The 576716-nt window shown below is 41.3% G+C and overlaps 4 protein-coding genes and 1 non-coding gene across 8 annotated transcripts; 1 reads left to right on the forward strand and 4 right to left on the reverse strand.

The window, feature by feature from the left end:
* Window positions 1-43482: 43482 nt before the first annotated feature.
* LOC114676591 (small nucleolar RNA SNORA25) lies at window positions 43483-43610 on the reverse strand. The gene has a single exon (XR_003727642.1). It is a non-coding gene; the product is annotated as a small nucleolar RNA SNORA25 (small nucleolar RNA).
* A 25022-nt stretch (window positions 43611-68632) lies between these two features.
* LOC114676224 (uncharacterized) lies at window positions 68633-94754 on the reverse strand. The gene is made up of 5 exons (XM_077994089.1): window positions 94524-94754; window positions 94030-94306; window positions 78194-78266; window positions 77047-77230; window positions 68633-72961 (listed from the first exon to the last, which is right to left on the reverse strand). The coding sequence occupies exons 1-5, from the start codon at window positions 94752-94754 to the stop codon at window positions 72953-72955; spliced, it is 774 nt and encodes a 257-aa protein (XP_077850215.1). The 3' UTR covers window positions 68633-72952.
* ZNF860 (zinc finger protein 860) lies at window positions 82503-89325 on the reverse strand. The gene is made up of 2 exons (XM_028843613.2): window positions 89164-89325; window positions 82503-86392 (listed from the first exon to the last, which is right to left on the reverse strand). The coding sequence occupies exon 2, from the start codon at window positions 85335-85337 to the stop codon at window positions 84675-84677; it is 663 nt and encodes a 220-aa protein (XP_028699446.2). The 5' UTR covers window positions 85338-86392; window positions 89164-89325; the 3' UTR covers window positions 82503-84674.
* OSBPL10 (oxysterol binding protein like 10) lies at window positions 94157-420393 on the forward strand. 4 transcript variants are annotated; one of them, XM_015132398.3, is made up of 12 exons: window positions 94157-95033; window positions 196432-196607; window positions 199740-199819; window positions 245231-245422; window positions 332103-332313; window positions 351128-351282; window positions 380870-381019; window positions 399218-399698; window positions 411737-411923; window positions 413876-414058; window positions 417025-417178; window positions 419105-420393. In XM_015132398.3, exons 1-12 carry the CDS (start codon window positions 94753-94755, stop codon window positions 419147-419149), a joined length of 2295 nt encoding a protein of 764 aa, XP_014987884.3. In that variant the 5' UTR covers window positions 94157-94752; the 3' UTR covers window positions 419150-420393. The 4 variants fall into 4 exon arrangements, with proteins under 4 accessions (XP_014987884.3, XP_014987886.3, XP_014987883.3 ...); XM_015132400.3 differs by lacking the exon at window positions 245231-245422; XM_015132397.3 differs by lacking the exon at window positions 419105-420393 and having other exon boundaries at window positions 417025-417384.
* Window positions 420394-443517: 23124 nt separating this feature from the next.
* STT3B (STT3 oligosaccharyltransferase complex catalytic subunit B) lies at window positions 443518-547891 on the reverse strand. Its single transcript, XM_001096091.5, has 16 exons — window positions 547162-547891; window positions 505520-505628; window positions 501917-502204; window positions 485332-485397; window positions 481135-481234; window positions 466491-466589; window positions 464671-464817; window positions 463742-463790; window positions 461983-462137; window positions 458792-459003; window positions 457245-457432; window positions 456017-456188; window positions 454988-455161; window positions 451726-451839; window positions 448031-448243; window positions 443518-445154 (listed from the first exon to the last, which is right to left on the reverse strand). Exons 1-16 carry the CDS (start codon window positions 547470-547472, stop codon window positions 445074-445076), a joined length of 2478 nt encoding a protein of 825 aa, XP_001096091.1. The 5' UTR covers window positions 547473-547891; the 3' UTR covers window positions 443518-445073.
* Window positions 547892-576716: the final 28825 nt, after the last annotated feature.

A 576716-nucleotide genomic window follows, 5' to 3' on the forward strand; every position in this document is an offset into this window, starting at 1 on the left:
TGAGGCAGGAGAATGGCGTGAACTCAGAAGGTGGAGCTTGCAGTGAGCCAAGATCGTGCCACTGCACTCCAGCCTGGGCAACAGAGCAAGACTCTGTCTCAAAACAGCAACAAAAATGATTACTCTTGTTGCAACAAAGAAGATGTCCTAGAAGGGGCAAAGTTGGAAGTAACAAGAACAGTTAAGTAAGAGGCTGTTGCATACAATAGGGATGGAAAAAAGTGGACCAGTTAAAGGAAGAATCTATAGGATCTGGCATTTGAGCCTAAGTGATCCAGGACTGTAGGTAGAACCCACAGGATCTGGCAATGTTGGAAAGAGTTAATGATGACTTTCAGATTTTTCACTTGGACAGTTAGGTAGGTGGTGGTGGGAGGGGGATAGCACAGGGGATGTTTTGAGGCAGAAGTTGCCTTCTTGGCAAAAGCAAAAGTATCTGTGGCTTTTCTGGTTTTCCTCTTTTCTAAACTATGAAATCAGATACCAATCCTTGCCTTATATTTTATGCCAAATAGCATTCAAGACTGATTGCAGTTTTCCATGAATGACCTGCAAGTATGAGAGATGTGATTTAATTTGTAAAAGCTTGGCATTTTGGAGCAGTTCAAAAATTTATATGCTTATGTCACTTCTCAACGTACGAGACACGTGGATAAAATTTAGCGCTTGCAATATCGCTTCACATGACGTTTGGTTGGTCACTCTCTGGAGTTTTTTCTCTTAATATTTAAAAATCAAAAATCTAACACATGCACGTGGTTTTTAAAATGATCTAGTACCAACTGCTAAATCTAATTGGAAATAGTAAATGCTAAATGGAAAGCAGCAACCCTCTCTCCAGATTCTACTCTTTAGAAACAACCACTTTCAATATTTCTTCTGGTATTTACTTCCATATTTCTACATAATGTCCTTATGCTTCTGTTTCTTTTTTTTAAATTAAAGTGTCTAAATAAGTAATGAAATCACATTGTTCTAAAATAGAACATATAAAAAGATGTACAGTAAAGAGCAGTTCTCTTCCTCTTGTCCTCTATCCAATTCCTACCCACCTTCATTTTCTCAGGTAACCACTACTATTTGTTTTTTGTGTATGCCTATATATGAGAAAATACCATTATACATTTAGTCCTTTTCCCATTTGCCCCAAGAATACTTGCTGGTGATGCTTGCCACTGCAGCATTTGCCCTAAGATAACTATGCCACAAAATATCTTGCTCGTATTATTATTTTTGCATTGCTCTAGTATATCGACTTTGGAAACAAAAGACATAATTCTAATATTTATAGCATTCTGTTTTTAGTGGTGGTATTTCCATTTACAAAATATAGTATTTCTCGATCGCTGAAGGTGGCAAATCCTAAAAACTGTAGCATTCCTACATGTGATGTTAACATTGTTCTCAAACAGTTGTTGGCTGAAGATTCATTTGATGAATTCAATTTTTCTGAAATAGATGATTCTGGTTATTCAGACAATTATGATGTTAGCTCTGTTTAGAAATTACTCCCAGAACAGTTTTCATATTTTATATTTGCATTGAAAATCAGTCAGATTTGCTTCAGCCTCTAAGAGCATGTTTATGTAAAATGAAATGAGCGCTGGCAGCGAGCTGCACTTTTTTTTGAGAGGGAGTCTTGCTTTAACACCTAGGCTGGAGTACAGTGGCACAATCTCGGCTCACTGCAACCTCCGCCTCCCAGGTTCAAGCAATTCCCCTGCCTCAGCCTCACTGGTAGCTGGGATTACAGGTGGGCATCACCACGCCTGACTAAGTTTTGTATTTTTAGTAGGGGTGGGGTTTTGACTTGTTGGCCCAGGCTGGTCTCCAACTCCTGACCTCAGGTAATCTGTCCGCCTTGGCCTCCCAAAATGCTGGGATTGGAGGCATAAGCCACCATGCCTGGCCCACTTTGTTTCTCTAAACAAGAAAAGGGTTAATTTTTCTGCCTTTTGCTTTTTTTACACAAAAGGTGCTATACTATCCTGTACCAGTCACAATAAAGGTGAATATGTTGCAGTAACAAACAATTCATGCATCTTTGTGGCTTCTTTCACCCACATGGTGTGTGTCCATCCTGGGCTGGCTGGGGATTCACATTTTCCTCACCCAGGATTGCAAACCAACTGAGTGTCTACCATCTGGAGGGTCATATTTGTGATGGAAGTGGGCAGGGAACATGACTAATCACTCACTGGCCCTGAAAGCCTTTCTCCCAGAGTTGACCCATATCTCCTCTGCTCCTGTTCATTGACCAAAGCATGTTACATGGACCTGACAGATTAAAGGTGTTGGAGACCAAAAGAATGAGGGTCATGATAAACTCAGTATACCACTAGAGGCTACACGAATAAACAGCAAACTGTTCTCATGAAAGCAGGATTTTGGCAAACTGACAAACTGCATCTGCCACCCAGAAGGAATGCTGAGGGTGGTCTCGCCCCAGAAGCAGTGTTTCTTGTGATTAGGCACATGTGAACCTGTGATCAATCAAGCAGCTGGTCAATTGTTACCTCCTCCTCCCTGCTCTTTCTACCCAATAAATACGAAGGGCTGTGGAAGCTCAAGGCCCTTGCTCACTAGAGGCAAGGAGCCCCCGATCCCTTCTTTAAAACAGAGTATTTTGTTTTTGTTTTTCATTTCTGCATTCATCCTCCTTTGTTCAGTCCCGTAGTAACCATAACAAGTGGTGCCTAAACATGGACCTGCAGGGACAAATAGAGATAAATACAGACAAATAGAGACAACAGGGAGAAATAGGGATTAGAAGAGACTTTCAAGGACTAACAGGAACTGACGGGGACATAGAGGGACATGAATGAAGAAGGTCTGCTGGAGCAGAGAAAGTAAAACTGACCAGATGAATGAGAAAACCCAGGACGAGTCTGCCGGCAGCTGATATAAGGTCAGTGCCCTAAAGAGGTACTGGGAGTGGGAAGTTTCTGAATCAGGGTAACATGGGGCAGAATTTATCTATTCTTTCTGTTTTTACTTGGAGTTTGGCCCATGCTGTTCTTTGCCATTGTTTCCTTCTTATTTAGCGGGACGGCAGGAGTTATGTTCTGAAAATTTGAGAGTCTTTTGCCCCACCCACAGCACCTATTAAAAATGGTGAACAAGGAGAGGGAGGATGAAAACTGGCCTGTACTGTCTTCTTCTGTGGCTGCAGAAATGCTAGCTTTGGCTTTGGCTTCTGGGAATGCAAACGTGGATTGTAAATGTGCACCGGCATCTGTGAGATGTACAAAAAGCTTAAGAACACCTGGAAGTGCAGGATTAGATCTCCCAGTCAGAGAATGGGTTGCATTAGTTGGAGGAGACAAACCCACCAAGATTTCCACTGGTATTTGGGGACCCTTGCCAACGGGATGTATGGGATTAATTTTAGGCAAAAGTCATCTTAACCTACAGGGCATTACTTTAGTCCCAGGAGTTGAATTATGAAGGAGTAATTGAGGTGATGGTGATGTCACAAGATCTTTGGGTTTTTGAACTGGGAGAATGTATTGCTCAACTGTTGCTTATTCCCTGTAAATTACACTCTTCTCCACTTAAGGAGAAATGGGGAAATCAAGGATTTTGGAGTACAACTAGGAGGAAATTTATCTATCACAACCCATAACATCTAACAGACCCACCTGTACAGTGCAAATTAAAGGAAAGAAATTTTATGGGCTTATGGATATGGGAGCTGATGTGTCAATAATATCTAAAAACAATTGGCCCTCATCCTGGCCTCTGCAATTAACTTCTACATCCCTAGTGGGAGTAGGAACAGCTCAAAGTATTCAACAGAGCGCTGAGATTTTACCCTGTCTTGGACCAGATGGACAGTCATGTACTTTTCAACCTTATGTTGCAAATATAGGTGTTAATCTATGGGGTCAAGATTTACTTACAACATGGGATATGAGACTTACATATGAAACTATTGATAATCTAGGACTTAAAATGTTAAAGAAAATGGGATCTCAGAGCAGAAAAGTCTTAGGAAAGCCCCTCCAAGGAAACCCTGAATCAATATCAATAACTGAACAGACAGAAAAGGGCTAGGTGGTCAGGATTTCTGATGAGGGTCATTGATATTTCTTCTCCACCCACTGCTTTGCCATTAGAGTGGCTGATTAACAAACCTGTATGGGTGGAGCAATGGCCTCTATCACAGGAGAAACTGATACCAGTATTTGCAGTTCCAAAAAAGTCAGGAAGGTGGCAATTGCTACATGATTTGAGAGCTATTAGTGCACAGATTAAACCAGAGGGTGCATTGCAGCAGGGTCTGCCATCCCCCACGGCCATTCCGAGGGATAGGCTTCTTGTAGTGATAGATTTTAAGGATTTGTTGTTGTTGTTGTTATACCATTGTACGAGAAGGAAAGGCCTCAATTTGCTTTCTCTGTGCCTCCTGTTAATCAGAAAGAGCCTGTCTCTCATTATCAGTGGAAAGTTTTTGGTGGATTTACTAACGTGGGGACGAGTGTATGCTTGAGTTTTTACAGGAGATGGACAAACGTTGTGGGTACTCTCAAGGTGTGTGTGACCATAGAATGGTAGACTGGAGGGACCTATGGATCCCAACCATGGGCCTGGTTTTCCCCAGTATGAGCCATGAGCCAGTTAAATCTGAATGCGAAGACAGAGCAAGGACTGACTGGAGTCACGCTGACATCAACCCCCATAACATAGGGACAGATCTTATTCAATTAATGTAAAAACAAAAAGGGGGAGATGTTGAAGGCCAAAAGAATGAGGGTTGTGATAAACTCAGTTTACCACTGGAGGCTATATGAGTAAACAGCAAACTGTTCTCATGAAAGCAGGATGTTGGCAAACTGACAAACTGCATCTGCTGCCCAGAAGGAATGCTGAGGGCAGTCACGCCCCAGGCATGGTGTTACTTGTGATTAGGCACATCTGAAACCTGTTAGCAATAATGTGAACCTGTGATCAATCAAGCAACTGACTAATTGTTACCTCCTTCTCCCCGCGCTTTCTACCCAATAAATTTAGAGTAATAGTATTATTACCTATACTGTGAAAGGGCTGTGGAAGCTCAAGGCCCTTGCTCACTAGAAACAAGAAGCCCCCTGACCCCTTCTTTAAAACAGTTTATTTTGTCTTACGTTTTCATTTCTGCATTCATCCCCCTTTGTTCAGTCTCGTAGTAACCATCACATAAAAGGGCAGGGAAGTGGGAATTTATCTTGTGCCCAGGAGTCCAGGGAAGCTGGTGAAGCGCAGATAATGATGTCATATACACACTGTTCTGCAGCTTGCTTTTTTCAGCTATGAAGATAATTATGCCATTTCAATAAATACAGAGAGCATCTACTGTGGATTGAATGTTTGTGTCTTCCCAAATTACATGTTGAAACTCCAATCCCCAGTGTGATGGTATTTAGAGATGAGGCTTTTCGGAGGTAAGTAGATCATGAGGATGGAGCACTCATGATGGGATTAATGCCCTTGTATGAAGAGACATGAGAGAGCTTGCTTCCTGTTGTTTCACGCATCTGTGTGAAGAGACCACCAAATAGGTTTTGTGTGAGCAACATGGCTGTTTATTTCACCTGGGTACAGGCAGGCCGAGTTAAAAAAGAGAGTCAGCAAAGGGTGGTGGATTATCATTAGTTCTTATAGGTTTTGGGATAGGCGGTGGAGGTAGGAGCAACGTTTTGCAGGCAGGGGGTGGATCTCACAAAGTACATTCTCAAGGGTGGAGAGAATTACAAAGAATCTTCTTAAGGGTAGGGGAGATTACAAAGTACATTGATCAGTTAGGGTGGGGCAGAAACAAATTACCATGGTGGAATGTCATCAGTTAAGGCTATTTGCACTTCTTTTGTGGATCTTCAGTTGCTTCAGGCCATCTGGTCACAAGGGATATGATGGCTTAGCTTGGGCTCAGAGGCCTGACACCTGTCTGTGTGCACCACCAAAGAAAGGCCACCTGAGGACATGACCAAGAAGAGGGCTTTCACCAAGAACCTGCTCATACTAGCACCCTGATCTCAGACATCCAGCCACTGAACCATGAGAAATGAATGTTTGTTGTTTAAGCCATCCAGTCTAAGGTTGTTTGTTATAACAAACATATACAACAACATCCTTATTCTTTTTTAAAAGCTGATGGACATTTGCATTATTTCCAATATTTTCTTTACAAAAAATGCTGCAGTGAATAAACACATACACATATTATTTTGCCCATGTGTGACTCTGATACAGAAGCGGGGCAGGGAAGTGCTGGGTAGAGGAGGGCATGGCCCCCGGCTAGGGCTCCACCCCCAGGCCTGTGCCCAAGGATCTAGGTGAGGACAGGCACTCCTGCCTTCACACCCAAATGTTGCATTTCCCAAGACCACTCTGGCCTGCCATGCTCCCATCCTGTGCCTATAAAAACCCTGAGACCCTAGCAGGCACACACACAAGCCACTGGATGTTGTGAGAAACACATTGGTGGAAGAAGACACAAGTGGCTGGATGTCAAGAGGACATTGAGAGGAGCATGCCAGCGGAAGAGCACATGACTGATGCCAGCACACTTGCATGCCATCGACTGGTGGAATGAGGCAGAGTTTGTCCAGGGCAGTTGGAGGAGAGCCCAAGATGCCAAGCAGCCTGATTCCAGGGGAAAACCATCTCCCATTTGGCTCCCCCACCTGCTGAGAGCTACTTCCATTCAATAAAACCTTGCACTCATTCTCCAAGCCCATGTGTGATCTGATTCTTCTGGTAAACCAAGGCAAGAGGCCCGGGATACTGAAAGCCTCTAGCCTTGCCATAAGGCAGGGGTCTAATTGAGCTGACTAACACTAGCTGCCTATGGATGGCTGAACTAAAAAACCACTCTGTTAACACACACCCACTGGGGCTTCAGCTGTAAACATTTACCCCTAGACACTGCCATGGGGTTGGAGCCCCACAGCCTGACTGACTGTATGCTCCCCTAGAGGTTTGAGCAGTGGGATACTGAAGAAGTGAGCCACACCCCCATCACATGCCCTGTGAGGGGGACAAGGGAACTTTTCCCATTTCAAGTGTGTTGCTAAGTGATATGGTTGGGCTGTGTCCCCACCCAAATCTCATCTTGAATTGTAGCTCCCACATGTCATGGGAGGGACCTGGTGGGAATCATGGGGGCAGAGCTTTCCTGTGCTGTTCTCATGATAGGGAACGAGACTCATGAGATCTGATGGTTTTACAAAGGGAAGTTTCCCTGCACAAGTTTTCTCTCTTGTCTGCCGCCATGTAAGACATACCATCTGCCTTCCACTTTAATCGTGAGACCTCCCCAGTCACGTGAAACTGTGAGTCCATTAAACCTCTTTTTCTTTATAAATTATGCAGTCTCAGGTATATCTTTATCAGCAGCATGAGAACATACTAATACACTAAGATAAATGTCCAGAATGGAATTGTTGGGTCACAGGGTATACACGTTTGTCATTTTCAGAGGTACGGCCACATTGCCCTCCCCAGGGGCTCAGCCAGTGTGCATTCTTACCAGCAACGTGTGGGTGTGACTGCTTTCCCATGGCCTTGCCAAGGGAGTGTACTTTGAACTTTTGGGTTTTCAACAGAATAGGCAAAAATATTCTCTATTTAGTGTAAATTGCATTTTGCTTATTATGAATAAATTGGAGTGTTCTGCTACCTCTTGATTTTTAGGCTTCCTAGAATAGTAATGACGATTTACTTCTCCAACACTCACCCTCCCCATGCACACATTCCCTCTCCCTCTCTTCTCCACTTCCAGTTATGCCACAGCTCTGGGTTAATTCAGCAATCAGTCTACATCATTGTATCATGAAAATATATTTAGTGGCCAGGTGCAGTGGCTCACGCCTGTAATCCCAGCACTTTGGGAGGCCAAGGTGGGCAGATCACGAAGTTAAGAGATTGAGACCATCCTGGCCAACATGGTGAAACCCTGTCTCTGATAAAAATACAAAACTTAGCCAGGCATGGTGGCACGTGCCTGTAGTCCCAGCTACTCAGGAGACTGAGGAAGGAGAATCATTTGAACCTGGGAGGCGGAAGTTGCAGTGAGCCAAGATCGCACCATTACACTCCAGCCTGGGTGACAGAGCAAGATTCCATCTCAAAGAAAGAAAGAAAGAAAATATATTTAGCTAAAGTGCCAGATCATGTTCTATAATTAAATTTTCTCTAGTGTGCTCTCCCCACACCCCCGCCGACTTGATGATTGCCTTTGCATTTTGTACCCGTATACTATTCGTCTTTTTATCCTTACAGGTAATTTTTCCCTACCTGTTTCACTGAATCTAGTATATGTCTACTAGTAGTTGTTCACAAATGATCAAATACAAATTTATTAGGTAATTTATTGGTTTCATTTTTTCCTGGAGACCGCCTTCCCAGAGCCATCCATCTGTCAGCCTGCACTATTTACTCTCCAGGCCTGCTTCCTAGACCCCATGTACTCCTCTTTCTTGGATTCCTCTGTGTTTAATTAGAGCACACCATTCAATAACTTTCAGAAAACTCTGTGTTTATGTCTTCATTGTCTTATTGAAACTCACTTTTGATAATGGACTAAAATGGCATAAGTGTCATTTACCCACCAAACGATGAAGACATTATTTCATTGACTACTAGTATTACGGTGATGCTGTGAAGAAATATGATTCTGTTTTGATTCCTATTTGTGGCAGAGGCTTCTCTTTGTCTTTCAGTATCCATTTTTTTCCTTAGTAAAGTAATGCCTAACTTTTACCCTGGCTGGAGATGACATTTCCCAGCCTTCCTTGCAGCACTTTATGGACATGTGACTAAGTTCAGCCAGTGGGGTGTGAGTTGAAATGATGTTTTCCACTTTCAGATTATGCCTGGAAGGAATCAGCAGCCAATGGCCTTTCTCATTCCCTTCTTCCCCATGAACAGGTGCAGACATGATCGGGGGACCTGGCTGCCACCTTGAATTCTGGATTGGAAGCTGTGTGATGAGGTTCCCAGAGCTGCTCTTCTTGCTCTGGACTTTACCTCTGAACTGTGATATGAGTTCGGAATAAATTTCTGTCTTGATTATGCCACTCCACCTTTATACATATTTCTATATTAACACTGCTTAGATTCTTCATTATTACAGTTTCTTTGTATATGACCTGTTAAATCAAGTTTAACCTAAAGTTTCCTCCTTACATATTTTAAGTTTGAGAAAAAGGTTTCTGTGTACATAGTGAACTATAACCTAAATGGAGAGATAGACATTGTCACCTACTCTTGTGAGAAATCACCGAGTGTTGGCTAATCAAGCTGTTCAGTGTTCAAATAAGGCAAATGCTGGGCTGTAATCAATCCAGTTTTTTGTGTATCTCATTTCGGTTTTCTGTCCGTCACTTTCCTTTTTCTGTCCATAAATCTTTTTCCACCACGTGACTGTACTGGAGCCTCCGAGTCTACTCTGGCTTAGGAGGCTGCCCGATTCACAAATAATTCTTTTGCCCAATTAAACGCTGCAAAATTTCTTCGTCTAAGGTTTTTTTTTGAACTGATATGTTGGATTTTTTTTTTTTTTCATTTCCTCTGTCTCTGAAAGTTTTAGGATCCTCTTTTTATCTCCAGCTTTCATGCTTATAGCCCTGTCACTAGCCTTTTAAAATTCAGGGTGCTGGGTATGCTGTGCCCTTTAAATCTGAATGATTGTGTTTTTCAATTTCATAGAATTTTTTGTGTTATTTATTCAAGAAGTAACTCCTTTTCATTTTCTCCTGAGTTTCTGTTTGAAATTTTATCATTTGTTATTGTCACCTTTCCTGAAGTCTAGTCTTTTCTTATTTCCAATTGTTTGCTTGTACTCATCTCCATTTTCTGCATTTCACCTTTTAACCCTTTTGGTGCATTTCTCTAAAAAATTAAAGCCATATTATTTTCCATTTCCAAGAGCTCTTTCTCATTATTCTTTTTATTTCTGTGAAGATGTTTATTATAGGTTTTGGTTTTCTTTCACGTTTATGTGATCCTGTTCATGTCGTCTTTTTTATGTTGGAGACTGTCAAATGTTTGGTGATGTGTGGCCGTTGGTCTAAGAGTGAAATGGCTCTAAGTGGACTGGCATGACTTGTCAACAGAGGGTGACTGGGTTGCAAGCAAGCCTTAATTTTTTTTAACTGATGCATAACAAATGTACATAGTTTCAGGCCATGTGTGATAATTTAATACATTCATATAATTTGCAAAGATTAAATCAGTGTAATTGGGATATCCATCACCATAAATATATATCTTTTCTTTATGCTAAAACCATTCCTATTCTTCTCTCCTAGCTATCCTGACATGCGCAATAGATTACTGTAACCCATAGATACCTTACTGATCTACAACACGTCTTTTTCAGTGGGGGCACACCCATATGTCAGCATCCTGAAAACTTTTCTCCAGAGCAGAGTAATTCCTCAAGAGGAGAGTTCTATAGTTTCCCAGGAGAAGGAGATATCACATGTATACTCCAAACCAGCTTTCACATATAAAGATATTGATTCATTTTAGCAAGCCAATGGTTTTGAATATTTTCCCCTAGCAGTTATGGCATATGTATGTGTGTTTATATAACTGGTATGGTTTGTCTGTGTCCCCATTCAAATCTCATCTTGAATTGTAGCTCCCATAATTCCCATGGGTTGTGGGAGGGACCGGGTGGGAGATAATTTGAATCATGGAAGCGGTTCCCCCACACTGTTCTCGTGGTAGTGAATAAGTCTCATGAGATCTAATGCTTTGATACTGGGTTTCTCCTTTTGCTTGGCTCTCATTCTCTCTTGCCTGCTACCATATAAGATGTGCCTTTCACCTTCTACCATGATTGTGAGGCTTCCCCAGTCATGTGGAATTGCGAGTCTATTAAACCTCTTTTTCTTTATAAATTACCTGGTCTCAGGTATGTCTTTATTACCAAAATGAGAATGGACTAATACATTCACTTAACAACTATTTATGCTGAGTCCCTCTGTGTGTGTGTATGTTTGTGTGTGAGATACTAGGAGGACAAAATTGAGAAAATCCACATTTGGGCTCTGTCTTGTAGCCGACACGATCACAATGTATTTCCGGGTAATGACTGCTGTGATGGGGATGGGGGTGGTGTAGAGGGAAACAAGAACAAAGGGTTCCCATATCAGAAGTGTGGAGTGGGCCAGGTAATGTTACAGCAGCTTGGAGGTCTTCCGGATGGTGCATTCTTAAGTTAGGTTGAGTATAAAGGGAAGGAGTCAGCCAGGTGCAGTGGCTCACGTCTGTAATCCCAGAACTTCTAGAGGCTAAGACAGGAGGATTGTTTGAGCTCAAGAGTTTGGGCCACATGGTGAAACCCTGTATCTACAAAAAATACAAAAATTAGCTGAGTGTGGTGGCTCATGTCTGTAGTCCCAGCTACTCTGGAGGCTGAGGTAGGAGGATTGCTTCAGTCCAGGAGGTTGAGGCTGCAGTGAGCCATGGTTGTACCACTGCACTCCAGCCTGGGTAACAGAGTGAGACACTCTGTCTTTAAAAAAAAAAAAAAAAAAAAGGAAGAAAGCTTCTGACAGTGTGAGAAGCTGTGCAGACAAAGTGTGAAAATAAATACAGTTTTAAAGCTGTTGGGACCCGCTTCACAGCCCCCTGGACAAAAAAAAAAAAAAAAAATAAGCCTAGATAGAGATGACTGTGATCTGAGCCACATATGATTACAATTTATGGTTCTCAGACTATGGATTAACTTGCTTTCTTATTTTTCTTGTTCTGTACAATGACTAGAGAGAATTAAACAAAATCAGAGACAAAAACTTCCCGCCTTTTTAATGAATAGCCCTTGCTAAAGATTAACTTCCCTTTTGTTGTCCTGCTTTGCTGAAACCAGATGACAGAAAATCTGTGACAATTACACCCTCTGTAAAAAGATGTTAAAATGTACCCTTCTCAAAAGAAACACTGCCTAAAACCAATCAAATTGGTGTAACTATGTGCCAACCTTGTATGAATAATGTAATCCCACCAAAAACTCCTCTATCACCACCCATATACCTGAAATCTTAACTGCCCTACATTGCAAGACCAACTCCATCCCTTAGGAGTTATCTTTGGAATATCTTAGCAGAAAAAAGCACAGGGCATGAAAAGACAATTTGCATGAGCAGAAATGACCAACGAACACATGAAAATTTTCCGGATCAGAGGTAGTTCAAACACTGCAGCAGGAAGAAACACTGAGGTTTGATTTCTTTCTAGTACCTGGTATAAAAGTTAGAGGGGTGTGCTAACATCCAACATTCATGAAGACAGGGTGAAAGGGGCTCTGTTGTACTCTGTGGATAGAAATATACAGTGCCATGATTTTCAAAGACAATAAAATGGCTTTATTCCACTTCTATTGAAATATCTAGGCTGGGTGCGGTGGCTCACACCTGTAATCCCAGCACTTTGGGAGGCCGAGACGGGTGGATTAGAATGTCAGGAGATAGAGACCATCCTGGCTAACAGTGAAACCCCGTCTGTACTAAAAATACAAAAAAATTAGCTGGGCGTTGTGGCAGGTGCCTGTAGTCCCAGCTACTCGGGAGGCTGAGGCAGGAGAATGGTGTGAACCCGGGAGGCAGAGCTTGCAGTGAGCCGAGATTGTGCCACTGCACTTCAGCCTGGGCGACAGAGACAGACTCCGTCTCAAAAAAAAAAAAAGAAAAAAAGAGAAATATCTTAAGTGTATACCAAGAGGAATAATACTCTATTATACATATATTTAATTTATATAATGTATGGTAGATATATAAATATATAATATTTAAAAATTCAGAACCTAAATGTCCAACAATAGGTAAATTATATAGTTTTATATTATATAGTTATTAAATGTTGTTACAGAGAATAATTAGTGATATTAAAATAATAAAGATATATTAAATTTTAAAAGTTCACCAAATGATATGTATATGTATACACACATAAAATAATGTATAAACACACACACATACTTGCATGTTAATGAAAAAACAACTGAAATATCAAACATCAAAATATTTTAAATGTGGAGGTACAGAAAACTTCTTAAAAACTTATGTATGTTAAATAAAAATTTTAGGAGGCCATTGTTTTAGACTGAGTTTCTGCACTAGGCCCCAACACACTAGACTAAAAATCAAAATGGAGTCACCCATGCTGAAGTTCCACATCACCAAACACAAACTAAGTTGCTATCTGACCTTCTGAGAAGCCAGGAGAAAGAGATAGCCAATTTCCCAAATGGACCAGATTAAATCTTCAATGGGCGTAATAATGCAGTTCCCTCTTCTTTAATCCTTACACCAGAGAAGTAGCCTGAAGTAACCTGATGTTAATTAATCAGTTCTTTTTCTCTTGTTCTGTCTAAAAGTAACTGATAAACTCTTTGTTCATTGCTTCTGCTTTCTTCAGCTCTCCTCTGTCTATAAAGCCAAACTCTCTTGCTCAGCTCATTGGAACACTTATTCTGTTTTATGGAAAAAGGTGTTGCCTAATTCTAGAATTGCAAATAAAGCCAACTGAGAAGCTTAAACTTGTTGTAATTCCGTCTTTTGATACCTATCCCTTCTAAATTTTCTGTAATAAATATGCATTGTTTCTATAACAAAAGAACAACAGTGAAATATTTTCAAACCAACTGGGATTCACATCCTGCTGGGTTCACCTTGAGTGGAGAGTTGAGGCACACTTTGAAGGTGAACCAAGCAGGACTTGAATTATTTGTGAAAAGTGGCACAGAAATTATACATTCACCATTCAAAACTTATTTATATTTGAAGCGAGGTCCCCAGACCTTAACATAAAGGAACAAAAATATTATGTTTTTTCTTGTTTCATAAGATACAGTAGCACTCTTCTCAAAGGACAGAAAATACAGATCACCTTAACAAAAGAGTAAACAAATTTATAATCTTTTTTTATTTCATAAGATACAAAATGTCTATTTCCAAAGAGCAGAAGATGTAGACTCACTATTTCTAAAAGTGGTGGTAATGGTGGGAATTTCTGACCCTATTTGAAGAAGGAGGGGAGATACAGAGATCTCTGAGCAGGTGTCTCTGACATTTTAGATCATGCTTTGGGGCAGATGCCTGCAGAGAGAGCTAAGGACATAGCTGATTTCTGCAAGAGAGGCCAGTCTTTCTGTGGATTTCCAGAGGCAGGACCATGACTGGCGAGAAACCGTAAGGCTAACTGAGCACAGAACAGATTCTGCAGGAAAATGCGGGGGTCTTAGTGTTACTGATGGGAAGTATCCTAGTTACCAGCGGCAAGTCCATACAGGTCTGCAGCAACTTCAATTCTTACCTCCTCATGAAAGAATTCAACTGAGGGGCATAAAGCAGAAAAAATGACTAAGGCAGGAAGGGTGACTCCTCTCTGAGAAGGAGTGAAAGTTTATTTAAAAGGCTTCAGCACAGGAAAGAAATGAAAAGAAAGTATGCTTGGAAGAGACCCCAACAGGCACCAAGGTCAAGTGTGACGTTTAACTGCATCCTAGGACTTTATAGGCTCACCTCTTTCCCATGAGTCTTCCGTTAGGGTGGGCTGCCCGCATATGCAGCGCCCTCCTTACCCTTGGGAGGTGAGCACGTGCAGTGTGTTTAGGAAGTTGTACACATGCCCACCTGAGGCTTTCTTCCTTTTTCCAGTGGCGTGCCCCCGAACGTCATACGCCACCATTTTGTCTCTTTTAACGTGCATGCCCGGGAAGCTGCTTCTCCCTGAAGTCGGCATTCAATTTACACTTTATTGCAACAGGTGTGGACCATCAGGCAATGGCCTCTCCCCTGGCACCCGCCTCCCAATTCATCACTTTTAGAGAGGTAATATGACAATTACCGAACATTCCTAGTCGGTGGGGTAGAGCGCTCTCCTGCCCTGCTGATGCCTGCTTAACTACCTGTAACGTTAGCACAGGCAGTCTCAGAGCAGAGTTTAGATGACAGTGAAACTACCATTGCAAAATTATAACTGAGACGGTGAAAGAGCTCTGACCTAACCAATTCCATCTTGCTTCTAACCTCTAAGCTGTCCTCGTTCATTCCTGGGCGTAGGCTGAACTATCTTTGGGAAGAACTTAGCTTAGAGTTTAAAACAAAGACTATAACGGCCCTTTCCCACAACAAACCCCCTTCTTGCCTGGGGACTAGACCGACTTTGTAGGGCTAAAAAATTGGCCAAAATATTAGATATTATGGTTTAGGAGTCATGCAGCTGGGGGCTACAAGATTCTGACCCTCTCCAAATTGTTCTTGGGGATGATATCAGTGCTTGAGATATTCTGCAGACCCTGCACTTGATGGATCAGCTTGCACCACCCAGATCAATAAACTGGCTCATCTGATCTTGTGGCCCCAATCCAGGAATTGACTCAGCCATGAGAGGACAGCATGGCTTCCTGTGATTTTGTTTCTGACCTTACCAATCAGCACTCCCCACTCACTGGTCCCCCACCTACCAAATTATCCTTAAAAACTCTGCTCCCTGAATGCTCAGGGTGACTGATTTGAGTTATAAAACTGTAGTCTCCCGCACAGCCGGCTCAGTGTGAATTACTCTTTCTTTATTGCAATTCGCCTGCCTTGATAAATCGGCTGTCTAGGCGGTGGCCAAGATGAACCCATTGGACAGTTAAAACAGTTTGTCAGGCGACCAGAGAAAGGATACCTACCTTTGATAGACCAGATGCCTTAAGGTTCACACGCGCGTCCGTTTGAAGAGACCACCAAACGGGCTTTGTGTGAGCAGCAGGTCTGTTTCCTTCACCTGGGTGCAGGCGGGCTGAGTCCGAAAAGAGAGTCAGCAAAGGGTGGTGGGATTATCATAGGTTTTGGGATAGGCGGTGGAGTTAGGAGCAATGTTTTGCAGGCAGTGGGTGGATCTCACAAAGTACATTCTCAAGGGTGGGGAGAATTACAAAGAACCTTCTTAAGGGTGGGGGAGATTACAAAGTACATTGATCAGCTAGGGTGGGGCAAAACAAATCAGTTAAGGCTATTTTCACTTTTTTGTGTGGCTCTTCAGTTGCTTCAGGCCATCTGGATGTGTATGTGCACATCACAGGGGATATGATGGCTTAGCTTGGGCTCAGAGGCCTGACAGGATGTTTTTGTAATACTTAGATTCTATTTGTCGATGCAGATCCCTGAATATCACCAACTCAACCAACTGAAAAGACAAAGCTGAATTTATTGCTCCTCAAGATGAGAGAACACGACCTCCACAGAGCTTTGGCAGTGGCTCTGGGTTCCACGGAAGGGGTCCCTTCCCACTGGGAAGACAAGATATAAATTGACTCAGAATTGAGACTATCAAAAGACACAATTACAAAAAAAAAAAAATTTAATTAAAGATCTAATTGGGTTTTAGATCTTTTAGATGTTGAATTGCCAATTCAACATTTCATCTGAAGATGTTTTTTTAAAGGTGCTCCATTGGTTATAGAAGAACAGTCCGTTTTTATAAGGTTGCTTAAGCAGGAAAAAGGAAACAGCATAATACAAAAAACAGTTTGGTTAACATTAGGTGACTTCAAGTTACTTTCTTTATAAGAGTTAAAGCAGAGGGAGCCTCGTTATCATGCTGTCTAATACTGGCCCGTTTGGGAATTTGGCTATCATCTCTTCTGATCTTTTAGAAGATCAGATAAACAACTTAGTTTCAGAACTTTAGCATGAGTGACTCCATTTTGGTGTGATTTGTTGGGGCCAATCACAGGAGCTCAGTCCAAATCAAAGAGCTCCCATAAATTTCATTTTTCAGGAGTTTTGTTCAAGATGGGCCTTTCATTGTGGGCGACGTGATTAGGATTGGATAAAGATAACAATACAATTGTTCATAATTGGTGAGGAATTTGAAGCAAGGGATTTAAAGAATCTTAGGATGCAAACTGTTAATTTTCACTGAGGAGGTGATGGATCTTGGTTGGCTTGGGTGCGCTTGACATGGCAGACTTTTCTGGCATGGCCAAACTGCTCATATCACTGAGTCTGCAGGAGGAGGGCAAGTTTCTGATGGAGGTGGTACAGGTTTGCTGTGCTAAAGAAACAATTATTCATGACACTTGTTAAAGATAGTAGGCTGACTTTATTCAACGGGACCATGGTGATCAGTATAGGGACTATTACAATGTGAGATTGGCTCAATTCAGACTCCAACAAGGACAAGTGGAGATTGATAACCAAGGAGCAGGGTAGGGGCAGTGGATGGAAAATTACTAAGGGGAAAAGCAAGGATAAGAGGTTTCTGGCTAAACTGACTTGATGGGATTATTGCTGAAGGTAGGATAGGGTGATAATATAGTTAGGGTGGTCAGATGGCAAGGGTGGGGCATGTCCGTCCGTCCTTCCTTCCTTCCTTCCTTCCTTCCTTCCTTCCTTCCTTCCTTCTTCCTTTCTTCCCTTTCTCTCTCTTTCTTCAGGGTCTTGCTTTGTCACCCAGATTGGACTCTAGTGGCACAGTCTCTGCTCACTGCAACCTTGCAACTTTCCCTTCCCTTCTCTCTTTCTTTCTCTCTTTCTTTCTCTCTTTCTTTCTCTTTCTTTCTTTCTTTCTTTCTTTCTTTCTTTCTTTCTTTCTTTCTTTCTTTCCTTCCTTCCTTCCTTCCTTCCTTCCTCCCTCCCTCCCTCCCTCCCTTCTTTCTTTCTCTTTCTTTCTTCCTTCCTTCCTTCCTTCCTTCCTTCCTTCCTTCCTTCCTTCCTTCCTTCCTTCCTTTCTCTTTCTTTCTTTCTTTCTCTCTCTTTTTCTCTCTTTCTCTCTTTCTTTCTCTCTTTCTTTCTCTCTTCCCTTGCTCTGTTGCCCAGGCTGGACTCTAGTGGTACAATCTCTGCTCACTGCAACCTTGCAACTTTCCCTTCCCTTCCCTTCTCTCTCTCTCTCTCTCTCTCTTTCTTTCTTTCTTTCTTTCTTTCTTTCTTCTCTCTTTCTCTCTCTTTCTCTCTTTCTTTCTCTCTTCTCTTGCTCTGTTGCCCAGGCTGGAGTCTAGTGGTGCAATCTCTGCTCACTGCAACCTTGCAACCTAGGCCTCCTGGGCTCAAGCGATCCTCTGGCTTCAGCCTCCCAAGCAGCTGGGACCACAGACACGCACCACCATGTCTGGCTGATTTTTGTATTTTTTGTGGAGATGGGGTTTTGCCATGTTGGCCAGGCTGGTCTTGAACTCCAGGCCTCAAGTGATCCACCTGCCTCAGCCTCTCAAAGTGGTGGGATTATAGGAGTGAGCCACTGTGCCTGGCCTGGGGATTTTTATTAAACTGACTACACAGGATTCTTGCTCAAACTGGATTCTACAAGGCAGAGAGGGAAGCCCAAGGGCAGCCTAGTCAAGCAGAGGCCTCAGAGGAGCCTGGCTAAAGTTCTGCTCAAAGGAGAGAGTCTTTGTCAGCCCAATGACAGGAGCAAGAAAAACTATCTTCTGGAGTCATCTATGTAGGTCACATACCTCCAGTGCTTTACGAAACCCAGATCTGAGCATATTTCTCCAAGTATGACATGATTACAAGATTCAAGCTCTCCAGAAGTGAAAAGGCTGAAAATGCCAAAACTATGCTTTTGTGGAGTTTGAGTCTAATGATATTGCTAAGATAGTTGCCGAAACAATGAACCACCTTTTTGGTAAAAGACTCTTCAAGTGTCATTTTATACCACTTGAAAAAGTACATGAAGAAGTTTTCAGTTCTTCTTTCAGAGAGTGGAATGTTCCATTTAAAAAGCCATCATATCCAGTGAAATGAAACAGTCAGAATCAAACGCTTTTAGAAAAGCTGCAGGTAAGGAGCTATTTAAAAAGAAAGAAAAATTACTCAGGAAGAGATTAGCCAAGAAAGAAATTGATTACAATTTTCTTTCACTGATTTAACAGAAAAAGGGGAAAAAAATGTTGCAAACACTGATTTTCAGAAATCTGCATATAGTCATGCTTTACCTAAGAAGAAAAAAGAGATGTTAGGCATTCCTAAGAGAAAGGGGGGAAAAACAAACTAACAAAAAATATACATGTTTTATCTAGGGAACGTGAGCCCTTTAAATTATGAGGCCCAGAAAGGCATTTAAAATGTAACAGCAGTTATGTATCACTTCCCTTTGAGCTAAATCATTACTTCTTGAAGCCACTTGCTATTTGGGCTCTAGACTAACTGACATCAAGTAGCCGTAAAATGCCATGCAACCTGTAATTCAACACAAGCCAATCACAAGTCAATGTTATTTCTGTAAACCAATGAGAATGCCTGATGAACAACTTTTATAATCGCCTCCTCTCCTGATTCATCTTTTTTCTTTTCTTTAAAAACTTGAGATTCTCTTTTGTTTTTCCAAGTATTCACCAAGGCAATTTGGAAGCATGTCCCTAGCTGCAGTCCTCAACATTTGTGCTTGAATAAATTCTTTTTAAGCTACATTCTGACCATTTGATTATTTCAGGTTGACACGTAACACTCCTGACAAGATGGTGAAATGCCAGGGCCTCATATTCGTATACCAGCATGTTTGCAGAGACAGAAATCTGATGTGACATAGATGAATGATGATGATAAAGATAATGAAATAGTTTTCAAATAGCACATATCTGATATAAAAAAAGAAATACTGGCCAGGTGTGATGGCTCATGCCTGTAATCCCAGCACTTTGGGAAGCCAAGGTGGATGGATGGCTTGAGCCCAGGAGTTTGAGACCAGTGTGGGCAACATTGGCGAAACCCTGTCTCTGAAAAAAATACAAAAATTAGCTGTGTGTAGTGGCTCATGCCTGTGGTCCAGCTACTAGGAGGCTGAGGTGGGAGGATTGCTTGAGCCTAGGAGGTCGAGACTGCAGTAAGCTGTGAGCATGTCACTGGGCGACAGAGTGAGACCCCTGTCTCAGAAAACAGAACAAAACAAAACAAAAACATGAGACTGTATTAGTCTATTTTCATACCACTATGAAGAACTACCTGAGACTGGGTAATTTACAAAGAAAAGAGGTTTAATTGACTCACAGTTCCACATGGCTAGGGAGGCCTTAGGAAACTTACAGTCATGGCAGAGGGTGAAGGGGAAGCAAGGTATGTCTTACATGGCAGCAGGGGAGAGACAGCAAGAAAGTGGGGAACTGCCAAACACTTTTAAACCATCAGATCTTGTGAAAACTTACTCACTATCATGAAAACAGCATGGAGGAAACTGCCCCCATGATCCAATCACCTCCCACCAAGTCCCTCCCTTCACATATGGGGATTACAATTCAAGACGAGATTTGGGTGGGGACACAGAGCCAAACCATATCAGACTCAAACACCTACATGTCACTTGCCCACATCTCCCTGATAGCACAAGGCCAAACTTGCACTGAATCTTCCTTAAAAATTTGACTAGGAAGGTTCTGCCCTCCACCCCTAGTGTTGGTCTGTTCACCCTGGGCATCGTCACTCTTTGATATGTGAAAGCTCAAAGTTCCTGAGCTGTGGAACCAGGAAGCTGCACTCTGAACTTCTACCTAGAGGCCTTCCTAGTCTTCAACATGTGGCTCTAAACCCCTTGCTTCCCCATCTCCCACCTGTCCCACCACAGGATTAAATGGGAAGTGGTTCATTCTTCCTGAGGCTGAAAATAGTCAGCAACCACCTCTCCCCTGAGAGCTGGATAAGTATTAGTTCTCCTCCAGGGGGAATGCAACATGCTGTTATTCTACTCTTGAAACATGTCCAAGTCGATTCAGCTACCAAGAGACAAAGTGGAACTCAGAAATGATTCAGGACTGCAATTCAAGTTTTATTACATCCCACTGCAAGGTCTTGGAAAGATTGCTCTTATGCTCATCAAGACCAGGAATACATAAATATGTTCAGTACCTAAACTGCTGTGAATTGACGTTATCCAAGATACATGACTAATATCAGGATTTGTACTCTGGCAGTACATTCAAAGTAAGAAATATTGGGAAAAGGAAGACTTTCTATTTTAAAGGATTGATTATCTTGCATGCCTCTGAAACAGCTTTAAAAATAGAAGGAATGGCTTTTATTTTTAAATTGCAAAGATTTGCAAAACATGTTGGGGGATAAAAATAGGAGATTAAGGATTTGAACATTGACAAGTGCTACTGTCCTGTTTGTCTGGAAATCCATAATACATCCACAAGTCTGTGATCTCAGCACTTGGGGAAACTGAGGCAGGAGGATCCCTTGAGTTCAAGAGTTTGAGGCCAGCCTGCTCAACACAGTTAAGACTCTGGCTCTACAAAAAAATAAAAAAATAAGTCAGGCATGGTGGGACATGACTGTAGTTCCAGCTACTCAGGAGGCTGAGGTGGGAGGATGGCTTGAGCCTGAGAGGTCAAGGCTGCAGTGAGCTGTGATCATTGTGCCACTGTACTCCAGCCTGGGCCACAGACTGAGCCCCTGTCTAAAAAAAAAAAAAAGAAGGAAAAGGATTGATCCTCTTTGTTTCTCTTCCTCTATGTTCTCTTCTTTTTTCTCCAAAAAAAAAAAAAAGAAGTTGCTAGATCCAGCAACCCGTGCAAGACTTGCACCCTCCTTTAGTCCTTTGGTATGAAGAGTAAATTCAATAAAAGAGTTTTAGGATGTAGAGGACCTTAAGGTTTTCCTCAAAGGCTTCACCTTAAATAGTGCCCATGAAGTATTTTACCATAATAGATAAATAACTTTAATTAAAGAAGCATTCATTCATCTCATCTCTCACTTATATAATAAATATGTATTGAGCTCCTACCAGGTGGCCTGGGCTGGGTACTGGACATATAGCAGTGCAAGGGAAGATGCCATCCTTGCACCCACAGTGTTTATAGTCTATTGAAAGACAGATATTAAACAAAGAGTTACAATAAGGTGAGAGGGGAGCTGCAGGGTGCTCAGGGGACAGAGCAGAAGGGCCTAACTCAGTTTAGTTTCAATAGAGGCCTTCTTGAAGAAGTGCCTGAGGAAGCACACGAGATGGTGAGATGAGAGGACAGTGATATGTGAAGTCTGGGAGGGGACAGAGTGGGGCTTGTTTGAGGGACTGAAGAGGGGTCATTGTGTCGAGGGACAGAGCAGGAGCAGGGGGTCCTCTGAGGTTTTTTGTTTGTTTGTTTGTTTGTTTTGCAGAGTTTTGCTCTTGTTGCTCAGGCTGGAGTGCAATGGTGTGATCTTGGCTCACTGCAACCTCCGCTTCCCAGGTTCAAGCGATTCTCCTGCCTCAGCCTCCCTAGTAGCTGGGATTACAGGCGTACTCCACCATGCCAGGCTAATTTTGTATTTTTAGTAGAGATGGGGTTTCTCCATGTTGGTCAGGGTGGGCGCAAACTCCCGATCTCAGGTGATCCACCCTCCTCGGCCTCCCAAAATGCTGGGATTACAGGCATGAGCCACCATGCCCAGCCACTGAAGCGGGTTTTTTTTTTAAAGTCGGGGAGCGACACAATCAAATTTGCCTTTTTGAACTTAATTCTGGCTGCAGTGGAAGAGAATGCTTGGAGACAATTGGAGATAAACAGTGGGGATATTATTGCTCTGGGAGAATAAAGGTGCCTGTGGCTAGGATAGAAGTAGAAAGCAGTGGCTGAAGTTTGGATAAACAGTAAAATCAACCATTTTTGGTATATGAGCATTTGAGCAGGGTTAAGAAAGGACAGAAAGTTGAGAATGATGGTGTTCGGCCTGGGCATTTGATGGACAGTGAGACAGAAAGATGGATGAGCTCATTGGAGGCACACTGAATTAACCTACTTGTGTAGTAGGTGGGGGCAACAAGATGCAAACTAGTGCCAAGGAGGCCAGATCTTGCCTGCAGAGGAATTTGGCCAGCATTCATTCATCATTCAGTTTGTTTTAAAATTATTTGAAGACATACATACTTCAGTATCATTCTCTATCCATACACATACAGATCTTGCATTCTATTTTTGTGGTTTTTTGGCAGAAAATGTGCATACAGAAATGTATATATACTTTAAGTGTATATATATATATAGCTCATTGACTTTTCACAAAGGTAATTTTATACCTGTGCAACCACCACTCAATTCACAGAACATTACCAGTGCTTCCAAGAGTCCCCTCATGTACTTTTTAGTCACTACCTCCACTATCCTGGCTTCTAGACAGCCTGCTTTTTTTTTTTTTTTCTTTTGAGACAGGGTCTGGCTCTGTCTCCCAGGCTGGAGTGCAGTGGTGCAATCTTGTCTCACTTTAACCTCCACCTCCCAGGCTCAAGCAATTCTCCTATCTCAGCCTCCCAAGTAGCTGGGACTACAGGCATGTGCCACTACGCCTGGCTAATTTTTTTTTTTTAATAGAGATGGGATCTCACTATGTTGCCCAGGGTGGTCTCGAACTCCTGGGCTCAAGAAATCCTCCCACCTTGGCCTCCCAGAGTGCTAGGATTATAGGTCTGACCCACTATGCCTGGCCTAGCCTGTTGTTGTTGTTGTTGTTTTGAGACAGAGTCTCGCTCTGCTGACAGGCTGGAATGCAGTGGCATGATCTTGGCTCACTGCAACCTCCACCTCCCAGGTTCAAGCAATTCTTCTGCCTCAGCCTCCCGAGTAGCTGGGATTACAGGTGCATGCCACCATGCCCAGCTAACTTTTGTATTTTTGTAGAGACAGAGTTTCATCATGTTGGCCAGGCTCGTCTTAAACTCCTGACCTCTTTATCCACCCTCCTCAGCCTCCCAAAGTGCTGGGATTACAGGCATGAGCCACCGCACCCAGGCAGCCTAGCCTGTTTTTAAAATCAATATAAACCAGGCATGGTGGCACACACTTGCAGTCCCAGCTACTCTGGAGGCTGAGGCAGGAGGATCCCTTGAGCCCAGGATTTCAAGACCAGCATGGGCAACACAGCAAGACCCTACCTCTAGCAAAAAAATAAATAGTTTGTCATTGTGGTGCATATCTGTAGTCCCAGCTACTCAGGAGGCTGAGGCAGGAGCATGGCTTGAGCCCAGTCGAGGCTGCAGTGAACTATGATGGCACTACTATATTCCAGCCTAGGTGACAGAGCATGATTCTGCCTTTAAAAAACAACAACAACAACAACAATTTATGAGCATGCATCATTTAAAACATACAGAATAGTTCAGGCTGGGTATGGTGGCTCATGCCTGTAATCCCAGCACTTTGGGAGGCCGAGGTGGGCAGATCACTTGAGGTCAGGAGTTCGAGACAAGCCTGGACAACATGGTGAAACCTCATCTCTACTGAAAATACAAAATTAGCCAGGTGTGGTGGTGGGCACCTGTAATCCCAATTACTCAGGAAACTGCGGCAGGAGAATTGCTTGAACCCAGGAGGCAGAGGTTGTAGTGAGCTGAGGTCGTGCCTCACTCCAGCCTGGATGACAGAGCGAAACTCTGTCTCAAAAACAAAAACAGAATAGTTCAAGGAATAGTGCAGAGAAACCCATATACCTATCAACTAGATTCTATAATTGACAACATTTTGCTAAAGTTGATTTATCACACATCTATCCATCTATGTTTTAAATGCATTTTAAAGTCGCAGACATTAGGGCATCTCATCCCTAAACATGTCTGCATTCATATCATTAACTAAAGTTCAAGTTTTGTTTATAACTCTTTTTTTGAGGTAAAATTAAATGCAGTGATATGCACAGATCTTATGAAAACTATTAGATAAGTTTTCAAAGTCAATGGTCTTCATTTCCTGATAGCACCATGAATTATTAATTTTTTGAATTATTCTTACCATCATACCCATACAAGTCCATGCAGTTAAATATCAATGTCATTCTTGCCACAGGCCAATTCCTTTGCGTAGGTTGCTCTTCCTCAGGTGCCAGAGCTAAAAGTCTATGTATCTCAGCTGTGTACTCCCATCTCCTGGGTTAGTCCCCCCACCTGCGGGCCGCTATGTTACTCTTCACTCCCATTGTACGTCTAGATGATCTGAGGCAGCAAACAACCCAGAGTAGTGATATGGTTAGGCTTGTGTCCTCACCCAAATCTCATTTGAATTATAATCCCCATTACCCCCATGAATCAAAGGAGAGACCAGGTGGAGGTAATTGGATCACGGGGGCAGTTTCCCCCGTGCTATTCTCGTGATAGTGACTGAGTTCTCCTGAGATCTGATGGTTTTATAAAAGGCTCTTCCTGCTTTGCTTGACTCCTGCTGCCCTGTTAAAAAGGTGCCTTGCTTTCCCTTTGCCTTCTGCCATGATTAGAAGTTTCCTGACTCCTCTCCAACCACGCTGAACTGTGAGTCAATTAAACCTCTTTCCTTTATAAATTATCCAGTCTTGGGCAATTCTCTATAGCAGTATGAAAATGGACTACTACAAGTAGATTTTACTGATCCCAGGGGCAATGGCATGGCTGTATGGAAAGGGGTCCTGATCTAGATCCCAGGAGGGGGTTCTTAAACCTCACGCAAAAAAAATTTGGAGGCAAGTCTATAAAGTGAAATCAAGTTTATTAGGAAAGTAAATGAATAAAAGAATGGCTACTCTATAGACAGAGCAACTGCATGGGCTGCTCTACTGAATATACTTACAGTTATTTCTTGATTATATGCTAAACAAGAGGTGGATTATTCATGAATTTTGCAGGAAACAAGCAAAGATTTCCTGGAACTGAGGGTTCCTCTCCACTTTAGACCATATAGAGTAACTTCCTAATGTTGCCATGGCACTGGTGGGAGTGTCTTTTAGCATGCTAATGCATTGTAATCAGCATATAATGAGCACTGAGGATGACCAGAGGTCACTTTCATTACCATCTTGGTTTGGATGGGTTTGGCCATCTTTACTGCATCCTGTTTTATCAGCAGGTCTTTATGACCTGTATCTTGTGTATTTTTATGACCTCTTATCTCATTTCCGTGACTAAGAATGCCTAACCTCCTGGGAATGCAGCCCAGTACGTCTCAGACTTATTTTGCCCAGCCCCTTTTCGAGATGGTGTTGCTCTGTTTCAAACGGCTCCGACATATGTCCCTCCTCCCTTTTACAAGGGTTGCAGAGGGACGAAGGTCCATTTTCTGTAACTTCTTCGGGCTGAATAGGGGCAATGATATTTCTACCTAAGTATTAAGGTCTCTTGTATTCAGGGCAGACAGGAGCTCAGTCGGAAAGTGTAGGTATGGCGAGGGCCATTCATATCTCTTGAGTTCTGACAAAAGGTGACATCTGGAAGATTAAAGTGTTCAGTTTAAGAAAACATGAAGTAAGCTTATCCTGCATTCCTACACAAAGAGTACAACAGCAATATACTCCACAAGAGTAAAGCAAAATAAGCAAAACTATCCCGAATAAACTAAATAAGAAGGCTTTCCATGAACTGGGCAATTGTTAGAACCCAACTGATACGAAGTCTCTGGCTGATTCCAACATGTACCCAGAATTATAACATTGATCCAGATTTTTACATTACCTTCCCTCTTGTTTCTTCTGAGCTGCAGTCAGAAATCACTGGTTGGTTCACAGAAATAAGCAGGGTGAGTCTAAATTGCAGGAAAAAACTCAAAAATAACTGATAATGCTAGACTCTAATAATAAACAGGTGTACCATGGTTCTTGAGACATCATTTTTCTCTCTCCAGTTCTCATTTTTATTAAAAGCAAATCATGATAGGACTGATTTGCTTACAAAATAAGCTTTGATCTTATTATGTCTGGCTTGATTATTTGTAAAAAGTGCAGCAAGAATAATTATTCATCACATAGGCTCTTTTTAATTGGTTTTGATGGAACTTTGTTCCATAAGGAATCTCACATAAGACCTTTTTTAAAGCCAAGGGCAGCCATGGGTTTACACATACAGCCATCAAATACCTGTATGAGTTGGTCAAATTCCTTTCCTGTTGAGGTTGCAAGATAACTTGGGGCTCCTGGGCCTGTCAGAAGTTGCATTCTTTACTTACCACAGATCAGGAACCCTATACAGGAACTGTGTAGACAAGATATGTGGCCAGTTTTCCAAAAGGGCTTTTATTGGTTCTATAAGTCAGGTTTGATTCCTTAAAGGAAAGCAGGCCATTCCAGTCAAAGGCTAAGTAAAATAATCAATGTCTCCAATTGTGTCCTGTTACAAAAGAAAACAGATTCTTATTGCACTTATGCAAATAACTATATTGGTAAGAACACTCACAAGTAGTTTCTAAATTTTAGAGAAATCAAGTAGAGAAAATATACTCTAAATTTTGTTTATAGGAGTATAGTTTACTAAAATGTTAAAAGCTATAAATATGACTCATGCCTGTAATCCCAGCACTTTGGGGGGCCAATGTGGGTAGATCATGAGATTAGGAGACCAGCCTGGTCAACATGGTGAAACCTCATCTCTACTAAAAATACAGAAATTAACCCAGTGTGGTGGCATGCACCTGTAATCCCAGATACTCAGGAGGCTGAGGCAGGCGAATCACTTGAACCCAGGAGCCAGAGGATGCAGTGAGCTGAGATCATGCCATTGTACTCCAGCCTGAGCGGCAAAGCGAGCCTCTGTCTAAAAAAAATAAATAAATAAAGCTATAAATAGCCCAAAAGTTTTCTTGGCTCTGAAAAAGAAAACAAAGGATCAGCAATGTTTTCAGCAAAAAGTCATAAAAGGATTATTTCAGTCTTCTATTAGTTCAGTCCATGCAGTTAACTCCTGTTCTTCTTGATATTCATGAACATTTCAGCTCTCCATGAGAGTCCTGAAAGTTTTTTCCTATATTCTAATGTCACAGTCTCCAAAGTTATCAGAAACCTGCATTCAAGAGCACCTGTCAACGTCCTATGCCTGTCAAAGTCCTATAAACCACCTTATGTAGAGGATCAAAACAAGAGAACAGTTGTCTGTGAATGGCCAAAAGTCTTAGTTAGGACAGCCACTATTAAAGCCACAATTGCCGGGCACAGTGGCTCATGTCTGTAATCCCAGCACTTTGGGAGGCTAAGGCAGGCAGATCATGAGGTTAGGAGTTCGAGACTAGCCTGACTAATGTGATGAAACCCCATCTCTACTAAAAATACAAAACTTAGCCAGGCATAATGGCCTGCCCCGTAATCCCAGCTACTCGGGAGGCTGAGGCAGGAGAATTGCTTGAACCTGGGAGGCAGAGGTTACAGTGAGCCGAGATTATGCCACTGCACTCCAGCCTGGGTGACAGAGTGAGACTCCATCTCAAAAAAAAAAAAAAAAGCCACAATTGACCAGGAAATTTTGGTTACTTCTGTGGCATACAACAATTTTATGTAATAATATAACTATTAATAACAGACACTAAGTCATATAAGAATTATAGGAGTTTCAAATAATTTTGGAACACATACCAGTAACATATACAAATACAACCCAAAGAAAGTCAAATACCATTTCATATTTGACAATGCTCCCTGTGTGATTTTTATACCAAATAAGCCAAATATGTCTCTTTTGGACTTTAAGGGACCTAATATCCAAAAGAGTAATTAGGTCAGAAAAAGACATAATTTAGAAAATGATTTTGGAAAGTTTATTAAATATCAAAGATTTAAACACTTGATATTGTAAAATAGAATCCTAGGTTACCGTAAGTCATTCACTTAGTCAAAATGATAACTCAAAAAATTTTTTAAAGGCAGAAAACTTTGCTCATTGATAAAGGGAAGACTTAGCTTTCCAAACAATCTGTCTCTTGTCTTTCCCTTCTTTTTCCTGTAGCTTATTCAAAAGCCAAACAAAACTCAAACATTTCTTTCTTTCTTTTTTTTTTTTTTTTGAGATGGAGTCTCGCCCTGTTGCCCAGGCTGGAGTGCAGTGGTGCAATCTTGGCTCACTGCAACCTCTGTCTGCCTCCCAGGCTCAAGTGATTCTCTTACCTCAGCCTTGAGATTACAGGCACATGCCACTACAACCAGCTAATTTTTGTATTTTTAGTAGAGATAGGGTTTCACCATGTTGGCCAGGCTGGTCTCAAACTCCTGACCTCCCATGATACACCTGCCTCGGCCTCACAAAGTGCTGGGATTACAGGCGTGAGCCACAGCACCAGCCTCATTAAATTTTTTTTTTAATATTACATGAAAATCTTATTCAAGAAAGAAAACCAAATTTCACCCTTGCATTAGTATACTACTGATATCAAACCCAGCTCTTAATGAAAATTTATGGACAAATCTATCCAATTTTAATGTCTGACCATAAGGTAAGAGTCTCATAAACCTTTCATAACCCTCTACAATTTTTGTAAAAGAGCTGATTAGTGCTCTAAGAAAACCATATTGTGCTTTTATTCCAGTGTTCAATTTACAGAAAAACTAATACCCCTTTAACTTTAGCCAACATGTTCACACACAGAATTTCTTTTATAAGATTAATTTTTCACAAACCTTCCACAACTTGCTCAAACCTTCAGCTTTATCCTAATATAACGTAAAACAATCCTTTAACCCTTTAGGTGAAAAATCCACCTTCCCATGCCTTCTTACAACCTTTTACCAAAAGGACATTTCACTTTCCTCACATGCCTTGCATGTAAAACTGTTTCTTGAGTAGTCTCGTTTACACTTTACACTGTTAATTCTTAGCAACTTTTACTTTTGGTGAAAAACCTGGTAAGTAAGCAATTAGAATTATGTACTAGGTATGGAGCCTAGGACACCAGACAGAAGTGCAGATAAGGTCTGACTCTTTCCAGCATAGCCAGGGGGCATAGCTAACTTCACATGTCCCCAGGCCTTACCTAGAATCTAACGGCTCCAAAGCAGGCAAGTCAATCAATTTTCTTTTTTTAAATTGTACTGTAAGTTCTGGGATACATGTGCAGAATGTGCAGGTTTGTTACATAGGTATACATGTGCCATGGTGGTTTGCTGCACCTATCAACCCGTCATCTAGGTTTTAAGCCCCACATGCATTAGGTGTTTGTCCTAATGCTCTCCCTCCCCTTACCCCCTACTCCTGACAGGCCCTGGTGTGTGATGTTCCCCTCCCTGTGTCCATGTGTTCTCATTGTTCAACTCCCACTTATGAGGGAGAACATGTGGTGTTTGGTTTTCTATTCCTGTGTTAGTTTGCTGAGAATGATGGCTTCCAGCTTTATCCACGTTCCTGCAAAAGACATGAACTCATCCTTTTTTATGGTCGCGTAGTATTCCATGGTATATATGTGTCACATTTTCTTTATCTAGTCTATCATTGATTGGCATTTGCGTTGGCTCCAAGTCTTTGCTATAGTAAATAGTGCTGCAATAAGCATATGTGTACCTATGTCTTTATAGTAGAATGATTTATAATCTTTTGGGTATATACCCAGTAATGGAATTGCTGGGTCAACTGGTATTTCTGGTTCTAGATCTTTGATGAATCACCACACTATCTTCCACAATAAAGTCAACCAATTTTCAAAAGTCAAAGAAGCAGTTTATGACATTAAAGCATTTAGCAAATCTAATCTCTGACCTAATTTAAACCAAATATCTAAAATTTATTAATCTTTATTTTGCTTTTTTTGTGTGTGTGACAGGATCTTTTTTTTTTTTTTTTTTTTGAGGCGGAGTTTCACTCTTGTTGTCCAGGCTGGAGTGCAATGGCACGATCTCGGCTCACTGCAACCTCTGCCTCCCAGGTTCAAGCAATTCTCCTGCCTCAGCCTCCCTAGTAGCTGGGATTATAGGCATGTGCCACCAGGGCCAGCTAATTTTGTATTTTTAGTAGAGACGGGGTTTCTCCATGTTGGTCAGGCTGGTCTCGAACTCCCAACCTCAGGTGATCCACCCGCCTTGGCCTCCCAAAGTGCTGGGATTACAGGCGTGAGCCACTGCACCCAGCTGTGATAGGATCTTATTCTGTCACTCAGGTTGTAGTGGAGTGGTGTGATCTCTGCTCATTCCAACCTCTACCTCCCAGGCTCAAGTGATCCTCTCACCTCAGCCTCCCAAGTAGCTGGGACCACAGGTGCATGCCACCACACCCAGCTAATTTTTTGTATTTTTGGTAAAGGTGGGGTTTTGCCATGTTGCCTAGGCTGGTCTTGAACTCCTGAGCTCAGGTGATCACCTACCTCAGCCTTCCTAAGTGCTGGGATTACAAGCATGAGCCCCTGCACTTGGCCTACCAATAATCTTTAAAACTGTCTTTATTTCCCAAAGCTTACTAAAGTCATATGAACTAAAAAGCATTACAGTTTTTATTTTTCTGACAAAACATTTGAATTAAGTGCTTATTATTTTTAAGCCAGTTAATTAGATCTCTTTCATACATAGACATCACACACACACCACATAGAAATACACAGACAGACAGAAGAAGATCTAGTAGTTGTAGGATTTTTCATTTGCCAGTTTCTTAGTTTCTTAATTCGATTACTGGCTTCAGGGTAGAACCCTTCGAGAAACAGGTCTAAGAAAACATGCGGTTTCCAGGACCTAGTAAGCAGGCACGGCTGGAAGGGAAAATAGATCCACAAATATTGAGGGTCTCATTTTTATACCAGATCCCGGATCCCCAGAGCAGGGAACTAGCCCATTTCCCATAGGAGTCTTATCTCTCAGTGGCTGGGAGGAGCGGGGGGAGGACATTTGGCATAACTTCCAGGTGGCCAAGAGCATGCTTCTGTAATCCAAACATCAAAGAGCTCAGTATACTCTGATAACTGCCATTAGCTATCCCCAAAAGTATATTTCCTACCTAGTTATTCCACACCAAACTTTCTCATAATGAGAATTTCTGATCACGCTCCAAAAGTAAAAAAAAAAAGTCAGATAACACAATGCAAAACAGAATGGATCCTTAGATTTTCATGAGGAAAACAGATTTTTTCCCAAAATGGAGTCTGTGGTGCCTCCTCTGTTTTTCCCCAGCAGTCCCAGGCTGTTAGAAATTATCTTAGGCCCTCTCATGTGTGCATCAGGAGTAGCAAGAAGGCAAAATGGAGACAAACCATTCAGTCAACTGAGAAGAAAACAAAGCCTCTTTTCCAGAAAAACAAGAGTCAAGAAGAGAAAAAACATAAAGGCCTTCTAAATATAGGTATAGCTTGGATATCCACTTTTAATTAAGCTGACTTTTAGCCATCGAGCTCTTTAAAAAAAATCCTTTTGTGGCTGGGTATGGTGGCTCACACCTGTAATCCCAGCACTTTGGGAGGCTGAGGCGGGTGGACCACCTGAGGTTGGGAGTTCGAGACCAGCCTGACCAAAATGGAGAAACCCCGTCTCTACTAAAATACAAAATTAGCCAGGCATGGTGGCACATGCCTGCAATCCCAGCTACTCCGGAGTCTGAGGCAGGAGAATCATTTGAATCAGGGAGGCAGAGGTTGCGGTGAGCTGAAATCATACCATTGCACTCCAGCCTGGGCAACAAGAGTGAAAATTCATCTCAAAAAAAAAAAAAAAATTCTTCTGTATCTCTTATTACCTGACTTTAGCCAGGCCAAACAGTCAATATTTCTGGCCTTTGAACTTTATCAAAAGTAATCTCCCAGGTGAAACCAATAAGCCTTAACTAAGGTTATGACTTAACCATGACTGTATGAGGTATTTTCAAAGATGTGGTTAGAAGTTTTTCAAGATTTAGAGTCATCAAAGGTAGCTCAGAGAAAGGACGATTCAAGAAGGGAAGTCAGAAGTTGTTCATGGAGAAGAAGTGAATCAACAAATGGCAAAGATCACACAGATATCAAACCAGAAAGGACTCATTCCCTAAGCCTGGAATTGAACCCTGAATTCACGCCACCATTGTGAAAAGAAAGCCTTAGCTGCTAAGCTACAGCACTGGGCAGTCTCCATTGCTCTTCTCAGAAGGAGCCTAGAGCAGTCAGTTTTGAGCTTGCAATGGCTTTTAACTGCTCAAGATACGTTTTAGAACTATGACATAAACTCCAAAATTCCTGTCCTCCAGATGGTGAAGATCAAGAGAAAGTACTGCCCATGGTTATAAGGTCAAGCTCCCAAGGACCTTGGGACAAGAGGGAAACTTCATCCAGTTTTCGTTGTTATTGTTACACCAGATTCACTGCAGCTTAAGACTAGCCTCACAAATCCTTTTTCCCATTAATCAAAACTTTGCAGAGGAGACAGTGATTTTTTTTTACCATTTCTATAACCAGTTTTCACAGAGAGAGAGGGAAAGGCAAGGGAGAAAAGTGTTGACTGCAGCGAGGTGGGGAAGGCAAGGAGCTCGGGGAGGCCAGAGAAAGACCCGCTCATTGCACCAACACTGAATCAAAACTTCAGGCAGCTGTTTGCTGGTCACCAAGGGATCTTTTCCAGTAGTCCCATCAGCTCTCAAGTTTCCACCTTTGGGGAAAAGAAAAGTTCTCCATGTCCCATAATCTTGTACATGCCTAATCCTGTCTCTCACGGCCATCAGTAAAGACTACAAGGCAGATTAATCTAAAAAGAATAGTGGTTAAGATCTCATAGTACCAAATCTATTTTTAAGCAAGGGGGGCTTTACTGAGAGGGGCCTCTGACCCCCTAAATCTTAGGAAGGGTTCTAACCTTCCGAATTTGGGCCTTGCCTCGAACCCAAGTTTAATCAAGCATCCTTGCCTTTTATTAAGAGGAGCCTTTAACCCACTCTGTCTTTGGAGAGACTCTCCTAAGTTGGGCCTCTAACCCAATTGCATCCTTTACCTGGGTAAAATGTACCCCGCCGCTTACCCAAAGTTGGCCAATTGGTGCTGCAATCTAAGTCCTTTGGGTCAGGATTCTCCTCAGTATAGTCTCTTCCTGGTCGCCAGGAAGATGTTACTGGAAAGGGCTCCTGATCCAGACCCCAAGACGGGCTTCTTGGACCTTGCACAAGAAAGAATTCAGGGTGAGTCTATACAGTAAAAGCAAGTTTATTAGGAAAGTAAAGGAATAGAGTAATGGCTGCTCCATAGGCAGAGCAGTGGCATGGGCTGCTCAACTGAGTATACTTATAGTTATTTCTTGATTATATGTCAAGCAATGGGTGGATAATTCATAAGTTTTCTGGGAAATGGGCTGGGATTTCCTGTAACTGAGGGGTCCTTCCCTCTTTAGACCATATAGGGTAACTTCTGGATGTTGCAATGGCATTTGTAAACTGTCATAGCACTGGTGGGAGTGTCTTTTAGCAAGCTAATGTTTTCTAATTAGTGTATAATGAGCAGTGAGGATGACCTGAGGTCACTTTCATTGCTATCTCGTTTTTGGTGGGTTTTGGGATGCCAGCTTCTTTACTGCATCCTGTTTTATCAGCAAAGTCTTTATGACCTATATCTTGTGCTGCCCTCCTGTCTCATCCTGTGACTAAGATGTCTAAGCTCCTGGAATTATAGGTCCCAGCCTTATTTTACCCAGCCCCCATTCAAAATGGAGTTGCTCTGGTTCAAACACCTCTGCTGTGACCAGCTGGTAGTTGGATGGGGGTGTTAAAGGGGTATAGAGAATAAAAACAGCTAGTCTATAGTAATAGTGTCTAGGAGAGGCTGGGCACGGTGGTTAACGCCTGTAATCCCAACACTCTGGGAGGCCCAGGCGGATGGATCACCTGAGATCAGGAGTTCGAGACCAGCCTGATCAACATGGTGAAACCCTGCCTCTACTAAAAATACAAAATCAGGCATGGTGGCGTATGCCTGTAATCATATCTACTTGGGAGGCTGAGGCAGGCGAATCACTTGAACCAGGGAGGCAGATGTTGTAGTGAGCTGATATCATGCCATTGCACTCCAGTCTGGGCAATAAATGAAACTCTGTCTCAAAAAAAAAAAAAAAAGTAGTAGTGTCCAGGAGAGATGACAGTATATAATGAGAATGGATTTTAGGAGCAGGGGTTTTGAATATTTTGAGCAGGGGGATGGAAGGGAGAGATATCAGTGTTGAGAAGGGAAAGGAAAGAAAGCAAAATTGACAGGAACTGCCCAGTGCAGTGGTTAGAGGAAGAGACGTGGGGTTGTCAGAGGCATTTGAACCATCGCAACTCCATTTTGAATAGGGGCTGGATAAAATAAGCCTCAGATTCGCTGGGCTGCATTCTTAGTCACAGGACGAGATTGGAGGTCGGCAGGACTGGTGTCACAAGATACAGGTCACAAGACTTTGTTGATAAAACAGGTTGTAGTAAAGATGCAGGCCAAAACCCACTAAAACCAAGATGGTGACAAAAGTGACCACTGGCTGTCCTCACTTCTCATTATACGCTAATTATAACGTATTAGCATGTTAAAAGACACCCCTACCAGCACCATGACAGTTTATAAATGCCATGGCAAAGTCAGGAAGCTCCACTATATGGTCTAAAGAGGGGAGAACCCCTGTGTTCCAGGAAATCCCTGCCCCGTTCCAGGAAAACTCATGAATAATCCACCGCTTGTTTAGCATATAATCAAGAAATAACCATAAAAGTAGCCAACCAGCATTCGGTGCTACTCTATGGAGTGGCCATTATTTTGTTTCTTTACTTCTCTAATAAACTTGTTTTCAAGGCCAGGTATGGTGGCTCAGCCTGTAATCCTGGCACTTTGGGAGGCTGAGGAGGGTGGATAGCTTGAGCTCAGGGGTTCAAGACCAGCCTGGGCAACATGGCAAAACCCTGTCTCTACAAAGAATACAAAAATTAGCTGGGCTGGGGGCACACACCTGGAGTCTCAGCTATCTGGGAGGCAGAGGTTAGCAGAGGTTGCAGTGAGCTGAGATCGTGCCACTGCATTCCAGCCTGGGTGACAGAGTAAGACCCTGTCTCAAAGAAAAACAAAACAAACTTGCTTTCACTAGACTCTATGGACTCACCCAGAATTCTTTCTTGAGTGAGATCCAAGAACCCTCTCTTGGAGTCTAGATCAGGACCCCTTTTCTGGTAACAGGGTCTGACTTCTTGCACGTCCCTGTTCTGCCACTTAGTAGTTGCCTATTTGTTTTAATTTAACTCTCTGTGCCTTAATTTCCTCTTCTGTAAAATGGGGATAATAATAGTAGCTATTCCATTAGATTCCTGTGGGAAGCACATGAAATCACGTAAATGATAGTGAATGCCCTACCTCTTGGTTAACGTACGGCAAATGTTCGCTGAATGAATGAATTGGTGGTTGGTTGGCTTAGCTTTGGGGCCAGTCTTTAACATTTACAATTTATAGTAAGAAAGGTCTCTCGCTATCTTTCCACAGCTATCCCCCATCCTCGTCACTTTCCTACCTGGCTGCTGCAGCAGAAACATTTATTTAATAGGAAACAGAACTACTCATTCTGCAAGAAGAGTCTTTAAATTGCAGATGCCTGGGTGAGTTATTATATTTATATAAGTGGATTTTGTTTAAAGTGCAGACAGTGATCTCTGATCACTTTTTGATTTGTCAAACAAAGGTAGAGCGAACTTGGAGTCTATAGGTGGAAGAGCTAAAGCCACTGGGGTTGAGGAAAAAGCTAAAGGAATAGATGGGAGACAACCAAGACACATTGTGACACATTTTGATGAGGGTGCCAATTTTAAAAGGAAGCAGTATTTTTATATAAGAAGGACCCCATTTTTCTTTTAGAGATAGGATCTCACTGTGTCACACAGGCTAGAGTCCAGTGGTGTCACCATAGCTCAGTGCAACCTTGAAATCCTGATCCTCCCACCTTGGCCTCCCAAAGTGCCAGGATTACAGGTGCGAGCAACAGCGTGGGCTGAGGGCCCCATTTTTGCAATGCCAAAATATTCTTTATAATAAGTAAGAAATAAGAACTCACAGGAAAGTAGATTCAGGACAAACAATAGAACCGAGATTCTGGTGTTTGTTTGTTTCTTTGTTGATTGGTCAAGTGCAGTAGTGAGAAGTGGGGAAAGAGTAGAACAAGGAGTTCAACCTGTAACTGAGCGATCATTTGAGATAACTCACTATCTTCATACAGGCAGAGATACTACTTTTTGTTAAACACGTTGAGTAATAATCATACACACGTTGATTCTTAGGTTTCATCTGCTCACACCTGATAAACACCCATACAAATCCCTTCCTAGCTTTTTGTTTAATGCTGCTGAGTCAGCCCCACTGGATGAGAGAGAAGGGAGGAAGCTTAGTTTCACTTTGTGAGCCATCGCCTCCCCCACGGCTTACTTCTAGGCAGATGTGGGAAGCCTTGAGAGGCTGGCATGGTTTCCAAGTTGGATGCCTCCTTTAAAAATGTCTGTTAATTCTGACTACAGGCTAGAGCTGTCAGTTTGGAACCCCTTTAGGTGGAAAGCTAAGCTTACAGTCATTCTATTATTGACCCTGTCTCATTTCCTGGTGACTTTTCACCGCGTACACAAAGCCTTCACCTTTTATGCCCTCTCCCAGGCTCTTGCCCAACGGTCTTGACTGTCTTTTTGTAAATTGATCGGTTAGCATATACTCTATTATTAGTTTAGTCTTATCATAATCACCGTAACAGCTGCTGTTAAAATTTACGTTCACAACAGACATTAATGTAATCTGGCTCCTAGTGGCTCAAAAGTGTTTTCTTGCATTTGTGAGAAACCCAGTAGAAGTTACAAGCAGAGGGACTTGGAATGCTTCCTGGTAGGATGCCTGCAGCAGATGGGAACCATACCCTGAACCGCCTTTGGAAAAGCAATCTATGCTCCATCCAGACTGTTTCTCATTCACACTAGCTCGTGGCCCCACCCACTGTGCCATCTTAAAAGGCAAGGCCTCTTCTATTTTGAAAACTTTCAACAACAAAAAATGTGGGTTAAGCAAAATTAAATACTGTAAGTTATCTCGCACTGCAAATTAACTTTAATAGGAAGACACAATAGAGTTTTTTTGGAATCTTTCAAAGTAGAGCATTCATTTTGAGTTAGGCCTAGTTTGCCCTCTAAAATCAGGTTCCGTTCTCTGCAAATTTTAAGTAGAGGCTGCATTGAATTACTATTTCAAATAAGGTTGAGAAATAAGATTCTTTCAGCAAATACTTTTTTTGAGCGTTATACAAGTTTATTCCTATTTATACTTAGGTATATGGCATCTGCCATTTAGGATTCAGAATCTTTTTTTTTTTTTGAGACAGTTTCGCTCTTGTTGCCCAGGCTGGAGTGCAATGGCACAATCTCGGCTCACCGCAACCTCTGCCTCCCGGGTTCAAGCCATTCTCCTGCCTCAGCCTCCCGAGTAGCTGGGATTACACAGGCATGCGCTACCACACCTGTCTAATTTTGTATTTTTAGTACAGCCTGGGTTTCTATGTTGTTCAGGCTTGGTTGCGAACTCCCAAGCTCAGGTGATCTGCTCACCTCGGCCTCCCATAGTGCTGTAGTGCCGGGATTACAGGTGTGAGCCACAGCGCCCGACCAGGAGTCAGAATCATTATTAGATACATCTGTTTGCCATTAAAAATTTTTAAAAATATGTTATATATTATTTCCCAACTAATATTCTTTGTATATAAGACTATTAATAGGGGAACTCTTTTTAAGGTGTTGCCAGAAGTGATCAGAATAATATAAATCTTACATTACAAAAGATAGATTTGGAACACAAAATTTAACCTGAATAGCCTAGAAATGTTAAAATTAATACAATATATTTTGTATATTGACTTTACAGCGTGATTATAACATTGCAGAAGACCACAGCTTGTCTTGGTTTCGATCTAAATACGTAGAATTTTCTTTTGTTAAAAAATAATTTCAACTTTTATTTTAAATTTAAGGGGTACATGTTCAGGTTTGTTATATTGGTATATTGTGTGATGCTGTCACCATAGTACCCAATAGGTAGTGAGCACAGTACCCAATAGCAGTTTTTCAGCCCTTGCCCCCTCCCTCCCTTCCTGCTCTAGTAGTCCCCAGTGTCTACAATGACATCTTTATGTCCATGAGTACCCAATGTTTAGCTCTCACTTATAAGCGAGAACATGTGATATTTCGTTTTCTGTTCCTGCGTTAATTTGCTTAGGATAATGGCCTCCAGCTGCATCCATGCTGCTGCAAAGAACATGATTTCATTCTTTTTTATGGCTGTGTCTTTTAGCAAATTATTTTTGAGTTCCTGCTAGTGTAGGGCTCCCTGCTATGCATAGTGCTGGCCTTAGGAGAAAGGAGTGATACAGCAGCGTACAACTAAACACAAGTCACACTAAGGGATCCATTCTGACCATGGAACTGAAGGTGGGTTTCAGAGAGGGGACGATGATTTTGCTGGGCCTTTAAGGATGAATAGACTGTACTAGCAAAATAGAGAAGGGCATTGTTTCACTACCACTGCTGCATAATAAACAGCCCCAAAATTTAGTGGCAAAAAGCAAACCATTTTATTATGCACACAGATTCTGTGGGTCAGGAATTCAGAAAGGGTGCAACAGGGTAAGCTTGTCTTTGGTCCTCCATGTCTGGGCCCTTAATTAGAAAGACTTAAACATGGGGGTGACCGCACAGATGGGAGGTGAAATTGTCTGAGAGCGTCTACATTCACATGTCTGGTGGTTAATCCTGGCTATTATTGTATGAGGCCTTAGCGGAGCTGTGGGTAGAAAAGCCTACCTATGGCCTCTCCACGGGCCTTCCTCACAGCAGGTAACCTTTGGGTCGCCAGATTTCTCATTTGGCAGCTCAGGGATCCCAGAGTCAGTGTCCCAAGAGAACCAGGTGGAAGCTGCCTGGCATCTTCTCCACTAGTTTCAGAAACTCAGCCGGCCGCGGTGGCGCACACCCGTCATCTCAGCACTTTGGGAGGTCGAGGCAGGCAGATCCCCTGAGATCAGGAGTTTGAGACCAGCCTGGCCAACATGGTGAAACTCCCGTCTCTGCTAAAAATACAAAAAAATTAACTGGGTGGGGTGGCACATGCCTGAAATCCCAGCTACTTGGGAGACTGAGGCAGGAGAATTGCTGGAACCTGGGAGGTGGAGGCTGCAGTGAGCCGAGATCGTGCCACTGCACTCCAGCCTGAGTGAGAGCAAGACTCCGTCTCGGAAAAAAAAAAAAAAGAAAGAAACTCAGTGGTATCACTTCCACAAGAGTGGCACCAATGTTGGCTAGCTCAGATTCAACAGGAAGTGATACAGACTATGGACTTCAACCCCTTGATGGGGGGCATGTGACCGTTTTAAAGCCTGTCCTAAGTGTGCTGCTGCAGAAGCAAAACACAGAGCTCAGGGGCGTTTCCCGCCGGCCTGTAATCTGATGCTGCTGGCATTGCAGGTGCGAAGGAGAGCGGCAAAGGTGGGGTTGGAAATGTAGACTGGAACCACCGTGTGAAAAAAAGTCTTTACTGCTTTGCGACAAGTACCGTATCTGAAGCCACAAATCACAGAAGAAATAAAACTTCGTTTTTCTATGAGTCAATCTACTTTTCCTTTTGAGACATTCCATCAGGGCGTGGGAACTTCATCTCACTCAGTTCTGGGTAATCTCTGCCATTCTGGGTTGCCTGAGTTCAGTCCTCCCTCATCTTTTCTCTTGACACTGTCTCTAGTGTGGCATGGGGGTGTATGTGACAGGGAGGAAGCTGGCTCTGGTCTAATTTCTGTCCAAGATGGCACCTGCCCAGGTGTACCTGAACCTGTTTGATTCTAGGCCGTTGTTTCAAGCAGGTTGCAGCTGTGTTATCCCTGACTGCAGAGCTTCTTGAGGTCTAGTTCTATTTTAGCTAAAACTGTCCCCTTCACAGGGACACAGAGATAATCTCCTGTACCTCTCTGGAGCTGCGAGGAACAATGTAAGGTCATCTCAGTTCTTCTCTGTTCCCTACTGCACTTAAAATTTTTTTTTTAACTTTTATTAGAGACGGAGTCTCACTCTGTCACCAGGGCTGGAGTGCAGTGGCACCATTATAGCTCACTGCAGCCTTGAACTCCTGGGCTCGAGCAATCTTCCCACCTCAGCCTCCTGATTAGCTAGGACTATAGGTGCATGCCATCACACCCAGCTAATGTTTAAATTTTTTGGTAGGGACAGGGTCTCTCTATGCTTCCCAGGATGGTCTCAAACTCCTGGCCTCAAGTGATCCTCCTACCTAGGCCTCCCAAAGTGCTTCAATTACAGGTGTGAGTCACTGTGTCCAGCCTATCTACTGGACTTTACACTTATGCCAAGCCAGCTGCAAAGAACCCACCTCCTGGGTTCAAGTCATTCTCCTGTCTCAGCCTCCCGAGTGACTGTGACTACAGGTGTGTGCCACCACATCTGGCTAATTTTTATATATATATATATATTTTTTTTTTTTTTGAAATGGAGTCTCGCTCTGTTGCCCAGGCTGGAGTGCAGTGGTGCAATCTTAGCTTGCTGCAACCTCTGCCTCCCAGGTTCAAGCCATTCTCCTCTCTCAGCCTCCCAAGTAGTAGGGACTACAGGCACATGCCACCAGACCCAGCTATTTTTTGTATTTTTAGTATAGACAGGGGTTCACCATGTTGGCCAGGATGGTCCCAAACTCCTGACCTCAGGTGATCCACCCTCCTGGGCTTCCCAAAGTGCTGGGATTATAGGCATGAGCCACCATGTCTGGCCTCTGTTTTCAATTCTTTGAGTATACTGTCTTAAACCAGGAGTGGAGTTGTTGAGTCATATTATAGTTTTGTTTTACTTATTGAGGAACTGCCAAACTTTGTCTCAGGTCCTTAAAACACAAAGCTGACCCATATCCTTACTTGGTCAAGATTCATTGTTCTTTTACTGTACTGTTGAATTTCATCTGTCAGGGTTTTATTTAGGATTTTCACACTCCTATCCATGAGTGAGACTGTCTTTGCCAGGCTTTGGTAAAAGAATTTTGATTAGTCAGCTTCACAAGTTTCTGTCTTCTATATATATTGTATATTATAATATTATAGATTGTAGAAATGATCTATTTCTATAGTTATAGAATATATAACACAAATATGAGTATTTTGAATTATAAACCTTCAATATCACTTTTAAGGATTTTGTTTGCTTCTCCTTAAAATAGTCTAAGTAATTTATAATTTATAATTTATTTGTTTTTGAGACAGAGTCTCGCTCTGTCACCCAGGCTGGAGTGCAATGATGTAATCTCGGTTCACTGCAACCTCTGCCTCCCAGGTTCAAGCGATTCTCCTGCCTCAGCCTCCTGGGTAGCTGGGATTACAGGTGCCTGCCAACACACCTGGCTAATTTTTTGTATCTTTAGTAGAGACAGGGTTTCACCACGTTGGCCAGGCTGGTCTCGAACTCCTGACCTCATGATCTGCCCGCCTCAGCCTCCCAAAGTGCTGGGATTACAGGTATGAGCCACCACGCCCAGCCCTCTTTATACACTTTTTAATAGCTCCTAAGTTTTCATTATTCCTTTTATTGTTGTCTAGTTTTTCAACTAATTTTTCTTATTTTGTCTCTGTACTTTACTTGGAGTAGTCTTTTAGTCCACCTTAACTTCTAGATAAGGTATTTTGTCCATTTATTTTATTTTTCTTGCCTAGGATTTGCTTTTCTGAACTGCTTTATTAGGTTATAATTTTCCTACTTAAAATTCATCCATGCTCCGTGTACAATTCAATGACTTTTAGTAAACATACTGAGTTGTGCAAACATCACCACAATCCAGTTTTAGCACATTTCTGCCACTATGAAAGATCCCTTATGCTTGTTTACAGTTGATCTTCATTCCTATCTTCAGCTTTAGACAAGCACTGGTTTGATTTCTGTATCATAAATTTGCTTTTTCTGGCCGGGTGCGGTGACACACACCTGTAATCCCAGCACTTTGGGAGACTGAGGTGGGTGGATCACTTGAGGCCAGGAGTTTGAAACCAGCCTGACCAACATGGCGAAACCCCATCTCTACACAAAATACAAAAATTAGTTAGGTGTGGTGGCATGTGCCTGTAAATCCCAGTTACTCCGAGGCTGAAGGGACAAGAATCACTTGAACCCGGGAGGTGGAGATTGTGCTGAGCCAATATTGCACCATTGTAGCCTGGCTGACAGAGTGAGACACTGGCTCAAAAGAAGAGAAAAAAAAAAATACTAGCTTTTTCTGGATATTTCGTTGTAAATGGAATCCTGTTGTATCATGTGGTCTTTTGCATCTGGCTTTTTCTACTGGCCATAATGTTTCTGGGGGCCACCCGTGTTGTAGCATGTATTGTGTGCAGCAGGTAATACATTCTGACTCTTTAGATTTGCTCATCCACATCTTTCTAGGGGCTCTTTCCTGGATTCACGTAGCTTCCTCCTAAGACTGTGGAAAGCAATACTTTGCAAAGGCTCGAGGGAACACTGCAGATCTCTGGAACTCTCTGTTGGTACAATTTCCTTATCTCTTGTACGTTGCTCCATACCTTGTGGATATTTTCTAAAATTTTTCTCTGCTCTGATATCAAAACATTTCACAGCAGTGTTTTCTCTCTAAGATCTCAGGACAACGCTCCCTTTCCCTTAAGTTGCAGCGTCTTTCCTAGGATATATGAAGTCTGTTTTCACTCCTCCGTGAAGCAGTGAGCTCTTTCAAGGCCTGGGATTGTCACTGGGCAGATATGTGGACTGTTCTCTCCCACTGTAGAGGAGGTGTGAGATGTCCCCGCTCAGGCTGAGAGACAACTGGGTGGAGGCTGATCTGCACTCTCCCCAGAGCAATTTCTGGTGCCTAGTGAGTTCTCTTTTATCATTTTTTTTCTTTTTCTTTTTTCTTATATCTCCTCAAGAAAACATAGCACCATCGAATGCTATGGCATCCTATAGAGAACTTCCATCTTTGGTCACAGTGTTAAGAGCTCTTGGTTTCACAGCCTCACAAGCCCTCTTTGAAATTAACTATCTTTTATCATTTAAAAAATAAAAATAAAAAAATTTTTTTAGAGATGGGGGTCTTGCTATGTTGCCCAGGCTGGTCTTGTACTCCTGGCCTCAAACAGTCCTCCCACCCTGGCCTCTCAAAGTGCTGGGATTACAGGCATGAGCCACCACACCTGGCCCTTAGTGGGCTTTCTGAAAGAAGCAAAACTTTTTTCCTGTTTTCATTCTGGGATTTCCTGACTGCAAAACCAGTCCAAGAACCTGCCTAGACAAATGCAAGCTTCTGCAGAGGGCAGTGGAGTCACAGAAGGCTGACTTCCTCCTGCTTGTGTAACCAGCTCTCCCAGTGAGCCGGCAGTTCCCTTTCTGTCTGTCACACGGGGTGCGTAGGGAGGCTTTTCTTCCAGCATGTACTGTTCTGGGGGCACTGCCTGACAGGATGCTCACCTCCCAAGATGCCCCTGGGCTAGGCAGTGAATACATCAAGTCCTGGTGGTTGTCACTGAATGGTTACAGAAAGAGGCAGGTGGGCGTTGGGGGTAGTAAGGTAAAACGTTGGTTTAGATCAGTTTAGATCAAGCCAGCCTCTCTATACTAGTAGGACTTCTGCCTAGATGCTTGGTCAGAATGAGGATAAGTAAGCTCCTTGTGGCTGTCCATGGTTCAAGGGCCGAGTGAGTATCATTAGGAATGTGGGTTTCCTTTTCCTTTCTTTTCCTTTCTCTTCCTTTCTCCCTTCCTTCCATCCATCCTTCCTTCCTTCCTTCCTTCCTTCCTTCCTTCCTTCCTTCCTTCCTTCCTTCCTTCCTTCCTTCCTTCTCTTTCTTTCTCTCTTTCTTCTCTTTCTTCTCTTTCCTTTCTTTCCTTTCCTTCCTTCCTTCCTTTCCTTCCTTCCTTCCTTTCCTCCCTGCCTCCCTGCCTCCCTCCGTCCCTGCCTCCCTCCCTCCCTCCCTCCCTCCCTCCCTCCCTCCCTCCCTCCCTCCCTCCCTCCCTTCCTTCCTTCCTTCCTTCCTTCCTTCCTTCCTTCCTTCCTTCCTTCCTTCCTTCCTTCCTTCCTTCTTTCGACAAGAGTTTCACTCTGTTGCCCAGGCTGGAGTGTAATGGTGTCATCATGGCTCACTGCAGCCTCAAACTCCTGGGTTCAAGCAATCCTCCTGCCTCAGCCTTCTCAAGTGCTCGGACTAGAGGAATGAGCTACCATCCCTGGCCTATGAATGTGTTTACTGTTAGTGTCGCAACACATTGCATTTACTGGAAACGTCTCTCAGATTTTGCCATGTGGTCTTCCTTATCTATCACTCCTTCCTTATCTATCACTCCTTCCTTATCTATCACTCCTTCCTTATCTATCACTCCTTCCAGGGAGCAGTTGGAAGAGCACTGGTGGCTTACCCCATGTTAACCTTGAGACAATCTAAGGATTTTTTATTTGGTTCTGGAGGAATTGGAAAACCTGTGAGCTTTCCAGGCAGAAGTGGTGAGTTAGGTGGGTTACAGGTCAGAATTGTTCCACCTGGGCAGTGGCAATTGGAATGCAGATGAATCAATAGTTCCTTGTTTTTTCTCTTAACATTTTTTTGGCTGGGTGCAATGGCTCATGCCTGTAATCGCAGCACTTTCGGAAACCAACGCAGGAAGGCCAGAAGTCTGAGAAGATGAGAAAAGTTCTGGAGATAGATGATAGCGATGGTTGCACCATGTGAATATGACTTAACGCCACCCAACTGTACACTTCAAAATGGTTACAATGATAAATTTTATATCATAATATTTTAACTTCTATTATCTGTCTCTATAAATTTGCATCTCATTTTTTGCTTTTTAAATCTGTGAAGATAGCATAGGTTCTTTTCCTACCAGAAAGTTGGAGAATAGAGGGAAGAGATATTCCTTTAAGATCTCTTCCAAACCTATTATTTTTCTCTATTTTTATTTAAAGAATTAGTATCTGATGCTATTTTATGAATTCAAATGTCTGATTCTTTTTTTTTTTTTTTTTTTTGAGACAGAGTTTCACTCTTGTTGACCAGGCTGGAGTGCAGTGGTGTGATCTCAGCTCACTACATCCTTTGCCTCCCATGTTCAAGCCATTCTCCTGCCTCAGCCTCCTGAGTAGCTGGTATTACAGGCATGTGCCACCATGCCCAGCTAATTTTTGTATTTTTAGTAGAGACAGGATTTTGTCATGTTGGCCAAGCTGGTCTTGAACTCTTGACCTCCAGTGATCCGCCTGCCTCTGCCTCCAAAACTGCTGGGATTACAGGCATGAGTCACTGTGCCTAGCCTGATTCTTTAGAGTTGTAAGTTTTGTTTTATTATATTTTTTCTATAAAGTACTTTTTCTTTCCTTTCGTTTTTAAAATAATTTTCTTCGGGCAGCCTCCCAAGCCAGAGTAAGCTCAGACTCTTCTATGAAGTACTTTTATGGTATATCCTACCGCCCCACTCTCGTATCTCTTCATTTTCTCTGGTGTGGCTAGCTGTATGTCTGACGAGAATGTCTGAGTGTAGACACTGCTACTTCCATGAAACAACTTCAGCTAACAGTTATGGGAAAGCCTCATGTTTGTGTATTAAAGTCCTGTTACTAGAATTATCACTCTGTGAATTTATATACATGATAACTTCTTTTTCCCAGCTCTGGAATAATAGCTGTATACCTGATATTTACTTTGATACATTTTATAGATTTATATAGCTGTAAATTGATTTACCATGTATTGATTAAGCCTGATTTTCATAGAAACTGTCTGATATAGTGTGAGTAAGTCTAAGTTCAGCAACACTGACTTGGCAAACTGACCCTGAAATTGTTACATATTGGCCAATACAATATCTTGACTGATATTGACTGAATGATTATAGTGCATTAGGTGATGAATTGGAGACAAATTAGTATCTCCCTTGCAGGTACAGGGCAGTAAAACTATTTATTTTCTTGGAAAGCACTGTAATGAGCATCACTTTCTTCACCTGGAAATCTTAGTGTTGATTCTTCTTCTGTTCTGCAGCCTGTGATTGATTGGACTCTAATTATTGACAACTTTTCTAGGAAGTCTCAGAGCTTTTAGAGGGGAGAGTATTCACATTTGGTAGAAAATCTTTTTTTTTTTTTTTTTTTTTTTTTTGAGACAGGGTCTCGCTCTGTCACTCAGGCTGGAGTGCAGTGGTGCCATCTCTGCTCACTGCAGCCTCGACCACCTGGACTCAAGTGATCCTCGCATCTCAGCCTCCCTCTCAGCTGGGACTACAGGCTGGGACCACCATACCTGGCTAATCTTTTTATTTTTTGTAGAGATGGAATCTTGCTGATATGGTTTGGCTCTGTGTCCCCACCCAAATCTCACCTCTAATTGTAATCCCCATAATCCCTATATGTCAAGGGCGGGATCACGTGGAGGTGATCGACTCATGGGGGCAGTTTCCCCTGTGCTGTTCTCCTGATAGTGAGTGAGGCTCATGAGATCTGATGGTTGTATAAGCATCTGGCATTTCCCCTGCTTGCACTCACTCCATCCGTCTGCCTTGTGAAGAAGTGCCTACTTCTCCTTTGCCGCCCGCCATGATTGTAAGTTTCCTGAGGTGTCCCTAGCAATGTAGAACTGTGAGTCAATTAAACCTCTTTCCTTTATAAATTACCCAGTCTTGGGTATTTCTTTGTAACAGTGTGAGAATGGACTAATGTACTCGCTATGTTGCCCAGGCTGATCTCAAACTCCTGGGCTCAAGCAATCCTCCTACCTCAGCCTCCCAAAATGCTGGGATCACAGGCATGAGCCACTGCCTGATAGAAATTCTTAATTTCTCACCTTTCCTCTTTCTTTACACTAAAGAGTAAGAAACGCCAATAACAACGGCTGCTATTGACTACTGTCTCAAAGGCAGCTAAATCTTCTCACTTTGGGGCTAAATGTCTCATAAAACCTATCAGAGAGTATATGAATACCTTTAATGAAACTCTGTCTCTTTTTTACACAATCTATGGAAGTTGATATCACTTGTGGCTGACAATAAAATTTGAATCTGGATATTCTTATAAATTTTCTAGTACAGCATTTATTGGCTGCAACACAAAGTTATATCGCGCTTTTACTAGAAAGGAGATACTCCTCTGCATTCCATGTACTCCTTCAACAAGTATTTTTTGAGTGCCTTCTAGGTGCCAGCTACTTTGTAATTAAATTCCTAACCTTACGACTGACGTCCATGGTTTGTCAGATTTTAAATTCCACAGGATCATGTAAGTTCAAGTTAATTAATTCTAGGTACTAAAAAATAAGACTTCCTGTTAAGACGAAAATTAATTTTACAAGATTAATATAGATATTTGAAAGCCTTCTTGGAATTGAAACAAATCATAAGGCCTTCAAATTTTGACAAGTTGAGCCAAAATGATTCAACAACAGCAAAAAAACCACTGAACTTTAATATACATTTCAATATATTGGAAATAATAGAACTGTTCAGTAACACACAACTTGTAAAATCTAAGAACATTTTAAAGGAAATTCATCACATTATAATTTGACAAGCCCCTAAATATGACTACTGAAAACAGGTACTAATAACTGGAATGACTGTTTTATATTTTATTGCTAATAGTGAATGGGTCTTGAGTAAAGATGTGAATTTTCTTTCAGTGGTCTTCCAACAACAACAGATTTTATTTTATAAAATTCCATATTAATGGAGAGTTCATTTGAGAGTAAGCCAACTGTAATTTTTCCTAAAGTTTTCAGACAAGAACCCGAAACATACATCCATTGAATTGAAGTCTAACACAATTCTTCATCCTAGGAACATTAAAGAGATGGAGATTAATAGTGTTATCACCTTGACTTGAGTCAACGGTTCAATAGAATTAAAAATTGTAGTAATTCTTATATTCTTGTTTCTTTTCACATTCACAAAAAAAATCCAGTATCCTATTTAGGTGGCATTTCAACTTAAGCTGAAACTTAATTATTCTTCTTTTCCTGCTTTGCTTTCTTTTGGTGGAGGGGTCATGCAAGAAGAAACTTGGTCCTAAATACAAAATATATAGATTTTGTATATATTTTACTTCATTTTACTGTTTTTTTTTGTTATTTTTCTTTTTATTTATTTAATTTTTAATTAATTAATTTTTTTTAGACAGAGTCTCACTCTGTCGCCCAGGCTGGAGTGGCACGATCTCAGCTCACTGCAACCTCTGCCTCCCGGGTTCAAGAGATTCTCCCACCTCAGTCTCCTGAGTAGCTGGGATTACAGGTGCCCCCCATCATTCCTGACTAATTTTCATATTTTTAGTAGAGATGGGGTTTTGCCATGTTGGCCAGGCTGGTCTTGAACTCCTGACCTCAAGTGATCCACCTGCCTTGGTCTCCCAAAATATTGGGATTACAGGTGTGAGCCTTCATGCCCGGCCTATTTATTTTTTAAAATAGAGACTAGGTCTTATTATATTGCCCAGTTTGGTCTCAAACTCACGGGCTTCAGCAATCCTTCTGTGTCGGCCTCCCAAAGTGCTGAAATTATAGGCATGAACTACCATGCCTGGTCAGCCTTGAGATTTCAAAGGAGCAATTCTTAAAATGACTCATCTTTCCTATATATCTGGGTTTAATTCTGAAATATTGTAAGATTTCAAACTCATTTTTCTATTGCATTTATATTTCCTATTTCTCATTTGCTTTTAAGAGGAAATGCATTTCCTATGTTAGTTTTATCCTCTTGAGACTATTTCTGAATATTTCTTTAAAAGTTACTAACATCAGAATTTTATGGATTCTTTTAGTATATTAAAAGCCTTTCAGCTGGGCACTGTGGCTCACGCCTGTAATCCCAGCACTTTGGGAGGCCGAGGTGGGTGGATCACCTGAGGTCAGGAGTTCAAGACCAGCCTGGCCAACATAGTGAAACCCCATTTCTACTAAAAATACAAAAATTAGCTGTGCATATGCCTGTAGTCCCAGCTACTCGGGAGGCTGAGGCAGGAGAATCACTTGAAACCGAGGGGCAGAAGTTGCAGTGAGCCAAGATCGCACCACTGCACTCCAGCCTAGGTGACAGAGTGAGACTCCGTCTCAAAAAAAATTAAAAATAATTTTTTAAAAAAGCCTTTCAGATTAAATAACTGAAGAGAATCTAAAAATATTGTTGCAAGAAGTAGGCTGCTGACTCAAATCACATCTTTAAAAAAATATCCAACATATGAAAAGAAAAAGTTTTAAATACCAATGACCTTGATTTCATCTATGGGCTTAAGATACATTTTAGATTCAAATATGATAAACCCAGTTACTCTCCCTGAAACTGTAAAATAGTGAAGTCTTTTTCATTCTTGTTTGTCACTTAAGTTCTCTTCAATTGTTTTCTTTTTTCTTTTTTTTTTTTTTTTGAGACGGAGTCTCTCTTGGTCGCCCAGGCTGGAGTGCAATGTCACAGGTCAGCTCACTCCAACCTCTGACTCCTGGGTTCAAACAATTCTCCTGCCTCAGCCTCCCAAGTAACTGGGATTACAGGCACCTGCCACAAGGCCAGGCTAATCTTTTTGTATTTTTAGTGGAGACGGGGTTTTACCACGTTAGGCAGGCTGGTCTCTAACTCCTGACCTCAGGTGATCCACCTGCCTCGGCCTCCCAAAGTGCTGGGATTACAGGTGTGAGCCACCATGCCTGGCCTCCTCAATTATTTTCAATTTTTCTATTTCCCTTGTCAAAATATTTCAAATAATCTTATCACTCCCTTGAGATAAGGAATTGCTGTTGGAGAAAATGTGATTCCAACCAGAGAATATTTTATGTAACTTAAGGGTTTTGCTTAGTAAATTTTTTTTTTTTTTTTTGCAGTCCAGAGGTTTTTTTTTTTTTTTTTTTTCCCCACCTATTATGCCATGAATTCGTAGGGAATAGATTCCGGCAGCTCAGGCTCCTTCCCATTGGTTCTCACAAGGTGTGCTTCTCTGGGTGCAGCAGGCTGGCGCTTCAGTTGAACCCAGGTACCTTTCTCTTTGGCTTCTTTCTTTTACTGATCATTTTCCTTCACCCATTTCAGGAAGCGATTTTGGCTCTTAGAGTGCTTAATATGCTCAATACACACATTAATTCTCTTGGCAAGAATCTTGCCCTTAACTTGTTTAAAACAGTGCCAACAGTATGCTGGGTAACACCGTAGACTCTTTCAGTTTAGCCATGGTGACACTTGTGGGGCATTGCTTTTTGGTGCCTGTTCCCTTGATGTCTACAGTATCATCCTGTAGATTCGCATATACGTGGCCAAAAGAACAACTCCATGTTTTCTAAAAGGCCTGGAGAACATATATCAGGTGCCTCTCCTCTTTCCCTTGGTGTTTGTTATTTTGGCGAATTACTGGAAGGTGGCGGTCCTCGCCGAAAGGAAGCAGTAAAATTTTTATCACTTGCTTCCTTAAGAAAATTTAGATATTATAAATTTAGCCTCTAACCTTCTTTGACATATTCCCTATTCTCGTTTTATGACTCAGTCTCTTCTGTTTTATTTAATGGCTTAATAGAGTCATGTTTGAAACTGGGTAGAAAGCAATTTCAAGAAATGGTTTACAAGCTACTTTTAATGGGTACTGTTAGAGTATGTATTGCTTTCAGATATAACATTATTATTATTAAAACTTATTTGTTGGTTGCTGGTGGTTGTGCTTGGAGCTATGAGAGACATAAAGAAGCTGCAATCACTGTCCTGTGCCCCATTATGTGGCAAATAAAAACCATGTGGCTTTATATGGTTTCTCTGGTCTACCTGAGAGATTTCCCCCTCTAGGGAATGGACATTGGTTACAGTGAGATGATGCATTTTCATCTTATTTTTATTGGCTCTTTTCATGAGTGTTAGATTACTTGGTAGTCAAGCTGAACTCCCTAAGAGGAAACACTAGGTCAGTGAAGTAAGAACATGATGTCGATTCACGATTCCAAGACTTGCATTAGGGATTGCCTTGGCTCATATTGTTACTGGCAGAACATATCTGTATCTGTACAGGTCTGCAGCAACCTCAATTCTCGCCTCCTTAGAAGAAGGGATTTGACTGAGGAGGCTAATGCAGAAGGAGAGACTGGGGCAAGTTTTTGAGCAGGAGTGAAAGTTTATTAAAAAGCCTTAGAACAGGAATGAAAGGAAGGAAAGTACACTTGGAAGAGGGCCTGCAGGCGACCTGAAAGGCAAGTGTGTGGTTTGACCTTTTGACCTGCGGTTTTATATGTTGGCATACTTCTGGGGTCTTAAATTACTTCTTTCTCCCCGCTTACCTAACTCCTGAGAGCTTATCGGGAAACTGCTGATCACCAGTTTCAGGTGTTATCTATTATGAGACTGCCTTTCACTGGTGCCGGCTGTGACCAATTATTACTGTAGAGGGGCAGTTAACAACCGCCTGACCGTTACCTGATGGCCACCCAACATTCCTGGGGGTTGTGTGTGTGTGTGTGTGTGTGTGTGTGTGTCCCCTGACTAGCTACCTACTGTAACAATATCTGTAAGTAGATGTTTGAAATAATCTTAGCGATTAGAGTCATGAGTTTTGGAGGGGACAAATATTCAAACCTTCCATGTTCTCTCTTTTCTTCTACCTTCCACCAAATATTTCTCACAAAAGGAGCAGATTTCTTAGCCATAGAAAAGGAAAGGTGACAAAAATGAAGAGGATACCAAACATGTAAAAATACAAAAAAGGAGAGCGAGAGAGTCTATGGATACCAGAAGTTTCCAAGCTCCTTACAGAGGATAAAATGTAAAGCCCATCTCTTTGTAACATTTCTTCCTATTTAGGAAAAGAGGACAAATCAGTTTCATATTGCAATTTGATGTGTATATTGTGTGTGTATATGTGTATGTATGTATCCAAAACACAGATTTTACAAATCAAGACTTGTGATGCACACTATTATCTATTCTGTGATTGATGGCTGGGATTTAAAGGTTGAAGTAAAGAGCCAAGATGACTTCTGGTCTTTGGTTTAAGCAATTGGGTTGGATGGTAGTACTGTTTACTGAGATAGAGAAAATGCAAGAGGAAATGTTTTGAAAGTTTAGAGAGAAGAAAGTGAATGAGATAATGATTTCTGATTTGGCCTTTTATGTTTGAGTTCCTTAGTATAGTGGTTCTCAGACATTTTGACTGATCCTCAGTACATTTGACATGAAGACCAAGTTGACAGGCACACATTATATATGTAACACACACATTGATATCTATGAGTATGCACGTGTGTGTATGTCCTCCTCCTTTAGCAGGAGCAGCAAGAGCTCTGGCCTGAGATGGGGAGTGAAAGATGCCATCTTAAGAGAGGACTCAATGAAGTGTTAGGGCCATCACGAACAAGAAAGAAGTTCTCAATATTTTCCTCATTTGCAGGTGGCACTCACTTCCAGAACCCAATGGCTAATTATTTTCAAAACACCAAGGCAGCGAATGTATTGGAGACAGTTGTTCCAGTCTCTCCATTGCTCTATCAGGAAAGATCAAGAAGGAAGAAGCTCAAGGTCTTCTCTTGCTTTGAGAAAAGCTAAATTGTGGAGTCTGAAGGGGCATCTCCATTTCTTGCTTAAAATCTGAACACCCCTGCCCCCAACACATGCAAACCTGGGCACAGTGATGTGCACCTGTTGTCCCAGTTACTCTGGAGGCTTGGGCAAGAGAATCCCTTGAGCCCAGGAATTTGAATCTGTAGTGGCTATTCAAAGCCGTAAATAGCCTGGCAACATAGTGAGACCCTGTCTGTTAAAATAAAAAATAAAAAAAAAATCTGAACACATTCAAATTTATTGATTAATTAAAAATGATTTTGAGTTAAACTTATTGAAAAATATTTGGAAAAGTTTAGCAAACACTTATTTCCAACATCAAGAATTATTAATTGTTAACATTTGTCTTATTTTCTCCTAGTCTTTTCATTTATGAATATAAAACATTATGGATAAAGCTAATGTCCCCTTGAATCATCACCTCAATTCCATTCCTCTCCGCTTCTCTGTGCCATCACTTCATTTAGCATTTATGAATTTGATCTGCATCTTCTGATTCATATTTTATTGTTTTCAAACATAATTATTTATAGCCAAGATATAGTATCAATTTTTAAGATTAATAAACCAAACATCGCATGTTCTCACTCATAAGTGGGAGTTGAACGATGAGAACACATGGACACAGAGAGGGGAATATCACACACTGGGGCCTGTTGGGGATCGGGGGCTAGGGGAGGGATAGCATTAGGACAAATACCTAATGTAGATGATGGGTTGGTAGGTGCAGCAAACACCATCGTACATGTATACCTACATAACAAACTTGCACGTTCTGCACATGTGTCCCAGAACTTAAAGGATAATAATGAAAAAAAATTGATAAATGACTCCTCAGCTGGCCACGGCTGTTATCTAGCAAGCTAGGTCCTAGCACTCAAAGTTACGTCCTCTCTGAGTGAGAACAGACTTTCTGAGGGTGAGGGGATGGTGATTGTGCAAATCTGCATGGATGCCAGTGCAGGCATCTTTGGCCCAGGATAGAGGGCTGTTTCTGAGGAAGTGAAGTGGGTTCTATGGGGAACTGTAGTTCATGCCCATTTCCTCAGCTTAGAGCTGTCTCAACTAAAAGTAGTAAAAGCTGTTCACCACCTGCAAAATGCAGCTGTGTGGGCTATTTTGAAACAAAGGGAGCGTTAGTACGGCTGGTCATTTCCCCAGATCTCTCTTGGTTCACTAGGCAAAAGGTAATGCAGATATTAACTAGTAGGGTTTTCTGCGTCTTTCTGTCATGGCCATTGCTGCCTGTGGTAGGAGGTATCCTGGTGTAATATACATTTAGGGTTCTTTTAGAACCATATAGCTCCTTTAAGGGTTCCTTTAATCATATCAATCTGGATTGGAAGTTGAAGCTAACAGGCCTCCAGCTATAGTAAGGAGAAAGATATTCCTCAAAGAATATTAGGCTTAGCTGGGTGTGGTGGCGTGCACCTAGAATTCCAGTGCTTTGGGACGCAGAAGGATTGCTTGACGCCAGGAGTTTGAAGCCAGCCTCGACAACACAGTGAGACCCTATCTCTACATAAAATTCAAAAAGTTAGCTGGGCATGGTGGCTCATGTCTGTAATCCTAGCTACTCGGGAGGTTGAGGCAGGAGGATCACTTGAGCCTAGCAGTTTGAGGTTACAGTGAACTATGATTGTGACATTGCACCCCAGCTTGGGGCATAGAGTGGGATCCTGTCTCAAAAAAAATTCTCTCTCTCTCTCTCTCTCTGTCTGTCTGTCTCTCTCTCTCTCTCTCTTTCTATATATATATATATGTATATATAAAGGCTCCATATATCATGTTTAGCCAGAGACTTTGGCATGTATAGCAAAGACCACAGCAGGTCTGAGCCATCCACACATCCCTGGCTGATGGAGTCTGTGTGTGTGTGCAGAGGAGACTCAAGAAAGCCTGATGGCTCTGCTAGGCCAAGAAAAAAAGAGACACAAAATCAGGAATGAAAGAGAGGACATTACTACTGACCTTATGGAAGTAAAAGGGATAGTAAGGGAATGTTATGAATATAAATTAGACAACAGATGAATTAGACAAATTCCTAGGAAGATGTAAATTACTGGCTTGAGAAAAAAAAAATAGAAAAGCTTAATAGACCTACAAGTAAAGAAATTGAATTGGTAATTAAAAATCGTCCCACAAAGAAGTGCTCATGCCCAAATAACTTCCCTAGTGAATGCTATCAAATATTTAAATAACAAATACTAGTAGCTTACAAGTTCTTTCAGTAAATAGAGGAGGAAGGAACACTTCCAAGCTCATTCAATGAGAGCAGCATTAACCTGATACAAAAGCCAAAGATGACATGAGAAGAGAAAACTACAGACCAGTGTTCCTTATGAACATAGGCCCCAAAATTCTTCATAAAATATTAACAAACCAAGGTCAGCAACATAAAAAAAGGATCATATACCATGACCAACAATATCCCAAGAAATATTCCTGTATATTCCTGTAATCAGAAATATTCCTGTATCTCAGAAATGCAAGATTGAATTAACATTCAAAAATCAGTTAATGTGATATACCATATTAATAAAAGTCAAGACTGATATGATCATCTTCACAGATGCAGAAAAAACATTGGAAAAAATTCAGCACCAATTCATGATAAAAACCCTCAACAAACAAGATAGAGGGGCCCTTCCTCATTCTAATAAAGGCATCTAGAAATAACCTAGGGCTAATGTCATATTTAATGGTATAGGACTGAATGCTTTCCTCCTAAGATCACGAACAAAGTGAGACTGTGTACTTCCACCACTTCTGTTCAGCTCTATACTGGAGGTTCTAGCCGGTATAATGAGGCCAAAAATAAAAAAGGCATCCATGTGGCAAAAGAGAAGTAGGCCTTTTTAAATTCACAGATGATACAATCCTTTATGTAGAAAATTGGAAGAAATCCATACAAACACAAATCTAGAACTAATGAATTAGCAATGTTGCAAGAGACAAAAGCAATATACAAAGCTAATTATATTTCCATGTTCTAGCAACAAACTATTCAAAGATGAAATTAAGAAAATAATTCCGGCCAGGCGCGGTGGCTCATGCCTGTAATCCCAGCACTCTGGGAGGCCGAGGCAGGTGGTCAGGAGTTCTAGACCAGCCTGGCCAACATGGTAAAACCCCTCTCTACTAAAAATACAAAAATTAGCTGGGCATGGTGGCAGGCGCGTGTAATCCCAGCTACTTGGGGGGCCGAGGCAGGACTTGAACCTGGGAGGCGGAGGTTGCAGTGAGCCGAGATCACGCCATCACACTCCAGCCTAAGGGACAAGAGCGAGACTTTGTCTTAAAAAAAAAAAAAAAAATTTCCATTCACGATACATAAATAAAATCAAAAGGAACAAAATACTTAGGAAAAAATGATCAAAAGTAGTGCTAGATATATACACTGAAAACCATAAAATATTGTTGAGAGAAATTAAAGAAGATATAAATAAATATCATATGATGGGTTGGAAGACTCAACTTTGTTAAAGGGCGATTTTCCCTAAATTGATTTACATTCAACACAATTCTTCTCAAAATCCCAAGCAGGCTCTTTTTTTTATAGCAATTGATAAGCTGATCATAAAATTTATATGGAAATACCAAGGACCTTGCAGAGCCCAAACTGTTTTGAGAAGGAAGAATGACATTCGAGAACTTATACAACTCAATGTCAAAACTCACCATTAAAATGACAGTAATCAAGACAGTGTGATATTAGGGTATTGGGTAAGCGTAGGCATGTACAGTAGGCTCTCTTTTCTGTGGTTTCGATTTCTGCAGTTAGCCATGGTCTACTGTAGTCCAAAAATATTAAATGGAAAATTCCAGAAATAAACAATTTATAAGTTTAAAATTCTTATTATAGTATGCTCTTATAACTGGCCCACTTATTATTGTTGTTAGTCTCTTACTGTGTCTAATTTATAAATTAAACTTTACCATAAAGTTTACATATATAGGACATATCATTATATAAAAAAATGTAGAATGTATAGGGTTCTGTACTATCTGCACTTTCAGGTATCCACTATGGGGGGATATATCCCTTGCCGACGAGAAGGAACTATTGTAAGGCAATGAAGCAGGACCGAGAATGCAGAAATAAACTATATTAAATTACTTTTCAACAGTGGTTCTAAGGCAATTTCGTAGGAAAAGTATAGTCTTTTCAACAAATTGAGATGGAGCAGGGGCTTCTTTTAGGGGCTTGTGGGCTGCCCAAGCATGGAAATAAAGAAAAGTCTTGCGTTCCTTCGAGGGACATTCCGGGCACCTATCTAGCTGTATTAGTCAGTCTTCACACGGCTAATAAAGGCATACTTGAGACAGGGTAATTTATAAAGGAAAGAGGTTTAATGGACTCACAGTTTCACATGGCTGGGGAGGCCTCACAATCATGGCGGAAGACGAAGGAAGAGCAAAGGGACATCTTACATGGCAGCAGGCAAGAGGGCGTGTGCAGGGAAACTCCCCTTTATAAGACCATCAGATGGTGTGAGACTTATTCACTATCAGAAATACAGCAAGGGAAAGACCCATCCCCATGATTCAATTACCTCCCATCGGGTCTCTCCCAGGACACGTGGGAATTATGGGAGCTACAATTCAAGATGAGTTTTGGATGGGTCACAGCCAAACCATATCACTAGCCTTGAAAAGTAAATAAGCAGCTTGATAAGCAAGAAGTTAATAGTAGCTTAAAACAGGAGCCACAGAAGCTAAAGTCAGGAGATGTTTGATTCTCTACAGAAACTAAAGATAATATCCTAACATATGCACCTGAGTTGTTTTTCAGAAACCCAGACCTCCACCAAACATATCCACTGACACATAGATGTCAAATATGAGGGACCTGAGAACTGAACTCTGACCACTGCTATTTGTTTTAGATGTTTTCCTAGGCAGTCTGGCAGAGGTCGCACTCCCAGGACAGAATTAACATTCTTTTCTGCTGATCCCAAATCTCAAATTTTTAGACAAAGCTTTGTGTCCTTTAATCGCAAATCAGAATTTTTTTTTTTTTCCAGTATCTTGCTCTGTCACTCAGGCTGGAGTGCAATGTGTGCAATCTTGGCTCACTGCAACCTCTGCCTCCCGGGCTCAAGTGATCCTCCCACCTCAACCTCCCAAATAGTTGAGGTGCCAGCCACCACGCCCAACTAATTTGTGAATTTTTGTAGAGATGGGGTTTCACCACGTTGCCTAAGCTAGTCTCAAACTCCTGAGCTCAAGCAATCTGCTCACCTCAGCCTTCAAAAGTGCTAGGATTACAGGCGTGAGCCACCACGCCAGGCCTCAAATCAGAAAATCTTTGGATCTACTTACGGCCTATGGGCCTCCACTTCAAGATGTCCCACCTTTTTAGGTCAAACCAATGTGTAGCCTCCATGTATTGATTTATGACTTTGCCTGTAACTGCGTCGCCATCCTAAAAAACCCTTACCTGTAAACCATCTGGGAGTTTGGGTCTTGAGTATGACTTGCCCCATTCTCCTTGTTTGGTGCCCTGCAATAAATGCTTCATTTCCTCTTGCTGCAAATCCCAACGTCAGAGTTTGGCTTTGCTGCGCCGGGTGAGCAGACCCCAGTTCGGTTCGATAACAAAATGGTGCTGGGACAACTGCGTTATCTATATGCAACACTTCTGAAAAAATAGATAAGCTGGACTTCATCAGAGTTGAAAACTTTTGCTCTTCAAAAAACACCACTAACAAAATGAAAAGACAAGTTAAACAGACTGGGTAATAATATTTGCAAATTATGTACCTGACAAATGACTTATATCTAGAATATACCTATATATATTTTTTTAATTTTTCTTTTTCTTTTTTCTTTTTTTCTTTTTTTCTTTTTTTTTTTTGAGACAGAGTCTCTCTCTGGTGCCCAGGCTGGAGTGCAGAGGCATGACCATGATTCACTGCAGCCTCAACCTCTTCAGGCTCAGGTGATCCTCCCACCTCAGCCTCCCTAGTAGCTGAGACTACAGTCATGCACCACCATGCCCAGCCCAATGTTTTGGTATTTTTTGTAGAGATGGGGTTTTGCTCATGTTGTCCTTGCTGGTCTCAAACTCCTGGGCTCAAGCTATCAGCCCACCTTGGCCTCCCAGAATGCTAGAATTATAGGTGTGAGCCATCACACCTGGCCTAGAATATATTTTTAAAACTCCTAAATGGGCAATGGATTCAAAGAGATATTTCATTAAAGAAGATATACAAATGGTTAACAAGTACATGAAAAAGGTGTTCAACATCATTAATCACTAGAGAAATATAAATTAAAAACCACAATGAAATAGCCATTTACTTTTACCAGAATGGCTGAAATAAAAAAGCAAGCATTCGTGAGTGTAAGGAAGTGGAGAAAGTGGAATCCTTTAATATTATTGGTACGAAGTTAAAATGGTGCAGATATGTTGGCAAATGGCTTCTTAAAATGTTAAACGTAACCCAGTAATTCCAGTTCGAGGAATATACGCAAGAGAAATGATAACATCTGTCCTCTTGACGTTGAACTTTATTTGAGCCTGTGCTCCCGGAAAGCAGCAATGCGGAGAAAATTCCCACACTTTTGTATTTGTAAGAAAGCCTACCCACAAAGAATCACTGTTATGGACTTAGTTATGTCCCACCCATGCCCCAATTCATATATTGAGGTCTTAACCCCCAGTACAACTCAGAATGTAATTATATATGGACACAGGGCTTTTAAAGAGGTAATTAAGGTTAAATGAGGTAATGAGGATGGGGCCCCAATCCAACAGAACTGTTTTAATGAGAAGAGGAAGCAACATCAGGAAAGCACGTACACACAAGAAAGTCCAAGTGAGGACACAGCGAGAGGCAGCCATCCACAAACCAAAAAGAGAGTTCATGGCAGAAACCAACTCTAATGACACCTTGATCTTAGACATGCAGCCTCCAGAACTCTGAGAAAATACGAGCTGTGTTGTTTAAGTCACCCAGTCTGTGGTATTTCATGATGGCAGTCCTAGCGGACTAATACAACCACCTTGCTCTCGCATATTTCCTTCCATCATTCCTTAGGACTCCTATAAGACTCACTGGTAGCTCTCTTGTTTACCCACTTCTATAAAATCCCAGGTCCTCTTCCCCCCCCCCCCCGGAGATTCATTAATGAACATTTTGCCTATTTTAAAAGCTTGAATGAATGAATGAAATCATCTCCTTAATTGCTCAGCACATTTTGTCTTTTATGTCCATCACAAAGACTTGTACACAATTACTCATAGCAGCATTATTTGAAAACTGGAAACAATCCAAATGTCAATTAATTAATGAATTGATAAACAAAATGTAGTATGCCCGTACAATGGAATTCTATTTAGAAATAAAAAGGAATGATATAGTACTGATACGTGCTACAACATAGATGAACCTTGAAAACGTTATGCTAAATGAAAAAAGCTAAGTGCATAAGACTACGTATAGTATGATTCCATTTATATGAAATGTCCAGAGAGGGCAAATTTAGAGAAAGAGAAAGCAGATCAGGCTAACCTGAAGTTGGACATGGGAGTGGAGTGTGTCTGCAAATGGACTAAAGGAAAATGGGCTAAAGGAAATTGGGTAGGGTTCTAAAATTGGAATATGGTGACAATTGCACAACCATACACTTATTAAAAGTCATGAATTGTATACTTACAATGGGTGAATTTTATGGCATATAAATTTTAACAAAGCTATAGAAAATAACAAGAACAAAAAATAAAAATCAAGTGCTTCAACAAACTATGAAAATTCACCGTCAGAACCAATAGTATCCAAAGAGTGGATTAAGCATCCAGACTTTTGGTGTTTTGCCAGACTTCAACCAGACTTCGGGTGTTTGCCATTGACTCGGCTTCTACAGAGCACTGTGAGTGGAACTCGGAGAGAAATCCATCTGCAAATTCAGGGTTCATGTTTGATCCACATATCTAGCACCACCCATCAGAGCAGCACCCTCACCACCATAGTCAAAGATCCATAGTTACACTTTATATGTTCCAGTGTAGTAGGAATAAAGAAGAAAGAAACTAACTCGATGAAGAAACAGACTATAGTTGAAGCTATTGATCATGGAGCCAAATAAAGATAACACAATGAAAGACTGCAAACAATTTCACCCTTCTTATTGAGAAGAAACAGAGCTAATAATTTTTTATCATTGCATCGTTAAAAATTGTGTCGAATCTTTTTTAAAAAAATTCACTTTTAGTTAGATATTTACAAATGAGGTCAATACCCATTAACTAGTCTGTGGATGTTGAACATATGAAAACAGACTTAAGAAGATCCTTTCTCTTCCAACTGTAATACAAGTTTACTTAATCATTGGCACTGACCTTTCTTCCCATTGTACTCCTCTCTTCAGAATCTTTCTCCTACCACGCATCTCTGCTTGTTGTAAATTCCCGTTCAGCCGTAAGACTTAGCTCTAATGTGATTTCATAGTTCATTTCTCCTTGAATCATCATTACTTGCATAAATATATTATTGATTGCACTTGAATGTAAGGAATGGTGCCTTATTTTTTTTCATGGGGTAGCCTCCAGAGTATGGAGCACTTGGTAAACTTTCCTAAGTACGCTTTTTGAATTGAATGGAATGTATTACCCCCTGGTGGCTGAATAGGAAAATAACTTCGGACTTTGTTAAATGACATCACCTGCAGTCCCTTGTTCCTCAAACGACTGTGGACTTTGGAGGGCTCCAACTGTGGAATTTAATTCAAGGGAATTTGGGGGGTGGGTGATGTTGATGTTCTAAAACTGGAATGTGATGATTGCACAGCCGTCAAAATCAAGAGTAGCTCAGGCCCTTGGTGGAGATTACAATTTCAGAAATTCCTTTTTTTGTTTTTTCCTCTTTTTTTCATTTCTCCCCTCTCCTGCTCCTCTCCTTATTTTTCTCATTTCTCCCTTGTGAATCCTTCCCCCACCTTATCTACTAATTTTAATTTTTTTCTTCTTTCACTTCTTGTTCTTATCTTTTCACTGCTGAGTTCTTTTGCTTCTTTTTGATTTTTGCCAGTTTGTATTCAATTATTTCCAGTGTGATCACACAAAAGCACTACTTTTTTATTCTTTTGCTGTGTTTAATGGACACAGCTGGCCAGACTCCAAATTCAGCCACTAATGTCTTCAAATATAATGTCTTGCATTTTTTCCCTTAGGACAGAGTCTTGCTATGTTGCTGCTCAGGCTGGAGGGCAGTGGTGTGATCATAGCTCACTGTGGCCTTGAGCTCCTGGGCTCAAATGATCTTCCCACCTCAGCCTCCCGAGTAGCTGGGACTATAGGCACACACGACCTTACCCCATGACTTGCATTTTTACAGCACTTTTACAGTAAACTTTTTTACAGTATGGTTTCCCATCTATGCTCTTGTTTCTCATCTACTTTAATATCTGGCAAGAAGTCTTCTTAAAGCAAACATACAGGCATTAGAATTATCTCCATTCAATGCTAAAGCAAACTGAATCAGAGGAAGAATAAACACTTGTCTGAGATCACAGATACTCAGTCTGAGCTATGTTCCCACGTCTCTTCTATCATTGCACCAATCCTTCTACAAAGCTGGTTTCTGAAGGGTTGGGATCAAACTTCTTTACCATCAGGGTTTAATAATCACACTTGTCTTTTAAGAACCTGTAATTATTTCATAATTTTTGTATTTATTTATTTATTTAGATGGAGTTTTGCTCTTGTTGCCCAGGCTGGAGTGCAATGGCACCATCTCAGCTCACTGTAACCTCCGCCTCCCGGGTTTAAGCGATTCTCCTGCCTCAGCCTCCTGAGTAGCTGGGATTACAGGCACCCACCACCACGCCCAGCTGATTTTTTGTATTTTTAGTAGAGACAGGGTTTCACTATATTGGCCAGGCTGGTGTCGAACTCCTGACCTTGGGTAATACACCTGCCTCAGCCTCCCAAAGTGCTGGGATTACAGCATGAGCCACCACGTCCCACCCTCTTTTTTTTTTTTTTTTTTCCTGCACGGAGTCTGTCTCTGTTGCCCAGGCTGGAGTGCAATGGTGTGATCTTGGCTCACTGCAACCTCTGCCTCCCAGGTTCAAGCAATTCTTGTGCTTCAACCTCCTGAGTAGCTGGGATTACAGGCGCCCGCCACCACGCCCAGCTTATTTTTGTATTTTTAGTAGAAATGGGGTTTCACCATGTTGGCCAGGCTGGTCTCGAACTCCTGACCGCAAGTGATCTGCCTGCCTCAGCCTCCCAAAGTGCTGGGATTACAGGCGTGAGCCACTGCGCCTGGCTGACATTGTATTTCTTTAAGTTTAGTGATACAATGAATGTGATTGTTCACAATTCACCTGGGGTTATAGAAACTTAAAGGCAAAAGAATTAGAAGTGATCTAATTCCAATTATTTCAGCAAATGACAAAACTGAGGCTCAGAGAAGTGAAATGACTTAACTGAATGTCACATAGTTCATTAGTAACACAGCCAACAATAAAACCCAGGTCTCTTGGATTCTAGTTTAGTGTACTTTCCAGGACTTTGTACAGTCTACTAAGCACAGTTTGGAAGTGGCAGGGTAGAGCTGTGAAGACGCAGAACCCTGGGCCCAAACAGACCAAACAGGAGATTAAGAGAAAATTATTATTTTTTTAAAATCTCAGCTCTGCCACTTGCCAAACCATATTTGGTAAGTTATTTAAACATCAGTTTCCTTATCTGTAAAACAATGATAAAATCCGGTACAGTTCTGTTTGAAGATTAAAAATAAAAACTATTTGGTAGAGCAAAAATGTGTAGCTTGATAAGAGGTACCTAGATTCTGAGATCAGTATAGGGGATCAAACAGCTAGTGTTTCTAGCTGTTGGAACTTTGCGAAGCTTTTTAACTTCTTTGAATGTTATTTCCTCATCTTTAAAATGGGAATAACAATGCCATTTGCTTCGTCGGGTTTCCAGAAGCTCAAATGAAATCATTCATAAGAAATTAAGATGTGTTTGGCATACAAGTCAGAGTCCAATAAACACAGGCTGTAATCAGCCTTCTTCCCAGGTTCTAATGGAAGTTCGGATCTCTTAATGGGCAAAACTTGGAACTAAAAAATTTAGTCTAGAAAACACTTTTTTATAAAATATTAGCTTCTTTCCAAAGTAGTGATGTTTTCAAGGAAATCAGGAGTAAAGACTTTTCATTATCACATGAAGATAATAGCTACCAAGAACGTGTCATGTGGGTGCCAAGTCTTTACATACAGTCTCTCATTTAGGTTTCAGGATACTCACATGCAGACAGCTTAAGTACCTGGTCCAGGATCACTCTGCTAATGAGACGTTTGATCCTGGTCCAGGTCACTCCAAACCCTGTGGCATTCCACCGTCCCATTTTAATTCCACCTCCCAAACTGAACTATTGAGAGAATTAAAACGTGAGACTATCAAAAATTGCTCTAGCTTTTTGACAACCTATTCTAATTACCAAAAGCAGCAGGAGAGAACGTCGACATAAAGCTTTTATGATGCCAGGAGAAACCCTTTTAACTTTTATTCCATGAAATCTCTTGGACATTCTCTAGTGAACCTCCTACCACAATTGACTGTTGAATCCTGTATTAGTCTGCTAGGGCTGCCGTGAAAAAATACTGTAAACTGAGAGGCTTAAACAACAGAAATTTATTTCCTCATAGTTCTAGAGGCTGGAGATCCAAGAACAAGGCACTGGCAGTCTTAGTTTCTCCTGCAGCCTCTCTTCTTGACTTACAGATGGTTCCGGCCCCACTATGCGTCCTCATGCCCTTTCCTCTGTGCACCTGCATTTCTGTCTCTCCTCCTCTTAAAAAAAAAAAAAAAAAAAAAAGGCAGCCTCCTGAGGTTGAATGGGCTCAGAGAGACTTCCTTTTCAACTCTTCTTATGAAAATACAAGTCCTGTTAGATTAGGGCCCTACCCCTTACAACCTCATTTAAGCTTAAATGCCTTTGTAAAGATCCTGTCTCCAAACACAGTCACATTGGGAATTAGGGATTCAGCTTATGAATCTGGGGGATGGGGGGAAACAATGTAGCCTATAACGAATGCATTCAATATTTTAGCCTCAAGGCCATAAAGCATTTTCTAGAAATACTTGCAGAAACATAACTGACAAGCACGATCATAAATCATGTCTAAGCCCCCAGAATTATAGAATGTGAGAGCCAGAAGAGACCCTAGAGGTCTAGTTCAGTGCCATTATTTTTCAGTTACTGAAACTTGGGCCCAAGATGCGGAAAGAGCTTGTGTGAGGAGTACCTCACATCCGTCCGTATTGGAACCCGGAACTTTTCATGTGGTGCACGAGTTCTTCAACTGCAGTGTTGCTGCTATTTCAAATCTGATTTTATATATAATATCATCCTTGCTTTTTCCCCATCTTAAACTTCACCAATGCATTCATTCACACCTGGGAAGATTAGATTCAGCTCATGCCAAGCACTTCACTTGGAAATGCATGGCTTCATTTATTCCTCATTGTAGCCCTGTATGGAAGACCATATCATTTTATAGATAAGGACATCTGAGAGTTTAAGTGACTTGCTCAAGTTTCCTCAACTAGTGAGACACAAAGCCTGATGTGGACATGGATTTGAAGGCTCATGTGTGATTAATTGAATGGCTCATGTGTTTGTTCACTTTGGAGGCTGATTCATTAGCTTCTTTCCCTATCCCCACTGTGACTTACAACTTCAAGTTCAACAACAGGTAGTGAAAGAGGACAACTGCAGACCTTCACAGGGCCTTGGAAAAGGGTTCCTTTGTTGTTCTGCAAAAGGGATCACTGGGGAAAGCCAAGAGTTCCTACTTAGCAGGACTAGGGGCACTTTAGGCAGATGGGCTAGAGAATATTTTATAACAAAAACACTTTACAGTGACTGTAAAAAAACAAACCTGTTCATGATTTTAAAAAACATAAACAGTATAGAAAAGTATAAAGAAAGAGTAAATTATCTCATCTTCCTGGCTCATCCCCAGTTGCATTCTCCAGAGATAACTGTTGTTCTGTGTCTATTCAGACATATTTTAAAAAATATATGTAAGCACTTACATAATGTATGTAAATTATACTTTAGGGTAATACTATAACTATTGCTCTGAAACGTACTTTTAAAAAATCTCTTAACAGTATGTCTTTGACATGTTTTCATGTAAATATATGTCCTTCCATTTCATCCTTCTTTTTTTGTTCTTTTTTTTTTTTCAGTCAGGATCTCACTCTGTCTTCCAGACTGGAGTGCGGTAGAGTGTAGCACAATCTTGGCTCACCGCAGCCTTGACCTCCTGGGCTCAGGCGATCCTCCCACCTCAGCCTCCTCAGTAGCTAGGACTACAGGCATGCAATGCCACTCTCTGCTAGTTTTTGTGGGGTTTTTTTTTTTTTTTTTTTTTTGTAGAAACGGGGTTTGACCATGTTGCCCAGGGTGGTCTTGAACTCCCTGGACTCAAGTAATCTGCCCACCTTGGCCTCTCAAAGTTCATTCTTTTTAATGATGGAAAAATATTTCAGGCCAGACACGGTGACTCACACCTGTAATCCCAGCACTGTGGGAAGTCGAGGTGGGCACATCACTTGAGGTCAGGAGTTCGAGACCAGCCTGGCCAACATGGTGAAACCCTGTCTCTACTAAAAATACAAAAATTAACCGAGCATTGTGGCGGGCACCTGTAATCCCAGATACTCAGGATGCTGAAGCAGAATTGCTTGAACCTGGGAGGTGGAGGTTGCAGTGAGCCGAGATCGCACCACTGCATTCCAGCCTGGGCAACAGAGTACTCGTCTCAAAAAAAGAAAAAAAAAAAGATAAAACAAAAATACTTCATTGTAGGGATATACAATAAATTTAAATTTACTCATTCCCGTAACAGGCTGAGTAATGGCCCCCCAAATGTCTACATTGTCCACATCATAATCCTTGGAACCTGTACATGTTACCCTATTTAAAGAAATGATCTTTTCGGATGTGATTAAGAATTCTGAGGCCGGATATGATAGCTCACGCCTGTAATCCCAGCACTTTGGGAGGCCAAGGCGGGCGGATCACCTGAGGTCAGGAATTTGAGATCAGCCAAGCCAACATGGAGAAACCCTGTCTCTACTAAAAATACAAAATTAGCCAGGCATGGTGGCACATGCCTGTAATGCCAGCTACTCGGGAGGCTGAGGCAGGAGAATCGCTTGAACCTGGGAGGTGGAGGTCGCAGTGAGCTGAGATTGTGCCATTGCACTCTAGCCTGGGCAACAAGAGTGAAACTCTGTCTCAAAAAAAAAAAAAAAAAAGGAATTTTGAGATGGGGAGATCATCCTGTATGATTGAGCGGGGGGCGCGGGGAGGTGCTAAATGCAATCATTAGTGTCCTTAGAGAGGCAGAGGGGAGTTTGACATACACAGAGAAGGCGATGAAGACAGAGGTAGAGATTGGGCTGTGGAGGTTACAAGAAATGTGGGCGGTCACCAGGAGCTGGAAGACATAAGAGATGGAGTCCCTTTTTGAGCCTCCAGAGGAAGTGTGGCCCCGCTGGCACCTTGATTTTGGACCAGTGATATTGATTTCAGACTTCTGGCTTCCAAAATGGTGAAAGAATACATTTATTATGTTTTAAGCAACATAAGTTTGCTTCAAACAAGTTTGGGGTAATCTGTTACAGCAGCCACAGGAAACTTACATAATTCATTTACTGATGAACATTTAGGATGTTTACAATAAAAGCCTGTAATATAACTTTACCCACTTGGACAATTATATTTGTAGGACAAATTCCAAGAACTAGAATATCTGAGGCAAAGCATATGGACGTGAAAACACAGATTTCATCAGGCCTAAAGAGAATATTTTATATATTCCAAATGGATTCCAGGTACTGTATGTCAAAATGTATACCTTTGAATTTACAACTTTAAATATGTTTGTTGGCTGGGCTCAGTGGCTCACATCTGTAATCCCAGCACTTCAGGAGGATGAGGTGGGAGGATTACTTGAAGCCAGGAGTTTGAGATCTGCCTGGGCCACATAGCGAGACCCCATCTCTACAAAAATAGAAATGAGAAAATGAAAAAAAATGTCTATAGAAGAGGGAATACCCATGAATAGTTAGGTTCATTTTCATAAAGGAAAGACAAGAAGGATGACGAGACTCCCAGATATCAACAAATACTGCAAAGCCACAGCAACAAAAGCATTATCGTACATGATTGTGGGTAAATAGCTTAATGGGGCAGAACAGAGCGCTCAGAAGCAAAGCTGTGTACATGAGAACTTGATATATGAGGCTGACACCACAAGTCAGTGAAGAAAGGCAACAGTGCCTCACTATTGGAGAAAAGTAAAATTAGGTCCTTACCTCATTCTGTGTGAAGGTGAATTTCAGATCAACCAAGATCCCATGGAAAGATAAAACTATAAAGTTAAAAAAAGAAAATGTAGGAAGAGTATCTTTTGGGGGGTAGAAGAGAGGTGGGGTTGAAGGATTTCTACAAGACTCAGAAACCACGAACAATTGGGTAAAAAAGTTTAATGGATTATATTACACCACAATTAAGAATTCATTTTTAATATGATATAATAGACAAAGATGACAATTGGCTTACAGAAAGGGAGATTTTTATATCATCAAAAAAGTAACAGAAATAATATCTAAAGTAAATCCAATAGAAAAATACACAAAGTATATTCAAGGGGAAATTGAAATGGCTAACATTGCTCAACTTCGCTGGATACCAAAATAAAACAAGACGGAGGGGTGCGGTGGCTCATGCTTGTAATCCCAACACTTTGAGAGGCTGAGGCGGAGGGATCACCTGAGGTCAGGAGTTCGAGACCAGCCTGGCCAACACAGTGAAATGCCATCTCTATTAAAAATACAAAACTTAGCCGGATGTAGTGGTGCTTGTCTGTAATTGCAGCTACTAGGGAGGCTGAGGCAGGAGAATTGCTAGAACCCAGGAGGTGGAGGCTGCAGTGAGCCAAGATGGCACCACTGCACTCCAGCCTGGGTGACAAAGTGAGATTCTGTCTCAAAAAAATAAAATAAAAAATAATAAAGTAAAACAAGACACAACTTAAAAGCCAAGAATATTGGGCGGGGTGCAGTGGCTCACGCCTGTAATCCCAACACTTTGGGAGGCTGAGGCAGCGGATCACAAGATCAGGAGATTGAGACCATGCTGGCTAACATAGTGAAACCCCATCTTTACTAAAAATACAAAAAATGAGCTGCACGTGGCGGCACGTGCCTATAGTCCCAGCTACTCAGGAGGCTGAAGCAAGAGAATTGCTTGAACCCGGGAGGCAGAGGTTGCAGTGAGCCAAGATCGTGCCACTGCACTCCAGCCTGGCAACAGAGTGAGACTCTGTCTTAGGAAAAAAAAAAAAAAAAGGCCCAAAACATTAAAGAGGCAGACAATACCAAGTTTGAGTGTCTAGAGAGCAGTATGCCAATACTTCTGGACGTCACATATACCCCATGACTTATTTAGCCCGTTCCTGGGTAAATGCTCCAGAGAAATTTGCTCACAGTCCATAAAGGGACAAGTCTACAGATGCTACATTCATTTCAGATTAATGTGGTAGTAAGACAATTGGAGGCATCTGAGCATTTACTGCTCAGGGAATGGATAATACTATGGAATAGATACAACCTGTGGAATACTTTCCAGCAGTTAGGCCCCTATGAACTAGATGTGCGTGTGCATCATGGGTAGATCTTAAAAATTAGTGTTGGGGGTGGGGGGCAAGGGGAGGGAGAGCATTAGGACAAATACCTAATGCATGCAGGACTTAAAACCTAGTTGACAGGTTGATAGGGTACTGCAAACTACCATGGCACATGTGTACCTATGTAACAAACCTGCACGTTCTGCACATGTACCCCATAACTTAAAATAATAAAAACATTAGTGTTGAGTGAAAGCAGCAGCAGATTAAGATCTATGGCGTGACACCATGTCTGTATGATTTTATAAAGATGCCAACCCAACCTATCCAAGGATACTTATTAAGTCCATCAAAGTGGATGTCTGTGGGGAGAAACATAAGTGGGAATTGAATTGTAAAAAATAAAACAGGCTGATGACGATAAGCACCATGAAACAAGGACTATAATTTACTCAATTTTATGCACCTATAATAATTCTAGCTATCCTTTTCTTTGGTCTAAAACATGGCCTGCATTGTTTTAGAGGCTCAGCCATACACTTGCAAATAACTGCGCATGTATCTGTCGCTCTGCAAGGCTGTCAGGGGCTCTCGGGCAGCCCACGTTTTCTTGTCTGTTGTTCTCTTGAGACCTGACACATAGCAGGTGTTCAATAGTTTTGTTGAAAGAAAACGCAGGACATTTTTGGAAACCAGTTTATACATTCCTCCAAAGCTTAGAAAAATGCAGAGGAACTGAAGAATGTGATGCCTGGAAACAAGATTTTCTAGTTCTCCAACCGATATCTTGAAGGCTCAAACTTGAAAAGCACATACTGTTTTTTGTCCCTGTTTTCTGACTCCCCTTTCTTGCCTTCTCCTCTTCATCCCTAGTGCTTAACAGTTGTCTTCCCCATCTGGGCAAGGGAGTCAGGTGACAGCAGAATTAATATGCAATCCTTCCTGGTAATGTAAGGGAAGGGGCAGGGGTTTGCCTATCACAGCAATAATCTAGCAAAAGCAGCCAGTACCACATGCTACTCCCTGCTGGAGGCCCTCCAGGTCCACACTGCCCTCAGGATAAAGTCTCCACCTGACACTCGTGTCCTTCCAGACTTGCTTCGGGCTCCAGACTTGGCTGTCGCCCCTCTAACATGATCTGCTTCTCTAACAAAGGGTGCCGACGTGGACACTCATTAATTTTTTAAATTCAATAAGAAATCATTTTAAATAATGTAAGTTAAAACTAGTAAGTAATTTTAAATGCTTTCTAGCACCTGTCTCCAAAGGTGGCAGTTTGTTGAGGACACCAGGTCCACAGTGCTAGGGTCTGCTGTTCCCTGCTGTGCTGTAAGTGACAACCCCATTTGTCTCACTTTCCCAAATCCCCCTGTTGTTTTGCAGAGAAAGACCTCTGTGCCAGGGTGAACAAGTCAGAAAGAGGCCTTAGCATGAGCCCCTGTTCTAGAACTTCCTACTTTGTCCCTCCAAATCCACTGTTCTCCCTTTTCCACCTTGCTCCCTGTCCTGGAGGCTGACCTCCAGGGACAGCCTTGGCAGCCCTCCTTGCCCTCTGTTCTTGACTGGGTTTGGCCAGGGAAGAGAGGCCCCCTCAGTGCTGACCACACACCGCGGTGCTCTGCAGAGCTACATGACCGCCGATGCCCAGGTCCACCTGAACCAATTCAATCCTTGCCCTACTTGCCCTCTGTTCCTGATCGGTTTTGGCCAGTGAAGAGACAAGAAAGAGGACTGTCCTGTTTCACTGTGCAGTCTGTTCCCTCCCAGGACCTTGAATGATACCACCCACTGGTATGTCCAGTTCTCAGGAACACCCTGTGTCTTCCGGGCAGTTTTATTTCTTGGTTGTTCTCGTCCTTTCCTGAAACTCAGCATTGGTTAAAGGCCAGCCTGATTCCCTAAATGTTCTCAGGAAACAGGATGGGATGGTTCAGGGCAAGTCTACAAATGGCTCTACTTTCCATACAGGGATCAGCTTTGCAAACCAGGTGCCTTAGGAAACCTCAGGGGAACTCCCCCTTAGCACTTCCCCTCTGGGGGCTACTTGCCTTTCACGTGTATGTGCATAGGAAGACCATGCTAATGACTCTCCCCTGAACAGAGAACACACACTCCCGGTGACCAGTGCTTTCTAACCTTAGCCAGAGAAGAGTTTGGTGTAAGTTTTGATTAACTGTCTTATGCAGTCCTCCCCAGCATTCTAGACATTCTGTTGATTCGTCTTCAATGACACTTGTGATTCCTCCAATTTACCACCCTGTGCCCCACTCTTGTGCCTCTGCCCAAGTCCTGACTGTGCTGTAACACCCCTTCCCACTTTCGTTGGGGCAGCTTCTGCTTTTCCCAGCTGGGAGGTCTGCCTCCTGCAGACAGTCTTCCCTGACCTAAATGAAGTCTAAATTAAACCCTCATCATAGCTGCTTCTCCCACTGTGTTGTAATGACCTGATTGTCTGTCACCCCCATTGAGACGAGAGAAAGTAAAAATTAGCCTGGACTATTAAAATCTTCCTTGGCCATTCATCAGGCTGGAATAAAAGAGAAAACCAGATTCAAAGTGAACAATAAATAATATTTCTCGCAAGGGGCATGCTGTAGTGGTAAAGGGTCACAAAAACCCCCTTCTTGGAGTGAGTAGTGTCTTCTGACTCACTGAGAAACCTTTCTTCTCTAGAATCCTAGACTATCAGAAACATCGCTGTTTGAAATGATGTTAGAGTGAAATATCTCACCCTTGCCTGGAGGATCTAAGTCACTGAGAGAGAAGCAGCCTTGATTTAAACCCTAGGGAGAGAGCTTTGGAGGAGGGGTTTCTGGACACAGTAGCCCACAGCTATGGATAATAGTCTTATTGCTTCCCAGCAAACACTTCATAGTGTTCCATTTGTTCCCAGCAAACTGCTTCATAGTCCAGAACTTAGGATGATACCTTTACATTTAGACCTATCTTGCTTTGAGTCTGTCAAAATACATTTCGCTTAAATTCCACTCTTCCCCATGCCCCATACTGTAATTCTTTTCTTTTCCTTTGTTTGGGGAGATACCCTATGGTTCTGCTGGTGTGTGGTCTTTGCAATGTGTCAATGAACATCACTTTGTAGGCTTTGTCAGAGTAGGCTTTGTTCCTGGTGGTCCTGGGTTGGTTGAGTGAGGACAGCAATTCATCATAGCACCTAAAACGCAGGATAAAAGAGAGAAGCAATTTCCGTTAAATGGGTGAGTAAATGAATGAGTGAGTAATGTTTCCCCCTAGATGGACTTGTATGAGCCAGGAAGTGCACCTAGGACCTAGCCAACTTGGGCAGTTTAAACTGGGAATCTGGAGTCAGAGCTGGGTTTGAACCCTAACCTGCCATTTATTAATCATGTGAGCAAAATGAATGTCTTACTTCTGTGAGCCTCAGTGTCCTCATCTCAAAATGAAGATGATATTTTATGAGCATAATAATCTTTCTTCTGCAGGGTTGCTATAATTGTCAGAAAAAAATTGTCCAAAAGTCGGGATTGGATAAAAGAGATTACTGGGTGTTATTTCAATTGAGTGGGGCCATTGTCCTGGGGACCCTCTGGGGATATCTGATTCCACAGGGGTGTGCACATTTCACTGACTTGCCATTGGCTAGGCTTTTTTTTTTTTACACTTGATATCAGCCAAAAGGCTGAGAAGCAGTGACTAGCCTTTTAAAAAATACAACTAACAGTAGAAATTAAGTTATAGAAAATTGATGGTAACAATTCCTGCTCATAGCAATGCCAATTAATTTTCTCTGGTCAAGAATATAAATCTCTGTAATTCAAATTCTTATGTGCACCAGTTTTTACATCTTACTGGATTCCCTATTAATTAATGAGTTGAATAAAACCCATAGCATGGGTTCATTTCACATTTGCACGAGAGTCATGATTTTACCTTTTGAAATTTTAACTTAGCACAATGAAGATTAATAATAGATGTAAAACGCTTATTGTACTAGAGACCCTCAAGTCATACCTATGATTATTATTTTATTGATAGACTGAGATGCCAGACAGAATACACCAACAGATCAGCAAGAGTGTAGGGGTTAAAATAGAGCCCAGCCTTACAGAGTAGGCCAGGGAAGGGTTGGAGACTGGGAAGTTCTCTTGGGACGCATCCAGGTTGAATGAATGTTTGCCCCTCATCTTAGGCATCGCTGCTTGGTTGCAAGCACAGAACCCCACCTGAAACAATGAGGGAGCTTATGCCATAAAGCACAGGTTGATCAGCCAGGCTTCAGGAAGAGTGGACAGACAAGAGCACCCCAGATGCCTTCACTCATCTCTCAACTCTGCCTGTTTATTAGTTTGATTCTCTGTCCTAGCACATTGACCTTGTCCACACAGCCAGGAACATGACTGCTAACGGCTCCAAGTCCCCTTCCCCAAGGCTGTTACCGCAGGTTAAGAACAGTCTTCTCTTCATTCCATTTCCAAAGATTTCCAGGAATGCCTCTAAGGGTTCTGGTTTGGAAAGCTGCACGTTTTGGAGTATTCAGTTGTGGCCATGGAAGGGAAAGGTACTTCCCATGTGAACCACAGTTTCAGGAAGAAGCGGAGAGTGCTGAGCAGAGAAGACAGAGTATTTTTTCTATTCCCTCTCAAAATTGGCTTGGAAATTGAAGTGTAACCTACCTAGAGCTGGCCAGATCCCATTGCAGTGCAGGAGTCAACGATGGTAAAGGGAGGAACAACCATCCAGAGGAGGGGTTGACAAACCGTGCCGAGGACAGCCCCGCGAGTTTGCACAGATGTTACAGAAATGCTTTTAGAGTGTGTTAGATAAATGATGGGTTCAAACAGATGCATTGATTATATGGGAGTCAGCGTGCTGGCCTCCTTACGATCTCATTTCGCCCTCACGGAAGCCCACTGGTGTGGTGAGGTGATCGTCATGTGACAGTGAAGGAGACTGAGGCCCAGAGAGGTCATATAGCTATGAAGTAGCAGAACCAATTGGAGGCAGTCTGATCCTAAACACTAACTGGAATGGACCTTTGGTCTTTAGCCCATATTATGAGCCGAACATGACTCTGATCTTAGTTTTCTCTTTTATCTAGAGTGCTAACTCTGTCATGTCATTCTGTCATGTCAGCATGACCATGCCACAGTGAAATTATGTGGAGAGAGCAGGGCTTTATACTTGTATAAAACCCAGGAAAATGAACGTTCATTTAGCACGTAGAGGAAGACAGCCTCAAATAGAATAAGCTGGTATGACTAAGAAAGAGGAAATGAAGGCTGACTTAGAAACATACAAGGATAACCACTGGACCATGAGACTCAGACTGGTTATCTTTGTGGCAAAGATCGTCTCCCTGTTATAGCCGAGGCCGCACCACTAGATAAAGTGAAAGGGGATTCGTTTTAGAAGAGGCTCTTATGAACATTTTGGCCCTGACCTAAGGCGAGGGAATCAAATGACCTTTTTAAGTTTCGTTTTTCAGGCCCGGTTTTGTGACAGCAGTAAAATGACTTTGACTGAGAGTTTAGAGAGTTTCAGCACAAAGCAGGATGCTCCCTACGTCTCACTTCCCCAGGCTGTGGGCATGCCTTGGAAAAGGTGATCCCTGACATCTGGGCATAGCAGAGGCAGCCATATTTTCTGAACCCCAAAGCAAAACTTATGAATGGCAAAGAATTTTTAAAAATGATTTTGAGGCCGGGCGTGGTGGCTCATGCCTGTAATCCCAGCACTCTGGGAGGCCAAGGCAGGTGGATCACCTGAGGTAGGGAGTTTGAGACTAGCCTAAAAAAACATGGAGAAACCCTGTCTCTACTAAAAATACAAAATTAGCTGGGAGTGGTGGCGCATGCCTGTAATTCCAGCTGCTCAAGAGGCTGAGGCAGGAGAATCACTTGAACCCAGGAGTCAGAGGTTGTGGTGAGCTGAGACTGTGCCATTGTACTCCAGCCTGGGTAACAGAGTGAGACCTTGTCTCAAAAAAAAAAAAAAAAAGATTATATTTTTATCTTAATATAATATAAATATATTTTTATATAATATATAATTTTTATATTAATATAATATAAATATATTATATTTTTATCTGAAAAGTCTCCCAAAACATAAATAATCACATTTATTGAAAAGAAAGAAAACAATCTGGGCCATGTTATCATCACTGACATAGGGGAATCAGGCTGGGGGAATGACTGGCAAGACAGGAAAGACTGATACCTTTGCCACATGCCACACCTGAGATTGCCACTGCAGCCCTTGTGCAAACTGTCCCTGGAGTTACAGTGATGCCCTCCAAAGAGCAGAGGGGAGATAGCTGATCAAGCTAACAGCAGAGAGGGACCAAGTGAAAACTAAAAGTTAGGCTCTCTTCAGGGAATTATTACTGTCTGGCTGATATAAACTTGTAAATTATGTCCCTCCTTTTTTCTCTTTTACACATCTTCAATCTTATGTGTTCTTATGAATGCAAAATAGCTAAATAGATTTTAAATATCCATTTATACTAAAGTGTGAATGATTGCTCTGAGCCCACGAGTGGATAAATTGTATTTATCCAAGATATCTGAAAAAGAACTGTCTTAGTTGGATACTCTCCATTAATGGTGCAGATCTACCATAGCCAAAGGGGGAAAAACTCAGTAGGGACAGAAAAACCAATAGACGTGGGTCTACAAGGAAAATGCAGAAATAGGAGATTACAGCTAGATAGGGAAAGGGCAGAGTTCTCAGTATGAGCAGAATTGATGGGTAGCCAATTGGCAACAACAGCTATAAAGTGGGGAATTAAAATGACTAGAGGACCATATTTGGTATGTAACCATCAAATTGCTTGAAAAAGATCCAATGAAAGGGACAGATAAGGATACTGGAATTTGATTATGGGGTTTGCTAGTGACAGAATGAAGTATCTCCATCACTGCAATCCCAAGTTAATATAGAATAGTTGTGAAGTTCCCTTTCTAAATTGTAAATAAGCCTGATGCTGGGGGACAACCATCTGCTCAAATTCTGACTAACAATTCTCCCTTACTAGCAAGAAATCAACAGACTCAGCACTCACGTGGAATATTTTGTGAGTGGTTTTCATTCAAAGGGTGAGTCGCCAGTGGTGAGATACGCTGACGGGGAGTATACTTTGATGCTGAAGCCATTCCTCATTTCTTCCCTTTCATCGGGGGCAAAAAAAAAAAAATGCTACAAGGAAAAAAAAACCCCAAACACTCCCTCACACTTCATAGTACTTTACCATTTACTAAGTAATACAACTCAAGATACCTTATTAGAGCCTGACAACAGCACCACAAAGTGGGTGTCGCCATCTTCTTTTTCAGATGAAGACACCGAGGCTATAGCTGGGCATGGCTGCTCACACCTGTGGCACTTCAGGAGGCCGAAGTGAGAGGAATGCTTGAGCTCAGGAGTCTGAGACCAGCCTGGGCAACAGAGTGGGACCCAGTCTCTACAAAAAAATAAAACAAAATTAGCTGGGCATGGTGGTGCATACCTGTATAGTCCCAGCTACTCGGGAGGCTAAGGTGGGAGGACTGCTTGAGCCCAGGACGTTGAGACTGCCGTGAGTTGGGATTGTGCCAATGCACTCCCACTCCTGCCTGGGCAACAGAGTGAGACCCTGTCTCAAAAACAAAACAAAACAAAACAAAACAAAAACACTGAGGCTCAGAGAGGCAAGTTGTCCCATGACAAGGAAGAGGCACTAACTTACAGCTGTTCCATCTTCCATCTCCAGATGTTTGCTTGATGAAATTTGTGGTAAGCAGACTATTTGATATGGAAAGTAAAAACACAACAAAACAAAAATCCTTCTTCTGCCTGTCATTTGCTAATTCACTAACTCTCTTTATCTCTTTAACAATGAATGATGTTTGGCCTGGAGCGGTGGCTCACGCCTGTAATCCCAGCACTTTGGGAGACCAAAGCGGGCGGATCACTAGGTCAGGAGACAGAGACCATCCTGGCCAACATGGTGAAACCCTGTCTCTACTAAAAATACAAAAATTAGCTGGGTGTCGTGACTTGTGCTTGTAATCCCAGTTACTCGGGAGGCTAAGGCACAAGAATCCCCTGAACCCAGAAAGCGGAGGTTGCAGTGAGCCAAGATTTCGCACCACTGCACTCCAGTCTGGCGACAGAGCGATACTCCATCTTGAAAAAAAAAAATGATGTTCGTAAATGCTCATAGGGAGACTATTAGGACTTAAACACTGCCTATTGACATTGTAATAGTCATACTTACAGGGCTCTGCTGTGCACATAAATCAGGCATGATTTTAAAGTCAGACATAATTTACTGTATAATGTCTGCTAGTAAATTTGAGCATATGATGATCTCAAATGTGTCTTGTCAGAAAGCAAGCCATTCAGCTGCAAGAAACATGCGGTATCTATAAATAAAGGCTCCCACCTTTGCATCAAGATGAATCTCCATGATAATTTCCTTTCCTCTGACTTCTCTCCTATTGTGAGTGGGGAGCCTTCTGGGAAGAAGGGTAGAAGCTTGGCTTTAGTTCTCCAAGATTCACAACCACATACCATATTGAATGGAGTGCTCACAAAACTGAACTTTCTACCTGTCCAAAGATAACCCGTCAAGTTTTTTTTTTTTTTATTTTTTTATTTTTTTAAGTTCTGCATTCTCTGGAGTTGAAAGGGGGATCTTTTTGCTGCTTTTTGGTCTTTTGCTTTCTTTCTTCAATAATTTCAACCTATAAAAATTGACTTGAATATTAGGTTTGATCCAAAAAGAAATATCAACACCTGGCAACAGCTTCTTTCTGAAATTCTCTTTTCCAGGACTGGGAGTACAGAGGTGTATTAGAGATTTTCTATAAGTGGTCTTTTCTCTTTTTAAACTTGGGGAAAGTCAATTCTTAAATCTGCAGATAAAAGCCTTAAGGTCCACTTCTCCCCCTGGCAATTTATATTTAAAACAACTTCAGATCCCACATAGGTTGGCTCATATTTAGATGCAGAGAATGGCTCATATTTAGAGGTTGAGAAACACTAAAGTGAAACACCCTCAATCACATCATTGTTCCCTTGCATTGGAGAGTTCAGAGAAATCAAGTCCTCTGGCAGATTGTAACAAAAAGTATGTTACAATTCTCAAATTTAAAATATTTCTTTGGACAGAAGTTTCTCTTTACAGGAACATTGAATTGTTTTTTTCCCCCTTTTATGTCTTTAGAATATTTTGTCCACTTTGGTAATCTTCCAATCTGGTTATTTGGGTTTACCTGCGGGGAAGTCAGAAGGACTAGTATTTTGCAAACCACTTAAAACCGCCATTGAAATGGCATCCAGTCAAGAACATTCTGCCTTGAAACTGGCAGCCCCAATTCTACCTCTAGCTCATAGTGTGACCTTGGGAGTCTCCTTTTTCTGAGTTTCATTTTCCTTCTCAGAAAAATGCTGAGATTAGATTAATCCTCCATTTCCAGCCCTCCACGGGGCATTTTGTCAGATGGCAAATCAGGAAGGGGAGATGTCATGGATGGTCATTAACGGTGGCTTTGCACTGCATTGATCACACTAACCACATGTCACTTCATCTCTGGACAGGGACTTCCTGCGGCTCTTTAAAAACCTGGGGTACTTGTTTTATGGCCTTTCAGGAGCCTCAATCTTAAAACACATGAATATCTAGATTGTTTCTTCCTTCAGCAGTAACATATCTGGTGTTTGTAGTACACTTTCAATTTATAAAGAATTTTCTGATTTGGTGTCTCGTTTAATCAAATGCTCATACTACTGTCACTTGAAGAAGGTGTATAGAAAAGACATCTGCACACCTACCCAAAAGCTCTTAGAACTATCACTGAAAATTCTCAGCAGGCATGCAGGTGGGCTGGCAGTCCCTCCCTCCCTCCCTCCCTCCCTCCCTCCTTCCCTCCTTCCCTCCTTCCCTCCTTCCCTCATTCATTCCTTCCTTCCTTCCTTCCTTCCTTCCTTCCTTCCTTCCTTCCTTCCTTCCTTCCTTCCTTCCTTCCTTCCTTCCTTTCCTTCCTTCCGATCCCTGACATAGGGAACTCATTCTCTAACATGAAGGCATACAGGACATTTGACCTCATATACCTTTTTCTTCTTTTTTAAACATTTGTTTTAGAAGTTTACATTTAATAAATTTCACTATTTTTTGGTGGACAGTCTATGAGTTTCGATGAGTGCCTGGAGGTCTTGTAACCACTGCCATAAGTAAGTTATAGGATAGTTCCATCACTCCACCCACCTTCAAAAAAATTTCTGTCTAGCTACCTCTTTGTAGTCAAACACTTGCTCCACTCTTAACTCTTGGCAATTACTAATCTCGTTTCTGTTCCTATAGTTTTGCCTTTCCCAGAATGTCATTATCAAGGAAATCATATAATGTGTGGTTGAGTCTGGCTTCTTTCACTGAACATAATGCATGTGAGATTCACTTGCAATGTTTCATGTAACAATAGTTTACTCTCATTTATTGCTGAGTATTCATTTATTGTATAAATGTACCATAGTTTGTTTACATTTTTAATTCATTCCCCAGTTGAGGGATCTTTGGGTTGCTTCTAGGTTTTGATGATTATGAATAAGGCATCAATAAACATTCACATACAGGTTTTTTTTGTACAAACATATGTTTTCATTATATTTGTATAAATATCTAGAAGTGGGGTAACTAGATCATATTGTTAAGTGTATGTTTAACTTTAAAACAAACTGTCAAACTGCTTTCCAAAGTGACTGTATTATTTTGCACTCTCACCAGCAATGTGTAAGAGTTCCAGTTACTCCACGTCCTCATCAGCACTTGGTATCCTCAGTTTTGGGGGGTGTGTGTGTGTGCGCGCGTAAGTAGTCTTGTTAATAGGTATGTAGTAGTATTTCATTGTAGTTTCACTTGTATTTCCCTAATGACTAGTAATGTTGAACATCTCTTGATGTGCTTTTTCGGACATCTGTATATCTTATTTGATGAAGTGAATGCTCACATTTTTTGTGATAAAAAAAATAAGGTTTTCTTCCTTCTGCATTTTGAGAGTTCTTTGAATATGCGGGAAACAAGTTCTTTGTCAAACATATGATTTGCAAATATTTTCCCCAGTCTTTGGTTTGCCTTTCATTTCCTTACCCATATCTTTTAAAATATTTTCAATATTTGTTTATTTTTTAGAGACAGGGTCTTGCTCTACTGCCTGGGCTGGAGTGCAGTGGCATGATCACAGTTCACTGCAGCCTTGAACTTCTGTGCTCAAGCAATACTCCAGCCTCAGCCTCTTGAGTAACTAGGACTACAGGCATGTGCCATCCACACCCAGCTAATTTTTTATTTAAAAACCTTTTCTGGGCAGGTGTTATCTTGCCATGTAGCCCAAGCTGGTCTTGAAATCCCAGCTTCAAGTGATGTTCCTGTCTTGGCCTCCCAAAGTGCTGGGATTACAGGCATGAGTCACCATGCCTGGCCAAGGTCTGTTTGTTTTTTGCATATAGATGTTCAGTTCCATCACTGGTTGTAAAGATCATCCAGGTGTGCTCAATGTAATCACAAGGGTCCTTATGAAAAATGCAGGAGGGTCAGAGTCAGAGAAGGAGAGGTAATGACAGAACCAGAGACTGGAGTGATGTCCTTGCTGAAAGGGGCCAAGAACCAGGAACTGAGGAATGTAGGCAGCCTCTAGATGCTGGAAAAGGCAAGGAAGAGATTCTCCCCTAGAGCCTCCAGAAACAACATGTCTCTACTGATACCTTGATTTTACCATGTAAGACCCATTTTTGGGCTTCTGACTGCCAGAACTGTAAAATAATCAAGTTGTATTGTTTTATAATAACCACTATGTTTATGGTAATATTTTACAGTAGCTATAGGAAACCAATATAAAAAGCTGCATTGAATTGCCTTTACACTTCTGTCAAAATCAACTGACTATATTCACATGAAACTATTTCTAGATTCTTTATTCTGTTCCATATTTCTATGTGTCAATACTTTTTGCCTACACAACACTGATGTATATTTTTTTTCTTTTTTTGAGATGGAGTCTCGCTCTATTGCCTAGGCTGGAGTGCAGTGGTGTGATCTTGGCTCACTGCAACCTCTGCCTCCCAGGTTCAAGTGATTTTCCTGCCTCAGCCTCCCCAGTAGCTGGGACTACAGGTGCATGCCACTACGCCTGGCTAATTTTTGCATTTTTTGTAGAGGTGGGGTTTTGCCATGTTAAGCAGGCTGGTCTGGAACTCCTAACCTCAAGTGATCCACCCACCTCAGCCTCCCAAAGTGCTGGGATTACAGGCATGAGCCACTGCACCTGGCATATATATATATATTTTTTTTTTAAGACGGAGTCTCGCTGTCTCCCAGGCTGGAGTGCAGTGGTGCGATCTCAGCTCACTGCAAGCTCTGCCTCCCGGGTTCACGCCATTCTCCTGTCTCAGCATCCTGAATAGCTGGGACTACAGGCGCCCGCCACCATGCCTGGCTAATTTTTTGTATTTTTAGTAGAGACAGGGTTTCACCATGTTACCCAGGATGGTCTCGATCTCTTGACTTCATGATCCGCCCACCTCGGCCTCCCAAAGTGCTAGGGTTATAGGCGTGAGCCACCGCGCCCGGCCTGGCATATTTTTTTTTAACCTGTCTTGAATTCTCTTATTTTCACCACTTCATATCTTCAGGATATGAAAAGTTCGTCAGTGGTAGCGAGAAGGATCCCAAAACATAAGGATCAAAAAATGGCAAGTTTCAGGATAGACATCTGTATTAGTTTTTTCCAGAAAGAAAGAACTAAAATTGTATTTGTTTGTAGATTGCATGATCTGCTGTGTAGAAAATCACAGAGTCAACCAAAATACTACTGGAACTAATAAACACATTCAGTGTATTTGCAGAATACAGTATCAGCACCAAAAATTAGTTAAATTTCCATACATTAAACAATTTTAAAAGAAAATTGAGAAAACACTTCCATTTGCTAGAGAACTTACAGTAAGAAATACTTAGGAATAAACGTAAAAAGGCGATGTTTGTACCTTAAATTCTACAAACATTGATCAAAATTATTAAAAACATATATAAAATAGAGATACAATCCCTATTGATGGATTGGAAAAATTAATATTGTTAAATGATTATATAACCCAATGTGATATAGATTCAACACAATACCCATAAAAATCCCTATCAGTTTTTGATAAAGAAACAAAAAACAGGCTGGGAAAAGTGGCTCACGTCTGTTGGCCAGGTTGGTCTCAAACTCCTGACCTCAGGTGATCTATCCGTCTTGACCTCCCAAAGTGCCAGGATTACAGGCATGAGCCACCCTGCCCAGCCCAATCCTCTTAATATAAACACTTTAATGCAATTAATGCTTGAACTCAATGTCAAGTCAACTCAAACTCAAGTCAATGCTGAATTGACTCTAATGTCAATTAATGCTTGATGGTTTGCTATACTCATTGCATTTGGAATAAGTATCTCAAAAATGAATTTTCTGCTGTTTCGCAAGGAGTGACTTCTGACTGAAGACCTTGCTATGACATTTGTAAGATTTCTGTCCAATATGGATTCTCTGATGTCTAATGAGGTGTGAATGTGAAGTAAAGGCTTTGCCACAATTATCACACTTGTGAGGTTTCTCTCCTGTATGAATTCTCCTATGTTTAGCATAAGATGAAGCTTGACTGAAGACCTCGCCACAATCATCACATTTGTAAGGTTTCTCTCCAGTATGAGTTCGCTGATGAACTGCAAGGTTTGAACGATGTCTGAAAAATTTGCCACATTTATTACACTTGTAAGATCTCTCTCCATTATGGATTCTCCAGTGATTTGCAATGGTTGCAGTGTTACTGAAGACTTTGTGACAATCGTTACATTAGTAAAGTTTCCCTATACCATGGATTGTTTGATGGTGAATAAGTGTTGACTGCCCACTAAAGGCTTTGCCACACTCATTACACTTGTAAGGTTTCTCTCCAGTGTGAATTCTAGTATGCCGTGTCAGGTGTGAAGCACGCCTGAAAGCCTTGTCACAAACCTTACATTTGTATGGTTTGTCTCCAAAATGAATTCTCCTATGTCTTTCAAGGTTTGATTTGCGACTGAAAACTGTGTCACATTCTTCACATTTGTAAGGTTTCTCTCCAGTATGAATCCTCTTATGTGTTTCCAGGTGTGATTTGTGACTGAAAACTTTGTCACATTCTTCACATTTGTAAGGTTTCTCTCCAGTATGAAGTCTACGATGGCATACAAGGGATGACGTCTGACTGAAGGTCTTGCCACACTCATTACACTGGTAAGGTTTCCCTCCAGTATGAATTTGCTGATGAACTGCAAGATTTGAATGATGTCTGACAAATTTGCCACATTTATTACACTTGTAAGATCTCTCTTTATTATGAATTTTCCAATTATTTGCAATGGTTGTAGTGTTACTGAAGACTTTGTGACAATCATTACGTTTGTAAAGTTTCCCTATACCACGGATTGCTTGATGGTGAATAAGTGTTGACTGCCCACTAAAGGCTTTGCCACACTGATTACACTTGTAAGATTTCTCTCCAGTATGAATTCTCTTATGTGTTTCAAGGTGTGATTTGCGACCAAAAACTTTGTCACATTCTTCACATTTGTAAGGTTTCTCTCCAGTATGAAGTCTATGATGACGTGCAAGGGTTGCTTGTTGATTAAAAACCTTGCCACATTCATTACACTTGTAAGGTTTCTCTCCAGTATGAATTGCCTGATGAATTACAAGGGCTGAATTGTGACGGAAGGTCTTACCACACTCATTACACTTGTAAGGTTTCTCTCCAATATGAAGTCTGCGATGGCATACAAGGGATGACGTCTGAGTGAAGGTCTTGCCACACTCATGACACTTGTAAGTTTTCTCTCCAGTATGAGTTCGCTAATGAACTGCAAGATATGAACAACGTCTAAAAAATTTGCCACATTTATTACACTTGTAAGATCTCTCTTCATTATGGATTCTCCAATGATCTGCAATGGTTGTAGCATTACGGAAGACTTTGTGACAATCATTACATTTATAAAGTTTCCCTACACCATGGATTGCTTGATGGTGAATAAGTGTTGACTGCCCACTAAAGGCTTTGCCACGCTCATTACACTTGTAAGGTTTCTCTCCAGTGTGAATTCTAGTATGTTGTACCAGGTGTGAATCACACCTGAAAGCCTTGTCACAAATCCTCCATTTGTATAGTTTCTCTCCAGTATGAATTCTCTTATGTCTTTTAGGATTTGATTTGTGACCAAAAATTTTGTCACATTCTTCACATTTGTAAGGTTTCTCTCCAGTATGAAGTCGATGATGACTTGCAAGGTTTGACTGTTGATTAAAAACCTTGCCACATTCATTACACTTGTAAGGTTTCTTGCCAGTGTGACATCTATGATGGCATGCAAGGTATCGCTTCTGATTAAAGACCTTGCCACATACATCACATTTATATTGTTTCCCTCCTAAATGAATTATCTGATGTTTCCTTACGAGTGAGCTACAATTAAAGGCTCTGACACTCTCATTATATTGGAAACATTTTTCTCTCATGTGTACTCCCTGTTTTTGTGTGAGTACTGACGAATGGAGGAAATTATTTTCATAGTTATTAGAAATATGGATTTTGGGACTAGAAGAAATTCTTTGGGACGTTGGAACCGAGGAAGTATCGTTGATAGACTTCTCAACTTGATTACCAACTTTCCCTTTGGTCTGAAATATGTGGAGTTCAGGAAGATGTGAACGAAAGCTTCATCCAAGCTGATCTTTAATAGGCTTGTTTCCAGCATGCCTTCGATCATATCTGTCTGTGCTATTTCTTTCATCTTCTTGCCACTGAAACTCAAAGTCATGAATATCTTTCCCAATTTCCTGGAAGCAAAAATCTCCAATGTGATGACTTTCATGTCTTTCCAATGTCCCCGTGTGGAACACTTCTGTGTTGCCTTGCCCTGTTGACGAGAACTTCTTCATCACGCATTTGGAAGAGATATCCACAGAATGCAGGTTCCTGTAGTTCTCCAACATCACGGCCCTGTATAAAGCCCTCTGTACAGGGTCCAGGCATTTCCACTCCTCCAAAGAGAATTCTATAGCCACATCCCTAAAAGTCAAGTGTCCCTGAGGAAGAGCCATGCCTGGCTCCTTTTCTTTCCTCTTCTGAGCTGCTTCCTCACGTAACATGAGTCTTTAGAAATCAATAGCGGTGCAATGTGACCTTCACTGAGGCGATCCGCTTCCGGGTCTGTATTAGTTATCTGTTGTCGAGAAACAAATTATCACAAACTTCGTGGCTTAAGGCAACAAACACTGATTATCTCACAGTCACTGTGGGTCAGGGGTCTGGAGGCAGTTCAGCTGGGTGTTCCTGGCTCAGTGTCTCTCATGGGTTGTAGTCAAGCTGTGGGTCATGGCTGCAGTCATCTCAAGGCTTGACTGGTGACAACCCACATCCAAGGTCACTCACATGGCCATTAGCAGGTGTCAGGAAATCTGCTTATAAGGTGACTGACACAATGACTGGCACACCTTCATGCCTCCTGCCTGGGCTATCCATTGATGGCCTGAGTATCCTTACGTCATGGCAGCTGGCTTTCCTAGAGTGACTGATGATAGAGAGAAAGCCAGGGGGAGAGAGAAAGAGAGAGAGAGCGAGAGTGAACACTCACCTCTTTATAACCTGATCTTGGATATGATATATCATGACTTCTGCCATATTGTATTCATTAGAATTGAGTCATTAAATTCATCCCACACTCAAGAGGGGAGGAATTAAGCTTCACCTCTAAAGAAGAAGAATCTATAGGCATAGCTTTGAAATCACTACAGTCTGCCCTCTGGCCACAAATTTTTTTATATTCCTCCCACATGTAGAACACACTCATCCTACTCCTCAGTGGCCCCCAGTGTCTCATCCCATTACTGCACTAGCTTCAAGTCCACAATCTCACCATCTGAGTCAGGTCTAGGTAGGAGAGGCTCCTCAGGTTAGTAAGTTTAGCTCCGTAAGTGCCGTTCCTCTGATCTGTGAAACTAAAGAGGGGTTATCTGCCCCTTCACACTCAAAACACGATGGTAAAGCAGACACAGGATAACTGGTCCAGATATTCTTGTTCAAAAAGGGGGAAACAGGAGGTGCAAAGCGGTCAGTGGTCCAAGGCAATTCTGAAAGCCAGTCAGGCAAATGTTGCAAGTTCCTTGATTAGGTCTCAAGGCCTGAGAATACTTCTCTGGGGTTCTTGGCTTCCCTCTCTGAACCCTTGGTTTTGCCCTCTTAATCATCCTTCCCTTACCACAAAAGGCAACATGTGTTTGCTCCATTTTCCTAAACCAAGTTTATAAATATTTTTTTCCTATGTTTTCCCCCAAAAATCTGATGGTTTTACATTTCACATTTTGGTTTTTGATCCATTTGGAGGTGACTTTTGCATAAAGCATGAAGTATAGGTCTTTCAATTTTTTGCTTATAAATGTCCGTCTTCTAGCACTGTTAGTTGAAATGTGGCAAAGTGACATTATTCCAGTTCCCAGACTAGGCTTCAGGATGCCCTTCCTGCTTCCTCTCTTTGGAACCCTCCCCATGCCATGAGAACAAGCCTGGGCTGGCCTATTAGAGGATGAGAGACCCTGTGGAGGAAGACAGCCCAGCCCGAACAAGGCCAGCCTAGTCCATCCAGCCAATGGTCCGACATGTTAGATCTAGCCAGAACCAGCATAGTAAACATTGATTCAGACTTTCTGGGGGTTAATTCTGTAGTACATGAGCCACATTTTTAAGTGTATGCAGCCTGACCCAGTCATTGGATCTTATTCTAAGGAAATAATTAATGGAAAAGGATATTTAAAGAACATTTCTCACAATAGTAAAAGCTTGAAATATGAGTGTTCATCACCAGTGGAATGATTAAATTAGGGTGCATATAGACAGTGGAATACTCTGAAACTGTTACAAATGGTGATATAGCTGTGAAGGAAATTGGCTATACTATATTCTTCAGTAAACGAGGTAAATTAGAAAGTATTATATGTTTTATAGTATGAACCTGTTTTTGAATAAAATAATATACAACTATGTCTCTACATAGAAGAGGGTCTGGATGAAGGGAAGGAGATGTGTATATATATATATAGTGTGTGTGTGTGTATACACATAAATATGGACATACATATATAAAGGTATATATATATATAAATTATTAGCAGTGGTTTAGAAATAATTTTTTAATTTTTTAATTTTTTTTTTTTTTGAGACAGGCTCTTGACAGGGTCTTGCTCTGTCACCCAGGCTGGAGTGTAGTGGCACAATCATAGCTCACTGCAGCCTCAAATTTCTGGGCTCAAGCAATCCTTCTGGCTCAGCCTCCTGAGTAGCTGGGATTACAGGTGCATGTGCCACTGTGCCTGGCTTATTTTAAAACTTTTTTTAGAGATGGAGTCTCTCCAGGTTGCCCAGGCTGGTCTGGAACTCTGGGCAATCCTCCCGTCTCAGCCTCCCACAGTGCTGGGATTATATGCATGAGCCACTGCACCTGGCCTTCAGTTTTTACTTTATAATTTTGAGTGCAAATCTTTGAAAGTGAGCATCTATTTAATAAAATAATAAAATAGGCCAGGCGTGGTGGCTCACGCCTGTAATCCCAGCACTTTGGGAGGCCAGGTGGGCAGATCACGAGGTCAGGAGACCTGACCTCATCCTGGGTAACACAGTGAAACCCTGTCTCTACTAAAAATACAAAAAATTAGCCGGGCATGGTGGCCGGCACCTGTAGTCCCAGCTATTCAGCAGGCTGAGGCAGGAGAATGGCGTGAACCTGGGAGGTGGAGCTTACAGTGAGCCGAGATCGCACCACTGCACTCCAGCCTGGGCGACAGAGTGAGACTCCGTCTCAAAAAAATAAACAAACAAAAAGACATTATTTCCATTTTGGAAAAATATTAATATTTATATATATATATATAGTCATATGGCAAAACTTCATACAACCCTTGTAGCTATTTGATTTCCTTGGATGTAACTCTCAGGGTAATTTTCTTTTTTTTTTGGATAAAGAGTCTTGCCCTGTCGCCCAGGCTGAAGTGCAATGGCAAGATCTTGTCTCACTGTAAGCTCCACCTCCCGGGTTCAGGTCATCCTGCCTCAGCCTTCCGAGTAGCTGGGACTACAGGCGCCCGCCACCATGCCCAGCTAATTTTTTGTATTTTTCATAGAGAAGGGGTTTCACTGTGTTAGCCAGGATGGTTTTGATCTCCTGACCTCGTGATCCACCCGCTTTGGCCGCCCAAAGTGCTGGGATTACAGGCGTGAGCCACCACGACCAGCTCTCTCAGGGTAATCTTAATGGAGCTGTCTATTCACTGGATAGTGGACGGTCCATACCTTAATTCTGGTATTTTCTTCTTCCCATTGGATGGTAAGGCTGCATGTACACATCACAGCTGAAGTTCAGGCAGCAAGAACACTGGACTTGGAGTCAGAAGGCCTTGGTTCAGCATCAGCTCCTCCTCTTTGAGTTTCTGTTTCTTCCTCAGTAAAACTGGGCTTCATTTGTCATGCAATAAACATGTATTGAGTATGACTATGTTCAGGCCCCGTGGCTGGGGGCTGGGGGCCCGAACATCTGTACTGCTTCTCTCAGAGTGGTAATGAGAGGATCAATTCCTAAATGCATAAAAATATAACAGGGAACGGAATTCCAGGCACTGAGTTGTGCTTTCTGCAGTTTCCTTAAGTAGAGGAAATGAAACTGGATTCATTACGAAGCAGTGTTATAATACAGTGGCTAAGAACTCAGGCTCAGTAACCAAATTGCCTAAGTTCAAATCCTGGCTCCACCAGAATTTGGAGGATGTTGCTGAACCTCTCTTCAATTCAGTTTCCTCTGCCTGTAAAATGGGAGTAAGAACTATAGATCTCCTCATGTGGTTGTTGTGAGGATTTAATGAGTCATTATGTGTAAAACTCTTAAAGCAGAGTGTAGCACATAGTGCTCAATATACATTAGCTGTTATTGTTATTATTTGGGATGTACAACACATCAGATCACATGTTTCTAACACAGATATGACCAAGTTGATATCAGAGAGTGATCTGGTTGTGATAATTTTCTCTCTACTTGTGGACAAGCTTCATTCCTGTCATCTGGCCAATGAAGTCAATGTCCATTCACTTACTTGCTGGTCCATGAACATCCTCCCAAGGCTTTCTAGCTAGAGGAGGGAGCCTCAGAAGCAACTACTGGAAACTCCAGACCAGCCCCCCAGGCCCATGTGGAGAAGATGGGGTAGTCAGCTCCCTACTAGGAACTACTGATTCTGTCCATTATTTCAAGAGGTATAATGTGTTTATCTTATTTCTCTAATCATGCATATCTTCATTCCCAAAATCTTTACATGGTCTGTCATGGCTGTTAGATTTACAGTCATTCTATTTACGTTTAAAATTGTTTTTCTTTCTTTCTTTTTCTTAAGACGGAGTCTGGCTCTGTCGCCCAGGCTGGAGTGCAGTGACATGATCTCGGCTCACTGCAAGCTCCGCTTCCCAGGTTCACGCCATTCCCGACTCAGCCTCCCGAGTAGCTGGGACTACAGGCACCCATGATCACGCCCGGCTAATTTTTCTATTTTTAGTAGAGATGGGGTTTCACTGTGTTAGCCAGGATGATCTCGATCTCCTGACCTTGTGATCCGCCCGCCCTGGCCTCCCAAAGTGCTGGGATTATAGGTGTGAGCCACAGTGCCCAGCCTAAAATTTTTTCTAAATGATTTATGCAATCTGGGTAAATTAAGGAAATGGTCCTTATATTGAGCATTTGTGTTTAGCCAATATTTTTTATTAAAAAATTTTTTTTTGAGATGGAGTCTTGCTCTTTTGCCCAGGCTGGAGTACAATGGTGTGATCTTGGCTCACTGCAACTTCTACCTTCTGGGATCAAGCAATTCTCCTGCCTCAGCCTCCTGAGTAGCTGGGACTACAGGCATGTGTGACCACGCCCAGTAATTTCTGTAGTTTTAGTAGAGACAGGATTTTACCATGTTGGCCAGGCTGGTCTTGAACTCCTGACCTCAAGTGATCTGCCCACCTTGGCCTCCCAAAGTGCTGGGATTGCAGGTGTGAGCCACTGCGCCTGGCCTAGCCAATATTTTTAATCATACAGAAAGTGCCTTTGCAAAATTATGACAGTAAAAAAAATCTGACATAGCTGATTCCATCTTGCTTCTAACCTGTAAGCTGTCCTCATTCATTCCTGGGCATAGGCCACAGCTAACTTGGGAGGAATTTAGTTCATAGTCTAACCCTAAAGCAAGGATTGTAATATTCCCTTTCCAAAACTATTCCCTCCTTGTTTGAACACCAAACTACCTTTGTAACAGGATTAAGAGAGGTCTGAACTTTGCTAAGATAAAGGCATAGTTAAATGATTACCTGCCATTTTTCCAGAGGTCACAAGATTTCTAACCTCTCCATCACTCCTATAGATAACACCACTATTGTAAAACTTAAGATTTGTGTTTGAGGTATTTTTCACACCCTGCATTCTGATGGACCAGTTGCCACCACCCAGTCTGGCTCATCAGGTCCTGTGGCCCTTACTCAGGAACTGACTCAGTACAAGAAGACAAACTTCAACTCTCTATAATTTCATCCCTGACCTAACCTATCAGCATTCCCCATTCCTTAGCCCTCTGTCCACCAAACTATCCTTAAAAGAAAACCTTAGGTGGGCCCGGTGCAGTGGCTCACGCCTATAATCCCAGCACTTTGGGAGGCCGAGGTGGGCGGATCACGAGGTCAGGAGATCAAGACCATCCTGGCAAACACGGTGAAATCCCATCTCTACTAAAAATACAAAAAAATTAGCTGGATGTGGTGGCAGGTGCCTGTAGTCCCAGCTACTCAGGAGGCTGAGGCAGGAAAATGACATGAACCCGGGAGGTGGAGCTTGCAGTGAGCTGAGATCGTGCCTCTACACTCCAGTCTGGGCGACAGAGTGAGACTCCAGTCTCAAAAAAAAAAAAACAAAAAAAACAAAAAAACAAAACCCAAACAAACAAACAAACAAAAAAACCAACAACAAAACAATAGGATCTGAATTTTCAGGGAGATTGATGTGAGTAATAACACACTCCTGTCCTCCAGCTTGGCTGGCCCTACAATTGTTAAATTCTTCCTCTATTGCAAAACCTTCATTGGCTTTTCTGGGTAACAAGCAAGATGAACCCGCTGGGCATTACAATATGGATTTCAAATACTTTTTGCCAATTTATTATGTATTTTTCAAATTGTTTTTCAAACATAAAGACTTTTTCCTCTCCAAGGATAATTCTGCAGGTACCTTTTCCCTATTTGCTATACTAGGGTAGGTCAAGGAAAGCTTTCTGGAAGAAGTGACTTCTAATCCATAATTCCACGGGTGAGAAACACAAACCAGGTGAAGAGAGCAGGGAATAGTGTTGCCAGCAGGGGGGAACAGCATGTGCTTCATCTCTCTGTCATGATACAGCCTCTACTTTCAGCACATCTGCTCCACTCACCTGTTGCTACTGAGTTGGACATTTTTGATCCCATATGGCTGGCTTGCCCTGCCCCATCCTGGCCTTTACTATTCCTTTTAGCTTAGTTCCTTCCTCCCTTGAACTGATCTATCTCAAGGGTCTAATTTTTTAGTCCAAGGTGAGAATTTGTTGTGTTAGCTCATCCAGTCATAGGTTGGCTGCGTAAGGTGGAGTAATGGTGGCATAGCTTAGGTAATATGAAATAAAATGATGACACTTCTCCTCTTTTAGCAGGAGCTTAAGGTGTCAGTCTCCAATAAAAAGGCATGTTGTTTTGGTACGTAATGACTGACCTTTATAGTTCAGGATGCACCTACTTTCCCACCTTCAGTCTATATGTCAATGCAGGACTCAATGAACACTCATATATGATCAGTAAGTTAGCTTAGACAAAGCTATGCTGTGGTAAAAAATAATGCTAAACTCTCAATGGCTTCAAACAAACATTTTGTGCATGTTACTTGGCCAACACTAACTGGCTTAGGCTCTGCTGTATTCCACACCTTCTCACTCCGGGTCGCAAGCTTAAGGAGAGTCCTTATCTGGACATGCTGCTCTCCCCGTACAAGGAAAAGAGAAAGATGGTGGAACCACATGACGGCTCTTAAAGCTTATGTTTGGAAGGAGCATTCATTACTTCTGTTCACATTCCATTGCTCAGAGCAATTCCATGGCCAAGCCTGAGGTCCACGTGGAGGAAGGATACTCCTTCCATAGGAAGCGCCAGCAAATATTTTGAACAAATGAACATTCTTGCCTAGTTTATCACAGCCAGTATCATTTGTCCCATTTTGCAAGTGAGAAGACTAAGGCTAAAAAAGGTAATTTAATCAAAGTCATAGGTTAGAATTCAGCTTGAATGGCTTCAAAGTTGGTCCAGGCAATCTCTTTTTCAGATTTTTTTTTTTTCTTTAAACACTATGTAGGCGCCTGGAATTGTAATTTACTCAGGGACACAACCACTTGCCTTCGGCTCCAGAAACAACTCCGTGAAAATCTCTAGAGCTAAACCACCCATGAAATCTTCCTGGAAGGATGTGAAGCTACAAAGGGGTCAGGCTGGGGGAACTGTTCCTTTAAGAGCTGAGTCTTCCATTTAGTAATTTTTTAAAACTGTTGAAGTATTTATCTGCTTGATGGGTTTGTAGATCCTTTGGACGGAGATCACCTATCATCATCACCTTTTGTTTTGTGTGTGTGTGTGTGTGTGTGTGTGTGTGTGAGAGAGAGAGAGAGAGAGACAGTCCGAGTTCCTCAAAGATTTTTTCTAGGTAATTTTTGATACTTCAGATTGTAATGGGTATCTATATTCACAAAAATTATTAGTGCGGTAGAAAGATATCTTCAGGTAGGAAGAGGGGCGCAGAAGTTACAGCCAACACAGAGAATCCTTCAATGTTTGTAAATATCTGTTAATTTCCCTTGCCTCCGGAGCAGTTTTCCCGGTTTCAGAGCCTCTGTTACCAGGTGCACGTGCAGTGTGATAACAATGGATAAGTTTTGACTTGCCAGGTTTATGCGTGTCATTCAGGGCAGGGGATCAGGGTTAGGCCAGTGAGTGACCTAGGACACTCAATTTAAGGAGGCACTCGCACAAACCTGAGAGTTCGCGCGCCTCACCCCAGCCCAGTCCTGTGTCTGTTAAGCATTTATCATAATCCTGCTTTATGAAAATGCGCGGCGAGCTTACCTGTGAGGATCACCTGCCACTCCCCTCCTCCGCCAGACAACGCGGAGGGCCTCCCTGCCCTGTGATTTTGCTCCGCCGGTGACAATTTCCAGGTTACTGTGTAGGAGCGTCTGGCGCAGGATCGTGTGCGGAAGACCGAGGGAGGGAGTGCGCGTGTGAGCCTGTCAGGCCGGGCGGGTCCATATCCGGGTGGACCGGGTGGGTGGGGCTGCCCCTCCCTCCACGTCCCGAGGTGGATAGGGGGTGGGGAGTGACGCGCAGAGATTCCCTTTCGCCCCTTCGGATCCAAGAGAGGGTGGTAGAAGGAATGCGTGGGTGACTCGGCGTGGATTTAGGGCGTGCCCACCTTGCAGATCGGCCTCCTAGAGTGTCCCCAGGGCCTAAGAGGCCGCAGGGACACGAAGGAAGAGAAGGAAGAACCCGAAGAGGGCTCGCTTAGCCGGCCACCCGCTCCGAACTTGCCCGGGAAACTAGTGCGGAGGGAGGGGCCGGGCCCTGGCCGCGGCGGGAGGAGGGGCGGCCGCAGCTGCATCCAGCCCCGTTGGCTTCCTTCCCAGCTCTCCTTCGCCGCCTCCTCCTCTTCCTCCTGTATGAGTCAGGCATTTCCCGGGGATTTGGAGCAGCCACGCGCGGCCCGGGCGCCCGGAGCTGTAGCAGCAGCAGCAGCAGCCGTGCCGGGGCCGCCACAGCGGCGGGCACCCGCGTCCCGGGCGCGCACGGACCATGGAGAGGGCAACCCAGGGCACAGACGGCGGCGGGGGTAGCAACAGCAGCAGCCGCAGCAGCAGCCGTGCTACCTCGGCGGGCTCCTCGCCCTCCTGCTCTCTGGCGGGCCGGGGGGTCTCCAGCCGGTCTGCGGCGGCCGGGCTCGGCGGCGGGGGCAGCCGCAGCAGCCCGGGCTCTGTGGCCGCTAGCCCGTCCGGGGGAGGCGGCCGCAGGAGGGAGCCGGCGCTCGAGGGCGTGCTCAGCAAATACACCAACCTCCTCCAGGGCTGGCAGAACAGGTAACCTGCCAGCCGCCCGCGCCACCGCGCGCCGCTGTGTGTGTGTGTGTGTGTGTGCGCGTGTGTGTGTGTGCATGTGTGTGTGTATGTGTGTACGCGCGCGCGCGATTGTGCCTCCAGCGAACCGGGTGATGCCTCCCAACGGTGCCCTTCCTGTGTCCCTGCTCCCCTCCAGGTGGGGTTCTCAGGATGGGGCGCGCCGTGTCTCCACCCCGGGACCGCACCGCAGTGGCAGGGAGGGAGGCGAGAGCCCAGGTTTTCTTCTGTGCTGGCACCTGCAGAGACTGGAGTGGCAGGAGGAGCGTGCTGGTCCCCGTGCTCTGCTTGTCCGTTGTTTCCCGCACCCCTGAGGAATGACTGGGAAAGGGAGGCAGAAGGGGCGTGCTTTGTGCCTGGGTGAAAAAGCGTTAGCAGGTCTGCTGTGATTACAGTAATTCTCTAAATACCATAGTTCATTTTAAAGTTTGGTGTTTCAGAACACCACCACCATCAACAAACATCCTGCCACTTTGACAAGTGTACATACTCCTGCCCCAGTTTGTACCTTGCAACCTCCGATGTCTGTAACGGAAATTTTGTTTGAAAACAGAGGCCAGGCGCGGTGGTTCACGCCTGTAATCTCAGTACTTTGGGAGGCCAAGGCGGGCGGATCACGAAATCAGGAGTTCGAGACCAGCCTGGCCAACATGGTGAAACCCCGTCTCTACTAAAAATACAAAAAATTAGCCGGGCGTGGCGGCGCACGCCTGTAATTCCAGCTACTCAGGAGTCTGAGGCAGGAGAATCGCTTGAACCCGGCATGTGGAGGTTGCAGTGAGCCGAGATGGCGCCGTTGCAATCTAGCGGGGCCGACAGTGCGAGACTCCGACTCAAAAAAAATAAATAAATAAAATAAAAAGAAAGAAAAAATACCCTCGCCCATTTTAATATTAATAGCAATTTACATTATTATCATTATTTCCTCTTCAGGTCCCTTTTGAAGTTTCGTGCTCACTTCCACCGCACAGTTGAGAAGCCTAGTTGTGGACACGTGGAAGGATGGGGCTGTCGAGGAAAGGGGCTCAGGAGGCACTTGGAATGGTGGTAGTGTGTGTGATCTGCCATCGTGAGGAAGACAAGAACAGATGTGGCACTGCTGTTTACTTTTTGTTTTTTTTTTTCAATTTGTTTTTCAAAAGCAAGCCAGAGGGAAATACAAGTGTCAGTGCGAGGAGAGCAATGCTTTTTGGAGAGGTGGTTGGCGGGGTATTTTGTCCTGCCTATTTAATAGTCTCCAGATCTTAATAGACTTGGGGCTCTTAAGGATGTTTGTGAGATTTGAATCATATCCTGGAACGTTGCTTATCTCTGTTGCATGGACGATATTACTTGGTTATCTCTTCCTGTAGATTGTTTGGAAATGTTCAGATTTGCTTCCATCTGAAACGTATCAGCCAGTTATTTGCACGAAACTCAACTTGGAGGAAGAGGACTTTTGAAGTATGGAAACCGAGTCGTTTCTATATTGATACTGTACATATAGGACTTTCTGAGTCACCTGGGCTTCCTGGGAGGTGTGTTACTATGTTAGTGGAAGTTGCACTTAACTTTTGAATCCTTTTATTTCTCAAAATAGTCCTAGTGTCAATTTGTGAAAGCTGGAAAAGAATAGGTAGAATGCGTAGGTACAGGGAGATGTGAGATGACTAAATCTGATTTCAGTTCTTGGTAATTATGTCTTGTTAATGGCAACTCACGGTGCCTTGTCAGTAACAGCATTTTGTTGGTGTGTTGAGCAATCACTTTTATTGCTTTTTCTTCAAGTAGCTTATGAGGCCAACAGAACTTTTACCCTGGATTACAGTTATTTTATTATTTACTTGCTGGGGAACAATATTTTACCTGCAATGTGTATTAAAGGATTTGTTCTTTGGAGTGGATTTAGGAGGCATTGGAGTAACATTCTTTTGCATTATTTTAAACCCATTGTGGTGTTTAGGTTAGAGGCAAGGTTGAGAAGAAGCACATTTAATGCCATTAATAATACCTATGTGATCGCAGGCTACCTAGGTGAAATGTTGTATTATGTACACTCCTGAGCGTCCTTAAGTGATGTCTCATCTTTATTGAATTTGTTTACTGTGATTTATAGCTGTCTGCCTATGTTTGTTCTTACCACAGTAGACTCACCGTTCTCCAAGTCTACCACTGACTCCATAAGCATTGTCTGTAATTGTTAACATCTCAGTGTCAGGGTTTCTATTTCCCACATTGTGTTCTCTGAACGATGGCGGAGGGTCCATTAGTGGTTTGGAGAAGATTTACGATGACTCTGTGATTGCAAAATTCTCCCTTCTCTAGGGGTCTTGTGAAAGGAGAGCTGGATTAGTGAAAAGGAAGATAGAAAAGGATAAAAATAGAAACTTTGAAAATGTATTCATTTGTTCATTTGTTCAATTAATTTATCTAGTCAGAGACCGTTTTATTGAGCACCTACTATGTGGCAGGCACTGTTCTAGGAGCTGGAGCTACTATCCTTCCCTGGTCCAGGGAAATGCCTTAGTGCAAATAGCCAACTGATTCATGCTGCCTTTCTTTCTGGGCCTCATAGCATCTTCCTTTGGCAGTTCTTTTCAAAGTGCCCACAGTTAATGACAAATCTATAGCAACCAAGTTCTTGGTTCATCCTCTGAGGCTGCTGTGCAATTGTAATGCTCTTCACCAGCTCCCAGGACTTAACACCAATCACCCACTAACAGTTTGTACCCTGGTGTCCTCTTGCGTGTTCTCAAGTTGCCGTAAAACTTATATTTTAACATTTGGCATCATACTCTGCCTTTATTTGTAGCCTCATCCTCATGCCCTTAGGAAGGCAGTTTGGGCCAGAATACAAAATAAATGACATAAAGAGAGGTCACAGAGAAGAAAACTGCATGATGGGAACGTGCTGAACTGAGGAGAGTAAGTTCAGGACATTTGGCTCACACTCACTGGATGAGAATGTGAAATACTTAGAGTATGGGGAAAACATGCATTAAGGTCTTTCTGTCATTCATTATAGATATTTAAAGAAAATATTTCAGGCATAACAACATTGTATAGATTTACAGGATGGCATTGAAGAGTCAGTGCGTCGATACAAATGAACAACAATAAAAAATCCAGAAAGTGGCAAGTGCTATGAAGGTTAAAAAAAGGTGATGAGATAGAGGCAAGTATTTGTAGCAATAATTTTAAGTGTGGGTCTAGTGTCTTTACTGCTATTCACATTTTAACTTAGAGCACTTTCTTATTACCCAACTTATCACTCATCTAGAGTGAACCAGGGGGAGAGTAAACCTCAAGAACTTGGGGAGGCACATGACATAGCACCTAGTTGGCCAGGATTAGAATTTCAGACTGGGTTCTGGTGGCCCAGAAGGATTTTAGGAAGGGAAGTGATCCTTATTTGGTCACTCTGGCTTCTGTGTAGAGATGAGATTTTCAACGGGCCAAAGCATGAAGCAGGGAGACCAGTTAGGAGCCCGGCTGAGTGGTTTAGGAAAGAGATACTGGTGGCCTGGGCTGGGGGTTGGCAGAGAGTTGGAGAGACAGGATGGATCTGTTGTGGAGTGGGTGGAAATTGCTGATGAATTTGATGTGGAGGTGAGAGAGGGGCATGGATAACTCTTGATTTGTGGGTCTGAGAGGCTGGGAGGTTGAGAGGAGGGGAATGTGTTTGTGGGGAGGGTGAGGCTTGGCCAAGAGTTCTGTTTGGACTGTGTTCAGTTTGAGATGCCTACCCCTAGTAAGAAACTGGCTGTGGGAACTTTCATTTGCCCTAAGTCTAACTTTACTCTCAAACTAAAATGGAACTATTTTGGAGTTGCTGATAATATCAGGTATCTGAGGAAATAATTTCTAATCGGATCTAGAAATTGTTATTTAAATATCTAAGGGTTGCCATTGCTATTCACTTTTTCTTATTTGGAGAAAAGAAGACACTGCAAATGTGGAACCAACCTCCAGTTCTCTTTTTGGTGATTGGCGGGGTTGTAAGAACTCAATAAAATGCTAAAGGACAACAAATCTTGACCAGGATTAAGGAAGACAAGGCTGGGTGCATTGGCTCACACCTGTAATCCCAGCACTTTGGGAGGCTGAGGTGGGAGGATCACTTGAGCCCAGGAGTTCTAGACCAGCCTGGGAACCATGGTGAAACCCTGTCTCCACAAAATAAAAATATAAAAATTAGCCAGTTGTGGTGGCTTAGGCCTGTAGTCACTGCTGCTCAGGGGTCTGTGGTGGGAGGATTGCTTGAGCACCAGAGGTCAAGGCTGCAGTGAGCTATGATCACACCACTGGACTCCAGCCTGGGCAACAGCGGAAGAGCCTGTCTCTAAAGTAGACGTTTATTTGGGGAGGAAGAGTAGTGTGGACTTTGGATTCAAATCTTGATATCAACACTTAGCACGCATGTGACCACGGGCTCGCTCTTTAATTGCACTGGGCTTCTGTTGTTCTCTTCTGTTAAATGTGGGAAATGATGCTACTCTTTTCATTAGTTCAATGTGAAGATTAAATGAGATTATCGGTGTATAAGGGACTGAGAATAGTACATAGCAAGATACCAAGAAGTGGTAGCTATTATTAGATCTTCAATTTGTCTGTTTTTAAGTAGGCACTTTCTGGTCCATAAAATTCTTGGTTTTTATTCTGAGTGCTGTGGTTACCCTGGGACCACATTAACATAATTATCATAGAGTTCTTTGGGGAGAAGATGATTACTTTATTTTGAAGGGATCCTTTTAAAACTTGGCACCAAACATTTACAGCTCCCCTTCCCAGCCTCTAATTCCTATCTTCCTTTCCTATTTTATTTCTCTCTATATACCTTGCTACTATCTGACATGCTTTATATTTTCCTTTTTTTGGTCTCTCCACACTAGAGTATAAGCTCCCTGAGGACAGATAATTTTTTCTGTCTTTGTCACTGCTGTATCTCCAGTATTGAGAACAGGGTCTGGTATGCAGTAAGGGTAGAGTAAGTATTGTCAAATGGATAAAAAAATGAATAAATGACAGAGAAGGAAACCAGGGCTTAGTTCTATTTGAGCCAGTGTTAGCTATTGTTAATATTAGAAGTCTTGGTTCTGTACCTGCTCTTCACCTTGTCTTTGTGTTGCTGTGTTTATCATCTGTCCTGCTCTCTGCAAACAGTCTTTGGTTCTGGGTCAGGGAGTATGACTCTTCTTGTGACATACCCACCCTGATTTAGGGCCCACCACAGCTCACCCATTGGGGGCCATTAGTGACCAAATATCCAGGGCTTGCTTTTGACTCTATCTGGATTAACAACATATGTTGGGTGTTTAGTGTTTGGCCCCCAGCATTTTGGGGCCACTTATCCCAAATTGAAGCATCACTGGGGTATATACTAATTTTTAAAGCCACCTTGAAGGACAATAAGTGTTTTTTTTTGAGTATCCCAATAATTTTAGAGGGCATTGGTGTTACCAGGGTTGAAAATCACTGCTGTGGGTTTTGTATTCTTGTCTGCATGTACATAGGAAATATCTGCACATCTTCCTGTCTAGTCTGCCGGAGCGTTTTGAGGCTGCGTGCTAAAAATCCTTTAGGGACACTAGATAGTTTCATTGATAGTAATAATAAAAGGGATGGTTGCCTAGGTTACAAAACAGTGTATAATATTGTTTATTCACTTATGGTTCAAAATACTTGCTTTGTATTAACCACTTCCTGCAGAATCTGCCCTCCCCTTCCTTTGAAAGTGTGTATATATTTAAGGAGATTCACACCAAACTGGTTTTCTTTGGTTGGTGGGATTATGGGTGATTTCCATTATCTTCTCTTGTCTGTTTTCCCAAGGTGAACTTGTGTCTGTTTTGCAGTTTGAAAAAGTTGTTGAGACAAAGAAAAGCTGCTCGTGCCTTTTCACGTCGTCTCTTTAACTGTGAGTTTTGCGAGTAAATCTCAAGCCTAATCAGCATTCAGGAAACTACACAAATCATATACATACGCAGTTCACTGAATTTTCATAAATGGAACACACCCACATTAAGAAACAGCTGCCAAAACATTCCCTGTCCCCCACAGCCCCTTTCCTTATGGTATCTCCCTGCATAAGGTAACCGCTGTTGTGACCTCAACACCATTGAATTGTTTGGTCTCTTTTTGAACTTCGTATTGTGTAATATGTGATCTGTGTGTCTGGCTTCTTTCTCTTAACATTATGTTTGGGAGGCTCACGCATGTTTCTGTGTACAGTTGTGGTCTGTTTATTTTCATTGCTATTTGGTATTCCATTGTATGAATATACTAAATACATTTGTCTATTGTAGGTTGGTATTTGAGTTCTTTTCAGTTTTTGACCCTATTCATAGGGTCACAATGCTGTGAACATTCTACTACCTGTGTTTTGGAGAACATATGTGTCCATTTCTGTGGATATACACCTAGGAGTGTTTGCTCATGTCCAGCTTATTAGATACTAGCGGAGAGTTTTCCATAGTGGTTGTGTGCATTAATACTTCTACCAAAAGGGTGTAGAGAGAGTCCTGTGTGTACCACATTCTCATCCACGCTTGATATTGTCTCTTGTTTTCATGTCATCCAATTTTAATATGCCTTTCCCTGATGACTACTGAGGTTGAGCATGTTTTCATGTATTAATTGGCATTTGGATGTCACGTTTTTGCAAGTTGCTCTTTAAGTCCTCTGCCCATTTATCTGTTGGGTGTCTGCCTTTTTCTCCTTGACTTTTAAGAGATGTTTATATATTCTGGGTACGCGCCCTTTGCTGGATGCCAGTACACAGGTGCCTGGGCACTGCATATATAGAGACATGATGTATCATGCAGGTATTACGTCCTGTGGATATACCACAGTTTGTTTATCCATTACCTGTAGGACGACATTTGGGCTGTTTCCAGTTTTTAACTATTACAGATAAAGCTGCTTATTTCTGTGCAAGTCTTTGTGTGGTCACATGCTTTTATTTCTTTTGGGTAAATACCTAGCATTAGAATTGCTGGTGTATCCATCCTGTGTAGAAAGTGCTTACCTGTTTTCCAAAGCAGCTGAACCATTTCACACTGCCACCAGCAGTGTGTATAAGTGAATACATGGCTCCCCATCTTGGCCATCTTCATGTTGCTACCTGGAGAGCTTTTGGAAAACAGGACTGCCACTTCCTCATGTGCATGGCATTGCTTCTGAGAGGGGCAGTCTAGGGAGAAGCTGTGTAGTCCTTCTTACCTTTCCAGCTTTGCCTCCTTTTGGCCAAATGACCTTGGGCAAGTTATTTAACTATTTGGGCCTTGGTCGCTCTGTCTGTAAAATGATACGAACCTCACAGTGTTGTGAGGCCACCACAGGCACGAGTCCTGTGCTTGGTGCACAGTAGGTCCTCAGCAGAAGTTTGTGACTGAGAGTCTTGTATTTTAGACTAATGAGTAGCTTTCTGGAACCTAGGGGGTGCCTTGGTGGTCACTTATGCCCCAGCCTTGGCAAATCTGCAGGTGTCTTAGCCCTGCCTCTCATTACATGAGGACCCAGTTAAGCCATTTGATTTGCCCAGTGGCTGTCTGTGTTTGCTGTGGTTCCTCGGAGACTGCTTGTGGACAGTTGTCTGAGGACTCTGGGAAGAAGGAAGCCACATGGGCCTTTGTGTCCTGAAAGAAGGGTTGAAATGATTGTGCCGGAAATGTGGGAGGCTTTTTGCAGTTCTGCCTGGCTCCCACTGATGCGATCTGGGGCCAGGCCAAGACAGAATTGAAAAGAAAACCATCCAAAATTTGAATTTTGATAACCTAGACTGGATTGAATATGGTCACAGCCCAAAAAGTGCTTTATTTGTGCCTCATGCAATGATATCAATAATAATGATAAAATTAGGAAACATAATAGATGGTCTTTTGTTGCAAGTCTGTTCCTTGAAGGTCAGAGAAGGCATTTGCAACAGGAATAATCTTTTCTTTTTGTGTTGTAGTTTTTAGGAGACTATTTATGTTTTTGTGTGGTTTAGTCCCTTCCTATAAATATATTGATGAAAATACAGAGTTGAAAAGCAACCAGTATCAGTTTTTAGTCACTCCTTTCCAGGATGTTTTAAGTATTTATCTGCACAGCCAGCCTTGTGGCCTGTGCAGGCTGCCATGAGGTGGGTGGGTGGGATTGGATGTTTTTTGGAAAGTGGTGGGGTTCAGGTTCTCCTTATGTGTGGGTGGAACTGGGGGCTCTGTTCTGGCCTTGTATTCAGGGCAATCGAGTGGGTTGGGTGACTGATGCAAATGATCCTCACTCAGCTGTCTCTGCAATGCTCACTCCATCAGAGCTGTGTGGGCTGATAACAATGCAATGAAAACCACTGCTACAGTTTACCTGGGCTTTCAGTTGTTGAGTAGAGTCTGGACAGAGTTGGGAAACTTTCTTTTTTCTTTTTGAAGCAGTCTCACTGTGTCGCCCAGGCTGGAGTGCAGTGGCATGGTCTCCACTCACTGCAACTTCCACCTCCTGGGTTCAAGCGATTCTTCTGCCGCAGCTTCCCGAGTAGCTGGAATTACAGGCGCCCGCCACCACACCCGGCTAATTTTTGCATTTTTAGTAGAGATGGGGTTTCACCCTGTTGGTCAGGCTGGTCTCGAACTCCTGACCTCAGGTGATCCTCCTGCCTTGGCCTCCCACGGTGCTGGCATTACAGGTGTGAGCCACTGTGCCTGGCCCCGAGTCAGGAAACTTTCTAAGCCCTGAGTGAGGTGGCAGCACCATCCCCCAAACACATTCCTCTTTGCTTGAAATTATGCCTGGTGGAATTTTTATACCCCAAATATTTTTTAGCGCTTTTTATGTATATGCCAAATGCCATGTGAGAAGCAGGAGACGGGAGGGAATCAGCACAGGCCCTACCTTAAGGAGCTGACAGTCCATAACAGAGGGGAGCAGACTTTTCTGTAAAGGGCCAGAGAGTAAGTAGGTTAGACTTTGTGGGCTATACGGTCTTCATGGCAGCTACCGGGTGCTCTTTTGTAAATAAGTGGATGTATCTGTGTTCTAATAAAACTTTATTTATAAAAGCTGGTGGTGGGCCGATACAGTCTGTGAGATGTAGTTCGATCATCCCTTCCCTATAATTACACTTAGATTTCTTATGCAAGTAGTTGAGGCAGCCCAGTGTTGTGGCTAAGAGTGTAGATTCGGAGGTCCAGTAGCCTGTTTTTAAATCCCAGCTCTCCTCTTTACCTTGGACAAGCTATTTGACCTCTGTGTCACAGTTTATCTGTAAAATGGGAATAATATGGTGTCTGTGTCATAGTTTTGGGGATCAACTGAGAAGCTGTGTGTAAAGGGTTTAGGACGATGGCTGGCACATAGAAAGCACTCATTAGGGCCAGGTGTGGTGGCTCACGCCTGTAATCCCAGCGCATTGGGAGACTGAGATGGGTGGACCACCTGAGGTCAGGAGTTTGAGACCAGCCTGGCCAACATGACAAAACCCTGTCTCTATTAAAAATACAACTATTACCCGGGCATGGTGGTGCACGCCCGTAATCCCAGCTACTCGGGAGGCTGAGACAGGAGAATCGCTTGAACCCAGAAGGAAGAGGTTGCAGTGACCCGAGATTGTGCCACTGCGCTCCAGCCTGGGCGATAGAGCAAGACTCCGTCTCAAAAAAAAAAAAAAAAAAAAAAAAAAAAAAAAAAAACCTCATTAGATGCAACAGTACAGGTGGTGAGTGCTACTGCAGAGGAAGCACCTGGCAGTGGGAGCAGCAGCTCCACTTGGGAATAAAGGGCAGAAGTGGCAGGTGGAGGAAGACCTTCTAGAATGTTGAAGAGTTCATCCTGCAGACAAGGGCTTCAGCAGGGCGTCCCTGGTAGAAGGCTCTGTGAGTACAAATGTTTGGAGGCATGAAAGGAGATAGGTTTAGTATGACTTGAATGCAGGTTGTATGTGGAGTGTGGCCAGAGATGAGACTGTAAAAGATAGACTAGGCTATAAAAGGCTACTTTCTGAAGAACCTCTTAAGCCACTGAGACCACAGATCACAAAATGTCTGTGTTACCTCATGGGTGACACTGGCCCTGTGTATTTGTGGGTCCATGAAGCATCAGACACTTTACACATACTATCTAATTTAATCTTTAAAATGAGATGGAGGTGGGTGTTGCAAAGCTATCCATTCTCCCCTTTTCCTTTAGCTATAGACCCCAGTTTTTAGCTGGATACATGGCTGTCACAAATAAAACTGTATTTTCATCCCTCCTCCTGTTACCGGGGGTCCTTGCTCCCAGGGCTCCCAAGATGGTGGCAAGCCTCGTGTTCTCTGACTTGGGGTTCTTGGCCTTACGGATTCCAAGGAATGGAATCTTGGGCCATGGGGTGAGTGTTATAGCTCTATTAGAAGCCGTGGGTCACGGAAGAGAACCGTGGAACCCAGTGACTAGTGTTCAGCTCGATTAGGACGAACCCAGGCACTTAGCCGTGCAGGAACGATGGCAAGCCGTTAGCATGATTGGGAGTGGCAATGGGCGACTTGCTGGATCAGGAGCACAGCGGACACCCTGCCCGATCCGGAGCTATGGAAGTCAGCAGCGGGTCTGTGACGCGGCAAACAGCAGTGGTGGATGGCGAGCGAAAGCTCAGCTCGAGCCGTAGCAAACATGGACTAGAAGAGTGCAGTTTCAAGATTTAATAGAGTGAAATAGAGTGAAGAGTGAAAACACAGCTCCCATACAAAAGGAGGGGACCCAAAGAGGGTAGCCATTGCTGGCTGGAATGCCTGATCCTGATCATTGTCCCTCCTGCTGTGCTCTCAGGCAACAGATGATTGGCTATTTCTTTATCTTCTGTTTTTGCCTAATTATCATTTTTAGTGAGCTCTCTTTACTATCTGATTGGTCAGGTGTGAGCTAAGTTGCAAGCCCCGTCTTTAAAGGTGGAAGCGGTCACGTTCCCAGCTAGGCTTAGGGATTGTTAGTTGGCCTAGGAAATCCAGCTAGTCCTGTCTCTCCTTCTTGCAACCAGGATGGCGATGAGATTATAATCTGGATGTAAGTGCAGAGTTGTCACATAGTAATTTCCTGGAACCTTCTGTGTACTCTTCCTACCTTTTCCTTTCCTGTTGGAATATAGACATGCTGGCCAAAACTAGAATACAGAAATGATGGCTGGAATTCCAGCAGCCATCTTGAACCTTGAGGTGACTGGGATGAAGGCCATCAAGACAGAAGAAATTTGGCCTCAGGACTTTGTGGATCAAAGTCACCTCATAAATCCTAGCTGCAACCTCTGGAATTTTCCCTGGGGGGAGGGGGAGGAATACGCTTCTTTTGCAACCCAAGTCTCAGTCAGATCTAACCCTAATTGATCCAGGTAGAATCGCAATTTTACAGATGAAGATGTTGAGGCCTAGAGTGACATAAACTGCACAGTTAATAAATTGTGGAGTAGGGAATTTTCGGACTCCAAAGTCTGTTTTCTTTTAACTTCTCTGGAAAGAACTTGGTCTCCTACCACGTCATTTTATAGATGGGATTACTGAGGGTTTAGCCTCAGTGTAAACTAGGACCAGCTAATTCCACTGCAAGATAATCATTTCCTGCCCCCTCCCACTGCCCCCAATACTTTTTCTCTCCTTGGCCTTTCCAAAGAAGAGGCCCTGTGTTTTTTGTTTTTCGTTTTTTTTTTTTTTTTTTTTTTGGAGACAGAGTCTTACTCTGTCGCCTAGGCTGGAGTGCAGTGGTGCGATCTCGGCCAAATGCAACCTCCGCCTCCCGGGTTCAAGCAATTCTCCTGCCTCAGCCTCCCAAGTGATTACAGGTGCCCGCCAGCATGCCTGGCTAATTATTTTGTAGTTTTAGTAGAGACGAGGTTTCACCATGTTGGCCAGGCTGACCTGGCTTCAAGTAATCAAGTAATCTGGCCCAGGTAATCTGACCTCATTACTTGAACACCTGACCTCAAGTAATCCGCCCACCTCAGCCTCCCAAGGTGTTAGGATTAGAGGCATGAGCCACTGCGCCCAGCGAGGCCCCTTGTTTTAATGAGTGATGTTGTAGGCCTCCTTTGGGCAGAGTATCTTTCTGTGCATGGGTTGTGTTTGGTGGTTTTTCCTCTTCCAAAACCCTAACTATTCCAGAGCTGTATGTTTAGAGCTTTCTCTTCAGACAACCTTGCCAACTCTTGCCACCTCTGGGCTGGTCCTTAGGAATGACTTTCCTTGCCTGGCCTGTCCTTTCTCTGCCTGAGTGTTTAGGGGATGGATGAGGGCGTTCCTTGGCCCTGTGATTATTTGTAAGTGCTGACACATGTCTTGATTTATGTAGAGGCCTCCCAATTCATTAACCTCAGAGTGTGGACTTTGGCTGAAATAGGATCATGCGTTTGCGGAATGTACTTTGCTTTTGGGATTCTTGTGTGTCTGAGTTCCACCCTATTACTAATACCTTAACAATGGGCTTTCTGATCCCCTTGGCTAACCACACAGCACAGAACTTTTCTGTGTATGTTCTCCAGCAGACTCATTGAGTGGCCTGGTGTCTAAAAAGTTTAACAGAACAAAAACCCATTTGTGCTAGTACGTGCCGTTGAGAGAGCATTTGTTGTACATTCATTATATAGCATTTCATATTGATTCCTCTCTACGCTCCAGCAAATTTCTTTGTGGTAATTTTTATTAGCTTGGCTGATGAGTGCCTTTTTCTTTTTAGGAGAAGTCTGCAGCTGGTACCTTGGCCCGAAGTACAGCATAACACTATTATAGTTGTTTAGTTAATTTGGAATTTCCTGTTACTGGAATTTTTCTGTCAAAGATCAGTTTACATGATTACTTCGAAGTCAGCTAAAATTCAGGAAGATGGTCTTAAAAGCCAAAATGCCATGGTTTATTTTCTTATGTTAATAGGATAGGCCATTTTTATGGGTTAAACATAGAGATATGCTTCAGAAAATCTTTGTATCAAAGAAAGAAGACCAAACTTGTATCTGGGAAATCAAGGTTAAATCTGGATAAAGTGTTTTTTTTTCTCCCTTCAAAAATAGAAGCAAAACATGACCTAACTTGGATGAAACTAAATTGCAGTGATTCATGTCATGGAATGGTCTGAATTTCTGTTTATCTGAAGGCTTGCTTCCTTTTCCTTTCCAGCATTGTAGGGTTATTGGTGTTTTTAATATTTTTGTTTTGTTTCCTTTTTTATATTTGCTTCCTTTCTTAGTTTAAGACTTTGAATTCTTTTGTGTAACAAAAAATGTAACTTGTGATCCAATTTTTTTTCTATAAATGACCTTATTATGATTGGCAACATTTGTATGAAGTCTACAGATTTGATAATAGTACTGTGTCCATGTCACGTATTTGATTTTAACATTTACACACTGAAGTATTTAAGGGTAAAGGAGCATTATGTTGGCTATTTACAGAAAGAAATATACACAGAAAGAAAAAATAATAAAGCAACTGTGGTAAAATGTTAATAGTTCTTCAGTAGTAAATAGTTGTATTATTTGTGTAACTTCTCTGTGAATTTGAAATTACACTGAAAGATGAACAAAAATTCACCTGACCGATTGGAAACGGAAACCTCGGGCTGTGCAGTATGTACTCACCGAATAGAGTATATATCTAATAAACATTATCCAGTTTGCCTTAATTCTAGTCTTCTGATGTGTCCACTCAAGCATCCATTCTTGAAGCTTCATCCAGACTGGTTTAGAAGATGCCCAGGTGTGATAAAAATGATTCTTAGACAATTCCAGAGATTAACTACAATGAAATTGCCTGAAAGTGTGCCCATGAGCAGATAGGTAAAGCCAGCATATTTGCAGTTTATGAAAGGACCATTAAACCAAAGGCTTGGGAGATCTGTGTTTTTATCCTTTCCCTATTAAGTTGTTTCATCTTAATATAAATGTCAACTGTCTGTTTCATTTATAAATAGGATGAAGTGGAAAACATTGCTTGTTTCCTCATTACTCCAACGTAGGAAAATTATAATGAATTATCGTTTATAAGCAACTTTTTTTTTATTTTTGAGACAGGGTCTTGCTCTGTTGTCCAGGCTGGAGTGCAGTGGCACAATCACATCTCACTGTAGCCTCAACCTCCTGGGCTCAAGCCATCCTCCTGCCTCAGCCTCCCAAGTAGCTGGGGCTACAGGCCGGGGCAGGAGGATCACTTGAGGCCAGGAGTTTGAGACCAGCCTAGGCAATGGCAAGCTGCCTGCAACAGTGAGATGCCACAAAAATTACAAACAGAAAACAATCAAACAAAAAACCTGGAGTGGCATGAGTTCTCTGCATTCCTGCCCAGAGCTGGAAAGATGGCTCAGTGCGGGAATGGGATGTTTTTTTCTTGACCTTGGTTTTGATGTGCAAGGTTGATTTGGTTTGTCTTGCATTATCTCATGGAACATGTTATTTATGGTCAGAAGTAACAGCTTAAGTCTTTATTATTTGTGTAGTAAATGTGTTTTAACCATTTATTTAAAAAAAAAATCCCCTCAGAGATAGTCCATGAACTTGTTCATACTCACATGAAAGTTCCAGTTGTTCCACATCCTTGTCAGCACTTGGTATTACGGTAATTTTAATTTTAGCCATTTTAGTAAATGTGTCTCATGGTTTTCATTCATAATTGGCTGATAGCTAATGACACTGAACAGCTTTTCATGTGCTTATTTGCCATCCAGATATCCTGTTTAGTAAAGTTAGCTTTAGCTAAGTCTTTTGCCCATTTTTAAATTGGATTTCAGTCAGGTTGTTTGTTTTCTTACTGTTATGAGAGTTTTCTTCTGAGAGTAGTTCATGCTTTTTAAGGAAGTGATCCATTTTTTATAAGTTGTTGAATTTAGGTATGTAGAGTTGCTTATAGTATTCCCTTATTATCTTTTTAATGTGCATGCGGTCCCTTTTTCGTCTCCCTGGTACTGTTAACTTGTTCCTATTTCTTTTTGTTTTTGTCAGTTTTGCTAGAGGTCTGTCAATTCATTGATCTTTCTAAGAATCAGCTTTTTGTTTCGTTTATTATCTTTATTCTTTCTCTATTTTCAATTTAATTGATTTCTATTCTAATCTTTTTTATTTTTTCACTCTTTTATATTTAGTTTTTTCGTTTCTTAAGGCAGATGCTTAAATTATTAAATTGTCATTTCTTTTCTAATGTAAACATTTAGTGCTATAAATTTCCCTCTAACCACTGCTTTAGTTGCACTCACACATTTTGATATGTTGTATTTTTATTTTAGTTCAGCTTAACCATTTTCTAATTTATCTTGATACTTTCTTTTTGCCGCATGAATTATTTAGAAGTGTGCATACACACACACACACACACACACACACACACACACACACATATATAATTTTGTTGTTGTTGTTGTAGAGATGGTGTCTTTCTATGTTGTTCAGGCTGGTCTTGAACTCCTGGCCTCCAGCAGTCCTCCCACCTTTGCCTCCCAAAGTGCTGGGATTACAGGCATGAGCCACCGAGCCTGGCCTATATGTGTGTATATATATATATATATATCTATTTTTTTTTTTTTTTTTTGAGACGGAGTCTCCCTCTGTCGCCCAGGCTGGAGTGCTGTGGTGCAATCTCAGCTTACTGCAAACTCCGCCTGCTGGGTTTATGCCATTTTCCTGCCTCAGCCTCCCGAGTAGCTGGGACTACAAGTGCCCGCCACCAAGCCTGGCTAATTTTTTTGTATTTTTAGTAGAGACGGGGTTTCAGCGTGTTAGCCAGGATTGTCTCGATCTTCTGACCTCGTTATCCACCCACCTTGGCCTCCGAAAGTGCTAGGATTATAGGGGTGAGCCACCGTGCCCAGCCCCCTGGCCTACATTTTTTAACGGTTGTTTTATGACATTGAATATGTTCTATCTTGATGACTGTTCCATGTATACTTGAAAGAATATGTATTTGGTTGTCATTGGATGAATTGTGCTATAAATGTCAGTTTGATTCGGTTGGTTGATAATGTTCAGTTCTATATCATGACTGATTTTAAAACATTTTATTTGATAATTTTGGAGCCGTGGTCTGGAAAGAAAGTACACCCTCTGCTCATAAGCCATTCATATTCAAATTTTCCCCTGAATTTGTGTGTTATTTTACAGACTAACTTATTTTTACATTTAGTTTTCCTGACTATTGCTACATGAAGTCAGTCAAATGAGGAGCCATGAGAACTTGCTGTTTGTTCATTTTTTGAAAGCACACAAATATTTCAGGCCAGGGTGTTTATTTCATTTTAAGAGGCACACATATCATTATTTTAGGTAAATGCCTAAAAATCAGCTTCAGGACTACTTGGAGATGCTTTTTCAGACAATTTAATGGACTCCAATTCAGACTTAATGTAAATATGTTGTTTACCTCGTCAAGTGAAGATTGATCTAAGGAAATACGTATTGGTTCTAATGAGTGGATGGATGTTGATCAAAGAGGTTCTGAGACCACTGCTTACCCATTAAGAGTGCTGGGTAGGGCAGGGCACTGTGATTCACACCTGTAACCCCATCAATATGGGAGGCCGAGGCGAGCAGATCACTTGAGGCCAGGGGTTCGAGACTAACCTGGACAACATGGCTAAACCCTGTCTGTACCATAAATACAAAAATTAGCCAGGTGTGGTGGTACACACCTGTAGTCCCAGCTAGTCAGGAGGCTGAGGCAGGAGAATTGCTTGAACCTGGGAGGCAGAGATTGCAGTGAGTCGAGATCAAGCCACTGTACTCCAGCCTGGGTGACAGAGTGAGACCCTGTATCAAACAATCAAAAACAAAAAAAGAGTGCTGGGTAGATGGAATCATTGGAGAAACATCTGACAGCTATATTGAAGGAATCGTTAGACAACCCAGGCTCATCCATCTCAATAGGGAGATTTACCTGTGTCTCCCAAGATGTTCCCTCTTGGTTTGGATGTGCTTTGGAAATATTGCATTGAGTGGAAGATGCTGAGCAGGAGGGCTACTGGGATTAGAACAGTTTCTAATTGGGGCCAGGTATGGTCATGCAGGTCAGTAGTCCCAGCTACTAGGGAGGCTTAGGTGGGAGGATGGCTTAAGCCCAGGAGTTTGAGATTAAAAAAAAAAATCGAGAGGGTGTGGAAGGTGATGCTGCTGAATTTTATTATGAGAAAGCATTTTTATCCAGAGACTTCATGACTATGGAACAAAATTAAATAGGACTAAGTCATGTCTTGGAGAAATCAGGTTAAATGTGATTTGTTAAGTAATAAGCTTCATTAAGTAATAAGGGAAGGAATTTTAATGAGAATTTTCTCCTGCCTGGAGTCCTCTAGGAAATGTCCTGTGGCTAGCAAGGGAGTGAGCCAGGCGCCTCCTCGGGTGGGTGTGTCTCTACAGGTTGTCTCTTCAGTCACTTTGGTGTTTGAGGAGTGAGCCTTCAAATCGGTGTTTTAGAATCTGTGCATCACTCCTCCTGTCATCATTTGAAGAACTGGCAGCATTTAAGTATTAAGTAATACTATTTAATCCATGTTAAACTGTGAGAACTTGATCGTCATATGGTTCTATAAGAGAATGTCCTTGTTCTTGGAAAATACATAAATATGAAATATTTCAGAATAAAGGGAGATATCTACAACTCATTCTCAGAGGGTTGAGGAAACACTTTACGTAGGGAGAAGGGGATGGGAAGGTGAGAGAAAGGGAGGGAGATAGATGGATGTGGATGGAGGGGAGGAAAGGAAGGAAGGATGCGGAAGGGAGAGAAGGGAGGGGGAGATGGCTAGAGGGCATGATAAAGCAGATGTATGCAAACATCAATAATTGTTGAATCTGTGCGAAGGGAGATAGAGGAGTTCTTTGTCATATTCTTGCAACTCTTCTGTAAGTTTGAGTCATTTCAAAGTACACGTTTAAAGAAACAGAACACAAGGAAACACATGGCTCCTTTGAGAAACAGTAGTCACACCACTTCCTGTAATGTTATTTGAAATTGCCGCATAAGCGAAGTCTTTCGATTGAAAGCAAGTCATTGTATTGCAGGATCCAGGAGAACAGGCATTAGACCTAAATTCTGGCACAGTGCCTGGCACGTAGTAGGTACTCAATATTTGTTTGGTGAATGCTATCAAAGCAGCAGTGATTTTGGCATTGTCTTTTCCCATTGTGCATGTACCTTGCACCCAAGAGATTTGGATTTGCTCCCCTAGATAGGCCTTTATGTGCTCCTGTGGTCTTTGTGAAAACAGCCAAACGGAAAAGTTTTGTCTCAGGGAGCTTGAATTACAACTTAGTGTAATGGGAGTGACTGAAACCCTAACTACATGACTTGCTGGTAAGGGCCCCCTGGAATCAGTCAGAGTATTTATGGCACTTTTCCTACGTTGGTTCCCATTTAAAGATGGTGAAATCTCAAAAAAAAAAAAAATAGTGTTTCATTACTTTTATAGTATGTAGAACATAAAGTTTACCATTTTAACCATTTGTAAGTGTGCGGTTTGGTGGCATAAGTATATTCACACTGTTGTGAAACCAATACCATTCTTCATGTCCAGTACTTTTTCATCATCCCAAACTGAAACTATACCCATGAAATAATAACTTTATATTATTATTGGCTTAGAAAATCATGTATTCAACAGAATTATAGTTGCTATCTGTGTTAATAGTAGGCTACAGGACTTCAAATCTAAAATTGGTGATGCCGGCCAGGCGCGGTGACTCACACCTGTAATCCCAGCATTTTGGGAGGCCAAGGTGGGCAGATCACCTGAGGTCAGGAGTTCAAGACCAGCCTGGCTAACATGGTGAAACCCTGTCTCTACTAAAAATACAAAAAAATTAGCTGGGCGTGGTGGTGGGCATCTGTAATCCCAGCTACCCAGGCGGCTGAGGGAGAATTGCTTGAGCCTCGGAGACGGAGGTTGCAGTGAGCTAAGATTGCACCACTGCACTCCAGCCTGGGTCACAGAGCGAGACTCCATCTCAAAAAAACAACAAAAAAAGCAACCCCCCCGCCAAAAAAAAACAAAACTCCTAAGAAAACCCTAAACAAAATTGGTGATGCCAAAATTAGAGAACTTATTTAAATGTAATTAATAGCAATTATCTTGAAAGGGAACCTTTAGAAATATAACAGGAACATCTGGTGTACATTAATTTCCATAAAGATTATAATTATACACTAGGATATATACAATTTAAAATGAAACTTAATAGGAGGCTGAGGTGGGAGGATGGTTTGAACCCAGGAATTCGAGGCTGCAGTGAGCTATGATTGCACCACTGCCCTCCAGCCTAGGCAATAGAGTGAGACCCTGTCTCTAAAAAATAAATAAATAAAATACAAATGTCAAAAGACACCAATAATTAGCCCAACCCCCTCCCAGCATTATTAGTATCATTAACACACACTCTCTCTAAATAGAGCAGTTTTAGGCTCCCAGCAGAATTGCAAGTATAGAGTTCCCATATTCCCCCTAGTCCAATGCATGCACAGCCTTTTTAATGATATTTAAAATTTTAAAAATAGTATCTGTCTACTAAAATAAAATCAGACACTAGCTTTCCGAGCTCTGGGAGCTCATTTTTCTCCTGAAGCCTTCCCTGGCTTCCTGGGCACTGCAGATCCCTCAAATTTAGGTTCTCCTACCACATTCTTGTTTGGTGACTCGTGATCCAGCCTCACCACAAGGACAGTGCTGGGCTCGTGTTTGCTTAAGAGGTACTCCATATTTGATTGTTGAGCCAAAGAGTGGCTTTGGAGAGCTTCAGAACTTGGTTTGTTGTAGACTAGCTTCATTATTTATGGAATGGGTTGTACATGAAGAATATTTGATGTAGAATGGCTTTGGCAAGTTAAAAAAAAAAAAAAAAAAAAGCTGTAGCTTCTTGGTTAAACAATGACAGAGGGAGGTCCCTTAGGGAATTTGTGAGCTGCTAGGTGGTTTACACCATTTTTCAGGCAGCTTTGGGGTCCAAGCAGTTTGGTTTTAACCCTTTGTAGGTCAGTTTTTTAGACCTTGTAATGTGTTTTCCCTTTTAAAGGAGGAATAAGGATTAAAGAGGATAAAGAGGATGGTTTTTCTGTAAGAGAGAGTGCTGGTAATTCTCTCCTGGTGGTGAGCATTCATGGGGTGGGGTAGGGGCACAGATGGCACATGGCTGATGACCTTGAGGGAGAAGTGAGTTGCACAGTCTCTTGCAGCAGTTTACAGAGTGGGGAAGGTTCAGAGATGCTCTTCTGGTTTCTGAGCTTGTGAAGAGAGGCACAGAGGAGAAAGGGTTAACTTCCACTTTTACTTGGAAATGGATGGTTTAAGCTGGGGAGGGCCTGTGTTATGTAAACGAGCTTGCAACCTTATGGTGTCCATTTTAGCCCTGCTTTCTCATTTAGGTCAATTGGATCTGAATAAGGAATTTGGCCAGACAACAAAATATTTAAACTGGTTCCCCTATTGCATCTCATTTCCACAGTCTGCTTATAATCCTAATTGATGCAAATGCCCTTGTTATTGTGCCTGTGAATACCCTGAATGCAGAGTTCTGGTTTGTTTCATTTTACATTGTATTACTGAACGTGGTGAGGGAAGCTGAGGGTCTGAGTGACAAGCGGAGTATGACTGGAGCCAGCCTTATTTTGAATGATTCCTTTGGCACCCAGGGGCCCAGGGATGAGGTGCTGTTTTGGGAGGCTGGTAAAAGTTTAGAAGGGGTCTCTGAGACTCCCTATCTGCCCCATTCCCAGACTGTGAGCTGCTTCAAGCTCATGGAAGCTTTTCTGTATGTAATTTCTTAAGCACTCAGCAAAGTGCTAAGATACCCTTCCCTGCCTCAGGGAGTTTGGAAGAACATTTTTTTCCAGTGGAGTAGGTCAGACCCAAGAGGGAGAGTTTCATTTTTCTTCACTGATAGGCAACTTTCATTCTCTGCATTTGAGAGAACCTGATTTTAAGTAGCACAGTGGCCACATGTCACAATCCAGGAATAATCTTGGCATTTTTCCTGTATCCTTTTTCTGGAAGTGTTTTTCACAATAAACCAAAATAACCTAGACAAGGGGAGAGGGAGGCTAACGTGTCCTTTCATAGAGCATCATTCTGGGGCCTTGAAGGTGCTCAGGTGAACTTGCCCAACTTCTGTTTCACAGGTGGGGAAACTGCCTCAAATCGATGACATTGACTTCAAAGTTACACATGGAGTTTGTCGCTGAGTTAGAACGAGAAACAGAATCTGCTTCTCAGTTTTGGAAAAACTCCAGAAAGGTGATGCTAAAAATGGTCTTTTTGCCTTGTGTTTTGTTACATAGCAAAGAATACCGGCTGGCTTCTCATTGTCTGACTGATGCTCTGGGACTCATCTGATGTTCTGGCTTATGTATTAGCTGCTCTGAGTGATGGAGAAAACTTCAACATGTGCAGAGAGCTTTTCCTTGAACCCAGGGATCCTGGGGTATTAAAAGATCGTGTTTGGGATATCTTATCTCTGAGTCTCATGCTCATTTCCTCTGATATATTGCAAAAAGACTGGGTTTGATAGTAGTTTTCAGCAGCCAAAGTTGCTTTTGTTTTATTTTCCAGGTTATGAATAAATAACTGGCCTTTAGGACTGCTTCTGATCTATCAGTAAATAGTACACTGTCTATAGTGCCGCAAAAAGAGAAGGTGGACTTATCAATTCAGGAAGGCACCTGGCTAAATTTGATTAGACTGCATTAAATATGTGAGACTTTTCTCTGTGAGCCGATACCTCGTAGCAGTTCTTTTTTTTTTTTTTTTTTTTTTTTTTTTTGAGACGGAGTCTCGCTCTGTCACCCAGGCTGGAGTGCGGTGGCCGGATCTCAGCTCACTGCAAGCTCCGCCTCCCGGGTTCACGCCATTCTCCTGCCTCAGCCTCCCGAGTAGCTGGGACTATAGGCGCCCGCCACCTCGCCCGGCTAGTTTTTTGTATTTTTTAGTAGAGACGGGGTTTCACCGTGTTAGCCAGGATGGTCTCGATCTCCTGACCTCGTGATCCGCCCGTCTCGGCCTCCCAAAGTGCTGGGATTACAGGCGTGAGCCACCGCGCCCGGCCTGCAGTTCTTTAGGACAGAGCGCTCTTTAATTGAGAGTTATTCTTGCCTGGACCTTGGCGTGTTAGCAGATGCAGCCTGTGTGATTCCATTGCATGCTTCTCCACTCTTGAACTGCTACTTTGGACCACAATTACTGGAAGTGTCTTCTAGGGCCCTGACCCTTTAGAGATGACATTTGACTTTTGGGAGTCACTTCCATGGTGCATTAATGAGTTTTCCATGTGCTGGAGTGCTTACTCTTTGGTTTAGTACAGGGGTTAGAAAGGTTTTTTTGTAGAGTCAGAGTAAATCATTCAACTCTGCCGTGGCAGCAGGAAAGCAGCCCTAGGCAATATGTAGACAAATAGACATGGCTCTGTTCCAATAAAACCTTATTTGCTAAAATAAGTGGTGGGCTGGATTTGGCTCAAAGGCCTGATCTCTAGTTTAGAGGCTTTTGGAACACAAAGATGAAACACCCTTGGCTCTTGTGTGAGGAAGAGAAGAATCCAGTATTCAAAACATAAACAAAAAAATCTCAGTTGAAATGTAGCATCCATGGTGAGAAAGATGCTTTGTGTTATTTAAAAGTTGACATAACAAATATAAAGACTGCTTTTGGGAAAAAAATGGGCCCTTGTCCTCCCATCCTAATACAACTGTTACTGATTTTTGTGCATTTCTTTTGAGTTTTGTCCTCCTGCATATGTACCTCTGTGAAGTCCTGATGTGCGCAATACCAGTTGATAGTATTAAAAAGCATAACACACCCATATATCTGACAGTTGTTACTACATTGGATCTAGTGGGCCTAAAACGTACAAACTAGATTTGTCAGGGAAGGTATTTTTAAGGACTAATTTGTGAGGTGTACTGTCATTTTGTGCATTTTTAACTTTTTTCAATTGCAAGAGTAATAAATCACTCATAATTTACTTCAGCTCTAAATATTAGTGGAAATCAGGCCAGAGTTAAAGTAAATCAGGTAATTGGCTATTTAGGGGCTGGAGGATGTTTAGTGGCAAAGTCACGCTTTAGCTCTAAGTTAACATGGTAGTCACAAGGGTATTCTGGTGGCCTGAGAGTTACTGCACCCCTCCTTGCAAATGGCTACAAAGGCTAAATCATAGCACATGTTTAATTTTTTTCTTCCGTCTTAGCTGGTGCACACATAATAAACCAAGAAACAAATGACCATACTTCATTGTCACTGTGAAGTGACAATGTGACTCTCAAGATGCATTTTTTAAAACAGGAATCTGGCCGGGCGTGGTGGCTCACGCCTGTAATCCCAACACTTTGGAAGGCTGAGGTGGGCAGATCACGAGGTCAGGAGTTTGAGACCAGCCTGGCCAACATGGTTAAACCCCCTCTACTAAAAATACAAAAATGTGTTAGGCGTGGTGGCACGTGCCTGTGAGCCCAGCTACTCGGGAGGCTGAGGCAGGAGAACTGCTTGAACCCCAGAGGCGGAGGTTGCAGTGAACTGAGATTGCACCACTGCACTCCAGCCTGGGCGACACAGTGAGACTCCTTCTCAAAAAACAAACAACAAATAAACAAAAACCAAACCAATAACAACAAAAAAACCTAGGAATCTCTAAATACATATCTCCAAGAATGGCAAGGGTCTTTTTCACAACAGAGCTGCCATTGCTGAAAACATTTCAAGGCTGATTTTCTGGAATTGCCTTTGGAATAAGTTATAAGCCACAGTGGAGTAGAGGTCTGCCTGCTTCATAGTCTTTTCTCATTTTCGACTAAAAATGGTGTTCGTCAGTGCAGTTCCTTGCCTCAGCTGCCACTGTGGCTCTGGGTTGCTTTCAGCTGTTTCCAGATCTTATAACTGTGCTCAGAGGAGATGGATTTATCGTAACTGAGTTAAAGGTTGTGGGTAATGACAATAAGTCAGGAGTCTCTGCGGTATTTCTTTGGAAAGAACAAGAATATTTATTTTATGTGTAAGTTGTGATAGTTAAAAAAACAAAAAGTCCTGCCTTTGTACATCCGTGGGTCACCATGCCAACATGTTTTTATTTATTTTTATTTATTTTTTGTTTTTTGAGACATGGCCTCACTCTGTCACCCAGGCTCACTGCACCCTCCGCCTCCCAGGCTCAGGTGATCCTCCCACTTCAGCTTCCTGAATAGCTGGGACCACAGGTGTGCACCACCACACCCAGATAACTTTTTTGTATTTTTTATAGAAATGGAGTTTTGCCATGTTGCCCAGGCTGGTCTCGAACTCCTGGACTCAAGCAATCTGCCCGCCTCGGGCTCCCAAAGTGCTGAGATTACAGACTTGAGCCACCACACCCGGCCCAGTGTGACTTTTGAATGAGATTATTCCTTCACCAAGCAGGGTCCAAGATTGACATGCTTTATCCCAAATCCTACTCTAGGGAGCAAGGCCAGGGTCCATGAAAAGCCTTCTTTTTTTTTTTTTGAGATGGAGTTTGTTCTTGTTGCCCAGGTTGGAGTGCAATGGCACAATCTCAGCTCAATGCAACCTCCACCTCCTGGGTTCAGGTGATTATCCTGCCTCAACCTCCCGAGTGGCTGGAAATACAGGTGTCCGCCACCATGCCCAGCTAATTTTTTTTTTTTTTTTTGTATTTTTAGTAGAGAAGGGGTTTCACCATGTTGACCAGGCTGGTCTTGAATTCCTGACTTCAGGTGATCCAGCTGCCTTGGCCTCCCAAAGTGCTGGGATTACAGGGGTGAGTCACTACGCCTGGCCAAAAGGCCCTCATTTTTATGTGCTCTGTTGTCCCTCTTACCTGGGACACTTGGAAAGCTTTGCTCGGTTTGCTTTTCTGGGAGACCCTGCACATATTGATATTAATAGAACCTGATGGATTATAGGATGTCCCCCCAACTCTCCTTGTCCTCCTTTGCCCTCCCTCTAATGTGGAAAGTGGGAGTGTCCTGTACTAAAGAGTTTTACTCTCTGGCAGGCATTTATATAGGCTCAAAATGTGGGAGGCAGGATCAGAGCCATTTAGAAGGAGTGCTGGTTAGGATATTAGTTACAAACAGTAGATTCCTTCTAAGCAGTGTAAGCAGCCAGGGATTTATTAGAGAGTTTTGCAGTGTTTCTGGGAGAACCAAGATCAATGCTACATGTTCAGGAACAACACGGCCTGTCTCTAACCAATTCCCATCTATAGCATGGATATAACCCACTTCTGCCTTAGGACTGGTGACACTAGAGGCCAAACTTCAAAACATCTGCTATACCTGCTCCAAGGAATCAAATACACGTGTCACCATCTGACCAGAAGTTCTGACCTTCTGGTTTATGGCTACTGCCTCCTGTTGTTCCCCTCTCGCTCTCAGATCTTGCATGAGTGTGTCTGCTTAGAAGAATCTAGCTGCAAGGGAGTCAGTGAAATGCAGCTTCTAGTTTTCTGGCCTCTGTAGACTAGAAGCTGGGCTGGAAAGCTGCTGGATGGCACTGAATGAGCTGCTTTGCATTATTTGTTATTAAGAGCATGTGCATGGAGATGATGTCTAAATCCCTGCTGGGTAAGTTCTCCTTGTGGCAAAAAGAAAAGAGGGAAGAGGATTGTGTGTAGGAGACCCCACAGGACTTTTGGGAGAATGAAGCGACAGGGCGTCAGTGCAAGTGTCAATGCTGTTACCAAGAGGGTAGCTTCCTACTGCATGATAGGTGGCATTGCTGGGTAGCTGTGGCTGGTGTGCCATGCCTGAACCTTTGGCACAGTCCTGACCTTTGCAAGAGGGAAGCAGTGTTGGGCTCATGGTTCTTTTTCTATTGAGGTTGGTAGAGCCGGTTTCAAATTCTAGCCTTGGATAAGTTCCTGCACCATTCTGAGTTTCAGTTTGCTTATCTATAAAATGGTGATATGCCTACCTTGCAGGGAAATTGTGATGGTAAGACCAGATAGCATGTGAGTGTCTAGCATATACCTCTGGTGTATAGTAGTGGTTCAACAAATTATTACTGTATTACTGTTATCCTCAATTTTGTTATCTTTCCTTTTTTCTTTTGTCTGAGTAGCTCATGCTGCATTAAACCCCAGTGGATGCCTGGATGCCAGTAGCTTCTATGATTTTTTCTTAGAAATTAGCTTACCTTATTCACTCTCCTACCTTCTATATGGCTAACTCCCCCCTCCCTCATTTTATTATGAAAAATTTCAAATATACAGAAATGTTGAAAGACTTGTACAGTAAACACACAAGATCTACCACCTGGATTCTACAATTGACATTTTATTATACCTGGTTTATCACATGTCTGTCCATTTGTCTATCCATCCACTGACCCATTTTATTTATTTATACATTTCAAAGCAAATTGCTAACTTTAGTATACTTAGTCATAAATATTTTAGCATGCATATCATTAACATATTATTAACTATATTTGTTTTCAATTATTTCTCTTGATGTAAAATTTCATAATGAAATGCACAGATCCTGAGTGTACATTGCTAAGTTTTGACAACTGCATGCATTTTTATCCCAACCTCTATCAAGGCATAGAACATTCCCATCTCCCCAGAAGCTTCTGTTATGTCTCTTGCCCCTCCCCACTCCAGGCAACCACCATCCTTCCCCCGCCCCCACTACAGACTGGTTTTTGCCTATTCTAGCATTTCATATAAATGGAATCACACAGTATGTACTTACTGTGTCTGGCTTCCTCTAGTCAGCATAACATTTTGAGATTCATTTATGTGGTTGTATCTTATCACTTGTGGATTCCTTTTTATTGCTGAGATGGCTAGCTTTAAAATTATGCCTGATTGCTGCAAGTAGAAAGAACCAGAAGCCCTCCTCATGGAACTTGGGATTGTTTCTTCTTTCTCCTTTCCAGCCTAGTGTTAGCAATGCACAAAGGCTCTTTGCAGAGGATTAGAGTTGAGGGGCCGAGAGGCCATTTAATTCAGTACCTCCTCCAGGCCTGTGGCATCTTGACCAGGCAGCCATGTTTCTGACCCCTTTTTCCTCCCTCTTGGGACTGATGTTAGTGGGAATTCATGTGCAGAAGGAGCAAATGGGCCAATGCACGGGCACCTCACACATTTAATTGTTTTAGGGTTAAACAAAGGATGAACCCAGACTTCTCTTAATGATTTTTGTTGTTGAGGATTTTAACATGCTTTGTGCCTGCTAGAAATTACAGGACCAGTCGGCAGCAACAACTGGAGCTGGAAACAAGTTCCTATATAGCTTTGATGTTAAGGAATCAACCACAGCATTGAAGCTGCTGAACTCTCTGATGGAAAAAGGAGTCATTCTCTTGCCTCTTGCCCCAGTTCCTTCTCTCTTCCTCTTTCATTTCTTTCTCTCTCTCTGTCACACACACACACCTCACATACACATAGAGCTTTTGAACATATTTACCTATGGTGACTTGTCTGAAAGTTTAGCTGTCTCTTCTTTGAAGAAAATTGACATGATTGAGAGGGAGAAGGAAAAGGGTTGATGAAGAATGGCCACTGTGGCCAGGTGTGGTGGCTCACGCTTGTCATTCCAGCACTTTGGGAGACTGAGGCTGGCAGATTGTTTGAACCTAGGAGCTTGAGATCAGCCTGGGAAACATGGCAAAACCATCTTTACAAAAAATACAAAAATTAGCCAGCTGTGGTGGCATGCATCTGTAGTCCCAGCTACTTGGGAGGCTGAGGTGGGAGGATTGCTTGAGCCCAGGAGGCCGAGGCTGCAGTGAGCTGTGATTGAGCCACTGCATTGCAGTCTAGACTGTCCTCAACAGCAACAGCAACAACAACAACAACAACAACAGAATAACTTCTGCTTGGTAAGGGGGAAGCAGTACCCACTCTTTGTGTGTGGGGGTATTAAATAATATAATGTGTGGCAACTGAGTGTTGGACACAGCCAGGCTCTGCAGATGTTATTTCCTTACTTGCTTCTGTCCTGTGGAGAGGTTCTGAAACTTGCCTGCACAATAAAAGTATCTGAGGGCTGGGCACGGTGGCTCATGCCTGTAATCTCAGCACTTTGGGAGGCTGAGGCGGATGAATCACGTGGTCAGTAGTTCAAGACCGGCCTGGCCAAGATGGTGAAACCCTATCTCTACTAAAAATACAAAATAATTAGCTGGGCATGGTGGTGGGTGCCTGTAATCCCAGCTACTCAGGAGGCTGAGGCAGAGCATTGCTTGAACCCTGGAAGCGGAGGTTGCAGTGAGCCGAGATTGCACCATTGCACTCCAGCCTGGGCTACGGAGTGAGACTCTGTCTCAAAAAAAAAGAAAAAAAAAAAAAAAGGTTTCTGGGAAGATTTTACAAAAATATCACCAGATCCCATCCTGGACCAGTTGAACCAGAATCTAGGACCTTTCCCTGGCAGTTCTAATGCACAGCCACAGTTTAAAGGCACTGATTAGTACTTGAAAGAATCATTTTCACACATATTATCACCACTAATTCTAATAACCACACAAGGTGGGCAGATTTTAGTAATATTTAAATATTTACTATTTAGTAATATCAGAGCCAACTGATGTTGGGGGGACATTCTAACGCACGTCAGTCTGATTCCAAGTGCCACATCCTTCGTGTTATTCTGTGTTCCCGCTTATCCTTTCGTGTGAATGGTAGTGTGGTCATCCCTTCATTCAGTTGTTCATTTCTTCTTATTGCTCCCTATCTGCCATACTGTGCCTGGAGGTACGGTAGGGACTATTGTAGATGGGTTCCTGCCCTGAGGAGCTGGTGGGCTAGGAAGAAGATGCACAGCAGCAGTTGAGCTGCAGCATGCAAAGTGCTCTCATGGAGCATGACGAGGGGTACGCCTGGACTTAGGGTGGAGAACTCTTTTGGAGGAAGTGCCATCTGGTTAAGATCTAGAGTGAGAGAGGAAACATGGCTCTTGAAGGGAAGTGAAAGAAGCTCGGAAGGTGAAAACAAGTAAGAAAAGAACCTGGAAAAACAGATGAATTTATCACTTGAATAGTTTTGCCTCACTCTTAAGAAAACTTATTTCTCAACCCACCTAATGTGTACTAAGGCATGGCTTTCCACTTTGCCCCAGGATTCTTTATTTGCATTTGTAAAATAAAACAAAATGCTTTATCGTAGGTTTTCTATAAATTGCAAATTTCGTTAAATTTCAGTTAACATGTAAATAAGTTTGTCTTTAGAGCTAACAAATCCTAATAAATAATACTCATTTCCCACCACTCATGGAAGGCACAGATGATAGTAGGAGTTCTTTAAGAGTTGCACACTAATGGGGTTTTAGGCAGGGATTCTTGAACCTTGTGAATTATATCTAATTTTTTTCTTCCCTGGTGGAAACCATAACAGTATAGCATAGTGGTAAAGCACGGGTTTTAAAGTTAATGAAAAGCTTAGTTTGTCACTTTCACTTAACTGGATGTGTAAAATTATCCTACCTTTTTAACCCTCACTTTCTTTATCAGTAAAATGGGAATAATAATAAATACTCCATATAATTTAAATATATAATTATCTAGTTTAAATTTATATGTTAGTTTCTAATTTTGTAATTGTATATAATCATAGAACAAATAAATGATCCAAATAGCTTTTTTTCTTATATTTGAAAAATATAATATTTGGTTTATATTAAAGAATATATGCAATCATATATGTTATAGAACATAAAAAAATGAACAGGCATGAGCTCACCATTCAGTCTAGGAAGGATAATGTAACCACTAGTAGCTCATCTGCCCAAGTATTCTTCTTCAACTCAATCCTTTCCTCCCCCCTCCTTTTAGGTAACGACTGACTCTTGAGTTTCAAGTTCATCATTCCTTTGCCTTTGTATAATAATATAAAGTATTTCTATAATAGATATTTTACATAAATAATGTGTATTTTCTCTCTGTATTATTTAGTTTTGTTTCTCAGTTATATATATATTTTTTAAAAGCATGTTATATATAGTTTTCTGCAACAATTTTTTTTCTCATTGTGTTTCCAAACTTGATTCCCATTATTGTGTCTAACTTCAGTGCCTTTCTTTTCAATGCTGTATAACATTCTGTGTGACTGTGTCACAAATTTTTTATCCTGGTGATGGGTATTTAGGTTGTTCACCATTTCTTCCTCTGTGAACAGTGTTACTGCTGTGTATAAGTTTGTATGTATCTCCCAGTACACACACACAATAATTTCCTTGTGATGTTGATGTAGAAGTTGAATTGTTGGTATGTTAGTCCATTTTGCATTGCTATAAAGAAATATCTGAGACTGGGTAATTTATAAAGAAAAGAGGTTTATTTGGCTCACGGTTCTGAAGACTGTACAGGCATGGTACCAACATCTTGGCTTCTGGTGAGGCTTCAGGGAACTTTTACTCAAGATGGAAGGCAGAGGGAGCAGGCATGTCATATGGCGAGAGGGAGCAAGAGAGAGAGGAGGAGATGCTAGGCTCCTTTAAACAACCAACTGTAACAGAGCTAACTGGTAAACTAACAGAACCAATAGAGTGAGAACTCACTTATTACCATAGGGAGAGCTCTAAGCCATTTGTGAGGGATCTACCCCCATGACCCAAGTGCCTCCCCTTAGGCTCCACCTCCAACATCAGGGATCACATTTCAACATGAGATTTGGAGAAGTCAGACATCCAAACTATGTATATCAGCTGGGCTTCAGGGTATTTGGATGTTCCATTTTATAAGATGATGTTAAATTGTTTTCTAAAGTGGATATGCCTGTTTAATGCCATCCAGTAGGGTATAAGCATTTGCATTGTTCTGCATCTTTCCCAGCTTTTGATATAGTAAGAATTCTTAATTTTGCCAAGCTAGTGGGTATACATGATATCTCATTGGTATCTTAATTTGTGTATGTATCTCTGATTATCAGAAAGACAGCAGCTCTTCATGTGCTTAAGGGTCATTCTTTCCTCCTCTCTTATGAAATTCCAGCTTGGGTTTTTTGCTCAGTTATCTATTGGGTTGTCTTTTCTGCATTGGTTTATAGGAGTTCTTTATATATTCTGCATACTTATCCTTTGTCGGCTCTATGTTGCAAAGATCTTCTTTTAGTTCATAGCTTGGCTTTTTACTTTATTTTTGATGCTTTTGAAAAACAAGTTCTTACTTCTTTTCCATATTCTCTTAATTATGCTGCCCACTGCTCCGTTTACTGGCAGAAACAGTCATCCCTCCTGACAGGCCCTTTTCAGATACCCTGGAAGCTAATACAAGCATAGTATTATGTAGTATACAAGCAGGATTTCCACAGAGACCTACTTTAAAAAATTTTTGCCAACTCTCAGATTGCTACTTCAACCCACTGCAGAACTGACAACTCAAATTTTTAATTGAGAGCAGCTTCTAGCTCTGATCCAAACCAAGTCAGTCCACAGATAGTATCTCAGGTCAGGAGGTTCTTAATGTGGTAGAATATGAGTATTTTCTTTTATAGTTAACTAAAAAGATATTCTCTTGTATTTTCTGCTGAAAGTTTCAGAGGTTTACCTTTCTCAATTAAGCCTTTAATCTGTCTGGACTTGTGTCTGTGATGTGAGGTAGGAACCCAGTATCCTTCTATATTTCTTGTACTGCACAATGGCTCCATGAGAATGGAGAAGGACGTGTGTATCCAACTCCTTGCACAGTTCTAGGCACATGGAAGGTACTCTGAAAAGGTTAGCTGCTGCTATTTTAACTTATTGTCTCCTGTTTTTTTCAGTGGATTGGTGCAGTCCTTCCTGAAATAATATGTGTGTGCATTTTAGGAATGACGATTAAGGCAGATTTGCATTGGGCTAAGAAACCAACCTGGAACTCTTCTTTCCCCAACTTCCCCTTAGTATTGTTAGCAGCTTTATCTGTAAGTTTAATCACAGAGTAAATAATAAATAATGAGTTAATTGATTTGATCATTTATTTCCTTTTGGACTTGGCTGGTAATTAAGGAATTTCTCTGGCATCTTACCAAACACCTGCTCCCTTTTCTCTGAATAATCAAATAGTCTTTTATTACAAAGTTAATTTTGTTACTCTGGAATTTACTTATTTGGCCCTATGTTACCATAGACGTACTCTCTAACTCCATCATGGATGGTGGGGGCTCCAGCCATGATTCTGAAGTTCTCCTTAAGTCAATTCCTTAGTGAATGTCTTCGTCCAGATTGTACACACTATACAGAAAACTTGCTTTGGGGGCCTTTTCCAATTTCTCAGCTATGCTTTAGTGGAAAGGAAAGGCAGAGAAATACTTCTTGGAAAATTAAAACTGCTTAGCAACACTCCTGGGGCGCATTGAGTGCACACGATGAAATCTGGAAAGTAAAACATGAAACTTTATAAAGTCAGCATAAAATCACCATAAAAATTGGAGGAAAGTTGTTAGTTATATGGCTGAGGATGACTGCCCGTTTATTGCTCGAGTGTGGTCGTGGAGATTCACTCTGAGGCCAAAGTGCTCTTAGGCAGAAGGTAGGTGGAAATGCAGGCTGCTGCTTGCAATAGGGAATAATAAACCCAGTTACTTGGGAGGTAAGCCTTCAGTCTGGGTTGTAAAATTATACTCCATGCTCAAGGCTTTTCAGAGGTGCTCAACCACCTTGTACAGATGAGTTTGTTAACTTCCTGGATGGTTTCCAGAGAGGTGGAAAGATGAAAAGACTCATAATGATGAACGGCCCTTCCCTCTTTCCCTGCATGTATATTGTTCTGCTGGATTTCTAGAATGGACTCTGTACATTGTGGATGTTGTTGGTGCCCTGCACAGATCCCCTTTACTGGGTCGGGACACCCAGTCCTTGACTAATTGAGGGAGTTAGCTGCTAATACCTCATGCCTCTACCTTTCACTGGAAGATTCTGCTCTGCCAGGGTAGGAACCCTCTAGCCTGGAGATGACTGGGAGGTTACCTGCATCCTCCACTCTGGAGTGACCTTGTACCCAGTAACTGACATCTCTGAGTGAAGTCAATGATTGGGAGTATCAAACCCAACCCCCTGCTTCCTGGCAGCACAAACTTTGTACAGTTTACTTCAGAGCTTTTTGTGGGATCAGACGGAGGCTGGGCTTATCTCAACTCCTGTGCAGCTTCCCTCACCTTCTTCCAGTTTCTCCTGATCCTGAGAGCACTTCCTCAAGCCCTCATTTGCATGCGAATCCCCACATCAGGCTCTGCCTCCAGGGAACATGATCTAACACAGATTCTTTCTCTATTTTTCTCCCCCAGCCTGTCGTCATACTTTGCTCAGGGTGTGGAGTGTTTCCACATGAGTCTTTCCTGATCTGTTAGGTTCTTTTGAGGTCTGGTTTCATGTGTTGGTCATCTTTAGACGTTCACCAAACCTCCCAGCCCCCATGCCCTGCCTGAGTACCTTCTCAATGCTGTCGAAGGGATCATGGAGTAGGGGAAGGTGGCATATGCAGAGGCCAGGAGGAGCTGAGAGGGGACGTCTGATGTTGGTGTAAGATCTGCCATTGGTAATTTGGACACTCTCTGCAGGCAGGCAGAGGAGAAAGCATGCTTCCGCCTTTGTGAGGAAGATAGCATTCTGATTTTTCAGCCTTAGTGATGCTGTGGGAACTGCTGTTCAGCTGAGTTGGGTGGAGAAATTGGCACCTCCAGCTTTGGTGCTGTGCTGTGTGCTCAGGGACAGCCTGGGCCGAGGGCTGACCTTGGTTGTGCCTAGATCCAGAGCTGCCGTACTTCTGCAGATGGGATCCTGGTCTCTACGTCTCCCCGACTCGCCCTCACCTTCCAGTTACTGCTCCCCCTCCTTTATTTTTTGTGTTGGTCCCCGTGTTTCTGATGTCCACTGAGTTGTCAGAGCCAGAAATTTTGTGAATCATCCTGATTACTGCTGTGTGTCATTCTCCAATATCTAACCAGCCACTGAGCCATAGCTGCCTTTGTGGTCTGCTCCTCCTACCCTTGTCTTTGTTTCGATGCTCCTTGCTTCTGGTCTGGACACCCACTATCATCATCTTAAGGCCTCCCTGAGCCCAAGCTCCTCTTCTTCTAGGCAAGTGAACACCATCTCCATGGTAACCTTTCTAAAGCATGCAGCACTAAAAACTCTTGGGTGACTTCCTGTGACCTCCAAAGGAAGTCCCAGCTCTGCTAGAATGGGACCAAAGCCCAGCTCCACCTTGACCTTGTGTCATAGTCTTGCTTCTTGTTCCCTCTCCTTAGCCGGGCAGATGCCTTGTCCTTTGATAAAGGCTTCCTGTCACTTCCTGAGGGCTCTTGTGCTTCTCGCAGGCAGGTGCCATGACCTTTACTGCTGTGCCTCCTGCCATTGCTCCTCTCACATGCTGTCCACCATCTGCCCTGCAAGCGCCCAGGCAGGGTCTTACTCATCATTACGTCATTGCTTCAATAGAAGCCTTATATTTTGTACACAGTACTCAAGAAGGAAATGACTTAAAAAATTCTTAATTTTTCTTAATACAAGGGTTTTTGTATTTGATTAAAAGTAACAATAAAATTCTTAATTTTTCTTAAATACATTCTTAATTGATTTCTAATCTTTTTTGTTATTATTGAAAAAGTAAAAAACTTGAGTTCCCTTTTTTCATTAAAAAACTTAGTAGTGGCTGGGCACAGTGGCTCACGCCTGTAATCTCGGTACTTTGGGAGGCTGAGTGGGGTGGATCACCTGCGGTCAGGAGTTCGAGACCAGCCTGGCCAACATGGTGAAACCCTGTCTCTACTAAAAATACAAAAATTAGCCGGGCGTGGTGGCACGCACCTGTAATCCCAGCTACTCGGGAGGCTGAGGCAGGAGAATCACTTAAACCTGGGAGGTGGAAGTTGCAGTGAGCCAAGATCATGCCATTGCACTCCAGCCTGGGCAACAAGAGTGAAACCCCATCTCAGAAAAAAACAAAACAAAACCTTAGTAGTGTCTGTTGTTTCAGGCAATCCCTAATGGCAAGAGGTTCTCTGAATTGAGTAGTGCCTTAAGTAGTTTGGATTTTATTAGTCATAATAGGATCTGCAGATGTTTGGCCATAACCCTATTTATGTGCATGATACATTATTCGTATCAGACCGGGGTCACAAGCTCAAATGTTCTCCAGGGCTCAGGCTGTGTCACAGAAACAAGGGTGTCAGAAAAGCAGTAAAAGCTCCTCAGGTCAAGGGCTGCTGACCTCTGCCTTGGCATCCTGAGCGTCTGGAGAAGGTGGGAGCGTGGAGACCTGAGAGTACATAACATCTGACAGGGCGGCTGCTTCTCAGCCTGCTTCTCTGGGCTGCGGTTGCTGTGTAGTGAATGGACCCCATGTTGAGATCCTTGGATATTGCAAGAGAAACCAGAGATATAGATTTGTATGAGAAGCTGTCTTAAGTTTTAAAGATTGTCAACTGATTCAAAACAATTTTTAAAGCCAAAAATAAAAACAATGAACAAACCAAAGCCTGATTCTGGTCAAAGTACATTTGGGCTTGAGGGCTGAATCTTATGTCACTGACTGACTTTTGTTTCGAGGCTTCTGGTCCAGACAGTGTCCCTAGAGCATATTTGTGGTGACTTTGGGAGCCCCATGTCACTGGTGTTGACTTTGGGGACTATAACTTTGGATCAGAGTCCTAGTGGCAGGAATTTGACACCTCGTTTGCTGATGAACGAGGGAATTTTAGGTAATTTTCTCCTCCCAAAATGACCCTGGCACCCCTTTTGTTAGTGTGGTTTGTTCCTTATTCTTTCTTTCTTTATTTTTTGAGATGGAGCCTTGCTGTGTTGCCAGGCTTGAGTGCAGTGGCGCGATCTTGTCTCACTGCAACCTCCGCCTCCCAGGTTCAAGTGATTCTCCTGCCTTGGCCTCCCAAGTAGCTGGGACTACAGGCGTGTGCCACCACGCCCAGCTACTTTTTGTATTTTTAGTAGAGATGGGGTTTCACTATGTTGGCCAGGATGGTCTTGATCTCTTGACCTCATGATTCGCCCGCCTCAGCCTCCCAAAGTGCTGGGATTACAGGGGTGAGCCACCACACCTGGCCCTTTTTTTTTTTTTTAGAGAAAGGATCTTGCTCTGTTGCCCAGTTTGGAGTGTAGTGGTGCAATCATAGCTCACTGCAACCTTGAACTCCTGTACCCACTCTTTTCATGTGAAGCAACCAAATTGGCTGATTGATGTGCTGGGATGAAGGTGTCTCCAAGGAGATGAGTCCGTGCCACAGGCAGGATTTCTTTTTTTTAATCATCATTTGGTTTTTTAAAAAAATGTGTTTGTTGGTGAAGTTACAGAGAGTAGAACTGCCCATCTGCTGAAACCCAAGTACTGGATGCTTCCTAAGTAAATGTGTTTTAGGCATTAGAATTGTCCTCAGTCTATTCAGGCATGTATAAAAAGGACAACGGGAAAATTTAGGGATGGGTACAGCTCTCAGGAAGGTGGTGGTTTGACATAAATTTTTCTCTCCACTTGTCCATATGTAAATATATCAGTGCTTTAGCAGGCCTGTTAGTTTAAAATATGGATTGCCATTTGAAAACTTGACATTTTCCTAGATGTCTAAAACCTTAGTTCATCTAGCCTGCTCACATCATTTAATAGAAAAGATCATTGCTACAGCATGGTTTACCAGTTTGGCAGCTGTTCTTTTATATTATATTATTTGATGATTATATCATTAATTTGTTTTTACATTTAAAAAAGCTGCTTGTTTTTTGCTGGTAGAAATATAGATTGGTATGGGTTTTGTGGAAGACAAATAGGTAGTCTTTATCAACAGCCTTAACAATGGTTATATCGTTTGACCTGGTGATTCTACTTGTAGTAAGATATGCTAAAACTGTAATCGAAGAAGTGCAGAAGAAATAATTCATGAAGATGTTCATTGCTGTGTAATTTATGACCATGGAAAATATGCAACAGCCTAAATTGGGGAATAGTTAATAAAGTTATGCTTTATCTATCTGATGAAATATCATTCATACATTAAGTGTTGTTTCTGAAGAACTTTTTTTGATTGTTTGTTTTTTGTTTTTTGAGATGGAGTCTTTCTCTGTTGCCTAGGATGGAGTGCAGTGGTGCAATCTCGGCTCACTGCAACCTCTGCCTCCTGGGTTCAAGTGATTCTCCTGCTTCAACCTCCTGAGTAGCTGGGACTACAGGTGTGTGCCACCACACATGGCTAGTTTTTTTTTTCTTTTTTTTAGTAGAGACGGGGTTTCACCCTATTGGCCAGGCTGGTCTTGAACTCCTGACCTCGTGATCCACCTGTCTTGGATTACAGGCGTGAGCCACCGTGCCTGGCCTCTGAAGAACAATTAATGACATGGAGTTAATGCTCTTGATATAATGATAAGTGGAAATAACCCAGTTTTAGTTAAAATATCCATATGTGTCTGTCTCTGTGTATGTGTATAACTAGACAGTAAGATTTAAGGGAATATTCTTACTGTCTAGTCTATTAACAGTGATTTTCTCTTGGTGGTTTAATTATTTTCCAGATTTCCTACAATGAACATGTATTCCTTTTTAATCAGGAAAAAAAATCCAAGTTTTTTTTTTTTTTAGCTATTGAATGTACTTGATTAAAAAAAAAAATACCGTGTGTTATATGACTTAGCAATTCCACTCCTAGGTGTATACCCCAAATAATTGAAAGCAGTGACTCAAACAGATACTTGTGTGGCAAGGTTCATTGTAGCATTATTCACAAGATTTGAAAAATGGACACAACCCAGGTGTGCATCAGCAGATGAATGGATAAGCAAAATGTGGTTTATATGCACAATGGAATATTATTTAATCATGAAAAGGAATGTAATTCTGATACATGTGCCAACATGGAGGAACCTTGAAAACATTATGCTAATAAGTCAAATAAGCCAGTTACAAAAGGACAAATATTGTATGCTTCCTATTTTATGAAACATCAAGACTAGGCAGATTCATAGAGAAAAAAAGTAGACTAGAAGATACCAAGGAGTGAGGAAGGATTGGAATGGGGAGTTATTGATTGATAGTTACAGAATTTCTCTCTGGGGTGATGAAAAAGGTTTGGAAATAGTAGTGATGGTTGTATAACAATTGTGAATACAACTAATGTCGCTGAATTGTACACCTAAAAATGACTAAATGGCAAATTTTGTTGTGTATGTTATGATTTTAAAAAATTGACAAAAAGTTTTTTGTCGAAACTGTGTTAGCCAATTGTGTTTACTATTTTACCTATGGTGTTTGCTTTTAATGACAGTGGCTATCACTTTTTAGTTCACTTATCTCAATTTTTGCTTTTCACTTTTACCCCGACAGACATGCCTGTTCTTTAAATGGGTTTGTTGTTTTGAAGGTTTCAGATGCCAGGCTGAGATGCTGACAATAGAGCCAGGAGGGTAATGAGGCATCTAGGAGGATTTTAAAAAATATATAAGAAGAAATGTGTCACTTTTTTTTTTTTTTTTTTTTTTTGAGACAGAGTCTCGCTCTGTGGCTGAGGCTGGAGTGCAGTGGCGCGATCTCGGTTTACTACAAGCTCGGTTCACTGCAAGCTCCGCCTCCTGGGTTCACGCCATTCTCCTGCCACAGCCTCCCGAGTAGCTGGGACTACAGGCGCCTGCCATCACACCCAGCTAATTTTTTGTATTTTTAGTAGAGACGGGTTTCACCATGTTAGTCAGGATGGTCTCGATCTCCTGACCTCGTGATCCACCTGCCTCGGCCTCCAAAAGTGCTGGTTTTACAGGCATGAGCCACCGCACCCGGCCATACATTGCATTCTTGACTGAGAGGAGCAGGAAGAAAGAGAAGCCCTGGTGGTAACCAGCAGCCCACCGGTAATAGTTCTGGAATGTTGAAAAGTATTCTGGCAAATCAGACAGCACTTGAAGAAATACGGCCAGCACTTTTTTGCTTTGAAGATTCTTTTGGCAGCTAGAAGTGCTAGAGGAAGATCTTTACTTATTTTCTCTGCCTCCTGATATTTAAGGAATTTATTTCACTTGCAGTTTAACACTAGTCCATTTTCTTTCCCTTTCAAAGGAAAGACGGGCCCCATCTGAGATGTGAAAGATGGCAGGTGGCTGAGGCTGCTTCTCTTAAAGTTACCTCTTAGCAATCCATCTAAAAATGATTATGGAATACAAGAAATTGGGGTCAGCAGGGATCTTGGCAGTAGGCAGGCAGCCAGATCCCTCTCAGGGGAGTTTGAGGTGTCTAGACTTGATGCTTTTGAGCTCTTGGTACGTTTCCAAATCATTGTTTGGCTCCTAGCTGCTTCTGTTGGAATTTACACAGCTCGGAGAGGTTTGTTGGGCTAACTCTCGGTTCTGCTTAAATCAACTGAAAAAGCGACCACTTTTGTATCCATCAAAGAGTCTTCCTTTTGCTCAGGATGCCCTTCCTGAGATTCATTTATTTACCCAAGAAGACTGTCATTTTCCTTTTATCTCGGCTTTTAGAGTAAGAGTTAGCAGAGTCTGTTTGTCTTGCTTTTCTTTTTTGTTTGCACCAGATCTTGATATAATACAGTCTCCTGTGTATATATGGTTACTGAAGTATTAAATATAAAATATTGACCTTTTATTCTTTCAAGTTATTTCCTTAAATATTGATATTGCAACTGTTCATCCTTCTGTGTTTAGCTTGAGGAGAAAGCAATTTTTGAATGTTTCATTCACCCATCGGACAAACGTTAATTGAGTACATTTACCATTCTCAACACCTGGCACACCCTCAGCAAATAACTTGGAGACCCTGCGCTCAGGAAATTCACATTCTGGGGAGGCAAATGGTGAAGCACATTTCAGAGTTAGGGCTTGTGGTATCAGTAAGTACAGGGAGCTGTTGGAGCCCAAGGTGGATACCTAATCTAGTTTGGGGACTGGGAAGACTTCCTGGCGGTGGTGACATCTACGCTGAGTCTCAAAAGACAGTAGGAGTTGGCCATGCCAAGGGCTGTGGGATTGTTCAAGCAGAGAGGCCAGGGGTGAAGGAGAACATCATCTATTTGGGAAAAGAGAAGAACTTCAGCATGCGAGCAGTGTAGCCTGTGATGGAAGGTGAGGAAGGGACAGGGAAGTAGATAGGAAATTCCAAAGGCCTTTTGCTGTGAGATTGTGGCACTCTCAGAAAATACTTTAAAAAGGGAAATAAGTTTGCAATTTCATACATTCATATTATCAACACGGTAAACCAGATATAGGACATCTCCATCAGCCCAGAAAGTTCCCAGTGCCCATTTCCAGTCAGTCATCACCCCACCTCTCTACAGCCGCTTTCTGACTTTTATCACCAGTTGTACCTTTCTCAGATTTCATGAAAATGATGTTACGTAGTAGGTGTTCTGCTGTGTGTGTCTCTCTTCAGTCAACATAATACTTTGGAGCTCAGCCACATTGTTGCCTATATCAGTCGTAACTCCTTTTCATTGCTGAGTAGTGTTCCATTGTATGGGTTCACCCAGTTTGCCTATATATTCTGTTTTTTTTTTTTTTTTTTTTTTTTTTTTTTTTTTTTTAGATGGAGTTGTTTTGCTCTTGTTGCCCAGGCTGGAGTGCAATGGCGCGATCTCGACTCACAGCAACCTCCGCCTCCTGGGTTCAAGCCATTCTCCTGCCTCAGCCTCCGGAGCAGATGAGATTACAGGCATGCACCGCCACACCCAGCTAATTTTGTATTTTAAGTAGAGACAGGGTTTCTCCATGTTGGTCAGGCTGGTCTCAAACTCTGGACCTCAGGTGATCCACCTGCCTCGGCCTCCCAGAGTGTTGGGATTACAGGCGTGAGCCACCGCGCCCGGCTTGCTTATATGTTTTGTTGATGGACATTTGGGTTGTTTCTAGCTTTTGGCTTTGATGAATGAAGTTGTTGTGAACATTTCTTGTGTAAGTCTTTTTTGCGGACATATATTTCTATTTCTCTTGGTTAAGTACTTAATCATGGGATTGCTAGGTCTGGCTGTCTATTAAAGAATATATGGAGTGGGCCAGGTATGGTGGCTTATGCCTGTTGTCCCAGTGCTTTGGGAGGCCGAGATAGGAGGATTGCTTGAGGCCAGGAGTTTGATACCAGCCTGAACAACATAGTGAGACCTCGTCCCTCTAATTAGCCAGGTGTGGTGGCATGTACCTGTAGTCCCAGCTACAGGAGGCTGAGGCAGGAGGATCACTTGAGCCCAGGATTTTGAGACTTAGGTTCAAGACTGGCAGTTTGAAAAACAGTGATGTAAAAGGCAGACAGAGGGAAAAGACTGGCTAGCGAGAGAGAAGGAAACCCAGGAGTGTGTGCATTAATTGAGGGCTCAGGCAAGATGCTTCAGAGAAGCCAGCTCAAGTGTGGTCTGAATGTGTTTGTGCAGTTTGGCCACTATGGCCATGCTGGTGTGCTGCTACTGTAGCTGGGGGAGTTTCACTGGAGGGGTGGGGAAGGAAGCCAGATTCACTGGGAGAGAAGTTGGGAGAGATATATCAAGAAGCTTGACTGTGAAGAAGAGGTCATAGTTGGATCAGCTGTTAGGTCTGAGGGGATTTTTATTTTTATTTTTAAAGATGAGAGAGTTGGCTAGATGTGGTGGCTCATGCCTGTAATCCCAGCACTTTGGGAGGCTAAGGCGGGTGGATCACGAGGTCAGGAGTTTGAGACCAAGCTGGCCGATATGGTGAAACCTTGTCTGTACTAAAAATACGAAAATTAGCTGGGTGTGGTGGCAGGCGCCTGTAGTCCCAGCTACTCTGGAGGCTGAGGCAGGAGAATCGTTTGAACCTGGGAGGCGGAGGTTGAAGTGAGCCAAGATTGTATCTCTGCACTCCAGCCTGGGCGACAGTGTGAGACTCTGTCTCAAAAAAAAAAAAAAAAAAAAAAGGATGAGAGAGTCTTGGCACATTAAACTGACAGAGAGGGAAGTGTGAGAGCATGAGAGAGCATTAATGTAGTAGAGCGAATGCCTGGGAAGTCTAGTGTGGATAGAGTTCTGAGCTGGGTACATGTTGACCTGAAGCAGGAGGAAGGACATTTATCCACTGAATGGGAAGGAAGACATTGATGGATACAGATGAAGGTGAGTTTGAGGGCAGGAAGTTGAAGGTGTTCTTGGTTTACTCTCTGTAAAGTAGGAGGTGAGGTTATCTTCTAAGAGTGGAGTGGGAGGAAGGGGTGATGGTGGGCCCTGAGGCTGGGGCAAAGGGGGAGGTTTGAAAAAACCTCTGGCCAGGTGTGGTGGCTCACACCTGTAGTCTCAGCACTTTGGGAGGCTGAGACGGGAGGATCCCTTGAGCCTAGGAGTTCGAGACCAGCCTGGGCAGAATGGTGAAACCCCATCTCTACTTATCTGGGTGAGTTGGCGTGTGCCTGTAGTCCCAGCTACTTGGTAGGCTGAGGTGGGAGGATCACTTGAGTCCAGGAGGTCAAGGCTGCAGTCGGCCATGATCACACCGCTGCACTCCAGCTTGGGCGACAGAGCGGGCTCTGTCTAAACAAACAAACAGACAAACAAAAAACTCCACAAAAACCTCCCAAGGGGAATGAAAAGAGAGCTCAACAGGTTTGCTGGGCAGCTCTGAGGATCTCCAGAATGGAGCCCCTGAATCTGTTATGCCATCTGCTGTAATGGTTGTGTGGTTTTCTCCTTGGTGTTGAGTGTCCTGAGGAGAGGAACAGAGAAGGTGATAGGTAGAAGGATCTGGGGTTGGGATTTGGTTGAGTGAGTGTTTAAGAGAGTGTGAGGGAGTTGAGATCATTGGTTAGTGGGCAGTTGATGTCGGATGGAGGAGAAAGGAGATGTAGACAGAAGAGGCCTGTCAGAGAAGAAGAAAATAGAGGTGCTAGCAAATTGGAGCATCAGAGGAGATGGAAGAGTTGGTGTGGTGGGAGAAGTGGCATGAGACATCTCAGGGAAGGAGTTCGTAGGGACAAAAGGAAATGCAGTGAGATGTTTGCAGGTACTGTCAGAGTTGGAGGCATTCTGAGTAGTGATAGGAAAGCCACACTAGGTCTTTGAGAGGAAGACAGTAACACCAAGAAGGAGGTAACAGAATGAGGTCAAGGAGCTAATTGGGCAGTGTGCTTGGTGGATTCTAAGGTCATTTGGAATGACTGCTGGACTTGGTGACTCAGGGAGGACTGAACTAGGGGAAAAGGTCTTCAGTGAATGAGACAGAATGATTGAGAGACATGGAGGTAAATTTTACCCAAGAGTGGAGGAGTCTTATATTGGAAGCAACTTTGGGCAATGAGGAGAAGCTACAGTGTGCTTCCATCAAGAGTTCCAGGTTTCAACCAAGATAAGAAGAGAGGTTGGGGCAAAGGGTGGTCCCAAGAGGTTCAGTAGAAAGGTGTAGGAGGGTGGGGATCCCAGGGAAGTTTTGGACTGTGGGTGTGACATTGTGGGAAAGGGTCGGAGGTGGGGGGCAGGGAGGAGCTTGAACTTTGAACAGGACTGAAAGGCATGATGGGGGAGAGTGGCTGTATGGTTGCTCCCCTGCTGGCTAGGAGGAGCCAGTCTTCTCTTTGGAAGCAATTTGAGAAGTGTTCTGCTAGACCTAAATTGATGCTGTCCAAATTTCTGCTTGAGGCAAGTTGGCTATGCCTTCTCGGATGAGTAATTTCAGCCCCTAAAGAGTATAGCAAATCCATATAACCAAGAGTTGGCAAGAAAAGGCTCTTTATGGCATTTGAGTGTTCCTCTGACTTTGTTTTTTTTTTTTTTTTTTTTTTTTGAGACTGAGTCTCTCTTGCCCAGGCTGGAGTGCAGTGGCGCAATCTTGGATCACTGCAACCTCTGCCTCCCAGGTTCAAGTGATTCTTCCGCCTCAGCTTCCTGAGTAGCTGGGACTACAGGCACATGCCACCATGCCCAGCTAATGTTTGTACCTTTTAGCAGAGACAGGGTTTCACCATGTTGGCCAGGATGGTCTTGATCTCTTGATCTCATGATCTGTCCGCCTTGGCCTCCCAAAGTTTTGGGATTACAGGTGTGAGCCACCGTGCCCGGCCATTCCTGTGACTTTCCAGATGCCTGTTTACTGGAAGAATGAATCATTTCAACTGCTGCTTTTTTTTCCCTGGTGTCTAGAAAGCAGAAAGATAAGAAGACTCCTTAGGGTTTCAGTTCCATTCAGTGCCTTGGTTACGCGGTGTGATAAGTCACGTCTGGTTCTTGAAAGCCAGCAGTGAATAGGCCTTTTCCAGTGTAGAGCGTGAAATTCCTTTGGGGAATTTAAACACATTTTTCTTTAATGGCTGAAATGAAGTGTTGCTTTTTTCATGAAAGTTTTATGTATTTGACCTATTTAATTCTTTTTTCTTCAGGAAATAAAAAGTGGCACTTTTTTTTTTAAATTATTATACTTTAAGTTCTAGGGTACATGTGCATAACGTGCAGGTTTGTTACATATGTATACTTGTGCCATGTTGGTGTGCTGCACCCATCAACTCGTCATTTACATCAGGTATAACTCCCAATGCAATCCCTCCCCCCTCCCCCCTCCCCCCTCCCCATGATAGGCCCCGGTGTGTGATGTTCCCCTTCCTGAGTCCAAGTGATCTCATTGTTCAGTTCCCACCTATGAGTGAGAACATGCGGTGTTTGGTTTTCTGTTCTTGTGATAGTTTGCTAAGAATGATGGTTTCCAGCTGCATCCATGTCCCTACAAAGGACACAAACTCATCCTTTTTTATGGCTGCATAGTATTCCATGGTGTATATGAAAAGTGGCAATTTCTTACTTCCCTTCCAAAACAGACAACCACTGGCTTTTCCTGGCAAGGAGATACCTATGTGTGTCATGGAAATGGATGGTGTTTGGAAATGTGAAAAATGTAATTTACTTTTTCTTTTCACTATTGAAGTGGATTAAAAGAAGTGAATATCTTAATGGAACTGGGTATGATGAATGTCTTTCTTGTGAAAGCTTTAGAATCAGAATGAAAAATTATGTTTTGATTTTTCCCTGTAAATATGCACATTTATTCTTGGAAGTAATACTAGAGTCTGTTTGTTACAGCATTTAGCTAACAGCAGCCTACATGAGGTTTCAAAGGACAGTCATTTTGTACAGATTGAATACAAAATGTGCAGCAGGGACTGCCTCAGTAAATAAATGCTAAGCCCTAGGTTGTTTTGGTAGTATTTTAAGAAAATAAGAGATGCTGGTGTACCTTAATGTAAGGGAGACTAAAAAGAAAACAAAAAAGAAAAGAGGAGAAAGAAAAATTATGAAAGCATGAGAGGCTGAAGCAAAGAATGAGTGAAACCTTGGAGAAGCTCAGGAATGGACATTTAGAGACCAGCGGGGAATGCTAGAACAGAGGGGAGTTACGTAAGGAAGTGACAGTTCAGGAGTTGAGAAGGGATGGTGAAGAGCAGAGGGAGTGTGGCCCAACCTATAAAAGCATAAAGCGGAAAGATAAAAGATTTTTCTCACTAGAGTGGTGACTTCACATAAAAAAGTAATCAGATCCTGCTTGTAGAATTTCGTTATCACTACAGCAATTTTATTTCCAGAACCCCTTGCTTACACGCAACCTATTTCCTTTCCTTTTCTACATATGCAAACCAATTATTTCGGCTGGGCGCGGTGGCTCACACCTGTAATCCCAGGACTTTGGGAGGCCGAGGTGGGTGGATCACAAGGTCAGGAGTTCCAGACCAGCCTGACCAACATGGTGAAACCCCATCTCTACTAAAAATACAAAAATTAGCCAGGCGTGGTGGGGGTCACCTGTAGTCCCAGCTACTTGGGAGGCTGAGGCAGGAGAATCACTTGAACCCAGGAGGCAGAGGTTGCAGTGAGCCCAGATCACACCATTGCATTCTAGCCTGGGCGAAAAGAGTGAGACTCTTGTCTCAGGGGAGGAAAAAAAAAAAAAAAAAAAAGAAAACAATCTATTTCATAAGAGTAGATTTTTTTTCTTCCTTTAGTTCCTAAAGCAGCATATCCCAGGATGAATTGCACCAAATACTGTTTCAACAGGCTGTTCAAAGGAAATTAAGAATTTTATGTTCAAATAACTTTGAGAAGTACTGTATTAAAAAAAAAAAGTCAAACATGTTTATTTACTGCACAGTTCTCAGAGCCCTTAACATCAAATATGTATTTTGAATTTCTAAGACAAATGGTCTCTCTTACCTAATGGAATTCTGGTTTTGCTCTGGGTGGCAAAAATTCTAGTTAAAAATTCTCATCTCCCCAGACTCCCCTGTTGCCAGAGGTGACACAGTACCAGCCAATGAAATATAAGTAGAAGTGGTTGCAGGGCAGAGGCTTCCAGGAGAGCTTTGGTTTCCTGATAAACAGGATCTGTGAGGCTGGCACACAACTTTCCCCTTTCCCTTCCCACCTTTCTGTATGAAGGGGGTGTACGTATCTTGCCCCAGGAAGGCCAAGCGCTAAGAGTTGCGTCAGAAAGATTGAAGGGGTTCTTGATGGCTTCTTGCAACTACTCTACCAATCTTGGAGTTTCTATCTTGGGACAGGTTGTTCTAGTAGAAAAATAGAGCCCTGATTGTTTAAACCACTATGGGTAAGTTTCTATGACATGCAGCTGAATACAATCGTAACTTATACCAGGGTGATGTAGTAAGCAGTAATTGTGCTTATTTTAACCATGGGTACCCATTGTTTTTCCTTCAAACTATTTAGAAGAGTCTTTGGGAAATGCTATCTTTATGAATAGAAATGAATATAATCAGCTTTTTTTTTCTATAAAAACGAATTTTCTCTTGGGAGGCTGAGGGGGGTGGATCACCTGAGGTCAGCGAGTTTGAGACCAGCCTGGGAAACATGGTGAAACCCGGTCTCTACTAAAATATAAAAAATTAGCCCAGTGTGGTGGCAGGTGCCTGTAATCCCAGCTTCGGGAGGCTGAGGCAGGAGAATCGCTTGAACCTGGGAGGCGGAGGTTGCCGTGAGCCGAGATTGTGCCACTGCACTCCAGCCTGGGCGACAGAGTGAGACTTCATCTTCAAAAAAAAAAAAAAAGAATGAATTTTCTGATGGTCTTTGACTATGAAATTTGGGTTTTAAATTTTGGGCTTTTTCTTTGCCTTTTCCCCACATAGATGAAGTTTTTCCTCCCCTTTTTTTCGTTTTTTAAATGGGCCAGACTGGTCTTGAATTCCTGGGCTCAAGCCATCCTTCCCTCTCAGCCTCCTGAGTAGCTGTTACCACAGACAGGCATCCCCATGCCTGGCTTCCTTTTTTGTAAAAACAACAGACCAAAAAAACCTTTGTAATCATTTCATGCCTCTTACCAAAGCACTTTATATATGCCAGATTTTTTTTTTGTTTTGTTTAAACAGAGGTTGTTTCATCAGCCTACTCATGCCTTCTTTACACAGTATAATTGTTCTGAAAATTTGTAGGGGAATTGACTCAAATGTACATTTATTTTCATCATATTACCAGAGATGTTGAGTTTCCTTTGAATGATTTTATTCTTAACTTTGGCACTTAACACTTTTTCTGTCTTCTTTCCTCTCAAAATTAATGTTCTATGAACTAATATCTAAGTGGCCTAGAGAATCTCTTAATGTAAAAGCTTGTTGTAAAGTTGGCAATCTTTTGTAATTTGAATATCCCATGATTGCTGTCCGTCAGTGCATTGGATTGTCCTAGGGTTTTCTAATAGTATTTATCAATTAGCTGATAAAAGAATTTTAGAGGCTGGGTGCCCTGGCTGACTCCTGTAGTCCCGGCACTTTGGGAGGCTGAGGTGGGAGGCTTGCTTGAGCTCAGGAGTTCAAGACTAGCCTAGACAACATAGTGAGACCCCGCTGTCTCTGCCAAAAAATGTAAAAACTCAGGGGAGTGTGGTGGTGTGTGCCTGTAGTACCTACTGCTCGGGAGGGTGAGGTGGGAGGATTGTTTGAGCCCAGGAGGTTGAGGCTGCAGCGAGCTACGATAGCAGCACTGCATTCCAGCCTGGGCAACAGCAAGACCCTGTCTCTTAAAAAAAAAACAGATTTTTTTTCCCCCCCTCAAAGGACTTTTAAAGTATACTTCAAATCTCTAGAATATAAAATCAGAATGTTAAAGTTGAAGTGGCCCTTAGCAAATGAGTCTAACCTCCTCATTCTGCAGCTGAAGGGATTGAGAACTTACCGAAGGCCTCATTACTGAGCCAAAATGGTGGCAGGACTGGTGCTCTATTCATGAGTCTGCTCTCTCTGGTGATGGCCTGACAATAACAGTGTGGTGAGTCATACAACTCATTTCACAGATAGTTTCTTCATATGTAAAACTGGAGTAACTTCTCATTTGCTCAACCCACAGTAAAATCTTTAAACTCTTCTGAGTTGCTTGGAATTGAATCCTTATTCTAGTATACTGTATTTATTGGAAAGGAGAAATACTTGATTTTAGAAAAGTTTATTTTTAAAGAAATTTGAGTTTATTGCAGTATATAAAATTGAACCTTTTCAAGTGTACAGTTCAATGAGTTTTGACAAATGTATATGTCTTATGAAACTGCCACCACAAATAAGAATATTCTACCATCTAAAAAGGTTACAATTTGTTTTGCTTTGATTAATGAGAGAATACTTTCATTTTCTGGAATAAGAATATGGATAAAATACGTTACAACTATTGAAATATTGACATACTTCATTATTTTCATGAAAGCTGTTAAATTTTTGACTCTCTACTTTTGCTGACACCAAGAAGAAGGAGGGGGAGGAGAAGGAGCAGACATCATTAAAATGATGTTAAATAGCCTCTTTGTGACATGGGGAGAGTGTAATGGACTTTAAAAAAATGAAAGGTGAGAATATAGTAGACTGACTTATTTTTATTATATGCAATGTAAAACTTTACAGATTTTCCTGTGGGTTTGTGGAGACAAGGTGTTCGTTAAGTTTAAATCATGGGGAAGCCATTATCAATGAAATAGATTGTACATCTTTTTACATTGTTATTTATTTATTTATTACTTATATTGTTATATGAGAACAAGCAGCATCAAGGTACTTAAGCCATTTGTATCCCATTTGAAAGGCAGGAAGCGAAATCACTTACGGCATTGAGTTTGAGGCAGTGTTGCCTTGGAGGTGAGGGAAGTATTAAGCTAAGCAAAGAAACTGGGAGATGCGGGTGGAGGTGAGGAGACCATGTTTGTGGGTGGAGGTGAGGAGACCGTATTTGGAGTTGGAAATTCTAGTGAAATGGATTATTTTAGCATAAACTGATCACTGGCAAATAACAGTAGTTGGTTTTCTTAAACTTTTTTTCTTCAAGTTTCTTGAATGAGAGACCATGCTTTTCATTTTCATTTTTGTTTTTCAGTATAATATAATCAGATATATAAATTCTGTAAATTATTTTTTTCTTCATTTAAAAAGATCGTTTGTTTATTTTTGAGACAGTCTTGCTCTATTGCCCAGGCTGGAGTGCGTGGCATGATCTTGGCTCACTGCAACCTCTGCCTCCTGGGTTCAAGTGATCCTCTCACTTCAGCCTCCGGATTAGCTGGGACCACAGGCACACGCCACCATGTCCGGCTGTGTTGCCTATGCTGGTCTCGAACTCTGGGACTCGAGATCCACCCACCTCAGCCCCCCAAAGTGATAGGATTACGGGCATGAGCCACCATGCCCAGCCTAAATTCTGTAAATTATATCACTATGTATTATTTAGTCATTTATTCAAATAACATTTCTTGAGTACTTTGTGCAAGACAACATTCTAAGAATTTTGAGAATAAAAAGATGGATTTGATAATGAGTGTTCTGTAAGAAGCTTCTAGTGTAATTGGAATTAAAAAACATAAGCACAGACAACAGAGCTGTAAAGGTGCCTTGGATTTGAATGCCAAGACGAGGAGTGTGGCATTCTGTAAGCAGTCCGCTTCCGCTGGTGCATAGAGGAGGGACTTCACCACGTCCAGGCCAAGGTCATCTCCTTAAAGGGAGTTGAATCTGGTGGTGGAGTGTAGGTGCATTCTTTTTTTTTTCTTTTTTCTTTCTTTCTTTTTTTTTTTTTTTGAGACATAGTCTCGCTCTGTTGCCCAGGCTGGAGTGCAGTGGCAGGATCTCGGCTCACTGCAAGCTCCGCCTCCCGGGTTCACGCCATTCTCCTGCCTCAGCCTCCCGAGTAGCTGGGACTACAGGCGCCCGCCACCACGCCCAGCTAATTTTTGTATTTTTAGTAGAGACGGGGTTTCACCGTGTTAGCCAGGATGGTCTCGATCTCCTGACCTTGTGATCCACCCGCCTCGGCCTCCCAAAGTGCTGGGATTACAGGCCTGAGCCACCGCGCCCGGCCTAGGTGCATTCTTAATGGGTAGAGGGGAGTACGGGGACCAGCTAGGAGACTCTTGATAATTGTCTAAGGACTTGAAGTTGGAGTATGGCCACAGAATTGGGAAGGAAATAGGTTAAACAAGAGACGTTTTAGAGAGAATCATCAGAACTTAATAAGTGGTTGGGGGCTGGGGGTGGAGAGTGGGAAGTGTTTAAATGCTACTAAGGTTTTTTAAAAATTTAATTTGAATTCATTTTTTAGTAGGTATTACATTCACATGGTTTTTAATCCAAAAGAGAATGCTATGAATTGTTTCCCTCTTCCCTCCGTCTTTCAGTCTCACTCTCCAAAGATAAGCACCAATGTTATTGGTTTCTTGTATATGCTCCCAGAGATATTGAATGCCTATGTAAGCAGATAGGTGTGAGCACTCTTTTACTATCTTTTTTTTGAGATGAAGTCTCGCTCTGTCGCCCAGGCTGGAGTGCAGTGGCGCGATCTTGGCGCACTGCAAGCTCCGCCTCTCGAGTTCATGCCATTCTCCTGCCTTAGCCTTCCGAGTAGCTGGGACTACAGGCTCCGGCTAAATTTTTTTGTATTTTTAGTAGAGATAGTGTTTCACCATGTTAAGCAGGATGGTCTCGATCTCCTGACCCAGTGATCCACCCGCTTCAGCCTCCCGAAGTGCTGGGATTACAGGCATGAGCCACTGCGCCCGGCCTGTTTTCTTTTTATTCTACCCAGTAGCAATTTATTTTTCACTTACACTGTTTTTTAAGGATCATTACATAGAAGGAGATAAAAGGCTTCCTCATTCTTTTCTTATGATCACGTAGTGTACATTGTATGGATTTATTGTGATTCATTCATTATTCTGCTATTGACGCCCATTTAGGCAGGTTCCAGTTTTTGCTGTTACAAGCAATCTACATTGCAATACCTGTACATACATGATTTCTCACATGTGCACCTATTTCTGTGGGGTACATGTTGAGAATAGACATAGCTAAGCGTAAAGGTGTGTGCATTGTTAAATTTTGATATCTGTTGCCTAACTGCCCCTTATAAAGGTTGTACACTTCCATTAGCAAAATAGAAAGTGCCTATCAATAGGATGTGGTTTTGAGCTGTTGAAAATCTGAGAGGTAAAAATGATTTCTCAGGTCAGTTTTAATTTGCATTTACCCTTTTGTGAATGAAGTTGAACATGTTTTCATACATAGAGGGGCCATTTATATATATATCCTTATCTGTGAACTGTTTTTTAATTAATTAAAAAAAAATTTTTTTTTGAGATATGGGGTCTTGCTGTGTTGACCCAGGCTGTTCTCAATCTCAGACTCCTGGTCTCAAGTGCTCAAGTGATCCCCTGCCTTGGCTTCTCAAAGTTCTGGGATTATAGGCGTAGGCCACCACACCTGGTTTTGTGTGTGTGTGTGTGTGTGTGTGTGTGTGTGTGTGTGTGTGAGACAGGGTCTCACTTTATTGCCCAGGCTGGAGGGCAGTGGTGCAGTCATTCCTCACAGCAGCCTTGAATTCCTGGGTTCAAGCCATCCTCTCGCTTCAGTGTCCCACGTAGCTGGGATTACAGGCATCAGTCACCATGCCCAGCCTGTGAAATATGGCTGTATCTGTTGACCATGTATCTGTTCGGTTATTGGTCTTTCTTTTCTTACTTAGTAGGAGCTTTATTTTATTTACTTATTTTTTTGAGATTGCGTCTCACTCTGTTGCCCAGGCTGGAGTGGCAGGGGTGTAATTGTGGCTCATTGCAACCTCCACCTCCAGGGCTCAAATGATTCTCCTGCTTCAACCTCCAAAGTAGCTGGGACTACAGGTGTGCACCACCGTGCCTGGCTAATTTTTGTATTTTTAGTAGAGATGGAGGTTTTGCCATGTTGGCTAGGCTGGTCTTGAACTCGTGACCTCAGGTGATTCGCCTGCTTTGGCCTCCCAAAGTGCTGGGATTACAGGGTGAGCCACTGCACCTGGCCAGTAGGAGCTTTATATATTAAGAAAATTAGTCACGTGATAGAAGTTGCAGATATTTATCACATTTTGTCATTGTTTTTGACTTTGCTTTTTGGTGTGTCTTTTTTTAATCCTGCAGAATTTTTAATTTCTGTGTAATTACATTTATCAGACTCTCTGTTACAGTTAGAAAAACCCTCTCCATTTCAGGCTCACTAGAAGATATTTGAGATATCTTTGGTACTTTTGATTTTTCATGTTAAAATTTTTGCTTCATTCATGGCTGGAGCCTGTGATCCCAGCATTTGGGGAGGCTGGGGTGGGCAGATTGCTTGAGCTCAGGAGTTCCAGACCAGCTTGGGCAACATGGTGAAACCCCATCTCTACAAAAAGTACAAAAAATTATCCAGGCGTGGTGGTGCGCACCTGTGGTCCTAGCTACTTGGGAGTCTGAGATGGGCAGGATCACTTGAGCCTGGAAGTTGGAGGTTGTTGTAGTGAGCCGAGATGGTGCCACTGCCCTCTAGCCTGGGTGACAGAGTGAGACCCTGTCTCAAAAAATTTAAAAAAAAAAGTTTTTGAATCCTGATTTTGTCCTGATGTGTAATCTGATGCTTATTAGATAAGAGATAGGGATCCAGATGTATTATTTTCTTAGAGGGCTTCCTGGTTGATCCTTACATCATTTGTTGAATAAACCGTGTTTCTCCTTCTAATTTGAGATGCCACTTCTCTGATATTTTGAATTCTCACGTGTATTTGGGTCTCTTTCTGAACTTTCTGTTCTTCACTGATCTGACTCACTGTTCATGTAATAATTACGCACTGTTTTAATCGTAACTTTGTAATATATTTGAATATTTGGTAGAGTGTTTTTCTCTTCATTACCTTTGTTTTCAGAATTTTCTTGGCTGTTCTTTCCTGCTGGTTTTCCCATATGCATTTTAGAATATGGTCATTCAATGCCAAAAATCCCCCCAAAGATTTCATAGTACTTTTATTGAAATCATAATTGGGTTTATAGATTAATTTAGGGAGAATTAACATCCTTTTTTTTTTTTTTTTTTTTTTGGAGACTCAGTCTTGCTCTGTCACCCAGGCTGGAGTGCAGTGGCACGATCTTGGCTCATTGCAACCTCCACCTCCCAGGTTCAAGCGATTCTTATGCCTCAGTCTCTGAAGTAGCTGGGATTACAGGCAAGCACCAACACGCTTGGCTAATTTTTGTATTTTTAGTAGAGACAGGGTTTTACCATATTGGCTAGGCTGGTCTTGAATTCCTGACCTCAGGTGATTCACCTGCCTTGGCCTCCCAAAGTGCTGAGATTATAGGCATGAGCCACCGTACCCGGCCTGACATCTTGATTATGTAAAATTTATCCTCGAGACACACTGTGTCTTTCTTTTATTAGTCTTGAGTGATACCTTGCAGTGTTTTAAAGTTTTCTTTATATAAGATTTGCACATTTCTTGTTCAATTTATTGCAAGACATTTTACTTTTTGTAGCCATAATGAATTATTTTCTTTGATTATACTTTATTTTTTGTCTGTATTAAAGCCACATATTTTATGTCTTAATTTTGTATTAGTAATTTTTTTTCTTGTCTAATTACATTGACTGGAATCTCCAGATCCATGTTAAAAAATACTGGTTCTTATTTTGTTCCTGAGTAGAATTTCTTGTTAAACGTGATGCTGACTTTTATGCTGAGATATATTTTATGATGTTGGAAAAGCATCCATCTCTCTTTTTTTTCTTCCAAGAATGGATGTTGAATATTATCAGATATGAATGGATGTTGAGTATTACCAGGTGCCTTTTCAGTGCCTATGGCAATGATGTATGACCTACCATCTAAAAGATGTATTTTTAATCCTAGCTGGATGTTTCCTTTTTAATTCCAGCTGGATGTGAAGGAGATGCAGGCTTGGGCATGAGGCAGTTTAGAGTTGGATGTCCCTGTGGTGCTATTGTGCAACTCAGCTCTTTCATCAAATGCTATCAATATTTCATAAACCTAGACCTAATAATAGATTGACTTTGCATTGTGATTTTTATATTTCTGTCTTTCTCTGTCAACACCTTTTGGTAGCTTCAAGTTAAACTTCTAGTCCAGTTGGGGTTAAAACGGTGTAAATGTACATGCTGGGCTTTTTTTTTTTTTTTTTTTGAGACAAGTCTCACTGTCACCCAGATTGGAGTGCAGTGGTGGCAACCTCTGTCTCCCAGGTTCAAGTGTTTCTCCGGTCTCAGCCTCCTGAGTAGCCAGGACTACAGGCATGCACCGCCACCCCCGGCTGATTTTTATATTTTTAGTAGAGACAGGGTTTCAGTATGTTGGCCAGACTGGTCTTGAACACCTGACTTCAAGTGACCCGCCTGCCTCGGCCTCCCAAAGTGGTGGGATTACAAGCATGAGCCACTCTGTGCCTGGCCATTCTAGGCATTCTTAATTGTGCAAGTCTGAGGTAGGTGGTAGGGTCTGTGTCCTCCGAATCAAGAGTAGGATACTTGAGGGTAATACACAGAATAATTATTGTTTTGGAGCATGCAGATACAATTTTAAAAGTCACCTTGATGTATGAGTCATTCTTGAAACTCTCAATTAGTGGAGTTTTTTTTTCCAGGCAGGTTAGGGTAGACGCCAAATGGACAGGATGTTTTGGTTATGTGTTGCCTTTTTTTAAAAGATCAATACCTCTGAATTAAAGTTGTGTAGGGACCTAAGTGCTCATTTTCTGTAGAGTTTTAAATAACATCCGCAAATCTCCATTATTTTTCTTAAAGTTATTTGTCCTTTAGGAGTAGAAAGTAATTGTTGTAAATGTAACTAACCTGAACTTCACCCTTGGGAATTTAATGACCTTATTTTTACCGGTCGTGGTTCACACTGAATTTTCTCTCACTTCTTGTTCCTCATTCTGTCCATGCAACCTATCCTTTTTGGGCCGTTTTTATTTCTTGCTCCTTACCTGTATGGCAGCCTCCCTGTTCCTCACTACAAGGGTGAGTAGGTGGGGGTGGAGAAGAAGAGCTCCATAGTGTGAACATACATAGATGTGAAAATTCGCAGGCTACAAACTCTGTGCCTGATGGAACCCCACAAGTGTTCATTCACTCAGCTTCTTTACGCATGTTTTAGATAAGATGTTCCTGGTTATTATACTAGATTTCTGGAAAAGCCAAATGAGAAGGAGCTGGCAATGAAGGCCGGCGGTAGATACACTGATTGCAACAAGGAATAATAGCTGCCATTTATTGGGTGACCCTGAAAATTATAACAGGACCTTTAAAACCAAGGCCACTTGGGGCCATTTAGTGAAGGGACAAGGCTCTCTGTTCCTTTTATGTCAGTATAGTGCAATTTAAAAAATAGTTAAGATGACTCTGGGCGTCCAGAAAAGGTAAATCTGACATCAGTTTTTCAAAGAAGACAGAGAAATGTGCGATCTGTTTTTGAGTCAGTTATCTGGAAAATTTCCCAAGCAAGGGTTGAAGAGTGGAGATTTCTTTTACTAAGGAAGCTAGCTTAAAAGATTTGTTTTAATGGAAACAGTTAAATAGTTGATGACTAAGTTTTTCTTTAGCAATTACTTTTACGATATGATGTGGTTGAAAATAACCTCCAAATATTCCGGAGTTTCTTTTACATGTAATAGTGACATTTGTTTTTCATGGTAATTGAAAATGTTTCACATTTAACTTCTGTAATGAATACAGTTTTAATTTATTTTAGATTTGAAATGTCAGTGACTTGGGAAGGGTCCAGAGTGTGTAGCTTTTACTTTACCTTTGACTTTGTTGTTGTTGTGGAGATGGAGTCCCACTCTGTCACCCAGGTTGGAGTGCAGTGGCGTGATCTTGGCTCACTGCAACCTCTGCCTCCCGGGTTCAAGCTATTCTCGTGCCTCAGCCTCCCAAGTAGCTGGGATTATAGGCACTTGCCACCATGCCCAGCTAATTTTTTGTATTTTTAGTAGAGACGGGGTTTTGCCATGTTGGCCAGGCTGGTCTCAAACTCCTGACTTCAAGTGTTCCGCCTGCCTCAGCTTCTCAAAGTGCTGGGATTACTGGCATGAGCCACTGTGCCCGGCCTCCTTTCCCTTTGATTTTGTAAGTGGCTGAGGAAGTGCCACTGTGTTATTACGTCTGCTGCATAGGTGCTGTGTCATTCATATGTCAAAGTAATAACCTCTGCATGAGAATAACATTCAAAGCACCCTGTGTAGCCCTGTGTATCTACACTGCTTTTCAGACCAGTTCAGGCATCCACAGCAAGCCTGTGCCATTTTTACTTGTCTTATGTTACACTAACTTCTCAAGTGTGGTGGCTTTCTGAATATGCTTATGGCATATGTGCTGCAAATTTTTGTGACTTCCTATCTCCATATTCCAGAATTTATAGTAATCTCATGAGGAAGTGAGCTGAAGTTTTAGGTTTATTCCAGGGCTTCTGAACCCCAGCACTATTGGCATTTTGGGCTAGATAATTCTCTGTTGTGGTGGAACTAGCCTGTATATTGTAGACTGCTCAGCAGCATCCCCGACCTCTCCCCAGTAGATGCTAATGGCATCTTCTCTGGTTGTAACAATAAAAAATCTTTCCAGACACTGCAGCTATCCTCTGGGGAGCAAAATCACCCATGGTTGAGAACCACTGGTTTATGCTTTATGAAGAGTGATTTTGAGGGTGAATTGATTGTCTATGTTATTATAAGAAAATGAATAAACATTTGTTGAGCACAATTGATTAAGCCAACTCCAGTGCAAAAGCAAGTATACAGAGGAAACATCCCTGTCCTCAAAGGAAACATATGTGTATACAAGAACTAGAAATACAATACTTTATACTATGTGACAAGGCCTATAATAGATATAAAGATAAGAGAGTGGTTACTTTTACTATAAAGATATCAGCAAAAGAACAGGAAAGGAGAGAATACTTGACCTGGGCCTCGAAGGATGAGTAGGAGTTTACCAGAGTGAACTGCAGTGCCCTTCATAGCAGAAAAGTCATCATGAATTAAGGCTAAAGGATTCTACATTATGGTTTGCCTTGGCCTACGATTCTGGTCCCAGCATAATGATTTATTTTTATTTTTATCTTTTTGTTTTTGAGATGAAGTCTTGCTCTGTTGCCCAGGCTGGAGTTCAGTGGCGCAGTCTCGGCTCACTGCAACCTCTGCTTCCCAGGTTCATGCAATTCTCCTGCCTCAGCCTCCCGAGTAGCTGGCATTACAGGAGCCCACAACCATGCCTGGCTAATTTTTGTATTTTTAGTAGAGACAGGGGTTCACCATGTTGGCCAGGCTGGTCTTGAACTCCTGACCTCAAGTGATCCGCCCGCCTCGGCTTCCCAAAGTGCTGGGATTACAGGCATGAGCCACCGCGTCTGGCCCCAGCATAATTATTAATAGCACTCCTTTCACACTAAAAAAATGCTTTGCTTTGCATGATGAATTTAACAGTCACTCTGGTAAGGTCCTGGGGACTCGAAAGTTTGTGGGCAAGTGATGTGTTTGAGGTGCAGTGAGTCGTCTTATATTGTCAGAGTACTTTAGGGAGTGGGAAGGGATGTGGAGGATGGCTGGAGATACGGTTAGGACCTATTGTGGAGGGCCTTGTATGCCATATGATGAAAGTGGAACTTGTCCTGGACAGCCTAGAAGCCAACTAAAACCTCCTGGGCAGGGGAGTGTATCAGGAAGAGAGACAGAGAAAATGAGGTTTCCTGGCCCTTGAGAAGTTTCGGTCTGTTCTATATGTTGCATGTTTCTCCCAAGTACTACTACTTAGAGGAAATAGGTCCCCAAGAGGTTCTCCTTGGCTGAATTTTGTTTGGTGACAGCCAGGTACTGTTCACAACTGGGTTACTTTATCAACTGAGTTTCTTTATGAAATGCATAAAGGAGACTTGTATTCATTTTCACTTGTTCTTGACTTGTGAATAAGTGAGATTTTGCTCTGTTACTGAAATTTGAATGAATGGCTACTATTTTAGTTGAAAAGATGAAATTATCTCAGGACTTGGCAAAGTATATTCTGTGGGTGAAATCTAGCCTCTAGTCTGCTGCTTGTTTTTGTAAATAAAGTTTTATTGGAACACAGCCACAATTATTCATCTATGTATTGTGTATAGCTGCCTTAATGGTACAACAGCAGAGCTGGATAGTTCTGACAAATACCATATGGCCTGTGATGCCTAAAATGACTGTCTGGGCCTTTGTGGAAAAAGTTTGCCAATCCCTGATCCAACTGAATTCAATATTCAAGTCAAGTCAGTCAAGTATTTTCGTATCTTTACTCTGATTAAGATAGTTTCAGGAATGGACCAAATTATGCTGATTTTGTTACATCTGTTTGTTCCAAGCTAGGCTTGTGTTTTCAATTTTACGGGAGAAATTTTGTTATCCGGGATTTTACCTGAGAGGAATAAAGCTCTAGAACTTGGCTTTTCTGTCTTCCAGGAAGTCTTGAATCCATACTCTCTGGATTTGGTACTGACCTCACAAGGAAGGTACTGCCCGGAGAGGCTGGGTGGCTGGACCCAGGCTCTGTGGTGGGGCTCTCTCCACTCTAGATGGCCATGGACCACATACCCTTTTCCGTTCCAGAGTCCCTTTCCTTTTCCACTCCAGAGTCAATACCATAAGAGACAAATATATTTCTTTTTTTCTTTTCTTTTCTTTCTTTCTTTTTTTTTTTTTTTTAGATGAAGTCTCGCACTGTCACCTGGGCTGGAGTGCTGTGGCGCGATCTCGGCTCACTGCAACCTCCACCTCCCAGGTTCAAGCGATTCTCCTTGCCCCAGCCTCCCAAGTAGTTGGGATTACAGGCGCCTGCCACTACTCCCAGCTAATTTTTTTGTATTTTTAGTAAAGACAGGGTTTAGCTATGTTGGCCAGGCTGGACTTGTACTCCTGACCTCCTGATCCACCCGCCTCGGCCTCGCAAAGTACTGGGATTACAGGCTTGAGCCACTGCGCCTGGCCTTGACAAATGTATTCCAATTTCAAGCATTTTCAGAAAAGTAAAGTATTATAAGTAACATGAATTTGTGTACTTAAGAATATTTTAGGCTTTTAAAAATACAAGTAGATACTATCATACTGGTCTTTAGCTTTTACTTATTCATTACTGTTTTTTAGAGACAGGATCTCGCTCTGTCATCCAGGCTGGAGTGCAGTGGCACAGTCATAACTCACTGCAGTCTCAATCTCCTGGGCTCAAGTGATCCTTCTGCCGCAGCCTCCTGAGTAGCTAGGACTACAGGTGTGCACCAAATCAGATATTTTAGAAATTATTTGTAGAGATGGGGTCTTGCTATATTTCCCAGGCTGGTCTCGAACTCTTGGGCTCAAGTGGTCCTCCCACCTTGTCTTCCCAAAGTGCTGGGATTACAGGGATGTGCCACTGCTACTGGCTCATACTGGTCTTTAAGGAAAAAAAAAAAGGTACAGAAAGAAAAAGAGGCAGTGTTTTGGTTGGTCTGATGCATTTATTTCCTTGTTACACCCTTTCAGACTGACAACTTTCACTCTGATTAGCATCAAGCTGTACCTGGTATTTGGGTGGGGACTGGACCTTTGGAGAGAGAACCAGGGACAAAAGCAATGTGTTAACCAGGGACAATGTTAATTAACCAAATTGGTGGTTTAGCTCCCTACCTCTTTCCTCCACCAGCCTGGATAGCTCATCTTTTTGTAGGATCTGGCTACTTGCCTTCAGAGACTCTTCAATAAGAGGAGAGTGGTTACCCTGGGAAACCAGTTCACATAAATGAAGAATGCTGTTTAGTCATTTTTGGTCCTGGATCTTGCCCCTTGTTCTTTCTTTGTCAAGTGTTCAGATGAGGGCTGTCTTTCATCTTTCAGTTGCTCCTTTAAAGCTCCAAGTGATTTTTTTAAACACTGTGAAGCCCTCACAATCAATTGCTTAAAATGTTTCTAGAAATTCCTGGTATTACTTAAAAATAGCTTCCGTTTTGTGCTCTAGAAGGTTCCTGTTGCTGAGTGCCAGCAGCAACATTTTAGAATTAAGGCAGGTTTGGCCAGATTGGTGTGCAGTGTGGAGATGAAGAATTCCACCCCTGCAAGACGGAGCCACATAAGAAGCCAGCTGGGGGGACAGATCACTGTACCCTTCTCCGAAAAGTGACAACCCTAAATCCTTGTCCTGCCTTTCTTCTCTTTCCTTTCAGTTTTTTTAAAAAATAGACTTTATTATTGTATTTAGAACAATTTCAGATTTATAGAAGAATTTTTTCTTTTCTTTTCTTTTCTTTTTTTTCTTTTTTCTTTTTTGTTTTAGACAGAGTTTTGCTCTTGTTGCCCAGGCTGGAGTGCAATGGCGCGATCCGGGCTCACTGCAAACTCCGCCTCCCGGGTTCAAATGATTCTCTTGCCTCAGCCTCTGAGTAGCTGGGATTACAGGCGCGCGCCATCACGCCCAGCTAACTTTGTATTTTTAGTAGAGATGGGGTTTCACCATGTTGGTTAGGCTGGTCTTGAACTCCTGTCCTCAGGTGATCCACCTGCCATGGCCTCCCAAAGTGCTGGGATTAGAGGCGTGAGCCACTGCACCTGGCCAGGTTTATAGAAGAACTGATTGGGTAAGAGAGTTCTCACATACTCCCCCCAACTCCCACAGTTTATTATTAACATTTTACGTTTATGTGGTTACATTACCATTAATGAACCGATATTACACCTCATAACTGAAGTATATAGTTTACCTAGATTTCTTTACTTTTTATTCAGTGTTCCTTTTCTGTTCCAGGATCCCATCCAGGATACCACATTACATTTAGTTGTCATTTCTGCCCCTTAGGCTCCTCTTGACTGTGATGACAGTTTCTCACACTTCCCTTGTTTTTGATGACCTTGACAGTTTTGAGGACTGCTAGTCAGGTGTATTGTAGGATACTCCTTATTGGAATTTGTCTGATGTTTTTCTCGTGATTAGCTGGGGGTTATGTGTTGTGAGAGGAAGATCATAGAGGGAAAGTGGCATTTTTATCACATCATATCAAGGATACATATTATCGACATGATTTGTAATTGTTGCTGTTGACCTTAATCACCTGGCTAGAAGTCGTATGTTTCAGGTTTTTCCCCTGTGAAGTTTCTCTCCTCTCCTGCCCTTTTCATACTGTGCTCTGCGAAAGGAAGTCCCTGTGCTCAACCTAACATTTAAAGAGTAGGGAGTTACACTCCTCCTTCTTGAGGGAATGGTTTAACATGATTTATTTGGAATTCTGATGCATGGTAGGTTTGTCTCTTCTCCATTTATTAAGTAACTTAATCATTATTCATATCAGTATGGACTCATGCATATTTAGTTTTTACTCTGGATTATAGACCCACGTTACTTTAGTTTGTTGCTCAAATTTTTCCATTTTTGTTGGCCGTCAGAAGCTCTTCCACTTGGCTCCTGCATCACTTTGACATACCCTCATCATTGTGAGTTTATCTGAGCACTTCCTTACTTCCTGGTACTACAAGATACTCTAGACTCATCTTGTGTTATTTCCTGCCCCAGTCTTAGAATCAGCCGTTTTCCAAGGAACCTGATTCCTTTTATTGGAGAATGGTATTACAAACCAAGATGTGGGCACTAGGTGTACTTGTTGCCATGGGGGTGTCATTTTTTTAGGTCCTCTTAGCTGACATGTGTCTACTAAGGTGTAGATGTACACACATTGGTAAATATTTCTTTTCTTTTTTGAGACAGAGTCTCACTCTGTCTCCCAGGCTGGAGTGCAGTGGCACAATCTCGGATCACTGCAAGCTCCACCTCCTGGGTTCATGCCATTCTCCTGCCTCAGCCTCCTGAGTAGCTGGGACTACAGGCACCCGCCACCACACCCGGCTAATTTTTTGTATTTTTAGTAGAGACGGGGTTTCACCACGTTAGTCAGGATGATGTCGATCTCCTGACCTCATGATCCCTGCGCCTTGGCCTCCCAAAGTGCTGGGATTACAGGCATGAGCTACCGTGCCCAGCCATATTTGTAAATATTTCTATGTGTAACCATGTGTATCTATATTAAGTTTATCTTGAGTTTGACTCATGTTTAACATGTTGATGTCTCAACCCTAGCCTATTAGCAAATGGATTAATCTAGATTCCTCTTCTAGTTTATCTGTTCACCCCCACTTCAATAGTGAGAAACTTGGAGTATTAGTCCATTTGCATTGCTATAAAGGAATACCTGAGACTGTGTACTTTATTTTAAATAAAAGTGTTTTATTTGGCTCAGGTTCTGCCGGCTATACATAAAACATAGTGCCGGTATCTGCTTCTGGTGTTGGCTTCAGGAAGCTTCCAATCATGGTGGAAGGTGAAGGGGGAGCTAGTGTATCACATGGTGAGGGAGGGAACAAGAGAGAAGCCAGGCTCATTTAAGCAACCAACGCTTGGCATGAGCTAATAAATAGAGTGAGAACTCACTCATCCCCAAGAAAATGGCCCCAACCCATTCATGAGAGATTGGCCCCTATGACCGAAGCACCTCCCATCAGGCCCCACTTCCAACATTTTGGATCACATTTCAACATGAGATTTGGAGGGGACAAATATCCAAACCATATCACTTGGCTTCTACCATCTGCCATCCATCTACTTAATTGTTTAGTTCCAGTACACATATGTAGCAGTAGCAGCATTGGTAACCTGCATCGCCATGGGAAGCAACTTTATCAACTAGAGTATAGTTCTTATGTGCTCTTCCTTTTGCCTTTACTCTTACAGATGCCACTCATTTGCAAAGTCACTTAGGTTACTACTCTTTCTCCTACCTCCTTCAGTAAGGTTGTTTCCTACATTTGTAATACAGTTAGATTATTTTATCACAGACTGGGTTCTTTCCTAGGTTCCCATGACTTCCTAAATGATTTTTCTTTTTAAATTTGCATATATCAAGGTTCACTCTTTGTGTTGGACAGTTCTATGAATTTTGACAAATGCATGCCACATACCCACCATTATAGTATCATACAGAATATTTTCACCATCCTAAGAATTCTCCATGCTTCACCTACTTATTCCTCCTTTCCTCTCCTAAGCCACTAGCAACCCCTGATCTTTTTAATGTCTCTATAGTTTTACCTTTTCCGTCTTCTGCATTTTAAATTTTTTGCATTTGAATCTCTTGAATACCCACTGACAATGGCTGGCCAGTCAGAACTCATAGTCATGATTCTATTATTTTGTTCCTCTGGGGGGCACAGGAAGTTGGACTTCTCTTTGGAATAAAGTAGTGGATAGTTATGAAAGCTAAAATGCATTATCTTAACAACACCTCCATGTTTCACAGTCTGCACTATTGGTGCCACTATCCTCTAATAAAAAAGTGCTTTCATTGCAGGCTTCCTGCAAAGCCTGATTTGGTGGATAGATTTGCAGTGCCTGTGTAGTACTTCCTGTTTTCCTCAGCCCAGGATAGTGATTGCTATTTACTCAGCAAACAGTTTTGGAGGCACATTCTGGAAGCCATTCCTCCTCCTTTGTGAACTGCCTTCCTGGACCTTTGGTAATGATGTTTATTCTCTGGTGATATGACTGGGTGAAAGAGGCAGATCAGATCCTCACTTAGAAATTTGAATTGAAGAGATATAGCCAATTCGTGAGCACATTCCTGGAATTCTAGAAGGTGTCATCTTGGGAACTGAAACCACTATGCTCATTTCTGGAAGAACAGAGATCGGAACCAGAGGGAGAAAACGAAGCTTCCTTTCTGTTGGTTGGACTTCCAGTCTTTGCTCCAGCCTTCCTAAGCCCTGGCCACCTTCCTTGGCTCCTGTGAGATGCCTTGAGCCTCCTTCAGTAAGTCACCCCTATATATCCTCAAGCAACCAAATTAGTTTCTGTTACTTGCAATAAAGAAGTCGTAGGGGATTTATCTATGTTTTAAATTTGGTCTTTCCTCTGTGGAGTGCTGTTCTAAGTGGATTTCATATGTCAGACTTATTTACATTAATACTAAAGCATTATACAGGTCATGATAGAAATCTGTGTCAGAGGCAAAGGAAGGAGGGGTTGAGTCTACCAGAGGGCAGGAGAACACAGTCCATGAAAGAGGTGACCTTTCCAGGTGGGCTGGGCAGGGCATTCTGGGTAGAAGGTACAGTGTGAGCAAAAGCCCAGCACTTGGAATCATCTTCAGGACTTGCAGGATGTTTGACATAGGGTGTGACTGGGGGCAGTTAGTAGGCAGGTGAGATCCAGGCTATGAGTGCCTCATGCTGTGAAGTTTGACTTTATGTTGTAGATCAAAAGCCACAAATGGGCTTTGGATGGGCTGTGGCCTGCGTATGTGTTTTGTTTTGCTTGTACAAATGTTTTCCATCATTAGTTGCCATGATTTAAAAATCAAATGCTTTCCCTTAAAAATCTGAATAGGTACAATCTACCACTGTCTGACATTTTCTGGAAGATTTATTAATAGATGGTCTAGCAGTAGTGGGCCTGCATTCCACGTGGCACAGGAAATGGGATGTGTGGGCCCCTGTTGCCATGGTCCCACCTGGTCTACCCCATACACTGACTTTGCTTTCCTATCCTTATAGGCTTGGGCTGGAGGTAGTGGGGCCGTGACTTGCTTACTTTCATTTGTTTCCTGTTTAGTCAGCAGTGGTCCCAGTGATGACCACCTTCCTATCTCATTAACCCTTTTCCTGTCTGAGGTGACTTTCCACTCCAAACTCTTCAGACACAAAGCTACTCTGGAACCAGGCAGCTCACTCCTCAGGAGGCTGAGGCGGGAGGATCCTTTGAGCCCAGGAGTTCAAGGCTACAGTGAGCTGTGATCACACCACTGGACTCTGGCCTGGGCAACAGAATGAGACACTGTCTCTTTAAAAAAAGAAAAGAAAAAACGAAAAGAAAAAGCAGCTCCAGTGTGTGCCTTCTAGATGTTTTTATTTCATTTCTAGGGACCTGTCTTGCTGTCTTTTAACTTTGTCATTATGACTATTTTTTAAAGCAAAAAAGAAAGTTTAAAATACTGGCATAAAGGTTAAGCGACTTGTCATTGTGTTTTTAATAACTGAGGAGGGCTTTTCTGTTTGGAAAGAGATATTTATAGTAAGGTGTTCTTTTTCAATTATTAGTCTATTAAAATAGTAAATTTTAAAACCTAGTGTTTCTTGAACTTTCAGCTCAACTTGTAGATAATTTTTTATTTATAAAGTAGTAATTTTCATGTCAAAAATGGTTTCACTTATTCATTGATTAGCCTCACTTAGTTTCTAAATTTAACAAATTAAAGTTATTAAGGCTGTTATCACCACTTACAAATTTAATTACAGTCCTGTAATGTTTTAAACTCTAATCACACATTTTAAGTATCTGTTTCTCTCAGACACCTTAACTAAGGCTGATAACAAAACCAAGGAGCAAAGTCAGCCTCGTGCTTCAGCAGCTCTTGGGAATTAATGCAGTAATCCTGCTGGAAGCCAAGAGAAAAAAAGAATGCCTTAGTCCAGTCAAGGTTACGTGTTTTGAGGTACTGATTGATTGATTGTCAACATACTGGATCTGCTTGTACCTTCCAAGGTGCTCTTTCAGATCTCGGCAGCTAGTTTCTTTCTCTTTTTGTGTTTTAAATCAGGCAGCCTCCAGAAGCAGAATAGGTTCAGAGAGACTCTCAACAGCTGGTGGTTTGATAAAAACAAAGCTTACTTGTGAGTAGGAGGTTTGGGTGTCTGTAGTCCTTCAGCTGGGAGTTACCTATTTGCATAGGTTGTACTTGTCTGCAGCCAGGTGTCCTAAACTACCCAGCATGTAAATTAACAGACGCTCTTGAATGTACTTTTTTTCTCTGTAGTCAAGCAGTAAGGATTTACTCTTTTCATTTTTCACAACGTAGCAAAAGACACCTCATTAATAGCTTTTCACTATAAAGACTGTAAAGATTGAATGACTTTCTCGGTTGGTTGGGATTCCTGGTGGAGTTGGACACTTAAATTCCTTTGCCAAGGCCTTTGGCCCCACCTCACATGAATGCTGTAACTGTCTTGTAATTTCGTGTGTGGGGCCTAGTGTGGGCACCGGTGGGATGCTGAACCCCAGCTGTGACACCGACTTTGTCTTGTCTTATTCTCCAGTGTCCTGTTGACCTTCTCCTGCAGTCTCATTATTGACGTACACAAGGGAAGTAAAGTAATGCAAGGAGACACAGCCTCACATTAGTTAGAAGAAACGCTTTTGGAGAGGCTTGAAATCGATTTTTTGAAATCTAAATACTAGAACAAAAGAGAGATATTTAGTCTGCATATCTTAATAGGAGTCGAGGCTTAGAATAAAAACATTTATTAAACCGTTAAAGATGCAAAGTAGAGATAAGCAACCATTTGCAGGAGAGGGCCAGGTGGATGAATCAACACAATTGGTCTTTTTGGCAAGAACGTTAAAACCTGTTGGTTTTGATTTTGTTAATTGGAAAGAGCGAGGGAGATTAACAGGTGCCTGAGAAGTAATTAATGAGGGATTTAGAGCGCTTTTATGTTATCAGGGAAAGGTGATTATGAAAGTGTCCACTTCAATCTCTAAGAGTACTGAGTGGAACAAACATTTATATTTTTATTATATTGATTAACATACTCAGTGGTGAGCCATGGACTATGGAAAATGATCATTTGTAGGGGGTGGTGATAAAAGACTAAGAGTCAATTTAGGGTGAGGTTTCGTACATGAAAAAAGGTGTCAGATATTTTACTTCTGACTGCTCATGAGAACAAAGGCATCACAATGCTTATAACCAACCTGCTGTTACACTTGACTCCTCTGTTTTTAGAGGCAGTGGGTGGGCTGGCCACTCACTCTACACCTGCCAAATCACCCATTCAGGAAGACAAACCAAGAAGGAACATTTTATGTGACTTTAGAATTGGGGAAATAGGTGAGTAGGAAGCTGTGCAAAGTACGCACATTGGTTTCTGCATGTTAACTTATTTTGGGTTCTAGAATGTAGAAGCCAGTATAAGTGCATCCATGTTTGTGTGCTATAGCCTTTTGGATAGAATTTGATCAGTGTCAGAATAAATACATACATACTTATTGTGCATTAATTATTTCCTTCCCGGAGACAGTGCTGGATTCATCTTTTTTTTTTTTTTTGAGATGGAGTTTCACTCTTGTCACCCAGGCTGGAGTGCAATGGTGCGATCTTGGCTCACTGCAACCTCCACCTCCCAGGTTCAAGCGATTCTCTTGCCTCAGCCTCCCGAGTAGCTGGGATTACAGGCTCCCGCCACCATATCCGGCTAATTTTTTGTATTTTTAGTAGAGACGGGGTTTTGCCATATTGGGCAGGCTGGTCTCGAACTCCTGACCTCAGCTGATCCACCCACCTTGTCCTCCCAAAGTGCTGGGATTACAGGCCTGAGCTTCCACGCCTGGACTGGATTTATCTTAAAGGGTGTTGCATGGTTGGTTACAGATAATTTTTTTTTTCCAACTTTTATTTTCGATTTGGAGGTACATGTGCAGGTTTGTTACCTGGGTATACTGAGTGATGCTCAGGTTTGAGGTATGAATGATCCTGCCACCCAGGTACTGAGCATAGTATGCAATAGTTTTTCAACCCTTGTTCCCTCTCCTTCCCTACTTTAGTAGTCCCAAGTTTTTATTGTTGCCATCATTATGTCCATTAGTACCCAATGTTTAGCTCACACATATAAGTGAGAATATGCAGTATTTGGTTTTCTGTTCCTGCATTAATTCGCTTAGGATAATGGCCTCCAGCTGCATCCATGTTACTGCAAAGGAAATGATTTTTTATGGCTGCATAGTATTCCATGATGTATGTGTACGCATTTTATATATCCAGTCCACCACTGACAGGCACCTAGGTTGAGTCCGTGTGTTTACTATTGTGAATAGTGCTGTCATGAACACATGAGGGGTACCAGAGAATTTGAGGACGGGAGTTGGGAGGGGAAGTGGAAGGGAGCAACTCCAGGAAACCACCAACAAAAGGAAATTTTATTCATGATAATTTTTTTTCCCTGTTACCATTCAATGGCTATTGATTAAAAAAAAAATGTGTTCAAAGCAGTGCACTGGATGCAGATGAGGATACAATAGAAAACAACAGGCGTGGTAGTGGTTCACACCTGTAATACCTGTGCTTTGAGGCCAGGAGTTCGAGGTTACAGTGAGCTCTGATTGTGCCACTGCACTCCAGCTTGGAGCTTGGGCGACAGAGTGAGACTCTGTTTCAAAGGGAAAAAACAAAACCAAACCAAACAAAATACAATAGACACATCCCCCTGAACACAGGGAGCTTATGCTCTAGTGTAAGGCTGTTCAATGGAACCTTCAGCAGTGATGGCAGTGACCTATAGGTATGTTGTCCAATATGGTAGCCAGTAGCCACGTGTGACTATTGAGTGCTTGAAATGTGATTAGCATGACTGAGGAACTGAATGTTTTATTTTGTTTAATTTTATAATCATTTTAAATTAAATAGTTGCACATGGCTAATGACTACTTGGGCCTTTGTAGTGGGTCAAGTGAGTTCTAGTTCTCATCTTCATATTTAGACCACCTCATTTGAGGTAACTAGGAAAATTTGATCCTAAAATCCAGAGTCTCGGCTCAAATAATTCCATATACTGGGAAATCAGAGTCCCATCTTGGATGTATTTTTGCTGTGACATTTCTCAAAGTGGGTTCCATGGAATGCTAGTCCCATGAGATATACTGCCAAAAAGAGTGCTGTGGTTAGTAAGGCTGGGAAATGCTGCCTGCTGCCATATCTTTCTGGAGCTGCGTAATGAATACAAGCGTATTTACAGACTCTGATGAATCACGCAGTAGAGAAATTGATACTTGGTAGAGATGTATTGTGGCTCAGTTTCCCAAACTTAGTTGGCGATCGCACTCTTTTATTCACCAGTACCTCTGAACACTTTTTCGGAAATGCTATTCTAGGGAGATAACTGAGCTTGGGTTAGGACTGTCTTAAAAGTGAAAGGAAGAGGCCGGATGCAGTGGCTCATGCCTGTAATCCCAGCACTTTGCAAGGCCGAGGTGGGTGGATCACTGGAGGTCAGGAGTTTGAGACCAGCCTGGCTAACATGGTGAAACCCCGTCCCTACTAAAAATACAAAAATTAGCCAGGTGTGGTGGCAGGTGCCTGTAATCCCAACAGCCTGACGCAGGAGAATCACTTGAACCCAGGAGGCAGAGGTTTCAGTGTGCTGAGATTGTGCCACTGCACTCCAGCCTGGGCAATAGAGCAAGACTCTGTCTCAAAAACAAACAAACAAATAAACAAACAAACAAACAAAAAGGGGGACATGGTGGTTATAGCCTCCGGTTCTTGGTTCTCCAAGAATATGAGAATTCTCCCGTTCTCCTAGATTTTGGTAGGTTAGAGATATGACAGAATCGGGCATAGAATTGCATATTGCACATTTGGGCATTGAAAAAATGCTTCTTGTCAGTAACAATATCTTCAGAGTTTTTATACGTATATTGTGTTCACCTTGGTTAGTCAGTTTCCTAATTGTTTCTAAGTTAGCCTGTGGTCTACAGTGGTCTAAGGTAGCCTGAATTAATACATGCACAAAGAGGTTGAATAGTTTGATTTTGCTTTTCTCCTGTTTAGGTTTATAGCACTTGGGCCAGGCGTGGTGGCTCATGCCTGTAATCCCAGCACTTTGGGAGGCTGAGGCAGGTGGATCATGAGGTCAGGAGATCGAGACCATCCTGGCTAACACGGTGAAACTCCATCTCTACTAAAAATACAAAAAATTATCCGGGCGTGGTGGCATGTGCCTGTAGTCCCAGCTACTCAGGAGGCTGAGGCAGGAGAATCACTTGAACCTGGGAGGTGAAAGTTGCAGTGAGCTGAGATCGTGCCACTGCACTCCAGCCTGGGCAACAGAGAGAGACTCGATCTTAAAGAAAAAATAAAACAAAACAACAACAAAAATCCCCTAGTACTTCTGTGGCCATTTATACCTGCTGACTCCCTTTACAAAAGCCTACAAGGTCTCCAGAGGCGGTATTAAGGTCCCCTCATTTACTTGGTATAAATTAAAAGCACAGAGTCTAATGTACATCCATCAATGGCATTTTAGAAATTCTAGTTAGATCGTATTATAAATCAGTTCTTACGCTATTATATATGCGAGTGTGTGGGTATATGTGTGTGTATATGTGCAAACACAAATCAGATCTCTAAGCTTGCTCATGCCTTACTTAACAATACAACTAGGCTGGACTCAAGGTTATTCCTATAATAATGCCACCCTTGCTCACCTTCTGCAGTACTTTCTTGAGCAACAGAGAAGGAAATGGATTGAGCAGGCCATGGGAGTGGATCCTGCTGCATCCATCATGCTTGTACGCTCCATCCATCATGCCTGCTGTGGCAGGAAAAGGCTCAGAGCTGCTGGGTAGTGTATCTTCCAAGGTCCCTTTCAGTGCCGAAATTCTGTCACTCTATGACAGCTTTATTGAGAGTTTCCATTGTAGTGAAGGTGCATTGTGGTCTAGCTGAAACTCTAGCATCAAAGGAGAGACACGCTCAAAATACTTCAAGGCTTCAAGAGAAAATGTTGATGATGAAGTTGATTTTTGGCCTTATAAGAGGGCCAGAGCTTCTTGGGTGCCTTAACTTACCATTTCATTCTAAGAGTGTAGAAAACACTGCTTGTTTCTGCCATTTGGAACTTCTCAATAACCAATTCTTCAACTTTACTAATGTCACCCCCCGACCCTGTGACTATCAATATTTTGCCTTAATTTTTTTTTTTTTTTTTTTTTTTTGAGACGGAGTCTTACTCTGTCGCCCAGGCTGCAGTGCAGTGGCACAATCTCGGTTCACTGCAACCTCTGCCTCCCGGGTTCGTATGATGCTCCTGCCTCAGCCTCCCGAGTAGCTGGGATTACAGGCACCCGCCACCACGCCCAGCTAATTTTCGTATTTTTAGTAGAGACGAAATTTCACCATGTTAGCCAGGCTGGTCTCAAACTCCTGGCCTCATGATCTGCCTGCCTTGGCCTCCCAAAGTGCTGGGATTACAGGTGTGAGCCACTGCGCCAGGCCATTGTTTTTTTTTTCCAATTTAAACATTGTTTACTATGATAAAATATACATAACAAAATTTATCATTTTAACTATTTTTAAGCATACTGTCCTGGGATATTAAGTACATTCGCATTGTTTCGCAGCCATCAAAATTACCATTTTTAATTACTGCTTGTCTGCATGGAGGATGAGGGGAAATTTCCTCTTGAGGCCTGACCGTCCAGCACCCGCCTGTCCTAATAAGTTGAGACTGTTATTCATAAGCAAGACTTGCCAACCCAAGTCGACCTCTTTCATAATATAACTAGACTTGTGGAAGGAGAATGACTGACTTTTGCATATTCCCTGTTTGAGGCCACTTTCCTTCTGAAAGGAGACGAAAGAAAGTTGTAGTGTGAGCTTGTCCAGCCTTCGGCTTGTGCTGCCTGTGGCCCAGGACAGCTTTGAATGCAGCCCAAAACCAATTCGTAAACTTTTCTTAAAACATGAGTTTTTTTTTGCGATTTTTTTTTTTAAAGCCCATCAGCTATTGTTAGTGTATTTTATGTGTGGCCCAAGGCAACTCTTCTTCTTCTTCCAGTGTGGTCCAGGGAAGTCAAAAGATTGGACACCCCTGTTGTAGTGGGAATGTTGAAGGTATTACCCCAAGCCTAGTGGTGTTCTCCCATTCCCCTGAGGGTGTCTGGAGATTTCTGGGGAAGGGACAAAATGCTCAGAACCACCAGCGGCCACTTCCCATTCCACTCCTCCACCCCCATGAGAGTAGCTTTCAGATCAACCAGCCCGGCCTGGCGCGGTGGCTCAAGCCTGTAATCCCAGCACTTTGGGAGGCCGAGACGGGTGGATCACGAGGTCAGGAGATCGAGACCATCCTGGCTAACACGGTGAAACCCCGTCTCTACTAAAAAATACAAAAAACTCGCTGGGCGAGGTGGCGGGCGCCTGTAGTCCCGGCTACTCGGGAGGCTGAGGCAGGAGAATGGCGTAAACCCGCGAGGCAGAGCTTGCAGTGAGCTGAGATCCGGCCACTGCACTCCAGCCTGGGTGACAGAGCGAGACTCCATCTCAAAAAAAAAAAAAAGAAAAGATTAACCAGCCCACTGTTTTCTTTTTACATAAAGTTTTATTGGGACGCAGTCATGCCCATTTATTTACTCTGATCTGTGGCTACTTTTGTGTGGTATCAGCAGAGTTGAGTAGTTGGAACAGAGACTGCAATGGCCTACTGAAGCTAAAATACTGACTTTTTTGCCTCTTCCAGAAAAAGTGTGTCAACTCTGTAGGCCCTGGGCACCCTTGGCCCTGTGCCTTCTTTCAGTTCCCCCTCAAACAAGGTCTGAAGCGGGATGGGCTTATCTGAGTACTGTGTGGGTGCCGTGTTTAATATGGAACCCTGCCCTGGTGTCCTGAAAGGCTGGGCTGTGGAGATGAAAAGAATCAAAGCAACAGCCCAGGTGTGGCAGAAGACAATGTTCTTTTATTCTGGACCATGCTTGAGAAGAGAGCTTGCTTGTTTACATAATGATCTGAGTAAAGTAAGTAGGAGTCCTTTAATTCATGAAGTAGTTTATTTGGAAGTTAATTTAAGGATGCTATAAATATTTGTAAGGTTGGGAGACTTACAGATTTGGTTAAAGGAAGTGGCTGCCATTTGTTAAATTTTACAGTGAAAGCTTGAGGGTATGTCAGTACTGCCTTGGATTTGTCATACATTCCATTTACCAAGAAGTCCAACTGAGGAGATTCTCTGTTCCCAGACTCTGAGTTCTTTATTTTTATTTTTTGAGATAGAGTCTCACTCTGTCACCCAGACTGGAGTGCAGTGATGTGATCTTGGCTCACTGCAACCTCCACCTCCCAGGTTCAAGTGATTCTTCCACCTCAGGTTCCCGAGTAGCTGGGATTACAGGCGCGTGCCACCAAGCCTGGCTAATAATTTTTGTATTTTCGTAGAGACAGGGTTGCACCATGTTGGCCAGGCTGTTCTTGAACTCCTGACCTCAGGTGATCCACCTGCCTCAGCCTCCCGAAGTGCTGCGATTACAGTGCTGGGATTACAGGCATGAGCCACTGTGCCTGGCTCCCCAACTCTGAATTCTGCCAATAGGTTGTCCCTTACTGAACCCCATGTCCCTCCTTTCTAAAGGCCAGGAGATGGCCAGGTGCAGTGGCTCACACCTGTAATCCTAGCACTTTGGGAGGCCGAGGCGGGCAGATCACATGGTAAAGAGATCGAGACCATCCTGGCCAACATGGTGAAACCCCATCTCTACTAAAAATACAAAATTAGTTGGTCATGGTGGTGTGTGCCTGTAGTCCCAGCTACTCGGGAGGCTGAGGCAGGAGGATTGCTTGAACCCGGGAGGTGGAGGGTACAGCAAGCTGAGATCGCACCACTGCACTCCAACCTGGCGACAGAGCAAGACTCCATCTCAAAAAAAAAAAAAAAAAAGCCAGGAGACAAGGATGCAAAATGATTGTCTTGTACGGTGCCAGTGCAGCCAGCCTCTTGGTGCTCCTGGATTAGGCTTTTTAATGTCTTTAATTTCTTAAATGTGTATGTGTTTAACTTTTTTTTTTTAATGGTGTTAGGGGGTTGGTTTCAAAGCTGCTACTCAGAGTGGGGGCCATTCTAGTAGATCGATGTGGGTTCCTAAAGGCAGAGTCGCATGTGTTTCCCGTGGGATGTGAAGAATGGCCCTAGAAAGAAAAGCTAATGTGGCCACTGAGGGTTACGTCAGTCACAGTGCGCTCGCTTGGTCTGAGATGGAGGGAAGTGAAATCGTTGGAGTGTCAAAGTGGCCGTACTGACTTGGTGAGTTACTGTGGAAATGTTCATTTGCACTTTTTTGCTAATGAAATCATTTGCTGAGAGATAGAAATTTAGTGAGAAGTTCCTTCTTTCCCCCTTTCTTTCTTTTTTCTTTTTTTTTAACCTTGAGCCGTACCAGCAATAGCTTTCATTAGCCACAAGAGTCATAGAGTTAATGGAATCTTTGATTTTCCATCATGCCAGCTCCCTTTCCCAAAACTAATCTTCAGGTGCCTTAAGAGACAGCCTTGGAGAACAAAATGCAGAAGAGCAGAAACCAAATCGTGTTGGTATTCGGTTGAATGCTGATATATTTTGGTGGAGGTCATTATTTAGAAACTATAGCTCTTGATGATAAAATTACCGATGGCTTTAACAGTTCCAGTAGAAAGGAGAGTGTTACAGAAATATGGCTTTGAGAGACCACTGGAGGGCCAAGGCCAGCCATCTGAAAAGATGATGTCAGCTCTCAAGTTCTTTAGTTTGCTGATTGACCTCTAGGTAGTTTCCCCTTAGCTCAGTCTATAGAAAGTAAAAAGACTTAACACAGTCATTAAGAATTCTGACAGATGCTAGCTATGTTTTAACATTTTATTCTAAGACACTTCTTAGCTAAATGATACTTCTCTCCAGTGACCTAAAGTTAACGGCTTCAGAAGGCCCTTGACCTGGCTCTGCTTCCTGTAGAAATGATTTCAAGGTTTCCAATTGGTTACTAATCACTGGTTAAGTGAAAGCCAAATAAAACAATGCTACTTGCAGTTCCCTAGGGGAGCCGCTCATCTCCTCTTTCCATCTCATTGCCTGAAAGTGCTGCCATCATCTGTAGGAAATCAATATCTCCAGGTACTTAAAAAACATCCTGGCCTATGGAAATGGACTGTTATATCAGGGAATTGATCGCTACAACCCAGGGAATCGCAGAATGTTTAAAGGCAAGCAAACATCCTGAAGTAATAGAAAACCAAAGCCAATGATGTTTTTTCCTGTCCAGTAGTTTCCTTAACCTCATCCTCACTAGTGAACTACATCCAACATAGTTAGGCCATTTACATGGCAAAAAACACCTGGCACCGTTGTCCTGGGCTGGCCATCTTGTCTATAGATCAGCTGGTAGAGCAACAAGTTATCAGGCTGCAGGTGCAAGAGAAGGGAGTGGCTCTTCTAGGTGTGTTGGAAAAAATTAAAAAGTACACTTTTCCATATGACCAATCTGCAATCTCTGCCTGGATAATTATGCTAAACTCTTAGTGGATCCCCCTTCCCCTCCCACCTGAGCATCATTCTAGAGTGAGCTGCTAGTGTCGTGTCTTTGCTCGGAGCCCTCCTGGGGTTTCCCTTTATATCTGGAATCAACCGCCCAGTCCCTTTTATGCCTGCAAAGTTCTGTGTGAGCTGGCTCCTGTTCCCTTTATCTCCCATCACTTCCCCCGTGCTCACTCCACTCCTGTTGCGCTGGCTGTTCTCCAGCACACCAAGCCTGCTCCCCGCTCGGAGTCTGTATTTATTGCCTGAAACACAGTTATTTTTACCGCCAGCATGCTTTACCCTCTTCTTTCCATTCTTCGCTCAGAATCACCTTACATACAGGCCTTCCCTGACCTAGTGAGGTTAGAACTGCTCCTCTACCGCAGCCTTTTCCCAGCCTCCAACATTGTAGCCTGTTTTATTTTTTTCTAAGCCACTATGGACACTTATCATGTTTGTGGATATGTTTATAATTTCTTTCCTGCCACTAGAATATCAGCTCCACAAGGGCAGGAATGTCTGTTTCACTCATTGTTCTATTCCCAACATCTAGAGGAGTCTTTGGCAGTGAATATCAACAAGTATTGAATAGGGAACCTCATAATTTAATAAAATAAACAATAAAACAAAAATTCAAGTATCTGGTCCTGGCCCTTGTCCTCATATGAACTAGTTATGAGACAATGGAGAGATCACATAATTTTTTTTTTGAGGTGGAGTCTCACTCTGGCCCAGGCTGGAGTGCAGTGGTGTGATCTCGGCTCACTGCAACCTTTGCCTCCTGGGTTCAAGTGATTCTCCTGCCTTAGCCTCCCGAGTAACTGGGATTATAGGTGCCTGCAACCACGCTCAGCTAATTTTTGTATTTTTAGTGGAGACGGGGTTTCACCATGTTGGCCAGGCTGGTCTCGAACTGCTAACCTCAAGTGATCTGCCCACCTTGGCCTCCTAAAGTGTTGGGATTACAGGCGTGAGCCACTGCGCCTAGCTAGAGGTCACTTAAATTTACCAGTCTTACTTTTCTTACAAGTAAAGGGCAATCAAGAATACCTCCCCTATTTTTAAGATGACAAAATGAGATAATCAGATGAGTATGCTGGAAGCTCTGTGTATTGGTCTGACCTAGAGGTCTTTTTTGGTCTGATACCATGGGGCCTTTGCATATAGCAGATCCTCAAAAGCCATTGGCTTGCTATTGCTTTTACTCCCTGGTCACAGACCTTATGATGGGTCTGTGCATCTGTGTATCTGTGCATCATTGCATCTGGGGTGTGACCTATGACCTAATGGACACCTTTCAATAAATTATGACATCAATAATTCAGAGGCTGACTGTGTAATTTCACTGCTCCCAAAGGCTGGAGAAATGATCTGCTTTCTACAGCCATACAAGTTCTCTTAACATAAAACCTTCTACGGAAGTGGGTTTCACAGGCAGGCTGTCTTCAGTGACTGCAAGTGACAGTTTTTCAAAATCGAGTTTTACTTCAGTGAGTTTTCTTTTAGCCATGGATGATCTAAAAACATAGTTGTTACCATTGGGTACAACCTCTTTTGTCTTGAAATTTGAATCCAGGCCGGGCACGGTGGCTCACGCCTGTAATCCCAGCACTTTGGGAGGCCGAGGCAGGTGGATCACAAGGTCAGGAGTTCGAGACCATCCTACCTAATACGGTGAAACCCCATCTCTACTAAAAATACAAAAAATTAGCTGGGCGTGGTGGCGGGTGCCTGTAGTCCCAACTACTCGGGAGGCTGAGGCAGGAGAATGGCGTGAACCCGGGAGGCGGAGCTTGCAGTGAGCCAAGATCACGCCTGGGCGACAGAGCGAGACTCAGTCTCAAAAAAAAAAAAAAAAAAAAAAAATTTAATCCAATCCACTAGTGGTCCACCATGCTTGGCAGATTTGGTTCTCACCTTTTCTTCCTGCTCAGAGGAGAGGAGTAGCCAGTGGGGGAGGAGGATTAGAGGGTCAGGATGGCCTCAAGATTGATTCATCAACATGGACCTAATTCATCAAGTCCTGATTGATTGGAAATTGGTCATTTTGCTAGCTGTATATATTCGTAAAGTACCCAAAATGTCCCTGGTTATGGATAATAGTTTTGGCTTTAAAGAGCTTTATGTGGTGGTGGTGATGGTGGTGATAATAGATAGTGAGTATGATAATGGAGGGATACATTTCTATTTAATGATCTTTTGCCCTGGACCTGTTAGGGCAAACTTCCTCCATATGCACGACACTATGCCAAGCCCAGAGCTATGTTTAATTGAGTGACATAATGTCAAAGAAGTTTCTAGTTTAATTGGCAGAGATAGTCATAATATTATTGGTAATAATAATAGTAGGAGGCTAAATGATTTCCCAGTTTTTTTTTTTTTTGGCTCTAGTCTGCTTGTGGGAGAGTTGAAGTGGGTCATATATATTTTATGAAAAATAATTTAAGAGGTAGTTGTGGGGTGGGTGAAGAACAAAGTGGAAAGGGGTTTTTTGGTTCCCTTGTTGTGAAATAGATTGCTTTGTTTGTTCTTGCTTGGCAAATTGAAATGGCAGCAGAGCCAACTGAAGCCATGGACTTCAGTTCTTGACTATGGTGGTGTTTGTGGAATCGAAGGAACTTAGCAGGAGACACTCCCCAAATTCATGTTCCTTCCATAGGAGAGTAGATTAATAAAGTTGAATGTGGTGACTGTTGCTCAAAATTCAGGCTGGATCTGAATATGTGTTTGTTCATCTGTGGAGAACACACTTTTTTTTTTTTTGTTCTTGAGGTGATGGGAATAGTCAGAATAATTAATCAAGTGATAGGTTTTTTTTGTCAGGGAATGTTTTACTGTCTTGCTAAGAAGTGTTAGTTTTTTTTCTAGAGTGGTATGATGGATATTTCAAGCCAGATTTGAAGAATATCATGTCAGTGCTTGGAATTCAGTGATGTTTATTAATCTTTGGCCTCCTCTCTCACTAGGCCTTAATCTTGTCTATTGTGATGAGAATTCACTAGGTTCTGGCTGGGCGCAGTGACTCACACCTGTAATCCCAGCACTTTGGGAGGCCGAGGCAGGTGGATCACTTGAGGTCAGGAGTTCCAGACTAGCCTGGCCAACATGGAGAAACACTGTCTCTACTAAAAATACAAAAATTAGCTGGGTGTGGTGGCACATGCCTGTAATCCCAGCTACTCAGGAGGCTGAGTAACATGAATCACTTGAACCCAGGAGACGGAGGTTACAGTGAGCCAAGATTGTGCCACTGCACTCCAGCCTGGGTGACAGAACGAGATTCCGTCTAAAAAATAAATAAGTAAAAATAAAAAAATCGAAAAAAAATCATCAGGTCCCTTGACATAGAGCTCTTTGTGGAATGCCACATGCTCTTTGATATATTGACAAGTTTGATATCATTGTGTGACTTGAGGACTAGGAAATCACAACTCATATGTATGTATGTATGCAGAATGTGATCACAAACTCATGTCCCTGAAAAATTAAGCTGTCTATGCAGGCAAGAGAGTGATTTCATTCAGAGTAACTGGTATTTCCTTCATTTAGGTTATTCATATTTGACAGACACATTCTACTTGCTGTGTGCCAGATACTATTTTTTTTTTTTTTTTTTTTTTTGAGACGGAGTCTCACGCTGTTGCCCAGGCTGGAGTGCAGTGGCGCGATCTCGGCTCACTGCAAACTCCGCCTCCTGGGTTCACGCCATTCTCCTGCCTCAGCCTCCTGACCAGATACTATTTTAAGCATTTTACAAATAACTTATTTCGCTGTCATTGAAGTCCTGTGAGGTGGACGCTTCTATTACTCGATTCCTTTGTCGCTTATACTTTTGTTTTATATTCAGGTGGCAGCCTATAGGCAGATGCTTGTAGCTGCCTCTAGTTTAAGAAAAATTCCTTGGAGAAAATCTCAGCTCTGCCTCATAGCAGATGCCCTCCTTTTCCAGAAAGCTGGGAAAGTTCCACCTTGATTTGAACTTGCTGGCCAAACACCGGCTGTCTCTGTCGGCACAGATTTTGACAGGTTCAGACCCAGATTGGAAATGATTTTGATTCAGGTTGCTTTTGAGTCTGTGGAGAGTCAGAGTTTGTGGCAATTTCAGCCCACTCTATCCTCTGGGATTATGTGTTCCCGGAGAGTAAACTGTGTGGCCCCAGAGTCACCCTAGGAGGCTCTGAGTGACCGTGGATTTTGTGTTTTCACTCTGTGGATGTTGTGGTCACGGTGGATCATGTTGTGTGAAGTCTTGGGAGCATGTGTTGGAGGAACAGTTGAGATTTTAATCTTATTTTTGGTGGCTTAGTTGGTACGTCCAACCCTTTCAGGTTAATTAAATGCCAGGTAGAGCTAGCCCACAAGTGGATTTCATTTTGAAAATGTGCCTGTTTTCCAGGAGCCCTTTGTGGCAGCCTGGTCTGGTTGCCCAAATATCATTTTGGCTTCTTGGTGCCTGGGATGAATTGGCCTGCCTGCTGCAGTCTCTTCTCCTCAGCCCTGATATCCGCCGACTGGGTGGCTTCGATGCGCCTGCTGAGGGCTCTGGTTTCCTGCCAGTCTGGGAGGCGTGGGATCCCTTGTTTGGGAAGGGTAATCAAGCAGTACAACTAAGCCTGGGTGTGAGAGGTGGATTAAAGTGGGCAAGGAAGAAGCAGGGGAGAGGGAGGGAGCCAGCTGTCTGGAGTGGCCGGAAGAGGCAGAATATGGGCTCCATCCTGGCTGGGACCCGTTAGCCCTTGCGAAGACTTTTTGGGCGGTAGTATTATAGTTTAGGTTTTCCCCATTCATCTTCTCTGCTTCCCCTCTCCTAGGTTTTAGCTGCCCACAGAATCCTTTGAGGAGGTGATTCCTGGAAACCTGTGTTCACTGGATTTAGTAGACATCCACCTTGACTTCCTGTGTGAATATTTGACATGTCCTGACCAATGTTTCCCTCCCACCCCTACAACCCCCACACCCTGCTTTAACAAAAAGCTTCAAAGTTGAGGCCCTTTGCTCTGAGGTAGAAGATTGTATATACTCTTATTTTTCAGAAAAAGGCAGAAGAATGCAGTAGTTAGGAACATAGTTCTGGGAACAGATTGCCTGGGCTCCTATTGCCTCTGCTGCTGATTGGCTGTGTGACTCTGATGAGAGATCTCTGTGCCTCGGTTTCCCCATCTTTAGAAAGGGCTAATAGCTGGGCATGGTGGCTCATGCCTGTAATCCCAGCAGTTTGGGAGGCTGAGGTGGGAGGATTGTTTGAGTCCAGGAGTTTGAGATCAGCCTGGGTAACATAGTGGAACCCTGTCTCTACAAAAGAGTTTTTAAAGATTAGCTGGGTGGTGTGGTGTGACCTGTGGTCCCAGCTACTTGGGAGTCTGAGGTGGGAGGATTGCTTGAGCGTAGGGGGTCAAGGCTGCAGTGAGCCATGGTTGTGCCACTGTTCTCCAATCCGGACAACATAGTGAGACTCTGTCAAAAAATAAATAAATAAATAAAACCAAAAGCAAAACAAAACAAGGGGTGATAATAATGCCTCCATCATAAGGTTAGGGAAATATTAGCAATTATTAGTTTCTCTGCCTTCCCTGTTCTCTATAAAGGGCCCTTGAGATGAAGGCATGAATTTTTGTTATGTTTTCCCACTGTTATATTCCTGGCACCTAGAATAGTGCTTGGTACGTAGTAAGTGCTTAGTATATCTGTTGAATGAATAAATGTAGGAAAGACTGTGCAAATGCTATTTGCTGTGGCTTCTTGTTTATCCTGTGTCTTTTGGACTATAGCAGGGACGAAGTAGGAAGGAAGGGCATGGAACTGGCAGTGTCAGAAAAGTGCAAGAATGAATAAATCCTCTGTCTTTCTCCATGCTTTCAGCTTTCTGATCGTTGAGCTGGCTGTTCTTCCTCACTGCTCTCTTTGGAATCAGAGACTCCCTAGAAGGGTGAGCAGGGTGAAACAGGTGCTTGCTGGCCACTGACTTAGGGGCTACATTAAGACTGACAGGAAGGCCGGGTGCAGTGGCTCATGCCTGTAATTCCAGCACTTTGAGAGGCCGAGGCGGGTGGATTGCCTGAGGTCAGGAGTTCAAGACTAGCCTGGACAACATGGTGAAACCCCGTCTCTACTAAAATTATAAAAATTAGCTGTGTGGTGGCAGGCACCTGTAATCCCAGCTACTCAGAAGACTGAGGCAGGAGAATTGCTTGAACCGGGGAGGCAGTGAGCCGAGATAGTGCCACTGCGCTCTAGCCTGGGCGACAGAGTGGGACTCCGTCTCCAAAAAAAAAAAAAAAAAAAAGACTGGCAAGAAGCAGCCTTTTAGCACTGCTATGTGCCAGGTCCATCTTTAAGATGCTATATGTGTCTTAGCTTGTTTAAGCCTTAACACAGCTCTGTGAAGTGAGGTCTTAGCCCCATTTTATAGATAGGAAACAGAGGCACTGAGACGTTAAGTGGTCTGTGCAAAATCATGCAGTATTATAAATACTTATTAAATGCCCTTTTTTTTGTTTGGTGTTTTTGTTTTTTGGAGATAGAGCCTCACTCTGTTGCCCAGGCTGGAGTGCAGTGGTGCCATGCCGGCTCACAACAACCTCTGCCTCCTGGGTTCAAGTAGTTCTCCTGTCTCAGCCTCCCAAGTAGCTGGGACCACAGGTGCGCGCCACCATGTCTAGCTGATGTTTTGTATTTTTACTGGAGATGGGGTTTTGCCGTATTGCCCAGGCTGATCTCGAACACCTAAGCTCAGGCAGTCCACCCACCTTGACCTCCCAAAGTGCTGGGATTACAGGTGTGATTGGCCTAAATGCCCTTTTTGTACCAGGCATTTGTGCTAGATACGAGGAGCCAGTGGTGAAGAATCCTGATGTGGTTCCGCCCTCGAGGACATGCAGGCTAGTGAGTGTGTGGGTGTTAACAAATAATCCCACAAATAAGGACATAGTGATGACTTGTGAGGAATGTGAGGGAGGCAGTGTGCCGTGGGGCAGAGTGACAGGGGACCTGGTATGGGAAAGGGAAGACTTTGCTCAAGGGCAGGCCTTTTTCAGCTGAGATCTGAAAGCACAAGTAAGAAGTAGCCAGACCAAGAGTAGGGAAGAGACTTCCAGGCAGTGGGATCAGGATAGGTGAGTGCTCTGAGGCAGGAGAGTGGGGGCATTGGGAAGATGGCCAGTGTGGCCAGAGCAGGCGGAATGAGCAGACTGCAGAGGTGAGCTGAGCTACATCATGCAAGATCTGTAGGCACACTTAAGGATTTTGGATTTTGTCTTGAATGCAATGGAAGCCATTTAAGGATTTTAACTAGGAGTACAAGGGGATCTCGTTTACATTTGTTGAAAAACCTTTATGTTGAGTAGAGGGAGATGATTAGAAGTGAGTGAGAATGGATGTGGGGAGATCAGCAGGAAAGGTTTATACTTTGACTACAGGATTTAAAATGTGTATCCAAAATTCATATGGTCTCTTCAATAGATGCTAAAAAGACATTACATAAAAGTCAACATCTATTTTCATGTAATGTCTTATTTTGAAGTATTTTTAGATTTACAGTACAGTTGCAGAGATAGTGTTCTCACATAGCATTTTCCCAGGTTCCCTTAATCTACATTTATTTTTGATTAACACTTTAATAAATTAGAAATGGATTTTTCCTTATTATAAGAATATCTCTCTGAAACAAACAGCTAACATCATCCTTAATGGTAAAAATACTTAGAAATGTTTCCGTCGAAGACAAGAGTAATACAGAGTTTCCTGCTCACTCATTTCAGAACATTCTGTGCTATGCAGTAAGGCAGGAAAGGGAAATCAGAAACAAAAAGTGATCCTCCTCAATACCTATAACATCCACAGAGTTAATTGAATTGAAAATCTAATATTGATGCCATCAGTGGAATGTCAAAAGTACAAAATAAATATCTAAAACTCTCTTCTAGAATAAAGACAAAGTAATTGCTGTTAGAACAACGGACTGCAGTGGCGTTGGCCCCTAAATCATGTAATTTTCTCTTGTAGGACGAGCCTGAGAAGTGGGGAAATGTGAAGAGAGGTCTTGGGGAACAATTGGTCTTGTCTGAGGAGAGGCCAGGGGTTGAACAGGAGACAAACAGGGAGAAATTAGTCATAGTGGGCATAGCCAAGGGGCCAAGGGTTGGAGCTTTTATCAGGCACAGGGCTGCAGAAAAAGAAGGGGCAACGATACGGTAAACGGTTTGTTTTAAAGTTTCATTCTTGGCTGGGTGCAGTGGCACACGCCTATAATCCCAGCACTTTGGGAGGCCAAGGTGGGCAGATCTTTTGAGCTGAGGAGTTCAAGACCAGCCTGGGGGCCGGGCGCGGTGGCTCAAGCCTGTAATCCCAGCACTTTGGGAGGCCGAGGCGGGCGGATCACAAGGTCAGGAGATCGAGACCACAGTGAAACCCCGTCTCTACTAAAAATACAAAAAATTAGCCGGGCGCGGTGGCGGGCGCCTGTAGTCCCAGCTACTCAGGAGGCTGAGGCAAGAGAATGGCGGGAACCCGGGAGGCGGAGCTTGCAGTGAGCCGAGATCGCGCCACTGCACTCCAGCCTGGACAACAGCGTGAGACTCTGTCTCAAAAAAAAAAAAAAAAAAAAAAAAAAAAAGACCAGCCTGGGCAACATGTTGAAACCCTATCTCTACAAACAAAAACCAAAAAAACAAAAAAACCCCACAAAAATTAGGCTGGCGTGGTGGCATGTGCCTGTAATCCCAGCTACTGGGGAGGTTGAGGTGAGGATCACTTGAGCCTGGGAAGTCAAGGCTGCAGTGAGCCTTGATCGCACCACTGCACCCCAGCCTGGGTGACAGAGCCAGATCCTGTCTTTAAAAAAAAAAAAAAAAGTTTTATTTCTAACTATGTTAGTAAATAAATATGCAGTTTTAAAAACAGCTTAATCTTCTGCAAAGTTGGTTTCATAAAAATAAAAACAGCTTAAGTATATTACTAAGGTGCTTTTAATTGTTGTTATTTTCTGTAGAATAGTTTCTCTGCTGGGACCACAGGTGTGTGTGTGTGCCATCATACTCAGCTAATTTTTAAATTATTTTTTTGTAGAGGTGGGGTCTCACTCTGTTGCGCAGGCTAGTCTTAAACTCCTGACTTCAAGCAATGCTCTTGCCTCGGCCTTTCAAAGTGCTGGGATTATGGGCATGAACCACTGCACCTGGCTGAATTTTTCTTTCTTTCTTTTCTCTCTATTTTTTAAAGAGATAGGCTCTCCTATTTGCTCAGGCTGGTCTCAAGCTGCTGGGCTCCAGTGGTTCTCTTACCTCGGCCTCTCAGAGTGCTGAGATTACATGCATGGTGTTCAGATTTTTTAAAACATCTGTTTAATTTGCAATATCTGTTGTTTAACTGGCAAGTTTAATGCATTTATATCATTTGTGATTAATGCATTTGGACATGTTTGTGCCACTGTAACCACTGATTTTTATCTGTCCAACTTTTTCTGTTTCTTCTTCCTACCCCTACCCCATTATGTATTTTTGGAGGATATATTGAATTTTTATTCTTTTGTTTATATTCTATTTTTTTCTTCTTACTCTTTTGGAATTTACGCACTGTATTTTCTATTGGTTTCCCTTGAAACTTTACCGTACATATTAAGCTTTAAAAGGTTTAAAGTTGGCGGACGTGGTGGCTTATGCCTATAATCCTAGCTCTTTGGGAGGCCGAGATGGGTGGATTGCTTGAGCTCAGGACTTCGAGACCAGCCTGGGCAACACAGTGAAACCCTGTCTCTACTTGCTTGGCATCTCCACGACTGGATTCCAAGGAAGGAGCTGGAGGTGGGCACGTTCTCCTCATTGTCCAGAGCTGGAAGCAGTGATCCAAAATTCATAGATGTGTCAAGAAACCGTACTATCCTTTGCTGAAATAAGTCATTTTTTATTTGATTAGATTCTCTGGAATGTGGATCTAAGCACCTGGAACATTTGATCCCACAAGGGATATAATCTTACACAGTCTTTTGGGGAGTAATTATTGTTTTTCTGTGAAGTCTGAAAAATGATACAATAACTCTCTTTCCTGTACAAAGTGTGATGGTTTTAGTGTGATGGCAACGCATGAGTTTCTGAAGGATTCTGTATTTTGAAAGCTTTATTTTCAATGGTGAATGCTTCATTCATACAACTGTCATACAATTCTTGGAGTCTGAGTTTCTTGGAATTAATGTGGCATTGTTCTTAATTATAAATTAAGACAAGTAGAATACACTAGGCATACTTTCTAGTACTGTGTGTGTATAGGGGTGTGCATTGAGGATATAGCAGCAGTGTTGAACTATTCTTAGCAATTAATGACTGAATACATTGCTGAAATAAGGAATTAGATTTAACTTTCCTTTAATATGGTGGTATATTTCTCATCCTTGCGATTTCTCCTGGGTTTTGATTATGCTTCCTACAAACAATTGTAGAATTTATATAGTTTGTTGCTCTTGCCCGTTCGTGTAATTTTTCAGACAACATACCTGTACATTTCGTGAAGGCGGGAACACTGAGTCACTCACCAGTGTATCCTCAGTTACTAAATATTTGTGGGAGCAGTAAGCATTATAATTCCCTGTTTTAAAGATGTTCACATTGGCACAGGAAGAGTCAAACAGCTTGGAGTATCAGTTAGGAATTGTGTTCGGCTGTGAGTAATGCATTTACGTGAAGTTGGAGTCCATCACAGAGTCTCCAAGTTAACTGCAATTGTAACCACGTGAGGAGATTTAAAAAACAACCACTGCCTGAGTTTCATCCCCAGAGATTCTGACTTAATTGGTCCAGGTGTATGTGGGGGGGTTGGGATTGTTTAAAAAAAAAAGCCTGGGCCGGGCGTTGTGGCTCATGCCTGTAATCCCGACACCTTAGGAGGCCGAGTCGGGCAGTTTGTGAGGTCAGGAGATGGAGACCATCCTGGTTAACACGGTGAAACCCCATCTCTACTAAAAATAAAAAAAAAAAAAAAAAAAATTTTTAGTGGGGCGTGGTGGCGGGCGCCTGTAGTCCCAGCTACTTGGGAGGCTGAGGTAGGAGAATGGTGTGAACCCGGGAGGCAGAGCTTGTAGTGAGCCGAGATCGTGCCACTGCACTCCAGCCTGGGCAACAGTGCGAGACTCTGTCTCAAAAAAAAAAAAAAAAAAAAAAGGCTGCAGAGAATTTTAATGTGCAGCTTTTGTGTTCTGTCACATAAAAGCAGTTTGGAGGTAGCTTTTACGGATGGGTTTGGGGATTCCACAGAAATCAGAGACCCATGCTCCTTCCAGCTTTCTGCTTCACCATCCCTAGGGTGTGGCACGGAATTTCAGCCACTGCATTCATCTTCCAAAAAGCAGGTGGAGGAGGGAGGAATTGCAATACGACAGCATTTTTCCTCATTAGTTAGAACTTAGTCAGTTGACCACATCTAAGTGAAAGGAAGCCTGGGAAAGATACTCTGGCATAGCATGTTATGCCCAACTAAAAATTAAGGTTCTCTTGAGAGAGAAGAGAAATGGATATTTAGTAGGTAGTAGTGTGTCTCTGCCACACCTGGTTTCAGACCACTAGTTAATCAGTGGCAGAGCTGAAATTCAATCCTGGCTTGAACTCAGTAATGTTTCTACTCCTCCCAGTAAAAATGGAATGAGGATATGCTAAGTGACATTTCTTGGAGTAAGCTATTTCAAATGCAGTATTCCCAAAACTGAATTCCTGCTTCATCAAATCTTGTCAACCGAAACTCTGCCGTCACCACCTTGGTCTAGGCTGTTGCTGGGATCACTGTAGATATCACTTGTATTAAGGTATATTTTAAACATTGTAAAATTCACTCATTGTAAGTATACAATTGAGTTACTTTTAGAAAATGTATATAGTTTTGTAACTATCACCACAGTTCAGTTTGAGAATATTTCTAACACCAACATTAAAAAAAAAAAAATCCCTGTAAGCAGTTTGCAGCTAATCCTGCTCCCACCCTCAGCCCCAGACAACCACTGATCTTTTTGTCTCTCTGTTTCCCTTTGCTGGACATTTTATGTAAATAGAATGATACGATTTGTAGTGTTTTTCATCTGGCTCCTTTAGCATAATGTTTTTGGGGTTCATCCATGTTGCACTTTTATTGCTGAATAGTATGCCATGGGATGGATATGCCACATTTTCTTTATCCATTCACCAGTTGATTAACATTTAAATTATTTCCAGTTTCTGGCTACTATGAATAATACTGCTTTAACATTCACATATAAGTCTTTGGTATAGACATTTGTTTTAATTTCTGTTTAGTAGATTCTTAGGAGTGAAATTGATGTGTTGTAGGGTAAGTTTATTTTCCCAAGCAGATGTTCTATCTCACATTCCTACCAACAGTGTAGAAAGGTTCCAGTTTCTCCATATCCTCACCATTTATTATTGTCTTTTTAATTGTAACTGTTCTAGTGGGTGTGAAGTGGAATCTCATTGTGGTTTTAATTTGCATTTTTCTAAAGACTAATAATGTGCATCTTTTTATGTATTAACCATTCATGTATCTTCTTTGGTGAAATGAAATACTTTGCATTTCTTGAATGGTTTGCTTCTCTTAGTTTTGAGGTGTAAGAGTTCTTTGTATATTTTGGATGTATATGCTTGGTATTTAGCTAAAGATTGGTCAGAGATTGTGCTTTAGCCAGAAAGGCTTTGCCTCTGCCCCTCTATCTGCTTGTTGGGAGGGAGCATATTAACATTTCAGGCTGTTTCCACGTCCTTCCTGGCTCTTACTTTCTCTATCGCTCTTCCCTGCGCCTGAGCATAGGCTCTGTTGACCAAGGATGTATGGGGTGTTTTGGGCCTGCTTAAGGTCTCTGCTGCAGTTGTGCTCAACCACCGGTTAACAGATACATGAAAAGTTTCGCCCCATGGTTTTCTCACCTCCTGAAATTCCCAGTTAAGTCCCTGGCTAGTCTGCTTGTCCATGGCTTGCTCCAAACTGGGCAGCAACCTCAGGCCGGTGGAGCCCCTGGTCTTCCCACTGTGTCTTCCTGCAATTGCCACTTTAACTGATGATGATCCGAATCATGTGAGCAATTGCCCTCTCCCTCTCCCTCTCCCTCTCCCTCTCCCTCTCCCTCTCCCTCTCCCCCTCCCCCTCCCTCCCTCTCTCCCCCTCCCCCTCTCTCCCTCTCTCCCCCTCCCCCTCTCCCTCTCCCTCTCCCTCTCCCTCTCCCTCTCCCTCTCCCTCTCCCTCTCTCCCTCTCCCTCTCCCTCTCCCTCTCCCTCTCCCTCTCCCTCTCCCTCTCCCTCTCCCTCTCCCTCTCCCTCTATCTCCCTCTCCCTCTATCCCCCTCTCCCCCTCTCCCCCTCTCCCCCTCCTCCCTCCTCCCTCTCCCTCTCCCTCAGGCAGCAGAACCCTGCCGCCCCAGTCAGCATTGCTAGGAGGAGGCTGGGGACAGCCCAGGCATGATCTTATCAAAGTTTGATCAGTTTCTGCTGTTCTGAAATGGTTGCTTTTGACAGTTTTGTCCAGTTTTATAGTTGACGTTTTTGGGGGACAGAATGTTAGTCTCTCCAGTCATCACGTTGAGAGAAAGCAAGTTTTTGCAGCAGCCTTTCTGCTCCCACCTGGTTTCTCTCCTGGCCTTTCCCTACTTTGGAGCTAGAATTCTCCTTCTCCAAAGTAGCTCTGGTTCTGTCCCTGCCGCTGCTTGATGTTGGGATAAAGAAAGTCCCGGCATGCCTTGTAGGCGCAGCATGATTTGCATTGCCTGCGTCTTTAGCCCCATCTGACAACACACATCCTTTCCTTCTCTCTGCTCCAAACACACTGTCTTATAATTAAAAAGACAATAACAAATGGCCCTCTACCCACTCTGTGGGTAGCCATTACACATGCTCCTTCCTCTGCCTGGAACTCTCTCCTCTTCCCCGAGTCCATTTCTTCACACCTCAGATCTCAGTTCCTTTGTCTCCAGACAGGCCCTAGTAAGTCAAATTCTACCAATTGACTCACTTCTATTACAACACACAATCACAGCCAGAGTTTGGCACTCATTTTAGTGAATAGTTTATTCTCTGCTTCCCTCCCCCATTAGAATAGGGACTTTGTCACCCATACCACATGTATCCTTAGCACAATACCCAGCTCATAGTAGATAGTAAAATTTTTCCGAAAACAAATGAGTGAATTCTTGCAAATAAAACTTAGTTTGGGGACTGGAGCTACCCTCTTCAAAAAGCTTTTATATGGGTTCTCTTCTCTTTAACCATCTGAATAAACGTATCCAGAGTGCTTTATTCATATCACAGAACCTATATACAGTTGACCACACTGACACCTGCGTGTGAGCCCCTACCAAATAATATTTCCATGGCACTGGCACCCCCCAAAAATGGCAAACACAAGCTCTCAAGTTCTGTCTTATTGGCATTGTAGTAAATTAAACTTCTGATGCAGTGCAATATGAGCATCAGCATCAGACCTGATTTACTGTCGGCATTTAGGAATGTGATATGAGCATTTGGAAGTTCTTGTTTTATAAGCAGGCAGACCTTTGGGCACAGAGACGGTGGAATGGACTGCAAGAGCAAATTAGCCAGCTTTTTGTTTTTGCAAATGTGGAACTCAAGTCTCAGAGTGGATGAAGAACTTGCCCAAGGTCACGAAAATGAAAACAAGTGGTTCCCAACGTGTGGTCCTACCAGCAGCATCAGCATCACCTGGGAACTTGTTAGAAATCAAATTCTCCTGCTCCACCCAGACCTCCTGAATCATAAGCTCTGGGGGAGGGGCCCAGGAAACTGTGTTTTAACCAACTTCCAGGTGAATCTGATGTGGGCAAAGCCTGAAAACCCGTGGCCTTAGAGCATAATTAGGTCTCTGACTGCCGAATCACATCGCCTTCCTCTATGCTTTGTTGCTCCTAGAGAAAAAGTAAAGGACACTTTGAATTCAGGGACGGTGGAATTTAGAGACTGACTTAGTTGATGAAGCAGCTGAGCCATGGGGCCTGGTGATGATGGGTTTGCTTCTCCTGGCCTCCACAGGACAGCTCCCATCTCTCTCGCTCGTGGTGGATTCTAAACTGGGGTTGCTCACCCACTCTTACCTCAGGGCTTTAGCTAGTATCAGAATTGTTTCAGTGTGGCTTTCAGGATGTGTGTGTTCAAGCTTATAGTACAAAGCAGAGACTTGAATCAGGACTTCGCTCATTTCCAGGTAAGTTCCGACATTGTCAGTATCAAGAATCAAATGTAATTTGCGAGCATTAAGACACAGGTTGGTATCAAAATTTTCACCTAAAGATACCAGAAACTCAACAGTAAATAGTTCAGAGGGATACGAGGCAATACTGTGAAAGCCTATATTAATCCTCATAAGACAGGTCTCAGTTCTTTCGGGCTTAAATCAACTAGTCTTCAAAAGCAGATGGAATCTCATCATAGATCAAATCCAAGCTCAGTGCATCACATCTTGTGTTAGAAGTTCACTGTGACTTACTCTGGTGCTTTATCAGGTCCCTGAAGCAGCAGCCTCTCAGGCTGGTGGCTCTTAATCTTGAGGTGCTTCACTCAGCCTGGCCCCTGGAGCCCCTCTGCTCAAGTGAGCGCCTTCATCCTCCCAGGTGATGATCCCATTATGCAGGAACTCGATGCCAGGTGATTTCAAACATTGTCTTTAAATCTGTCTCAAAAATACTTCGAGTGACAAAACCAAGAAATCCACAGTCTGGGCTGCTGTGATTTAGGAAAGCTGGGGTTTGGCTTTTTTTGACTAAGACAGAATGAGATTGGCTAATGCTTAAATAACGTTCGTCTTGGTTATATGGGTGTGTGGGTGCTCAGGTGTTTGAATGAATGCTTGAGAGAAATGCTTGGCATACCAGATGAAAAACAGGGTGATGAATAACATAAGGTTTTCTTTTGACTCTGATTTTGCACTGTTTTTTGTACTTTAGGGTGCTTCTGAATCACTTGGGAAACTTCTTGAAGTACACGTTTCTGACTTCCTGACCTTCACAAAGCTCCTCTAGGTGTGGGTTGAGAGTCAGAATCCACATTTTCAACAAGCTTTTCAACTGATTCAGAAGCAGAGAGCAACTGGACCAAACTTTAAGAAACATTCTTTTTATATTTTATTTTAATTAAATTCTGAATTGACACATACTTGTATATATTTAAGGGCTACATAGTGATGTTTTGACACATACAATGTATCATGATCATATCAGGGTAATTCGCATATCCATCATCTCAAACATTTATCATTTCTTTGTATTGGGAACATTCAATATCCTCCTCCTAGCTATTTGAAGCTATATATTATTCATTAGCATCATTGTATTGTGTTATAGAATGCTAGAAATCCTACTGTCTAGCTCTAAGTTTGTATCTTTTAACAAATCTTCTATCCCTCCCTTCCCCCAACCCTTCCCAGCCCCTAGTATCCTCTGTTCTACTTTTTATTTCTAGGAGGTCAATTTTTTTAAGTTTCCACACGTGAGTGAGAGAATATGTGGTGGTTCAATTTCTGTTCCTTGCTTATTTCACTTAACAGTGTCCTTCAGTTCCATCTATGTTGCTGATAATGACAGGGTTTTATTCTTTTTTATGGCTGAATAGTGTTTCATTGTGTATGTAGAGCACATTTTCTTTATCCATTCATCTGTTGTTGGACACCCAGCTTGATTCCACATCTTGGCTATTGTGAATAGTGCTGCACTAAACCTGGGGGTGCAGATGTCTCCTCAATATACTGATTTCCTTTCCTTTGGATAAATCCCAGTAGTGGATTGCTGGATCATATGGTAGCTGTATCTGTAGTTCTCTAAAGAGTATTCATACTGTTTTCCGTAATTGCTATACTGGCTTACATTCCCACCAATAGTGTATAAGAGTTCCCTTTTCTTTGTATCTTCACCAGCATTTGTTATTTTTTTGTCTTTTTGATCAAAGCCATCCTAACTGGGGTTAGATGATTCCTCATTGCGGTTTTGATTTGCATTTTCCTAATGATTAGTGATGTTGAGCATTTTTTTCATATATTTGTTGGACATTTGTATATCCTTTTAAGCAATGTATTCAGATCATTTTTAAATGATCAATTTAAAATCAGATTATTTTTAAAGCAGATTATTTGGTGTTTTTTGTTTTTGTTTTTTCTGAGATGGAGTCTTACTCTGTTACCCAGGCTGGAGTGCAGTGGCGTGATCTCGGCTCACTGCAGCCTCCACCTCCTGGGTTTAAGTGATTCTCCTGCCTCAGCTTTCCGAGTATCTGGGATTATAGGCACACACCACCAGGCCTGGCTAATTTCTTTTGTATTTTTAGTAGAGATGGGGTTTCACCATGTTGGCCAGGCTGGTCTTGAACTCCTGGCCTCAGGTGATCTGCCCACCTCAGCCTCCCAAAGTGCTGGGATTACAGACGTGAGCCACCGTGCCCAGCCCATTATTCGTGAGGTTTTTTTAAATTTTTTTTATTTTTGCTGCTGTTTGAGTTTCTTGTATATACTGGATATTAATCTTCTGTTAGATGAATAGTTTGCAAATATTTTCCCCCATTCTGTAGATTGTCTTTTCACTCTGTTGTTTCCTTTGTTGCACAGAAGCTTTTATAGCTTGATGTGATCACATTTGTTTATTTCTGTTTTGGCTGCCTGTGCTTTTGAAGTCTTACTAATTTATAAAATATTTTCCCAGACCAATGTGCTGCAGCATTTCCCCTTTGTTTTCTTCTAGTAGTTTTATAGTTTCAGGTCTTACATTTAGGTCTTTCCTTCATTTTGAGTTGACTTTTGTATAGGATGAGAGATGAGGGTCTAGTCTCTTTCTTCTGCATATGGATATCCTGCTGTTCCCACACCATTTATTGAGGAGACTGACTTTTCCTCAATGTATGTTTTTGGTGCCTTTATCAAAAATCAGTTGGCTGTAGATACAGGAATTAATTTCTGGGTTCTCTATTCTGTTCCATTGGTCTATGTGTCTCTTTTTTGTGCCAGTACCATGCTGTTTTGGGTACTACAGCTTTGTAGTATATTTTGAAGTCTGGTAGTGTGTTCTAATATAATTCTTATGTAATAGACTATATTTATTCCTGGCTTGGTGATGAACCTGAGGACCCTCTGACAATTTAGTACCACCTGGGGTGTGTTGGAATCTCTATATCTTGGTGGTTTGGGAGGGATGGTGGTGGTGGCAGTGGTGGGATGTAAGAAGAGAGCTGAGAGATGTAAGAAGACCACTGCATTTCTCTAGCCTTTGCCACAAATTCCAAGAGTTAAGAAGATTCCAGATTTTAAAGTTTGGCTGGGATTGAGTTTGCCTGCAGTTGCTGTGCCTTGGAACCTGTTGTAAGGTTTTGGCTGTAGGATCCAGTGTCTTCCTTCCAGGAAGTTTGGTTATCATGAGAGAAATTCTAGAAGACTTATTATTTTCTCCCAAGCCAGAAACTCTAAGGTTTTTGGGTATAAACTCTTCTAAGATGACAAGACTACTATAGGGAAGGAAGAAAGTTTCTTTTCTTTCTACCCTCTAGGTTGAGCATATTTTGGGGTTATATGTTGTTCTTTCCTTCACCACAATGATTAAGGCATTACAGCCCCACCTGGAGATGTGTAGCTACCTCCTTTGTGACACTGGTAGCTCCAAGGAGGAAACTTTTTGTAGACTTTATTGATCTTTGGAGATGAGAAGGGTTCAATAAATGATTACCCGATGATATTAATTTTAAAGACATACGGGACACTTGGGAAAATGCATCCATAGTTTGGCCCCCGCTTCACATACTGAGTGTGCTTTATTTTGCTGATTTTTCCTGAGTTTTTCTGTAAGTAGGAGATAGGAAGTTTTATAAACAAGGTGCTTCTTGATCTCAGAGATGAAGTTTTAGATGTTTGTGCACAGGAGGGACCTGGAAGGCTACTGAAACCTCCAGAATCAGTATGTACATTGCTGGAAAGAGCTGCTCCTTCCAGCTCGGTTCTTGCACCAGGCAAATCCTTTAGTGGGAACCATGGGGGAGGGGAGATGCTGAAGGTAGGGAGGGTCTCGGTCTCTGCCATTTGTCTGTTCATGGAGGTGTCTGTTGACTGCAGCTCTGGAAGAGTCAGGTAGTAACTATCCCACGTGGAGTCTCACTCTGTCGCCCAGGCTGAAGTGCAGTGGCATGGTCTCGGCTCACTGCAGCCCCGCCTCCTGGGTTCAAGCAATTCTTCTGCCTCAGCCTCCCGAGTAGCTGGGAGTACAGGTGCACGCCACCACGCCCAGCTATTTTTTGTATTTTTAGTAGAGACGGGGTTTCACCATGTTGGCCAGGCTGGTCTCGAACTCCTGACCTCGTGATCCGCCCACCTTGGCCTCCCAAATTGCTGGGATTACAAGTGTGATCCACTGCGCCCAGCCAGGAGAAGGGTCTTAAGCTGAAGAACATGGCATGGTTGCCATTGGTCAGGACAAGACAGGGTGCAGAAATCTGTTCACAGGCCCTGTTCATGCAGTCCAGCAGTTTGGAGCAGATGAGTCTCAGAAGACAGAGGCCTGGGGAAGGCGAGGCGATCTCAGCAGGGAGGTCCACTTCTCCACGAGGCTGTGGTCAGCTGGGGGCTTGGTGCTCATTCCTGTTTCACATGGCAGAAGGTGGGCCTGGGTAGGTATGGGGCCTTCATGGCCCTGGCCTTGGCCATCGTGTGTGGCAGTGAGGGGCTGATCCTCACCAGGGCTAAGAGGAGTCTGAGCCCCTCTTGGTAATAGCAGTGATGTGGCTATGAAAGGTGTGCTGCTCAGTCATGAAAGAGAGGGCCATAACCTCCCCTTCTTGGGTGCGTTATGCTTGTTGTTTTAATTTTCACTTTTAAATTTAGATGAAATGATTTTGCTTTTTGTTAGGACCAGCCTGTCTAGCAAAGTGCTTCAAAGAAATATTTTTTTCATGCATGTTAGTAATTCTCTTGCAGTTTGGCTGTAACTTCTGGCTGTCAGCATGAGTGAGCTGTTTCCCACGGCAGCCCCCCGCCCCCACCCCGCACCCCCCACCCCCCACCCCCCCACCTCCTTTTTTTTTTTTTTGAGACAGAGTTTCGCTCTTGTTTCCCAGGTTGGAGTGCAGTGGTGTGATCTTGGTTCACTATTACCTCCGCCTCCTGGGTTCAAGAGATTCTCCTGCCTCAGCATCTCGAGTAGCTAGGATTACAGGCACCTGCCACCATGCTGGGCTAATTTTGTTTTGTATTTTTAGTAGAGACGGGGTTTCACCATGTTGGCCAGGCTGGTCTTGAACTCCTGACCTCAGGTGATCCACCCATCTCAGACTCCCAAAGTGTTGGGATTACAGGCATGAGCCACTGCACCCGGCCTCTCCTTTCTATTTCTCTTCTTGCCTGGGGTTTGGCTAAGGGTTGTTGGTGAAATCCTAGGCCCAATTCCTCCCCTGACGAAGGAAACGTATGCTTTTGTCAACTTAACATCCTAAAGTTGAAACTTAATGAAACTATGTCAGGTAGATGGGGGTGTAGAGGCAGCAATGAAACAGGTACTGTGCAGACAGATGATGCCTCAGAGATGCAAGACCGGGAAGGCACCGTGAGTAGGTAAGGGCAGTGCAGTGTGTGGACGTGAGTGATTGAGAATGTGTGCAGGTGAGTGTGAATATGTGCAAATGTACCTTCAGGGGTGAGTGCATGGGTGGTTATGAATGTGTGAGTGTGTAACATTCCTGACGGCTCCAGTTGTGCAAGTGTGCGTGAGTTAGTATGTGAGTGCGAACATGTGTAAGCATGAATGCAAGTACCTGTGTGTTTATATGTATAGTGTGAGAGACGCATGTATGTTTGTGGGCATCAGCGTGAGTGTGTCACATATGTAAGTGTATATGAGGGTATATATGTGTGCATTTGTGCTTCTTTTGGAAACAATGGATATATCTGAAGGATGTTAGTAGGCAATGGCTTGTCCTTCAGCCCTTCCCAGGAAGGGGCCTACACTTGCCCTATCTCCCAGCTTTGGGATTGGGCAAGGGTTTCACCAAGAAGCTAGCCTGGTGAGAAGGAAGATGGCTTTCCTCACGGGTTTGTTTGCTTGCTTCCCTCATTTTCCCTTTCTCCCCGTAGCACATGCTTTGATTTTTTTCCCTCTTTTATTGATGTTATTTTTAACATAGCAAAGAAAATATGTTCTCTCTGTGTACAATTAAGTTCACCAACACAGCAGTCAGGTTGCACACTGTAGCTTCAAGAAGTTAATAAACCCCAGAACCTAGGAATTAGATTTGCCTTATTCCATTCTCCAGAAGGGAAGATCTTTAAGAATGTTTCAGGATTTTATCTAACAATTTCACTTGGTTTAATGAAGCCTGATCCAGAAATATGGTTAACTGTTCCATTTAGAAAGAAAGCTGTGACTTTCAGATACAGCTGCGAGCTCCAAACAGCAGCACCTGACAAAGCCATGACCCTGTGGGAAACCAAATGTAATTTATTTTCTACCCGGGAATGTGACCCGCAGGAATTCTTCTTAATGCTGTGTGGACAGTCTTACCTGTGTATGACACAAGCTGACTTAACTGTGAAAGGCCATGCTGAGAGAACACTTGTTTAGTCTGTTGCAATTTTTTTCTAGTCTGTTGCAATTTTTAATCAGATAGTATCCCTCCAAATATGATAAAAATTTTAACTGTCTTTAGAAGAAGTGTATACTCCTTAGTACACATGATTCAAACCTGTGCCTTTGCATTGAAACTATTTTAGAAAGCAGTGGAAACATGTTCTTTTTTTCCATCTGAGGCAGAAAGTTAGAGATGTCAGCTTGAAATAGGTAACATGAAAAATCATTAATGTGTCCCTATATCCTATATAATGTGACATCAATTGGTTATTCTGTCATCCTTACTGAAAAAATAAAATAGCATTCTATTCATTTCTTTGTACCAGCTCCTAAATAATGTCCTCTTCAAATATGTAGTTATTTGTTTGAACAGGATGCGTTTGGGAAGCTGCCTCTAGGAGACAGAAGAGCTGGCAAGCTGGCAGGTTCTCTGTGGATAAGTTGGTAGGAGCGGTAAGGAGAGAAAAGTTAAGCCTTTGCTTCATTCCAATCAATGGCATAGAGTGGATGGGGAAACTGAGGGCAAGTTACTTTGCCTTTTCATTGAAAGTTTATCCCCTTCCTTTTCTACTTCCCTCTGTGTACGAGTGCCATGTGGCCAGGTGTGGTGGCTCATGCCTGTAATTCCAGCACTTTGGGAGGCTGAGGTGGGTGGATCACCTGAAGTCAGGAGTTCGAGACCAGCCTGGCCAACGTGGCAAAACCCCATTTCTACTGAAAATACAAAAATTAGCTGGGCATGGTGGCAGGTGCCTGTAATATCACCTACTCGAGAGGCTGAGGCAGGAGAATCGCTTGAACCTGGGAGGAGGAGGTTGCAACAAGCCGAGATCATACCATTGCAGTCCTGCCTAGGTGACAGAGCTAGACTCCGTTTCAAAAAAAGAAAAAAAAAAAAGGTCAGGTGTGGTGGCTCATGCCTGTAATCCCAGCACTTTGGGAGGCTAAGGCGGGCGGATCACCTGAGGTCAGGAGTTTGAGACCAGTCTGGCCAACATGGTGAAACCCTGTCTCTAGTAAAAATGCAAAAAAAAAAAAAATAAAATAAAAATTAGGTGGCATGTGCCTGTAATCCCAGCTACTGGGGAGACTGAGGCAGGAGAATCACTTGAACCTGGAAAGTGGAGGTTGCAGTGAGCCGAGATCACGCCATTGCACTCTAGCCTGGGTGAAGAAGCGAGACTCCATCTCAAAAAAAAAAAAAAAAAAAAAAGAGTGCCATGCTTGCTTGTGGAAGGGGATGCTGAAGCTCTGTCTGCAGGTGTGTGGAGGGGGGCACACATGGCACAACGTGCTGCAGTGTGAGCCTAACTAGTCTCCTTCCTCAGCTTGAAAGGATGATTGCTCACGTTCTGACTTGCCACGAGCATTGTCTGCACAGCTGCAGTCACGGTAACATTAAATACAGGTCAAGTGGAAGACACTCCTGGAGAAGGCAGAGTCAGCACTTAATTTAAGTTGAGCATTGGCTGCTCAGAAGTGACCCTGGTTCTTCTCTCATTGGGGGAGTTTGTCTTTTGCCCCACATTAAGGAATAGGGGCAAATTTCAAGTAGAAGGATGTGAAAACAAATAAAAAAGGGTTTTTTTGTGTCTTTGTTAATGTAAGGCTAGCAGCTGCTATAACAGATACTGATCCCCGTGGCCTAATTAAAGTTTCTTTCTTATTAATATAGTGGTCCGCTGTGCGTGTTGCTCAGCAGGTGGTGCTCTTCCAGGTGGTGATTCAGGGACCCAGGTTCTCCCAAGTTGTGCTGTAGGTTGTCTCCATTCCAGTGCGTGTGTGTGCTCATGTGTGCACACTACTGCTCACATTCTATTGGCTGAAGCTCAAACAGCCACACCCTAAGCGCAGGGAAAGCTGAGAAATATGTTCTGGATGTGACTTCTCTGGAAGGGGAGGAAAGGGATTTGTTGATGGTAGTTTACGTCAGTGATTTTCACACTTCACCTGTAACAGTTTACCTGGAAGCTTGTTAAAACCCGGAGTTTCTGATTCAGCAGGGCTCGGGTGGGGCTCAAGATTTTCCATTGTTAACAAGACCCCAGGCAACGTTGTTACTGCCGGCTTGGTGATCACACTTTGAATAGCCCTGGTTCTGACGTTTTTGCGTCTTCATTTATCCACGCTGTTCATGAGAACCAGAAATACCTTTATTAGAATGACTTGAGAGATAAGAGGGAAGAAGAGTAAAATAGATACTAGTCTTGGCCAGCCCATCTGAAATATTAAAAATAATTCAAAGTGGATGATTTCTTAGAGGACTTAGAGCTTTGGAGGACTGCCACCTGGGCAGTCACGTGCTAATGAGATGGCTGCGCCTTGCTCCCTGGCAGGGGCCATAAGTAGGGACCTCTATTGCCAGGCAAAGGAGCTTTCAGCTTCATTATCTCTGTTGGAGCAGGGAGATTTGGAGAATGAAGTATGCAAGTTAGGTCCTGGAGAAGTGATATGGAAAAGTTACAAGGAAGGACTTGAGTGAGAATCAAGCAGCTTGAGCTTGCTGGAGTAGACCCACGTCTGAACTTTGGACACAGAAGAGTTGAAGTTGGATTTTAAAGTTCAAGTCTCAGGATACCTGTAACATGGGGATAACATCTGTTCTGTTAGGTTATTGTGAGAATAAATTACGTTAGAAGTTCATAAACTTTCCTGGTTGTTGGTGCTTCTAGGTTAAAATAAGTATCTAACGGATTCATTTTTGAAGTGGTTAGTTCCAAACATCCTCATACGTATTTATGTCTAAACAACTCAGTAGCTGTTTGAAAAAATAATATCAATTGAAAGAAAAATATTTTAGTTTCTTAAATAACCACAGTTACTTATTAATGGGATGTATGTACCTGTGGGTACTGCACAGCTTTTGAAACCTTGGAATCATACTGGACATTGCTGTTCTCTTTTCCTGTTCTACGTTGATGTTTTTTTAATTGCAGTACCTGCTGAAACTTTGCAAAAATATGGCATCGAAAGGAATGTAGTGCAGTGTAATATTAAAACTGTGGAAAGTCCCTGAGTTGGTAGTACAGACTGTAGGTATGTTGACTCTTGCCATGTATCCCTCAAAAATGTAAAATATATTGCATTGCCTGTATCAGTTCACTGTATGACCCAGGTGCTTTGATGCATGGATGAAGAAGCGTGGGATTTAGTTGGTTTTTTTCTTTATTCATTCCTTTCACAAGCGTTAACAGAGTAGCAATGAAGTGTGAGGCACACTGCTGGGTGCTGTGTAGAGGAAGACAGTTTCCACCTCCTCAGAGTGTAGTCTAGTGGGGAAACCAGTCATTGAATCAGATAATCACACAAATGTAGACTTCAAATGGGGCCAGGGCCATAAGGGAGCATTTCAAAGTGCTACAGGAAAGAATATTTGACCTGGTCAGGAGAACTTAACATGGCGAGAAGGGGTAGGAACCATATTCCAGGCAGGGGGAGTAGCATTCTGGGCAAGTGTTTTTCGACCTGTCTGTGGTGAAGGACCTGCTTTCCCCCATCCGCCAGTTGCACTGTTATTGATTCATGACTAGTATGTAGCTTGTGTGGACCATGTGTGTTTGACAACTTCTGAACTGTTGAGACTTGTCCAACTGATCTATGCATTTGGATATTGAAACAGAGCCAAACGCAGGAAATGTTTCAAAAGGCTGTGGTGGACTGGTAACAGTTTGTAGACCATTAGAATTTGCAGACCACACTTTGAGTAACTGCACCAGACAGTGGGAATAGCATGTGCAAAGGTCCTGTGGTAGGAAGCAACTTGGTGACTCTGAAGGAAGAGAGAAAAGACACTAGTATCAGTGGAAGATGAAGTGAGAATGTAGAAAAGTCGGCAGGGGCGGGCCTCAAGGCCACAGTAAGAATCTGAGGCTCAGGTGAAGACATTTCCATCCTGGTGGAGAAGGGGAAATTGTCTTGACTACTTCCCAGGTGATAGCCTGAGAAAATTAACAGGCCAGATGTTTGGCTACAAAGATTCATTGTGTGATTTAAGCAAATTGCAGTTCTTCTTCTTTTACCATGGATGTAGAGTTCAGTGGCATTTCAACATCTCAGAGCAGGGGGAGTCCTTGCCTTCATGCGAATGGGCCTGCTGGAGCGTGTCCAGGTGGTTGCAGAAGCACCTGCAGTTCCATGACGGATGCTGCCATGTGCTCAGGCTCCTTATGGTACCCATGCCACTGGCAGGAAGTTGGAGACCAAGCTTGCTGCTGCTATCTAGGTGTGAAACTACCTCTTCTGGAGGCCTTGTGAATTTCACCTGTTCCTGTGAATTTATATGGAGCATGTTGCAAGAGGCTGTGTTGCAGTGCTTCTGCCGGTCTCTGTCATTCTGAGGTTTAATGTGGTATCCATGAATACTGGGTGAAGTGTGGGCATGGCACCAAATCCTGAGTGGTCCTGGCCCTTGCCCGTAAGTGCCCCATTATGAACTCCACTCTGATTTAAGAATTCAGTGCTCTCTCCCTACTCAGGCTAACTTTGGGCATCTGGGAGGGACTTTTGCTTTCCAGCTTCATGGATGTGGAGTCTTGATGTTGACTTCTGGATCACTTTGCTTTTCTCTGCTTTGCTGTGCAGAATAGGGTAGGAGAGAAAAATGATGTACTGTGGTTTCTCTGTGCAGGTACTTCGTACTGGATTTCGAGGCTGGCATCCTGCAGTATTTTGTGAATGAGCAAAGCAAACACCAGAAGCCTCGAGGAGTCCTGTCTTTGTCTGGAGCCATAGTGTCCCTGAGCGATGAAGCGCCTCACATGCTGGTCGTGTACTCTGCTAACGGAGAGATGTTTAAACTGAGAGGTGCGTTCTCCCGGTAACTTTTCAGACAGGCCTCGCGGGCTACATTTATAGTTGCCATGGTGATGGCTCTCTTGTTTTTTGATTTTTTTGTTTTTGTAAATTGCCTTTGACAGTTTGCTGTGTTTGGAGGACTCTGTGGTGACACACACTGCCCCTCTTATCCCTGGGGTGGGGAGATGGAGCTGATGTTAGGAATTACTTGTCCTAATTAACTGAGGAATTAAGGACAAAGGAAAGGTGAGTGATTGCCAAAGCAGCACGCCTTAGGACTTCGAAGATCTTAAGCGTTAGCTCAGTATATTTTCTTTGACCTAATAGTATGCATCTTCACTAAGTGCCCTGTGAGGGCTGTGCTATAAGGGCAAAATAAGCCCTTTAAGGGTGCGAGTGTCTTCCTCCCAAAGTTTCTCTAGAACCATTTCTTGTTAAAGTGCCCCTTTGAGTTTTGTTCAATCCACTGTTGTAGAGCCTGGTGAGAATGGAGTTAATGTCCCTTTGTATGCTTTCTTCCCTTTTCTTTGCTTCTTGAAAATGGATATCTTTGCTTTAGTAAAGGAAAAAATAACATGGATACCTGCCCAGCATCCCAGAGATGAGGATGACTTTCCAGGGAGCCCAGCATTCGCCCTCAAGACACATCCATTGCACAGAGATGTCAGACTTGTAATAGAATTACAGTGTAATTTGATTGCTAGATCATTCTACCAGGATCTGGTATGGTTGCATTGCTGTGATTATTCTGCCACTTTTCTTCTAATAAAATAATGAAACGAAACAACAAATCCAAATGCCCACATGTGCATGCCCGCACACACACACGGACACGCAGAGTCTATATTATTTATCAAGGCCTGAGGAAAAGTAGTATGTATTAAGTATTGAGAGGTGGTTGAAAATTCTCCCTTTTTCATGCAACATTTTCTTTTGACTAAGTAAGAGCTAAGGATGAAGAAATGGCCGCTTGCTCTCTGTTCGTGACCGTGATGAGTTGCCTCTGCAAAGTCCGACTTTGGGTCTACATTCCTCACCTCTCAGCCCAATTTTCACCATTCTTCTGCCAAGCTTTACTACCCAAGAGATGGAATAAGCTAATGTTTATTATCTATATACAAGTCATATTTCAGAATCTATAAAACAATCCAAAAACCTAGGAAGTAAAAATGTCTATAGTTGATAAAATTTTTTCAGGAATGTGATAAGATTCATGTTCTCTTGAGATTCATGCCGTGTGCATTCCAGCTGGCTAGATTTATATGGCCCTTGGCTTTGCTTTGCCATTTATTGCTTAATAAATTGTCAGTGCAGAAACAATAGCAGACCAAAAACTTAATGGCACTTTCCACCCTGCCTGTGGTTTATAAAATGACACAAACCCATACAAAAGAAAAATCCAACTAATTTGGCAATTGAGCCATCTTGTTTTGCCATTGAATCATTAATATCCTTTGGATTATGAAGCCCTAGGTTTTTTTTAGAGGGCAATTTTAATAGCAAATATAGAGGTTTTATGATCTGCATGGAATAATCGCAATGGCTACATTTAGCTAAAGCTTAACTATAAAAAAAAGTCAGGATAAATTTTTGCATGTTTATGGCTTGTTCTTAGCCCATCCCACAAGGAACTGGCTGTTGGTGTCTCATTTCACATCTTACCTGCACATAGTAGGAGTTGGATCATGAGATCCTGAGACACACAGCTTTTGGGAGTATTTCTGATGCAAAGCGTTTGGATAGTACTGCCCCAAACTGGCAATTCTTCAAGTTTACTAAGGAGAAAGGCCCTAATTTCTGCAAAGTCCTTTGTCTTTGGAAGTTCATTTCACCTGGCACACTCTGTAAATCAGACTTGTGCAACAGGCCTCTTGACAGACAAATCATTTGGGATTTGTGGGAGCCGTCTTCATGCCTTAAATGGGACTAAGCCAAAGAATTTCCCATTTAGTAACTCTAGATTTCTTCACCTGAAAGTTCAAGCCGAAGTCAGGTTTGATGGACAAATGACACTTAGGCCCAGTTTTGTAAACAGTTATAATTTCCAGGGAATCGTTTTTTTTTTTTTTCATAGTCAACATGTATGCAGCTAGTGTTATAATATTTATGCAGTTATTTATGTGGTTAAATTGATGATTTAGATTTCATTAGAACCTGTTGTGTGCCCATGATATTTAAGAATAACTTTATATATATTATTTGAGAGGTAGGTTATAGACGGAAGGATATGACTGTACAACATGACTACTTGCACTTTAACGTCTATTTGGGGGAAGTTTGAGGCTCTCTAAGGCAGCGTTTGGTATCTTGCTCTTTCCAATCGTATGAATCTTTGAGAACATACTAAAATGGTAATTCAACTGAATGCTTATTTTGTAAATGCTAGTGATACCACAATACAGCCCTGGTAGACAGCAAAAGGCCCTGAAAAAGTGCCCTTTGAGGCCAGGGTCGGTGGCTCACGCCTGTAATCCCAGCACTTTGGGAGGCTGAGGCGGGTGGATCACGAGGTCAGGAGATTGAGACCATCCTGGCTAACACGGTGAAACCCCGTCTCTACTAAAAAATACAAAAAAATTAGCCGGGCGTGGTGGTGGGCGCCTGTAGTCCCAGCTACTCGGGAGGCTGAGGCGGGAGAATGGTGTGAACCTGGGAGGCAGAGCTTGCAGTGAGCGGAGATGGCACCACTGTACTCCAGCCTGGGTGACAGAGTCGGACTCCGTCTCCAAAAAAAAAAAAAAAAAAAAAGATGCCGTTTGATACTCATATTAGCTACACAAGGTTAGAGGCATTTGAAAATGAGCATGTGGTTCCTTCCCTGCTGCCTTTTTAAAGAAGTATTATAGAAACGATTTTTTTCAGAGGAGGTTAAAAAATGGCAAAATTATTCTTATAATGGGTATTTCAGAATCCATTTTTCATATGACTCAAGAGAGGATGTTCCGTGGAGAGTCAGTGCAATCTCTGTTTTGGTGTAAGTACAGGCCGCTTGAGAACGCTGGGATCTGTGCTCGCTTCCCCACCTTCTCGATACCTCTCACTCCCCAGGCTCCCCACCCCCTTTGGTGGGTGTAGAAATAAGTTGGATGTGTTTTGGAACAACCTCTGCAATCATTTCTTTCTCTGTTTTCTCTATTTTAGCTGCTGATGCAAAAGAGAAACAATTCTGGGTGACTCAGCTTCGAGCTTGTGCCAAATACCACATGGAAATGAATTCTAAGGTAAGTCACCGTGAGAAAGGAAGGAGGCATTCGAATAACCAGCATGGCTTTCAGCCCCCTGATTTGTTTCTATGGGGAAGGTGTTTTTCATGTTATTTTTAAAGTTGCCCACTGCAGTGGAATTCCTACTTGTCCTGCTGCACATCAATTTAAAGTCGGGAGAAATGCAGTAGGATTTTCTTGTAGGTAGAATACGAAGGCATGCAGACACTGTGGGAACCAAATCTGGAGAGACACTTTTGCATTCTGTTGTCACTTTAGGCAGCTGTTAATTGGTCTATTGTGAAGCTCTAGGGGCTGATTTCATTGTGGAGGCAGAGTTGTCAGATTCACCTAGTAGCCATCACCGATCCTTAAATAAAACCTAGTCCCCGAATTGCTTATGCACTTTGCAAGGAGCTTCTGCATTCCTAGTGTATAAAAATGTTCTCGGGTAATTTGGCGTCCAAGTATGATTTATTCTCTCCTGCGGACCTCGTGAGATCTTGTGTTAGGTGTACAGGAAGGAGGTAGGAGGTGGACATTTTCATGGATTATTGTGGAGGATTTACAGTCACTACAATACAGGAAATAATTTTTAAATGCATTTATCTGGGGCAATAAGTTTGTTAAAATTAATGTTCCAAGGGCTACTCCTTTATATCATTAGTTCAAATATAGTTATTGTAGTCAACAGCTATCTTTTTCCATATTCCATGCATCTGGTAGAAAGAGCCACACTTCAAACTTCTGATGATTCCATCCACTAGAACTTGCCTGCTTTCTGGGTCAGGGCCTTGTGAAATGTCTTTCTTAGATACACCTGGCTGTTCTGCCTCCAACTACAAACTCAAATAATTTCTTCATCTTTTTTTTTTTTTTTTAAAGAGACACCCCCTTTTCCTTAACTTGGTTAGGACAGTGGCACTTACCTGTAATGCCTCACTTAACTTGCCCTAAGCCGAATCTTCAGGAACTGTAGGTACAGCCCTATTTCTAAAGCATTTTCTTCCAACTGGCCTTCTTTATTTTCCAGGAATTATAGTAGGAGTTCTCAACATTTAATTGGTACTTTATATACATGTAGGAAGTGCAATTTGTTTTTGTCTTTTTATATGTGTCTTTACTTTTTATAAACCAGAACGGAAGAGGATAAAACTAAAAGGACTTATCCCCACCTATTGTCCTATGTGCTCATTAGAGATAGTTGCTCTTAACTATTCTTGCATATCTTGTAAATTTAGGCATGTGTTAGTATGTCTTGGTATGTGTATGTGTATATAACTGTATCTACATAAATACATGTTTTTATACAAATGGGATCACATGCATACTGTTTTCTTCTTCTTTTTTTTTTTTTTCTTAACATATTTGGAGATCTTTTTATATTAGGCACATGGATTTACTTGCACTCCTTTTTGGATGGCCAGATGGTGTTCTTAGGAATGGATGTCAGTGCTTTATTTAAGTCTTCTACTAATGGAAATTTAGAGTTGTTTCCTTATTGTTGTTGTCACGTATAATGCTGTAGTGTGTGACGTCTTTGTGCATATATATTCTTATGCCTCTAGGTGTATATCTGTAGGATGAATTTATACCAGTGGAATTGCTGGATCATAGAATGTGTCTTTGAAATTTTCATAGACGTTGATAAATTGTCTTCTACAACAGTTGCCCTTATTTGCATTCCCACCAGTTCTGTAAGGGTTTGTTTCCCCCTCTCATTAATGGGTGTTATTAACATTCAGGTTGTTCTGTTCTCACAGATTAAAATTGGGTACCTCATTATTTTTATTTTCATGTCTAAAATCATGACTGGGGCCAAGTATGTCTTCAATTGTGTATTGGCCATTCTTAAAATTAATGCAAACTGCCAATTTGTATCCTTTACTTGTTTTTCTATTGAGCTCATTTTTTCCTCTTCATTTGTAGTAGCTCTTTGTGTACAAAGGATTTTTTTTGGCCTGTCATTTGTACTGTTGATATTATCTCCTAGTATACAATTTGTATTTTGAGTTTGAATAAAATTTTTGCTTTGTAGAATATTTAATTTTTTGCAGTCAAGTTTATGAGTATTTTTATTTTTGGCTTTTGGTTTTGTATGATATTTAGAAAGGGTATCTCTGGTCCAAAATTATGAAAATATTCTTCACTGTTTTCAAGGAGTTTATAGGTTAATTATTATATTTAAATCACTGATTCATCTGGAATTTATTTTGGGAGTGGGAATGGAGGTAGGGGAACCAACTTTAAGTACCTTAATATTTTGATGAATCATTGTAGAGAAGGAAAATTAAAGGCTTCCTAATGGTAGTTAAAAAAAAAAAAAAAGAATTTGAAGATTTTTGGAAGCAGAGTTTGAATTCCTGATATATTCTCTGGTTAGCTTCAGGAATACTGACTAATCTATTAATATTAGAATCAAAACAAATAATTTAGAAGTTTAGGCCTGGAGAATTTCTTATTTGAGAAATGGAGATGAAAGTGCTATTACCACTCATTTATATCCTAGCTAGCATGATCAACTAGGGAATAATAATTTTAAAACTATGAACAGACCTTATTATGCAATGACAGCATTATCAAACTCAAAGCTGCTTAAGCAGAAGTTAAATAGTGAAAACGAAGATAGGCTCAAAGTGAATATAAACTTGATATCTAGTCAACTATAGTATTGCTGCTTAATTTGCATCATGATTATTAGGAATACATGCCAAGCCTCCTCTTCACCGTGTTTCTTCTTTATTCTCAGCAGATCAGATCCCTTTACAGTAGACTATAGAGAATACTTTCCCTGCAGCTGCTTGGAATTTTGCTTTTTAAAAAACTCTTATGTAAAATCGTGTTCAGGGTGGGAAAAAAAAAATGAAATTGTGTTCCCTGGAACAAATATTAGGCAGGTAAAATGGTGCTGTAATTCAAACTCATTTTAGTAAGAACTACAGGATAGCCAAATGCATAGAACTGTAGAGCTGAAAAAGGCTTTAAGGATGACCCAGCCAGTGGTTTCAAAACCCAGACCTGCCTTAGTCACTACCTGATGAAGTTTTTCCCCAGTCCAGAGTGAAATGAGAAAAACAAGGAGGACATTATTCGCAAAGATAACTTTATTCAAAATAAATGACTAAGAATAATGTTGCTTTGCTTTTGGATGGTTAAAATATTCCTTTTTATTGTAGAAGATGGTAGAATAGAATATTGATTGCATTTTTAAAAAATTGACTTTTATTGGAGTATAATTTGCATGCAATAAAATTTACTCTTTTTAAGCGTTAAGTTCAATGAGTTTTGACAAATATATAGAGTCGTGGAACCACCACTGTACTCACAATTCCACCCTGCCAGCAGCAGGTTCCCTTATTACCCCCTTTATGATCAGTCTCCTTGCTGACTCCTCCGCAACTGGCAACTATAAGAAAATTTTAGTTTCATTGGCTTTAATTGTGAATGAGAACATTTTTAAAGGCCAGACTTGATGGAAACTTACAATATTTTCAATAGTATTTGGATTTTTTTTTTTCCTGGACAAGGAAGGTGGATTCATTTGTAGAGATGACTTGTATAATAGCTTATGAGTCTGCTGTGATGCTAATTGGGCTTTAGTATCTTCTTCCCTGACCTTTCATTCCTGAAGGATAAATGTGTGACAGACAGTGATGCTTATCACTTCCTCAAGTAGCACTTGGCAGCCACCTAGACAATGGTGGGGGAGGTGGAATGTGGTGCTTCAAAACCTGATGGAGCTCAGGGATTGCCTTTTTGGTTCAGGTGGCTGTTTTCTGACTGGCATTCCCCATCCTTACTGCAAATGTATTCTTAGTGCCAGTTCATCTCTAATAACTTGCAAAGGCCCTTTTTTTTCTACCATGGAAGTAGCATTTTAAAAGATTATGAATATTACCTATACACCATATAAAACATTCAGAAGATAGGAAAGTATTTTAAAAGGTCACCCCAGACCCCACCCCCAGACATAATCTGATGCTACCATTTGGGTTTGCGGAATCCCTCCAGGCACTTTTTAATGTGGGAAAATGTAGAGACACACATGACTCCATTTGGAGGTCCATCCTGCCCGTCTTTTTTTCCTGTACATTCATATGTACAGAACTTGTACACATTTCGTTTTCATGGGCAGTTTACATCTCTGTGAGGAGGGACTAGGAAGACCAGGCTTTGACCATAGACCTGTTCTATGTTTGGGCTGTTTTATTTTTAAAGCGACTGTGAGAATGTTTGATTGGGGGCCTGTTTCTTAGAACATTTTGGGGATCTCTCTTGTGTTTTCAAAAGAGAGTCAGCCACTTGCCCTTCTCTCTGGGTCATTTCTGATCCCTTTTCCACCTCCCTCCCTCCGTCCCTCCCTCCGTCCCTCCCTCCCTCCCTCCCTTTCTCCCTCCCTTTCTCCCTCCCTTTCTCCCTCCCTTTCTCCCTCCCTTTCTCCCTCCCTTTCTCCCTCCCTTCCTCCCTCCCTTCCTCCCTCCCTTCCTTTCTCTTCCTTTCTTTCCTTTCTATTTCTTCTTGTCTACTCTGCGCCCAGGCTGGAGTGCAGTGCCATGATCTTGGCTCACTGCAACCTCTGCCTCCCAGCTTCAAGCAATTCTCCTAGTAGCTGGGATTACAGGTGCGCACCACCATGCCTGGCTAATTTTTTGTATTTTTAGTAGAGACGGGGTTTCACCATATTGGCCACGCTAGTCTCAAACTTCCGACCTCAAGTGATCCACCCTTCTTGGTTTCCAAAGTGCTGGGATTACAGGCTGAGCCACCGTGTCCCGCCTGTGTCCTGTTCTTGATTAACTCCAAGTGGGAAGTTGAGAAAATAAAGGGAAGTGTTTCCTGGTATTTTATGTATCTAACAGTATGGAAAGCATGGCAACTTTTTTTCCCCATCTATGGATAAAAAAGCGAGAAAATGTAGATATATGTAGAGGTATTTGAAATAGTTTACAATACTCATCGCATTAGAAATCCTTTCTCTGGGCTTCTAGGACCCCGGGTCTGACTGTCCCCTGGCGCTTACTAATGACTTAGTTTCCCATCTCCTGTGCTTGACCCTGTGCTGACTGAGACCAAACAGTGGTGGCCACACTGAGGATAGCAGTAGGTGCCTGTGAATCTTCATCTGTGTAAAGAGTTTGAAGACACTGTGGTTAGATTGGCATATGGTTAGGGCTTATTGTCCTTGCTAGGTAATTCTAAATTAAAATGCAAATTTTAGGATAAAGTCTTATGCAAATTTGGTCATGGAGGAATATGATTGTCTAATACAGAACTTTAAATTCATTATAAGTCATAGGGGGTCTTGAATGAACAGCAAAAGATACTGAGTTTTGAGGAGTGTGTCTATTAATGTCTATTAATGCTGGAAGCTGCCCAAATCACAGATTTTTTGGATTTTTCTTTTTCCCCATCCCCTTACAATGATAATTGCACATTAATTCACATGTGGCCTCGTGGTAGTAAGAGCCCTGTCTTACCCCTGTCCACTGGGGTCTGGACAGCCCCAAGAGTAGGGGGGGGCAGCTCTTCCTCACCCCCTTCTAGCTGTGAGGGACCTGCCTGTGTTTACAGAACTTCCAATGATAGCTGACAGCGGTGATATTCCCTAACTCTCCTCCCCCGCCGTTGTCGTGGCATCTGTACTCCCCAAGCATGTCGGGGCTTTAGTCAGGGCATGTTAGAGCATTGGACGGTGAGAAAGGAGGCCTTAGGGAGATGGGCTGACTTGGCACCCTGGCTGACACTGGTTGGTTCCACATCCACTCTGACTCAGGAGAGCATGCTCTGTGGGTGTCTTCTGTCCTGAAGACTGTGGGTCCTGAAGCCACGGTTCCCACTTATGTGGTTGAGTGCACAGGAGTGTATGGATAGGTTGAGAGGCCAACTGATAGACCTCGCCCCTGCTTGCCAAGTGCAGACACCACCCCTGTTTGGGGACATTGAGAGACCTTACTTGGCGAGGTCTAGGGGATGTGTGGGCTGCTTCCGGGGAATTAAAGGGTTTGTTTGTTGGGGTGGGAAGGAGGAGACAGGAGTGGGGAATTCTATCCATAGCAATATGTGAAGAGTGAGGTGATTTGAAGCTGTTTAATTGTTCCTCCTGCCAGTCTAGGTTTCTGATGGTGAAACACTACAACTTTATTGACTCTTTCCTGCCCGGGGGTGTGAGCTAGAGGGCTTTGGAGAGGTGCTTTGATGTTTTGGTTAGGATGCAACACAACAGGAAGCAAGATTAACCCGGTGACATCTGTAGACTCTGAAACCATGTGGTTACGAGGGATTTCAGAAGTCATCTAGCCCAACATCCTGGTTCATCCAACTACCTGGAAAGAAAAATGCACACCAAAATCTTTACGCTTATACTAAGTAAAGATTGAGTCTACTCAAAACAACACCCAATTTTATTCTTTTAGAGAGGGTACTGCTGGCAACTCATTGGCTGAATTCTCAGAATTTTGGTGGCAATGACAAATGACACTGAATACCTCTTTTATATGATTAAGCAATTTTAGGGTCTCTCAGAACAATTTGAAACCATTCAGAAGTAACGGAATGATTAAAATGTTATGTCTTAGTCTGTTTGGGCTTCTGTAACAAGCTACCGTAGACTGGATACTTACAAACAACATGAGCTCTTCTCTCATAACTGAATCACCCCCAAAGGCCCACCTTCTAACGCTGTCACCTTAGGGGTTAGGATTTCAACAGATGAATTTTGGGGGAGACACAAGCCTTCAAACCATAGTAGATGGAAAGGGATTCCAAACTCCCTTTGCTGCATTTGTCTAAGAACAGTAGATGAAAAGGGATAAGAAACTACAGATTCTAAAACTATGCTGTCCAATATGGAGACCTCTAGCTACATGAGACTACTTACATTTAATCGAAATAAGATTTAAAACTCAGTTCTTCAGTGGCACACGTTTCAAGTGCTCAGCAGCCACCTCTGACTGATGGCTGTGTATTGGACAGCACAGATGTAGAACGTTTCCATTATCACAGAAAGTTCTGTTGGATGGAGCTGGTAAAGCTTCCAGTATTACTTAATGGCTTCTAAGAAGGGAATTTACCAATATCTCGTTTTGTCTCCTGCACGATGAACAGCTCTTTTAATCTACAGAGGTTTAATGGAGCTCCCTCACCCCTCCTGTCCCTCCCTCCCTTCTTTCCTTCACCCTTTCTATTGGGAGTCCTGGTTTTCTCTAGGACCTCAGCATTAAATGCTTGATCACTTTTACTTGTCCACTTGCCTCACCTGTGCAACAGGAACATAGGCCTTACTGATCTGAAGGCAGGAGCTAATGTTCTGTGTGGTCCGGGTCAGCTGCTTGTTCACCCCACTGGAGCCATTTATGGAGCAGACATCTCAGATGCTGCTTTAGTGAAGGTCAAAGGAGCAAGGAAGACTGCTAGTTGGTGCCAGTCCCTAGCTTGAACAATCGTTAGTGGCACCAAACTTCCTAAGGCAAGTCCAAAACTTGATTTTGGCATTAAATGCCCACTCATTTTGGGTCCAGTTTCTTCCCCTCTATCCCTACCCATCATTCAGTCAATGTTCTAGACAAACAACTCCCCAGGCACCCTGCACACCTCCATGCTTCCTTGCCTTTGTCACTGATGTTTCCTTTGCTGGGAATGCCTTTCCCTCTCCCTCCCTTGTGGTTTTTAAAGCTCATATACTTTATATGGGTCGGGTGCGGTGGCTCACGCCTGTAATCCTAGCAGTTTGGGAGGCCAAGGCGGGTGGATCACGTGAGGTCAGGAATTCGAGACCAGCCTGGGCAACATGGTGAAACCCTGTCTCTATCAAAAATACAAAAATATGCCGGGTATGGTGGCATGTGCCTGTCCTACCAACTACTCAGGAAGCTGAGGCAGGAGAATTGCTTGAACCCATGAGGCGGAGGTTGCAGTGAGCCAGATTGCACCACTGCATTCCAACTCCAGCCTGGGCAATAGAGTGAGACTCCATCTCAAAAAACAAAACAAAAACCGAAAGCCCTTTACACTTCTGTGATGCCTTCCTGACCTTCCCAGGCAGCATGGCCTTCTCTCTGTGCTCCCATATATACCAGTACTCACTGGTATTATAGCCATCTTATTGTGCCCTCATGGCCCACCGTGTGTCCTCAGAGGCCTGGGACTGTGGGGAAATCATACTGCATCCTCTGCATCTGGCACTGTCATGACACGTGGGGGTGAACATAAACCACTTAGTGCATGTTCAATACTCAACAAATATCAACCCTGCTTCTTCCTTCTTCTTCTCCTTTACCTGTGAGTAGTAGTATTAGTACCAGTATTAGTAACAGTAGTAGTATTAGTAGTAGTGGTGTTGGATTTGGGTTCCTCAAAAAACTAGATCCAAGATACCACATTTTATTTTTCTAAATATTATTGTTGTGCATTTGATCAAGCATAAGAATTTTTTTTATATAGAGAGAACTATTAGCCAGTAGCTGAAAATCAGTAAAGACTAATAAGCAAAATGTTTCTTGATTTTTTTACTTTTTTAAAGAGAGAAGAAACTTAACAGTCATAAGGAACACATTTTTAGGAAAAGGAAATAATAGTAAATGGCATCTTTGAACACATTGCTATGTGGCAGGTACTATGCTAAGTACTTTTCTTGGATTATCTTGTGTATTTCTCACAACAGCCCTATGAGGCAGGCATTGCTATGACCACATTTTCTAGGTGAGGACACTGAGGCACAGAGTAGATTTGTGATAAGCCCAAAGTTGCATAGCTAACAAGTGGCTCTTATCTTTTCTTAAAATTTAAGATATAATTCACGTACTGTAAAATGTACTCTTTTAAAGTGTGTAATTCAGTGGTTTTTAGTATGTTTTCAAAATTGTACAACCACTACCACTATCTTATTCCAGAATATTTTATCATCCCTAAAAAAGTCCCCTGTTTCCATGAGCAGTCAGTCACTCCCCATTTCTATCCACCCTCTCTTCCCAGCCCCTGGCAACCACTAACCACTGTCTCTATGGATTCGCCTATTTTGGATATTTCATTTAAATGGATTGTATGCAATATTGTGGCTTTTTGTGTCTGGCTTTTTTCACTTAGCATAGTGTTTTCAAGGTTTATCCATGTTACAGCATAAATCAGTACTTCATTGCTTTTTTATGACTAATATTCCATTGTGTGGACATGCCATAATTTTTAATCCCTTCATTAGTTGGTGCATATTTGGGTTGCTTTTGCCTTTTGGCTATTATGAATAATGCTGCTGTGAACATTTGTATGCCAGTTTTTGCGTGAGTTTGTTTTAAATTCTTTTGGGTGTATATTTAAAAGTGGAATGACTGGGCCATATGGTAATTCTATGTTTAACTTTTTAAGGAACAACCAGACTGGTTTCCAAAGCAGCTGCACCATTTTACATCCCTATCAGCAATGTATGGGGTTCCAATTTTTCCATATCCTTGCCAACATTTGTTAGTATAGCAGCCATACTAGTGGGTGTGAAGTGATACCTCCTTGTAATTTTGATTTGCATTTCCCTAATGAATGATGTTAAGCATCTTTTTATATGCTTAGTGGCCATTCATATATACTCTTTGGAGAAATGCCTATAAAAATCCTTTGTCTTTTTTAATTCATTTATATTTTATCGAGTCATGTGAGTTATTTATATGGTCTTGATAGTTAGACCTTTATCAGATACATAATTTGCAAATATTAGTTCCCATTCTTTTTTTAATTTTCTAAAAACAAAGCATTACATTTTAATGTTGAATTTGTTCATGATAGTTAAAGTTCTAGGGTGGAACACAGACATCTTTTATTTCAGCACCGTCTTAACACAGGATTTGTTTATTTTGGTAATTTATTGTTGTTAGAATTAAACCAGGCTTCAGTCTTTCCAAGTTTGATTTGAGCTTATACTTTGCATGCCTATGTGTGGTCCTTTGGTCTCAGGCTGGGGCAGATTAAAGATAGCCACAGATTCTTTGAAACTTTCCTGTCAGCATTCCTATCAAAAAGGTACGTGCTATTTTTTTCTTTGTAAATTTTTTTCTTAACTTTTGAGGGTACGTAATGTATATATTTATGAGGTACATGAGATACTTTGATAGAGGCATGCAATGCATAAAGGGGCTATTTCTGAGCCTGGCGTGTGGCAGCTTTGACCAAAAGTCAAAGTACCACAGATGGTTCCACGCGTGGGCTGTAAGAAGACTTGGCTCAGAACCCTGAGCCACCCTGTAAATATTTACTACCCTACTGGAGAGACCCCATTGTGAGGCTCTAAGAATACATGAAGGGACACAGCAAAATCCAGGCTTCCAGCTGCCCCTCTCAACGCACCAGGATATGCCCAAGGCCTTCATGACCCCTCCAGGCAAGTCTAGCTACTGGCCAACTACCACTGAGTGACCCAAGGTGATGCCACCCAGAATAGAAAGAACCACCCAAGGGAGACCGGCCTCAGTTCCTGACACATGTTGAGAGAAAAGAAAATAGTAGTCACTTTTAACCTCTCGTTTTGGGGTAGTTAGGCAGTAATAGAAAACCAGTACAAAACTGCCAAGGGAATGGTTAGTGTCACCAAGGAGGCCAATAATATTAATGGTATTAATCAATTTTTGAAGAATGATACAAGCTAAAACGTAAATTCTGAGTTTCTAGTTCTATGTACAATCATCCTCTGTATCTGTGGGTTCTGCCTTTGTGGATCCAACCAACTCTGGATCAAAAATATTCTAAAAAAATTGCATCTGTTTTGAACATGGATAGACTTTTAATCTTGTCATTATTTTCTAAACAATACAAATAACTGTTTACATAGCATTTACATTGCATTAGACGTAAGTAATTTAGAGATGATTTACAGTGGAATATATAGGCATAGGTTATATGCAAATACAATGCCATTTGATATCAGGGACTTAGGCATCTGTGAATTTTGGTATCTTAGAAGGGTCATGGAACTAATCCCCCTTGGGCACCAAGGGATGACTATATATGCCTTCAAAATATCCTAATGACCCCCAAACCAACCCAGTGAAAATAAAAAATAAACACATTGATTAAAAACGTGACTTATTCTACATCTGTGATTTCTAAACTAATAATTTGTGTTATTGGCTTAATTTTCAATTTTCATCCATAGTATAGGTTAGAGCAATGTATATTTAATAACCTGTGGACTTAAGAACTAAGGCATTTTTGGCCATGTGTGGTGGTTCACAACTGTAATCCCAGCACTTTGGGAGGCTGAGGTGGGCGGATCACTTGAGGTCAGGAGTTTAAGACCAGCCTGGCCAACATGATGAAACCCCGTGTCTACTAAAAATACAAAAAAAAAAAAAAAAGAAAATTAGCCAGGCGTGCTGGTGGGCACCTGTAGTCCCAGCTACTCAGGAGACTGAGGCAGGAGAATTGCTTGAACCCAGGAGGCGGAGGCTGCAGTGAGTCGAGATTGTGCCACTGCACTCCTGCTTGGGCGACAGAGTGAAACTCCATCTAAAAACAGTAACAACAACAACAAAGAGAAAAAGGGAACTAAGGTATTTTTAATGGTGTTTTGAGTAGAAGAAACTAAGAAGAACATACATGAACTTTTTTAATGTGGTGGGTCAGGTCATCAGATAAGATGTGGTGGCAAAGGTGGAGAATGTGGCTCATAACCCTGACCTCCTTGGTCATTCAGTCCCCTTTTATCACTTCCTTGTCTCTTTATTGCCTTGGGGCTTTCTGCCTGGAGCCCCTCATTCTTCTCCCATAGTAAGTCCTTCTAATGCAGTTTCATGACTTGGTTAAGGTCACTCACTCAGTGATATTTTCCTTTGGACCATCCAAAAACAAAATGCTTAATTCCTTCCTTTTTTACAACTCCGTAGACCTGGGGGCAAGTAAGATGCATCTCTGGATGTGCTTCTTCATGTAGAGAGTTGGCCCATCATAGGTCTGGTGACTGGTGACCGTGCTTTGTGCAGTGAATGATTCAGAGGTTGCCGAAGTGCAGGCTTCTTCAAAATCTTATGCTTTCATTTTCAAATACAAGGCCTTTTAGGGCACAGGGAAAGAAAAGGCTTTTCACTGACTCAGCCTACACGTAACAGGGCAAGAAAGGCTGGTTCCAATGTGTGCAGGAGGGAGAGGATTACCACGTATATATGAGCAATGTCCACCACACCCTTCTTAACATATTCTCCATGCCCAAATGGAACTGTTATTGGAGTAAGTCCTACCTGGCAACCTCCAAGTCCATTGGAAAATTTCACTCACTGTTAGACCTCAAGGGCCAGTCTGATTACATGTGGAAGTGCCACCTGCTTTGCTGAACTCTTGGCCTTCCTAAGCAGAAGTGTGATTATACTCCAAGGTGTAAGGGTTTATAATGAGTTGTGTATTCCTCAAGGATTCTGGAACCAAAGCCCTTTCCAGTGTCTCAGCACAAGCAGTGGCTGCACAGAAAAATAAACTTAAAGAGCCTGGGGGAGGATCATTTTGGGATGATGATGACATTAACGATGTTCCCTTGATGGAAGTCCAATGTTGAGGGACCAGCATCTGGTGAGGATCTTCTTGCTGTGGCATCCCATGGCAGAAAGTGAAAGGGCAAAAGAAAGCCATTTCATCAAGATGGGGATTGGGTCTGTCATGAATTTGTTGGTCATCTCCAGGATTTCGTGAGGCAGCACGGCACTAATGAGAACAACCTGCATGGCTAGAGGCAAGTACCTGTACACATTGTAAATCTGCCCTTTGAAACTTACGTTTGCCAGTTTATTATAAAGGATACAGATGAAGGGATATGTAGGATGAGGTATAGGGGAAGGGGTGTGGAGCTTCTAAGCCCTCCCTGGGCGGCCACCCTCCTAGAGCCTCCTGTGCTCAGCTATCCAGAAGCTCTAGCTCCCATTTCATGGTTTGTCTCTTTACTTTTCCCATTTTTTTTGACATAGACAAAATTTTTTAGAACAAATGGAGGATCTGGTGTGGTAGACAGCGTAGGGAATTAGGTAAAAAAAAAACCAACCTGGGCCTGGGTGCAGTGGCTCATGCCTATAATCTCAGCACTTTGGGAGGCCGAGGCGGGCGGGCGGATCACAAGGTCAGGAGATCGAGACCATCCTGGCTAACATGGTGAAACCCTGTCTCTACTAAAAATACAAAAAAAAAAAAAAAATTTAGCCGGGCGTGGTGGTGGGCACCTATAGTCCCAGCTACTCAGGAGGCTGAGGCAGGAGAATGGTGTGAACCTGGGAGGTGGAGCTTGCAGTGAGCCGAGATCGCACCACTGCACTCCAGCCTGGGTGACAGAGTGAGACTCTGTCTCAAAAAAAAAAAAACAAACCTGGTTTCTGGCTGTGCCTGGGCCACTCACAGGCTACTACCTAGCTTTGTAATCTCAAGTAACTCAGTAAATGGGTAATTGCTCTTAGCCTCAGTTTTCACTTCTGTAAATTGGACGAAATAATGGCATCAACTCTACAGGGCAGTTGTTAGGGTTAAGTGACTTTAAGCACATCACAATACTCTTTTTATAACACAGATTCACCCAATTCTGCTAGAACATTTCTATTGACCGATAACTTGGTTGTTAAGCCAAGTTCCACCTGAAGATCAGGAAGGAGTGGCTAAGAAGCATCTCTAAAACCTGATTGTTATAACTTTCCCCCAAATGGTTTGATAGACTGCCCAAATGTTTATATTCTCCACGCATCGGAAAGCTCCAGTATAATCCAGACTCAGCCAGGCTGGCCTTGTTCACATTGTGCATCTGGTTTTGAGTGGCTCCCATCTCACTTTCTGTGAGGCTGTGGGATTAAAGGCAAATGCTCTAGGCTCTTGGTGGGGGTGGGGAGGGCAGTACTGGGTTCAGAACTAGTCCTGTCATGCCACTGGGGCAAGTTATTCCTTGAAATGCGGACAATAATTCTTGATGTGAGGATTGAATTGTGTGCTGTGGTGAGGATTAATGAGATCACGTCTGTCATGCTCTTAGTAGAGAGCCAGACACTGAATGAGTTTCCATGAGGGGTCCTGGGCTTTCAGGACCCGGCTAAGTTGAGCCCTGGGAAACAAGCAGTACCTCACTGCCCAAGACTGGAAAGGCACAGCTCGTGAAATGAAATGGGGTATTTCTGACAAAAAACTGAGCTTCTGAGATAAAAGAGAAATTTAATTAAAGTTGATGAAAAGGTTAAAAAACATGGGGGGCTGGGCACAGTGGCTCATACCTGTAATCCCAGCACTTTGGAAGGCTGACATGGGAGGATTGCTTGAGCCTAGGAGTTCGAGACCAGCCTGGGCAACATAGGGAAACCTTGTCTTACAGAAATATTAAAAAATTAGCCTGGTGTGGTGGCGTGCTCCAGTAGTTCCAGCTAGATACTCAGGAGGCTGAGATGGGAGGATCGCTTAAGCCCAGGGAGGTCAAGGCTGCAGTGATCCATGATTACTCCCCTGTACTCCAGTCTGGGCAGTAGAACAAGACCTTGTCTCAAAAACAACAACAACAACAACAACAAAAAAAAACACAGGGGGTGGGGAAGGTATACCATGATAGCAACAACCAACCGGTCAAAACAAACAAAAACAGTAGAGACACACACATCCTTGCTTTTTCTTTCTCTCTCTCTCCCTCTCTTCCCCTCTCCCCCTCCCTCCCTCCCTCCCTCCCTCCCTCTCTCCCTCTCTCCCTCTCTCCCTCCCTCTCTCCCCCTTCCTCCCTCCCCCTTCCTCCTTCCCTCTCCCCCCTCCCCCTCTCCCCCTCTCTCCCTTTCTCCCACTCTCTCTCCCTCTCTCCCTCTCCTCCTCTTTCCCCCTCTCTCCCTCTCCTCCTCTCTCCCCCTCTCTCCCTCTCCTCCTCTCTCCCTCTCCTCCTCTCTCCCTTTCTCCCCCTCCCCCCTCCCTCTCCCCTCCCCCCCCTCCCCCTCCCCCATCTCCCTCTCCCCCTCCCCCTCCCCCCTCTGTCTCTCTCCCCTGCTACCCCTTTCTCCCTCTCTTCCTCTCTCTATCTCCCCCCCTCCTCTCCCTCCGCCTTTCTCCCTCTGCCTTTCTCCCTCTGCCTTTCTCCCTCCGCCTTTCTCCCTCTCTCCCCCTCCCTCTCTTCACCCACCCCCTGCCTCCGCCCCACCAATCTTTGGAAGGACACACAAGAGGCCAGTAGTAGTGGTTGCCAGGGGTGCCGTTGGGGGAACAAGAGATTTATGGTTGAAAGTATGTAGGGATTTAGGTATACCTTTTGATATTATTCAAAATTTTCATCTTTTGCATTGGTCAGTTGTATCATTGGTCAACTGGTCAATTAAAGAATGTAGTTACTCAAGTGGTTAAACATTTGAATTATTAAAAATGTATTTTAAAACCTGGAGCCGAGGCTGTTTTGCTGAGTGCTGTGCTCTCGTGGGCCGCTATTGAGTTGGTGGTTTTATCTGCAGGGAGATGCTCTCCATCAGGCAGTCACTGATGAACCTGCTTCTCATTATATTCTTTACTTCAAGGACACTAGATGTTAAGACTTTCAAGATGTTCAATAATTCCAAATTCCTGCCAGTTCAGATTAGGCTTCTCTTCTTGTTACACTGAATTGCTTTTACTAGATATAATTTGAAGCGTTTAAAGTTTAATGCTCTTTGCGGGGAGGTGCTACCTCTCTCCCCTTTATTTGTATTAAATAGTGATGAACAGTGTCTATTGAGTGGCCTCTTCCTCGACAAGACCCTCGTGTGCTGGGGTGGTTGGCTGATTAGCAGAGCTAGCTCCCGTCTTGGGTTCTGTAAGCTGTTGCAGAGGGCAGGGGTTGTGAATGCCACTGGAGGTTGAAGAGGGTTGGTACTGCCCACATGAAAACTTCTTTTTCAAGGCAGGGTCTCGCCCTGTTGCCCAGGCTGGAGTGCAGTGGCGTGATCCTTGAACCCTCCACCTCCCAGGTTCAGGCGATTCAGCTGCCTCAGCCTCCCAAGTGGCTGGGATTACAGGCGCCTGCCACCATGCTCGGGTAATTTTTGTATTTTTAGTAGAGACGGGGTTTCACCATGTTGGCCAGTCTGGTCTCCATCTCCTGGCCTCAAGTAATCCTCCCACCTTGGCCTCCCAAAGCACTGGGATTACAGGCATGAGCCACTATGCCTGGCTTACATGAAAACATTTTTAAGAAACCCCAGGTGTATCTTACATTAAACTCGTACATCTTACTGAACGATACACTAGCCTGATAAAATATTTTAAAGCTGTTTTATTTTCTTTCCCAAATCAATGGGTGAAAAGTAAGATATATTGCATCTCCTGTTGAGACTGAGGTATAAAGTGCTCCAGGTTGAAAAGCAGAGTATGAGGATAATATGTTTTCCTAAGTAGCAAGTCTTTGGGGGAATAGATGCTGATGAGTTTAGGCTTGATAAACTCCCTTAGTAAAGTTGGACAAGCTCATCTGAGAATTGAATCTTTCCTTGCCTCTGTCTTCTTATTTCTGCTATTGGGTAATTTTGCTTTCATGTTTTATTAAGCTCAGTGCCATCTTTCTTCTAGAATTTTTCACAGATAATTACCTTTTGGGTACTTAAAACTAAGTGTAAAACATCAGCCTCCTAAACATACCATCAAATTAAGTAAATAAAACACAATTTAAGAACAGCTTTTATTAAAACAATAAAGTTTGGGGATTTTTTTTATTGTCTTAATAAAGTGCAACAATTTTGCATACCTTCTCCAGCATAATTTTAACATTTGGCTGCCTGCCTTGCCTGAAAGGAAAGTTCTGACACTACCCAGGAAGATTATTTTAAGTCAAGAAGGCCTTCAGATTAAAACGTGTGTGTGTGTATAATATAAACACATATATAAACATATATGACATATATTATACATGTATAAATATATGTATTTTTTAGGAAAAACCAAAATGGTAGTTTTGATTCAGTCAAACTAGTTTATTGCACCATATGTCTGTACGTAAATAGGGCTTTTTTCTTTCTTTTTTTTTTTTTTAATTATACTTTAAGTTCTAGGGTACATGTGCACAACGTGCAGGTTTGTTACATATGTATACATGTGCCATGTTGGTGTGCTGCACCCATTAACTCGTCAGCACCCATCAACTCGTCATTTACATCAGGTATAACTCCCAATGCAATCCCTCCCCCCACCCCATAATAGGCCCTGGTGTGTGATGTCCCCCTTCCCATGTCCAAGTGATCTCATTGTTCAGTTCCCACCTATGGTGAGAACATGTGGTGTTTGGTTTTCTGTTCTTGTGAAAGTTTGCTGAGAATGATGGTTTCCATCTGCACCTGTGTCCCTACAAAGGACACGAACTCATCCTTTTTTATGTCTGCATAGTATTCCATGGTGTATATGTGCCACATTTTCTTAATCCAGTCTGTCACTGATGGACATTTGGGTTGATTCCAAGTCTTTGCTATTGTGAATACTGCCGCAATGAACATACATGTGCATGTGTCTTTATAGCAGTATGATTTATATTCCTTTGGGTATATATCCAGTAATGGGATGGCTGGGTCATATGGTATTAGTCCCAGCTACTCAGGAGGCTGAGGTGGAAGGATCCCTTGAATCTGGGAGTTGGAGGTTATAGTGAGCTATGATTGCAGCATGTACCCCAGGCTGGGAACAGAGCAAGATCCCTGTCTCTGGCCAAAAAAAAAAAAAAAAAAAAAAAAAAAAGACAACCAAATGCGATACCTGACCCTAAACTAGATCTGATTTGACACTGACATGGAATTAATTGGAATACAGACAGTAGATAACGATAAAGGCACTTGGTAACTGTCCTGTGGTTATATAGAGAATATCCTTGTTTCTAGAAAGATATACTGAAGCAGTTAGAGGTATTTAAGGGTAAAAGGCCTTGCCCTTAAATTAGGAAAAAGTTTCATTCATTTATTCATATAATAATTAAGTGTATGTATGTGTTTATTTTAAAGAGGGGAAGGAGAGAACAGAGGGAACAAATGAAACAAATGGGGTAAAATGTTAGTAATTGGTAAAACTGAGTAAAGGATACATGGTGGGTTTTCTTTTCAACTTTCTATAAATTTGAAATTATTTCTGTGTAAACTTTTATAAAATTACATATTGTATATGTATTATATAGAATTGTAAAATTATATATAGTCTAACACTTGTAAAAACATGATTCATTTTTTAAGAAAAATGTATATATTCTTTGGGAGAAGTTACCTATTAGTCATTTCCATGTTAATAATATGAATTTTAAGAAAAGTAATTTATTCATTTGCTGTTGTCTTAGCTGAGACTAACCACAAAGGAACTGAGTGACTAAGAAAATTTGGGAAAGGAGGCATTATGGGGCCATGGCAGCTGGGCTGATGCAGAGAACTGGTTAGAACACTCGGGCTTGGAGAGTGAGGCGCACAATGTATTGTGAAAGATGACATTTAAAAGGAAGATCAGAGCAGGCCGTTGAAAAAACCTCCACTGGGTTCAGTTTGGCCTTTACAGTTAGGCAATCTCTCTAGACCATTCTGTATGTTATCTTTGGAATAAAGTTATCCTTAAAAAAGAAAAAAAGCTTTACTGAGATATAATGTATATATCATGAAAGAAGGTTGTAAGTGACCTTTAAGAATATTTTATATAAATAGATGAACATTGTTATGCCAATATCTATCACACTTGATCAAAATGCAGGCACAGTGTTAAGTACTTTAATAGATATTATTTAGTTTAATCCTTACAATATCCATATCAGGTATGCCTTACTTTTTTTTTTTTCCCCCCAAACACAGATTATCTCCTTATACATTGTCCTCAAGTAATATTTTGTGTATGTTATTTTTTCTTATATAGAAAATACAGCTGAGTGTGGTGGCTCATGCCCGTAATCCCAACACTTTGGGAGGCTGAGGCAAGCGAATCACCCGAGGTCAGGAGTTCAAGACCAGCCTGGCCAACATGGCAAAACCCTCTCTCTACTAAAAATACAAAAATTAGCCAGGCATGGTGGCAGGCGCCTCTAATATACCAACTACTAGGGAGACTGAGGCAGGAGAATTGCTGGAACCCGGGAAGCAGAGGTTGCAGTGAGCAGAGATCGCACCACTGCACTCCAGCCTGGGCAACAGAGTGAGACTCCATCTAAAAAAAAACACAAAAAACAACAACAACAACAAAAAACATATTGGGTGTTAAAAATAGAAATGTGCAAAAGGAAAAAGTAAAAAAGTAAAATATCTCACACTAGGCAAATATCTTTTTTTTTATTCTACTTTAAGTTCTAGGGTACATGGGCACAATGTGCAGGTTTGTTACGTATGTATACATGTGCCATGTTGGTGTACTGCACCCATTAACTCATCATTTACAAGGATAACAAGATATCCTTGTTAACTTTCTGTCTCGTTGATCTGTCTAATGTTGACAGTGGGGTGTTAAAGTCTCCCATTATTGTATGGGAGTCTAAGTCTCTTTGTAAGTCTCTAAGGACTTGCTTTATGAATCTGGGTGCTCCTGTATTGGGTGCATATATATTTAGGATAGTTAGCTTTTCTTGTTGAATTGATCCCTTTACCATTTTGTAATGGCCTTCTTTGTCTCTTTTGATCTTTGTTGGTTTAAAGTCTGTTTTATCAGAGACTAGGATTGCAACCACTGTCTTTTTTTGTTTTCCATTTGCTTGGTAGATCTTCCTCCATCCCTTTATTTTGAGCCTATGTGTGTCTCTGCGTATGAGATGGGTCTCCTGAATACAGCAAACTGATGGGTCTTGACTGTTTATCCAATTTGCCAGTCTGTGTCTTTTAATTGGACCATTTAGTCCATTTACATTTAAGGTTAATATTGTTATGTGTGAACTTGATCCTGTCATTATGATATTAGCTGGTTATTTTGCTCGTTAGTTGAAGCAGTTTCTTCCTAGCATCAATGGTCTTTACATTTTGGCATGTTTTTGCAGTGGCTGGTACCAGTTGTTCCTTTCCATGTTTAGTGTTTCCTTCAGGATCTCTTGTAGGGCAGGCCTGATGGTGACAAAATCTCTCAGCATTTGCTTGTCTGCAAAGGGATTTTATTTCTCCTTCACTTACGAAACTTAGGCTGGATATGAAATTCTGGGTTGAAAATTATTTTCTTTAAGAATGTTGAATATTGACCCCCACTCTCTTCTGGCTTGTAGAATTTCTGCCAAGAGATGTGTTGTTAGTCTGATGGGCTTGCCTTTGTGGGTAACCCGACCTTTCTCTCTGGCTGCCCTTAACATTTTTTCCTTCATCTCAACTTTGGTGAGTCTGACAATTATGTGTCTTGGAGTTGCTCTTCTCGAGTAGTATCTTTATGGCATTCTCTGTATTTCCTGAATTCGAATGTTGGCCTACCTTACTAGGTTGGGGAAGTTCTGGATAATATCCTGCAGAGTGTTTTCCAACTTGGTTCCATTCTCCCTGTCACTTTCAGGCACACCAATGAGAGGTGATTTGGTCTTTTCACATAATCCCATATTTCTTGGAGGCATTGTTCTTTTTACTCTTTTTTCTCTAAACTTCTCTTCTCACTTTATTTCATTCATTTGATCTTCAATCATTGATACTCTTTCTTCCAGTTGATCGAGTCGGTTACTGAAGCTTGTGCATTTGTCACTTAGTTCTTGTGTCATGGTTTTCATCTCTATCAGTTCATTTATGGACTTCTCTGCATTGATTATTCTAGTTATCCATTATTCCATTCTTTTTTCAAGGTTTTTAGTTTTTTTGCGTTGGGTACGTAGTTCCTCCTTCAGCTCTGAGAAGTTTGATCAACTGAAGCCTTCTTTGCTCAACTTGTCAAAGTCATTCTCCGTCTAACTTTGTTCCGTTGCTGGTGATGAGCTGCGTTCCTTTGGAGGGGGAGATGTGCTCCACCCAGTTCGAGCTATGTCTTACTTTTTTAATAGTCAATGAGGATAAAACCCTGAAACCTTATAAATAACTGCCTTAGGTTGCATATCTGATAAGGGGCTGCATTTTGGAGCCAGGCCTCTGCTGTTCCAGCACCATTGGACTGGGCTGCCGCCTCATGTGTGTGATCCCTGATGTGTGGGTGGCGCAGCCAGGTGAGAGCAGAGGCTCTGTCTCAAGTTAGAACAGAATGTGCAGGCACTTCTTAAATGTGGCAGAAGTGAGCTGATGTGTCTCAGCCCAAGAAGAGAAGAAAAACTGTGTAAATAATAGTAAGTAGGAAAATGAAGATGTCTGGGGAGTTAATTGAGCATTTTGAGGTTAATATTTAAGTAGAGTTAGTTCTGGGCTGGAGAAACTAGAGCATCGATCCTTTCTTCCTTCCATTCATCCAAGCTGTATTCCAAGGTGGCTAACCTTGATTTGCATTTTTCTTTCTGCCCAGCATTGACCTTCCCTACCACTCTTGCCTGTGGTACAAATTAGATGATCCTGTTACTCTACCATAGACTGCCTCCATCATCTTCTATTTTTAGCTACTTTTCCAGCCCTTCACTGACCCCTTGATGCTGATCCTAAGTTACCTAGACAGGTTATCAGGAACCACACTGGGGGTTAGGATACAGGGACATTTGAAGTGGAACTCCGTGTTTCATTAATTAGTTGGCACTTGCCTTCACAATCTTTCTTCCCTCTGAATCCTCTTTAGGCCAGGTCAGGAGCTAGAAAAGGTTGCTGGTGCCTGATTACCTGTATTAGGATATTTATTTTTCATTCATCTACTTGGCAGCTTATCTTAATGGCGTCTTCTATCCCTCCTAAGCCTTGTTGCTTGGCAGATGTGCATACCTCTTTGGACTAAAAAGCCCTTTTTCATGTGAAAAAACCTTATGAACTCCAGTGCATTGCATTGGGCAGTAGGCATTTATAAACTGCCTACTGTGTGGGGCACACTGCCCTTGGTACTCTTTCTTTACAATTTCTAGCGTAGAAATTGTATTCCTAGAAATGTAGAAATTTATATTCCTAGATTCTCATCATGTATTCATGTACTACAAAAAAAAAAAAAAGAGCCAGGCGTGGTGGCTCACGCCTGTAATCCCAGCACTTAGGGAGGCCGAGGCAGGCGGATCACTTGAGGTCAGGAGTTCAAGACCAGCCTGGCCAACATAGTGAAACCCCGTCTCTACTAAAAATAGAAAAATTAACCAGGTGTGGTGGCGTGTGCCTGTAGTTCCAGTTACTTGGGAGGCTGAGGCAGAAGGATCGCTTGAGCCTGGGAGTTGGAGGTTGTAGTGTTGAGAGCCTGTGACTGCACTCCAGCCTGGGTGATGGGAGTGACACCCTGTCTCAAAACAAACAAACAAAAAAACAGGAAAAAAACTTTGTGCCACAGGAGTAGGTTGCTCAAATGTCACAAAAATGTGTTTTTCTCCTATAATAATTGTAGTAAATAGTGTACTGTCGTTCACAGGTTTTTTTCACATGCATCACCTCATCCCAGGGTTTTCCCACTTTGGTACTACTGATATTTTTGGCTGGATAATAGTTGTTGTGAAGTGGTTGTCATGAGCACTGTAGGATGTTCAGCAACATGCCTGTACTCTTTACGTCCTGATAGTGTACCTCCTTCCCCCCTCCAGCCCCTGCCCCCGACTGCCGGTTATGACAACCAAAAAAGTCTCCAGACTTTGCTGAATGCTTCGGGGGAGGGGAAGGAGCATAGTCACCTTCATTGAGAATTCCCTGCCTCTGATAATTCTCACAACAATCTTGTGGGGAGGTCTTATCTCCATTTCTGCAAATGAGGAAACTGAGGCCCAGGGAGGTTAAATGGCCACATGGCTAGGGCATGACAGAAGTGAGACTTGAGGTCATCCCCATATGTTCAGCTCTTCACTTGAGTTTTTTTTTTCACCCTGCAGCTGCTGGGAATGGTGTTTCAGTGTCTAAGGAGAGAAGCAAGGCCAGTGGGGAGGTTCTGCCGTTGAGCTTTTACTCTTGGGAAGGGCCTTGTTCTCTTTGCCAGATGCAAGGCAGCCTATCCATCGTGTCTTTGAGACTCCTGGGCATCTGCCCCAGGAAGGGATGCAGAGTGAGAGATGTTGCAGAAGCGAAGCTAGAATGCTCTCTGAGTCGTGCTCTGCCTGGCTCCAGGGATCGCCAGACTCAGTCACAGGATGGAGGGGGTTCTGAACTTTGCAGTCTGAGACCTCCTTTGCCAGGATGCTGCACACATCAGAGGAGAGCTGCCTGACACCTCTGGCACACGTTGCTGAAGAAGCAAATCACATCTTTCGGAAGTTTTACTCCCCTATGCCCTGTGTTGCACTGACAGAGTGGAGAAGAGATTGAGGAGAATGTTCTCTTGAGGCTGAAGTTTGACAGCTCGTGTGAGTCGTGCTGGTCTGGGTAGGACTGGCAGAGCCTTGGCCCAGGCACCTTCTGGCCCTTCTCATGGGCTGTAGCCACTCTGCCAGGGTGTGGACCGACAGCAGCGCCTCCTCCCTCATCCTGCTACGGGCAGGTGCGGAGAGAGGCTCTCGCCGGTTTCCTCTTCATTGGTCATCAAAGGGAAATGATGGAGGGGCCAGGGCTGAACTGGGAAGTGGGATTGGAGGGGCGCGTTGACTCTTCAGCTTTCCTTCACGTCCCTGGCTGAGAAAGAAGTATATCTCTCTTAGGACTTCCCGACACAGCCTTCCAAGGCATCAGGGATTTCTGTACAGTGGGAAACTAGAAATATTTTCTCCCCCCAGTGGGATGCATAGTACAGACTGGTTAAACTTGAGGAAGTGTTTTTTTTTTAGAATCTGATTTTTGAAATACAAAAGAATGTTACTAGAGCGTTCCTTGGCCTTTGAAATGAGAAAAAGACGTCTGTCGTTTCTCTTGTGAAATTTTTTTTGCAACGTTAGGTACTGACCTTGGATAACGGCTTTGATTGTCTGGTTTTGAAGCCAGTGTCATGTTGTTCATGCTTTCCTCATTACTTCTTGTACCAAATTATATGCAGACGCAACACATTAATGGGGGCAGTTCAGGAATGGAAGAAACTTGAGTATTCTACTCAGTCGTTCTGTCGTTGGCCTTGACCTTGAGCTGTTCCCTTTTTTTGTACTTCAGTTTCTTATTCTGTAAAGTAGAGGGAGCATTTCCTTCTCTATTTTATGGAGACATTGCAAGGTAAGTAAATTAATGCTTTTGGAGAGGTTTAATCAAAGACAGGTTCAGTAGCTATTAATATCATGATTATAATGATGCCATGATGATGAATAGTATAATTGCCAGCTTTATTTGCAGAGGGGGTTGTGAGAGTTACCTGGGAGCGCTCTGCCGCTGACCTCTGCTCATTTCTATGGAGAGTGAAATTTCTCTCTCACATTTGTTTTAATAAGGTAGAATTTGGTTTCCTTTTTTACATGTTGGAAGCTTTTTGCTGCCCCTTGGCTATTTGCCCCCCACTCTGTTCTCCAGAGTAACCATTCTGGGCAAGTAAATGTGAATATTGTTTTCAACCAAAGGGGAAAGTGGGGTCATATTTTATATTTTCTCTCGTGATTTATTGTTTTTGTTTTTTGTTTGTAGTTTTCACTTAACTAGGTCTTGGGAATTTTTTTCTTTCTTTTTCTTTTTGAGATGGAGTCTTGCTCTGTAGCCTGGGCTGGAGTACAGTGGTATGATTGTGTAGCTCACTGCAGCCTCAAACTCCTAGGCTTAAGAGATCCTTCTGCCTCAGTCCCCTGAGTAGCTAGGACTACAGGTGTGTGTGACCATATCCAGCTAGTTTTTAAATTTTTTTTTTTTTTTTTTGAGACAGAGTTTTGCTGTGTCACCCAGGCTGGAGTGCAGTGGTATGATCTCAGCTCACTGCAACCTCCGTCTCCTGGGTTCAAATTATTCTCCTGCCTCAGCCTTCTGAGTAGCTGGGATTATAGGAATGCACCACCACACCCCAGCTAATTTGTTAATTTTTAGTAGAGACAGAGTTTTACTGTGTTGGCCAGGCTGGTCTCCAACTCCCAACCTCAGGTGATCCACCTGCCTCGGTTTCCCAAAGTGCTGGGATTATAGGTGTGAACCATCATGCCTGGCTAAATTTTTGTAGAGAAGGAGGCTCACTGTGTTGCCTAGGCTGGTCTCGAACTCCTGGCTTCAAGCAATCCTTCTACCTTGGCTTCCCAAAGTACTGGGATTACAGATGTGAGCCACTGTACCCAGTCCAGTCTTGGACATTTTTTCATGCCAGTGTTTGTGTATATGTATGTGTATGCAGCTGTCATTTAAAATAGCTGCATGATATTTAGTGGAATGCATATAAGTCTTATCCAATCTCTCGTGTAACAATGTTATAGCAATCTCTTGGTGGGTATTTTTTTGGTTATATAGTAGACCCTTGAGCCTAGGAAAGGCCTTGTTACGGTATGAAGTGAGACCTTGGTAAGGCTAGTGAAACCTAGAATTCTAGACCTAGAATTATCTCTAAAACACACACAGGCAGGACCAGAAGGAATCTTCTAGTTATGCCTCTGTGTGCTTTAGAGATAATTGCTCCATTTTTCTGGGCCTCAGTTTTCTCACTAAAAGGGAGGATTAGACTTGAAGATATACTCAGATCTTATCCAACTTTTAATGTTATAAATGTATGCTCAAATTGCCCGTACTATCTATTGCTGTGTAACAAACTTCTGCAAACTTAATGCCTTAAAGCTACAATCCTTTATTTAGCTCATAGCTCTGCTGGACATTTCTTCTTATCTGGGCAGGCTCAGTTGATCTGTTGACAAGTGGGTCAGGGGAGCTTGTGTTCCTGGATGGCCTCACATGTCTAGTGGTGGTTGGTTCTGTTCACATGTGACTTGGCAGAGTTTCAGAGGTAGCAGGAGCAGAAGATGAAAGGCATCTTGAAGCCTAGGCTTGGAACTGACACAATGTCACTATGATCGCAGTCTCTTGGACAGAGCAAATCACACGGCTAGCCAGATTGAGGTGGAAAGAGCCACCAAACTGGCCCTGAGACCACCCAACTCTGAACTTTTTGCTAAGTAATGAAAGGGATCTTGAAGTTTAGGCCACTGTCAGTCAGTTTTCTGTTAACTTGCAATGGAGAAGGGTTCCTCACTGACATGTATGTGTCACTATTAAGGATGTGATTAAATGAAGAAGAGAAGCAAGTAAGGTGTACCTTTCCTTCTATTTCATTTTAATGTATCAGACAATATTTTAGACCATTGGCCGTGCTTTTAGATGGCCTTGCATTCTCGGCTTTTGGCCAGACATGCTTTTTCAGCTGTTCTATGTTAATCCTTAACCTGAGCAAGAGGTCAGAGCAGGGAGCAGGCACGTGGGAGGCAGTCATTGCTCCCATTTATTCTGGGGCAGAAACACAATTAAGAGGTTGAAGGAGCGGCTCTGGCCTAGGAACATGTTATTCTTTAACCTGGTTACTTTTTGTTTTAAATGCAATAGGGCACTTGAGAGTAGTGGAGCATGAGTTTTAAAAATAACTGACGAAAAACGTCACTGGGTGGAACTGGAACCAGATAACGGAATTCATGTTCTTCATGTTTCAGATGAGACTCGCAATGCATTTTCTACCATGACCTTGAACTTGCCCTATGTCTTTATTGGAACAAGCTGTGGGGAGCTGGTAGTGGGAAAGGGAAATGTGAAATTCTTCCAGGACAAGCAGAGAGTGACAGCAGAAGAGAAGGTAAAACGTGTGCCTGAGTCAAGGAAGGCAGTTTAGCAAGAGGTAAACTTAAGGAAAGACCACAAGGGGTTATGCCAGAGTATATAGAACCCTACAACACCATGTCCAGGACCAAAGAAACAACAAAGCTTCAGGGCAGGTGTCCCCTGAACTCAACCCTGATTCTGCATCATCTTGTATAGCACAAACTGGCGACACCTGTGACTTTGCCTTTCCCATGGTCCCTGCTGCAGGTAGGCTCAGCCTGAGGGAGGTGCTGGCAGGAGCCTCGGAGGCAGGGGGCGCTGGTGTGCTTCTGTCGTTCAGCTCACCTTGGGAGAGCTCTGGACTGCGTTCCCCCCCCCACCCCCCCCACCCCCACCCCACCCCCACCCCACCCCCACCCCACCCCACCCCCGGCTCCTCGTTCCATAGGCAGCCCTGCTGTGTGTCTGGTCTTGCAGGTTGGCTGCAGCTTCTGGGCCCTGCTTCCAGCCCCTCTTCCCGTGATCCTGTAGCCCTGGAGGGTGTAGCAGTTTCCCACGTAGCTGATCTTCAGGTTGCCTTCCTCTTCTTGGCTGTTCTTTCTGCTGTTCCGTCCTCTGCGTAACTGATTTTCCATGTTAAATTCCCTCACTGAGACACTTCCGACTTCCTGACCGGACAAAATCTTGTTGACTCAAACTGTCTTCTCTCTGTGTGTTTAGTGTGAAGGGGTCTATGTCTTAACCACTCATTTGAAAGACTTATTGGGAGTCAGTGCAGATATGGATTGGGGTAATGCCAGTGAGTAGTTTAAGGAAAGGACAGCTCTGAGGAGGGCACTTGAGAAGGTTTGCTACCACAGTGAGAGAAATAATAGGCCGGGCCTGGTGACTCACACTTGTAATCCCAGCACTTTGGGAGGGCAAGGTGGGTGGATCACCTGAGGTCAGGAGTTTGAGACCAGCCTGACCAACATGGTGAAACCCCGTCTCTACTAAAAGTACAAAAATTAGCCAGGTGTGGTGGTGCCCACCTGTAATCCCAGCTTCTTGGGAGACTGAGGCACGAGAATCGCTTGAACCTGGGAGACTGAAGTTGCAGTGAGCCGAGATTGTGCCACTGCACTCTAGCCTGGGCTACAAAATGAGATTCTGTCTTGGAAAAAAAAAAGGAATGGGAAGAATTGCAGATGACTTGTGAGTGGAGGCTGAGATGGGAACCACCTGGTGGATAAATGATGTAATGAGAAAGGGGAGAATGAGACATTGGATTGGGGGATCCTCGAAGTGGCAGCCCTTTGTGACAGTTGGAAATCTGAGTTATTTTGAGGACTCACGGTGGAGATTTGTGGTTCTTCTGAGAAGAGGTGACAGTTGAAGACACACAAAAAAGAAGTTCTTTGTAGAGAAAAGTCCATACGAACAATGGAAGGCTGGATCTTGGGGTTCACTCATAGTTGGAGGATAGAGGAATATAGAGGACACTGATGAGCTAAAGGATATACACTCAAACACAGGAGGAAAATTCGGATGGTTTTTCATCCCAGCTTTGAAAGGTGGGCATGCTCAGGTGCACCAGAAGCTGCAGAGAAAGAGAGGGGCATTTGGGATAAGACCTTTGGATTTGCCCAAAGGATAGTCAAGAGAGTGGTATGTTTATATGTGGCCACTAGCACTAGATTAATTGTTCCAAATAGGATTTATTTATTTATTTATTTATTATTGAGATGGAGTTTCGCTCGTGTTGCCCAGGCTGGAGTGCAATGGCATGATCTCGGCTCACTGCAACCTCCACCTCCCGGGTTCAAGCGATTCTTGAGTCTCAGCCTCAGCCTCCCAAGTAGCTGGGATTATAGGTGCTCACCAGCAGGCCCGGCTAATTTTTTTGTATTTTTATTCGAGATGGGGTTTTACCACGTTGGCTAGACTGATCTCGAACTCCTGACCTCAGGTGATCCACTCACCTTGGCCTCCCATAGTGCTGGGATTATAGGCGTGAGCCACTATGCCCAGCCCCAAATAGGATTTTTAAAATAGCCATTTCTGGTCAGATGCAATGGCTGACGCCTATAATCTCAGCACTTTGGGGAGGCCAAGGTGGAGGATCGCTGGAGCCCAGGAGCTTGAGACCAACCTGGGAAATATAGTGAGACCTTGTGTCTACAAAAAATTAAAAAATTAGTGTAGTGTGGTGGCATATGCCTGTGGTCCCAGCCACTCGGGAGGCTGAGGCAGGAGGATTGCTTGAGCCTGGGAGGCAGAGGTTGCAGTGAGCAGAGATGGTGCTGCTGCCCTCCATCCTGGGTGACAGAGCGAGACCCTGTCTCAAAAGAAACATAAATTTTAAAAACAGCTATTTTAAAATTTTGTCATGGTTCAGTTATTTCAGATTTGCATTTTGTAAAGCACATATCTCATCTTTTCAATGCCTTGACCGCAGTTGTGCAGGATTCCTCTTGAAGTCAAATAAGTAATGCACAGGTGAGCCAAAGAAACTTGAAATGATAGCAATCCATGGATAGAAAAGAGCCCGCCCTGCTGTAAGTGACAGGTTTTGGGAATCTCTGAAAAGCATCAGTTTGCCCATGTTGCTCCTTCTCTGGGTCATGCAGAACAGTAGAGATTTTCAAATCTGGACTTGGTGGAGTGACTATACCTTTTTTCTCTTTTTAATGTGTGCTGTCTGGGACTCATGCTTTGCAGCTCCTCTTGGTGAAGTCTGAGACAGAACTGCTTCTTACTGAATTCTGCTCTGTGTGTAATAAACAGTCAATGTTATAAGGAAATTGAGGAATAACAGAATTTATTAGTTTAACTTTTTTCTTATTATAAAAGCACTATAATTGCACATAATAAAATGTGGAAAATAGGCCGGGCGCGGTGGCTGAAGCCTGTAATCCCAGCACTTTGGGAGGCCGAGATGGGCGGATCACGAGGTCAGGAGATCGAGACCATCCTGGCTAACATGGTGAAACCCCGTCTCTACTAAAAAATACAAAAAATTAGCTGGGCGTGGTGGCGGGTGCCTGTAGTCCCAGCTGCTCGAGAGGCTGAGGCAGGAGAATGGCGGGAACCCGGGAGGCGGAGCTTGCAGTGAGCTGAGATCCGGCCACTGCACTCCAGCCTGGGCGACAGAGCGAGACTCCATCTCAAAAGTGGAAAATAGAGGAAAGAAGATCCTGGTCTCATCTCTCTAAAACAACCACTTTAACAATTTGGAATCTCTTCTATTGGTGGATTCACTTCCTACTTTAGTAAGTAATTTTGAGCCATTGCTTCTGGTATCTCTCAATGTTTATCCAGTTGCCCTGGGTATACAGTTCTGCCTACATGAAGGAGAAATAAGAGCAGCTTTATTGTAAAATATTCTGTATGTCCCACATACCTTGTGGAATAAAGAGAAGCCCTTTCAGGGTGAGCAGGAGAAAATGGAGGCAGGCAGACAGACAGCATTAGAATTGCTGGTGGAGGGTTCCTGGATCCTTAAGGTGTTCGTTTTTATTTTCATTTTTAAAAAATTGATGTGAAAATCATATGACATAAAATTAACCATTTTATTTATTTTATTGAGATAGGGCCTTGCTCTGTCACCCAGGTTGGAGTGCAGTGGCACAAACACGGCTTACTGTAGCTTCGACCTCCCGGGCTCCAGTGATCCTCCTGCCTCAGCCTCCCAAATAGCTGGGGTTGCAGTTGTGCACCACCTCGACTAGCTAATTTTTTAAAAAAACTTTTTTTTTTTTTTGTACAGATGGGGTCTTGCTATGTTGCCCAGGCTGGTCTTGAACCCCTGGCCACTAGTGATCCTCCTGCCTCGGCCTCCCACAGTGCTGGGATTATAGGCGTGAGCCACTGTGCCTGGCCCAAATTAACCATTTTTAAAGAGGACAATTAAATGATGTTTAGTACGTTCATTATGTTGTACAGCCACCACTTCTATGTAGTTCCAAAACAATTTTTGCTATCACAAAATAAAACCCTGTGCCCATTTGCAGTTACTCCCCATTTCTCTTCCCTGAGCCCTTGGCAAAAACCAGTCTGCTTTCTGTTTCTATGGATTTACTATGCTAACTATTTCATGTGAATGAAATCATATGTGACATTTTGTGTCTGACATCTTATTCTTTATCATGATGTTTTTGAGTTTCAACAACAATGTGGCATGTATCAATACTTCATTCCTTTTTATGGATGAATATTGTTCCATTGTATAGATTTGTCACATTTTACTTATCAATTTATCAGTTGATGAAAATTTGAGTTATTTCTGCCTTTTGACTATTGTGAATAGGGCTGCTATAAAAATTTGGGTATATGTATTTGAGTCTGTTTTTAATTGTTTTTTGTAAGGCATTAATCTTATTCCTCACTCTTTGGGTCGTAAACTGTACAGGCTGAGCCAGCTTACTTGGATCATGGCAGTTCACGGTTGGAACCAACACATTTTGCTTGCTGCTAAGCAATTCTCTGCATTATAATGATTTAAGTCACAATCCCAAAGATAATACATGGGTCTCCTTTTGCCTGACTGGTGCTTTGTTACAGGAATCCTGGTTCAGCATCTTGTCCCTACGGTGTGAAATGTTAGACTCTCAGCCATCTTATTATAATTGCTCATGGGGAAAAACCATCTTTGTACTGCTCTGCTCAACAGCAGATCTTTGTTACGTAGCCCCAGACCCTAGCGTCCCTGTCCCTTGCCTCATCTGCCCTCTCTCTGCTCAGAGCATCTGCACTCATGGCTGGGCTGCTGCCTGTGTTTGATTTAGAACTCATGGTCCAGGGCCACCAGTGACTGTGGGAGCTGTTCACATGTGACTCCCTGAGCACAGAGTATATGTCTTGGAGATACCCAATCATGAACTTATGATCAGATGTGCTCTATTTACAGTGTCTAGATTGGTCCTTTGTCTGGAAATGTATCTCTGTATTCCTCAACGTAGCTCTTGATACACTCGAGGAGGAAAGGAACTTTGCTGTTATGCCAACTGGAACTTTAGCTTTTAGAATAAATTGGGGCAGGAAAGAAAGGAAGGAGGGCCAACAATGATCAGAGGTGTCAGATTAAAGCAAACATACCATTTTGCCACTGTCTAGCACTCTGAAGTAATGGGTATTTATTGTTTTAGATGGGTTCTCCCAGAAGGCAGAGCCTCAGGGATGAAGGTTCGGGTGCAGGAATGTGATCCCGGAAGAGTAGAATAAGGAGAGCAAGAGAAACAAAATATGGAAAGAGACAAACCCGGGAGGTGTGCTAGTGTGCTGATTATAGCTGTGGGCAATTTAAGCTGAATCCCACTGGCGACCCGTGTAGGAACCACATAGAATATGCTTCAGAATTCTCTACCCCAGACACAGGTAATGGGATTATTATCTCCTGGCTCCCATCTCCCATTGATCAAGGGCTGCCCCATGGTGGGAGGTGGGTGGGGTTAACTCTCTCTTGCATGCCTAGATTTGCACTTGTACTTGGCTGAACAGTTGGCTGTGGACTTTCCAAACAGGCTTCTGTAGAAGAGTCCCAGGTCAGAAGGTAGGAGGTAAATAGCACAGCCGAGTCCTCATGCTGTCTGTGTGCCAATAGTTGGCTCAGCAGCCAGGAGTTAAAATGTGGATTGAGAGGGTGTAAGGCAGGACACACATGTGTCCAGTATGTGTAATTTCCACATTTTTTTCATCTTTTTGTCGCCGCTTATAGCCACCTCCTGTATCTAAACCTAAGTCAAGGTTTTAGGAATATCCCAAAATGATAGCGTTCTATTATGGAACGTATTCTCAGCCTGGCTGTCGGTGAAGGTCATGTTTTTGTCCCCAACCCCATCACTTCTCTTTTGCTCCTCCCATATCAATTTTGATGGAATTAGGCCAGTTGATCCGTTAGACTTAAAGCCACTAAGTCTGTTAAAGCTGTAGGAATCCAATTAGATTTTAACACTAGATGAAACTCTTAAAAAATGAATAATTTGGACTCTTCAGCAGGTAGCAGAGTCTCTGGGGACAGGAAGAAATGAGAAAAAGTCTCATGTACTATCATGCAGGGAGCAATAAGACTTTAATTTTCTTCTTCATGTGCTCTAAAGTCTGTTATGACAGTGACGTGCTGGCTCTGAAGCCATAGTAGGAGTTGTAGTAGGAGCTTTTGTGTGTTATGTAAAGCCCAGCAACTTTTCTTTTGCATTTCCTGTGAGGATCACTCTGTCCCTGGAGTATTAACACAGAGCCAACTTGCTCAGGTATTGACACCTGGTAGCCATGCCACTTCTGTAATGACCCCGGAGCTTCTTGCTGAGCCAGTATTTGCACTGGTGAATTGATGGAAACTGCATTTTTAGAGCTCACACATTAGGGACACTCCAGGGTTCTATGATTATAGGGCTGAGATACTTCAAGAGAAGTCCTAAGTCTTAGCTAAGGTGATGTGGAGACATCATTCTTTAATCAAAACAGCAAAATCATCAACCATTATGTCTACAGACCTTAAGTGTGTGTGTCGTTTTAACTTAGAATCTTTACCCACCAGTCTTTAGATAAAGTTCCAAGGTCCATTCGTCAAGTGTGGGCTTGCTGCTAGAGTTTCTGCATCATCTCCCTGGTGTAAAGCATATCTATTATGTATTACTTATAATTCCTGTTTTGATTTGTTTAAAGAATAGGGCAGCTTGATTACAGAACCCTTCTAGAGTTTTAGAAAGAGTTTTTACTTTTTTAGTTGTCATACCTGTACCTAATTCAATGGCTGTTTTTAGCAACTCACTTTTATTGATATTTTTCAAATCATACATCTTAGTTTCATAAAGACAATTATTTTCATACTTGTATTGGTTTCTTTATTATTTAAATTGTGTAATTAAAATAATAAGTACAGCAGCAGAAATAGAGTAGGGACTAAATACTGTTGGCTGTTTGTAAACACCCAGCTCAGCTGGTGGGGCAGAGTGTGCAGGCATAACTAGAGAAAGGCTTTGAGCCTAACACGGTCAGCACTAAAATGCATCAGTCAGTAGGTTTTGGAAGAAATGTGGTGGGAAATCCAATTAGTTGGTTAAATTGAGGACATTGAAAGCATCTACGACAGCTTTTCTAACTCTGCTACCTGAAATCCTGAGATGGGGCAACACAAATATCTTCTCATTTAAAATGGCCTAAGCCTCTCCTGGGTTGTTTCTAACGGCTCCATCCACACACTTTCTGCGTGGAAATCCTGGCGCCCATGGGCAGTCCTTCAGGCTCTTATTCGCTGGCCCAGGTCTGCAGATTTCAGTGACTGGAATGACAGCAGCCTAGTGCCTGAACCACAAATACCGCTAAAGATTCCCTGTCTTGAAATTGTTGGTAAAAATGGAGAGATCTGAGAGTGAGTCAGGTGCTTTCCTTTGTGCTTCAGAAATTAGTAGAAAAATAAATAAATAAAACTAAGTAAGTGAATCTTGTTGGCTCTGTTTACTCAGGTCCTATGTCTGGATTCAGGGTTCTTAAAAGTTCAAGACAGGATCTAAACGTATTTGTGTTTTGAAAATAAGCCTAGGCCAGGTGCGGTGGCTCATACCTGTAATCCCAACACATTGGGAGGCCAAGGCAGGTGGATCACCTGAGGTCGGGAATTTGAGATCAGCCTGACCAACATGGAGAAACCCTGTCTCTACTAAAAATACAAAATGAGCCAGGCGTGGTGGTGCATGCCTGTAATCCCAGCTACACAGGAGACTGAGGCAGGAAAATCACTTGAACCCGGGAGGCAGAGGTTGCGGTGAGCCGAGATCGCGCCATTGCACTCCAGCCTGGGCAACAAGAGTGAAACTCCATCTCCAAAAAAAAAAAAAAAAAAAAAAAAAAAGGCCTCGCTTAGTGTTAGCATAAGCCTGTGAGCCTGCAGTTTATTTCTGCTTTGACAAAAGTGCCTTACTGAGAATTAGGAAGAGATTAAATCTATGTATATAAGACACCTGTGTATGTGTTCCATACTTATAAAAAGCACAGGAGAAAAGAGGAAGCCAAATATCAAGACCTTCTAAGATTCTGGCCAAACACAATGTTTTTAGGAAAATTACCTCATGGATCCACGGGTTATAAGGTTTCTGTAGCCTCCTGTGGCTATCACCATAGGTGAGTTAGTAAGGTGCTATCTAGCCAGACTTCCTGTGTTATTAGCAAAACTCGCATTTTTATCTTAACTTCATCAGCAGTACCAAGCTCGGAATAGTAATTAGTGGGATTTATTCCACAGCTCCTGTAGGAGTCTGCACGCCGCTTGGGCATGTTGATGATGTCGTGATTTAATTTTTTTAGCATGAAACATTTTGAAACACAAGTAGGCGTGCCCTTTTGAGCTTGGCATTTTTGTGCCTGAGCATTTGGGAAGGAGATAATGATCTCTTAGTAGACAGGAGTGCTCTGTCAGAGATTAGTTATTGATTTCAAGAAAAAACAAATTTGCTTCTTGAAATGTTCTTGGAATGACATTGGACTTCTCATCCCATGGCTGATTTGACCCACTGGTAGGAGACAGAAGTTTAAACATAAAATAGGAGCCCTTGCCCCCATGTTCCTGAGTGATCATTTATAGAATTCCTCAGCACGCACTTGCCTTTTGTTCTGTGATTCATTTCTGGCATAAAGTATCTTCGAGTCGATTACAATGAGACATGAGAAGAAATAGAGCAGAGAATAAATCACGAAATGCCCATCTTCAGGGCAGTAGTAATACAATTTTACGATGAAAATTATCCAGTCGAAATGATCCGTTCCGTGTAGACATAAATAAATTGTATGCAAATAACAATTTAATACCTGAGTATGACCCTGAGGAGAAAGCTTATTGCAACCCATTCTTCTAATTTGCTTGTCATTCTCCATGTCTGCCTCAGCCTTAGGTGGTACCAGGCATCTGGCTTGCCTGGCAGCAGTCTGTAATTTCTAATTCAGGAACTAGTCTCTCCCATCCCTTATCTATATTGCTCTGTGCTTTGCTCACTTCCACCTCTGCCACTCTGTCCATCTTGCTGAAACACGCCAAATGAACTCTCACCCCAGGGCTTTTGTGCTCTGTTAAGATTCTATGTAGAATGCTCTTACCCAGATGGCTTGACTCACTCCTTTACTTCACTGATGTCTTTAATCAAATGTTACCTTCTCACGAAGCCTTCTCTGGCCACCTGTCTAAAATTGGAAAGCCGCCTCAAGTTTGTTTTCTTTTTTTCTATCCCTGCTTCATATTTTACCTATTTACCTTTTTAGGGGGTGGTGGGTGGGGAGGACCTCTTTCTCTCACCAGGATGCCATTTCCACGAGGACAGGAGTGTTTGTTTTGCTCATTGTTGTACTTCGTTCCTGAGAGCAGTGCCTGGCACATAGTAGATGTTTATTAAATACTTGCTGAATCTCTGAATAATGCAAGTTGGTTGGTGTTGTGCCAGGTTGCTTTTTGGACATTTCATGTTTATGTATGGTAGGTGTGGTGGTATGTATGTCTTTTCCAGACTCTTCTGCCTATTTGGAAAAGGAGAAAAGACAGTAATGAACCAGTGTTGATATTTTTAAAATTAGGTTTTCGGGGAAGAGGCAGTGGTTTAACCAGTGATAAAAGTTGAGGTTGGGGGGATTTATTGCTCTTTATTTACTGCATTCATAGCTTTTGCAAGGTGAGGCCCTGTATCAAATTCAACAGAATACACCATGGCTGGTTAGATACCGTCTCTGGCCTGGGAAAGGCCATCCTCAAGGGGAAGCAGTAAGCCATGGAGACAGATGACTCCTGAGTAATGCACATTAAGTGCTATGCGTGGCGTAGTCTACATTTTGTTTGTACATCTATATACATACTGCCCATCAAACGTTACTCCTGTTATTAGGAATAGTTAATTAAAAACCATATAAACAATTAAAAGTATTTAGCTCCATGTGGTTTAGCCCTAATGAGCTTATTGTTTAAATACCTGAGAATTAGTATGCTATGTTGGCCTTTGATATTAAAAAGTAATTTTTTTCCAAGATGCTAACTCAGCTCCCGGTTATGGTGTTCCATAGAGAGTTGTGGTGACTTTTTTGGACCTCAGTTGAAGACAGCTGAGTGAATTACCTCAAGCGAGGCAGTGAATCCTCATGTCCTCATCACCGTCCAAGGCCCTACCACCTAATAGCATCACTTTGGGGTTAGGATTTCAATATATGATACATGAGGTTTTTTTTTTTGGATGCAGTCTTGCTCTGTCACCCGGGCTGGAGTGCAGTGGCGCAATGTCGGCTCACTGCAAGCTCCGCCTCCCGGGTTCACACCATTCTGCTGTCTCAGCCTCCCAAGTAGCTGGGACTACAGGCGCCCGCCACCACGCCCGGCTAATTTTTTTGTATTTTTAGTAGAGATGGGGTTTCACCGTGTTAGCCAGGATGGTCTCGATCTCCTGACCTCATGATCCACCTGCTTTGGCCTCCCAAAGTGCTAGGATTACAGGCTTGAGCCACTGCGCCCTGCCACAATATATGAGCTTTTTTACCGGGAGGGGACACAAATATTTAGACTGTAATATGCACATATATGTATGTGTTTGTGTGTGTGTGTATTTCCATTGTAGCTTTGTTAATATTTGTATCTGGTTGGGTGAGTTCTTCCCTTTTGCTCTCCTTTTCAAAATTAACTTGACCTTTCATGAAACTTTATTCTTCTATTTACATATTAGAATAAATTTGTTGAGTTGCTCAAAAAATCCTGCTGGAATTTTTATTACAATAATTATAAAGCAAATTGGGGAGAACTGACATCTTTACAACATTAAGTTGTCCCATCCATTTATCTGATATGTGTATTTCCATTTTCTCAATTCTGCATTGATTTCTTTTCATGGATTAATTTTTTTTTTCTCTATAAAGTAAAGGTCTCGTATACTCCCTATTTGGTTAATATTGTACATCATAGTTTTTATTGCTATTGTGAATGATATTTTCTATTTTCTGATTGGTTATCATTGATATGAAGGAATGCTGTTGAGTTTTCTAAATTCATCATATATCTGACAACATTGTGAAACTCTTTTTTTTTTTAAATAAAACAGTCACATCTACAGTGATTGTTTTCTAGTCCTATTTTGTTGACTAGTGCTTACAGTAAACAGTGGTAGTGAAATTCTTGTTTCTAATATTAAAAGGAATGAAGCTAATTTTTAAAAAATTAAATATGATTTAAATATGATGGTTACTGTAATTTTTTGGTTTGTAGCCTAATTAAGAAAATTTCTTTTTATTCCTAGTTTTCAGATTTGTTCTCTATTAAAATGGCAATTCAGCATTTAACGGTCTCTGTGTTATGTTACTATATATATAAAAAATAAAATTATTTTCTTTGGGGATCTGTAATTCTAGGAATATAGCCCACAATTGCCCTACTTTCAAAGGAGTGTTGTGTGTTTATTTTTATGATGATAAGTGGTTAAGTTGAAGTTTTGGGTAAGAATAAAGATAAAAATGTGTAACAGTTGTCAGCTTTCTTCCTTTCTAGCAACTATTTTAAAGTCTGCCCTGTGTTAGATACTATTTTGGATGATGAGGTCCTTCTTTAATTGTGAAGGCCCAGCTGGAGGGGCTGAATCTCTAATCAGGTGTTTTCTGAGTTGAGTCTTGGATGAGATTTATAATTTGGGTCCGAGTTTTGTATGATTCATTTACCTTTTGGGAGCTGTAGACTTTAGATCTATAAAGGGAAAGGACTAGACTAGAATTATGTCTGAGATTCCATCTAGCTCTAAAATTGCATAGTTCCAAAGCATGAGAAATGCAGCAAATTGAGCTTCGTCAGCAGAAAGAGAGTCTTTCATGTTTTCAGAATAAAGCATCCAAAAGGAGTCTTGGTACTTGGAATTGCAAGGCCCCCAAGCAAATGGTGTGGATGGAGGATGCAAAGCGGAGAAGGTGGAAGGTTTTGAAATCACACTTGACACTTCTGGGTGGATCTGTGGCAAGTGGCGAGAGAAGGGGGTCAAATGCACAAGGACAGTGCTTTCAGTTGAGTTGGGACCTTCAAGTTTGCCCTGGAGATTGACTAGGGATTCTAGAGCAGTTGAATTAACTGTTAAAGAAGAATCAGCAGGATTTATTGGCGAGGGGGTGGGGAGGGTGGAGGGAGGGGGGTTAGATGATTGGGGGATGGAGGAGTTGAAAATGATGGGGGGAAAAAAGCGAAAAATGTCAAGTTTTGTTTCTCACTATTTGTAGGAAATGAAATATATGCATTTGCTTGTGACAGTTTTTCAGGAATCTGGCATTTGCATGCATACTCATAGATTCAGGACAGTGTTTAGAAGCAGGCTAGAGATGTCGTCTCTGGAAGAACCACAATTTTTCATTTGCACACATATTTGCATGCATTTATGTTGCCATTTGAGAGGGTATTGGTATAAAGTTAGTGAAAAATGTTTAAGATATATTAAAGATTTGAAGATGAAATTTGAGGAAGAAATTTTCTATGCCTGGTTACTTAATATTGAAACTGTATTTCTGGATGAAAACAGGAATTTGGAAAAGTAGAGAGAGCTAGAACAAATTTGAAAAGCTAATCATGGAAATGAACTTGGAAAATTTCCCAGTTTTAATTCTACTTTAGGTCTGTTTAAGCTTGAAAGAATAGACAACTAAAAAACAAAAACAAAGCAATGCAAATTAGGTCAATATGAAGCTATTAAGCAAAATACTGGAATAGATTCATTTAAGAAACGGTTCACATTTTATTCAGATGTTGACTGTCAGGAAAGTGAAATTCCAACTAATTTTAATATACTATTTTAAAAATTGTTATGCTGTTTCTTTTTGTTGATTTTGAAGTATATTTGCTTTTAGAGGAAAAGGATTTTTATCCTTAGCTTTCACATATTTAGATATGGCACATTTTTTTAGAGGAATAGAAGAAATACAATCCAATGATTTTAGTTGGTTAAATTTGTTCTTCAAAATACATTTCCAGACTTGTTGGATTTTTCTGTTTCCCTTGGGCTATTTTTTTCTGAAATATAGTATCTTTTTTTCCTCCTTGCTATGAAGGAATTAAAGGAAGTGAGGAAAATATGTTTCAAAGTAAATGTCATTTGAATATTGTTACAATTAGTTGGTGCTCAGAAATTTTTCACATCAGAAAAATTTTCTACAGTAGATGTGGTTGTCTCAAATGTCTATTTGAGATCTTATACCCCCTTTCCTCCCTTGCCTCCTTTTAATGCTAGTTCAGCAATTACAAACTTTTGATACATGTCTTTTTTTTTTTTTTTTTTTTTTTTTTTTTTTTTTTTTTGAGACGGAGTCTCGCTCTGTCGCCCAGCCCAGGCTGGAGTGCAGTGGCGCGATCTCGGCTCACTGCAAGCTCCGCCTCCCGGGTTCACGCCATTCTCCTGCCTCAGCCTCCCGAGTAGCTGGGACTACAGGCGCCCACAACCGCGCCCGGCTAATTTTTTGTATTTTTAGTAGAGACGGGGTTTCACCGTGGTCTCGATCTCCTGACCTTGTGATCCGCCCGCCTCGGCCTCCCAAAGTGCTGGGATTACAGGCGTGAGCCACCGCGCCCGGCCTGATACATGTCTTAAGAGGTTTTTAGGACCAGCTGATCTTTTCTATTTGGAACTTTGTTTATTGCAAGTATTAAGGGAAACTTTCCATTATTTAAACTAATTATTTCTTTTTGGTAAACCATGTAGATTGGATTAATTTATAGGGAACTTTGCTTTCTATAACAGGTGGGTTTCTGAAAATGTGAAATCATATTTTAAGTGCATTTTTTTTTCTCTGAAGCAAGTGGTTTTTTAGTAATTAGGATGACTATCTTTTAAAGTTAAGGAAGCCTTAAGACTGTGACTACTTAAGATACCAAGGACCAAAATGGCCATATAGTTCAGTCAGGGACCACTTAACAGCCATTCACCTATAATGAGGCTTGAAGACCTCATTTTATTTATTAATGATGGTATTTATTGCATACTTTATGACACATGCTTTATGTGTCTCTTCTCATATCTTTCTCCAACAACCCAATGAAGTAGGTAATATTAAACTTTAGAAAGGAAGATACCTACATTTTCTAGGTTACACAGTTTGCAAGTGGTGGAGCCCAGATTTGAACTCAGGCAGTTGACTTGAGAAAGTGTGCTCTTAACCACTCCCCACATTGTCCATAGTACTGGATTGGTACTGGGCCTGTAGATGGTCCAGTGCTTCTCGCTCTAAGCTTTCTCGCACTTGGCTTCTATCTCCCAGGCTTGTTGCCCGTTTACCTTGGTTGGACAGATTCTTTCTAATGATTCCTCTCCTTTTCCAAGAATGCTCTCCTTTCCTAAATGGCGGTTTTGGCCAGCAGATACAAAGAGTATGTGTGTTTTGTCTTCTCTTTGCAAACTTGGGAAATTTAGGAATCATTCAATGAGAATGTAGGGAAAGACCAAGAGGCCTGTGTGATTGTGTGCAGATGCCTGGACAGGCTGTGAGCATTAGCACTTGGTCTCACCCGCTCCCACACTCTTTTTTGCTGTCACCCCATCATCAGCCAGGTGCTTATGAAGCGAGGGGACATAAGGAGTAGCCAGATGAGCACTGATGGCTGTGTGAGGGACAATTCTCCTAAGCAAAGGATGAAGAAACTTGCTCTTGACTCAGAATTTCCCACAGATGGCACACTTGGAGTTTCTAGTCACCCCCACTGAAGTAAATATTTGGAACAAAAACCTGCCATGTTGTTTCTCAGACTCTGTTAATATTTTAAATTAATAGCGAAAATAGGCTTTTATGACATGCAAGCATAATTTTGAAACAAAACCTGGAGATTGTAGACAGGCTGCCTTGTGGAAACACAGCCTGCTCGTTTATAGTGGCTACAATTTGCTGCCTTTCTCACTTGTTCTTGTAATGACTGTGGAATTTACCAAGGGTAAGACTTTTTTGTTCATGTTTATCCTGAAAGGAGGCATGGATGTGAATTACACTGTGAGAATCCCCAGTTAATGGAAAATTAAAGGCTTTTTGACTCAGATTTACTGCTTGTAAATTCAGATGACAGCCAACCATTAAATAATGATCATGGGGTTAGACATTCACCATGGAATAATTTTGCTCTTGGGTGAATTTCTTGATTTATTGCCATTCATGGTGATACTGCTACAGGCAAAGGTGTCTATTGCCAGAGCTGTCTTCCTCTCTGATTTCTGATGAGTCCTTATTTCTACTCAGAATTAGGGGTGTGTGTGTGTGTGTGTGTGTGTGTGTGTGTGTGTGTGTTCCCTACAATCTTGATATTTAATGGCTGACCCTGTAAGTATTTAATTATGTTTTGGGCTTTCTACTCAGAATTAGGGGTGTGTGTGTGTGTGTGTGTGTGTGTGTGTTCCCTACAATCTTGATATTTAATGGCTGACCCTGTAAGTATTTAATTATGTTTTGGGCTTCTGACCAGTCTGACCCTATAGAAAATAAGAAGGTCAGCGACTCAGCAACTGCTTATGATTTTGTGCTAAGCAACTTCTTAACATTTTAAAAAATCCATAAGGTTTTCATTGTTCAAGTTTTCAGTGATATTAAGAAACAAACGTTGTCCATGCAGCTTCTACATGTCAGGCACTGTGCTAAGCATTTTATATGCATAATCTAATTTAAATTTCATGATGATGTTTAAGGGTCAATGTTATCATTTCTCTTTTTAAAGATTAGGAAATTGATGCTTAATGAGAAAGCTTAAATAACTCACCCCAGATCACGTGGCAAGAACAGGGGTTTGGTAGGGGAGAAGTGGGGATAGAGGTGTGTGTATGAAGAATGAAACTTATGTGTCTGGTTTCAAAGCCCAGGGAAAAAAATCTGCCTTTTCCTGGACTGGAATAAGCCTCGCTGACAGTCAAAATATATTTCAGTGGACTCTTAATACTTAGGCAAATTTACTGTTATTAAAGAAATATCCTCTTTCTCCCTCTACTCTCCAAGTGAAAAGATTGAAGCTGAAAGTAGGTGATTATTATAGCTCATTTTGATCAAGATATATATAGTTCTTAGACCACACATTTCTCCAATTACCTAACATGGTTATTTCCTATCTTTATCTGCATTCTAATTCATTATGTCCAAGTCAAATCCAGAGAATCTTTACAATCTGCGGTATTTCAAGGTGAACCAAAACTCTGATTTCTACCCTGGCTCTCACCCCACTCCTCCATCCCCTGGTGATCTGTAGAATGATGAATCATTAATGTTTAACAGTGTTTAGAGCTGTGCTTGTTAGCTGAGGCCTGAGGCTAAGACTACCTCGGTATCCAGACTGTTGAGTTGCTATGTCGTGTGCTGCCTTGCCTGTCTAGCTTCCCAAAGCCTACTCAGGCTTTAGGCCCATCACCCTTGGAACATCCTGCCGTGACGAGATGAGCTCACTTCTTTGACATTTTCTGGCTGTATTGCCAAATTAGCCCCTGTTATGCACCATCTTGTAAGTGTGCATCTGTGTATGTTTCCCTCCGTCTGTCTCTGTATATTTGCATCTTACATCCCCAGCAATATTATAGGTATCTATGGTGAAAAACTGTCTCATACATTTTGTTTTCTTCCTGACACTACACAGTATATATTTACCTAGGCACATAGTAGGTATTCAGGAAATCTTGGAACTGTAGGAGCTAGATGATTTCTACATTATCTAAGTTGCCTTTTCTCAAGCTGAGATGAAGTATAGGAACAATTGGAATGTAAAGTTTATGCAGAATTAAAATGTTTGCAATAGGGAATACATTCATATAGTTCAAAGTGGAAGAATATAAAAAGTATACAGTGAAAAAATCTCCCCTCTTCTGTTTCTAGCCTCTCATTCCCTGCTTCTGCACAAATAAACAGCCACTTGATAGTTTTATATGTATCCTTCCGCAGTGTGTTTGTTTTAAGCAAATAATTTTCAACAAGTTAAATAACAAAAATACTTATGTACCTCATGTTGGAAAAGCTATACTTTGCATACTATAGAACAATTATGTGCCTTCCTTCACTTAACTATCTAGCTGAGAGATATTTCCAGATCAATTCGTAGAAACCTCTCTCATTATTGTTTTATAGCTTGGTAGTATTCCATTACATAGATGTACCATAATTTATTTAACCCGTCGCGTGCTGACGGACATTTGGATTGTTTTCTGTCCTTTGCCATCAAACATAGTGCTGCGGTGACTAACAGGGACATAGAGCATTTCACCTGGCTGCAGGTATGTCTGGAGGATACATTCCCAGACGGGATTGCTGGAGCCAGGGGAGCTATGTTTGTATCTGTGACGGGTCTGCTGATTGCTGTTCTCAGGGTTTTGCCATCTTTTTGAGTTCCACAAACTTGTTTCTCTGTGGCCCTGTTGACAGATTGTGTACTCAGACTTTTGAATTTTTGCCAATCTGATGGGTGAAAGATGGTTATCTAAAGTAGTTTGAATTTACATTTATCTTCTGAGTACAGTTGAACATATTTTCCTATGTGTTAAAAGCCCTTTATATTTCTTTTTTTGTAAGCTGTCTTCATACCTTGGCCCATTTTAATAATTATTTCCAGCTCCACAATTTTCCTAGTTTATAGGTTGGCTTTGTTGGTGGTCGTAGTGGGGTATTTTGTTGGTCTCTTTGTTTCCTTTGCAGAAGTTTCCAGTTTTTAGGTAATCAAATTTATCAAGATTTTCTTTTTTCTGTTCTTTTCTCTTTTTTGAGACGGAGTTTTGCTCTTGTTGCCCAGGCTGAAGTGTAATGGCGTGATCTCGGCTCACGGCAACCTCCGCCTCCCGGGTTCAAGCGATTCTCCTGCCTCAGCCTCCTGAGTAGCTGGGATTACAGGCATGCGCCACCACGCCTGGCTAATTTTGTATTTTTAGTAGAGACGGGGTTTCTCCATGTTGGTCAGGCTGGTCTCGAACTCCTGACCTCAGGTGATCCACCTGCCTTGGCCTCCCAAAGTGCTGGGATTACAGGCGTGAGCCATCGCACTCGGCTAAGCTTTTCTGGTATAGCTTTGGGATTTCAAAGTGTTAGGCCTTTCCTATCCCATGGTTACAAGTTTTCTTCTAGTACTGTTAGTTTTTCTTAAATCTTTGATCCATTCGAGGTCTGTGATCTGGGAGATGAATCCAGCTTTGTTATTCAGATGGCTTCCCAGTTATCCCAACATTTACTGAAAAATCCATCTCCACTAAGTTGAGATGCCGTTTTTATCATCAGCTAGATTGTAATTTGGATTATATATTACCACAGGATGAAATGTAAACACTGGACTAACAAATGAGGAATAATTGGTGGACAGCTTAGTTCATGCATACAGCCGACATTATTAAGCACTTAATAAATTAAACAATTGTGATATGCCAGACCTTGGGGAAATAAAGATGAGCATGAAAGCATCTCTTAAGAAAGTATAACTGGATAATCAATGTAATCTGGATGCAGTGGAATAAGAGCAGCAGAGAGGCTGAGAAAGCCAGGGAAATGCTTCACAGAGCAGGGAACACCATGCTGAGTTTCAAGGTTCAGCAGAGGCTGACCAGCCACAGAGGAAGGGCATTCTGGGAAGAGGAAATAATAGGTAGAGAGGCAGAGCTCCATGAGCGTCCATGGTGTGTGGGTCGGGGAGGGTGGGGGGCAGGATTTTGAATAGCTGTTCATGGCCATCATGTAGGACAGGAAGCACAGTTGGAGATGAAACCAGAAGGACAGCTAATGGAAGGGGCAGTTCAGTGAGTATCTGTGGGATTTGGGCATGCAGTGTTGTTATACCTCCCCCGTACCTTCATCTCCCTAAAGAGATGTGGGGGAAAGATGAAGAGGTCCAAAATGAATAGAAGCCAACACTTAGTTGTGTTCTGCAGGTCAGTTGTTGAGTTTTGACACCTGTTGCTTATTCTAGAGTGCTCCAGGCTCCCGAAGCCGAAGTCTCACTTTGCTCCCACATGGAACACCCAATTCTGCGTCTCCCTGTAGCCAGAGACACCTCAGTGTGGGGGCCCCCGGTGTTGTCACAATCACGCATCACAAGTCGCCTGCAGCCGCCCGAAGAGCCAAGAGTCAGTATTCCGGCCAGCTTCACGAAGTCAGAGAGGTAGGCTTTGCTCTCCTACTAGGTTAAGCAGCCCCGGGGAGGTGGGGGCTGTGACAGGGGCTCTGCCGACTCCTCTTCCTTTGCGCCGTCTTGATTTATGGAGAGAGGACCAGCAGCAAACCTCCCAGCTACACCGCTATGACAGTCCCTCCTGGTTTAAAAAAAGTTAATTGTTCCTATTTCTTCTTAGGTTAAGCGAATTGTTAGGAGACTTCTCTCAGAATTCAGAAAGCGGAGAAAGCAAGCGTACAAAAATATGGATGTAAATGGAAGTACAGTTAAATCCACGCTTGTAGCAAAGACTAGGCCCAACTCCATGGATAATAAGAAAATAGCTCTGGGTGTTTTGAAACTCAGGAAGTGTCGGACATAACGCAGATTCCCCCCATTTTCTGCCCTGCTTCACTTTTTCTCTCCTCTCCTCCTTCCCTTCATAGACACACTCCACGGGGGGGTGTTGGGTAGTGAAAAGAATACTGTCCTTGAAGTCAGAAGACTGTTGTTTAAGAGCATCTCTTTTAACAGCTCCAAACCTCTGTTTCTATACCTGTAAAATGGAAATAAAACAGGCTTTGCCAGCCTTCTCTGGGGAAATAAGAGGATCATTTGTGATAATGAAAACTCTTTAATTGTGCCTTATAAAAGTGACATGAGGTTCCGTTTAAATTTTGCTTTTGATGCACTGGGAAGTCATCAGTTTGGGGATCCCACATCCTTAGTATCCCTGTCATCCTCTGCAGCTGTTATAGAGAACAGACTCTCAAATAAATGATGTTGGTTTTGGTTGCCTACTTCCTTTGAGTGCTGAGATTTTTTTGCTCTGCAGCTTACTTGGGTACAGACCAGTTTGCTTTCCTCTTAGAGAAAGTGGCAGGGCTCTTCCTCTGTGTCACACAGAATGAGACTCCTAGACTAGAGTCTTGCTGCTGCTTGAGTTAGCATGCATCTTGCTTTCGTTTTTAAATGTCACAAGCCAGGTGTAGTGCTCTGATAGCTGACTATCTTGGTTCTGAATCTGGCCCAGGAAGGACAGTCTAAAATCAGAGTCAAATCTGTAGATGCATACGAAAGACACATTTTTTTCTTGAAAGATTTTACATGTATATACTCTGTCTTGCCTAATAAAGAAAAAGTACAGAGTCAGAATTCTACTGGAATTTTCAGGTAGAATGCTTACTTTGAAATAGTCATCCTGATGTGTTAAAAAGGAAAAAAGTGGGCCGGGCCTGGTGGCCCATGCCTGTAATCCCAGCACTTTGGGAGGCCAAGGTGGGTGGATCACTTGAGGTCAGGAGTTCGAGACCAGCCTGGCCAACATGGTGAAACACCATCTCTACTAATAACACAAAAATTAACTGGGCATGGTGGCACGTGACTGTAGTCCCAGCTACTTAAGAGGCTGAGGCAGGATAATCACTTGAACTGAGGAGCCAGAGGCTGCAGTGAGCCGAGATAGCCCCACTGCACTCCAGCCTGGGCAGCAGAGCGAGGCTGTGTCTCAGAAAAAAGAAAAAGAAAAAGTGGCTATTAGCTTAATTGTGTTACATTAGTTGATATGATGAATGATTGTGCACGGGTTTATATTTCTTTTTATTTTTCTTAGCACCTTTTCAAAACATTGTATAATGAAAAATGTTCAAATATATGCAAAATAGAATAGTAATGCAACCCTATATCCATCACCTTACTTTAACAATTTAAATTTTCCGTTGTTCTTGTTTTATCTATTTTTAATTCCCCCACCACTTTATTTTTCCTGCTAGAGTATTTTAAAGAATAGTTAAGTTTTATAAAAAGTTCCTGTTAGATAAATACCGTTACATTAACTGGCAGTGATAAAATGATACAACACTTAACTATGATACCATCATTTCACTTTTATGTAGACCTCATTGCAGATTAGTTTATGAGTCATTTGAAACCGTGACCTTGAACAAAGGCAGGTGAAAGTTTATGGTATTTTGATAGTTTTCTTTATTGTATTATAATGAATCTCTGTAGACTTACTGTTATAAATGATAAGCCTGTATGTATGAAAAAAATTTTTTTTCTTAGGACTCGTGTGTATTGAGCAGTGACCTAAATAAAGGTTGAGGTACTTTAGCATGATTAATTAGTAGCATTTGATTCAACAGAATCTTTTCCACCTTCATTTAAAAAGAATTCAATTTTTTAAAAGAATAGAAGTATGGCTTTTGTGTGTGGTTGTACAAAGAAGTTTAATTTATATAAAGTCTATAATGCAAGTTTATATTGCAAAAAATGTATTAAGAAAATTAAAATTACATATAATTCTACCTCCCTACAGGTAACCACTGTTAATCTTTCAATGAATTTACTTTTGGGTTTTTTCCCCTGTATATTACAGATGTAGATACGTAAAAATCTATACAGAGTGATCTAAATTTTGTAAATGAATACATGTATGCTTTTTTTCCCTTTATATTGTTTTTTCTCTGTTGTCTATCTATTGGGGAAAGCTATTGAAATTTCCCATAGAGTTTCATGATATGAAAAATAATTAGGTGAAACCAGGTCCGGTGGCATGCACCTGTAATTCCATCTACTTGGGAAGCTGAGGCAAGAGGATTGCTTGAGGCCAGGAGTTCAAAACCAGCCTGGGCAACACAGCAAGACCCCATCTCAAAAAGGAAAAAGAAAAAGTAGGTGAAATGCCTCTATAGCCATTTGGTTTGGTTTTTGTACTCTTGGGTGATGGTATATTTCTTCAGGTCCTTGCTTTTTGTATATTGATAACTTTTATTACTCAAAATTTAAGTAAGATTGTTGACATATAAGTGCCAACACTGGTAATGGAGAGAACTTTAGGGTGCCGAGCCCCTTTAGGAAGAGTTTAAAGTTTCAGTCCTCAGACACTGTGTCTACCTTCACTCCTGATGGGAGATGGGTAGCTGTTCTGTGGTGTTTGTCATTTTGTGATGTGGCCAGGTCCACCTTGGGAACTATCCGAGCAAATTGCACTCATACTAGAAAGTTCCGCAGTTATTAATTTCAGAGCATAAAAGTCACTGCTTTAAGGTTCCACTGTATTTATCTATAAAATAGCTAGAAGAAAATGGAATAGCATTTTTAACCCAGCTGTTCAGGGAAGATAAACTTATGACCACAGAAGCAATGGAGAAAATCATCATACACAAGACAGATGTGCCAGAATATCAGGAGAATAAAAGAGAAATAGCCCAGCCAAAGGCAATAGAGTAAATAGTAAATGGAATGCTACAGCATTGGTGAAAACAATGGGACAGTTTGAAAGATTAAATGGTTATCCAAAATATAAAGAATTGAGATACCAAAGGTTGGAACCCAGCATCTTCTCAGGAAGTGGTTAGGAGAGATCAGTATAGGGAATTTCAGAGACTGTCATCATGAGGAACAGATACATTCTCTTTAGCAATTCAAGAAATGAAAATTAAGGCAACTGTTTGTGAAATTATCAGAATTAATTCTAGCCCATTATTGGTTGGGGTAGTAAGAAATGTTGACTGTGCTGCAGATTGTCTTTTTGCTGCAATCTGGTGATGTATAATAAGAATGAAACATAAACTGCATTGCCAGTGACCCATACATTTCCTGCTGGGAATCATACCTGAGGAAACAATTTATGGAACTGGGACTAGGAGGAAGAAAATTAATTTGGATAAAGCTATTCATACTAATAAAGGCATAGATTTAATACAAGACATTAAGGGAATGACTAAACAATAATACATTTTAGATTCTTAATTACTCTATAGTAATTTAAGATAAGAATCATGTCAGTATTATTACTACATGGACATGTATGCATAAAATGAGTAGGAAAATAAGTATACAGAATAATGTATATACATTGGACCCTATAGTCATATTAATAAGCTCCAGAAGTTGTTTAAAACAGTGATTCCCAGAATTTTGGATTTTCCTTGCAAACGAAGTTTTAGAAATAGAATTTTAGAAGCAACATAGTATTGCTATTTTAAAATTTACCCAGAAAGGACATTTTGAAAGTAGTCATAATCTCTGGTTTCCACTATCTCGTAAAAACATCTTGATGCCCCCAAAGGAATATAATCTCAAATAAAGAGTCATTTATTGCATTGAATAAGAAGTCTTAGGGGGCTGGGTGCAGTGAATCACGCCTGTAATTCCAGCACTTTGGGAGGCGAGGTAGGAGGATTGCTTGAGTCCAGGAGTTCAAGACCAGCCTTGGCCACACAGACTCCATTTCAAAAAAAATTTACAGATTTGCTGGGTGTGGTGGCTCGTGCCTGTAGTCCCAACCACTCAGGAGGCTGAAGTGGGAGGATTGCTTGAGCCCAGGTGTTTGAAGTTGCAATGAGCAATGATGGCGCCACTGCACTCCACCCTAGGTGACTGCGCAAGACTCTTTCTCAAAAGAAAAAAAAAAAAATCCTGGACTGGAAGAGACTTCCTTGTGGATTGATTCTGGCCTGTGCATCTGTGTTTCCAATTTGTCTCCTCCCTTGCCATTGTCAGTCACTCTTTTAGTTCATGCCTTGCTCTATCTCCAGAAAACCACCTTCCTAAATGGAAATATTTTATCGTGTCACCTTTCTGCTATTAAAACAAACAAAACCCCAAACCTTTTTGATTCCCCACTGTCCATAGGATAAAGGTCAAACTCTCCTGGGTGGCCCACAAGCCCAGCTTCCTGCGGTGTGTCCTCCTCCATCTCCCAACCCTCAGTGCCCCTTCTTGTCCTCATTGGGGACTCAGGACCTCCTCTGTTGGGAGGCCCACCGCTCAACAGAACTTTCTGCCAAAATAGAAATGTTCCGTATCTTTACTTGATATGGAAACATTCATATCTTGGCTCCACTAGGAAAAGTTGAGCGTACCAGAAGACTTAAGATCTACGATGGTGATGCAGGAGGTTTTATCGAGTGAGATGGGATGATATGCCTGCCACTGCAAGATATCCACTGGCAAGCAACGAAGAACCAAGAAACAGCCGAGGAGGAGAAGCGCAGACAGACGGCACTTCCAAAGCAAGAGAAAGCACTGATAGGTGAGTGATGTGAAGGCTTTGGTGGACAGTGGCCAGAGCACAGATGTATGATCACTCACTCTGCGTCCAAACCAACGAAGATGGTAGGTCTGTCGATGGAGAACCTAGTCCAAGGCATCACCTTGAGATCTGATCTTGCCCTTGATGATATCAAACCGTACATACCAAACCTTGCAATCATTTTCAATGCTCTTGTAGCAACCATCGGTCAGCAGAAAGTGATCCTTCAGTGCGTTGAAGAACGATTTGGACCATTTTTTGGATCAGAGACTGTTTATGATGCCCTGACCATGACTCAACAGAACACTGTAACAATAGAGACTCATGTCAAGGCACTTAAGCACAATTTAGATTAAATTGCAAAGACAATTGATGGCAGTACTAGATCTCAAATTGGCCAACCTGCAACGACAGCATCTGTCAAGGTGGTCCCATGAGCTCTTCCTGCATCCATTTATCCCTTCCATATGTTCAAGCTGTCATCATTTCCTGTTTCTTCAGGCCCAACTGCTTTCATTGACCACGGTGTCTTTATAGAATTAAAAAAAGGGGCAGGGCGTGGTGGCTCATGCCTGTAATCCCAGCCGAGGATTGGGAGGCCGAGGCGAGAGGATCGCCTGAGCTCAGGAGTTTAAGACAAGCCTGGGCAACAGGATCGTCTTAATGAAATCCCATCTCTACCAAAAATGCATGAAAGTAGCTGGGTGTGGTGGCATGCACCTGTGGTCCCAGCTATTTGGGAGACTGAGGTGGGAGAATCCTTTGAGCCTGGGAGGCGGAAGCTGCACTGAGTCAAGATCATACCACTGCACTCCAGCGTGGGTGATAGAGGCAAACCCCATCACACACACACACATGCACACACACTACATTAAAAAGGGGCTAGTCAAAATGAGCTCTTGAAATGTGCACAGTATGAATGGAGATGTGCTGTAATATAAAATGCACTCTAGATTTCAAAGACTTAGTACAAAACAAGGTAAAATATATCATAATTTTTAATACATACTAAGGAAATCATAATATATCCATTCAGTTAAATAAAATATTTTAGAATTTATTCTACCTATTTCTTTTTACCTATTTATTATTTATTGCCCCCAGCATGGGCTGTGAACAGGTTGGGAGAAGGTCTTTCTACCTTTTAAATTTGCCTACTAGAAAACGTAAAGTTATGTACGTGTCTCACATTTGTGGCTTGGCTTATGTTTCTCTTGGATAGCGCTGCCCTAGACTGTGAGCTTGCTTACTCACCCATTCCTACCTTCGTTCTGCAGGTATTAATTGAGCACCTTCTATGTGCCAGACCACAGATATCTATGTTAAAGGTCATGTCTTATTCATCTTTGCATCTTTCAGCTCTAGCACAATCACTAGGCATACTGATGAACAAATTGAATTAAGGACTCATTCTCTAGCTGTTAGGGCTCCTTTAAAATGGCATATGGAGGTATTCAAGGGTTGCTTAGGTAACTATATGTCAGCTACCTGGCAGTTGGTTGAGGGTTGTCAGGTACTCATTTAATCTTCTCTGACTATAGCATTGGGTGAGTGTACATCTAGATGACTATGTGACTGTGGGGAAAAGTGATGATGGTATAAGCCTCTTAATGTGCCACTTGAATTGTTTTATAAATGGAATCTAGTATATTTTTTAAAATTAATTTGATCCCCTCAGTTATTTAAGCATGTGATGATTGAAATGTATGGTATTTATTGTATTGTATATTTTTTCTATTTTAACTTTCTTTTTTTTTTTTTTTTAGAGTTGGTCTCACTCTGTTGCAGGCTGGAGTATAGTAGATCAATCATGACTCATTGCACCCTCTAACTCCTAGGCTTAAGCAATCCTCCTGCCTTAACCTCCTGAGTAGGAGTATAGGCACATGCCACTATACCTGGCTAATTTTTTAAAAAGTTTTTTCTAAATATGGGATCTTGCTATGTTGTCCAGGCTGGTGTTGAACTCTTGGCCTCAAGCAATTCTCCTGCTTTGGCCTCCCGAAGTGCTGGGATTACAGGGGTGAGCCATTGCACCTGGCCTTTAACTTTTGTATGTCTAGTTATTACAATAGTTTTTAATGTGGCTCACACTTACTTAAATAGACACAAGTTCAATTGGTAGAAGTACAATGTAATTTTAATAAAATTCTTCCTTGCTAGATGTTTTCTGAAGAAATACAACCCTAATACATGTTTTTAATGAATACTTTTTTTCAGTTGTGATATTTGAGGCTTAAAAAAACCACACTTAATTCAGTAGGGAGGCTTTGGATTCACAGCATGATGAGGGAAAAGGTGGTGCTGTTGAATACTGTGTGTGTGTGTGAAGCACAAATAAAGATTTAGTTAAGCAGTGAAAATTTAGAAACAAATAGGAATTATCCTTCTTTGAAACTTTTTTCATTGTTTACTTTTGCTTCCAGGCACACAGTCATCTGACAAAGAGGAAAGCTGTGTGCTGCACTGGTTTACTGGGTAGATTAACTGGGTTGAGGCTGCGTAATTTAATATCATTTTAAAGAAACCTTTTACAGAGTCTGATATGTGGAGGGAGATGTGTGTTTATGTCATCTCACCTATGAGAATTTATATGTTCATGTAATTGCAATGTTATATTTACTTACTACACACACATAGGGAAGACCCTTTAATGAAGTTGCTGTCTTTATAAATGGATATTAACTCAGCATCCTCTCCTTTTAGGATGATTTGGTGTGATCTTGGTTCACATGGATTCAGCAAATACCTGGTTAGAAATTCGTGCACAGCGTCTGTTATGGAAGCAGTAACTGTGAACTGTCACCCTAACAAATTTTATTAGCTGATCAATTTTAAGGTAGTGATCTGTACTGGCAGCATTGAATACGGGCCATCACCAGGGAAACCACATTTAGGGTACAAAGTGAATTTACCCTTTGTGTGAACAGAATGATTATTTTTTCAAAAGTCCTAAATTAATTTTCCTGTGTACTTTTTGGATAGATGATGAGTAACCATAAAATGTATTTTTAGTGGCAATTTGCCATCTCTGAAAATAAGTCAGTTTCAAACTTCAGTTTTCAAAAAATGTTAATGTGAAATTAGTTAATAGCAGCAGTTTCCAAATGTTTTTAAAGCAATAGAGTGGGTTGTTTGTGAGTAAAAATATTAGATACTTACTGTGTAAGAGCAGGTGAAGTTGGTGTTTTATGAGAGCAGATTTACTTTAGAAGGTAAAAGGGGCATTTGTTGCTAGTGAAGCAGGTTGGCTGGAATAGTGAGAATGAGAATTTATGACCACCCCTACAATCCCTTATCAGCCTCTGTCTGCATCTGTGAACGCTGAAGCAAACATTTGTGTGGTCTGTGGGACACCATGGGATCCTTTGAGAGCACAGTTTGAGAGTCATTGGATTTGGTTGTACACTGACAGCATCTCAGGTGAACAACAACCAAAGCCCGACGTGAGATAGTGTCTCCCACCCATCCTCAGCTCATTGTCCAACTGCTGCCCTGGGAGGAGAATGCTCTGCTGTGGTTTCAACCTGCGGGGAGCACGGCATGGCTGAGTGGGGTGCGGGAGGTGGGAGAATAAACCCTCAGTTTATTCTCTCACCAGGCTCTTTTTGTTCATTTACATATTACACTTGGAAATTAGGCATTTGTTTACCTTTTTATTGTCTGACCCCATGTCTTCCTCCATCTAAAGGTGTTTTTGGTTTAACCTGTTTATTCCCAAGCCCTTAGCACAACACCTAGCACTTGAAAGATGCTAAGTAAAAATTTGAGTAAATGAGTGATTTCCCATTAAGAGGATTATAACCACTGGGAAATACTTCTCTATAGATTAGGTCTAAAAAGCCTTTGAGAGGAAGGAGTTTCTCACTCAGCACCATCTTCTTAGGAGTTGAGGTCCCAAAGCAGACGCAAGGGGGAACTTGGGCCAACTGCATTGTATACTTACAGCGGTTTCTCACTGTGGCCTGGGCACACTTAGGTACTTCTTCTCCTAGTGCTTGGTATACTTTATACCTATCTATATTTTTACCAAATATTTCTTTATGTTGTAATTTTTTTTTTTCCCCCGAGACAGAGTCTCGCTCTGTCTCCCAGACTGGAATGCAGTGGCATGATCTCGGCTCACTGCAACCTCCGCCCCCGAGGTTTAAACGATTCTTCTGCTTCAGCTTCCCGAGTAGTTGGGACTACAGGCACACGTCACCACGTCTGGCTAATTTTTGTATTTTTAGTAGAAACAGGGTTTCACCATATTGGCCAGGCTGATCTCAAACTCCTGACCTCATGATCCACCCGCCTCATCCTCCCAAAGTGCTGGGATTATAGGCGTGAGCCACTGTGCCTTGCCGTAATTATTTTTTTTAAAGGTCCCCATTAGTCCATAACCTTCTTTCTTAGGGGCATGACTTTATTAATAATAATAGCTACTACTACATGAATAATAATATTTCATACTTGTTGGGATCTTACCAGGTACCTGGGTTCAATGTTTTACTTGTGCTATCCTCAAGTCAACACTGTGAGGTAGATACTATTATTTTCCCTATATTAAGACAAGAAACTGAGGCGTAAAGAGGTTAGGGCAAAGAGAGGTGTACTAGCTAGGGTTCAACCAGAGAAACAGAACCCTAGGAGATCTACATTAAGAGATTAGGCGGAATTGGCGTATATGATTGTGGGGGCTATTCAGGCAGGTCCAGGATCCATGGAGCAGACACGGAAGTGGCCATCTACAGATGGAATTGCTTCCTTTAGAAAGCCTTGGCTCTGCTCTTTAGACCTTTCAGCTGAATCTATCCCATCCAGATGATCTCTGTAATCTCTCTTACTTAAAGACAACTAATAATGAACTTGATCCACATCTACAAAATACCTCTCAGAAACATCTAGGTTCGTATTTAGTTGAGTAACTGGGAACTGTAGCTTCACCAAGTTGATACAGCAAAAAAAGACCATCATGAGAAGTCACATGTGTGTCAAGTGGTTGATTCTGGCCCAGGGAATTTGACCACGAACTATCACACCAGGTGCCAATTCTTGTGCTGGGAGCTGGGGCGGCAGTGGCTGCCAAGGCCGTGACTGTCCCGCTCTCCTGGAAGTATGACTGAGACTCTTGATCTCTGTATGCCTGACTCCTACATGGCCCCTAACCTGTGCAGTACCCCAGTGAGGACTTGATGAATTTATTCACTTGGATGAGTCACCAGAACACAGCACTTTTCAGTAGAAAGAGCAGTGACCTCAGTTCCAGTCCTTGGGCAAGTCACATTACATCTCTCATATGTAAAGTGGAAATATCGCAACTGCTTACCTTGATGAACGATAGAAGTAAAAGTGCCCAGCAGAGTGTAGCACAAGGCAGGTGCTCAAGCCAATGATCAGAGATTCCCAGACACGTCAAACTGAGGTCTCAGAGAGGGGAGAACCTCAAAGCTGCCGTCGTCACCCTTCTAGTTTGTCAGCCTGGGTAGGCCAGAATGGGAGAGGGAGGTATCAGCGTGGGAGCCTCTGAAAAAGTTCTCTTGTCTATCCCACCCCTTAATGTGGGAGCCGCATCCCCAGCTCTAACAAAGGTCTGTGTGAAGGTGAGGAGCCACTCTCCTTGTCCTGCACCCTGAGTGGATGTGTCCTATCTGTCCTTCCCTGAAAGTGGCAATCTTAGCAACCATGCTCTTGGTAGAATGTGGGAGTCTGTATTTTGCCTGAAAGTGCCTGCCGGTAACATGACAGTGTCTCAGAAGTCTCTGAACCACCTCCTACCCTACTCACTAGTGATTTTTAAAGAAAGCGGTGGGGGGGGTGGTGGTGGAGTGGGGGGAGGCCCGTTATGACCAGTTCACTGAGTTTTGTACTTTGTAATTCCTCTAACCTGACCAAAGGGGATGAGACCAGCTGTCACTGCCTTGTCCTTGAAGCCCATTGGACTTTGAGGTGGTCTCAAGTGGGAAGTCCGCTCAGGAGGGCCACTGGGTTAGAAAGAGATCATTGGCCCCTTTTGGAGTAGGAGTGGGGAGCATGCGGAGACTGAACAAAACAGCGAGCAGAAGCCAAGAGCTGGAGAAGCAGTTCGTGGAGAAGTTGATTGCTGCCAGCAGTTAGAGGGTAAGCAGCTAAGTCACAGACTGTTGGGCTGCTGGGTTAGAGGAGACCATGAGAACTGCTATGGCGCTGTGCGAGCCAGGGTTCTTCCAGAGATGGGACCCATAGGATGTGTATGTGCGTGTGCATGTATATATATACATACGCATGCATGCACACACAGAGAGAAGTTTATTTTAAGGAATTGGTTCATGGAATTTGGGAGGCTGGCAACTTTTAAATCTGCAGGGTGGGCCATCAGGCCGGAGATGAGGGAAGAGCCGATACTCCAGTCCAGGTCTGAAGATGACTGCCAGCACCATTGTTTCTTGCTCAAGAGGAGGTCGGTCTTTTGTTCCATTGAGGCCTTCAGTGGACTGGAGCGGCCCAGCCACATTACAGAGGGCAATCTGCTTTATTCAGAGGACACCAATATAAATACTACGCTCATCTAAAAAGCACCCTCAGGGAAACATGTGAGGGTGATTTCTTTGTTTTTTGAGACAGGGTCTCCCTCTGTCACCCAGGCTGGAGTGCAGTGGCACGATCCTGGCTCACTGCTACTTCTACTTCCCAGGCTCAAGCCATCCTCCTACCTCAGCCTCTCAAGTATCTGGGACCACAGGTGCATGACCACCATGCCCAGCTAATTTTTGTATTTATTTGTAGCGACATGGCTTTGTAATGTTGCCCAGGCTGGTCTCAGTCTCCTAAGCTCAAACAATCTGCCTGACTTGGCCTCCCAAAGTGTTGGGATTACAGGCGTTGATGGCAGTGGCTGCAGCAGGGAGGCTTGGCTGGGGCCGCACACTCCCTGGAGCTGGTGGGAGCCCCGCCCCTTCTGAGGTGGAGTGGGAGCTCCCTGGGTGCCGCTGCCGTTGCCCAAACTGCAGTCCAGACCCAGGCCTCCTGCTCTATCAAGCAGGCAGGAGCCTGCCCTCCTTGGTGGGGCCACAGCTGCCCAAACTGTGGCTGTGGATCCAAGCCTCCCTGTGCTCTTGGACGGGGCTGGGAGCCGGCATGATTTGCTCTGCTGAGTGCAGCTGCCACCGCCTGACCCACAGCTGCAGATCCTGGGCCTCCAGCTCCATGGAGCAGGCAGGAGCTGGGGACAAGCAGGAACCCTGCCCTTTCTAAGTTGATGGGACGGGAGCTCCCTGGTGCAGTTTGCATCTTTGGGGACCAAGGAAGGGCCTCCCCTGTCCCCCTACTGGCTTGAGGATGTCTGCATCTGCTGTCTGGTCTCTCTCCCACTGCCGTTTGGGGCCAAGCCATGGGGCCCTGAATGGCAGCAGGAGAGAGAGGGTCCTGCTAGAAGGGGGCGGGTCCCCAGTAAGGCCCCATCTTTAGGTCAGGGAGGGTCTGAAGGCTGAGGGCCGGGCTGCCAGTCCCACTGACCAGAGTGGGGACTCGTGGTGCCTCTTCCGGGCCTGCCCATGGCCACCCATGGACCAATTGGCATGTACTTTCTCTCCCCTTAGGTCCATAAAAGCCCTGGGCTCAGCCGGAGCAGGGAGAGGATGGCCAGAGGACGCAGAGGGCAGAGGGATGGGGTGATTAGCTGCAGAGTAGAGTACCTCTCTGCTGATAGCTGGAGATGACGGAACAACCAGTTGCAGAGAGGAGCTGTTCTCTCTAATGAGAGCTGCAGAGACGTCCTACCGGCGGAGAGGAGCCACCCTGTCTAGGGCCTCCTCTCTGCAGAGAACTGAACGCTTGACAGATGGCCTGCCTACAGAGAGGAGCCACCCACTGCGGGTCTCCTCTGAGCTGTTGTAACACTCGGTAAAGCTCATCTTTGTCATTTCACTCTTCGCTTGTCTGCATACCTCCTCCTTCCTGGATGCAGGACAAGAACTCAGGCCAAGGTGCTGCAGCCACAGATGTTTCCAGGAAGAAAAGTGACACCTTAAAGATCCAGTAACAGCATGAGCTACTGTGCCTGGCCCAGATTAATGTTTGACCAAATATCTGGACACTGTGCCCAGCTAAGTTGACACATAAAATTACCCATCACAAGCATCCTGGACTGTCTTGTTTCCCTGTGTAGTTTTATTACACGTGTCTGTCCCCTGAGGTCCCTGAGCTTGTTTTTGGAAAGTGAAGGGAGCCTGACTGTCACCTGTCAAGCAGGCTTCGTTCTTGCACAGACACTGTGAGGCCTAGAGCTTGTCTATGATGCAGTGGATGGAGTGATGTGTGCAGCCTGGCTCTTGTCCAGGGGCTTGATAATCTAGGTGGTTGGTTTAAACTGACATGAAAGTTACTTGGTGTTACAGTCGTCATAGGAATTCACCAGAGGGCAAGGCCACAGTGGACTGACTGTCCCTCCACGTAGACCTGCACCCTGTGGGCTCCACAGTCACCGGGACCCCTGGAAGAGTCACTCCTGGATTCAGCAACTGGGGCAGACTGACTGTATACCTTTCAAACCTTTCCTCCTGACGATTAGAGTATTGCTGAACATCTGTCTTGTCTTGCCCCGCTCTGGCTCACAGAAAATTCATGTCTTAGATGCCTTTGAAGCTTTGCAGTCGGAAGCTAAGTGGCAAGTTATTTTTTATCATAGTTCAGTGACATGAAAGGTTGTTCTGCCTGTTTTTATCTCATGGCAATTTAATACAAGGAGCCTTCCGACAAGTGCCCTAAGGCTCGAGACAATAACATATTGTATTTTGGATATTGAGTGAGTGGATGCAGAGAGAAGTTGGCCAAGTTCATTTCTGTGACACTCAACCCCTGCTTGGTGCATGTGTTTTGTGATCTTATTCTTGGTTTTATCTCCAGAGGGTGTTAGGTTCCCGCCACCCCCAGGGGCTCCTTCTAGTATGTCAAGCTACAACAGAAATTCTTTCTCATTTAGAACCCAGTCATCCATCTTGTTTGGCTTCCAGCAGAGGCGGGGGACTTTGGTCATTTCCATCTTTCCACCCCCATTAGATGCTTGGGTGTTCTAAAGTTTCAGGTTAAATACCATAGTTTCCATAACTGGCCACCTCTCTGTCCCCCTGCCAGGACCATTAACATTTCTTATTGCTTTGATCTAAATTTTCTCTAATGTTTCCTTTTTAACGTGTAACATATTTTGCTTCTACTTTTATGTTAAAGGCGGAGCGTCATAAGCTGCCCTGATTATCTATTGCTGTAAAACAAAACATCTCCAAACTCAACAGCTGAAAACTACAGCAGTCATTTATTTTGCTCAGGACTCTGCAGTTTGGTCTGGGTGTGGCAGGACCACTTGTCTCTGCTCCTGGGTGTCTGGGGCTTCCTGTGGAATTATTGGGGGGCAGGAGCCAGGGGCTGGCAGGGCATCTCTCTGTGTTCGTGTTGTCTCAGGGCCTCTCTGCATAGACATTCCAGTGTGGCCACTTCAGATTCTTACAGGGTCATGCAGGACTTTAAGAAGTGCTCTGGGGATAGAGAGCAGAAGTTGCTAGTTTCTTAAAACCTGGGCCTAGAAACTGTCACACTTTATTTTATGGCTTGCAGAACAGAGAACTTTCCAGATCCAAGAGAAGGCATATCATATCCTCAAGGGCAAGAGGAGCAAAGAATTCGTGGCCATCTTTAATCCACTGAATAAGCCATTTTTGTGCCTTAGGTATATGAATGTAGCCTAAATAGCCCCATGTCCCTTTCTGAATCCTTTGCTTTCACGGTTTGGATCCTGTATTAATTCCCTGTACAACAAAGTACTACAGCTGGGTGGTTTAAACCACAGAAATGTATTTCCTCACAGTTGTTGAGGCTAGAATCTGAAATCAAGGTGTTGGCAAAGTTGGTTCCTTCCAGAAACCTTGAGGGAGAATGTGTTCCATGCCTGTCCTAGCCTCTGGTGATTACCGGCAGTCCTTGCTGTTCTGTGGTTCATAGATGCGTCACTCCAGCTTTGGGCACCTGTGTCCCATGGCGTTCTCCCTGCGTGTCTGTGTCTCTGTCTTTTTTTCTCTTAAAAGGCCACCAGTTACTGGATTTAGAGTCCACCTTAGTTCTCTCTGATCAAATCTTAACTAATTACATCTCCACAGGTCCCATTTCCAAGGAAGGTCACATCCTCAGGTTCCAGTGGACTTGAATTTTGAGGGACTACAGAGTCAACTCAATACGGACTTCTCTGACATTCTTTTAGGTCACAGCATGAGATTAGTCTTCCATTTTCAACTTCGTGTTCATGATTTAGTACAATGAGCTGTCGTATGTGCTCCAGGCTCTTAGGTTTGTCTTTCAGCATGGAAGGCAACTGGTCAGCTGTCACTGTTGAGATGTAGCTGTAGTCCTATTGGAGCTTGTCAGGCACAGGGGTAGACTCCAGCCTGCCCTGGGTTCTCTCTTGTCCCCACTAATGTTTGCCCCGGGAGGAGAGAGGCTGTAGGGATAGGTTGAGTGGACAGGGCCAGGCTCTCTCCCAGAGATTCTGGCTGAGGTTTATTTAAGCCGTGGACAGAGATGAAGCCCAGTGTGTCCACTCGATGTGTTCCTGCTTTGCGCGGTTCTTCACACGGACAGCAGAGCTCGGCGTGTATGTGCGTGCCTAAGAAAGCTCATACTTACGGAATGCCACCGTGTTGCCCTGAATTTGCCCCATGAAGTAGGTTTCATTCCCACTGTACAGATGAGGACACTGGGGCTTAGAGAGGGCCAAGGCACATGCTCAGGCTCATGGCAGGTGGGAGCTGCCAGGCTGGAATTTGAGCCAGGGAAGTCTCACCCTGGAGCCCTCTCTCAACAACGCACACACAAAGCATGGGTACATGCACCTCGTCCCCTCCCCTGCCCCATTTTGCCTCCATTTCTAGATAGTGACAGGCCAGGAGTCGTACTCACAGCATTAGCCGCAGATATTTTACTTTACATGTAATTTCCGGGTGACAGTTGGTGTTAAAGGCAACAATAGGAAGTTTTAATTTTTGTAGCCTTAACTTATATGAACACTTTCTCCTATGTGTCGTTGTATAGACAACAAAACAAAACACAACACAACAAAACAAAAACTGCCTGTGCATGAGCTAATAAGTGAGTACCTGGTGTAGGCTGCAAATCTGGGTGGAGAGCCATCTGAGGGATTAGGGCTGTGTCTCGGGCCATGAGCTGCTTCCTATGGGACTCTCGGGCAAGCCATTTGACCTTTGCTGCCACCTGCAAAATGAAGGTTGTAGGCTGGGTCATCAGTTCAAAGATGCTTTGGTCATCCCTAAATCAGAAGTTGATGTCACCATGGAAAAGACATTGTAAGATTTCTTTCTGAAGGTTTTTCTTCCCTCCAGCTACTTTCATTCTTTGATGATGATTCTACCCAGTCCAAGGATAACAGTCTTAAAATAGGTCTGCAAAGAAACGTTCCTGTATTTTTATTTTCAGAGAGATTCTTTATATTTCTTATATTGGAGAGATTTCGATGCAAAGCATATAATATGTGATTTATGCTGGTTGTCTAGAAGGGATAAAATAAGAATTATAGGAGTAAACAAAAACTTCTGCTCTATATTTTGAGCAAAAAATAGAACCTGCATCGTTTTAGTACAGATTTTATCTGTAACACAAAAATAATTGTCCTTCTCACATGCTATTGGAGAAGTTATTTCTTTTCTTTCTCTCTTTTTTTTTTTTTTTTGCCTATTGTATAGAGATTCCAGCATACCTCTGGAATAAACATCTATCAACTTAACATTCAGGAGATGAGAAGGTGAGGTGAAGATTTCTCACTGACAGAAAAATCATCACAGTAAAGCAAGTTATTTAGAATTTCCTAACATTGGGTGCATAAATCACAGTGATAATACTTCATAATTACATAGTGCCTTTCATTTGAGATTCTAAAAAGAATTCATAGATCAACTTGTGAGATATCACAGTTGTCTTAAATTCTTTGTTTGAAATATATTGATGGAGATAATTTCAGAACCAAAATTTGGATGTGGGGAAAGGTACCCTTTAACCCTGCCTGGGGGACGTTAACCAGGTATTAAATTATCTGTTATAATAACCTGGTCAGGGCCAGGCGCGGTGGCTAATGCCTGTAATCCCAGCACTTTGGGAGGCTGAGGCGGGTGGATCACCTGAGGTCAGGAGTTCGAGACCAGCCTGGCCAACATTGCAAAATCCCGTCTCTACTCAAAGTACAAAAATTAGCTGGACGTGGTGGCAGGCGCCTGTAATCCCAGCTATTCAGGAGGTCGAGGCAGGAGAATCGCTTGAACCCGGGAGGCGGAGGTTGCAGTGAGCCAAGATCGCACCACTGCACTCCAGCCTGGGCAATAAGAGCGAGACTCTGTCTCAAAAAAAAAAATAATAAAAACTTGGCCAGGTGAGATTTGGAGTTATTTATTTGTTCAGGTGTAACTTCTGTGATAACTCTATTTCTTTAAACAAATTAGACTTTGAATTATTAATAAGTATACTCTAGGCCAGATTTAAAAGGCACATGTAAATCTGTAGATATGTGTGGGCCATTTGTCCACAAGGGCCTCTCTGATTACTCTCTCCCAGCATCCTACTCTGATGGGCAACTACTTTTACCAGCTTCTTGTGTGTCCTATATGTGAAGGGGCACATATTTGTTTATGTGTCCTTGCCTATATATGCGTATTCTTTTTTTTTTAAATGGTCTTGTTTTTAAAAACACCAGCGGTGGCATATTACATTGTTATGGACTTGATATATCCTGTTATGAACTGTGCTTCTTTCACATGGAAATAGCTCTGTAGTAAGACATTTAGGAACTGTTTCTTTTTCCTGTCTTTCAAGTGTTATTTTCTATGGATACGCCATCACGTACTTCAACACTCCTTTCTTGGAGGCACAGGCTCCAGGCCAGAACCCTCCCAGTGATCTTTAGGCCCCACCCCAGGCAATTACAAAGGCTTTACCTGCAGGCCTCATGGGGAAAGCCGTCCTTCCTGCGCCACACGTGGGGCACAGTCAGGGGGAGTTAGAGTCCAGGAGTCCTGCGCATTCTGAGCCCAGGCCTCTCCAGGTGGAGGCTTCCTCATCAAAGGGCCTCGCCCCTCCCAGGCACCTCTGCTGAGGCCTTCTTGGGACGGGAGGAGGCTTAAAAACATTTTACTCTGACTCAGTCCTCAATCCTTGCCCATCCCCAGCATCCCCCACACCCCAACCCCTCTGCAGTGATCCTGCACTGCCATCCACAGGCTGCATCTGAGCCCCTTCCTGGGGAGAAGCGGAGTACTGCAGGAGCTGGTGCCTTCTTCCTGTTTTGACTCTTGCTTATAGGCTCACAGTGAGTACATGAGGGCTCAGTGGTTAATTTCGGTTTGGGTTTTTGTCCTTATTGACCTCCCCGGCACCTGGAAACTCAGCAGTCAACACTCTCGCTGAACAATTTAGGATGTTTCTAATTTTCTGCTCTTACAAATAATGCTATAGGGAGTACCTGTGGCCATGTGTCATTTAATAAAAGTAAGGGGGGGGATCCTTGGGATCAGTTCATGAATGGATAATTGCTTGATGGAGCCATTGATGTTTGGGAGTGCCAGTTTCCTTACACCCTGTGGACTCACTATGCTGTCAAGCCTTTTGCATTTGCCAGTTGGCTAGGGGAAAACTTGTATTTCATAATTTTAATTTAAATTTCTCTTAAGTGAGATTGAGCATAGCTTCGTATTTAGAGGGGCTATTGGCATCTCCTTTCCTGAAAACTGTTCATGTTTTTTGCCCATTTTTATTTAGTGTTCCTCATTGGTTTCCAGGAGTTTTATATATATCTATATTAAGATAACTCACCTTTCCTAATTTGTCAGTTGTTTTTTGATTTATTTGGGACGTTTTTCGCTGTGTTGAAATTTTTTATTTTTTCATAGTCAAACTGTCAGTCTTTTCTTTAGAGATTTGGAGTTCTATGTCGTTATTATAAACATTTTTTTTCAATCTAAGATTATTTTTTAAAAATTATGTTTTCAAGTAATGGTATGGTCTCCTTTTAAAAGCAGCTTTATTGAGACATATGTATAATAAAAGTCACTCATTTTTAAGTTTACAGCTCAATGAGTTTTAGTCAATTTACATAGTTGTGCAATATTACCACAAACCAGTTCTAGACTACTTCCATCATTATGGCTTTACTGTTTTATTTGACTTTTTTAAAATATGAAATTTGGTATAAAGAGTCAGAGGGAGCCGGGCACGGTGGCTTACGCCTGTGATCCCAGCACTTTGAGAGGCTAAGGTGGGTGGATCACCTAAGGTCAGGAGTTCGAGACCAGCCTGACCAACATGGAGAAACCCTATCTTTATTAAAAACACAAAATTAGCCAGGTGTGGTGGTGCATGCCTGTAATCCCAGCTACTCCAGAGACTGAGGAGGATCGCTTGAACCCAGGAGGCAGAGTTTTTGGTGAACCGAGATTGCGCCATTGTACTCCAGCCTGGGCAACAAGAGCGCAACTCTGTCTCAAATAAAAAAAAGAATCAGAGGGACGCCCGTTGACATTTTCTTGGGCCAGTCTAGTTTTCTAATCCCATTTATTGAATAGTCCATCTTTTCTCCACTGATATGGCAGTGCTACCTAAGTTGCATACTAAATTAAGTACTTGAGTCTATCTTTGGTTTTCTCTGGTTTGTTGGCACATTCATGTTCCAGAACTATAATATTTTACATGTTGTCACATTAGAATGTGCTTCAGTGTCTGGTAAGGCCAACACAGCCTTATTGTCCTTAGTCACACTTCGTTTCAACTATTCCATAAGAACTTTAGAGTCAGCATGTCTAGTTTTTAAAACCTCCGTGTCCACCACCAACTTATCAGCACTTTTATTAGGATCGCATTAAATTTATACATTATTTAAGAACTGACATCTGAATGATATCCTTTCCAAGAATAGGGGCATAGTTATTCGGCTAAAGTGTTCTTTTGTGTTCCCCAGGAGCATTTTAAAGTTTATGGATCCTACATGTTCCTTTTAATTGCCAAGTATTTTATCCCCTTTTGTTGCTGTTGCAAATGAGACTTTTTCTATTACATGTTCTACTTGATTGGGTGACTTGTAAATAGGGAGGCTATTATTTCCTGCGGGTTGAATGTATTCCCCCAGATCTAAATATATTCTTTTATTGTTTGTTGTAGTTTTGCTGATGATTTTCTTGGGCTTTCCAGGAATAAACTCTTATCTGTTGCAAATATTGATCATTTTACCTCCTCTTTTTAGTTTATCAAATTTCTCTTAATAATTTTGTTGGCTAGTGTGTCTAAAATAATTCTAAATAGTAGTGGTGGTTGTAATTATTCTTGGCTTAGTCTTGTTTTTGCTGAAAATGCTTTGTTTACCTTAAGCATGGAATACATATGGATGCATGTGTTTATATATTACAGGTATATTACTTGATTAAGAGTTTTAAGAAATCCAGAAGAGGTATTAATTCATTCCTTTGATAAATATTATTACATGTGTACAATATTCTGGGCAAGATTCCAGTTCTGGGAGTACAGTGGGAAATGAAACAGAGACAAAGCCTTTGCTGTTGAGAAGTTTAAATTCTAATGGAACAGACAGGAACAGAAATCAAAAGATTAATAAATGTCAGGTTTTATGAAGTAAAGCGAAGACAGGGATACAGAATAATGTGATGACTTTAGTTAGGAATATCGGAAAGGAATGTAGAATTGCTTTCAAGTGTCTTTTTATTATTCTGTTTTCTATTTATCTAATTTGAAATGTAGAATACAGTAGCTTTTTTCAGAACCCTCTCTCCCAGCCCCGGGCTCCTGCATTTCCCCCAGCCTGGGACTTCAGAGCAAGACTAGTGATTGATTTGCCCTCTCAGTCCACTGGTTGGTATTTGCTTGTTCTCATATTATTTCCAGGACACTGATTGTTTAAGAAATGAACTGAATTTGTTAGACAGCAGGGTAATTTATCACCTTGGATAGAGATACTGTTGCCAAGGCAACTAGCTACATTCTGGGACCTCAGTCTCCCAACGTGACACTTGACAAGACCTCAGCGTCTGTGTGAGCCTTTCTTGGCCATCACCTCTCCTTGCCTTGCCCCAGGCTTGGATGGCCACTGTGAAATGCCTGCCCTTGCCTTGTCCTTTCTCCCCCTTTCCCTCCAATCTCCTGTCAAACCTGCTAGGATGACAGGAGTAAAATGGGGATGATCTTAGTCTTGATGATATGCTGGGTGAGTACAGAATTGTGGCTCTTTGCTCTCCAGGGTACCTGGTTCCAGGTGACCGATTCTGGGTGAAACTCAGGGTCATTGTAGCTAGCTGCTTAGTTACAAAATCAGGATAGAAGTAAGGTCTGTGGCACCTTCTTCATGTTATATCACTCTTTCCTCTGAATTCTCTGTTATTTATACATAAGTTGAAGTTATTAATAAGTCATTATATCATGGCCCAGCATCTGTAGTTCAATTCTTAAAACACTTTCCAATTTGTAACTAACTTCTTATTTCTTATGTGTAGTCTTCAGTGCCTCTTCCTTTCCTAGAGGAGTTTGGTTCTAAATTTGGCCACACCATGTCTTCTTATCTCTACCTTCAATGCTCTGCTCCATAACACCATCATCTTGCCTTTGTTTAAAACAAAAATTCTTTTTAGAGATGGGGTCTTGCTCTGTCATCCAGACTGGAGTGCCATGGCCCAATCATAGCTCACTGCAGCCTCAAACTTCTGGACTTAAGTGATCCTCCCACCTCAGCCTCCTAAGTAATTGGGACCACAGGCATGTGTCACCATGCCCCGCTAATTTTTTTTTTTTTTTTTTTTTTACAGAGATAGGGTCTTGAACTCAAATGATAAACCAACCTTGGCCTCCCAAAGTGCTAGGATTACAGGCATGAGCCACCATGCCCTGCCCCCATCGTGCATTTTAACAGTCTCTACTTGTGCCTTTGACTCCCACCATATATCTTCCAACACAGCAGGCAGAGTGAATCTTTTTTATTTATTGATTGATTTTTAAGACAGTCTTGCTCTGTCGCCCAGGCTGGAGCGTAGTGGCACAATCTCCACTCACTCCTGCCTACAATACCTCCTGGGTTCAAGCAATTCCCAGCCTACCAAGTAGCTGGGATTACAGGCATGCAACCTGACTCCTGGCTAATTTTTGTATTTTCAGTAGAGACAGGGTTTCACCATGTTGGCCAGGCTGATCTCAAACTCCTGACCTCAAGTGAGCCACCCACCTTGGCCTCCCAAAGTGCTGGGATTATAGTTGTGAGCCACCGTGGCTGGCCAGGAGTGAATCTTTTAATAGACATGTCAGATCATGTAGCTGTTAAAAAGCTCCAGTGGATTCCCATTGTACCTATAGTAAAATCCTAAATCCTGTCTGTGGCCTGGGCTGTCTATGACCAGGTCCCTGGCTGTGTTTCTAACCTCATTTCTCAGAACCCTCCCTCAGACCCCTGTTTCCTGGGTTCTAGTCCCTCAGGCTGGATAGGAGGTCTGCTGTTCATAGAACACGCCAAGACACTCCCACTTTAAGGCCATTGCACTCACCGTTCCCTTCGTATCCACCCCCATGGCTCCCCCCACCCCCCAACTTCCTCTAGACCTCTGCCCAAATGCCTCCTCCTCACGCAGGTCTTTCCAAACCACTGTTTGTAAAGTAGCACCCCTGCCCCATCCCTCTCTCTGCCCTTGCCTTGCTTTATTTTTTCAACAGCACTTGTTACTGCCTGACTGCCTGACATTGTATTATGTCTTGATTTGCTCATTGCCTGTGTCCCACATGAGGATGTAAAGCTTCACAGGGAGCAGGGACTTGCTTGGCTTTTCTAACTGCGGTCACAGAGCGGAAGTTCAATAGATACGTATCAAAAGAAGGAATGACCTGTGCACTTTCTGTTTGGCTGTCAGCTGAAAGAAGGTAAGTAAGTGCAAGACTGTGAAGAATGGCCATCTAGACTTTTTAAATTAATGCATTTGAGTTCTTTTCAGTCTTCCAGGAAGAGATTCTTTCTGGGGAGTGCAGTGGGGAGGAAGGCTTATCTTTGAACATTTGTTGGTCAAGTAGGAAAATGGTGATTTGGACACGAGTCCCTGACTTCAACTTCTGGCAAAACCAGGAGGTACGGGGCTGGGACTTCTGCCAGAGGCTGCTGGGAGGGCTGAGGGAACAAGAGTGTAGACTCTTGGGTCCTCCTTCCCTGCATCCATCATTCCTGGAGGGGAGGTAGTGGTGTGATGGTGCGATAGGTGGAGGCTGAGCATCCAGGGCCTGTAACCAGACTGCCAGAGTTCAATTCCTGGCCTGCCCTTGATTCGCTGAGTGACACCAGGCAAGTTACCCCACAAGATACCTATGAAGACTGCTTTAGACTCTGCAAATGTACATGCAGATAGCGACAGTGTTGCTTCTTTTTTTTTTTTTTGAGATGGAGTCTGGCTCTGTCGCCCAGGCTGGAGTGCAGTGGCGCGATCTCAGCTCACTGCAAGCTCCGCCTCCCGGGTTTACGCCATTCTCCTGCCTCAGCCTCCCGAGTAGCTGGGACTACAGGCGCCCGCCACCGCGCCCGGCTAATTTTTTGTATCTTTTAGTAGAGACGGGGTTTCACCGTGTTAGCCAGGATGGACTGGATCTCCTGACCTCGTGATCCGCCCGCCTGGGCCTCCCAAAGTGCTGGGATTACAGGCTTGAGCCACCGTGCCCAGCTGACAGTGTTGCTTCTTAAGTTCATTTTGAAAATTAATAGAGAAAGACGTGTAGAGCTTAGAACAGTGCCAGGCACTTAGTAAGTTGTCGGCAACTATTAGACCCTGCTACCATCGTTACCGCTATCGTAAGCCTGCAAGTCTTCTTGGGGAAGAGCTGTTCTTCCCTTCTTGTTGGGTTATCTTGGGAGGCCTGCCTGAGCCTATGGACCTCAAAGAGACTTTTGTGAAAGGAAGATACTTTTTGTCTACTAAATGAGGCAGTTTGTGTAATGACTGAGCATTCAGCATCTGTCATCAGATTGTGGGAGTTTGCTCTTTATGTGCTATTTTAAGGTGCTTTGTATTTTATGTGGATCATCGCTCTTTATGTCTTACCTATGAGAGCAAGAATGCTCGATTTGCTAGTTGGGCGTGCACAGAAGAGAAAACCCGTTTACTAGTCATTTCAAATTATTTTGCTAAAACTGCGTATAGCCAAACACTTGCGTGAAGGGAGAACGTGGAATCCCAGGCAATTCATGGTTGCATTGACTAGTTTTCTTTCAACTCGTAATAAAAGCTATCTTCTGTTTGAAGCCCCATGAACTTCTGGAAGGGTACTGTGGATGAGAGCCTGGGAGTGCAGTAGAGAGAGATACGAGTAGATTTAGTCATTCTTTGAGACCAGCATTTCTGGTAATAGGTGCAAGGACCTGGTGAGAGGAGAGAGCAATTCAAATTCTCAGACAGGGTTAACCTATGTAATGTGTTGACAGATTGTGAGTTTTAAAGTTTCATCTCAAAGGAGGAGTGAGAAATACCTTCCGTGAAAAAGCTTGTGTGGTTCATTTTTAAAGAAACTGCAAACTTATGCCAGTTCATTTAAAGTGTAATCAAGACCAAGTCTCGAAGCTCAGCATGCTCAGATACATCGGACCCTGAGCACCTTTTAAATTAAAATAATAATTATGAATCTTGTCAATGATTTTGAAAACCAGAAGGAAAGTCAGGCGTGATAGTGAGAATATAAAACATGCTCCCTTGGAGACAGTGTTGTTTGTTTGAATTAAAATCAAAATTATTCCCACCAGACAGACACACAAAGTAAGGACCTTGTCCATTTAAACAGCTAAAAAAAATTGCAAACCAAAGCAGATTTAGTAGTTGGGAAAGTGAAGTCTTATTAAAGTTGAATAACCTCTGAAAAACCTTAATTTTAAAAGCTTCATTTAGATCACGAATGCTGCTGTTTATTGCTGTTGGCAGTCAGCAGTTTGTGTGTTAGTAGAATTACATCTTGTCCTCATGAAGCGCGTTTGGTAGGCGCTGCTATGGCCACTGTGAGATGGGGAGCTCTACCTTTAATGGTGCTTGTCTAGGAAGATGGCCAGTAATTTTGGACTAAGTAAATTTGGTTGTTAAAATGAAGGGCTTCAGATATTTTTCTCTCCTCTTCTGTCCTAATATGGGTCTCCTTTATTGGTAGATCACAGTCTGCTTTTTTTTTTTTTTTTTTTTTTTTTGAGACGGAGTCTCGCTCTGCCGCCCAGGCTGGAGTGCAGTGGCCGGATCTCAGCTCACTGCAAGCTCCGCCTCCCGGGTTCCCGCCATTCTCCTGCCTCAGCCTCCCGAGTAGTTGGGACTACAGGCGCCTGCCACCGCGCCCGGCTAGTTTTTTGTATTTTTTAGTAGAGACGGGGTTTCACCGTTTTAGCCAGGATGGTCTCGATCTCCTGACCTCGTGATCCGCCCGTCTCGGCCTCCCAAAGTGCTGGGATTACAGGCTTGAGCCACCGCGCCCGGCACAGTCTGCTTTTTTGCTAATTGATGATGACATCAGTTTGTTTACCCTAGAGGCTGGGCCATTTGCTTACTTGTAAGTCAGTGGAACTGGCTTTTGCATCTTTGCTACTCACTGAGCGCCCTCAAGCAGGATTTTTTAACCTCTCCTTGCCTCGTTTTTCTTATCTGTAAAATGGAGATATCAGAATTATTATCAGGATTAAAAATCTGTGATGTTGATAGTATTGGATTTCAACCCTTAGAATAAGATAAATATAAATGATTTGTGCTGATGTAAATAATAGGATGAACAAATACATGGGGTGGAGTATACAACAGACTTCTAACTAATAAATGTAGAATAATGAGGGAAATGGAAGGTCACCGTTCAGCAGACATCATAGTAATGACTGTTGCAGGTCAGAACCATTGATATATACTAATGTTAGGTGAAACTATGATGAAAAACAGGATATATGAATAGTCTCAAAATATCTCCCTGTAGGGTACTTATTTTTTACAAAGAGAAAACGGTTATTTTACAGTGGAGACCACCATAAAGTGATCATGGTTAATACCACCAGTAATAAAGACACGAAAACATGTACCACCAAATATGCATTGAGAAGGTACAACATCACCTCTGTGTTATTCTTACCAGAAGTGCACATGACCCCAGTCTAGAAAATACGAGGGACATTTTGAAAATAACTGGCTTGGACTTTTAAAACGTATAACAGATTAAAGGAGATATAATAGCCAAATGCAAGATGGGATCCCAGTTTGGATCTTGGGCCAGAAAAAGAAGCTATTAGTGGGAAAACTGAAAACAAGATCTATAGATTGAGGTAGTTGTATTTTGTCCATATGCATTTCTTCATTTGAATAACTGTACTGCTTTTATGTAAGATGTTAACCTTAGGGGAAGTTGTGCAAAGGGTATACAAAAATGCTGTACAATTTTTGCAACATCTCTGTAAGTCCAAAATTATTTTAAAGTAAAATGTCTTGAAATATCCATCATACATATGAGGGACTTTTGGTTTGAAGGAAGGTGGTTATAGTGTCCCTGGTTCTGCCAGGGACTTAGAGGGGCTTTGTAGCATGTGAGAAGGTGCTCTGCTGTTCTATCATGGTGCTTTAGACTTGGCAGTCTTGGCCCCTGAAAGCTGGATATCACTGTTCCTTCCCAGAAGACCTTTGCCTCTTCAGCTGACCTCAGGCCAGCGCCCCTCTGGGAGAAGGGGGGCTATAGCTAGTCATCGGCCTGGTAGAGCTTTGCTTGGAATGTGGAAGTGTAGCCATCAGAAGCCACTTTCTTATTGCCTTCTTCCTTTGAAAAGGTCACATCTTGGTGGAAGCTGATGTTACACACTGTTCTCATTGATTGACAAAAAATTATTCAGGGGATTCTCACTGAATTGTGTGTGATTTTAGAAAACCCACTTTTTAAAAATTTAATTTAATTTTATTATACTTTAAGTTCTAGGGTACATGTGCACAACGTGCAGGTTTGTTACATACGTATACTTGTGCCATGTTGGTGTGCTGCACCCATCAACTCGTCATTTACATCAGGTATAACTCCCAATGCCATCCCTCCCCCCTCCCCATAATAGGCCCCGGTGTGTGATGTTCCCCTTCCAGAGTCCAAGTGATCTCATTGTTCAGTTCCCACCTATGAGTGAGAACATGCGGTGTTTGGTTTTCTGTTCTTGCAATACTTTGCTGAGAATAATGGTTTCTAGCTGCATCCATGTCCCTACAAAGGACACAAACTCATCCTTTTTTATGGCTGCATAGTATTCCATGGTGCATATGTGCCACATTTTCTTAATCCAGTCTGTCACTGATGGACATTTGGGTTGATTCCAAGTCTTTGCTATTGTGAATAGTGCTGCAATAAACATACGTGTGCATGTGTCTTTATAGCAGCATGATTTATAATCCTTTGGGTATATACCCAGTAATGGGATGGCTGGGTCATTTGGTATTTCTAGTTCTAGGTCCTTGAGGAATCGCCATACTGTTTTCCACAATGGTTGAACCAGAGAAAACCCACTTTGTAGACTAGAAGAGTATATTAGTTCAGCTCAGACTTAGATGCAGTGAAAAAAAAAAAAAAAAAAAAAAAGTGACCCAATACCATTGTCTAAATAAGGTACCAGTTTGTTATTCCCTCGTAGATGGACCAGAGGTGACCAACTAGAGCTGACTCGTGGCTCTTTGATCATTGGCACAAGCTTCCATCCTGGGTCAACCCTGGCTATCCAGTTGTCACCTTTTTCCAAGTAGTGGGAAAAGAGGAAGAAAGAGGAATGTACTCTTAATTGTTTTTAATGGGTTTCACTTCTACTCAGGAACCATTTGCAGGAACTTGGCCACTTGGTCACACCTCTAAGTGCAAATGAGGCTAGGCGACAAAATACCCTACTAAAAGCTGGAGGCAGGCAGGAATTGTTGAAAAGAAGGGTAATTAATACTAGGAGAGAGATAGCAGTCTTCCACCGTCTTGGTACAATCCAGAGATTTCTTTTTTCTTTTTTTTTTTTTTTTGAGACAGAGTTTCACTCTTGTTGCCCAGGCTGGAGTGCAGTGGCGTGATCTCGGCTCACTGCAACCTCTGCCTCCTGGGTTCAAGTGATTCTCCTGCCTCCGCCTCCTGAGTAGCTGGGATTACAGGTGCCTGCCACCACGCCTGGCTAATTTTTGTATTTCTTTTTCCTTTTTTTTTAAAGTAGAGATGGGGTTTCACCATGTTGCCCAGGCTGGTCTTGAACTCCTGACCTCAGATTATCTGCCTGCCTTGGCCTCCCAAAGGGCTGGGATTACAGATGTGAGCCATCATGCCTGGCCTCAAGAGAATTCTTTATAGAGCCGCTTGAGAAATGTTTTCCATACCTTCAACCCTGCCCCTTGTTACCTGTTAAGAAAAAGGTCTTAGTTCTCACGGCTGGGTGCAGTGGCTTACGCCTGTAATCCCAGCACTTTGAGAGGCCAAGGCAGGCGGATCACCTGAGGTTGAGAGTTCGAGACCAGCCTGACCAATGTGGAGAAACCCTGTCTCTACCAAAAATACAAAATTAGCCGGGCATGGTGGCGCATGCCTCTAATCGCAGCTACTCAGGAGGCTGAGGCAGGAAAATTCGCATGAATCCTGGAGGCAGAGGTTGTGGTGAGCTGAGATCGTGCCATTGCACTCCAGCCTGGGCAACAAGAGTGAAACTACGTCTTAAAAAGAAAAAAGAAAGAAAGAAATCAGATCTTAGTTCTTATAAGCAGAGAGGTGATAGTCTGACCATAACCCCATGGCATAAGAAATTGGTATAGACCTCCTAGCACCGCATACTGTTGAAGGCATTCATGGCTTCTTTCTTTCCTTGCAAAGGACATAGGTCCTGCTTGTTCCTGGAGTGTGACCTTTCAGGACATAGACCTACATCTTTTGTCTGCAGTGTGAACGAGGTCACGGCTAGAGATTTGGTTCCTGCAGGGATAGACCTCGGGGCCTGGGCCTGCTGTGGGAGGCCTCTGCTCAGAATTCACCCACACTCACAGTAAATGCTCAGAAGCCACTGCAGTTAGTTTTGTGCCTGGTAAACGGGCAGGTGAGAAGCCAGAGTCTTAGGGCAATGGGGGTAAGGGTGACAGGAGGTTATAACCCACTCTGTCAAACTGGGCCAAGAGAGACTTTTCACATCTAGTCAATCCTTCCTCTGTGTGGGTGGTGTTGGCAGTAGCTATCCGTCTCTGTAGGGAGCTTCCCTGACTCCAAAGACTTGGGGACCACAATAGTATGTCACCATATTGTGGAGATGTCCATGCAGTTCTGTGTGACCCAGTTTATTTCCGCCTAAAGAAAGAGTCTTGATCCCATGCTCCTGAAAAGTTGCTGGTTCTTGTACCTGACATTCGATATCCAGGGACTTGTGAGCAAGTCCAGGTGGCTGAATCCTAGTGCAGGTGACTGGATCCTAAGTCTCCCCGTCCCTCTGCTGGAGAAGCTATGGTGATGTCAGTAGCCTTATCTTTATGTATTTTTTTTTTAAAAAAAAAAAGACCATTTAAAAGGTTACCTTTTTTTGGTCAAGGGGATCATAAAGGATTGTTTTGTAGCTGAATTAAAATCCAAGAAGATTAATAAAACCTGAAATACAGTCCCTAGTTTAGACTTACTTCAGGAAAACCTCCTAGAGCAAGCCAGAGGGCATGAAAAACTGCATTATTCTGATGACATTTTTCTTATTATAGACTTACATAATTTCTGTGTCACCTTAACTGTTGTCAGCATGGTTTTCTTTTCAAAATAAAATTTAAATACGTACCATAAGTTTTTATAGCATATTGAATTTCATGGTTTGACTATTTTAACTTAACCCACCCATGTGGTTCATTAAAAGTCTTTCCTTGCTGTAGCCTTGGGTAGTTTTATGGTGATTGTTTATTCATGTAAGCAGTGGCATTTTGCCTACTCATTTGCTTTCAGTGAGAGAGGGTGATTTTGAGAATGGAAAAGGGGACGCTCCTTAGATTGAGTGTTTAGCCTTAGCTGGCGACCCACAGGCTTACGTTCTTATTAGCATGCCCAGGAGGGGTGGGAACACCTGCCATGCTTGATGGCCCGTCATGCCAGGGCCAGGCTGGTGTTTGTGCTGGGCTCAATCTGCTTGCTGAGAATTATCATTATCACTTTTTCTCTGTTCTCCCGGAGATGGTTTTAGTTCTGTTTGGGTGTGATCACAGATAATGAAGTGAAATGCGGCTTCCTTGTCATGAACCACCATCGTGCTCATTTACTGACTTGAAATAATATTGAGATCTCAACATGGAAAGGACAGCGGAGGAGGTGGGAAGACGTTCCAGTTTAGAAATATCTGTGGCTTATACAAGAGAATGCACAACAACTAGGCCACATCATCAGTGTGATTCAAGTTAATGTGAGAAGTTGGACCATCGCTAAGACCATTTTCTGACCAAAACTTCTTGCCTTTTTGCCTTTCACTGAACAGAAGCTTTGACCCAAATACAACCCAGGCAGAGGTTATTTAAAAATGCACCTTTGGGGCCGGGGGTGGAGGCTCATGCCTGTAATCCCAGCACTCTGGGAGGCCAAGGTGGGCAGATCACGAGGTCAGGAGTTCGAGACCAGCCTGGCCAATATTGGTGAAACACCGTCTCTACTAAAAATACAAAAATTAGCTGGGTGCGGTGGTGCATACCTGTAGCCCCAGCTACTCGGGAGGCTGAGACAGAAGAATCACTTGAACCCGGGAGATGGAGATTGCCGTGAGCTGAGATCGCACCACTGCACTCCAGCCTGGGTGACAGTGAGACGCTGTCTCAAAAAACAAAAACAAAAATGCACCTTTAGGGGAGAAGGTAATGGAGAGTTACTGATCAACCAGCATAAAGTTTCAGTCAAGCAAGAGGAATAAGCTCTAGAGATCTGCTGTACACCACTGTACCTGTAGTTAACACTGATGTGCTGCACGCTTGAAAATTTGTTAAGAGGGTGGATCTCATGTTAGTAATTATTTACCATAATTACTTTAAAAGCACTGTCTGCTTGTAAGTTTCTGGTGCTGCTGCTTACGATTTGTGTGATTTGAAGCAAATATTTAAGTTCCTTGAGCCTTTATTTTCCTATTTGTTAAAGGAGGTTAATAAATGTTTTCAGCTATCATTTCTTGAGTGCTTGTAATATACCAGGCACTGTGACTAATTCATCTTCACCAATACCTCCATGAGCTATAGCCTATTACGATAATTATTTTACAAAGGAGGCACTAGAGGCAAAGAGAGGTTAAATAACTTGCCCAAGGTCAGGTAGATAATGTGGAGCTGATATTCAAACCAGCTGATTGACTTCTAAGCTGATATTCTTGTTCTTTCTTTCTTCCTTTTTTTTTTTTTTTTTTTTTTAAAGAGATAGGGGTCTCGCTATATTGCCCAGTCTGGTCTTGAACTCCTGGCTTCACGTGATCCTCTTGTCCTGGCTTCTCAAGTAGCTGGGGTGACAGGCCTACACCACCACGCTACTCTTAACTGTGGCTATGCTTGATTACTCTATATGGTCTTGGCTTACCAGAAAATAAGACCGGGAGAGGGAAGTGCTTTGCAGACATAGCCCCACAAGAAGAATCACCTGAGTTACGGTTCTGGAAAGGTCTTGTGTGTAAAGGACCTGCTGACATATGTATGCCTTAGGGTAGGGATTCTCAACCCCTAGACTGCAGACCTGTACTAGCCCATGGGTTGTTAGGAACTGGGCGGCACCGCAGGAGGTGAGTGGTGAGGGAGCAGTACTGCCTGAGCTCCACCTCCTGTCACATCAGCTGCAGCATGAGATTCTCATAGGAGTTCAAACCCTATTATGAACTGCGCCTGCGAGGGATCTAGGTTGCATGCTCCTTAATTGTCTTCCACGAAACTGGTCACTGGTGCCAAAAAGACTGGGGATTGCTGCTTTAGGGTGATAGTTTTCTGCAATTCAGATACAAGCTCTTTGTATACAGGACTTGAAGAAGCCTGTTTTCCACCATGAAGTAAAACAGGACCTAGATAAAAGTTTACTTAGTTGGCACTAAGTATGGCATTAGGCAAAAGGCAGGGGAAGGTAGATTTTTATCAACATGGTCCAACAGAAATATAATGTAAGCCACATATGTAATTAAAAATTTCCTACTAGTCACGTTGAAAGTAAGAAACAGGTAAAATTAATTTTAATAATATATTTTAACTCATATCCAAAATATTATAGTTTCATCATGATTAATATTAAAAATTATAATGTAGTAGAGACGGGGTTTCATCACGTTGGCCAGGCTGGTCTCAAACTTCTGACCTCAGGTGATCCACCTGCCTCGGCCCCCCAAAGTGCTGGGATTACAGGTGTGAGCCACTGGGCCCGGCCTCCATGTGCATTTTATGCATCCTGCATGCATTTCCAGGGGGACTAGCTATGTTAAGTGTGCCCAGTAGCTATGTATGGCTGGAGGCTATGATATTGGATAGTCTATTAGTAGAAAAATGTATTAAGACAGCCTTGTAGATAGCTCCTTGTGCCTGGACCCAGAGTTTGGAACAATATATATAAAAGTGATCATTATTGTTTCAGTTAACAACACGGACTGTAAATGTAGTGGGTTCCAGGTTAAGAGTGCTAGAAAGAACCATGGCTATTTTATCTACTCCGATCTCCATGTTTACAGATGAAGGCAGGTATGCTCAACATGTGTGAGGTCACACAGAGAGTCATTGGCATCGTGAAGACTCAAACCCAGTGATCTTTCTGGTACGTTGTATTGTGGACATGGCAAAAAGTGACCGTGACTTATGTCATGGTACATATAGAAAAACTGTGTGTGTATTTTAATGTACCCTCTTTTATGTGGAAAAATAGCTGTGACTTTTTGCAGGGTTCACAAAAATTGTAGTTTGGAGAGATGGAAATATCTTCTGAGATCACCTGATCCAGCTTCATTTTTCTATCCTGGGTAGACTCAGGGAGGTTAAATGGTTCGCATGAGGCTATTGCATTGGGTCTCTTGGCTTCCTGCCATTGCTTTGCCATGACGCTAGGAAGATGATCATTGGAGTCAGTGGCTGTAAAAATCACAGACCAAAGGTGGGAGATTCCCTCTAAGAGCCAAGAATTAGTTTAGTATCTTACCTTTCTTTTTTTTTTCCTTACCTTTCTTTTTTTTTCTTTCTTACCTTTCTTTTTGAATACTCAACTTGAGTTTCCTTCTGGCCCTTAAATCATTTGTGGCCGGGTGCAGTGGCTCAGGCCTGTAATCCCAGCACTTTGGGAGGCTGAAGTGGCCGGATCACGACGTCAGGAGATCAAGACCATCCTGACCAACATGGTGAAAACCTGTCTCTACTAAAAACACAAAAATCAGCTGGGCGTGGTGGCGTGTGCCTGTAATCCCAGCTACTCGAGACGCTGAGGCGGGAGAATCGCTTAAACCCGGGAGGCGGAGGTTGCAGTGAGCCAAGACGGCTCCGCTGCACTCTAGCCTGGCGGCAGAGCAAGCCTCCGTCTCAAAAAAAATACATAAATAATGAAATAAAATAAAAAAATCATTTTCAGGGTTCATCAGTCTCTCTTGAAGGAACCGGTATGAGAATGGGAGAAAAATGTTTGGGGTAGAGGGAAGTGAGGAGAGGGGAGGAAAGGGGTCTGTTACTGCTTGAAAGATCCTGAATGAAGCTGACACTTCCTGTGTGGGGAAGCCTAAGGTAAAAGCCCTCACTGGGTGTGTGACTATACCAGGAGAGTAATCTGTTGTAAGAAATCACTTAGAGCGGTGGTTATCAAACCCAGGGCATTTGACAATGTCTGAAGACATCTGCTAGTTGACTTCTAGTGGTAGAGGCCATGGATGCTGCTAAATAGCCTGAAATACACAGGACCCTCCACCCCCACAACCACCAAGTTATCTGACCTAAAATGTCAATAGAGTTGATGCTGAGAATCCTGACTTATAGAGGAAAGGGGCAAAATATATATTCAATTTTCCCTTGGTATCCACAGGAGATTGGTTCTAGGACCCACCTCAGATACCAAAATTCATGGATGCTCAAGTCCCTTATATAAAATGGCACAGTACTGGCACATAACCTACGTACATCTTCCCGTATGGTCTAAATCACCTCTAGATTACTTTTTTTGGCGAGGGGGGTGGAGCAAGGAATTTCTAAAATTTATTTCACTAATAGGGATTTTCTATAGGAGAACCCTCTGATTTTCTAACAGCAGTATTTCGGGTAAATATCTTTCCACGTTCGCTGCACTCTTAAAGCCTTTCTCCAGTGTGAACTCTCCTATGTCAAATAAGACTGGAGCTTACAGCAAAGGACTTCCCACATTCATTGCACTCATAAGGCCTTTCTGCCGTGAGTTCCTCGATGCTGAAGGAGAGAATGGCTTCGGCTAACTTTTTGCCACATTGCTTGCACTCATAAGGCCTTTCTCCAGGATGAACTCTCGTGTTTCTTGAGACTGCAGCTTTCGGCAAAGGATTTCCCACATTCGGTGCACTCATAAGGCTTTTATCCAGTGTGAACTCTTGTATGAACAGGAAGTGCAGAGCTGTAAGAAAATGATTTCCCATGTTCATTGCATTCATATGGCCTTTCTCCAGTGTGAACCCTCTGATGCACAGTAACATGCCCCTTCTGGCTAAATAATTTCCCACATACCTCACACTCCTATGGCCCTTCTCCAGTGCGAATCGTCTGATGCACAGTAACAAGGTCCTTCTGGCTAAATCATTTCCTACATACCTCACACTCATATGGCCTTTCTCCAGTGTGAACTCTCTCAGGTAGAAGGAAGTGAGACTTCTTGTAAAATAATTTCCCACATTCCCCACAACTGTAAGGTCTCTCTCCAGTGTGAAAGCTCTGGTGATCAGCGAGGAGGTGGGACGTATACCCAAAAGATTTCCCTCATTTCCTGCACTCAGAAGGTCTTTCTCCAGTGTGACCTTGTTGGTGTTGAATGAGGTTGCCCTTTTGTCTAAAACATTTCCTACATTCTCCACACTCAGATCTTTTTCCAGTGTGAACTCACTGATGATTACTGAAGGCATTACGTTTGCTAAAGGATTTCCCACATTCACTGCACACGTAACATCCTTCTCTAGCGAAAAGCTTCTGGTGGAACGAGTGAGTGGTGCCGAAAGGTTTTGTGGGCCGGGCACGGTGGCTCACACCTGTAATCCCAGCTCTTTGGGAGGCTGAGGTGGGCCGATCACCTGAGGTCAGGAGTTCGAGACCAGCCTGGCCAACATGGTGAAACCCCAGCTCTACTAAAAATACAAAAATTAGTCAGGCCTGGTGGTGGGCACCTGTAATCCCAGACTCTGTCTCAAAAAAAAAAAAAAAAAAAAGAAAGAAAAAAAAAGGAAGGTTTATGTATTCGTCACAGCTGTACTGAGTCTTTCCCTCATGAAAGGGTGTGCCATGCTTGGTTTCAGTGTTTCTCTTCTCTCCAGTGTGAGTAGCCTCTTGCTGGTGCAGTCCCGAGCTGGGCAAGGAGTTCTTCCCAACCTCGTAAGAGATAAATGGCTCCTGTGACACATGGACTTTATAGCTGTTCACACATGGCTCCTCTCTGGCACCCCTTCTGTTGAGTTTCTCTCCAATGTGCTGCTTCTGGTGCTGATGAAGGTTTTCAGGGTCATCCAGTTTTTTCGCACGTGTCCCACTCCTGTTCAGTTTCTGCTTGTGATGAGTTTCCTGGTGCTGTGCCAAATGAAAAATGTCCTCTAAGATGGGGCTACACATTTCGCAGGGGTGAGCCTTCTTGGGAGACCCACCTGCCCTCAGAGTCTTAACCTGAGAGGCTGTTTGTATAGAAATGCTCTGCTTAGATGGTGCCTCCTCATCTTTCACTCCACACCAACCACCCAGGGAAGATAAAAGTGCCAGGTTCTCCAGCATCACATCACGGTACAGGCATCTCCGAACTTCACTCAGGAGACTCCATTTCTTCTGGGGAAAGTTCACAGCCATGTCTTGAAAGGTCGCAGTGCCCTGCTCAGCACTCGGCACAACCGTGGCCATTCAAGTATATGGGGAAGGCTGGGCATGGTGGCTCACGCCTGTAATCCCAGCACTTTGGGAGGCTGAGGCAGGCAGATTGCCTGAGATCGGGAGTTCGAGATCAACCTGGCCGGCAGAGTGAAACCCCCTCTCTATTAAAAATACAAAAATCACCCTGGGTGTGGTGGTGGGCGCCTGTAATCCCAGCTACTCGGGAAGCTGAGGCAGGAGGATCGCTTGAACCTGGGAGGTAGAGGTTGCAGTGAGCCGAGATTGTGCCATTGCACTTCAACCTGGACAGCAAGAGTGAAACTCTGTCTCAAAATAAACAAACAAAAAACTACGTGGGGAAAGTGGGGTTGGGAGCGGCGGGTGCCATCACGAGACTGAAGACCTGCCTCTGTGCAGCCAGGGCAAGTCCCCTTCACCTTCTGGGTTCAGCCACTGCGGTGCCAACCCAACGCCCTGGGGCCTGGCAACCCACAAAGACACTCAGCACCAACCGACATGGCCGCTCCTCTCATCTCTGGATTACTTCTAAAGCCTAATACAATGTCAACGCCATGTGAAGAGTTGTTATTCTGTATTTTAATTGTCATTTGTTATTTTTTATTTTTCTTCAAATATTTTTCATCTGAAGTTGTTTGAACCTATAGATGTGGAGTTCACAGATGAGAAAGGCCAGCTGTATGTCTAAACTCTCTGTAGTCAAAAAACCCCTTTTGAAATTCTAGTTTATAAAAAATTCACACTATTGTTTCTCATGAGTCCAAATTTAATTGCAGTTGCTTTTTTACTTGGAAAACTTAGAGAGAGTCTTCCTAATTCCATGTGGTTTTTTTTTTTTTTTTTTTTTTTTTTGAGACAGAGTCTTACTCTGTCACCCAGGCTGGAGTGCAGTGGCACAATCTCGGCTCACTGCAACCTCTGCCTCCCGAGTTCAAGTGATTCTCCTGCCTCAGCCTCCCAAGTAGCTGGGATTATAGGCTATAGGCGCCCGCCACCATGCCCAGCTAATTTTTGTATTTTTAGTAGAGATGGGGTTTCACTATGTTAGCCAGGATGGAATAGATCTCCTGACCTTGTGATCTGCCCGCCTCAGCCTCCCAAAGTGCTGGGATTACAGGTGTGAACCACTGCGCCCAGCCCCCTAATTCCATGTTATTTTGTAAATCAGAGGTGCTTTTTAAGACCTTGAGAGAGAACAGTCACATTTGTTGAGCTCGTCTTGTTTCAAGAAGGTGAATGGGTATTTTGTGCTTAGTTTTGGATTTCTTAGCATATAATTTCCATCCTCCTTAAACCTACACAGCCTTGAAGCCTATCAGCCTGGTAAATAAGCAGTGAGTGGTTACATTATCAGACACTTACTGCTAATTAAATTATATCTAAATTTAGATTTTTAAAAGCCCCCATATGTTTTAATTTTCTGCATAAATTATTTATGCTAGGAGGTGATACAAATGGGTGCTTTATTGTGGTCCTGAAAACTTCAGCGGAGTTGAGGGAAGCTGCAGCGGCTGCTTTTGCTCTTGCAGCTATTTTAGGCAGAAAGAAAATGACAGGCGCTTTCCCAGTCTGGCTGGGAGTTCACAGGAGGTGTCGATGCCATCATGGGGAGGAGGCAGGATATGAAAGAGACTAAGAATTAGAAAAATATTTCTGCCCTCTTTAGTTGGTTTGTGAATAGAAAAGGCTGTGGGAAATAGTGGAACTGGGGAAATAGGCTAAAGTAATAGATATTTTTTCTATTACCTTTGAGACTGCAGTAAAGGGAGATGAAAACTTGTTTCGTGCTTTGCTTCCAGGATATCCAAACGGTGTGCATCCTCAGGGCCACGTCAGACCCTGGTACTTCTAGAAACATCCAGTGTGTCTGGATAGCTGAGCGTCTACTCCCCCCCACCCCTACACACACACAGTGTGCCTGGATAGCTGAGAGTGTACAATACATACCCCTGCACGCACCCCCCACACACCAACTCACCCACCCAGTGTGTCTGGATAACTGAGAATTTTTAAACACACACACACACACACACAATGTGGATAGCTGAGAATGTAAAACACACACACCCCCACACACCAACTCACACACACACCACACACACATACAGTGTGCCTGGATTGCTGAGAGTATAAAATACATATCCCCGCACGCACCCCCCCCCCCACCAACTCACCCACCCAGTGTGTCTGGAGAACTGAGAATTTTTAAACACATACACACACACACACACACACACACACACACACACACACACACACACACACAGAGTGTCTGGATAGCTGAGAGTGTAAAACACACACCCCTGGACACCCCCACACACCAACTCACACACACACACACCACACACCACACACAGTGTGCCTGGATAGCTGAGAGTGTAAAATACACACCCCCGCACGCACCCCCCACACCAACTCACCCACCCAGTGTGTCTGGATAACTGAGAAATTTTACACACACGCACACACACACTGTGTCTGCATAGCTGAGAGTGTAAAACACACATACCCCTGTACACCCCCACACACCAACTCTCTCACACACACACACACTGTGTCTGGATAGCTGACAGTGTAAAACATACACACCCCCGTACACCCTCGCACACCAACTCACCCACCCAGTGTGTCTGGAGAACTGAGAATTTTTAACCCCCGCCCCCACCCCCAGCAACAAAACAGAAACGCGGCTATGGTTTGTGCTGCTATCCTTTGTCTGTCGTTTTTAGGTTAACTAGGAGCCTTTTAATTGTTTACAATGTTGAGAGTGGGAGAGGGGAACCATTTTGCAATGTGTTTAAAATGGAGTGTTTGAGAGCTGCCCTCAAGTTTGAAAACTTGGAAAAGCATTTTACAACTTGATGATTTTTCTCTTCCTGAATGTTTTTGAAAGTTACACATAATGTCTGATTGCTTGAAAGCTCAAAGAATGTTCTTTGACTTTCCAGATTATAATGTCTTGCTCATTTTTATCATTTTTGGTTTTGGAGACAAGGTCTCTGTTGCCCAGGCTGGATTGCAGTGGTGTGATTACAGCTCACCACAGCCTTAATTGCCTGAGCTGGAGTGATTTACTCAGCTCAGTCTCGCGAGTAGCTGGGACCACAGATGTGCGCCACCACATCTGGCTAATTTTTTTTGGTCTTGCTATGTTGCCCAGGCTGACCTCAAACTCCTGGGCTCAAGTGATCCTCCCACCTCGGCCTCCCAAAGTGTTGGGACTATAGGCGTGAACCACTGCATTCAGCTTTGTCTTCCTTGTTTTAAAATCCCTCACAGCACCTATATCTACTGTTTTGCACATTGTATGGCTCAGTAAATTGATTGAATTGGAGTAATCTGTTTTTTTTTTTTTTTTTTTTTTTTGCTCTTTATAAACGTAGCCTTTGAGACCCAAGTTTTTCATTTTAAGCACTGTATGTGTTTAAGATCATAATTAGGTACTTACCTAGGGGTCTATTTTTCTCACTTGGTGGTTACCCTACTAGGGCATAAATCTATGATTCTCATGGACTTTAACTTACTTTGCCCATACACAGCTCAGTAAAGCTTTGTGGAAAACGAAACGAAAAACCTCTTCAAGTCACCAGTGTGCTCTCTCACATGAGCCAGTAACAGCTCAAGTTTTCACTGGGGCTATGGTTTTAAGATAAACACACATTAGAATATAATGAGCTACCTCTGGGGCATAAGACTGAATTGATCCTGCTGCGAATGCTTATAAAAATGATGCAAGGCTATCAGAAAATGTCAGAACCTCCGGGGAAGTGCACGCTGATTTCCATTTCATGCTAGTCTTTCTTTATAACTCTGTCCACAGACTTCAACTCCTTTCAGTTATGTTCTGAATACTGCGGCCAATTTGCTTTTACAAAACGGGAGTTTTTAGCCTGGGAATGTGCCCTTCGCATTAATTCTTCCTCTAAAAGCCACTGTGCATGTACTCCCGTTTTCTGAGATTTGAATGACGCATTATGGTTTTTAAACGATGAGATTTTTCACCTAGCATAAGAGCCAAATCTTGAGAAAAACAGGCTGTTCCAGTGTTTAAAATGACACTTCTATTTTAAAACAAAAATGTTTTGTTTTATAAAAAGGTCACACAGGTATTTTTTCTTTCATGACATTTATGTTCATGATTCAAGTGGACCAGAATTAAACCTTCTCCATCCTTCTCTTCCTTTGCATTTGTTAAGTTGTTTATGAGTCTCGAGTGCCCAGTTCTTCATGCCAGCCAGCCAGGGAATCCTCTAGCATATGGCTTACGTTTGGGGGAGAGAACATTAAAATGAGTTCCAACAAGCATAGCTGTGTCTTCTGTACCATCTGGCTTTCCGACACATATGCAGTAGATCTTTATGTGCAGCCCGGGTGCTCTGATTCTAGTGACGTTAACCTCTTTCCCAGGCAAGAGTGTTGTGTGGGTTGCAGCCAGTGGATTAGAGTGTGGTGTTTATTATCAGGGTCACCAGGTGGCCGTGGGTGGTTGGAGCGCTCTGATTTTAAAACTCAGGCTTTGGGGTCAGACCTCAAGGATTGGTTCCAGTTCTGAGAAACTTCTAGGCGCCATAAATATCTCCGTGGCAGCCCCACCTGCAGTTGGCAAGGAGAATGCCCCCAAGATCGATCAGATGGCCTCTTAATCTTTTGCCCTTCATCTTTTTCCCCCGTCAGTATTTTTTAATTAGCAGATGGTGTATGCTAACAGCTGTGACACGGAGACAGAAGAATTTTATATATGTGAAATGTAAATCAGGTCTTAATTATTCAGAGGATGATTGAGGACACATTTCTTCTTGAGCACATACTCAGGGGTTCCTGGGTTCTGCCACACACAAATGGTCTTTTAAAGGTTTGGGGAACATATTGCCAAATGTCCTGGAGAAAAGTCATCCTAATTTACGCCGTTGGCCGGCAGTCTATTTGACTGCTCGTTTTCCTGAACTGCTGCCAACACCGAGTATTACCATATTTAAACATTTTTGCCAACTTGGTAAGCAGACAAAACATCTGATTATTCCTATAATGTACATTTTTGTAATTACTTGTGAGATTGAAGCATGTCATGTGTTTATCAGTCATGTCTAATTTTTATTTTGGTAATTGTTTTGCTTAGAGTTTTATCTCACTAACTTCCAGTTAGCTAAAGTAAGGAGCATTCATATGGTGGGATACCAGATCACCTTTAAAATCATGTTCTTAAAAATTAATGTTATGGTACAGTATTCGTAATATGTCAAGTGAAAAAAAGAATAAAAATGTGTGTCATGATTGCAATGGACATCAAAGTAGTATATAAATGTGGCGGGTTTATTAAAAGAGTTGCAAATGTATGCACCATAGAATTCAGGTTACAAGGAAGAAGTATCCTCTTTATTTTTGGTGCGTGGTCCAGTCATCCTCAAGATGCCTCACCCCAAGTAGAGAGGAAAGAACCTTGCAGAGGGAGAGTCTTAGTCTCTTCTAGCCTGATGGTCCTCCTACGATGTGGCCTGGCCTCCATTTCCTATGGTGCTCTGTACCCGCTGACTTGCAGCTCCGTCCTGATCTGCTCCCCCTACCTGGGCTCTTGCCCTCACAGTATCTTTCCTGAGGCTGTGCCCCTGCCTGGTGGTGCTCCTGGCTCTGCACTTGGTCCCCACCACTTCTTTCACAAGCACATGCTGAGTTCTGAGTCCTTTCCTGGCTCTGCAGGGACTTGCTTGCTCTGCCCTGTACCCTACAGAAAGAGTTTACAGTTCAGACTTCTAAACTTCGTTCTGGAGAACTTCAGCGTCTGTTTTCTTTTCCAACAAAGGCTGCCTACTCTTTCATGATGGACTCGAGGACCTGAAGAAAGACCGCTTGGTGGTGTCACCTACCCCCTGCCACCCCAGAGTGCCTTTCATTGAATCTGTGTGTAGAGAGTTTTCATACCACAGAATCTATAGAATATGGAATAAAATATTTCATTAAATGTATGTATGAAATAAACATCCCAGCTGGACGTGGTGGCTCACGCTTATAATCCCAGCCTGACCAACATGGTGAAACCCCATCTCTACTAAAAATACAATAATGAGCCAGGCATGGTGGCGTGCACCTGTAATCCCAGCAACTTGGGAGGCTGAGGCAGGAGAATCGCTTGAACCTGGGAGGTGGAGGTTGCAGTGAGCCAAGATTGCGCCACTGCACTCCAGCCTGGGTGACAGAGCGAGACTCCATCTCAAAAACAAACAAAACATAAATAAACCTCCAGGAAGGAAGTATACTAAAATGTTGATGATTTTCTCTGGATTAATGAAATTGTAGGTGAGTTTTATTTTTTTTCTTCGTGCTTTCTGTATTGTCCAAATTTCCTACAATGTCTATATAATGTTTTAATAATTCCATAAAGCCATTTTATTTTTAGTTTTCTTTAGAGGCAAGGTCTCACTTTGTTGCCCAGGCTGGAGTGCACAGGTGGCATCATAGCTCACTGCAACCTTGAACTCCTGGGCTCATGTGATCCTCCTGCATCAGCCTCCTAAGTGGCTGGAACTACAGGTATACACCACCACACCTACCATAAAGCCATTTTTAAATAGAGGTTTTTTTCTTTTGGCTTCCTTAAATGTTAGAGAAAAGGGGCAAAGTTAGTGATTAAATATAGTATGCATTTTGGATAATCTGTGATTTTTAGTCTTCCAGGCTTTTCTTCCAACTTTCCTATCCCACCCACAACCAAATTTGTAAAACAAGATCAAGAATTATATGCATATACCTGTCACCAGCAGATGGAACCAGGAAAAGGACTAAGTGGAATTAAGAATTCAGGAAAATGGGGCTTCTATCATTTCTTTGATACTTGTTTTGACATTTATTCCACACTGATAATAGTTATCTTCTATTAAATGACATTATGGCAAGTGATTCTCTTACAGGATAAAATTTGGCGCAGTAACTCCTTTCAGTATTTCTGTTCATGTTGATAGTTCTAGAAAACTAATTTCTTGTAACCCTGCCAGGGTTAGATTGCTGACATCTCTGAAATCTAGATACAGGCTGATGTCTAGATAGCTTTAAAATTTATTCCAGAGTCACCTTTTCTGGGAGAAAAAATAATAACCTAATCAATACGTCCTTTGGGAAGGATTAGCAACATTTTCTCATCTTTGTCAGTTTGTCTAAATATTATTCATTTATTTATTACATTTGTGATGGGCAGAATACTTTCTTTTTTACTTAATATATGTTTCCATTTATATTGTTTGTGTATTTTAAAGTAGCTGTATTCCATTTATATATTTACTTAAAAACACCAAATTCCCTTTAGTTTATTTAAATACTCATTCTGTTGTTGGGTATTTATGCCATTTGCCATTTAAAATCCTTATTTTGGAAATTATTCTAAACTGTACCTAGAAGGCATGTAGATTTCAAGTTTCTTATCAAAACATAATGTAAAGCATGTAGACTGTGAACAAATTTAGGAGTGAGTGGTCTATCTTTGATCTGCAGTCTTGTTGATCAACAGGGTTGGTGTGGCTGAACCGGCTGGCTAATCCTTCCCAAAGGACATATTGATTAGGTTATTATCGTGTCTTTTTTTTTTGGCGAAGTCTTGCTCTATTGTCCAGGCTAGAGTGCAGCGGCGCTATCTCAGCTCACTGCAACCTCCGCCTCCTGGGTTCAAGTGATGCTCCTGCCTCAGCCTCCCGAGTAGCTGGCACTACAGGGACCCACCTCCATGCCTGGCTAATTTGTGTTTTTTTCATAGAGATAGGGTTTCACCATATTGACCAGGCTGGTCTGGAACTCCTGACCTCAGGTGATCTGCCCGCTTTGGCCTCCCAAAGTGCTGGGATTACAGGCGTGAGCCACTGTGCCCGGCCTATCATGTCTATCAAATCCATTATATATGACTAAAAGAACCAGACCTTTTGTGGTTAAATCAATCCACAAATACCTCTGAAGCCTAATTTTTAGGACTTTAAAAGAATGAATGTTGGCAAACCGAATTCCCTGTGATATTTGTATATCCTTTGAGAAGTAGTGAATCAATCAAAATGCAAACAAACTAAGCGACATGAAGAAGTAAGGAGGCAGCAACTGTATCGTGACCGCTTATTCTGTGGCAGGCATTGCACAGAATACCTTTTCATCGTTGTCTCATTTAATTCCGGAGCAACCTGGCAAACAGATAATGTTCTCTCTACTTTTGGAAATTGAGGACTAAGGAGTTTTTAAATCATTTGCCTGAAATTGCATCTAATAAGGAGATGCCCTGGTTCAGATCTGTGTCTGTCAGTCTCAAAAGCTGCTGCTGCTGGTCTGGCCCATGCTGCTCATATCTACAAATATCTGGTTTGTAGTAACTGAGAGTTACCTGAGAAGTGTGCCATGATGTATTCTAAATGGCACAAAGACTTAAGAAAACCAAAACCAAAACTTTTAAAGTGCTTGAATCACACAATATGTATATTTTTTCCCCAGTGCTATGGTTCGAGTGTTTGTGTCCTCACCACAATTGATGGTGAAACTTTAATCTCCAGGGCAACAGCATTAAGAGGTAGGGCTCTTTGGAGGTGATTAGGCCATGAGGACTCTACCATCATCAATACCTCGTAAAAGGACTTCAGGGAACTCTTCCCCTTCCATCTGCCGTGTGAGGACACAGCAAGAAGGTGCTATATGAGAAATGGGCCCTCACCAGACACAGAACCTACTAGCACCTTGATCTTGGACTTCTCAGCCCTCCAGACTGAGAAAGTAAATTTCTGCTTTCTATAAATTACCCAGTCGTAGGTATTTTGTTACAGCAGCACAAGTGGACTAAGATATCTCAGGATGGAGAAGGCTTTTTAAAACATGACTCAAAAAAATCTTAAGCCAAAAACAACAGAAAAGAGAAGTATACATTTGACTTCATAAAAATGAAAGATTCATGGCCAAAAATATGCCATAAGCAAAGTCAACCTGGGGACAAAGTTACAACTCATCACATAGATGAGAGACCAGTTTCCCTGTTCTATAAGGGGCTCCTAAAATTGGTAAAGGAAAGCCCAAGAACCCAGTGGAAAAAAGGAAAGAGAATATGAGAAGATGGCTCACTGAAAAGGAAGGAAAAATGGCATCCCTGGGTCTTTGCCTCTATACTTATGTGGTTCTGCCCAGGCTTTGACGCACATGAGAATCATGGAAGTGATTCCAAAGTCTAGTTTGGGCTCTCCAACTTCTAGGCAAGTTGCCTTTACCTACAGTGATGAGTAATTTAGGTGGAGTCTTTCTGGGTCACAGTGAATCATAACTGTGGCCATTTTATGCCCAGAAGCTTGAGTCTCCAAGCCTCCTAACGCCATGCTCATTTCGAGTAAAGTTCTCTGAATTTCAGAAAATTATTAAGGGAATGCTAGGACTTTAGTTTGGGATTATCGTCTGTCAATGACCAGGAATTATCTAGTAACTTTCAGTACCTGAGGATAAGCCTTACAAGAATCCCAGAACAGAAAATGTTTAGGACTGAGAAACAGGCCGAGGCAATCTAGTTCAGTCTCTTCATTTTATAGAATGGAAAGAAAAAAATGGCTCAGAGAGGTCGGTGGTTTGTTCAGAGTCACCCATGATGTGAATGGTGGAGTTAGATCTCCTGACTACCAGTCCAAAACCCCTTCCATTGCGCTGTGCTTGTAAGTAGGCCTTGGGGCTTACTGAAACAGCTTTAAGACAGATGGATTCCAGTCTGGGAATTCTTCCTCAGTGAAGCTATTTCTTTAAAAATTGCCTGGCCAGATCTGAATTTTATCTTGGTTTTTCCTGTTTCCCTTTCTCCCTCCCACAAATACCAATCAAACGCCTACCATGTGGTGTATACTCTTTTCTTTCAAGTTAGCATGCTTTATTCAGTTACAGTTATTTTGTGTGTATGTATACAGTTTCACTTTTATTTTGGACAAAATCGAGGTCATAGATACAGTTTTATATTCTGTTTTTCCATTTACTACAGTTTAGCGATTTTCTGATATGATCAAATGCCACATTTTATCTTCAAAAATATGGTTAAAGACTGGTGGTTCATGCCTGTAATCCCAGCATTTTGGGAGGCCGAGGCAGGCGGATCACTTGAGGCCAGAAGTTCAAGACCAGCCTGGCTAATATGGGGAGACCCCATCTCTATAAAAAATACAAAAATTGAACCAAGTATGTTGGCAGGTGCCTGTAACTCCAGCTACTCAGGAGGCTGAGGCAGGAGAATTGCTTGAACCTGGGGGGCAGAGGTTCCAGTGAGCTAATACTGTGCTACTGTACTTCATTCCAGCCAGGGTGACAGAGTGAGATCCTGTATCAAAAAAAAAAAAAAAAAAAAAAGTTATATTAAATCATACAGATTAACACTTTGGGAGGCCAAGGTGGGTGGATCGCTTGGGGCTAGGAGTTCAAGACTAGCTTGGCCAATATGGTGAAACCCCATCTCTACTAAAAATACAAAAATCAACCGGGTGTGGTGGTGCATGCCTGTAATCCCAGCTACTCGGGAGGCTGAGGTGAGAGAATCACATGAACCTGGGAGGTGGAGGTTGCAGTGAGCTGAGATCGCACCACTCCACTCCAGCCTGGGCGACAAAGCGAGACCTTGTCTCAAAAAACAAAAAACAAACCCATTTTTGCTATTGTCATTTAAGTGGTTTTGCAATTGTAAATAACACTGTTGTGTCATAACTTGTACATGCATATTTATGACTATTATGATTAATATGATTATTCTTTATAATAAATACAAGTAGAAGTTGAGGTCAAAGAGTGAATTTTTAAAAAGTTTTTCCTTCCTTGTTTCCTTCCTTCCTTCCTTCCTTTTTCTTTCTTTTCTTTTTTTTTTTTTTTTTTTTGAGAGCCCCTCTCTGTCACCCAGGCTGGAGTACAGTGGCCACGATCTGGGTTCAAACAATTCTCATGCTTCAGCCTCCTGAGTAGCTGGGACTAAAGGTGCATATCACCACACCTGGCTAGTTTTTTGTTTTGTTTTTGTATTTTTAGTAGAGACAGGGTTTCACCAAGTTGGTCAGGCTGGTCTTGAACTCCTGAGCTCAAGTGATCTGCCTCCCAAAGTGCTGGGATAACATGCATGAACCACTGCACCCAGCCAGTTTTTATTGTATTTTAATACCCTAAGCAACAAATCACAAGTTTCTGTGGTGAATCACAAACTTGTTATCATTTGGTTATAGAGAATAATGTTTTTAAAAATGGATTTTACAATGTACTTTTTCCACAACAGATTTCTATCTTGTTTATAATTTTTCAGAAACTCAAATTTATTTTATTTTTAAAAATTTTTATTTCAAGAATTTTTTTTAAAATAGAGTCTTACTCTGTCGCCTAGTCTGGAGTGCAGTGGTGTGATCTCGGCTCACTGCAACTTCTGCCTCCCAGGTTCAAACGATTCTTCTACCTCAGCCTCCTGAGTAGCTGGGATTACAGGTGCCTGTCACCACGCCCAGCTAATTTTTGTATTTTCAGTGGAGACGGGGTGTCACCATGTTGGCCAGGCTGGTCTCAATCTCCTGACCTCAAGTGATCTGCCTACCTCAGCCTCCCGAAGTGTTGGGATTACAGGTGTGAACCACCGTGCCCGGCCTTATTTTAATAGTTTTTGGGAAGCAGGTGGTATTGGGTTGCATGGAAAAGTTCTTTAGTGGTGATTTCTGAGATTTTGGTACACCCATCACCTGAGCAGTGTACACTGTTGCCAGTGTGTAGTCTTTTATTCCCTCACTGCCCTAACCCTTCCCTATGAGTTCGCAGAGTCCATTGTGTCATTCTTTGCATCCTCATAACTTAGCTCCTATTGATAAATGAGAACATATGATGTTTGGTTTTCCATTCCTGAGTTACTTCACTTAGAATAATGGTCTCCAACTCCATCCAGGTTGCTGTGAATGCCATTATTTCATTCCTTTTTATGGCTGAGTATTATTCTGTCATACACACACACACACATAGATGTCACATTTTCTTCATCCACTCCTTAATTGATGGGCATTTAGGCTGGTTCCATGTTTTTGCAATTGCATATTGTGCTGCTATAAACATACATGTGAGAGTGTCTTTTTTATATAATGACTTATTTTCCTCTGGGTAGATACCCAGTGGTGGCTTTGCTGGATCAAATGGTAGATCTACTTTTAGTATTTCAAGGAATCTCCATACTGTTTTCCATAGTGGTTACACTAGTTTACATTCCCACAAGCAGTGTAAAAGTGTTCCCTTTTCACCACATCCAGGCCAACATCTGTTATTTTTTGATTTTTAAATTATGGCCGTTCTTGCAGGAATAAGGTGGTATCTCATTGTTATTTTGATTTGCATTTTCCTGATAATTAGTGATGTTGAGCATTTTTCCCTGTGTTTGGCCATTTGTGTATCTTCTTTTGAGAACTGTCTATTCATGTCCTTAGCCCACTTTTTGATGGGATTATTTGTTTTTTCTTGCTGATTCATTTGAGTTCCTTATATATTCTGCATATTAGTCCTTTGTCAGAGGCACAGTTATCCCATATTTCCTCCTCCTTTGTGGTTGTCTGTTTACTCTGCTGATTATTTCTTTTGCTGTGCAGAAACTTTTGGGTTTAATTAGGTTCCATCTATTTATCTTTTCTTGTTGTTGTTGCACTTGGTTTTGTGGATTCTTGGTAATGAACTCTTTGCCTAAGCTAATATCTAGAAGAGTTTTTCACATGTTATCTTTTAGAATTTGTATGGTTTTAGGTCTTATATTTAAGTCTTTGATTCATCTTGAGTTGATTTTTGTATAAGGTGAAAGATGAAGATCCAGCTTCATTCTTCTATATGTGGTTTGCCAAATATCCCGGCACTATTTGTTGAATAGGATATCCCATTTTGATTTTGTTTTGTCAAAGATGAGTTGCCTGTGTTTAGCTTTATTTTGGGGTTCTCTATTCTGTTCCGTTGATCTATGTGCCTATTTTTATACCAGTACCATGCTGCTTTGGTACCTGTTGCCTTGTACTAGCTTCAAGTCAGGTAATGTGATGCCTCTGGATTTGTTCTTGTTGTCTAGTCTTGGTTTGGCTATGCAGGGTCTTTTTTGATTCCATATGAATTTTAGGATTTTTTTTTCTAGTTGTGTGAAGAATTATGATGGTATTTTGATGGGCATCACATTGAATTTGTAGATTGCTTTTGGCAGTATAGTCATTTTCACAGTATTGATTCCACCCGTCTATGAACATGGGATGTATTTCCCTTTGTTTGTGTCATCTATGATTTCTTTCAGCAGTGTTCTCTAGTTTCCCTTGTGATATCTTTCACCTCCTTGGATAGGTATATTCCAAAGTATTTTATTTTACTTTTATAGTTGTTTTAAAAGGGGTTGAGTTCTTGATTTGATTCTAAACTTGGTTGCTGTTGGTGTATAGCGTGTTACTAATTTGTGTACATTGATTTTGTATCCTGAAACTTCACTGAATTCATTTATCAGATCTAGGAGCTTTTTGGATGAGTCTTTAGTGTTTCCTAGGTATACACCAGCAAACAGGGATAATTTGACTTCCTCTTTACCAATTCGGATGCCCTTGATTTCTTTCCCTTGTCTGATTGCTCTGCCTAGGACTTCCAGTACTGTGTTGAATAGAAGTGATGAAAGTGGGCATCCTTGTCTTGTTCCAGTTCTCAGGGAGAATGCTGTCAACTTTCCCCCATCTAGTATAATGTTGACTGTGTGTTTGTCGTAGATGGCTTTTATTACCTTGAGATGTGTCCCTTCTATGCCAGTTTTTTTCAGGGTTTTAATCATAAAGTGATGCTGGATTTTGTCAAATGCTTTTTCTGCAGCTGTTGAGATGATCATATGATTTTTGTTTTTAATTCTGTTTATGTGATGTATCACATTTGTTGCCTTAAATATGTGAAACCGTCTCTGCATCCCTGGTGTGAAACCCAGTTGATCATTATATATTATCTTTTTAATATGCTGTTATATTCAGTTAGCTAATATTTTGTTAAGGATTTTAACATCTATGTTCATCAAGGATATTGGTCTGTAGTTTTGTTTTTGTGTAATATCCTTTCCTGGCTTTAGTGTTAGGATGATTCTGGCTTTATAGAATGATTTATGGAGGATTCCCTCTTTATCTTCTGCAATACTTTCAGTAAGATTGGTACCAGTTCTTCTTTGAATGCCAGATAGAATTCAGTTGTGAATCCATCTGGTCCTAGACTTTTTTTTTTTTTTTTTTTTTTTGGCAATTTTAAAGTTACTGTTTAAGTTACTGTTTCAATCTTACTACTTGTTATTGGTCTGTTCAGAGTTTCTATTTCTTCCTAATTTAATCCAGGAAAGCTGTATATTTCCAGGAATTTATCTGTCTCCTCTAAATTTTCTAGTTTGGGCACATAAAGGTGTTCATAGTTGCCTTGAATGATCTTTTGCATTTCTGTGGTATTGGTTATAATATCCCTCATTTTCTTTCTAATTGAGCTTATTTAGCTCTTCTCTCTTATTTTCTTGTTTAATCTTGCTGATGGTCTATCAATTTTGTTTATCTTTTCAAAGAACTAGCTTTTTGTTTATTTTATATATATATATATTTTAAAATTTAATTTAGTTCTACTCTGATCTTTGTTATTTCTTCAGCTGGGTTTGGGTTTGGTTTGTTTTTGTTTCTCTAGTTCCTTGAGGTGTGTGACCTTAGATTGTCTATTTGTCCTCTTTCAGACTTTCCGATGTAGGCATTTAATGCTGTGTCCCAGAATTTTTAATACATTGTGTTACTATTATTGTTCAGTTCAAAGAATTTTTAAATTTCTATCTTGATTTTATTATTGACTCAAAGATTATTCAGGAGCAGATTAATTTCTATGTATTTGTATATTATTGAGGGTTCCTTTTGGAATTAATTTCCAATTTTATTCCACTATGGTCTGAGAGGGTACTTGATATAATTTAGATTTTCTTAAATTTCTTTAGACTTGGTTTGTGGTATATCATATGGTCTCTCTTGAATATTCCATACGCTGATGAAAAGAATGTGTATTCCGCAGTTGTTGGGTAGAATGTTCTGTAAACATTTGCTAAGTCCATTTGTTCTAGGGTGTAGTTTAAGTCCATTGTTTCTTTTTGACTTTTTGTCTTGATGACCTGTCTAGTGCTGTTAGTGGAGTATTGAAGTCCCCCACTATTGTTGCATTGCTATATAATTTTTTATGCCTAGTAATAATTGTTTTATAAATTTGGAAGCTCCGGGTGCATATATATTTAGGGTTGTGATTTTTTCATGTTGGACTGATCCTTTTATCATTATATAATGTCCCTCTTTATCTTTAACTGTTGTTGCTTTAAAGTCTTTTGTCTGATAGAATAGCAACTCCTGCTCCCTTTTGGTGTCCGTTTGCATGGGATATCTTTTTCTACTCCTTTACCTTGAGTTTATGTCAGCCCTAATGCGTTAGGTGAGTCTCTTTAAGACAGCAGATACTTCATTGGTGGATTTTTATCCATTCTGCCATTCTGTGTTTTTAAGTGGCGCATTAGGCCATTTACATTCAACATTCGAGTTGAGATGTGAGATACTGTTTTATTCATCATGCTAGTTGTTGTCTGAATACCTTTTTTTTTTTTTTTTTTTTTTGAGACGGAGTCTCGCTCTATCGCCCAGGCTGGAGTGCAGTGGCCGGATCTCAGCTCACTGCAAGCTCCGCCTCCCGGGTTTATGCCATTCTCCTGCCTCAGCCTCCCGAGTAGCTGGGACTACAGGCGCCTGCCACCTCGCCCGGCTAGATTACCTTTTTTTTTTAAAAAAAATTGTGTTTTGTTTTTATAGGCCCTGTGAGATTTATACTGTAAGGAGGTTCTATTTTAGTGTATTTTGAGGTTTTGTTTTAAGAGGTGGAACTCCTTTTAGCATTTTTTGTAGTGCTGGCTTGGTGGTGGCGAATTCTCTCAGCATTTGTTTGTCCGAGAAAGACTTTATCTCGCCTTCATTTATTGAAGCTTAGTTATGCTGCATACAAAATTGTTGGCTGGGAATTATTGTGTTTGAGGAGGCTAAAAATAGGATCCCAGTTCCTTCTGGCTAATAAGGGTTTCTGCTGAGAAATCTGTTGTGTAATCTAATAGGTTTTCCTTTATAGGTTACCTGATCCTTTTGCCTCACAGCCCTTAAGATTCTTTCCATTGTCTTGACTCTAGATAACCTGATGACTGTGGGCCTCAGTGATGATTTTTTTTTTTTTGGCAATGAATTTCCCAGGTGTTCTTTGAGCTTCATGTATTTGGATGTCTAGATCTCTTGGACCAGGCAAGTTTTTCTCGATGATTGCCTCAAATAAGTTTTCCAAATGTTTAGATTTTTCTTTTTTCTCAAGAATGCCAGTTATTCTTAGGTGGGGCTGTTTAACATAATCCCAAATTTCTTGGAGTCTTTGTTCATTTTTTAAAATTCTTTTTTCTTTGTCTTTGCCTGATTAGGTTAATTTGAAGGCCTTGTCTTAGAGCTCTGAAGTTCCTCTAATTCTTCAATTTTAATTTTGAAACTATCTGTTGTAGAGAAACACCATCAGGTGGAGGCAGGGTTAGGCGGGTCTGAGCTCAGACTCTCCTTGGGCAGGGCTTGCCATGGCCACTGTAAGGATGGGGATAGTTCTCAGGCCAATAGGGTTACCTTCCAGAGGGGATTATGGCTTCCTCTGTCATTAGGGATGTGGGGGAAAGCTGGTAGCAATAGGCCTCACCCAGTTCCCACACAGTTGGCAAGGCCAGTCTTGCTAAGAGCACTGAGTTTATCTCCAGGCAGCCTGCACATGTGCAGGACTCAGACCTAGCCCCAGGCTGTAAGTTTCCCCACTGAGAAAGCAACCATGGCTTTCAGGCCACACCCTTCCCCATCTGCCCATACTGTCCACTGTGACTCCTGCTCTCCTTCCTCCAGCATTTCCTGTTTGCCCTCAGATTCTGCTCAAGAGAGTTTATGCCTAGTCAGAATCATTAGAGAGTTCAGCTGGAAACTTCTTTCACCCTGTAACCTTTCCCAAATTCCACCGGCTGCCTTCCCCAGGTGCCCCCGTGGGACATTGTCAGGCATGGCTTCCCTGGGCTTGAGCTGGAGAATGGGAGTGCCTAAAAGGCTCTTCTCACTGCTGCTTCTGATTTTATATTTCATGCTAAATCCGTTTCAGCTCTAAATCCTTCTCCTGTAATCTGAATTTTTGGATTTCCCAGTGGGGACATGTGTCCATTGGAGGTAGGTTTTCACCGCTCACACTTTGGGAACTCAGTTTTTAGCTTGTCATGTGGAATTTGCAGTGGCCTGCCACGTTTTTCAAAGGATCTGTGAATGCTTTTGATTTTCCTGTTACACTCTCACAGTGGTTCCTGGAACAAAAGTCCACGCTGTGAGTCTCCACACACTGTTCCATCATCTAAGTGGGAGCTGCATGTCAGTCCTGTCTCCTGTCTGCCATCTTGAACCCAGTCCTGTGCTGCACACTCTTGCAGAGAAAGGGACATTAGTACTTCCTGTATTGTCTACTGAGTCAAATACTCTTTAGTAGCCAGCAGGCTAGGGGAACAATAGCGAGTCACTCACATACCTCAAAAAGAGTGGCTTTCTTCTCTGAAGATGACAAAAAAAAAATTACCGGGACTTGAAAAGTGTATTACGTTTTAACAACAAATTAGAAAATAAGGTTCAACTTAGTCACTGCTGTTCATTATTTCCTGTGATCCAGAGCTGGGAAACGATGAGCCAGGGGCATGTCATCTGATGTGCTGTTCAGTGCTGGGGAAGTCCCTTCACCACGTGAGTTTTCTTTTTTTTTTTAAATTTATTTATTATTATTATACTTTAAGTTGTAGGGTACATGTGCATAACGTGCAGGTTTGTTACATATGTATACTTGTGCCATGTTGGTGTGCTGCACCCATCAACTCGTCATTTACATCAGGTATAACTCCCAATGCAATCCCTCCCCCCTCCCCCCTCCCCATGATAGGCCCCTGTGTGTGATGTTCCCCTTCCCGAGTCCAAGTGATTTCGTTGTTCAGTTCCCACCTATGAGTGAGAACATGCGGTGTTTGGTTTTCTGTTCTTGTGATAGTTTGCTAAGAATGATGGTTTCCAGCTGCATCCATGTCCCTACAAAGGACACAAACTCATCCTTTTTTATGGCTGCATAGTATTCCATGGTGTATATGTGCCACATTTTCTTAATCCAATCTGTCACTGATGGACATTTGGGTTGATTCCAAGTCTTTGCTATTGTGAATAGTGCTGCAATAAACATACGTGTGCATGTGTCTTTATAGCAGCATAATTTATAATCCTTTGGGTATATCCCCAGTAATGGGATGGCTGGGTCATATGGTACTTCTAGTTCTAGATCCTTGAGGAATCGCCATACTGTTTTCCATAATGGTTGAACTAGTTTACAATCCCACCAACAGTGTAAAAGTGTTCCTATTTCTCCACATCCTCTCCAGCACCTGTTGTTTCCTGACTTTTTAATGATCGCCATTCTAACTGTTGTGAGATGGTATCTCATGGTGGTTTTGATTTGCATTTCTCTGATGGCCAGTGATGATGAGCATTTTTTCATGTGTCTGTTGGCTGTACGAATGTCTTCTTTTGAGAAATGTCTGTTCATATCCTTTGCCCACTTATTGATGGGGTTGTTTGTTTTTTTCTTGTAAATTTGTTTGAGTTCTTTGTAGGTTCTGGATATTAGCCCTTTGTCAGATGAGTAGATTGCAAAAATTTTCTCCCATTCTGTAGGTTGCCTGTTCACTCTGATGGTAGTTTCTTTTGCTGTGCAGAAGCTCTTTAGTTTAATGAGATCCCATTTGTCAATTTTGGCTTTTGCTGCTGTTGCTTTTGGTGTTTTAGACATGAAGTCTTTGCCCATGCCTATGTCCTGAATGGTACTACCTAGGTTTTCCTTTAGGATTTTTATGGTATTAGGTCTAACATTTAAGTCTCTAATCCATCTTGAATTAATTTTCGTATAAGGAGTAAGGAAAGGATCCAGTTTCAGCTTTCTACTTATGGCTAGCCAATTTTCCCAGCACCATTTATTAAATAGGGAATCCTTTCCCCATTTCTTGTTTCTCTCGGGTTTGTCAAAGATCAGATGGCTGTAGATGTGTGGTATTATTTCTGAGGACTCTGTTCTGTTCCATTGGTCTATATCTCTGTTTTGGTACCAGTACCATGCTGTTTTGGTTACTGTAGCCTTGTAGTACAGTTTGAAGTTAGGTAGCGTGATGCCTCCAGCTTTGTTCTTTTGACTTAGGATTGTCTTGGAGATGCGGGCTCTTTTTTGGTTCCATATGAACTTTAAAGCAGTTTTTTCCAATTCTCTGAAGAAACTCATTGGTAGCTTGATGGGGATGGCATTGAATCTATAAATTACCTTGGGCAGTATGGCCATTTTCACGATATTGATTCTTCCTATCCATGAGCATGGTATGTTCTTCCATTTGTTTGTGTCCTCTTTTATTTCACTGAGCAGTGGTTTGTAGTTCTCCTTGAAGAGGTCCTTTACATCCCTTGTAAGTTGGATTCCTAGGTATTTGATTCTCTTTGAAGCAATTGTGAATGGAAGTTCATTCCTGATTTGGCTCTCTGTTTGTCTGTTACCGGTGTATAAGAATGCTTGTGATTTTTGCACATTAATTTTGTATCCTGAGACTTTGCTGAAGTTGCTTATCAGCTTAAGGAGATTTTGGGCTGAGACACTGGGGTTTTCTAAATATACAATCATGTCATCTGCAAAGAGGGACAATTTTATTTCTTCTTTTCCTAACTGAATACACTTGATTTCTTTCTCTTGCCTAATTGCCCTAGCCAGAACTTCCAACACTATGTTGAATAGGAGTGGTGAGAGAGGGCATCCCTGTCTTGTGTCAGTTTTCAAAGGGAATTTTTCCAGTTTTTGCCCATTCAGTATGATATTGGCTGTGGGTTTGTCATAAATAGCTCTTATTATTTTGAGGTACGTTCCATCAATACCGAATTTATTGAGCGTTTTTAGCATGAAGGGCTGTTGAATTTTGTCAAAAGCCTTTTCTGCATCTATTGAGATAATCATGTGGTTCTTGTCTTTGGTTCTGTTTATATGCTGGATTATGTTTATTGATTTGCGAATGTTGAACCAGCCTTGCATCGCAGGGATGAAGCCCACTTGATCATGGTGGATAAGCTTTTTGATGTGTTGCTGAATCCGGTTTGCCAGTATTTTATTGAGGATTTTTGCATCGATGTTCATCAGGGATATTGGTCTAAAATTCTCTTTTTTTGTTGTGTCTCTGCCAGGCTTTGGTATCAGGATGATGTTGGCCTCATAAAATGAGTTAGGGAGGATTCCCTCTTTTTCTATTGATTGGAATAGTTTCAGAAGCAATGGTACCAACTCCTCCTTGTACCTCTGGTAGAATTCAGCTGTGAATCACCACGTGAGTTTTCAATGAAAGATTTCAGGAGGCTTTATGTGTTTAGAACACCTAGTTGTGAACTCCAGTGATAATTGCATGACTTTTATACTAAAAAACATTTAAATCTTTTAGTGTAGGATTAAGGGTTGTCTGATCTTGAGATAGGTAAAGAATTACTTGATTTTTTTCCCTTTGTAAACATTTTTTAAAAATTGTTTTATTGAGGTGAAATTCCCTAAAATATTAACCATTTTAAAGTGAACAATTCAGTGACTTTTAGTGTATTCACAGTGTTGTGAAATTGCCACTTCTATCTAGTTCCAAAGCATTTTCATCACCCCAAGAAAATACTCGATATCCATGTAGTACTCAGCCCGCCCTTCCCTCCTCCCCTCCGCCCTGGGCAACCACCAGTCATGGTTCTGTGGATTTGCCTCTTCTGAATATTTCATGTAAATGAAATCATAGAATTATGACTTTTTATGTCTCCTTTCTCTTACAATGTTTTTGAAGTTTATTCATCTTGTAGCATGTACTAGTATTTCATTCCTTTTTATATGTGGATGAGATTCCATTGTGTGGATATACCACATTTGTCCATTCATCTGTTGGTGGACATTTGGACTGCTTCCACCTTTGGCTATTGTGAATAGTGCTGCTGTGAACATTCGTGGGCTTATATTTGTTTAGGTACCAGTGTTCATTTATTTGGGGTTAGAAATTTCTGGGTCATGTGGTAATTTTGTGTTTAACTTTTTGAGGAATTGCCCAACTGTTTTTCATAGCAGTTGCACAATTTTACATTCTCACCAACAGTGTAAGAAGGTTCCAGTTCCTCCACATTCTTGCCACCTTTTAAAATTTTTCTCCTTTTTTGATGACAGCCATCCTAGTGGTTGTGAAACGGTACCTGGTTTTGATTTGCACATCCCTCATGAGTGATGACGTTGGGCATTTTTTCGTGTGCTTGTTGCATAATTGCTTGACTTTTATATAAAATTCATCTCAATTTTCAGACCTAACACACAGTTTTGCCACTACTATCTGCTTGAGACCTTTGAGTCTAATCTCGTTATGCTCTTTAATCCAGAAGGTGGCAGCCATCACAGGAAATCCCGAGTTCCCGGATCATTGCACCCTCCTGACTTGCAACCTCATGTGCCTCTGTGTTGTTGTTTTTGCCCCATCCCTCAACTCCTGAGACCCTTTCGTTTTGCTTCTTGGAATTCATATTGCATCATCAGTATAATCCCCTACATCCTCAACCTGTTCTCTAATGATTTCTTCATCTCGTTCTCTAACTGGAACCTGGTTCTCCTCCATAACCCTTTTACATGGTGGCAGCATTCTCTCTCCCACTCCTCCAAGGCCTGGAAATGGAGTAAGTGGCCTCTTTTTCTTCTCTGTCACTTCCAGATTACTCTTACCTCTCCTGCCCTACAGGCATCTACCTTTGAGTCTCCTGTTAGCATCACACTGTGTTCCCCACCATCCCTCCTTCATCCCTTGACAGTTTGAGTTTGTGAGTCACCATCACTCCCTCCAGCAGTGCCCTATCATCATTTTGGTGATTTCAGCATCCACATAGATGATGCTTTCAATTCCCTGACCTCTGCCGCCTCACAAACTGCCTCCCACGCTCAGACCTGTGACCTTAACATTACCAAAACTTTCAACTCCTTCATGATCTGTTTCAAGGCATCCACTTCCTTAACCATCCCTTCTTCTTTTCCTAGGTTTCTCCAGGTGGCACCTTGATCCTGGACTCCAACAGCTTTTTGCCCTTCTAGAGTCCTGTTCTCTTTCCCCTGTGAACCTTTCCCTGCATGTTTCTGTTTTCCTCCTGCATCAGCTTAGGTTCCATGGTTCTCAGTGGAAGCAGTCCTTTGCATGCTGCCTCAGATCTGTTACCCATTCTCACTTGGCTGTACTCACGGAGCAAACCCGTTTTTAAATCCTTGAACCTCTAGCACTTCCTTCCCCAGCTCCATTCTTTTTTTTTTTTTTTTTTTTTTTGAGAGAGAGAGTCTTACTCTGTCACCCAGGCTGGAGTGCAGTGGCGCAATCTTGGCTCACTGCAACCTCCACCTCTTGAGTTCAAACAGTTCTCCTGCCTCAGCCACCCCCACTGAGTAGCTGGAATTACAGGCACATGCCACCATCCCCGGCTAATTTTTGTATTTTTAGTAGAAACAGGGTTTCACCATGTTGGCCAGGCTGGTCTCGGACTCTTGACCTCAGGTGATCCACCCAGCTTGGTCTCCCAAAGTGCTGGGATTACAGGCGTAAGCCACCACACTCAGCCCTCAATCTCCATTCTTAGGTAATGACCTGACTTCTTGTGTCACTGAGAACAAAAGCAATCAAAAGAGGACTTCTGGCCGGGCACAGTGGCTCCCACCTGTAATCCCAGCACTTTGGGAGGCTGAGGCGGTCCCATCATGAGGTCAGGAGTTCAAGATCAGCCTAGCCAACATGGTAAAACACTGTCTCTACTAAAAATACAAAAATTAGCCGGGCCTGGTGGCGGGCGCCTATAATCCCAGCCACTCTGGAGGCTGAGGCAGGAGAATTGCTTGAATCCGGGAGGCAGAGGTTACAGTGAGCCAAGATCTCACCACTGCACTCCAACCTGGGCTATAGAGCAAGACTCTGTTTCAAAAAAAAAAACAGACAAAACCAAAACAAAAGAGGGCTTCCAACAATCTCTTCCCTCCACCTCTGCTTACCCACCTGCCTCTGTTGCCAGACACTGTACCTTCACCTGTGTCAGGTTCACCTGTCATCTCCTCTCGCCTGCTCCAGGGCATTTGTTGTGTCAGTTCTCCCATCTTACTCCTCTAATGTCAATTTATGGGATCCTTTCTGTTAGCGTACAAAGCTATAACTTCTTCCATCTTAAAAACCCCTCACCTGATCACACACTCTCCCTCTAACAATAGGTCATTTCTCTGCTCCCTTTTAAAAGGAGTCTTCTCAAAAGCATCATCTGTTTTCAGTGTTTCTTTTTCTTTTTTTTTTTTTTTTGGAAACGGAGTCTCGCTCTTGTTGCCCAGGCTGGAGTGCAGTGGCGCTATCTCGGCTCACTGCAAACTCTGCCTCCCTGGTTCAAGCGATTCTCCTGCCTCAGCCTCCAAGTAGCTGGGATTACAAGCATGGGCCACCACACCCAGCTAATTTTGTATTTTTAGTAGAGATGGAGTTTCTCCATGTTGGTCAGGCTGGTCTCGAACTCCTGAGCTCAGGTGATCCGCCTGCCTCGGCCTCCCAAAGTGCTGGGATTACAAGCGAGAGCCACTGCGCCCGGCACCTGTTTTCAGTCTTTCTTAAGCCAACCCTAGTCAGGTTATTTTGCTCTACAATTTCCACTAAAACTGTTCTCATTAAGGTGGCCAGTGTTCTCTATGGTGACAAATTCAGTGTTCGGTTCCCAGTTCTCACTGCATTGGCCTGTCAGCAGGACTGGGTCCAGCTGGTCACCTCCTCTCTGAAACACCTCTCTTAGAATACAGGACACTACGCTGCCCTGATTCTCTCCTCCCACTGCACAAGTCACTTATGCTTCTTAGCCTCCATTGCTGGTTCCTTCTCATATCTCCAATCTCTAAAATATTGGCCTTTGTCTCTCTTCCAAAGTCAGTCATCCTCTTGGTGATCTCTTTCAGAGCTGTGGCTTTAATTACAGTCTATATGCCGACCATGCACAAGTGTCTATCTTCCGTCCTGGCTTCTTCCCTGAATGCCACGCTCATGTATCCAGCTGCCTTATTACATCTCCACCTGGGTACTACATCAGTATCTCAAAGTAATTATATTCATTTTTTCTCATATACCATCTCCCTATCCCCTAAAACTAACAGCAGCAAAAACTTGCTCCTCTGTCTTCTTATATTGATATGGGAACTCCATCCTTTCAGTTGTTCCAACTCTAAACCTTGAAGTCACTCTTTGTCATTTATTCCATTTGTTCTTATATTCTGTATCAGAATTGTAAGAATATTCTGTCACCTCTTCCTTCAAAACATATCCAGAGCCTGGCCACTATGACCGTCTCCCCTGCTATCAGCTCTCACCTGGATGCCTGCTGTCACCTGGCTGCTGGTCTCTTTGCTTCTTACCTTGCTCAACACTCTTCTCAGTCTAGCAGCTGTGGTGATCCTTTTAAAAAGTGAAATAATTTTCTTTTTTCTTTAAAACCTACCAACGCTGAGATGGCTGATTCCAGGTCAGGAACAGGGAAAGGACAAAATAAGCCTAGGATGTTTTATAGTACCAGAGTGCAAGGAAGTGCCCAAAGGCTTGTGGGAGTTTATCAATAAGATGATCATAATATTTTATAACATTCAGAGTAAAAGAAAAAGGTAGTCCATGAATCTGTAATGACAGCAAGAACCAAGGTGGCAGGTGGGGTGAGGGGGTGGGGAGGAGAGCAGAATGTCAACAAGTAAATGCAGAAAGAATGATAGAATTAGAAAGTCACCACACCGCAATCCCCAAAGAAATAACTGATTTAGGCAGAGATCATTAAGGAATGCCAAAGCCAGTAGGTGAAAGAAACAGGTGAAAGCCTGTTTCTAAGTGTATTTGTGAGGTTTTTATGTCTATTTGTGACATATGAAAGATTACCTGCTAATTACACAAGGGAAAACAAAGCTTTCAAGAGAGGTGCCAGGCAGTGTGCACTGCATTTGAGTCTCTGACTGAGTGTCACTGCTGTGGGACAACTTGATGTGCCTGCTGCATGATGAAGCATGACATTCTCAACCACACTCATGAGTATTCCCATGCCGAATCGAATCAGACCTTTAGACCTACTTCTGGTTTGCAGAAAACACAGGGGATAGAAAAGCAAGTAAACCACCACCATAAAGGACAATCAGATCCATAATATGGGGCCTTTTGTAGAACCACAACCCTCATTTCTTCAAATGTCAGTACAGTGGGGACAACAGTAGACACAAACACCTAACACTTGCTGTGTGTTAGCAACATTTCGAAGTGATTCACATTTATTAACAAATTCATTCCTCATGATAAGCCTATGCGATGAGAACTATTTTGGGCCCTGTTTTACAGTTTGTGCATGTTGGTGCATTTTCTTGGTGATGTTACTGCTTTAAAGTGCCCCAGGCGCAGTGCTGACGTGTGCAGGAAGGTTGTGATGTGCCTTACAGAGAAAATATTTATGTCAGATATGCTCATGTGAGTTCTAGGGCAGCTGGCTGTGAGTTCTATGTTAATGAATCAAAATGTAGTACATCCAAAAAAGGAAGAGGAAATTTGCCAATCTGTATGTGAGGCCACTCTGGAAAGTGCTAAAGTAACGTCTATAGTGCCTGCGAAACTTTGGGAAAAGTAGAAAACAGCTACATTTGTGGATTCAAGAGATGACTGTATTTTTTTTTTTTTTTTTTTTTTTAAAGCATAGTGGACAACATTGTGGGACTGAAAGCCAAAAAAAAAAAAAAAAAAAAGAAAAGTTTGGTCACGTTACGCAGGATCAGGAAATGTGAAACCCTTCTTGGCTAGTGCTGGCTTGCACGTTTTGAAAGGCGATATGACACGAAAAGTGTTACATTTACAGAAGAGGAAGGTTCTGAGACTCAAGAATCTGAGAAAGAATTTTAAAAATACAGTCTATCCTCATTACTCACAGATTCGGTATTTGTGAATTCTCCTACTTGCTACAATGTATTTATAACTTCATTGATAGTTGCAGTGCTTTTGTGGTCATTTGCAGACACACAGAATGATGAAAACTGTATTTCGGGATCCACATGTTCCCGGAGAGGGCAAACAAGGCAGAACTTTGCCTTCTTGTTTCAGCTTCATCTGGAGATGACCAGAGGATAGAGAGGGCAGGGGCAGTGCAGTGCAGTGCAAGAAGCTTGGCTCTGGTGCCACTTGGAGGGGGTTCGAATCCCAGTGCTGGCACCTGTTACTGGCATGGCCTCAGGCAAATGGCTTACCACTTTTGGACCTCATTTTCTCTTTTGTAAAATGGAAAATAAAATCCACCAAGATGAGTTGTTTTTGCATTTAAGATTATAGTCTATGTGAGAAACACGCACACATACATTTCCCCAGTGGTTCAGTACTTGCTCCTTCACCATTTGTGGTGACTTTTTGAAGCAGAACTGTGAATAATGAGGATTGACTGTACCTGCTAAATGTTAGAAAGGAAAGGGGTTATGTGGAACGGCTGGTTTTCAATACTAATAAAACCGGCTTATTTTACAAGGACCTTGGCATTGAACCTATATAAAGCTGATGGCATTTTGGTTGATAAAAACGTTGTGACCAGAGGTTCGGGGGAACCTAACCCTCTAATTCCCCAGGAGCAAACATTTACTATTGTCTAATTCGGTGTTTGTGGAGACTTTAATAGAACATAACTACTGTGCATAATGAGAATCAGCTGTAACTGATTTGGTAACTTTAAAAAAAATCTGCTAGGCAAATGATTCTGCAAGAGAAGTGTAATGTTTTACACTGAATCTATTGCTTCTTAAATGAACATGTCTCATGATGTCTGGCTAAAATGACATAGTGTTCCCGGTCCGAACCGAGGGTTGGGCTGCTTATTCTTGCGGCCCAATAACAAGATGCAGACGAACTGAGAAAGAAGAGAGTTTATTTCTGTAACCAGTTACAGGGAGAAGACCGGGAAAATATCATCAGATCAACTCAAAATTGCGAAGTTTTCCGGAGCATATATACCTTCGAAGCTGTATGTCGACGTGTAAGTTGTGGATTCATCTAAAGACCTAAGTGATTAAGATCTGAGTCCTGAGGACCTTCCTCTGGAGCCTTAGTAAATTTACTAAATCTAGATGGGTCCAGGTGCCGGGGTGATTACCTTTGTCTTGTCTCCTGCTAAATCATGGAGGTTTGGGGAGTTCCTTTAGATCCCAGTAAAACTTGTTTGTGGAGGTCTGGGGAGTTCCTTCAGACCCCCAATAAAACTCATTTAATCCTAAATGGGTCCCGTTAAGAATTCCTTCTTTATCTTGTCATGCTTCAAAGCCCAGGAAAGGCCTGGGCAAAACTCTTGGTGGGCGTTTTTTACATTCCAGCCTTTGCATAAGGACGCCGGCTCTATCAGCTTTTAATATTGAACTTAACCCACTCAGTTAGTGCTGAAACAGTTGTCATGGAGGCCTGCCTGTTCAGCTGTTAGACCTGGCTTGCCACAATAGCATAGAAATTCCATATCTGTGATAACATTTATTCAGTGTTTCCTACATGCCTGTCACTGTTTTAAGCACTCTGCATGTAATCTCATTTAACTTTCAGGATAATAACTGGTAGTAGCAGGGGCAGCAACAGACACACTTACGTAACACTTGCTGTGTATTAGCAGCATTTCTAAGTGATCCACATTTATCGACTAATTCATTCCTCACGATAAGCCTATGTGATAAGCCTATTGTGAGCCCCATTTTACAGGTCAGGAAACTGAGGCCAAGAAAGATTAAATATGCCCAAGATTACAGTTAATAAGTGGTCCTGAGCCTACACTCCTAGACACTAAACTGTGCCACTTCCTAGAGTGGGGACAATGGGGTGCCCCCTCGACCAGTAAACAAATTCACTGAGTAGGAGCTTGTGCTTTCTCATATTTTATTATGTATTGTTAGTTTTCCGTGAAGCTGAGCTCAAAACTAGTTCCCTTCTTTTTTTTTTTTTTTGAGACAGAGTTTTGCTCTTGCTGCCCAGGCTGGAGTGCAATGACATGATCTTGGTTCACCGCAACTTCCGCCTCCTGGGTTCAAGAGATTCTTCTGCCTCAGCCTCCCAAGGAGCTAGGATTACAGGCATGCACCTCCATGCCTGCCTAATTTTGTATTTTTAGTAGAGACAGGGTTTCTCCATGTTGGTCAGGCTGTCTCGAACTCCTGAGCTCAGGTGATCTGCCTGCCTCGGCCTCCCAAAGTGCTGGGATTACAGGCGTGAGCCACCGTGCCAGGGCTCAAAATTAGTTCCTACAGGCATTTTAGCTGATAGTAAACATAGCAAGTGTCAGACAATGAACTCCTATTTCTCAAACCAGCTTTGCGAACAGAGATGACCTGTTTGTCAAGGAGAACAGACCACATAGATAAATGCTTAAGAAATGGGCTATTTGGGTTGATTTTTTTTAATCTTTGAAATTGTTGATGGGGAATGATATGGCATTAACAGCATTGTAGAGTTGGTATAACCCCCCTCCCCCGACTTTTTTCCAGAGGAAAGGAAAAATAGACATTTTAAAATTCAGTTTAAACCTGAACATTAGCCTCTCAGGATAGAAATGGCAAAATGCTCCCTGCACCTTTTTTCTTTATCTGTACCAGGAGTCCCTTGCCTGACATCCCTGAGACTACAAGTTTTGGTTTGTTGTTGATTGCGTTATCTTTGACCACAGGTTTCTTTGAGAATCTGTGAAAGTCCAGGACTCTTTTCTTAGGAGGAAAATGCTTCTAGGTACAGACAGAACCTTGTCGTCAAATGTATTTTGTGGATGTTCCCAAACCCCTTGAAAAGCCCATTGAGATGGCATCTTAGGGTTCATAGATTTCAGAACCTTCTCTCTTAGGGGATCCATGAACTATTTTCACCATTTAAAAATACCTAAAGTCAAGCAGTTATCTGTTTCTTTGTTCTTGGTTGGAATTAAGTGAGCATTTGCTAGGAACTCTGGTTTTCTTATGTAGACAAATAACTGAAAGCAAGAAGTGGGTGGGATTCCTTAATGGTGAAAAGGTTGGGAACTGACAGCCTATCTGGCGTCTCCATCTTCATCTGCCTCTCCTTTCCCCAAATCCTATAGTCTGCATAGCCCTGACTAACTCATATATTTTTATAATGAGTTACAATATAAAAATATCTTTTATTTAAAATGTTCTTTTTTTTTTTTTTTGAGATGGAGTCGCGCTCTTGTTGCCCACGCTGGAGTGCAGTGACATGATGTCGGCTCACTGCAACCTCTGCCTCCCGGGTTCAAACGATTCTCCTGATTCAGCCTCCAGAGTAGCTGGCATTACAGGTGTGCACACCACACCTGGCTAATTTTTTGTATTTTTTAGTAGAGACGGGGTTTCTCCATGTTGGTCAGGCTGGTCTCGAACTCCCGACCTCAGGTGATCCTCCCGCCTCGGCCTCCCAAAGTGCTGGGATTATAGGCATGAGTCACCATGCCTGGCCGTCTGTTCTTTGATTATTTCATGCATGCATGTTTTGTCTCCTCTGTTCATTCTCAAGACCATTTGGGTACCACATTTTAAGGGCACCTTTCTTAGTTTCCATGGGGCTTGGGACTCAGTAGGTCAGTTGGCTTATTTTTCCGCAGCTGCCGTCTCCTCAGGAAAATGCAGTGTCTGCCAAAGGTGTCCATTCTTTTGTCAGCAGGGGGCAGCAATGGAATGGGCAAAAATGGTCATTGTTCTTCAGATTAACTAGGCTTTTCAGAGCTGTAAGACCTCTTAAGGGGTAATACCTACCCAATGTGAATGCTGAGGAAATCGCGAAATAAATGCAGCTTAATTAAAATGTAGCATATATTTCATTTTGAAGCAATATTATTGTTTTAACTAGAGGAATTGCCTTGTTGAGAGGTGTATGTAGGTTTTGGTTCCTGATGTGTTGGGGTGGCATAGAAGGTGAAGTATACAGTCAGAAGCCTAGGAAGGGACCCAGTGAGCATTTCCTCAGGCTGACGGTTACCTTTGATTGCTGCTAAATTTACATGAAAATAGGCCAATTTATCCCTGGAGTGAAATATCTATGTTGTAGTGTGGAAAGAATTACAATATGTGTTTATTTTACATTTGGGGAATCTGAAAAAATATCTGGAAGAGTACTAATATTACACATTTTTCTAAAAACTTTGTTTAAAGGTGGTAAATTGATAGTACACAGATAAGTCTAAAGGGAGACAATTTCTAATTATTTTCTGAACTGGAGAAGAAAATGTGTTCTCCTTCTATAAATGGTCAGATGAACCAAAAATTGGGCAGCCCTGAGATAGGAGTTTGGTAGGACTGGTTTTGCAAGGTACGGGTCACAAAAAACCTCTGCTGATAAAAAGAGATGCCTGCCAAAACCAAAATGGCCATGAAAGTGACCTCTCGTGGCCCTCACTGCTGGTCATACGCTAATTATAATGCATTAACATGCTAAGAGATACTCCCACCAGCACCATGACAGTTCACAAATGCTGTGGCAACATCCGGAAACTACCCTATATGGCCTAAAAGGAGGAGGAACCCTCAGTTCCGGGAATTCCCCACCCCTTTCCCGGAAAACCCCTGAACAATCTATTCCTTTTTAAGCATATGATCAAGAAATAACCATAAAAATAGCCAACCAGTAGTCCTCAGGGCCACTCTATCCGATATCGATTCCTTTATTCCTTTACTTTCTTAATAAATTTGTTTTTACTTTACTCTGTAGCCTGGCTTTTCAATGCCTTTCTACGTGAAGCCAGTGACCCATGTGACCTCCCAGGCTGAACCCAAATTTTGAGGTTGGCCTTGTGACAGCCCCAACTATTGACATAGTTGTGACAACTGAAGCAGAGCATTTTCATCTGGAAGAAACAAATCTGAAGTCTGAGGCATAGACCCAGAGCCTGAAGGGTGCATTCGGTGGTTCATTAAAAACTTAATTAGTGTCACTTTGCACTAGCCAGGTGCTACGGGAGTGGGGACATGGGCCTGCTCCCCAGACCTCAAGGCCTTACAGAAGAGAAGGGCAAGTGCTCACGGGAAGGCTCTGAGAGACTGGGGGCATGGGGACTTCTAAGTGGGAGATAAGGAAGGCTTCATGAAGAAGAACTGAGGAAGGGCATTGGAAGCCTGGTAGGACTTTGACCATGAGAGATGGGGAGGAAAAGCTTTCTAAGCAGATGTAACCGAACAGGAAGTCAAGAAGTGTCATGTTGCCCAAGTTGGTAGTGTATTTATGAGGAGGCAGGGACAAGCCACTGTTTGTGAGAATTACACACAATTGTATTTTTTAGATCCTATGCTTTCCAAGTGGTTATTGCAGGGACCACAGTTGAATTTTTTTTCTCACTGGCTTGGTGATGGTCATGGGAGAAGAACTTATTCCCATGAACAAAGAGAACTGTTTTAATCACAACTGCATGGGCAAAACACAAGAGGGCTCTTGAAAGAGAGAATTGGCTAATACTGTAGCAAAATCCAGAGCTCCTCAGCAGTAATTTTAATTTCCACAAAGTTAATGAAAGTATAGACCTACAGACCTGATAGGAAAAAGTAGATAACATAGCTAATTGGGTTGTTTCATAGACTTGGGAATCACCAGGGAAAAGCTAAGCTTGGAGAGGACTGTGGATTGAGCCCTCGTTTCTTTTTAATCTCCTCTATAACCTGGCAGATTCTATTGGCTTTTCATTATGAGATTGTACTGCAAATGAAAGAAAGAGGAGGTGGGGTGTTCTGGGCTTGGTTACAGCTGGGTGTTTATCACAGGCATTTATAAGAAGTTAGTATACATTCAGGCCCTCTGACAGGAAGCTTTGTAACCCTGGCATTCATGTCATGCCAGCATTAAGTTTAGAGAAACGCTCCATTATTTGATTAATTGTCTTGGATAAAAGCCTTAACTGATGTTCCAGTTGACATACAAATCTTGTGAAGTGGATTTTAAAAGTATTTGTAAATAGTATGTATCCTTATAGCTCATGAATGTCAGAATTCTACACTGGGGCCAGCACAGTGGCTCTTATCTGTAATCCCAGCAATTTGAGGGGCTGAGGAGGAAGATTGCTTGAGGCTAGGAGTTCAAGTCCAGCCTGGGTTTCTACCAAAATAAAAATTATCTGGGTGTCATGGCACGAGCCTATACGCCCAGCTACTTGGGAAGCTGAGCTCAGAGGATCATCTGAGTCCTGGAGGTTGAGTCTGCAATGAACCATGATTGTGCCACTGCACTCTAGCCTGGGTGGTGACGAAGTGAGACCGTGTCTCAAAAACAAACAAACAAAAAAACAACAACAAAAATCTATATTGGGCCAGACATCTCAGTCACAGCAGTGGGCAGAGGGAAGACCCTATGTTGAAGTGGGGGATCTGTGTCCGCATGATGTGTCACATGGCCACTATCTTCCACATCCCCAGTGTCAGCTGAATCGTTTGAGGCAGGCATCCGACCCAGGGCCAATAACGCAAACTTACTTTCTCTCATCTGAATTGGGAGAGGGAGAAACTAGAGGATTGGGTAGATTAGACTCCAGTGGCTCTGCTGGGCTTTGTTGCAAGTGGAGGAAGTTGAGTTGAGCAAGAAGAGAGAGAGAGGTGTGAAAACCAGAGAGCGATCACAGAGACGGAGGGACAGAGAGAGATAAGAGACTGCCATATCTCTGAAGGAAAGAAGGAGTAGCTCTTTCAAGCAGATGCTGGGCAGCTCTTTCCTGTATCCATGCAGCAAATCCCCTTCTCCTTGCATGAGTGTGGGTGGTTTCTATTCTTTGCTACTAAACTTTCTCTGTGACTGTGATCAACTAAACCCTGGGAGGTATACAAGGAAAATGTGAAACCTTGTCCCTTGACTACTGAGCTTTTCAGTCTTGATAAAACAAGAAAAAAAAAAAAAAACCCAAACCTGGTCCTACTTATCCCCAGAAATGGTATTGTACCTCCTTTTTCACTTACTAATTTTAAAGTCCCACTGGCTGTCACTTAGATTGGGTATATACGTTTTTTGGTTCAAATGGACCCATCTCATAGTGGCATTTCGACCGATCTTCTTACCTGTCCGAAGGGAGGAGAACAGCCACTTCATAGCTCTCAAAGAGATGCCTGGATGCTCTCCTTTGTATATTCATTCATTCATTCATTCATTCTTTCAACTGATATTTTTTTGCCCACAGTTTACCACATCTTGTCCTAGGTTTATGGAAACAACAGTGGACAGAAGAGACAAAGTGGCACTTAGAGCCTGGTAAGGGCAAGAGAGATTAACAAATTAGTAACGTAACACATCAGTAGAGGCTGGGTGTGGTGACCCATGGCTGTAATCCTAGCACTTTGGGAGGCTGAGGTGGGCGGATCGCTTGAGCTCAGGGGTTCTAGACCAGCCTGGGTAACATGGCGAAATTGTGTCTCTACAAGAAAAAACAAAACAAAACAAAACTATATATATATATCTTGCACACACACAAATTAGTTGGGCATGGTGGCACGTGCCTGTAGTCCCTGCTACTTGGGAGGCTGAGGTGGGAGGATTATCTGAGGCCAGGAGGCAGAGGTTGCAGTGAGCCATGGTCTCACCACTGCATTCCAGCCTGGGTGACAGAGTGAGACCCTGTCTCAAAAAAAAAAAAAAAAAAGTTAATTACCCATGATATGTTTTATGGATGATGGGGATCATGGCCTTTTGGGAGGGTGATGGAAGGCTACCTGGTGAAAACAACCTGTAAGCCGGGGTGGAAGAAGGAATAAAAATAAACTAGGAGAAAAACATGTCATGGACTTCACTGGAAGTCGAGCCTGGAACTCATTCGGGTAGTGCCTTCTTTATCCCACGATCATATAGATTAAGTTAGAGGTTAAGAAATTTGGGATTGTGTGCCCAGAGATATACAATGTGCAGTTAAAATACTCCGCCCATGCTGGGAGATTGGTATTAGAGAGAAATAGTGGTTAAGGCTGAAGCTTCAAGGTCCCAGGTTAACAGGACACAAGATCTTTTATTCCTTGGGTGAAAGTAGTAACAACAAACTAGGGGCAATGGAAAGGAGTTCTCAAATTTGCTAGAGAACCATGCCAGCGTCTTAAAACTTCCAGAAGCCTTGGAACTCGATCCTTCTTCCTTCTTTCCTCTTTCTTTATTCTTCCCTTCTCTTCTTCCCCTGTTCTGCCTCCCTTTAGTCCCTCTTCCTTTCACTTGCCCTGTCTTCCCATTTCCCTCCTCCCTTCCCCTCTCCTCCATTCATCTACCCAACAAACATACATCAGGCATCTCCTTTGAGTAAGGTCTCATGGGCCCTGCCCAGATAGAGTTTGGCAGTGAATTAATTGATTGATACCATCAGCACGCTGGGCCATGGAGAGAGAGACACGTGGAACTAGTTATAATATAGTAAGTTCATTCTGTGTATTTATTATATGAACAGTGGTTGTGGACTATATACCCTTACACGTACTCTCTTTAAAAGTGCATGCTCAGAGCAGTGAGGAAGTGTGGAGTAGGAGTAGACATGGATCCAGGCCAGTTCATTTCCATCACTGGAAAACAATTCTAAATGCACGTGTCTGCAAAGGGCGGTTAGCTCTTTTGCGAAGCACTGTCTGTTATATACCATTATTCTGTGTCATATTTGAGTGCCTTGAGGATTACATTGTTAAGTAGTTGGTGTGCAGGAATTGTGTTCTCTCTTCTGTAAATTGGTGACTGCAGTGTCATTTACCCAGTGGGAATACAATAAATATTAATGAATGGTGGCTTATTCCTTAACGTAATTTTCCTTTTCAGATTAATGAAGCAGATTCCTGATAAATGCACTTGTCTCTCTAGAGTTTCGTTTGCTAAAGCTCAATGATGTAAAGGATTTGCCTGGAGGTGTGAAATTTCTGTCCATTTTTTTTTCTTTTTTCAAGTACCCTTTGGAGATGCATTTCTTTCCTGAAAATAATTGATACTAGTGAAATTAATTCTAGGTGGAAAAGAGAAGCATGTAGTCATGTTCTTGCCTGCTACTTTGGGTGGCTATTTGATCTAAAAACAGCAATTAAGTTTTAAAAGAGAATGGCAGGTGTTTTTGGGGTAGAGCTAAGGCCTAGTTATATATGCTGTCAAGCTCAGGTTAGAATATTAGTTGGTATGTTTTCTTCAGGAATTCTTAGAGACATCCTACTCTCCTTGCAAAATAAGATAATTTCCATAAAATCCAAATTAAGTATCTGGACACTTAGAGGTTTTTTGAGATAGGCTGAGCATGTATGTGGAGTGTGAGTGAACAAAGGTGAAGCAGTCTGAAGAAAATGGTTTAATTTCATGCTTGTTGATCCTTGGTTTGTAAGGTTACATTCTGTAAGAGAAAAAAAAAAACTGATATAGTATCCAGGATTTGCTGAGAAATGACAGTAGATTAATCGGAAGACTTCTGAAGTGAGTCAGTAAAGCAGCATTTTAGGTTTTCTGTTTTTTGGTTTTTTTTTGTTTTGTTTTATACGATGTGTGTTAAATGATTTCTGATTAGAGAACTGACAGAAACGTAAACACTTGAATAAAACTTTCATACCATTTGCAGAACAATTCCTTACCCTTTCTTATTACGTCTTTGCTTATAAATTGTGTTTTCTTTTCTGTGAATTTTACCCTAGAGGAGTTTGCTGTGTGTGTTCTCGTTCCGTTCCGGATGAGTTGGTGGGTGGATAAGCCAGCTTGCTCCCAAGCATCTTCTTTCTTCTAGGTGGAAGGCCATGCTAGGTGAGCATCAGAGTGTGTATGGGAGCCTTTGTGCTGTGATCTGTAGGAACAGAATGGTTCTGCATGCCTTCTGGTCATGAGGTTAGGAGCACAGAAGTGTGGATCCTTCAGTCCTGACGTCTCCCATCTGCAAATTCTGATTTGGGCAAATGGTTTTACCCTTTCAGCCCCAGGGTTGTGTAAAATGAGAATAATGGTAATCAGGAGCTGGGTGCAGTGGCTACGTCTGTAACCCCAGTACTTTGAGGTGGCAGGACCCACTGAGCCTGGGAGAGTGAGGCTGCAGTGAGCCGTGATCGCGCCACTGTACTCTAGCCTGGGTGACAGAGCAAGACCCTGTCTTGAAACAAAACAAAACAAAAACAGTAAGCAGCCTTGCTTGTGGCCAAGACAGAGCTGGGAGGATTAGAGTTTGTGACTGTGAAAGCACTGTTGTAAACTGCAGCCCAGCGCTTCTCGCCCCCTGCCACCCATCTTGTGAAATGCCCTTGTTTGTATCATTCATGTAGTGGCTGTTACTGACATGGCTTTGATAACGCAAGTATTTTGAAAAGAGTGAGAAGAGAAAGATATAAATGTGGGGAATGTGGGGGAAGCAGCAAAGGGCTACTCTGTGCTTTTTTCCTTGAGTTGAACGCTGGTTTAAAACCAGACCTTGAGCTTTAGATAAGCTTGTTGAACGTGGGAAGAGGCTCCTAGTGAGTTCTGGGGACATCATAACTAGGCAGTTGAACTTCAAGGTCCAGGTAGACCTGTCTTCTCTGGCACTGTGAGGGAAGTGTTTCCCCTTGTTCTCCGTGTCCCTAGGATCTTTTAGGAGAGAACTTTGACTTCTTCTATTGCTTTCTGGATCCACCTGCTTCTCCCAATAGCACTGCCCTCTCTTTGCTTAGGACTTTGGTTTCCCTTTCATTGCTGGGTACCATCACACCCCCATGTGCTGGTGCCCATGGCCAGACATTGACAAGGCTTCTCTATCCTTATGAAGGAAAACACTCTCTGACTCCCTTTAGTTTTTCTTTTGTTTTGTTTTGAGACAGACTCTTGCTCTGTCACCCAGGCTGGAGTGCAGTGGCACAATCTTGGCTCACTGCAACCTCCACCTCCTGGGTTCAAGTGATTCTTCTGCCTCAATCTCTGGATGAGCTGGTGTCAACTGTGTGCCACCACGCCCAGCTAATTTTTGTATTTTTAGTAGAAATGGGATTTCACTATGTTGGCCAGGCTGGTCCCAAACTCCTGGCCTCAAGTGATCTGCCCACCTTGGCCTCCCAAAGTGCTGGGATTACAGGCGTGAGCCACCACACCAGGCCTCTTTAGTCTTATTTCCTTAAATTTTCTTTACTGGATATGGAAACGTTTTTTTTTTTTTTTTTGAAATGGCGTCTCACTCTGTTGCCCAGGCTGGAGTGCAATGGTGCAGTCTTGGCTCACTGCAATCTCCACCTCCCGGGTTCAAGAAGCAATTCTCCTGCCTCAGCTTCCCAAGTAGCTGGGATTACAGGCATGTGCCACCACACCTGGCTAATTTTTGTATTTTTAGTAGAGACTGGGTTTCACTATGTTGGCCAGGCTGGCCTTGAACTCCTGACCTCGTGATCTGCCTGCCTTGGCCTCCCAAAGTGCTGAGATTACAGGAGTGAGCCACCGCGCCTGGCGGAAACTTCTTAACTTTTCTTTGCCCTGCATTATGCAGGGACATGAACAATGAATGAAAACAATGAAATACTGGTTTGGGTATTTTTTTTTTTTTTTTTTTTGCCTCTGAAATTGTTTAAGAAAGAAAGATGTTGGAGAGTGATAGGGCAGAAGACAGCTCACACATTACTGAGAGGATACAAATTGTTACAGTTTTTTTCAGTGGTGAGCTGGCAGTATTTATTAAAAAAAAAAAACAACCTTAAACTCAGCAATTCCTCTTCTAGAAGTTTAACAAAATCTTTTTGAAGTTATGCTAAGATTTAGATACAGAGAAGTTTGTTGACTCGTAATCCGTCATAGAGAAAAAAGTTAAACATGATCGTAATGTCAGCCGTAGGGAATTGGGCAGTAAGTTGTGGCATATTTATGTGATGAAATGTTCTGCAGTATTTTAAATAGTATTGTAGAAATTCATTGACATGGTATGTTGAATTAAAAAGGTTATAAACATGATTATGGCCTGCAGCCATTTTCATAAAAAGTGAAAAAAGGGCATACAGTCAGCCCTCCTTATCTGTGGGTTCTGCATCTGTGGATTCAACCTACTGAGGATTGAAAATATTCAGGAAAAAATACAGATGATTGCATCTATATTGAACATGTACAAGCTTTTTCTTGTCACTTTCCCATGAACAATAAAGTATAACAACTATTTATGTGACATTTACATTGTATTAGGTGTCATAAGCAATTTAGAGATGATCTAAAGCATATGGGAAGATATGCAGATATTAGTATCTTTTTATGTTAGGGGGCTTGAGCATGCATGGATTTTGGTATCCAGGCGGGGTCCTGGAACCAATGCCCCATGGGTACTGAGGGGTGAGTGTACACTTGACCCTTGAACAGCACAGGTTGGAACTGTGCGGGGCCACTGATATGTGGATTTTCTCAGTAAAAATTACACTAGGTGTGACTGCCTCTCCTTTCACCTCCTCCAACTCTTCTGTCTCTGCCACCGTAAGACAGCAAGACCAACCCCTCCTATTCTCCTCCTCCTCAGCCTACTCAATGTGAAGAGAAGGACGAAGACCTTCATGGTGATTCACTTCCACTTAATTAATAGTAAATATATTTTCTCTTCCTTACAAGTTTTAAAATAATATCTCTTGGCTGGGCATGGTGGCTCATGCCTGTAATCCCAGCATTTTGCGAGGTCAAGGTGGGCGGAGCACTTGAGGTCAGGAGTTCGAGACCAGCCTGGCCAACATGGCGAAACCCTGTCTCTACTAAAAATACAAAAAACATTAGCCAGGTGTGGTGGTGTACGCCTGTAATTCCAGCTACGCAGGTGGCTGAGGCACGAGAATCACTTGAACCCAGGAGGCAGAGGTTGCAGTAAGCCAAGATCGTGTCACTGCACTCTAGCCTGGGTGACGGAGTGAGACTTTCTCAAAAAAAAAAAAAAAAAAAGAGAAAGCAAATAATATAACATCTCTTTTCTCTTGCTTTGTTGTAAGAATACAGCATATAATATGACACACAAAATATGTGCTAATCGACTGCTAATGTTATCAGTAAGCCTTCCAGTCAACAGTGGTATATTAGTAGATAAGTTTTTAGGGAACCAAAAGTTATATGAGGATCTTCTACCCTCAAGTTGTTTAAGGGTTGGCCATATATATACATAAAAATTTTGTAAGTACATTTGCCAAGATTTTAAAACTTCTTTCTGGTACTGGATATATTATGGGTATCTTTCCTTCTATTTGATTGTTTTTTTTCTATGTTAAGTATTATTTTGTGTTAAAAGGAGATTTTTAATTAAAACAAAACAGAGAGTAGCCTGCTGCAGAATGGAACTCCCATAGAAGCCCCAGTTTCAGATGTTGGGCAAGGGAGGCCAACCTTGTGTCCAGAGACGTAAGTGCTACTCGATCTGCATTCAGGATCCTGTTCAGGTCTGTGTCTGTGTGTGGGAGGCAGAGAGAATAGATAAATTATAGCAAATGAGGCACTTATTCACTGATCCTTTGCCTTCTACTCAGAATCCTTCTGTTGGACAGTGGCATTTTCTTTGAAAACAATTTAAGAGATTATTCCTTTTGTATCTTTCACCCCTTGTTTTCAACATGTTTACATGTTACTCGATTCTGACAAATGGGATTTCTAAATAAATAATTTTTAACCATTGTGTAGAAATCATAGGGGAGGAGAAATATTTTTTTCCTTACTCTTCATAGTTCTGTCAACTGAAGAATGATGAGGTTCATAATTTGGAAAGGACAGCTTTATTTCTCACAAATGGCCGCAGCCTGTAGGGTGGCCATTTTGACAGGCTGGGAAGCATAGTCTCTGGCCAGAAGCCAGAAACAGGCACTTCAAGGGTGGGAAGAATAAGCCAAGGCTTTATACTGAACAAGGTGGCCAAATAAACATATTCAAGAAGCTGTAGGAGGAATCATGAATATTTATGAAAGGAGAAATATGTACACATGCAATTGAACTTCATGCTGCTCCATGAGATCCATGTTCAAAAAAATGCAGCAGTAGCATGATCCAGGGGTAGAGTTTTCAGCCCTCTCACATCAAAAGATGAAGCACAGGACACGAAAACCCTCACTGCACATCCTCCTAGACTGGCCAGAACCACTCTTGTGGTCAGTCGTCTCTTATCAGGAATGCCTGTCAGTTGCTTTGTTGAAACCACAAAAGGGTGGGGGGAGCATCATGGGCTTAATTGAAATGGGGGTGGAGTTGTTTGAAAGAGCTGGTTTCTGTTTAGCCCTTAGGGAAGAAAGCCTGAGAGCAGTTAGGGAGTTGGACCTCCCATCCTGTCATGGCTGGGAGCTCTGTTTTCAGGGTTTCTCTGGGATCCCCTTGGCTAACAGGGGTATCTGTTTACTTGGTTGGGGGTCCTAGAATTTTATTTTTATTTCTCAGTTCTTAGTTGGGATGTACTCTGTAACAAAAGACAGATTAACAACAGAAAAACTGAAATTGAATACGTGTACATATCGTGTATGCATGAGAGATACTCAGAGAAATGAGTAACTCTCAAAGAGGTGACAGGCTTCAGGCATAAATATCATCTTCCTGTGAGATTAAGAAGGGCGAGGGGAAGGCAGATTTTGGGGAGGTATCCAGGAAAAGTACTGTAAACATGAGTACGTTTTGATATGCAGATTTTTAAGTTTGTGCCTTCTCCATTGATGAGGCTCCATAGTTTAGTCATCCTTATTATCTTCCTGGTTCAGAGAATGGAGACTTGCTTTATAAATGTAACTTTCCCTTACAAAAGGATAACTTTTTTGTTTTCAGAGCTGTTCTGGTGTCTGTAGTTTCTCAAAATAATCCTTATGCCAAAGAGGCATATTTTAGGGAGGCATATTCTGGTTTTCTATAATTATATTTTGGGGTGGTATATTTTTGGTCTTCTACAGCATATTCTGTTATACAGTTCTGAAAATGTTTCTTCCACTTCACTGTTTCCTTTAGCAAAAATGACATGAGAAAAACTGATAGAGATTGCGTCAAAGGAACTTTTGTTTTGAAGCCAAGACCTACTTTGTTTGGAGTTAAAAGCCCTTATACATGCAATCATTAAAATGAGATCTATGTTTATCGGTGTGTAAAGATGTCTATGATGTGTCTGTTAGTTTACTAGTGCTGCATTAACAAAGGATCACAGACAAAGTGTGTTAAACAACAGAAATTCATTGTCTCACAGTTGTGGAGGCTGGAAGTCCAAAATCAAGTCACTGGTAGAGTTGGTGCCTTCTGAGCACCATGAGAGAAGGATGTGCTGGCTTGTAGATGGTCATCTTCTCCCCATGTCTTTACTGCTGGTCTTAAACTCCTGGCCTCAAGTGATCTTTCTGCCTCAGCCTCCCAAAGTGCTGGAATTTACAGGTATGAGCCACTATTCTTGGCCCAAATTTCCCCTTTTTATAAGAACACCAGTCATATTGGATTAGGGACCACCCTCAAGACCTTATTTATCTTGATTCCTTTTATAGAGACCCAATCTCCAAAGAGGGTTATATTCTAAGATACTGGGAATTAGGACTTCAACATATGAATGTGGTGAAGGATACATTTCAACCATAATAATGTATTTTCCCCCTATTTTATTTTATTTTTTTCATGGAAAAACCCTCATGTTTATTTGATTAAATGAAATTAAAATAAGTTGCATAGGAAGAATTTTAAAGTCCGAAGAGACACCAACTTTAAGGCTGTAGTAGCTGATACAGCATCTCCTTGCTACCTTCTCCAGCCTTCTCTGTGGACCACAGCGATACATTCAGAAGCCTGTTAGCTCACACAGGAGTTTCTGAATACTTTTCCATTGGTTCTTCACCTGCTCATTGCCTGTCATGCCTGCGGCCTGCAACAGTTAACATTTAAGATTTAAGATGTGAAAGCCAAGAGGAGGTTTCCCCCCTATTTTAAAAGACATTGTTGTTATGAAAAATGTCAAATGTAAATACACTAGAGAAAGATCATATTGAATTTCCATGTACCCATCAACAGCTTTAGCTACCCCCAAAGCCAATATTGTTTCATCCTTGCTCTTTTACCCCCACTGGGTTATTTTGAAGTACGTCCCAAGTGTTAGAGATGATGTATTCTAAAGTGATCAAAGGTTATACAATTATATATAAGGAGGGATGTTTTTAAGATAAAATAATAGACCTCTGTGTGTGTACATATAAATTAGAAGAGTCAGAATCATACTAGAATGTTAACAGCACTTACGTCCAGGAAGTGGGATGACAGGTAACTTTACTTCCTTCTTTGTAACTGTTTTTACTGTCTGATTCTGTTGGGATGGTGGTTGATGGAATGAGCCGGCCCCTTTTGTAATCGGAAAGCAAAAACAAGAAAGCTGGTTTCCAGACGGTGAGAATGGGTGGGCTGAGGGACAGTGGAAAGGAAGAAACCTTATCATAGTTGTTTTCTGAGGCAGGAGATAGCTTTTGCTTCTAGAATATATGAAAGAAATAAGAGGAAGCACACAGGAGTATGTCAGAGTGGAAAGGGTGCTGAAGTGGAGCCGAGGACTAACGGTGAGTCGTGCCTTGCCAGGAAAGTGAAGCTGTGACTTTGACAAGGTCGTTCAGCTTCTCCGAACTCAGGATTCCTGCCTGCAAAGAGTCAGACTTCACAGACCCGTCAGTAAGTTGTGAGTGTTACAATCTCACATTTCTTGAGGATCTCAGTAATGGTTTCCTCCTAAGGTGTTTGTAAAGATAAAATTGGCATTTTATGTTTGTGCAGTGTGGTGTTACTATTGGGAGTGATGAGGCAATGATTGTAGAAAAACCAAAGGTGAAGAAATGACAGAAAGGAATCGGTTTTTTGGAACTGTAGAAGGCTTATCTCCCCACATCTTCAGAAAGTGTCTTTTGAGTGTGTAGGTGCAATTCAGAATTTTGCATTTACCTTTTGCCCTCAACAGCATGGGCTGGTTTAGAGGCAACACTGAGATTTCTTGATACCAACTCAAACCATGGAAGGACCAGAAAAAGCTTTGGATGTTCTACGTCTTTGGGTTGTCCTTTCAACCACTCTTTTGTTTCATCCCTCTCATCTCACATGATAAAGGTAGAGTGTCAAATTGTTGAACTTCAAAATGCCGTTAGCCTGTCCTGCCTTCCAGGGACAAGGGTGGACAGAAAACCCTGGAATCATGGCTTAAGTCACTTAGTGATGGTCAGCCTCAATAATTATACCATGAAGTCCAAGGCAAAGTAAGTATGAATCTAGAAAGCAGGAAATATCTAGAAATAATGAATGCATCTCTTCTGCCAATTTTCTGAAAGGGAGAATCGATTCTGTTACCAAAAAGATGAGTACAACCTTCCAACCGGCCAGTTAGATCTGCTTATGAAGCAGTCTTCAACTTGGAAGTGGAAATAGGATGTCTACACTTACACACCTTTGAAAGGAAAGCAGACTGTTATGCTCTTAGGTATAAAAAATGACCTCAGGCCTGAGACTTCCCTCCTACCCAGAGTTAGGGCAAGATGCAGCTAAGGGCATGGACAAGGGTGATCCTGCTCCCCTCCTGGAAGGCTGGAAACTCCGTTCTTTCAACTAGACGCACCAGTCAGAGGTCTGGGGAAGCTCTTTCTGTCGCCTTTGGTAACACCGGCAGGGATGAGTGGAGGCTCCAGAGGCAGGAGATGAACCAAGCAGATTAAAATAGTACCACAATGGCTCTGAAATTAGATTGTCACTGGAACCACAGCCCATAAAAGCAGGCCAGGACCTACGTTCTAAACTTAAACATACGACTCCCAGCCTAAAAAAAGAAAAAAATCAAATGGGACCCAGAGTCCCCTAACATAATAACCAAAATATCTAGGATAGAATTGAAAATCATTAGTCATGTCAAGAACCAGGACAATCACAACATGAGTGAGAAAAGATCTTATCTGACACCGAAACTGAGAGTGAATAAAAATGTTAGTTTCACTGGAAAACTGCCATGCCCATTTGTGTATTCACTGCCTCTGGCTGCGTTCAAGCTACAGTGGCAGAGTTGAGTAGTTGCCACAGAGACCATACTGTCTGCAAAACCTAAAGTGTTGACTATGTGGCCCTTGACAGAAGTCGCAGAGCCCTGCAGTAAGTGCATTGACGACCTGGTGGTCACTGTTTTTGAGATCCTGCCTTCTTCTGTTTACCTTTTCTTTGTTTGTTTCCTTTGGTTTATAGTATACAGTGTGATATTCCTAATACTGGTTTCTCCCTTCTCTTTCTGTGCCTTTTTCCTTTCTTCTTCTTCTTTGTAACGTTGTCACCTGTTTAGCCAGCACCCTCTCCCCATTGGAGCTGGATCCCTCTTCCTTCCGCTCATCTTGTCTGTTATTGCCACCGTCACTCTCTTAGCCCTACTGAGAGAAATGTGTATTTGGAAGTTCTGTACACTCGATGGGAGTTATCTTTCTTCACGCCCCTGAAACGGGGTTAACAGATACTTGGCAGTCACGAACTGTTTGGGACTGGCCTACACAGGATTGTGTTTGTGGGTATGAGGAGCAGTGTCCCAAGGGGCTCAGGACCCTGCCTAAAGGGAACGCTTGGAGGGCTATCATTTTAGGGGTATGTTGTGCCAGGAGGTGTAGAACAAGGGACATAGGCTGGGAATTATAGGGCGGAGGTAGAATGTCAGGTAGGAAAAGTCAGCAGCTCATTGAGAGAAGACAGAATTATTCAGGTGTGAGACCAGGACTGACTGTGCCCCAACACTCAGAAGTTTGGAGAAGGGAGTTGCGATTGGAATGCCAGCTCTCCACATATCAACTTATCATTTGTTAATAAGACAAGACTGACTTTATTGTTGGCCACTGTGAGGGAAACACCACCTCCGCAGGGTGCTGGCTGTGTCTCCAAGCCGGGAAGGCAAGGTCAGCATTTATCAAGAACTGGAAGTTTGGTTTACAATGTGGAGACTTGATTAGGATTAAGATTAAGAATCAAGATTTAACAGTTCAGGATTAGTGAAAACAACAAGGCAAGGATTTTGAGGCAAGATATTGAAAGACTTTTAGAGGACAGAGTGTTGATGGTTTTTATTAAAGAGTTGATGGACATTTGGGGAAGTTCCTGTAATAAATTATCAAACCATTTCTGGGATGGAGTCTCCTGGAAAATTAAAGTAATGCTCATGAGAGGAGTGGAGTAGGATAGTAAAGCAATGTGAATGCAGACAGTAAACTGTGTGTGTGTGTGGTTTTGGTTTAAAGATCCATAAAGCGGCTGGGAACAGTGGGTCGCGCCTGTAATCCTAGCACTTTGGTAGGCCGAGGCGAGCAGATCACCTGAGGTTGGGAGTTCGAGACTAGCCTGATCAACATGGAGAAACCCCGTCTATACTAAAAATACAAAATTAATTGGGCGTGGTGGCACATGCCTGTAATCTCAGCTACTCGGGAGGCTGAGTTAGGAAAATCGTATGAACCCGGGAGGTGAGGCGGAGGTTGCGGTGAGCTGAGATCGCACCATTGCAGTCCAGCCTGCGCAATAAGAGCGAAACTCCGTCTCAAAAAAAAAAAAAAAAAAAAAAAAATCCTTGAAGCATGGCTTTAAAGCTTAGGTGAGGACATTGGCCAAGTGAAAAAGTGCCTACATTAACCAAGGACTGATCCCCTGACTCAGAGGGGAACTTAGCGGGGACTCAGGAATGCCACCAGACTGAGGAGAAATGCCAAACCAAGGCCATCTGGTACGTGGCATCAAATTGTTCGGTCTCCTTCCAAGCCGGACAGATTGAGTTACTGAAGGCACTGGGGCACCGGCTGAGGCTCTGCCAACCAGAGGAGCAGCTTTGGTTTCTTTAGGGTTAGGAATATTTGTTTAGGAGCCGCTTTATGCTGAGCTTTTGGAGGGTAATGAAGGAGTGACTGAAGTTGTCAAATTTGTTGACATCTGACCCATCAGGATTGGACTTTTCAGAGGCCTCTGAAACCTGCACCAGGGTTTACAGCTCAGAAAAATCCGAAGCAGTCTAGACAAATGAAGCCCTTACCTTCTTGCTGTCTACTGCAGTCCTTGCTTTAGCCAGATTTGAACTTGTTGAGCTACATACCATTGGGTTTCGATCTTTGCATCTTCGTTTCAGATTTTTTGACTTGTTTTTCCTCTTTCTGCAGCCACCGATGCTATTAACATTAACTCCTATGATTTGATTTTGTAATGCACGTGTCATCGTTTGTACTGTAAGAAACAGGTCATAGAATTTTTATTCCCTCTCTGAGAAGTTTCTTATCTGTGAAGTTCAACTTGACCTACATTTCATCTCTTTTACAACCTCAGAGTTGATATTTTCAGGTGGTTTATCTCTGAAATTTAATTTGAGGCTCTGTTTTTGTGCCCGTGTTACAACATCATGATACCCTGATTGTGGAAGCCAAATTCCAGAAAGAAATGAAATTTTTGTTTTTTTCGCTTGTTTTTAAACAATCATGGATGATTAATGTTGGTGTGCCTTGGAGGAAGTATTTGGGGTTATAATTTGAGACTTCGTAATTAAAGTAAATGGTTCAACATTTTCTTAAAGGCTGGAAGATGTAGGTGAGTCTGTTTGCGGATGGTTGGGCTTTGCTCCTTTACTGACAAGCTGGTAGGCACCTTGAAGGGGAGAAGGAGCTCTCTTTAAGAATTTGCTGTTGGTATTTTTGGTGCATTCTGCCTTTGGGTACCACATTTATCGTCTCACATGTGCCCTTAATAAAAGTGAGAGAGAGATGGACATAGCTAAAACTTGTTCTCTGGAAGTCTGATGAAGAGTCTTCATCAGTGCCTCCCAGTCTTAGCAAGTGTTAGAGCAGTAATAACTGTGATGCACAGCTCCAAGGCAAGAACTCCTACATTTCTTTCAGGGTTCAATCAACTTCTTTTGGATTCTCATGAAGCTAACATAAAGTGAGGATTGGCATCGATTGTGTCATTAAAGACTAGAGTTCTGTTTCACATCTCATGGAAAATGAGAAGAAAATGAGTCTGTAGGAGGTGTGTACTGTGTGCCAATCACTATAAAGCTTGTATTATTTTTAGCCTTCAGTTTCCCAAGAAAGAAGTCAAAGCTATGAGTTGCCTGGTTATTGATGTGTTTCTAGCAAAGGGTTACTCAAGGGGGCACTGCTAGTATTTTCAACAGCAGCGTTCTTTGTTGTATAGGACTGTGCCCTGATTCAGGAGAAATTTAGCTCTCCTGGGCCCTCTGCTTTCAGTGCCATAGTTCTTCCCCAGTCATCGTAACTGCCAAACATACCCACTGCCTTTAAAGGCTACCTGCCCTTGCTATTGGCAATAGGCTCTCAGTAAATACTGATGAATGCTTTTTATTTTTAATTTATTTGTTTGTTTGTTTGTTTGTTTATTTTGAGACGGGGTCTCACTCTGTTGCCCAGTCTGGAGTGTAGTGGTGTGGTCACAGCTCACTGCAGCTCCCAGCCCCCGGGCTCAAGGGATCCTCCCACCTCAGCCTCCTGAGTAGCTAGGACTGACCACAGGTGCACCGCCATGCCCGGCTAACTTTGTTTTTTGTTTGTTTGTTTGTTTTGGTAGGGATGTGGTTTCATTATGTTGGCCAGGCTGGTCTCCAACTCCTGGCCTCAAGTGATCTGCCCACCTTGGCCTCCCAAAGTGCTTGGATTACAGGCGTGAGCCACCACTCCTGGCTTGAATGCTTTTTTAGAGAGCTAGTGCGTGGATTCCATCTTTGAGCATGTGCATCTGTTGTAATAGAGAAGAATATCCTCCAAGCTGGTTTCATGTTTTTATTACCTAAGATTTTCATAATATCTTATGTTTATGAAATAACAATATTTATCCTATACTATATAATTGGAATAGAGTTCTTTTTGTTGATTAAAAATGAGTATATACCATATAGTTGATGGCTTGATTTTATTCACCTTTTCTCTTAAGCATTATGGCTCCATTCATAATAATAAAAACATAATGTATCATGTTTCATCATGATTTCTTCTTTCTTTTCAGTACATTTTTCTAAGACAGGATTTTATGGTAGGAATTTACAGAAATGCTGACTACAAATAGCTCGAAATCCATTTCTCCCTAACTGTTAGCATTTATACATATAAATGTCAGGGAATACATAGACATTTTATCTTGTTTGAAGTTAAATTTAACTAGTTGGCAGTATTTCTTGGCAAACTGATAATGGAGGTATTATCCGTTACTAAATCTTCAGCCATATTATGTTCATCAAGTATTCTGTAGACTATATGTCATAAACGGATTCTTTTGCACTTCAGTGAGAGGAGGGAGACTTGGATTCATTCATTCATTCAATAGGTGGGTACTTACAGTACTTGGGATACATCAGTGAACAACACAGATGATGATTCCTGCTTGCACACTAGCATAAATGAATATAATAAGGAAATTACAAGTTAGTTTGGAAGGAGGTAGATGCTGTGGATAACAAGGTTGGTAAGGAAGACAGATGTGCCTGGGGTTGGGCTGGAGGTGCAATTTTTTTTTTTTTTTTTGAGACTGAGTCTTGCTCTGTTGCCCAGGCTGGAGTGCAGTGGCATGATTCCGGCTTAATGCAACTTTCGCCTCCTGGGTTAAAGCGATTCTCCTACCTCAGCCTCCCGAGTAGCTGGGATTACAAGTGCCCGCCATGACACCTGGCTTATTTTTGTATTTTTTGGTAGAGACAGGGTTTCACCATGTTGGCTAGGCTGGTTTCAAACTCCTGACCTCAAATAATCCACCAGCCTTGGCCTCCCAAAGTGCTGGGATTATAGGCATGAGCCACCATGCCTGGCCTGGAAGTGCAATTTTAAATGAAGTGGTTTGGGAAGATTTCTCAAAAAGGTGACTTTTATTATTTTATTTGTTGATATATATATATATATATATATATATATATATATATATATATTTTTTTTTTTTTTTTTGAGATGGCATCTCACTCTGTCACCCAGGCTGGAGTACGGTGGCGCCAGCTCAGCTCACTGCAAACTCTACCTCCTGGATTCAAGCTATTCTCCTCCCTCAGCCTCCTGAGTAGTTGGGACTACAGGCACCTGCCACCACGGCCAGCTAAGTTTTGTATTTTTAGTAGAGATTGAGTTTCACCATGTTGGCCAGGCTGGTCTCAAACTCCTGACCTCAGGTGTTCCACCCACCTCCCAAAGTGCTGGGATTACAGGCGTGAGCCACTGCACCCACCTAAAAAGATGACTTTTAAACAAAGACCTGAAGAAGAAATGAGTACTTACTGAGCTTTCCTTATTCATAGGCACTGTTTTAGGAGCCAGAATGGCTAGGTAGATCTTCTGTAATCTACAAAAAAACAATTTGCATAGCCAGATTATGGATGTGTACACTAAGATGAGAACGCTCAAACCACATCTGTGGAACATGTCTCTTAAAATTAATCTTTTAAAAAAAAATCATTTTGAAGTAATTGCCAGTAGCAGGTATTTGTTTCAAAAGGAAAGAGAAAAAAGGCTAAGCAAAAAAGTAATGAGCTTTGTGTCCAAGTCCAGCAGTCCTTACAGAATTACTGCTTCTTCCCACTGGTGACATCATGGTGACAAGGATCCTCCAAGGGTGACAGTGACAAAGCAGGAGATGTTGCTTCAAATAAAAACAGCTTTTGTGGAGAAGCTTAAAACACAGTGGACCAGAGAACAGGAATTTACTCCTGCTTCTGATGTCAATGGGCTTTGTGACCTTGGGCGGGTTGCTTGAGCTCCTCCACTTCTTAGACCCGCTAATTATTTGTTAGACATGATGTCTAAGCACTTTATATACCTCATCCTGTTTAATGGGATAAGTTATAAAACATGAGGAGGATGAACTTCACAAGATAACCATTAAAGTCCTTTTCTAGCCCCTGTGTTCCTTTTTTTTTGACTTGTTAGTTCAAAGACATAATTAGACTACTGCTTGTCTTATGATAAGCTTATGAATTGAAGCCAGGCCACAAAATATGATTATTTGTCATAGCTTGAGCCATGGAGTAGGACTGGCTCTGGGATTCCTGGTTTTTCTCTTCCTGACATGTCTCGTGGTGTTAAGAAGGTCATGTCCTGTTTAGCATTTTTTATTTGCAAGTGAGTGAAGGGGGCTCAGCACTGGTTTCATTGTGATCTCCTTTGTACAAACACCAGCCCCAGATTTCCCTTCCGCTCTGTGAACTCTGAACAGGGCTACCAAAGAGTTAAGGGTTGGAGCTGGAGGAAGAGCAAGGAGGAAGCCTTGCTGTGAGGGACAGCCACAGCGCGCCTGCTGTCTCAGATAACCTTCTGTAGAAAAAGAACTCTAAAGGTGGTTGCAAGGACGCTTTCAATGTATTTATTATTGACTTACCTCCAGAAGATCTGTAAAATGATATACCGAGATGGCCCTGATGGCCCCTTTTAGCTCTAAAGTTCAAAACTTCTCTTTTGATTAGAGTGCCTTTGGATAAATTTACCAAGACAGATTTCACCCAGGATTGAGTATTTATCAAAAGACGAACGTGCACCAAACACACGGAACTGACCCTCACCCAGTTTTACCCACTTCTGTGGTTTAACTGCCGCCTCCCCAGCCTGTTGAAAGAAGAGCTTCTGCCCCTCACCTCCTTACTGTCGTCTTGTTTTGTAGATGATGAACCAGGTGGAAGGGCAGCAGAAGAACCTCGTGCACGCCATTGAGTCCCTGCCAGGGTCTGGCCCCCTCACTGCCTTGGACCAGGACCTGCTGCTCCTGAAAGCTACCTCTGCTGCCACCCTCAGCTGCCTTGGGGAGTGCCTCAACTTGTTACAGCAGAGCGTGCACCAGGCGGGCCAGCCCAGCCAGAAGCCAGGAGCCTCGGGTAAGACCGCCGGCAGTTCGTCCATGTTTAGGATGAGTACACACACTGTGTGTGTGTCCCATTGTCTTCCTCCTTTAAGTCCATCCATTTCTCTGTGATCCATCCGTCTATCCTTATATCCAAGTGTTTCTACTGCGCTTCCTCTCTACTGTTTGGGATGTATTTTTATGTTACAAGTTACAAATGTAACATTTTATGAAAAATGTAATTCTGCATTCATCTCTCCTGCCCTTCCTCTACTGTTTGGGATATATTTTTATTTACAAGTTACAAATGTAACATTTTGTGAAAAATGTAACTAAAATGTTTACATAAAGACTATGGAACACCTTTCAGACTTGCGGGCATCACATTATAAGTCTCATTCCATTCATAACATTTGCACTCAGCATTCTGTTGTTTTGTTTTGTTTTGTTTTGAAATAGAGTTTTCACTCTTGTTGCCCAGGCTGGAGTGCAGTGGTGCAATCTCAGCTCACTGCATCCTCCACCTCTTGGGTTCAAGCGATTCTTCTGCCTCAGCCTCCCGAGTAGCTGGAATTACAGGCATGCGCCACCATGCCCAGCTAATTTTGTATTTTTAGTAGAGATGGGATTTCTCCACGTTGGTTAGGCTGGTCTTGAGCTCCCAACCTCATGCGATCCTCCCGCCTTAGCCTCCCAAAGTGCTGGGATTACACGCCTCAGCATTATGTTTTTAAGAAACACTGGCATGTAGCATCTGGTCCATTATTTCTGTGGTGTTGGGTCCACCACATTATACCCAGCCACTCTCAGATGACAGATAATGCACATTGCCTCCAGCCTCTGCCCCACTCACCTTGCTGCAGTAAACATCCTCCTGCCTGTCCCCTCACGAGGAAACCTCTGGAATACACACCAGGAGTATTTCTAGCTCTTAATCAAGAAGCTGGAGATAATAATGCACTTCCTTGAGATGCCTCAGTCCTTTTGGAGGAAGGTTTAATCAATGAGCAGATATAAAGATATTTGTGAAGATTAAGATAAAGGTAAAAATAGCTTGAGATTGGTTATGTCACATACAATTATAAAATACTATAATTAACAGAATAACAGCAGCCTTATTGTGCTTTGTTGCTCAGGGGTCACTTAATTAATGAAGGAATGAGGCAAGTTAGGTAATAGGAAGTAAAGCCAGACTATGAGTGATAGTCTTTATATTTCATGCTTTCCCCAACTGCCCTTTGCCCTTTGTTTCACCGAAGCGTAAAAGGGACAGTTGGTTTTTCAGAGTAGACTGTGTGGGGGCAATGTGGTTTTCTCTTTGTAAAACCCACTATCATTTACTGAACTTGGCCTTGGCTACATGTTTTCTGAAATCTTTACAAAGTAGGTATGATTATGTGCATTGTTCAGATGATATGCTGGGACACGGAACTATTAAACAACTTGCCCAAGGCCACCCAGCTAAGTGGCAGAACGAGGGCAGGACCAGGCTCTTTCCGCTGTGGCAGGTGTCTTCCTGGCCTGGGGTTCTTTGTTCAATCCAGAACAACCACTCAGTGGGTTCAGTCCCCCAAACTGAGGCTGGGAACAGTGTCTTGTGAGCATTATAATTCTCTCAAGGCAGGTGTATATATGTTTTTAAAAAATAATTTCAGACTTTAGAAAAGTTGCAAGAATAGTATGAAAAATGCTCATATATCCCTCTACAAATTCCTTAAACAGTAACATGTTATGATGTTTACTTCATCTTTTCACTATATTTACATATTACAATTTTCTAACCACTTAAGAGTAAATTGCAGACATCATGTCCCTTCACTATTAAATACTTCGGTGTGTATTTCCTTTTAAAAAGGACACTCTCCTCTAAAGACAGCACAATGATCGAAATCAGTAAATTAACAAGAGTACAATCCTCTTTGCTGGTTATGCCACTGATAGCCTTGATAGCAAAATAAAACAATCTGGGTGCAGAATCCAGTCGAGGAGATTTGCGTATATTCAAGCATGGAGCAAAGGCACCCAGACCTGCTTTTCTACCTTTCCTCTTGCTTCTCAGCTTTAAGAATGAATCCCAAATGCAGAAGCTTAATGAGGCTTTTTGACATTTTCTGATCTGGAAGGAGCCTCAGTGACCCCCATTGAGGCCTGAACACAAATTTGGAGTGAGACTGGAGCTTTTCAAAATTTCTGTGGTCTCTTTTGCCCTGTGTTGTAACTTGTAGCTTCTGCAACGTAATAGGCTCATTCCGAGAATCTTTCACTAGTAAATACAAGCTTGAATCATTTTCTTTTTCCTAAAATTAATCCCTCTTGAAAAAAATATTTCTTCAGGGCTTCCTAGGAAATTCGTTTTTTTTTTTTTTTTTTCCTTCTTCCTAACTTTCATTGGATCTCTGGCATTTTTAAGGGCCTGGAGGAGCAAAGCTCAAATGGATGCATTTCAGAGGTGGTGACAGGTTAAAATGGAAATTATTGGAAAAAGGGGAGACCAAGAAGTGTCCCTGAAATTATGTCACATCAGGTCCTCCCTGTGCTCTCTCTTCCACCCTTGACTCTCACTTGCCCTTCCTCCCTTCCTCCTTTCCTTCCTTCCTTCCTTCCTGATGGAGTCTCACTCTGTCACCCAGGGTGGAGTGCAGTGACACAATCTCAGCTCACTGCAACCTCCACTTCCCAGGTTCAGGCAATTCACCTGCCTCAGCCTCCTGAGTAGCTGAGATTACAGGTGCCCATTACCCCTGGCTAATTTTTGTATTTTTAGTAAGGACCGAGTTTCTCCATGTTGCCCCGGCTGGTCTCAAACTCCTGACCTCAGGTGATCCACTCGCCTTGGCCTCCCAAAGTGCTGGGGTTACAGGCAAGAGCCACCGCGCCTGGCTAGCCCACTGTCCTTCTTTTGGGTTGTTGTCATCAAGAAATTTAGCTGAAAGTTGGAGAATACAGCATGAAGCATCACAATGACTACTTTGTTTCCTTGTCGTCTAACCCTTTTTACATGTCATATTCCATGTAACACAGCCCCTGAAGTTTTAAAACAACCTACTGTGTGTCTTAAATCTATGCTACACGTTGGGGGAAAATAGAATTACTTCCTGCAGGAAAAACATCATAGTTGTCTGCAGTTAAAATGGAATTCCAGAATCTCAAGCTAGTGGGATAAGAGAATAGAGAATACGTTGGCCCTGGGAGTGCTGCCTTAAAATGTGTTTGTTTAGACACTTGGGGCTCTCAGGGTTGATAGTTGCTATAGCGGCTGCCTGACACACATTGATAAAAATATAATGGTTATGTCTAAGAAGTGCCAGGTTGGGCTGATGGAAATCAAAATCTCATTAAAGTGAAACGCTGGCATGGTTTCATTTCAGTGTTCAATGGGCAGGGAGGCCCGTCTTACCTGAAGCGTACCAAATACTCATACAGATTGTTCCTGCGTGATGGCTCTTTGCCTTCTGATCCTTGCACTGTTTTTTTTTTTTTTTTTCTTTTTCCTTCTGTCCCTTTTGTGAATAAAAAATGATTTATGATCTTGTATATTTCATCTTGTATAGCATTTAATTGTGTCTTGTGGGATATATGTTTGCTTTGGAGCTTTTGTCTCCAAATGTTGCTCATTACGCTGTTTTTGTTTCAAACACACTGCCAGCCAGACTGAAATCTGAGAATACTTCAGTATTCATCTGCCTCCCAGCTATTCATTTGGGCTCCCAGACCTGTTTCTGATGTTATCTCCAAGATATACTGGGTCTGAAGTGCTTCACTTAGCTTCCATTTATGGAGAGGTGTGTAATTAAAATTAAAAAAGTAATTTGGCCGGGCGTGGTGGCTCATGCCTGTAATCTCAGCACTTTGGGAAGCCGGGGCAGGTGGATCACTTGAGGACAGGAGTTTGACCAGCCTTACCAACATGATGAAACCTCGTCTCTACTAAAAATACAAAAGTTAGCCAGGTGTGGTTGGCGGACACCTGTAATCTCAGCTACTCAGGAGGCTGAGGCAGGAGATTCACTTGAACCCTGGAGGTGGAGGTTGCAGTGAGCCGAGATCGCACCGCTGTGCTCCAGCCTGGGGGACAGGGAAAGACTATGTCTTAAAAAAAAAAAAAAGGTAATTTGGCTTTTCAGTCAAGACTTAAATTATGCAGCTCTTTTGCCATTCTTGGTGGCTTCTAAATCTACTTCAGCAGCTTGATGGAGGTAAACAGCGGATGGACAGGGGACTGGGTATCTGTTTTCTCCAGACTTCCCTGTGCTATGGGGAAGAGGCAGGCAGAACCACGCTCAGAACTGGAAAAGGTTGTGCTCTTTGGGAGCCTGGGCTTTTTAGGTGGGTTTCAAGTGTGGGAGGGAACTGGGCCTGGAAAGTGATTTGAGGGTACAGAGTACTCTGCCCTCTGTGCTTCTGGTTGGTTTGCTATTTGCTTGCAAGCCTTAATCTAGGTAACATGGTTTGAGTTCGGGCAGATGCCTGTAACTAGACAAGCCCATTCTGGTGCCAGGTAAGAGCTGGCATTAGCAGCGTGATGGTGTGAAACAGGCTTGGGGAAGGACACTGGAGTCGCAGCTGCCAGAACTAGTGACAATGGAACCTTGGCAGAATGCAGTAGATGACACAGGTGCCCTTGAAGACAAACAGGGACAAAAGATCAAGAGAATATATTTGAGAGGAGAAGAACCAGAGCAGAATTTAATATACTTTCCTGAACTCATCCTTGCAATAACGCTTCATCCTCTTGAAAGATTAGTGGGGAGTGTCAGTTAATAAGCCAGTTGCACTGGTCTTCGCATTTTGGGGTTTGGCCAAAAGGGCCAAATAAGTGAGACTGTCATAAGGACCCCTGGCTCTTCTGGCTGTTTATCTTCTTCCTTTTGCGGTGCTTTACATTTTTCCAGAGACCTCTTCAGACTTTCGTTTTTCATCTGTTTTCCACCACTTAGGGACTTCCTTTGCTTTCTTTGTCTCTTATACTTTCTTTCCTGACACCTACTGCTTTTGGTGAAGATTTGCCCCACTTATAGTCACCTTTCTTTATTTTATGATTAAAAACTAAGATAGAAATATGGTAATTCAGTAAATAGGCATATTAGTTCATTTTCACAAGACTGAGCAATTTACAAAAGAAAGGGGTTTATTGGACTTACAGTTCCACGTGGCTGAGGAGGGCTTGCAATTATGGCAGAAGGCCAGGAGAAGCAAGTCACATCTTACGTGGATGGCAGCAGGCGAAGAGAGAGCTTGTGCAGGGAAACTCCTGTTTTTAAAACCATCAGATCTCGTGAGACACATTCACCATCATGAGAACAGCATGGCATAGACCTATGCTTCAGTCATACCCCATGATTCAGTCATACCCCACTGGGTCTCTCCCGCAACATGTGAGAATTACGGGAGCTACAAGATGAGATTTGAGTGGGGACACAGAGCCAAAGCATATCAATAGGATATCAGGAGAAGAGGAAAAACTAGCATTGCAGAATATTTCAGATACGTGTTTTTTAAATTTTTTTACAACTGTCTAAACAGAATTTTTGAGTGCCAACTTCTCCCTAAAGAAAGCAGTTAGAGGCCGGGCACAGTAGCTCACACCTCTAATCCCAGCACTTTGGGAGGCCAAGATGGATGGATCACGAGGTCAAGAGATAAGGACCATCCAGGCCAACATGGTGAAACGCCGTCTCTGCTAAAAATACAAAAATTAGCTGGGCATGGTGGCACGCGCTTGTAGTCCCAGCTACTTGGGAGGCTGAGGCAGGAGAATTGCTTGAACCCAGGAGGCGGAGGTTGCAGTGAGCCGAGATTGTGCCACTGCACTCCAGCCTGGTGACAGAACGAGACTCCGTCTCAAAAATAAATAAATAAAAATAAAACAGTTACCAAGGCCCGGCTTTCCACTGGGAATATGTCTTATGGTTTCAAGTGAAAATTCAATCTTTTTGTGAATGTCAATCTTACTCTATTTTGGAAAACCATTTTATGTTTACTGAACCTGGGAAGATGAATTCACTGGTACAGGAAGAGGAAAGACCTTCCAGGAGCCATCACCTATCACTGGCCTCTGGGCAGAGGCCTGGTAGCTCTCAACACTCTAAGCAAGGCTTAAAATAAGGCCAAGGAGGGATTAAGACAATTCCACAGTCAAACCTTTGCCCTTAAAACCGGTGTTTTTCTCTTAGTCTCCTTATGATTTTTGTTTTTATTTCCATACTGCTTTTCATGTTTTCTATTTTGCTATACAGGTTGTATTTCTTTTACCCTTCTTTAGTATTTTGGGAAGAAATATGACACACATATATATAAATTCTAGTAGTGGTCATATTAAGTTTTTCATAACCATTCTTTTCTTTCTTTCTTTTTCTTTTTAAGATACAGAGTCTCACTATGTTGCCCAGGCTGGAGTGCAGTCGCTCTTCACAGGCACAATCATAGTGCAGTCTAGCCTTGAACTTCTGGGCTCAACCAATCCTTCTGCCTCAGTCTCCTGAAGAGCTGGGACGACAGGTGTATGCCACCATACCCAGCTTCATAAGCATTCTTTAACCTATTTTTTTTGGTAGTCCTCAAAGGGATGATGGAATACTTTTTGAATCTTTAATGATGAAGACAGTACAAACTTTAACTTCCTCTGCCCCTCTATTCTGCTTTCCAATTTTTGCTATTATGATATGCAGGCTATTGTTATTAATATTTTAATATTAGTATAATACTTAGATAATGTATGATGACTAATTCTTTTTAAAAATAACATGTGACTTTAATATTCAGTTATATAACCATGCTTAGAAATATTATTCATCGCGGCCAGGCGCAGTGGCTCATGCCTGTAATCCCAGCACTTTGGGAGGCCGAGGTGGGTGGATCACAAGGTCAGGAATTTGAGACCAGCCTGGCCAATATGGTGAAACCCCATCTCTCCAAAAAAAAAAAAAATACAAACTTAGCTGGGCGTGGTGACGGGTGCCTATAGTCCTAGCTACTCAGGAGGCTGAGCCTGGAGAATCACTTGAACCCGGGAGGCAGAGGTTACAGTGAGCTGAAATTGTGCCACTGCACTCCAGTCTGGGCAACAAAGCAAGACTCTGTCTTAAAAAAAAAAAGTGTTATTCATAGCCTATTCTGGAGCTGGGACCAGGGTGAGATGAAAGAGACACTAGTCTTGAGTGCAAAATTCAAAAGGGTGTCAAAAGTTTCAGTAGTTAAGATAAAAAGATAAAGTTAAGTAGTTAAGATAAGTAGTTATGTTTTAATGCAATATTTTTAACCAAAATTAATGCAAAAACAATTGATAACAAAATATCACAAGTTTACATAAAGACAATGTCTTAGCTTGGGCTGCTATTAAAAACAACTGTAGACTGGGTGGCTTAAAGAACAAAAATTTCTCACAGTTTTGGAAGCTGGAAGTTTAAGATCCAGAGTCCAGTCTCCTAGGCCCAAAGTTTCTGGTGAGGGCTCTCTTCATGGCTTGGTGACAGCCGTCTTCTTGCTGTGTCCGCACATGGCATTCCTTGGTGTGTGAACCTGGAGGGCAACCGACCTCTGGTCTCTCTTCCTCTTGTTTCAGGGACACAAATCCAATTGGATCAGGACCCTACATTTTTTATGTCATTTAACTTTATTAATGTGAAGGCCCTTTCTCCAAACTTGGTCACGTTGGGGCTTAGGACTTCCACATATGAATCTTGAGGGGGAACATAGATATTCAGTCTATAGCAGAGAGGATCTGATAGGATGGAGATGAGGGTGAAGTGAGGCTGAGTACTATAAGACTTTCTCTCTTCCTTTTTTCTTCCTTCCTTTCTCCCTTTGTCCCTTCCTTTCCCTCCTCTTCCCTTTTATTTCAATTTTAAAATATTGTGTTAAAATATAATTTACCTCAGCCAGGTATAGTGGTGCATACCTGTAGTCCCACTTATTTGAGAGGCCAAGGCAGGAGGATTTTTTGAGCCCAGGAGTTCAAGATTGTGGTGTGCAGTGATCACACTTGTGAGTAGCACTATGTTCCAGCCTGGGCAGCATAGTGGGATCCTGTCTCTTAGAAAAAATTACGCTTTATCTCAATTACTGATTTTCTTGATGCTTCCTTTTATTTTACACCTGAGGTGAATGTCTTACTTGCCTGACTGTAGTCCCAGCCCTGCTCAGCTCTCCGTTTAACTGGGTTCATTGCTTTCTACCAGTTTTTTGTTTTGTTTTGTTTTGTTTTTTTTTTTATGACTTCCCCATTTCTTGAGTTCTTAATTCTGCTTCTTTATTCGTACATTGGGAAATGTTTTCAAGTTGTTTTTCCTGCAAGAAGAATCATTTCTGATTCTCTGCAGCGCTGCTGAGAGGGCACGTGGTGCAGAGTGTGAGAGTCTGGGCTGGGGAGCTCAGCTGCACGGGTTTTAATCTGGATTCTACCACTTACTAGTTCTTAATGCCTGTGTTTCTTCATCTGTCAGGTAGGCATGGTAGTAATATGTATGTGCCTCATGGGTCACCATTAGGATTAGATGAGACAAACCACAGATAGTATGTACAACAGTACTTGGCACCTAGCAAGAGCTCAATAAATGTTGGCCATTCTTACCAAGGGAAAGACATTTTGGCTGGGGATGAATGTTATCCCCCAGCTCCCCAACTCACTCCAGATCTGTCAGTTTCTATTTACATTCTTCTATTTGCCTATTCATCTTTTGGCATTTAGTGTTGTCGCAAAATTCAAGACTGGATTTTTTTTTTTTTTTTCCTTTAAGGCAGGTCTAATTTTTTTGCTTTCGTGATTGGAAAATTTTTCTCTTGATTTTTGTTATTCAAAAATGTTGCCAAACTTCATAAACTAGGGATTCATTATAGTATTCTACTTTTGTGTGTGTTTGGAATTTCAGTAATAAAAAGCCTGAGAAAATATCGGCAAGCTGCGGTATTTAGATGTGCATTTTTTCCCATTGATTTTGCTGGAGCGTCGTGGCTCCTTTCAGCAGCCCCCACAGCTTTCTGTTCAGCGCAGGACATGTATTTATACTTACATTTTTGTCTGTCCATTGATATGGTCTCTCTCCTTCAGGAACATGGATCTTTTATCTCTTGGATCTCTGTTGTGCATCTTCTCTTTTTTTTTTTTTTTTTTTGAGATGGAGTCTCAAAAAAGAGATGGAATCTCTGTCACCCAGGCTGGAGTGCAGTGGCGCGATCTCGGCTCACTGCAACCTCCGCCTCCCGGGTTCAAGCAATTCTCATGCCTCAGCTTCCCAAGTACCTGGGATTACAGGTGCGTGCCACCATGCCTGGATAATTTTTGTATTTTTAGTAGAGACAGGGTTTCCTCATGTTGGCTAGGCTGGTCTCGAACTCCTGACCTCAGGTGATCCGCCCACTTCAGCCTCCTAAGGTGCTGGGATTACAGGAATGAGTCCCTGCACCCAGCTTTTCTCTATCGTTTTCTGCCTCATGATTGTCATCTGTGTCTTTTGCAACTGCACATAGGTAGAGCCTCCTTATCTCAATACATTACTTATTTGACTTTCTGTAGTGTTGATCCCACTATTTCCTGTTCTCAGTTTTAATTTTAATTCTACTAATGTTGGTTTAGTTTCCTCATAATAATTCCTTGATGCATCCATCTCTCTTTTCACCTTAGCCTGTTTTCTTCTTCTAGTTTTCTGTTTTTGTTTCATAGAGGGTGCTTTGTCCTATATTTATATGCTGAGGAAACACCTTTCCTGGTGTTTTCTCCAACACCTTGTGTTAGCAGTTTTATATGTGTTCTTCCTCTTAGCCTTCTTCTTTTTTTTTTTCATTATACTTCAGTTCTAGGGTACGTGTGCACAACGTGCAGGTTTGTTACATATCTATACATGTGCCATGTTGGTGTGCTGCAGCCATCAACTCGTCAGCACCCATCAACTCGTCATTTACATCAGGTATAACTCCCAATGCCATCTCTCCCCCCTCCCACCTCCCCACAATAGGCCCCGATGTGTGATGTTCCCCTTCCCATGTCCAAGTGTTCTCATTGTTCAATTCCCACCTATGAGTGAGAACATACGGTGTTTGGTTTTCTGTTCTTGTGATAGTTTGCCGAGAATGATGGTTTCCAGCTGCATCCGTGTCCCTACAAAGGACACGAACTTATCCTTTTTTATGGCTGCATAGTATTCCATGGTGTATGTGTGCCACATTTTCTTAATCCTGTCTGTCACTGATGGACATTTGGGTTGATTCCAAGTCTTTGCTATTGTGAATAGTGCTGCAATAAACATATGTGTGCATGTGTCTTTATAGCTGCATGATTTATAATCCTTTGGGTATATACCCAGTAATGGGATGGCTGGGTCATATGGTATTTCTAGTTCTAGATCCTTGAGAAATCACCACACTGTTTTCCACAACGGTTGAACTAGTTTACAGTCCCACCAACAGTGTAAAAATGTTCCTATTTCTCCATATCCTCTCCAGCACCTGTTGTTTCCTGACTTTTTAATGATTGCCATTCTAACTGGTGTGAGATGATATCTTATTGTGATTTTGATTTGCATTTCTCTGATGGCCAGTGATGATGAGCATTTTTTCATGTGTCTGTTGGCTGTATGAATGTCTTTTTTTGAGAAATGTCTGTTCATATCCTTTGCCCACTTTTTGATGGGGTTGTTTGTTTTTTTCTTGTAAATTTGTTTGAGTTCTCTGTAAGTTCTAGATATTAGCCCTTTGTCAGATGAGTAGATTGCAAAAATTTTCTCCCATTCTGTAGGTTGCCTGTTCACTCTGATGGTAGTTTCTTTTGCTGTGCAGAAGCTCTTTAGTTTAATTAGATCCCATTTGTCAATTTTGGCTTTTGTTGCCCTTGCTCTTGGTGTTTTAGATATGAAGTCCTTGCCCATGCCTATGTCCTGAATGGTATTACCTAGGTTTTCTTCTAGGGTTTTTATGGTTTTAGGCCTAATATTTAAGTCTCTAATCCATCTTGAATTAAGTTTTGTATAAGGAGTAAGGAAAGGATCCAGTTTCAGCTTTCTACTTATGGCTAGCCAATTTTCCCAGCACCATTAATTAAACAGGGAATCATTTCCCCATTTCTTGTTTTTGTAGGTTTGTCAAAGATCAGATGGTTGTAGATGTGTGGTATTATTTCTGGGGGCTCTGTTCTGTTCTATTGGTCTATATCTCTGTTTTGGTACCAGTACCATGCTGTTTTGGTTACTGTAGCCTTGTAGTATAGTTTGAAGTAGGTAGCGTGATGCCTCCAGCTTTGTTCTTTTGGCTTAGGATTGTCTTGGCAATGTGGGGTCTTTTTTGGTTCCATATGAACTTTAAAGCAGTTTTTTCCAATTCTGTGAAGAAACTCATTGGTAGCTTGATGGGGATGGCATTGAATCTATAAATTACCTTGGGCAGTATGGCCATTATCATGATATTGATTCTTCCTATCCATGAGCATGGTATGTTCTTCCATTTGTTTGTGTCCTCTTTTATTTCACTGAGCAGTGGTTTGTAGTTCTCCTTGAACAGGTCCTTTACATTCCTTGTAAATTGGATTCCTAGGTATTTTATTCTCTTTGAAGCAGTTGTGAATGGGAGTTCATTCATGATTTGGCTCTGTGTTTGTCTGTTACTGGTGTATAAGAATGCTTGTGATTTTTGCACATTGATTTTGTATCCTGAGACTTTGCTGAAGTTGCTTATCAGCTTGAGATTTTGGGCTGAGATGGTGGGATTTTCTAAATATACAATCATGTCATCTGCAAACAGGGACAATTTGACTTCTTCTTTTCCTAACTGAATACCCTTGATTTCTCTTGCCTGATTGCCCTAGCCAGAACTTCCAACACTATGTTGAATAGGAGTGGTGAGAGAGGGCATCCCTGTCTTGTGCCAGTTTTCAAAGGGAATGCTTCCAGTTTTTGCCCATTCAGTGTGATACTGGCCGTGGGTTTGTCATGAATAGCTCTTAGTATTTTGAGATATGTTCCATCAATACCGAATTTATTGAGAGTTTTTAGCATGAAGGGCTATGGAATTTTGTCAGAGGCCTTTTCTGCATCTGTTGAGATAATCATGTGGTTTTTGTCTTTGGTTCTGTTTATATGCTGGATTATGTTTATTGATTTGCGAATGTTGAACCAGCCTTGCATCGCAGGGATGAAGCCCACTTGATCATGGTGGATAAGCTTTTTAATGTGCTACTGAATTCAGTTTGCCAGTATTTTATTGAGGATTTTTGCATCCATGTTCATCAGCGATATTGGTCTAAAATTCTCTTTTTCTGTTGTATCTCTGCTAGGCTTTGGTATCAGGATGATGTTGGCCGCATAAAATGAATTAGAGAGGATTTCCTCTTTTTCTTTTGATTGAAATAGTTTCAGAAGGAGTGCTTTACTTCCAACTATGTGGTCAATTTTGGAATAAGTGCGATGTGGTGCCGAGAGGAATGTATATTCTGTTGATTTGGGGTGGAGAGTTCTGTAGATGTCTATTAGGTCCGCTTGGTGCACAGTTGAGTTCAATTCCTGGATATCCTTGTTAACTTTCTGTCTCGTTGATCTGTCTAATGTTGACAGTGGGGTGTTAAAGTCTCCCATTATTATTGTATGGGAGTCTAAGTCTCTTTGTAAGTCTCTAAGAATGAATCTTAATGAATCTGGGTGCTCCTGTATTGGGTGCATATATATTTAGAATAGTTAGCTCTTCCTGTTGAATTGATCCCTTTACCATTATGTAATGGCCTTCTTTGTCTCTTTTGATCTTTGATGGTTTAAAGACTGTTTTATCAGAGACTAGGATTGCAACCCCTGCTTCTTCTTTGTTTTCCATTTGCTTGGTAGATCTTCCTCTGTCCCTTTATTTTGAGCCTATGTGTGTCTCTTCATGTGAGATGGGTCTCCTGAATACAGCAAATACAGCATGTGAGATGGGTCTTGACTCTTTATCCAATTTGCCAGTCTGTGTCTTTTAATTGGACCATTTAGTCCATTTACATTTAAGGTTAATATTGTTATGTGTGAACTTGATCCTGTCATTATGATATTAGCTGGTTATTTTGCTCGTTAGTTGATGCAGTTTCTTCCTAGCATCGATGGTCTTTACATTTTGGCATGTTTTTGCAATGGCTGGTACCGGTTGTTCCTTTCCATGTTTAGTGCTTCCTTTAGGGTCTGTTGTAGGGCAGGCCTGGTGGTGACAAAATCTGTAAGCATTTGCTTGTCTGTAAAGGATTTTATTTCTCCTTCACTTATGAAACTTAGTTTAGTTGGATATGAAATTCTGGGTTGAAAATTCTTTTCTTTAAGAATGTTGAATATTGACCTCCACTCTCTTCTGGCTTGTAGAGTTTCTGCCAAGAGATCTGCTGTTAATCTGATGGGCTTCCCTTCAGATCAGGTCAGGTGGGTAACCTGACCTTTCTCTCGGGCTGCCCTTAACAGTTTTTCCTTCATTTCAAGTTTGGTGAATCTGACAATTATGTGTCTTGGAGTTGCTCTTCTCGAGGAGTATCTTTGTGGTGTTCTCTGTATTTTCTGAATTTGAATGTTTTCCTGCCTTACTAGGTTGGGGAAGTTCTCCTGGGTGATATCCTGCAGAGTGTTTTCCAACTTGGTTCTGTTTTCCCCCTCACTTTCAGACACACCAATGAGACGTAGATTTGGGCTTTACACATAATCCCATATTTCTTGGAGGCTTTGTTCATTTCTTTTTCCTCTTTTTTCTCTAGACTTCTCTTCTCACTTCATTTCATTCATTTGATCTTCAGTCGCTGATACTATTTCTTCCATTTGATCGAGTTGGTTACTGAAGCTTGTGCGTTTGTCACGTAATTCTCGTGTCATGGTTTTTATCTCTGTCAGTTCGTTTATGGCCTTCTCTGCATTGATTATTCTAGTTATCCATTCTTCCATTCTTTTTTCAAGATTTTTAGTTTTTTTGCACTGGGTACGTAGTTCCTTCTTCAGCTCTGAGAAGTTTGATGGACTGAAGCCTTCGTCTCTCAACTTGTCAAAATCATTCTCCATCCAGCTTTGGTCCGTTGCTGGCGATGAGCTGTGTTCCTTTGGAGGGGGGATGCCCTCTGATTTTTTGAATTTCCAGCTTTTCTGCCCTGCTTTTTCCCCATCTTTGTGATTTTATCTGCCTTTGGTCTTTGATGACGGTGATGTACTGATGGGATTTTGGTGTGGGGGTCCTTTCTGTTTGTTAGTTTTCCTTCTAACAGTCAGGACCCTCAGCTGCAGGTCTGTTGGAGTTTGCTTGAGGTCCACTCCAGACCCTGTTTGCCTGGGTATCAGCAGCGGAGGCTGCAGAAGATAGAATATTGCTGAACAGCAAGTGTTGCTGTCTGATTCTTGCTCTGGAAACTTCGTTTCAGTGGTGTGCCCAGCTGTGTGAGGTGTGAAGTGTCAGTCTGCACCTAGTAGGGGATATCTCCCAGTGAGGTTACTCAAGGGTCAGGGACCCACTTGAGTAGGCAGTCTGTCCATTCTCAGATCTCAATCTCCATGCTGGGAGACCCACTGCTCTCTTCAAAGCTGTCAGACATGGTCATTTACATCTGCAGAGGTTTCTGCTGCTTTTTGATTAGCTATGTCCTGTCCCCAGAGGTGGAGTCTACAGAGGCAGGCAGGCCTCCTTGAGCTGCGGTGGGCTCTACCCAGTTCGAGCTTCCTGGGGGCTTTGTTTACCTATTTAAGCCTCAGTAATGGTGGGCGCCCCTCCCCCAGCCTTGCTGCTGCCTTGCAGTTAGATCTCAGACTGCTGTGCTAGCAATGAGGGAGGCTCCGTGGGCGTGGGACCCTCTGGGCCAGGTGTGGGATATAATCTCCTCTTGTGCCGTTTGCTAAGACCCTTGGTAAAGCACAGTATTAGGGTGGGAGTTACCTAATTTTCCAGGTGTTGTGTATCTGTTTCCCTTGGCTAGGAAGAGGGATTCCCTTCCCCCTTGCGCTTCCCAGGTGAGGCGATGCCTTGCCCTGCTTCACCTCTCGCTGTTTGGGCTGCACCAGCTGACCAGCACTGACTGTCCGACAAGCCCCAGTGAGATGAACCCGGTACCTCAGTTGAAAATGCAGAAATCATCGTCTTGTGTGTTGCTTGTGCTGGGAGCTGTAGGCTGGAGCTGTTCCTATTCGGCCATCTTGCTCAGGATTGCTTTCCTCTTAGCCTTCTTGAGAATATTTTTTTCCCCAAGCTCTGTATAGTCCTTTTTATTCACTCCATGTAAGAATATTTTTGCCTTCATCTCCAAGCGAGACAGGTCTATCCAGCCTCCTAAACCCATGATCATTTTTTAAAAGCAGCTGAACTGATCTGAGATGGGCATCTTTCTCATGCACTGGCTGTTTGATGTTCTGAATCCATAGGGTCCACAGAAAGCTGTGCTCCCCAGCATGCATTGCCACCTTTCTTTGTCTTGTCCTGGTCTTTGTCTATCCCAAGATACAGCATACCACTGCCAGTTCAGACTCTACTTCTTGCCCTCTTGTGCCCTAGGTTGCCATATCTGGATAATGTTGGAATAGAGGGCAGGGAGACACAGAGTTGAGGTATGGGAAGAATGGAGGGGACTTTGTCCTGATTGCCTAGGCAAGCAGATGTCTTTTCTTCCCCCTAGTGTTTCGTTTTGTTTAAAGACAGAGTCTTACTGTGTTGCCTAGGCTGGAGTGCAGTGGCATGATCATGGCTTACTGCCTCAAACTCCTGGGCTCAAGTGATCTTCCCACCTCAGCATTCCAAGTAGCTGGGACTACAGGCGTGTACCACCATGCCTGGCTAGTTTGTTAATTTTTTGTAGTCGAGACAGTGTCTCACTGTGTTACCTAAACTTCTTTATCTTTTAAAAGATTTCCTAACTGCTCTACAGGATGTTTACTGCTTGTGTAATAAAGCAAAGAATTTTTAAATAGCAGCCCTATATCTATAGAACAACTGTTTGGTATTTTAGATCTGAATCCAGTTTGAGGTTTCGGAGGCAGGAATTGGTCAGCAGGAAAGGTAAGAGGTATCTGTCCGCCTCTCTTATGGCAGAGTGTAGTGTCGTGAATCCTGGGTTGGTTTTCTTAGTTCAGCTCCATCTGCCTTGTTATTTGCAGACATTTCTCTCAAGTTCTGGTATTAGTGCATCTTTAGCCTTTGGTTTTAGTGTTGTGAGTTTTTACCTTTTAAAAAACAACATGAAGTGCTGCTATATGGATGCTTTTTTTTTTTTTTTGCCATTAAGAAAAAATTGTAGTCAAGTACACATAACATAAAATACACCATCCTGACCATTTTTATGTGTACATCTCAGTAGTGTTAAGTACATTCACATTGTTGTATAACCAATCTCCAAAACTCTTTTCATCTTGCAAAACTGGAGCTCTTTACCTTTTAAATGTTAACTCCCCATTCCCTCCCATCCACTCCCCAGCTCCCGGCAACCACCATTCTATTCTGTGTCTTCCTTTTGGCCATTTTTTAATTTTTAATTTTTAGGAGGCTGTGACGTGCACTCGTCTTAACGTTTTCTATCTCTGATTTATACAGCACATTCATATTGAGTGTACACTCTTTGCTAAACATGTTCGTGGTTCTGGGGACACTGCTGTGAGCAAGGGCGGTATTGTTCTTGTCCTCAAGGAGCCGACATTCCAGGGAGGAAAGAAAATCAAGTGAATGAGTGCGTTAGTGAGTTCAGACAGTGCTAAGTCCTGGGAAGACAGCAAATGGCGATGTGACAGAGAGTGCCTTTGGGGTGCTGTTTTGGCCAGGGAGGTCCCAGAAGGCCTTTCTGAGCAAGTGGTATTTTAGCTGACTCCTGGATCTGTACAGGATACTTCCTCCCCGATGTAGAAGGACTGGAGGAACAGCCCTTTGGAAGGAAGGAACAGCATGCACACACACTCTGAGACTGTCACGAACTTGGCACATTTGAGAAATGGAAAAATATACTGATGTGACTTGAGCATACTAAGCAACGGGGAGAAGAGAACAAAATGAGGCTGGGCAGGTCATAGAGCAAAGCCAGGCAGCTTAGATTTTGTTCCAATTGCAATGATAAGCCACTTGGGGCCTTTATTAATTTATTTATTTTGAAACAGGGTCTCTCATTGTCACCCAGGCTGGCGTGCAGTGGTGCAATCATGGCTCACTGTAGCCTCGACCTCCTGGGCTCAATCAATCCTGCCACTTCAGCCTCTCAAGTAGCTGGGACTATAGGTGCGTGTCACCATGCCCTGCTAATTTTTGTATTTTCTGTAGAGACAGGGTTTTGCCATGTTCCCCAGGCTGGACTCAAACTCCTGGGTTCAAGTGATTTACCCGCCTCAGCCGGGATCCCGAAGTGCTGGAGTTACAGGTGTGGGCCACCGTGTCTGGCCCACTTGAGGCTTTTAACAGTAGAGTTATGTGACCTAACACTTGACATTAAAAAAGATTTTTGCATAAAAATACACTTGAGTTGGATAATTCTGCATACAGCAGCATACAGATGCATAAGCACCGCACATACACGGTCTCCTCATCTGCCTCTGACAACCAGATTCCCCTGGGGATACGTCAGGAAAGTCTGGGATACCTGTAGACTTTGAGTAATTCTAATGAAAAGGCTGACAGATAGTATTGCTTTATGGATGGAACATCTGAGACCCTGAAATGTTGAATGTTCATGAGTCATTCTCCACTTTAGCCTAATTTTTCTTTATCATTAATCTTGCTCTTAGACTTAGAACAGAATCTACAGAGTGTCAGTCAGCTAAGCTTGAGACTTACCTATTTTTTGTTACCTTTTTTGGAGATGGGGTCTTGCATTGTCACCAAGGCTGGAGTGCGGTGGCGCGATTTGGGCTTACTGCAGCCTTGACCTCCTTGGCTCAATAGATCCTCCCACCTCAGCTACCCAAGTAGCTGGGACTCCAGGCTTGTGTCACCACGCCTGGCTTATTTTAATATTTTTTGCAGGGATAGGGTTTTGCCTTGTTGCTTGGGTTGATCTCCAACTCCTGGGCTCAAGCGATCCTCCTGCCTCAGCCCCTCAAAGTGCTGGGATTATAGGCATGAGCCTCTGTGCCCACTGAGACCTATTTATTTGAATGGCAGAATTGCTATGGGGTAAAGAAATCCACCTCTGCCAACATGGCACTTGTATGCAAATGTAACAAACCTGCACATCGTGCACACGTACCCTAAAACTGAAAGTATTAAAAAAGAAATCCACGTCTGGTTACTCCTGTTTCTATTAGTAGGTGTATAAAATATTCTACAATAATATGTGACCCTTAAAAAACAGAGTAAAAGTCTCTTCCCCTCCCCCCACAGGGGGTTGGTGGAGGATTCGAAAAATGGCTTTTGGTTTGCCGGGCTGCCATTTGTGAAAGTGTTTCTTGCTAGAATGGAATGGGTACCTGTGTCCTTGGTGATGGGGCTTCCTGACATCTGCCACACCAAGCCACATCTGAGGGCAGGGGTGGCATCCTGTGCTCACACTGCAGGCATCTTTTCTGAGCCATGGCCATTGTGTCACTTGGACTTCAAACCCCATTTTGAGCAGCCTATTTTTGATAGAATCTGACTTTTCATTGTGAATATTTAGAAATTTTTTAAAAGGTAAAAAACAAACAGACAGGAAAAACACCTTTATCTGGCTTTGGTAAATAGCAGTTGTTTTTGTCCACTGTTGGGGAGTGAAACAGCCTGTGATGATTCTGATCTTGATATTATACAGAAACTAGTTCCTAAACAGATGATCAGAATCTGCACTTGGTACTTCATTCAAAACAAGTCCTCTGTGTTTTACATCATGCCCTTTTCAAGCAGGTCTCTTTAGACAGTGGGTACGAGTATTTCATGAGCTATAAATGTTGAATTTGGAAAATACTTGGCATCATTCTAGGTCTTTATTTCAGAAAACATCCTGGGATGGCACGGGCCCAAGTCACATTCCACAGAGCAGCTGAAAAATGGGACACTTGGCTCTTTGCCATCAGCCAGTGCCAACATAACCTGGGCCATTTTACCAAACTCCACTGAAGATGAACAAACCTCACAGCCAGAGCCAGAGGTAAGCGTGTAGTCCTCTCAGTGCATTCATGGCTTGTGTTATCGCTTGTTCAGAAATATAGTAATTATATTTGTAACTTGCTCATCGCTTTGTTTCAAGAGGAGACAAATTAAAAAATGGAAGAATTGCCTGGAGAGACAAAATCAGCTATGTGCATGCCCGGCACTTCTCTTGTTCTTGTGTCTGGCAGCTGCTATGGGTGAATTGTGATCCTACGAATGAGGAATCTCCTATTTTCATTGAAATAGGAGTCATTTTAACTTTAAGTGGGAGAAATTCTAACAGACCCATTAACATGATGCTTATTGACATGATGGGAGCAGTTACAATATATTATGTCGCTCCCCTGAATAATGGCTTTTTCGTGTGGTTCCTGCTAATACAAGCTCTTGCCTCACATGCTCGATTCCTGCATGCTCCTGAGCCAGGCCGGGATCCATGGGGCCATGGCCAACACTCCTTTTGGGCACTGAGCTGCAGCCCAGGTTCAGGCTGCCGAGGATATGCACTGCTTCGTCAGGAGAGCAGTCCTTGCAGATCCTGGTGACCAACCAGGCTCCAACAGGCTTCATGGACTTTCTGTCATCTGTCCTCAGCTCTCCTAACTCTGCCTCTAAGTGGCAGCTGGAGGGGAGCGAAATGCAGTGTCTCCTTTTGTCAATATTATTTTGTGTCCTGAGTCCATTTTTGTTTTTCTTGTTCTTTTGATGCACATGATATAGTCTTGATACGGTCTCTTGAACTGGGCAGAGGCCTCCTTTAACTATGTGTTAGAGGTTGTTCTTAATTTCCATTGAAATCATTTTTGCCTGAAAATTGTAGAACACTCACAAAATCTATTTGATAAGGTTGAAAGCCCCAAGGCAGTGTCTTTGATCAAATGGTTTTGGTTATCAATGGAAATTTTTCTCCAAGCAGCATAGGATTATATTCTTGGACAGTGATGTAGTAGCATAGCTCTCGTAAAGTCAGATTAGGCTGCCTACAAATATTTCATGGGCATCTTTAAGGGGCTTTAGAAGGGTATGAAGTGAATAGTGGCTGTGGATTTTTGAAAGGCATTTGCTCTGTATGTACAAGGAGTTTCAGGGTCTAGAAACCCATGCAGCTGATGTGTAAGTGAATTAGAAGGTAAGTTGGCAACCATGTGAATGGTAGAGAAGTGAGTTATTAGATCTTTAGTGATCATTTTTTAGATCCTTATTTCTAGCAGCATTCTTGCGCAAAACCTAACTTACTTACTATGGCTCATACTATTTCTGACTTTGTAAATCCTCCTTAGTGTTTCTTCTGTGTTTTTCTGATAGGTGTTCCCTCTGACCCCCAAGGTTTAAGGCCAAGTCTGTTGTTTTTTACACAAAGTTGTTGCCCACTTTACCTCACCAGTCAGTAGCATTGGCAAAAAAAATTAGCATACGATTATCTGTAAGAAATAACTAACTCCTGGCCGGGCGCGGTGGCTCACGCCTGTAATCCCAGCACATTGGTAGGCCAAGGTGGGTGGATCACGAGGTCAGGAGTTCGAGACCAGCCTGACCAACATGGTGAAACCCTGTCTCTACTAAAAATGCAAAAATTAGCCAGGCGTGGTGCACACCTGTAATCCCAGCTACTCAGGAGGCTGAGGCAGGAGAATCGCTTGAACCCGGGAAGCAGAGGCTGCAGTGAGCCAAGATCACGCCATTGCACACCAGCCTGGGCGACAGAACAAGGCACCATCTCACAAAAAAAAAAAAGAGAGAAAAAGAAATAACTAATTCCCAATTTCAACTTTAAAAATAATATATCCTGAAGAAGAAGAACTAGCCAGAGCTTTTTTCATTAAGGTAGGGAGACAGACATTAATTTCTGGTTGTCATTTTTTTCCTGAATTGTTTTGTCAGAGCAAGGTAAGATTTTGTTTGATTCCATGTAGCAGGGAAGGTCTTACGGAGTAGAATGGTGTTTTGGTGGTTTTCTGAGACGGGAGAGTTTTTTGCAAAGACTCCCCTCATTTTTCCCAGTGAGTGCTATGGCAGATGATTCTCAAAACCCAAACAGCTAGTAGAGCTTGGACACTATTTTTCTTCTTAGGCCATTGTGCCTTGCCACATTTTTTTGTCTTAATAGTTCAAAAAGTGGCAACATCCACACAATAGTTTCTCTGTCAGAAAAAAAAAATTGTTGCTATTGCCTCCTTTCTGTACATTGTGGGGGAATAACTTCTATATAGAATGAAGCGAAATTCCTAAAGGTTAAAAATGCCTTATGGAGCAGGTCTTTAATGCTTTTGATCTAGAAAATATAGTTGCTTATGTGAGTGGTCGTTGGGAAACTAACTTTCAGAATTGTGGTTATTATGGTCATGTAGCTAAATTAACGATTGTCTTCTGGTTTACTGTTTAGAACATGTTAGGTCTTTTGGGGGATAAGTGAGATACCAAAGGTAGCTCCCCTCTGCTGGTTGTGGCTTCCCATAAAGTAACCTACATCTGAAACAGTAATGCAAGTTGAAGCTTAGTCTGTTTAATTCCCAGCAGAGTAAAAGCTCAAAGAGCTGTATGTATTTAATACATGAGTTAAAAGAGAGCTGTGATCGGCTCTGTTATAAAATGTAGTAACCTTATAATTTTATTCTGCTGGGGCTAAAACTAACTAAATGTGAAAATGAAATATTCTTCCATAATGAAATGAGTTAGGATCTTGGTTTTACCTATTCATAGAACAATTTTTCAACGAAAACACCATCTGAAATGTAAGTCTAGATGGAAAAAGGTTTTCGGTGTGTCGCTTCATCATGTATGCCTTACTTTAGGACAAGAAGGGTGGTGATTGGAGTAGAGACTGTGGACCAAGCTCTCTTGACTTTTTCTTTTTTTTTTTTTTTTTTTTTTGAGATTTTTTTTTTTTTCCTCCGTCGCCAGGCTACAGTGCAGTGGCACGATCGATCTCAGCTCACTGCAACCTCCACCTCCTGGGTTCAAGCGATTCTCATGCCTCAGCCTCCTGAGTAGCTGGGATTACAGGCACGTACCACCACACCCAGCTAATTTCTGTATTTTTAGTAGAGACGGGGTTTCACCATGTTGGCCAGGATGATCTCCATCTCCTGACCTCGTGGTCTGCCCGCCTTGACCTCCCAAAGTGTTGGGATTACAGGCGTGAGCCACCACGCCTGGCCACTTTCTTAACTTTCTTTCTATTTTCTCGATTGGAGAGATTGGAAACCTAACAGCTACATGTCCCAGACTTTCTTACAGTTGGATTTCTGAACACGTTACAGGGAGATGCATTTGTGTGAGATTTGGAAGACCCATTTCCTTCTGTTCATGCTGCTGGCAGGCAGTGGCGTGGAGGTTGGAGTGTTTAGAGGCAGCTGTGGTGGCCACACTCATAGTTCCAGGCCTTAGTCCCACCTCCATGGGTGTGGCAACAGCTGTCTGACCTCTGAATCACAGCCACCTACATTGTTGTGACCTTGAACTTAAAAGTCTAAGGGGCATGCTGGGCGTGGTGGCTCATGCCAGTAATCCCAGCACTTTGGGTGGTCGAGTTGGGCGAATCACGAGGTCAGGAGTTTGAGACCAGCCTGACCAACATAGTCAATCCCCATCTCTACTAAAAATACAAAAATGAGCTGGGCGTGGTGGCGTGTGCCTGTAATCCCAGTTACTTAGGAGGCTGAGGCAGCAGAATCGCTTGAACCTGGGAGGCAGAGGTTGCCGTGAGCTGAGATTGTGCCACTGCACACCAGGCTGGGTGACAGAGTAAGACTCTGTCCCCTCCAAAAAAGAAAAGTCTCATGGGGCCCCTGATGTCTGCTCCTCCAGCCTTTTTAATAATTTTATAGGCACCTAATTCCCATATCAAATTCCTTTCTGACTGCAGCACCTGGGGTGGTTTCTGTTTTCTGCGCCCATTGTGACTGGTCGGGCTCTTGGCATAGGAGAGCCCAGGGCAATGAGGTGAGCCCATCCTGAATGACAGAGCTCACACGTGACCATGCATACCCACCTTCCAGAGGACATATCTGAGCGACAAAACCTTAACTGTTTTTTTAAAAGTCAGATTTATTGAGGCATAATTCACCAACAATATAATTCACCATTTTAAAATGAAAGGTTCTCAGTCTTAACAAATCAAAGTAGTATCCCTAATCCAAATCGAATTCAAAATCTGATTAGATTGGAGTTAAATCTGAATCCCTAATTCAACATCTAAAATGCCCCCAAATCTGAAACTTTTTTAAGGCCGCCATGACACTCATAGGAAATGCTCCTTGGAATATTTTGGATTGCAGATTTTTGGATGTGGGATGCTCAACTGGTATAATGCAAAAATTCCAACATCCAAAAAAATTCAAAGTCCAAATCACTTCTCCCAGGCGTTTCAGGTGAGGGATACACAACCTGTATAGAACAGTTCTACTGACCCCAAATTTCCTCATGCCCCTTTACAGTCAAATCTGCCCCCCAGCCCTTGGCAACCACTGATCTATTATTTGTCCCTATAGTTTTGTCTTTCCCGGAATGTCATGTGTATGGAATCATGCAGGATATAGCCTTTTGAGTAGGGCTTCCTTCACATAGTGTAATGCATTTGAGATTCATCCATGTCATGTGAATCATACTAATGCATTCCTTTTGCGTTGAATAGTACTCATGGGATCTACAGTTTATCCATTCACTAGTTGAAAAGCATTTGGTAACTTTAAAAACTTTCTCACATTTTTTATGGGTAAGCTGGAAAGGGGGAGCAATGAAAAATAATGTTATTTGAGGGTAAATATCTGGTGCCCAGGTACCTACCCCTGGCCTTAGGACAATCAGGACTATAGCCCCGCCCCTGGAGACTGTAAGCAGAGTGTTTTTAAGCCTGTTCCTCAAGAGCACACCGTCAACTCTTATCATCCCGTGTTGACTGTCCCAGTTAGCAGCTTTGCCTAGTTAGTTGTCTGGATTACAGCGGCAACAATGCTGTCAAGAGACCACATACTCCATACCCCCACAAATCTAGCAGGTGTAGAAAAACTTATAATGTCTTTATGTACTGAGTACTATATCAGCATATAAGTTAGCTAAATGGACTTTGGTTAAAAAATTGCATAACTGAATTTTCAAGTAAACATGTCCTAATCATCCCTTTCCAAAGGAAGAAAAATTGTTTTAAGACTAAAGGAAGGAGACTGATATGAAAGATTTAGCTGAGTTCTGTGTCAAGAATTTTCATGCTTTTGATTGAATCATCATTTTAGCCCTGAACTTTTGAACTACTTAACAACCCATAAAGCTGTCCATTTGAAATCCTCTGATGTTCAACTTGAAGCCTGGCCAGTACAATCCCCTCAACACATTTTTATCATTTTTTTATTTTTCATCCCCATGATACATAATTGTATAGGTAGATGTTGGTTGCGGATGTATCTGGTGTGGGATGGTGATAGATTTTTAGAGATGAACAAGGTTAATATGTTGTTTTGATCCTGTAAATAATTCTTTTCAAGTTGCAATCTTGTAAGTTTTTTTGAAACATGTGACACGTATTTATTTGTGGTCAACAGTTGGAGGAGTGAGGCAGCTATCACTGACTTAGGATGATTGAAAATCACTTTATTGAATCCTGTGATAACCTCACAGAGTTTAATTCCAAATGGTTGCTGCATAGGAAATATCATTGATCAAGTTTAAAATTTGTTATAAGTAAATTTTGTGGGTGATAGGATTATCCTTCCACACTCCACTCCTCATCTCTCATCATCAAACAGACTGTATCTCCTTCCAAGAATCTGTAGAATAGACATTTTTTTTCCCCTTTGAATCATGACCTTTGATTCACTAAATCTTAGAATAGTCTTTAGGAGTCAAATGACCACTCCCCAAACTGGAGTGGTTGTTTAACTTGCCAAGCATCACAGAACTTAGGTTGGCACAAAATTGATATCTGGACTTGCTTTCTCCCAAGCTAGTGCTCTTTCCTTCTTACTGCACCATCTCCTATATTGGGTAGGATTCTTTCAGATGCAAATAATAGGAAACCCTACAATTAATACTCAAATAGTAATAAATTGAAGCCTGGGCATGGTGGCTTATACCTGCAGTCCCAGCATTTAAGGAGGTCAAAGCAGGAGGATTACTTGAGGCGAGGAGGTCAAGACCAACTTGGGCAACATAGACCCTGTCTCTACAAAAAAATATAAAAATTAGCCAGGCAATGGGGGTGCGTGCTGATGGTCCCAGCTACTCGGGAGGCTGAGGTGGGAGGATTGCTTGAGCCTGGGAGGTTGAGGCTGCAGTGGGCTGTGATCACACCACTGCTTTCGAACCTTGGTGACAGAGTGAGATCCAGTCTCAGAAAATAATAATAATGATAATATTAATTAATTTTTGCACAAAAGAATTCTGGAAGTAGGTGCTTCCAGGTCTGGTGCAGCAACTCATGATGGCCTCAAAGATGCATCCATGGCCACTGTCCTGGAGCTCTCCAGGCAGAAGATGCTTCTGTGAATTGGTCCATTCCTCATCAGTGGCCTTGATCAGCTATCTAACAGGTGCTAAGTGGTTGTAGTTACACATGGAATTATTTTTGTGGGAGGGTCCCTGATCATGGGATAGAATTCTTACTATAATCTTTTAGAAGAGCTGCTGAAGACATTCCATTTAGATCCTCACACTAAAGGAATAACCAGTGGTTTGATTAGCCGGATTTTTTCTTTTTCTCTTCTGACTGTTGTTGGTCTGGAGGGAAAGTAGTTCATCCTTCAGACAAATGTAGAAGATATGCCTCCTAGCTATCAGACCCTCAGGCCTCACTGAAAATCAGAAAGAGCCAGACGGTTCTTATACTTAAAAATACACTGCTCCTTCATCAGTTTGTTCTGTGTTCCAGTATAGTAAGACAGTGATGATTTATCTATGCAATTATTTTATTCACTCAGCAGATATTGAGCTCTTATTATATAGTGGGCATTGAATGGAGCCCGCCCTTAGTTTAGCAGGTTTTCATAACCCAGTTTATTAGCTCTGTACATGTTTCATAATAGTTATAATTATTCTGTATATCATGAGATTAGCAGCAAGAGAAATGTCTCCTAGCCAAGTGACGTTTCTACGGTTAGTACCCTAAGACTGTGTAGGTCCTGGTGTCATGCGGTTGTGGATCTACCTATGGCCCGTGGCAATTGAGACGACCATCTGTGAGATGACGTGGAATTTGAAGATGTGCTTCTGTGGTTATCTCGTAGGCTATACCACCTCCTATGGTTAAGAGCTCCTCTTGTCTGTCTTGCAAAACAGCATCTTTCTGCCCTCCTTCCTTCTCGTTCTTAGCAACTCACAGTGTCATCATCACACGCAAGCCTAAGCCCTGCACACGTTTTTCAAGAACTTGTTCGACTTGGTTTCTGGCAGCTTTCATGAGCTGAGTACAAGGCATGATAGTATATTTTTCTGTGTCCTTTTGGGGGATTAATTTCAGCTTATGCTCATTTTTCAAGGATTTTTTCTTTCCTCCATTGCCTTTCTCTTCCTCTCTTCCTTTTTTGTGGGTTGATAATAAGGTTTTGCTTCTTGGGTGGGTGTTGTTTTTATAAGAGAGGAGGGGAATATAGTGGAAGGTCTGAAATCATGCCTTTGCTATGGCCAGTAGGATATGTGCTGGGGCTTTTAATGGGTTCCGACACTGGACTGAGGACTGAGAGAGTCTTTGGCAGTGGCCTTAGGAGTGTTCACGGTGTCGCCTTCCTTCTCTCCCCTCCCCCGAGGCCTGTGTGGCTTTGTGACATAAACACCCACCAGAGTGCTGGGGAGGTAGCCACCTTGGGTTTGCCAGCTGTGAGCTAGAGCCCTATGAAAAAACTAAGCACCAGGTGGTATAATCTCTTCTATCCTGCAGCAGTACTCAAGGGATTAAGCGCTTTGAAACTGGTGAATGAAAAGGGCTTAAAGCCCTGCAATGTTGAATCTGGGTTTTCCCTCCTCTTTCCCCTTTTCTCTTTTCCGTTCATTCTTGTTGCCACAAAGGGAGAAAGTCAGGTCTGAACCAGAGGTGAAGAGTTGAAGAGATTGTGGCGATGTGGTACGAAAAGTTTTAGTATTCTGTTGTTTGGGGGTATTTAGTCTCACCCTCTAAACATGGCCCTAAATTTCACAGCTCCCTCTGCTTCCTTCTCACTTGCCTAGTTCTATGAAATTATACCAGTATAAATGAGCTTTTCACCATCTGCCTGGCTTATATTTGTATTTGCCCACGGTGAATGACTATTTTAAAAGTGATTTATTTTCTGGCCCTGATGACGCTCACTTTCTAAAGATGAAAAGTCAACGCTCAGAGATTTATGATCCTGGGGAAAGAATGTTATGGGAGAAAAGAGTAAAATATTTCTCACATCTACTTTGGGCTTCGCCTGACTTAATCGATGAGTTCTTGTATCCCTTTTGTAATTTGAATTGAGTTTTGTAGATGGCTTACGGCTCTATGCATTGCAGGGGCTTACTGTGTGCTAAATAATAATTGTAAATTTAAAATTCTTTTGGTACTGATGATGGATGTGAGCCACTAGGGGGAACGTGTGTGTGTGTGTGTGTGTGTGTGTGTGTGTGTGTGTATGAAACAGAGCAAGTGAGTGAGCCATAGAATTGTCTTTAAGTTCTGGCAGTGTTTTTCAGATCTTATGGATGTAGGAATCAAATAGCCATTCTGTAGTACTTGAAAGTACTGTACCAGCAGCTGTTTGGCTATCCATCCAGTCCCCAGCCACACCGGGACTATAGCCTTCCTCACCCCTGAAGATACTGGAGCAGCCCGGACCACGGCCATGGACTCCATGAGGTGCCCTGTGGAGCTGGGTGTCATACGGTGCTCTGTCACCACTGTCTTTTCTCTCTCTCAGACAACAATGTGCTCCTGTCCCTCCCAATCCCCACCCTTTTCTCTGTCATTCATCATCTACAGCCTGTGCTGGATGGTCCTCGTGTCACATAAAGTTCTTTCTATTAGCTCTAGTGGTCCCATTAAATGACCACATTACCAATAAGTATAAGCAGAGTGGTGGACATACAGCCGTGCGAAGGAGAAGGAAACTGTAGCTGTTTTGGAAATGAACTTAAACGCAGTCGAGAGCGGTGTATCAATCCTGAAAACCCTGGCAGTGCTCTTTAGATTGCTCCAAATCTCCATTCTCATTTTTCTTGATCATCTCATCAGAATTGCTTTTCTTTAAAATATGTAAGAAATGTATATAACTTTGTTAATATTTACAAATTAATACTGTAAGAGTATCAAATCTTAAGTTATTTACAGCGAATGTATTTAGCCCACATTATGGGTTTAATACAGCTTTGTAGGTTACCCTGGAAACCCCCAGGAATGATGGTCATTTTTTGGAAAATGTGTTTCAGATTCCAAATATCTTCTTTTTACTAGCTTATGTACTAAAATGCAGAGCCAGCTTGTAGTTCTGACTTTAAAAAAAAAATATGTGTATATATAGTGTAATTCAAGGAGAAAACTACTCCTTTGAAGGATGTGAACTTTTCTTATAGAAGATTAATACTAATTTCATGTATTGAATTGAGAAAAGAAATGGAAGCAAGAGGGACTTACACTCATGTTTATGTGGCTCTTAAAAATTCCATTATGATGAGTTTTTAGTGCTAACACATTTATTTAGAATGGAATATTATATAGAAATTCCCATAATGGGAAATCCTTGCCCATTTTAGATATTGCTGTGCTAGATCAGTGGTTCTCAAGCAGATGAGTGGGGACTCTTGTGCCCTGCAGACATGGGGGGCAGGTGCTCACGACGGTCATTGACTAGGGCTTATGAGAAGCTTTATAAACTTCACTCTCCACCTCACAAAAGCCAGGTTTTTGTTTATATCATCTGAGAATACAGGTTCCTTGATGGACGCAATCAATTGATTGGACGTAAGATACAAAATCATAATGAAAACAAGAGATTCTGTTTTTGATAATTTGGCTGTTAAGATGAGTTAAAAAAAAAAAAAAAAAAAAAAGGTCCAAGTCCCAAGGGTATTTTGGGGAAAAGTGCAGTTAAATTGTTGCATTTCTAGGTTGGTGAGAATGAGGTGAATAATCAGCATTTGGGTCTCTTTAAGCTGTTTCATGATGGGGGATAGGGATTAACATGGTGTCTCTCTGGAGCCCCAGCTATGGAGTCTGACAAAGCACTTTGAACCCAAGCTCTTTCAATGATTGCCTGTAAGAATGTAAGCATGTGAATTATTAATGGTTGTATAATGGTATTTCCTGATGAAAATGTTGTAAACATTATATGAGATCATATATCACCAGTGTCCTGCTCAATGCCTGGCACTCAATAGTAAGTCCTTATTAAAATTGTTCTTTGGCCGACCTAGCTTATCTTTATTTGTAGATATGAAGTATATTGGGAAACACTTAAGAACATGTGTTGTCATGCTATTCTGGGCTGAGCAAGATTCATTTATCTTTTGTTTGTCTTCCAAAGGAGTAGTCTGGGTGTAAATAATGACATCTGCCATTTATATAATGGAGCATGGTTTACAAAGGGCTTCCACTAATAAGTTATTCAAATATGGCTTCTCCACATAGAACTAATTTAATAATCATCAGGCTAGTTCTGTTGCTGGTGTCTTGCCTGGATTTTCTCTGAGGAAGTCCTAAAATCACCTGGCATGGCCCCAGGTCAGTGAGCATCCACAGGTGGGAAGCCCAGGTAGCTGATTTTCACAGTACATCCCAGGCTGGTGCATCAGCGGAAATCTGTATATATGGAAATAAAGGAAATATAAGTAGGTCATATTAGATTCCTGTTGCTGCTGTAACAAATTACCACAAATGTATTCTCTTACTGTTCTGTTGGTTAGAGTCTGACACAGGTCTCAGTGGGCTAAACTTAAAGTGTTAGAAGGGCTGTGTTGCTTTCTGGACGCTGTAGGGTAGAATCTGTTTCCTTGGCTTTCCCGGCTGCTAGAGGCTGCCTGCATTCCTTGACTTGGGCCCATTGCTCCATCTTCAGAGCCAACAGCATTGCATCTCATTGACCCTGCTTCCATAGTCCCATCTCCCTCTGACTTCCCTCTTCTGCCTCCCTCTTCCACTCTTAAGGCCCCTTGTGATTACACAGAACTCACCCAGATAATCTAGGAAAATCTCTCTGTTTTAGGATCAGCTGATTAGCAAACTCAGTTCCATTTGCAACCTTAATTTCCCATTGCCATGTAACCTAACATATCAGGACTTGAACGTCTTTGGCCCTTTTTTTTTTTTTTTTTTTTTTTGAGACAGAGTCTTGCTCTATTGCCCAGGCTGGAGTGCAGTGGCACAATCTTGGCTGTAGGTTCAAGCAATTCTCATGCCTCAGCCTCCCCAATAGCTATGATTAGAGGCAGCCACCACCATGCCTGGCTAATTTTTTATATTTTCAGTAGAGATGGGGTTTTGCCATGTTGCCCAGGCTGGTCTTGCATTCCTGAGCTCAGACAGTCCTCCCACCTTGGCCTCCCCAAATTCTAAGATTACAGGCATCAGCCATCACGCCTGGCCATCTTTGGGCCATTTTCCCACCTACAGCAGCAGGGGAGTTGACTGGCATTCACAGAATACATTACATAGAGCATGGAGTTAAAACTAGGCTCAACCTCTGGCTGGTGGAAATTAAGCAAGTTGTTCTATACCCTTTGAGGAAAGCGGTCAGCTCAGCTGGACTCATTATTGGAAAATAAGTGCCTGGCTTTGCTTTTTATACACAGTGAAGCCTTTTCAAACTTGCTTTTCCCAGGCTGCCCCTGCCTTTGCCACTCCCTTCCTCCCTGTACCTCCCAAGAGCCTCAGAATTCAGCCGGACATGAAACCATGATGTCTCATTTCTTACAGTTTCTACAATTCATGCTTTGGCAGTAGTAGGAGGATGATTTTTAAAATTATCATAAAACAGCATAATTATTGCATTAAAATACAGTAGAAACCTATAGGAAGTCAGACGTAAAAACCCCGTATTTCCTTTTGATGCCGCCTCCTTAGAAGGAGCTACTGTGTGTCTCTTATGGGAAATTTGTATAGCAAACATATATATATTTATTTATTCTTTAACTTTTTTTATACCAATAGAATCACAGTATGAATAATGTTCTGTGGCTTTTCAATTTGACAGTATATCTTAGGTATCTTCACATGTCAGTATGTAGAGATTGTTTGCATTCTTTTGAACAGCTACAAAGCCATTCCAGTCTATGAATATATCTATGGAGTTATGTGCTATATTTTATTTAACTAGTAATTTGTTTAACTAGACCCTAGGAGTGACATGTACGTTGTCCAGTTTTTCATTATTATAAATTGTCCTCTACACATACTGTGTACACTTACAGAAATATATCTTATATAGGGAAACTTTCCAGCAGTGGAATTTAACTGAAATTCAGTTAACAAATGTGGGAATTTAAGGTTTGATAAGTATTACCACGTTGCCCTCCAAGAGTAAGCCAAATGTATACTTTCTCAGCATTGTGTGAGGGTTGCTATTCTGTCTCTCACCATTAAGGAATGAATGTCAAACTCTTATTTTATTTCCAGTTTATTTTTAAGATAAAGGTATCTTGTTTTTAATTTCCTTCTTTATAATTATGAATGAAGTTAAGCATATTTTCACATTTATTAGCCGTTCGTATTCCCTTTGTCTTTAACATCTTGTTCATAGTCTTTGCATATTTTTCAGTTGGGTTATTGGACTTCCTAAATAATGTTTTCTAAGACTTCTTTTAATATACCAAGCCAGTGAATTTTTAATAATGTGGAGCAAGTGTTTTTCCACCTTTTGGGTGCATTTTTCGAGGTAAGAAGCAGTAACAACAATCATGATTATGTCCCTGCTGTAAAATTTTTTCTCATGAAGAATCCCTTAGCTTGAAGCGTTTTGAGAGTCAGATTCCCCTTACATCCTTTTATAATTTAGCATTACTTTAAAATTCAGCTCCAGGATTTTATGTGCTGCTGTCTAGGAACACCCACTGGAATGAGCCAGCAGGTGATTCTGCGTGTGGGCTGTTTTGTAGGGATGAACAGCAGCTTTGGGAATGTACACTAACTGATATATATATATACATTTATCCTTCCTGGCAACATCATCTAGCAAGACTCTAGCAGTCCTCTTATTAAGAAAACTGCACCATGTGGAGAGGTGGTTTTTCTACCCTCACTTTCTTGCTGGTCTAGGTCCTTGCTTGAAAACAAAGTGAAAATATGGAGAGATGCATTCCATGGAGGTTCTGATTTGGACCTTCCATCCCATCCCAGGGTCTGATGTTACTGGTTTTTAATGCAGTTTTATGCAGGATACTTGTCAAGTTGAAAAAAACCAATATATTTATTCCTTAAAAATGAAACACTTAATGACATAAAAACTTTTTAAAAGAAATTCAAAGACATTGAATTAAGTATAGCATGATAAAATATTCAGTTAAATATCAATTTCCAATAAAGTGTCACATACTCTGTTTTTTGAAACTTTTGAAACTCACATGAAGGATGCGTTTCATGATCCTGTTTTATGAAAATGGGATGAAGATGTGTTCAGGAGTAGAGAATTCTGTCAAAATCTCTAAATTGACAAATTCTCTAAAGTGACAGAAAACCTAGCTTGGAAAGTCATCATGAAGTTATTTTATGCTACAGAAATGGAAATTCTGGGGCCGGGCATGGTGGCTCACACCTGTAATCCCAGCACTTTAGGAGGCCAAGGCAGGCAGATCACGAGGTCAGGAGATTGAGACCATCGTGCCTAACACTGTGAAACCCCGTATCTACTAAAAATACAAAAAATTAGCCAGGTGTAGTGTCACGTACCTGTAGTCCCAGCTACTCGGGAGGCTGAGGCGGGAGAATTTGCTTGAACCTGGGAGGCAGAGGTTGCAGTGAGCCGAGATCATGCCACACTCTAGCCTGGGCAACAGAGTGAGATGAAGAAAAAGAAAAGAAAGAAAGAAAAAAAAAGAAATGGAAATTCTGTGCAACAGAGTAATACAAACAAAAACTAGAATATGTAGTATTTAAAGGATCGTAGGTCCTACCTGAGCACAGTTATGTCTTAAAATTCACCTTCTTTTTGTGCTAAATGTAAGAATCCCACTGTTCTGATTATTAATAGTGCTACTACCTACGGTTTGTGTTACCCCAGGATGATTACAGCTATCTCACAAATTTCCCCTGGAAGTTTTCAGTGAATGAAGCATTTGAGAGTAGGACAAAGCAGAGCATGATAATGTGACAGTTTTTAAAGTAGAGGACATAGTGAGCCTTATTTGGATTTTATGGCAGTGGAATAATATAAAGAAAATATGAATTGCTGCAATTACCCTCTTACATCCTGAATATCATTTCACATCTGAGTAAAAGTACAGGGAAACCTTTTAATATCCTATGTCACTGTGGCTAGAAAAATGGACACACATAATGCAAATTAAAGAGAATAGAAAATGCTTGCTGTTTGGACCAAAAGATATTGAGTGGGATGTAGAGATTGTAGCTTTATAATGGGGCATTATTGGTGCCTCCTCATTGTGGAATTAAGGGCTGTGGTAGTTTTGCTCTTGTTTTATTTCTTTTCTTTTAGGAAATGCTAGAGCCTGTTTTCTGCTAGATGCTTTCTTCGTGGTTTGTTAATATTTACAGAAATCAGGACAGAATAGGCGTATACCAGATTTGTCTTTAAGAAAAATGAAAAGAATAAAACGTGAGCTTTGGGTTGTTTCTGATATTCCTAGCTCTTGATCTGCTTGTGGTACCAAATCACTGGTTTGAGAGTCGGAAGATAATGATCCAGAAACTACCTATTGAAGCAAAACGGGGTGGACTTGCTAGTTTTTATCCCTTAAAGACTTGCTACTCTGTATGTATTGATATGTGCCTGGCACAGGGAAAGTCCTCAATGAATGTGCCTTCCGTGTGGCCGAGAACATTATAACATTATCAGAAGAGTTCTTAATGCATTTTGCTTTTTCCATTATTCATGATGCAGTCCCTTTTGGCCTGCAAAGAACAGTAAATGCCTCTTGCTTCTAATGACTTGTAAATCAAAACTGTTCTGTGGTTTGCGATGCGCTTGGTTATTTCCTTTGTGTTATCGTACGCTTCGGAAATTTCCATCGGAGGGTATTAGTTGGGAATTTCCAGGTGAGAAGCATAAATGATTCAAATGGACAGATAAAATTGAAAGCTGGAGTTGAATGACTGCCTGGTGTGGCCACTGATGAAAATACAATCACCCTTATCCAATCAAAGTTGATAGTTTTCCGAATCTGTTTGGGGGCCATCAAATGAAATTTCTGGAACCTTGTCTAATGTTGAGGAATACAATTTTCTTAAACTTGTGCCTACACAAGTTTATGAGAAAAGTTGTCCATATGTCTGTGTTTGGTTTCCCCTAGCATCTAGCCCAGAACCATCTCCTCACTGGCCACCTAGGACTGGGTTTGGAGAATCCGAGGGGCTGGTAGCACACTGCCTGCGCTGCTCCCCTTTGGGAGCCAGGCCCCTATCACGTCTGCTACTTTCCTCTGCTGTTCCTTGCAGCGCCCGTGGCCGGGGATCATTAGCGCAGACCTTCTCAAATGCTAGGGGGCACCAACATCTGCTGCAGGGCCTCGGGGAGCAGGGAGGAGGAGAAAGGGAGTTGCTGTTCACTGAGTATAGAGTTTGCTTCACTGGATGAAAAAGTCCTAGAGATCTGTTGTACAATAACGTTATTATAGTTAATATTCCTGAGCTGTACACTTAAAAATGGTAAAACAGAAAAATATTAAGTTGGATATAAAGCGATACATTTGTCAAAATTCATGGTACTGTACAATAAGATTTGCATATTGTACCAAGTATAATTGTATTTCAATTAAAAGAGTAAACCAACCAACCCCAAACCAGACAAACACTGGTCTCTGCCTTGCCCCCAGAGTTTCTGTGTCTATAGGTCTGGAGGGGGGCCCTAGACTTGAATTTCTATCCAATTCACAGTGATTCTGCTGCTGCAGGTCCGGGGACCACAGTAGACCTAATTTAGAACCTTTCCGTGCTGCCACTCTGCGTTCCTGCAGTACTTTACATGTTTTCTTCTGTCCCTGCTGTAGAGTTCAGGCCCATAACTGCATAATTTATGGGTAAAGCAAGACAGTCTAGCAATTAGTGGCATCAAGTGTAGAGTTCTGAAAGAATCACTGACGTGGTACCATTGACTTGAGTCGTGTGTTTCTTTCTGAATAAAGCCATTTACCATCTGCAGATCAGAAGAAATCCATCACCCAGCACAAAGCATAAATCAATAATAATTTAAACTGTGGATCTAGAAAGCCAGAATTCTAGTCTCAGCATGTACCCGTGCTTATGATAGAAGCAAGTCATAGGTGGTAGAATTCCTTTCAGTTTTTAGGCACAGAATCATTTTATATTGGCTACCGCAACTACATTATTCCTTCATCAGTTTGTTTTTGAAGTGGAGGTGTTTGTAAAATTGTCCTTTGGTGTTTCATCAGGAATTTTAGATTTTGAAAATAATCTCTTCCCACTGAACTTTATAGGACCAAGAAGTTAAGGAAAGATAGGCATGGCAGTAACATTCGAGTGATCCCAGTAAAACTTCAACGTGGGATTTAGAGGAGGGGGGGAGTGCTCCTGCCCAGATCGTTAGAGCCAGCATCATGGCGCCAATGCTGTTCGTACAGGCAAATAACAATTGGTGGAAGGAGTAGAAATGGATTGGGAGGCCATCAAAAGTTAGAGCACCACTCTCCAATCCAACTTGCTGCAGTGAGGACAGTGTTTTCCTTCTATGCTCTCCAATATGGTAGCCACTAGTCTGAATGTGGTTAGTGCTATCAAGGAACAGAATTTTAAATTGTGTTTAATTTTAATTATTTTAAGTAGCTAAGTGTGACTAGCACCTACTGGATTAGACAGGGCAAGTCTAGAGAGTAGGGTGAGAAGTGAGTATGCTGTCCTCAGTCTAGCCTAGAGGAAGTTGAGGAGGGGAGGGGAAGTATGGGTCAGACTGAGGAAGCCCAAAGTACTGGCTGAGTAGACATTTTCGTCTAGGCAGTGGGAAGCAATTGAAGACCTTTTTTTTTTTTTTTTTTTTTTTTGACACAGCCCTCAGGAGATCCTGAGAACATGTGCCTGATTGAAGACTTCTGAACAGAGCAGTGGGTGTCTGGGGAAGAACGCTCTGGTGGTGTGGTACAAGACAGTGTAAGAGAAGGAGTCTGGAGCGGAAGGATGAGCTGGGAGGCTGGCAGGGCCCTACATTTATGTGACCAAAGCCTAGGGTGTGGTAGCAGCAAAGATGAGGAAAGGAAGGGATGGTGGGCCAGGTGGGTCTCTGGATGGGAGGGGTCTGGGAACTTGCAGGTCTCAAGCCTGGGTGACTAGGATGGTGCGCAGAACAGGAAGGGCAGGATGCGGCTGCTGGGCTCCTTTATCGCGTGCAGGCAGGGCTGAAAGGAGGGGAGCAGAGATGAGAACAGCACTTCTCCCAGCTGAATGCCACCTGCCCATGTGTGTCGTCTTAGCTGTTTTCTATTGCCCATCGTGTTTAGTGGAATAATTGGATCTGCAGACAGTTTTGACTGGTCCATTTTGCCTCTCTCTCCACCCCGCTGCCTCTTGTGCTTTCTCTCTCTCTTCCTTACCTGCCGGCTGCCAGCTCCCTGCCTTGCCTCTGATTACTGCACCCCCGCAATAACTCACTGTTTGATCTTCCACATACAGGAACTCAAAACCCAACTACTGTCTGCCCAGCAAGGCTGCAGGGTCCGGGGTGACCCAGGCCATGTCCTACACTGATTGTAATCCTCCTCCGCACCTAACACAGAGCCTTATGTGTATATTTACCCAGTAGAGGAGAAGGAAGGACGTCAAACATTTCACTACCACCCCCCAGTGTGTGTCGGTCTCCCTCACGCTGGACTGTGGCAGGAGTCTTCCAAAACTGCCCTCAGTGCCCGTCCCCCCTGTGTGCAATCATATCGTTGCTTGCTTAACCATTCATCTTCTAGGCCTGAGTTCTATTACCCAGCCACCTCAGAATCTTCAGCAGTTCCTCATTTCCATAGGGGAAAGCCAGCTGTTTATTTCCTTTACTTATGCAACGAATAAGTCAATGTCAGATAGTATTTTTGTTGATAAAGCCACAGCAGCTAGCAAAACATTTTGGTCCTGCTTCCTGTGAGCTGACTTTCTGCAAGGGGGAAGAGATGATAAATACACATATAATACAGTTGAGAGTGATGAGTGCTGCAAGGAAAAGCAGAGCTGAGGAAGGAGCAAACCATGGAGAGGGAGGAGAGGGAGTGGTGCTGGCCTAGATGGTCAAAGGCTGCTGTGGTGAGGGGACATTGGAATTAAGATCTGTGTGAGGCCGGGTGTGGTGGCTCATGCCTGTAATCCCAGCACTTTGGGAGGATGAGACGGGTGGATCAGGAGTTCAAGACCAGCTTGGGCAACATGGTTAAACCCCATCTCTACTAAAAATACAAAAATTAGCCTGGCATGGTGGTATGCACCTGTAATTCCAGCTGCTTGGGAGGCTGAGGCAGGAGAATCACTTAAGCCCAGGAGGGGAGGGTTGCAGTGAGCTGAGACTGCACCACTGCACTCCAGCCTGGGCAACAGAGTGAGACTCTGTCTCGAAATAAAAAATAAATAAGTAAAATAAAATTTAAAAAGATCTGAGTGAAGTAAGGGGGAAGTGGATGAAGAAGACCAATAAGAGCAGGTGCAAAGGCCCTGAGGTAGGCCTCTCCTTCACGTGTTCCAAGAACAGAAGGTGGCTGGGAGGGGTGAGTAGGGTGAACAAGGAGGGGAGTGTGATCAAGCGAAGAGTAGAGAAGTCGTGGGGCAACATCGTGTAGGGCCTCGTGGACTGCAGTCAGGACTTTGACATTTAGTCTGAGTCAAGAGGGGAGGGCTTTCAGCCTAGGAGTTATATGATCAACTTTATGATTTAAGATACCTTTCAGCTACTGTGAGGAGACGTAGACTGGGAGGAGGGGCAGGAGACTGACGGGAAGCTGTTGCAGTAATTAGGAGAGAGAGGTGATGGTGGCTTTGCCAGGGTGGCTGAAGTTGTGAGAAACAATGAGATTCTAGATATAATTTGCAGAAGTTGCTGATGGATGTGATGTGGAGCAGTGCATATGCAAGAAATTAAAGTCAAGAATGGTGCCAAGGCTTTTGGCCAAGTGGTTAGAAAAACAAAGCTGTTATTTACTGAGATGAGGAGGATCATATTTTGGAGCTATTAATTGAAAGGTCTGTTTTAGACACAATAAGTCTGAGATGGCCATTAGGTGATGTGTTTTCACTGCTGTAACAAATGATTATCGACTTATTGATTTAAAACAACACTAATTTATCATCTTACAGTTCCGTGTAAGAATTCAGACACAGGTCTCAGTGGGCTAAAATCAAGGTGCTGGCAGGGCTGCATTTCTTTCTGGAGGCCCTAGGAAAGAATTTGTTTCCTTGGCTTTTCCAGTTTCTAGAGGCTGCCCACATTCCTTGGCTTGTGGCCCCTTTCTTCATCTTCAGAGCCAGGAACGTTGCATCTATATTCCTCTTTCTGACCACAGCCTGGAAAGATTCTCTAAGTTTAGGGATTCATGTTTTTACATCGAGGCCACCTCAGCAATCCAGGTTAATCTCCTCATCTCAAGGTCCTTAACGTAATCACGTGTGTAAAGCTCCCCTTGTCACTTAAAGTGCCATATACACAGGTTCTGGGAATTAGGACGTGGGCAGGGGTCTGCTATCCTGCCCACCTCGGATAGCTAAGGGGGGAGATGTTGAATAGGCCACTGGGTGCACAAAGCTAGAGTTCAGGGGAGAAGGCTGAACTTGAGATACACACTTAGGAAATAAATATTTAGAAATTATTGAAAGCTGTTGGATCAGATGGGCTCTCCAAGGGAATGAGTCCTATTATAAGGCCAAAGCCCTGTGCTTGGCCTCAGCTACACTTCCCTGCAGTAGGGTTCTCTTCATCCCTGACTGGCATCATTTCTGCTGTTGGACTGTCCCCTCTTTCTCTTGGCTGCTTGAAGCGCTCCTCTTTGGTGACACCCCGCCCAGAGTCTGCCTTCTCTGTGTGAGCCCCTCTGATCACCCTGGCCACGCCCTTCCTCCTGGCCTTTGCTATTTGATTTTGTATCATATACCTTTTCATTTATTTTTCTATTTTTGAAGACATTGTTGAGATATAATACACATGCCATACAATTTATCCATTTAAATTGTACCAACCATTTGGTGGATTTTAGTATATTTACAGGTATATGTCACTGTCACCACAGTCAATTTTAGAACGTTTTCATCACCTCAGAAACCCTGGACCCTTTAGCTGTCACCCCCGTTCCGCCCGTCCTCACAGCCCCTACAGCCACTCATCTGTGTTGCCTGTCTTGGATGTCTCATAGACGTGGAATCACAACACATAGCCTTCTGTGACTGGCTGTCCTTTTAAATCTAGATTTTTGTCCTTGCACACTCAAGTTTCCCACACTTTCTTTTTGGTTTTATAAATTCATTCCTTTTAAGAACTTACTGTACATCTGTTGTAAACCGCCCTTTGTGGTGGAATTCTAGAAATGAAGCCCTCAATTAGCTAGGATTCCTCCATCAAAGAGTTCCAATTAAGGTAAGCCAATAACCACATGGCCACTGCGTTCCCCTCCTGAGCCTCTGGCTGATGTTACTAATTGATCACAGCTTTCTTTCTCCTCAGATTTATAGACGGCCTCTACGTCCACCTCCACCCATGGCCCTGAGTAGCCAGCCCTAAATAATCAATTTTCCTTTGCCGAAAGAGGGCTGACATTTCTGGTCCAGTTGGAAAGTGGGTGTGCACTTGCATAAATCCACTTTGCTAAGTGCCAGAATGGGCATGTCCGAAGCACCTAGGGACAGATGGTAGGATTAAGTCTCCACCTCTGTGAAACGTGGTTGAACTAAGTCTCAAATGTTGAGTTGAAACTTACAGTCTGAAACTTACTAGTCTCCAGGGCTAGGAGAAAGAAAGATCCATGTACTCCTTCTCAACCAGAACACCGGCCCGTTGAATGCTGAGACCATATCTTAAGCAAATTTCTAGCTTCTGTATCTAATGTGGTGCTTTGTTACCTGTGATCGTTGGAGGTGGCTGAGGTGATAGTAACCCTTTCAGACTCAGTGCCTGCTTGCCATTAAACCTTCCCTTATGCCTTTATGTCTAAACCCATTGTGTTCTCTCTTATCAGAGCTCCAGGAAGGCTAGAATGGGGTCTTGAAGGAGTTTCTTCCCTACCTTTCCTAGGCCTAGAGAACTTGAGTAGCTGTGGATGGCAGGTTCGAATAACAGGTGTGGATGGCTACTGCTCCTGTCACCTCCAAACCACAGCTGGTCCTCTGGGGTCGGTTGCTGGGATACTATCTGTGATTCACTGCATTTGCTGCTTTGTCTTTGTCTTGCTTAGTTCATACATTTGCATGTGACCTTGATTGAGACATATTTCAAAGTTCTCTGAATCCTAGCGTAGCTCCAGACCAGGGAAGGGATGCTTGCCTTGTGGTCAGGGCCCTGCAGCCCCAAAACCCTCAGTGGGGAAGGCCTAGCAGAGGAGCTTGGGTGGCATCAGTTCAGCTTTGAGAGGGAAGCTGCGGGGGAGAAGGGAGCAGCACAAGTAGGAGGATGCAGGAGCTTTAGCAGCAACCTGAAGTCAACATACCACTGTGTGCCCAGTGCGAACATCACAGGCCTCATCAGAGCATGGCTGTTTACCAAGCACTTCTTGTGTGCCAGCCACTGTGTTCATTGCTTTGCATGCTTTGCCTTGTTGAGACCTAGAGCAGGCCTCTGAGATGTGAGAGGTGGTACCATGTCCATTTTAGAGACAGGGAGACTGAGCCTTACAGGTGGGGCATAGCGTCTTTAGGATTGATCACCAGGACTATCTGCAGCCGGATCTCCACGCTTTTCTTTTATGCATCACTGTCTCCTAAAGCTGTGGTAGTCTCTGACTTCGTGGCCTCTTCCTTATCCTCACTGTGACTTTTATCCCAAATACTCATGAGCTTCCTGTGATCTGTGCTGCTTGTGCAACATCAGAATAGGGGCCATGGAGACCTTGGTCCCACGAGCATAAACAGCTTTGCTTTCAGGGTGTCTTTCAGAGCTCTCGGCCATGTTAGTAATTCAGCGCTGGATTTGGTTTTAAAGTGCTAGCGTTTTGCTCATTGAGATGCTGTAAAGCGCCTGACACAGTGGCACTTAGCAGGCCCTCTGTGTTGTTGGGGCCCTGCCCTTTCCCTGCTTTTCCAGGCAGCAGGGCTGATGCTGAACTTGATTTGCAGCCTCTGGGATTCTGCGCGCTGGCAGTCGGTATTCACGCTGGCACACGCCAAAAGCTCCGCTGCAAAGTTGTTGCCTACCCCTTCATTTGCCGCTGCTTCTTCCCTTTTCTTTTTTGTACTTTCTTTAGGTTTTCTTTGCTATTTCTTGATTTCTGTTTTTTCCTTTCGTTTAAAAATAGACTCTGGTTTCGGATCAGAAATGTAGAAATGAGACAAAGACATGCTGCTATTTCCTGCGAATGCTTCCCTCGAATGTTTTAAAGGAATGCCTGTTGAATCCTCTCCATATCATTGTTCCCTGTTATCTTGGCTGATGACAAATGCCCCCACTCTCTCCCCTCCCAAGAAGTGACCTTCTTCTGCCTTCCAGGGTGTGTTTTATTGAAAACTAACCTTTCTGCAGGTCGGCCCCTTTGCTCAGGAAGCGCATCTGTCCTTCCAGTCTATAAGAGCCAAGTGTGGTAAATGTGTGTGTATGTGTGGTTAGAGCCAGCCAGCCAGCTCATCCCCTGGGAGGCAGCAGGAGGATTGTGATGTCAGTGACGACAAACTCAGCATCTCCAAAAGGCAGCTGGGACCAGCTTGCTGTGTGGACATGCGTGTACTTGTACCTGTCAAGGATAAGATCCAGCTTCTCCGTCGGGTTCCCCTCGCAGTGGCCTCGTTGTTGAATCTACCTCCAAATGGCAAGATAAGGTCCCCTAAATTCGCTGGTGGCCTTTGAGGCACAGTTGGTTGCCTGGCTTTGGAAGTGGCTCCATGTAGAGGATAGTACATGTGCAGGAGCCTTCAACAGCTGCCCTGCAGCAGGGCCGAGGGGCACCAACTATACCAGACACCAGCTGAAGACATGTGTCCACAGCTTCTGTCTTCGGCATGACTTCTGACCAGAGTGGAACATCCACCCGTTCAGCTGAGATACCCTCTACCCAGCAAAGATGGCCTACTTTTGGAGAATTAGACACAGCCACCAAAAAGACACTTCCGGAGGAGAAATCTCACCTGTGCAGTATGTGGGAAGGACAGTAGGTTCATCAGGATCAACCATTTTGCATTCATATGACAAAACTTTCTATCTCTGTGTCCTCAGGGGAGATACTTTTTCCAAGCATGTAGTAGTGAATGCCTTGCCCTTGGTAGTCACGTGATACGAGTTTCTTACTGGAAATGGGGACAAGAAGGCCAAGTGAAATTTCCCGGATTGCTGGCCATCTTTGTATACCCTGGGCTATGCTGATGTAATTGACATATATACGGAGTTGGCCTGGATCTTCAGTTGTGGCTATGCCAGTTTTCATGACCTTTGCCTGTTAGATGGGGTTCTTAAGATATGAAATGTCACTGATTGTGAAGACACACTGTGAGGATTATGTAATGATGGTGATAATTTGGTTAAATATGCTGTACGTATTGGAATGAGAAAATGACTAGAGATGAAAGGGACTAAGTCCTTGGTTTTATGGATGCTGTACTGCAGCACTAACACTATTATTGTTAGAACGGAAGGTCAGGTGCAGTGGTTCATGCCTGTGATCCCAGCACTTTGGGAGGCCAAGATGGGAGGATCACTTGAGGGCCAGGAGTTTGAGACCAACTTTGGCAACATAGCCAGACCCTGTCTCTAATTTAATAAAAAATTAAATTTTTTTAACTGAAAAAAGATCTGAAAAATGGATTCAGGAATTGGTCCTTGGGCACTTGCTCCTCATAGACACTGAGACCCCGTGGTTTCTCTTCTGCAACTCACTGTGTTTCTTGATTTATCCCCTTTGTCTTCTACGTGCCTACTCTTCTAATCTCTCTAGTCCCTAGCTTCTGTGTCTCGACTCCACCCTCTTTATTTTTCTAGAACCCCTTATTTCCTGACAAGCCAGCTTCTGTTGACTCTTTTCCCCTAGCAAACATAAGTATTCTTGCCCCCGTGGCCATTGTTGCATGTTATTGTCTGTTCTGTGTAGTTACGGAATTGAGAAATAATTTGTCTATAAGGGAATGTCATTCCCTGGTTACTTCTTTGCCATGCTGCTGTGTACCTGACAGTTCTCTTTTCTGAGGATATCTGAGCATGGTGCTTTGGGTCTTCTCACCTACTGCCTGCATTTCTGTGACCCTCAGACTACCAAATTTTTTTTTTGACATGGCTAGATTTCCCCATAAAGATACTATCTAGATGTGTTTGGTCTTGTCACTCAGTGCCAAGGTTTTTTGGTATGGCTCAGTTCACCCCAGTGCCTCCTTGCCAAGTTAACAGTGTGTAGGGAAAGTTGCCAGGCTTTAAAAATGATTGAACTGCAATATGCTTGCTGCTAAAAGAGAATTTGATGTTCATTCTCTAGCTGGCTTTATTGTCTGTCGTTGCCATATAGGTTTTCAGGAAGGTTGCAGGTCACTGGAGCTCAGTGGGTGATGTTTTTCTGTTGTAGATATTGTCTGTTTATTGGATACTTATTTACTTGGGCATGAGATGGCTTTAGGAATCCATCTTAATCCTTGCTAGAGTAGACCCTCCTACCCCTGCATGTCTGTGATTCCTGGTTTGGCACAGAAAAGCTCCCTGTCCAAAGGCAAAATGCACCTTTAATGGTTAGGCGATGGAACCATGCCAGCTTCTGCCATGATGTCTCAAATCTAACCAGTAAGGATTCAGTCTTGTGAATTAAGATATTAGGTTATAAGGCCGTGTACAAATAAAGGAGACGCTAGTAGATCAGACTGCTTGTGTTGACCCCCTCTATCTGAAGGCCAGATCTAGGTTGAGAGAGAAGACAGGTCACTAAAGCAGGAAGGATGGGGTGGGGTAGGAGTCCTCCGTCTGAGGAGGGGAAAGCAGGAGTGAAGTGCCAGGAAAGAGAGTACCTTTGGGGACATGGGTGGGGTGAATGAAGCCTGTGACAGGGAAATGAGTGGACTCTGCAGACAAATGTCCATTTCATGGTTTTTCCTGGCACGGACCCAAACTGTAGTTACATTACGTATATGTATTGAATAAAAAGATTGGCATTTCAGTCGTGCTTGAAATTTGCATTTGTATTGAAGAATTAAGATTTTTGTTTAAGAGATGAAAGCAAAGCTAAATGTTTCTCCCACATTGGTGTCCCCATTGAGAAGACTGTTGGACCACACAAACCTAACACACATCACAGTTGTGCCTCCTGGCTTTGGCCTCGGTGGCATAGCCCCATATACCTGCTTCTCCTTATAAATAAGAAGCAGAGGCCTGCGGTTAAGGGCAGGGTAACATCTGTAGATGCTGTGACTGTCTTGGATTAGACCATTCCCAGCCCAAGAGCCCATCTCTCACATGGTCTCAGCCTTTGGTCCTCGAGAGGCCAGAGGTCAGTGAAGGGGCAGAGATCCTTCTAAGAATCCAGGGGGAGCTATGGACCCCTCTTCAGAAAAATGCCCAGACTTACAGTTTTTACATAAAATTTCAAGGATGGGGGTGAATATTTTAAGGGCTGTCCCTGGGGCCCAGGCCAAGAACCCTTGCTCTGGGCACAGGTCACTGTGGGTCACCAGGGAATGTCCCTAAGCCCCAGCCTGCCCGTGAAACTTTTTCCTGCCCATCGAATTTTCACTTATCATTCTCCCCATTTGCTAATAGGCACAGTTGCTTGATTTTTGTAGCACCATATGCCCTGAGGTGCTTGTGTGGTAGAAATATTGAGTCATAATTTCTGTTTTTATTAAAATCCTCATTTTTTCAAAGCCTGCTTCTCTTTAACACATATTTTAATTCCATTTTATCTTCAAGTTTACATACATTTTTGTGACTAGGCTGGCTCATTTGCAAAAATCTCTGGGGGATGGGGGATCTGAAGATTCTTCTGCTTAAGTCTTATAAATTCTCTCAGCATTATGAAACCATTTCTCATGTTCATATTTTTCAGAGATGGGGGAACACTGTTCTGCCATTTTTGATGACCTTGAGACAGTTGTTATTGTTTTATAAGTGAAAATTTGCAGAGATTCAGAGAGGGGAGGCGTGCAGGGACTCCCAGGAGACAAGCGGGACTTTGTAAGAGAAGAGGGGTGTGGATGTGGATAAGCATGGGGACCTGATTATGGAAACCAGCACTTAGAGAGGGTGACAATTATCAGTCTCTTTGAATTCCACATCAGCGTAGTGGAATCAACAAACCCTTGACCATAAAAGGGAAGGAGGTTTTGTGTCTTTAAAACTCCATCAAGACCTGTCTCTTCAAACCCTCCATTCCTTGCAGTGGATGCCTATGTGGGTGCTTTGTGGATGCCAGTAGATTGGCATTTACATTGCCATGGACCTATTTCAGACAGAGTTGACCTGTTGATTACTCCTACCTTTCCATCCATGTACCCCCAAGTTGGACCACAATGGGGGTTGGGAGGATCTTCTCTTTGTGCGGATGGACTGAGCTGCAGTGTGGGTGGATTGAAAGTGTCCTCTAAGATGTTTACTGTCAACATGGTGTATGAAACCAGCTTAACTCTGATTATTTACTTGAGGCTGGGTAAGGGAAGTTTTTACAAATCACATTGGGAGAAAAAGGGCAAATTCTCAGAGGCTGTGGGAGAGAAAACAGTCCTAGGTCCTTGTTTAAGGTTGGGGCGTGGCTTGCTCAGGATTTGTGCCACCAAAGGGCAGTGTGCCAGGCTCCCATGGCCGTCCTTCCCTGGGCAGGACTCCAGGGCCACCAGTCACCCCGGATGACTCAGCTTCTGGGGCACCTGCGCCAGCCTTAATTTCCTCTGCTGCAGCCAGTGTCTTTGAGAGGAATCGTCAGACACAGAGGACGTGCCGTTGATTTACGGTGGGGAAGACTGGAGGGCTTTGTGTTCACATTTATGTGTGTACTTAGTATCACGCGACTGGATCTTGTGGAAGACTTTCTGGCTACTGGAAGTCAGGGACAAGCTGGATTTAATTTTCGAGTAAGGCAGACAGCAGGAGGAGGTGTGGTCCCCGAAGGTCTGTAAACACATCGCACTGAGTGTAGCCGTGAGTGGAAAGATGAGGATTTCCCCTGCACTGGCTTGTGAGCAAATAGGAAATCACAGCTTTAGAAGAATGAATCATTCTTTGCTTCATGAAGTTTATGGCAGCCTCAGTGGAGCAATTGATTTAGTATGCAGTCCATTCTTTGTGAGAACAGCTAATTTCAAGCAGAAAATAATTGCCCACGAAATGGAGCTGCCTTTCCTGTTGAGATGTTTAAGGACTTTGCAGCCCACCCCACCTGTTGGGTATACCGTGGTGGTTGGATTTCACTTGTTTTTGATTGTCCTTTTTCTTCCCAAAGTAGAATGCCCAGGCACTGCCCTCTCCTCCCCCAGCTGGTGCTGGGATGAGAGGAATTCTGCTAATACAGATTACTGCCCACCAGGTCACTGCAGAGGAAGTTGCAGCTGTAGCACCTTTGCCATTGGGAGGGATTTGTGTCTCAGCTCTCTGACTTCCATAGCGTAGACTGGAAATGGAAGCTCACAGGGAGCTGAGACAGCCACCCACTTTGAAACTGACCTGAGATCCAGAAGAGGCAAAAGGGAGGAGAGCCAGGAGGACAGGCTGGTGGAAGGGAGGCCCTGCTAATCTCAGCGTTAGCCATTCAGGCTCGTAGCAGTGGTGGCCTTGGCAACAGCAGCAGTCACGCAGCAGCACGGGGTGTCATGAGGTGAAGCTGGAAGAGACCCTCAGGGCCACTGGCTGTAAGTGCTGGGCTCCTGTGTCCTTCTACCCCTAACTTCCAGTGTAGAATCAGGGTAACTCACAGCTCAGAGACTTCCCTCTGGCTTCGCTTCTCAGGGTTAGCACAGGTAAGGATTCCTCAATTATTTCAGCATAATCTAGCAAAGCAACTTGCCAGTGATGTCAGATAATACCCATTATGAGGTGGCTAGAGAACTGGGCACATAATGAAAGAAAACTTAGCTTTTGGCTGGGGGAATAGCCTGTGGGCTTCACTGAGACCTTCCCAACCATCTCTTTAGAATTGGGATTATTTCGAGCTGATAGAGAACACCTTAGGAGTATGTCTATGGAAAATGTCTATTTACGTTGAAGTTTTAAAAATGCCTACCCCAGGAGGGAAGGAACCACCATTATTACCTCTCTTTGGAATGTTGGAAAGGAATGGTCAGTGTGGGTATGTAAGGCCAGAAAGTTTTAAACACCTTGACCACTAAAATAACCTTTTTATGTTAGAAGTGCCTGTAGATATAAAATGATTCTGTCTAATGAGGTTAGTAAATTGTTCGTTTTTTGCATGAACGTTTGGACAAGTCTGTATCCTTTCATATTTAATTCCTTTGAGCTTCTGAATTTCTGTAGATTATGTCTGACCTGTTATTGATAATTGGAAAGAAATGTATAATGTTCTGTGCAGAGTGCTTTTGCTTATATATAAGCAAGCATCATAAGAACATAGGTAAATGTGGAGTGTGGAATGTGGAGACTTCTTTCAATAGAATGCTGAAGGCAATTTACCTTGTAGCCAGAGTTCTTAACACTTGGATATTGGAAAATTTTATGTGCGGTAATCCCCTTGCCCAGTTTAATAAGTTTCCTGTTTTCTATGTAATGTGAAAAAATGGAATCGAGTGATTGAATTAATAAACTTGCATCGAGGAAAGCAGGGTCTGTTGGCCAGTGTGAATCCCAGTAGTATTATAAAGTTTCAGGAGTTTTGCCTTACATTTTCATTTGGTGCCTTCCTCCCTAAATTAATGCCAATTCTCAGCCTTTTCTTACACCTGATAGAGTGATCCTAATTGATTTGGATAGAAATAGTCTTAGAGCACATTTTTCCATAAATAATTTTAGTTACTCCCTGGATAATCCAACTTTTACTTATAAACAGAAAAATTTATGTTAGATATGAAGTGGCCTGGGTCGTGCAAGTTAACGGGAGTTGAACTTTGGTAAATTCCTACTTGCTAATAGGCAAAAATGAAGGGAACTTATACCCATATACTATAGTTAGTTTCTTAAAGAACAGGGAGCTATTTCGTCAGGGGAAGTCCCTTTGGCTCACTAATCGGGGAAGACGGGAGAGATGAAAGGGGATATGCAGTGTCCAAGGCACAGGGCCGACCCCCAGGGGACTCATCTGCCCCATGGCCAACAGGACTGGGTCACAGAGCAGCTCTCTGCGGGACAGGATTGGGTTTCTTCTGTCATTGCAAAGCATATGAATTCATACACTTTATTTCTAACTTCTGTTGGACCAGCTGGTGATTTTTATTGATTATTTCATTTTAGCCAAACTCAGGCTCTGAATTGGTTTTGTCTGAAGATGAAAAAAGTGACAATGAAGATAAGGAAGAGACGGAATTGGGCGTCATGGAGGATCAGCGTAGTATAATTCTTCATCTCATTTCACAACTCAAACTTGGAATGGATTTGACCAAGGTAGGTTGGCATGTCCCCCTGGATTTGTGGTCCATTGTTGGGGTTCCGTCTCTATCCTCAAGCCTTCTCTATATACATTCTTTTCATTGCGGTGAGATTGGAGAAGTAGAGTGGGGAAAAAGGCCAGCATTGCTTTCAAGTATGGATATTCCAGGTATAATTTGAAAGGACATTTTTGTACACAAATGGTTATCCTCAGGGCTGGGCAGCCTTGCATTTGATTCTCGGGAGGAGGTGCTACTCTACAAGGGCAGGGAGAACATCAGAAAAAGCATATGAGATGGTATGGAAAATTCAAGGTACTATTTGTTTCTTGCTGTGTTCTAGAGATAATTGTAGGTAGCCTATAGAGATGACTATGACACAGCGGCCATAGAGGGAAAAGATGGGGAAGGCAAATGGTGGCGCCGGGAATGAGGCCACTCTGCACACCCAACCTCACGACTGGCTGAGGGCTGTCCTTAGCTGTAACCGCTGGTCCCCAAGGGTAACCTTGTTGGTGATCTGAATCTCATTGCCATAGGTAGAAGTGGAATCAACTCTTCTTGGTGCTGAGTGCAGGCAAGATGCTTCCTGAGGAACCTCACCAAGAGTACCTGTGTCCTCACCACTAATGTCATGGAGAGGGTCCCACATACGTTACCCCTCACCTCTAGTCAGTAGCTTCATTCTGGAGGCAAGCAGGAAAGGCAATTTTGTATGTAGCTGAAAGGTTGTGTGGTGTCACTGGGGCCATTGTTAGGTGATAGAAAGGACCTGGAGTTCGTCCTTCCTGGGTTCCACTCCCAGACAGTTACTCCAGTTGGGAGCCTTCCTGGCATGGTGGCATGAGAATTGCAGGAGGCGTGCAGAGGACCTAACCTGGTGCTGAGCTCCTAGCAAGTGTGTCACCATCTTATCCTTATGAAATGCTATGTTATGTGGTTTGACTGTGGTGGGGTAGAGAAGCAGCTGTCACACAGACAGACAGACATGATCTGTGGGGAGGGTGTGCTGGGGAAGGAAGTTCTAGATTCTGAAGGCCAGCTAGAAAAATGTGGATGTCAGAGCCACTGAAGGCACAGCCTGGGGAACAGCCCTAAGGGCAGTTGGCTTGGTTGGCCACAGTGAAGGCTCTGGATTCCACAATCTCATCTCGGACTAGGCAGGGGGCCAGAGGAGAGAGGGAAGTGGCAGGAGTGTGAGGAATTCTTTGAAGAGGAAGATGACAGAACAGGGTGACTGACCATTTATAGAAGATAGGAGAGAGACTGAGGAGATGGGAGCCTCTCAGATGACAGACAAATCTTTTCTTTGAAGTGTTTTCATGGGTTTGAATGTGAGCGTGTCTGATATTCTGGGAGACTGCACCACTTTAAACAAAACAGTGGGCCCACACAGAGGATGCCAGACATAGAAATTTCCCTCTTCGCCATCCTCCACCCTCTGTGTGGCTGCTTTTGTTTTGCACGCCAAGCTATGACGACCTGTTCTCCATGCTGCTGCCTTCCCTTCATTTCAGTCCTCTAGCTGGATAATGCTCATTGTTTTTCAGCTACAGGAGTCATTTAAATGCCTGACTTTTAAAAGATACCCATGTTTTATTCTTGTGGATTGTGTAGACACCCAGATGGAGCTTGAGTTAAAGTTTGATGAAGTGTGCATGATAATAATGTATACAAGTACGATCTAAAATCACAGTGTTTCCAAACTGGGTCATGAACCATTAGTGGGTTGTGAAACCATTTCTAAAGAATGAAATAAAATACAGAAGAAAATATCAGAGCATTCTGCACATGAAACCTAGTTCTTTTGATACATGTGTACTGGGTCACGATGTAAAATATATTCTCATTGTGGATTTTTTTTAATGTTTATAAAACTCAGACCTAGAATCATGAATGACAGAGGAAAGAGATTGTAAGAGAAATTGAAATTGCCAAGGTCAGATATGGAGAAGCAAGAAAATGCTGAGAGGACTATATTATGGCAAGCTGAGTGTCTGAGCGACTTCACGTTATTCCTGTCTTGGCCTAAAATAAAGAAATATCGCAACTGTGCCTTTCGTGTTTATTATTGTTTTATTAGAATATGATTGTTTTGCATTTTCAGAGCCACAGCCTCTTCCTGAAAGAGCAGACATTGCATTTCTCCCAATACTCAGTTGAGTACCTGAAAGAATAACTTTTCCTGTCTAGAGTTTATTAACTTACTTTACTGGGAAGACTCTGTCATTCAAAAACCAAAGGAAGACTTGACAAACTGAAATACTTGTGAGAGAAAGAGGTAGAACTGTTACTATCCTATGTGGTTTCTTGGCTTCTGTTGCCTTGCATTATAAAAAGGTTGATGAAATTTCCTCTCTCCTTACTGTCCCCTTTTCTCTTCTTGGCACTTGTCCATGTCATTAAGTTAACCCTGTACTAAATAAGCAAGCAGTGGAAGAACTTAGCCAGAATGGAGTATCTGATGAGCAGGCACCCTGGAGAGAGAATCTTCTTCACCTCAAGGATGAAGGTCTAGTCTCTCTCCAAAAACAAGTATACTTCCGTATCCCTGAGGATGTGCCAGTGTTGACACATTTGTGAGTCATGACCAGCCCAACTGGGCACGTAGTGCTGTATCTTGCCATGTTTCACTGTGGTTACCAGACAGGGCCAGGTTCGTGGATGTTTGACCTGTGAGGTTGCTCAGTACCCCATGCTCGGAAGGGCTCCAGGCTTGGATTAATGCCCTGCTATCACTGTCTTGAAATTCTCAATAATTTTCAAATAAGGGGACTTGCGTTTTCACTTTCCACTGTGCCCCACACAGCATGTAGCTTCCTGCCTCCAGAAGCACCCTTGTCTGCCTTCTTTGCTCAGGGTGGCACCATAACCCCAAGTTACTGGTGACTACCACCACTGGATAACCCACTGTATTTCCACATATTGTGGGTAGCCTAGAAAAGAAGAGAGGATGGAGGAACCACAGTGAGGTGGAGGGTCACCAAAGGTCTGGAGTGTTGTGCATGCTGGTGAGTGGCTCCATTGAACCTGGAGTGGGCGTTAGGATCAGATCCTACAGAGCCTATGGGCCATGTGAAGGGGACAAACTTGATCCTGAGGACTATGGGAAGCCTTGGAAAGTTTGAGCAAATGAGCAACATCGTGTGGTGTTAAGGAGATCCTGACATGACTGTTGTGCCAAGTTCCAGGCTCCAAGAAGGGCCCACAAAATGCAGTATTGAGGTTGGAGGCTTAGGACCATTTTTACCTAGTTTTCAGGGATATGAAAGGCAACCATTTGTAATGCGTTCACTCATGTAACATGTATTTATTGAGCACTGCACATGCTAGATACTGTTTTAGACAGTGGGATTGCAGCAGAGTATTCAGAATCCATGCCCTGATGGGGCCTGAGTGATGATGGAAGGAAACAGACAAGAAACAAGTGAGAGAGAGGGAAGGAAGGACGAAAAGAAAAGGAGATGGAGATGAAGTATAATGAAGAGAAATAGAGCATGTTAGGGAGGATAGCTGGTGGTGGGATGGGAGTCCCTCTTAGGTAAACTGGTCGGGGTGGCTAGGTAACATTTGAGTGGAGACCAGATTTAAATGAGGGAGACAGCCGTGTGAGCATCTACGGAAGAGTGTTCTGGTCAGAGGGGATGGGGGTGAAAAAGGCCCAAGATGGATCTTGTTTGGCATGTGGGCATGAGGCCAATGTGGATGGATCAGAGTGAACTGAGTGGAATTGGCAGGAGAGTAAGTTGGTGAGACAGCAGGTCATAGGGCCGTTTAGGATATTGTGAGGGCTCAGGATGTTGTTTTGAGTGATATGGGCGGCCCCTGGAGGGTTTTGAGCAAGGGAATATGTGATCTTACTTGTATTTTTGTTTTATTTTTATTTTATATTTTTGAGATGTATTCTCGCTCTATCACCCAGGCTGGAGGACAATGGTGCCATCTTGGCTCACTGCAACCTCCACCTCCTGGGTTCAAGTGATTCTCCTGCCTCAGCCTTCCGAGTAGCTGGGATCACAGGTGTGTGCCACCATGCCCAACTGTTTTTTTGTATTTTAAGTAGATACGGTGTTTTACCATGTTGCCCAGGCTGGTCTCGAGCTCCTGGCCTTAAGTGATCCACCTGCCTTGGCCTTCCAAAGTGCTGGGATTATAGACATGAGCCACCATGCCTGCTTGCTTGTATTTTTAAAGGGTAATTTTGACTCTGCTGTGAAAAATAGACTGAGGCGGGGTGACTGGGGTGTGAAGAGCAGCGGTCAGGGTAGAAGAGGAAGCTGGCCGGGCGCGGTGACTCACGCTTGTAATCCCAGCACTTTGGGAGGCTTAGGAGGGTGGATCACAAGGTTAGGAGTTTGAATCCAACCTGGCCAACATAGTGAAACCCTGTCTCTACTAAAAATACAAAAAATTAGCTGGGTGTGGTGGTGGGCACCTGTAATCCCAGCTACTCGGGAGGCTGAGGCAGGAAAATTGCTTGAACCCGGGGGGTGGAGGTTGCAGTGAGCCGAGATCATGCCATTGCACTCCAGCCTGGGCGACAGTGCGAGACTCCATCTCAAAAAAAAGGAGGGAGCTACTATAGTAACCTAGGTGAGGTGCTGGTGGCACAGTGCTGGTGGCTGATTCTGGATGTGCATAGAAGATACTGCCAACAGGATTTGCATATGATGTGCAGTATGAGAGAAAGAGAGGAATAAAAGATGACTCTAAAGTTTTAGCCTGAACAGCTAGAATAATTATTATTATTAATTGCTATTTGTTTTATTATTTTTTATTTTTTGTTTTATTGTGTTTTTAAATTTTGTTTTATTCTTTTATTTCTGGCCTGAACAGCTAGAATAATAATTATTATTAATTGCCATTTGTTTTATTGTTTTATTGTTAATTGCCATTTATTATTAGTTGCCATTTGTTTCAGTTATCTATTGCTGGTAACTAACCACCCCCAAATTTTTTTTATTCATGGTTATGCAATCTGGAATGGGCTCAGCAGGGCAGCTCTTATGCTGGTCTTGCCAGTGGTCACTCATGCCTGTTGTTCGCTGGTGAGTTGGACTTGGCCGGAAGAGCTGGGCTCTTCTTTCTTCGTGAAGTCTTAGGACCTTTCTCTCTTCATGTGTTCTTCCCACATGGTTTCTCCAACTGGGTTGCCAGACTTCTTAAATGGCAGCTCAAGGCTTCTAAGATGGCAAAAGTGGAAGCTGATAAGCCTTCCTAAGACTTAGGCCCCAAACTGGCACAAGATAACTTCTATTTTATTGATTAAAGTAAGTCACACATCCAGGCCAGATTGAAGGAGGACTATGCAAAAGTGTAAATTCCAGGAGGTGTGGTTTATTGAAAGTCACCAATGTAACAGATTACCACTCCATTTTATGGAGGAGAAGGAGACTAGGGAAGAACAGGTTGGAGATGTTGGGGCTATCACAAATCCAGTCTTGGATCTGATTAGATCTGAGATATTCATCCGCTAGGCATTCAAGAGGACATGTAGGCATTTGGATATATACAAATCTGGAGTTCATGAGTGAGGCTCAGGTACAAGTTTGAGAGGAAACAATGTATAGATGGTGTTCAAAGCCATGAGGCTAGATGAGTTTCTCTAGAGAATGAGTAGAGACATGGGGAAAAATATCCAATTACAGGGTCCTGGGATATTCCAACATGGAGGGGTCAGGGAGATGGGAAGAATCTAGCAAAGGAGATTAAGAAGGTTCAGCCAGTGAAGTAAGATAGAAGTCAGAGGAGTGTGATGTTGTGGAAGCCGCGTGAAGAGAGAGTATCAAGAAGAAAGAATTGATCAGCTGTATTAAATTGCTGCTGATGGGTCCAGAAAGCTGGGGCCTGCAAATGGACCCTTGTATTTGGCTTTGCCAAAGTCTAATTGGAGTGCATTCAAGGGAGAATGGGAAAAAATGTGGTATAAAGACAGGGAATAAAGATAGCTCTTTAAAGGAACTTTGATATTAAGGGAACAGAAAATTGGGTGGAAACTGTAAGAGTATCTGAAATTAAGGGAGATTTGGTTTCTTAAGATGCTTGAATGCTGATGGGATTAAGAGAGGAAAAAATGCTGCAGGAGAGAGGAAGCAGATGAGTGCGGGAATTTGAGGAGGTGAGAGGGCATGGGATCCAGTGCATGGAAGGGGAGTTGGCCAGAGATAGGATAATCCATCCATTGCAGCAGGGAGGCAGGCAGAGAGAGACACCAGAAGATGGCAGGAGACCTTCGTGGTTAAGCACATGGCTCTGGGCCAGACTCCCTGGGCTGGCATCTCACTGAGTTCCTGTCTATGTATTACCTTGCATCTGAGTGCCTCTGTTTTCTCACCTTTAAAAGGGGGTTGATAATCGTACCTTCCTCATAGGGCCACTCTGTATGTATACATAGTGATGTGTGAAGGACTCAGAGCAGTGCCTGGCACAGAGTGCATGCTGTGTTTGCTGTTATCATTATCAAGTGAACTTTCCGGACTGCTTCAGTTTTCCCAGTGAGAAAAGCAGGAAAGTGACCAGCTGGGAGTGAAAAAGAGCAAAGAATTATTAGAGGTTTGAGAAGGGAGAAGACAGGAAATAAGTGGTTGGGGAGACGAAGCAGGTAGGAGGATTGTCACACACCACCAGGGGGCCACTTAAGGTTTTGAGGTTGTGAATTTAAACTCAGAGTCTGCATGTTGTCTCTGTTTCTCTAAGAAAGTTGAGCTGCCAGAATGAGATATACAGAATGTGAGGGGCTGGATTAAACAGAGTTAAGGTTTTCTCGGTTAGTTGCCTGGATGGAGGGAGAGAGTAGCATTGTGGCTTGAGGCAGATCAAAGGGAGTAAGTATAGGGTTGGGCCAGATACTCTACTGGGAGTGGAGGGAAGTGAGACCACAGGGGGGAGGTGGACAGTACAAGGTCAATGGGTCAAAGGTGCTGGTAGGACTAGAGACTGGATGGGGTGAATGGGACATATGGGGCAATAGCAGAGAGAGGGATGCTTGAACTTGAGCTTATGGGTGGTAGTTAAAGATAATGGCAGCCTAGGATGTGTGTGTCTGTTTGTAACCCTGTATGGATTTCTCAGAGGATGTAGTCTGAACTCCAATGTTATAGATATAGAAAAATATCGAACAGTGTATTTTGAATCCTTTCAGAGAGCACAGCTGGCTTCAGAGAATAGGTAGGAGGTTGGGGATGGAGATTGTGGCCAAAACTAGTGGATTGAGCTGTGCTCTGGTGATGAGGTCCCTAGCCTAAAGATACCCAATTCATAGCTCATCAGTCAAGAACACGTGAGACAAGATTCATGGTTGGAGGCCGGGCACGGTGGCTCATGCCTGTAATTCCAGCACTTTGGGAGGTCGAGGTGGGCGGATCACCTGAGGTTGGGAGTTCGAGACTAGCCTGACCAACATGGAGAAACCCCGTCTCTACTAAAAATACAAAATTAGCTGGGTGTAGTAGCACACGCTTATAATCCCAGCTCCCCGGGAGGCTGAGGCAGGAGAATCGCTTGAACCCGGGAGGTAGAGGTTGCAGTGAACCGAGACTGTGCCATTGCACTCCAGCCTGGGCAACAAGAGCGAAGGTTCGTCTCAAAAAAAAAAAAAAAAAAAAAAAAGATTCATGTTTTGAAAGAGAAGCTTGCTGAGATAATTTTCTATGACTCTTAAATAATTTTTTAAGTTGTTACTAATCAAAGAAACAAATGACCTTATTTTAGACCTTCTAAATCCGCAACAAAATAGTAGATACATATTTAGCGTATACAGGGTAAAAATGATGCCCCAACTCCTTGCTGATAGCATTATAAATTGATTGCATTTTTAGAAAGCATTGACTGCATGTGTCAAAAATCATAGCAATGTTCACTGAAACTTCTTTAAAAATTAAAATAATTTTAAAATTAAATGTTGAATGGATACAAAAGAATATAAAATATATGGATAATATAGGGCAGGGGTCAGCAAACCTTTTTTTTTTTTTTTTTTGAAACAGAGTGTTGCTCTGTCACCCAGACTGGAGTGCAGTGGCGTGATCTCGGCTAACTCCAACCTCGGCCTCCCAAGTTCAAGTGATTCTCCTGCCTCAGCTTCCTGAGTAGATGGGATCACAGGTGCACACCACCATGCCAAGCTAATTTTTGTATTTTTAGTAGAGATGGGGTTTCACCATATTGACCAGGCTGGTCTTGAACTCCCAACCTCAGGTGATCTGCCCACCTCGACCTCCCAAAGTGCTGGAATTACGGGCAAGAGCCATTGCACACAGCCAGCAACCATTTTCTGTAAAAGGTCAGACAGGTGGCTCACATCCGTAATCCCAGTGGTTTTGGATGCTGAGGCAGAAGGATCGCTTGAGGCCAGGAGTTTGAGACCAGCTTGAGCAACCTAGCAAGACCTTGTCTCTACCAAAACTACTTTAAAATTAGCCAGGTGTGGTAACACATACCTATAGTCCCAGCTACTGGGGAGGCTGAGGCAGAAGGATCACTTAAGCCTAGAATTTTGAGGCTGCAGTGAGCTATGATCATACCGCTGCACTCCAGTCTGGGCAACAGAGCAACACATTGTTTTAAAAAATTTTGTATTTAATTAAATAAAAGACCAGATAACAAGTGTTTTTGGCTTTGTAGAACATGGTCTATCTACTGCAACCATTCAACTCTGCCATTTGACTACAAAGGCAGCTGTAGATAATGCAGAAATGAATGGTTATAGTTTGTTCCAGTAAAACTGGTTGTCAAAGCAAGTGGAGATTTGGCCCATGGCTTATATTTGTCGACCCCTGGTATATAGAATCACACTACAGCGGACATCATGTACTCACCACGGGTTTACCGAAAGTGACATCGTTACCTGTGTACGTTTCAATGGATATATAACATTCTACCATATGGCTGCATTATCATTTACTTTCCCAACAAATAGTCTGTGGTTGGTCACGTTGTCTCTTTTTGGCTTCTTGATGTTATAGGTAATGATATAGTGAACATCTTCTTGGTCATACAGACTTTTTCCTTTGATTGAATTATTTCATTAGGCCCGATTTCTAGCATCAATCACAATATGCAAAGATTAACATTGTGGTGCTTGAGCTCCTTTGTGTAAAAGGGAAATTTTAATGAAAAGGGTCAGCAGGCCAGTGTTTATCCTGGGAATGAACCCCTCAAGGCAGAGATGTGGACCTCAGGGATCTCTGGTCTCCCTGGTCCTGCTTCCACTTCTCTTGCCAGATCCCTCCAGCTGTTCTTCTCCCTGAATCTGGTTTTCAGTATACTGTCAAGCAAAGCCTGTTCTCTCTCCCAAGTGTTTGCCTTTTAATAGAAGACAGAGTGGAGACCTGGCTTCCCTAAGCTTGTCTGTGTAAATCTGTTTCATGAGGGGATGCAGTTTGTGCGATCTCCATGCTCCCTTTCTGTCCTGTTGGCAGCAGCTCATCAATCCACACTTCTAGAAAGAGTGACAGTCACGATAGTCTTCAGGCCCCTTGGGGGTGTTGAGCGACCCAGCATGGGCCTTGGCCAAGCAGCATTGATTCTCATTCCAGCTCTCCACTGACTTAGCCATTGTAAATTGCAAAACCTCTCTGGACGCTAGTTTCCTCATCTGTAAAATGGAATAGTCGTACCTGCTTACAGGCATCTAAGAAGGTTACACAAGATAATGAGTGCTGTGCCCTGGCTTGAGCTCTAAGAACAGTTTAAGTCTGCAATATTTCAAATATTCTCACGGCAATGTTTTTGTCTTATACAATTATTTCTCCTTTTTCTCTGAGCAGGTGACGGATTGTTTATAGAAGTATCAGAGTTGGTCCTGGGGTTGCTCTGGGCATTGTGAGTCATTTTAGCTTTCAGCATTGTCACTGAAATATTAGGTGACAAGGTTGTGTCTAATTTCTGTTGCTCGTATCTTCCCTGGTCTCCAAATGAGGTTACTGTTTCCTGATCACAGGGGTCTATAATCTGAGCCTGCCTAGAATGAGCATTTCCTGGATGCTAGGTAGGCACTGGACGGATTTAATACTGCCATTTGATACTCACAATCAGCCTAGAAGGTTGGTATTTTTATTTTCTCCATTTTACAACTGAGGAATTGAGTCCTGGGGAGAAGAATTTGCCACGTACACATGGCTAGTCACTGCTAAGGGATGACGTTCTGCTCCCAACAGAGCTGGTGTCTGGGACTCTGGAACACACACGCGTTAACTTCAGCAGATATCTTTCTATGTAGTAAATATCTTCTTGGAAAAAGTAAAATTTTATTTCAAACTCTTCCCATCTAACAAAAATTTTAATGAATGCTGTTCATAATGCTTCAGGCACCATGAAATGGGTGTGAAGGGAGCTGGCAGGTTAAGGAAACCCAGGGAAAAGGTTGGCTAAGTCAAGAAACCTTTTGCAGTGTGAATTATCTGCCCTTTATTTTGTAAAATTGGATTTCCGTGCATTTCTCCTGGTTTTCTCAAAACAGGACATAAATGAACCTTTGTGGTGGTCGAGGCCTCTCTGCTTGCTTGTTTGCACTGGGTGTGTTTGCCCATCTAAGGGTAAAACAGGAAGATGACTTCCGAGGTTATGAAGTGATGGTTCTTTTTTCTTTCTTTTCTTTTTCTTTAAAAAGATAAGGTCTTGCTCTGTCGCTCAAGCTGGTGTACAGTGGTGCAATCATAGCTCACTGCAGCCGGAAAATCCTGGGCTCAAGCGATCCTCCTGCCTCAGCCTACAAATGGCTAGGTCTGCAGTAAGACTACGGGTATGCACCACCACACGTGGCTAATTTAAAAACATTTTTTTGTGTAGAGACAAGGTCTTGCAGCCAGGTTGGTCTTGAACTCCAGGGCTGAAGCAATCCTCCCACCTCAGCCTCTGAAAGTGCTGGGATCACGGGTCTGAACCACTGCACCCAGGCAACTGGTGTTTCTTTGAAGAAAATTGCACCTACTCTTGGCCTTCTATTTGCAGAGGCCAGCTGTGCTCCCTGTTGTGGGGAGGGGACTATCCCTCTTTCCAGGTGTCCTGTGCCTTCCCCTATGGTGATTGTTTATTTCAGATTTCTAAGAGCCTGAGAGCCCAACCTGAAGATTATTTACTTCTAGATTGATGCCACTTTAAATGTAATTAATTGTTCTCTGAGTCCCTAGTGCAGATCCTCTCTTTTTTTCCCTCCCCCCAAATAGTTCATTGTCTTAATTATGTTAATGGAAGAAAAGGCAGTCTTTATTGATGGCTTGGTAAATCCATAGCAGTGATTTCAGGTCATTTGGATGCCATCAGTCTGAACAACTGGGCCATCACTCACCCTCTGTCGGAGGCAGACAGCCCAATTAGTACTCACCACTCCTTGGGTCTGTATCCCTGGTGTCCACTGTCCAAGAAATGGATGATTAAATTACTTATTTGCAAACACACCAAAAAAAAAAAAAAAAAAAAGAAAAAGAAAAAGGAGAGGGTGCCCAGGAGATTGTAGGACAGGAAGAAATCAGACCAGACTAGGAAGTCTGTTTTAATGAAAAGTATGACATCTTGTCCAGAGTGTTCAGTTCATGGTTTTGAAGTTGATCTGGTGTTCTGTACAAACTCCAGTGAAACACACAACAGAAGATGAAAGAGGAAATAGTAATTCTGCTCCCAACCCATTCTGCTCCATCTCTCCAGGTATTCTTTTTTTTTCGTGCTCTGACAAAGCCACATCATTTCAAAGTACAGAATACATGCCTAGTAGGTTGGACTTGATGTTGGCTGTGAGCCCATATTCCCTCAGTCTGCAATTTTGGGAAGGTTGTCTTTGAAAATTATTATGTTCTCAGGTATTGCATCCCCAGTAGAACCTTTTTTCTTTTTCCTCCAACTTTTTTATTTTGAACATTTTCCAATCTACAGTAAAGTTACTAGAATAGCAAAATGGACTCTCGTATTAGTTCTTGCATTGCTATAAAGAACTACCTGAAACTGGGTAATTTATCAAGAAAAGAGGTTTAATTGATTCACAGTTTTGCAGACTGTACAGGTTCTGGGGAGGCCTCAGGAAACTTACAATCATGGCAGAAAGCGAAGGGGAAGCTCTCAACATCTTACATGGCCAGAGCAGGAGAAAGAGAGCAAAGCAGGAGGTGCTATATACTTTTAAACAACCAGATCTCATGAGAACTCACTATCATGAGAACAGCAAGGGGAAGTGTGCCCCCATTATCCAGTCACCTCCCATCAGGCCCCATCTCCAACACTGGGGATTACAATTTGACATGAGATTTGGGTGGGGACACAAATCCAAACCATATCAACTCCCATAATATTCTTTACCTTTTTTGGCCAATTACTAACATTTTGTGCTTTGCATTTCTTCTCCCTTCTTCCCTCTCTGCCAGCCTCTCTCCTCCACTCCTCCCTCCTTCCTTCTTCCATTTTTCTCTCTAGCTCTCAAGCTCTCTCCCTCCAGAACTTTATCCATACACATGCATGTACATATGTGTGTTACACATTGTGTTAGTCCATTTTCATGCTGCTGATAAAAGACATACCCGAGACTGGGAAGAAAAAGAGGTTTAACAAACTTAACAGTTCCAAATGGCTGGGGAGGCCTCCCAATCGTGGCAGAAGGCAAGGAGGAGCATCATGTCTTACATGGATGGCAGCAGGCAAAGAGAGAACTTGTTCAGGGAAACTCCTCTTTATAAAACCACCAGATCTCATGAGATTTACTCGCTATTAATGAGAACAGCATAAGAAAGACCCACCCCCATGATTCAATTACCTCCCACTGGGTCCCTCCCATGACACGTGGGAATTGTGGGAGTTACAATTCAAAATGAAATTTGGGTGGGGACACAGCCAAACTATATTGTACATGTATGTTTATTTTTCGATTAACCATTTTAGAGTATGTTGCAGACATCATGACAGTTCTTCCCTACCCCTTTAGTGAGTATCTTTTAAGACTAAGGACATTATAGTATACATTTGTCACATTGGGAAATGTAACATTGAGGCAATATTATTTCATATTCAGCCCATGGTGAATTTTCCCAAATTGTCCCAATCATGTCCTTTATGGCTGTTTTTTAAAACTGCAGAATCCAACCCAGATTATGTTACATTTGGTCATTATGATGTCTCTAGTCTCCTTTAGCCTAGAAAATTCCCCTCCTTTTTCCCTTTCATGGCAGTGATACTGAAGAGTTCAAGTCAGGTTTTCTTTGCTTTCATTTTGTTTTTTTCAGACTGTTCCTCAGTTTGGATTTGTTTCCCGCCCCCCCCCCCATAGTTAAGAGTTAGACTAAACAGTTTGGGCAGTAATAATTGGCAGAGGTTGCTGAGCAGAGCCTCTCTTTTTCCTTTTGGTAAAGAGAAGGGGAAGATGCCTTCATACAAGCGATTTCATTCCTTCTGGCTCCTTTGGAGCCTTTGAAGGCCCGTCCTGGAGGTCATCCAGCCACATTCTTTTTGGCCCCAGAGGTGTCTTAGGAGATCCAGTAGAGTGTGGGGCAGACCGGTTTTGAGTCTACTCATTCATTAGACATTTAGAGTGCACTTCTGATAGGTCAGGCTCTGGTTCCTTACCCCCCAAAACATGTTCCTGAAATAAGCTAGATTCCGTGTAAGCTGGCTTCAGCCCAGAAGTTGGTATGTTATGTGAATATTCTCATGTTCCTCGAGAGAAGCAGCAGCTGAAAACTTGGCTGGATATATTCAGAAGAATTAAAAGCATGGTGAGTGAGAATCTGCATTTAAAAATATGGGTAACTTCAATGTGTCAAAGGAAACAAAAGTGTCTCTCGTGCAGTTCATCTGTTTGTCTTGTTTTTTGCTGGGTACTAAGGGGTCAGGTGTCTATCCACTACAGTTTTGAAACGTGTGCATGAATAAAAGCAAAAAAGCCTTGCAGGTGGAGATATGTGTGAGGTGTAGAGGATGGGAAAGAGGGGTTGTTGCTTTAGCCTTGGAAGCAGAAACAGTCAGAAAAAGCTTCACAAAGGAGAGAGCTGCTTGAGCTGATGAACTTTTTGTCATATAGACAGGGCAGGAGAAAGGGCAGAAAAAGGGAGTGTGTGTGTGTGAGGGGAGATTTGTGCAGGGAGGGATGGGGGCAGTCGGCCAGGATATTGTGTGAGACCAGAGGGAGGTGGAGGCTTTATCTCTTACAGAGATTTTAGAAAGATGACTCTGGCTGTGGTGTGGAGGAGAGTTGGAGGTATGACAGGAGGCTGGACATCCAGTTCAGGAGCTACACCTCCCGTGCCTTTCCTTCATTGCAACGATCTGCCTTCCATTTATGATGTTGATGATAATGTTTGGAATGGTGGATTTTCTTGCTATGTTGGGAAGAGTGAAATGGCCTTAGAAGGTGGGGCTCATGTCCCACAGTCTTGCCCATTCTATCTCCTTTGCTCACTTCTTTTAAAAAAATTATTGTTATTATTATTTGTAGTGATGGGTTCTCACTGTGTTGCCCAGGCTAGTCTTAAACTCTTGGCCTCAAGTGATCCTCCTGCCTCAGCCTCCCAAATTCTTGGGATTACAGGCATGAGGCACCATGCTTGGCCCTTTCCCCTCTTCTTAATCCATGACAGCAGCTGGGGTGGCTCAGACATCCTAACTGTCTCCCTTGTCCACTGAGAGAAGATGTTCTTGTTAACCAGAAACAGATAATCGTGATGTGTCATGGAGTAATGACAGGGACTTGGAGGTGGCAGCTGGGAGCCTGAGGTTCCCTGCTGGTTCAGCCACTGGGTGGCCCAGGCATAGTGCCCTCGCCTGTGGCACCAGGGCGTTGCACGAAATCATCCTGAAGGCTGCCTTTTGGTTCTGACATTCCATGACTCAGGGTTCCAAGTAGAGTTCTTTTTCTTATTTATTTACTTATTTATTTTTAATCCTTCAGCTTCTGAGTTCAGAAATGCTGACTAAATTGGGGGAAATATCTTAAATTCTTCTCCTTTTCAAAAGTACATAACTAGAGAGTAAACATTGTATCGATTTTCCTTGTTAACTTTAATCTTGGGTACAAACATGAGGATTCGTGTTCAGAGTGGAATTATTGCCACAGAAGCCCCATTGCCATAGAGTGGGGAAAAAGACACGAGCCGAGGTTACGAAATTATCTTTGTTTGAAGTTATACCCGTCAGGGCTGATGGCCTCCGTGTATGTTTCTGTCTTCCCCTTCCCTGGCCTGCCTTCTGATCACAGGGCCCCTTGGACCTGGGAAGGGAGAGAGCAGGAGATGGAGTCACTTGGGGAAGGGATGCACATGCAGACATTTGTTGGCCACCTGTCCTTTGTCATTGATTTGGCTTCATTAAGGGATTTCCAGGCTGCTGAAATTCACACTCCGCAAGCTGTGCACCCTATCTGGGTGGAGTTCATAGGGGAGCCCTTGGGTGATTCTGGGGCAGAAGAGGGAAGTGTGGTGAGTATTTGGGGGTCAGTTACTCTGCTACTGGACAGCTCTGTGGTGGGAGAACACAGCAGCCTGACCCCAGTGAAGCCTCATTGGAAGAGCAGCCCCCAGAGAGCACAGTGATGGCTGCTGAATGACGACCTGTCCCCACGAAAAAGGCATAGGAAGTGATAGAGGTGGCATCTGAAGGCTATTTCAAGCTAAATGCTTTTCTTGGCCAGATGAGATCCTAGGACAGCCAGATTCTCAATTTTTTCAAGTCGTGGATTAAAGAAAATTAGGAAACCTCCATTGATTTGCGTAGTTGTGTTTTTAAATAATGTTTCTTCTTTGTGTGTATTATAAAAGCAAAGCAGAAAGATACTCAGAAAAAAGAGTGTTGAAATCACTCAGTTCTATCACCCAGACAGACATGTTAACGTTTTGAGTGTTTTTATGATTCTTGGATTGTATTACATGTTCAATTTTACATCTGGCTGCTTTTTTATTTAGCACAGTTACATTTTCTCCGGACATACTTTTTAAATGAAAGATAGAAAAGCATTAAAGGAGATCCACCAAGCTTTACCTCTCTAGCAGATGGGGTTTTTTCTAGTTTCCTCTGAAATTTCTGTACTTTGCTGTTCTCGTGTCTGCCTGTCTCTCTCTGGACATCTGTATTAGTCCCTTGAGTGTCGCTGTGACAGAATGAGACTGAGTAGTTTTTAAGAAAAGTACATTTATTTAACTCGCAGTTCTGCAGACTGGGAAGTTGAAGAGCACAGTGTCACATCTGGCTGGCTTCTGGTGAGGGCCATGCGCTGGGTCAAAACGTGGCAGAAAAGGGAGCGGGTGTGTGCAAGATCACGTGGGAAGCACGAGGGTCTAGGAAGCCAAGGTCGCTTCTAGAACAGCATGCTCTTGCGGTCCCTAATTCAGTCCTGAGAGAGTGAGAACTCGCTCCTGAAGGAAGGCATTAATCTCTTCGTAAGGGATCTGCTCCCATTACCTACACACATTCTGCTAGTCCCCACCTGCTAACACTGACACATTGGGGTTCAAATTGCAACACACATTTGGGAGGGGACAAACTCAAACCACAGCGGCGTCTCTTCTCCCTTCCATCATATCCAAGCCATTTGCAGGGAAGGGGGTTGCAATCCTGAAGTCGAGTCAGGGTTACAGATCTGTGAGCCTGTGTGATATTTGTGGTCCGTGATCATACAGCCTCCCAAATGTTTTCATGGGGGTGAAGGACTGCAGAAAGGAAGGACAGAATTCGTTATGTAAAGAGGGATTGTATACCAGGCCCATGGTGTTGGTCAACTCACTGGAACCCGGCGTGTTGCCTGCATGACCCAGCAGATCTGGGCTAGCTTTCCAGTTTCAAAATCCTGTGAGTCCACGTTAGGAGGAACAGGATGAGATGCTCCGGATTAAAGCTGGCTGTGTGTTGCAGCTAAGTGGGTGGATTATTAATACCTGATAACTCTTTGGGAGGCCGAGATGGGTGGATGGCTTGAACTCAGGAGTTCACGATGAGCCTGGGCAACATGATGAGACCCCGTCTCTACTAAAATAAAAAAAAATTAGCTGGGTGTGGTGGCAGGGCCTGTAGTCCCAGATACTCAGGAGGCTGAGGCAGGAGAATTGCTTGAACCCAAGAGGTGGAGGTCGCAGTGAGCTGAGATTGTGCCACTGCACTCCAGCCTGGGTGACAGAAGGTGACTCTGTCTCAAAACAAACAAAAAAACAAATACCCGATATTTGTTTTAAGTTATTTTAAGATCACTCTAGGACAGTGAAAAATGGACTTTCTCTTCTTTAAAAAGCAGCAACAGTAATGAGTTATGGGCTTCTCAGTTTCAGAATACCTTCAGTTGCTTTAAGTGACTTAAAGCAAATGATCAAGTAATCATTGGGTTACAGACATTTGGAGTTGTAGAGCCCCCTGAGTAACCACCTGGATCCACTTCGGATCAATGAGGAGTCTCTGTCTAATCTCTACCAGAGTTATCCGGGCCCCTACAAGGTTTCTGTCTTCAGTCATGGTGCCAATAACAAACGTAGGGGTAGCCACTCTGCCAGTCCTTTAGCAGCAGGTTCAGCAGGTTCAGTGCCAGCCTGCTTTGTAACTTCCACTGGTTTCTCCTGGAGCAGCCTTGAGGACCGACCTTCACAGATGGAATCACCATGGCCCCTCTTCTGTGCGGCAGCTCTGTGGACATTTGCCTGCTGATGGGCCTGCCCCCTCCTGGAGGTGGGCTCTTTCTACAGTCCTACCCTTCCTCGGTCATGGTGGGGCTTGTACACCATTCTTCTACCGAGGTCTCCCAATGCACACTGTCATTGGTGGTGGGTCCTGGTCTGTCTGGACCCCCTATGAAGTGGCACCAACAAACCCCAGTATCCATGTTTGTGGGAACACATTGATTGCCGTCTCCCCTACCCCCGCCCCTGCCGCCCCACTTGTTCGTGCCTGATGGCAGGGGGAATACAGAAAAGCCCTTCGAGGCTGTCTTCTTCACATCCCTAAATAATGGAGAGCTAGGGGAGAGATGGCAGTGGAGACTGGGACAGAGACTATTGTGTTAGCCCAGGTAAGCAAGGAAGAAAATCACTCAGAACAGTCTTGTTGACAAAGCCGGGCTCCCATTGATTCCACTGCCACTTCTCATTTCTTTGATATTGTTGCCCTTGATTTGTCATTTGTGCACAAGTCAAAACAGACTGCTCCCTGGCTGGAGATGTTCTGAATTTGCTTGACAGTGGTTGCAGCCTTTACTTTTCTTTTCAGCTTTTCCATGTAATCCCAGGGATTCCTGTCTGACTTTGTGTGCTTCCAAATGCAGGTGGTGCTTCCCACCTTTATCCTGGAGAAGCGATCTTTGCTGGAGATGTATGCAGATTTTATGGCGCACCCAGATCTACTGCTGGCCATCACCGCTGGGGCCACACCAGAGGAGAGAGTCATTTGCTTCGTGGAGTATTATCTCACAGCCTTTCACGAGGGCCGCAAGGGCGCTTTAGCCAAGAAGCCCTACAACCCCATCATAGGCGAGACATTTCACTGCTCCTGGGAAGTTCCCAAGGACAGGGTCAAGCCTAAGAGGACTGCTCCCCGCTCTCCTGCTGGCTGTCATGAACACCCAATGGCCGATGACCCTTCCAATAGCTACAAACTAAGGTTTGTGGCTGAGCAAGTGTCCCATCACCCACCCATCTCCTGCTTCTACTGTGAGTGCAAGGAGAAGAGACTGTGCGTCAACACTCATGTATGGACCAAAAGCAAGTTCATGGGCATGTCCGTGGGGGTCTCTATGATAGGGGAAGGTAAGCCATGTCGTGTGTTGGAGTTTGGCTCTTACACAGTGACATTTCTATACCTGGTAGATGATTGATAATTTTGTGTGTGGAGTTTTTTTTTTGTTGTTGTTTTTAACTTGTTTTGGAATTAGAGGGTGGGTGGTAAAAGGGATGGGTTTTGTTATTTGGGGACAAGGTCTGGTAATTTCCCAGTGGGGCCAAGGTAATGGATATCTGCCTGACAGCCGCCCACCTGGACCTTCACACCTGGACCTTCCCGTGCTGTGCATGTGCGTGCGCGTCTTACAGGTACGTTTTTCTTTCAGCTTTGCATGAATATAAGAGTTGGCCTCCAAATCTGTGAAAACACATTTTTATTCATCCTCACTGGTGTTCTGGCTCACAGACAATGAGGATAATCATGCTGCCTATTCAAAATCTGCTCATAAAAATTCCCAAGACAAATCTTTCGAATCTATGCTAGAAATTCTGAAGAAAGAACATAGTATAATCACGCCACTGGTGGATCACGCATTCTTATTTTAGCAAATAGCTGTGAATGAAGTTTATTCATTGTTTGAAGAAACCTATAATAATCCTTGTTAAATTCAAGCTTCTGTGTTACTGGTTCTTCCAACTTTTTTTTGAGTCACAAATCTCTTCAAGGCTCTAAGGCTGTGATTCTCTTCCTAGAAAAAAAGAATCGAACTCCAAATTTGTCTTTGAGTTTCAGAGAGTACATGTCTCCTTAGAAGCCCTTCCAAAACCCCATGAGATAAGAGCACCTTTCATTCCCTTAGCACATTTTTATTGAGCACCTACTGGATGCTTGACATTGCCTTAGGAGCTGTGGCTACTTGAGAAAACAAAACAGACCAAAAAAGCTGTGTTCTTATGATGCTTCTATTCTCCTTCTTTCTCATGGGGAAATGAAATAAGTAAATAAAATTGGTTGTGTGGTAAGTTGAAGAACGATAAGTGTTGTAGAGAAACATAAAGCAGGTAGGGGTCTAGGGAAGACGAGGGAGAGGGCAGTTGAACTTTCAGATGAGCTGGCCAGTGGGAAGGCCTCACTAAGGTGTTCTTTGAGCAAAGACCCAAAGTGGGCAAAGAGCGGGCAAGGCAAGCCTTATAGATCACTGGGAAAGAGTTCGTGTGCAGAAAGAACGAGGCAGAGACCTAGAGGTAAAATGTCCCTGGCATGGGGATGGAGATAGGAAGCCCATGTGACTGGAGCAGGGTGAACAGGGGCAGGTGGAGGTCAGGGTGGTGATGGTGGCCAGATTATGTAGGACCTCATGGGCTATTGCTAAGGCTCTTACAGTGAGGGAGCCAGGAAGCCACTGGCACTTTTGAGCCGGAGAGTACCAGGCTCAATCTCACAGTTCAGCAAGACTGCTCCAGCCATTTGTTGAAAACAGACCCTGACAGGGGTAGTGGTGGAAACAAGGACACTAGGGAGGAGTTTGTGAGAATAACTAAGCAGGTGATGATGGTGGCTTGGACCAGGTGGAGAATAGGACCAGGTGGAGAATAGTGGAGGAAGTACAAGTAGTGGAGTAGTAAGGATCTGGATGGGTTCTAAAGTTAGAGCCAAGAGGATTTGCCTCTGGATGGGATGTGGAGTGTGAGAGAGAGTGTTGCCAAGGTTTTGACCTGAGCACCTAGAAGGATGGACTAGCTGTTAACTGAGATGGGAAGACTGAGGGCTGGGTATTGGGCTACTTTGAAGGGAGAGTGTGGGAGCTCAAGGGCGGTTGTTAGGGTTTGGTCGTTGAAGGGAGTGCTAGAGTAGGCAATTGTGTATGCAAGCTGGAGTTTCATAGGGAGGGTCCTGGCTGAGATAAAATATTTAAGGCCTTGAGACTAATGTGACTGCTGAGTGGGCACTGATTTCTGAAGCATTAAGCAGCATGAAGAGGTCCACAAGACGAACGGCCAGCCGAGGAGACTGATGAGGGGTGGCCAGAGAAGTAGACTGAATGGAATGGGAGAAGGTGCTCCCTGCGAGGCAAGTGAAGAAACAGAAGTAGACTGAATGGAATGGGAGAAGGTGCTCCCTGTGAGGCAAGTGAAGAAGGGCTTCAAAGTGCGACAGTGATCAATTGCATCACGTGATGCCTGGTTACTTCAGTAAGATGAGAACTGAGAAGCGATCATGGATTTTGGATCATGAAGGTCACTCGTGACCTTGACAGCAGTTGTCAGTGGAGTAGCACTAGTGAAAATCTGACTAAAGTCAAGAGAGAAGGAAGGAGACGAATTGGGGACTGTAAATGTAGACAATTCTTCCTTATTTAGGGTTTGCATGCAATGGTTCTATTCAGGAAAATACCCACTCTTGGGTTCCGCTTCTCTGTTAGGTTTACACACCAAAGTCCCGTCCCCCTTGTGTAGATAAGACGGCAACTCCAGAGTGCCCACAGATGCACTCAGCATTCATGTCGGGCCTTCACCGGGGTCTTCCTTGCACACAGGTCTAGTAATCAGCCAGCTCCTGCTGCACTCCTCACACCTTCCTCTCAAGGATCAATCAGGATCAAGAAGTTCACCAATGAGACATTCATTAATTTGTGCAGGAGGCCAGGGACACACCTGTCACCAGGATGATCTTGGGCCACCCAGTTTAGGCCTTTTCCACAATTCAGATGGAGGTGGGTTGTATCTGTGGGGGAAAGATGTAAAAATACATCTATCTTTAGATAAACCTCATCAATAATGAATATTATCCCCCTCTTAGGTTATCTTCTGTGAGAGTGCAGTATTGCAACTATTTTCCAATTAGAAAAGTCCCAATTTATGACTGGGTTGTCTGGCTTTTCCTGCTGTTGACAAGGGGAGAGGGATGCCAGAAGTCGTCTCTCTTCTTAAAGAGGAGCTGTTACCAGTGATGACTGGACCATGACGTCTTGTAGCTGAAAGGGCATTTGTCCGCCATATGCTCCAGGGTTTCCAGCTGTGCTGGAGAGAATCCCAGGCTCCTTAGAGGGGCACAGGGAGTGAGTGGTGAGGCTGGTCTTCTTCCCAAGTCCACTCCAGCCTGAGCATCTCCATCCATCCTTACCTGTTTACCAGATGGACTTCCCTATACAAGTTTATTTCCAAAAGGATTCTCTTGCTTCAGAATGCTCAGCAGACCTTGGATGAGACCAGCTATCCTCATTTCACAGATGAGGAGCCTGAGAGGGGCAGCTTGCCTAGGAACCTGTCCATAATTAACAACAGTATCCATCCTGCCCTCAGCACAAGGCATTGAAGGGGGATGCAGGGCAGCTGCTGAGGTCTCCTTCAGTCAGGGGCCATTTCTCAGCTCATCTCTGACCTGTGGATGAGATACCAGAATCTGAGGAGGTTCAGGCAGCCCCCTGAGTTCACAAGCCCAGGAAGAGCAGAGGAGCAGGGTTGAGCAGCAGGCGGTGGGCCAGGGAAGGGGGACCTGGTCAAGGCAGGTTAGAGCCCTACATGGACACAGCCAGGGCTGTTGAGGCCTCTCTCTGACACTGAGAAAACTTGATTCAAGTGTGTTTCTCGGGGGGGCAGGGCTAGAGGAACAAGAGATATTTCCTCACCGGCCTCTTTTGTGACCCCAGTGACTGCTTGTTCTCCTGAACTCTGCCTTCTCCTTGGATGAAGCGACAGGGAGCTGCCACCCTGCAGTACTGTTTGGGTTAAAGCCCCCTGGCAGCTTTCAAAAAGTGTGTCTCAGCCCAGACTGGGGACTCTTGAAATTGCATGAACTGAGAGCTCTGGTTAGAATACTTGGGTAGCTCTTCCTGTTGAAAGCAGGGAGAAGATTGCCAAGGACTCCCCTGTGGGAGGAGTTGTTCACATTGATTTTTATACTTAAGTTTGTAATAAGAATGGGAGCAACATTAATCCTGGTTCTGACTTATCTGGGGCTCTGTGTTTTCGTAGGTTGCTTTAGGCTTGCCTCATGCTATGAGGTTTATATTGGTAGAAAAACCTTTTCCTTTTCTTAAAAACAAAAATTGGTATTCAGGAGACTCATCTCATTGTATTTAATTTTATTCCTTATTCTAAATTTCCCACATAATAAATATTTTGAAGATGAAATATGTTTGTTTGCTAGAGAAGGTAGAGAAGGCAGTTCACACTTTGTATTTATGTCCCGTATGCAAGATGATTCCTTGCACATTTTCTACAGATAGTATTTTAAACATGTTTACCTCCTTATCTGTAACAGTGGTGGCTCGAATAAATCTGTCATTTACCCATTCACTTATCCATTCATCCGTTTATTTGTTAAGTGATTGGCACCATCCTTAATGCCAGAGATGCAGCAGAGGCCACAGCACACAGATTCCGGGCCCCCGGGAGCTCATGCTCCAGCAGGAGGGCCAGAGAGAAGACAAGACATGTGCGTGAAGTCCTCAGTGTGATAGATGATGATTGACACTAAGACAAAGTAGGAAGGAGGAGAGAGAGTGAAGCTGGGGCAGGGAGGTTGCAGTTTTCCCTAATGTGAACCTCAACAAGATAGAGCAGCTGAGGAAGGGCCTGAAGCAGGTTTAAGAAGGGGTCTTCTAGGCAAAAAAGAACAGCAAGTAGTAAGGCCCCAAGTTGCGAGCAAGTGGCTGGGGTGTTTTGAGGACAGCCAGGGGCCACTGTGTCTGCAGCAGAGTGAGTGGGTGGCCGGGAAGAGAAGAAATAAGGCCAGAGAGGAGAGGCCACATTTTGGGATCGATTTTGGGGACCTGGAAGGACTTTGCCGTTTGCTGTGAGATGGCAGTTGCTGGAGGGTAGACATGATTTTAGCAGCATCCGTGTTGGCTGAGTGAAGAATAGGCTGAAGGCGGAAGTGGAGAGGGCCCAATGCAAAGATAGAAGCAGAGAGGGAAGTTGTTTCTTTTTTCTCTTCTTCCCCCACGCCCCCTCCCACACACACACGTGCACACATGCACACACACACACACGCACATACACACACACAGTTTGAATCTGTGATTAGTCAGAGTAAGTGCTTGGTGAATAGAATGCCTTTTGTCTGGGGATTTCCCTGCACTTGCTGCTTGTCAAGGCATGGTCAAGCCAGATTCTTAAATTGAAGTAGCGGGTCAATGCCTCAGTCTGTGAGCCCCTAATTCTTGCCGTTAGACAAATATGTGGACATTTTTGAAAAGGTAGATTTGCAAATCCATTGTTAGTGATTTAGGGAATTCTTTACAGAAACGCAGTCTCTCCCTTCAGGATCCTTCCTTCCCTACCAAATAGTAGTCACTGTTCCCCTGTCTCCGACCACCAGCAGTGGGCTCCAAAAAGGAGGTGGGTGTGCAGTGGTGTCACATGTGTGATTGTGTTTTAAAGCTGGTTATTCTCCCTTCCCCACACAATGTGTTCATCTTTCCCTTCTTCCCTCTACACAGCGTGTTCATCATCTTCGTCTTCCCTCTGCTTCCCTGCACCCTCGTCCTTTCTGTCTCCCTCTGGTGTCTCGAGCCCTTTCATTTAAACCGCACCATCAACAGGTCACCCCTCAGCCCAGCACAGCATGTGGCCTCCTTTCATTGCCTCTGCAACTGAACTTGAGAGAGTGATGAGGTCCTTTTAGCCCTCTGTCCCCTGAACTAACCGACATCTTTACTCTGTCTTACTGTTGGCCGTTGTTGAATGTCTGTGTCTCCACAGGGTAGGCCTGTGAGGTCTCAAGATCGTAGCTCCTCCGTTACTCATAGGCAGCAGGCAGGGACTGGAGCCCTTGATTCACTTTACCCAGCCCAGGACCACAGTGTCGTGGGTGAGAAGCCGTGGAACACCCTCCCTGAGGCCCTCAGATGCAGCCTGCAGATGAAGCAGAATTAGAATTTGCTGCTTTTTTTCTAACTGCTTGAAAATTCCACTCAGAACTTCTCAATAGCATGCTGAGTTCAGAAAGAAGATTCTGGAGAGAGACTGTGAAAGGCCTCTCCTGGACATGGCTCTTCCTGGCCACTGACCTGATGTTCTCCTGCTGTGGGTGGGCCTGAGCAGGGCTGGGGGACCCTTGGCTCGTTCTGGTGAGACCTTGAGTTTGCCTAAGTCCTTCCAGTAGCCATATCCCCTTATCTTTTGTATGAATTAAAATGTGTCCTCTGTAACACAGGATCTGATTTTTCACACAAACGATTTCTGAGAATCTCCAAACTCTGAAGCAGAAGGTTCTGGCTGCCACACTCAGAGCTCCTTTGATTGGGGGAAGGCAGGAGGTCAGATAGTTTCCCTTCCCTTGCATATTTCCTGCACATTCCATGAATTTGTTGATTGGGTGTAAATAATGCTTTTTCCATCTCCTCATTATAAAAATGAGATCTTACATGGGTCCACTTGAAATTGTGAATGTAACTATGTGGGCTTATCTCTTAAATCATGGCCTTTAGGCTGTGGCATATTTGACTGTAATGAAATGCTATTATGAAGTGCTTCATTATGCCCTGAATTCACTCAGGTTGACCCCAGAGACTGCACCGCTTTCTCCCATCCTCTCGTTTCTATTGCTCTGACAGTGAGAGCTGACACCATTCAGTCAACCTAAGACTTCTGTCCATGGTGTGGGATGCTCACCCCTCCCAACCCTGCACCACTGTGGAGCTGAGGGGCGTTCAACTGCTCTTTGCAGCCCACTTCCCTCAAAATGCCTGAATCAATGCCTAGTAAATGGTACAGACTCCTAATTGAGTCTGTGGGGAAAGACAGTTCTAATGAGAGGAAGCGACATGATTGCCACTGGGCTCGTGAGTGCCGATGCTGCCGGGTCTGCAAACACACTTCCCAGAGTTCCTTCTGTGACTCTTCTTTCCAGAATCCATGTCCCAGATGAATATTTTGGTTCCTCAGATTGAGATTGGGCACAAAATTATTTTAAGTTTATCAGTTTGAAAATCTTAATGCTTTGCTTTTATGTTTATTGGTGAATCAATTTGTGGAATTTCAAATGAAGATTTCCCAGCCTGAGGACTAACCATGCATGGAAGGATTGATTATTTGATGTTTTTTTTTAAGCTTTTCTTAGCTGTTAGGCCAAATGAAGAAGTAACTTATATTTGTGATCCCATTTGTAAGTCTAATTTTAATATAGTCTTTTATTCATGTTAAGGAGAGATTTTTTTAAAAAATGTAACCCTGCAAAAAAGGAGTATTAAGAAGGCATAATTGCAGGTGATTTAATGAATGAACACACATTTATGGATTTTCAGAAAAAAAGCCAAAGGCATGTGGTCTAGCCAGTGCCTTCTAATCAGTTTAGCTCTGAGGCTCACTGACCTCCCCCAGGACTTGGGGGAAAATGTACCTTGATTTGGAAGAGATTTTTCTGAAGACAAATGGGAGGAGGATGCTATCTCTTATGCAAAGTGCTATATTAGAGAAAGTCTGCCCTGCCCTGTGTCTTTTCCATCCCTCACAGGCATAGCCCATTGGAAGACGTTGTAGTTTCCTCTTTATTGCCAGGTGGCGATACCCACAGAGAGGGCCGCTTTAAAGAATGAGGAGTAATTAAGACATAAAACCTTCAGGATTTTGGCAGTGTGCCATACTGCAGTGCCGTTAGCTGAGTTTAGAATCGCCTTCTCCGTCTTTACCACAGCCGTGGGAGGTACAGATACCACTGTCTCTGCGTCACAGATGAGGAAACTGAGGCACAGAGAAGTTAAGATTGCCAGGCTGGTGAGTGATGGAGGACTTGGAATGATCCTCTAAGATTTCACCCAGGTCTTAAAAAAGCTGTGGCATATTCTCCATGAAAAAACATGGTGAAGAAGATCTCAGCTGTACAATCCTACCTTACTACAAAGTTTATATTTATGAATGAGACTAGGAATACCAGCCAGCCGAGTTTGTGGCTGTTGTGTGTTCCCAGTCTGTAGAGGTTTCCTGCTAGACGTGCAAGCGGTGGGAGTCCCCCAGGTATCCCAGTTAAGGACATGAAGGGTGAACCACAAAATAGGAAGGCCGTAGACATCAGGGGGGAGGTTATGATGCCAGGGAGACATACTGCTGGCCTGGAAGGATTTTACTACCGAGTAGAGATGCTCCTTGGCTTATGACGGGGTTATGTCCCAATAAGCCCATCCGAAGGCGAAAATATCCTAAGTTGAAACTACATTTAATATACCTAGCCTAGCAACATCCTCGCTTAACCCAGCCTACCTGAAACGTGCTCAGAACCCTTACATGAGCCTGCCATTGGGCAGAATCATCTGGCAGCACAGCACACTGGAGAGGATGGGTTGTGTCCTAGTCCATTTGCATTGCTATAAAGGAATACCTGAGAGAAAAGAGGTTCATTTGACTCACAGTTCAGCAGGCTGTACAAAAAGCATGGCACTAGCATCTGCTTCTGACGAGGGCCTCAGGCTACATCCACTCGTGGTGGATGAGGAAGGGGAACCCCTGAGTGGGGGTCACATGGCAAGAGCAGAAGCAAGGTGGGGGAGGTGCCAGGCTCTTTTCCATTTATTTATTTATTTATTTATTTATTTATTTATTTGAGACAGGGTCTCACTCTGTTGTCCAGGCTGAAGTGCAGTGACATGACCACGGCTCACTGCAGCCTCGACTTCCCGGGCTAAGTGATCCTCCTATCTTAACTTCCCAAGTAGCTGGGACTACAGGTGCTCACCACCATGCCCAGCTAATTTAAAAAAAAATTTTTTTTATAGAAACAAGGTTTCATCATGTTGCCAAGGCTGGTCTCAAACTCCTAGGCTCAAGCCGTCTTCCTACCTCCACCTCCCAAAGTGCTGGGATTGCAGGAGTGAGCCACTGCACAGGCCTAGCCTCTCTTTGACAACTAGCTCTCAGGGGAGCTCCTGCAAGAACTACTAATGCGAGCACTCACTCATTACTGCTAGGCTGGCCATAAGTCATTAATGAGAGCTCCCTCCCCATGACCAAAACACCTCTCACTAGGCCCCACCTCCAACATTGGGGATCGAATTTCAACATGAGGTTTGGAGGGGGTCAAATATCCAAACTATATAGGAGGTTGTTTATACTCACTTTGGGAGGCAGAGGCAGGAGGATCACTTGAGCCCAAGAGTTCAAGACCAGCTTGGGCAACATAAGGAGACCTCATCTCTACAAATAATTTTTTTTTTTAATTAGTCAGGCATGGTGGCGCATGCTTGTAGTCCCAGCTACTCAGGAGGATTGCTTGAGTCCAGGAGGTCAAGGCTGCAGTGAGCCATGATTGCGCCATTGCACTTCAGCCTGAGTGACTGAGTGGGACCCTGTCTCCAAAAAAGAAAAAGAGCCTCACTGCTGCTGCCTGGCATTACACCAGAGGGTCATCCCACATATCACTAGCCTGGGAAAAGACCACAATTCAAAGCACAGTTTCTATTGAACACTTCCTGCTTTGGCACCATTGTAAGGTCAAAACATTGCAAGTTGAACCATAGCTAAGTTGGGGGCTGTCTTAGTCCATTAGTGCTGTGGGGAGGGTGGCGGTGGACCCTCTCCTCTGGGGCCTTGAAGGCATGGTGAATGGTAGCCTTCTCTACAGGGTCCAGGGGACTCTCTCAGCTGCCACCGTTTCCAAGTCTGTGAGGATACAGCTGGCACCCAAGGAACCAGGGTCTTGGGAGATAAAACTGAGTAGAGAGAGGGATATTTGAGGTGACCTCTCTCTCTTCCACTTTCCCTGGCTGTTGGTCAAGAAGAACCAAGTATTGATCTGTGTTTGACATTGGCTGCAATTTTCCACCTGCTTTAGGCTGTCTTCTCAACCCCATTCAAAGAAGTCAGATACAACTGTAGCCTTTGAACAAAACACAGTGTCAGACTTGGCCATTCTCCTCCAGGGGTACTGATCAGAAACTATCAGGCTTGAAACACCAATGTCTAATTCTCCTCAGAATACAACACTCCTCCCTTAACTGCTTGGATAGGACAGGGCCTCCAGGGTCATCTTGGATGCTCTTCTCTCTAAAATGCAGAAGGAAGAATGAGTAACAGTGAGAGCAAGAGGTGGTCTGGGCTTTACTTTTAGCAAGATCAGTTTAGTCAAGAGAGCTCCAGCAAGCTGGAGCAGAGAAGAGGGGAGAAGGCCCGTCTGTTCTGATATGCAGTGTATTTGGTGTAGTGGACTTATGCTATTTGTGGATTTGCATTAAATGTATTCAATTATGTTCCCAGCCACAGAGATAGGATGTAAATGCTGCTGTGATATCTGCCCTCCAGTCCAGCCCACGTGATCTGCTTCTCCTGGGTGCCTGCCTGTGTCCATGTGTCTGAGGATCCCTCACACTGGGAGGGATCGAGGCTCCTAAACACGTACTATAGCATGTCAACTTGGGTTTGTAGAACCAGCCAAGTATTTCATGGATTGGGAAAACTGACTTTAATGGACTTAACTGAGAGCTGAGAGTCATGTTGCTGGTTCGGACAAGCCTACTGTGTCCTAAATACCGTAGTGCATGGGCAATTAGAGGAATTCTCCAGGGTAAATTGAACTATAGTCGAACACATCTTAGTATTGGCTTTAGAAACTAAGAGCAATCATGACTCCTTTGTACAAATTAACCCCATCTCTCCTCAGACTCCCCTGGCAAGCTCATCTGTACTAAAAGAAACTTGCCCTCCCTCCCCATCCCCCTCCTCCTCTCTCTCCCTATCCTCCTGGTGTTCTGGTTCTCTCTCTCTCTCTCTCTCTCTCTCTCTCTCTCTCTCCTTCCCTGCCTCCCCTAGGCAAATTCGAGCTCTAAGTGATTTAGATGCATATTTAGCCTAAGAGGGAAGTACCAAACGGCTGAATTACTTAACCTCTCCTAAAAGTTTGTTTCCTCATTCTTATTAAAACGATAATCATTGCCAAACAGGGCCGTTGTGAGCTGAAGAAGATAGTTCATATGGAGCTCCCAGGAATGTCTGGCAGCTGGAAAGTGCTCTCATGTGGGAGCCATTGACCCCACTCTTCACTCGTTCCAGTGGAGGACTGGAAGCCCAGGAAGGTGCCGTCACTAACCACCCCTGGTCCTCTACCCTCTTAAGGCTCAGAGTGCTTTTGACAAGGCTCAGAGCAGCCCTAGAGCGAGGCCTGGGGTGAGCTGGAGTGGAGCTGAGAATGTGCATCTCTAGGGAGCCAAGTGCCAGAGTGCTGGATGGGAGACTGAGAGGTGCCTTGTGGAGACGTGATCTTAAGAGAGCTGTAGTGCTGGGTCTCAGAGCCTCTGCCAGTCTGTATAGGGCCTCTGTATACAACTCTACAGCAGTCCTGGGAGCTTCTATACTTTGGGGGTGGTCTTTGAGGACTTGATGAAAACTGTGGCCGTTCCCTTCCCTAGAAAAATGAACAAACCCACCTAATTCTTCATCGCTTCAAGAGGAATAAGGCCTTTCCCACTTTGGGTTGTAGGTTGGAGAACCCCTCCTGTGGAGGTGAGTGGGCAGTAAGTGTTAGATTCCCACGCTTGGCAGGTGTCTTTCCTGAGGTTGCTGACAGCAGCTGTACAGCCTGATTTCTCTATTTTTGTGAGAACCATTGAGGTTGTCTCTGTAGCTCTTGGGATAAAGGCAGAACTCTTCCTAGAAGTTTAAAAGACAAGGTCTGGCCCCTGCCGACTTGGTCATCCTCCAAACCTATACATACCATCTCTCTTCTGCATGTGGGCCCTCTTCCCAGCCTCTTCACACTTACCAGGCTCCTTCCTACCCCAGGGCCTTTGCACATGCTTTTCCCCCTGCCCAGAACACTCTTCCTTCCCCTGTTCTTTTTCTTAGGGAAACCTTCCCTTACCAGGTGAGTCTCTCCTCTTGGAGGCCTCCATTGTGCTGGCCACCTTGCCCTCCCACCTTTATCACTGTTATAATTTTGTGTTCCTCTGGTGACTAATGACCACCTTTCTGTTCTGCTCTCTGAGGGCAGAAAGTGGGTCTATCTTATTCACGGCTGTATTCTCAGTGCCTTTCACACAGTAGAGCCCATGGCGAACGAGCAGCTCACCTCTGCAGAGGTGGGAGATGTGACATCTGTGCAAGAGGCTCTGTGGTTTCCCGTCTTCATTTCTTCTGATCCCCCGTGCCCTCTTGGTGTTTTTGCATGGCTAACTCTCCCTCCTCTCTCCCTGGAGGTGTGTTGAGGCTCCTGGAACACGGGGAGGAGTACGTATTCACCCTGCCTAGTGCCTACGCCCGGTCCATTCTCACCATCCCATGGGTGGAGCTCGGAGGAAAAGTCAGCATCAACTGTGCCAAGACTGGGTACTCAGCGACGGTGATATTCCACACGAAGCCTTTCTATGGAGGGAAAGTCCACAGGTAGGATCTGGCTGGAGAGGCTCTGGCTTTGTCTTAACATGATGCCCTGAGTTTCCTTTCACTATTAGAAGACTGAGTTTCAGTAATGGGATGAGTTGAAAATCAAGATAAAATTGTTAAGATCTGTTCCAAAAGAGATGCCTTTTCCCTACCTTACATGGCAGTTTTTTGGAGTCCTCCCCACTCTAAACTTAAGGTTAAATCTTTGGTGACGCATTTGCAGAGCAGATGCCAGAGAATAAAAGCACTTCTGTTGGAATAAACTCTCCCTTCTGAAGCCACAGTTTGTTGCTTTGCTGTAAAGTGATTGAATCTTTGAACCCAGACATAGCCAGACAGTTCCCCATTTCCATTAGTTGGCCACACTGTCCTCAATTCTGTGTCATGCATCCATGAGGTCAGGATCCTTTCTTTCTTTTGAAAAACTTGGGAAGCCCAAGTCTAAGTCATTGAAGGAGAGGTCTGCTGTTTGAGGAAGCACACAATTGTTTTCATTGCTGCAGCTATAAAAAAATTCCTCTTTCAGCACAGCTCTACTGCATAAGCAAGATATACTATACAAACAAGCTTCCATCTTTGCCCATTTTCTTGGAAAGCATTATTCTGCATGGCATTAGTGTGAGTGTGTCAGAGTGTCACAGGGGCATGTGGACACCCTTTGGGGGCACCTGGAACCAGCACACACCAGCTCGTGAGAACTGATTTGTGTGTATTTCACGTTCAGTGCTATCATATTGGTGTTGAAATCAGCCATGATAGGCATCACAGAAATTGGCAAATGGTACAAATCAGGTGTTTTCCCTTTTGGAGATCCAGTTGCTAAATATTTCCCAGCATGCCACTAACACCTTTCCACTGTGTGCAACCCAGAAGATGCCTCATACCTGCCTGTGAGCCTCGGCCTTGCTGACTGTTTTTAGGCTCAAGGAGAAAGCCTCCCAGTCTGTTTGGAAACTCTAAATTCGGCCTGAGCTGGGCCTTAAGGAAAAGGGGAGTTTAGACCCTACACGTGGCTGCTTTGGGGCAGGTATCCCCGTTTCTGCGGTGTTCCTTCAACTGCGCAGAAAGCTCAGTGGTGGAGAGGGAGCTGGGAGTCTGCTTTCACTTGGAATTCCCACAGGCAAGGCAGGTGGAAGAGAGGTCACAAATCTCCACAAAGGCCCTCTAAAGGAGAGGTTGAAGTCATTCCTCAGAGCCACTACTGTGAGTAGGAAGGTATTGATTGAGACTGAGACTCTAGGTTCTGCTCAGCCTTCATTCAGGGGATGTGTGGATGCTGGAGTGGATATTTCCCTCCTTTTCCAACGTAAGCTCTGTTGGGATTGTGGGCAACCATGTTTGACCCCATACAAAATAGACCTAATGATTTAAGGATTGAAAAGCTCACCCTACACTCTTACAGTCTTTTTAGGGTTAAAATGTAGCATTATTAGATGCTATTTTGGAGAAGAGAGAGTATATGCTATTTTGTTTTCCTTTTTTTAAAAAATTAATTTTTTGCATACGTTATTGGGGTACAGATGGTATTTGGTTACATGAGTAAGTTCTTTAGTGGTGATTTGTGAGATTTTGGTGCACCCATCACCCAAGCTATAGATACTGCACCATATTTGTAGTCTTTTATCTCTCGTCCCCTTCCCACGTATTTTGTTTTTCTTGAATTGCCTGATTTTCATCCCAGTGATATCTTACAGAATATTACAGTTAAGAAATTAGCATTGCTGTATTACTATTAACTAATCTATAGACTTTTTTTTTCCAGTGATGCTTTCTTTTGCTGTTCAAGGATATTAGATCATCTTTTAAGAGCTAGTCTTTGAGCAAAGCTCCAAAAACAATCCCTCCTTCCCATTCTTGATTTAAAAAAAAAAAAATCTCTATAGATGGGTGTACCTTTGAAGTCTCTGTTTTTATCATTTTGCAAAGTGTGTTCATTTGACTCATTAATTCAGGGTTACCGCAGAAGTGAAGCACAACCCAACCAACACCATTGTTTGTAAAGCCCATGGGGAATGGAATGGTACTTTAGAGTTCACCTACAGCAATGGAGAAACCAAAGTCATCGACACAACCACACTGCCAGTGTATCCCAAGAAGATCAGACCTCTCGAGAAGCAGGGGCCTATGGAGTCCAGGTGAGAATTGGGCTGTCTTCCTCTCCTGCTTAGTCATGCTGGGCACTTGACTCAAGGGACAGAGAAGAAAGAAGACTTTGAAAGCTTAGCGACTGGAAACAGGCCAGGAATCATGTTCTCCTGGCTTCTTTAGATATTTTAGTTTTCTACTGTGTGTCACTTAGGAGCAGAACCTTTCAGCTTTCAGTTAAGTCATTCTGTAGTCATGGGGTGGGTGTGAGGATAGACTTCAGCAGACTTTTACTGCTTGTCTTGCAAAAGTTTGTCAACTGATCTGTTGCTTAATTGCAAAGGTAAATACAGAGAGTTGATAGTAATCAAAGAACTGCACAGTGAGTCAATGAGATACTATTTTTTTCTTGCCAGATTAACAATGTTTTAAAAAAAAATTAAATGCTGGGAAAGGTGTAGTAAAACTGACACTCTATACCCTGTCCTTCTAGTAGGAGTGTGTGCAGTTTAGCTGCATGGATCAGTAGCTTTCAATTCATTAATCCACTTTAATCTCATGTTCTACTTCTAAGAATCTGTTCTCAGGACAAACTCTTAAATTCAGAAAAAATTTAAACAACATAAAATGGTTTGTTCTTTGTTTAAAGAAAACTAAGCAACAAAAGAAAGAGAAATCACCTGTCTAATATTTGAAAACTGGTTAAGTAAATTATGAAGTATCCGTTCAATTCATATATCTATTCTGTGGCTATGGTATGAATATAATGCAGCCACTTAATGTGATGTTTATGCAGGCACAGAAGCAGAATATCCTTGGAATATGCCAGTTTTAGTTTTTAATGTGGGACATCAGCAAACGGCCAGTGGGCCAAATCCAACCTGAGGCTGATTTTGTAAATAAAGTTTTATTGGAACACAGCCATGATCATTCATTTACATATGGCTTATGGCTGCTTTCCTGCTGCAATGGCTGAGTTAGGTAGTTGCAACCAAGACCATATGGCTTGCAAAGCCTAAGATGTTTACTCTCTGGCCCTGTACAGAAAATGTTTGCCAACTGCTGCTCTAATCTAAAAGCATACACTCTTTAGAAATACGATGTAGGGTTAAAATGAAATTACAAATGATTTTCTGAAAGCTTTACTATTATTACAAGAATTTGTAACCAAATAGAAACAGTTCTTATAAGTGGAAACAAAGCAGGGATACCACAGTATGTATAAATAATACATTATATTAATAACTGGGTTTAATGGAAACAGAGCTTCAGTATCCCTGGAACCTTTGCTTCGTTGTAGATTTAGTGCACTCTTGCTTGTTAATCAGTTTATTTGAGGACAGTGAGCACAGCCTTTCTCTGTGTCTAACTGGAGAGCTTGGACTCTTACCAGTTGTCTTTTTCAGTCCATCCTGTTGGGCAGCAGTAGCAGGACAAGGGAAAGACTGCAATGAGGGAAGAAACCCATCCCCTTGCCACACTGCCTCTGATGAAGCATTCCCAGAATGGGGAACGCTGTGGTTCATATCATAACGTGACTGTTGTTTCTGATCTGGCTGTTGAGAACAAAACTATGATCACCTGCTACTTTTCCTCCAGGGATATCAGAGTAGTTTAGCTACTCCTTATTAAGACTCTTTGTTGCTTGTTAGCCTATGGGAACTATGGGATTTCTTCTGTTGGCGTCTGCACCCCCAGGAGGTGCTACTGGCTGTCCCTAGTTCACCGGCAGCCCCATCCACCTGTCCTCAGCCTGACCATGCCAGCATTCAAGCCTTCCTGCTGCTCTGAGCCCTTGCTGGGGAAAGGGTTAAGGACACCTGCTGTAGATGTGCTCCCTGGCCCAGGACCTAATGATGGGCATTCACTGGCCCCTGGGTGAAGAGGCCTCGTTTTCTAGAAGCCAGGGAGGGAATCTCCACCACCTGGCATTCTGACAGTTCCTCGTCTGTGAAATCTGACCTTCTGGTGCATTTAAGTGAGGAAGTGCTTAGGTGGTGGTGTTCTGATTTATCATGGTTCCTTTCATTTCTCCCTAGAACAGAGTATGTCTGAATACAGGCTGGTCCCAAGGACGTCCTGAGGAGGAAAGCTGTGTGTAAAGCATAAGCCAAATACAAAGTAGTATTAAACACTAGTACTTTCCTTTTATCTTGTCCCACTGTCAAAGTGCTTTTTTTGCCAAGTAATCAGCCTTGATTGATGTAAACCACTCAAGCTCCCCTTTTATTTTGCTCATTTCCTGGGGTTTCCTCCTGCCATGCCAGGTTAGGAAGGTCAAGGTCATCTGAGTGTCCAAAGAGCAGCTGGGCTGAAGAGGGGTAGTGAACCAAGCAGCCTGGCCTCACTACCTTTAGGCTGCGTTCTACAATGAATGCAGGAAGCAGAGAAGTGGCTTTGTGTAGACACGTGGGGAGAAGAGAGGTCCCACACTATAAGCATGCACACACAAATACTCACACACCACACATGCATCAGCCTCTAACCCCTAATTCCAGGTTCCCTTGTGGGAAAGCAGGTCTTATTCTGATTTACTAGTGTGCTGTCCTTGGGCAAGTCACCTAACCTTATGTAGACCTTAAATTGTCTCCTCTGTAACATGGAGATAAGAATCTACCATCTATAATATGTCATTGGGTTGCTGTGAGGATTAAATAGGTTTATGTATGTAAAATGCTTAGAAATATGGCAAATGCCATATATGCCTGCTATCGTTGTTTGTAGTAGTAGCAGAATGCCTACTACTACTACTCTTAGATTTGATTTCCAGAAACTCTGGGCCCTGAGAAAGGCATGCTGCCTGGTACAAGTGGAGAGTGGAAACAGCACAGAGGTGGAGCTGGGTAGCCCTGGGTTCAAATCCAGGCTCTTGGGGTCTTTGAGGTGTCTGGGATGAGCTACCCCAGAGAGGGCTCGCCTGGATGCCCCTTGCTGCTCTGGCTGCTCCCGGCAGAGTTCTGTTAGCTTGCAGCCAGCTGGCCTGGCTGATTGTTTCCTCTCCTCCACCCATCCCCAGGAACCTCTGGCGGGAGGTGACCCGATACCTGCGGCTGGGGGACATTGACGCAGCCACCGAGCAGAAGCGGCACCTGGAGGAGAAGCAACGGGTAGAGGAACGGAAGCGCGAGAACCTCCGCACACCATGGAAGCCCAAATATTTTATCCAGGAGGTAACTCTGCCGTCTGTCATTGGGCCCTTGCCCAGGAGAGAACTTGTCCTGAGAGGGTAGATGGGTTTTTCTTGCTGACCCCCCAGATTGGATAAATGCCAGCCAGGGGCAGGGATAGACTGGGGCATCTCGGTCCTGACTCCAGCTTTGGATCAGGCTTCAGGACAGGTTTTCTGCCACAATATTCATGAAACCTTCTGGAAGGCAGAACCGAGCAACTGACACTTCCCCTCCAGTATCCCTATGTCAGAAGAGCATGTCAGCCTGCCTGCGAGGGAACGGAATGGGACTGCAGACTGGATACTGTTTTAGTTTTAAAAAGAAAACCATCATGGCCCCTGTTACATCATCTTTAGTAACAAACTAGTTGTGGAGTGCCTCACAGCCCATCTCCACACCTGGGTGGGCTGCAGCCCTCACTGATGAAGAATTGCCTTTCAGAGCTTTACCTCCTGTGGGTCACAAGGGCTAGTCATGCAGGGGAAGGCCAGCCTGAGTCCTGTGCCTAAAATGCTGCTGCTGTCACCTGCAAATGTGACACTGGAAGCTAGAAATAATATCGGGGCAAGTGGGCAGGGCACCGTGTGCCCAGCTGAAGCCCTTACGCTCTTGAAGTTGTGGAGGGATTGGGAAGCACTCTGAGAACAGAGTTGGACATTATGAATGTGTAGGAGCCATGTGTCTTAAAGCAAGCCCACAGGAACCCAGCAACATCAATGGGCAGCAGGCCGGTGAGGACTGGGGCAGATGCCACTCATCTCCCGGTGATAACAGGTTGTCTAGTTGTTCATGAGGAGCCAGAAATCTGAATTTTTATGAGAAATCTCATATTTGCATGGTCAAAGAATTAAAAAAAATTAAATACCAGGAGCCAATCAAAATGTATCTGTGGGCTTTCTTTAGCCCAGGTGCTGCTAACCCCTGACTTCTGCTACAAAGAGGGATTATTCTGTCTACATCCAAGGCTCTTGAGAAGTGAGTTAGGGCAACATAGTAGGTTAACTGGGGTAGATTCATGTTAAGAGCAGGGAGCCACCACTGTTCTCCCCAGAGTCAGGAACCGTGGGTTGTGGACTGAAGGAGATTTCAAGGTTGGATTCTGGTTCAGACAGGAAAGCTGCCTGGAGAAGACTCAGCCTTTATGGGTCACTGAGTGGGGACCCTGTGTGGGAGCCCTGCCCAGGTGAGGTAAAACCTCGAAAGATCCTTCTGTGAGGTGGATCCCTTTTCTCTTGAGAGAGCTAGTTTGTCTGACTTTTGCGGAAGGTTGTGCATTAAACAGCAACAACATCGAAAAAAACATTTACAGTTCTTCCTGGGTTTAAGAAAAGCCAGTATGTCCATAACAGAAGGGCTGGGGACATGTAAGGAGTAAGAGTCATCTGAACACCAGCACAGTTATTCAGTATAGCGCCTTCTAGTCATAACTAGATGGTATGTATTAATACCATTTTAATTCTTGCCTTTTTCCCACTTGATGTTTGATTGGCCTGTGCTGATTTGTTTGTGACTACTGCCTGCTGGAGAAAGCCTTTGTTGGGTGTTCCCCTGTGGGCTAGAAGTCACTTCCCTTGCCTTTTCTTTCCCCTGGCCATTCATCTAGCTACTCTGTTTTCTCTTGTCCCACTGTCAAAGTGCTTTTTTTTGGTCAAGTAATCAGCCTTGATGGAAGCCAACCAAGCTCCCCTTTTATTTTGCTCATTTCATGGGGTTTCCTCCTGCCATGCCAGGGTGGGAAGGTCAAGGTCATCTAGGTCTCTGAAGAGCAGCTGGGCTGAGGAGGGGTACTGAGGCCAGCAGCCCGGCCTGTGTGTGAGGTATGAAGACAGGGCAGACACAGAGACAGACTGGCTGCGGTTACCCTTGCTTCCCTCTTTCCCTGTTGAGAGGTCTCCATGTAATAATGCCTCCTTTCTTCTCTTGCAGGGTGATGGCTGGGTATACTTCAATCCCCTCTGGAAGGCACACTGATGGGGTGGAGGCGCAGAGCTTTCCTGTATAGCCCTGTTTTTGTAGGAATATTAAAGTAGTAGAGTATCAGGGTTTTGTTGGCATTCACTGAGACCTTGTATTAGAATCCAAGAAATGATAACAGAGAAATTATTTACTATGAAAAGTGCACCCCCACACTCTGCTAGAGGAATGAATTTATTCAAGAGCCATTTGAGGCATGTGTATGTACATACTGTATATGTTCACACACATGCACTATGTACACATCTGCTGAGTATGATTACACATGTAAATACTGCACTCACCAAGGTTAAAGGTTAAAGTGCGTAAACATAAGCTCCTTTTTATCAACGAAGTTTGAAGTTTTCTATTTTTCACTTTGCCAAAAATGTTTTACACTCACAAAGATATTCTCACTTAGTCAACTCCTGTCAAAATGAAGGTGAACTGGCATGGCCTAATCACTGTCCATATAGGAGAAAGTGGCTCATTCCTAGTAGAGGTATGGGTGGCTATCATTTCAAAATTATTGTGATTCTCACCTCCCTCTCCACCTCAGTGTTTTGTCTGTCTGTGCCCAAGAAAGATAAGCAACTATTTCCTGTTGGATGGGGTTGGCAGGAAGCTGTTAAAGATTTATGCCAGAGCCTTGCAGGATGGAGCACGTCTGGGACAACTAAGAGCCAAGGCCCACCAAGGAGTTTTCCACCCATCTCTCATGGTCACAGCGCTAGTCATACATTTTTGAGAAGTTGCTTCTTTTACATCAGAAAACCAGTCAATCATATGGAGACTTCTTTTGTGATGAAAAAGGGCTTTAGAAGTTAAATACACACATGCACATGAAAACATGCACAGCCACAGCCTCAATCTTGTATTTAGTTTGGGGAAAGAGAAGAGAATTTCCTGTGGATTATTTTTTCCTCAAGTGTACCTCTCTGGTTAACCCAAACTCTGCAAGAAAGCACTGTGATTAAAACATACATAACGCCTGCATAAATATTCCATGGTTTCAGTTAAATTTCAGTCTTTACACATGAGGTCAAAGGAGTGACCAAAATACAAAGCAAGGAAAAAATGAAATACCCAGTTTTTGCTGAATGCTTAATTTATTTTTTACTGTGCCACTTCAATATTTATAAAATCCAGATAGCATGAATGCTTCTCTGTAGTAATACTAATTTTGTGCCTTTTGTCTGCTTTCTTAAGACCAGTTGTTCACACTTTGTAGATATTAGACAAATATATTTCGATTGAATACATATCTGTGTCTGTGTTTTATTTTCAGGGATTCAACAGTTCTATTAGATTGGTGTCTCTAAGTGAGCTCAAGTTTTCCTGGTTAGATATTTCTAATTGTTGATATGAAGAGCAATCATATCTATATCGAAAAAAGTATTTAACACATTAAAAAATCTACCAGATGAACATTTATGAATATTTTCTGATAAGTCCTATAAGAACATTTAACTCCTACCCAGTGAGTGTTGTTTCATGAAAACAGTCACGACCAGAAGTCATAAAGGAAGCCTACATAGGTCCACAGTCATTAAAGCGTCTGGGTGAATCAAGTACCTGGAACCATCTTATTTCTGACAGAGAAAGTGGAACAAATGCTATTGTGAGAAAAAGAAGAAAACTCAATGAGACTGAAAAGTAATCACTATGTTGTTGGATTTTTCCAGTCTGACTACAAAGCATATACCATCTGAAAGGTAAAACATGGAGAGGGCTCACTTTTCTTTTGGGGCTGGGGGTACATTTAAAATTGTGAAATGTTACGTGTCAGGAGATTTACATAAAACAAAGGTACAACTCCAGGAATAATTATGAATACCCTTGTAGCCACTGCTTAAGCAAAGAAACCTGTTTACCAGTACCTTAAAAGCCACTATTGTGCACCTATACAATTTTATCCCTCTCCATGCCTTCCTGGAGTTACCATCCCCTTATGGGTTTTTTTTGTTTATACACACTGTGTGTGTATTTCTAAACAGTGTGATTGGTTTTACCCAATTTTTGTAAAAATTGAATCATACCATAGTTTGCTTATTTGAGCCAATATTTTCTTTCTAGTTCAATCCATGTTGCTCTATTTGTTCATTTTCTTGCTGAGTTCATATTATGTTTTATTGTGGTAAAATATATGTAACAAAATTTACCATTTTAACTTTTATTTTTCCCCCCTAGATGGAGTCTTACTCTGTCGCCCAGGGTGAAGTGCAATGGCGCAATCTTGACTCGTTGCAACCTCTGCCTTCTGGGTTCAAGTGATTCTCCTGCCTCAGCCTCCCGAGTAGCTGGGATTACAGGTGCCCACCGCCACGCCTGGCTAATTTATGTATTTTTAGTAGAGATTGGGTTTCACCATGTTGGCCAGGCTGGTCTCAAACTCCTGACCTCAGGTGATCTGCCCGTCTCGGCCTCCCAAAGTGCTGGGATTACAGGTCTGAGCCACTTCGCCCAGCCCTGTTTTAACTATTTTTAAGTGTACAGTTCAGTGGCATTAAAATACATTGATATCATACAATCATTATCACCTACCTCCAGAACTTTTTTGTATTCCCAAACTGAAACTCTGTACTCATTAAACAGTAACTCTCCATTCTCCCTCTCCCCCCAGTCCCTGGCAATCACCATTCTACTTTCTGTCCCTATGGATTTGACTGCTCTAAGGAACTCATATGAGTGAAATCATACAACACTTCTGCTTTTTATGTCTGTCTTAATTAGCATTATGTGTTCAAGGTTCATGCTGTGGCATTGTATCAGTTTCTTATTAAGGGCCGGGTGTGGTGGCTCACGCCTGTAATCCTAGCACTTTGGGAGGCCGAGGTAGGTGGATCTCCTGAGGTCAGGAGTTCCGAGACCAGCCTGGCCAACACGGTGAAACCCAGTCTCTACGAAAAATACAAAAATTAGCTGGGTGTGGTGGTGTGTGCCTGTAATCCCAGCTACCTGGGAGGCTGAGCAGGAGAATAGCTGCAATGAGCCGAGATCGTGCCCACTGCACCCCAGTCTGGGCGACAGAGCAAGACTCAGACTCAAAAAAAAAAAAAGTTTCTTATTAAGGCTGGATAAATACCCTCTACCTTGCCCCAACATATGTATTCCTATTTTGTTAATCCATTCACCCACTGGGGTGTACAAATATCTTTTCAAGTCCCTGCCTTTTTTGTTTTTTTCTTTTTTGAGACAGAGTGAAGCCCAGGCTAGAGTGCAGTGGCACGATCTTGGCTCATCACAACCTCTGCCTCCCGGGTTCAAGTGAATCCCCTGCCTCAGCTTCTTGAGTAGCTGGGACTACAAGTGCGTGCCACCATGCCCAGCTAATTTTTGTATTTTTAGTAGAGATGGGGTTTCACCATGTTGGCCAGGTTGGTCTCAAACTCCTGACCTCAGGTGATCCACCTGATCTCAGCTCCCAAAGTGCTAGCATTACAGGCGTGAGCCACCACACCTAGCCCCTACTTTTTAAAAATATACCCAGAAGTGGAATTGCTGTATCATATGAAAATTCTGGTTTAAGGAATTGCTACACAGTTTCTCACAGTAGCTGGCTGCCACATTTTGCAATCCCACTAGCAATGCACAAGGGATCCGGTTTCTCCACATCCTCACCAATACTTGTTATTTTGTTTTTACTTTTGTTGTTTTTTTTAACCACCATCCTAATGGCTGTGAAGTACCATCTCGATGTGGTTTTGATTTATGTTTTCCTAGTGATGTTGAGCATGTGTTTTTGTGGTTTTGGCCATTTGTAAATCTTTGGAGAAATGTTTATTCAAATCCTTTTGCCCATTTTAAAATTAGGTTCTTTTTGTTGAGTTTTAGGAGTCCTTTATGGATATTAATCCTTTCTGGATATTAATCCTTTATCAGATATTATGTGCAAATATTTTCTTCCGATCCTTTGGTTGCCTTTTCACTGTTAATGGTATCCTTTGATGTACAAAAGTAATTTTGATAATGTCTAATTTATTTTTCTTTTGTACCTGTGCTTTTGATGTCATATCCAAGAAATCACTGACAAATCCAATGCTGTGACATTTTTGTCCTATGATTTCTTCTAAGAGTTTTATAGTTTTAGGTCTTACTTGGGGGCTTGGAGTACTTTGATCCATTTTGAGTTGGTTTTTACATATGGTGTTAGATAAGGGTCTAACTTCTTTCTTTTGCATATGGCTATCCAGTTTCCCCAACACCATTTGTTGAAAAGACTCTGCATTGCCCACTGAGTGATCTTGGTACCTTGTTGAAAATCATTGGCTATATACACAAATGTTTGTTTATGGCTTCTCTATTGTTTTCCAGTGGTCGATGTCAGTCTTTACGCCAGTACCACACTCTTTTAGTTACTGTAGCTTTGTAGCAAGTTACAACATTAGGAAGTAAGAGACCTCTAACCTTTTTCTTCTTTTTCAATATTGTTTTGTCTATACAGGGTCATTTAAGATTCCATGTGAATTTTAGGATGAAATTTTCTATTTTTGCAAAAAAACTGGGATTTTGATACGGATTTCATTGAATCTTTCAGCATGTTTTGTAGTTTTCACTGTGCAAGTCTTTCACTTCCTCGGTTAAGTTTAATTCTTAAGTACTTTACTCTTTTTGGTACTACTCTAAGTAGATCTTTCTCAGTTTCCTTTTTTGATTGTTCAGTGTTGGCATATAAAAGTGTAAGTGCCAGGCACAGTGTCACATGCCTGTAGTTCCAGCTACTCAGGAGGCTGAGACAGGAGGATTGCTTGGGCCCAGGAGTTTGAGATTTCAGCATGCTATGATTGTTCCTGGGAATAGCCACTGTACTCTAGCCTGGGGAACATAACAAGACCTCATTTCTTAAAAAAACACATACAACTAATTTTTGTGCATTGGTTTTGTATCCTTTGCTGAATTTGTTTATTCTGACAGTTTTTTGGAGGGTGTGTGGGATCTAGGATTTTCTAGATACAATCATGTCATTTGCTAACAGATTTTACTTCTTCCAAATTTAGATGTCTTTTATTTCTTGTTGTTGCCTAATTGCTGTACCTAGAACTTCCAATACTGTGTTGAATGAAGGAGGCCAAAAAAGAAAAAAAAAGAAATCCTTGTTTGTTCTTGATTTTAGTGGAAAAGGTTTCAGCCATTCACCATTATGAGATTGGTTGTGGGTTTTTCATATATGGACTTCATTATGTTGAGGTACTTTCCTTCTATTTCTACTTTGCTGAGTGTTTTTGTTACAAAAGGATGTTGTTTTATCTTGCCAAAATTCTTTTTCTGCATGAGTAGATCATGTCGTTCCTCCCACCCCCCCATTCTGTTAATGTGTGGTGCATTGCACTGTTAATCCTTTTATCAATATATAATGCCCTTTTCTCTTGAAACAGTGCTTGACTTAGTTTATTTTGTCTAATACTAGTGTAGCCATTTCTCTGTGATTACTATTTTTTCCATCCTTTAACATTGAATGTATGCATCTCCTTCCATCTAAATGAGTCTCTTGTAGACAGCACATGGTTGTAATCTTTTTAAAAAGTCTATTCTGTCAATGTCTATCGATTGGAGTTCCATTAATTTACATTTCAAGAAATTACTGGGTGGGGTGTGGTGGCTTATGCCTGTAATCCCAGCACTTTGGGGGGCCGAGGCAGGTGAATCACTTGAGGCCAGGAGTTTGAGACCAGCCTGGGCAACATGGCGAAACATCATCTCTACTAAAATACATAAATTAGCTGGGTGTGGTGGCACATGCCTGTAATTCCAGCTACTTGGGAGACTGAGGCAGAGAATCGCCTGAACCTGGGAGGCGAAGGGTATAGTGAGCCAAGATTGCACCACTGCACTCCAGCCTGGGTGACAGAGCAAGACTATCTCAAAAAATAAAAAATAAAAAAAATAAGAAATTACTGATAGGGAAGGACTTTGTAATTTTGTTGTCTTCTGTATGTCACATGTCCCTCATTTCCTCCATTACTGCCTCCCTTTGTGTTGAGCCTTTTTTTTTTTTTTTCCTTGTAAAAACAGATTTAATTCTCATTTCCTTTATCTGTATTCTAGGACTATTTTCTCTGTGGTTAACACAGAGATTACATCAGCAGCCTAAAGTTGTAATAGTCTGTTATATTGATACCAACCAATTTGTCCATGTATTTACTTTTACTATAGATCTCCATATTTTTGTATGGCTTACAGTTACTATCTGAAGCATGTCATTTTAAATTTTAGGATTCCCTTCAGAATTTCTTGAAGGGCAGCTCTACTAGTAATGAACCTGCCCCCAGCTGCTTCTTTCTCTGAGAATGTCTTAATTTCTCCCTCATTTTCGAAGGACAGTTTTGTCAGATATAGAATTCTTTGTTGAGACTTTGCTTCAACTTTAAATATATCATGGCACAGCCTCCTGACTACCAAGGTCTCTGCTGAGAAATCTGATGATAAGTTTATTAAGGATTGCTTATATGTGACAAGTCGTATCTCTTGCTGCTTTCAAGATTTTCTCTTTGGCTTTTAACAGTTTGATTATAATGTGTCTAGTGCAGGTCCCTTTCACTTTATCCTACTTGGAATTTGATGAAATTCTTGGATTTGTAGATTCATGTCTTTCCTCAAATTTGATGTTTTCTACCCTTGTCTTCTCCCTCTTGCTGCCTGTCTTTGTTCATTCTGGAGCTCCCTTAATGCATATGTTGGTTTGCTTGATGGTGTCCCTTAGGTTCTGTTCATATTTCTTTATCCTTTTCTCTTTTTTGCTTATCAGAATCAATTTCCAGTGACCTAGGTTTATGAGTCTTTCTGAGTCTACTAAACGTCTCTAGTCAATTTTTCAATTGTGATTTTTTTCAGTTTTTTTTTTTTTTTTTTACCTGATACATAATGTTTTACATATTTATGGAGCACATTCATGGAATGTGTAATATGAGTATCTGCGGTATCTGTTAGGTTATTTTTCATTTCTATGTTGGGAATATTTCAAATCCTCGCTTCTAGTTATTTTGAAATATACAAAATATTGTTGCTAACTATAATCATTCTACTCTAATAGTGAACATTAGGATGTATTCTAAGTCTGTACCCATTCACCAACCTTTCTTCATTTCCCACTCAGACCCTTCCCACGTCTGGTATTCTATTCTCTATCTCCATAATACCAAGTTTTAAGGTCCTACACAACTGAGAACATGCTGTATTTGGCTTTTTGTGCCTGTGTTATTTCACTTAACATAATGACCTCGTTTCCATCCATGTTGTTGCAAATGACATGATTTCATTATTAATGGCCAAATAGTATTCCATTGTGTATATAAATCACATTTTCTTCATGTATTGATGGACACTTGGGTTGATTCCATATCTTCGCTATTGTGACTAGTACTGCAATATACATACAAATGAGTGTATCCTTTTGGGAGACTGATTTCCTTCCCTTTGGATAGATACCCAGTAATGGGTTTGCTGGATAGTGTGGTAGTTCTAATTTTAGTTTTTTGAGAGATCTCCATACTGTTTTCCATAGTGGCTGTACTAATTTACATTCCCACCAAGAGTGGGTAAGAGTTGCCTCTTCTCTGCCTTCTTGCCAGCATGTCTTTTAAAGAATAGCCATTCTGAGATAAGATATCTCACTGTGATTTTGGTTTGCATTTCCCAGATGACTGATGATGTTGAGCCTTTTTAATGTACTTACTGGCCATTTGTATGTCCTCTTTTGAGAACTATCTATTCATGTTCTTTGCCCAGTTTTTAATGGTATTTTCAAAAACTGCTGTATTCCTTATGTAGCCTATTATTCCTTTGTCAGAGGACATTTGCAAATATATTCTCCCCTTCAACAGGTTTGTGTCTTCACTCTGTTTCTTTTACTGTGCAGATTTCAGTTTAATAGAGTCCCATTTGTCTATTTTTTTTAAATTACTGGCAGGAATAACCACTTATGTCCATTTTTGTTTCTGTTGTCTGTGCACTGGAGGTTTTCGACATAAAGTCGTTCCTAGGCTGGAGTGCAGTGGTGCGATGACAGCTCACTGCAGCTTTGACCTCCCAGCCTGAAGTGCTCCTCCTACCTCAGTCTCCTCAGTAGCTGGGACCACAGGCATGCACGACCATGCTCAGCTGATTTTTATTTTTATTTTTTGTAAAGACATGGTTTTGCCATGTTTCTCAGACTGGTCTCAAACTCCTGGACTCAAGCAATCAGCCCACCTTGGCCTCCCAAAGTGCTAGGATTTCAGCTAGTTGCAAATACATGTATTTATTCTGTGTTTTCTATTCTATTCCATTGGTTTATGTGTCTATTTTCATGCCAGTACCATGATATTTTGTATACTATACCCTTGTAATATAATTTGAAGTTAGGTAGTGTGATGTCTCCACGTTTGTTCTTTTTGCTCAGGATTGCTTTGGCTATTCTAGGTCTTCATTGGTTCTGTATGAATTTTAGGATTTTCTATTTCTGTAAAAAAATGACATTGGTATTTTCAATAGGGATTGCATTCAATCTGTATATTGCTTTGGGAAGTATGGTCATTTTAACATTCTTCTGATCCATGAGCATGAAATGTCTTTCCATTTTGTCCCCCTCGACTTCGTTCATCAGTGTTTTGTAGATATTTTTCACCACCTTTGTTAAATGTATTCCTATGTATTTTATTATTTTTGTAGCTATTATAAATGGGATTGCTTTCTTGATTTCCCTTTTGGCTATGTCATTATTAGTGTAGGCAAATATAAATGCCTTTTGTATGTTTCTTTTTTTATCCTGCACCTTTACTGAATTCGCTTATCAGCTGTAATAGTTTTCTGATTCTTTTCATTTTGTAAATATAAGACTGTGTCATATGCAAAGTAGGATAATTTGACTTTCTCTTTTCCAATTTGGACGTCTTTTATTTTCTTCTCTTACCTGATTGCTGTGGCTAAGACATCCAGTACTATGTTGAATAGGAGTAGTGACAATGGATATCTTTGTCTTGTTCCAGTTCTTAGAGGAAAGGCCTTTAACACTTTTCCATTCAGTATGATGTTAGCTATGGGTTTGTCATATATGGTCTTTATTACTTTGATGTGTTCCTTCTATACCTAGTTTGTTGAGTCTTTAATCATGAAGGGATCTTGAAATTTATCACATACTTTTTCTGTGTCTATCGAGACGATCCTATGCTTTTGGTCTTTCATTCTGTTGATGTGATGCATCACATTTATTGATTTGAGTATGTTGAACCATCCTTGTATCCCTGAGATAAATCCCACTTGATTATGTCGTGTTATCTTTTTGATGTGTTCTTGAATTCACTTTACTAGTATTTTGTTGAGTTTTGCATCTATAGTCATCAGGAACACTGGCCTGTCAGTTTTTGTTGTTGTTGTGTCCTTATCTCTTTTTGAAATCAGGGTAATGCTGGCCTTATAGAATGAGTTAGGTACTCTTTTGGAATAGTTTGAAAAGGACTGGTATTACTTTTGTGTTTGTTTTCTGAGATGGGGTTTCACTATGTTGCACACGCTAGTCTCAAACTCATGAGCTCAAATAGTCCTCCTACCTCAGTCTCCTGAGTAGTTAGGATTGCCTCCAGAGTAGCTGTGATTACAAGGATGCCAGCACATGCAGCTATGGTATTAGTTCTTTATGTTTTGTAGAATTCGGCAATGAATCCATCCAGTGCTGGGCTTTGTCAGAAGACTTTGTATTACTGCTTTGATCTCATTACCTGTTATTGATCTGTTCCGGTTTTTATTTCTTCCTATTTCAATCTTGTTAGGTTGTACACATCCAGGAATTTATCCATTTCCTCTAGGTTTTTCCAGTTTGTTAGCATGTTTTTCATATAAGTCTCTGGGAAGCTTTTGTCTTTCTGTATTAGTTGTAATATCTCTTTTGTCATTTCTAATTTTATTTTGGTCTTCTTAATCTAGCTAAGTTTAGCAGTTTTTTTTTCTTTTTTTGAAGAACCAACTTCATTTCATTGATTCTTTGTATTTTTTTAACTTTCTATTTCATTTAGTTCTGCTCTGATTTTTATTTCTGGTAATTTTTTTTTTTTTTCCTGATTCTTGCTCTGTCACCCAGGCTGGAGTGCAGTGGTGCAATCTCAGCTCACTGCAACCTCCGCCTCCCAGGTTCAGGCAATTCTCTTGCCTCAGCCTCCTGAGTAGCTGGGATTACAGGCACCTGCCACTATACCTGGCTAATTTTTTGTATTTTTAGTAGAGATGGGGTTTCACCATCTTGGCCAGGCTGGTCTCAAACTCCTGACCTTGTGATCCCCCCGCCTTGGCCTCCCAAAGTGCTGGGATTACAGGTTTAAGCCATTGTGCCCGGCCAATTTCTGCTAATTTTCAATTAGGTTTGTTCTTGTTTTTCTAGTTCCTTGAAGTGCATCATTAGATTTTTTTAATTGAAATCTTTTTTGCAGCAGGCACTTACTGCTATAAATTTCCCTTTTAGTACTGCTTTTCCTGTATCCCACAGGTTTGAAGATGCTGTATTTCCACTTCCATTTGTTTCAATAAATGTTTTTTTCTTCTTCATTGACCTGATTAGGTTGTTCAGGATCATGTTATTTAATTTCTGTATGTATGTGTAGTTTTCAAAATTCTTCTTAGCATTATGTTCTAGTATTGTCCCACTGTGGCCTGAGAAGATACTTATTTTAAATTTGTTGAGGCTTCTTTTTTTTTGGCCTAAAATATGGTCTATCCTGGAGAATGTTCTGTGTGCTAATGAGAAGAATGTGTATTCTGCAATTGTTTGATAAAATGTTCTGTGTTAATGTTAGGCCCATTTGATCCAAAGGTGAATTTAAATCCAGTGTTTCTTTGTTGGCTGATTTTTTTTGTCTAGATGATCTAATGCTTAGAGTAGGGTGTTGAAGCACCCCACTATTATTGGATTGGAGTCCATCTCTTTGCACAGAATATGTTTTCCCTTCTCTTTGTTGTAATTCTATAGGTCTATACGTAAAGTGCATTTCTTGTAGTTAGCATATAGTTGGGTTTTATTTTTTTACCCATCAGGTAGTCTACATCTTTTAAACGCAGAATTTAACTGATTTACATTTACAGTTATTATTATGTCATGTTTTGTTTCTGTCATACTGTTGTTTTTAGGTTGTTTTGTATATTCTTTTTCTCTTACTGTAATTGTTGTTTGGTGGTTTTCTGTAGTGGTACCATGTGAGTTTGTTTTTTTCACTTGTGCATTTGCTTTTCCAGTGAGTTTTTTACTTTTCTGTTTTCATGATGGTAAATGGCATCTGTTCCCTTCCAGGTTTAAGATTCTCTTGGCCGGGCGCGGTGGCTCAAGCCTGTAATCCCAGCACTTTGGGAGGCCGAGGCGGGCGGATCACAAGGTCAGGAGATCGAGACCACGGTGAAACCCCGTCTCTACTAAAAAATACAAAAAATTAGCCGGGCGCGGTGGCGGGCGCCTGTAGTCCCAGCTACTCAGGAGGCTGAGGCAGGAGAATGGCGGGAACCCGGGAGGCGGAGCTTGCAGTGAGCCGAGATCGCGCCACTGCACTCCAGCCTGGGCAACAGCATGAGACTCCGTCTCAAAAAAAAAAAAAAAAAAAAAAAAGATTCTCTTGAGCCTTTCTATAAGGCTGGTGTAGTGGTGATTCTCTCAGCTTTTACTTGTCTAGGAAAGATTTTATTTTTCCTTTATTTAGCAAGGATAAGTTTTCTGGATAATCTTCGGCTGTCAGGGCTTTTTTTTTCCAGTCAGCATTTTGAATATATCATCCTGTTCTCTCTTGGCATATAACATTTCTGCTGAGAAGTCTGCTGTTATTCTGATAGGAGTTCCTTTATAGGTACTAGACACTTTTCTCTTGTTTTCAGCATTGTCTCCTTGTCTTTGACTTCTGAGTTTGACTATAATGTGCTATGGAGAAGACCTTTTTGCACTGTTATCTCTTTAGGGATCTCTGAATCTCCTGTATCTGGATGTCTAAATCTCTTGCTAGACTGAAAAGTTTTCCTCTTTTTGCCTTCTGGGACCCTGATAATTCAAGTATTTCACTGCTTTGTGGTGTCCCATATGCCATGAAGTTTTTACTCACTACTTTTTATTTTCCATTTTTGCCTGAGTTATTTCAAAAGACTTGTCTTCAAGTTGAGATTATTTCTTCTGCTTGACCTAATCGGTTGTTGAAGATTTTGGATGTATTTTGTATTTCATCCAATGAATTCTTCTGTTCCAGAATTGGCTTTGTTCTTTTTTATGATATCATCAATCTGTGTGGTAAATTTCTCATATATATCTTTACATTTTTGGTCTTTTTTTTTTTTTTAAGAGTTTTTGTGTACCTCACTGAGCTGCTTTAGAATCAGGTTTTCCCCTGGATTTTATGAATTTTTTATTGGGATCTGTTATTGCAGAATTAGTGTTCCTTTAGAGCTGTCACATTTCCTTGATTTTCCATGTTTTCTTTGTCCTTAGGTTGATATCTATACATCTGGTATAACAGTTGCTTCTTCCAAATTTTTGACTTTGCTTTTGTAGAGGAGGACTTTTCCCTTAAGGTGTGCCTATGATGTTGGCTGGGTAGGACACTTTCCCTTTGATTCTGGGTGTGCACAGTAGCATACTGTATCTAATTTCTTCAGTAGTAAATGGAGTCAATGGTATCTGTGATTTCCTTGGTGGCTTAGGGTGAAGTTATTAGCGGAGGCTTTGGTGATGTTTTGCTGGGGCCTGGTATGCCACGTTGGTTAGTCTTTGGGCTCCATTACTGGCAACAGTGGGCTGTGTCTGCACTTGGCTCAGGGCAAGGGAAGCTGGCACTGGTGTTAGTGGGTCCATGCAGGCTAATTCTTGGGCCGCCAGGTGGCTTACTCAAGCACCAATAGTGGCAGCAATGAGTCAGGCAGGCTCTTGGTCCCCTGGGCAGCTGGCATGACAGGAATAGTGGTAGGACAACAATCTGGGCCCATGTGGTGTGCATCGGTGCTGGTGGCATCTGTAATGGGCTGAGAGGGCCAGTCTCCAGGCCCACATATGGAGGTGGCTGCCAGCTGTGCTGGTAGTGGCCTGGTGGGTAGGCCCAACCTCAGGCCCCTTGGAGGAGTGTTCAGGTGCCAGTGGTGGTGGAGTGTGCTAGGCAATCCTTTGGTCCTTGGATTGTGTACTGTGACACCGTGGCACAGGGTTGGGGGAGGTGAAGCCAGGCCAGGTGGGCTTGTCTTCAGGCTGCCTGATGGTGAGTGCAGGTGCCAACCATGGTAGGCAGGAGTATGCTCGCCAGCCACCTGTGGAATGCTTTGGTGGCAGGTGGCAGCAGCCTTCAGTGGTGGGCAGCCCAGGCCAGCAGATGGGGAACACGTGTGCCACTCATGCAATAGCTTATGCTGGGGTAGCCTGTGCCTCACCCATGCCTCAGACCTGGTATGATTGCCCAAGGTTGCTCATGGCTAAACCCCAGAGGCAGCAGCCATACTTCTCTTATGCCTCAAGTCCTGGCATTGCTGGGCTCCAGAACAGTGCATGGTCTAAGAGTGCCTTGCTTTAGCTGCTTATGTCTTAAGGAGTATGTGAAACCCAGTGTGAGCTTCCTCCCTGGAGCAGTGCCATAGTATAATCTCCTGGCAGCTCCCTATGTTAATTTCAGGGCCTGTGACGATCAAGGGGCTGTCCCATGGTAGGGTTGCAGGAGTCCATGGTAGAAATGTGGACTGCTGAGTGTCTGTCACTTACCTTTTCCCTGTACTGTGGTGTCTCTTTTGACTGCTAGACATTCCTGGACAGGCAGGTGTTCCCACTTCCTTCTTTCTTGCTTAAGTATTTCCTATCCTTTTCCTGTTGAATTCCAGTATTCTCTCTTGGATGATCTATTTGAAGTGTGATTATCTATCTACTCACTACTTTGGTTCTTCTCGGTGGAGGCAGCAACTACTAAATGCTTCTAGTCAACTGTCTTGAAGTGCCTGTTGGAATTTGGTGCTTAAAATTCTTAGTTGATAGTCCAATTTTGTTTTTTCTGTGTTCTCCTTTAGTTCTTTGAGTGTATTTTAAAGTCTTTAGTACATCTGATGCTTTTGTTCAAGGGACAGTTTCTGCACATTTTTTCCTATGAATAGACCTTGTTTTTTTTTTTTTTTGAGATGGAGTCTCGCTCTGTCGCCCAGGCTGGAGTGCAGTGGCGCAATCTCGGCTCACTGCAAGCTCCGCCTCCCAGGTTCACGCCGTTCTCCTGCCTCAGCCTCGCGAGTAGCTGGGACTACAGGCACCCGCCACCACACCTGGCTAATTTTTTTGTATTTTTAGGAGAGACGGGGTTTCACCGTGTTAGCCAGGATGGTCTCGATCTCCTGACCTCGTGATCCACCCGCCTCAGCCTCCCAAAGTGCTGGGATTACAGGCGTGAGCCACCGCGCCCGGCCTGTTTTGTTCTTTATATGCCTTGTGATCATTTGTTGAGAATTGGACATCTGAAAAACAGCCAAGTTTCCCAGTCTTTGCAGACTGGCTCCATGCCAGGAGGGACCTCCACTAACTAGCAGGATGTGTTCTGACCTTTAGAATTATCCCACTTTGAAGCCCCAAAGACCCTCCAGGACTTTGCTTGGTAAGGGTCTTGCCTGGGGTCCTGTGTGTATTTGTTTTTATTGTTATACCACGCTTTTAAATTTTTCACTTTTCCAAAGAGTCCTTCTGCACCTTGTTCTAGTCCATAGGACTGCAGTCCAGCAGTTTTCACAAGCAGTTACCCACCACTTTCTATAGCTTTTCCAAGGCAGAGCTGTAAGTATACACTTTTCCTCATCCAAGCTCCAAGTCAGGCAAAACAGAGACCAGTTCTTCAGCAGCTCCCAAAATGTTGCAAATAAGATCTGCCCTGCTCCCTCCTATTTGAGGGAGGTCACTGATACCTGGGCTGCTGCTTCCTCCCAACACTACCACACTGTGGAGAGGGTGGGGCAAGCCTGAGTAAAACTACCACAAAATTTCTTACCATTTTGAATGTGACTTTTCCTTGATTGGGCATTAGCTTGGTTCCGGAAGATCTTTGTCTTCCAGAGTTCCCATAAAGTTTTCTTTAGTCAGTCTCTACTTGTTTCGTTATTGTTTCCATGGGGGGAATGAAGACCTGGAGCTGCCTAATCTGCCATCTTGCTCTCATTTTCTATTCTTCTTGGTGCTGTATAGTCCAAGCACAGTGCAAAAATAAAATGTACAGCATAGCAAGTTATATTTTAAAGCAGACACATGTAAATCATAATGCAACTCAAAAAATAGTAAGTTCCCTGCTTACCAAATCACTGATATCCCTCACCCTCCCTTCCCAAAGCTGACCATTATTTTAACTTTGTGGGCAATCATGTCTTTGCTTTGCTTTATACTTTAACACTATGTATACATCCCTACACAAAATATAATCATCTTGCCTGTTTTGGAACTATAAACAGAAACATATTGCATATCCTTTTGTCTGATTCTTTCATGTTTTTACCAATGTTTTTTCCTTATAAAGGAAACTTTTCTCCTTGTATTTCTTTTTATGACTATACTACTATCAACTTGTCTATTTTTAAGATTTAGAATCACTGGATATAGGAATATGTATATTGTCAGTTGCACTAATGCCGAAGTTTGCCATAGTGGTTTCCACCAGCAATATATGGCAGCTCGTTTTTGCATACCTTCTCCAATATTTATTTGTACAGTTTAGCCAATCTGGTGGGTAGTATGTTCATTTTCGTGTATTTATTTGCCATTTGGATTTTTTCTTCTGTCAAGGGCTAATAAAAATATTCTGTTTTCCTAAGAGTTCTTTATATATTCTGGATATTAGTCCTTTATCAGTTACAGGTTGGGTGACAATATATCCTCATTTGCCCAAGATATCTAGTACGTGCCTGTGGTCCCAGGGTAATTAAAGGGCCATTGAACAAAGGCACAGAACTTGCACTACCAGATTTCAAGACTTATGGTAAACCTACAGTAATCAAGATGGTACACACTATTGGTGTAAGGAGACACGTACATATCAATAGAACCGAACAGAGAATCCAGAAATAGACCAACATTTTAAACAGATTTCTACAAATGTGCCAATTAAATGAGGAAAACAAGTCTTTTCAACAAATGGCGTTGGATCAGCAATTAAAAAACCCTAACACCTCAAAATCAAATACAAAAATTAACTCAAGACACAGTACAGATCTAAATGTGAGATAACTAACTTGATATTATAAAAAGGAGATATGAACTAGGTTTGCCCACTGACAGGTCTCTATTTTACTTTTTATATTCCCTTGGGGAAAGGGAGGTAACAGAGCTACACTAGTCCCCATGTTCTGCAATGTTCGTTAGTGAAGTTTTTTCATTAATAGTTAAGTCCATCAAAACATTTTTAAAAATTTCCTTCCACAGGATACAGACTGGGCTCTGGTCCATGTAAATCTTAGTCTGTGGAAGGGAGAACACATGATATATCATCTATCTAGCTTGTTTCAACGACTAAGTGTGCTGAGATTATGAGAATGCACTGTTTTCAGTCACTCTTGTTGCCATTTCATCTTTAGTTCTCATTGTCTTACTAGCTCCACTTTTCAGTGAAGCCAATTTCATAGGAGACACTTGATATTTTAATCAGTGCCCCCAAGCTGTTTTACCCAGGCTGGAGTGCAGTAGCATAATCATAGCTCACTGCAACCTTTAAGTCCTGGGCTCAAGCAATCTTGCCAGCTCAGTCTCTCAGGTAGCTAGGATTACAGGCACATGCCACCATGCCGGGCTAAGGCTATTTTTAAGATTTAGAAATAGAGGCCGGGCGCAGTAGCTCATGACTGTAATCCCAGCACTTTGGGAGGCTGAGGCGGGTGGATCACCAGGTCAGGAGTTCAAGACCAGCCTGACCAACATTTGAAACCCCCTCTCTACTAAAAATACAAAACAAATTAGCCAAGCATGGTGGCTGATGGCACATGCCTGTAAACCCAGCTACTCAGGAGGCTGAGGGAGGAGATTCGCCTGAACCCAGGAGGCAGAGGTTGCAGGGAGCTGAGATCGCACCACTGCACTCCAGCCTGGGCAACAGAGCGAGACTCCATCTCAAAAACAACAAAAAAAGATCAAGGCCATCCTGGCCAACATGGTGAAACCCGGTCTCTACTAAAAATACAAAAATTAGCTGGGCGTGGTGGCATGCACATGTAGTCTCAGCTACTTGGGAGGCTGGGGCAGAAGAATCGCTTGAACCCAAGGAGGCAGAGGTTGGAGTGAGCCAAGATCGCGCCACAGCATTCCAGCCTGGCAACAGCAAGACTCTGTCTCAAAAACCCAAAAGGATTTAGAAATTGAAAATATAGCATTTTATTGGACTGTTTTTTCTAAGTAAAATTGAGATTGTGACTATCTCTGGGTGGCACAAAATTAGAACTGGCAATGTCTAGCTACTATACAGATGGTGAGGAAGATGTAAGAAACATTAAACATTAGATATGTTCTGCAATTCAAAGATCACAGATTTTATTGCTAATATTCCATTTTTAATAATAGGAATTTCTAATAATAGGGAGTTTTAACCAACTACCCAACTAATAACAATTAGAAAAGCTGAACAATACCCGCTTCAAAACTTAACCGAACCAAAGCAGTATTAGCAGGCCAGAATCAAGAAGACAAATTCTGAGGTAAGTTTGGCATTTGGGGCCATTTTCCCTTGGAAAACTGACAGAGTTGAATACCAATTTTAATGACTTTGTAGGACTATGAGGACAAATATTCCTATCTGCTTGGATGAAATCCTCAGAGAATTTCAGCCTGAGAATAATGAACTAGCCCTTATGGGGATGGCAGGCTAGCTTTGTATCTAATATTAATCCCTTCATAAATTGAATTAAGGTGCTTCTGGTTTATTAGCTCCCCTAGGTACCTGGCAAAAAAAAAAAAAAAAAAAAGAAAATCTGTAAAGCATGGGCTGAACATAGTGGCTCATACCTGTAATCCAAGCTACTCAGGAGGCTGAGGTGGAAGGATCACTGAAATGTAGGAGTTGGAGGCTGCAGTGTCATACCACTGCATTCCAGCCTGAGTGACAGACCCTGACTCAAAAAAAAAAAAAAAATCCTGTAAAGTAAAACACCTTAGGCCTAAACTGACTCATACAATTTCTTAAATATAATGTCTAAAGCACAAACACATGCCCATCAGAAGACCACAGGAACAACAAGCAGCAGAAAAAAAGACCCACTATGCAAGAGAAACAAGACCCACAAGAGCTCTAGATAATGGATTTATCAGATACAACTGAAACTATTCTATGTTAAATAGCCGTAAGATTGGGAATTTCAGTGGGTCAGGTGTAAAGTCTAAAAAGAGACATAGCTGACTTAAGGAGTGAATGGAGAGGCAAAAGGAGAGAGGAAGGAGAGGGAGACAGTGGAGAAATTACAAGTAAGAAGGTCTGATTATGTTTAATTGGACTCTCAGAAGGAAAGTACTGAGAATAGGGGAAGAAGGAACATTTAAAGAGATAATGAGAACTTCAAAAAAAACTGATGAAAACCAACAAGTCACAAAGTTAAAAGCTCAACAAATCCAAAGTGGGATGTATTAGAAAAATAAAAAACATATATTATGTGAACACCATAACAATGTTGACATAATGCTATTATTAATCAGAAATAGGCTTTTAACAAAAAGTCTTATTAAAAATTGTCTTGACATTTCTAAAAAGCTGACGGCTCAATTTACCAGTAAGATACAGGCTCCAAATGTGTATGAACTTGTTAATATAGAATCAAAACATATAAAGAAATTCATAATTCAAGGAGAAATACACAATCTATAATAATCGTGTGTGATTTCAGTACATTCTTCTCAGTAAACAACAAAATAGCCACAAAAGATTCAAACAGTATGCCCAAGAATTGCCAAAAGAACACACATTGTTTTCAGGGACATACGGAGAAAAATTACATATATGTAAAATTATTTATGTTTGGCTGGGCGCAGTGGCTCACACCTGTAATTCCAGCACTTTGGGAGGCCGAGGCAGGTGGATCACCTGAAGGTCAGGAGTCTGAGACCAGCTTGGCCAACATGGTAAAACCCCATCTCTACTGAAAATACAAAAAACTAGCCAGGCATGGTAGAGGGTACCTGTAATCCCAGCTACTCAGGAGGCTGAAGCAGAATTGCTTGAACCCAGGAGACAGAGGTTGCAGTGAGCCGAGATCATGCCATCGCACTCCAGCCTGGGCAACAAGAGCAAAACATTGTCTCAAAAAAAAAAAAAAATTCAAAACACATTTACTTATGTCTTTGAAAGCACCGTGTGCTCACTTGACCCTAAGTTTTATTGGCAAAATATAATAATATTCTATATGTTTATAAATTGGCCGTAAGTCAAGTCACAGAGCAAGCCTCAACCAATTTCAAAGGATTAAAATTATAGAGTCTCTGACTACAATTCAACAAAGGTAGAAGTTGATGATAAAAGTATATTAGAAAACCACCATATTTGGAAATTTTTACAAAGTACATGTAAATAACCCATGGTTTTAAAAAAGAAGTACAACGGAAATAAAATATACATTTAACTTAATGACATTTAGTCACCTCAAAACCTGTGAGAATGGAGGTTAAATTATGCTTGGAGTAAATCTGTAACAGGACATTAAGAAAGAAAAAATCAACACACCAAGTTTAAAAGAATATTGCCCTCCGCCTACCCCAAGGAAATGGCACAAAATAATGAAATAACACTGTAGAAAACATTAAAGTGAGGAGGTGGTCTTTGAAAGAAAAAAAACAGCTAATAAAAATCGATGTACAGGAAAAAAAAAAAAAAAAACCGTGCCAGGGAAAATCGGGGAAAAAAATGTGTGTATGGCAGAGGTTGGGGGAAAGAAGTATGAATTCAAAGGGGAAAAAATGCAATATTTATAATTAAAAGGGAACACCAATAGAAACTGCAGACATTAAAACAATTAAGTGATACTGTTAACAATTTTACTTTAACCGAATTGAAATTTTAGATGAATTCCTTGAAAACAACTCACCAAAATGGCAACAAGGAGTAAAAAACTGAAATAATCCTGTATCTGTGAAACGTAATCTGTAATTAAAAGCATTTGCAACAGAACTCCAGGCCCAAATGGTCTCACCAGTAAATTTCACCAAGCATAAATCACTATTCCAGGAATACAAGTTTCATTTAATTTAACCTTGTGAACAAAGTCTCTGTAATTCGTGTACCAGATTAAAGAAGAAAAATCAGCATCATCTCAATGAATGAAGGAAAAAACTACTTGAGAAACAAAAACTACTCATGATTAAAAAACTCACAGCAAACAGTAATGTCCTTAATCTGATCAAAGATATCTATAGAAAATATACAGCAAACAAACTTAAAGGGTGAAATGTCAAAAGCTACCCCTGTGAGAGAAGAAAGCAAGATGCTGCCTTTTCTTTGCAGTACTATACTGGGTGTGTGTCCTAGCCAGTGAAGCAAAGCAAGAAATATAAATATATAACGATTAGAAAAGGAGAAATAAAATTGTCATTATTCCCGTTATGTTCACAACAAAAAAATTTGAAATTGTTAAGAGGAAGTTTAGTAATTTCAACATATAAAAATCAACTATTTTTACATGCTAAGAAATAGAAAATCTAATTTTATAAGATAGTATTTAAAAAATAACATATACCTTGGAATGAAAGTTAGGAAAATGTGCAAGGTCTTCAAAAGCAATAAAACAGAAACTAAAGGCCTGCATAAATGGAAGGATATGCCACGGGGTTCATGGACACGAGACTCAATATTTTAAAGATGTTCATTTTCCCCAAATGATCTATATATTCACTGCCAAATCAAAAGCTCAACAGGGTTGTTTTTTTTGTTTGTTTGTTTTTGTTTTTGTTTTGGTGGAACTTAACCTGATTCTACAATTTGTATGAAAAAGCAAGGCAAATTAAGGAACAATGGAGGGAGAGATGGACTTACTCTACCATATTTTCTGAATTATCTTAAAGCTATATGTTAAGTCAACACACACAGAGCTCTATGGAATATAACAGAGGGTCTAGAAATAGGTGCATATATGGACATATGACTTACTACAAAAGGGATAGTGAAGAGCTGTAGGAAATGAACTGTCTTTTCAATAAATGGTGCTGGGTCATTTAGATTTACATATGCCAATAAAACCCCTTAAAACAAAAACAATTCACATTGTACTCAACAAATGAATTATAGGTGGACTGCAAAGCTAAGTATAAAAAGTAGAACAATAAATTTTCTGGAAAACACAGCAGACCATATGGCTTCAAGTGAGGAAAAGATTTTGTATAGATATACAAGAGATGGAAATAGACTATATTAAAATTATTAATTCCTAGGCAATTTGCAACACAAATGAAGGCCTTATATACAACAAGACAAATAATTCCTATTAACATAATAAATTAAACAGGAGAAATGTATCAGAACCAACACCTTATAAAAGGGAGATCTCTAAATGGCCAATCTTATTAACCTAGAAATATCAAACTAAACATGATGACAAATCATTATTCACCCACCAGAAAGGCAAAATCTACAAAATGACAAGGGTTGACTGGGATATGGAAGTAACCCATCGATTCCACTTTTAGGTAAACACCCACAGAAATATACGCATATAAGCACCAAGGGAGATGTAAAAGAGTATTCCTTTAGCACTGTTGGTAATATCCTCAAACTGGAAACAATGTAAATACCCTTTAACAACAGAATGGATATGTGTATGTGAAAGCAAACTATAGACACACACAAGAAATACTATATATATCAATGAAAACAAACAAAAAAAAGTGTAGCTGCAATAACCTTGATGTATTTCACAAATACTGGGCAAAAGACGACAGATATAAATAATACATACTCTATTATTCCATTTCTATAGTTCAAATAGATGCACCTAAACATGTTTAGAGAGAAATACTGAAGTGGTAAAACCATAAATCAAAGTACCAATAAACACCAGTATAATGATTACCTTTTGGAGAGGGAAGTGGGACAGGATAGTGACCACAAAGGGTCATGAGGAAACTTCTGGAGTACTGGCACTGTTCTGTTCTCTTGACCTGTGTCATGGCTACAAAGTTGCTCACTTTGCACTAATTCACTAAGTTGACCCCTGAACAATGACCGCCAGTCAAAAATTCACATAAAACTTTGAGTCTCCCAAAACATAACCAGTAATAGGCTATAAAACAGTGGTGTCACATATGGTGTTTTAAGTGGATACTAGCAACACTTGAGCTCACAACAGCAACAGGAGATGGCTAATTACTATAGTACAGTACATATTTTATGCAGTTATGATTTAATATGGCTTTACATTAGTTTACATTTCTCAACTGTGAATGGCGCCATGTACTCAGTGAGCTTAAGTTTTGATAAATCTTAACATATGATATAGACTTGTATATATTTTATGGCAGTAAATGATAAAGTAGTAGTACCTAGGCCAGGTGCAGTGACTCACGCCTGTAATCCCAGCACTTTGGGAGGTCATGGCAAATGGATCACTTGAAACCACGAGTTCAAGATAAGCATAGCCAACATGATGAAACCCCATCTCTACTAAAAATACATAAATTAGCCAGGGATGATGATGGGCACCTGCAGTCTCTGCTGCTTGGGAGGCTGAGGCACGAGTATCGCCTGAACCTAGGAGGTGGAGGTTGCAGTGAACCGAGATCACGTCACTGTACTCCAGCCTGAGTGAACGAGCAAGACTGTCTCAAATCAACAGCAAAAAAGTAGTATCTATATACTTTGTGCATTAATCACATAGCTTTTTCTTTAAAAATATTTCTAGGCTATTTGCAAGCTTTTTCCAAATTGCTGTAAATCTCCAAAAAATGTTTCAATACATTATATAGGCTTTTTTGAGACAGTGTCTCACTGTGTTGCCCAGGCTGCAGTGCAGTGGCGTGATCTCGGCTCACTGCAACCTCTGCCTGCCAGTTTCAAGCAATTCTCCAGCCTCGGCCTCCAGAGTAGTTGGGACTACAGGCGCCCACCACCACGCCCGGCTAATTTTTGTATTTTTAGTAGAGACGGGGTTTCACCATGTTGGCAAGGCTGGTCTCAAACTCCTGACCTCAAATGATCCGCCCGCCTCGGCCTCCCAAAGTGCTGGGATTACAGGTGTGAGGCATCGTGCCCGGCCAAATTTTTTCAATTTATTGAAGAAAATCCATTTGTGCAACTCATGTTATTCAAGGGTCAACTGTACATTTTCATGTTCTGTGTGTTACATTTCACAATAAAAATAAGACATCATGACATTTCATTACTGTTTTTGGTCTGTCTCAATTTCCTACCATTTCCATGGCAGACAGCTGTTGAGCGCAACATTTATTCATTACTCCACCTATCTCGATTGAGAATTATGGGCAACATGGCAAAACCAGCATTAAGCAGCAGCAGCTACAGCAAGATGAAAAGAGTTCTGGAGACTGGTTGCACAACAATGTAAATGTACTTCACTATTGAGCTGCGTACTTTAAAATGGTTTAGTAAATTTTATTTAATATCTATTTTACAATTAATTTTTTTAAAAAGGAGAAACAGCTCCAAATTTCATGATCTTACAGCCCCTTGGCTATGGAAACTCACTACAGGATGCTTTTATACTATTTTAGTCCTCTGGTCACTTGGTCATGGCCTAGAATGCAAATGAATTAAAACTCCACAACTATAAACTCAAGTAGGTTATAATGTAAGTCTTAAAAGTGAATTTTGTCTTTGGAGTTGCTGCCTTGCTGCCTTATTTATACTACAAAGCACTACAGCCTAAAAGCTATTTTATAGTCTAAAACTTCACGGCCACGATCTTTAAGTTCCTTTGGTGTACAATGTTAGTGACTACACAAGAAATGAATTAAGAGATCTAAAGAATATTTTGAGTCAATTATCCTACATTCCAATGTATTCAAACTACTATTCACTTTTGTGCTACAAGTGCTTAAACAGTTACAATATGGTATTTTACTGACAAGATACACTGAACCAAAATGTTGTTTCCTGAGAAAGGTGAGGGGTCTTTCCTTTGAGATTTGTCTAATGAGAAAATTCTATACTGAGACGACATTTCATTACCAGAACTTCATGGATGGTTTTGTTAGGTTCCTATCCTTATTTACATAGAGATAAAACTCCTAGTTGGCTAGGTGTTTCCCCTCCCCAAATCCCTTCCAAAACAAAAAACCAAAAACCCAAAAAACCGAGATTTTCATTCCAGGGTAAAGGGCGGCAAAATAACTTGGTCTAAGATGAAATAATCTTAACGTATTTCTTTCCACACATTTTCTTTAAAACCTTTGTGATAGTGAACAAGGAAGAAGGAGGTACGTGTTCAGTACTAATTCCTTTCAAAACCAAAAAATTTGTAAAAAACAACGCTTAACACAAAATTTGAATTAACTTTATTTCCCCTACAGTCAACAACTTCTCTGCATTGAATTTTAAAGCAACAAAGTAAAATAAAATCCCCCAAATGACAAGGTATCAGAAATCCAGACTTCGTTACACTCTATTTGTGAAAATGTTCAGCCATTTTATTGTTCTGTAAAAGAACCATCATCTGGGTCAAAAATGAATTCTATAAATCAAAGAATATTCTACACCTTGGAAAAGAAAATCAGCAGTAACATTCTCACTGAACATTGTAAATTACATTTTTCTTCATAAAAGGTACATACTATTCTGCACTTTTCCACCAAAAGCAGTGGTGTGTTATGCTTGTTATATAAAAAAAAGTTCTATCCTGTGGCAGGAAAAACCCTTTCTCTTTCACTTTTACTAAACAACTGGAGAAAATGTTCAAGTCTGTATAAAGTTGCCTATAAGCTGGAAAGTGAACTTGTTCAATCTCCATTTACATTTTAGTGCACTTTTTGACAATTGTCACATTTTTAATAAAAGTAAGAAAATGCATATAGCACTAAAGAGTGTTTCATCAAATGCTTAAGGGATTAAAACACATGGAGCAGAGAACAAAATCACTGTGATGGATGAAACTGTTTTAAAATAAGAAAAGTCCAGGCAAAGTTGTTACAAGTCTTTTGCCATTTCGATGAGTCACAGAAAATGAACTTCGGACACCTGTCCACTTTAAGGGTTTTTTCCTTAATCTTTTGCATGTAAACATAGTGCTAACTTCAGTACTAAGATACCAAAACCCCATCCTGGTAAGCAACATCCTGTGTAGTTGCCATGATTTCCAAAGAATATAAATTTAGCCCTTGAATGAACAATGCATGAAATCTGCTCTGTAAGTACCTGGTGAAAACAACTGCTAACAGCAGTAAAAATGTGTCAACATAAAAAAACTACTTGAATCAATTAGCTACTCAGAGGTCCATCTTTGAAACAGCAGCTTCTTCTCAGAGCAAACAGTAAGCAATAGAAAATGTACATTTGATGAAACATTCTTTGCATTGGAGAAACATGAAAATAAATATAATTCAAGGACGTATAATTATTTTTCTAATGTCTTTCTCAGACCTGTACTAGTTTACTGGTTCAAGAAGCTCTCATCACCTTTTGTCACTTGTATTTTACATATTGCTATTTGGGTAATTCAAATAAAATGCAGGTCTTGTAAAAGAATAAAAACATTGACAAGTATGCATGTGCCAGGGACCAAATTAGAGGGTTCTTTGGTGCAATTAGTCCAAATTCTCAGATTTGAAGGATAATATGTACCAATAAAAAAAAATCTGCTGCTAAACATTTACAGCAGTGCTCTGTCTTGCTTCACATTAGAAATCGAAAACAGCTGTTCTCAACAAGCCAATTTTATTTTTTTAATCAGGCATTGCCAGAAAATTTTGTATATTAACCCGGACCAGTGATGGTTCTGTACCCTCTGTTGCTGTGAAACACGACATGAGCTAAAGGCAAAGACCGGTTCTCACAAGGACAACTGCTTCAAGTTAGGAACCAGAACAGTGCATTTAAACAGTCTTCTTAGATATTTTCTTGCCTTTCTTAAAAACCAGCTTATTTTTAATGTAGCCACGCTTCCTTTTGGTAGTCTATAAAAAAAAAAAACACACATAGTATTAATGCAGGTTTCTTACTGATTAAAAAATCTATACACACACATCGTTTACTGCACTATGACAACTTAGTAAGCTCTTGCTCTTCTTGTGACTGTATTCCTTGAATAGTTCAGTGAATGCCATTAAACTGTTAGTGGTGTTTCTTACCTGAGTACACTAACACATCCAAGGTGAAAGGACTAGGTTCCTAGACATCCTCACCATCAACTGAATGAATCTTCAGTTCTCTTCTCAACCACAAAGTGCTGAGCTGTAATTATTCAACTTTCCAGGCAAGAGAGAATACATAACACTAGACTAAGGAATCAGAAATGGTAATGCTGCTCCTGGTTTAGCCTCCAGGAAATTAGGTGTGTGCCAGAAAAACAAGTTAATTTAGTAACTCTTAAGAGTCCCTGTTTTCTGTAAAATGAACATGACTGTAACCATCTATAAAACTGAGAGATATAATCACTTGGCACATTCTCTAAAAATAATCTTTTAGGTAAGAAAATAAGCAATTGAAAATGTAAAGCAAAACAACATTCCTTCAGTTTCATACATCTTTTAAAAATAAAATATTTTTCTTAACAATTCAGTATCCCACTAAAATACTTTTAATAGATGTTTCCTAGTATTAGAAACAAATTACTGTAAATGTAGTGGTACAAATTTCTGCAAAAATATTTATGTTAGAACCCTATAGGATAAATCATAGGCACATACGTCTTTCAATCTGATACACAGCCTGAGATATTGAAGACAGCAAATATTTTTTGAAAATAAGTAATTTAATGCAGCGTCAAAGCTCTGGGTTAACAGAGGCAAAAGACTCCAGAGACTGACCACTCAATTCAATTTTCACATTTAAATACAACTCTCAGAGGTTTCAGAAACTGGGTATATCCTGCATCATGTTCCTTTACTCATGATGTTCAATTCAAGACAATTTATAGTAGTTTCTAACAGGGATGAGAACACAAGGCAAAATGCAATCTTTCTTAAGGTACTAAAAATTAGCTACTGCTAACTTGTTAACTCCATTATGTTACCTTAGTATTGAACTGATTTTATTAAGGCAAAAAGTAAGAAACTTCAGAGGGTACAATTTTTAAAAATTCAAACCAGATCTAGTAGTTCCTATATTATCATTACATCCAGATTCTAACAGGATACTTTTTCTATGAGGTCTTATGATGTGCCCCAGGAATACTCAAGTGTGTAATAGCCCTCAGGGTGCTTTTCTCCTACTGGCAGTGAACCATGCCAAAAAACCTTTTCTGCAGCCTGGACTATAATTTCTAGCACCTTAGTCATGCCGGCTTTGTGACGGCCGGTAAACTCTCAGAATGCATGCTGTTATGTATACCCTCCTCCTCCAAAGTCAAAACCAGGGTAGAGAAAGGAAAGTATAAAAAGCATTCCTTCATAGTGCTAGTACAAAACATCTAAACCATGGAAACCAGAACGTCAAAATAGGTTATTGGCTACCAGAATATATGTTTTGGGCACACAAGACAGATGTTTTATTTATCCATTCACATTTATTTTGGGAAAATGATGGGAAGGCAAAAGAGGTCAAATTAAAAAAATTCACTGCCTTTGGGGTCTATATCATCAGACAAGTTCAACAGCCCTCTTTCCGCATAAAAAGTATACCTTAGTTATACTTAGATATCTTAGGAGTAACTGCTTTGAGACTAGCAGCATTTGCCTTGTGTACTGGTGTGACTCACCAGTTTCTCCTACCTCATAGCTGTGACAATCATCTGATTTCTTAATGTTATTTTACCTAAAGATGATGAGTTTTCTATGACTAACACAATGAATGTCAGCTCTATGTGACATCTTTAAATACATTAGTCTAGATTTGGTAATTTACATCTGGCACATAAAATATTCATATAAAAAGCTTCCACTGACATATCACACCATTAATATTCAGCACTTTTATAGTACAAATTAAAATCATCTGTATTTTGAATATATTTGATGTATATTTTAATAAACAAAAAGTTAAGACAGTTGTTTCAATGATATAAAATAGCTGATCTGAGCTATGTAAACCTAAGCATCCTTAAAAAATGAGAACTGTAGTCTAATAATAATCAGTATTGTAAGCATAGTACCTTATAATGAACCTTAACATTTTATCTGACTGTTCATTACTTCTTATTTCCTAGTGCTGGACAACCTATATAAATACTCATTTTTAGTCATCTTTTATAGCAAAGATTATAGATCTATTTGGCTTAAGTGAGCAATAATGACCCCCAATGAAATACTTCATATCTTATATAATATTTATTAGAAAAGAACTGCAGTAGTCTCGTAATTCCTGCCTATAAGCTTTGTCACAATTACATAAAAAAATTATTATCTTAAGAGAAATGATTTTTTTTGGGCTTCAGAAGGACTCACCCAATTCAAACCTATTCTTTATTCAATGAATAATAGAGTAATACCATACTCAGAATGGAACACGAAGATGCAATATAAATTTGCTCTGCTCAAAAGATGAAGAACTATTCATAATTATTTTACTTGAGAATTTAGCATTTTTACTTTCATACAGGTTTGGAAAGCGATGGCCACAGCTACATCTTACTTCACAAGTAAGTCTTACCAGTGGGAATAGCACAAACCAAAGCCAGAAGGCCTCTGGAAAAATCTCAGTGTGGGATATCTGAAGTGCTCAGTTTGAAAGGAATGCTCCTAGCAGGCTAGCCTGATATTTAGTTTGTATTAATATAGAAGCCACAGTCTTTATAAATCTGGCAGATGGAAATTTATTGCAATTTCCAGAAATTCTTTTTCATACAAACCAACCAACCTTAAGTTACCCTTTAATGCCTTCACTTGGCACCCACCTTCTTTGACAAATACTTCTGTTTTGGGAAAATGTTGGTGACTCGAGGTTTGTGATCTAATGTCTCCCTGTTATCAGGTGCTTTTACTTTATATATCCTAACAAGCCAGTGTTCTGATGTAAAGGCTTCTTCCAAATGCTTGAATTTAATGTCCTTATTTCCAATCTCAGCATTACGTGTTCGGTCAAAACCTGGGGGTGTACGAAAATCCAGCTGCAAAAGTAACATTATTACTGGGTGTTAACCACATTGGAAAACATTCAGTGTTATAAGACAGTAAATGTTATCATTACAGTAATACCTTCTCCCTTTCAACTAGGAAAACAATCAAGTAATCTATCTTAATAGTTCTCATGTATTGCTAACTAGACAGGAAGAAATCAGGAAGAGAGAAACTAAGTACATCAGAGTAAGAATTTCACAAAGTCCTTAGAGTAGATGAGCATCCTAAAGGCATTAAAAAAAAACCCCACACACATACACCCCAAAACATAGAAATGAAATCTATCAAAGCCCTTTTTATAGGTATACAGACAGAACACACCCAAGGGGCTTCTTTTTTCAGGGCCTTGCACTATCCTCTCTGCCTGGCATGTTCTTCATTCAGCTATTTTGCATGGCTGGCTCCTTTACCACCCACTTCAGGGAAATATTTTCTTGAGATTAGTGACTGACAAATCTCCTTTATTGTTTCCTTAGAGCATCTTGTTCTAATAACATACATTATTAACATCTTTACTTACACTAAAAATTACCTGTATCTTCGACTGGGATGTAAAAATGTCTTTATCTTATTCAAAGTGTAGCTTTATATCCCAATTATTATTTGTTAAATAAATGCACAAGTAAGCAAGAGATACTACATTCCGAAAGTAGGAACTACAAAGGAGGCCAAATAAAAAAACCAAATCGTGAAAGGATTTATGAGGGATAAAAAGGGAAAACATAGGGAGGGAAGGAGACTTTAAGAAATTCTCAGACTGTCTTGGTGTGGTGGCTCACAACTGTAATCCCAGCACTTCGGGAGGCTGAGGCAGGAGGATGGGCTGAGCCTAGGAGTTCAAGACTAGCCTGGGCAACATAGCAAGATCTTGTCTTTACAAAAAACACAAAAATTAACTGGGCATGGTGGTATGTGCCTGTAGTCCCAGCTACTCAGGAGGGGAGGTGGGAGGATCAACTGAGTTCAGGAGGTCATGGCTGTAGTGAACCATGATTGCACCACTGTACTCCAGTATGGGCCACAGAGTGAGATCCTGTCTCAGGGGAAAAAAAAAAAATTCTCAGACTAAGTTTATGTTGACATACAAATCTAGCATAAGTAAATTAACTTTTCCCCCCCTTTTTTTTTTTTTTAAACAGAGACTGGGTTTCACCATTTTGCCCAGGCTGGTCTCGAACTCCTGGGCTTAAGTAATCCTCCCACCTCATCTCCCAAAGTTCTGGGATTACAGGTGTGAGCCACCAGGCCTGGCCAAACTCAACTTTAAAACAAACATGAAAACCAGCTCTCTTTCAAATAGTGAATTACTTGTTCTTGTTTATCTATATTATAGCAAAAGTTATACTTCATATTTTAACCATGTATTATTCTTGAGTCAGGTAGGCATCAAAATGAATGTATGCTGAGAACATGGCTTAAAATTACTGATAAACTTAAAAGAGAGGAAGAAAACGGTCCTTTGATGTGATCAGTAGTGAGCACAGAAACTAGCAACAAGCCAGTCAGAAAATATGTTTTCTGGGGTAACTGATTATTATAGCCAATGTGCTTCTTTCTTAGCAAGAGTTTAAAGACCAAAGTGTGGCTTTCAAAAGAAACTATAAACACAAATAAAAACCTAAATCTAGATTATCATCTGCTTTTTTTAAAGTCACCTACAAAGTAATTCCAAGTAAATAATGATAAAATATAATCCACTTGGAATTACTTGAAGCAACACAACAAACAGGAACACAGTATATGCTAACTATTCTGAAACCAAGTGAATATTCCAGTCCATATTAGCCACAAAGATGGTGTTTTAGAAAAGGATAAAACTTTGGGCCAGACGTGGTGGCTCACACCTATAATCCCAGCACATTGGGAGGCCAAGGCGGGGGGATCACAGAGTTAGATCGAGACTATCCTTGCTAACATGGTGAAACCCTATCTCTATTAAAAATACAATTAGCCGGGTGTGGTGGCAGGCACTTGTAGTCCCAGGAGAATGGCATGAACCTGGGAGGCGGAGCTTGCAGTGAGCCGAGATCACACCACTGCACTCCAGTCTGGGCAACAGAGCGAGACTCCCTCTCAAAAAAAACAAAAACAAACAAACTAACTAAAAACCAAAAACCAAAAAACAAAAAAAACCCAGTAACACTTGATTCACAAATTGAAGTCCAAACATACCCCTTTAGTTTTGATAGTTATCCTGATTTCCAATGACAGTATAAAATTAAGCAAGCAATTTTTCCTCTGCTTTATTATCAACTTAACCAGAGAGCAATACAGAAATAAGCACTTTTCAGTGAAACTAATAGTACGAAGATAGTAATTTGGGACAGACACTTATAACAAAGGACAGATTAACAATAGCAAAACAAATTCATTAAGATGCTCAGCGCACATTATGCAGGAGAAACCTCAATGAAAAGGAACTCAAAGCAGTGGCTTAGAACTCTGGCTTATATAGCATGCTCAACAAAGAACAATACATTTGTGGAGAAAGGACAAAGGAAAGCGGTTTTAGGCCTCCAAGATGGGAAAGTAGAAGGGTACATATATGATAAACTAATGGAGTAAGTTTTGTTTGCAGATTCCTCTGGTGCTTTCTCTGGGCTGAGTCTTAAGAGTTGTCTCCAGTAAAGGAGAATTTATATTCTTCCTTTAGGTAGAAAAGAGGTTAGACAGAGCTTTTTCTCTGTTTGCTGCTTCTAAATTGCCTTCAGCTCAAAATTAACTTTTATGTCAAAGAGGCATATTTTGGGGTGACATATTCTGGTTTCCTTAAAAATCAAGTCATCAATCCAAGCACCATTATTTACAAACAAGAAAAGAACCAAGTGGAATCCAAGGCAGATACAAATTGTCTGAGAGTTACATGACTTGACAGAACCTGATCGAAAACACAGGTATTATGACATCAAGTCCATTGTTTCTTCTTTCTGCCACAATGCCTCTTTACACATTCACTCATTTTGTAGACCCTTAAGCTTTTGTACCATATCATTCTAATTTACTAGAAAACTCTGACTCAGACAGCTCTAGCTATTTGTGGTAATGGAGAACAGGGAGAGAGTGAACATCTGAAGTGACTATTTACTTCAATTCTTTAATTTTAAGCTTTTCTCCACCAAGCAGCAAAGTGACGTACCTAAGACACCACACTGTTTCCTAGCTAGGAGAACTCTCCTTGGAGAACAATACTTTCCAAAAGCATAAGGTCTAAAGGTGAGATGGCAAGCAAAGATTGGATTTGAGGCTACTGTTAATAAATATGTTAGAAAGAAGTCCTTGATCTAAAATTTTATTTTCTAATTTCTCACATATTAGTTTCAGAAATCTAAATTTAATGGAAAAAAGACTATTAGACAACCACATTTCTCTTCAGCACAATCAAAACATCATTATCCTGTTTTCTAGAGGCAAATAAGACTATGTTTTAAATATTATTTTGAATGAAAATTAGAGGAAAATGGATTTAACTAACCTGCATTTCTCCAAATCTGTAGTACGACATTTTATACATAAGGCAATTCAACAAAGTAGGGGATCCTGCTTTGTCTACACGGAATTCTCCCTGTGGGGTAAAATAGTCACTTTCCTACAAGAAAGAAACCAGAAGTTCCATATTAGTTCAACTTAACATATGCAAACCTATAGTTTCCTCTTTTCATTTCCCCATAAGAATAAGCTTTTGAGGTATCATTATAAAGCCATATTCAGTTACACCTCAAAAAAATAAATCCCACCAGACTTTAAACCATGTTATAAGGCCTTAATTATTATCATTTTTGAGACAAGTTCTTGTTCTGTCATCCAGGCTGCAGTGCAGTGGCATGACTGTGGCTCACTGAAGCCTTAACCTCCTGGGCTCAAGCAATCCTCCCATTTCAGCCTCTCAAGTAGCTGGGACTACAGGCCCAAAGCACCATGCCCAACTAATTTTTGCATTTTTTTTTTGTAGAGACAGGGTTTCACCATGTTGTCCAGGCTGGTCTTGAACTACTGGGCTCAAGTGATCAGCCTCCCAAAATGCTAGGATTATAGACATGAACCACTGCGCATGGCCACTGTCATAATTTAAACAGACTGGTACCAACACCATGGCTTAATACCAGGCAGGGCTGGCTCTCTCAATTACCCATCCTCATCTCTGTTACTCCTTTTCAGAGTTTTCTTAAGTGTTCTAGCTAAATTTTTCCATATGAATTCTAAATTTGGCTTCTTTAATTGGGGAGCAGAATGTTAAAAAAACTGTGGTAATTTTTTCGGGTTAACTTATAAATTAACCTCTATGAGGAACAATTTTGGCACTCTAGGTAAAAAAATGTAATTTCTGAGTCAGAAATTCCTTTTCTAGGAATTAACGCTACAGAGATACTTGTATATGGCCAAAATAATGAATGCAGCAAGTTATTATGCATTGTTCATAAGACCAAAATATTGGAAACAATCTAAATTCCATCAATGGGGACAGGTTAAATAAATCATGGCACACACACAAAACATGCAACATACTGTGCAAATGTAAACAAAGGAATGAAGAAGCTCTCCATATTCTAATACGGAAAGATCACCAAGACATATTATGAAGTGAACAGGGTATATAACTTGCTAGAAGTAAAAATCACAAGAAAATAACCAGTGATGACCAGGGACTTTTCCCTCTCTATTTTTAACTGACAAATAAATTTGTGTATATTTATGCTGAAGATCATGTTTTGAAATATGCATTGTGAAATGGCTACATCAATCTAACATATGCATCAATCATATTTATTTTGTTGTAGTGAGAACACTGAAATATCTACTCTCTTAGCAACTTACAAGTATATAATGCATTGTTATTAACTATAGAGGAACTTTCTGGGTTTTTTTTTGGGGGGGGGTAGACTTGTTTGTATATCCTCTTATACTTTATTTTTGAACCACACAAAGAGGGGTAGACATTTATTGTATATCCTCTTATACTTTACTTTTGAACCATATGACTGTATTATCTATTCATGAAGTTTAAAAATAATTTAAGATGCACAGAAATTTAGGATTTCTGTATATATTCACGTTCAAAGCATACATTTAGAAACAGTGATCTATCACATGTCACAGTTTTAACACTGCTAAAGCAAATCCACAAATAAAAACCACATACTGGGAGAATTAAATTTCAGAAGATTAATGCAAAGAAATAATGTTTACTAATCAGTTAAGGGAAACATTACAGCATTGACATTTTTGATCAGGAAATCTGAGGCTTTAACTTCACCCCCATCACCTGACACCTGCATATATTTTCCCAAGATTCCTTTATTCTGCATCAGTGGCAATTACTCTTATCTTTTGTGCCTTCATCATGTAAAAGCACAATGCTGGACGTCCATCTTAGCTCACAATTTAGTAAAAGAGGTAAGACAGACTCCAATACAAAACAGCAGTGGTTCCCAACCTTTTTGGCACCAGAGACCGGTTTTGTGGAAGGCAATTTTTCCACGGATGGCTGGGGGCTGGTGGTTTCTAGAGGAAACTGTTCCCCCTCAGATCATCAGGCATTAGTTAGATTCTCATAAGGAACGTGCGCAGTTCACAATAGGGTTTGTGCTCCTATGAAAATCTAACGCTGCCGCTGGTCTGACAGCAGGCAGAGCTCAGGCGGCAATGCTCGCTCACCTGCCCCTCACCTCCTGCTACGTGGCCCAGTTCCTAACAGGCCACGGACCAGTGCTGGTCCGCAGCCTGGGGTCTGGGGACTCCTGCAAAGCAGGTATAAATAATTTGGTGATGAGTACAGACGTTGAGTATACCAGAAAAGGGCTTTCAGAGAGGGGACAAGTCTGTGGCAGGGAAAGTATTCCAGGAAAGGAACAGTAAAAACACATGTGTCAGGTGAGTCAAGGAAAGAAACCACAAGCAAGTTTCAGGGGCTGGAACATACTGGCAGAGTAGAAAAAGGTGGCAGAAGAACGAGAGACCAGCAAAGGAAGGCAAAACATGAAGAGGTTTACATTCCAAGCTAAGGGGTTTACACTTTATACCAATGTTTTATCAGAGGTTGTCTATTTTGTACCAGTCCCTAGGCGGGGGCTTCAACTACTTTACTATAAATTCTCATTAAATGGCACTACAAATTCATTATCTTTGGCAAAAGATAACCTAGTCTGCCTTGGTCACCATTTTAATTCCAGATCCTAGAACTAGACCTAGCGCTCAAAGCATATTATGTTGAGTGGCTAAAATAACTTGCCCAAGTTGACAGTTTTAGTTTTAACTCATATCTGTCTGGTTTTAAGGTCCCTTCCCTTAATCTACTGACATCTTTTGGGCCTAAAAGTAACATGATCAATTTCATCTTATACTGGGAGGGAGGAAACAAGGTAAGGTAAAGACAGCAATTTCAAGGTTACTATCTTATTTCAGGTCTACAAGCATAAGGGTCAGTACCAGAGTGGAAGCAATGGAAATGGAAAGAAAGGGACGACGTGAGAGGCTGTGAAGAGGCGTAAAAGAAAGCAGTCTTGGCAAGGGACTGCTTCATAGGAGAGAATGGAAATATTAGTTCCATTTTGAGTTCAAAAAGTTTTAATCTAGGAAATGCCTCTAGTATCTTTAATAAATAGTAAAGTCAGGGTAAGGAACTAATCTGAGGGATAGGATGATGAAACAAATACAATGCAATTATCAGGATCAGAGAATTACTTGGACACAGTACCTGGAATTATCTTTCACATACCTGGAATTATCTAGTTTCTTACCCGAATGTCTTTGGGATGTTCCCCTTCAGCTATCCTAACCATCCAGAGAAACTTGTTGATATCATCACCAGAATAGCCGATAACCCCTCCAAAAATAACCAAAACATAATCTACATCTAGAGTCCTCATGATTTTATAGGCTGCTGTTTCATTAGAAGACATAGCTTTTCCCACCTGAAGAATTTAAAAAAAAAATGAGAATGTTTTTGATTACTCCCACATTCATAAAAATCAATGTATATTTTTACTACAACAGGAATTCATCAAGAGTTTGTTTTACATGGAATTTTTTTTGCAGAAATGATTTCCTATGAATTCAACAAATGCACTGAAATTTATGAACCTCTCAACTATAACTAATTTATAGTCAAAAATCAGAATACACGTTCTAGTATCTTGCTAATAATTAAGTTCTATGACATTAACATTTTATGATGAAAGCAGGCAAGCTTAGAAGAAACAACTTCTCACAACTGCAGACCAGGGCTGGCCAGTGATCTTGCTAGCACATACATTTCTTCTCCCCAGTCTAGCACACATCTGATAATTAGCTACAACAGTAATACAAATAGAATTCATTTGGTTAAACTACTCTTTGTATTTAAAATCTTTGAAGTACAAAGAGGTGATTACATTAATCTATGTAGATTAGTTGTTTAATAGCTAGAGGAACAGTCTGCCTATCCATAAAATACAGTGCATTTACTCTACATATTTGCAAATAATTTTTAGTTTATAACATCAAAAATACAAGCCAAACACTTTAAGTTTCAGATTTTGTCTAATTCTTTAGTAAGCTAAATTTATCATAAAATCTACCAGAAATCAGCCTGTAATTCTGAATGATACTCAGTACCATTCTTAAAAACAAAATAAATAAGCACAACTTGAACTCACTTTATGTGTAAAAAAAGTATTTTGAGAATTCAGCAGAGTACTTTTCATCCACATTTTTCCTAGTCACAAGTGAAGCCTGATTGCTAAAGAGTCAACAGAGATTTTTTAATCTTGTGTTTATTAAATCCTTACCAGTGCTATGTGGCTGTTATTCCAGGTGTTATTATCCACCAACGTAGTTCTATTAGCCATTCCAGCTATCTGATAGCCATAATCCCACCAAGACATTACTCGTGCATGTTCATCTGTATTTTGCCTTAGCCAAAAGTAAGCTTCTCTAAAATCATCTAAGATATTCCTGGTGCTGAAAAGAATCACAATACTCTTTTAAATGAGATGTCACAAATGTGAAGAGGCTAACTTAAAATCTTGAGGTATTAAACCACTGAATGTGTTCAGATTTTAAGGATGGTAGTTATTAAATAAAAGCTTCTACCGATGAGGAAAAAAAAAGTGAAACAATGAAGAGCCAGACTAGTGTTATTCAAACTGTGTGTGTGTGCACAAACCACCTGCATATCTTGTATTTAAAAAAAAAAAAAAAAAGCAAAAAAAGCCGATTCTGATTCAGTAGTTCTGGGGTAGGGCTTATTAGTGTACAAGCCTAATAAGCTCCCAAGTGAAACAGTAGTTGAAAGCCATGGCAATACATAAATCAGCTGTTCTTACATTTTAGCTGCATCCGAATCACCTGGGTCTGTTAAGTCACAGACTGCTAGGCCCCAGGCCCAGGTTTCTAATTCTGTAACATTAGGGTGAGGTCAAGAATTTGCATTTCTAACAAGTTTCATGTTAATGATGATGCTGTGCGTAGGAAGACCACACATTTGAGAAAAACTGATGTATATGATTACGCATGCAGAAATACTCTGGAAAAGAGCATGAAATACAATGATTACTACTGATGGCACCAAGGTGAAGGAGAGGACAAAGAAAGGTAGATTCAAATACAGAGCTCCACAGAGAGCAGAAGGCAGAGGCTGGCAGGGGCGGGGGAGAGTGCACAGGGATGGTTAACAGGTACGAACACAACAGGGTGATTACAGTAAAAAATAATTTAATTGTACATTTACAAATAACTAAGACTGTAACTTGATCGTTTGTAACTGAAAGGATAAATACTTTAGGGGATGGAAACCCCATTTTACACGTGATTATTACACATGCCTGTACCAAAAGACATAAATAGAATGTACCCCATAAAATATGTATTTACTATGTACTTACAAAAATTAAAAAATTAAAAACAAAAAAACAAATGCAGAATCTCACAAACATTCCATTTTTTAATTATATCCTTTGAGACAAAGAAGAAGAAGTGTAAGTATAAACTGTTTTTGTATCTGAGTTATTTTCTTACCCATCATGATTGTATGAGGCCAGGACTACACTTGGACTAGAGTAGGCATTGCTTGTGACCCAGGTACAGTGGACAGCAAACATCATCAATAGCATCAGCATCAACATGGTGACAATGCTTTTTATATTAGGGCCTAATCCCTCTTCAGTTTTTTCCTGTTCAGTTACATGTTTCCTCACTTTACCTGCCTGAAGATATTTAAAAAATTGGTTAGACAAATTCATTATTTGACTTGCTTCATTAAGACACTCAATGGAAAAAGTTGGGAGACTGTTTATCAATTTAATTCTATGACTCAGAAAATGTATAACCATCAGATATTCTGATGTGGGTGATGGAGTGTTTTCTAAAGTCAAATGTGAATCAGGTTTCCTGGGAATATACCAATCCAGAAGCTGGTCATAGAGCAAAATAATTATCTACAGTAAGAAGCTGCTTTCAAACCCAGTTGTCCTTACACTTTAATTAAATACAAAGGAGATTAACCAAACGACCCCATTCTAGTGAAATCCTAATATGTAAATTCTTATAAAATCTTAATTCCACATCCTGAAAATGGCAATGCTCAGCTATAATTTTGACCATGTACCATTTTAGTACAGGAAAAAACTGCATTAACAGAATCAGTCTTCCAATTTCCAAATCCTAAAACCAACAGACTTGTTAAAACTATGATTATCTTAAAAAATCAACTTCCCCAACAAAAAAGGGAAGAGAAAATATAAAAAGTCACAATTTCTAAATTTCAAGGCTGGTTAAGAAACCACAAAGCAACGATAACAACAAACACAAAAATCAGGAATGTGGGCTTATTAACACAAATCTTGACAAATTAAATTCATCTTACAGAAGGAAAGAATTTCAAAGTTAATACCGATACTGGGAAGTTTAATTTCTTATTGGTATTTTAAAGCCTAGGCAATATTCAAACAGCAAAGTTTAATATGTCATCCAAGACAAGTGCTCTAATTCTTACAAGTCCTTTTCACACTTGCACCAATTGAGAAACTACAGATTAAAAACAAATTACCTTGTATTATTGGCTGGTTACCGATTGCTAACGAACTGGAGGGTTTTTAAAAAGGCATTTTGCTCCCACCATTTTACTGTTCACCCAACCAAATATCACTTCCAAAATATTTTGGAAGTATGCACTGAGTATGGACCTGAAGAATAAGCACTTGTCTGTCCACACGGTTTCAGAAGGGTTTACAGTGCCAAATGTTATGTAATTTAGTAAAGCATCAAGTTTTTGCTCTCAAAAATGGAAGGGTATATTAACAAGGGTATATATCTTAAGTATTTAGATAACAAATGACCAAAAAGAAGTAAGAATTCCTTCTCTGATTACATTCTATTTTCTAACTCTGGGCTAAAAGACTGACCAGGATTCACATTTTGAGGCAAACAGTGAAGACCAACTAGAAAAGTCACAGTTTGTCAAAATCATCATTTAATAACATTTCTTGGTATGTATAGTTCTTACTGTGGTGGAAAAATTAAGAAAGTACATAGACAATTTAAAGGCCTTACTTTAGATTCCCCACCTTATCATACAAATTTCCTGGATTTCTTTTGTCATCCTCATCACTGCTGTCCTCCACAGGTGGATTTTCCCTTTTCATGTCATCCCCCAAATAGTGCTCAAAAACATTTGAAAAGGCAATGGCAGACAGCATACACACGACTGGAGTCAAAGTCAACATCAGTCGCACCATCACTCCAGCAAAGTAGACAGCACTGATTGCATATAGAGCAACTGCAAAGACAAATTCTCTTACAATATGTCGGAGGGAAAAAGTTCCCAGGAAACTGAACTAGATACTTAAAACCACACTATAAAACCAATCTGGAATTATATAAATGTCTCACAAACGATCTAATTGTTTCTAAATTGATACTATTGACCAACTGATTAATTAGCCACATTTAGAAATTATAGCTAGTGTTCACTAAATAAAATCTACATATCCACAGTTTAGAAAAATGTATATTATTCTAATTTAATTAGTTATGAAGAATTAGACTTAATTCATTATTTGTCAATAACATAAAAAATCCATAGCTGGCAGAGAAAAACATATCTGTGCATGATATCACCAGGCAAAATAAATATATAGATTTTAAATCTATAAAAAAACCAGTGCCAAAATCTGGCATGAAGCCTGCTTTAAAACAAAAACGGGATAAGAAGAACATAAGTTATCAATCAAAGGAGGAACCGGCAAAGTTACTGCCAAGAAACTTAAAAAAATTTTTGAAACAAATTTCCAATAGCCAGAGCTTTCTGGATAACGTGCTAATAACCACAGGAAAAGGCTCCATTTCTGGCTGAAGGCTATGTATGACTTTACAAATTCAGTGAGTCACGTGAGCTCCTATCTTACCTGACGCTAATTTTTTTCTGACTAAAAAGTATATCACATCATATTCTTAACTGTGTATCTCCATGAATTTGTATATATACACACCTGTGTAACTACAACCCACAGTGATATAGAACATTTTTATATGTCCTCATGCCTCTTCTCAGTCAATAACTATCCCCTCCCCTACAAAGAAAGGTAACCACTATTTAGACTTCTAAAGAATTAGTATTCTTTATTCTTGAACTTTACAGGAATGTAATCACATAAAAATGTTCTCTTTTGTATTGGCTTCTCTTAATTCCCCATTCTGTTCTTTTATTGATTGCTGTGTTGTATTCCACTACAGATATATAAAAATTTATTCATTCTACTGCTGATGACTTTGGAATATTTACCATTAGGGGTTACTGTAGATAAAATTACTAGTGCATTCTTACACATGCCTTCTGGTAGATATATGCACTCACTTATCTTAGATATATACATAGGAATGGGATTACTGAGTCATGAGGTTTAAGTTAAATCTTCTTGAATGATGCAGTATTAACAGGGTGTGGGGAAAAGAAAGAGATCAGCCTGTTACTGTGTCTATATAGAAAGAAGTAGACATAAGAGACTCCATTTTGTTCTGTATTTGTGATGCTGTTAATCTGTGACCCTACCCCCAACCTTGTCCTTTGCAAGAGACATGTGTTGCGGTGACTCAAGGTTTAATGGATTTTGGGCTATGCAGGATGTGTCTTTGTTAAACAAAATGCCTGAAGGTAGCTTGCTGGTTAAAAGTTATCACCATTCTCTTAATTTCAACTACCCAGAGACATGTACACGGCCAAAGGTCGCAGGGACCTCTGCCTAGGAAAGCTAGGTATTGTCTAAGGTTTCTCCCCATGTGATAGACTGAAACTATGCTGCCAAAAGGTTTATGGAGATGTTTGCATATGCATCTCAAGGCACAGCATTGTCCTTTGAACTTATTCGTGTCACAGAGGTTTTTGTTCATATGTCTTACTGTCGATTTCCTCTTTTTTCTTTGATCCTATTGTCCTGCCACTCCCCTGTCTTTAAGATGGTAAAGATAATTATCAATAAATACTAAGGGAACTCAGAGACCGGGGCCGGCGTGGGTCCTCTGTAAGCTGAGCGCCGGTCCCCTGGGCCCCCGCTTTTCTTTCTCTATACTTTGTCTCTGTGTCTTATTTCTTTTCTCAAGTCTCTCGTTCCACCTTATGAGAAACACCCACAGGTGTGGAGGGGCAGGCCACCCCTTCACAGGGCCTTATCCAGGGTCCATTAACCTAGAGAATGAGTGTGCCATCCTTTAAACTGAACCCCTACAAGTGCTGTTCTTTCTTTCCTGATTCATATGTCACTCATGGTCCAGGCCCCATAAATGTACAAGTTTCTAGCATTACAAATTACTGACTGGTGTGATCCTGTGCACGTGATAAAGCTTTTCTCAGTTTCAGTTTTTATCTTATACCAAACAACCACGGCATATTTCATGTGTGATTAAATCACATAGAAGCCTTTGATATCTACTTATTTTGTCCACTTGTATTAGAAATATCAAATCCTAAATACTTGGCTTTTAAATATTTTGTATTTCAAGTCTTATTAGTTGGAAATATACAAATCTATCAATGAAGAGGATGTTTACTGAAAGGTGATCCTTATTCCGTTATAAAATGGACTTTGCTCTGAAATCTGGAAGATGAATGTCCCTAAAAGCTTCTTCCTAAATAAAATTTTACTCAGAAAATAAAGTCAAGGCTATTGTCAACAAAGTTAAAATTTTCAGTTCTCAAACACAAACTATAATAACATTAACCTCTCAGAAACCATAATATACTAGTCCTAAATTAAAACAATCAAAATACTTAATACAAATTCAATGAATTTTTTTTTTTTTTTTTTTTTTTTTTTTTGAGACAGAGTCTCGCTCTGATTCCCAGGGTGGAGTGCAGTGGCTTGATCTTGACTCACTGCAACCTCTGCCTCCCAGGTTCAAGTAATTCTCCTGCCTCAGTCTCCTGAGTAGCTGGGATTACAGGCATGTGCCACCATGTTTGGCTAATTTTTGTATTTTTAGTAGAGACAAGGTTTCACCATGTTGGCCAGGCTGCTCTCGAACTCCTGACCTCAGGTGATCCACTCGCCTCAGCCTCCCAAAGTGCTGGGATTACAGGCGTGTGCCACCATGCCCGGCCTCTCCATGAATTTTTCTTGGTTAAGCACCTATGCAAAATAAGGGAGAAAATGTATGTCGAATATACAGAGTCAAACAAAGAGAAACAATAATTTAAAGTAAATAATCTCAAAAAGAAAAACAACTATTCCATATCAAAGTATTCATTAAAAACCTCTCTTACCAAATACTCTTTCATCGTTGATATTTTTGATGCAGAACCAAAGGCCTGCTGGGAAGGTACATACAAGAATATGTAGATCAAAGAAGAAAGACACCCAAGTCGTAGGTTGATGCTCAGACACTGATGCAATAATTGGAATGTGTATTTTTGCATACCTGGTATTAAAAAAGTTAATATTGTTTACAATTACGTGATAAAACAGTTGTTCCTTTTAGATGAAGAAATCTTGTTTGGTTGTATAAATGGTACCTACTCCCTACCCCTTCTTATTTAAATATACCTTCCAAAGTAACCAGCTATACTGGATATAAACCTGTTTGGTCTATGTTGGTAAAACTAAAACTAATATGCAGTCTGTAAAATTGAGAGAATTATCTAGATCCAGACGTAAGAATGTTGGCTCTGAATTCCAATAGAAAAATCTCTGTTCAAATGGCAATTTGTTCTGCAGTTTAAGTCAGCATTTTTCATGTTTGCATCAGTGAGTCTCATTACCTTTTGGAATTATTACTACAGACTGAATATCCTTTATCTGAAATGCTTAGAACCAGCAGTGTTTCAGATTTTAGAATATTTGCATTATACTTATCGGTTCAGCATCTCTAATCTGAAATTCTGAAATGCTTCAATAAACATTTCCTTTCAGCATCATGTTGGTGCTCAAAAAGTTTACGATTTTAGAGCATTTCAGATTTGGAATACTCAACCTGCAGCAGAAATACTTTACCCAATAATTACACCTTACACAAAGACGATGCCTTGCTTGACACAAAGCTAGCATGGAAGGCAAGTGAAGGAAATGGAAAGAACTGAAAAAATTATTACTGAAACACTCTGAGATTCTAAAGTAGTCAATTAAAGTTTAGAAATTAAGAATAAATGTAACTGCACAAGTTAACCTAGCAATTTAACCTAATCAGAATAACAGTCTACAACTTGGGTTATCCTTCAAATTCGTTAGTGATTCATAGGCTGAACTCTTGAAGTATGTGTCTAATTGTTAGTTCCAGTCATTCATGCATAATTCGCTCATGTCCTTTAATTAGACCTGGACACAAGTCCTTCTGGTATCACATCAGAAAGCATGTCTGTTCAATAAATTTTTATTGAGCCACCTGGGGAGTAACAAGACAGAACAGCAGAAACAGAGGAGGGGCATAAATTATAATCAATAGATGTTTTCTAATCTCCAGGAAATCATTTTAGAGACAAAAAGTTTTACTGAACTAGTCTAATTCAAAACCAAACGTATTAACTCATTTTCTAACAGCACTCTAGAAAAACCCCATAACAGATATATATTCTCTGTTTCACAGATTTAAAAAACTTAAATCAGATGGTATTAGAAAAAAATTAAACTTTCTTCCTATCTATGGCAATTAAATTATAACATAGTATCCTTAACAATTCTTAAGAATAAAAAATTATTACTAAAGATGAAAATGTTACATGGTAGGTAAAAGAAAAATCAATCTTTAAATTGCACAAAGTTTACCTAAATATTCTTACAAACAAAACGGAAACAAGGAGTTGCCCATGCAGAACAGAAATACACAATGTACATTTCATACTAAAGGTGCATTCAAAACAAGTATCATAACAAGATAAAATACAAGGAATTTAACATTTACTAAACTAGCATCTTTGGTACTTAAGAAATGTTGCCCAAGAACTGAATGAAGCACTGACAAAAGAGATAAAAACCAAGGAAAAGGGGTATTTCAATAAATATGACACCAAACAACAGAACTGCACTTACCCAGTGTCCCACAATGAATAAAACCTGCCACTCCATGGTGCAATGTAACCTTGGAAGAAAAAACACAGAGGAAATTAACCTGCCTTTTTATTATTTTGTAAATCTCTTATTGCCTTTATGTTTATTGTTAATTACAGATAGACTTAAACTAATGTTCGAAGAATTTCAGTTTGCATTTATAGATGTATTTCGGACAGTTGGCAGTCAGAAAAAATAAGGTAGTGATCAAATAAAAACAATATCCATGGAGAATCCATTTCCAGAGAAACCCACTTGAGATAAAGTTGTACAAAGTTTTCCAATTCTCTTAAGCTTTTAGTTGACTAACAATGCTAAGGCATTAAACAAGACCAGATCATTTAAAAAAAAAAAAAAAAAAAGGAGTTGGGGGGGGCAGGGGGAAGGGAGTTTCTAAATGATCTAATTCGTATGCCATATCTCACCAGATAAATTCAAAGATGATTTTAAACACTCATGGCTTTTACATTAATTTGACAGAATAAATTTAGAAATAATTTAATTTGTTTCTAAGGACTGGTAAATCAAGGTTAGAGGGTAACTTAGAATCCAGAAGCAGACTGAAACTGATTCTGTTAGTAAACTGCTGAAAAGTAGGGGAGAAAGAAGGAGTGTGTGTGCATGCAAGAGAAAGTGAGCATATAGTAGGTAAATAACAGTTCTGATTTTTTCTTTTTTCTTTTTATAGTTTGGGACTATTCATCCAGCAAGAGAAGGATGCTTTAAAGTAGATTTATAAGAGCTTGACGCCACAAAATTAAGATACACTGTTCAAAAAAAAAAAAAAAAGAAAGAAAAAGAAAAAAAATCACTTTGTAGTCATACTATTACTCAGATTTTAGAATGTTTGGCTATTATTCTTATATTGTTTGTACAGACAGTATTCACATCCTACAGGTGATAACACCTACCTGTATAAGTCAAATAGATGACACTAAGGAACACAGCACCTGCGGCTAGTGATACACCCAAAAAGAAAAGGGTCTGGAACTCTTGTTTTGTTAAGCGGTCTCTCAGATACTGCAAGAAAGCATAAGCTTGCAGCAACGCAAAGACACCTAATTAAAGAAAAGGGTCATATAATCAATAAAGCAGTTTTCCAAGGCTATTTAAAAACTTTCATTTGAAAGAGCTTCTTTGAATGTCCTGTACCATTCATATCAAAGACTAGTTATTTCATTTAGCCAACATTTCCTTTGTCAAATGACAGCTGCCCAACTAATATATACAAAAAATTCTGTCACTTTTTTTTTGTTTTTAAATGATCAGACTCCTCACACATGTACCAGGCCGAAGGGAGAAAAATTCCCATTTGAGTAACAAGCCTATTTAACACATTAAGTTCCTCCCTTTTCCCTATATTTTAGGGGGGTTTTCTGGGGTGGAGGGAAGTAATTTTTTAAAATCGTTGAAAAACAATTCTCCAATTTGTTTTGCTGAGGGATACAAAGACTTAGGATCAGGATAATCTTGATATATAGTTACTATTTTTAACTGAATAATAAGATGTGACCTTAATTACTTAGACGAGATTCTAAATTCGCATCAGGGCCCACGCCAAATTATGGCATCTTGGCATTTGAGAAACCAGCAGAAGCTGGGAAGTCTTTCTCATCTTTTCTGTTTGTTCTCCCCTGAGGCAGGTCATAAAATAATTCTCTGACTTTCCTGTAAGTAGGTTATAAGATCCTCATTCCAGAGGGGTCCTTCTACTACCCAGAGGAAAAGATGAAGACACAAGAGATACCAAGAAGAATATGAACAAATAGGCTTTAAGTTCTTCCCAGTCTATTGCCATTAGATCATACTTCTCTTTGTCCAATCTTATTTCTACATGACTGTCCACTCTTCATCAAACCTAAGCATAAAAATAGTTTCCCTGCCTTTTAAAAATGTTCACTTCTGAAGACTCTTGTGTCATGTAAAATTCATGCTTTTCTCTTAATCTGTCTTTTGTTACAGATAACAATCTTTTCTCCCCTACATTAGTAAACACAAAGGTGAGTGCTAAGATATACAAAACTAAAGGAGTAATTGCAAAAATGGATTCTCAAAAAGTACAAAACATGATACAAAAATATTAAACATAAAACTTTGTAAGAATCTTCAACCACCTAGAACATTAATTTTAAAAAATAAATTTAATTTTAAGGGTTGTTTTTTAAAAGTCCATTTTACAACGGTTACGTTAAGTATTATCAAAGATTTAGAGTTTAGGAAATGTTGTAATGCATATGTGTAAAGACAGGTGACTGTGTAAACAAAGACATTCTATTCATTATTGTGTACACAACACTAAATACACATCTCTCCGTGTCTCAAATTACTACTTGGTAAAGAGATGACATCCATTCAGAAATCTAAGTATAACAGTAAGTTAGTGATTCTTAACTATTCTGGGAAGATGGGGATTAATTCAGACTCCACTGAGAATCTGATAATAAACTCTATAGAAACACCATGTCTGAAAGTTATATATTGCTATCTATATAATATCAGTGTACAGATATTACAAACAAAATAACTACCCGCAGACTTCCAATGGGTCATGAACCTTGCAATGAGAATCTCTGATAAAATTTTTATCTACAGATTTCCCATAATTGTGACTCAGATTACTTTGGTTGTCACTGCAACAACTAAAATGATCAAAAACTGTCATCTCTTGGAAGACCGCCAATCACACGTCCACATGTTCTTTAGAAGAAGGAAAATACGTATTTTTTCATACCTGCAGCTGCCATGTGTTCACTTGTTCTGATTGGCTGGAATCCCACAAAAGGTATCTGCATGGATAATATTAAACCCACAATGTAGAAAGTGCTATATGCTATAAAGACAAAATAGGAAACAAGGATAATTTACTACTACCATTAATTACCTAAAACATAAAAGTATATGTAAATCCTGTTTTTTAGCAAAGTATTAACTGAACTTAAGAACAGAATCTTGAAATGACTTTTATTAGATGTACATTTGTTAACCATATATTACAGATTGTGAATATTCTATCCATTTTCAAAAAAATTAGTACTGTATTTTGCAGATCATTACAACAGTTTGTGAGACTTGTGTTGCACTCCTTTCCCAGAAATGGAATCAAGTTTGTTTTGATCTACCATTAGTAATCATTAATATGACTCAAGAAGCCAAGTAACATATACATAAAATTAAGTAAATACCAGTCCTACTGGCATTAATCCAAAATACACATGACTTAATACTCATCACCACTGCCAGCATGTGTGAATACCTGCTACTGTCTCAAAAGCTCTCAAGTATTTCCTACCTTTTTATTATCCCATAATACTCTTTGAATAGTACTATGAGTTAAATAAATTCATATGTCCACCAAGTTTTCTGTAAAGAACTAAGTACACAGAAGTCAAGCCATTTATATACACCAGCTACTGAATTTAGCATCTAATAAAGGAAACTCACTTCTTTTCACACTAAGTATATTATAGTATTCTCGTCAATCTAAATTAAGTTTGTCAATCTAAATGGACAAGGAAACTGGGGAGGGATTTACAATTTGTGTCAAATACTTGGTTTATATGCACAGACCACTGTTAGGCAACTGATTAGAGAGAAAGTATTTGAAGTCACTGAAACTAAAAATTCAGTAGAAATAAAGATAAAGCCCATCTGAGATAAGTCAATGTAAAAACTACTCCATTTATACAGATTACACATCATTTATACAGATTATACATAACTTAATTATACATCATTTAATGCATACCATTTAATAGTTTTTGGCAAATAAACTACTCTATCAAAAACAAAGATTGGGGGTATATTTAAGAATACACAATACACATATTTGTGTATCCTATATACTGTGTAGCACAGACTACTGCACACACTTTCCTCCTCACTCAACTTAGATGAGAAAGAATATTGATTTGCTTTTAAAAGAAACCCATCTAGAGAAGGTAAGTTATGGGCTACTGGTTCAAATATTAAGTTGCCTCACAATCTATATGATGAGATGACCATAGTGTTAGGAAGACAGTAAGAAGCTCATAAATTTAATAGGAAGGACCAAAGTAAGTAAAGTTTTCATTGACCTCAAGCTAATGGAGGACCAGCTGTCTAGAGAAGACAACAGAAGTAATCCATCAGATAATGTTCTTTCCAAACACATTAATGTTGGAATGGAATTACCCTCTGTGACATACCCAAATCCAAATGTAATCAAAGTTAAATAAGAATTTCCCCATCACATGACCTGAAATGTCTACAAATTACAAATCAGCCAGTTGAAGCCCTGATAAAGGAGAGTTACAGAGGCAGAAGAAAAAAAAAAAAGAACCATGCATACTAACGTATAAAGAAAATTAAAAACTGAGAACAAGATCACTATGTAATCCTGAACGACTACTTAACAGCAAAAGCTTCAGTTTCCTCACTATAGAATATGGGTTGGACAAGACTTGTAGATCCCTCCCAACAATTATAAACTAATATTCTATTGTCAACAGGCCTTTCAGATATCCAGAGCTGAGAAGTCACACTCTAGACAAACACAGAACACACAAAGGCACAACGAGAAATTGACTACGCCTGAGAAAACCTTATGTCATTTATGTTTTTATTATAGCTAAGTCCACTTATGTTGAAACACCACAACCACCTCTGAAACTGGATTTCTTTCTTCTAAGTACAAATAAACATTGAATGCTGTAACACTGTCACAGAATTTAGATTCAGTATAAGAAATGAAACAAACTGAATGAAAAAGCCCTCTTAAAAAACTGAGGTGAAAGTCACACTACATAACCATTTTAGAGAGAACAATTCAGGGGTATTGAGTACACTCACAAGGTTGTGCAACCACTACCCCTCTATAGTCCCAAAGAATTTTCATTGCCCCAAAACAAAACCCTACACTCATTAAGCTCTTACTACTACACATTCTCTCCTATTTCCGCCCATGCTAACCACAAATCTGCATCTGTCTGTATGGATAACTGGTTCAATCGCAAAGGTAATAGGTGTTGTTTTTGTCTTAAAGTAGAAAGTGAAGAAGTTTCCACCCTATTTATTTCCCTATAAGTCACATTCTCCAGAAATAATCACTAGCAGGTATATGGGTACACAAATATATATTCATACTCATATTCATTCATACTTTCTCTCTCTTCAAATGGAGCCACACTTTGCTTGACAATGTAAAAATTTTAGCAATCACGTTTGGTAACTAAAGATGAAGTTTCCTCTTAGACATTTGCTCAAATTCATTTCCAGGCATACTGGAAAAGAAGAGTAGACCTGACAATACTCTCAATTGGGCACTTTCATGCAACTTCTCAGAGACATTTACTGTCATTAGTAAAGCAGAAAACACTTTATACAGAAGCAAATGCACTGGGGGTTAAGTTAATAATAAGAGTGATGGAGAGTTCAAGAAAAAGAAAATATCACGAAATGAAAAAGCCCAGGTGGGACTTTAATTTGTATTATTTGGTAAACATACGTTAATGCTAAATAAACTAATAGAAACAGACAAGTTTTAGACAGTATTTTACCTTGAAACTTCCTCTATCCCAATTAGTCTCATTCATACCTACTTACCAGCACCAATGAAACAAATTTGATAAATGTGATATCTGCAACATTCCAAACATAAGCATTTACTTTTAAAAGAACTGGACCCAAGTCCCTATTTTTTACATTTTTTGGATCACTGATCCTGAGATGTTTACATATTGGAGAGACACGTTTTATGTGATAGTACTCTTCAGTACACGGATAGACTGTTTGAACATCCCTTATCTAAAATGCTTGGGACCAGACGTTTTTTGGACTTTTGGAATACTTGCATTATACTCAACAGTTGAGCATACCCAAACTGGTGATGCAAAACAGGAAACGCTCCAGTGAACATTTCCTTTGAGCATCAAATTGGCACTCAGAAAGTTTTGGATTTTCAAATTAGGCGTACTCAACCTGTACTTCCATTAAATAAAGTTGAAGATTGCTTGCCAGATAATATGTCAAATACCACAAATACCTTGCTTAATACTGACTGCTCTGCTTGAATTTGTAAAATTACACATATATTGCTATACCTCAATTTAAATATCATTTATAAATCTACATTTTAAGACACAGAAAATAAGAAATGAGATACATTTGAGTAAAAGAAATGGTGAAGTAACTCAATTCTTAAACACAATCTTGGCCAGGCGCGATGGCTCACACCTGTAATCCTAGCACTATGGGAGGCTGAGGCAGGTGGATCACTTGAGGTTGGGAGTTCGAGACCAGCCTGACCAACATGGAGAAACACTGTCTCTACTAAAAATACAAAAATTAGCTGGGCATGGTGGCATATGCCTGTAATCCCAGCTACTTGGGAGGCTGAGGTACGAGAATCGTTTGAACCGGGGAGGCGGAGGTTGCGGTGAGCCGAGGAGATCGCATTGCACTTCAGCCTGGGCAACAAAAGTGAAACTCTATCTCAAAATAAATAAATAAACACAATCTCCACTGCAAAATGAAAACATATGCTTTTTGCCAGACGTTGTACTATAGCATCTAATACATGTTCAGAAATTACCCCTTCAATTTATGCATTTAAACATTAACTTTAGTATGGTCAATATATTCTAAAAGCAGAAAATCTTAAGATCAATCCTATCCTCTAAGAGTCAGATAAATTGGTAAAAATCAGAGATGGTAAACAAATAACCATAATATTAGGAAGGAAGGTCATGTGACATTTGGTGGAGGGTAAGGCTCTATAAAACTTAAGATCTCTTCTCTTCTTGACATGGACAATGAAGAGGTAATTAATGTCTGGTACTGCTCTCTAGTGTTCTCAGAAGACCTCAACAAGACAAACCCACAGCCATCATTCTCTACCAATTCTCCTTCCAATGAACTCTTTAAGAACCCTGACTAAACTACTATATCCATCTATTACAACTTTCTATCCATCCATGTAAACCTACGTTTCTTACCCTTCAAGTTAGAATAAAGCATTCCATCAAACTGGTGAGCTCTAAGGAAATGCATGATACCAATAGTGTTGTAAATCATTTATTACACCATGAAAATGTTACCACACTGCCATCCTGTGGATGCACAGTTACTGGCATTCATTACTGCAGATCATAATTCCAACGTGTGAGAAAAATTCCATAAAAAATTACCATTAGAAAGATATGTACATACATATACACACACACACATATTATTATTCTCGTTTATTCTTAACCAAAGAAAATCTCTAATCTGGGACAGATGAGTAATAATCTTCTCAAAAGAACGTAAAGATGTCTACATTCTTGGAAGTATTTTATATCCAAGGGTGGGATGAGACTGATATAGAGAATATACCATAGCCCTTGACTTAATGTGCTCAAGTAAAAGAAAAGGTACTGAAAAATCTGACTCAAATTTAAATGAAATTTTAAGTATTGAAGAAGTTTGCTGTTCCCCAAAGCAATCTTTAAGTACCTTCTTTCTGACAAGGCATTACAGCTTAGGTTGACAATACTCTTTACACTTTTAAGTTATCATTATAGTTTTTATGTAAATAAAGTTAGAAAAGGTTATGCAAATACTATATTCCCATTAACTTTAACCCATGTTAAATCACATTAGCATTTCTGAATTGCTTTGCTCTCTCTCAACCAAAATAGTATCAGCCAAAAGAAACACAATGGGTAAATACTTTAAAATCCAACCAATTTTGCTTTATTATAAACAAATATGATTAAAGGCTTATGAAGGCTTTGAATACTAAAGATATTTTACTTCTTTGTAATCACTTTTGGTTAATGTGAACTCTGGTAGATATGCAGGGTAAAGAACAGTAAGAAACATGGATTAAAAAATAAAACAACAAAAAAACACAAAACACTGATTCTTCTTGACCAGCAGAGAGAAATATATGATTAACTTAACAGGCATACATAATGATAAAAATCATTTCCCTTTTCCAAGGACAACGCTCACTATAAACTATGTTGAGAATGAATCACTGAAACTTTTATTTTACAAACTCCAGACTTGTAAAAGCAGCAAGAAATTACTTGTTCAAAACACTTCAGTAGAGATACTTAATCACAACATTTTTAAAACAGCAAGCGTGGCTGGGTGCAGTGTTTCCCGCCTGTAATCCCAGCACTATGGGAGTTCAAGACCAGCCTGCCCAACACGGTGAAACCCCATCTCCACTAAAAATACAAAAATCAGCCAGGAGTGGTGGCATATGCCTGTAGTCCCAGCCACTCAGGAGGCTGAGGCAGGCGAACTGCTTGAACCCAGGAGGCAGAGGTTGCAGTTGAGCCAAGATTACACCACTGCACTCCAGCCTGAGTGACAGAGTGAGACTCTGTCTCAAAACAAACAAAAAAACCAAAAACCAAAAAACCAAAAACCAAAAAAAAAAACAAAAAAACTCAGCAAGTGTATCTTGTACTGATAATTAAAATGAAAAAAATAATATAACAGGAAAAAACAAATCTAAACAAAGTACATCTTGGTTTAAGTTCTACCACGTGGGAACAATTCATTTAATTCTGGCAATGGTTAATGAAATAATATTAAAATATAGTGAAATTACAAATGTACTCTCTGTGTGTGTGTGTGTGTGGGTGTGTTTGGAGACTATGAAAAACTCATGGAATATACAATTTTTATGTAACTTAAAAGGTGTTAGGTAATGATCCTCAGTAACTTCTAGAGCTAAGTAGTGACTATACCTAACAAATCAAGAAGCAGTAAAAACCAACTACTAGCAAATTTAATTCACTTTTAAAGAAGAAAGTGAAACACACACAAAATAAAAAAAGATTTAAACCACAGGATATCACAAATCCTGTCACCACAAGTCATGCTACCACTGAAAACGTTTCGGTTCTTCTCAACACACCCTTTTCTTTCTTTCTCTCTCTCTTTCTTTCTTTCTTTCCCCCTTTTCTTTTCTTGAGACAGAGTCTCTTTCTGTTGCCAGGCTGGAGTGCAGTGCTATGATCTCGGCTCACTGCAACCTCCGCCTCCTGGGTTCAAGCAACTCTCCTGTCTCAGCCTCCAGAGTAGCTAGGACTACAGGTGCGCGCCACCAAGCCCAGCTAATTTCTGTATTTTAAGTAGAGATGGGGTTTCACCAGGTTGGCCAGGATGGTCTCAATCTCTTGACCTCGTGATCCAATGTGCCTGGCCAACACATCCTTTTCTTAATGTCGACTACTACTATCATTTAACTGATATCACGAAGAATTCATAACTACTTCTATGCAGGAGTTAATTCTTCCGGACTATGAAACACACATGTCTCAATGGGAAGAACAGACCTTTAAAGGAAATCTCACTCAGGTCTATTCTTCTAGATAATAAGAGTACCAAGTGATTTATTACATCTTTTTGGCTTGTAGAACATGAAGACTGTTTCTATTCACTGAAAAAGCCTTTTTGATCAGGCCAATAATTATTGCTACAACATAGGTGAGATCCTTGCTCTAAATATCCTGAGTTTTAATACAAGGAGATACTGGAGGACTAATCCTTGTGAACTACACAATGAGTCATATCAGCAGCATAGGTGGCGCAAGCAATACCATCTTGCCTTTGTGTTTGAACTTTCAGTTGCCCCCAACCCCAATAACCTCTAAAATATCCACTGGCAAAGCTGCAAAAAAGATCCATAAATACCGTAAACCGATCTAAGGAAAATCCCATCTCTTCTCCCCAATAACTAGCTTCAATGCCTGTTACAAACACTCACCTTGAAAACTCACTTTATGTAACCAACACTGAAACTTCTAATTTTAAATGAAAATCTATGGAAAAAATGGCGGGGGGGAGGAGTGTACTTATTATAGTCCCCTGTTTGCCTGTCTGCTCTTGGCTCACTTACCTTGAAGGTACAATAAAAAGTAAAGGCAAAACAATTAATGCAAGTAATATATTCCATCTGTAGAAGAGTAATCTCTTGTCTTGATAAAACTTTATCTGCCACAAACATAAAACTGTACAGTGTCTTACTGTTTTCAATACCTTAGATCAAAACCATCAAAACTACTTGTTTAATTACATACTGAATATCACTGTAAATAATGGGGTGTAATCCCAAATATTTTGTGGCAATAAAACTTAGCTATATTAAATAAAATGCTGCTGGGCACAGTGATTCATGACTGTAATCCCAACAATTTGGAAGGTTGAGGTGGGAGGACCACTTGAGCCCCAGGAGTTCGAGATCACCCTGGGCAACTTGACAAGATCTCCTCTACCATTTCTACAAACAACAACAACCCCCCCCCCCCAAAAAAAACAACAAAAAACAAGAAATCAACATTTTATTTGCTATAAACCCTGTACATATTTGACTTTTTCAACTATACACACTTATTCAATTATATACATTTATATTAGTCTGTTCTCACACTGCTGATAAAGACATACCTGAAACTATGTAATTTATAAAGAAAAAGAGGTTTAATGCTCACAGTTCCATGTGGCTGAGGAGACCTCACAATCAAGGTGGCATGCAAGAGAGAAATAAAAACCAAGCGAAAGGAGTTTCCCCGTACAAAACCATCAGATCTTGTGAGAGTTATTATTCACCACCAGGAGAAGAGCATGGGGAAAACCATTCCCATGCATCATTTCCCACCGAGTCTCTCCACAACATGTGGGAATTATGAGAACTATAATTCAAGATGAGATGTGGGTGGGGACACAGCCAAACCATACATTCTGCCCTGGCACCTCCCAAATCTCATGTCCTCACATTTCAAAACCAATCATGCCTCCCCAATAGTCCCAAAAGTCTTAACTCATTTCAGTATTAACACAAAAGTAAAGAGTCCAAAGTCTTATCCAAGACAAGGTAAGTCCCTTCTGCCTACGAGCCTGTAAAATCAAAAGCAAGTTAGTTACTTCCTAGATACAATGGAGGTACACGCACTGGATAAATACACCCATCCCAAATGGGAGAAATGGGCCAAAATAAAGGCGTTGAAGATCCCATGCAAGTCCAAAATCCAGTGGGGCAGTCAAATCTTAAAGCTCCAAAATGATCTCCCTTGACCCCATGTCTCACACATCCAGGTCACGCTGATATAAGAGGTGGGTTTCTACGGTCTTGGGCAGCTCTGCCCCTGTGGCTTTACAGGGTACAGCCTTCCTCCTGGCTGCTTTCATGGCCTAGCATTGAGTGTCTGCAGCTTTTCCAGGCGCATGGTGCAAGCTGTCAGTGAATCTACCACTCTGGGGTCTGGAAGACGGTAGCTCTCTTCTCACAGCTCCACTTGGCAGTGCCCCAGTGGGGACTTTGTGCGGAGGCTTCAAGCCCACATTTCCCTTCCCCACTGCCCTAGCAAAGGTTCTCTTTGAGAGCCGCCCCACCCCTCCAGCAAACTTCTACCTGGACATCCAGGCACTTCCATACATTCTCTGAAATCTAGGTGGAGGTTCCCAAACCTCAATTCTTGACTTCTGGGCACCTCAACACCATGTGGAAGCTGCTGAGGTTTAGGGGTTGTAACCTCTGAAGCCATGGTCTGAGCTGTACCTTAACCCCTTTTAGCCACGGTTAGAGCAGCTGGGACACAGGGCACCAAGTCCCTAGGCAAAACACAGCAGGGAGGGCCCTGGCCCTGGCCCATGAAACCAGGTTTTCCTCTTACGCCTCTGGGCCTGTGATGGGAGGGGCTGCTGCAAAGGTCTCTGACATGCCCTGGAGACATTTCCCCCATTGTCTAGGCATTATCAGTTGGCTCTTTGTTACTTAATGCATATTTCTGCAGCCTGCTTCCATTTCTCCTCAGAGAATGGGTTTTGCTTTTCTATCGCAGTCAGCCTGCAAATTTTCCATTGGACGGCAAATTTTCCATCACATTGTCAGGCTGCAAATTTTCCAAACTTTTATGCTCTGTTTCCCTTTTAAAAACGGAATGCTTTTTAACAATACCCAAGTCACCTTTTGAATACTTTGGTGCTTAGAAATTTCTTCCACCAGATACCCTAAATCATCTACCTCGAGTTCAAAGTTCCAAAAATCTCTAGGGCAGGGGCAAAATGCCACCCATCTCTTTGCTAAGACATACCAAGACCCACCTTTACTCCATTTCCCAAAAAGTTCCTCATCTCCATCTGAGACCATCTCAGCCTAGATTTCATTGTCCACATCATTATGAGCATTGTGGTAAAAGACATTCAACAAGTCTCTAGGAAGCTCCAAACTTTCCCACATTTTCCTGTCTTCTCCTGAGCCCTCCAACTGTTCCAGTATCTGCCTGTTAATCAGTTCCAAAGGTGATTCCACATTTTCGAGTATCTTTTTGGCAGTGTTTCACTCTACCAGTACCAATTTACTGTATTAGTCTGTTCTCACACTGCTGATAAAGACCTGAAACTGGGTAATTCATAAAGAAAAACAGTTTTAATGGATTCACAGTTCCACGTGGCTGGGAGGCCTTACAATCTTGGTGGAAGGTGAAAGGCACACCTTACATGGCAGCAGGCAAGAGAGAAATGAAAACCAAGAGAAAAGGGTTTCCCCTTATAAAACCATCAGATCTTGTGAGACTTACATGGAACAGTATGAGAGAAACCACCCCCATGATTCAATTATCTCCCACTGGGTTCCTCCCACAACACTGGGAATTATGGGAGCTACAATTCAAGATGAAATTTGGGTGGGGACACAGGGTGGGGACATAGCCAAACCATATCAACATTTATTATCAAATTTTAAAATTATCAAAAAAACACCTCTTACAGGTTATATTTTAATTGCTATTTTGCACTTTATAACACACAAGTGTTATTTCTCCATTATGTTTCTCAAAACCAAAAATAGCTGAAAGTTTATTTTCACTTAAAAAAAAAAAAAAAAAGAAGGAACACTCCTTTGATTCACACTGAGGTTTTACGCCCTCAGTCTTAATACAGTAATCATGTCTCCTACCCTCTTGAACTCTTTTGTCTATCTGGCTATTCCTCCATAACTTTAACACCAACAACAAAAGCAAACACTTAAATAGTACTTTTTTGTGTTCATCTATTATTAAGCACCTTTCATACATTAACCTATAACTCATTAATCCTTAACAATCTGTAAGGTAATAACTATTATTGTCTTTATTTGACCAATGAGGACATTAAGGCCTAAGGACATCAAATGACAGTAATTTGTCCAAAGTTACACAGTAGTAAGGGAGCAAGAATTGAATCCTACTAGATTGACTCTGGAGTATGTACTCTTACCTTCAATGTCATGGTACCTTTTATTTATGGTTACATTACCACAAATTTTAAGTCTGCTTCTAGACTATTCTGTCTTCTCAAGATCAAGACTTAGCTCCAAAACTTTTAAAAGAACATGGTTAAAGTCCAAACTGATTTTCACAAATTTTTCCCTATTTCCATTTTGATCATATGCTATTAAATTGATTACATTGTATAATATACACTCCTTACAGGAAGGTTTTTTAATTCATCTTTGTATCATAATGGCTAGCACAAAACACAGTATTTATTTTTTCAACACTTAATGAACATATGGTGAGTGAAATTTGCTTTAATTTCCTCAATAGTACGGTAGAATTAGACAAAATAAATTTCAGAGCTTCCAGCCCTTGTATCCTGGAATTTTCCCAGCAAATATCATCCAAAAAACACATTTTAGACATAATATGAAAAACAACTGTTACTCTCCTCACATCACTGCAGAAAAAATAGACAATACCATAAACAAGCTGTTCTAGTGACATTTCAAAAGCATTCATCAATATTAGAAATTGATTTCTTCTCTGTGCTTAAATTACTAACCTAATCTAGTTAATGCAGCCCTTGAGGTAAAATTCTTATGTCTATAAACCAAAAACCAAGTCTCATTTATTATAAACTTAACACATACTCATTGTATGTATTTGGAAAGCAGAAAATTTGGAAAGCAGCAAGAAGTATGAAAAAAAAAAATCGCTGGTAATCCTTACTGTCTGTTTTTTATTAACATTTTCCCATGTCATCAAAAACTCAAAAAGATTAAATTTAAAGGCTGCATAATATTCCATATGGCAACACTGCAATTAAAAAATCATTCCCCTATTGGTCATTTAAGTTAGTTCCATATTTTCACAATTACAATTTATACCACAGTAAATATCCCTATATTTGTCTTCATATCTTTAATAATTTCCTTATGACATGAACACAAAGTATGATAAGCTTTAATCAAATTAGAAAGCTTAAATCACTTCACATCCCATCAGTTTTACTGTGATTTCTTGCAAGAGCCATTCCTTCTACAAATGCAACATAAGGTTTGGGTGTTCCTCTTAAAACAGTAGAATCCTATGCATAACATAATTTTTAAACATTTACTTCCCAATATAGTGAAATTCACCAAGTCAAAAATATCTCTTAACAGAAAATTAAATTTTTCCTCCCAAAATTTCAAGTAGAGACGGCCTCCCATCTCAGCTTTTCTTACACCTCCCTTGCTCACTTCCCATGCCACTCTTCTACCACTATACATCCACATTACCTCCCATGTGCCTCCTTTTCCACATGTGAATAAACTTTGACAGTTTTCTGTGGTTGTGTTACAATTGATTTTAATGACACATGCAAAAAATCTACTCAAAGAGGACACAATTTTTTCATAATTATTTAAAATAATTCAAGTCATTTAATTCAATGCTTAGAATACAACTAAACTTTTAATTAATATAATTTTGAGTTTGACATTTATCAATCATTATTTTTTTACCTAAACATTTGTGCTCAAGCGGAGGGAGAACAAAAGACAAAGGATGTTACGTGCCAAAATCAAAGAACTTTATATACAAACACTTTACAGTGCTTCCATAGTTTTAAGACCATTAAATTAGGAGAAATTGAACTTAAATCCTGACACACTCTGGATGAAGGAAGAGCAACACTTGCTCTATCATACTACTTTCCATCCATTTACAAGTAAACCCTATGAAAGCAGACTAGAAATCATCAAAATACTCCCGGATAATTATAAGTAAAAGATTACAAGTTGGGTAGAGAGGAGAATTTGAACAGTATGAACATTAGCTTTATACACACATACATCCCTAACCCATTTTATTTATCTTTCTTCTCAAAATACTCTCAAGAGTCAACCAAAGTAGTATGAATTTCATATTTTTCCAGAATGACCAAAAAAAAAAAAAAAAAAAAACAACCCAGTTACCAAATACAAAGGCCTTTCTCAAATGCTAATCCTTTGAAATATTGGTGCTAAGGTTAAAGGGGAGTTGGACACTGCCTGAATTTTAAACTTTTATGTAGAATACACTTCCATCTGACCATTTTAACAATATACTTATTGGACTACTTCTGACATCTCCTTTGACTCTTCTTCCTGAATCATGGCATTTCATAAAGTGTATTTCTCTGTCTTCTCTCTCTTGTATTCCTCTGACCATTCAATTCCCAAGATTCCAGATTTTTAAAATTAAAGCAACAACAAAACACCCTCTTAGTTCCTTCACTGTAACCTTTTAACTTTAAAAAAAGCTTAATCTATTATTTATTATTCTCCTTTCTGGATCCCAACTACTGTTTATAGTGTTTTTGGGGTACAGAAATACATAGGTTTATTTATTTCAACAGTAAGGTTATTTGTTTATATGAGAGGCACACAGATTTGGTGGATTTTAGCATCATGGGCCATTCATTCAGTCATTCACGCAATCACAGACAGGTCTCCTCTGTCACCCAGGCTGGAGTACAGTGGCAAGATCATAGCACAACGCAGCCTTGAACTCCTGGACTCAAGTGGAACTCCAGCCTCAGCCTCCTGAGTAGCTGGGATAAGAGGTGTGAGCTACTATGGCTGGCTCATTATAGGCTTTAAAGCCAAAATCTGAGTTCAAGCTTCAGCCCCATTATTAGTTAGCTATATGATATTTAGCAAATTATTATGTCTCCTCTTATTTCCACATCTGTAAAATGAGAATAATAGTACCTACCCTCACAGTATCCAATGAAAAAAGTATGCTGAAATGGCTATAAATGTAATATACTATGCTTTTTTTGTTGTTGTTGAGATACAATTAATATACTATAAAATTTATCTTTTAATAACCTATCCAGTAATGGTTTTTGGTATATTCACAAGGTTGTGTGACCATCACTACTATCTAATTCTAAAATATTTCCTCATCCTCGAAAGAAATCCCATATCCATTAATAGCCACGCCTCTCCTCTCCTCTCCACTATTCTCCCCCTCCTAAATTCCCAGGCAACCACTAATCTACTTTGTTTCTATGGATCTGCCCATTCTGGACATTTCCCACAAACTCTACTTTCTGTTTCTACAGATTTGCCTACTCTGGACATTTCACACTAACAGAACCATACACTATGTGGCCTTTTATGTCTGGCTTTTTTACATAATGGCATAAAGTTTTCAAGGTTCATGTTGTAGCATGTATCAGTATTTTATTCCTTTCCATGGCTTAATAATACACCACTGTATGAAAATACCATATTTTATGGTTTCATACAGTTGACAGACATTTGGGTTGTCTTCATTTTTGGCCATTATGCACAATAAACTCTGCTATGAACATTCACATAGAAGCTTTTGTATGAATATATGTTTTTGGTTCTCTTGGGTAAATACCTAGGAGTGGAACTGCTTGGTCATATGACGAATCTATGGTTAACTTTTGAACCAAGCTACTATGCTTTTGAAAATGAACTTAAGATTTATCTTTGTGTTATTGTTTTCCAACATGATTATAACAGAATTGTATTATTTTACTAAGACACTGGTTTCAGTTCACAATTGCTCTCTAATTCCTTCAACCCATAAAAGTTCTAACCCTATCATGGAAAATGAGATCTAAGGCGAAAACATCATCTACCGCTAAGCATCACAGTGAAAATACTGTTTTAAAACCTGTAGAGAAAAATGAACATTTTTCTAGAGACAACAGAGACTCAATCTATTAGTACATTATCCAAAAAAGAGCTTTTGAAAGCTTATTAAACTGCTTACTTTGAGGATGTCAATCTCTTAGTGAGTTGAATTCAATACAAAAAATGTGAATGATTTTCAAGATAAAAATTCCCGTTCCCCAAAATTAAGGGGAGGAAAAAGTGCTGACAAATATCAAACCCAGACTAATTTCTACAAAACAAAACAAACAAACAAAAAATCCAAAAAACAACTTACCAAGGAAAAGTTGATGACAAAGCACTTACATAAAAATGTCTGACCTTCTTATCAATATAAACAGCAAAATGAACACAAAATTATTTTTACCTTTTCATGCATAATATTGACCAAATAGAAATATCTCTTCAATAAAAAGAATGTATACAAAGCATCTCTTAGCTGACAGATGTCAAAAATCAAATTACTTACCTATGTAGACTCTTTTGCTGTATCTCTGCATCAGTAACAACACAAATACATGCAGTGGAATAAGATTGATGATAAATACATAACCACCCCAAGCAGAGACCTATAGGAAAAGAAGTGCTAAGTTAAATTTATTATTTTTACTTTTTAAAAATATTTAGGAATCTAAACATACAATGAGCAAATATAAACATGAAGATTTTAGCAATTTTGAGAAATGCTTAAATAAGAACTTACTAACCTATGAAGAACGTATTCCTCATTTTTATTTATCATTAAAATAAAACGATCCCACAAATCCAATATGCTTTTCCAAATGCACTGGAGAAATGTTCAAATTAAATTAGATTTAATAGAAAAGCTGAGAGTATTATAATTTGTGAATTGTCAGTAAACAAGCTGTCATAGAGAAGGAGTTTTAGGATATAGATCATAAATTTTGAAAATAAAAAAGTTTTTACTTCACCCACTTTTTATTACAAATTTGTTGTAAGAAAGGTCACTGAGAGTAAAAGCAATGAAAGGACTCATTGACAACTAAAAATAATTCAGATGACATGAATATGCTTTGAGATTTCTCAAAAAAGTGCTAGCTGGGCATAAATTTTTTTCTTAAAAACGGATTTATACAAAGCAAGATCCCATTTTATTGTTTGGCTTATACAATATACACATTTAGCCAGAATAACTGAGGATGTTTTTGGTCTACATTAATGAATATTCTAAAGAGAATCTCCATTCTCAACCAATAAAATTAATTTTTTGGTACACTAAATAATAGGTAATAAGCTCTTGTTAATATCAAAGCTCTCAGATGTCCTCTAATAATCAGAGCTTGAAAGTTTCATTTGTATCAACAGTCACGTTAGCAGACTATATGCTAGCACATCTATTCCACTAATGCTGCTCTTACCTAAAATATTTCAGAACCCCTTGTGGAGAACTGCCATCAGTTTTCCACACATACATCAGTTTTCTGCCTTGGTCACAAGCTATTTTTCACAAAAAACAATGTTACTCTAATGGAGCGCCAGTCCTAACAGAAAGACTTCTGATTACTTTCAAAATTTAAGCCTAAATTTGAAAGAACAAGTTTGATATTGCTAAGTACAACTACCCAGAATGTGCCCCAGGCTCTAACCACTTAAAAGGAGCCACGGATAACTTGGGTGCACATATTCTATGGCATTTGTTTAAAAAGAAAAAAAAGATTAGCTCAAATTATCATTAATTTTCAGAACAAGACTACTATACAGGCTATGGTGTAGAAAAGAAGAGAAAGAATAATAAAGAGGTAATATTGAACCCCAACCTTAAGAAACCTGTTTAAAAAAATACGTAGGTGGGCCAGGCGCGGTGGCTCACAACTGTAATCCCAGCACTTTGGGAGGCCGAGGTGGGCGGATCACGAGGTCAGGAGATCAAGACCATGGTGAAACACCGTCTCTACTAAAAATACAAAAAATTAGCCAGGCGTGGTGGTGGGCGCCCATAGTCCCAGCTACTCGGGAGGTTGAGGCAGGAGAACGGCGTGAACCCGGGAGGCGGAGCTTGCAGTGAGCTGAGATCACACCACTGCCCTCCAGCCTGGGTGACAGAGCGAGACTCCGTCTCAAAAAAAAAAAAAAAAAAGTAGGTAGCCGGGCACATTGGCTCACGCCTGTAATCCCAGCACTTTGGGAGGCTGAGGCAGGCGGATCACCTGAGGTCAGGAGTTCGAGACCAGTCTGACCACATGCAGAAACCCCTCTCTACTAAAAATAGAAAGATGAGTTGAGCCTGGTGGCACACGCCTATAATCCCAGCTACTCGGGAGGCTGAGGCAGGAGAATCGCTTGAACCCAGGAGGCAGAGATTGCGGTGAGCCGAGATTGTGCCACTGCACTCCAGCCTGGGCAACAAGAGCCAAATTCCATCTCAAAAAAAAAAAAAAGGAGGTAAATTTACAGGTTAACCTAGAGGATATGACCATTATTTCAGTAATGACTCTAGGTATCTACTACATCAAGGTTGAAAACTAAGTATAATATCAATATGCTACCTTACCTACTCTCTTCACTTGAGAACAAAGAAAAGCTGAAACCAATCTGAAAGTAAATCTGATTTTCTGAAAAGTACTTGCTGATCTTATGCATGATCTTTAACTACAGTGATTTATTTCTTTTCGGACCCACATAAATTCATTTTAAGAGTTTTCCTTCATTTACTTTAAGGAGTGAAATGAAAGCAAATGGGCCAGAAGAACATTCTTTCTACAACCTTTTCTCATTCCGTCTCTCCTTTTAGTTAACTCTTTACTTAGGTTATCCTTTTCAACAAGACTTCCAATTACTCTTATTTCTCTGCTCTAAGTTCACTTCACTAAACTGTTTAGATAATGACTGTTAAAAACTCAGATTATTTTAACATTAAGGAGTTACCTAGTCAACTCCAATATGGAAAAACTAATTTTTAATATCATATTTAAAATTGAGTGCTAACTAAAAGCTTATTTCATCTAAACATGGTTCCATGCTCGATATATGACAGGCAAAATTTCCTGTTGTTTTTGAGTATGCAATCTAACTTGGAAAATATTTTACTTGTCAGAGCTATTTGAAAAATAAAGCTAGGGGCTGGGTGCCGTGGCTCACACCTGTAATCCCAGCACTTTGGGAGGCCGAGACACGCAGATCACTTGAAGTCAGGAGTTTGAGACCAGCCTGATCAACATGGTAAAATCCTGTCTCTACTAAAAATACAAAAATTAGTCGGGCATAGTGGCACACATCTGTAATCTCAGCTACTTGGGAGACTGAGGCATGAGAATAGCTTGAAATAGCTTGAACCCAGGAGGCAGAGGTTAGAGTGAGCCGAGATTGCACCACTGAACTCCCAGCCCAAGCGACAGAGCCAGACTCTGCCTCAAAAATAAATAAATAAAAAAAAATAATAATAAAATGAATAAAGCTAGGAAGAATAGAAAATAATATTTAAATTTAAGTCATTAAAAAGTTAAAACAGGCACAGCGGCTCTCGCCTATAATTCCAGTGCTTTGGGAGGCTAACGTAGGAGGATTGCTTGAGGCCAGGAGCTTAAGACCAGTCTGGGCAACAGAGTGAGGATCTGTCTCTACAAAATATTTTTAAAAATTAGCCAGGCGTGGTGGCACATGCTTGTAGTCCTGGCTGCTGGGGAGGCTGAGGTGGGAGAATCACTTAAGTTCAGGAATTCAAGGTTATAGTGAGCTATGACTGTACCACTGCACTCCAGATTGGATAACAGAGACAGACACTCTCTCTGAAAAAATAAATGTTAGGCCAGGCGTGGTGTCTCATGCCTGTAATCCCAGAACTTTGGGAGGCCGGGGCCGGCAGATCATGAGGTCAGGTGTTCAAGACCAGCCTGGCCAACATGGTGAAACCCCGTCTCTACTAAAAATACAAAAATTAGCCAGGCATGGTGTCGGGCGCCTGTAATCCCAGCTACTCAGAAGGCTGAGGCAGGAGAATTGCTTGAACCAGGAGGCAGAGGCTGCAGTGAGCAGAGATTGTGTCACTGCACTCCAGCCCGGGCAACAGGGCAAAACTCCGTCTCAAATAAATAAATAATGAATATAATCTTTAAAATTTTTAAAAAATTCTTTTTTTTTTTTTTGAGACGGAGTCTCGCTCTGTCGCCCACGCTGGAGTGCAGTGGCGCGATCTGGGCTCACTGCAAGCTCCGCCTCCCGGGTTCACGCCATTCTCCTGCCTCAGCCTCCCGAGTAGCTGGGACTACAGGCGCCTGCCACCTCGCACGGCTAGTTGTTTTTTTTTTTAGTAGAGACGGAGTTTCACCATGTTAACCAGGATGGTCTCGATCTCCTGACCTCGTGATCCGCCCGTCTTGGCCTCCCAAAGTGCTGGGATTACAGGCTTGAGCCACCGCGCCCGGCCTAAAAAAAAATTCTTAATAAAACGTTTAAGTATTTTGAAGTGGTACATTTGAAAACATTTTGCTTCACTTGCTGCAAATATTTTATTTGAGGGTTAAATATTAGCCCTCTCCATCAAAGCATGTGTATACAGGACCTGTGAGTAGGAGAAGGAAAACAGATGGTAGTAATGAAAGATTACATTAAACAAAATAAAAATCCTATAGACTTCAGGGGAAAAGAGAACTGTTTTAACCTCCAAAGACCTATTAGACTTCATGTAGTCTCAAATATGAAATCTTACCATATAGAAATAGGATAAGCAGCAGCACATTGTCCAAAAAACTGACCCAGTTTTTACGGATTTTACCTAAAAAATAAAAGCAACTGATATGATAAAAATGTTTACAAATGCTCTTGTGGAATTTTTAAAAGTTAAATGTTTGGTAACCACATGCTACAAAAAGTCAAGGTTATTTTTAAAAGTACTGTGGTTATTCAGATATGCAGACGTACTTAATATATGCGTTTATAATACTGAGCAGCACACTGAGACATTTTAAGAATAGCTCTCATTCTCTGTTATGCATGTTATGTTATTTAAAAGAATCATCTTTTAAAAAACAAATTACATTTTTTTCATTTTCTGCAAAGTCTCTTGCCCTCACTGATATCCACATACCATGCCACAGGTCACCATGGCCACCTCCCACCCCTTCTCCTTAAGTGTCTACATTCCAGAGTGGTCTTTTGCTTGTTCAGCAGTGCCAAACCAGTTCAATGGGCTGAACCACACCCTATGCAATGAGGTGTGAAAACCTTCCAAGTTTGCCCTTTCTTGGGTACCCTCCCTCAGCCTCAGGATACCATAGAGAGTTTCCTTCTATTTTAGTTACTCTTTTATCATAATTAATACTTCTCTCTCTCTCCTAACCGAACCCAGACTGCTATAATCTATTACAATAAAACCAAGGCATATTTTACAGCCACTAAATACAGTTCATACCCTGAAACTTCCTCAGACTCAATCCAATTGGCTGAAAGAGAAAAGTAAATGCAACGTATTTTTCAGTATTTACTAATACACAGAAAACTTTGCTGGGCTATGTTGGACACAAACTATAACTCAGTCCTGTACTAGGGAGATAAGATACAAAGGCAAGAACTTGAGTCGAAGCATAATATAAAAGAGGCCCTATGGTGAGTATAAACACTGAGTACCAAAAGGTCCTTATAGAGCCTGAATGCCAAAGTCAGGAAAGCAGTTCTGGCTGGGATAAAATCACCAGAAGCTTTACTGACGTGGTGGTTTTGGGCAGAACTCTGAGGGCAATGAAGCAGGAAAGATGCAAGGCATCCAATCAACCACCCACAGTGGATTCAGTAGCAGGCACAGATGGAAGAAGTAGAGGTGTGGAATTTAAAATTTTTAAGCCCACAAAAAGCTCACAATCTAGAGGAGGAAGCAAATTGAAAAGCAAGTAATCAATATAGCATATTTCATAGAATCTATGGCCATCACTCATAACATACATCCTAATTTCAGAGATGTCAAAATCTGTGGAGAAAGTATACATTTTAGGATTGATGAAAGGTACTATATATCAAGTGCTATAATAGAGGTAGGTATCAGAAACTAAGCGCTATGAAAACAGAAATGAGAGTAACAAAATCTATGTACAAGAATGGTCAAAATGTCAAAGCAGGCACTGAAGAATTATAAACAAGGAGAGAGGGATCAATAACGAAAAGGGGAAAATAGCAACACCTGCGAAAACAGAAAACAGCTGAGCCACTCAGAAGGAACTGAGAAGACTTTAGGAGAAAAGTTAGGACTTTGTAAGTGTGGTATTAGGATATATGGACTTTCGTCCACAGTTCGTGGCTTGTAATTCCCCTTGTTACAGAATGTCTCTCTAAACTTCTCCTACTCACTTTTCACTTCTCCACTTGGCAAGGCTCTAATTTGATTTTGGGTCATAAGACCCTCTATTTCAGAGAGGGTTCTGTCCCATACCTGGAGGAAGGAATGCTGCACAGAGAGGCCAAGAAGAATCTGAACAGATAGGCTTTGCTAAGTTTAGGTCACACTCTTTTTGTCTAGTCACATTTTGACAAGGGTGTCCATGCTTCAATCATGGACAACCAATAAAGTCTCCATAAAAGGCCCAAGGACAGGGTATGGTGAACTTCTAGACAGCTGAATACAAGGAGGCTGACAGGAAGGTGATCAAGAACTCATCCATGTACCAGGATGATGGTGCACCCCAACTCCATAAGAACAGAAGCTCCTGCTCTTGGGACTCTTCCAGATCTTGTCCTACGTATCTCTTCATCGGGCTGTTTATCTGTATAATTTAGGATATCTTTCATAATAAGCCAATAAATTGAGCTAAGTGTTTCCTTGAGTTCTGTTGGCCGATCCAGCACATCAATCAAACCTGTGAAGGGGGTCTGGGCCCGGTGGCTTATGCCTGTAAATCCAGCACTTTGGGAGGCCGAGGCGCGAAGATCACGAGGTCAAGAGGTCGAGACCATCCTGGCCAACATGATGAAACCCTGTCTCTACTAAAAATTCAAAAATCAGCAGAGCATGGTGGCGTGGCGGGGTCCCAGCTACTCAGGAGGCTGAGGCAGGAGAACCACTTGAACCCGGGAGGTAGAGGTAGAAGCGACCCGAGATCGTGCCACTGCGTTCCAGCCTGGGGACAGAGCGAGACTCTGTCCAAAAAAAAACCTTGAGGGGGTGATGGGAATCCCTAATTTCAGCTGGGCTATCAGAAGTTCTAGAGGCCTGGACTTACAACTGGTGTCTGGGGGCATAAGCTGGGACGGTGTCTTGGGGACAGGCCCCCAACCTGTGGGATCTCATGCTATCTCCAGGTAGACAGTGTCAGAAATTATTTAGAGGACACCAGCTGGTGTCTGCAGCAGAATTAACTGCTTGGCAATGGGGAGAAATCGCCAAATATTTTGAGGTCACATGAGTCTTCTGTACTGATGATTATTGTTTTGGTGTGAAAGCAGAGAAAAAATACGGATTGAGTTTTTTCCCAGACAATAAGTCATGCTCACCATTTGGTCTTCATTTACACATATTAAGGAGTCCAGTAGTAGAAGCTTTGAAATAAGAAAATTGCATGTTCAGATAAGCTATTTTAAAAAATAACACAGGTAAGCTTCAACCCAAAACTACAAGACATGCAAAGAAATAAGAAAGTGTGACCCAAATTTGGACACGTATAGGTTGGGGAAGGGGACATGGTTGATAAGAGCTAATTGTGAGTGGGCCCAGATGTTGGAGTTAGAGGATAAAGACTCTAAAACAGCTGTTGTATGTTCAAGGAATTAAAGAATACTATATTAAGAAAATTAAAGAAAAATATAATAACAGAAATTTCCATATAGAATATATATTCTCCTATACATGTGAGAAATAAGAATGACCTAGAAATTTTAGAGCTGAAAAGCGTAATAAATGGAATAAAAAATTCATTAAGTAGGCTTAACAGCAAATTTGAGATGGCAGAAGAATTAGTGAGCATGAAGATAGGTCAACAGAAAGTATCCAACCCAAAGAACAGAGAAGTTCAAGAAAGGAGAGGCTACAAAGACAGACAGATAAAAACATTTAAAGAAACAATTATGACTTCCCAAATTCTAACGTAAGCACTAATCTACAGATCCATGAAACCCAAGAAGCCACCAAATATAATAAATACAGAGAACGACACCTAGACAAACTGTAGGCAAAGTACTGGCAGATAAAGACAGAGGAAAGTTGAAAAGAGAACGAAGAAAATAAACCCCACAGGGAAGTAACGATACAATTGACTTTGCATCAGAAAAAAAAAAATATTTGACAGAAGGCAGTGGTATGACATACTCACAGTTTTAAATGAAAGAGAAAATTATCAAGTGTTAAATGAAAGAGAAAAGTATCATTAAAAGTAATGGGAAAAACCACAATTACTTTTGCACCAACCTAATACATTCTTATACAACTATCCTTCAAAAAGGAAGGCGGGTGAGGATTCTGGGAAGATAGTGAAACAAGCAGCAACAGAAATCAGCTCCCCACCTAGACAATAATTGCTCAGGCAGAATCAATCTGATGTGAGGAAACTTGTCCTCCAAGTATTGAGGTTCTGCACTCTGATCACTGATTGCTGCTTTTTGTCATAGAAGAGCAGACAAAGAAGTGATCACCCTTGCACTTTGGCCCCATTGTTGCAAGCTCCTCCTCCTCTGGCTGAAGTGACTGACAGGGAATTTAAAGGGCTGGCACTTCTTTCCCCTTCATTTTTCTGCTTTTCCCCACTTTGGAAACCAAATACTGAAGACTATGACATTCAAAATCAATCACATATATGAAGAAATATATGACGGGAAATTAAAGTCACTGTGAATACTCTGGAGAAGGTGTAGGCTTTTACAAATGGGCAATAAGCATATGAAAATATGCTCAACATTACTACTCATTAGGGAACTACAAATAAAACTCTAAGATGCCACCTCATACCCATTAGGATGGCTACTATCAAAAGAACCAGAAAATAACATGTGTTGGCAAGAACAGGGAAAAATTAAACCTTTGTGCAGTGTTGGTGGGAATGTAAACTGCTACTGCTGTTCTGGAAAACAGTTTGGCATTACGTCAAAATTTAAAAATAGAATTGACATTTGATCCAACAATTCCACTACAAGGTATATACTCAAAATAATTAAAAGCAAGGTCTTGGAAAGAGATTTGTATAACCACTTTCAAAGTAGCTAAACCATAAAAGTGTTCATCTGCAGATGAATCAGTAAGCAAAATATGGTATATACATACAATGGAATATTATTCCACCTTAAAAAGGAAGAAAATCCTGACATGCTGCAACATGGATAAACCTTGAAGACATTATGCTAAGTGAAACAAGCCAGTCACAAAAAGACAAATACTATATGATCCCACCTATGTGAAGTATTTAGTCAAAATCATAGAGAGGGAAATTTGAATGGTGGTGCCAGGCGCTGAGGGGAAGGTAGAAAGGGGAGATATTGTTTAATGTGTATAGAGTTTCATTTTTGCAAAATAAAGAGCTCTGGAGATGGATGGCGGTGACAGTTGTATAATTAATGTACTTAATGCCAATAAAGTATATACTTAATGATTAAAACATACATTTTATGTCAATTTTACCCTAGTTCAAAAAAATTGGGGGACAAATGAAGGCAAAATTGAAAAATGCCATTACAGCAGATTTGCTCTAGAAAAAATATTAAAGAAAATCCTTCAGGCTAAAAGGAAATTGTAACAAATGAAAACTCAGATCACGGGACAGAATAAAGAATACTGGAAATGGTAAATATGGAGTATATAGAAGACTCTCTTGATTGTTTTCTTAATAAGTATAAATTATATGAATATAATCTGTGTTGTTAGGTAGATAACATACGTAGATATAATACAGATGACAGTAACAGCACAGAGGAGAGGAGAAAAAAAATAAAGCTGTGTTGGAGCAAAGGTGCTATATTTTGCCAGAATTATGTTAAGTAGAAGTAGACTGTCATATTAAGATGTATAATTCATTCTCTGCATCAAGTGCTATACATAAATAGCAATAACAGCTAAACAATTAGGGGAATTAAAATGGTATACTTAAAAATGCATTTCAACACGAAAGAAGACAACAAATGGCAGGAGCAAATCAAATAATATTTAAAACCTGCATTAAATGTAAATTGACTAAAACCTCCAATAAAAAGGCAGAGATGGTCAGTCTGGATAAAAAAGCAAGATCTAACCATATGCAGTCAACGAAACTTTTAAAATCCAGAGATACAAATACTTTGATTTTAAAGGACAGAAAAAGATAAGCCATAGAAACAAGAATCATACCAAATCAATCAAACAAAGCAGATTTTAAGACAACATTCCTAGAGACAAAGAGAACTACTTCGCTATAATAAAAGGGTCAATATACCAGGAAAATGTAAAAATTTTAAGTGTACAGGGACCTAAAACAAATCCTTAAAATACATAAAGCAGGAACTAACAGAACTAAAAGAAGAAACAGTTTCTGAGAGGCAGTTATTGAAATCTCCAACCATATTGTTGAAGATAGAACTTGAAAGAAAAACAATGAGCATATTGAAGATTTGGACAATATCAACCAACTTGACCTGACCATTAAATTACGAAATGCAACCTCCAAACAGCAGAATACATGTTCTTTTCAAGCACATGTGGATTACTGTCCAGGATGTAGAACATGCTTGACCAGGATACAGCAATCTTGTTTTAAACAGTCAAGATGGTAAATATTTACACTTACGAGCCAGATCTGTCACAACTATGCAATTCTGTCATTCTGGTGTAAAAGAAGCCAAAGGCAGTATGTTTATGAATGGCCAGGGCTGTGTTCCAGTAAAATTTTATTTACTAAAGCAGGTAACCTACATATGGGCCATACTTCACAGACTTCTGTGCTAGATCATAAAACAAGTCTCAATACACTTAAAAAGACAAATTATGCAAAGTATGGTCTTCAACAGAATTAGAAATCAACAAAAAAAAGTATGCTAAGAAAATCCCAAATATTTGGAAATTAAACACCATGCTTAGAAAAAACCCATGAGTCAAAGAAACTGAATTCGAAGAATATTCAACCACATAACAATGAAAACACCACGTATTAAAATAGAATACAGTTAAAGAAGTAAATCCAGTATAATTTTAAATAGTTATACTAGAAAAGTAGAAATGGAGAAAATAACTTAAGCTTCAACTTCAAAAAGCTAGAAAAGAGTAAACCAAATGCAAATTAGAAGGAAATAACAAAGACCAAGAAATCAATGAAACTGAAAATGTAAAGGAAAAAAAAAATCAGTGAAACCAAAAGTTGGATAAGCTTTATCTAGACTAATGAAGAAGGGAGAGAAGATACAAATTATCAGTACCAGGGATAAGGAAGGTGACATCACTACAGATTGTACAGAAATCCAAAGACTTATAAAGAAATATTATGAACAATTTCTGCCTACAAATTAGGTCACTCAGATAAAATAATAAGACTTCTAAAAAGATACGTATTACCAAATTACTCATGAAAAAATAGAAAATCAGAATAAAACTATGCCATTAAAAAGTTGAATTCATATTAAAAATCTTCCCTGGTCCACATGGCTTCAATGGTAAATACTGCCAAACAATTAAGGAAGAAGTAATACCAATCCTATGAGAATTATTTCAGGAAATAGGGCAGGAAAAACTACCCTGTCCAACATGACGTTAAAGGTTCCAGTCAATACAACCAGGCAAGGAAAAAAATGAGAGGTATACAGTTCAGGAAAAAAGTAGCAAAGACCCTCTGTCTCTAAAGATAACATGATCTTGTGTGTAGCAAATCCTAAGGAATCTAAAAAGTAAATTTTAACATGCAAGTTTAGCAAGGTCACAGAATATATGATCAATACATAAAAATACAATACTTCCCAATTTTAAAATGTACAATGAAGTTACAGTAATCGGGTCAGTACAGACTTCTAGATCTATGTTTATGAGGTAGGTATAGACATGTAGATCAATGGAACAGAACAGAGTCCGGAAATAAATTAGTAATTATGTTTTCCCCCTGAGATCAGGACAAGATAAAGTTGTCCTCTCTCACCATTTCTATTCACATTGTAACGGAAGTCTTAGCAAATGCAGTAAGACAAGAAAAGAAAATAAGAAGTACACAAACTGAGAAGGAAGAAATGAAGCTGACTTTTTTTCATGCATGACATGACTGTCTATGTAAAAGACTCCAAAGAATCAGAAAGAAAATTACTGGAATCAATAAACGATTATAGATAACACTGGAGGACAATGTTGTTAAGATAACAAACCTTCTCATCTTGATCTGTAAATTCAATGTGATCACAATCAAAATCTCAGCAAGTGACTTTGTGGACATCAGCAAATCAATTTGAATGTTTATATGGAAAGGCAAAAGACTGAGACTAGCCAACATGATACTGAAACAAGCCTGATACTACACCTGATTTCAAGACTTATTACACAACTATAGTAATCAAGACAGCGCGGGAAAAGAACAAACAGATCAGCAGAACAGAACACAGCACAGAAATACAGCCCCATAAATGTAAAATGACCTTTGACAAAAGGCAATACATAAAGAATAATCTTTTTAACAAATGATGCTGTAACAGCTGGACACCCACATACAAAAAAAAAAAAAAAAAAAAAATCAATCTAGACACAGATCTTATACTTTTCAAGAAAATAACTCAAAATGAATCACAGACATGAATGTAAAGTGCAACACTATAAAATTTCTAGAAAACGACACTGGAAAAATGTAAACTGGAATAAAAGGCAAAAATCTAGCGGTAGTCCAAACATGGCACAAAAACTGTATTCCAACAGAATTTACAAACGGCTTTCTTCCTCTATACTCAGCAAATCTAGCAGAAATTTAGTGAATCCAGATGACTAGTCTAAAGAGATATTTTTGTAATGGATTAGGCTTAGGGAATTAACTTTATATAATTCTCACAAATTATGAGGTCCTCTGTTTCTAGAATAAGTTAACATTTCCTAATTGATTTAAAAGAAATAAATATTTTAGACAAATATTTTAAGGGTAAAACTCAGTTCTATTACCTATATTATAGTGAAGCACCTAGTACCTACACAAAAAAATGTCCATATACATATGGCCAGTGACTATCTTATTAAACAGAGTAGATATAAAACACTTCTATCATTATAGAAAGTTCTATTGGAAAGTACTGCTCTAGGCCTACAAACGTGGACCATCTTGTGTTTTGGTTCACAGTATTAGGAGACGCACTGAATTCCACTTGTGCTTGGGATGTGGAAAGCTGCAAGAGAATGTTATTTTCACCTCAACAATAAGGGAAAAATTCTCGATGATCTACAAAATAGTAAGTTTTCTTAGGCTTATCAGAGAGCTAAAGTCACAAGGCAAATAAACAAGTGTTAAAACAGCTAAGGAAACCAGACATAAGAGGAATTTACATTCACAAGCTCTTTTCATAAGCCCAAGTAGTCATGAGAAAGATCTCGAGTAGGATAGAAGTTCAGCATCCTTGGTGACACTGTCAGTCACATGGGAAATTAGAAAATATCTGAGCTAGAAAATTAAAATAGAGCATAAAAACTCTCTGCAATTCTTACAGTAATTTGCATACAGATGTTTATACATTTGTTTAAAATGTAATAAAAATGTACATAAATGTTCACAGCAGCATTATTCATCATAGACAGAAATTAGAAAGAACCCAAACGTTTAGTCAACTGAAAAATGGAGAAATACAATGTGATAATCATACAATGGAATATTATTCAGCCACAAAAAGAAATAAAGTATTTGTAAATACTTCAACGTAGACAAACCTTGAAAATACTATTGTAAGTGAAAGAAGCCAGATGTAAAACAGGTAAGGTCACTTACACTTTGTGAGGCTGAGGTGGGAGGGTAGCTTGAGGCCAGGAGTTTAAGACCAGCCTGAGCAATATAATGAGACCCCATCTATATCTGAAAATTTATAAAAAAAAAAATCTAAAAGGCAACATATTATATAATTCCTTTTATATGGAATTCCAGGATAGGCAAATCAGAGAGGCAGAAAGCAGATTACCGGTTGCTAAGGGCTCAGAGGATGTGAAAATGGAAAGTGACTATCATGGGCACGGGCTTTCTTTTTGGAGTTAAAATGTTCTGTAACTGGATAGTGGTAATGGTGGTACAACTTGGTTAATATACTAAAAGCAGTGGTAATGATGATACAACTTGGTTAATATACTAAAAGTCACTGAATTCCATTCTCTAAGAGGATAAATTTTATAATACGCAAATTATTTTTCAATAAAAAAATGTATGGGGTACAGCTAAAGTAGTACTTAGAGGAAAAATTATAGCTTTAGGTGCTTAAAATAGATCGTCACTAACCTGATCATCCAGAAAAATTAAAGCAAAAATGAAGAAGATCTAAATAAATGGAAAGAAATACCATATTCACAGAAGGCTACATATTAAGATAACAATTCTACTCCAAACTGACTTATACATTCAATGCCCTTCCAATCAACATCCCAGAAGGCTTTTTCATTAAATAAGTTAATAATGTGATTCTAAAATTTACATGATGCAAACAGCTAAGAAAAGCCAAAATAATTCTGAAAAAGAGAAAACAACATTAGATTATTCATGCTACCTGATTTCAAAAGTTTCTAGAAACTAATGAAAACATAAAGTATTGTTATAAAGACAGACACAGATAAACAGAAGAGTCCCAAAACAGACCCATATGTATATATTCAACTGATTTTGACAAGGTTACCAAAGCAGGTAATTCAGTGGAGAAAGAACAGTCTTTTCAACACATGATGTTGGAAAAACAGAACACTTATATTGCACCAACAACACTTATATTGCACCACACCATAATCAACATGAAATAGATGACAGACCTGAGTGTTAAACCTAAAACTATTTAATTTCTAGAAGTAAACACCTGAGAAAATCTTTGTGATTTTAGGGTAGACAAAGATCTCTTAGATAAGACACCAAGAGCAAGATCTATTAAAAAAAAAAACTGATGAATTCCATAAAAATCAAAATTTTCTGCTCTTAGAGACTAGAGAAAATGTTTGTAGGGCACACATCTGATAAAGTATTTATTTCCAAAATATATAAAGAACTCTCACACCTCAAGAGTAAGAAAACAACTCAACCAAAACATGGGCAAGATATGAACAGACATTTCATCAAAGAACAAGGATGGCAAATAAGCACGTGAAAAGATGCTCATCAGTCATTGGGAGAAAGCAAACGAAAGCCATAAGATACTACCACCTACCTACAAGAATGAGTAAAATTTAAAAATGCCATGTGATGGAGTAGTAAATATTACTCTCATGTATTTCTGGAGGGAATGCAAAATGAATACAGCAACTCTGGCAAAATGCTTAGCAGCTTTTTATAAAGTTAAACGTATACTTATCACACAAACCACCAATCTGTGCCTATGCATTTACCTGAGAGAAATAATAATATATGTCCAAAGACCCATATGCAAACATTTGACAGCCACTTAATTCATCATTGCCAAAAACTGGAAAACAAATTGCAGTACATCCATATAATGGAGTACTATTCAGCAATAAAACGTAACAAACTACTAAAACATCAACAACATGATTGACACTCTCAAAAATATTATGCTAAGTGAAAGAAGACGGATATACAGGGTCACGCCTACTGTCTGTATTATATGGCATTCTAGAAAAGAAACTCCCACAGCTATACAGACAGAGAGACAGAAATCAGACCAGTGGTTGCCAGAAATGGGGTAGGGAGAAGACTGACTACAAAAGGTACAGGAGGGAACCTTAAAGAAACAAAACAAAACCTCTAAGAGGCAATATGATGAACACTGCTCCTTGTACTACTTTATCTGTGTTAGTTTTCTGAATCATGTACTCTGGTGCTTGTAAATAATAGTAACAAACATGTACTAACCTCTCACTATGTTCTCACAATATTCTATACCTTTACGTGTATTTACTTTTAAGTTATATGAGGAAAGTACAATTATTACTTCCATATTATAGTTGATTGAACAGACACAGGGTGGGGATTTAAACAACCTCCAGTGACAGGCCGGAAATCAAACCAAGAAAAAACCAAACCCTGGCAATTATGCTATAGACTTTACTCTTAATTATTCAGTCATGATGAAAATGTTTTAATCTCTGCAGAACACAAATCCAAAAGTGTATCCTAAAATGTCTGTCAACACCAGCTTGTAACAGTAATAGGGCATCAACAAATAATAATGCTATGACAAAGTACTTATCTTTTAAATTTTAAAAACATATACCTTGTAAAAGAGTGGTTTAAAAATAAAAACACTGGGTGAGGAATTAGACAACTTAATATTTATATATTAGAGATTACAAAAATGTTTTCACCTTTTTATAACTTCATGTGGGTTACAAACAACTTTTCAGAATAGTTAGAACTGTAATTCCACTTTCAATTAGTAATAATGAAATTTTAAATAAATGTCATTATCTATTATAATTCTGTAGCCAAAACATTTTCTCTATCTTAAGAGAAAACTGAATGAGATTCAAAAGTATCAATGTGTCAAGAGTCAGAGAGTATTTTATGCCAGAACTCAAACACAAGTATTCTTATTTTCAAATACTGAAGCTATTTCCACTGTAAACCTAATTTATTTAAATGTATTGTTTTTAAAAAGAAAACAAAGGAAAAACTCACTAGAAAACCTCCCAGTTTCTGGGTGAGAATGTTTTATCATTCCATCCTTCTGTTAATATGATCCTTCAAAGCAATGATATCTATAATTTCTTCTACTAGATTATCAACTTCATATAACCTTGTATAACCAACACATAAAACAGCACCTGCTTCATATTGTATTCTACGAAAATTTCTGTTGAATTAACAAAACAATATCATGCCACTTAAAAAAAAGAAAAGCTGTAATGAACAAGCTAATCCTAAAACTTATGAAAATGCAAGGGACCCCATATAGCCAAAGCAATCTTGAAAAAGAACAAAGTTGAAGGACTTATGCTTTTGGATTTCAAAACTCATTACAAAGCTACAGTAACCAAAACTGTGCAGTAGTGGCATAAAGATACAACATACTGATGGCAAGGGAATGGAATAGAATTGAGAGTCCAGAAAAAAACCCATACATTTATAATCAATTGATTTCTGACAGAAGTGCTAAAACCATTCAACAAAAGAGTATATTTTTTTTAACAGTGCTAAGATAAGTGGATATCCACATGCAAAAGAATGAAGTTGGAACTCCTCTCTCACACCACATACAAAAATTAACTCGAAATGGATCAAATACCTAAGTGGAGGAACTTGACATATAAAATCTTTAGAAGGAAACAGAGGTGTAAGTTTTCATGACCTTCAATTAGGCCAACAGTTTCCTTAAATATAACACTAAAAGCATAAGCGACAACAACAAAAATTAATTAGACTTCATAAAAATTTAAAAGTCATGCAAAGGACACTATCCACAGAGTGAAAAGGCAATCCACAAATATGCTCAAAAGGGACTCAAACGATTCACTACCAAAAGAATCCACTAAACACAAAAGAAGACTAATGGAGAAATGAGGGACAAAAAAAAGCTATAAGGCATATAGAAAACAGCACAACCACATAAATCAGTCCCTCTTTATGAGTAATTACTTCCAATGTGTATTAAACTCTCCAAAAACAGAGATTGTCAGAAAGAATAAACACATGATCCAACCACATGCTGTTATGCACTTCAAATTCAAAGACAAAGAGACTGAAAGCACAGAAAGTTATTCCATGCAAATAGTAAACAAAAGAGAGAAAAGACAGACTTTAACCCTGCAAAATTCAAAACAAAACAAAAAACGGCAGGGTGTGGTGGCTCACACCTGTAATTCCAACGCTTTGGGAGGTGAGGCGGGAGGATTGCTTGAGCCCAGGAGTTCGAGACCAGCCTGGGCAACATGGTGAAACCTCATCTCTACAAAATTAGAAAAGAAAAAACAGACTTTGAATTTTTTTTGTTTTTAAAAAAGGTTACAAAAGAGAAAGAACCCAAAATATATATAGCAATGAAACACTTAAATACAGCAAGAAGGTATAGCAATTACAAACATTTATGTACCTAATAACAGACCATCAAAATATAGGAAGAAAAAACTTGACAGAATTGAAGAAACAAACAGTTCTACAATAATAGCTGGTGACAACAATACTCTATTCTCAATAATGGATAAAACCGCCAGAAAGGAGATAATATAGAACTTAACACAACAAACCACCTAGGTCTAAAAGACATATGCAAAACACTTTATTGAACAAAGACAGCATATGCAATTCTTCTCAAGTACACATGGGACATTTTCCAGGATAGACAATATGCTGGGCCACAAATTAAAGACGAAAATTAAGTTTCAACAGATTTAAAAAGATAGATACCATACAAAGTATCTTTTCCAACTACAACAGGATGAAGTCAGAAATCAGTAACAGAAGGAAAACTGGGAAATAAATTTGTGGAAATTAAACAAGATACTTACCAATAGATCAAAAATAAAAATGAAAGAATACTGAATGAAAACAAAATCGCAATGTATCAGAACTTATGAGAAACCGTGAAAGTAGTACTAAGGGAAAATTTTATAGCAAAAATGCCTACTTTCAAAAACAAAAAAAAAATCTCAAATCAAAAACCTGACTTCACAAACTAAGTTGTGAACTAGAAAAAGAACAAACTAGGGCCGGGCATGGTGGCTCACGCCTGTAAACCCAGCACTTTGGGGGGCCAAGGCAGGTGGATCACGAGTTCAGGAGTTCAAGACCAGCCTGACCAACATGGTGAAACCCCATCTCTACTAAAAATACAAAAATTAGCCAGGCGTAGTGGCGGGCGCCTGTAATCCCAGCTCCTCAGGAGGCTGAGGCAGAGAATTGCTTGAACCCAGGAGGCGCAGGTTTCAGTGAGCCAAGATTGAGCCACTGCACTCCAGCCTGGGCGATAGAGCAAGAAAAAAAAAAAGAAAAAGAAAAAGAGAAAGAATAAACTTTTAAACCCAAAGCTTCCAGAAAGACAAATTGAATAAATAATAAAGACTGTGACAGAGATAAAATAAAGTGCTCACTTCAGCAGCAATATACACTAAAAGAGAAAAAAGAACACAGAAAAAAAAAAAAATCAATGAAACCAAAAGTTGGTTCTTTAAAAAGATCAACACAATTGACCAATCTTTGGCTAGATTAAGAAAAAAAGAGAGAAGACTCAAATCACTAAAATCAGAAAGTGGGACATTACTACTGATTCCATAGGGGACAAGAAGGGTTTTAAGGGAGTATTATCACGTCTTGTATGCCAACGAATTGAATAGCTTACATCAACACATTCCTATTAATAGAAACACAAAAACCTACCAAGACTAAATCATGAAGAAATAGAGAATCTGCAGACACTTACAACTTGCAAGGAAACTGAATCAGTAATCAGAAATCTCCCAACAAAGAGAAGTCCTGGTCCTGATGGCTTCACTGGTGAATTCTACTAAAACATTTAAAGAACTGAACCAACACTAATCCTCAATCTTTTCCAAAAACTGAAGAGAAGGGATCACTTCCTAATTCATTCTATGATGCCAGCATTACCCTGATCCAAAAGCCAGACAGACACTGCAAGTAAAGCATATTATAAACCAGTATCACCTTATGAACACTGATGGATAAATCCTTAGGAAAATACTAGCAAACCAAATTCAGCAGCGTATGAAAAAGATTATATACCATGACCAACTGGGACTTATTTATGAATGTAATGTGCTCAAAATTCAAAAATGCAAATGGTAGTTAACTCTGGGTGATTTTTTTCCTTATGTTTTTCTGTTGTCTAAATGTCCACAAAATAGAATATTTTATTTTTTAAATTTATTATAAAGTATTTGAAAAATACACAAGTGTAGAGAATATTAAAATAGTTACAAACCTAGCTATTGAGACTTTCAAATTCAAAAATAATACATTTGCTTCAGAATATTTAAAATTTTTTTAGCTGACATAGTTGAAGCTCCCTTAATACTGGCCACCTCAGTACCACCCACTCACCCTCAGGAAAACCCATTATCACAAAGCTGGTGTACATGCAACTTTATCTATCACATTTTTATACTTTCATTATAAACTGCTATTAACAAACATAGTATGGTTTGTACTGCTTAAAAACTTACATCAAAGATTTCTCATACTGTACATATTTTATCACAACTTATTTTTCCACTAAGCATTATATTATCAGGATCAAGGCACAAACGCATGTATTATTTTTATAATTTAAAATATTATATAGTTTATTAAAAGGCATTCAACAGAGGTTCTAGATTTTGAGGTTTTTCTGTTTGTTTTTTTTCTCAGCTGCACACAATAAACAGTTTTTTAAAACACTTTTTGAAAAGTATAGCAGCACTGGCAACATCCTACTGCTTGGTATCATCTTCATTTCTATGGGTATTTTTCTTCTCTTTTAAACTCAAGATTAAGACACTGTCTATACAGATCACATAGAAACATTCTCCTCTGGAATTCCATGCTAGAGCAAAAATACTCATTAGCCAAGTAGTTTTGAACAATGTAAAATAATTATTAAAAAGAAAATTTATGCTGTCATTCACCTAGCTACCTAAAAATATACTTAATAAAATATACAAAAACGTATTGACACACACAAATTTTGGTAATTTCTATCACTGGAAAATTATAAGCTAAAGCTAAAATAATAAATACGTAAATAAAAGCAAGCTCTAAATTGAACCCAAGATTAAGTAGCATCATATTTCATACGTAGGGGAAAAAATAATTAAGTTTAAATAGCCTGGTAGCAGCAAAATAAATAATGCTGGTTTCAGAAACAATTTAAAATTCTAACCCATCAAAAAATGCTTCAACTTTCCTGGGTAACTATTTCTTACCTATCTCCCCAAAACAAAGAAACAAAAATATCAACAGATTGTTTTATGATAGCCCTTCTTTTGGAGTTCTGACTTATTTAAAAAGGATATTATCATCACTGGTAAATCAGCCATAACAGGACTTTTGTGAAAAACCATGATTTATCTATATATTAATCTAGTTACACGTAACTTGAGAGACGCCTGACATATTTTAAAATGTTATCCATTATTACATTACGAACAGTAATACAGATCTCTGCACGCAACTCTGTAATTTGTAAAAGACAAATCTGCGTACAGCCTAAAGTGTTTCACGAGAAAGGTCACGAGCATTAATGGCAGCAAAACATTAAATGTTACTTACCCACAAGTAGTATGTGAACTGAAGTGCAAAAATAGCAATGCCTTCATTATCAAAGGATCCAGCTACTGACCGAGATATGTAGCCTGGTACAATAGCAATAAAACAAGCAGCTAAAAGTCCTGCTCCTTGGTTCCAAAGTTCTCTGGTAAGCAAGAAAGTAGATATAGATGTAAGGCCGCTAAAAGTTGGGGCAAGGAACACACATACATCTCTTATGTGAACTGTTATGTTCAATGTATTTAAAATCCAATGAATAAGGCCAGCTGTTATCATCAATCCTGGGTAAACCTAGGAAGAAAAAAATGGAAAACTTAATTACATATAAAATGAGACACAAAAATATTAATATATGTACTCTTCTTTATTATTACTTTGTTTACCGTAAGTTTGAAAGCAACATCTCAAAACAATTTGCCTTCTTTATAAACTACAAAAAAAAACCCACACCATTCTGTGTTGCATACAAAGAACTAGCTCATATATGGAGGAAATACATAAAAAGATCAGAGAGAAAATGAAACAAGAATGATTAAAATTGAAAATGCTTAACAATGGAATGATTAAAATTGGAAATGTTTAACAATGTTAACTGTAGGTAACTTTCTTACTGATCCCACTAACCTTTTTTTTTTTTTTTTAATCAAAACAGGGTCTTAGTGTAGCTTATCCTTGAATTTGGGGTTCTAACATACTCCAATTTTGCCCATACTTGTGTGTACATAAGAAAATGAGAAAAGAAAGATAAGATAAAGAAAAATTACACACAAAACTATTTAAGTCATATTTATAAAAAAAAGTCCCTTCCTTTCAAGCCCTAGATTTGGAAAGTAAGCAACTCTAGCTAGGAAAAGAGGGAACAGTCAGTTGGTGAATTCAGAGATAATGTTTTGGGACTCCTGAAAAATTAAATTTTTTTATACCACATAAATACTTAGGGATACAAGCGAAATAATAAACTAGAAGAGGCCAGTTAACAGTTAGACCCACCCTCATTCTAAAAGAGAAACATTAAACATTAAAAGGATTCAAGAATAGTAAACAGGACATTCTTCCTGAGTTACTATTCGGTGACTAAAACATGCATTTACATCTGCTTCCTTAGGTAAGTCCTAAAAGACTCTTTTTTTACTCCACAACAGAAACTACAAAGGTTATAAATTTCCTTTCCCTGCTCTACAATTTGTAACTGCAACCTCTCTCCCCCACACTCCCGTCTTTAACTCTCTTGCTTTTTCTCCATAACACTTACAATCATTTGACGGACTACTTATTTTACTTATTTACTTTCTATTTCTTAACTGCCTATGCTCACAAGAATGTAAGCTCCAGAAGAGCAGGAAATTTTTCTCCAGCATCCAGAAAAACAACTGGCACAAAGTGGATGTTCAATACCTACTGCATGCATGGAAGTTCAGGGGGAAGGGGAGAAAAAAAGTATGATAATTCATCCACATTCTCAACACATAAAAATTTTGTTCCTCTTCAGATTCAATACTAGGTACCAGTGTGTGATTCTGTCAGCAATATGAGGGGGAAAAGAAGGAAGTGAATTTAAAAATACTTTTCAAGGTAAGTCAATATATCCATATAATACAGTAGACTGAACTGACACACACAAAACAGCCAAGATTCATGGAAGTACTACTAAATGAAAGAACCAAAAATAAACCAACAAATAAAATCCCAACAACAAAAAAAGCATAATCAAGCTCAAGAAAGGGAATTCTCCAGATGCCAAAAATGAAGAGGAAATTCAAAGTAGGTGCTGACGTCATGGGAGCTCACAGGAGACAAGAAAAAAGCCAAACATTACCAGGCCCGATACAGGCCTTAAGGAATGAAAACGGGGGGGTTTCACCCAACACAGGGATCAAAGTGAAGACCTAATTACCAGCAAAAAGTCAGGACCAGCTTATGAAACTAGACAAATTCTATTCATCCATCAAGGAACTCTGCTTGCCTTCCAATGCTCAGAGCAGAAACAAAGTCCTAAAGGAGAATATGGAACTCATTCAAATGTGTGAATGTGGACTCTACATTTATAATAACCTTAAGTAAGTATAAGAAACCTCAAACTAAGTAAAACTGTCCTAAAACCAGTGAAACCCCTAAAATTCTCCAGCAAAGGCAAATGAGAAAGATTATTACAGGGATTATCCCAAATCTCAGGACCTCAGGACTCTCAGAGAAAATAGGTTTCCACTGAGGATTAATTTAAGATAAAGGTATAAACCACACAAGAAAAACTATAGTTATCAAATGTAATACAATTTAGGTATATGATAAGATTAGCACCACAAGAACTGCAGGTAATAGCTATCTGCCATATGTACTACCCATTTAATACTTTTCCAATTCCACTACAGAACACAGTAACTACTATTGTGCCTTAATCTCTTTATGCCTTTCTATTTACCTCAAGGATAAGAAGATGCCCCAGACTAGAAACACAACACCTTACTATCATGGAAAACATGTTCTTTCTAAACACAAAGGGAACATTTATAAAAATTTGGATATATCCTAAGCCACAAGTCAAGTCTCAATAATTTTAAAGGATTGAAATTACATAGAAGGTGTTCTCTAACCACAACATATTTAAAGTACAAAGCAAAAAACATAACTGGGTAATCCCCTTATGTTTGAAATTAAATACAATTCTACATAATCCATGAGTCAGGGAAATTACAATGAAAATTAAGACACATTTTGATTGAAATAATGAAAACACTACACATCAGAACTTATGAAATGTGGCTAGTACAGTGGTTAGTGTGTAGTTTCTAGGCTTAAAATGCATCTCTTAATAATGAAGAAAAGTTGAAAATTACTGAGTAAACCATCTCAAGAAGTCAGAAAAAGAACATGAAAATAAACTCACAAAAGTAGAAGAAAATAAATTAAAATTTTAAAAATGCAAAACAAACATATACTAGAAGTAATCAACAGAGTCAGAAGTTTCTTTGGGTTAAGAAAAACCCTAATAAAATGAATAAGCCTGGCAAAATTGATTTAAAAAAATCAAACATATATTTCTCCAATACAAGACAATGTTGCCTTGTCTTTCACCTTCAAAATTCTCCTTATGCCCCAAATCCTAAAAATATATTCGCTTTTATGTCATCTTTCTGGATATCAGAAGTCTACATGAACTATAATCTTTAGTCAATTACCTGGAATAATTTGGAGACATTCAGGGCCTGAAAAATTCTAATTATCCGATTATTCTAGATATATAATTATCATGATTATTCTATGTTTTTATCTCCTTCCAAATTCCTTTTTCAACCAAATTGCTACAAGAGCAGATACACAAATAACCTGAACTTCATTCAGATGCATTGTGATAGCGGATCCCCACCCAGCCTCCACCACTTGTCAAAAAGAGTGGCTAGTGTGAGATAACCCAAAAACAGGTTGGGTATTAAGGGGAGGAGGTGTTAAGAAAAGAGCCTAAGTAAGCTGAATATTGGATAATAAGCCACAGAAAAATTTGTTAACTATACAAAGCTTTCCAAGAATCCCTACCACCTTGGCAATTAATGATTTACTCAAATAACAATAAATGTTATAATTAACATAAAGAACTGCTAATATACTTACAGTACCACCTACTATTCTTCCTAGTGGATACCATGCTCTTTCATCAAACCAATTTAAAAATTCATAGAACCCATGAGATGCAAGATGATGTGTTGATCTATAGTTAAACCTAGAGAAAAGAGAAAAAAAGAAATGTTATAAAACTGCTTAATAGAAACAGCTCCTTCTTTATATCAAACTCTGTGGCTACATAAATATATCTCACAGAGCGTTTTTATCAAACTTGAATAACATAATCTGAAGATATCAAAAGAACATGCTTATACCTCTAATATAAATAAAAACACCCCCAACCTCAAACCCACACCTACAAAACCAGTAATGCCCCCAGTAACATTTAGCCATTGCTTGGGGTCCAGGTGGTAGAGGGCTATAAAGAAGTTCATAAATCTCAAAAGATTAAGAACTGCTGACAGAAGATAACATCAAAATGGAAGAAACAGTACACTCACCATAACTGCCCCAAATCCTGCAACCCTAAAAACTATAATAGCACTAAAAATACAAAGAGAATAAACCATAACAGCACTATAAAACAAGAATATGGCCTTATAGAAAAAGAAATTATAATTTCTGAAAGAGACAAAATGAGAAAAAATGAAATTGAAGAAACCAGAGCCCAAAATGAAAGCAGAAGAAAACCACAAACCACAGAGGGCAATTCCAGGGATATTCCATGTTTAATATAAAGCAGCTGTGATAGGCAGGAGAAAAGCCTGGAGCAATCCTCAGGGTAATGCCATTACATATACTCAGTCAGGTCAATCCCCTTCCCCTACTACTGCGAAGTAGGGAAGTGGGCATCAGAGGTGTCTGCCTGAGGTAGAAGCACTACATGTAGACAAGTGAGTCAAGAAGCAGAACAATGCTGGATACAAGACAAAAAGGAAATCCTTATACCCCAGACCAGTTTGATACATCCTTTCCAGCAGCAAGTTATGATCTCAACTCCAACAATCACTAGATGCAAGCTTTGTAGCACTTTTACAGTCTTTTCGAATACTAAAATAAGCAACACATCCAAAAAAAAAATCAAACATTTGAGAAAAGCAAGCACCATGACAGCTAAAGATTAAAATCAACAAACAGAAAAATTAATACTGTAGAAACAGAAGCAAGAATTAATATAGTCAGAGGGTTAATATAACCCAGAGTTATATGAACTCTGAAAGAGTTATTAATATTAAACTTTCAGACCTGAAAGGAAGCATAACCAAGAGGTTGAGAGGTCAGGTTCTAGCATCATACTGCATGGGTTTGAATGTTAGTTCCACACTGACTAGCTATGTGACCTTGGTTGGGCAAGTTACTTATGTTCTCTGCATTCTAGTTTCTTCATGTGAAAACAGGGATTAACAACAGTACCTATGATAGTACCAGTGTAGCTATAAGTAAACAATATAGCATCTCTGAAGCACTTAAAGGCTATAGTTACTGTAATGAAACAGACTTAAGATAAAGGATCCATTTAAGATTTTGAATGGCAAAATTATAATTGCCAAGATAAAATAAAAGATAGGCTAAATAGCGTAAAGGACAAAAATGAAGAGCGAATTAGAACGAGATAAAAAGAATGAAAAAAATTTAAGTAGTCTAGTTCTTACACTGATTGGAAAAAAAAAAAGACTATGCTCCACAGAGCATACACATCCCAATACATTTCAAAACACTATAGTACAATTTAAAATCATTCATTCAGAGAGAAAGGTTTTCTACAAAGGAATGACAAAATCAGATTAATACCTTATTTCTCAGTGGAACCACTGGATTGCTATGAGGCAATAGAGTAATATATCCAAATTTCTGAGGGGAATTTTAAAATCAGAATTTTAAGTAATAACTTTGTGTGCCAATAACATGTAAAACTAAGCTAATGCTAGAAATGCTACTCTGCTCCCTTCCTCCTCCAAGAAGTATTTACCAGATCAGAATTTAAAAAGGGATATCTTCAAATGCCAGAAACAAAGTAGTGACTGTATTTACAAAGCCAGGATTACAGAAAGGCTGCCTAGTGAAAGATGGAAAACAATCTAACCACCACCATGAAAGTGACAAAGTTCTTCTCCATCTAAAGGCTTTAAAGGCTCCAATTAAAAAAAGCTAAATTAAACGTTGTGCTATGCATTAAGGGTCTAAATTTACAAAGAATCCCCAAGACAAGAAATTAACATTGAAAACAAGACCCAAATACCTGGATTAGCAATAGAAGCAAAACTAAAAATAGCTCTACCCAGAGAAGCTCATAAATAACAGTTAAACTATGTAAGGAAGAGATTCACCAAACAAAGTTGAGTATACACCAGAAAAAGTAACACCCCACTGAAACTTCTGAAAATATTTTAATGGAAGAGGCCTAGTATTTTAGCAAGAATACCGAGGTTTTAAATTTTCAACTTAATTTTTCATTTTAAAAAACTGACTTCAAGGGACTATTAATAACACGTTTTGAAAACCAGGAACCATGAGAGTCCAACCTCATAAAGCTTTCCTGACAAGTATTTTTCACTTTCCATTTTATATAATTCTTGGCCTCTTTATCAAATCATTCTTCTTTATCAAATCATTCTTCCTTTGGCTTTAATGACTACAACAGTCTCTTGATTTTTTACCCCCACCTCTCTAATCTTCTTTGTTTTCTGCATAGGTAGCCTCCTCTACCTAAGATCCTCTTATTAATTCACTCTGAAATCGCTGCCCAAAAGACGTCATTCACACCCAAGTCTTCAATTATTACCAGTATGCCCACAATTCACTAATATTATCTCCCTACCTAGATCTTTCTTCTCATGTCCAAACCAGTGTTATGTAACTACCCATGTGGTATGTTTTTCTTGAATGTCACAAAGGCATCTCAGACTCCACATTCAACTAAACTCATGATCAGACACCTACCATCCAATCCCAAAACAAATATATACACTATATCTGCTTTCAGTATTCTCTTACCACCACCTGAGCTGAAGAAACTTAGGTGTCATTTTTGAAAGTTCCTTCTCTCTCACATCCTATACAGAAATCAAAACAAGGCTGTCACTTAACTTCCTAAATATCTCTGAAATCTGTACACTATTTTCTTATTCTGCTACTAGCACTGTAATCCAAGCTATCATCTTTTAACTAGACTACTGAAATAGCCTCTAACTGGTCTCTTTACATCCATTCTGCCCACCTTCTAGTTCCCCAATCTGTGCACTCTGCCACAAGAAGGAAGCTCTTTTCAAAATGTAAATGTGATCATATTGCAACTCTCTGAATTATTCAAAAACTTCATTGCTTTAAAATTAAAGCAGAGAAACCTCCACTTCTTAACATAATGGTCAAAACCACACTGTCTACCTCATACATAACTCTAATCTCACCTCATACCATATTACCTCTCTTCTTTCCATCTTTCAGTCCTCCAGGCTCACCTCATTCCTTCCTGTCACAGGATCGTTAAGACTGCTAATCCCCTCTGCCTGGATCACTGATGTCTCCCCCTCCCTACCCCAGTTAACTCATCCTGCAAACTTCAACACATTTCTAACAAATTCTGTCACTTTTCTATCTTGACATATATAAAATTTCACATTAGTTTCCTTGATTAATATCTATTCAAATAGATGAATACTGCTAAGAAGACACCACTGTGTCTCCAACACCAAGCGCAGCATCTGGTACTTCACAAACTCAAAGGATGTATGAGAATTTTGTTTCTGTTGCCCATGCTTCTGCAGTGCAGTGGTGCGATCACAGCTGCAGCTTCAGCCTCCAAGGCTCAAATGATCTCTGACCAGAGCCTCCCAAGTAGCTAGGATCACAGGTGTATGCCATCACACCCAGCTCATGTTTTATGCTTTGTAGAGATGAGGTCTTGCTTTGTTGCCCAGGCTGGTCTCCAACTCTTGGGCTCAGGCAACCCTCTAGCTTCAGCTTCTCAGAGTGTTGGGATTACAGGCGTGAGCCATTGCACCAGGCCAAGAATATTTTTAAAAATATAAATGTAAGTTCAAACTTACAACATTTAGTCAATAGTAAGAACAATTACATTGTTTCAATGAACACAAAAATCTTAAAATTGATGTTAGAGATCATAGTTGCAATGACGCCAACCATGTCATGAATCTACTTCTGTATTTTGTTTTGGTTCACAAAATTGCAAAAAACATTTGACTTACAGAGATAAGTGTCAAAGAGTAAATGTTTTTTTAAAAAGTTTTCCTTACTGTTAAATTCTACAATTAAATGATACAGAAGTTTGTTTGGGGCCTAAGAGAAAATGCTGGTTCAAGGTTGAGTAACTACATAAAATAAGTGCTTGCATTCCTCACCTAATCTAAATTTATAACACATCATGAACTTACGTTACAGATTGAGTTGTTACTAAACAAAGCATAGTCTGATTATTTTCATTCCTGCAACTTCCCAGGATACCTCAGTTGGAACATTAACAATTCAATCCAAAGCAAATATAAGGCATATGAGCCTAATACATGGCTCCAAATCTATCTCAAGGACTTCTCTGTTTCCTCCAGCTTTAGCTGCCTGATTTTCTTTTCCTCAGTTCATGTAAATATAAGTAAGAATATGATTGGCTCAAATAATTTCATACAAAGTCGTATGTCATAGGTAACAGACAATCTATGTGTTGGCTGCCATGAGATTCCATGCTCATAATCCAATACCTGTAGCCAAAAGGGCAGGGTCATATGATATAAAATATGGCTGTTCTGGCTTCTTTGCATGTGCTGTGAGTAGAAGATGATGGGCATGAGAATTGTGCAAGGGTTGTGAATGTAGTAGGCACTATAATTCATTTTCCTAGAATAAAATAAAGCCCTTAGTGATATTGAAAATACTTAGATACCTAGTGCTTCCTCAAAGTATTGAAGACATAACTGGCTTATTTGCTTCTCTTTTCTACACCTCCTTCAAAAAAAAAATGCATGAGGCTTCCCCGTAACACTTTTTCTCCCTTTTGCCCCCGTAAGACTACCCTTAAAATCCACTTAATAAAACCTATAGTGTGATTATCTCTGGACAGTGCAGTCTACACAGGATTAGAGCTGCCTGTTCATGTCAGAAGATATAGCAATACCTATGTAATTTTTTCTTCCTAGTTGATAAATACTCTCCTCTTAACCAAATATTAGGTCCCGTTAAACCCTGTTCTCAACTAGGCTTCAACCCTGGGCTTCAGTGTCTGTTCGTGTTGGGCCTGGACTGCCCAGTTACAGCAGGAATGCTGTTCAGTCAGTTCAGAAAGATTCCCCACCCTCCATTTCTGATCACCTCAATATGATCAAATTCCTTATCCCCAGAATCCCCCAGGTGGTATCTGGTCACCCTGGCCTGCCTTCAGCAAGAATCCCTGTAAAGCTAGTTTAGCCAGAATCCCCGTACTCCTTTCCTTACATCCTCCTTTCCTTACATCCGTGTTTTCTACCCACTGACCCTATCCCTGCTCCTTGACTATAAATCTTCCATTGTTGTTGTATTCAGAATTGAGCCCAGTTCCATACTTAGGTATCTTCTGCATTAGTTCCTGAATAAAAGCTGTTTTTATCATTCAAAAAAAAAAAAAAAAAAAAGGACACTTGGATTGATCATATTGATCCTATAACTACTCTTTTCCATTCCATTTTTAGAATAACTAAAAACTGAATGTATTTATCACACCTGCTTTTTGAGATATTTTAGCATGATCTTTTCCTCAGCCCTTGGCTCTGTCTACATAGAAACATGCCATAGCCAAGTACTTTTTCACTTCTTCATACGATCATCTCAGACCTGAAGTTCCTAATCATTTTTTAAGAAGTCTTTTCTAACGTTTCCTCCTCCCAGTCTACCTTAATTTCTGCTCTTAAAACATGTTGGAACCTCTATGGAAGTTCACTTCACAATGAACTACCTTTTCTTAGTAATTTCTGTAACCTGGAGTTTTCTCATAGTTACTGGCAGTTCACTCATGAGGTTCAGTTAATACTTGCTTAGCTAATTACCCCTTTTTAGCATACTAGTATCAACACTTACTTTAATTTTCGTCTTCCATTCCCTTCTTCATTAAACTCAAACACCTGTATGTACAAAGGTAGTCTTCCATTTTGGCATGTCCTACTTACATTATTTTTAATAATATTTAAATAACTGAAAGGAGAGAGTTATAGATGAACCACAGATTGAAAACTGTTGAAGCTGAGTGATGTATTCATGGAGGTTCATTACAGTATTAGTTCTACTTTGCTGTATGTTTGAAATGTTCCATAATAAAGGTTATATATACATAGATATAGCTTATATCTATACATATATTTACAAATATGCCCTTATAATAAATAGAACTTTATGAGCTGGTAGGTGTATTCAATAAATACTGTATTATTTCCTGACATAAACATTAGGAATATCAACCTATTTGTAAACCAGGGCTTTTACAAATAAAGAGGGGAAGTCACAAGGAGCTGCCTTTGCATTTTCCTTCCACAGACCTTGTCAGAGATCCAATCATTTGATACATTTGGTTTCAGATTTATTTCATCTTATATTATACTGATACACCTAATTTACACTCAAAATAACAACAAAGAAATCTCATGATTATGTCCTGAAGCAAAATACCACAACATACTTTTAATCTTAGGTTAAAAAAATTATGTCTCTATAAATGGCCAACAGATATATGAAAAGATGTTCAACATCATTAATCATCAGAAAAATGCAAATCAAAACTATAATCAGATAACATCTCACCTCAGCTAAAATGGTTTGTATCCAAAAGACAGGCAGTAACAAATGCTGGTGAAGATGTGGGGAAGGGGGAACAGTACTACACTGTTGGTGGAAATGTAAATTAGCACAGCCACTATGAAGAACAGTATGGAGGTTCCTCAAAAAAACAAACAGAACTACAATATAATCCAGCAATCCCACTGCTAGGTACATATCCAAAGAAAGAAAATCAGTGTACCAAAGAGACACCTGCACTCTTGTGTGTACTGCAGCATTATTCATAATAGCCAAGATTTGGAAGCAACCTAAGTGTCTATCATCAGATGAATGAATGAAGAAAATGTGGTACTTATATTCAATAAAGTACTATTTAGCCATAAAGAAAAGAATGAGATTCAGTCATTTACAATAACATGGATGGAACTGGAGAGGTCACTATGTTAAGTAAAATAAGCCAGGCATGGAAGGACAAATTTTGCATGTTATATCTCGTATGTGAAAGCTAAAAATTAAAACAATTGAACTCATGGAGATAGAGAGCAGAACGATGATTACCAGAGGCTGGGAAAGGTAGTAGAGAGGGGTGCAAAATGTGGGGAGGGGTAATGGATACAAAAACATACTTAGGATGAATAAGATCTAGTATTTAAGAAAAAGATCTAGTAATTGATAGCACAATAATTAATCACATATTTTAAAATAACTAAAAGATTGGAATTGAAATGCTTCTAAAACAAAGAAATGATAAGTGCGTGAGGTGATGACTATACCAATTACCTGGATTTGACTGCTACACATGGTATGTTGGTATCAAAACATCACATGTACCCCATAAATAGACAAACCTATTATGTACCCATAATAATTATAAAAAATTAAAAATTGTATCTCAGCCTTAAAATTAACCTAAGGCTTTTATATCTTAAAAAGAAATTTTGAGGTGGCAAAGGGTTTCGTATGTTTAATTAACATTTTCAGTCCTCATTAAAAGTGACACCGTATCAGAAAGAAATATTAATAATTGGAGACGCCTAAGAATAAATTAAGTGGAAGAACAATATATTGTTAGCCATAATGCTACGGCTACAATGAGAGACAAACATGCCCCACATTCCAAAAATGTTCAGTTCACAAATGTAATTTTAACAAGACAACACAAATCCAGTTTAGTTTAGCCTTTGCAAATTAAATCCAACAAACAGAAAAGAATCAGTCAGGAACAGAAAAAAAAAAAAACAAGAAAAAGGAAAGAAGCTTTGATCAATGATGGTGATGAAAGAACAGCAAATGTTAGTAGTAAAGGAGGGTAAAAGAGGAAAGAGGTGCAGCAAAAGGCAGCGGGGTGGAGCACTGTACCAAGTATTACATTTCAACACAGCTCCCCCTTAAGGCCAAGCAAAGCCAGGGTCCTAACTTGCTCTGAGTTGACAAACAGGTTAACTAAAGTTTCTGTCTATCAAAATAACCACACATGGGCTCCAAATGAGGGCTCAGGGCTATCTCCCATGGACAGAGAGAACTGTCCAGTTCACAATGTCAGTTTAACAGCACATAATGTCAGTTTGACAGCACAGCTCCTAGAGACTCCCAGAATGTCTTGTATGACAAGATATTGTGAAGTCTTTAAGGATGGGGGTAACCAGCAATTCAGAGTTAAAGAGCTGTCCCAGGCAAAGAAACTATCAAGTGCAAAGTCTTTGAGGTAGAGAAACAGTGTGTTTAACGAAGAAAAAGATGTTCAAGAGGGGGAGTGGTAATTTATGTTGTGTACACTACTTCTGCACAATTATTATTTTAAAAAAACATATCAGACACTATAATATTTTTCATTTAATCATCACACAAATATACACTCCTTTGAGGCAAGACACTATACAGATGATTAGACTAAGGCACAATATGTAACACAGGTTGTCCAAAGTCATACAGCCATGAAGTGGTCAACACATGGGATTTGATCATGGCAGCTTTGACTCTGGTGCCCACATTCTTAAGCATAATCACAAGGTGATTCCAAACAGCAACAGGGCAATTAATGCAGGTAAATCATTTGTATCACCTTCTGGGCACTGTGAACCTTAAAGATTTCAAACTGTTCCCAGTATCTCAGGGATTCCAGACAAGAGTGGGGTACCAGAATAGACACACAGTTTTGAATGAAATACGGTACCATCTTAATATAACCTTACCTATTTGTCTATTTATATATGGGGCTTTTGTACAAACTCATTTGAAGAAAGGATTCAAATGCTAAACAAGTGTTTGAAAACAATGGCAAGCATATCTGTAGAACTATATCTACGTATGTTTAAAATATCTAAAACAAAAACCACTGGTGCAATTCTCTTAAGATCTGTTAAGATTTAACTTTGAACATTAAAGCTTATGCCCTTTCTAAAGTTACTTTGGAAATAAAAGGACAGAGAAGTCTAATATATGTCTGACTGTATCATTTCAGATTTCAATTCTTTGGCATAGGTATGCCTTTTTAAAAATCATGGCCAGAAACCTTTATTAAGTACTGCTTGACCAGTAAAACTATCCTCATTCACCACCTTTTAAGAGTCATACATAATTGTTGGTTTTACCAAACAGTAAGTGTGACTCTCACAAAGAAACAAAGCCAAGTAGTCCCTAACTCGAGCTCACATTGCTCTCCTTTTTGGCACCTTTCTCATACTTCTTATATTAACCAGTTCAACCACTGCCAATCTTTAAATAACTGAACTCTTCCCAGTAAGCTATAATTTGTCATCTTTACTTCTCCAAAGTTTAGTTCTTACAAGGTTATGTGTAAGTATGTGTACACTTTATTATCAAAAAAATGTACAACACCTCTTTCCTCTTTCAACCAACAAACGCTTATTTTATTTCAATCCCTCCTCTGATCACAGCCAAGTTTGTCACATGTTACACAACTACTTTGGAGATTGTCCAATGAGAAATATAATGTCTGCCTGCTATCATTTGAATACTAAGTGTAACAAGAAGAATGAAGAAATGGAAAAGTATTTGTTCTCACACAATTTTTCCTTCCCGCTTTTACAACTCTATTTATGAGATATAAAAACAAGAAATAGGAATTTCTATTTGGTCTAAAAAGGCCAGTTCATCTTTATAATACACGTTATACATGGATCAATAATCTGAGAGAAAGTAAAGTACAATTTCTCATGAAAAAAGAAAGAATGAGAAAATGCAAGGAAGGAAAGAAGACAGGCAGGCATGTTAAAAGATTAAGCCTATTGTTTCTATTGTCCATTATTTGCAACATCTTCCAAGAGATACAGAACTTCCATTATTATCACCATAATTATTATATATTGGGATTTAAAGTTTAACAATTGGTTCGGAATCTCTTCCTCTTTCTTGTCATCAGGTACTTTCTAATCCCCCAGGAATTTAAAGTATGATTGTTTCTCCTCTTCCACTGAAATTAAAAAAAATCATATTTTACTTTTTATTGGCAATCCTTCCTTTATATCCCTGATGAACTTCGCACCTTGCACTCTACCTTTTCCAAACTAATATATAAAATAGCATTGATTTACAGATTTGTCTCCTCCATTGGATTGCAAGGTCCTTGAGAAAGAAACCCCCAGCCTAAGAGAATAACGAAAACAACAAAATCAATAAATTGTTAACATTTAATGAGTGGTTATTATGCCTTAAATACTTTTATTTGTTATTAATAATTTGATCTTTATGACAACTTATTGAGATGCATATTATTGTCATTCCCTGTTTACAGATAAGAAGATGGAAGCACAGAGAGGTTAAGTAACCTGCTTTTGCTCAAGGTTACACAAGTCAAAGTAGAAAAGCCAGGGGTCTATTTCACATCATTTTGCCTCTGGGCAAATATGAAGGAATCAACCTTCCAACTCCTAGCACCAAGGCCAGTGCCTGGTATATCTAGTAAAGCCAATAAAATATGTGTTAAAGCTCCTCTGAAATATTTTATATATGACCCAATTTTAAAGCATTTTTACACAACTGCCCCCCAAGCAAAGTGATTTAGTGCCAGTGTGAGGTTATAAATTATGTGAAATGTTTAAACATGCCCACTTTACTAAGGTAAACTATTTTTTTATATAGAAATATACTATTCAGGTAGAGGGCACTAAGATAGTGTAACTGGTTTAATTACATTTTCATTCAGGGAATACTACCATATACTTTATTCAATGCTGTTTGGGTCCCGGTTCATGTTCTGGCCTCTGAAGTCTTTCATCAGCAATCACTCACAGAACCATTTAGTATTGTATATAGAAATGGAAAACACCTGGGGCAGCCAGCTACTCGGGAGGCTGAAGCAGAAGAATCGCTTGAACCCGCGAGGCTGAGGTTGCAGTAAGCCAAGATCGTGCCTACTACACTCCAGCCTGGGTGACAGAGCGAGACTCCGTCTTAAAAAACGAAGTCTGAATAAGGGTTTAATTTCCACAATTACCAATTTCAACACTTGTTCTGGCTCTATCCTAACACTATTCATACCACTTTTCTAACTCTATCCTGGTCACAGGGGCATTATTTCTGTTCCTTCAACATATCAACTTTTTTCCTGCTGAGAGAAATGCTCTTAACCCAGATCTTTGCAGGGCCCTAATTCCTTGTCATTCTAATTTTAGTACAAATATTATCTCAGAAAGGCCTTCTTTCACTTCTCAATCTACAGTAGTGGCCCCATAGCCACGGTCTACAAACACATCAAACACTAGTTAGCATATTACTTTTTTTAATAGCCTTTATCACTAACTAAAATTATCTTGATCTTTTTATTTACTTGTTTGCTTGCCTATCTGAAAAATAAGCTCCATCACAACAAAGGTCCTTCTATATATTCCAAATGCTTAGTACTGTGTCTGGCACATAGTTATCACACAAAAAATACCTGTTAAATGACTGAATGTTAAAGGCACTCACCATGCATACTAAAATAATTTGCACTATTATAGTTTAGATAAGCAATCAAAACCAACAAAAATCAATGCCGAAGATGGCTGACTAGATGTATCTGGTACTTGTCTCTTCTATGGAAAGGAACCACAATAGCGAGTAAAAAAGATCACCTGAGAGAGAACAATGAAATTCAACAGAGTAGTGACGGGAAGCATCAAAAGCAAGGAAAAAGAGGGGAACAAGGAAGCCTGTTTGGCTGGGATCAGCTTAGGAGGCTGGAGCGGCTTGTAAAGCAGACAAAGGGTGAGAGACCCCCAGAGGTCTACATTCCCACTGGAACCACTAGGACTCCTAAAATCCTAGCAACAGGAGAGCTCCTTTACCCTCTCAGGTCCCAAGACTAACACAGGGAGCTGCCTGACGTCCATGCGAAGGCACTGCTCCAGAGAGAGAGCTCATGCTGGATCCCACGAATCACTGAAACCTAAGCAGCTACAACACGGTGCCCTTTTGAGAACAGGCCCCACTCAACTGCATCCCGCCCAGCTGCGAGGGCCATCACAAGGCAGGGATACTGCCCCCGCAGCAGAGGGCGACTGTGAATTTTTACCTGCCCTAAGGACAAATTCCATTGCTTACAGCCACTTGAGGGAGGCAGAGGTTGCAGTAAGCCAAGATTGTGCCTACTACACTCTAGCCTGGGTGAAGTGCCAAGGTTGCTGCAGAGCCAAGGCAGGAAACCCATACCACTGCAGTTGCCAGCCTACAGCTACTCTCAGGGAAAGCAACCTCACCTTCCGTAGTAGAGCAGGGGTGCAATGCAGCTGCTGCTAGCCCCTCCTGAGCATTCCACAAACTGGGGATCACCCATCCCTTGCCCACCACTGCCAGGCAGTCCACCCAGCCAGCTCCATCCCCCTACCAAAGCAAGTATCCAAACACACAATCCAAGGTGTGGATGATCTCTGGAGATCACTTCACCAAGTCTACCACCAGTGACACGTGAACACTACTCCCAGGGTCTGAGGTCAGGCTCACTTAACCTGCCACTACCAGCAGAGCTAGGACCCACACTCATGCATCACTTGCAGGTCTGGGGACCAGCCTGCCCAACTCACTGCAGCCACCACAATACCAGCACAGACACTTAGGTTCCAGGGAGTTGTCCACCGCTGCTACTGCAATCGCCCATGCTACACCTGCTGCCCAGGGGCTCGAGAAACTGCCCACTTGCATGACCCACCACTGCAATCCCAGCACTTGAGGAGGCCACCTGGAGGCCTAAAATCAGCCTAGATGCAAGAACACTGTCACTGGCATAAGCTGCCCTGGGGCCAAAACACTGATGGGATGCTCAGTTCACTGCTGCCACCACTGCGTCCAAAAGACTGTCACACCTGGTATCCCTGACCCCATCAAAACTTCACCACAGCCTCCACTAACAACCACATCTTAAGCCCCTGGGGAAATCACAGACACACTAATGCTGTTTACAGAAAAAAGAAAATCATACGGAGACTACACACTACCACACACACACAGAATCAAAATCAAAGTGCCATATCCAACCAACACCATACATATGTCTTCAGAAAAAATTCTCTCCAATAAAAGCAATGTCAAAAAATGCCATTACACCAGATGTGCAGATACCAAAGTAAAAACACAGGAAACATAAAAAAGAAAACATGATACACCTCCAAAAGAACACAGTAATTATCCAGCAACAGATCCCATTCAAAAAAAAACTCACAACAAACTTACGGACACAGGAGTAGAAAGATGGCTAACAGTGGCTGGGAAGAGCAGTTGGGGGTTTGGTGGGGATGTGGGGATGGTTAAACGGACACACACACAAAAGATTCCAGCATGAATGAATAAGACCTATGTGATAGCACAATAGGGTGACTACAGTCAATAATAAGCTAATCGTATATTTTAAAATAACCTAAAGAATGTAATTGAATTGTCTGTAACTTAAATGATTAATGCTTGAGGGGACAGATGCCCCATTCTCCAAGATGAGCTTATTTCACATTGCATGTCTATATCAAAATATCTCACATATCCCATAAATATACATACTTGTGTACCCATAAAATTTTTTTAAAAAATAAAAAACTTTGAAAAAAAGAAATTCACACAACCCCAGAAAAAGAACTCAATTTATTTACTCTAAAAAAAAAACTCAGTAAGATACAAGAGAATTCCGAAAAACAATATAAAGAAATCAGAAAAACAATTCAGGATATGAATGAGAAATTTACTAAAGAGGTAGATATCATAAAGAATCAAACAGAAATTCTAGAACAGAAGAATTCATTGAATGAAATACAAAATACATATGAAACCTTCAATGACAGACTAGATGGAGCAGAAGAAATACTCTCAGAATTTAGACAAGTCTTTTGAAATAACCTAGTCAGACAAAAATAAATTAATTTTAAAAATGAACAAAGTCTTCGTAAAAGACAACATAAAGTGAACAAATATTAAAATTTTCAGTGTCCTAGAAGGTGAAGAGAAAACAAAATATTTTAAAAGCCTGTATAACAAAATAATGATGCAAACTTCCCAAGTCTAGCAAGAGATCTGGACATCTAGACACATGAGGCTCAGAAATATGCAAACAGATACAATGCAAAATGTTCTATCCACAACACATGACAGTCAAACTGTCAAAAGTCAAACACAAGGAGAGAATTCCACAAACAGCAAGAGAAAAGAGTCTAGTCACTTATAAAGAAACCCTCATAAGACTAATAATAGATTTCTTAGCAGAAACTTATAGGCCAGGAAAGAAAGGGATGATGTATTGAAAGTGCTGAAAGAAACAAATTGCCAACCAATGATACTATAACCAGCAAAACTATCCTTCATAAATGAAGGAGAAATAAAATATTTTCCAGACAAGCAAAAGCTGAGAAAATCCATAACCACTGCACTAGCCTACAAGAAATGCTCAAGGGAGTACTTAATCTGGAAGTGAAAGGACAATATCTACCACCATGAAAACACACAAAAATATAAAAACCACTGGCAAAGCAACACACAAAGAAAGAAAAGACTCAAATGTTATCACTACTACATGAAACCACCAAACCACAGTGATAAATTATGAGAGAAAGAACAGAACAAAATAACCAGAAATCAATTAATAAAATAACAGGAATAAACCCCCACATATTAATAATAACCCTGAATGTAAATGGATTAAACTTTCCACTTAAAAGATATACACTGGCTGAATGAATTAAAAAATAAAAGACCCAACTATATGCTGCCTACAAGAAACTTATCTCACCTGTGAAGACACATATAGACTGAAAGTAAAGGGAAAGATATTCAGATATTCAATGCAAATGGAAATCAAAAGTGAGCAGGAAACCAAAAGTGAGCACGAGTACCTACCCTTAGATAAATCAGGCTTTAAGTCAAAAAAAAACAGTAAAAAGAGACAAGGTAATTATATAATGATAAACGGATTCAACTAGAAGAAATAACAATCCTAAATATATATGTACCCAACACTGGAACACCCAGATATATAAAGCAAATATTACTAGATTTAATGGAAGAGATATAGTCCAATACAGTAATAGCTGGCGACTTTTAACAATCCACTCTCACCATTAGATAGATCATGTAGACAAAGTTAACAAAGAAACACTGGATTTAAACTGCAAATTAGACAAAATGTACTTAACAGACATGAACATTTCATTCAACAGCTACAGAATACACATTATTCTGATTAGCACAAGAAACATTCTCCAGGATAGATCACAAAATAGAACACAAAACAAGTCTTAACGAATTAAAAAACAATATCAAGTATCTTCTCAGACCACAACAAAATGAGAAATTAATAACAAGAGGAACCTTGAAAACTGTACAAATACGTGAAACTTAAACAACATGCTCCTGAATGGCCACTGGGTGAAGGAAAAAATTTTAAGAGAAAATCAAAAAAATTTATTGGAACAAACAAAAATCTAAACATGACACACCCAAACCTATAAGAACAGCAAAAACCATGCTAAGAAATAAGTTTATAGCAATAAACACCAATATCAAAAAAAAAAAAAAATACAAAGACTCCAAATAAACAATCTAATAATGCACCTCAAGGAGCTAGAAAAGAACAAACCAAATCCCAAATCAGAAGCAAAGAAACCATAAAAACCAGAGCAGAACTCAATGAATGAAAGACACACACACACCCCCCCCCAAAGAATTAATGAGACAGAAACAAAAAGTTGGTTCTTTTGAAAAGATTAAAAAAAAAAAATCAATAAGGCACTTCCTAGACTAACCAAGAAGAAAGAGAAAGACCCAACTATAATCAGAAGTGAAAAGATGCTACAAATTAGTACCACAGAAATACAAAAGATCATCAGAGACTATTATGAACAACTATACTAGAGAACCTACAGGAAACTGATAAACTTCTGGATAAGCATAACCTACCAAGATTGAATCAAGAAGAAGGAAAAACAAACAAACAAACAAAAAACCCTGAACAGACCAATAAATTGAGTAATGATACAGAATCAATAACAGAAGTTCTCCCAACAAAAAAAGTCCAGGAATTGATGGCTTCACTGTCAAATTTTACCAAACTTTCAAGGAAAAACACATACCTATTCTCCTCAAACTATTCCAAACAACTGAAGGGGAGGGAATTCTCCCTAACTCTTTCTATGAGGCATTACCCAGATACCAAAACCAGACAAGGATGCTACAACTGGCTAAAAGCCAATATCCTTGATGAACACAGATGCAAAATTTCTGAACAAAATACTATGAACAGAATCCAACAGTACATCAAAAAGATAATACACCATAATCAACTGGGTTTATACCAGGGAAGTAAGGATGATTCGACAGACACAAATCAATAAATGTGATACATCACATCAACAAAATGAAGGGCAAAAACCGTATGATCATCTCGATAATGCAAAAACAATTTGATTTTTAACTCTGAATTTAATCTTGAATTTTCAAGATCCCTTCATGATAAAAGCTCTCAGACTATGTATAAAAGAAACATAACTCAAAACAATAAATGCCATATATGACAAACCCAGAGCTAACATCATGCTGAATTAAGAAAAATTGAAAGCCTTTCCACAAAGAACTAGAAGACAAGGATATCTACTTTCACCATTCCTATTCAACATAGTACTGGATATTCTAGCCAGAGCAATCAGGTAAGAGCACAAAAGTAAAAGGCAACCAAATTGAAAAAGAGAAAGCCAAACTGTCCCACTTTGCATATCACCTGATCTTATATTTAGAAAAAACAAAAGACTCTGCCAAAAAACTCTTAGAGCTAATAAGCAAATTCAGTAAAGTTGCAGGATACAACATCAACATATAAAAATCATGTATTGATTCATTTTTATATGTCAATGACGAAATAGCTGAGAAAGAAATCAGGAAAGCAATTCCATTTACAATAGATATAAAAAATATATAGTGGCTTACGCCTGTAATCCTACCACTTTGGGAGGCCGAGGCCGGCAGATCATGAGGTCAGGAGATCAAGACCATCCTGGCTAACAGTGAAACCCCGTCTCTACTAAAAATACAAAAAATTAGGCTGGCATGGTGGCAGGCACCTGTGATCCCAGCTACTCCAGAGGCTGAGGCAGGAGAATGGCATGAACCCGGGAGGCGGAGCTTGCAGTGAGCTGAGATTGCGCCACTGCACTCCAGCCTGGGCGACAGAGCAAGACTCCATCTTAAAAAAATAAATAAATAAATAAATAAATACACACACACACACCCCCACACACACACCCCTAGAAATAAATTTAACAAAGGAAACGGAAGATCCCTATAAGGAAAACTACACAAAAATGATAAAAGAATTAAAAGGACACAAACAAATGGAAAGACATCCCATGCCCATGGATCAGAAATATTAGTATTGTTAAAATGAGCATACTGCCCAAAGCAGTATACATATAGTTTGAACACAAGCCCTATCAAAATACCAATGTCATTTGTTACAGAAATAGAAAAAACAGTCCTGAAATTAATAAAGAACCAAGGAAGAGTGCGAATAGCCAAAGCAACCATGAGCAAAAAGAAAAAAGTTGGAGGCCAAACTACCTGATTTTATAAGACTACAGTAGCCCAAACAGCATGGTTTTAGTATAAAAAGACACATAGACCAACGGCACAGAACAGAGAATCCAGAAGTAAATCCACATATTTGCAGCCAACTGATTTTCAACAAAGGCTTCAAGAACACACACTGGGGAAAGGACATAGTCTTTAATACATGGTGCTGGGAAAATTGGATATCGATATGTAGAAAAATGAAATTGGACCACCTCTATCTCTCCCTTTATGCAAAATCAACTCAAGATGGATTAAATAAAGGCTTAAACATAAGATCCCAAACTATAAAACTAGTAGAAGAAAACAACAAAAAACCACTTTAGGACAATGGTCAAGGCAAAGATTTTATGCTAAGACCTCAAACGCACAGACAACAAAAACAAAAAGAGACAAATGGCACTATATCAAACCAAAAACCTCTGCACAGCAAAGGAAATAATCAACAGAGTGAAAACACAACCTATTGAAAGAGAGAATCTACTATAAACTATTCATTCAACAAGGGACTAATATGCAGAATCTAGAAAGAAACAACAGTAAATCATCATCATCATCACATTAATAAGCAAAGGAAATGAACAAATATTTCTCAAAAGAAGACATACAAATGGCCAAGAAGCATATGAAAAAATGTTCAACATCACTAATCATCAGAGAAATGCAAATAAAAATCACAATTAGGTATTGTCTTACCCAAGTTTGAATGGCTATTATTGAAAAAAACAGTAACAAATGCTGACAAGGGTGCAGAGAAAACAGAACTCTTATACACTGTTGTTAACATAAAGTATATAGCCACTTGGAAAACAGTGTGGAGATTTCTCCAAGAACTAAAAATAGAACTATCATATCCAGCAATCCCACTACTGGGTATTTATCCCAAGGAGAAGAAATTAGTGTATCAAAGGGACATGTGCATTCACATGTTTACCACAGCACTATTCACAAAAGCAAAGATGCAGAATCAATCTAAGAGTCCATCAACAGACAAATGGATAAAGGAAGAGTGGTACATAAGCACAATGGAATATCACTTGGCCATAAAAAGAACAGAAGTATGTCGTCTGCAGCAACATGGATGGAACTGGAGTCATTATGTTAAGTAAAATAAGCCAGACACTGAAAGACAAATTTCACAGTTCTCACTTATACGTGGGAGCGGGGGGGGGGGGGGTTGATCTCAGTGAGGTAGACAGATACCAGAGGCTAGGCAATGTATGGTGGGGGATGGGGGATAGGAGAGAAGTAGAGATGGAGAGGTTGGTCAATGGGTACAAAAATACTGTTAGATACAAGGCATAAATTTTAGTGTTGCATAGCAGAATAGGGTGATTATAGCTAGCAACAATTTACTATGTATTTCAAAGTAGCTAAAAGTGAGAATTTGAAATGTTCCCAACACATAGAAATAATAAATACTCAAGATGGATACCCCTAAATACCTTGATTGGATCATTACACATTCTAGGTATGCAACAAAATATGATATGTATGCCACTAAATATGTAAAATATTATGTATCAATGAAATAAAGTGATATTAACTAATGCTTAAGATTCTGAGACCTTTAAGGGTATCCTAATTTATCACTTTCCTGGTTCTACAAAAATACATAATAAAACAAAGATAATGTGGCCGGGCGCAGTGGCTCAAGCCTGTAATCCCAGTACTTTGGGAGGCCGAGGCGGGTGGATCACGAGGTCAGGAGATCGAGATCATCCTGGCTAACACAGTGAAACCCCGTCTCTACTAAAAAATACAAAAAAACTAGCTGGGCGCGGTGGCAGGCGCCTGTAGTCCCAGCTACTTGGGAGGCTGAGGCAGGAGAATGGCGTAAACCCAGGAGGCAGAGCCTGCAGTGAGCCAAGATCCGGCCACTGCACTCTAGCCTGGGTGAGAGCGAGACTCCGTCTCAAAAAAAAAAAAAAAAAAAAAAAACAAAGATAATGTAAAAAGCCTAAAGAACAAGAGAAGTATAAATAAGTTGAGATTGGACAAAACACACAAATATGTAAGTAATAAGGGACTATGATTTAAATGTGAAATGTGACTTAGTTTCCCAGCAATCAGGGCCAAAACAGAGAAGCAGGAGTAACAGAACTCTCAAGGAGAAAAAGTAAGAAACGCTATTTCCTTAATCAAATTAAGTTTTGATTAAGTGTATCAACATCTAACAGTGTTCTTAGAATACAGATATCAAAATGCAGACTCATGAATTTTCTTCAAATATAAAGCTTATCCTAACAATTAATTTTTTGCAAGAATCATGTTATTTTTATCTTTTCATAGGTTTTTATAGCTAGGAACCACCTCAAGAATAACAACAGGATTTGAAATAGAGGCAGCACAGAGTAAGTGAGCAGGTGACAGGATATGCATGCAGCCACACATTTAGATTTTGGCATTCCTAAACATCTTGCCAAGAAAGATATATATTCCCTACAAAATTGGTACTATAATTGAGAACAAGTATATTCTGACCAGAGACTGCAAAACAAAAACCAGGTATGCGGATGGAAGTATTTCTTCATCATAATTTTCTTGTATCTATGTCTGGGATGGTTTGGAACACAGAAGCAAAGAGGCCAGTCAATGGAACCCAGTAATTATGATCCAGTTCTGCACCCAAAAAGGTCAGAAAGACAGTAAGAACAACAATGAAGAAAAGGGACCCAACAAACATATCAAACACATACTGATAGTCAATACAGGGAAACAATCACTATGGAATAAATTCTTGTTGATTTTGGGGTTGTCATGTTTCTTAAAAGCTGGCAAAACCAGCAGCTGGCAAAATAAAAATCTTAGAGAAAACAGAGGTAAAGGCAGGGTTTTTAAACTTTCTGGGTGAGGATCTGTAAGAATCTGATGAAAATATGGATTCTCTTACCAGAAAAATGGGCATAAAGTTTTGCAGAATTTCAAAATTATTTTTTAGAAGACCTCCAACATAAATAACAATAAAAAGGCATCTACGTGATGAATAAATTAAAACTCACCAGCACTGAAAAATCTGCTCTGAGTTTTCTTAAATAGTTTCAGAGAAACTACACCTGTGGAGCTGCTGATGTGGTTTTGGGAACTTCAGGCTGTCTACACTTACCTTTCAAGTTTTTGACACAGCCATTAAACCGTTTAAAATTTAGTATTTTTTCATCTGGGAAAACAAAACAGCAAAAACAAAAACAAAAAACAACAAGAGATAGTACTAGTTAGGCAAAATGTTATGTAACCACCTGGTTCTTTTTCAAATTACTCTGGTGTTTAAGGACTTTTGATCAAAAAGGTTAAAAGACCAAGGCTCATTTTTTCCGCTGGCTCAAAAAGTTAAGAAGTGGCAGGAAGGGATTCACAAGAAAACAAGATCAATATTGAGTTTTCATTTTTTTAAGGAGAATAAAATAAACCACAATTTGTTTCTTAAAAATCCGATTTTTAAACTTTGGTTTACAAATATAGTACTGTGCTATCTCAAACTGTGGTTGGCAAAATTGTAGTTGGAGCAAGATTACTCTACCAACACTTAAACAGATGTCTTTTGTGAATCCTAGAACAGAAAAAGCTAGAAGCTACATAAAGAAAAACACTAAAATAAGATTCTGTAACAATGCAAATATTTTTCTTAAAAATGCAGCCATAAACTATGGATGTAATCTATGAATAGATTATAGATCTCAAATAACTATTCACTTCAGGGCCAATAAACTTGGGCATTCTGCATACAAGTACACAATTCTAAAAACCACAGGCAAACTTGGTCCCTGACCTCACAGAGCTGACTATCTCGCAGGAGGACAGGCAACAAGAAAATATAATTAAGCAGAGAACCCAGCGGGTACTAAAGGATACCTTCTTCACTCATTTTTTTTTTCATTTTAAAAATGTAAAGTATAATTTAGATGTATTAAAATACACCAACTGACATGTTTCATTGGATGAGGTTTGACAACTGTATGCATAACATCACCCTTATCAGGGCAGAAAGTTCCCACATGCACCTTTAAGCACTTCTTCCCAAACACACTTTGACTTGTTTCACCATAGATTCACTATGTTTGTTCTCAGATTTCAGATAAATTGAATAATTGTAATTCTACTTTTTAAAAAGGTGAGTCAGGCTTTTTTCATTTAACACGTTTTTGAGATTTATTCACATAGCAACAGTTTATTAGTTTTTACTGCTGAGTAGTATTCCATTTCATGCATACTACAATCCATTCCCCTTCTGAAGGGCATCTGGGTTGTTCCCAGGGGAGGAAATAATAAGGCTGTACATTCATTCTTATAAAATATGAACAAGCATTCTTGTAAAAGCCTTTTTTAAGGACACAGGTTTTCACTTATTTGGGTCAATACTTAGCAATTCCACTCCAAAGTTATATAGTAGACACGTATTTAAGAAATACTAAATAGTTCTCCAAAACAGTTACCATTTATACTCCCATCAGCAATGTATAGGAGCTCCAGGTCCTCCATATCAAGTTATATTTAAGAGCCTACCTTATATATCACGCTGGGTGCTAGAGACACTAGCAAATAGGACAGACCTGTCCTCACGAAGCTTACTGTCCAAAGGACTCACGGATGGCTTCTACAACTGACATCTAACTTAAACCTGGATGAATCATTGAGCAAAAAGGCAGAAAAACAGTAGAAGTGTTCTTGAGAGAGGAAAGAACACACGTAAGGGTTAAAAAATACACATAGGTAGTTTTCATAATGCTAACAGAAAATAAAGATAGAACAACTTTGTGATGGCAGAAATATGCTTTTAAAAAAAAAAGGTAAGAAAGCAATGTAGTAAGCGTAAGTTTTTAAAAGTCAAATAAGGATTCCTAAAAAGACAATGTGTTTAGTTTATCTCCCTATTATAAGCTCTCATTGTATCATGTTCCTGCACAGCATTGGTCATTCTTACTGGTTCAAGTTTAACTTCCTCACTAAACTAGAATCATGTCTATTTGGGTTCACACTACTGTAGCCACAGTCCCTGACAAATAAGAGGTATTCAATCAATATTTTTTGATTACATGAGATCAGAGAGAAGTTAGGTAGCAACATTCACAGATGGAAAGAAAGGTTTATGAAGGGTATTTGTATTAGTTTCCTACTGTTTATAAGAGCAATTTTAAACAAACTCAGTGGCTTAAACCAACATACACTCATTATATCACAGCTTCATGGGTCAGAAATCTAGGCATAGTTTAGCTGGATCTTCTGTTTAGGGTCTCACAAGGTTGCCATTAGGATGTCACCAGGGTTGGGTTCTCATGTGGAGGCTAAATTAGGGAAATAATCTGCTTCCAAGCTCACTTAGGCTGCCGGCAGAATTCATTTCCTTGAGGTTATAGGACTGAGGGGCCCTGGTTTCTTCCTGGCTGTTGGTGGAAGCATCATAGAGGCTGTTGATAGTTCCTTGCCACGTAGGCTTCCCTAATAGGGCTGCTTATCTGATAATGCTAGCAAGGAGTCTCTGGTGCAAGTCTACGGGTAAAACAAAGTTTTACACAACATCACATAATCACGGAAACAACATTCCATCACCCTAGACTCTGTCTACCACTCTGTTCTTCAAAGACTATCAATAAATAGGCTCTCTTGAAAATAACCCTTTTTGTAAAGCTTTACAAAGCCACCTATAACTGTTTGTTTGTGAAGTGTACCATAAGAGTTTACACATACAACTACCAAAACTGGCCAAGTTAACATGTATTCGTGGGAACGGTAAATGAGAAAGCGACTAGTACCACCAACAGAAATGACCAATTACGAATGCTAACATAAGCATAAAAGAATCAGGAAAGAGGCCAGGCACAGTGGCTCACGCCCAGCACTTTGAGAGGCCGAGGCAGGTGGATCACTTGAGCCCAGGAGTTCAAGACCAGCCTGGGCAACATGGCAAAACCTTGTCTCTACCAAAAATTTTTCAAAATTAGCCAGGCGTGGTGGCATGCACATGTGGTGCCAGCTACTTGGGAGCCTAAGGTGGAGGATCATTTGAGCCTGGGAGGCACAGGTTCTAGTGAGCTGACACCACTGCAGTCCAGCGTGGGCAACAGAGCGAGACCCTATCTCAAAACAAAAACAAAAAAATCACCCCAAAACCACAATCAGGAAATAAGGGAAAGGAGTATAATTCAACAAAGGGAGAATAAAAATATAAAAGTAGAGGGCAAAAGATAAAGTGTTAGAACACCTCAAGGATTATTCTATTCCTTCTCCTTTTTCCTGTTAGTAGGTCCTCTCAGGCTATATAAGGTATCAGGTCTTTCTTATAGGACTAAGTACCACTATTTGGAACACTTCATATATACACAAAATTCAGCACTAAAAGGGACAGAGAACAACCAAGGTAAAGTACAAAGCAGCTAAGGCCAACTAAAGTTGGTATTTCAATCTACCTTTTATTGCTCCTGCCATCTAGTGGCAGGATCAAAAATGAAAGGATGCCAGAATGATGAACTCTACTAAATGTAACACATGGGGAAAAAAAAAAAAAATCCCCCTTCAACAGAACGAAAAAAACAGCCTAAATTCAATCTCACCAAGTGATACACATGAGCACTGTCTAGATAATCACATTAAACATAGCCAATTTTATAACTTAAAATATGGAAACTCATGAGTTATGTTCAAGCCTAGTATGATTACATAAATTCCTATCAGTGTTTAACAACAGGAAAACAATGATACAAATTCATAATGATTACTAATGATATATGAGAAGAACTTTTTTTACTAGGTTACTTTTACTAGGTTAACTGAAGGGAAAGACTCACAAATGTACCACCATAAATGTGGCATTGTACAGTTGCAACTGGATCTCAGACTACTCTCACAAACCTCTGTCTGCTCTTGCAACTGATGGCTAGTCATTTTGATTGAAGCAGAGAGCATGTCATAAGCTTCAGATACACAAAGTACCTGTTTCTCTACTTTGAGCAGCACAGAGAGAAAACCAAGGGTTGTTTAAAGGCTGCAAATGTCTTGGAAGACTCCTCAGAGCTACTCTGCATCTTCCAACTTAAAGTTAGATGCATGTGCAAATCAAAAAAAGAACACACAGAGCAAAACTTTTGAACACACATTAACTGAAAACAGGATTCCTATTTTAGTACCATCTCTTCTGCCTCAATCGGCAGTGACAACTGTCGATTTTTATCAGTATCCATTTGAAAAACGAGGGTCTATTCTGATTTATAAAGGACATTTACTAAACTAATTAGAAAAAAGAAAAAGCAACTGGCAACAAAAAAAAATTACAACAAAGTAAGAGGCTGTTAGAGCATTTTAATGGCACTCAAAAAAATCTGAAAAAAAAATCCTAAGATCACATACAAAATAGTGTATTTGATCAACTAAAACTATCCGGTGACACTTTGCTCAGCTAAGCCCAATAGAGATGGAAATCTAAATAAGGTAGGCAGAAGGGATAGGCACAAATGTTCTTTCTCTTTATATAACGCACACACAATGTGTATAACAAATCTTTAGGTCAGGCATAAATATTCATATATTATAGAAACATATCTCCAGTAAATATTATATATAAACATGTTATATTTACATTTGTTACTAGCTATTATCTAAATTAGACATATGATTACGCATTATACTATATAGAGGATTTCTAACAACTATTAGATATACAAATATATAATACACGTTTACGTCAGACCCATAGTCATATACTATAAATATAAAGTTTATAACTAACAAGCATTATCTGTAGTAATAATATCCCATGGCCCACAAGTTGGTGTGATGGAAGAGCCAAAGTGGTTGGGCAACTAAATAATAGTCAAAAGCAAAATGACCAACTTTCTGAGGACAGTCTGGGTGGAAAGCAACAGCAAAGGGTAAACTAAAATAAAACAATCACTCAGAATAAGCAATGTATACAGGCCTGAGAACTTAATACCATTGAGGTTAGTGGTATAATACTCAACTTAGTCATCAAGACAAATCAGGAGAATCAGGGGGGATGTTATCAATGAGGAGATACTCAACTGTCCCATTTGAAAAAAAAGTATGTTCCTAATATGGATATACTTGTTCCTAATGCAGTAATTCAAATAAACAAATAAAAAGATATAAAACATTGAAGAATGTCAGTCGTAGTTTTATTATCTATATGACTTTGGTAAAGTCACTTAGCCTTAGGCCTCATGCTCCTCATCTATCAAATAAAACATCGACATCAGTCTTTTCCATGAATTGCAGGGAACACTAACTAAAAAAAAATTAAAATCTTACAGTGATTAATAAATTAAATATGGTAAATACTAAATAAAATTAACAGTTAACTGAAGAACTTGTTAAGACTGTAACATGGTAATGTGTATCAAAAATCAGTATCAAAGAATGTAGTAAGCAGTCTTTTCCCAAATTCAAATTATCAAAGATTATTTTGTTTAGAAGGGTAATTTCTGGAATATGTGGTTTGCAGAACATACTTTGGCAAAATAATAATTTCTTTGTGCTTGCCAGGTATGAAGTTTGTTCCATATTACAGGGAAACCAAAACTTATCTCCCTCAAATGGGGAAGATTCTTCACTCCCTTTCCAAACAGAAAATAACAGCAAACTAATGAGGGAGCAGAGAAAGAAGAGTATAAAAGGAGAACAAATCAGTTTTCTCCTACCTTTAGAGAGGCTGAGGAGAGATGGTCAATACTGAACTATAGGGAAGCTTTAGTATCCTTAACATATTTAAAATAACTTAAATTTCTGTAAAATAATAACATGCACTAAATGCCTCAGAGATCAGCATGTTTGGTATACTCTATTTTAAAATTTATTTTGAGAATACAAATGTCAAAAATACTTTTATTAAATTTTAAATGGGCTCATTTTGTTCCCTGTTTTGCAAATGAGTCATCCGTAAAACAGGGGAGAAAATGGCTGTTCTCCCCCCCACCACCCCCTGATTCACAGAAACATTTTTTTCACTGTTTTAAAATGGCTCATTTTCCCTGTGTTACTATGCTCAACCTGGTGAAATCTTTTTGCCAAACTACTTGACACCTAAACTTTATCACAGTAACATTGTATCAGCATTATTATAGCAAGTATGTTATACTTTAGTTTACTTCTTAAGCAAGGATAACTACCTCTTCAAGACACTTAAAGTGGAAGAATTCGGGGCAGGAAAGAATAAAAATGAATGAGGCTCAATCATGCAATGGCTGGAATCACCACTCCTGTTCCAGCCAAACAGGAAGGTAAACGACTAAACATTACTTGGTCAAAAGTCTCAAGATGCTCTGTATTTCACTACATGTCCAAGAATCTTTCCACTAAGTATTATTATTTCCACTCTGTCTTTGAATGTTAGATCCAAGAAATCTGAGGTGACATGAAAATAAGTCATGCTGCCTGAAGCACTGTTTTTATACTGCAGAGATATGCTGAGGTGCCTTCAACATATAGAATTGTAAGGATCAGAAACTATACTTTTACACAGAACAAATCTTCCTAATTTGAAGGTTGGGAAGAAGTGTCTACAAATTTATTAACGTCTTTTTGTACTTGTTCAGGCTGTTTTATCCAACGCTTTGCATTTTGGAATTCAGAATTGTTCTGTGGCATTTCAGTTTAAAGCAACTGAGTTGTACTTGATGCATGCCTACAGTGTTCTTCTTAGATTGAGTCTTGTTCTGTCATGCAGGCTGGAGTGTAGTGGTGCGATCTCAGCTCCACAACCTCCGCCCCCCAGGTTCATGCAATTCTTGTGCCTCAGCCTGCCAAGTAGCTGGGATTATAGGCATGCATCACCATGCCCAGCTAATTTTTTGTATTTCTAGTAGAGACGGGGTTTCACCATGTTGGCCAGACTGGTCTCGAACTCCTGACCTCAAGTGATCCTCCCAAAGTGTGGAAATCACAGGTGTGAGTCACCGCACCCGACCTACAGTGTTCTTTTTAAAGTATATAATGCAAACATTTGAATATTAATTATAAATCTCTGGCTTCTATTATAATTTTGAAAAATATTTTGACACTACATTTAAGATGGATTTTGAATATGCTGGCAGAACCTGGTTGATCCAAATGAATAATTTAGAGAAAAAAAATTGAGGAATAAGGAGGGCAGGTAAAACTAGAAAGAACTTGGCGCTGAACTTACTGCCTACTCTGTCACTCTGGGCAAGTCATCTAACATCATATGTCCTCAGTCTACTCATAGCAAAAGTCACAGTTACATTAAAATTTACCACAAGTAAATAAAAGTAATTGTAAATTCTTCCAAGCCTCAATTATTTAGAGGGGAAGGGGTATAACAGGTAGGTTGAGCAAAGCATCATGCTGATTCATAATTGTACACCTTTGCAAATGCTATTCTTTGCAACAAAAATGTCACCCTGGAGGCTGACTTCAAGGCCTATCCTTTTAACATACTAAGCAGTACTCTCTCTTCTCATCTGTAAAACTGGGGCAATAAAATATCTAATAGGATTGCTTTAAGGACCAATTAGCCACAAACTGGAATAAGATATCTGCAACAAATTTAACCCAAACTTAGGATGCAAAATACATATACATAAAACCTCCTACTAAATTAGTGAGACTAAACAACCCAATTTAAAACTTTGGGAGAGACATGAACAGATATTTTACAGGACATAAAAATGATAAACACATTGTGGTGTTTCCAAAGACGACCCTAAACAATTCTGCCCCTACCTGTATATGCATCTCCTCTCAACATTGAGCTAAATCTGTGTGTATTTTGAGAACAACAAAATATCATTGAAGTTACTTGTGTCTATTTCAAGCTTAACCCTTAGTTGACCTGGCAGCTTCCTCCCTCTTTGAAATGTTCTCTTTCTCAGAACCCCGCTGCAATGCTGAGGCAGACTAAGCAGTCACATGGAGGAGTCAAAAGCCCCAGCTGAGATCCCAATGGAGTAAGACTCCAGATGACTCTCAGCTGTCCAGGCATCCCAAACATTCTAGTCCCAGCTCAACAGCCTACTGAGCCTCCAGGTGACTACAATCATCTCAGCACCTCAGCTGACACATGAAGCTGAAGGACATCCCACTCAACCTATGAAATTGTGAAATAATAAAATGCTGTTTTGTCATTAAGTTTTGGAGTGGTACATTTTCATAAATAACTGAAGCATATTTTGACAAAATCCCACACACAGGTATATACCCCAGCAAACATCCACACATATGCATCAGAAAACAGTTTTAATGTTCATAGTAGCATGTTTCATAATAGAAAAAAACTGGATATTCAAACATCTGTCAACTACCAGATGTATAAATGAAAGTCAGAGAGAAGGATAAATAAGCTAATATCATTTTTTAAGCTCCAAACAAATCAAAAATTAGCAATATATTGTTTACAGCAGGGGCGTCCAATCTTTTGGCTTCCCTGGACCACAGTGGAAGAATAATTCTTAGGCCACACATAAAATACACTCACGATAGCTGATGAGCTAAAAAGAAAACACACACACACACACACACACACACACACACACACACACACAAAAAAAACCCCACAAACTCCTAATGTTTTAAGAAAGTTTACAAATTTGTGTTGAGCCTCATTCAAAGCCACCCTGGGCTGCAGGGTAGACAAGCTTGGTTTACAGATATATACATGTTAGAGTTTTATTAAAATATGGCAATGGACATGTTAAACAAAATTCAGCATAATGTTGCCGAGTCCTAAGGGGGAAACTAAGGGGACAGGCTAGAGAAGAAACACAGCCAGACGTAAAATTGGTAACGTTCTGGTTCTGTAGTTGGTTAGGAGGTTCACAAGTATTTATCATTAAGTTTTATAATTATATATAGAATATGACAGCCCATTTTATATGCAAGTTATATGTTAAATATACTTCAATTTACTTAAAAATTTATAACTTTGTATTATGTTGTGATTCTTATACAGTTATATCACTTAATGTTACACACTTTTTAAACGTCCAGAATGATTTCAAAAGGAAAACCTTTCATATAATAGCTGTTTATATCTGACACTTCATTTAAATGCAGTAAATTATTTTAACAACCAAAATAAAGTATTTAAACACGTGAAAAGATTTTTCTTTCTAATGAAGTGACTGATTTTAACAACTTTAGAAAAAAAATCTTCATTTAAAAAGATTTTGGTTGCTCCTCAAACTCATGACTTATGACTGGCCTTTACAGTTTTAAGATTAGATTCATTTCATCTACTTCACAGTTTCATTATCCTGTTCCTTCAAATGCCAGAAAGCTGCTTAGCATATTAAAATAAAAGCCTTCTTTAGCGATGGTCTAGAGTAAAAATAATCTTGGGATTGAAACTAAACTTCTATGGAACAAGGTTATTATATTTTAAAAATTAAGAGCATATGCAACGTTCCCCCCTCCTCCCCGAGATGGAATCTTGCTCTGTCACCCACGCTGGAGTGCAGTGGTACAATCCTGGCTCACTGCAACCTCTGCCTCCTGGGTTTAAGCAATTCTCCTGCCTCAGCCCGGCTAATTTTTGTATTTTTAGTAGAGATGGGATTTCACCGTGTTGGCCAGGCTGGTATGGAACTAGCTAGTCTCGAACTCCTAACCTCGTGATCCACCTACCTTGGCCTCCCAAAGTGCTGGGATCACAGGCATGAGCCACCGCGCCCAGTGGACCATAGGCAATGCTTTAAGTTTCAATGTAGTCAACAAACCCTGCTCACTGTAATAGATTTTTTAAAAGCCACACTGATGGACAAAGATTTGTTTTTAAAAAAGCACACATTTTTAAAAGCAAAAACATCTAGTGAGATCATTACAGCATACTGTTTTAGGATTCACAGGAATATTGCTATTATTACATGGAATGATTCTATAACTAAAGAACTGACCATTTTGTCAGGATTCAATTCATAATAAAAGAAAAATAAAGACTTTATATCTGGTTTATTTAACTCAAAATATCTACAATATTCAATGATCCTCTCCAGTAATTAGACAAAAACAAAGCTATTTCCATTGCAAAGACACTTTAATGAAGACAAGCAACTTATTTCATCCCTAATGAGTATTTTCATTTAGTATCCCTTTAACCTCTTACGGGAAAGTTTAAATGAGATCAGTCAGAGCTGGGATGGTTTCCTAAAGTGTTGCTTAATTTGCATATTAATTCACTATAATCATAAAGTTAAATCAAGAGCCATGAAACCAAATGGATCATTAATCCAACCCCACCCAAATTCATCATGTGCATGAATTTAGTATATTCTAACTAATGCCTATGTATGCAATGATAATTTCAATTCTTACTATTCCTTCGCATCAGAATATATTTCTCAAGTTCAATTAAAATGGCAGCTTGTGAATTTTACTTCTATTGCTGACATCTGTCTTTTTTCATTTCTCATTTGAAAAGAATAAAACTTTCATAACTCATATGGTTTTTGGATATTAACTAGTTTGTCTTCTCTTATTCAATGTTCCCTAACTAGTGAGTTAACACTTGAGACAGACCTCTCTAAGAGTTACTTGTACTTGGAAGAAATACTCAGGAAACTAAAATCTTCCTCAAAGTTCTTCCTAAGTTATCCATCCAGCCATTCATCTCCCAATTGTTGATGGCTGTCATGATGCTCACATATACCACTTCTTCCATAAACGTTACCTCCTTTCTTCATCGTCAACTCTTTCTTTCTTCTATTAAGATTAATACGACATATTTATTGAAAGTGGGATGATGATGTTCACTGCACATGTGATCTTACTGACATCACAGTCAAATCCAAAATTTCAAAGTATTGCACAACAGAGACTTACCATAGTATTACTATTATGACCAAAACATAAAACGTGGTTATCATTAAAGGATCTGTCTTAATATTCATTGTGCACTAACTATGTTCCTAATACTGTGTAGGATATTCTAGAAAGATCAGAAAAATGTTCTTGCCCTAAAGAATCTTTTGTCTCTCTACAATAATAGTAATAAGTTATTATATTCATTGGAGGAAAAATGAGCACCAAAATTTAAATCATCATACCAGTACGCTACCAACTTTGGCAAAGAACAGTAGGTCTCCCTGAGTGTTTTTACATACACAGGTGTTAAAATCTCCAAAACGGCTCTGGCCTAGGTAGACAAATAAACTCCTAAGTAAAACTTAGTTTGTTTTGTATTAATAAAACCTGTACCTAGACCTCTCACGTAAGACACATATGATCAACTGTGATTTCTGAGAGAAGTAGGCCTGGAATTTATCTCTCTGTTTGTTTGTTTGTTTGTTTATTTATTTATTTATTTATTTATTTATTTCGAGACGGAGTTTCACTCTGTCGCCCAGGCTGGAGTACAGTGGCGCGATCTCGGCTCACTGCAACCTCTGCCGCCCGGGCTCAAACAATTCTCCTGCCTCAGCCTCTCGAGCAGCTGGGATTACAGGTGACTGCCACTGCGCTTGGCTAATTTTTGGGGGGGGTGTTTCACCATGTTGGCCAGGCTGGTTTTGAACTCCTGACCTCGTGATCCACCCGCCTCAGTCTCCCAAAGTGCTAGGGTTACAGGCATGAGCCACCACACCCAGCCAGCCTGGAATTTTTCTTAATAGTCAATATATCTCAGAAAAAAATCTACATTTGAGGAATTCATATAAGAAATACACTAGAGGCGTTAAAATAGGTTAAATCACCCAGTTGGACCATCATCCAACTAGAACCTAATTTGAGCCATTTATATTACTCTCTGGCAGGTACACATGGGATTTTGTGAAGATGGGACACAGTATGTACACCTACCCTAAGACACTTGTTTAAATATTAAGTTTGAATTCTGTAGAAATACTGGCTGACTAAACAAAGTTTGAAGAAAGACAGTCCTAGATTTAAATTTTTCTTTAATAAATAATTATGACAGAAATGCAAAATTGCTAAATCTACACAAATAAACAACAAAATACCTAAAAACCAACCAGGATTGACAATCTCTGCAAATACATCAATACAGCAAACACTCCATGCTTAGGGTTTTCCTAAATTCCTCAGCTCAGACCTCCACTTCCAGTATTCTCTTTCTTGCTTTCAAGAAGTATCAACCAATCCCTCCTTTACGCCAATTTTAATATACAATACTTTAAAATAATAGTTGACAAAAAGCCATCATTTAAAAACTAGTCATTTTGCATTTATCTGATTATCATTTGTCTCCTGAAAGACACTGATGTCTCTCTCTCCCACCCACTTTCTTAAATTCTTGGTTTCTGTAGATAAATTAAATCTCTGGACAATTAGTACCTTAAAACAAAGCCGTCAAAGTTACTCTAGTCAAGGATGACTCCAGCTCAAGGGTTCAGACGTAAGATAATTCTTTTAAATCTCAAGTGAAGAGAAGAATACCTTCCCCTTCTCTTTCCTAGAGGCACTTCCTGCTATTAAAGAACAGGCAACCCCATCAGGTGAATAAGATACCTGGTTAGTCAAATTATTGCTGAACGTTATTACTTACATACTGTCAACGATCCTTTGACCAACAAGGATGAATCTTAAAGAAAATGCTCAGCCAAAAAAAAGAAAAAAAAAAAGAGACACAAAAGCCACAACTCCATTTATCTAAAGTTTAAAAATAGGCAAAACTAAATTGTATTGTTTAGCAATGCACACAGAGTTTATCACCTATGAGAAAGAGGAAGGATGTCATCACTATAAAGTCAGGGGGTGGAATGGGTTGAGAAACACACCAGGTTGTCTAAGGTGTGGCAATGATCTTGATCTGGATAACAGTCACATGGGTGTTCATTATACTTTACATTAGATTTATATTTTTCAGGATGTGTCATACTTCATCATAAAAGAAAATTGTTTTAAAAACTGAAACTGAATTATCTTTTCTCCTCTAATGAAATCCTTTGCAGAACTCATTTCTTTGCTCTTGTTTATAGAACCATTTAAGACTTATTTTCAAATAATATAACTGTACAAGAGTGCTGCCTTCCAACAGTTCTGTACTCACTCCATTTCTGATGTGGGTTACATAAATAAGATGTATAATAGTTTACTTTAATAACAAACCTTCCAGGCTGGGCATGGTGGCTCATGCCTGTAATCTCAGCACTTTGGGAGGCCGAGGCAGGCGGATCACGATGTCAGGAGATTGAGACCATCCTGGCTAACAAGATGAAAACCTGTCTCTACTAAAAACACAAAAACTAGCTGGATACGGTGGCGGGTGCCTGTAGTCCCAGCTACTCGGGAGGCTGAGGCACGAGAATGGCGTGAACCCAGGAGGCGGAGCTTGCAGTGAGCCGAGATCGCACCACTGCACTCCAGCCTGGGCAACAGAGCGAGACTCCGTCAAAAATAAATAAATAAATAAATAAAATAATAATAATAAACCTTCTTAAACAAGGTATATTCTACAGGTGTTACTGGTATTTTAAGAACAGGCATCAAATAATAAACATGTGGTGTGCATGGTGGTCACGAGTGGGTTTCCAGTTATGATCCTTTTCTCCAACTCCTTATGGCCTGTGTTCTCCTTAAGACAAATTTGGTCAGCAACTAACAATAATTTAAGCTGTGGATATACTAGAATTTTGAAAAATCACACTACACTCATTTTAATTTTTTTTAACAGTGTGGGCAAAAACATAAAATTTTACCTTCGAAACTAGTATTTGCATATATATGTATACCTTATATGTTACAACATTATCTATCTATTGCGGGGGTGGGGGGACAGAAAGTAAAACAAAGCACCAATATTTAAAATTCAACACAATTCATTTGAAGGATTTTATAGGTTGGAGGGGCTGCTAGATATCACTAAAGAATACCATACTGGGGAGAAAAGTCTTTAATTACTTGAGAGTAGCTAATAAACCTGTAAGGCATGGAAAAAAAAAAAAACACCCCAAAAGAAAATATTAACTTGGTTATCAACTAATCATTAATACTTTAACACACTTTACTAATATCAACAAAACTCCTTTAAATATGTCTTTATGCAGTAACATTTCCCTTTTAATAGGAATGAGCAAACAAGGTAAAAAAGAAGAAAGTTTTAAAACTTACACTGCTAATTTATGGAGATTACAGACAACCAGTACACACAATTTTTTAAATAATCAATTCCAAATAAGTAAAGCTTCACACAAAAGCTCTATTTGTTTCCATATCTAAGCCTGAATTGTCAACATTTACAATATTGTAAATTTAAACTGAGTGGTAGAAAGTAACTTCCCCTCATCTTCTGAAGTAACAATTTCAAACAACTTTTCAAAATATTCCCTTCTACAGCAAACACAGACGCAAAGAAAATGGAAAAGAATCTAGCCAAGCTATAAATGTATCACCTTTGAAAAAGTATTATCCTTCTGGTCCTTAGCTTCTTAGAAAATAGACAGGTGGCCAACATATACTCTTAAAAATCCTGTGGGTTATAGAATTCTGAGTCTACTCTGAAAGTTCAGCTCTCCATCTCCCAATTCCCTTAACTGGCACGGCTTAAGACTTCCAATCTCATTATTATGAACTTTTTACAGACAAAATAAATCTTAATATTCAGTTGGATTTGATCATCTTTTCCTCTCATTCATTCAGCTACTCTCTTCGAAGTTTCTGAAAATCCCATAGTAATTGAAGGTTAAAAGTCTTAAAACCATCAACTCATCTCTTTGCTCCATCAAAACTATCAAAGTAATCAGCTACTATCCAACTAGTAAGCTTAGTTAGCTACAGCCCAGATTGTGAAGAGGTATTTTGATAGACCAGTATTTTAAGACTTGATTTGGGGCACCTGATAAAAAACATAAACAGAGGACACTTTTAGTTAAGCTGGCCCTGGAGGCAGAGGGTGTAGTAAGAACAGACTTTGGAGTCAGGCAGACCTGTATCCTTCAATTCTTGTGGGAAATACTGAATTGAATTATCTTTTGTCTACGGAAATAAAAGACATTACCTCATCTCCTCAATTCTAAGATGTCATTGGATTGTAAAACACTGTAAAAACCAAGCATCTACTCATTTAAAACAAACATTAAAGTTATCCTGCAACATTAAGTTCCACAGAAAGTAAAGAATAGACACAGTTGAGAGTGGTCAATTAGTGCCAACTGTCACAATTTTTTAGAGATTCGTTTGTCTACATATAATAGCACAATCTTGAACAACACAAAGAGGCATTCACTAATTCATGTACACCTTATATTCCAAAACATGTTTACATGTTTTTCATTTGAAACTATGAAAGCATTTTTCCAAAGACATAAAATTCTAAATAGTGGTTAGTTAGATTTCCCGGCAAGCCTACAAATGCAGATTAATGTATATTTACTAAATATGCGAGCCTCTGGGGCAACTGATCCTATCTCCCCCAGCACTAACCCTCACCTCCTAATATATTCCACTTTAAAAACAAACAAAAAAACCCTACAGTATTACCACTTTCTATCAATTTCTAAATTCCCGGAAATTACTCCTTGTCAGAAGTAGGTAAGAGGAGGACAACAGAAGCCTTCTCAGAAGAATTACTGGTTTAAATACAAAAAGCATCCACCAAAATCAGGTAGAGATGGTTGAAGACAGAGTAGTTGGAGAACCATTTACATGTTTTCCCCTTTCAACAGCATTAATTTGGCCAATATAGTGTATCTGTGGGTCCTATATCATTTGGAAATGTTTTTCTTTTTTCCTATTGCAGGGATTTACAGAAGCCACTTTTGCAATCACACTAAAGCTAAACCATTACCTCTGGATGAAAGATGACAGAGACAACAGGCTGACCTATAAAAGTCTTCTAATAATTCAAGGAATTTAGGAGTTTCACATGAATTACACCTAATAAAACCAACATCAACATCAATATCCATCTATCCACTTCAGAGTTTCTTCTGAGACACCAGATTCAGCAAAGTCAAGTCATTTAACAGATGTGGAACTAATGCACTGACAATGCACTCAGGTAAGCTGCTAACCAAAACCTGGAATGATGGAATCTAATCCTAACTTCAGTCTGAGGATACTGAAACAGCATTTATATACAAATGTTCAAATAATATAGAAAACAAACACTATGCAGAAATAAATCCTCTTTATCATGGCACTGGGGAACAAAGATGGTATTCTTCATATCATAGTAAACAATGTCTGTCTACAAGCAGGATTTAAAAGTAGTAATGGACAGGAAGATATGCTAAAGCAAAATATTAATTGTAGAATCTAGTTGGTGAGCGTGTATGAGTGTTCACTATAAAATTCAACTTTCTTGTGTATTTGAAAATGTTTGTAATAGTTTAACAATAGGTCTGTTGAATTGTGGGGTCTTTATAAGCCAACTGCAGTATTTTCACTCCCTAAGATCATTAAGTCTTAAAAGTAAACAAATTGAAGGGAAAAACATGATTTGGTCACTTGAGAATAATATTAACCTTTCCATCCTTCATTTCTGAGAGCATGTGTGCACAGATGAATACTAAGATATAACAATAAACATAAATGTTAACATTTTCTCAAACTTATTGAGAGTACAAAAATTGATTCGGTACAGTTAAGTTAGCCCATATTTATTAACAACTGGGTCAGAGATTATTAAGTAAATCCTTATATGGAGTTTCTAATGTTTATAACCAACGTTGTCTTTATGCAAACTATTCATGGCAGTTAAGGGGCACGTAGTCCTACCCAAGTTAGCCTTTAAGATATGAAAACTCTAAAAAGGGAAGAAAAAGTCCCAAGGGCATTCATGACAGACCCAACTACCCTAGGGACCACACTTCATGAAATCCATGATTACTACCTATGGAAGCCATCACGCTCAACCGAAATGGGAGTAGTACCAATCTTATCATAAATTTACACAATTTAATTGCCAATGAAATCAGTAATCAGTAATAGTAATACCTGGTCTGAAGTGCAGCTGGACTGCTGATGCTAATGATCCCACAGTCAAAGTGACTTTTTAAGATTTGGGGACGTTTGTGTTCTAAAACTGGTTTTGCTACCAATTTGTCCTCTTCAGAACTGAGGCCTCTTTTTTTCATCTGCAAAGTGAAGGAAAACATGGAGACCTCAAAGTACAGGAAGTAGTCCCCAACTTATAACAGCTTATGTTCCAAAGGTTTATCACTCCTTTGAAAACATATCTATACTAATTAACCAATTTATACCATAGTTTCTTTGGAAAAATTGCACTCTAAGTTCCAACTCTAAATCGCAACTTTCTGCCCAGCAAAAAGGCATCTGCTGCATTTTTGCTAACTACAGCCAAAACCTAACGCTCAGAGAATTCTCCCTAGGGAGAACCCACTTTATAACCTGCGAAGGCAGGAAAAATAGACAGTTCTCACATAGGGAACTTCATTGCTTCTATGGGAAAGGCTACCACAATTTAACAAGATAATGGATAAGGAAAAGGTATCTGGCTAATATAAAGTAAAAGTATTATCAGTTACAATAAAAATATGTAGAAAACGCATTTTGCTCCAGATAAAAAGGTATAGTTAAGTACTATTAAAGTGGTTGATTAATCAAATGTTTGGCAAGTACAGAACACATATTTCCAAACTGCTTCCTCCTATCTGTTCAACTCAGCTGATAAGGGAGGAATTACTAAAGTGAAGTCAAATTGTTACCAAAAATGTTGCTAAATTCTAAAGTGCAGTGTATTTCAATAAATAAATCACACACCACCCCTCACGACAACTGGTAAGATATATAAAATAACTTGGGTGACAAATTTAAAAACCAAGTATAACTCTGTGATGAGAAGTCACTTTCAGCAGCTAACTTGAGTCTTTTACACAATTTAAGAACTACTGTAAAATTTAAAGAAATAGCTCACAGGGAAAGTAAACCCTTCACTTAAAACGACTTTCAGAAATGAAACCACTGATAGAGATATGGAAAAAGAGGTCAGGGAAGGTATGAGCAGGCCAGAATAAATTGGTTTGTGGACGCACAGCCTGAGAGTAACATTTAAATATTATTAAAGGTCTGTGTCATTGCTATATATGATGGTGATCTGAGCAACTCCCAAACTAGAAACACTAGAGTGTTCACCTACAGACCAGTTCAAGTGTTGCGACTATTAGCAGCTATAGAAGAAAACTAAATATTTAAAAGCCCAAAAACGCTTTAAAAGCCCAAAGTAATAATGGCAGGCAATCTACACATCCCCCTCCTTTTAACCTTTTCAAAAAGAATGACTGTAAGAATTAGGTAAGAATGAATGAGATGCCTAACTACTTGAGATCTTCAAAAGACAGAAAAAAAAAAAAAAACAAGAAGTAAACAACTTTTTTTTGTCTGAAACTTGATTCTCTCATTAAGTCACCTGAATTAGACGTTAGATTCATACTGACAAATCTCCATTCATGGTAAGGCATAGGGACATTCCATTATTCTGTAAATCTCCTTACTACTAAGCAGGATTATCTAACATTATGAATATAAACATTTAATTAAGAATAAATGTCAATATTAAAACTATATGCAGAATACCTAAATTAAGTAGCTCTTTAAAACAGATATATATACTTTCAAATGGTACAAACTTAGCTAAATGATAATGTGTCAGAAATACGTTTTCACATATCAAAAAAATGAAGCAAAACACATTTTCTTTTTTGAGACGGAATTTCGCTCTTTCTTGCCCAGGCTGGAGTGCAGTGGTGCGATCTTGGCTCACTGCAACCTCCATCTCCCGGGTTCGAGCGATTCTCCTGCCTCAGCCTCCCAAGTAGCTGGGATTACAGGCACCTGCGCCACGCCTGGCTAATTTTCGTATTTTTAGTAGAGAGGGAGGCTTCACCATGTTGGCCAGACTGGTCTCGAACTCCTGACCTCAGGTGATCCGCTCGCCTCGGCCTCTCGAAGTGCTGGGACTACAGGCGTGAGCCACTGCACCCAGCCAAACATATTTTCATGTGCATGAAAAAGAGTTATGCCCTCCAAACATATTGTTGCAACTGGAAAAAGAAAACTTTTAATTCTTGACTACACTAAAAAAAATTAAAAATAAAAATAAAAATAAAAAAATGAACCACCTTATCTGTTGAGCAACCCAATAAGCCTTTTCATTACTGCATTACTCAATTTTAGTGGGGATCTTTGGCTGACTTGATGCAGATTTCTAATCTTAAAGAAAAATGACAAAACTCTCATCATTAGTTGTGAATTTTTCTGCAATCTTTAATTTCAGCCCCAGAGTTACTATTAAACAGTACTTAGCCTTCTATTTTTAAAAATGTTACTATGGAAATAGTCACAATTTTGTTACCTGAAATGTTTGGTCAATCATGCATTTCTGCTATTTTAATCTGAAAAGAGAACTTTCTCTTTTCATATTGTCTAGTAAATACTAGCTTTCATTTTCTGGTTCCAATTTCATTTTTATCTAATTTGCTTAAGTGTTTCAAAATAAGACCACCTAATATTGTGACAATAAGCCTTCACAAGTATTCTTAGGCTCATAAACAGTCCACAGTAACATATTTTCTTCTGTGATTGCACGTTAACAAAAAGGTTATTTTTTTTAAACTAGTGTTAGAAAACAAAATCAAAACTTCTAAAATGTAATGAAAACATTTCATGGAAGATTGTCACAGTAATTAACTGATCTAAATTGAATTGCCCATGAGTGGGCCCCTATGGTGTTCAATAGATGTTGCAGTATCAATTTTTCTCTCCTTAACAGCACAACTTAAATCTGATATATTACTATACAGGTAAGTCACCCCCCGCCCCCGAACATTTATTATCTATATAGTTAGTAACTCTCAAAAAAGATTCTCTCTCTCTGTATTTCAAATGATAAAACAAATATCCTGAAATTTAATTAGGTCTAACCGTGAGGAGGTAAGATTAACTCAAGGCTGACAGGTCTACAAAATACACCACTTTAAAAGGCATACTCTCAGGGGGAAAAATCCTAACTCGAGTTGGGCAAGTTGTGAAAAAAAAGTTAAAGCAATCTTCCCATCTAGATAATTCACAGACCAACGTAGTGTCTAAGTTAGCTAGTGCCGTTAAGAGTGGGGTAATTTCCTTTACACTATGTGCAACTTCGATATTATAATCTAGGACTCCCATCACTGTGGTACTCTTTGCTCTTATCCACAAGCCTTCCTGCAGACCAATAAAGGAATTAATGTAATGCTTTCAGATGTTGTGCATAACACACTAAGGGTGACAGTAGCTAAGAGAGTAAGGATCTTGTTCTAAAAAGCAACCCAAGACGATAGTGGAACAGTAAGGAGCTGAGTGCACTTAAGAGCTCTGAAAAAAAGCCACTCTTTAAAATACCTAATGATAAATAAATAAGAGTAGCTAGCTTTCAGATCACTTTCAGGGATATTATTTCCTTCCCTCCAACACGCCACTCACTCTCCTTTTCCCTTCTCGTATGAGAGCAAAAAAATAAACAGTAAAAGCGTAAAACTGCCAAGGGTGAGCAGCCGGGGTTCCAGCACATCTGGACCCACCTCCGGCGGCAACAGGGCAGCCCCCTGGCCAATTCCGTCTGAACTAGCAAAAACGCGCCCGCAAAAATGAAAGAACGCGAAAGCAGCGGGCGAGGAGGGCGGGGAATCCGCCGACAGTCCGCGGAGGAGCTACCTGCCGGCTCGTGGCGTGGCGGGTCCGGACTCAGCGACTAAAGCCGGCTGCGAGGGGCTGCACCCACACTCCTGGCAGCCGTCGCACTAGCCCGGCCGAGGGTCAAGGTTTCGCTCCCGGACCCCGACGCCCCGCCTCAGGCTGCTCAGGGCAAACTTCGCCCACGGGCAGGGGGCGCGCCCGGAGCTCCCGGACCCGCGCCCGCCTCAGCCAGGACGCGAGCGGGGCTCAGCGGCGGCGCGGGGCCAAGTCGAGGAGAGCCGCGGCCGGCAGAGGAGCGGGTCCCGGTTTCCCGCGGGCCGCGGGCGGGGGAGGGGCGGCGGGGCACTTACCACGGGTCGAACTCGTGGATGATGCTTTCGAAGCGGATGACGGCGAAGAGGCGGGAGCTGAAGCCAGCAAGCCAGGCCAGGAAGAGGATGGTGAAGGAGAGCAGCGACTGCCACCCAGCCGGCTGCGACAGTCCCCCGGACAGCCCCGCGGGGGCCGGCTTCGGCGGCGCCGCGCCGCCAGCCTTGTGCGCGCACTGGGCCCCGGGCCCGTGGTGGCCGTGCCGGCTGTTCCCCAGGGCCATGAGGCCACTCCACGGGGACGAGTTGAGGGACGACTTATGCTTGCTCTCCGGGGCCGAGGGCTCCGCCATGTTGTGCCCCGGCGGCGGGTCTAGCTCTCCTCCTCCGCCGCCGCCGCCGCCTGGTGCGAGGGGTGCTGGGCGGGGACCCGGAGGAGGAGGAGGAGGAGGAGGAAGAAAAAGGAGGAGGAGGGAAGAGCTCTGCGCGCTCCCGCCCTCAGCGCCGCGAGGCCGGGGGACTGGGGGTGGAGGAAGCGGCGGCGGGGAGTCTCCGCCTCAGCAGCGGCCGCGAACGCCGCTCTCTCAACCCAGATGGCCCCTGCGCCCCGCTAGCCATCCGTATCCCCAGTGCAGCTGCGGCGGCGGCGAAAGCCGACGGGACGAGGGCGCCAGAGAAGCAGCAGCAGACGGAGGCGGCACCACGACTCTAAGAAGCAATGACATTCCCTCTCTCGCCCGCCGCCCGCCCAGCCGAGAGGAGCAAGGGGAGGAGCCCCCTGGAGTCCGGGCGGAGCTCAAGCAACCTCTGACTCCGCCCCCGGCCCGACAGGAACTGGCCCCTCCGCCTGTCACAAAGCGACAGGTCCGTTAGGGGGCGGGCCCAGAACCGCGGCGCCCACCAATAGGGGCGCGAGCTAGGGCGGTGCTCGACCCAACCGTCTCCCACTTCCCCTCCCTCTCCCGGCCTCGCGCCCATTCGCCCGGAGCGGCCGAGCTGCGCGGCTACGGCTTCATTGTCAGTTGAAAGACGCGGTTTCGCGCGCCTGTGCGGTCGGCGAGGAAGGGTACTAGGCGGCTCCGCTAGGTTCATGGAGCAGAGCTGGGCTGAGGGGCGGGAACTGCGGAGCGGCCTCGGTCAAACTCGGCTTAAAGGGCGCTGAGAGCGCCGCACCGACCAGCGGGACGCTCGCGGGCTCTCCGCGGTCGTGACTTTTAACCCGCTTTGCGCGGAGCCCTCACCACGTGACGGACGCGCAGGCGCATTACCATAGCCCTCGGCGCGTGGGTCTGGCCGAGGGTCTCTGCCGCCCGCGGCGCTCCTTGCCTGGCGTTGTGAGTGAGCCCGCGGTGGCAGTGACATGGCCTGCCCTGCTCCCTGTACTCCACGTCCCGCCTCCGGCTTCTGCGGCCGCGGGAATCCGAGAATGTGAGCGAAGACAAGTTTTCCGGCACCGGAAACTGGTTGGAGCCGGCAAGCGCGCCCCTAGCTCCGGCAGGCAAAATGCGACCTTCTCTCGCCCTTTGTCGTTTGTACTCCGTATTGCAAAAGAACTGTATGTTCACTGGAAATATGGGAAAATGCAGAAGTGCATTAACGGCTGCATACATTCCGTCGAATGAGTGAAACTAACTTACCCTGGACGTTAAGCTGTTTCCAGTTCTTACTTTACTAAATAACAACGAAGATTCTCGTGCACGAATTTCTGCACGTCTACCTTGTATTTGTATACCTTCCATTCCTTTCCCCACGTCCCCCCTCGTCCGCTAAAATAAAGTGTTACCAGATAAACTCAGGGCAAAATGAGCCTAAACTAAGTGAGGTAGTGGGGAGACTCGGATTGCTCTGATATAAACCCCATAGAAAGTACGGAGCTTTCGGCGTAATCGGTGCTCAGTAAATACTTGTTCATGTCAATTCACAGCTAATTGTACATTTTATTAGGTAAGTAACATCTGGATATTAACGGGCATACTAGTGTAAAACTATAAAGGCCCTGAATTATTTTCTTAGGTGATTCATATTTTTCTCTTTAAACTACAAATTGTGTTTCAGTATTAATAGAGGCCTTTTCAAAATGTTAGATAAATGAACTAGCTCTTTTGAGGTAGCTCTTTGAAAGTAAGGCAACTCCAGCTACCTTTTTAACCTGCTAAGTGGTTACGTTTTGTCTTGTTTCCTTAAAAAAACCGTAAATAGTCTTATTAAGGAAAGAATGAAAAGGTTTCCAGAAATAGATTTTCCCACCAACAATTTAATAGCCGACATTTATTGAACATCTACATTTTAAGGAGAATTAAGATAAAATATTAACTGCCTCTGTTACACAGAGAAAGACGACATGCTTTTCCTCGTAGCCCAAACGGTGATGCTGAAATGACAGCCAAGGATTTTTGTCTGTGTTCCCTGAACCAAAGTTTTATCAGCCTGAAATAAAATTTGTGTTTTAATTTGTTTGGATATTTCTATTTTATTGTCTTTGTGTATCTATTCCCTATTAAGTTCTATGTTATCTTCTTTTGCTTCCTGTTTTGGCTGTTTAATGGCCATAGGCCTGGTCTGAAAAGTGACAAGGCTTAGTTCTAGTCTAAGTCTTCAAGGCTAAGTTCTAGCCTATGGTTGCTTACTAGTCATGTAGCATTGGACATGTCGCCTGCATGGGTTGCCCTTTCTGCTGTTAATGTCAGTTGTTAATGTTAAAAAAGATAGCTTATTTGAAAGCATTTTAGGAAATTGTTAAGGAACGTGCAAATACAGGGTAGTGGTAAAGGTAAAAAACATGAAAACCCTTTGATTTTTGACCTTCATTTATTCACTCATTCATTCAGCAAGTATATATTGAACTCCTTTATGCCAACCACTGTGAGTGAACTGGGATGCATTGGGATTCAGCTAGGAACAGGAGAGACGTGCCTCCTACTCTCACAGAGTTCACCAGCCAGCCCTAGGAAGGGAGGTACTAACCAAATCATCACATGGTTCAGGACCAAAATGCAGGGTGACAAACACTGTGGAGGACAGGCACGTGGGGAATTTGATCTACATGAGAAGGATGAGAAACATTACCCTGAGGAAGCAGCACTGGGGGTGATGATGAATGGACTAGGAGAAGGATAATGGAACACGTTACGTAGACAGAGAAACACATGCAAAGGCTCTGCAGTGGGACGGGAGGCATACAAGGAATCCAGAAAAGTGGCTGCAACACAGACAGTGGGACAAGGTACAGTAGGAGTCAAAGGAATGATCAGATAGTGTAGGTCCTTTTAAGAGGTATTTTTTGCTTCATTTTAACTTCAGAATATTGAGAAGCCATAAAGGGTTTTAAGCAGCATGTGGTGTATTTGAGATAGAGGGAGAGAGTTGATCAGATGTGTGTTTTGAAAAGATTACCAAGGCTGCAATGTGAAAAGCATTTTGGAGAGGAGACCAGTAAGAGATCTCATATCTACCTGAGAATTCAGAGGTTACTTTTGTGAGGTATATGCTATTGTGGAACCACTAGAGAACTCATAAAAATAAATTGCAGCATTGTGAATTCGCAATTTCTAGCCTATCAACGTGGAAAAATCGTTTACAGTTTGTGCAAGAAGCTTGAATGTGTTTGCCTTTTTGCACTTGAGGTTCTTAATCCTGCTAGGTGCTTGTAACATCCTCCTGAGTTCAAATCTCTCAGGAGTCAGATAGTCAAACACTGTGGGTGCAACGTGATGAGCAGAGTGTGGAATCAGAGGCCCAGCTTCCAGGGGAAGGGAGTATTTGAGCTGAAACTTGAGGGATGAGCAGAAGTTCACAAGACACACCAGGAAGAGGGATAGGGGATTCCAAAAAGGAACAAGGAAGTCCTTCAAATTAATACACAAAGTTTAATATTAATGAAGGTGCATTGGGAGATGAAACTCAAAGAGAGCTAAGAACCAGATTATCAAGGACTTGTCTGCCTGGTAAAGGAGTTTAAATATTATTCTGTAAGCAGCTGGGACTCATTGAAACATTTTGACCAACAATAACATGATCAGACTTGGCTGATGGAAGAAAAAAAATGACAGTAGTATGAAAGATGTACTAGAATGGGTGAGAGTAGAAGGAGATAAATAAGGAAGCATTTACAGAAGTTTAAGCAAGAGAATTAGGTACGAAAACTGGGACAGACAGTAGGGCCCGGAGAGGAGAGGACAGATAGGAAAGGTATCAAGAGGGTAGAGTCCAGAAATTGGTGATTGGGGTAAAATAAAAGTAGGGTTTAGGACAAATCTGGAGTTTCTGGTTTGGTTATTTGGATGGAAAGTGATGTCTTAGAAATACGAAGCAAAGGACAAGCAACAGGTTTGGAGGGAGGAGGATCAAATCAGCTTCGGACATGTGATGTTTTAGGTCCCTGTAGGATACCCAAGAGGAGCTGGATAACAGACACTTAAAGAGATGTGATGCTCAGGAGGAAGGGTTTTCTGGGAATAAAGGCTTGGGACTCCATGGCTATGGGTGAAATTTTGCTGGAATCAAAGTTATAGACAAGGAGAGAAGGGTTGAGGGTAGAGCCCTAAGGACCTCCCAAATTTAGATGTGCCTATAGGAAGCCCAAATAGAGAAATCAAAGAGAAAAAAGAACCAGCAGAGAGAGTGATGTCCCAGCAGTGAAGAAAGGGAAATAAAGTGAAGTCAGAAGTAGCACAAGGTACAGAGAAATGGAGTGTGACACAGCTGAAAAGTGTACCTTTCTTTTGGCAACCAGGAGTTCACCAATTACTTTAGCAAGGTCAATTTTAGTGGAGTCATAGGGGCAGAAACCAGATGGCAGCAGGTGAGAAGGGATCAGTGGCAAGAGATGTGCAGGCAGGGAATGTATACCACCTTTTCTAAAAGTCTGGTTTCAAAAGCACAGACAGGACCACCAAATCAGACCAAAAAAAAAAAAAAAAAAAACACCTAAATTATGATCTGCAGTCCCTAGCATTTCTCACAGTGATCAAGAAAAGATTTAAGTGCCTGTAATGTGTCCCAGGAATGACACAGGTCAGAAAGTGGGTTTCATTCTTCCTAGAGAAACACAAACAACATGACATCTGCGCTTGTACCAGACACACCACACTAGGGGTTGCCACAGTCTGTCACATAATTGACATTTGCAAATATCTAGAGCGGAGATGCACTGTCACATTTTATCTTTATTTGCTACCCTTGAAACAACGCCACACCCTAGTCTTAAGATTCCAGATCATATATAGCAAATTAATTTTCTGTTTTAGTACTTCTGAAAATTCACATTTCTATGCCCACTATCTCATGATTTTCATAAAAGGACATTGTAACAGTGAGGCAAGCATTTGATTTCAAAAAGGGCCAAAGGATAATGGCTTAAACAAATAGAAGTTTATTTTCTCTCATAAAGTGAAATCTAGAGAAAGGTGGTTGCTGGTATGAAGTCACTTGCTCAACAAAGCTTTCCACTTTTTCTGTCTTTATACTCTTTGCTGGATTCTTGGATGTCATTTTCACCCCCTTTTATGCTGTCCTTTGCATTGCATAGCAGAAGCTGAGGAGTACTTTTCCCACATTCTTTTCTCATATGACTCCATGTTACTTTTTGTCAGTGAGGGGAGCTCAGTCGACAAAAAAGACAGAGGATTTCAGATAGAAAAGAAAGAATGGGCAAGTGTAAGATTTACACATCTTTTTGACTGGTGTGCCACTTACATAATTGTCATTGACTAAGACAATTTTGGGGAGCTTTTTGGAGATTATTGAGAACTGGAGCAGTTTCCTAGAGAAGTTCTGAGAGCTTCCTGCTTTAGTCCTTCAGGCTAAAGTTTTCAAAGTCTCCTTCATTGACCTTGACCTTCAGGCAACAACTTCCCTTATCTTTATTCCCTATGGTCTTTCAACATTAGTATAAATAATCATTCTTGATTAAACCTTTTATTCCTGAAGTACCTAGAGTATCTCTGTTTTCCTGATTGAACCTAGTAATACACTTTCAATTCACTTAGCATATTAGTTTTCATTGTCTTGATTATTGCCTCACTATTGTAAGATAGCTGCTGCAGTCCCAGACATCACACGGGCACTTGAGGCAGAAGGTTAGGAGACAGGAAGATGCCAATCACATATGTCTTCCTTTTTTAAGAAAAACATTTTCCCAGAAATTATTTTAGCAGACTTTCTCTTAGAGCATATTGGCACCACCACCTCTCATGACCATATTGACTTTATATTGCTCTAAGTTGACAGCTTCATTTCTTTAGGCATGCCTGGTTTTCCTGAGAGCACAAGCAAAAGTCCTGAAATTGGTTTCCAGTGGCTCTGATTAGTCTGTCTTAGATCATGTGCCAATTCCTCTTTTTCACTTTGGGACGGAGTCTCACTCTGTCTCCCAGGCTGGAGTGCAATGACATGATCTCAGCTCACTGCAATCGCTGCTTCCCAGGTTCAAGCAATTCTCCCGCCTCAGCCTCCCGAGTAGCTGGGATTACAGGCACCCACCACCACATCGGGCTAATTTTTGTATTTTTAGTAGAGAAGGATTTTGCCATATTGGCCAGGCTGATCTTGAACTCCTGACCTCAGGTGATCTGTCCACTTTGGCTTCCCAAAGTGCTGGGATTACAGGCGTGAGCCACCACACCCGGCCTATACACTGACGCCTGACCAAGTGCCTTTACCAAGATAATAAACACTCATTGGTTTAAGCCATCCTGGAGAGGATGCACCATAATTAATTCAACCACTAGTGGCTGTTTGGGCTTTTACTGGTCTTGTGCTACTACAGAAAAGGCTGTAATTAATAAATTTATGCAGAAGGAATTTTGCCTAAGTGGAAGAGTGTTGATTGGAATTTCCATAAGGAAAATTTGGTATAGGTATGTCCATTTGTAATTTCAATAGATAAGTTGTTCTCAGTGAGGGGTTGTACCAATTGCATTCCCACAATGTGTGAGAAGCCCATTTCTGAGGGCTCACCGAGTGTAACGAACTGTTGGCTTTTTGCCAACAAATGAGGTACAAACTGGTAGTTTTAATTTGCATTTCCTTTATGAGTAAGGCTAAAGGTACTTATTTAATATTTAAGACAGTCTTTTCACATCCTCAATGAGGCAGAATTGCCATTACTGATTGTATATTCTTAAGCATAATTATTGGAAGAGTATGCTCCTATGTTATGGAAACCATTAACATGTATAGTTTTATTTGCTAGTTGCTCAGAAAATGAGGTCATCTGTATTAAATTCACGCAAATCCGTTCTTGCAAAATAAAAACTCTTCTACTGTTCAATTTAGCATATCCCCTAGATTATCTATTCTAGATCATGTACTTCCTGAAAGTATCTTTGAAGCAATGAAGCAATTTTTAATGATGTGTTGTAATGTCATTACGTTGTGTGCCTTCCTGATGTCTAACTAAACTGTCCACCTTTTCCTGAGAGCTTTATAGAAGTAGATGAATAAGTAGGTAACTTCAGCAAATGTTTTCTTTCGATGCAGTTTAACTACAATTAGAGTGCTTCAGATGTGATACCATCACCTATGCCCATAGATTTGTGTTCGTATTTTTAAAATTGTAATCCAAGCAATCACAGAATCAGTATCTGCACTATATTTTTAAGAGAATGTATTGTTATGTTCTTATGTGGTTGACCATAAAATAAGTCAGTGAAGTTCCAAACAGAAACCTATAAAACAAAGATTTCAACCTATAGGTGTCAAGAAAACAGAAGATTTGAAATAGGGACTCTCTCTGGCTTAACAAGAGAACTTAATATGTTGAGCTTCAGAATTACACATTTTTAAAAATTCTTCTACTTGTTATTGTTGTAAATTGTTGATATCTCAAATGTTTAATTTTCAATTTAGTTACAATAAATTTTATACTGAAGAAATGTATTCCACTTAATAATTACACATAATAAATTCATTTACTAAGGAATTAGAAGGGATTTTGTTGGTTATTAAATTAGTGACACAATAAAGAATGGAAGTTGCATTAGCTAGAAGTCATAACAAAGAAAACCACATTATAATTTTAATAATAAAAACAAAATTAAAAGGAGCTGAAGGGACCTACTTAATATATAATCTAAACATCTAAAGCATTGGACATGCATATGATTGGGGTGTTATTTCTACTTCTGATAGTGGGGGTTTCTCAGGCCCTTTGAGTTTTCAAAGAACAGAGTTATATTTGGGTCACTGGGTAATGGAGTTTATTAAAAAGGATACACAGAGGAGTAACAGACAGATATCATTGCAGCTGTACAGCCATACATCATAGAAAACGGGAATTTATTTCATACAGCAGTTCTGGTGGCTCAACAAAACTCTACTAAGCCAGCAGCATGACCTGTCATCTTCCCTGCACTCAGCAGCTCCCTACCCCACACCCTGTCCAGACACTTTCTCCAGTGTTCCGCCGTGGTTTCCTCTGTGACTGGCTCTCCTCCCCTAACTCACTCACTAGTGTTCTCCTAGACTCTTAACATAGACTTCCCTCTGGCTCCTACTGCTCTTATTCTGCCAAGAGAATAAGAAACACTCATTGGTTTAAGCCATCCTGGAGTTGAACGGAGTTATATTTGGGTCACTTACTGATTGCCCCCTCTTGAATATCTCTCTGCTTCTCATGAAATCTTTGCGCATCTGTCTTAGATAAGTTTCTTCAGAAGCAGAGCCAGAACTTCTGTGTGATTTGTTAAGGTGAGTTATTAAGTGTTCTCAGGAAACATCAGTAGGGGAGGGAGAAGGTTAACAAGCCAAGCAACAATGCAATCTCAGGCAAAGACCATGGAGAGTCCTTTAGTTTCATCCCAGACTAACACCTCTCAGTCACTGACTAATTGAAGAGATGCATGAGCTTCTAGGCACTTCCAGCTTTCTGGTCATTGGGAAGAAAAGCTCCAGGGAAGGGTACGCACAAATGCTTGTGTAATCTGAGAATCTTGGATATGGATGGAACACTGCTTCAACATTCCTCTCAAATGCAAGTATGACTCAGATTGGAGCTCCCAAGGAGAGAATATGTGGTTGGGTCAAGAAGTTACCCTCCAGTATAGGGCTCTCTTATTGGGTTGTTGTATGGGGTCACTCGCTCTATAGGCTAGGAGACATTGGCAGACTTTTAGATAAGGCTAATTTCTCTGGCCTTGTCAGTTGTGGCTAGGGTAATAGGGCCACATGCTGCAATATATGGTCACTTATGTACAATAAGCCTCCAATAGGGGTTTGTGGCTCTGACATCATGCTGAAGCCTCTTAGAAAAGAGCACAGTAACTGGCCTGCATCTTGTCTAGGCTGTTCCTAGACTAGTTTGTTGGCACCTAGATATATACTTGTTACTTTGGTTTTTGGGGGGTGAGAGAGGTTCAAGTGTGTCTTGAAAGTAGCCACCCTCACGCCTGTAATCCTAGCACTTTGGGAGCCCGAGGTGGGTGGATTGCCTGAGTTCAGCAGTTCGAGACCAGCTGGGCAACATAGTGAAACCCCGTCTCTTCTAAAATACAAAAGAAATTAGTTAAGTATGGCAGCGTGCACCAGTAGTCCCAGCTACTTGGGAGGCTGAGGCAGGAGAATTGCTTGAACTTGGGAGGGGGAGGTTGCAGTGAGCTGAGATGGCGCCACTGCACTCCAGCCTGGGCAACAGAGCGAGACTCCGTCTCTCCAAAAAAAAAAAAAAAAAAAAAAGAAAGAAATTAGCCACCAACACTTTTCTTCTGCATATGAAAGAAAATACCTTATCATTTTTATTAGTTGTTATCATATTCTTTTAAATTCATACCTTTTTAAATTTTCCCCTAAACTTTATTTTAAAATGTATTTTTGAATTTAAACAGCTTTTGGGGTACAAGTGGTTTTTGGTTACATAGATGAATTGTATAGTGGTGGAGTCTAAAATTTAGTGCACTGTCACCCAAATAGTGTACCTTGTACTCAAAATATAGTTTTTTTTTTAATCCCTCACCCCTCCTCTCACCTTTCCTCTTTCGGAGTCTCCAAAGCCCATTATATTACTCTACGTGCCTTTGTGTACATAGCTTAGCTCCCACTTACAAGTGAGAACATACAATATTTGGTTTTCCATTCCTATTTGCCTCACTTAGAATAATGGCCTCCAGCTCCATCTAAGTTGCTTCAAAAGACAGTATTTCATTCTTTTTTTTTTTTTTTATGGCTGAATAATATTCCATTGTGTACACATACCATATTTTCTTTATCCACTCATTAGTCAATGGGCACTTAGGTTAGTCACCAACTCTTGATCTCAGATTTAATTTTTTTAAATGAATGTTACAGTGATTATTGTTCATGTATGGGAAAGGGAACCAGTGCTTGATAGTTTCTCACTTAATTAATTTTTTACTACTATATTTCACAAAACAAGAGTACAGTAATGCTTACATCATAAATTCTTGGGGTGCTTCCTAAAAATGCTGCTTTTTGGGCCATCTGTTTAGTATGTCTGGGTGTACCCTAAGTACTCTGCATTTTCAGTCAGGACTCCAGATATTTTTCTCAAACTAATGTCAAAGTTTAAGAACCACTGCTTTACAAAGTACGAATTATCATCTTCAGTTTACTGTGAAGGAAATCAAAGCATTAAAAGACTAAAATATTTACCTGAGGTTACAAAACTAACACCAAAAGTGTCTCAAAGTTGTTTTTCTTAAAAGGAAGTTTCCACTGATGCATTGTTTGCAATATGAAAGTTCACTTGTTTACAAAAATGTTTGCTATCATCTTGAAGCAAATTTCAAGGTGTCTATGACTACATAGTGTCTGTATCTATTATCTCATTTAGTCTTAAGTGCAGCTTCCCAGTTGTGTGACTACAAAATCATAATTTGAGTACTTCTACATTACTGCTAGAAGAAAGGACTTGAGTGCAAAGGCAGCAGCTGAGCAAATCTGTAAAATTTAAGGTGAAGGAATTGGTAGAAGAATACTATCAAGTGATTGAACTGGTGGTTCAGCAATTTTGTTCCAGATGGACAGTGTATATTTGGTTAAGTGCTGAGAGGGTTCAGCACAACATACATATTCCGTGTGTCAGGGCCAATATTGCTGTCCTATATGTAGGATAACCTGAGCGTGTACATGGAACCTTGGAGTGTTGCTTTTGATCCAGGTGAGAATGCAGGAATAGGATGGGGTTGAAGGTCGGTCATATCTGACGTATAATGCAGAGCTTGCATGTCTGGACCTGGTTGTATAGAGAAATGGCCATGTTTCTCCATAAAGTATGAATTGAAACATTGGGTAAAATCATAGCAGTTTTTCACCTCCAAATCCAAAGATTGGCCTGCTTGCAAAAAGGTGGAGCATAGTCCATAAAAATCTAATTTTCTTGTGTATTTTTGCCCGTAAGTCATTCTTCTATGGGAAAGAATTTAGAGATACCTTATGTAACAGGATCTGATGTTCATCCTTGCCTTATCTGAAACCAGAATCTGTGTTCCTTCCACTAAATTATTCTTTCATTATAAGTGTTGGTATGGACTGAACTTTGTCCCACCAAAATTCAAATTTGATGTCTTAATCCCAATATGACTGTATTTGGAGAGAGGCCTTTAAAAAAGTAATTAAGGTCATATGAGGTGATAGAGTAGAGCTCTAATCTGATAGGACTAGTGTCCTCATAAAAACAGACCAGAGATCTCTCTTTCTCTATTTGCACTACACAGAGGAAAGGCCACAGGAGGACACAGCAAGAAGGCAGCCATCTGCAACCCAAGGAGAGAACCCTTACCAGGAACCAACCAGTTGACATGTTGATCTTGAATTTCCAGTGTCTAGAGCAGTGAGAAAATAAAATTCTTATGTTGAAACCACCTAGTTTGTGGTATTCTGCTAATGCAGATTGAGTGGACTAATTAATACATGTGCACTGAGTACAACCTAGGTAATCAATACATTTTTCTTTAGGTCACTTTCTCTATTCTACAATATTCACAAACATTTTTGAAATTGTGAGACCTGAGTCTTATAAGAGTCAGCCAGACTAAATCTAAGAAACTTACTGATACACGTATCTCATTTATCTAAGAAACTCAAGAATACAAAAACATGCTCAGAATTCTTACACCTTGAATTATTATTTTACCTATATTTGAAAATCATTTAGCATATAACATAATTATTCTATTTCATTCTTATGTACACACATTACATGAACTTGAAGACCACAACTATAACATTTTGGCCACAGAGAATCTAGTTGAACCCTCATTCTATAAATAACTGAGAGGTCCAGAAAGGTTAAGCAGCTTGTGAATGACACATTACTTATAGTGGCCAAACCAGGATTAGAATCCAGTTCTAGTGACTCCTAGTATATCTTGAATGCTTTCCAATTTGCCATGCTAATTACAATATTGCAAAGGTAATACATTTTGATTATAAAAAATTTTAGAGTCTCAAGATACTACAAATTACCAGAGACAGAATACGTGACACTTTAAACTTGAAAGAGAAAGCATTATTTTTAGCATTATTTTATAATAGGGTTGGGTTGTATTAGTCAGCTACGGATACAATAATTAAAATAATTCTGCATAACACAAAACTCCAAAATTTAGTGACTTATCACAACAAGCATTTATTTTCACTCATTGGTCTGTGAGTAGTCTGTGATTCTGCTGGGCTCAGCTGATATCAAGTAGATTTAGCTTTAGGTGTGGACAGAGTTGAGATCTCCTCCATGTATCTCTTCAATGTCCTTGGACCCAGTGGCTATTCAGATCATCCTTGTTTCAGGATGAGTGGCAGAAGCTCAAGAATCAAGCCAAATCATGCAAACAGATTTTTTTTTTTTTTTTTTTTTTTTGAGACGGAGTCTCCATGCAAACAGATTTATATCCACATCAATGGGGTGGGGCTGTATACACCACCGATTCTCCTGGGAATCACTACAAAGTCTTATGGGAAAGAAGATGGTTGTATAATCCTATTATAGGAGAATGATAAATTGAAAATAATAATCTAGTGTATGAAAAATATTACTTGTTCCTGGTTATTACAATATAGTTTATAAAATTCCATGTAGCAAATTTATGAGCCAAAAGTGAGAATAAATTCTAATATGCTGTACACATTCACTTCTTTAAGATAAAGAAACATAGTATTAATTAAAAGTTCTATATTTCTTGAGCAAAACGTATGTCTCTTCCGAAGAATGCCTACTTTACTTACATGCAAGACTTTGTTTAAATGGGAGGAAAAGAAATATATTCTGGTTGTAAATTTGTCATTTTGGAAAAATTTTAATTATATAAGTAGTTTTAACGTTTAGGCAAGTAAGCCTAACTGCATTTACCTAATAATGGACTCAACCATTAGATAAAGGAGAGTTCTGAATCCAACAATACGGATTTTGAGGTAATAAAAATAAGAGGCCAATGCAGAGTCCAGGAAGAATGACAGTGGAAAAGCTTTGTAGAGCTCCAAGAATGGGAAGGAATTCTGTACAGACTCATGTGATCTAAATTTTACACCCATCTAGTCAGAATTGGGCACTTTGCTTTTGGGATATGCAAACTTCCCTTCTGACCAAAATCTCATTTAACACTTGATTAAACAAAAAAGTAATTTTTAGCTCACTAAAGTGAAAATCTCAATGTTTGATTTCAGAGGCAGCTTGATCAGGGGCTCAAACAATGTCACTAGATGCCATTTCTCCATCACAACCATGTGCTTTATATCATTCACCCCCACGTTGGCTTTATTCCCAGGCAGGCTCTTCCTTCATGGCTCAAGATGGCTGCCACATCTCCAACAATTTCAACATCTTATGTTCAAATGAGAAAAAAAAAATCGAATACCTTTTTTCAGGATTCCCAGCATTCTCATTGCATCTTATTAGCTCTGAGCAGACAGTGTGTTCATCCTTGAACCAATTACTGTGGCAAAGGAAATGAACTGTGATAACTGCCTTAGCCTCAGGTCACATGCTCTATCTTGGAACTTCAATGGAGCCCTAGCTGGATGGAGCATGTTGGTTGAGAATGTGGGGTGGGGGCTGGGGGGAAAGAGGATTTCCCATGGGAATTTGAATTATAGTTAACAAAAGGAATGTGAATGTTAGGTGCCAAAACATATTTATAAAATGGGTGCACATTATAACCTTGTTTACATGTTGTATTGGGAATAATCTTTGGCTGTTTTACAGTTATAAGCAATTTACAGGAACCCAGTAATAAACTCTGCTAAGCAAATGTTGTTCCCATCCTTTATACACTAAGTTACTTAGGCTGTTCTTTTTTTTTTTTTTTTTTTCTTTTTTTTTGGAGACATTGTCTTGCTCCGTTTCCCATGCTGGAGTTCAGTGGCTTCATCTTGGCTTACTACAACCCTACAACCTTGAGTGATCCCCCCAGACTCAAGTGATCCTCCCACCTCAGCCTCCTGAGTAGCTGGGACTACAGGCACACACCACGACACCCAGCTAATTTTGCTTAGTTTTTATATAAATAAGGTGTCACTATGTTGCCCAGGCTGGTCCCAAACTCCTGAGCTCAAGCAATTCTCCCACCTTGGTCTCCCAAAGTGCTGGAATTACACCCAGCCTTGTTTGGTTACTTTTATGAAGTGTAATACTGCATACTTACCATAGCTACTATTTATTGAGCAACTTCTATTTGCCAAGCATACAAAAGCTCTCATTTAATCCTCATGTCAACTGCCAGGAGAGTGTCAGTGTCCATATTTCAAAAATAATGAAATGAAGCTGAGAAAGGTGAAGTACCTTTTCAGTGATTACACAGAAAACCTGGTGAAACTTGTGGACTATATTAGATAATATCAGAAACAAACTAGTCTTATTAACCAGTGGTTTAACATAACTGAGGTTTCTTTCTTACTCCTAGTTCCTATCCAAGTGGGCTTATGAGGGGCCCTGTTCCATATGAATGGACCTAGGCTGCCTGAGTCTTTACCATCATTTAGCTACACCGTCTGAACCAAATAGCTTTCTCAATCACTGTGGCAGATGAACAGAGAACTGAAAATTCACACATTGGCTTTTAAATTCTTCAGTCCAGATGTGGCCTGTTTCACCTCCATTCATAGCCCATTGGACAGACTAATCACATGGGCTCGGCTAATACCATGCCGCCTAGAAAATGTAGGGGAGCACTTGGATATTCAGTGAGCAGTAAAATCACTACTATGGAGACAATCCCAGCTCTTTCTGACTTCAAAATAATTATTCTGTCCATTAGACCCCCATTGCTATATTTGATCTAACCACCTTTGATTTCACTGTTTTGAAGTACCAGTTGTTAAAGATCTTCTTTGACTGTAGAAAACAATACAATGGTAAGAGTAGTGTAATGATTAAGAGCATGGGTCTTAGAACCAGACTTCCTGAGTTCGTATTTTGGCTCTTGTTAAATGCTGTGTGCCTCTGGGTGAGTTACTCAACATCTCTATGCTTCAGTTTTGCAATCCATTAAAAAGAATAATAATTATATTAATAATAGTGTCTATATCCCAGGTAATCAGGATTAAATGAGTTCATTGAAATAAAGCATGAGACAGTGCTTAGTACAATGAAAGCTTAATAAATCTTGTAATTATTATTATAGAACCACTTAGGTTTTCACTGATAAAAAGTATTTTTCTTCTGCAAAATGTAACTTCAGCCAGAAAATTTGGAAACGTGTTCACTAGGTCACAAAGGCAACCGCATGAGAGGGAATAACAGTGCAAACCTGAAACCACTATTGGAAAAACAACTCAAAGGTCATGTTCAATTGAAAGTGGTTTAGCAGTGTGGCCTTTATTGGCAAAAGGAGTGTGTGTGTGTGCGTGCATGTGTGTGTATGTGCTCACACACTCGTGTGGGCGTGGGTTTTCGTTCAAGGTACAAAATGTGGTAAATGTACCAAGTTACATAATGTACATATTATGTACATAATATATTTGGTCTTGTATATTCATGAATCAAGAAAGTAAAACCTAGAACTAGAATATAGATTTTGTTTACTCTTATTTCACACACACACACACACAAAATACAATCTCTTTTTGGCTACTGAAGTCTGAAATCATTGCACAGAAGCCCAATACTTCTTGTACTCTCATTCCTTCTCTTCCAGACACTCTCTCTGGGGAACACCATTTCTCTGTGAGTGTGGGCAGGATTAAAAAGCACCATTAACTCTTCACTCTGGCCCACAGGGGTGGGGGACTGAAAATAGTCTGTCAACAGTTTGGCCAACTTGCCATTGGCAGCCTTCTGTCACCTGCCAGCATCCACTGGACACAGACCACTTGACTCCCTTTTATTTCAGCATTGAGAATGCAACCCACATTTGTGAGAACCAAATCTTGCTTAGATGTGCTAACACACCTGAATAATTAACTTTAACATTAAATTTATTCCTGCTTGAATTTCGAGTTTTTATTTCTCAAAATTGAGAGCACTCATTAAACCCAAGAGTCCACAAGCTTACTGTGTTACATACATGAGAACATTTAAGATTCTGAGTGTACTGTAAAATTTACTTTTGAAAAGCAAGAAATTTTGAAATAAGAAATTCAAATCTCTTCTATGTACATTATTTAACAAAAAAATGAAGGGTTAATAATAACTTCTATGAGTGTAATAAAGGCCTTAATTTAGTTCTCCTGTTTTCCCTATTCATCTTTGTGCCCTATAAATAAAAGATATTTATTTTATAGTTTACATGTAATTATTATTTTGTGTCTCTGCTTTAGCAGGAGATCCATTATTCTATCTTTACTTCAAAAGAGGGTTTTATAATTTCAGAAATAGTTAAGCATCTTGAGGCAGAGCGTATAAGTACAGATTATATATAGTAGACACTGACCAAATGTTGTTGGTATTAACATCTGCACAGAAATTTATAATGCCCAGGGTAAGTAGCAAGAAATAGTCCTAAGAGTTCTCAGTGAGTTTAACAGGTTTTCAACTCTATAGACCAGGTTAAAAGTAAGGTGTTTATTTAATTAATACTTATGTTCCTCTCAAGGAGATAGAGTACATTTTCACCAGGTTGATAGCGTCATTTATTATTCTGTTTTTGTTTGAGCTCCAAGTTTTCATTTGAGCTATTTATTTTCTAAACAAATGAACTCTGTTTTTAAACAACTTTAAAATGAACTCTGGTTTTAAATAACTTCATGTACTTGTACATTCATCTTCTTTGCCAAGTTGTACACCCAATTTACGACCTCTATAGAAAACAGGACAGAGATATCTCAAGTAACTAAAAGTAGAACTACCATTTGATCTAGCAATCCCACTCCTGGGGGCACCTACCGTCCACACAAAAAAGAAATCCTTATATCAAAAAATCACCTATATGTTCATTGCAGCATTATTCACAATACCAAAGATATGAAATTAACCTGAGTGTCCATCAATGGAAGATCGGATAAAGAAAATGTGGTGTATATACACAATGGAATGCTATTCAGCCATACAAAATAATGAAATAACATCTTTTACAGCAACACGAATGGGACTGGAGGCCATGATCTTAAGTGAAACAAGACATAGAAAGACAAATACTGCCTGTTCTCACTTATAAATGGGAGCGAAATAATGTGTACACATGGACGTAGAGTGTGGAATGATACACAACAGAGACTTGGAAAGGTGGGGGGGTGGGAAGGGAGGGAATGATGAGGGATTACTTAAGGGGTACAATGTACATTATTTGGGTGATGGACACCCTAAAAGCCCTGACTTCACCACTATGTAATCTATGCATGTAGCAAAATTACACTTGTACCCCACAACTTTATACAAATAAAAATGAATAAATTAATTTTTAAAAAGTAGTTTCAAACTTTCTTTGAAGTTATAAGACCCTTTTGAGGTCATGAAGATATATATTGGGCATACTTCATTATGGGCTGAGATGCTGTTGTAGAGATTTGAGAAAACGGAAGTGGCCAAGTGCAGTGGCTCATGCCTGTAATCTCAGCACTTTGGGAGGCCGAGGTGGGCAGATCACGAGGTCAGGAGTTTGAGACCAGTCTGGCGAACATAGTGAAACCCTGTCTCTACTAAAAATACACAAAAAATTAGCCGGGTGTGGTGGTGTGGGCCTGTAATCCCAGCTACTCGGGAGGCTGAGGCAGGAGAATCGCATGAACCCGGGAGGCAGAGGTTGCAGTGAGCCGAGATTGCACCACTGCACTCTAGCCTGGGCGTCAGCACGAGACTCTGTCTCAAAAGAAAAAAAAAAAAAAAAAAAGAAAAGAAGAAGAGGGAAGTGATTAATTCTGGATAGAGTCTAAATGATACACAACTTAAATTTTGAAGAGGTAGGGGTGGGTTTGTGTGTTGTTTTATAGACTGTTGAAAAAAAAAAAACAGTAACCACATCAGACCCCTTATTTCTCTGATAGTAGTGATTCTGATAGTAGTGAATTAACTTAAGTTAATCTTCCTTCTTTCTCTTCTGTTTCTTTCTTTTCCTTTCTTTTTTCTTTCTTTCCCCTTCCTTCCTTCCCTTCCTCCTTCCTTCCTTCCTTCCTTCCTTTCTCTCTCTCTCTCTTTCTTTCTCTCTCTCTCTTTCTTTCTTTCTTTCTTTCTTTCTTTCTTTCTTTCTTTCTTTCTTTCTTTCTTTCTTTCTTTCTTTCTTTTCTTTCTCTTTCTTTCTTTCTTTCCTTCCTTCTTTTCTTTTCTTTATTTCTTATCTTCCTTCTGTCTCTTTCTTTCTCTCTCTCTCTTTCCCTCCCTCCCTCCCTCCCTCCCTCCCTCCCTCCCTCCCTCCCTCCCTTCCTTCCTTCCTTCCTTCCTTCCTTCCTTCCTTCCTTCCTTCCTTCCCTCCTTCCTTCCTTCCTTCCCTCCTTCCTTCCTTTTTTTTTTTTTCCTCCAACTAAAAAAATCCTGACTGGTACAGAAAGGAAGATTCTCCCAACAGAGCATATAAGATCATCTTTATTTCTTTGTTCTTTCAAGCTTTCAATTCCCCCTGCAGTTACTCAGAATGGCAACTTAGTCTTCCCTTAGATCTCCTAAGGGCCAAATTACACATCTTTATGCTTCATTTCTTTTCAGCACAGAGGAGAAGGAGTTGCTTGTATTTCTTAGAACTTGCCTTCTTGGATTTGAAAATTTAAAAAGTATGTTTTGTAAATCTCTACTAAGAATATACACTGGAATTCACAGCCTTACCTATTCTAGGTATATTGATCTTTAGCAAACACTTCTTGGAATTCTTTTACTGTTCAGTAAAAACTCCTCTGTCTAAATATCCCGACTGCCTACCCACTTCCTCTTTCTCAATTATGACTTTTATTAACATTAACAATATCTGTAGAAATTAGAGCTTAATGGATTTCTTTCTGTTGATCTCAGAATCCTACCACAACAGGTCGTAGCCACACAGTGCACTTTTTTTTTTTTTAAAGTAACTTTGCCTACCCTGTTTCTAAGCATCAATTTACCTAGCCTGTTTCCTTGGCATCTTTTTTTCTGGGTGTTTCCTTTGAAGCAGAAGATACAAAACATTAGTAGGTTTTCCTATCAGATTCGGAAAGCATGGTTTTCACTTAAATTATCATGCTTCTCTGTACCTACTTATATCAGTAAAGTGATTAGGAGTGTCTACCAACTGCAATTCTCAGGCTATGAAATTTGGCTTTTTGAATTTAAATTATACTGCAGTACCATATGGCAGAGGAGAAAGGAGTGCTCAATTTCTTATCTCACAGAGAGTTCCTCTCAAGCAAGGGAAATTGCTGTCACAGCCTAAGTTTCATTGGCTTTCTATGGCTTAGCATTACCCACTGCCTCCCAAGCACATACATGTAGGCTTTTCTTGAGCTACTTTGAGAAAAATTGCTGCAAACCATCACAGATGAGGAGAGCCCATCTGAGTCAACTGCTGCTCATCTTCCCACAATTGGATGCTGAAGAAGCCCTATGTACAAAGTTCCAAGAATGGGAGAACTCTGGGTGCCTTTCACTTATGCTTTTAAAAAATTTTATTTAACTTGAGGCAGAGCCATGTCATAGAACATCATTCACATCCCTGAGGGTATTCTAAGCAGTCGTTACCAGCCTAATGTAATTATGCTTGGGAGCACCGCAGAGACTCCTAAAGTTTCTGAAATGCAAGGTCAAGTTCTACTAATGTCCAGGTATGCAGGAGGAATCTACTAATTTATGATTACGGCAACTCTTTTCTCTGAGTCTGTCACAAATTAATGGAACTCAGGGAGCTACACATCCTCTTTAGGATTATAAATGGGGTCCTGACATTTCAGACTCTTTGCCACTGTAGTGACTGAGAATCCTCTCTCTCATATCCGATATTAGGGAGCCCCTTATTGTCTAATGAGATGGCAGACTTCTCTACTTGCCTTCAGTCAAGTCGGCATAAGGACAACTCAGAAAGAGAGGAAATATCCAGGTTGTGTTGTTCTCTGTCATCTAACTTATGCAAGTTATGAACATATGAATCAAGCAATCCTCCATACAATGGTGGTACTGGATATATCCTTGTCCTCAAGATCCACACCCCTTGTGCCCTCTGTCCCTGGCGGCAGACCTGATGAGTTGTATCAACATGGTTACTTGTCCTCTGGCTTCTGGTTGGGTTTGTCCAGGGCAAGCACTGGCAGATGAGGTTAGGATATCTGTTCCTCTGGCACTGCCAGTGCTGACACACTGACCCAGCTCCTGCTGGGCAGCCCTCTCCTCGCAGTTCTCATTCTGATTACTCATAACTTCTCTCACCTTCAGGCCTTTCCCCTTCAGACCCTGAACGCCCTCCCTGCTGTTCCTAGCCCTGAATACTATACTAACCATTGTGGTTTCCCTAATCCTGCCCACACTTGTATAAATTACCCATTTATTAAACTCTCCTCAAATTACTCAGTTTGAATGTGCCTTGTGTTTTTTTCTGGAGCCCTAAGTGATAAAACAGCACTGTTCTGATTTGCCCATTTTCTCTTCTACCTTTTTCACATGCCCTATCTCTAATAGTCCTGTCTTTCTGAATGTCTATAAAAGATCTCCATATTTGTTTCTGTTTGTATTTATGTATTTTATGCCTGTTTGCCCGATCTCATTTCCAGAAGGATGTGATGATGCTGCATGTTTGCTGGTTTTGCCCCGGTACTGACTTGCCTCTGTTCATCTAAAAGGTACTGTATCTTTGGGTCCCCCAGGCAGCCTTTTAATAAATTGGGGAAAATCCTCAAACTGGCTATTTCCTGTCATGAAGACAATCACTATAAATAGATTTTATTGAATTCAGTCTTATTAAATTGAATTTGATTGAACTTGTTTGGCATGGACAGAACCTCAGAAATACAATAGGCAATTGATTGGTGACACTAAAACATAGAGTATTTTGGTTAGCACGGATTTCACTTTGATTCTTTTGAGACAATTATCTTCTTGTCTAAGATGGATAATTTCTTTTTCTTAGGTACCTATTGCCCTTATGAAAACATACAACAAGAAAAAAAACACTAATATATCGCACTTGTGATAAAAAATGATCAAGACATGGGTGCTAATGTCTGGGCTATTTAAAATCAGATTGATTATTTAAGACTAAATTAGACACTGCAAAATTTTTAGTACAAGGGAAGAGTATGGTATCTTAAAATAGTGGTAAAAGTGATTTGAATCCTAGGTATTCTGACGATGGCTTTGGGCCAGGACTAGTTTGTGCCCCAGTGAAAAAAGACATGTAGCAGATGCTATAAATGCCTCACTCGCCTCTTCGTGTTCCCCTGCCCCCCGGTCCCCTGTGGCCTCAGTGAAGGGTTCTGATACTTGCAAAACAGCTTCCTCCTGCCTGCATTTCTCTACCAGAAAACGTTTTCTGGCTGTGGAATTGTGCTGTGCCGATGTGAAGAAGATGCCCGCAGTGCCTAGGATTTAAAGCCCCAATAGCAATTCTCAGCCACGTAGGGACAGGAGTTGGAGAATAAATAGCCACATTTCTGGAGGATAAATAGCCACATTTCCTCACAATTCTGAGATGTGTTCTGTGCATTCACTCAGGGGGGTCCTCAGCAGGATTGAGCCTTTGTTGCTCACAGCAGTAACCTGCTAATTAACACACCCTTTATTGGTTTTCTTCCCTTTCCTGTCTCACTGCTCCACTCTCACACTTGCTTCCTGTGATCACCTCCCAAATACTTGCACCAAAATTCTTGTCTCAGGGACTGATTTTCAGGAGAATGCGTTTAGAATAGGAGACTTTAGAAAGACAATAAGAGGTGAGAAATACAGAATGAGAAGATCATGCCACTCTGAGCTTCAAGACAATAGTATCTTTCATGTTCTTCTGAATTATCTTTGTCTTTAGATTATAAACTATTGCGAACACTGGCTGTTTCTAATCAAATCTATAAATTACCACAATCTATGAATGCCGTGAAGGAGGACTTCATAAATATTTGATAATAATGACAATTCTAAGATTATACTATTTATGGTATCCATTACCATAATGAAGGGGCATAATTATTGCAAAAAAGCAAATAAAATTCTGTCTTAAAATAAGGTGAATGATGTTTTAGCTCATTTTTAGTCATCTTTAAAATCTAAAAAAAAAATTAGAATGGGCCAGGCATGGTGGCTCACGCCTGTAATCCCAGCACTTTAGGAGACGGAGGCAGGAGGATAACTCGAGGCCAGAAGTTTGAGACCAGCCTGGGCAACAGAGTAGGACCTCTCCTCTACAAAAAATTAGAAGACTAACTGGGTGTGATGGCATACACCTGTAGTCCTAGTTACTCAGGAGGCTGAGGCAGGAGTATTGCATGAACTCAGAAAATCTGGGCTGCAGTGAGCTGCTGTGCCATTGAACTTCAGCCTGGGCAACATAGTAAGACCCTGTCTCAAAAAAAAGAAAGAAAAAAAAAAAAAAGAATGTCTTACTCAGATGAGCACTGTTAGGGGATGATAAGTTTATACAATTGTGTGCAATGCAAACTGAATTTCTTCTCAGGTGTCTTGTCGATTTTTTATATTCCTCTACTCATATCAGGTGTCTAAGTGAAGTGATCATGGCACCTCTGCATGGTTCCATTAGACAGCAACACAATTTGGCTAAATGCACATCAGGGGTATATATATGTTTGCACGCACAGCTCAGTCTCACCATTTAGAACCGGCTAGAGACTTTTATAGACCTTATTGGAAAGAGCCCAACCCAAACATAACAGCATAGAGTTCAGTGAACTCTATGTGTGAACATTGAACAGCCTAAAGTCCAATGGAGAAAACAATAATGAAACAGAAGTTATGTGCATTATTTTACTTTAGGCAAGTTCCAGAAATCTGACCTTTATGCTTTGACTTATCCTATTCGGTGACATGAATATTTTTTTCATTATGTTGTTTTAGGAACTTTTTTCCACCATAATAACTCACTAGCATCCATTATATGGTAGAATAGTGAAAAGTCACACACAAGATAATACCAGACAATTTCTTCATCTAGCTAATGTAATAAAATTGAATAGGCTTGCTCCAAAATTCATAGGGAATCATTATTCACTGTCTGAGAAGCATTTAATCATATTCAGTTGCCCAAAGATTGCATTACACATCTCTGAGGAAGAAAAGTTATGGTATATAAAGTTAAAATCTCCAAGGCTGTACACAGTAGGGCAAAATACGTGATCACTCTTGGAAACCAAAGTAAGTCAGCTTAATTTAAAAACATCAAGCTTAATTTAAAAACATCAAGCTAAAATGTGGCACATCTTAGCAAAAAGAAGGTAAAGTGCTCCTTCAAATTATCACACATTTCATCCTTCAAAATGTATTCTATATTCATTTTCAAAATCGTCATCCTAACTACATTTAGGCATCACTGCAAATAAGCTAATGGTATAGCTGCACAAAATGCTGAGACAACTACAATTATCTCTTAATTATACACAGCAGGCTTCCAATGTGTGTCCCCTTCTGAGGATACTTAACAAGAAACAAAAAAAGTCAGGCAAACCAGTTAGACATCCCAGGCAGCTTCTTGATGACAGGTTTACTCTGAAATGCTGTGGGGCAAGATACAGTAGCAACTACTGTCACTAGGAAGAGCTTGCTCAGCTCAAGAAAATAATTGAACAGAATCGGATTTCTCTGTCCACATTGTGAGACTTGAGGAACTAGGAAACAAAGCAAAGAGGAAACTATGATCTACAAGTTAATGGTTTATAAGGAGCTCTGCCCCTCTATGTGTGACATAAGGAAATTTCAGGTAACTCACCCCAGATTGTGTTGCTCAGGGTGAGTTTATATCTTCTTTGAGAAAGAATCAATATTATCATGTTATTGTGAGATCATATATTTAGTAGGAGAAATGGTCTAAGACCAGAAATACGTCAAACAACTTTATTTCATCTTTGAAGAGATTAATGTAATTGGAAAAAGTATATCAGTTAATTATCCAATAAAAGTTTATTGCATGACTATTACTTGCCAGCATCATCCAAAGTGAGTTTAATAAAATCTTTGCATGTATTCTGTGCTGTTTCACACATTCTGTGACAAAGCTGTGGGGGAAGTAGCACCCAAACACATGTAGATGGTGCAAATGTGAAAATGGATCGACTGAGGATGATAATAATTATTCTATGTGTATAAATCATTTGCCAGACAACAAAGGATGTTCACAAGCTTTCTCTTCTTTGATTCATATTAGAACCCTGTGAAACAGATATGGGAAAATATTAACCCCTTTCTATAAGTGAGGAAGTTTCTTGATCAGTGGTCTAGAAATTGCCAAGAGTTGTGGGAGTTGAGTTTCCAGTACAAACCCATTATTATATACTTACGATGAGAGAAGGATAGGAGAGCGAATAAATGGAGGTTTCTAGAACCACACCTAAGAACAGCTGTCACCCCCCACTCCTCATATCCAGCCTCATATGAGAAATTTCAATTAGTCTTGCATGAAACTTCCAATCTTGCCATTTTCACAGAACATTTTTATATCTTTAATTTAGCCTTTCGTAGTGCTCCTCTTTCTTTGTTCTCTCTCTTCTGCTAGACCAGCAGTCTCAAAGCTGGCTTTATAGCAGTTACTTGCTGAGTTTATTAGCAATTCAGTTCCCTGGGCTCCACTGTAGAACTACTGAATCAGATATTCGAGGTGCTGTCTGCTACTGGATCTCCTTGTTTTTTGAGACTGGGTGTCACTTGGTCACCCAGGCCAGAGTGCAGTGCTGTGATTGCAGCTCACTGCAGCCTCAACCTCTCAGGCTCAAGCAATCTCCCACATCAGCCTCCCAAATAGCTGAGACTACAGGTACACGCCAGTACACTGGGTTAAGATTTTGTATTTTTTGTAGAGACAGATTTTCATCATGTTGCCCAGGCTAGTCTCCAACTACTGTGCTCAAGCAATCCCCCATCTCACCCTCCTAAAATGCTGGGATTACAGGCCTCAGCCACCGTGACTGGCCTCCACTTGGAAGCCTTGAACTAGAACTTTAGCTCCTCAAGGGCATTTTTTTTTCATTTTTATGACCTCATCCTGATACAGAATAATATTCTAATCAATAAAAGTTACATGGTGAATCTAAATTAGGAGGATATAGTTGTTCATTTGATTATTCTTGCAACTCTTCTGTGATTTTGACAGTTCTCAGTGTAAAACATTGGAGAAAAGAGATATGATTGGTTAAATAATCATTAACAAATTTGGAAATAGTTAAAAATCCAAAGTGAATTCTGCTTCACTAATAAATAAATATTTGTTGAATAAATGGATGAATGATCTACTCTCCAGCCTTTTATTTGGGAGAAGATATTAGAAGTGAAACATCAGATGAAAAATCATTTACATCAGAGAGCAGTAAATGGAACCAAGAAGATCTTAGAAACGTGAAAAAGTGGGGCTAAAAAGAACTTTCTCTCTTAGTTGCATTGTTGCAACTCACAGACTGATTTTTTTTTTTTTTTAAATCTTCCCATTCTTATTATCCTCTAATAGAAACCTGTTGCAGATTTCACTTCCAGCCAACCCTTCATTGTACATACAGTTGGACAGGGAGCAAGAATGTGGATCAACAAGAGCAGCAATGTGAAGAGGACAGACCAACAAAGAACAGGCTGGTTTTACTGTTCCTTTCTGAGGAGCCCCAGAGTGCCTGCCAAGCCCATCGTCCCTCTCTGCAGAGTCCTTTATTCAGGAGACATTGTGATTTGTACCACACTGCCCTCTCCACCCAACCCATGTCTGATTGGAGTAGTAATGGGTTCCAGGTTCAAAGATAGCCAAAAGTCAGCAGTCTTTGAGGTAGTCTGGATCTATCCTGGTTCATGATTAACTTCTCTTGGGGTGTTGGAGTATGAAGGACGCCAACATGGATGTTGGATCATACGTGACAGCAAGAGAAAGGCAGCATGAAAGCAGAGAGGAAACCAAGGGATGGCCCTAAGTGTGGAAGCTGTGATGGGAATATGAAGAGAGTCAGTTGACAATGACTGCAGCAGTAGAAGCAAAAGCAAAAAATTTTTGTCAATATTCTTAGTTTTAGGGAACAAAAGCCCAATTTGAATTTGCTTGGACAAAACAAAACAAAACAAAAAGAATTTATTGGCTAATATAACCAGGAAGTTTAGGTCTGTGGTTAAGTAGGATGAGAGGCAGGAATAAAACCCACCAAGAAATTGGAAATTACTGTCTTTTTTTTTTTTTTTTTGAGACAGAGTTTTGCTCTTGTTGCCCAGGCTGGAGTGCAATGGCGCGATCTCCACTCACCACAACCTCCGCCTCCCAGGTTCAAGCAATTCTCCTGCCTCAGCCTCCCGAGTAGCTGGGATTACAGGCATGCGCCACCACCCCGGCTAATTTGTATTTTTAGTAGAGATGGGGTTTCTCCATGTTGGTCAGGCTGGTCTTGAACTCCCACCTCAGGTGATCCACCTGCCTCAGCCTCCCAAAGTGCTGGGATTACAGGTGTGAGCCACCGCGCCTGGCAGAAATTACTGTCTTTGTCTTATACCTATGTTTCCCCCGTGTTTGCTTCATTCTTTTTTTTTTTTTTTTTTTTTTTTTGAGACGGAGTCTCTGCCGCCCGGGCTGGAGTGCAGTGGCCGGATCTCAGCTCACTGCAAGCTCCGCCTCACGGGTTCACGCCATTCTCCTGCCTCAGCCTCCCAAGTAGTTGGGACTACAGGCGCCCGCCACCTCGCCCGGCTAGTTTTTTTTTGTATTTTTTTAGTAGAGACGGGGTTTCACCGTGTTAGCCAGGATGGTCTCGATCTCCTGACCTCGTGATCCGCCCGTCTCGGCCTCCCAAAGTGCTGGGATTACAGGCTTGAGCCACCACGCCCAGCCTGCTTCATTCTCTCTTATTGTCAACAGGTATTGTGCATGAAGAGAGAGGGGGCATGGTCCCCTGCAGCTCCAACACTAAGAAAATCCTACGGTGGGCTCTAATTGGTCCTGCTTAGATCACCTAACCAACACTGGACTAATCCGTGTGTTCACTATGTACTGTGGTTGTCAGTCTTCAGTAGAACTACATGGTTTGCAAGGGAGACAAATTTCCAAGAGAAAGAGAGTACACTTCCCCCAAAGAAGGGAGAGAAATTCTGGATAGAGAATACTATTGATACCCACTCCAGTCATAATGGCAGAATGTTAAAGAAGGAATCAGTGAACACATACTTCAGAGCACATAAGCACTTAAGATTTGGTTGCATCATTAGAGCAGCTGCTGATCTCCTAGTGCTACAGTTTTTCATAGGTATTAGCCAGTTATTACTGTAATAAGCTCTATACCAACAACCCAAAGTCTCAGCTTATAATGACAAACATTTATTTCTTATTCATGGGCTGGGGGTCAGGAGGAATGATTCTGCTTTGGGTTATGTGTTGAATTCTGGTCCGCTTTGTGCATCTCCTCAGTCATGGACAAGTGGTATCTGGGGCATGGTCTTTTCATTATGAAGACCAAAAGCGTAAGAGATCAAGCCAAAATGGGCAACAATGCTTTTAAATGCCTCTACCTCTATTTGTATCGTGTCCTCCAACATTCCAACATTCCATTATTCATGCCCCACATCAATGAGGCAGGAGAGGTATACAAGCTCCAAAAGAGGTGGGCAAGAAAAAGGGAATACTTGCTGAAAAATTTTAAAAACCTCTCATAATACTGAATGGCATTGAATGACCTTCTAGAGGGTCTGCTGAAATTGTTTCTTGTGTTTTCCTACGTATTTACTTAGTGGATGCATATCTCAGCGCAGAAATTCAACTGTTTGAAATTTAACTTTATTTTTCTAAAATGCAACTTAATTCTATTTTGAGCCTCCAATCACCTGAGTGCCTGAAACTTCACCTCATTTAATTCAGAATTATCTGTCTCAGTTTCTTTCAAGAGTGTATCTAAATCCTAGAGGCTTATGTATTATCAAAACACATCTGGGTAGCGTCTGATCTTTGAGTCATCTCTCTGCACAGATATCCACTGAAGTGTTTTTGGTCCTTTTGTCTCAGGAGTCAATCCATGCAAATAACCTCTGAGATGTTACATCCGTGGCTGGCTTTAGGAACAGTATTTTGGAGCATGAGAATCATTCAATTGCTTCTACACTATAGTGAGCTCACTAAGGCCAGGGATGACCAAAGTTCTTCCTGCCTAGCTGCTTATGACTCTCCCTAGGTCTCTGCCTGGGGCATGGTCACCACAGATTATTGTGTATTCTGTGCCACATCCCTAGACAGTTCCACCCACATGAGAAGCAGAGATCAGGGACCCATCCCTTGGCCCAACAAATCTATCTGAGGTTTTGCTGTCTCCTGGGGGCTCTAACCAGGAAAAAACCTACAAGGCCACACTCTACAGGACTGTCTTATAAATACTTAATTTGTATTCTAGGTTTCTCCCTCTTATCCAGCCAAGATGAATCTTCTAACTGTGAGGGAAACCCCAGTCTACTGAACGGCTTTTCCCGACTCCTCCCTTATTCTCAGCCCAGGAATTTCTCTACCATATTTCTGCCTGTGCTGAAGATGGTCTCCAACTGTCATCTCCTCATCCCTCAGCGTGGCTGAGGATTTTGGAAACCCAAGCTGCAAATCATTGTTTCAGATGTCCATCAAGGCTAGTCCCTTTTCTGAAGCAATAAACTTAGAACTGCCATACTTCTTGGAGAGAAAAAGGTATAGGAAAAAAATGATCTACTGGGGAAAAGAATCTCAAAAATGCTGTCTTTATTACTTTTACAATTTGAGGTACACTGACCACCCTTCAGTTCTTTGAAATTTGAAGGAAATAAAAATCTAACAACACACTTTCATAAGTAATGTCTATTAGGCTTTAAATGAATTTTGAGACTTACATTAAATTCCAGGTTTGTTTTACACTGTGGAAAACTACAGTATTTCGAATCAAATAACAAATCTATTAACATTATGAAAATAAGGTCCAAGAAGAAACAGAAAGCTGTCTAAAGTCCTCATTATTTCTCAATGACAAGCTGAAAATGGTGGTCATTCCCTTTCAGAATGATGGGGAAAACTTGCTTAAAGCATTCCTTATTTTTCTCCCCAGTTACCAAGCTTGCTATTTTTCACCTTCAATGGGATTACAGAATGTTTGCATATTTTGGTGTTTTTTTTTTAACTTTTGAAGATGATGGATATATT

The sequence above is a fragment of the Macaca mulatta genome, chromosome 2 (assembly GCF_049350105.2).
Source record: "Macaca mulatta isolate MMU2019108-1 chromosome 2, T2T-MMU8v2.0, whole genome shotgun sequence".
Classification (NCBI taxonomy): Eukaryota; Metazoa; Chordata; class Mammalia; order Primates; family Cercopithecidae; genus Macaca; species Macaca mulatta.

Excerpts from the sequence above, each read along its gene's own strand:
- STT3B (XM_001096091.5), bottom strand. The coding sequence starts at position 547,472 with ATGGCGGAGCCCTCGGCCCCGGAGAGCAAGCATAAGTCGTCCCTCAAC. Across the intron at positions 462,138-463,741 it reads TATTCATTGTGGGACACTGG|GTATGCAAAAATACACATTC; the intron begins GTAAGTGCAGTT and ends TTTTAATACCAG. Across the intron at positions 457,433-458,791 it reads CAGGAAATTTGTATGATAAG|GCAGGTAAAGTGAGGAAACA; the intron begins GTGGGGAATCTA and ends AAATATCTTCAG.
- OSBPL10 (XM_015132397.3), top strand. The coding sequence starts at position 94,753 with ATGGAGAGGGCAACCCAGGGCACAGACGGCGGCGGGGGTAGCAACAGC. Across the intron at positions 245,423-332,102 it reads AGCTTCACGAAGTCAGAGAG|ATGATGAACCAGGTGGAAGG; the intron begins GTAGGCTTTGCT and ends CTTGTTTTGTAG. Across the intron at positions 332,314-351,127 it reads CCAGAAGCCAGGAGCCTCGG|AAAACATCCTGGGATGGCAC; the intron begins GTAAGACCGCCG and ends TCTTTATTTCAG.
- LOC114676224 (XM_077994089.1), bottom strand. The coding sequence starts at position 94,754 with ATGGTCCGTGCGCGCCCGGGACGCGGGTGCCCGCCGCTGTGGCGGCCC. Across the intron at positions 78,267-94,029 it reads GTGGCAGGTGATCCTCACAG|AAGGCTCCCCACTCACAATA; the intron begins GTAAGCTCGCCG and ends CCTTCTTCCCAG. Across the intron at positions 77,231-78,193 it reads AGATTCATCTTGATGCAAAG|AGACTGGGTCCCACTCTGTT; the intron begins GTGGGAGCCTTT and ends ATTTTTTTGTAG.
- ZNF860 (XM_028843613.2), bottom strand. The coding sequence starts at position 85,337 with ATGAGAGAAAAATGTTTCCAATATAATGAGAGTGTCAGAGCCTTTAAT.